Source organism: Aythya marila, assembly GCF_965140915.1.
Source record: "Aythya marila genome assembly, chromosome: 2".
In the NCBI taxonomy this organism is placed as follows: domain Eukaryota; kingdom Metazoa; phylum Chordata; class Aves; order Anseriformes; family Anatidae; genus Aythya; species Aythya marila.
In genome coordinates, this window is record NC_139043.1 from 18,441,001 (window position 1) to 19,002,167 (window position 561,167).

The following is a 561,167-nucleotide window of genomic DNA, read 5'->3' on the forward strand; positions in this document are numbered from 1 at the left end:
CTCGGTTCTCAGGAAGCCAATATTCCTACCTGCTGCGATGGGAGTGGTTGCTGCATAAGCAGGCCAGTCACCTCCTTTCTGAGGTCACTGAGAATAGCTAAGTAAATAAATAAAACCACACAACCCCAGCACATTATTACTGTTCTGAGGGCACAAATGAGACGGGATCTTTATTTCATGCAAGTCACTTTATTTTCCGTAGCTGCCTCTCACAGAGACTTCAGTTGTCCAGTCGCTGTTCTGGAATGAAGAAAAAGAAAAAATAAAATGAAATAGAAAGGTCTCAGTGGTAAGACCGAAGTAAGGGACACAGGGGACGTTTATTTTCAGTGCCTTCACCATGACACCGCGGCCAGGCTCCTGCCAGCCCTCAGGCTGCGGGGCACCGGCCCGGGAGCGCAAGGACCGGGTGCAGCTCGGGGCCTGCCACAGAAGCACCAAATCCTTCTCCAGGGCAGAAAAAGGGGCGATTATCCCCGTGAGGGACCCGAAAAAGCCGGTGGGGAGGAGAGGCGAAGCGCGGGGCGCTCCACACGGCGGGGCGGGCGCTGGCAGCCGACTCCTGCCCTCTCGGTGTCGTCTGAGGAGGGCGGATTTTTGGAGGCAACACAACCCGCCGGCCCGGAGGCGGGGGAAAGGGGACGGCGACCGGAGCCGTGTGAGAGCGAGAGGGGGGCCGGCGGCGGGGGCAGCGCCCCTCAGGGCCGGGGAGAGGCGAGGCGAGGCCGGGCGGCGCTGGGGCAGCGCGGGGGCCCCGTGGGGGCGGCGGGGCCGGGCGGGCCGCGGCTCCCCCGCTCCGCGGCCGGTGCCCAGGTGGCCCCAGGTGGCCGGGGCGGCGCAGCTGGCACTGCCTCACGGCCGGGGAGCGGCGGGGGGCAGCGGCGAGGCCCGAGGGAGGGGCGGCGGGCGGGGCGCGGTGGTCTGATCGCCGGCGGCCCTTGCGACGTAGCCGGGAGGAGGAGGAGGAGGAGGAGGGGGGAGAGAGAGGGAGGGAGGGAAGCAGGGCGCTGGCTGGGAAGCCGGGAACAAAAGCCCGGCTGCGGGAGCGGCGGGGCTTGGCCTTCGCCGAGCTCTTTTGTCGCCGCTTCCCAGCCGGGGTTGGGGCGGCTGCGGGGCCCCCTGGGCGAGTTGAGCAAAGTTCGGGACGGGACGCGACGGGACGGGACCGGCCCCGGGGCGCGCTCCCCGCCCGCCGCCTCCCTTTCCCGGCCCGGCTCGTCCCGGCCCTGCCCCGGGCGGCTCGCCCCGTGCCGCCGCCAGCCCGCGTGTGGCGGGCAGGGAGGGAGGAGGAGGAGGAGGAGGAGGAGGAGGGAGGGAAGGAGCGGGCGCCTCCCGCCTCCGCCTCCCTCTCCTCCCCGCGGCTGGGGCTGTGGATAGGAGGAGTTGGAGGAAGAGGAAGATGACGAGCGAGTGCAATTAGCCTAACAAGGGACGGGTGGCGGCGGCTCCGCGCCGGGGACTGACACCTCCGCTCTTTTCTCTCTTCTCTCTCTCCGGCTCCAGCCATGAAGGCAGAAGCGGGGCAGCGCGGCTGAAGCCCCGGGGCCCGTCCCGGCGCTGTGCCCCATGGCCGCTGCGTGACGGGGCCGGCCCGGGCTCGTCGGCGGCGTGGCCGCGCTGGGTGTGTGCGAGCGGCTTCGGCGCTGCCTCCCCCCCCACACACACACCTCTTCCCGGCTCCTTTCCCTTCTTCCCGTCCCCGATGTGGGCTCCAGCGGACTCGCCCCTCCTTTGTAGCCGGGAACTGAAATAATGGCGACCCGGTGGGCAGCCGGGCCGCCCGGCGGAGATGGAGACACCGAGCCCCCCCCGGGCGGCAGCGGCCAGGTAGGAGCGGGCGGGTGCGGGGCTGGCTCGCTTCTCTCCTTCCCTCTCTCCCTCCTTCCTTCCCTCCCCTCCTGCCGCGGGGAACGGCTTGGCTGGAGCGGGCTTAATGGCCGCCCCCCTCCCTCCCTCCTCCCGCCCTCTCCCTCTCTTCCTGCCCGCCCGCCCCGCAGCCGCTGGGAGCCGTGTGGCGGCCCCGGCCCTGCCCCGCTTGCCCCATCCGAAGCCCCTCAGCGTCCCCGAGTGGCCTCCCCCACCCTTCAAAAGCCCGACCTGGCACCCTAAAACCCTGCCTAATGCCTCAGCTCCCAGCTGGCTGTTAATAGTCGTAAATATCAGCGAAACGACCCGGAGCTCGCATCCAGAGAAACAGAGCTAACGGCTCCGGCCGCGTTGCTCCAATACCCGCCTTTAAACTTTCATTTGCAAACTTTTGTCTTTTTCTAACTTTTGTGACAGAAAGCTGGCTGGAAGCCGGGTAGGGCTGTGGGGTGGGTGTCCTTTATGTAGACGGTCCCCTTTTGTTTGCTGAAATTGGCACGCAGGAGACTGATATTAAACCTAGAGAGCTCAAAAAATGGAAGGTTTTTTAATTTCAGAAGTGCCAGGGTTTGTTTTACCGCTATCCTCGGTTCACCTTGTTGCCTCGATCCCAAAGTGGCACATATGGTGGTGTAAGATTTTCTTTGCTGCCGTTGCCTCGGTTAAGGGAGTCACGCAGGCTCTTAAAGCAGGTGGGTTAGGTGAGGACAAAATGGGGAGGAATAAGTAAAAACAGAAGACGCTAAGATTTAAGAGTTAGCCATGAATTTGTGCTTGTTGATTTCTGTGTGGATTTTATACGTTGTTACTGATACCCCTTTTTGAATGTAACTGAAAACAAGGCCATTTTTGGAGAACGTATCCTGTAATACTATTTAAATAGTGTGGGAAGAGGGGAGAAGCCACATGGCCAAGTGTAAAAGTGAAAATCTGCTTTTTAATTCTGTCGCGTTGAGGCTGCTGGTCTTTTGGCACTGGTGCTGTTGTCACAATCCACCTCTCCCTGCTGTGGTGAGCCCTAATGAGGCCTCTGGCACCTTTGGAGCTCATCTTAGAGCTGTCTAACCGGGGACTGCTAATAGGTATGGAATTGCAAAATGGGCTGCGCTGCCTGTTGTTTTACCTGGTATTTCTGTGTTGCAGTTAACATTTAACTGCTGGAAAATATGCACTTACACTGATGACTGCCTTAATCACAGCAGGCCTGAAATAATCTTTGCTTGAATGAAGATAGCCCTCATGAATGCCTAATTGAGGTCGTAATGCATTCTTAGTTCCTTTCGTGCACGTATTCCTGCATGGTTTAAAGTACAATTTATTTATTTGTTTTTTCATAGATTGGTGTAAAATGCCAAGAGAGAGTTGAGGGGCTGTGGTTTGCGATCTGCTGTCTGAGTTCAGCTGATGAAATGGTTACTGTGTGCAGTCCTGGTGTGAACAAATTCCTTTAACTCCAAAATAGGACTTGTATTGAACACTGGGAACCTCTTTTCGTGTGAAAAAGGATCAGAAAACACTCGGTGAAATTACTGTAAAAATGAGTCTTTGCAAATTCAAGAAGTTCCTGCTGTTGTAGGATTTTATAGTGTGTTCATACTTGACGTGCAAGGTATTGGGAATTTTGGGAAATGATTTATGCTTTTGGCACACTATCTCCCATATGTTGTTCACATTGTCATGCAGTATTAACTCATGTCCATGTAATAATGTTTAGCTGTAGACCTGTACACACAGCAAGATGTCATGAGGAGAACTCCAAGCATAGCTTGTGTTCATAATGCGCAAGGCAGTTGCAAGAGAAACTAGGATTTCCAGCCAGATAAAGGCTTTGGAAGGGTACAGCTATAAACACTGGGGCTTGATAAGAACAGAACTTGTCCTATGTCTTCAAGATCACTGGTTGTACAAAGAAAAGGAACTTTTGAGTATGAAACAAGTGTGTATCTTTATAACACAGAGGTGGGAAAATTGTGGACATGCAATTTGACTCCTTTGGGTAATGCATATATGGGTAGATAATTTTTTTTGTTTGGATGCATCTTTACTCTGATATTATACTTTTTTTTTTTTGTCATGCTTTGCCATGATTTCTACTTTTTTATTTTCACTTTTTTTTTTTTTTTTTCTTTTTCCTTGACACTGCACCTGGAAGTCTTTCGCGCTACAGAGCCCCTTCACTGAAATGATTTTTGAGAACAAAGATGACGCATTCAGGCTTGCAGGCTCCCATCTGAACATACAGCGCCTGTTCAAAGGGACAGATCACGTATTCTGGGCTCTTGGGGGAGCTGGCAGAGAGGGCCAGGGACTCTCAGGGCTGTTTGCCATTCTTTTTGAAATCTGACACACATTTGCAAATGGGTACAAGAATCGCTGAGCTTGTGCTCATAAGGACAGATAAGTGAGAGTGCTTTTTCTGGCTTTTAGATTATTAGGCATATACTATCTCCATTTTGTCAGGTTGTAGCAGTGTTTTGCTGTAGTGATTAAGCCCTGTTGAGGTACAGGCAGTGCTGTGCTAGTCACAATATCACATTTATAGCTCTGTCCAGATTTGAGACCGGAGCTGCCGTTTTTTGTTAGTGTAAGTTTGAACTCTCTTTCCCTGCTTAGGAAGGCATGAAAAAGTGCTCTTTTTGGTTTTCCATTCCCACTGTTTTGCATTTACTTCAAAAGAATTACTAAATCAGTTTGTGGTGTAGCTTGCTGTTATCTGTATTAAGATGAAATTGTGGTTTATATTTTTTCATCCTACATTTAAATGCTTTTCAATGTTTGTAGCTTTTAAAAGGTAATTTTTATGGTAAACAATAATTTTGTCCACTTATGAACACTAAAATACTTTGTCAAATAAAATTTATTAGAGTTTTTGATACTTTTTTCTGTTGGAACTCAGAGCACATGCACGTTTAGACTTTTGTTATTGGAAGCATCTAATACTGCAAAGAAATTTGGAGCATGATGTCTTTTTTGTCTCTTTTATTTATTTATTTTTTGTGTAACAGATAAAGATAGTCTACTGTGCCTAACAATTTTAGAGATTCCTGTGTGTTTTTGCATTTGGCAGTAAATAGGGAGTACATTTCCATAGGCTTCAGTAAAAGAAAAGTTAGTTTCTTTAGTATTGTTATGAATTCAGTATTTGTGGTTAAAAAGAAAGGGGGAGAAAAACCCACAATATTTTTCTCTTACTCCTTATCAGAGAGAGCAAAACTGCATAAACTGGAAGGGTCAGGAACCAGAGAAGGGCAATGATGACAGTAAAAATAGAAAATGATTGGCATTTTCACTAACAATAATTAGTAGACTGTGCTTGCTATTTTAGCAGCCTGGTTGGGATGGCATTGGTAGGCTCAGAGTGGCGACACCCAGGTGTTAAGTGTCTCTACTGGAGGAGCACAAGCGCTGGGAGGCTGTAGTTAGGTTCTGTGTTTCAGTCTTTACATAATTTTGCCTGCAAATGTGTAAGCTGCTCTGTCAGTATCTTTGGAGACCAGTACTTCTCTGTGCTTGATGAGTAGAGGCATCACCATGATGTATAATGAGGTTCAACCAGAATGTATTTGGTAAGTGGCAGCATAAAGCAGTAAACAGTTAATTTTCTTCAAGAAGAGGAAGGGATGTGCCTTCAAATGTAGATGTGTCTGATGCTTTTGTAAAAGTGACTTTCTTCTTCTCCAAAAGATGCCTTTGCTGATTGCACCACTTAGATAATTGCTTGAAAAACAAGAGTTTTTGTAAGAGAAGACTGATGGATTAGAGAATGCTTTGAGCTGTATCAGTTCAGAGTAAGTGCATTTACTGTATGCAGTGTATGTTCTGTAGGGTAAATCACAGAATATCCTGAGTTGGCAAGGACCCACAAGGATCATGGAGTCCAGCTCCTGGCTCCACACAGGGCCACCCCAAAACCAGACCCTGTGTCTGAGAGCCTTGTCCAAACACTTCTTGAGCTCCAGCAGCTCGGTGCCGTGACCACTGCCCTGGGCAGCCTGTCCCAGTGCCCGACCACCCTCTGGGTGCAGAACCTTTCCCTAATCCTCAACCTGACCCTCCCCTGTCCCAGCTCCATGCTGTCCCCTCGGGTCCTGTCGCTGTCCCCAGAGAGCAGAGCTCAGCACCTGCCCCTCCGCTCCCCTCGTGAGGGAGCTGCAGGCCGCCATGAGGCCTCCCCTCAGCCTGCTCTGCTGAGGGCTGAGCAAACCGAGGCCCCTCACATGTCTTCCCCTCTAGATCCTTTGCCATCTCTGTAGCCCTCCCGTGGAGGCTCTCTGCCAGCTTTATGCCCTCCCTGGTGCACCCCAGGGCACACGGCTGGCTCGTGGCCAGCTGGCCTCCAGCACAGCCCCCAGGCCCCTTTCCTTGGGGCTGCTCTCCAGCCTCTCTCCCCCAGCCTGTGTGTGCAGCCGGGGCTGCCCTGTCCCAGATGCAAAATCCAGCATTTGCTCTCGTTAAATTCCATGTGGTTGCAGATTACTGATTACCCAGCCCTCTAATTTGTCAAGATCTCTGCAAGGCCTCTCTACACTTGAAGGAGTCAACAGCTCCTCCTTAGTCAACAGCTAATTTAGCGTCATCTGTAAACTTAGTGTATATTTAAGTCCTGTGTCCAAATAACTTATAAAAGCATTAGGGTGAGCTGTCCCTAAAATGTTTCTCTTTAGCAGTTGTAGCAAACATCACAACACCAATCGGAGCTTTTTCCTTCCATAAGCACTTTAACAAAACTCCTATCGTTAAACTGAATGTGGAAAAACCATCTCTACTTCTGATGTATTATTTCTGGTCTGTGCTATTTACTTGCATACACCAAAACCAGCTGAGCGGACTGTTGGGGAAGAGAAGGCATCTCATGACACTTCTGCACTTTATGCATTTATGGTCTTGTACTACTTGGATGTACAAAAACGTCTTCCTGTAGGTGGATGACTAAAGCGTAGCTCAGCAGAAGAGCATTGGCTCTGCAAAGAGTAAAAGCTGAGTTTTAAATTTGTGAATGCAGGCGTATGGTGCTGTGTAGATGGTGATGAGAACATGAGTGTGTGCAACCTGTGGGCACTATAAAAAGAAAAACTTCCTGTATCTTTTCCTGAGGAAACTTGCGTTGCGGTGTTTGGTTAACCTGTTAGCAATATATCCTGGTGCTTGATGCTGAGCTTATTTTTTTCTTTAACAACTGGAAGATGGAGAAAAATGAAGCTATTCTGGCATTCAGTGGTTTTGTGTTCTTCATTGCCGTTGTTTGTATATTAAATTGCAGAGGCTAGGAAGCAGAATATAAAAACTTAGGAAATGATGTTAAATGAAAAGGGATTTATTTCCTGTTGTTAATAAGGGGTCATTGTTTCTAAAAGGCCTGGCTTAGCTGTGCTGTAAATGGCGGGGCTTCGTAGCTGGCACTGAAGCTGTGTGTTAATGGACAGGACTGCAGACGTCAGGCTGATGAGCTGTTAGCTATGACTCCTCCGTTGTAGAGACATCAGATCCTGTGATCTCATCAAATCCTTGAATTTAGTGCCTTGCTATAGAGGAAGAGTTCGTCTGTCTCCCATAATAGGTAATATATGTACTAAATAACACGTTGTGCCAAGCATAATAGATAAACAGTGAATGAGAGCTGTCTGGTCAGATCGGTGGATGAATGGGGATAATCATGTCACACTTCACCTGTTTATTTACACAGAGTGCAGGTTACTGTAAATAGTGTGTATTTCCTGTCAAACTCCTTTTTTGTCTTGACACTTTCAGTATTGTTGTGGAGTCCTGGTATTTTTTCCCCATCACTCAGCAGTAGGTGTATGCAGCAGAAGCGTAAGCCCAGGTGATGGGTGGGAACAGCAACATCAAACAGGCTTTGGCTGCGTTCATAGCAGAAGTTCGACACGTCTTGTAAACCTGAAAGTGCCAAAAGAAAGGATTCTTTTAATCTTCTGGTTGCAAGGTGGGATAAGCTGTTTTATGTATGTGGTTCTTAAATAGTTTGAGACTTCTCAGCTGGGAGGCTTCCTCTGTTGTGCTTTTGCCTTTTGTGTTGCTTTTAAACCGGGTGAAATGCATTTTTCTCTTACTCTCTTTACGTGGTAACTCTAGCTACTCCCAGAGTTGTTGTTTATCTTCTTCTTTTAGTAATGGTGAAACAATTTTGAGTGTCCTGTTTTATTGCTGCTAGTAGTCTTGAATCAATCTCATCTGGGAAAATGATGATAAGAGCTTAGAGACTGGGTCACTTGCTGACAGGAAAGTAGGAACTAGGCAGAGCCATGTGCTCTTTGAGTCTCTTTATGTTGTGGAGATAGACCTATGGCATCTTTCTGAATTCGTATACCCTATTATAATTTTGAATGTGATCAATGAATTGTGTTCAGTGGGAGGTGTTGCTGCTTTATATTTTCCGTTGATTTTTTGCACAAAAACTTGCAGTTCAGAAGGTGTTTATGAGCAGAGCTCAGCGAGCTGTAATTGTAGCTCCCTGAACATCACAGTGTTTGAGAGAGCCTGATGCAGATCGTGATAGTAAATATTTAGTGCCGAGCATGAAAGGTGCTGTGTGGGCATTCTGGAAAAATACAGACAGCTGTTTATAGATTTTGACTCCGGCTTGCCACCGTGAGCATCTACCTTTGGGAGCGCAGGTTGTGGGCTTATTTTTGTTTGAATTTTTCCTGATTTCCTTCTGCCAGCAGCTGCTGCTTTGCTCCCAGTGAATGAGGTGCCTCCTTAGGGGCCATGGCTAATTACAGATCGGCTGTTGGCGGAGGGGTGCGCTTTGAGATAGACGATTTTCTTTTATGTAAGTGTCATTTGCATAATGTGTTAGGACACACTGTATGGAATGCATTAAGCGCAGCAAATACACTGTAGGGAACGGTCTTGCGCTGACATCAATGGGCTGCCCAGATGACCTAATCTTCCTTATTTTTAATTTTGAGGTTTGTGCTGTTTTTCTGCTTGGAAGGACAGGAAAGAGAAATAAAATAGCAAGCTTTAAATCTTACTGAGAAGAGAGATGTTAAACACTTCTGAGTAATGGTTGTAGTTGGTACCAATCAGTTGAAAGGAGAAACGTGAGCCTGTTTCTGAAGTGATCTTGTGTTTTTACTGATGGGAGTGGTAGTGTGCCCTCCTAGTTATGTCTTTGTATACTTCATGTACTTTTAACGGAGTACTATTCCCTATTTAAATTCAGATGACAATCACTCGCCCTTTAAGAAACCATTTTATTGTCCTTTCTTATGTTCCAGTTTTTCTTCGAAGTATATGGGACTTTATTAAGAAGTATTAAGAAGCTGAGAATCTCAGAGGATGTAAACTCTTGGGGAATTAAAAAACAAAACAAAACAAAAACAATGTTGCTTAAATCATCTTGACAATAGTGTTGAACATATTGATGCCCTCTACTTCAAATTTCTGTTTACTTTTTAAGTGTGAGGGCAGAAGGGGCTAAAATACAGATAAATTTCCTACGAGATTTAACATTGGATGTGAATAGGTGTCATGGGTGCTGCCTGTTCTGACCCTGGGACGAGCTCAAGGAGAACAATTAAACTCTCCGAAATCCCGTACGGATTATTTGGCTTGTGACAGATGCAGTCTGCACAATGATATGTTTATGGTATTGGGACAGACTTCTCAGCTGTGAGAACTACAGTTAATTAAAACTTTCCATGTGCTGTGTTGAATAGTTATAGTTGAAAAACTAGTTTATGAAACAAAAGTAACGTTCATCTCAAAACTTCAATGCAGTTCAACTTTTGAGGAAAACATCGTGCTTGTCCAAGGACTACCCTGCTGTAATGAAATGTGGAAGTGGTTGATTTCCTAAGAAACGTGGGTGATATTTTAACACAATTCTTTAATTAAACTTTGGGTCTGTTGTAGTTTAGGCATGTTTAAACTTGAATGTCCTTGGGATTAGACTATTTTAAAAGGCCAGGGTTCATTCGGTGCTTGCATGGGTATGCAGAACCATCGAATTTCCTTATGATGCAAGAAATGAGAGCCAAAACATTTTGTTGTTGTTTGGGCCAGCAAAAGAAGCAGCAGATCTAGTATGTGCACTTCAAGCAGGTGGCTCTTACTACCTTTAAGTTCTGACCTGTGTGCTCTTTTTTTTCTTTAAGATAAAGATCTGATTAGGGTTAAGTTAGGGAGGAATGCCTCAGTGTTCACGTAGCAGCAGGCAGTCTCATTGCAGTTCATGCTTTGTTTTTGTTGCTGTGCTTTTCTCCTCAGCTTTCCAATTTTGATGTAACTTTAATAGCGAGCCCATGATTATGGTGAAAAGCATTCTCATGTGTAGCCACAAACATTTCTTATTCATCAATGGTTGTAAAATCCTACTTGTCCCTTCTTGCATGCGTTTTAAAATTTTATTATCCTCAGTCACCATGGTAAAAGGTGAGTAAGTAAACTTCGCCTGGAGTAATCAATTCTCATGGCAATTTTACAGGCCTCCTGCTCCAGCCTGTGTACTTTGCCCTGTTTTTGTACGGGTTTGGTCTGAATACCGTCTGGTGTTTTTTTTTATTTATTGTTTAAATTTGTTGGAGAAGTTTTGGGACTACCTGTGAGGTGGGATTTGAATGTGATTTCCTTCCTGGCCTCAAGCAAGTAAGAACGAATGGCTGTTGTACTGGTCCTAGGACGTCAAAGTGTCTTGTCTCTACAAATTGACATCGAGAGGAAAGCTAGAACACAGAAACAAGTTTGTGTGGATGATCTTCAGTGTTTCTAGCAGTCTGTGCTAGAATCAGAAGCTGGAGTAATTCAGCAGCCATAAATAGCTTGGTGGGCTGGTGTTCTGATCCTGATGTCATGGAAGTAATCTCGCAAGCTCATTAATTGCATCTCTTTTGTTCTCATTTAAAATAAATAAAAAATGTTGATTATTATTTTAAGAACTCCATACCTGACCAAAATGATCCTTGCAGCCCAGCTGTGGAACAAAGGCTTTTTCTGTATGAAGTATTACAAAACAGCGTTGTATAATGGATACGGGCCAGCGCTAGCAGCAGTTCAGAGCCCATGCCCTTTAGCTGTTCTTTATGACTTTACAGGTGGTTTTGAATAGTTTGCTCTCTGTTTGCGTTTTGACTGAGAATGATTCAGCTGTATGGCTAAGAAGGCCTGGTAGCTTTCTGCTGTTTTCATGAGTTGAATGACAGTGGGAAAGGAAAGTGCTTATGTTTCTGTTTGCCTTTGTACAGACATAGACTTTGTCCATACACTTGGAGTTGGTGTGTCTAGGTTTGTTCTGTGGCTTCCCTCTCCATTTTTCTCAGGAATAACAGTACAACCAGAAATGTCTCAAGACAAAGAGCAGCAATGATAATTGAGCATATGGAGTTACCTGTCCACCAAAAACAATTAAGGAAGCTCAGACTTCACAGTTTGGGAAAGAACTGGAACTGGAGAGAGAGCTTGAGATGTCAGGAGAAAGATCTTTGCCAAGAGGGTGGTCGGGCACCAGGACAGGCTGCCCAGGGTAGCAGTCATGGCACCGAGCTGCTGGAGCTCAGGAGACATTTGGACAACGCTCTCAGACACAGGGTCTGGTTTTGGGATGGTCCTGTGTGGAGCCAGGAGTTGGACCCTTGTGGGTCCCTGCCAGCTCGGGATATTCAGGGATGCTGTGTTGTAGTGTTCTTGACCTCTCTTGAATTTATGTGGGCCAGCTTTTCGCTATCTATACAAAAACTTGGGGGTGTCAGATGAGTGTGGTAGAGTAAGAACAGGCGAAAGATGATAGCCCTTATGCGTAACAGTTATTTAAGCATGTTACTATTCACCGTAATATTTTGGAAGCTAAAGGTGTCTATGTAAACTGAAGGATAGCCAGGATATTTTTTTAGAAAAGCAATACTTTGAGAGTTTCTAAATCACCTGGTAGTGGAATGAATTAGGGATTTGTAAATAATGGAAGCTGGGAGAGTTTTCTAGTGGTGCTTGCTCTTGGGTTCTTCCCTAATTGTCTGCAACTGTCTGCGTTGGCCACCGCTGCAGACAGGCTGGGTGGACCTTTGATCTGATCTACAGGTGTTACCGTATCTTCTGATGCCAGTTCCATGGTAGCTTATCAGAATTCCTCCCGTGTTCAGGCCTTGAGACTGTGGTTCCGTACTAAGCTGAAGCACGGCGGCTGTTTGCTGTTAGCAACAGGAAATGCAGCTTTTCAAATGTTTGGGATTTTGACCTATTTTTGATTCTTAAAGGTTCAGGCTAGATATCAAACTTAGTCCTTGCTTTTGTTTGTTCTTGTAAAAGTTGCTATTAATTCTTGTTACACCATGTGTGTCTAATGTTCCCCAGGTTGTAGTAGTTCAAACGAAATGCCTAATTGCCTGCTTGCGTGTTCGCCCTATCTGTTCCTCCAGCCTCTCCCAGCTTCAAGAGAGAGCAAGGTGGTGGCGTGGCTTGTACGCAGAAGTAAACACGAAAACTACAACAACGTGCTTACTTTCCTATTTGCTTACGATCATGCCAGTATTTTTTGTCTGTTTTCTGTATTACTTTTACTGGGCTGCATTACATTGCAAGAGTTTATTCTTGATTCCATGTCTTGGAAGTTCTGCAGCAGCAAGCCCAGTGGATCCCTAGGAGCCAGTGGAGAATTCCATTCAGTGAAGGGTCTTTAGGCAGTTGGGTCTGCTGACTGCTGTAGGAGAGTTTCCTGTGCTCCTCTTCCACTCCACGTCTGTGGTTACCAGCTGAAGGAAAGAAGAGGCTCTTCGAGGGACTGTTCAGCAACCTACAGAGCTTCCAGGGCTGCTGGTGTGCAGCTATAGAATATACCAGAGGCAGAAGCAAAAAGCAACTTTTCCCCTTCACCAATCCTTAAAAGCAGTTCTCAAGAAGATTAAGGGGCTAATCGCTTACCAAAAGGACTATGAAATGAGGTGAACGAAACCACAAAATGGTTTTGTTGAGGTTGGCTCTTTGTCTTTTGTGGGTGGGCAGAGCAACAGTCCACCCTGTGCCCTCCAACCCATGCTGCTGTTATTAAGGCTAAATGTTTGTATTTGAAGCCTGAAATGTTTAAAGGCTTCTGTGGTGAAGATGGTTTCTGCTCATGTAATTAGTGATTCATGGCTCTCAGCAACTGAATTCTTCAAGGTGAGTGAGCAGAGACGGTGGTGCGAGGTGGTTAGTCAGCAAGGTGTGGACAGGTAAACAGTTCTCCCGGGTAAACATGTATGCAGGCAATCATTTTTTCCTTATTTAAATTGAATTGGGGAATTGTGTAAACCTAAATTCCAAAAATTCTGGAAGAGATCTTCTCTTCAGTTCAAGACTGATCTCTTAGACCGTCGTGATGCTTGTTTTTTGTGTTACCTGGTGGGTGTTTATTTGGGAAGAAGGTTGCTCCCACACTTCCTTCAGTGTGTTAACCTTTTTGTCCATTTCGTGGCCAGTTGTCCATCGCTTGGTCTGTGGGTGATGCAACATCAGTGGGTGACATAGCGGTTGTCTCCAGGCTCTTTGTCAACTCGGGAGTGGGAACCAGAAGTTTGGAAACAGAATTTTATATGTAATGTTGTGTGTCTGCTGTGAGGGAGGTGAAGCACTGTGATGTCTGTCTCCTTTTGGATAGTGCCAAGAGGGTGAATCATCATGTTTCAAAGTGTTTTTAACTCAAGCCATTAATGCCACCGGATGAGTTGATGGAAAGGCATTATGTGTGAGATTAAGAACAGGATTTGTGGGAGTGACTTGACCTTAAGTTCAGTTAATGCTGTGGTTGCTTCCCCCCCTTAGATAATCTGGCCAGGCAGAGTTCTCTTTGCTCCTTAGGGCCCAGGATACCATGAGCTTTCATTCCTTGGAAGGCTCTTGTCTTGCCTACTTGGTGAGCAAGAAAGCAGGAATTACAAAAATATGTTCTCAAATGAGGGTTACTAAGCTTTCCAAGCCATGAGGAGCAGAGAGGTGGTAGTTCTTGTCTTGTATTTAACCCCTAACACCATTGTCTCTTTGAGGAACTTGGTTTCTTCCTTCTTCCCTCCTTTGGGAAAGGAATAGGACTAGCTGTCTTCTCAAATGTCACTAAATTTTCACTACAGAAATATTTTCCAATTAATTCTTACTCGGTAGTAAAGCCTTTCTGGGCTGCTTTTACTTTTACAACCCTGTTTCTTCACTGTTAGGTTATTTTACATACTGCTGTTACCAGTGGTAGTGGAGGCTTTACTGTTCCATTAGGGTGTTCTGTACTTGGAGTTCCGTCCAGTTCCCAGATGTTCAATCATATTTATTGCCTTAAAACGTTTGCAGTTCAAAATACTTTTTTTTTTTTTGATTCTTAAGTATGGATGATTTCAGATGTTTGTGAAAATGTATGGGTAGGAAAACCTCATGTGGTGCTTTATATTAATAAAAATTCCTTAAAATTGGAGGGAAAAAAGTACTTGCAAACTAATTTAAGATGCTGAAATAAGTGAAAATGATGTTGTTCCTTCTATATTACTTCATCAAATAAAAAAATGTAAGTACTTTCAACTGAAGATTCTTACGGATTTCAGCAGGCTTTGGATCGGCAGTTCTAATAAATGGGCTTTTGGAAATAAAAAAACTTAATTCCTGAGAAAACCAGTTGTGCCTGTTCTGTTACTTTTCTTTAAATAAAGCTGACTGCTTTTTTGTGTTGTGTGCTAGAATATAAGGAGTTTGCATCGTATACTTTCTGCAAACCTTGTTTACAGGGAATGAGTGCTAGATTTAAGTACAGATACCCTAGGCATCTAAAGATATTTTTTCATAGCGAAGCCTACATCATAGTGGCTTTGACTACAAGTTTTCTTTATTTTTATACTCTAAAGCTACATAAACTATCTAAAACCTGGTGTGAGGTTAGCTACGGAAAAAACCTCTGAAAATGTGGAGTTTTTTTTTTTTTTTTTTTTTTGAAGGGGGGAGTATTATGAATTTATCTGAACAAGCTGTAGAGTAGATGAGTTTGTTTCTGGATGGAAGGGTTGATACAATCCTGCAAGCAGCCACCTTCTAAAAGACTAGTTTTTTTTCTTCTCCCCTTTATAGGAAGTCTAGAAGGAATAAGGACTGCTTTTTTGAACATCTGCAACTTGAAGGAGCTGTAGATATTTCCTCAAATTATATTTAATCTGAGGTGTCTCCTTCCAGCATCAACAAAATCTGCCTGTTTTAAGAGAATTACCTCTTCGCTGTTTTTTTTCAACTTTAACAAAGCAAAAATCTGATATTTGGTAAATGAATCTTACAGAAGCCTTGTGTGCAAAGGGTATAGGTATCTCATCTGGAAACAACAGTAGGTTCTATGTGCTACCTAAACACTGAGTTGGGAAAGCAGTAAGAATGTAGTAATGCTGTGTTAGGAAATACTGCTTTTAGGGTTTTTTATTGCTACTGCATTTTATCTGTCCTTCAGTTGTGTAATCCTTTTGCAGCTCTTTGTAGCCATCTCTAAATATTCAGTGCATTTTTTCCTGTCTCCTGTTGGTGTGTGAATAATGAGTTGTGTTACTGTGAGAATACACCTTGTTGAAAAGCCTTCTTATAAAATTGGAGCCTGTAAACCACTGTCATACCTGATGCAGTTAGTTCTTGGTACTAGACTTTTTTGTGACTCAAGAGCTTCTGGCTCTCTGAGATCAGTATCAGAGTGAGTTTTCTCCTCTGCTTCCTCCTCCCATCTCTGGACACACGTGGTTGTATGTTGCAACTGCAGATCCTGCAAGCGATTGCTGAAGCCAGAAGCTTGAGAAAGGGGTGACACTTGTGTGAATAGCATACTTCTGGTAAAACTAGATGAGGGCGACAAAGAAGAAAACACCTTTACACTGCATATCATCAGGGAAAGTGCATTGTACATGAACAGTCTGTTAGAGATACGAACCAGAACATAATGGCAAAAAAAAAAAAACAACAACCAACCAAGTCTGAACCTGATTTTGGCTGTAGCTACCACGTGTGTAGCAGCTGTTGCGTAATGCATTCACACCATTGGAAATAAAATCTGGAATTAAAAACAACTTTCCCAGAATCATTAAATCTCTGAGGTTGGAAGGTGCTGCTGCAGATCATTTGGACGAACCTTTGGCTCAAAGCATTGGCAGCTGGAGCACGATCTCTAGGGCTGCGTACCGCCTGCTTTTGTCTCAGAGAATGGAGGCTCCCCAGCCTCTCGGGGCAGCTTCTTCTAATGTTCAATTAGCCTTATGGTAAAAGTTTTTCTTTCTGTGGGATTTCCTGTGTTTCAGGCCACCCGCTGCCTCTTGTCACTTCAGTTGGCACCACTGCCTCCTCATTTTTTGCTATCCCCCCACCTCCTCAGGTATTTATACACAGGGATAAACTCCCTCTTTGTCCACCAGGCCTCTCTAGGCTAAAACAACTCCAACTCTCGGCCTTTTCTCATTTGACAAGTGCCTTCAGTCCTTTAATTATCTTCATGGCCACTCACTCCACTCATTTTGCTATGTCCACACCAGTCCTGTACTGGGAGGACACAAGAATTGGACACAGTGCTCCAGATGTGATCTTAGGGCCGAGTAGAAGGGAAGAGCTGCTTCCCTCCATGTGCTGGCTGTATTGTCTTTGGGGTCCAGGAGGTTGTGGGCCTCCTTTGTCGTGAGGGCATGTCCGTGAACCATGTTCAACCTGTTGACCATTAGGAGCCCTGGGACCTTTTATGTGAGGCTGTTTTCCAGCCTCATGCTGGTGCTTGGGGGTTATTCCTCCCAAAGTGTAGGACCTGATATTTCCCTTTGAGTTTCATGAGGCTCTAGTTTGCCCGTTTCTCTAGCCTGTCGCCATCCACCCGAACGGCAGCATACCCAGCTGGTGCATCAGCCACTCCTCCCACTTCGGTGTCATCTGCAGACTCGGCTGAGGGCACGCTCTGCCTGATGGTCCAGGTCATCAGAGAAGAGATTAAACAGTCTTGGCCCCAGTATCGGCCTCTGGGGCATGCCACTGGAGGTTGGCCTCTGGCTGGACCTCTTGCTGTTGGTCACAGCCCCTTCAGCCTGGCAGTTCAGCCAGTTTTCAGTCCAGTCACTGTTCATTTATCCAGCCTGGACTTCATCTGTTTGTTTCTGGGAGGTGGTGTCAAAAGCTGCTCTGAAGTGGAGATAAACAACATCCACTGCTCTGCCCTCTTGCACCAAGCCAGTCATCTCCTTGCAAATCGCTGTCAGGTTGGTTAAGCATGATTTCCCACTCATAAATCCACCTTCTTGTCCTTCGTGTGCTTGGAAACCTTTCTTGTTGCCCTTCAGGTTCCTTCCAGATACAACTCCAGGTGGACTTTGCTATCCTTAAGTCCATTGCTGTGTGTTCAGATGGTGTCTCTGCCTTTCTTCTGGATCACCTGGGTCTTGTTTCAGCTCTTTGTATGCCTCTTTCTTTCATTTGAGTTCAGCCAGAAGCTCCTTGTTCATCAAGGCAGGTGTCCTTGATTTCCTGCAGGTTGGTATGGGCTGTTCTGAGCTTGGAGGAGGACATCCATGCAAGTCATCTCCTGTCCCTGTTGGCCATAGTCCAATGCTCTCCTCGTCAGTTTGGCCAGCCTCTTGGCAAAGATGCTTTTGTACAGCTTGCTTAGGTTGGCATTTGATATGGGACAACGCTGGGACTGAGATCCCAGGCTCTACAACTAAAATCATTTTCCGGCGTATTTTTATTACATTTTTAAGAATTCATTCTGAATTGTTTTTTTGTACAAAGCAAAATAGGAACTGCCCTTAGAGGTTGTTGACCAGGAACTCACACAGGGGAATTAAATTCTGAGAAGAGGAAGTTGCATTAGAGCATTAATCTTTTTCGTCATATAACAAAATTTAAATGCCAGAATATAAAATTAGTAAGGAAATCAGCGAGGAGGCTTGGTAAAGGACTATTAAATAAAACTGAAACAGCAACTTATGTTCCTGCTATTCAGTAACTTTTAGTTACTGTTTTATGCCTGTTGCGTATTCAAAATCTGATTGGAAGTAATGAGCTGAATTTTGCCATCTCTTCAGCCCTTGCTGCATGTTAGCGGTGTGCATGTCTTGTGTGGCTGTTTGGCATGATATTCTGTACAAACACTCCCCTACATTTATAGATTTTGGGACTTCTGCCATTTGATCTGAAGCAGCAACATAGTAATTAAAGAATAAATAAATCTCCCTTGAAGGACAATGCTAGCCAATATACCATCCCTTTACAGACATAGTAAAAATGAACACGAAAAGCTCCAGAAGAGAGCCACTTGTCCAGTTCTGGGTGTTTTTGCACAGTCCCACTACTGTCACTTATGTAATGAGGAGCTTAGCGTGTGTGTAGTAGTTTCATGATTGATAGGTCGCAGTGTGCATGCCGGCCCTGTGGTAGGATTGATAGAAGGCATACCTAAGTTATAATGTGAACTTCATATGACACAAAGTGATTTTTTTTTTTTTAAGGATCAAGACCTACTTTCTGCTGAAACGTAAGCAACTTGGAATTGAATTTGTGACTCGCTGTTTATTACGTAGTACCTATAGTTTTCCACTGCAAACATCTTGCCTGTTCAGAGGTTTCTGCTGCATGTATTTTTTCTTGTATTCCACACATTCAGCTATGGAAGTTTTTCTTTGAAAACTCCCAACATTCAAAAAGAAATCAGTAGCTTATTTTGTAGGGTTTCTGGATGTAATATTAGTATTCTGCCACACGCTGACAGAAGTCTGATGGACTGTGAGTGATCTAGGATGTGCTTGTTAAAATGGTGTGTTTTTTCTTGAAACTAATTTCATTAGGTTTCACTGGCACCTTAACTTTAGACTTAGCGTATAGCTCACTTAAACTACCTGCAGCATTGTAATAGCATTTTGAGTGGTGTGTTTTTTCGCTCGTAGGAAATTTGATGGTGGGTGAATAGTGTTTGAGTTTTTTGAAGTATACTGCTTCAGGTTGTTTTATGTGCTGCTTCCTGGCTTTGTGCACCTGAATATATGGTTTACGTTGTTTGAGTCAGTCTTGATTAGGTTTTTGTTAGTTAAAGACTTGTTTATATCTCACTAAAAATAGAAATCTGTAAGAAAAATTCAATTATTAGGAATTTGAGATTTCAAGAGCTACTGTAACTATTTCATATTTGCTCTAAGGGTGAGATTTTTACCCTTCTCATTAGTTTTGCATTGTAGCCCACAGTTTTTTGGTTAAAAAATAATTATAAAAAAATCTTCAACCACTTGTGCTGAGTAGCCTAAAAATGCAGATGACTGGCACCCTCTGTCCCCTTACTCATCCTCTGCTCTTCCTTCTGACCAGTTACTTCCCTGCATTGCTGGAGTTTCTTTCCATTATTTAGTGTGTGGTGAAGAATTAATTATCTTTTTAAATGGGTAACAGACTTGAGAGAGGCTGTGGTACTGCATGCTGCTTCGGAAGCTCTGGAGGGGATGGAGGAAACAATTCAACGAAGGAAAACAAGAGTGCACACGGCTGCTGTGGGCAGCACTGGTGGTGTATTTCTCGTGCTCTACCTGTGCAGCACAGCGGTGCGGTTGGTTGTGTTTGTTGTTCATACCTCTTGCACTCCGTCATCTTCAAAGCACGTCGCTGTAATCCCCTGTCTGCTTGGCACTCGTCAGGCTTGTCCCTCCACTGACAGTGATTTTCTTCCTCTAAACAACCTTCTGTTACATGGCAAAAAAAAATAAAAAAAAAAATCAGTGGCATATATTTTCAAATAAAAACAAGGTGTTTCTGTATATGTTTAAGCCAGGAAAGTGCAGCTGTCCAAGCCTGTAGAGTTCTTTTAACGCATTAAGAAAATAGATTGACCACAAAACGCCGCGTTCCCTTATCGCGTGTGGTTTGACATCTTTCTGAGGCTCACCCGTGTGCTGCTTTCTGAGACGAAGCTCAGCGGAGTTGTGCTGTTTTGGGCTAGTGTGGGTGGCGTCTATTTCGGAGATGAAGGTGTTCCAGGGGTAGGAGAAAAACCCCCACAGATGATTCATTTCGGGATTAAGTCTGTCTTCTAGAAGTTCAGTGCAAGGACCGAGGAGGAGATGGCTTTTCTTCCAGTGTGAGTTTTGACTGGCGTGGTGATCACATCCCATTTATGGCTCCTTTTATCACCTCACCTCAGAGGGTGAAGTTCTGATAAGCAAAATGAGAATCCAGTTGTCTTTCTCAGCTGAGAGTTATCTTGCCTGTGTAGCTCCTGTATTTAACTACTTGTTTGCAGAATCAGTGCTCAAATAAGGTGAAGGCGTGAACCTGCTTCCTAGAGGATTATTTTTATTTATTTAACCTTATGTGGGAGAATCGCCTCATTGTGCTTTACATTTTTCATGTCCGTCTTTCTCTTCTCGAAACTTGGGGAATATCTCAGGGATAAGCAGTAGAAAAGATAATTCTGAGCTCAGTGTGCTTCTAAGAATGGTAAGTGGTGATGGAGTTATGCATGCTTTAGGCCTTTGTGCCACAGATACCATGCTTTTCCTTCGTTTTATTAGTGAGATCACTTCCATGACTGCTATGACTGGTTTCCAAATAACAGTAAAGCTACGTGCACTGGTTTCTGCTCTCATGCCGCAATGTGCTTTCTCTCCAAAAGCCGAAGGATGCTCAGATGTCCTTCCCATAGAGACCCGTTGTTTGCAGGGCTGAAGTGTCAGGCAAGCTCAAAATCAGTGAGAGGTGCGGTATTACGTGATGGGATGTGGCAGAGCACAGGATCTCCTTCCTTCCCCTTTTTTTCCCCTCATAAGCAGCAAGCTGCTAGGTGGGCCAGGCCTGCCATACAAGCCCTGCATGCATTGTGTAGGTTTTTTGTGTTGGTTTCAGAGGTCATTTTGTAAGTGGAGTTTGTTTATCATTAAATAGTTTTTATGCTGATGAATTCCATGTGTTTTAGTTAAAGTGCTAATACAAGCAGGCTTCTGTTTGTAAGATGCTGCCTACTTGTGCTCTTGCATGTTGTGTTGAGGGCAGGTGCATCACTCTGCTCATCTCAGCTTTCCAAGGGTATGCTGAACTTTTTCTTCCAGAATTTTGGATGGATGAGTTGTTACGCCAGCAAAGCAAGGTTTAAAAACATAATTCTAGGCGACACATTATTACCAAGATCTACTTAGATACCATCCCTGCGGTGCTAAGTGTGTTGATTCTGTGGTTTTCTGCAATCAGTGCATTTCCCTTTAGTGGTAACCACAGAAAATTACCCTGGGTTCATAGTGTAATTGAAATTTTGAGGCTAGAGGGTGAAGCTGTTGACTTCCTCTGCAAATAGAATGGGGCAGTGCTCCTAGTTGAGGAAGAACAGGTCTTCACCAGTGCTACAGTTGTGTTTTGCATACTGTTTGTTTTTGCCATAAAAAGTTTCTTTTATCCTGTGGTTAAGAAATAAAAAGGTTTTCAATTCCAGTGTTAAGGAAGAATTAAGTATCATGTCAAGTCTCTTTCATGCCACGAGTAATTGCTCATTATATATGGACAAATTCAGACACCTGGCTTCTGGCTGTTGATCGTTTAGACGGGCATTACAGTAGTGCTTACTTTTCCATAGTGCTTTTTATACTCTGTCTAAAAATACATTCAGTTGTCTGAACTCTAGAAACAGGTGAGATTTCAGATGTACTCCTTTCTTCAGCATATAACACATTGCTGCTGGTAGCATCTGTCTAGTCAGCATTTCCCTATTCTGAATTTCTTTACGAGATGTTTGGTCTGCCCATTGCTGGGGTAGGAACCGAAGCCCTCACGCTCTGTAAATGCAGCTCCAGGAGCTATGTCCTGTAATGTTAGGTGCAGCGGCACCTTTTGCTGTGCCTATATTTTGGGAGTTGGAGTTTTTCTGTACAGAAAAGCTTTCTTCAGTTATTTTTTGTTGCTTTTTATAGACAGATGGAAAATGGAGGGAAAAGTGGAGTTTAACCAGTTGGAAAATGAATGATGATCAGAAAAACTTGTCTTTTGTTCCACCTGCACTCATGTAATTTTTGACAAGAATAGGGCTGCAGGCCCTTCTTGACTTAATCACTCTTGATGTTTGTGGAGTTATAAAGAATTCACACTAACACAAGGAATGAAATGTATTAAACGTGCTAGCCTCCAGTACTGCAAGTTTCCTTGTTACTTCTGATGAGAAAATCACAATTCCTACATTGCTGTAGGACAGCAATAATACTGCAGGGTTATGGAAGAAATATGAATAGAGAATGATTTAATGTCCCAAAAAAGTTCTGGAATGTGGCTTGTGTAATAGCTGGATGGGGAAGGAGCGGAGGGCAGTACAGCTGAAAATGCAGGGCCTGTGTTCTTTGGGCAAAAGACATGGTAGGAAAGGAGTGATGTAATGGAGTGAAGTAAAGAAAAAATAAAAATATCTTGAGTATGTTTTTTTGTGCATGCCATCAGTCTGCCCGCCTGTTAATTTCTCTGCAGTTACTCTTGAACTCGTTGGCCAATTTTGGCCAAATGCAAAGGCAGCAAAGGAGATAGGAGGTGCCTGGCGATGCAGAGCCTGTCAGTAGCTGGGTGGAAGGCAAACTCGGATTAATGCTTCTTGCTGAAGGTGAGGAGGAAAGCTGGTGGCCGGGCAGCACAGGAATGACTTCAGCCTAGCCAAAAAAGTTATTTTTTCCTCCCATATGGGGGAAGAAAGGCAATGAGGGGGAGATCCGAGATGCATGAGTCCAAAGTCAGTTCTGTTACTCATGTGGTAACTTGATATTTTAAATTTGTTGTTAAAATAAACTTTAAACCTTCTTAGAATTCCAAAGCTTGCTGGAAAAATGTTGAATTGTTTTAAAGTGCATCTTCTTCTGAGCCAATCCATCTTTACATGAAGTAGTGAAAGGGCAAAAGCTTACGCAACGGTGGGGAAGAGCTTTGATCAAGTGCACGCATCTCATCCAACAAAAAATGCTGGAAACAATTAAAGGTAGTTTCAGAATACCTCAGATGACTGAGCTGATAACACCGAGCAAAGCTGGGCTTGGTCTACATGAAAAGGTGATGGAGAAACTGAAGTTAAATTTGGAATTTTGAATTTCTTCCAATTGCCTAAAGAGATTATTAGACAGGTGGCATTTATAGAGCTTAACATTTGAGTTATTTTTTCAAAGTAAAGACTAGGGTTTGAACCTCTGCAAGCACAGTGTATGGAAGCAAGGCTGTAGGGTTTAAATTCAAATTTTATTGATAACCATGATGTGCAAAGGACAGAGGTGTTTGACTTCTGTTTGTTTGAGGTGCCTTATCTTCAGCCAAACGGGAGTAAGGCAATAAATTGAGTCAAAATTTTATACTAGCCTCTGGGACTGAACTCACTTAAATTTGGGAGCAGTTAGAAAATGAGCCAGACATAACAGTCATGGAGGTGACTCATTAATTAAGCTTTTTTTTTTTTTTTTAAATTATATTTTAATTCTTCCACCCCTACGAGTGACAAGTGGCAGCACTTCTTCCTCTGCTGGCTTCTGTAGCTGTAGCATGGTACTGGTTCTTTGCACTGCATTCATTAGGTTGCCCGTAACCAATATGACAAACTGTTCAACAAGTCCTCAAAATCTAGCCCGTAGCTTACATATGCTATTGAATACGTTTAAACTTTATTCCCTTACAAAACAGAAATAGAAGTGCAGATGTGAGGAATGTTGCTCTGCAGTACTCCAACATCCCAGAAGCTGTCCGTGGGTACGGGGACGGGAACGTGCCAGCAAAGCAGCCCTTGCTTCCCCCTCGGCGAGCTGTGGGCTTCCAGTCAATGGCAGAGTCTCGTCAGGACTCTCTTCTTACACGTTCCCCAGCTGTAAGAGTGATAGCGTTGTTTTTTTTAAATGTCATCTTTTTAAAACTTGCTTGAAAGTGTGTGTGCTGCCGTACTGTTTAAGGGTGGTGCTTCAAAGCCCGGGGAGTAATGCGGGGCTGTTGGTGCTTCAAAGAGGCACCTTGCTATATAGCATTCAGGCTGCGTTAAAAACGTGCCAGTTGTGCTCAAGCCTGAAATTTATGAGGCCACAGGTGGGAACAGCAGAGAGGCGTTTGGAAAGGCTCCTGGGGAGAGTGCTTTGAGGTCACTCGTGGTGTGGTGGCCAAGGAGAGCGTTTGGGATTCCTGGGCCCCACAGGCTGCAAAGTGGCTGCACTCACCAAGGCTTTTTTTTTTGTTGGAAGCAGAATAAACTTGTAATGTCTTTTATTTCTTGACATGAAAATGGTGTTTGCTTAATGATTATAGTACTAAGATCCTGGTCTCTTCTTTTGCCTTTGTTTTTCTTTTTTTTTTTTTTTTTTTTTCCTACATGGCTACATTTGGAGCAATAGAGGAAGTAAAAATGATAGCATTGTATAAAGTTAGACTTCAGCTTTGTTTTGGAGCTTACCCCTCTGCCTGACAGCTCTGAAGCGTCACTTCTTGCTCCACCAGAGGACTGCCTGCCAGCTGAGGGAAGAGGAAGGCAGGGAAGAGGGAAGGCGAAGGAGAAGATTATTTTGCAAGCTGAGAAATTCAGGTTGCTTAACACACGCTCTGGTAATTTTATTTTAATGAAGATTTTATTTCTTCATTTTAACTGGCTTCAGAAGGAGCTCAGCTAGTTTAACGGTATATTAAATGAGGCTTCTGAACTTTGAAATCTCTATTTGGTGTAGAGGAACAGTCTGCTGCAGATTATTATGCCCCGTGGGAGGTGGAAGTTGTGTTTTGAAGCAGATCACCTAGTGGAACCCTGAGATCCTTACATACCAACTCAACTCTGGATGTTTTATTGACAGTGTCATAGCATTGAATAGCTTTTGTTTGTGCCAATGGTGATAATTTTTAATTTTGACTGTAAAACTTCTTACAGTCTTTATTTGAAGAATGCATGAGTACGCCTTTATTCATATCAGGCTGGCAGAATGCCTTCTGATGCAGTGTGAGATGAGGCTTGCTTTTTGGGATCCTATTGCAGCTCAAGCAGTTCTCTGTTCCTGTCCCTTGGTACACAAACACCTCAGCCTCCTGAGCATCCCACAGGTGAATAAGAGGATATTGGGCTATAATTTAAGGTGCTTCACTGGGGTCACACTTGGTGATTAGCTTCATCCAAATTATCCAAATCTTCTACCTAGAGATTGCTAGATTATCGAGAAGACTTAACTGTATTATAATAGATTTGCTGTGTAAATAAATGTCCTGGTGCATTTAAAGGATTTTCTTTATAATCACCAGAGCTAAGACAACGTTTTCCCTTGTGTTTATATATGCACTAATGTACATAAGGAGCTTCTCAAAATGCAAGTTTCAGGATTCTGAAGCCCAGTGTTGGTCAGGCAAGTAACTTAGCTCTGCCTTTGGGCTGGGAGCAGAACATAGCAGAGCTGGTCACACACAAGCACAGCACAGCGAGGAATATGGAGACAACGGGAAGTACCTCTGTGAGAATTACACCCCTGGGAGGGTTCAAGCCAGTCTCGGCGTCTTGTGTGTTGAGATAGGATCATAGCACTGAGCCTTTCAGTTCTGCTTCTGTACTGTTGTGGTAGATGCTAGAAGGCTGTACCAGCAGGAGCGTACGTGTTCAGCTGTAAACAGAAAAGCTTCACTGCAAGAAAGTACTTCTGCTGTTGCTACCAAAGGCATACGAGCTGATGTGGTGTAGTTTAAACACTTTTACCATTGTTCCTGGGGAAGAAAAAATCAAAACTTTCTTGCTCTCTAAGCTAACAATGACTGCATCCTGGTGTACTGCGTACAGTGTGTTTTCTGGAGACACACGTGCAATCTAGACGTGCTTAGTAATGCAGCTTGCAGTCATCGCTTTCGTGATGACAAATTCAGTGTATGTTACGGTGGCGGTAAGCATTGTGCTATTTTTGTCCCAGTGTTTTGGTCTGGCACGAAAAAGTAACCATGGAGAAAAAGCTCAAAATAAGTCATGGTGCGTTTCTTGGTTTTGTGGAGATAATGTGAAATAACCAGGTGAAAAGACTAATGCAACTTAGCGCACAGTTAGCAAATACTCTTGCAAACACGATAGTTTGACAAAACCTTTGTGTTCTCACAAATTTCATCTTGTTAACGTGGCAAATGCTACAGAAGTGCTTAATGGTATTGTTAGATGAAGAGGAAGAGAGAATGCATTTTGTATCGCATCGGAAACAGAAGTTGGTTGGAGTAAGAAAACACCAAAATAGTTTACTGACAATGGCTGATCTCCAAGCAAGTGGGCAGTACTTCAGCTTCACTTGTGAACTGGTAGCTCAAGGGAAAAGACATTTTCTCTCTGCCATGACTCAATCGAACAGCCTTCAGATCAATATTGGTGCCCCATCTCCTCCTTGAAAAGAAACAAGATGATGGGGAAAGTGTACAGGAGTATCTCCCTAACTCTTCAAAAATCCTCTTGCATCCAAATTGATGAGGACCTCATTCTGCATTAGTAATGTCTTCTAAAATAGTATTAGAAACAACTCAGTGTGATTTGGAAACTGATTTTGTTTGTGGGGGGTATTACAGAATTAATCTCACAAATAAGTATTTTGATTCATCTAATGAGCTTATATGTTGATTAAAAAGTAAAACTTGCATTCCTGCAGAAATAAAACTGCATTTATGCTGACCTCAGTTACTTTCTTTTGCTCTTGATTTCTGATGGAGCAGGGAGTATTAAGTCCCGTGTATTTCGTGTTTTTTTTGGTGCTGGGGTTACTAGGAGAGTTGTACCAGACTGGTAGGAACGCCTTACAAAGCCTGACTGGTGCTGTACCAGCTGTCCTACACTTGCATTTCTTTCCCCCTGGGGATATCTGTTGTGTTTATAGTGTTCTTAGCTGTATTGCATCCTAAAAAGAAGCTGCTGCAGAGGGAAGGAAACACCAGATTTTTTCAATATGGAGAGAGATGTTTTTGGTATGTATTGTTTTTTTTTTTTTTTCTTTTTCTTTTTTTTTCTTTTTTAGTGTTCATTGCTTTTGATAAGAATTCCAGTGATAGGAAAGAATTCAGAATGGAAATCATATTTCAGCCTCTTCCTGCTCTTGACTCGTTTTGTAAGAGCTTTTCTAATTGTCAGTCTTTTGAGCCAAGCAATGGAAATAGTGTCTCTCTTTTTTTTTTTTTTTTTTTTTTCCCAGACATGCTTTTCCTTTTTGTTCTTATTCACTTCTTAATTTCATTGACTAAAACGAGCCGGACTTCCTCTGGAGCTTCACCATCCTCATTAAGAGTCTAGACCGTGTTGGCAACCTCAAACACGTTTCAGATGCTCTTGAAGTTCTTTCAAGTGGCCACTGTGCAATTGTAGTAGCTAAGGGGACCCCGAAGGCTTCTACCTCATCTGCCTTTGAGACAAGAGTGAACAAAACTTGGCCTTTCTAGGACCTTGTAGCTTCTGGTGAAAATAATTGCTTTCCAGGCTTGAAAACATTCTCTGATGTGGGAGAAGGGAGGAACCAGGGAAGATGCTGTCTGCATTTGTTGCTTGTGCATGTGCATAATTTATTTTCATTTAGAAGCCACTAAAATGCCATTGTAAGGAAGAAATCATTAGTTACTGTGTGCAGAGCACCGCAAAGCCCTCGTGGTGATATTGTGTGGTAGTGCCCATGATATTCCTGTCACTGACTGCAGGAGTGCTGGTCCCGGACTGGATAGGTGAAGTAAGTAATAACTTTGCTTGTAATAGGACTTTCTCAGTTCACTTGCGTTCTCCGTCCAGTCATCATTTCCTAAAGTACATTTTCCAAGCCTGACTCTAAAAGATAACCTTAAGAGTCATTTTTATGTATTAGCTTATGTAAAAATACACAGTGCATTCTTGCATAGGAACGCCCTGTCCTGAGAGTCTGACTAGAATTATGCTGTTGGCTTAAGGGGGGAGAAAAAGGGTTTTCTTCATAAAGGATTTACCTCTTCAAGGAGTTTGGTACTCCAAGTACTGAACTGTGTGGCTTGGGACCTGTAAGCCAGTAGCAGGCAGGATCAGGCCAGTTCCATCACCTGGTGTCTCTCCTCTCACTCCTCAAATACCAAACGATGCAATACCAAGGCACTTAGGCATTGATTGCTAGTTGCTACCAGTGTGAACTATTATTGCTTGATCCTAAACCTGATCCTTTTTGACGATGGGATGAAACAACAGACTTTGTGGCAGGCAATCTTTGAGAATATGTGAGGCTTTGGATAGATATTTTTTTTTTTTTTTAGTTCATAATTTCAACTTAGTGCATAATTGAGCTTCAGCAGTTTTATATTCTTGCAATTTTAAGTGGTCTCTTCGTTATTTTATGTGGACCATAAAAGCTGTAAAACTTGAAAACCCTGCTTAAATCATCTCTGTCATTGTCATCTTCTTTCAATCAAAGCTTAGTGTCTGGCAGGGAGCACCCTGGGCAGGTGAATGCTGAGACCTTTGGAGCCTGCTGCCCTTGGTATGTGTCCTCTGTCATTCTCTGCTGGTGTGAGTGCATCTTTCAATGCTGTGTTGACCTTTTCCTTTTCATACTCCAGTGTGAAAGTCAGTGTGGAAGCCGTGTTCTTAAGTTTTAACCAAAACTATCCACAGCTTTAAAAAGAAAAAGTTTACAATAGGTTATATTGATTTTTTTGATCTTTTTTTTTTTTTTTTTTTGAGGAAGGCATTAGTAAATTGTGTGTTGAGAACAGAAAGGGAAGTGCTCTGTTTACTGTGTGCCTCCTTGAAGGCAATTCCATAAATTCCTGTGCAGTTGCACAAGAGTCTTCAGAGCAGAGTCTTCTCAGCAAAACTGTGCCTAGGAGAAGTACAGAAGGGCTTCCAGCAGACATGGAGCAGTAATTTGCAAAGAAAATTGTTCTGTTCTGAAATGAGGTAGGAATTGAGCAATGCTAAGCTAGTGGAATTTGATTTAACCTTGTACCAGGAAGGAGGTTTTCTTGTAAGTAGGAGCAATCATCAGGCTAGTTGGAGATTGTCAGGAATGGTTTTCAGTACTGGCAGATCAAATTTACAAGGACACAGGCTGGTTTAGAAGGGAATTTTAAGAAAGAAGTGATTTTAAGGTTTTATTAAACCAACTTAACTATTGAGGGTGCCTCTCTTGTAGCAGTTCCTGATCTCATCCTGTATCTACAGGACTTTAAATGAAGACTCAGGCTTGCAGAAACTTCAGTCCTTGTCTCATTCCATGCCCATTGAAGCATTTTGATACCGATTGCTGGTGACAACAAATTCAGGCCCATCCTGACTGTTTCTGAGAATGTTCTCCTATTTCTTTCTGTTGTAATTTGTTTTTATCTGAAGGATTTAGAGACTTCAGTGTGAATTGCAGTAAGTATTACATAAGCCCTGGCCGGACTGGGGGGTTGTGCAGGTCAGAATTTCCTTAAAACTTTGAAAATTAATGCCAAAAAGTTACAGGTTAATAATGGCTGTTGATTTTATGGGAAGAGGTATACAAACTTGGTTTTTGAGGCTTGACTGACTGACTTTCTTATATCAAACTGTACAGTAGAGTTATAAAATACGGTGTTGGCTATTTACTAGGAGTTTGAGTACTTCAGAAGGAATAAATACTGGATAGTACTTTATTTGTCTTAAAGTATGTAATACTTTTTATATGTAATAAGGAGACTGTTGCAGACCAAGACACTGCTTTAAAGCTGGCTGATGGCTTTTGGTATGAAGCAGCAAACCTGTCTCAGATTTCCAGATCTCCTTTTCCTTCTTCCCTCCACCCTGTGCAGCTGATGACCGCGTTTTTCCACAGTGCAGCCGCTTCTCAGCCGCGAGCTGGCTGCCCCTCGAGGTCCGCCAGCATCCCTGCCTGCCGCTCCCTCAGGCTGCCAGCTCCTTCCTGGATACTTCACGGCCTCGCTCTGCTCTGGCATCTCTGCAGGATCCCCCGCTCAGCAGGACCTTCCCAAACATCCCCCCTCTCCCACATCTCTCAGCCTGAGACGCTTAGGATGTGTGCCGTGAGGAAGTCTGCCTGTTCCACCTAGTAATAGTTGCTAAGCAGGACATGTCTTCCAGCCTCTTGTCAGCACCGGCTGCTTCAGTGCTGGTTGCTTAACTTGTACAAGGAGTTTTTATGCTTTTAATATCTCAAGCCCTTTTCCCAATTTAAGTATTTTTTTTTTCTGAGACCATATTCATTTTGTGCAGTGTCACATTGATACTGCTCTTCTCCCTTTTTCGTAATTACAGTGATAATAGAAAAGCTCTGCCTTTTACACCTTAAACAGCATAGATTTGTTGTACACAGCTGTGTCCTGGCAGTCCTCAGACTCCTTGTGTTGGTGAGAAGGGAAGAGGTTTGCTTGGACCCTGGCATTAATTCCCAGGGCCCTTGGGAGGAGAAATTAGAACAAGTTTTTTGTTTGGTTCAGTTAAAACAAACGAGACCTTATTTGTATAACGCCTGCAAAGTTACAAGCTGCTACTTGGCCAAGCCATTTGTTTGGCCCTTGTGTACGAGTTTGTTTTACTTCCAGACTGCTTTTGTAGCATGAATTTTCTTTCACATTTGAAGTACTTTTCAGTAGTTTGGCTGTTACTAAAGCAGAGGGTGAATTGGCCACCTGGTCCTGTTGCCCTTGCTCAACACTTTCTCAAGACTGAAAAGTCTTTGGCATATTACAGATGTTCTTCCTTGAGGCAGTGCATGAATGCTGATGCAAGCAGGATGCTTCCCTCCTGCTCATCCACATTGCTTCTCTTGTATTTTCCTAAGATGGGTTGGGGGGGAAGCTGAGATTTGTGCCTTGCAGGGCTCTTTCTGCTCCTTCCTCGGCTTGGGGTCAGTGCTGGGGTCCTTTCTTGTCACTGAGCAGGTGCTTGGGGCCCTAACGTGCTTTCAACAAATAACATCCTAGTTTAAAATTGTTTGGAGCTACAGCTGATGCATCAAACTGTCTGACTTTCTGAAAGGTTTGTTAGCTAGCTGTGGTGTTTAAACCGCAGATTAATTAAAGGTGTTTCTGTGCTGTCAGCACTCTGGTGGTTTAAAGGGAGCCTGCCATTTAAGAACATGAAGGTGATGGACCTCCATGACTTCTGTGAAACTTGGGCAGTTCTCCTGGCTGCTGAAAAGTTGCTTGGATCTCCTGAAAAGCTTTTGGATCTCCTGAAAACAGTATCCATCATCGTCCTGAAAAGCTTTCGCATCTGCTGAAAACAGTGTCCATCATCGTAGCTGTGCCTAAGCAGGTTTAAGATTTACTATATGAATTATTGTTCTCATTTATTGAGATTCAGACTGTTAGCAGCAGCAACAGGAAAAAAAAATCCTAAAAAATGTCACTAAAGGAAATACAAAAAGGTACACTCAAACTGTGCTTGTTCTTATTTCCCTCTTTTCTTTTTTTTCCCCCTCCCAAGAATGCATAATTTGACAGTCTCGGAAGTGTTGTTTTGAGGAACGTTCGGCAGTTCTGTCAGTTTATCTCGCTGAGTTGACACATGGCTGGGGTGGGAAGGGAGACAGAGCAGGAAGGAAGGTCCTTGTTCCTGAATGTCATTACTGCATAGCTCTCGCATCCTCGAGCAGCACGCAGCAAAAGCTGAGTCAGAGCACAGCAGCAGTCTGAGCAGTCTGCGCTATAGCAGGACATGGCCCAGTTCAAGATTTTGGACTGCGTGATCAACCACAACTGGAGCTTCATATGCAACCTCTATTGTGCTTGGAGTGGCCAGGTCGGTTGTTTTCTTATCCTTACATATTTTAAAAATGATAATATAATTTATTTGGGGGGGGAAGGCTCTAGTCCATCTATTCCCCTTCCCTCCCCCCCCATCCTATGGAAAGGGTAGAATTAAAAGTATTGCCGTGTCCTAAGGCATTTGCTAGAGTTAGTGGCTATATAAAACACGCTTTTAACTATATAAAAGCTTTATTTTAACACTTGGAGTACTTTAGGTTGTTCTGGTAGAGTCTTGACCTTTGAGGGAGATTTGCTTCAGGAATTGCACAAAAAGAAATGTATTGCATACAGGAAAGGGGAGATGTGCCAGGGTCATCTGCAGTGTGAATAAATTTAAAGCTGATTTTTTCCCCAGCTTTAATGGGACTCAAACGTCTTGGCTGTTTGAAAATACTTTATCATGAATGTGAGGGAAAATAGGGTGAGGGGAGGTTTTTTGTGTACTTTTTGTGAACATGCAGGATAAAATAAATGACCACAGGATGTTATTCAGTCCTTAATATGGACAGCTGTAAGTCTAATTGACTTATTTCCTGCATAACTGGAGGGGAAAAAAAAAAAATGTCTGGATTTTGAAAGCTTGTTTGTAAATAGAATCCACTTACTAAGGATTTAAAATAGTGCTATGCTGTTGTAATACTACTTTCAGGGTACCCTAGATGTTACCCGTATTTCTCACAGATCATTTAGTCACTGAGGAGAATTTATTGTGTTCTTCTACAATGTTAAAGGGAAGATGAGAGCTTTAAAAAAGAAAAAAAAAGTTGCAGTTTCGGTACAGTAACTAGAGGCAAGTGATTCAGAAATATTCCCACCAGATATTCCCACTTTTTTTGAGTCATCTTCTTAATGTTATAGGTTAAAAGAAGTCTGTTCTGTTGAGACAAACTGAGGCTTTCTTCCAGTCTTAATTTTCAGATGCTGCCCTGTCTGAGTTTGATCTAGCTTGCTTACCTAGGTAAGAATTCACCTGTATAGACAAACTCAACCTGGCTGATAGCTTCCTGTACTTCAGAAATCAAGAAGCAAGAAAATGCCTGGCTCATGATGTGAGCAGTCCTGTGAAGTTTTAAAATGAGTTTGGCATAAGTAGGGGGAAGGGAAAGGGGCACTTTGGGTGTGTATTTGTGTGTGTGTGTTTGGTTTTGAGTAACAGACTGAAATGAACTGCTAAGACCCAAAATAATAAGCTAAGAAAACCAAACCACCCAACAAGGCAGATTTCACATAATCCAAAAGCTGTATTATACCAAGCTGGTAAGAAAACCAGGCCTTAGGTCAACATACTTGAAACTACTTGCATGCTTAAAGTAGAAATGTTGCTGAACTGTTTGTTTTTACTATTTTTTTTATTAGATAAGTAGAATATATGATTGCTGTGTGTGCTCTTTTTCTTCCCCTGAAAGTCAAATAGCTGCAGACTGCACATTTTAGTGAGTTACTGCTGTTTTTTTCCTTGAAATGAACTTGTTCGTTCATTTACGAGGTATTACCTCTGAAGAAGAGACCAATTGAGGTGCACATAAGAAGTGAACACCGTCAGCCCTGGAGAGAGATGCATTGTGCTTTGTGCAGCAGTGTTGCTTTCCAAATTCCCCACCTAGCATTGCTGGAGAAGCCTGCTGGTGAGAACGGAGGTGGGTGACCTGTGCAGTTGGAGCTAGCAGCTCCTTCTGAGGTGTAACTGCTCCAGTTTGGCACGTGGTGTCCTTGAATTAGCAGGAGCTATGCAGCTTCTTCGGTGATTTTCATCCATTCTGACCCCAGTAAACCATCAGGGGAGTGAATTACAAATTGTCATCCGAGAGCTGAGCTGAAGGCTTGTCTTGTGAGACAACATATTTCCTCCTAAATGGCTGTCAGAAGCGTATATCCAAGGAGAAAATAAAAAAGAGCTTAATTGCTTGTTTATCGCTAATGATTTCTTGAATCAGATTACAGAGTTGGTCTTCAGGGTTGTTTAGTTTGTTCTGCTGGCACACACCCCGCTCCTCTCCCCCAGTGTGGAGTTCCCAAAGTTTGTTTTTTAGAACAGGAAGGGAACAAATACGTAAGAGGCGGGAATGTCAATACGTGCCCACCGTGTTAATACAGATTGTACAAGAAGTACTTCATGGTGCAGCGTGAGAGCTGCTGTAACGGGAGGCAGGTGCCTTTTGGGCTCAGATACAGCAAGGTGCTGTGTGTATTAGCGTGTTGTGTTTTCAAAGAACATGCAGAGGTCAGGACTAAATTAGAAATCTGAGTCAGAAATCGTGTTCTTCAATGAAAAATGTCAGCTTTTAGCCCAGACCTTGGCTGGGATTGATGGCTGTGTGGCTTTCACAGGGTGATCCATGAATAATAAATCAGAAGCCTTCTCGTCTCACAGTAATGAGTACAAAGCCAAACTGGATTAATTGCAGATTTTCATCTTTCTGGGACAGCTTCGTTACTTCCCATCTTTCTTAAAATCTGTTCCTGCGGAGTAGTGACATGTCTGCTTTTCTGTGTTATCAGTGGTGGTCTGGTGGAACATGGGACAGATCTAAAGACTGGGAGTCTCATGGGCCATCTAGAACTTCAGCATGAATGCAGACTGAGAAATAGGCAAGGAGCAGCAGGTAGAAAGCTTGAATCTGTATGTGGGGATGTGTACGTGGGGTCACAGAGGCTGCCCCAGCAGCGTCGTAGATGATTAATCTGGTTTGAGGAGAGCAGGTCTTCCCAGGTCCCTGTGGGCTCCAAATTCCTACCTGACCAATGCCTGCCGTACTGTTTTCTTTATTTTATTGCTGCATCCTAGCCTCTAAAAGTAACAATAATGTGCTTTCAGCCATCCGAATACTTCATCTCAGGTTTCTCAGCCAAAGGCAGGTGATCTGCAGAGTTCCATCAACTCACAGCTGGTCACACAGTTCCCTTGCATGGAGTGCCTGGCCATTGAAGCCGCTGGGCTTGGAGGAACTTCCACTGACATCAACACAGTCTTTTAGAAATAAAGTTGTATGTTGTGGCATTCTAGCTGCCAAGATCTTTTCAATTTTGCTTTAACTGGAGTTCATTATCACAGCCTTTTTCTGTATGGCACTGTACAGGAATGAGACGGTGCAGTGCAGGCTCAGTGATCGCAGCGCCTTCAAGCCTGAGGACGCAGCAGCACTGCATCAGCTGCTGCACTGCAGCTATTCCCTTCCTCTGGAGAATCTCAGATAACATTAAAAAAAAAAAAAAAAAAAAAAAAAGCTTTTCAGTCTTCTGAATATGTCACTTGGAGGATGAAATAACAAAGGTGGTTGCATTCCTTTCAGATACTTGCAGCTGATAACAGTTTAGAAATGTGATATGTTATCTTATTGTACTCCTCTGTTTATCTCCTGCCTTGGGGAGGGAGGGAATATGATAAAAATCTCGTCTCATAGCAGTGCAGGGTGTAATGTTTTCAGTTTTGTTGAGTAAAAGGTGTAAAATCACTGCAGGAAATAGCTGGTGGCTTTACTCACTGTGGGAATTCACGCTGCTGTTGGAGAAACATTTGTAATGTTCCCAACTATGGGGAAGTAACTCAGCAACAGTGAGCAATTCAAGCCGTAGTAATAGGCATGCAAGGACAAGTAGTTCTTAAAAAAGCAAGTGAATTTTTGTTAAAATAGATTTCCCCACTGCCCTCCACCCCGTTCTCCAGACAGATACAAATGTGGATTTAGTCATTGGCATTTGCCATTCTTACTGACATGTTCGCTGCAAACTGTGAGGAAATAACTCAGGTTGCTTATGATCACACAGTAAGGCAGTGTATGAAAGCTGCTGGATTTGCAGCTAAACTGAAAATCCTATGGACAACTTTCTCCTCTTTATCCTCTTAGTGATACCTCATCTCTGTTGACATACAGATTTCAGATTTTTTTTTCAAGTTAATGACTTCACAGTCTTTTTTTAAGCAGCTTTCTAAGTATTATATCTTAGTAAATTAAATTGTTCACTGAAAAAGCTGCTTTTCTGTCCTATATGCGCAGCAGATTACAAATTTAGAGTTTGGAAATATTTTAACACGAGTTATGTAGCTTTGCATCTACATTTGCTGATTTATGCACAAACCTTTTTCATTCTGAGTGTAAGGCTTTTAATACTAGCAGTGTGTTAATTTGTGCATTATATACTGTATTCAAATATCTTAAAACATGGGACCAGGATTATATTTAAGTGGTGTGTTTGTGCCTGCAGGAATTTATTATTTTCTGTATTTACCCAGTGTTAAAGCTTGTAGCTTTAACTATATATCTAGAGGTGGCTGCTTTTGAGGGGGGAAGCTGTGTATTCAGGGATGTAAAGAATCTTGAAACGTTGCCTTACAAGTTTTGTGGTGTTTTTGAGCTGTGTTCTCTGTATTAAATCTTTCTTAGGAAGTTTAGACTTGATCTGAGTAGTTCTTCCCTCAAGTCAGTTCTTAAAACTCTTCCCATGAGATGAGGTAAATCTTCTGCCAGCAGGACTGAATCTGAAATGGAAGTGAGTTGCTATATTTAGGGTGACAATCTGCATTTTGACATTGCGGGTCAATTCCCTGATCTTCCAATGGCTTCCTTTTGGCATGGGGCAGGTCAGACATTCATGTCGCACGTGAAACAAAATTCTAAGTAAAACTGCAGCATTGCAAAGCTGAAGGTGTTCAGATCTTAAGCCTGAACTACTTGGGATACCAGCAGTTATGACAATGCATTTATGCAGACGAAGTGGTGCAGCTAGTCTTCTGATTTCCTATCTTTAAAGCACGAATGAGTCTATTTATTTTGGAAAGATCAGTAGCTTCTCTGAGAAGATCAGCCTCATACCTGCATTAGAGAGCAGCGTAAGGTGTGTTTCTGTCCCACCGCCGAGCCCACAAAGCAAAGCCCTTGCTCAGCGTTATAGCTGCAGCATGGAGTAGCCAAGTCCAAGTCCAGAGGTTTGCTGGAGGGGCAGAGAGGCTGTGGAAAAATGGGTGCTCTCTTGGCTGGTTTAGACAGGGTCCTGGCAGAGCTGACGATTTGTTTCACCAAGCCATAGCCCCTGGGTACGGCGAGGAGAAACAGCGTGAGCTGGAGGAAGTGTGTAGGTGGTTTCATGGCTGCCTTCAACGCTGTGCTGCATCTGATTATTGAAATGGGCTCAGAGTGAATCAGGTTTTATCCTCTGCGGTGATTTCGTTTTTCTTAAGAGCTTCTGCAGAACTATTCAGCGTGTGTGAATAGGTATGCCATAACAGAGCCTGGTGAAAACGTAGTGAAAACTATGGTATGTGGTGTGTCTGATAAAGTCTGCGTTAGTCCAGAAAGCAAAAAGAGTATACAGACGTGGTCCAAGCTAGCTCCTAATTGTGCAGTTACACACTTGGCTGGGGATGTTGGCAATGAGAGAACTTACTGTTCTCTCCCCATTTGTAGGAAGCGGAGAGGGTTGTGGACGGCTTGTGGTCTTGGGTCTGTCAGAAAGCTCCCCTAGGCTGAACGAAGCAGCGTAAGGCAGCCGCTGACAGGCTGTGACTGTGCAACCGCTCTCAATCACTTTTGTCAGACTACTAAGACAGTTTTTATCATGAGTGGAGTAACCTCAAACATTGCTTTGACACTAAGAAAGTTTGCTTTCTCAGTCTCCTGTCTCTGATATTTCCAGATCAGACTCTTAAGGTAAGGACAAAGCATTTCCTATTCTTAACAAGCAGAGGCAGAACAAGTAGAGAAGGAAAAGCTCTGATTTAGCTAAATTAAGATCACATGACATTTTGCTGTTATGCTACCAGCCCTGCAGATGTTTCCTTTCTTTCCAGTTTAAGGAGGATGTAGCTGTTAAGAGGGGAGGCTTTTGCTAATGAGCCTGTAAGAAAACAAGGAAGCTCTCAATTTCTTTTTTGTTTTTAATGTTTTTCTGCCTACATTTAATACTATGAACTGTGTGTTTACGTGTATTATTCTAAATACCAATTGCAAGATATGAGCAAAAACAACGTGGAAACAGTTTGCATCTCAGTCCCGTGAAGTAAATCCCTGTATTTTACCTCTGCTTCTTGGTGTGGTATTGCTTGAAATTGTGGAAAGTATGAGCTAAATGCATTTATTTGGACTTAATTAGGTTTTGAAAAGATTGTAGTTAAAGCATTATTGTTTTACAACATGGAAAAGCTACTACAAATGTGTATGTATATATATATCTCCACATATACATATATTTATATGGATGCACACACAATTTGGTATATTTTTGTAGTGTGTATATGTGCGTGTTAAAATTAAAACCCTTTAGTTAAGTGCTAAACTTGCAAGTGTCTGATACTTAAAGGAGGATAGTTAGTGTTCATCAGATAGTTAGTTTGTGTTCATCTAGGTAATGAAGACACTAGGTGCTAACTGCAGAAGTTTTGAGTCAAGCTTGAGTTGCGATGGAGCACTAGTCATGCCAAACCTGATCTTGCTCTTGGTGAAGTCAAAAAAAAAAGCACAAAAAAATCCAGGTATCAGAACTTTTGTACAAGAAAACCAGAGCCTGCTCTGCATAAAATGCTAGTTCAGCTCTAGCCAGAGTGAGTAGGGTTGTGCTCTCCCTGCTGTAAAGTAGGAAAACTGTTTCTGGATCTCCCCTGGCCTGGAGAGCTGTGTGCTCCTTTCATTCAAGCAAGTAGGCCCAGCTGGGCTCCCTTTAGAGCCAGTTGGTGTTGCTGCATTTAATCCAGAGCCAGGAAAACAGCACACTGAGAACTTTTCGGTTAACAGAAGTGCCATTTTGGTGATCATCCTTTTTCAGATTGTCACGTGTCCGTGCATCCTTGAGTGCTTTGCCAGCGTAAAGCTAGTTATTTATGTGTTGCAATGGAGGGACTTGATTTCAAATGGAGAAGATGGAGTTTTTCAGCTACAGGCTTCCTCCGACCCTTCTTGTTTTCCTGTATTGGATCTCAGGGGGGAAAAACTGTGATTTAAATGTGGGAGTATTTTAAGGTGAGGGAGAAAGGCAGAGGTTGCTGCAGGTAGCCTTTAGCTTTGCTTTCCAGGTCTTGTGGAGTAGGGATGAGACTGACATAAGCATCAACTGTTTGCTTTGCAGAGCAGCCTTCTGTGAGCAGTAGAGCACAGTAAGGCAAACTTCAGCTTGGGGAACGAGCTGCACGTGTGGGGGTTTTTACTGTTTGTTATTTGGTGTGTGCCTCGACCTTTTTGAGGACTGAAATCCTCTCAAAAATGCTATTTCTCCTTTGATTGTGCTTACTGCAGTGGCAGTTACAGAAGTACACAGAAGCAGACGTCCGTCTGTCCGTCTCCTTCCACCCAGAGCAGCTCTGCACGCTGCACGGCAGCGGTGATGTCTCCTTCCCTGTGCGAGCAGCCATCTGCTGCGCTGGCACAGGCTTTGGTTTTGAAGGGTTGCAGATTTCCCACTTCCTTCATGCTACTGGAGCTGTCGTATATTGCTCTCTTGAGCCTTTCTCCTCACCTGGCCTTGGTTTGAGGACATTGCTAATGTGTTTTATTAGGTTGGGTCATTCACTTCTGAGAAGTTTCCAAGTGTGTGTGGTGTGCTGCTGATCTCTGCTGCAGGCAGGTGCCACGGCCTTCAGTGTGAATTAAAGGATTATCCTAGGCCCGATACTTCGTCTGGGTGGGGTTCATGTTCCTAGAAGGAGGTGGCAGGTTTGCTGCCAGGGCTGTCCCATAGCAAATACCTGAATTGGCTCTGGTTGTTCCCCCAGCACTGACCTGTCGCTGTGGCCACCTGGGCAGAACATTGAAACAACAGAGCCTGGCTCCTGCAGGTGGCCTGCCTGCCAGGCCTTCACTCTCTGCAGTGCTCCTTGCATCTTTACTGCCTTGCTCTGAAGCATCTCAGCTCCTTATGGCCATCAGCAAGACCCTTAGGAAGGCTGAGTGGGGGACATCTGCCCACAGAGACTGCCTCACCCCTGCTGGTCACTGCTCAGGGCCCGACTGCCCAGGCCAGGCGAGGGGCGCGCATGAGAAACGGCATTGCCCATCTTTGCCCTCCAGTTCCTAGTAGTTTGTTTTTGTTCTCCTGGTTGGACTGACACCATTCTTTGTAATAACTGTCTGGAGTCACAAAAGGTTCAGATCTCGTTTTGGAGAGCTGGTTGAGTTTGCTGGCCTTCCCAGTTCCTGCGTTCTCCTCAGGAGCAGTGTTGGTGCTGGGGAGCCTCAGCGGCCATCCTGCACTCCGCCTGTAAAAGATGAGCGGGTCCCCTGGGGACACACGTTCTCCAAGCCGTGATCTGGAGAAGTCATGCTCTGAAGGCCGTTTTTTCATTATTTTTTTTTTCCTTCATGAATAGCTTCTGTGAAAGAAGAGCTGTGCCTCCCAGTTCCAAAAGCAGGCTGTCTTTTGCTATTAGCAGTTGCCCTGAAGAGAAGGCCCTGTCTGGGCTGATTTTATCTACCTCTGTGAGTGCTGTTTACTAACAGTTGCATGTGATGACTCATGCTCCATTTATCTCCACATCTCTTTTTTTTTTTTTTTTTCTCTTGTGGTGAGAGCAGTTTTGCAGCTGTTTGATTATTTGAGCTTTGAGGGCTTGTTTACATCTTCATTTCCAGTTTCAGGTGCTTTGTGGCAAGACAGCCTTCTCCTGGTACCTGCTGGAAACAGGCTCGGCATTACTCTCATTGGGCATCTGAGTCCTTCCTGCAGCTTTCTTAAATACATATAGCACTAAAATGCACAGGATGGAGTCAGGTACCTTCGAGTATCTCTTGCTGAACTTCTTACTAGGCCCAGCACTGTGTGTTGGGTGGGCTCCATCTCCTCATGGCCCATTCTGCGAACATGGAGCAGTACTGAGGGATGTCCTCGTGTAAGAAGAGCTTTCCTCTTTTGTGCTTCAGTATGTTTACGTGCCTCAAGCTGCTCAGCTCTTCAGTTGCTGCTGATTATGCTGTTACAGTATCGTTCCTGTAGATAAAGACTTGTTCATCCTGAACTACTTTCACTCCAGGCTGCTATGTTGCAGTCACGTCTACTTTGAGTGTTACTAAAAAGTACAAGTCGGTATATAGTAAATGTCAGCAATTATGCAAGTTTATTGTATGTGCTGATGTTTTTTTTTTATTTTTTTATTTTTGAAAAAGCAGTATTTAAGACAGTGGCTTTACATACACAGTCTTGTTTCTAGCCTCAAACCTGTCTCTTGATGTCTGGGTACCTGCAGAGAGAAGCCCTGTGGAGATGCACATGCAGGTAGATGCAACTAACTCATGTTTATTATGCATCTGCCCTAAGCTTAATTGTATAATTGTATATGTCAATTAATCACTATTTAGTAATCATACGTGTATATATATATGTACTTATTTATTTATTTTCTTACTGCTTGTGTGTATAGAAGGGTAACTTTGAGGTAGCATGCAAATCTGAACATTCTAGTTGGACACTCAAAATACTGAAGTGTTTGGGATGATTCATTAATAAACTGCAGAGTCTAATTTTGGTGTTAGTAAAGAAGGAAGCTGGCATTCCACATAGAAGACTGTGGGTATCTTTGGAGTTCAGCTTAAGGTTTCTTAAGTCTGTAGTGTGTGTAGCTGTTAAGAAAAACATCAATTAAATATTAAAAAAAAAAATAATCTTTTTTTTTTTTTTTTTTAATTTTAGATGCCTTTTTTTGGCCTTAGCTAGCATCTAAGGTGATGCATCTCAGATTTCTGCGATGTCTTATGTCAGACTAGTTTGGGAGACACGTTTCCTGCCACCACTGTGGGTTTGGAGATGCTGATGGTTACACCTTGTAGCTTACCTTGCAAGGACAGAAAACAATGGAAGACTCACGTGAGGACAGGACGTCAGTCCACATGCTGCCAAGTTCCATTTCCTGCCTGAACATCTGTCCTCCCCAACATCCTTCCTTATCTGTTTAGGGGGAAGACTGCAGGATTTTGTCTAGTACTAAAGTCAGAAGTTAGGACAAGTGCGTGTTTGACATGCAGGACTGGAGTTATGTAGGTGTTGGGGTTTCTGCGTTCTGGTTTTCCTGCTCATGTCTTTGCAGGGATTTTTCAGTGAAGAGATGAATGTGTTGCTGAGGCTGGAAGCGATTGAACTCATTTGTTTGCTTCAAGGACAAAGCTATTTCCTGATACTGGGAGGATGAATTTGCTTGAGGTGTCAACCTTGTATTAGTAATTAATTTCCTTTCAGTGAGAATGATTTACTTTTGAATAAAATGTTATTTTTACATTCCAGTTGGGTTAAAAAACATTAGAAGTATCTTATCTTGCCACGGGTTGAGACTGGTTCAGAATGTGATCATGGATTTTGATGTTTTCACTCTTTGCCAAACCTCTTCACTTGCAGTCCTCATTTCAGCAGTCAAAAGGCATAGAGCTTGTGATTTTGTGTGAAGAGCAGCAAGAGCTTTCAGCCTACGCCTCCAACGCTTGTCACAGTTGTTCTGTGTCTGGCCACAAGCCTTTCTCAGAGCAGTGGTGGTTTTAATGGAGTACTGCCTGAATTTACCCATAGTGTGAAAAATGTATAAGTATGGCTGCTTTAGAGGTGGTATGGGTATAAATAATTGTCTGGCTTCTTTTTCGAGTGCTGGATATGCCTACCTGTACTGCAAACGGGGGTGGAGATGATAGATCTCAAAGACAAGTTGTATAACCTTCTGTGTTAAACACTTGTCTTTCTAAGATAATTTACTTATTAGTGCTGTTTCAGGAACGCCCAGGAGCTGTGTATTTTGGGGGTTGTATTTGTCCCCTATCACAGAATCATTTAGGTTGGAAAAGACCTCTAAGATCATCGAGTCCAACTGTTAACCTGGCATCGCAGGTCCAGGGAACCACATGTTCTCCAGTGGATTGAGCTTTTACTCTGCCTGAGATCTCTTGCGTGCAGGAGCCTAGTTCTTTGACTACAGAAGATGATCAAGGGTAAAGGGAACATGATGTCCTCTGGGCATGAATACAGTTCTTTGCTTCATTATTTCTGAGCAGATGGATGTACCAGAAAAGTAGAACTATTTTTTTGAGGGAGATCTTCATGCAACTTTTTGTCGGCTTCTATCAAAGTGATTTGAAGTTCTCTGCGTGGCTGAGACTAAAAGGGTCAGTGGCTTGTTATAATTTCGTTTGAAAATCGTCACTGGAAGAATCTGATTTTTAAAGAAAGAAAGCCTGACTTGCAGTGAAATCTCCCATCGTTCTGTGGATAACAAGATTTTCTTCCCATAGTTTTTCCCTCTGTTCTTTAGTCTTAGCCAGAAAAGAACCATTTTTTTCCCTCCCCTGTTACCTTTTAAAAGACTTTTTACACTTTCTGTCACATAAATAAGATCAAACTGCTAGAAAAGTCTTTTTTTCTTTGAAATTGCAGGTGTAATAGGGCAGTTAGCTAAATGATAGCTACTTGGTTACAAAAAAATAGGGCAAATAAATGACCTGATGCAAGAAATACCACTGTTTCTAAGCAAGCCCAGCATTTATTATAGCATTTGGAATATCCTCTCACTGTATCAAGGCAATTGTGGGCTTAATAATGTGCAAGATCCTTTTTGGTTCTGGCTTATGTCAATGGTGATCAAAAAAAATACTGCTTGATGGCTGTTGAATCAGGAAAATCAGGTGACACCAACCCATTTTCTGTTCAGCACACACACATCTAGCCAAGCTGCTGCTTCAGGCAGCACATTTCTTGGTAGACGAGCTGGTAGCTGAACATGGTGAAATCCTTCTGAAGCAGGAGGCGATTTGTGTTTGTCGAGCTGTTGGGAGGTGACTCCACCAGTCAGTCTGGTGTTCTTGTTTTTTTGTTTTTTTTTTTTTTCTTAATAAAGATTTGGGCTTCAGAAAATGTAGCTTGGCAAACACACTTGCAATGAGATTTTTATTTACATAATTTATTTGTGAAGTGTTCTGGATGATTAGAGAAAAAAGTTAAACCCTAATAACTGGAGTAAATGTGAATGCCAGTCCTAAGTGACTTGAGAAATAATTTTGAAATTGTTTGCCAAATACAAAGGTAAAATATGCATGAAAATGGAGTGATTCAGTGATTCACATTACTCACACCAACTTTAAATTGTTTTTCATGTTTTTTCAAGGATCAATAGCTCAAGGTATAATTATTTATTATGTTCCCTATTATTCATCTATGAAGATAGTATTCAGAGCTCAAAGCATACCTATTTATCTGTTTAGACAGCCAAGAAGACAACTGATAGTTTGTGTTGCAATTGCTTACGACTGTCATTGGACTGAACTGTTTTTAGGATGTTATTTATACAGATCTGGCTGTAAATTGCTTAGAAGACAGAAAATGAGAGAGGCTTTGGAGGCCATGCAAGTTGTGTGTTTCTATTTCATTTTTAAGACCGATAAAATGAGAAATTGCTGTTTTGAGATTTACTTTTATTTCGACATAACACTGATGTTTGTAAATAATCAGATTTACCATTTTTACATAATTCTATAGACTGTGCTAAGCTCCTGGTGATTCATGCGCTTCTTCCAGGTGCCGTGTGATTTTTCATGGATGCTTTCATCGCTCGGAAAAACAGGGTTAAAGGCAATATTCAAAGCACAGTATGCTTTTTATAGTGTGTTTAAGCATCTGCTATATGTCCTTGTAATTGCCTGTAACAGGAAATGATGTTTTGAGATACTTTGTGTAAAAAGCTCATATGAAGCAATCCTGGGGGAAATGATGCTTGAATCATTTTTAGTAGCCTGGGATTCTTCAGTCCTTGAACTTAATTGTATGCGTTCTGACTTTCACGTTGAACGTTGAATCTGTAGAGATTCAGTGTTTTACTGAATGAAGCATCCACATCTTTAGTAAGGAACACAGCAAAACAATCTTTCATTTGTTAGGTTTTGTGTGAAATGAAAATAAAGCATACGTATTTCTCTTGAAATGCATGTCAGTCTCCTCTAAAGACAGATCACCTCAAGGATAGGAGGTATCTACGTATTTGTAACTGGCTTACCATCACTTTTGGCTCAGAAGAAATACCACGTAGGATCCCTGCTTTCAGTAACATTCTTGCCTGTGCAAAACATCATCTGTTTCTTGCCTGCTGTCTTGCACCCTTGTTTTGTTTGTGCTTTTGAAAACTTTGCTTGTTCCTTTTTCAAGCCGTCCCTGGCAAGGGATATTGCTGGTGGGCGTGCTGTGGTTGGACCATTCACGGGGTGACTCAACAGATGTTGGCTCTCTTCTTTGTAATTCAGATTCCTTTTTGTTCGTCGTGGCGGCTGGGAGCTGCTGTCACTGACCACGTCCCACATTTCTTATTAATATTGGCCTTTTCTGTTCAACTGTTGGCAGCCCTCGCGGGCGCTCCAAGGATGGCATGATGATAACCTTTAACTTCTGGCCCGTTCTTTCAGGAAACACTGGCTTGCCAGTGCAATACTGGTGTTTATGGGGAGCTGTCAGTTCAGCAACTTGCCTGAGTGAGAAAAGTTCACTTGAAATTGCAGGGGAAAGAGAGGTGGTTTCTCACATGAGTCAAATGAATACTGTGTCTCCCACCCCTCAGACCTAGGGAGGTTTGGCTGCATTTTGATCCCAGGTTACAGCAGATCTGTAAGTAAACCACAGTGATCAGTTGTCATACCCACCACAACTACCTTTAGGATAATCAGGGAGGCTTTTATCAGGGGGAAAAAAAAAAAAAAAAAGTCCTCTGCTTTTCAGTGCTACATTTTGTCTTTGCCCCTAGTGAGGTGGGGATCAGGCTCTTTGCTTGAGCACCAAGTGGTAAGATGAGGGGAAATGGCCTCAAGTTGCACCAGAAGAGGTTCAGGTTGGATATTAGAAATTTCATTACTGAAAGGGATGTAAAATACTGGGGAAGAGGCCGAGTCACCATCCCTGGAGGTCTTCAAGAAACGTGTAGATGTAGAACTGAGCAGCATGGTTTTAGTGGTGGACTTTAGGACTAGGTTAATATTGGACTAGGTGATTTTAGAGGTCTTTTCCATCCTGAATGATTCTCTGATATAAGTTTGCTGTTTACATATCCTTAATGACAGATATTTGCTTATTATTATTTTTTTTTATCTTGTGTGATACCTTTATTATTATTTTTTTGATTGTTCAAAATGTCTCCAAGTGTTGTCTATAAAAATGAAAGAGAAAAAATGATTGCAGAGAAGGGGTAAATAGGTGGATTTCTGCTTGCTTGTCACTTAATAGAGGAAGTTGCTGTCGTCATGGTGTTGAGGCCAATAGTTTTTATTGGGAGCTACTTGTTTTGCCATTTTAATGGGATGGAAATCATCATTTTTAATTGTGCAATTTTCTGTTCGTGTCATGAGAATGGAAGACTGAGAACATATGTGCAAAAATGAGAAAGTGTTCAGAAACTGATGAGATTGCTGGGAAACACCTCAATAACTGACCTTGTAGGCAGGCTAAAGGGTTATGTAGCATTTAACTTAAAGTTCAAGCAATGTAAAGATTAAATTAAAGCCAGCCTTGGCAGTTCCACAGCTCAGCCTAATTTCTCATTCATCAGTCACCTCATTTCAGTCTTTTCTGTTTTACACGAGTGCTTCAAAACATGAACGAAGGTGATTGACAAGGACTCGGTGATCGACTCGGCTGAGACTGAGATTCACATTTTTCTTTCCAAAAATCTGAAAATAATCCTTCGTGTTCAGAGGTTCAGAGACTGTTCAGAGAAGCAGAGCGCCGTGGGGCTGCTCTGCGTTCTCCCGGTTTGGGTTTCCATAAGCGTTTCTCAGCGTGGCTGCAGCACCAAGACCCTTCGCCATCTGTATGGTTTTCCTCCCTGAGCACAGGACGATCAGAGGCAGGGAGGCTGATCTTCGAAGCACTGAGTAGTATTTCTTTGGCCTCCCTGCAGCTCTAAACAAAATAGGGGTTTTCTGAGCTGTCCTTCCTGCAGAAGTTTCCTCGTGACACCCCTTGCTATCACGGTGAAGTCAGAATGCTTCGTGTTTTCTGTAGGCATCGATTGGAGTTGGCTGGGCCCACCTTACCAATAAGCACTACTGCATTTTTCAAATCCCAGCTGTAAGGGATTATTTTGGAGCAGCCCAGGAAGAAAACCAAGCAGTAAATTCTGACACGTATCAGCCAGTTGCTGAGCCCCAGCAGCGGAGCTACAGAAGGACAAGAAGACTATTATTTCTGTTTGAATACCTTGTGAATAGGCTATAGGCTCTGGTATCTAAATTTGTTTCACGCATCGTTGAACTAGAATATTTAGAGGAGGGTCATAGGGTTTTGCATGCTCTCTTTGTATGTCTTCAGCTTTTGATTCAGATTTTATGAATGATGTGGCATGCACTTTAAAATGAAAGATTTCATATAAGGCTGAGAAGACAAATATTTTTAATAATAAAAATATTTTTTCATAATCATATATTTCTGAGTCATGGGTATGTAGAATTACCCTTAAGAAAGGAACAAAATGTCTTGTTTCTGATGAAGAGCTGGGATTGCAGTATAACTGTAGTAGGAATCAGGCCTTTTCACATACATATGCAGTGTTATAATACTGAAATGTTCAGAGAAAGTAGCTAAGGGTGGGAAAAAAACACACCAAACAACAAACAGGTGAAGTCAAAGATGAGAAAAAGTGCATCTCAATGAAGAAGCCGAACCAGTTTTGTGCATTCTTCAGTTATTTCAGTTGTTTAAGTGAGGAGTAACTAGCTGAGAAAATCATGCCTGTATTTGAAGTCAGGAAAAGGAGCTGGTGTCTTTGTATGCCTGTGAGCAATGTGTGGCCAGAAATGGAGTCCCAGAAGACAAAAAGAAAGCATAATTTGTATCGAAGTAAACTAGGAAGCAAATAAAATCCATGCTGTACACATTGCTTGAGGTTCATTTCAGCCTTTACACTATTGAACATTTTTCAGGTGCACAAGAATGCTTTTAAAAATACCCAAATTATAACTTACATTTGGTATCTTTGTGTCTCTCTTTTCTTTCAGGCATCAAAAAATAAAGATGGGAAAGAGCAGAGTGAAGCTATATCACCATCAGAGGAAGAAGAAACTTTCTCTTGGCCTGGTCCAAAAACTGTCGTGTTAAGGAGGACATCTCAGGGTTTTGGCTTCACCTTAAGACACTTCATAGTTTACCCTCCAGAATCTGCAGTTCAGTTTTCTTTTAAAGTAAGTGACTATTTATTCATTTACCTAAAGCCAGTGTTACTAATTTGTATACCTTTTAAATTGCATATTCTAAGGAAGGGGCATGAATTGTTGATTTTTTTGTTTTATTTTCACTCTCCAGAATTGAAATCTGTTATACTGTTGTCCTAAAAGAACAGCCTGGAAAAAGAAATTAGTTTGCCGTAGTTTCTGAATATCCTAAAATTGATGGATGTTAGAAAGAGGATTTTTTTTCTATACTTTGTTCTTTCTGCTGAAAAGTACAAGACTCTTATAGTTCCCATTTAGTCAAGAGACAAATATATACCGGTCTATACTGAAGAACAACTTTCTGAACTTAATAAGAAGTTGTGTTAAAATACTTTATAGGTTTTATTTAAAGCAAGCATTTTAAAATGTTAAGCAGCTAATCAGTGTGCCTCGTTTAAAGGTTGTGTGCATTTCCCTACATGACTGAACCGATGGGAAGTTGCTGTAGTGCCTGGCACTGAGAAGTCTGTGGAATAGAGATTTGAGTATCGAGAAGGGATTTTTTATTCTAGTGAGTTCAAATAACATTTGCTTATTTTAAAGTAATCAAATTTGAGAATTCTCATGATACACCCTACCTCTGAGGTTTTTGTTTGTTTGTTTGTTTTTGCTTTGCCAGTTAGGCAGAGAAAGAGATTGATGTTAAGATGGGGGAATGAGTTTCAAAACTTCATGCTCATTTCAGACAGATAATTGATTTGTGTGTCTCTAATTGTGTGTTTAGCTGAAGTTGTCTTTTTTTGCTTATCTTCAGTCGCTATAAGAAAAAAAAATTCCAGGGGAAAGTTAGTACGCTTTTCCAGTAAACTTCAGCTACAAGCAGGCACGCGGACCCAGCGTTTTTCCCCTTAACACAGAGTCACTGAAGCTAACTGTAAATGAGACTATTAGCTGTATTAGGTCATCCCAAAGTTTCTGTTCTTCAACATGGGTTACAGAGAGTCAGCCAAGAGCAATCCCTGATTAAATTCCAATGTGAAGAAGAAGGAGAGTGGGGAAGCCTTAGCTGAGCTGCACAGATGAGTACGTGCACTTATTAGCGTCTCCTGATAACCCATATTTGCATTCTAGGTAAAAGTAGACAGCATGAGCAGGATTCAACTCCTTAACTGAGAAGTGATTAGATAGGTTTTCTCCTGAATTTCTCAGAGATCTACTGATAGAGATGATACTGTTTCCACATGCAAAAGGACATACACACAAGGGAGAGCAAATAACATTGGGGGGGAGGAGGGAGGCAATGTCATCCATTGTCTTCTCATTCTCATCCGGTGGTTCCTGAGACAGAGACCCAAACAATACAACAGTGAGCTTGTTATACCTGTAAATCTTGAATGTGTCTTGAAGTTCTAGCTCCCTCTATTCCTGCAGGAGTTTCTCCTTTGGTATGGCAGAATCTGGGTAATTCGTTTCCCCTTTTCTGGATGGTTTTTGAAAAGAAAATCATGGGGTTGTTGGATTGATGTAATACCTTTATTCAGGCATTCAGTTACCTCTGAGGATTATGAGGTTCATTTGCACAGAGCCCTGGTAAGCACTTCTGTAAATTGACCTGAACCATTATATTCTCTTCTTCCTTTTAATGTCCATGAGGTGGCAGAGAAGGTAACAGATGTGCAAAATTATTACTTCTGGGTCTTAATAAGGTGGTTTTTATGGATGTCTATGTACCTAAGATATGTAAAGAATGAATTCCATTTACTGTCAGCCTGATTCTATAAGGCAAATCTGATTTCTGTGCCACTACTACTTGAACAAAGATCATATTGGTTACTGGCTAATTGTAGACTCTGTCATTGATTCTAAGCTCAAGAATTCATCTCTCTTTTCTCACTGATCAAAAGTGTAAGGGTCTTGGGAGGAGGAGGTGCTCCTTTTGTTTTTTTGGTAGTACATGTATAATAATAGGAACTCTGATCTGGCTTTATGACTGCCTTACATCGTCTAGCAACCTTGTCCCTTCCTTACATCAGAGAATGCATGCGGTTACCTCTGATGTAAGGTAGAGGTTACAGCTGGAAATTAAAGCTGTACACAACAGCCAGTTACTCAATCCCCTACAAGTTTCTCATTGTCACAGCCTTCGTTATATCAAGTGGCAACTTGATGCTCTGGCTTTCCCTGGAGATCAGCACAGAGGTCTTTGTTTACCTTGGGGAAGGCCTCCTGTTGTAGCTTTGATTTCTTTCAAGGTAGTCTTGTTCTAATTCCTCTTAACCTTTCTGCAAGTCAACATTAATTGGTAGTGGCAGTAAAGAGAATTAGAAACCCATCTAAAAAGCTGTTAACGTGGTCAGGTGAAGTCCTTTGGGGAGAAGAAAAGAATCCTCGCATGGGGGGAACACTGAGTTATCTCAAGGACAGACAGCACAAAGCTCCTAGACTGCAGGGTGTGGTAAGAATCAGACCACAGCTGGAAAGTCCATGGCAATGGAAAGAAAAGCTTCCGACAGGCCAAAGGAGGCTGCAACTTGGAAAGGCAGTGGGGTGAATTTTCTTGGAAGCAAAGAACTCTCCTCAGATGATGCAGAGTGCAGAAGAGTGGGTGTTCCTTCATGTAAAGAAAAAATAATCTCATTTCTGTTCTCTGCCTGGATGTATTTGAGGTGCTGGATTTTTGTTTGAATTTAAGAGGCTCATTGTGACACTAGTCTAATAAAAGGGTTTATTTTGTTTTAGTGCTAATAAAAAAAAAAAAAAGTACTAATGTACTAAAATTTTGTTTTGTTCTTCATGATGCTACTGATTTTTTCCAAAAAGAAAGAACTGTTTAAAGCCTGAATAAAGTAGGTTGAGTTGTGTTAAACCAGGAGATGTAGGGTTTGGGTAGGGGAAATGGCAAGCTCTAGTTGCAGATATTTCTAGACCTTAGGTGTACAAAGCTTGGCATCTACCTTTCGTAGACCTCTTGTGACCAGTGAGAAATTCCTATTCCTGTCCAGACAACCGGAACCAGTGCTCTAACTGGCACTGCCACTTGTGTACCGCCTGAATAAGCAGGGTGAGAACGAGTATAAAACAACTTAGTGACAAGGTGACAATGACCTGGAAAATGGCATAGGAGAGGCTTCCTTAACGCTTTGTTTTCTTCATTTATGTTTCCATCTGACTGGAAGTTGCATTTCCATCTTTCAGTCTGTAAAGGGATTGAACGCAATTGCTTGTAAGCAATTTAGGGCAACATCCCTGCATATTCTGATACTAAATATTAGTATATTATATTTAAGGTTATGGGTCGCTAGCAACTGCAGACTTCCTTTTAATTTCTTTCATTTGATGTTCAGTATAGACATAGTACAGGAAGTCTAGGCCAAATTCAGGATATTGTGATAACCTCTTGTGCATTTCACAAAACAACTAATAAACTGTAAGTTAAAAGTGACATAAAGGAAAGAAAGTGGGACTTAACAGGGAATATACTCCTGTAAATCCCCCCCCTTCTTGTGCCTGTTTCTCAATCTAATCTATTAGCTGATTTATAAGGATTGTGATAGGGAAAGGCAATGGAAGGAAGTATTATTTGGTAGCTCTGTTGGGAGGGGCAGCCCTGGGTGAAGGACGATGTGAAAGATGATCTTGTAAACTGAGACTGCAGTTAACGCGTTGTGTTTTGGCAAAAGTACTTGGCTGTGCTTGTGGGGCTGCACAGCAAACAGGACACGGGGAATAGCTCCACGTTCAGGAGTAACCCATTATGTATCCTCCTGGATTCCCATGTCTCCTTTTCATTACGTGAATAGTGTGGAGGATTTCTTAAGATAAAGCTACAAGAAGCCTGCATTAAATTATGCTTTGAACATCGGATGATTATTAGGATTTCTTCGTCAGCACCACATTTTTGCATATGAATTACATTGTACAAATTGAATCAGCCTGAGAAGCTGGTAGGTGATAAATGAATGTATTTGCTTTAGGTGTGGAAGCTGCATATTCTAACGCCTTGCAAAGTGTAAAAGGTAAATGTAGGAGAGAAAGCTAATTCCAAAACATTTGCATTATAAAGCATTCAATTTTTAAAGGTCTGAGTTTGTTGGCTTGGTACGACGAAAGACTAATGTTTTGCAGGTGTTTCTTTTAACAGACCTTTGCATGCCCAATGACAAACTGACAAACCCAGCACGGTGTCTCATGTGTGCTGGCAATTCTATATGAACTATCTTTCCCCTTCCATAACTTTTTGTTGATGGTGTTAAACAAGGAAGCCTGCCCTAGGTCTGACCCATATGTTTGGGCTCTGATGTAGTCCTCAGACAGGACTATTCAACATAAGGATATGCTGTTTGCTGCTACCAGAGTTGGGGTGATAATGGCCATTAATTATCATGACTTTTAAAAAGCCAAATCGGTACCAGATCTCTGTTAATTCGCTGTTTGTTTGACACTTGTGTGGTTTCTTTTAAAGCTCCAGCAGGCATCCTGATAACTTCTGTGCTATTGTAATGTTTTGTGGTGCAGGCTGTACTTCACTTTTATGTCATGAAAGAAATGCCTTGCACCTAGGAAAGACTTCTGTCTCACCCTCATTATACATGTATAATACAGTATTTCTATCTAGGTCTCTCTCTCAGCAAGTCATCTCCCCTTGAATAGTACACTCAGATCAATGTGCAGTTTCCTTGGGAATATTTAATATGCAAAAGTGATTTGTGTTTACTATGAAAAGATAGAAATTTGGAACAGATCCATTTAAAAGTGGGAGGAAATGTGTAGGTGAAGATTACTTCTGTGATCATCCCCTTGCTCCTTGTTTCCTTAAGGGTGAGGCTGTTTTAATTACCAAAGGTGAAGTAAAATGTTAGAATTACTTTGTGAGTAATACATATTTGTCTAAGGAACTGTATTTAGGTGGAAAATGTATTAGTCCATGAAGTCACACTTCAGGGAAAAAAAAAAGGCACGTATTTCCACGTTTTAACCATTTTAGATGGTTAAAATGTTAGATTTTTGCTGAAGAAGAAATTAGCTCTGCTCTTTCAGAAGCCCCTCATCCATATTAAAGTACTGACAAGAAAGCTGAAATAAGTAATCACATGCTATTTTAAGCATGCCCTTCTCCATCAGTACATTCTAGTCGAGTTTTTATTTTTGAAGGACTAATTGATGCATGGTAGTTAGGTTTGTAAATACAGTGCATTAACCAGAAGGAAAATCTTCAAAGTTTTTCCAAAATAGAATTTGGGGTAAATATTTTTCTCTAAGCAGAATCACTGAAGGCAAAACGAACTTGATATTTCAAATTTCAGGAAAAATATTGAGAGCTTACAATTTTTTTGTAAGTATTAAAGAACTCTAGCATATTTTTTAACTTTGTAGATGATGAAAGTATAATCTCTCCTGCCTGGCTTTTCAGGGTGGAAACATACTTGCAAAAACACACAATGCAGTATTAGGCTTCATGACAGTGTTTTGGTTTTTTTTGTACATTTGCTATCAGATAATGCCTTTCAAGTTGTTTCTGTGGGGATGTTTCATGGAACAGTTTATTTTTTTTGTAAACAGGGATTATGCTATAATTTCAGAACGAAAGCCTTAATACCGTTCACTTCAAATCCTCATAGCTTACAGATGCCTGTGTATTATTTCCATTTAGTGAATTTTTAATGTGCCCTCTTTCTTTTTCCTTAGGATGAAGAGAATGGAAATAGACAAGGTATGTTGTGTTTTCATTCTTTTACAGGTCCAATATGTTGAGCATTTATCTCTAGCTATGTAATATACTTCACAAACTACCTAAGAGTTTAAAATGTAAAATGGTAATTGTAAATGTAAAATTACTGAGTATGACTTTCAAGCTCTTTAGGGAGTTTGTGGCATCAGAGCAAAAGAAAGAAAATGTCTTTTAGCTTTACCTATTTAGTTTATGCATTTGCTACAGTTGACCACAACACGTGCTGTATGTATCGCTTGTGCCCCATGTATTACAGAATTATAGAATGGGTTGGGTTGGAAGGGACCTTAAAGCCCACCCAGTCCCAACCCCCTGCCATGGGCAGGGACACCTCCCACCAGGCCAGGTTGCCCAAAGCCCCATCCAGCCTGGCCTTGAACACCTCCAGGGATGGGGCATCCACAGCTTCTCTGGGCAGCCTGTTATTTTGTCATGTTTTTGAGAAGGCAAGAAACCAGCTGTGTTCCCTTCTTAGTGCCAAAGTTTTAAACTTTGTTTTAAACAAAGTTTTAAATTGATCTGCATTTAAGCCCCACAGTTCCCACAGTTCAGCTGTTAAAATACTACAAAAAGGTTGGGTCTGCTTTCTATGTTTATAATAAATGTGTTTTAAAAAAGGAAAGATGCTGTATGGTGTTGAGACTGATGATAAAAAGTGTCTACGTATGGTATGCAACCATTTAAGAAATGATAATAATAAAAAGTACTATCAACCTAATAATTGTATCTTCAGTATTTAACAGTACTGATTTAATTTATTTCATCATTTTCAGTACTTTGTGATTTTCATGTACATTTTGAGATCCATGAAATACGTTTCAGTGATGTCAGATAAAACGTGTGAATAAAATCTTGCACTTGATTTAGGAGAGATGGAAAAAAAAACACTTTATTCAAAGTTGCCTGCCAGTTCCCCTCCTTTTTCATAGCTTTCCCTGTGTCACGTTGCTTCTGTCTGCTCTCTTTTTTAAAATTCCGTTAACTTATTTTTACAAATTGGAGCTGTCTTATTTCCAATTTAAATTCAGCATTTAGCTGTTTATCACCCATACCTCTCCTTTGTGCTGGTATCTCTTTATTTCATTTCAGGGATAACAGATGTGTTGATTTGGGTGAGAAAATTACATTTTCAGGTGGAGAGCCCAGTCCCACTTTCCATTTTTCCCATTCTGTCATGACTGCAAGGTATACAAAGGATGGAGGATTCGTTGCAGGGCGAGTGCAATGTGCAGTGCTTTAGTTTGTTCTTAATGGGGGGATCAGTGCTGTTGTTTGAGGGTAGGTAGGTATCTCAGTAAGGTCTACCCCGTGTAAACCTGGGTACCTTTGTGCAGAAACTGCACAGAGGGAATGCTGATTTTACTGGGGGGCTGCAATCTGCTTTTCGTTGTAGTTGAGAACGGTACCTAGCTTCAACATGCACCTAAAAATCTCATTTAGCTCAGAGGCAGGGAACATCTCTGAACGTCTGTTTCAGGCTTTTTGTGTAGCTGTTACATATTTGAAGCGTTCTGGGAAATTCAGATTTAATTGAATTTTCTTATTCTTTTCCAGGGGGTGAGGGGCAGATGCAGTCATGCCTTTCATTCTCCTGGTGTTGCTCATTTGCATTTACCTGTTTGTTAAACAGTGAGAAGTCAGTGCCTTCCAAATCCTCCTAGCTCCCCTTCTGCCTCCCAGATCTGCTGCCACTTTTTCTTTCCGTTTGTCAAAACGGATAAAGAGAAATCCCTTTAGGAAGGGAATAAAGTTACTGCTCTGCCAAATGTGCCTGGGAGGTGCCACTTGCGTTGGAGAGGAAGAAGCTCGACAATATCCTTCTCATAGGGAGAGGTGGATCAGCTAAAGGTGTGACTGGGGGTCCGTTTGCCTTAGATGCTCATCTGGGATCTGTTTTTCAGTAGAGGGACAGCAGCGAACAAGCATTTACTTGGGTTGTCATGAGACCTGCGCAGGTGGGAGCAAGATTGCTGTCTGGAATTTTTTGTGTAGCTACTTAAGCTATGAATCATAGCTCAACTGCTGCGTGTTTATAGCACCTTAGTACATTGGATGCCTTCAAATACAGATCAGAGGGCACAAAGCATACCTGGATAAGATAATATGCTAATCAGCAGAAAAGTGGAGCTTGTGTTGTGTATGGAAAGGGAAGAAATGACCGAGTCAGTGGGTATAGGTGTCACCTGAACTTAACCTACCAGTTTTGTGTGTCCTAGTTTAAAAATTGTGTATCCTACCTGAAAAATTACAAAACGGGACCAAAAGCGTTAAGAGACTTCTCCCAACATCTGGTGTGACCTTGGGTGGAGGGGAAGGGTTGTTAGGCTGTTCCTATTGACACTGCTCTAAGTTGTTCCTTTTCCCCAGTGAGGAGAGTGGTTTGTTTGTGAAGAGAAAACCAGGAAAAGTATTTATCTCATTTTCCATACAACATGAGATTAATTGAGCAAAAGCAGGTATGCCTGAAATTCTCTGAAGGATTATCGCAGGGATTCCAATTAACACTGGGAATTAACCCAGTAATTAACACTGGGAATTAACCCAGTAATTAACACTGGGAAGTTAAGCGGAGCTGCTTCAGCGTTGCAAGGTGTGTGTTGGGCTGCTGGCACTGCTGAAGCCCTGGCTCTGCTTCCACAGCTCGAGAACAGGCGTGCAGTGCCTTGGGGGTCATACAGAGGAGCCATCTAGTGGAAAGTTTTAGGTATTTTCCTTCAAATTTGTTTAGAAAACTTGCCTCTGTGAAGCTGTGCTTCAACAGTGAAAATACCTTAAGTATTTTTCTTTTGGAGCCTGTAGATGGTAATTAACTTGGGCTTTCCTCTCTCAAAGACTTAAGCTGAGGGGGTTTGAGCTGTTTGTTTTTGTGAAGCTGCGTTCCAGGGCAAAATCATCACTTTTCTGCTCTCAGTTTTGAATGAAGATTTCTTGTTGCCTGCAACTAAAATGCTTTTCTGACAGATGTAGCCTGTTAGACTATGCAGATCTTTCTTAGTGGATTCTGTTAATGCCAACCATCCTGTATTAACTTGGAAGTATTTTTTAGTGTGTTTTGAGGATGGTATACCATCAGTATTCTTCCAGTTCTTAGGAGTTTTACTATTAGAAATTTTTATTTAAAAGAAGTATCTCACAGACAGAAATCTTGCAGAAGATCTTTGCAGGAATCTTTGGAGACAAGCTGAAAAATACCTCTAAATCTATATGTGTGCTTAGATAAAATACATATAGTTTGCTCTGTCAATATGTGGCAAGTGGTGAAAGGGGAAGCCATCTCCCTTTGAGCCATGGCAGTGTGCATTTGATATGGTGAACGTTTCATCCTTCAAAGGCTCCTTGAAACTGTAGTTGGCCACATAGAACTTTAGTATATATTGAATGGTTAGGTCAGTTTTTGTTTTAAAGTGTATATATATAATTTAATGTAGATCATGACTAAAATGAACAATTCTAAGCATATAGTACTAGTTTCGTAAATGAATTTCATCTTTGTTTTGAGAGCTAAGCTATATTATGTTTGGTGCAGTGTCAGGAAGTCTAGTATCAAGATGATCTAGTATCATTTTTTTAATATAATGTTCCCGCTTTATCTCCTGTTTCTGTGTAGAGGTATCTATAGCAACTAGCAGCTTATCTTCCCAGCAAAATGAAAGGTGAGTTAGGTATATTGCTCAGTCTCCTTTTCTGTAGAGACTATAAAGGCTGTGCACCTTCCAGTGAGACTTCAGACATCTGTTTTCCCTGGCATTTCTAGATTGTTGAATTGCAACCACCAGATATAGTTTTGATGTGCCTAACTTGAATTAAAGTTTGTCCTTCAATTTTCTAAGCTAAAAAGTTGCAATTTATAACCCGAGCTCCTTCAGCTCTATAAAAGTCAGATTTGATGCAGAACATTTTGGGGGAATAGCAGAAAAAAAATCAGGAAAGGCTTCTTATTCCTTCCTGCTGCTTATATAATGCTTTGTGTGGTTTTGATGTTTTATTTCTTTAAACAGACTATTTCTGTAATGTGGTTTGCATCCTCCCAAGGTTTAATTTAATCCCCACAGTTTCTAACATCATTGTCTATTAAAGCTCAGTGTGTTATGAAATAAACTAATTGAGCCTGTGATGATGAGAACGGGGTAGATAAGGGACAAGAGACTGAATGTGAAAGCCAATATTTGGAAAGGTCAGTAGATTGCTGGTCTGATGCAGTCTTAAGGTATATGATAAGGGGGTAGGAGTGAGAGGAAAAGAGGTAGGTAGTGCCATGGCAAATTGCCATTTTTTGTCCATCTTTGATGCAACTTTATTTTTTACCACTGAGTGATGAGTGCTGTAAAAGGGCTAGATCAGTTTTTGACGGAGATGAGAGCCTGATAATTCCTCTTTTACGCAGCTCTTCAGATTTTTACTAGAAGTCAATGTAATTTCCGTGGATTATCAGGAGACTCTGTAGGTTGGGTACAGCAGGTATAATCATCTGAATGGCTGTGCTTGCTATCCAGGCATGGCTGGGTGCAGCTTGCTCTAGGTGGTCTTGCTTGGGCTGGGCCTCCAGAGGTCCCTTCCAAGCTCAGCCGTGCTGTGCTGTATCTATATGAGAACTGCATGAATCAGTCTGGACTGCTTCATCACAGTTTGAAACTTCAGAGTGTTTCATTTAGATTTGAGAGAATTGGGAAGAAAGAAAAACAACACGTAATATCAATGACTAATGCAGTGGGAAAATACACTTTTTGAGCAAGCCTGTATTTAAGCTGAAACTGTTACATCTTTCATAAAAACGCCAGAGGATTCTCTCCCTTCTCCCTCTCTCTTGAGGGTGGAGTTGAGGCTGTGTTAGTCAAACGGTTGAAGAGAAGAGCAAGCAAAAGAAGAAATACCATCGTTGGGTTGCCTAATCAAAATACCAGAGGAGTTTTAAGTAATAACAGAATGTATTTTTCCTGAATCACAGAATTGAATGCCAGGTGTTTCAAAGCTAAACAACTCAGCAACACTATTTTACTCATTATTGTCCTCATTTAGAGGCTCATCCTTGGCACTGGGTTTTGTTTAGTGTTTTTAGTTGAGTTACTTCATGCTTGACAGTGGGTGAAATTAAGCTCTGTTGGGGCCTGACTGGGACCTTTGGGCTCCTTTTCTGTAACAGACTGCTCGTAGAGAAATGCTCACTATGCAAGAAATGCAGTTTGCAGATTATAAAATCCAAAATTGTCTTTAGCTGCACTCTGTAAAATGTCATCCTGGCAGTTTTAAGGGCTTAATTTTTAACAGATACTTAATTAAATCTAAGTTCTGCTGTACATTCAGCAGTCTCTTTTTGAGAAGCTTGGGAGATGAGTAGCAGGTTTTTTGGTTTTGTAATCATTTAGAAACATTTGCCCCACCGTAGCCATACCTATTTTTCCTCCCTTTGTCTGAAAGGCACCCCGATCTGAGCTGAAACATACAGAGTGCAAATGCCTCGGATATCCAGGAGCGTATTTGTAAGTTTTCATGCTCGAGAGAAATGTTTCCTTGCCCTTGAGTCAGGCATACATAAAAGCCTGTCTTAATTATTAAGCTGTTTCACAAGGTGGGGGATACAATATAAAGATGAAAGTCACCTTTTCTACCTGCTGAGCAGAGGGCCCGGAGCAACACCCAGCACAGCCACCTGCAACTGTTCGATTAAGGGGACAGATGTTTGAGAGAATTTCGTTTTCTGTCTTTTTTGTTGTTGTTACTTTTTATTTTTAGATCTTTGTTTCAAAAAGTGTTCTGCAAATTGTTAAGAAAACTTTGTGGCTTTTAATCGGTTTCCGTGTTCTGAGGATTTCTAAGCACGTTACAGGTGCCTTGAAGAGGAGGAGCAGCATGTTGTTAAAAAGCAGATTCTTAGGAGAGACTTCGTAAGAAAGAGCCGTGTTATGCCGTGTCCCTAAACACTTGCACGTTTGTGCTCTGCAGGTCAGAGAGAAAGGAGAGATGTCAGTGGTAGCTTTTTGCTTTTATCAAAATATAACAGTTTTGTCAGAGAGGTGCTCTTTGTTGTCTGTGACTCAGATGGTTTTTATCTGACTGTCTTGTATCAGAAGTTTAATGACTGCAGAGAAGTGATGTGGTTGTTGTTTACCGTGTGTCAGTGGATTTGATAATGTCACTTCTGCCACGTCCTTTTCTTTTCCAGATACATCATAGAGCAGAATCTGGTCTGCAAAGTGTAGCTTACAAACAACTGAAGGTTCCAACATGTGGTGTAACGCTAGGTGTGCTCCTTGCAGCAGCAGTATTCCAGTTTAGCATTTGAGCAGATGAAGCCAGAACTGGCACCTGCACAAAATTAATTTCTATGTCTAGTTCTGGGGAAGTAGGAGAAGTTTGGGTGTTTGTGACCCCCAAGTGTAAATCAGGTACAAATGCTAACACTTCTTTACTTCTAGTGTTGTGTTTCAAAATAGTCATTTTTTGAATTCCCTTTCATCAGGGAGGAACGAGCACATCAGAATTTTGTTATTTTGCAAATCAGGCGGCTATGGTAGTAGTGTATTCCCCTCTGCCACTTGTGCTATTCCAGACATTTAGCAGGAAAGCTTCCTTTTGACTTCAGTTTGAAACTTCTTTTCCCCTGTCGGACTGCGGAGGTGGCACTGACTCGTAGTCTCAGCTCGTAGATCCAGGTAGCGTAGAGGTTAGATCGTAAATGGTGATAAATAATAGCATTATGAAGAAATGCTGTAATTTGATTTGACATTAATTGGAACATGAGTTGAAACAAGATGCATTACACTTGGGATTCTGTAGATTCTACTTTGATCTTACATGTTACTCAAGGTAACAATTATTATTATTCAGTTGAAAATTGTTGTCTAATTACAAGATTTGCATACAATTGTGAAAACTTAAGACCAATTTTCTTAACTTTTGTTGTTTAGAGTAATGACTTCAATATAAAGACTCTCCTGAGTCCACAGTACCTTTGTTTCAGCCAGTGAATTTTTGCCTTGAGCCTTCTAAAGCCTCTAATGAACCACCTTCTAAATAACCTTTTTATTTCCTTATTTTTGATGATGCTGAGTGTCTGAAGTAAAAGTTCAGTAAGAGTTCAAAGTTACCTTCTCTAAAGTCACAGTTTCATTTGAATAACATAACTTTGAGGGAGGTTTTTGTACTGCAAGGAATATTTGCACTGCTCTGTTAGCAAAATTCCCTTACTGCCTAGACGTTAACTTGAGCTACAACCTACCCTGACTGGTGGCCATTTACTCAGGCCAGAGACTTTTGTGCTTTATGGACATTTTTTGTCTTTATGGGCTGTTTTTCTTTTTTTTTTTTTATTGCTCTTATGTAAAACCTCACCTCTGTTCATAGCTGAACTTCTGGAGGAATTAAATATATATGAAATTGCTGTTCACAGACGTCAGGCTTTCCCATCTGCACTGCTTCCCTGCGGATGTGTTGTTCCCAGCAGCTCACGTATTTTGCCTGTTCTTTTGTGGACAGAATGTCTTGTTTTTTTTTTTTGTGTTTTGTTTTTACTTGCAGTTGAAGATTTGGGGAAAAATTGTCTTACTTGCTGGTAGCCTGCAACATAATGCTTAATTAAGTTGCTTACAAACGTACAGAGGAGCAGGGAGGAGGCAAAGCAGTATGCAGCAATGGGTGTTGGAAAAACACTGGCAAATAAGGCTGGATGCATGACAGAGTAGTAGTTACGAGCTGCTTTACTGTTTGCTATATTGCCTTGTAAGGAATTGCTGATATGCTAAAAATAAAAAATCAGTTCAATATTAGGAAAATTCAGAATCTAATCTGACACTGTTGTATGGAGCTGGAGAACTTCATGAACAAGTAATGCTGATCCTGTGCTCTGGGTGGTGGATCTCGGAAGGAGGTCAGTTCTGGCTCACTGTTTTGGCAGCATCTTGTTTTTGCCTGATGGTTGGAGCCAGGCAAGATGTTGGTCTGTGCTACAGCAGTTTATTTTGTTATGCTGAAGGCTATTGTGTGTTGTGGAAGGCTAGGCTGGGCTGGAGTTTTGTCTGAAGCTGGCTGCATTGAAGTGCAGGTGGTGATGCCTCCTTGCTCCTGCAAGGACAGCACGGATTGTTTCTATTCCAGTTAAAGTTAGCATTGTTAATCTGGTTTGGGAGTCAATGACAAGTTTATATTAGGTTCAGTGAAACAGTAGGTTTCACTGCATTAAGCGTTTTTTAACTGTAAGCATTTCTGTGCCCAGAGGATGTGGGTGGTGGCGTGGTGGTGGAATTGTGCATTTAATTAATGAGGTAAGAAAGGTCACTTCTGAGAGAATCTGAATGGACATCCATCTACTGTGTAAAGCTCCCGCTGCTACCTGAATGAGAATCACATCCAAAGAGGGTTTTTAAAAGCAGGTGCTCTGGGAGTATTTGATTTATTTATTCATTTACCCCTATGGAGAACTGAGAGCTGGAAGATGCTCTGTCAGGCTGAGCCGTTCTGGGGTCCTGATGTGTTGGGTGATGTGCTCCTGCAGAAGGAGTTTAAATGCAAAGGAAATGGATAAGGACAAGCTGGAAAGTGGTATTGGCTATTGGCAGCTTGTGGCAAGAAAAGGTTTATTAATTCCTCATAACGAATGAGGCATGCTGACTGTAAAATAAATCTTCATTTCCTCCTTGCCTTTTGACTTCTGATTAGAATTTTTTCTTGCTAAAACTTCATGGTCATGTTGTGGAAAACATGAAAAAAAAAAAAGTAACTTATTAAATGAATGGCCTTCAATTTTTTTAATTCACTAATTATTTAGATCTAAGTGACAGATGCTGATTTCATATAAGAGGTATCTGTGAAAGAGGTGCTATGATACATGATTCACCTACTGGATGTTGGTCCTCAAACAAAAGTCAGTACAGTGAAAAAGAGTGATTAAGTGAATGCACACTGCAAAAAGGGCTTGTACTTAAGTAATAGGTACCAAGCAGTTCCTTCTGCAGCTTAATTGTGCATTGCTTATTAGTGCTACATAAAAGGCTTGGCTAATTCTGTTGCCGTTCCATTACTTAGGATTTCCATCTCTTGCCATGTAAAAGCGTTCTTGGGCAGTTACTCATATCATAATTTCAGTAAGAGTAACTTCAACGGCCAATTTCCAAACAGTTTAACTCGGTTTCAGGGACAGAGATAAGCCAGTTTTGTTTAGCCTTTCAGTAAACGTTTCCTTGCTCTGCTTCAGGATAGTTTGTGGTCTGACCTTGGTGTGTGATGGTATAAGGGAGAACTGTCTTATTTAAATGTTACACCTGTAATATTTCCTTCTGAGATCAATTCCTTTCTTAAAAATCAATTTGTTAAATGGAGGGGTTAAGTCTTGAGACCTGAGATAAATTGTTAGAGTGCCAATTTTAGTTGAAATTTGGTTCTGTGGTGACTGATGCACATCTACAAGATTGATTTCCCTTAAGCTGATCTGAAGAAATTATCATTAGCTGCTGCTGTCATAGAATACTTCTTTTAGCTTTGCTTGAATTTCTAACTTAAAATATAAGCATATGCTTTGAGACTACACATTGAAGGAAGTTCATTTATTTGCTTACTGAAGGAAAGGAGCTTTGGGTTGTATCCAAGTATGCAAAAGACTAAAGGAGAAATGCAGAGCATGTATTCATCTCCAGAGCTTTGGAGTCCAAGGTTTTCTTCTTGCCTTTACTTGTAAATGGATATTACTGACCCGTAAAATGAACTTGTAAATGTAAACAACATGGTAAACTTTTCAGCCTATTTTTTTCCCCAAATTTGATCTTAATCTTTAACATGGCCATACATTTTTCTGGGAAGATGAATATGTTCAACATAACCTCCTTCTGCATGTAGGACAAAGAACTATGCTTAAGATGTTATCAGCTTTGCAAGTCAGTCTGTAAAACAGTTGTGAAAACCCCAAGTGACTGCCTGTAGTGTGGAAGAACTTCTTTGTGTAGCTGCTGGTGCTCTGCCAGCAGGTTGGTCAGAAATCACACGTTCAGGGAAGACTTCAGTCTCTGGTCTTCATAAATGGGTTCAATTTTTTCTCCAATTCAGCAGTGGTACCTTTATTAAAGGTCTTCTTTAGTATTGAATGGGAGTAATCTAGGTGCTTGACCTCTTGCTTTGTGTATTCGGGCATGCACAAGCCATGAAGTAGCATTTGAGTGCTAAGCAAACAAGCAGTAGATCACTAGCCCTGACCTGCCTAGGGAAGGCAGGTCAGAAAAGAAAGGTCAAGGGGAGGGTATTTCCCTCTGATAAATGAGAAGGAAGAACTGATAATGAGTCATGGAAAAGGCTGAGGGACTCAACTTCTGTGTCTTGGTCTTCACTGGCAGTCAGGCTTCCCTCAAGAAGTTTTTGAGGAATTCTCAAGTCCTTGAACCTCTAGGCAGAGGCTGGGGAAGCAAAGTCCCTTTTACCATAAGGGAAGAAGAGTTTTGAGACCAGCTGAATAAATGGAGTAGGTACAAGACTCTGGGCCCTGGTGGCATGCATCCCAGGGTCCCGATGGAACGGGCTGAAGTAGTTGCCGAGCCTCTCTCCATCACATATGAAAAGTTGATGGAGGGACTGCAGCAGTCAACAGGGGAATACCAACAGATGTTGTCTGCCTAGATTTCTGTGAGGCCTTTGATGTGGGCACACGTGACATTGTGATCTCTAAATCAGACTTGAAGGGTGGACCACTGAGTTGATAAAGGGTTGGTCTAAAGGCCGTGCCCAAAGAGTGCTGGTCAGTGGCTCTGTGTCCAGGTGGAGGCTGCTGATAAGTGGGGTCCCTCAGGGGTCTGTCCAAGCTGAGTGGTGCAGGTGACACCACAGAAGGAAGGGATGCCATACAAAGGGACTTGGACATGCCTGAGAGGTGGGCCCACATGGACTTGTTGAACCTCATTAGGTTCAAGTGCAAGGTGCTGAACCCGAGTTGGGGCAATCCCCAGCATGAATACAGGCTGGGCAATGACTGGATTGAGAACAGCTCTGGGGAGAAGGACGTGGACAGCCCAGAAAACAACTGGATCCTGGGCTTCATCAAAATAAGAGTGACCAGTAGGTCAAGGGAAGTGATTCTCCCCCTCTGCTTTGCTTTTATGGGATCTCACCTGGAGTTCTGCATTCAGCTCTGGGGTTCCCAGCATAAGACAGATGTGTACCTGTTAGAGTGGGTGCAGAGGAGGTCACGAGGATGATCAGAGGGCTGGAGCACCTCTCCTGTGAAGAGAGGCTGAGGGAGTTGCGGTTGTTCAGCCTGCAGAAGAGAAGGCCCCAGGGAGACCTTACAGGGGCCTGCCAGTACCTAAAGGGGGCTACAGGGAAGCTGAGGAGGGATTTGTCAGGGGGTGTGGTGATGGGACAAGGGGGAATGGCTTTAAACTAAGAGAGGGGAGGTTTAGGTTAGATATAAGGAATAAATTATTTACTCAGAGGCTGCCCAGAGAAGCTGTGAATGCCCCATCCCTGGAGGTGTTCAAGGCCAGGCTGGATGGGGCTTTGGGCAACCTGGTCTGGTGGGAGGTGTCCCTGCCCATGGCAGGGGGTTGGGACTGGATGGTCTTTAGGGTCCCTTCCAACCCAAACCATTCTGTGATTCAGTGTTGGGTCAGGCATTGAGTGTTTTAAATTATACGTGCCACAGGAGCTCCATTACTTTTTCTTGTCACTGTTGGGATTGTATCTCTTCAGTAACACATCACGTGGCGACACCGGGAAGGTTGTTTGGTCATATAAGAGGTTGTATTTTAACTGTTCACTCTGAAGCTACCTTTTGTATCTGGGGTAAATTATTCTCTGAGCTTGTCTAAATTCGCTGTAATGTTCCTGCCTTTTAAAGGATGAGACCTGCCTTGTGTTCAGTGTCTATTTAAATCAGCAGATTAATAATGACAGACATTAGCTTTGCCTCACAGAGAGCATTTTGTATGTCTTGTAGCTGTGTCCTGCTAATCAAATTCAAAAGTATTTGGGGACTGAGCTGCCAGCTGTTTTTTGATTTATAATTCAGTTGTGTGTATGTAGTAGCTAGCTGATCTTATCAAGTCAACTTTTTGTTGATTCTCCACCCATTCAGAGTTATTTTGAGAATAAGGCCGTTATCTGTTTTTTGGTAAGGTGGCAGGACCCAGGTTTTTGGTAAGGTGGCAGCTCCCAGGCTGGCTCACCATGCAGCCAAATGGTGGTGGTTCCCCAGCTGAGTGAGTGGTATAGGGGTGTAGGGAACTTGGGGGGAACCAGGGCGCTTATGGCTAGCATGGACACATGTTTCTCTGGCTGCCACCTTTGAGGTTCCAGCACTGGTTCTGTGATGTTCATCTCTTTTTTTACTACTTGGATTAGAGCTGTCAGGAGAGACAGGTTACACTTTGCCCTGAACTTAGTTTATTGTGCAGCAGTCTGCTAGCAGAATGGAAATAGCGTTTGAAAAATTTTATTTTTGTTTCTTCTCAGCTCCTGGCATGAAAAATTAAACTAGTGAAGCTGCGTAGGAGCTGTGAGATGGCTTACCCCGTTTATATGCAGATGTAGCTCGGGATGGCATTACTGTATTTTAGTCTGCAGTGTAACTGTGCTGGTTTTTCATTTGTATTTGTTTAACTGTGTTCTTCTGCCTCCCTTTCTCCTCCACATCTTGATATTCAGAAGCAGTGGCTACTTCAGCTGACAATTGCTTAGTAAACGACTGTAAAAGCACAAGGTGCCTGTGTTCCTGGAAGCATAAAAAGTAATTGAATGCTGAGAAGGCAAGAAGATAAGATACAGGGTTTCTAACTACTGCAGGCTAACTTTATTATGTATATACAGATGTGTACAGTTCATGTGCAGACATAATTTAGTTTGAAGTATATGTTGCCTTTGGAATTTTGATAAATCTGCAGGAAAACTTTAATCTTGGAGCATCTGAAAAATATGGTTAGAAAATCAGTGTTACAGTTCCTTGAGGACCATAAATCAATTTTATGGTTCTCACTTCTAGGGAAAAATGTTAAGGTTTTATTTTTTTCAATTTGCACTACTAATTCTTACTTTGGCTTTATATCTTATGCACGATAGGAATCCAGAACAGGAAGGAGTATTTCTTACTGAACAGTGTAGGCATCAGCGTGATGATGAAGTAGCAAAGACATCATGAAATGAATCTGGGGAAGAAAAAAAAAAGAAGAAAAAACTATAAACATTTAACATAACATATTCACAAGTTTAAGCTCATAATTGTGAGCATTCTCGCCCTTCCCCTGCCCTGACACCCAAAAGGTCTTTAGCACAGCCAGAAGAAATGCTGTCTGTATAGTCATAGATAGAATTATCTAGGTTGGAAAAGACCTTCAAGTTCAAGTCTAACAGATCATCAACCTGACCTACCAAGTCCCATCACTAAATTGTATCTTTTCCTTCCCTTCCCCCAGATTGGATTTTGGTGTTCAGTGTATTGATGAACATGGCTGGATTACGTTTCAAAATAATTCTTTAAAATGAAATCATTGTAATGCAGTATAATTCAAGACTTAAAGAAATACTCTTTTTTATTTTTTCTTTTCAGGAAAACAAAGGAATAGACTGGAGCCAATGGATACCATATTTGTTAAACAAGTTAAAGAGGGCGGACCTGCTTTTGAAGCTGGACTCTGCACAGGTACCATTCTTCTGCATGTTTGTGTACATGGTGTAGAAATACATATACATTTTAAGCTACTACATATAATTTTGTCTACCATTAAACCTTCCTTGAGAATTCCAAAACCCTTCTTTTGAATTGTGATCCAGTGTTTTTAACCTCAAAAGCAGCATTGCATTCTCTCAGGAGGTGCTGTGTAATACTTATTAAGGCATAAAAGTCTTAACTAGTCTCATATACTTGTTCATAGTTGTAAAATAATAAAATGATTAATAAAATGGCATATGTAAGCTGCTATTTCTTGTGCTTTATTACATGTTAATAACCCTAAAACATACAGGTTTTTGTCCTTTAAATTATTTTATCTCCTTTAAGTGAAATGAGAATAATCCAAGTCTGTCTTTTCTTCCTAAATTTTGTTCAGTTGTTTAATTTAATCTATAACCCCTGGAGCAGGCAGTATGTTTTTTTTGTGAAATGCCAGGTACTTTGTCACACCCTTACTTAAGTGCTGAAGGAAAAAAAATGTATGTTAGAGGGGGATGTCTTAGAAGTCATAAAAGTACACTAAGTTATGTAGATGGATACCAGTACAGATTTTTCTTAAAAACATGGCAAAGCATACATTCTATGAAAAGAAGCTAGTTTGTAGACCTAGAGGGATGTTGATTTTTTTTTTTGAAAACAATTGTGTACATGTATTTGTCTGTAATAGAATAATTTTTGTATGTTTCCTCCTAAAGAAATAAAAACATTCTAGGATGATCTGCAATTTAAAAACAATTCTAGATCCTACTTTCCAGCATATGGTATTTTTCTTTTTTAACTCTTCCATAAGTGGTTATTTAGAGGAGGGTTACTTTGGCATTATTTTAATGCTATTATATAAAGAAATGTTTTGGCTTGATAAAATGCAGCATATGTTGAAGTTGTACTGAGGAGCCATGTTAATTTCTGCTCTGTTCAGTGTTTGCCAAATTGAAAGAGATGAAATCTGTAGAGAATATTTTTATCTTTAGGCATAGAAGAGATTTTAGGAGCCCAGAATGAAGAACAAAAAATACATGCAAAAAATATTTTTAATGTACTGGAATATTTTAGAAACACTGGTAGTCATTGTATCTAATTGGGTCATGCCACTATTTCTTGTTTAAAACTTGAGGTTGAAATATTACTGTATCTCTGTCTTGAAATTACATTATAAAGCACTCAGGGAATGATCAGCAAGGTAGATTGCCTAACTTCTAGTACAGACACTATATATTTATTTTGTACAATTATCTATATTTCGATTTTATTCATTTTTTATCCAACTTGGCTTTATTTTACAGTTACATCATGGAAGGAAGAGGCTTGAAAAATCTAATACTAGTTTAGGTAGTTCTGCTTTTTAGCTCTTATTTCATTGCTGAAGGGTCCTTTACTACATAATACTGGCAATCTTAGCCCAAGCTTGACTACCCAGAATCAGTAAGCTGTGTTTCAGGACCTTACCTGCCTGCTACTCACCAGAAAGCATGGTGTACTCTTGTAAATTTGAGGGAAGAGGGTACAGTATCTTAAACGTAAGACAACTTCTTTTGAGTATTTTTGAATGCTCTTTTAAGGTTATCTTGGCTGCAGTTAGAAAGATCATACTTCCTGTATTTAATGTCTGATATATTTCATTAAAAAGAACATATCTGTGAGTTCCAAGTGTAAGTATTAGATAATTATTTTTATCAAAGTAGAGACAGCCAAAACAGATCCACGCTTCCCATAACTTTGTCTTTATGCTGTGGTTTATACATGTATACAACCAAGAATACGAAGGATTAAAATCTGTACAGAAAGAAAGCTGTTTTAAGTGTGTTTAAACACTTTTGATCAGAGGTTTTTAATGGGCTGCTGGATTGCTATGAGAAAAATTATACGAGAAACAGCCTTCATGCTTCTATACCCTGTTTTGCCCTACAGCCACTAGCCTTGCCTTTTTTGCCCTGAACTGGAGCAAAATCGTGTTCTGCAGCGTTGGCTGCCACCACTTCTTTCAAGTAGCCAGTTCTGCAGCGTGTCCCACTTGAGTTTTTTTGCCAGGTTCTTGTTCTGGTTCATTGGGTGCGTGCTTCAAGTAGCCTTATTTCACTGCTGAGTTGCTTTGAAATATAAACACTGCACAAAAGTAGGTAAGGTAATATGACCTACTTGCAAGGTATTCCTAATTATGTTTTTCAATGGGAGTACAGAGTGAAGATCTACATCTGTGGGCAAGTTCCAAAACAGCCTGGAAAAAAAAAGCCAGTTTTAAGTTCCAGGGAAGAATCTGATGCATTTTGAAGAAGTCTTGCCATATGACCTAATAGGACAGGGGTTAGAAAGAATATTTTTTTTGGTACAGACCATAACATTTCTATCTCCTGCAGCTTTTTGTAAGGATGTATTTTGGTGTAATCTCAAATACTTCAAAATTAACTTTATTTTAATGAAAATTGAGCTTTTCAGCCTAATTACTTAGGGTGTCTGTATGTATACAACACAGGGATGGGGATTACCATATGTTGCAGATGCCTAGCAATCCACAAGACTGACGGTAATCATTAAATGTTGCCACCAGCGTTCCTTTTATAGGTTAGGAAGGAAGAGAAAAAAACTGAGAGGGGTCTTTCATGTGAAGAAAAGGGTGATAACCAGTTTAAAAAGCAAACTTGTATGAAGTTGAAAATATTGCACCAATTTAGTTGCATTATATTATCACCAAATCCAAAACAGTCAGCAGATCCATGTGGGTTTGTAAGTCTCCATGGGTCTGTACAGGGAACGTCACAAAGGAAACATGTTTAGAACATTATTGCCACTGAGTCGGGCTGAGTCTTCAGTGTGAACTACTTTGTCTTTGATTTGGTCACACCAAAAACACACAAAAAGCTTTCAATTTGTAAAGCAGCACTGGAAAAAGCCACTCCCTTTGGCTCTCTTCACATGGATCCTTTTTTCAATTCTTCTTCCAGCAGCTTTCTATAGTCCTGCCCTGTCTGTAATCCTTTTAGAGACCATTTTTTCCTCATTAGTAAATTCAGCGTACTTTTCTGTTCTTCTGATTGGAGATGACATAAATATATGACATGTTTTTGTTGAAGGAATGGGATGAGTTCTTCATCAAAAGTTGAAAGTAGTTCACAAGGTGAAAATCCTTGTCGTGTTTTTGTAGTGATATATGTGCTACTTAATTTATGGTGAGAATGAAACTCTGAGTGAAGAAGGTACAACGGACTATTAGGAGAAATCTGATTAAAAGTGATATGAGGTCTAAAGATTGATCTATATGGATAAGAAAAAAACCCATTACGCTGTCCAAGAGGCATGAAAGAACCAGTAATGTCTTGGAAGCAACCCATATTATTTTGAGGAAGGAAGAACCTGGAGCACACTATTTATTTTTTCTCAGAGGAAAGGAGTATGAGATGGTGGAACTTCTCGATATTAAAGGAAAACTGTACAGCTATCATTGTCAGTGTTCTGAGCTAATACCTGGTATTGTTTGGAATGAAATATCTACTTAGGATTTGCTTGAGAATTAAGCATAGTTTGCAGTACTTGATATCACCCATGGAAAACTTTACTTTGAAGATGGGATGCCTAAGTGAGCCTCTGATATAGCTTATGCCTGCTTGTGGTTTTCTTTCTATGATTTTCTAGGTGATTTATTTGGAAGTTTAAAATAAGATACCTTATCTGAAGATGTCCTGTGAAAAGTGTAGGAATTTGACATCGTGTATATGTTTACATAAAATTTTATTGCACATCTTCAATTTTCTTCTTTTCTCATTTTTAAAGAGGACTAACCTTGAACTTAATGTATTGATGCTGCTTGTTGTGAGATACAGAAGTGCAAAATGAAAACAAGGAAAAAAAGTCAAGACAAAATGATTTAAGGTGTAATTTTTCCCTTTACAGGCGACAGAATTATAAAAGTCAATGGAGAAAGTGTTATTGGGAAGACATATTCTCAAGTCATTGCTTTGATACAGAACAGGTAAGATTCTCGTATTCAATTGTGTGTCACACTTTTTATACTAAGCAGGAAATGCCTACTTATGGTGGTTCTGAAAAAGTAATCGTATTTTTAAATTTTCCCTAGTACAGGCTGTTTTATGTATTTGTTTTCGTATGTTTACTGAATGCTGAAAAAGGCTTAAAATTGGCTGTGCTATTTTGTGCCAGAGTCTGTTTATGTCAGTACTTGGCCCCTATAACCAAATCACGGAGTGTTACAGAGTAAGGCTGTATAAACTTAAAATAGGCTGATAAGGGCCACATAAACACGCATTTTTCTGCTTAAAATGAAACTCGGAAAAATCTATGCTGCAGCATCTCCATCTTTCCATTACATTGCAACAAGTTACAAACCTTGCACAAAGTGAAGAAACAGCAATATTTACTGCTCTTGAACTCACAGGGGCTTGTTAAATCATGTCTGTACATAAATCCAGAAACTCATTTTCATGTCTCAGGTCAGTCTCCACTTTTACTGTTTTCTTGTTTTCTTCTCTACTTTTACTAGTTTTTTTTTTGTTGTTGTTGTTGTTTTTTTTGTTTTTTTTTTTTTTTTTCTTTTTTTTTCTATAGGAACAATCTTCCAGTATAGGAATGTTCTGTGGAAAAGAGATGTATTATCAGGATGGAAAAATGTTTTCCAAATGAATATTGCTTACCACATTCTAATTTAAGCGAATCTTCATGTGTTAATACTTAGTTATGCTTACAGGAGGAGGAGGAGGAAAAATAAGGACTGGGGTTGTTCATCCTGGAGAAGGCTCTGCGGAGACCTTACAGTGGCCTTTCAGTACCTCAAAGAGGCATACAGTAAGGTTGGGGAGGGACTCTTTGTCAGGAGGTGTAGTGATAGGGCAAGGAGTAGTGTCTTTGAACTAAAAGAGGGTAAGTGTAGATCAGATATTAAGAATGAATTACTTCCTTTGAGGGTGGTGAGGCATTGGCACAGGTTTCCCAGAGAAGCTGTGGATGCCCCATCCCTGGAGTTGTTCAAGGCCAGGCTGGATGGGGCTTTGGGCAACCTGGTGTGGTGGGAGGTGTCCCTGCCCATGGCAGGGGGGTTGGAGCTGGATGATCTTTAACGTTCTTCTCCAACCCAAACCATTCTGTGATTCTGTCACAGCAGATCACAGCCAAAGATGATGTCTAGCCCTGAGGGTTGTGGTGTTCTGTTGTTCTTGTTGGTGGTTTGCTTTTGTTTTGTTTTATGAAAAATGTAAATATCAGGATGTCTTCATCTGAATCTCTTAAGATGAAGAGATAAATACAAATTCTGATGTAGAAAGATAGCTCAGACTAAGGAATTAGTCAGGTGCATTTTCCTTGCAGCTTACAGGCAGCGATGTCTGTTATGTGACAGTTTCTCATATGACTAATGAATGGACTCTCATTCTTTGCTGGAAAACAGTGTTCTTCAACTCAGCAGTTTGTTCTACACATCAAGAATTTTATTTCATCTGCTGCTCCTACCATTTCATGGCAAGAGAAATTGCTTTCTGTTGAATGTATCTTGCTTTAGCATGCCATTCCTGTATCAGCGTCAGCATCTTGGACCAGACTGATGGTCTCTTTATGTCAGTATCCTCTCTGACAATATCCAGAAATGGATTCCTGGGAGAAGTGCATGAAAACACTGGGAGTATGTAGTATGCTTAGTCCTGACCCTGCCTTGTTCAGGAACTTGTTGAACCAAAGCTTTTATCTGCATCACTTGATTTTAACAGTTCTTGATAGATTGGTCTTGGATAAGTTCACTTCTGAATGTATTTAAACTCTTAATTTTAAAATTACCCAGTTATGCAGATTTTGCTCTGTTCAGTGTTTTAGCTCGTTTTGCATCCGTCACTTTGTAGTTTCTTCAGCAGGCTTTGTGCGAGTGACTTGCTGAAAAGCCTTTTGAAAGACTAAGTTGTCAGTTGAAATCTCTTGTTCATGACTAGAGACAGTTTCATTTACAGTTTGTATGTGTGATGATTTTTAGACATATTAATCACTGTATTTTTCATTATTTTAAATTGCCCTTTCAAATATCTTGTCAACTGTAAATGCTGTTCTTTCCTAATTTTTCTGATCATCTTCAGAGCAGTTTTAAGTAAAGTTACAGCATGTGTAACCTCTGCAGCCTCTCAAGGGAGAGAGTTCCCCCCACACTGTTCAGCTGTTGAGCAATGAAACTTGTTTGTGCTTTGTGATTTTTTTTTTAATTAGATTACTTCTGTAGCTTCATTCCCACAGCAGCTCATGGTATGTCTGGAAAATAGTTCAATTGTAGAGGTTTGTTCTCATCATAGAATGCTGCAGACATCAGAACTTGGTCCCCTTCTTCATGCCAGATCCAAATGGATGCTTTTTGATGTTTAAATGAAAGATTCCCATAAATTCCAGTAGGATTAATTGATGGCCTATAATTCAAGCGTGTTTTGTATTGTTCTTGGAAAAGCTTTATTTTCAAGCTGTGTAGGACATTATCTATTTTCCTCTGGTTGGAGATAATAAATTTAAGCTTACACTGATTATTTCCTCTGGATAATGAATGGCACACCTCAAAAGAGTTTCCAGAAATAACCATTTCCTGCAAGATTAGTTCTAAGATTATTTTTAAATCTACATTTCCTACTCTTTACATTTAGTTGTTAGTTTGGTCCATTAAGAATTTATTCTCATCTGTTTACATAATCAGCTTGGAGACGTGCTGATTACTAATGTAAACTCCATAAATTATTTATTGTTCTTTGGTGTTTTGTTTTTTTTTTTAAACCTGATTCCCAACTGCTTTTTTTTTTTTTGTTACTTTGATTTTGGAACTTAGGGATTTAGAATGATTAAGTCTATTCCACTTCTTTTGAGCTGTCTGAAAAATACTAAGTAGGAAGATCCAAATTGTCTCCAGAATGTTCTGCAGGCAAACAGGAGTAGAGTAATTGAGGAGCTGTTTGTATGATGTACAAAGCGTTGTTCCTGAACAACCTTCCTCTTCTGAATGGCTACTAAAGAAGGTGTTAAATTGTGTAAATGGATTTAATAAAAAAAAAAAAAAAAAAAAGTGAGAGAAATGTGTATTTAAAAAGCACACTATACTTCTGTAAAACAATAGTGTGTTCTGTGTTGAAATATAAGTGGGAAACTTTCATTTATATATAAAGGATCAGAAGATGAGCAATGCTATAGAAGTTCTTAATTTGCAAAGTTTATCCTGCAAATAAGCATCGATTATATCAAACTATAAGCTGCCTAATATGCATTATTATGACTAAACAAAACGCATGTGCTACCCATGTGTATACTTCACTGTATTGAATACTTCACTGGAAATACCCAAAACTAGGGTATCTCTTCCATATTTTTATTTTTTTATGGCTGGTGAGTAGTTTAATACCCATACTGAGGAATTTAGACAGAAGTCCCTCCTGATGGACACTACTTTAAATGATTCTTTGGCAGTAGTTTTGCTGTTTATGCATTCAGTCAAAATGGAAAATGGTTTTGTAAATACACAAAAGGTAAAAGTCATCGTTTTTGTATGTCTTAAAATTCAGTATTCTGAAAAACTGAAAAAGCATTTTGGAAGACTTATTTTTCCTAGCTGTGCATAGATTTAAAAGACAAACGTAAACCTGTTTCTAACGACTTTTGGCTTTAAAGCTAAATTAATCTATGCCATTTGGAGAACACTTTTTTTTCTCCCAAGATTAATAATGGTTTAGGAATATTGTGAAAGCTAACACCCGTACTCTGCAGTTTTGGAATGCAGCCTTGTGTCTGTGGCCAGTAACAAATGGAAAAGGAACCACAAAATAGAAACATTTTTCACATCTGAAAGCAGAATAAATTGTACATTACATCTTTTGAGACAAGACTTTCCGTTCTGCAGGAATAAGAAATTGAGATCTTTCTCAGTCCTTTCATAGATTTTTTTTTTTTATGTACTCTGAAGTTGGTGGCCGGTCTCTGTGCTACTTCTGTGTTTTCTCAGCAGTGAATTGTACTGCCTGGTACAGATAAGCTCAGTCCTAGTTAGATCTGTCCAGTTTGGTTTTGTTCTTTGGTACTTGTGTTGGTGTTGGTCAGTTTCTTTAAATATTCTTCCCTGTGATATTTTGAAGTGTGAGATTCCTTAATAACAGGTGTAATCTCTTAATTTACTGGTTTGCAAGTCTAGTTAAAATAGTCTGTACAAGCAATCTTTCATAGCCCTTCTCTGTACCTGGTCCAGTTCACATGTAATGAATGTGAACAGTGTTAAATGATCTCAGATGAAATGAAAAAGAATCCAGCTGTTTTGCATTACTGTTACAAGTATATATTTGCTTGTGAAAATAGTTTTTTTCTGATATGCAGTGGCTGTGGATTTCACTGTTTTGCAGTATTTGATTTTTGGATAACCAGTGAATCTTATATTCCATGTCCTGATTTTGGATGTACTTGAGTTATGTTGGTTGACCTGTACAGATGGCAGGATCTTTATCGCTTCAAGTAAAGTGCTGCTTTTGGTTTCAGCAATTCAGATTGACAAATTCAGTCAGCCAGATTAGATCTGAAAAATTGATAACTGTTTTATTTGGGTATTTTGGACTATCCCCAGCAATTTTGAAGAGTGCTAATGGACTTTAATTTGAAGTGGAAGATAAAGGGAAATTTTACTTGTGTTTAAAGATTTGTTACCTTGTTCTGTCAGAGAAGCTCCAAACATCTAATGTATCTTAGGACTCTTAATGATAAATAATGAAATAAAATTGACAAAGTACATTGCCTTATCCGTAAAGCTAGTATATTAAAACATTTTTGCTGCTAAGACTCTGGTGGAAGTTATTCTATCATCTTTTTGGAAAAAAAAAAATAATTTCACATTACAAAAGTTGATATGTGGTGTGTTTTTTTTCTGTTTCAGTGACAGCATATTGGAACTTAGTGTTATGCCAAAAGACGAGGACATCCTTCAGTTGGTATGTTTATGAAGCTTTTTTATGAAGAGTTGTGATTTATATTTTTTTTATTCTAGCGTCCTTATCTGACTGTGAAAAGAGGATTAGTTTGATGTGGAATTGTCATTGTACAAAAGTGTTCTGATGCTTTGTGTTGCCTCTGTAACTTGTTTGAGTTTCTTCTGACTGCTGTTGGTCTGCTTTTATGTTGTGTCAATACATGATTATAATATGACAGAGAGGAATTTAAGCTCCTGTTGGCTATGATGCATTTGTTTGGATAAAAGTGGGCCTGCCTTGAGGACTGTCACTTCTGCAGAGCATCTGCTAGAGGAAGGCCATGAAGAGACAGATGTTGTCTGTGTTCTGCAAGACTGAGCATTGAGTGTGCTCAGGCCTAGCGGAAAAGACTTCTGATAGCTGCAGTTTGCTCTGCAGTCAGAAGGTATGATGACAGAGTATTTCTAGAAGTCATCATCTCTATTTGAGTGTATGTTTTATTGAGGTGTTGGTCTTTAACAGCTGCAACATCTGAAGATACAGGTGATAGAAATGAATGGCATCATACAAGAGAATCCTACGATTTTCTCCTTTTTACAACGTCGCAGAGGGGGAGAAATTTAATCACATCTAAAATAAGTCAGCATTCTTTTGAGACGTGCACCACTGGAACTTCAGTCAAATAAAAAATGCATGTAATTCCTCTGCAGAATGTGATAATTAATCTTCAGCCTTCGGAAGCTGAAATCTACTGTTCTAATGATAAGACTTGGTGAAGAAATTTGCTCAAAGCTGAATGCTCACACTTAAAGTGCAGTGAATTTTCAGAGTAACAGCATGGAACGTTACTCCTTTCGCTGTCTGTGACAAAGTAATTTCTTCATTTCAGCTGAGAAACCGTTTTTTGTTTGTTTGTTTGTTTGTTTGTTTTTGTTTTTGTTTTATTTTTCTGTTTTTAATCTTTTTTTTATTAACATTGTGTTAGCTTTTTTGTGAATCATATGTCTAAACAAAATATAAACTGACTCAGCAAATTCTTATTCCTGAATGAAGTACAGCTTATATAAGCGGTAACGTCCTGTCAGTGTAAGCTCAGAATGAATGATAACTGGCAAAGTACAATACCCTTATTAATGCAGGAATCAAAACACACTCATCACTGAAGTACGTTCTAAAAGTTGTTACAGTATTTTAAGGAATTTAATTTTGGTTTTGACAGGTGTCATAAATTTTGCAGTACATATCTTCAGATGTTGTAACTGCAAACTTGATAACAAATACAGGTATTAGGTAAAAATAGAAAAATTCTGCACTAATGGGTAATGTAGTAGGGGCTAAAGAAAGATTTATCTGCACAATGAGGATGAAATAGTTTCATTATATTCAGGAATGATGCTGGGTGTGGTAGGTTTTGTAGTACTCAGCAGTCTGCTTGGTGTGTTAATGACTTACTGCTAGGTTGGCTACATAAAGAACACAGTTGCTTGTTCCTGCTTTTAGGTCACTATTTATAAACCTTGAATTTAGTTTTCAGAAATGTCTGTGTATGTCTGAACCTGTTGAGGTATTGAATTTCCTGAAAAGGGGGCTTCAAATCCATTCATCAATATTAACAATGAAGTGCTCCAGTCCAGATCTCACTGCCCTCTGTGGCATGTGCACAGTTCTTATGTGGAGGGGAGTTGCAAGTGAAATCTTGTCATCAGTGAAGTCAGTGTCAAAGTCACATTCATTCATTGACCTGATCTTGGAAATGTCATTTGTGGAATGGTGGAAGGAATATGGCCATGGCAAAAAATTAGGCTTGACAACTAATTTTTTTTTTTTCATGCTCCTTCCCAAATTTGAGATAATTTTACTTAAAATGATCTTTTTTTGATAACTTTGAAACACTTAATTTTATATTTTGATCATGTAAACCTTTAATAAGTTTAAAATAAGCAACCTGAAGTGGAATACTTATATCTTGAATTGGATTTTTCTTGCTTTAGAATATTGGTAAAGGTTTATTTGCCACATGGAAAAAAAAATAATTAAAATTCAGTGATATATTTAAAATGCATATTTTCCTAGGAATTCTTTTGCATTTCAAGGACTTCTAAAGAAGACTTGAGATCCCAGGGAAAGAGCCATCTTGTGTTGGAAATTCAGGAATTTCAATAGAAGACTGCTTATCTAAACAAATTGCCCCTTATGAACTAAAGGGGAGAAAAGGGAGCATACTTGAAAAAGAAGGAAGGAACAAAGGAGGAGTGTAAAAACTTTGTGGAGATATCTGAGGACAAAGGCCAGCTGGGGCTTAATGAAGCAGGGTATATAAAGGGTAACCAGACAGTGTTTTGCAAATATTCTAGTTGTGGGAATTTCAGGGGAAATGTAGGTCCAGTGACTGGACAGGAGGGGCTGGAAGAGTGCTTAGCTAAGAGTGCTTAGCTTAAGAGGTAGCTGATACAAAGAGGTAGCTGTGTGTGTGATGCAGAAGGCAGAAGCTGACAGGATGAATGACGAAGCCTCAGTGTGGATGGACTTAGGTGTTCCTGAGAACTGGACCAGCAGATAGCTCGTGATATGAAACGAGGAACATGAAAACTCTGCAAGTCAGGCATAACAAGCACTGTGCATCATTGTGGAGGCGACCGGCTGAATAAGAGTCCTGCTGAAAACAAGGCAGGGGTTGCAGCGGGCACCAGGGTCCGTGAGTCCCCGCTGTGCTCATGTGCAGCTCAGCCCTCAGGCAGAGGAAGCTGTTACACCCCACCTGACACGCTGATGAGGCTGTACCTGGAATTTTATGCGTACTTTGAGAAGGATGGGAAGAAGCTGGAAAAGGTCCAGAAGAGAGCTAGAGGCATGGTCAGGCTCCTGGAACATGCAGCCTTACGAGGAGAGGTTCAGGAGCTCCGATTTAGTCTGGTAAAGGGGTGGCTAAAGGGTGAAGTAACAGCAGTCCACAATTAGAGAGCAGTTACCAAGAGGATGGAGACAAACTGTTCACAGTAGAGGACAGCCATAAGCAGTCACTTGGAAGGTTCAAATTAGGCATCAGGAAGTGTGATATAGTAGCACTTCGTGCTTCTTTTTTTTTTTTCTTTTTTTTTTCTGAGAGGGTCGTATAGCACTGGAATCAGTGCAGATGGCATCGCCATCTGTGGAAGTTTGAGACACAGCTAGACAAAGCACTGGCTGACGAGGGTGTTGGTGGTAGTTCAGCTTTGAATGGTGGATTGAACTGCGTGATCTCCAGGAATCCCTTCCAATCAGTAGTTGAGTGATTCGATTTATTCTGTGTAAAGAAACATATATAAAATAATTTCCACATGGCTTTACTTTTGGCTTGAGGAGTTTCTGAATTTGAGCACAGATGTCGAACCTTGCAGCTGAATTTGGCAGATTCCCTTTGCAAACATAGTGAGGAGGACCATCTTAGTTATCCAGAGCTTCCAGACCTGTGCCTTCAGGCTTTCAGGCTACTCTGGAATGAAAAAACTGAAGGAGAGAGGAGGAAGAGCACTGGTGTTTTAGACACGGTGTTCAGGATATCTAATAAAATGCTTGTATTGGGTCATTCAACTTTTACATTCTGTTTGTTTCCCTGAATGTTTCCAGTAAGTGTACATGGGCAACTCAGGTGGACTGATAAGCACACTGGAAGGAGAGGTGAGAGGAAGGAGCAAATGCTTTAACTTTGTAGGCAAAACAAAGAGTGGCTGAAAATACAGGTCACAAAGGTGATGGAAATACAGAAATAGCAGGTATGATAACAGGGAAGGAGCAAAAAAAGTGCTCAGAAGTAAGTTTGTGTTAATTAGCAGTGGAAAAGGAGTCAGGAAATATTTTAAGATAAGCATGAGCTGTAACTTCTAGTTCTGGGGTTTCAATTACATGAAAAACAGATCTAAATGCAGTGACAATGAACATACAATAGGAATTCCATTTTTTACTTACTAAAACTTAGAAGTTTTTTAACTTGGTGACCACCCCAGAGAATGATTCTTCCCAAGTGGGCTCATAACTAAATATATTTGTAACAGGTAAGGTATTTTAATCTGAGACCTTGTCCTATAGTGTAAAATTAACTCTTTTAATCTCTTAGCCCATAGATTTAGACAGTAAGATGTAGCTTCAGAGTGATTTGGGATAAAAAACTGTAGTTCTCTAAAGAAATGGACTTTACAGAGGCAATGTGTCTTTTTTTGTGAAGAGGGAATACTGGATTTTCATTGAGTTATAAGCCTATCAAGGTGTAATACGATCTTACGTCTCATATGTATATGGTCTTCTGGTATTTATATTGAAATAGAAGACTTTTCCCCATTTCCATTCACTTTTTGTTAAGCATTTGATGTGTAGCCACTCTTCTTTCTACAACATTTCCCTGTGAAGCTATGACTCAGTTTCTCAACTGCATAGGATTGTCATTACTTACTTGCTAAAATGCAGCACATGAACTGTCAGAGAGGCTGTTTCCAATCAGCTGTGCAGTCTGAGAGGTGTCTCTGGCTCCTCTGATGGTGTGCACATCACCAGGCGGCCGTGCTGAAGGCTGGCATTGGCATCATCTTAGTTAAAACACTGAACTGAGCGAAGAGAATAAAATAGAGGATGAGAAGCCAGCATGGTGTATCAGAGCCTATCTTAATGAAAACGTTCAGAGCTACCTTCTTTTAGATTTATTGTTAAGGGAACGAAATAATCACTGCAATATTCGTAGCTGTCACTCCCTTTTCTTTCTCCTGCTTACAGCCCTGTTGATGCTGGACTCATTGCCCAGAACGCTGGTTTGAAACCTTGTCATTAGCAGCTAGGGAGATGAAGCATTTTCTTTCCAAGGCTGAAGGCTCCAATTAGCTGCTCTGTTTGTCCTGTCCCTGACAAAATCAGCCTGTTGTACAAACACCTGCCTTACTGCCAAGGAACGTGGCACGACTGGGGACCTTCTGCACCGTTTGTAGGGCAGCTGGGAGTGCTGTTGGATGGAAATCAGGAGTTGGAGGTGTTGGGGCTGGGACTGCCTTTTCAGAGAGGAGATGGCTTGGTGGAGGCTGCGAGTGAAAGGGCGTAGGAGGGGAAAAGCAATAGGAAGCGAGGGTCAGAAGCCGTAACAAATGGTGGTTTGTTAGTTTTGTAGACTGCAGAACAAATTTCTCCGTTTGTGCAGAAAGAACTGAATTAATTAGGACTGGAGCTCAGTTGTGTGATGCCAGTTTTGTCTTTGGAAAGATGCTTTTTGAACGGTTTCCATTTTATGTAATAGATCCAGAAGTGCACATTTTGAACACACGCGAAACAATGTCAATCGAGACACTGGAAAATTTTATGTAAGTTGTCGTTCTGTTCTATTATACCAAAATCTGAAACTCTTAATACACTTTTTGAACAGTAAAGTTTGGAAACAAAGCGGAGAGGTGTTTTTTATCAAGCACGAGTGGACAGCTGGAAAGTAAATGCAGTTTGTCCCTTAGCTTGCCAAAAGGAGATGGCAAAAGGGCTCAGGTGGAAATACTGAGAGCCTTTACTTTTAAAGAAAAAAATTCATAAAGGGCAACAGTGCCCAAATTCTAAATTTCAGAGTAGACTGGGATACCTGCCTATTGCCAAAAGGCCCACAGAGAATTCCTCTCTTGCTGTAGATTTCAGCTGTTTCATAATTAATGTCAGTCTGTGGTTCTCAGACATCTTTTGAACAGCAATCCTTCATGTCTCTCCACTACAGGTTTTGTGTAAAGAAAGCTTGTAGCTGGTGTGTGACCATACTGAGACCACGAGGAGGAGGATTACTACTGTATTATAATTTGTGTTTCAAATTTGATCAGTCTATTAAAAAAAAATAAAATTGTGTAGCATTGGCAAATGTTTTTTGAGAGAAATTATCCATCTTGTATGCATTAGCATCACTGATTTCATACCCACAGGATGACACGTTCAGGTGGACTGCAAATAACTCCATTTCTTGAGTGCATTTAATACAACTATTGCTGGTTTATAGCCTCCTGGATGGTCAAGTTACAACATCCTTCGGTCATTGAAAAACTTTGTGACACACAAAACTGATGTAAACTCACTCACCATAGAGGGAAACCTGAAATTGCTGAGCCCAGTTAGAGTTCAGCCTTAGTTCAGCTCTTGTCTATAGGCTTTGAGCTGGGGTGTCCTTAATATATAGGATTTTTGAACCATTTCTTTTGAGATACATTCATGCTGGAATCTGCATGGTTGCTCATTGATCCTTGTGTAACTTACAAGGCACTGAATTTTCCAGTGTCAGGCACTTTAAAGTACTGCTCTTTACAAATCGCATCTTTAATATGATCTATTTTATAAATTGGAGCTGTACATTTGGAAAGCTATTTCAAGCCTGGCTTGCTGATGTTATATCTAGTGCTTCTTAATACGTAAACATTTGTGCATGTATGTAAATATGTGTAAATGTGTCTCTTCTGTGTGCATACACATCTGTTTATATAAATGAAAACCAACACACATGCAGTATATGCAACAAACCCTGACTTCCCATGGTTCATTCTCTGGCATTTCTCTCTCTAGTTACCTACTGAGAAATCCACCTTTCCTAACCTTCAGCCCATCTCCAACAGTTTCATTTCAAATAATTAATAAGAAAAAAAAATCTTAATAGGAATTGCCTCCCAGAGTAGCAGAAGTGAATCTGGATTGATTTCTTATACTCCTAATTGTCACCATTTAGATATTACTAGTCTACGAATCTGTTAAAACCTGCCCTAGGGTTTCAGAAAGCCCTCTGTCGTTTCATTTACCACAAGATTTCACTGGATATTCTATTAACAGTGCTAAAAGTACAATAAAGGAGGGCTGTTAATAACTTTATATGTATCTTTTTGCGACAGGGAGAGAGGAGAACTACATCTTGTACTCGTCCTTAATTTAGTTCCTTCTTGCCTGTGTTTTAGTTAACATCTTAATCTTTCCTTAAAGTTTTGGACCACTGAAAATGTGCATTGATAGCTCAAAACTGATCCAAATTTGAACAGAAATCTTTCTGGCTGCGGGTAGTTGGGGGACAAAAAAATCTAGATGGGAATGACTCAGAGTGCCTGAAGGACAAATAAAGCACATCTTTAAAGCACATTTAAAGCACATTCCTTCTGTGTTTTTTTGTTTTGTTTTGTTTTGTTTTGTTTTCCTCCTCATTTCTAGTCAGGTACAAACCTTGTGATTGAGTTTTTCAGTATACTGGTGAATCTGGGCAGAAAAGATCGCTTCTTTCTTGTTTCTGATACAGTTTTTGTGGAGTTCGCCAGCTCTCGAGCGCTTGTACTTACTATGAAATTGCCGGTGATGCACCTGCATTAAAAATAAGAAGAAAGGGGGGAAAAAAGAAAAAATAAAAGCTTGTGTAAGGAAATCTATTCTAGAGTTTCATAAGCCCCAGCTGCTGCTGAGGACAGGCCTGGCTTCATTCAACTTTACCAATTATGTATTTTTTTTCCTGAGACCATCCAGTTACATCAGAGCTAATGGAGGAACGTGGCTATTTCACTGGCAAACTGAAATATTTTTGTTTAGTTGGTTTTTAATAAATAGCCGTGTTTTCATAAGCAGCATTTGCTTACTGTCAGATTTTGTACTGACACAGCCAGTAATGCACGTGAGGGTTAATATTAAAGCTCTGGCAGCAAATGCAATTGGAGGGGTGTGGTGTGAAGGCACACTGACCTAAAGGAGAAGAGACTTAAACTTTGGTATTTTAACAGTGTATCTGTTAGAAAATACAATTTTCTTCACACCCCCTAACTCCAGCTTATGCTATATTTACAAGAAAGTCTCTTACGGAGTGTATGATTTTCTGCTTTTTGATTTAAATGTTACCTGGCTGTTGTGTTGGGTGTCAGAATGATGTGAAACCACTTGAGCTGTACTACAGCCATTGCTAGTACATAGCTGTAAGTGGAAAACGTTTCATTTTCGGACAGCTGAAAACCTTTTCCGGTGTTCTGCTCCTGTTTGTGCTGAATGTGAGTAAACTGGGACTGGGGAAAATAATTTAGGAAGTAGTAAAGAACCTTAATGTAAAGCAGAACTGATTGCAGAGGGAAGGGAGAACACCCCAAGCTCAGCCTTCCAAGCTGCATTGGCTTCTGATTCACCAAAATGCTTATCTCCAAGTCTGCAAGTAATTCTGTTGAGATGAGTCTGTTTATTTATCCTTTTATTGTTGAACGTGTGGCTACGTGCTTTTTGGGGTTTGGGCTAAGGGATATAGGACAAGGTTGTCTCAAGCTCTTGAAAGTCCAGGGATTTGCCACGATTGTTGCTAGGAGGAAGAATCCTTGGACAGGGACTATCGTTATTCTGACACCACGTGGCATAAAAGCAAGTGGGAAATCATGAACGTGAGCAAAAGCTTTCCCTTGATTTTTTTTTGGTGGGTGGGTTAATAAAATGTCACGTGGAATGTTTTATTTGCTTAAAGTCATTTGTTCTGCATATTGTAAGGCATGAATGTGTTACTTCAGCACGTTTGGGTTTTAACTGGTTATGCCTATACAAATTCACAGTAAGAAATTCATCCTTAGGCTTATGAGTTTGCAAGCTTGGTGCAAACAAAAGTAAATTGCAAGGTGGCAGAGAAATTGTACCCAGTAACTGGAAGCACACTGAATTCGTACTGTAAGAGCAATTTCCTTCTAGAAATGGTTGCAGAGCTGTTCTCCATCAGAGCTGATAGTGTCACGCTAAATCACTGTATTTGTGTAGGAAGCTTGCCATAATTTCAGGTTTTCTGTGTGCTTGTTTTGTGGTGGTTTTTGAGAAACTGGGAAAGAGCTTAACATTGCAAGACTGAATTTTGGGATCACGATGAACTTCTGGTTACCTGCAGAGCACTTAGCTCCTGTAGGAATTGAATTTTATTCATGTATTTCAAGTTGGAAGGCTGGTTGGGTTTTTCTTTTGATTTCTTTTTTTTTTTTTTAAGTGCTTAAATGTAAGTCATACCCAAATACTCTTTTGTACTAAGTTTTCTATTGCAATCACTTAAATTAGCGTAGTATAGCTATACATATAGCTGCAAAATATGCTAAGTATCTAAATAGTGTGCAAATGCTAAGAAGTATTTTGATGTACTTACATCTTTCTATTAATTAACAAAAAAAAATAAGCATTTTCTCATTAAAGCAGTTAAAATGTTTTGTAAGAAAAAGGCTGATAGTGCATCATTCAGCTTGGTAGTATTTGAACAGAAGTTACTTCTGATGTTCTGCATTTCTTTAAAAGCTGCAAAATTTCTCTTTTGGTCCTTATTGAGGATTATGAAACTTGGGTTAAATATCCCTTTATGTAAACATCACAGCCCTTTATGAACTTTTATCTTCCTTGGAAGAAAGTTTAGCTTTGTTTTAACGATTCCTTGAAAATTGGGTGGGATGAGATTGAAAGAAGTATGCTTTCCAACACTGAAACCTTTTATTTCTATTAACACTGTATTTTAAATATACCTGCAGTCATGAAAACTTGCTCTTTATTGGGGCAGAAGGGGGGGGGGGGGGTGGAAATCTGGCTGGTTTTATTTTGGACCCTGTGAGAATAATGCTGTCCTCTGAAGATTATATTTTAATATCTGTGATTGATTTTTGTCAAGACCTAGGTAGGAATTGATTTTTATATTCATTTGTAGCCCTCAGCTCTGATCTGATCACACCAGCTTTGGAATTTCGCCTTTCTGCTGTCAAAGTCAATGAAGCATTGTCTGTCGTGGGCGTGTTTCACAAAAGCACAAGCTCGGTGTGTTTGATCGTGGTGGAACATGTCTAGCCCACGTTCAAAACTGTTTTATCAGCTCTACGAAGTAGTAACTGTTTTCTGATTTGGGTGGGGGGTTGGTTTTGTTTGTCTTGCATGCTACTAGTTCCTTACTCCATCTGTTTTACAGGTCTTTGGCATTTTTTCAATTTTTTTTTCCTTATTCTTACACCATATCGAGATCTTAAATATAACCATTTGTTTGAAGATTCAGAAATTTAGAAATATTTATCTTTGTATGCTCCTTCCCTCCATTAAATGTGCCACATCCAGTAGTAATCTGGCTTCATTTTTTTTTTTGCTACTACGGATCGGGAGGGGGGAATAAATCACATGAGGGGAGTGTTTCTGCAGCATCATTCCTCCAATTTCAGCTGTGCAGCGTGAAAGCAGCTGCAGTCAGCTGACAGCTTGTGGTCATGTTCAGATATATGTGGGGAAGGGGTGTGCTGGTTTAAAGGCATAATACAGCCCTTGTTTCGTCACCAGGAAGCAGGGATGGTAGCAGCCCAGGGGAAATGAGAGACAGTAATGTGGCTGTAGTGGAAGGGAAGTCGGGTTGTATAGAAGCAGAGCTCTCTGCAGGCAGCTGTGGGGATGCGCCAAGGCAAAATGGCACAAATATATTTTGGTTTTTGTAATGCTAGGGGATAAATGCAAGCAGCAGAAAAAAGCCGGAGATGGACATGCTCAGAAGGAAGCTGAAGTTCTTTTTTCTGCTCTACTGCCCTTTACCTCTCTTGGTACCTTCCAGTGAAATCAGTGTAGTTGTATTTTTAGCTTGCTGTATCCAACATCAATATGACAACATAATTCTGTCTTTACATCTGTAAGCAGCTTTTACTATGTTTTCCTGTTTTCTGCCAGCTGCAGTTTACAAAGGATGTCACAGCACTGGTAAGAAATGCACAGTAGCCATTTCTGATGTGTTTGCTAAGGCATGTTTTTCTCAAGTGGTTTGCGAGAAGCAAGGGTACGAAATAGCAAGTTCGTTGGAAATGAGCTAGATAGTCCGAGCTGATTTCTCTTTGTAATGCTAATCTCTTAATTTGTGGTTTGTGCCTGTGACTTGGTCAGTGTGCTTTAATATTTTGCAGTTCACTAATGCTTAGTATAACATTTATTGCAGCAGTATTTAAATGCCTCGCCCGCCTCTGTACTTTGCTCTGTATTAATTTTATGGCTGCGCTCGGGCTTTTGTAACCTGTCTGGTATCAAAGACAGGGCACGTTGATATTCTGGAATTGAGCATGTTATGGTTTGGAGAGGAAATGCTGGGATACGGCACCACACCTCAACGTGTAAAAGCCCTGAGAAATCATTTTAATCTTCAGTTGCATTGGCAGGCTCTGCGTTGGCTCTTTTATTTCATTATGTTTAACCTGAATAAAGTCACGCTAAAGTTTTGAAATAATAGGCTGTCAGGTATGCTGTATGCTTCTCATTGACTTTTTTTGTATGCTCTATTAATTCCACAATGATAAGTGTTGCTTTTCGAAAAGGAGGCTACTGAAACATGCTAAGTGTAATATATCACCATTTTTTTTTCTCAGAAGCCAGGCTCAAGCATAAAGATGCAAATTAATGCACTGAGAAAATGAATTTGAGATTTTAATTAGTGTTCTAATATATTGTAGACGGGAGCAGATATATGTAAATTTTCATACCTTATGTACCTTGAAGATAAAAAATGATGCATATTATTCATATTTTTGCAGTAAAATTTGTGTACCATGTACTGGCTGGCTGCTTTAAAATGTAAGATTACTTAGAGGGTGTTGGCTCACACCAGATAGTGCTGCTTCAATTTATTCGTGTTATGTTTAGGAACAGTCGCTGTTATGTAGAAGACATCTTAGAGAGAGGAGTGTGTGTGTGTGTGTGTTTGTGTGTACTTTCCACGCGTACTATGCGAAGTAAATGGAGTTATTTTTTACATTAAGTGAATGGAGAATTTTCTAGCACTAGTTGAATTTATTATGCACCATTTTAACCTGTCAATTGCTGTCGTATTCTGAATCCCAGCAATGCAAAGCATAAATGGGGAGGGTATTTGAAGCATCATGACAGAAAGCAGAAATAAAGGTGGAGAAAAATACTGTGTTTTCTGCTCATGGATCTTGGCAAACCTGCCTCAGTGCTCTACTTGCACTATTTCCTAGCATTGGTCACAACTTCAGCTATTGAATTGCTGGGGGAGAGGATGTATTTAATGAGTTTTCTTGTTCTGTTTCTGCTCATTAAGAGGGTGGAATGCTTTTTTTTAACCTTTTAAACTAACATTTTATCTAAAATTACATATACTGTGAACTTGTGTTCCATCTCTTGTTTGACTGTGCAAATGCTAGACTGTGAACTCTTCCAAGTCCTTTACTACTTAATGCTCATTTAATCTTCTGTCCACAGGCATATTCCCAAGATGCCTACCTGAAAGGCAACGAAGCTTACAGTGGTAATGCCCACAACATACCCGAACCACCACCAATATGTTACCCACGCCTGACGTCCACCACTTCTGTTACGGCACAAGCTGGTGACAAGCTACCTTCAGATTTCTCCCTGGGGAAGCAGCAAGTCAGTAGACCAGTACGAGCATTGACACAGCCAGAGAGGGCCTACAGAATGGAAATACAAGTGCCTCCATCACCAACAGACATTGCAAAATCCAATACAGCTGTGTGCGTTTGCAATGAAACTGTACGGACTGTTATTGTGCCTTCTGAGAAGGCTGTAGACTTGCCGTCTTGTAGAAATAACCACGCTGGTCCGTCTCACAGGACAGAGGAAATAAGATATGGCTTGAAAGATCAAACGGCTCTAAAAGCACGGACCACATCACCATCTTCTTCAGTGTCCACTGCCATTGTACTTCCTCAGACTCCAATAACGAGGCCAGTTGATCCAACTGGAACGATGAGCAAGGCTTCAAATTATGTAGTATGTCCAGAAGGAATCCCAAGCACTAGACCTCCTGTTCAAGCCACGGACTCGCCCCCTGCCTCTACTAATCATTACAGTTCTCCAACCTCCCACCAGCACATAGACTGGAAGACCTACAAAACCTACAAGGAGTACATCGATAACAGGCGCATGCACATGTACGGCTCCCGGACAATACAGGAGAGGCTGGACAGTTTACGAGCAGCTTCTCAGAACACGACGGATTATAACCAAGTGGTGCCAAACCGCACCGCTTCACAGGTACGGCGCAGGAGCACCTCTCATGACAGGGTTCCCCAGTCTGTGCAGATCCGGCAGCGAAGCGTATCCCAGGAGAGACTTGAAGATCCCGTCCTGATGAAAGAGTGGCCACGAAGTGCTTCGCAAGACACGCTAACTTCACCTTCAATTAGTGCTAGGAATCACAGGGCTCGCTCGTGGGATTATCTCAGCAAACAAGGGGAAGTGCTAGAAAACTTCCGATCTGAGAATCAGATTGCAGATACAAATGGAGACAGGAGAAAGACTTACAAGTGGACAGGGTTTACCGAACAAGATGATCGGCGAGGTATTTATGAGAGATCTAGGCAGCATGCATTTCATATGTCCCTTCGAGGTCAAAACTTTTCTGTGGTTCCAAGTGGTTATATTTCAGACAACAGGAGAATAGGTAGCAGAGCTTCTTTGTCTGGTTCTCATTTTCAGAAAGGTCCACCAGATATAAAAATGTTGCAGCCTTCTCGAGATTTACAGACTCCTGGGGGAATTGCAAAGCCTGCAGCTGTTTCGCAGGAGAGGCCATCTCTCATAACCAGAAGTTCGAAAAGTAGCTCTGTGAAGAGCTTGGCTTCCTATGCAGCAAAACCATCATTCCCCCTTAACCAGAGCCTGGATGTTGTTGCCAGCAAAGACCAAAGAACAGTAAATCACTTGCATCAGAGCGGTTTGTTAAACCAACAGTCGAGGATCCGAGCGGAAGGTGCCCCAGATCACAAAACAGAAACTGGCAAAACCATCCAGCCCACCTCTTTGTCTCCAGCTTCTGCCAAACTTGGTCAACAAACAAGTGAGAGCCCAACTACCTCTGATAACACAGATGTTCCCATCAGACAAAAGAGTCGCGATTTTGGAAGGGAAGATGTCCAGGAGCCTGAAACTCTGCAAACAGATGTTCAGGAAAATGACAAAGACACGGTTGTCATGCGGGACAAATCACCCTCTGGCCACCAAACGTCCCAGCCTTTGAGGCATCAGTCCTACATTCTTGCTGTAAATGACCAGGAGGCCGCCTCGGACACCACCTGTTGGTTACCTAATGATGCTCGGAGAGAAGTCCACATAAAACGGATAGAAGAAAGGAAAGCATCAGGTTCCAGCCCACCTGGGGACTCCTTGGCTTCTATTCCATTTATCGGTGAGTTGAACTGTTAGAGCACTCCTCACACCTTTCTGTGTTTAACGTGATGGAGAGCACCATGCCAGGTAGCTGACTGCTGTTCCTCTAAATCCTGGGGTTGAGGGATACGAGGGGTTCTTTTTTCATCCAGCACAATATTAACATGGCAAAAATTAAAAATATTTTTCAGTGGAGGGAAAAAAAACAACAACGTGTTTTGTTTGGAGCCCTGGAATATCAGTGTAGAAAGGTCTACAGTGCTTTAATTTTTCTAGAATATTCCCCAGCCCCTAGAGAAGTCTTCATTATATAACTCTGGTTAGCGCTCCACATAATGCTCTGATGTTATTTGTGTGGACAGCTAGCAGTTGCAGTACCTTTGGAAACGCTCTTACCTTTATGATAGAAAACGTGGATTCCAGTAACGGGAGGATATGGATGTGATGGTGATATGTGGGGGGAAAATCAATTTTAGGATAGCTGAATAGGTAAGGTGAAAGCAGTCTGAAACAGATGTGTGTTTGCAGGAAAGCTGTTTCATGTGAAAGGATATCAATAAAATTAGGTTAATTGGCAAGTAAATAAGCTAAAGTGGTTATGAATTAAAAGATTTACGTAGGCAGAATATGAGAAGATGCAAAGATTCACCTGTGGGTTGTGGCATAAAAAGGGTAGGAATTTTGTGGGGCTTAAAGCATGGGGGCTGAGCACTTGGCCTCTGTTCTTCCAGGTTATCTTAGAGCTACGGAGGGGTTGTAAGTGGTAGCAAAATGATCAGGGAAATAGTTTGGGGTATGTGAGGAATGGAGCCATCTGCAGTGGCACAGTGAGTTTCTGTTCTACTTAAGTACTCAGTTTTGGTCTTTTTCTGCTGTATTATTTTTTTCATTGTTTTGGCTAATTAAATCCTTTAGAGGCTAGATCTCTGCACACCATGTTCCACATAGGTTGATTTATCTGTTTTCTTGAATGTCATAGAACAAGCATTTAAAACATACTGCATTTTGCTTCTCACACTTACATATGTGAAAACCTAATCCATAAAAACCATAAGGAAAGCTGTTAAAGGGAGTTAATTTTACCGTCTTAGCAGAGTTGTCATCTCCTGTGGAGCTACAGCAGTGTTTTTCCCCTAGAATTATCTCTGATACCTGCACCAGCCTGAAGTAAGTGACCAAAGCAGTGAAGGAGCTTTGTGAGCGTTGAAGGATAGAAATGTGCAATGAGATGCAATACTCTGCTCTTGTGACAGAACGTTGTTAACACTTAGCCAAAATGCTTTCTTAAACAGCTAGCAGGTGGTTTTCAGGTTGGGCCTTCCTTTTTGAACGGGAGGCGTGCAGTTATTTGGATTACTGGATGTATCTGTGTCCAGTAGTTTTGGACGATTCTTTGGACTTCACTTGTCTTCCAGGATTAGTGAAAGTCTGTCAGGCACATAGCTGGTCTTTACAAATGTTTTCTAAAATAATATGCCTAAAATCAGTGTCAGGCATTCAATAAAGTGGTGCCCAGTATGCTTGCTGGGAGTTTTCTAACCCTGCACAATTTAAATATCGTGTGAAAATCCGAGCAATCTGTTTTATGGTAGGAGATTGTGCTGAAAAGGTTGGGCTTGATTTAAATAAAGACTTGCAATGAACTCCTACCGTGGCTTGCTTCCAGGTTTTAGACAAATGCGACAAAGTTCAAAGGAGCTTGAAACACGGCAGTTGGGTTTCATTCCGGCAGTGGCTGAGCAGTTTGGAAGAAGTAAAGTCGTAGCTCTCCATTGCAGACTTTTGGCGTAATACCACACGGGATTTTGTGAATTCCTTATGTGCTCCTTAGCCTCCTCTCGGACTGAAACCTCCTCAGTACTTGTCAAAGACTAACGTGGTGCTGCTAGAGCCACCGCACTGCTCGCCGCCGTCTTCCTGAGCTGTCCTCGTGCTGGTGCAGGTGCTAAGGGGAACTTCCACCGCAGCTCCTGCAACTCGGGGTGAAATAACCCTGTCTGGCAAGGAGGAGTGTCAAGTGCCCTTAAGGCTGGGCTCTTAGGAAGGTAGAATTAATACGCCTGATTCTCAGTTTGCTCCTTCCACTATCATTATGCTTAATTACAGCTTCACTTGTTAGGAGACTTGCTTAAGCTTAACCACCTCCTATCAGGCAGATAGAGCCCTAAACCTACTTTGAAACTCAGCTAAAAGATTAACTCTTTCAAAGGAAAACAGCTTGGATTTTTTTTCTTCTACTGCTGTCTGGCAATTGAGAGGATGGTACTTGGAATAAAGATACACCTTGGTGTTGGCAACCTCTTTGCTTCCTTTATGTTCATATTAACACGTTGTCTGTGCTGTACTTTCCAAGGTTATGTTTTATTGGTATTTTAAATGCTTTGTGGTGTTTTTATTATTGTTATTACTTCCTGCTCATTAAAATCAGTGGGTATGTCCAGATTAGAATTTGGTAGAAGTTCAGCCAGGAGTAGCTGGCTTCCACATCAGTGTTTTGTGACCAACCTGCTCCAGAGAGCTAGCCATCAGCAGGATCATCTGAGAGCATCTCTTTGTAAGTACCGTGATGGCACACACAGAAAGCTGAGTAGACTTCCCATCAAGCTCATTTATGGCAGTTTCTTGCTGAGATTGTGACGATGTGCTACGAATTGGCTTTTGACAGTAGCCCTTTCACAAAATGCTGTTCTGAAGCAGGGAGATTAAATATAGGTTTGCGTTTGTTAATGCCTCTTCAGAGCAGAGCCAGGAGGTTGATGCAATGTGTTTTGTAACAGACACTGATTTGAAAAATTCAGACGTGTGCTCAAACTCTTCTTCAGGCAAGCACATGTTCTTGGGGAATGAGGAAGTCGCTGTTTTAAAGAAAAATACATCCTGGCACTGCAAGCTTCGGTGCTTTCAACGCGCTCCTAAATGCAGGCTATTGTGTTTAGATTTGAAAGCTACTGTTTCTATTCCAGGTCCTAAGAAAGGCTCTGTTCTTGAGATGTTGTCTTATTGTTTCAAGCTGTACCAGTTCCTCTAATGAGAGGTTATTCCTTTACCTAGAAGCTGTCTCACCTGTTCTCTAGAGGAGTAAAAATACCACTAACTCTATCAGAGATTATGTTAGCATTGCGGTGTTTAATGTACATTGTTCAGACTTGCAATTTGTATGTAATTTTTCTGCTAGAGAACACCAAATGCTGCGTTTCTGATCTACAAAGTAATTTGGGATGTGTCAAACTGCGCTTGGATGGAAATTAAAACAGTACTTAACATTTTTGTAACTAGAGCAGTTGATTCAGAATATAATTATTTTGCTACATTTCTTAGACACAGTCATAGTTTCTTAGACATCATCTAGTGTGCTTGTCTGAGACTTGCAGCCAGCTTGAAACCATTTTTCTCTTTTTACACCATTTCTTCTAGCGTAGAAAGCCATAAAGATAATTCATCTCCCAGCTTGGGTTAACTAGCCCTGTGAGTGAAATGGAGAAGTTCTTTCAGTACTTAAACTGATGCAGTGTGTTCGTCCACCAGCACAGTTTAATGCTTTGGCCAATGCTATTGCATCTGTGTCCTTTTCTGCACAGATTTTTTGTAGTGAGTTGCCACATGAAAAATTACTCTAAATGGATCTGCTTAAAACATCCTAAATCTAAGTAAGCATCATCTTGGAGTTTTTTTTTTTTTTTCAAATAAAAGAAATTTACAGCTGTCCTATTACAGACTTTCCAGGCATACAGTAACATCCCATAGACTTTTCCTCAGAGGTGCAGTCCCATTTTCCAAAGTATCTAGTTCGTCCTTACCCTAGAAAGCTTTTAGGTCACTTCGTTCCTCTATTAATTTGTGAATAGCTGAGAGAAGATGAGCCAATTAAAAATATTTGACCAGACTTCGGTCACTGAAGTGCTGTAGAAATAACCTGAGTGTCCTCTCTCTGCCGGCCTTGAACGAGATGCCTTAGGAAAGGCCAGGCCAGGCGTGTGTGATGCTGCGTGTTGGTACTTTCCACTCTCCATCTGCAACTCCACAGCACTCCTGAGCCAACCGTGGTTTTCTATGTGCTCCACGAACGTGTCCATACTCCTTTACTACAGTAAAGATCTGGTATCCAATGCTGTGTATTGGTTTAAATAAAGATTTGCCAGAAACTTTACAGCATTTCACTGCATGCTATTTATAAAGCTTTCTTTATAAAGTAAACAACATACAGACAGACTTTGCTTTTCACTTAGCTCTAAGAGCCTCATGTATTTTTTTGTTGTTTTCAAAACCAAGAAGTGGGTATTTTTTTCTGTGCTCTACTACGTGTTTTTCCCCAAACTTCTGTCATAGTAAAAGTATTTGGGTAGTTGCTGATTAACGGGCAGGATAAATTAATCCAACTTCCAGTGAGTTCTGCTCAACCTTCTTTTTAGTTTTGTTGCTGCCAAATAATTCTACTTTAAAAAATAAAAAAAAAAAAAGAAAAGAAAGAACCAAGGAATTAAATTAGTAAGTTAGAACACGTCAGGTTCTAAAATGCCTAGCATTAGTTGAACTTGTCAGTCATTTTATTGTACCTACAATGGTGTTCTTCTGCAGTGCTGAAAGTAGAGGTACAGAGGGTTTACCTTCTCAGTGCCTACCTTGATAAGCTACTTCTGAAGGAGTAATGAGTTTTCTGCCTTTTTTTCAGTGAAATAGGTGCTCATCTCCTTGCCCTGCCTTTGTGCTCCTCTCTGCAGGATGTTTAGGCTCAGAAGAAGGCCATGTAAATACACACAAACAGAATGCAGTTACATTGTTGGAAATAGAAAACGAGTTCATACACACTTGCACAAGAAGGGTTATGGAAGGAATAAAGAAAGGTTAGAAAAAAAAAAAGTGTTTTCCTCATGTAATAAAGAAATATATTCTTTTCCTTGTAAGAAGAGACACTCATTGAGCAGAGAGAAATTGAGAACCTCAGATTTCTGCAGCGGAGGTTATTGCTTGTCAACCCAAAATGTGTGGCTACCTTAAGGGCAAACAGTGGCTGAACGCATATGGTTGATGTGGCGTGGTGTAAGGAAACTTTAATTTTAGCAAGAACTCAGAGTAGTCAAGATGAATACAAAAAAAAAATCTTCAGCCATTGGAATAATTTGTTTTTTCCTACAAATTACTGGCTAGCTATTCCAAACTGAACATATAAATGTGGTAGCAGTTGAAGTAAGAGCTGACAGATGCTTGTTTTTGAGGGACTCTTGCTTCCATTATTTCAGCGATAGCATTGGCACAGTTTTCAACATGTCATCCATGCTTCTAAGATAAGCATCAATCCTCTGCTTTTTTCAGGTTTTAACAGTGTGGCCTGCCAAACTGCTGTTGCTCCAGGCTGAAAATTTCCATGTTTCTTATCCAAAGAACAGTTTTTAAATCATTGTGATGTTCCAAAATAGAACAGCCAAAACACAAAGTTACAAATTAGTGCTTTAAATACCGTTAAAACGTGTCTGTAACTTAAAAGTCCACTTTTAATTCAAACCTAAAATGTTAAGGCAATCATTCATAACTTTTAGAAGAGTTTTAATGGAGTGGAAGCATCAGGCTTGCTTTGTAACGGGTAATGTTTTCAAAGTAGAAATCATCCTTAGTGTATCATTATAACTTAAAATTGTAATTATGGGTAATAAAGGAAGGCTGTAAGGGTTCTTGGCCAAAAAAAGGTATATTCACACCTGTATTTTTTGATCATGTGGCAGGATAATACTGTGATTAGGGACCTTTAGAATTACTTTGTAGAGATGGATAGCTATACATTTTGCTCAACGCTGAAATAAAAAACAGATTGTCATAGATCAGCTTGCATTAAGAATAATCTAGGCCAGCCTTTCTCTGTTTTTGTGAAACTCCATCGCTATAATAAACATTATTTACATGATCACAGTAGCAGAGGGCTGGATTTGGTGGTTCAGGGGGCTTGATCCCATCCTGTGTTTCCACAGCTTACAGAAATGAATGTCATGAGCATGCAGACCCATTTCCATTACATTTGTGTGGCTACATAAGAATAATTACATAAAATAGGTACATGAAATGTTTCTTTGTAAAGGCAGCCAGTGCTGTCAGTAGTGTGTACTTAAAAACTAGCAAACAAAAAAGCTTAAACAGTTCTTAGAAGAATGAGATTGCAAAAGGCAGCAAGTCGTGGTGAGTCCAGGCAGTAGTGCATCTTCTCCAAATCCTGTTCCAGGCTTCCAGATCTTCAGCTGCTGGAACTTCTGTTGCTGCTTGAGGAGTGAAAGATGCAGCAGCTCAGCTTCCAGCTCTGCTACAAGAAGCTGCTTCTGTGAGATACACATATTAGTGCTTTCTGCTATTTCGTGTGATAGCAGAATTAGTTCCATATGGTTTATTTCTGACGGAACAATTCATTTGTCTTTCATTGGTTATTGCTGGCCTTCTTCCTGTGCAGATGAACTAGTGTACTTGGGTCTTCATATCTGACTGTCTTCCTGACAGACTTTTCAGAGAAAGTTTGTGAATCAGCAGGTCTGTATTAATACATATGTGTTCAGCTTAAATTCAGCTCCTTTTGAAGGAGTCTCCTGTACTTTGCTTGTGCCAGTGCCTAAACAGGTTTTGCTGACCCCTGGTGTCCTGCTGCCACGGGGGATAGATCTGGTTCCTCGGCCGCACCATGCGGGAACTGCTGCACGCAGCGAGCTGCAGGAAGCTCAACTGGAGAGGGACAGAGCATGGACTGGGCACAGGACAAGGCTGAAAAGCCTTCATGTGCCGTTTTTAAGAATAATGCTTTGGGGCTAGGTAGCATCGTGCATTGTGGTGGTGTTGTGGTATTGTGTCCCATGAAGTTGCTGAATACGATACAAGGTCAGTACCTTCAAGGAAAAGGGCTTTTGATCCTTTTAATGGCACTTCGTAGTTTTGTCCCTGCTTTTATGCCATAAGCAAACAAAATTGTTATGTAAGAATCATTTTTAAATTACACCCCCAAAGCAATAACCTGTTGTTTATGAGAGCAATACTGAAGAAATAGAGAGGCAAATGGTTGGAATACATTTTGTAATGATTGTCAGATAAATGCCAGCCCAGTATATGGATGCTTTCACGCCTATGCCTTCCTTGAATTAAAATAACATTTTTAATGACTGCTTTAGCACTTTGCTTTGGAGATAGAAGGCAGCACGAGCTGCCTCCCTTCAGTTACCCTACTGCAGAAGGTTATTTATGAAGAGCAATCAGAGTTGCAATTCCACGAGATTGATGAGTAGCCAAAATTGCGTGGAGTATTACAGAGGCACCTTTAAGCACGTACCTAATCCAAGACTTCAGTGTGGCTTTCAGAAAGCTCATGGTATCAGAATACTCTTATCCTCTTCAGTGGGGAGTTTGGGAAGCATACACCCAGCTCTACTGGGTGTAAGCTTCTGCTCAGTTACTAACTTTGTATGATTTGAATCTTTAAATCAGATAATAGTCTTTGGTAAATTATGTACTTGTTGAATTAAGGTTTGTAGCTGTATACTCACGTTGTTTATAATGAAGTCTAATTAAATTAGTGTTGTAAATGGTAATGTGCTCTACAGTACACTTACTAAATAATACAGTTCCTTTTTAAAAATCTTTTGAGATGATGAGATGCTGCTTGCAAGACTGCCAAGTCTGAAGGAGGGTAAATATGAAAGCTGGTTTTAGGCTTGGGAAGTAAATTTTTTTCCAGTCACTATCACAAGTGAAGAAAGATCAGGCAGTGTGAATCCCTAAGGGTTGGTGGGAGAAACCACCTTCCTCTGTTGATGATAGTCCAAGAGGATTAGCTTTCCTAGACTAAATCTAGGTCTTGAATTTGCTCTCTGTGCTTATATTTTTATGATTCAGTTAACTAAACCATTTTTTTCATTAAAAAAAAAAGGCAGTCATAACTTTGAAAATGGGGAACTCTTAATGCAGCCCCAGTGCAATGCAACCTGTAGAAGTCCATCACACCCAACGAGATGCATCTGAAGCTTTTGAGTGAGTTGGCTGATGTCACTGCAAGGAGGCTATCATCATCTTTGACAGATCATGAGGTGCCCCGGTAATTGGAAGACAGAATATCAAGCACCATCTTTAACAAGGGTGAGAAGGACAGTCTAGGGAATGTAGTCAGTCAGCCTCAGTTCAATCCTCAGGAAAATCATGGAGTCAGCCCTCTTGGAAGCTGTTTCTGGGCACATGAAGGAGGTGTTTGGGAATAGTTAGTGTGGATTTACCGAGTGGAAATGGTGCTTGACTAACCTGATTGCCTTTTGTAGTGAGATGGCTAGATCTGGGAATGAGGGGAGAACAAAAAATGTCACCAGCCTTGACTTTAGCAATTCTTTTGATCTGCTCTGCAACATGGAAAACCGAGTCATCAGTTGTAAGGGATGGTGGCTCAGGTTTCATACTCCACCTGGATGCTGCTTACAAGTGGCGTTCTTCAGAGTCCATCTTGTTTAGTTATCTTTATCGGTGACCTAGATAGGAAATGTAACACACTCGTCACATCTGCAAACACCACCGAACCAGGCCATGCAGTCAGTGTGCTCAAGGGTATGGCTGTTGCTCAGCAGGACTCTGTGCAGAGGGTTTGGACAGGAATGTCTCAACTCATTAACAGCAAATGTTAAGATCTGCCCATGGGACAGGCTGACCTCCTGCCCTGGTGCAGGCTGGGGACTGTCTGCTTAACAGCTCTGCTGAAAAGGACCTGGAGCTCCGTGTGGATGGGAAGCCAGATGTGAGTTCACCTGGACGGTGAGGAAGGCTAAAGCCAGCCTGGCCTGCATCACTAGGAGCACAGCCAGGAGATTAAAGGAAGAGTTTATTGCCCTTTGTTTGAAGACATGGAGGTTTCAGCTGGCTATAAGGGAAAAAAACATTCACCGCTTGGTAATCAGTGGAGCACGTTCCCAGGGAGGTTGTGGAATCTCCATCCTAGGAGACTTAGGGCCCAGCGGGGTAAAACGTCTGAGGAACATGGTCTGAATTCAGTGTTAGTCCTGCTTGGAGGAGAGGAGGAGATTGGGCTAGGTGACCTTCTGAGGTTCACTCCCAGCTGAATAATTCTGCAATTTATTTAGATTATAATTAAGGCTCTCAAAATGTGCCCCCTCTTGTCTTGTGAGTTTTCAGGTTGTTAGTTTAAAACCTTCACATTAAAAAAAAAAAAAAAAAAAAAAAAAAAAACAACCTTAAAACCTTCAAGTTTAATCCTGAAGGGCTGTTCAGGAGATCCAAGCATAAACAAACATTAAATACTAAAATAATCATGAATTTGTAATGGATCAGTGTGGTATGATATTTTATGGTAGGGTATGACACAGATCTCTGCTCTCAAAAAGATTTTTTGTGTTTATTCCTTCAAATCTTTTGAAACTTGGGTTATTTGTTCCTTAGTTCCCCGTGCATGGCATGGGGACAGTACATGCGGACAGTGTCCTCTGTCATACTTCCTCACCTGTGTAACCCTGTTTTGAAATTGTTAGGTACCCTGTAGGTATTGAGCCTGTTCAGTGTAAATTTAAGAACATTATTAGTATTTTTTCAGTTCACTTGCATGGTGTACAGAGGCTCCCATACTTTGTAGGCCCCTGATCTCCAGGTGCATGGTAACAGAAACATACATTGTGACACAAATTCCTCCCTGTTTTAGCTAGCAAATCAGTTTATACCAACTAACTGTATTTGGAGCTTTTTTTTTTTTTTTTTTTTTTTTCCTAGAAGTTTTCAGAGTCTTCTTATAAATGTTTTTGCACTGAAAGGCTGTCTCTGAGAGCCACCAGTTGTAGCTGTTCGCCAGGTGTGTGCTTGTGGTCCTCATGGCACGTGGGCAACCCAGACCAGGAGCAACTTCCCTTTCCCCAGGGATGCTCTGTCTCTGTGCAGTGGTCTCACTGGTCTCACTGGCTCATTTTCTGGTAGTCAGTCTTCTGGGTCACTTCGTAGAAAATAACCTGGAAAAAGTGGTATTTGTAACCTTTTCTCAAATTAAAAGTTGAAGTACTTTTGAAGACTTTGACCTCCTTGTTACAGACAATTAAGGGACACCAGTAATCCTCGAGGTGGCAAGCTGAAAGAGAATTACTTTGTGTGGCTTCTCCTCTGGCTTGTTTGCTCTACGTGCTTCACAGCGTTTCATACACCGTCATTTCCACTGACTGAGCAGAGCGTGTCCTTCAGGTGCTCAGCAAGTAGTTTTGCGGTGTGGGTCCTCTGATGAGTTAAGGAGAAAAAACAAACGCTTAGGGGAAGAGTCAAAATATAAAGGTTATATGTAGGGTTTTTTTGTTTTGTTTTGTTTTGTTTTGTTTTTATTGAACAGCAGTGGCGATGTTTGCAGTGCACTGAATGAGTCGGCAGTAGCTCTGTGGTACACGGCACAGTTTGTTGTACAGTCCCTTTATGTTATGTAAAGGCTTGCCATTAGCTAACCTTCAGCCTCAGCAGGGACTCAGTTACCCTCCTGTACCAATGTCGTACACAGTTTTGTTAAAGCTTCCATCTTTCTAAAACACCTTTAACTTCGATCTGTGCAGGGTTTAGATCCCCGGTGAGGTAAGTAACACCCTTGGGGGTTGGTGGCAGGTAATTCATGCAGGGATTAGACCCCCTGTGAAATAGGGGAAGTCGCTGGTAGCATGTGGCAGGGCATTAGCCTGAGTGCCCCACTTCTACCCCAGTTAGGGTCCCGGGTGCCTTCCTGCTTTTTCTCTGGTTAGCAAACCATCCCTGGCTCACAGTGGAGCGACTGACTCACCGAGCGCATTATTGGGTTGCGTGGAAGCACAGGGAATCGTTTGGAGGATTTCAGGTCTGATGCAGAAAGAGCAGAACATTTGCCTGGCTAACCTTGTTTAAAAATAGGAATTTATTCCCCGCTTCTAGCGTGCCTCCAAGGAAAACAAATAGAACAAACTCTTCAAATTGCTACTGACAAATGGAGTGTTAAATTCATCAGTGTTCTTTTCTGCTGTGCTGTGAGCATGCTGTGAGGTTTAATTCTATTTCTTTTTTAGTAAGCTGAACTGTCACCATAATTATTATTTTTTAAATGCATTGTTTGCTCTTAATACATGTGAGAATGAGAACTGGGCAATTTGTAACAGGAAGATCTCTGTACAAGGCGTGTGTCTCAGGAACAGACTTCATCATGTGATTAAATGATTACAACCATATATAAATTGTTAGACTTGAAATGAAGTTCTTAATGTAAGAGAATTCTCAGTTTTAGGCAAACTTAACTTCCATCTTTTTTGGTACTTTCAGCTGTAGACTGGAATATGGGAAATCTGATATAACGAACTGGCAAATAAGTGTGCATTTTTTATTTTTACAGACACAACACTTTGCATAAAGCACTTCTCTGCATACGATAAAATTCTTATTAAAAGCTTTAAAGAATTTATCACTTTTCCTTCTTTTCTCTAAGGAGCTGTGATGATTTATTATCCTGACTTGGTGATACAAGAGTCAAATTCTTTTCTGTTCATTAAAAAAAAAAAAAAAAAGGGATATTGAGATGCTACCTATACAGAAAAGATCTTCAGCTATTCTGGAAGTATTCTTCTGTCTGGCAGCACATATTGATACTGAAGTGCATCGGTTGGAGGAATGATACAGCTAATTAATCTTACCGTATGCTCACAATTCAGGCAGTGAGATTGTGTGCTATATAAATGTATCTTTGGCACATTGCAAAAGGTAGGAAAGAAGAAAAATAATTTTACGGTGCCTAAGTAAAGCTTAGCAGGGAAATATTTCAATTGTGATAGCAAGAAAATGCTTTTCACCATGAGACTGGTTTGCGTTGCATTAGGATGGCATCCAGACATGCTGGCTGGGGACCCTTTGTGCTAAGCCCTGCCTGGAGGCATATAGGAAAACCAGCCCCAGGGAAGGATTCTGCCTCATCTGTGGTGCTGCTTACAAGCAGGACAAGCTCCTTGCAGCATCCCTGCCCAAACTTGCTGGGAGAGCATGGTTCTTTCGTGTTCACAGCTCATGCAGGTGTATTTCAAATGTTAGCACTTGTGTAACTTCAGTTTGAATAGAGGCTGTGACATCTCGAGAGAGGTCTGTAACAGAAATAACTTAAAGCTGAGCACTTCCAGTTTATGTGGTATGAAATAATCTGCCTTAATATTGTTCAGTGGGTGGAAATAATCATTAGCCAATGTTGGTGTGCTTCTCCACACGCTAGCTGAGCAAATGAAATAGACAACAATAGGACAGTGAGCTATTGTTGTTTGGAAAATGGAAGTATAACTGAGGTTCTTCCTATCTCCTAGCTGCTGGGTAGGAGAGGTATGTAAATGCTTCCATTTATCACTGGATGCAAATAAAACTCAGAATTCATTCAAATTCTTATGTCAGGGATTTGCTGTGAATTATTTTGCTTTCCTTTTTTATTCTTGTTCCTAGTTTGCAGCTAGCTCTGGGGGCGAATTATGCTTTTAAATAATAATAGTGATTTTTAAAGTTATATGTTTTTATATTTACCCCTTCAGACAAAGTAGGGCTGTCATTGCTAAATCTTTCAGTACTTCAATCATTTGCCATCTTGTTTTAAACTTCACCAAATTTTGATGGTACAAGTGCTTCTTTTAGCAGAGCTGTCAGTTACTGTTAGAAAAGCACAATGCCGCTTACGCAGTTGTGTTTGCACAAAGGAAAGAATAAACCTCTGTTTGTGAGTGCTCATTGGTTTCAATGGGCTTTTCAGAAGGACTGCATATTACAATTCTTAGCACCTAGGGTACATTCATACTCATCATGGCAGTGCAGTCCAGCCCCTGCTCGTGACTTGCTTCTCTCCACCCTCTTTTCTGCCGGAGGATGAAGTACAATTATTTTTCTCGTACTCCTGATGTGTGCTAGAAGATGTTACGACTCTTTGCTCAGAATGGTTGAAAACACGTCTTTCAGCTTCTTCCATCTTGCCAGAAACATGTTAAATAGTAGAAATACGTAAAGCTTTTTGGACTCTTTCATGATGACCCTTGTGACTGTTGAGACTGTGAGGTGCTGGGCATGTGCGGCATGTGATCGTTTGTATGAACAATTAGTGGAAGAAATAATTGGTATGTAGTGGTGCCATATTTTTAAAATTTGAATACTTACTTATATATGTGTTGTTCAGCAATACTTGTTGAATATTTGGGGGATGGGGGATTGGTTTTCTGTGTGCTAGGTATCTGTTTCAAATGGTTTTTGTTGATTTGGATCTTGGCTATATTAATTGAACACTCATTGAAACCAAATAGCTGCTGGTAGTTGGAATGCCCGTGTTTTATTGTAGGAAATCGTACTTAGCTGTGTCCTGAGTTTAGACCTATTGATGTAACAGGTGTTGTTCCTCACACACATGCATACAAGCAAAACCAGACTACTTGAAAATCGTATTATAAGAGCTTAGCACAAAAATTCCTATTTCATTGTCTCACAGTAAAATCTATGATCAGGTATGATGCTCTTTGCCCTTATCTCTAATGTATAATTTACAACCTTAATTAAGGATTTACTAAAAAAAAAAAAAAAAAAAAAAAGCATTTAACAGCATATGTTGACTGGATTCTTGATGTTTGTATGAAAGACTTAATTTGAGGTACTTAATCTGATATTCCAGTAATGACAAGTTTAGGCAGCTATTTAGTTTGAGCATTTGGTTCATGCATTTAATATGTTAATTTATTACATATTACCTTTGTAGATGAACCGACTAGTCCTAGTATTGACCATGATATTGCACACATTCCTGCTTCTGCTGTTATTTCTGCATCTGCTTCTCAAGCACCTGCTATAACAACTGTTCCTTCCAGTCCCACATCTCCAATCCCTTTAATTCGGCGACAGCTTTCTCATGATCATGGTGAGTGGTGATTTGATTTTCTTTCTACGCTCCTTTTTTCCTTTTACACTCTGGAGATCAGGTGTGAAAATTGTAATCTCTTTATTGCTTGAAATCAATTACAGAAATGTGATTCACTTTCCTACATACTCAAAAATTTCTGCTTGTTTATAGAATCCATCAGGCCTAGTGTCCTAGATAGCCAGCCTACCACAAAACCGGAGAGATCAAAGTCATATGATGAAGGATTGGATGACTACAGAGAAGAGGAAAAATCGTAAGTTCATGATAAATGTCAGTTAATTTGAAAATATTTTTAAAGTGTGCAAAATCTCACTTTAACATCTGTTTTTTTTTTCCAACAGATCCATTAAACACGTGTCTAGTTTAAAGGGGATCAAGGTAAGTACATACATGTAACAACTCTAAAAAATTATAAATATTACTGTGGCAAGTTGTATGAATTATACACTTAACCTGTACAAAGTGATGTATTAAGCAGACATGAGTAATGATATTTCCTCCATTGGTGCTATATGCATCACGTAAGTAAACGTGGTCTGTTGTATTGTTGGCGCCCCACATGGTGCTTGATTTTCATTTACCTCGGCCTCAGTAAATGAAGCATTTCTATGATGTACTCCTGCAAAAGTTTGCTAATGAGAGTCTATGACCCCCTCAGCGTGTCCCAAAGTATACTTGGGAAGTGTAAGGTCACTGTTGTTGCATAATCCTATGGAGACATTAGAAATCATATTTTCTGAGAGGGATATTCTTATAGGCTTTTTGCTGAATATGGTGTCAGTTTTTAAAGTGAGTAGTGGAATAGAATAGTTCAGTTGGAGAGGACCTACGAAGATTGAGTTCAACTGTGAGACCACTTCAGGGCCAACCAAAAGTTAGAGTACGTTATTAAGGGCATTATCCAAATGCCTCTTGAACACTACCAGGCATGATCTTGCATGTAGAGATCACAGAGAAATGTATTTAGAAGTACACTGTGAGGTTCCTTCTGTGATGTTCTCAGGTCCCAGACAGTCAGAAATCTTCAGAAGACTCTGGTTCCCGAAAAGATTCTTCTTCAGAGGTCTTTGGTGATGCCTCCAAGGAAGGATGGCTTCATTTCCGTCAGCTTGTTACAGACAAAGGAAAGGTACCTGTCACTTACTCTTTTTAAACCTAGCATAAATATTTACCTGGTGGAAAAATGAGGTAAAAAACTTGGAAGCTTTCTGGTTATGCATTTTTCACTAATGTTTCTGGGATGTGAGGCTAAAGAAATCTTTAGACCCATTTGTTAGTGAATTAGTGAATTCCTCAGCTTCGTTAGGGGCTGCATTCTGAAATGGCTTAATTTTGTATTTCAGAGCATCTGCGAAGTAAACTCATTTCTAACAACTAATTAAGTAGAAAGAATCAGTCCCTTGGTAAATGTAGTGGTTTTTTTTGTTTGTTTGTTGGCTTTTCTATTTGCTAACAATGAAAAAAGCTCTGATTTTCATCAATGTTGTGGAGATGAGTTCAGATTAACCTCCTGCACGTGTATGGGCTAACACTTAAAGAAAAGTAGGAATTTGGAATTGCAGTGTTACGTAAATATGAGTCTGACTTGAATAACGTTTAAAAGACTTGGGCAAGAATCCACTAAATATTTTTTGCTCTATTTGTTTTAATGCCTCTGTAAAAATTTTTCACGTTCTCTGTTTTGCTGCTGTCATATGAAAACTCACACTTAATGGGTGATCAGGGAGAGCAGGCTATTGAGCAATTCTGTCCTCTAACACAGAGCAGTTAGTGAGTCCCACTTTTGGGTAGGCTTTCCACGACTCATCCTTAAGGATGGTATAGAAGGTTATTCTTCCTTTTTAAAGCTTTTTAGAAGTAGTTTGTTAATGCAGAAACATTCATTACAACAAATAACCAAACTTACTTACTATATATTTTTCAGCGAGTTGGTGGGAGCATTCGGCCGTGGAAACAATTGTATGTTGTTCTTCGAGGTCATTCACTTTATTTGTACAAGGATAAAAAGGAACAAATGACCCCATCTGAAGAAGAACAACCTATAAGCATCAATGCTTGTTTGATAGACATCTCATACTGTGAAACCAAGAGGAAAAATGTATTTAGACTCACCACGTCAGACTGCGAGTATCTGTTTCAAGCTGAGGACAGAGATAATATGTTAGCGTGGATTAAAGCAATACAAGACAACAGCAACTTAAACGATGAGGTAATCATTCTTGTCTTTTAATTGATTAAAAGAAAATACAATCATTTTTAGTACTTCAACAAAAGAAATCATTTGCAATTAATTGATCAAAATACGTGCAGGAGCAAACAGGAAAACTTAAAAGGCGAGGCAGTGAAATATACTGAATTTAAAGAAAAAAAGCCTGATAATTGATAATCAGAGAACAGACTTTTGAAATAAATGAATTAGTATAATTGCTGGTTTGACTGCAGATGAACTTTGTATTAAACTGATCTGTCAAAGATCCCTACTTTTTCAAAAGGTAATTGTAGTACAGAGCTAGTCTGTTTCATCTTCAAGCTTGTAGTGCAGTGGCATGGTGTGATGAGTTTCTCAGTAATTGAAAAAGGAAACTTTGAAAGATGTTTGTTTCTTTATATGTAGTTGTTACTATGAGTTATATGTTAATGCTAAATGCAAGGCAAACATATGCTATTATACATAACATACTAGTATCTGTCCCAAAATAATCTTCAGTGTATCTTCATTACACACTTTAATTTTCCTCATGTTTTTAAAGTGTTCTGTACTTACTGTTACCAAGGACTGCCCATTAGATTTTTAGCTGTACTGAAACGTTAATTTTTCATATGTGATCTGTTGATGGGAAGATGAAATTGCATTCTGGAAATACAAACTATTGTATTTTGTAAGATTTGTAAAGTAAATCTCAATTCATTTTATAGGATACTGGTGTCACTAGCAGAGACCTAATTAGTCGAAGGATTAAAGAATACAGTACAATGATGAGGTAGGTAAATTATATGCTGCCAGTAGTTTCTGTATGCTTGTTATTTAGCCTCTTTTTACTGAAGTAACATATCATGCTTCAGTTCCTCGAGCAGCAAAACAGAGCCATCTCCCAAAACACCTCGTCAGAGTCTAAGTATCAGACAAACTCTGCTTGGAACTAAAGCAGAACAGAGAACCCAGAGTCCACATTCTCCGAAGGATGAGTCAGAAAGGAAGCTTCTAACTAAAGGTTTGTGGGTGTTTTTATTTGTTTGTTTGTTTGTTTGTTTTTTCTCATTTCTTTAGTTCCTTATTGCCCCAGTATGAAACTATCGAGGTAATTTATATAGGTTCTTCCAAGTGACGAATATACATATGCAAACCAGATATTTACTAGTGCTTATAGCTGCAGCTTGGAGAAACTCATTTCTTTAACTCTGTTGTCTAAATGTTATGTTAGATGTACCTCAAGTTTACTCAGATCCCTAAAGGTTTTCATTGCAATCCTCAGGAAGGTTTTGTGTGTGGTTTATTTCTTCCCTGCATTCATATTTTAAATATGCTGTTGAACTAGAGAAGAAGGTGTATTTTTTTTTTTTGTATTTGTGTTTAAAGTATAGAAGTTCAATTATTGTATTTTTCCCAGAACAAAATTAATACCTGCTGAGTTCTGAAATACTAGAATCTTAAAGCCTGGCATTGCAAACTTGAATTTGTGAATGAACTTTGTCAAATGTCACAAGCTAAATCTTTTTCAAAGAACGTGTAGATTCACAGTGTCTGATCAGACTGCTTTAAGGGTGTTGCACACAAATTCAGGCAACTTCCCGAAACGATCTCTTTTGATCAGCTACTTCTGAACAATTCAATGTTGAATTTAAACTGTGAGTGAATTCTGTTTTAGCTTACCAACAAACTCTCCCTTACTCATTCTGTGTGCTGCAGATTATGTAACCTAAATTGCAGGTGTTAAGTGAATTTTACATTTACTGAAAGAACATTTCCAGAAATAGTTGAATAAGAAGGAAGCAGTGTTTGTTGTATTAGAGGTCTTGCAGTACAGGATGAATGGGAATTGTAATTTGTTATGTGAATTGTATAGTGGAGAGCAACTGAATGTTTAATGTGATTTTGGATAAATAAGTGTTTGAGTCCTGTTTGGAATGATGTAGGAGTGACTGCAACCTAGAAATTAACTGAAAGTAGGTCTGCACAATGTAAAATGTTCGTGTGGCTGTACAACTTAATATCAATTTTGTGTTGAACTGTTGCTCTGTAGAGACTTAATCTTCCTTGAGTAAATGTTGTAGGTTTTAATTTTTCTAATGTAATTTATATACATTTAGTTTTAGAATGATGAAATACCACCTTGTCATTTACCTACTTGCTTTTCTGAGTGTGGGTATATTCAAATGTATTTTTTGAATCACAGAAGAGGAGGAGAAGGTATGTTCAAGATAGACTAATGTTTAGCCAGTTGTTTGCAAACGTGGCCAGGAAAAAAAGGGGTTAAAACCAAAACAAACAAAAAATACCCACAAAAATAGTCACTTTATCTTTACAAATGTTTCCTGTATTCACAGTAGCTTTTCTGACTTATTTTTCATATTTTTCTTTATTTCCTTACGTGTGTTATTACTATCAAGAAAAAGATGAGACAAGCCCACCAAAAGACAAGGGGACATGGAGAAAAGGGATTCCAAGCATTATGAGGAAGACATTTGAAAAGAAGCCGTCTGCTGTAGGAACGTTTGGAGTCAGACTAGATGACTGTCCCCCAGCTCATACCAACAAAGTATGAAAGGACTTTTTTTTTTTTTTCCACTGTGATTTTTAAAGTACTCTATGTGTACTTTAAAAATTTATATAAAACTTTTTTTTCCCTTCAGTATATTCCCCTGATCGTTGATATATGCTGCAAACTGGTTGAAGAAAGAGGTCTGGAGTACACAGGTATTTACAGAGTTCCTGGAAATAATGCTGCCATCTCAAGTATGCAAGAGGAGCTCAACAAAGGAATGACTGACATAGATGTTCATGATGATGTAAGTCTTCGATCACAGTATTTCCACTTTGAACTCCTGAAAACTTCTGGCTGTGTTATGATTATAGAAATATAAAGCGTGTCTGTCCTTTCCTTCTAAATGTTTAGAAATGGCGAGACTTGAATGTGATAAGCAGTTTGCTGAAATCCTTCTTCAGAAAGCTCCCAGAACCCCTTTTTACCAATGGTGAGTTGTTTACGTCATGATTTTGTCTTTAGGAGATACTGTTGAATGGTTGTTTTAAAACTTCTGGGTGGTTTGAGAGAGAATCTGCTGGAATCATCTCAGCTCTGTTTTAAGTGCTCTCCTTTTGCCTTAAGGAATAGGGAGTCACAGTGATCATATAAATTAAAAATGACAGCTGTAAATAGAGTTTTTCTAATTATGAAGAAATTACAAATAGTGTTCAAATATTGTGCCAAAATACCTCAGTGTATCCATTTTAATATTCACTTTGGCAGGCTAAAAAAAATTGGATCTTCATTTTTTTGTTCTATAACCTTTTTTTCTTTTACTGTTTCTGGAAGGATTAAGAGAGGGAAGAAAACCAAGTTTTGGGTGTTAACTCTGATTTGGAGGAAATAACCAGATTCTTAATGTTACTTCTTTAAAGTTCTACTAGAAATAATAACAAACACAGCAAAGGCAGAATGTGACTTTAGGGAATACAGTTTCTTAAACAATGTTGCCTCTGCAGTATTGTTTTTCGTATCTGAGTTTAAACCAAAATCAACAACCAAAAAAAAACTCTTTTCAGGGGAGGGTGCAGATGCAGTCCCCTTCCACAACAAATTATGCAGTCGTGTTTCCCAAATTTGGGGAAACTGCAGGGCTCAGCACATCTGGAGTGCAGGGGATGAGCCTTGCCTTAGGAAAATCATCTGCCCGAATATGGTGTTTCCAGTCCTCACTAAATATTAGATAATACCAGTTGTTGAAGTTGGGACATGGTATCTTTTTCACTAAAAATTAAGAAACAAACAAACAACAAAAACAAAACCACTAAAAACTTAGATTTTAATTTGAAACAAAATAAAGTTTTAAATGTTACTGTTCCAATATTCTATGAAAACTGTTTTTTCTCTCCACTCTCATCTATATTACTATATTATATGCAGTGTAGTGGGCTAATTTATGACTTCCAAAGGTAATATGTATGTGATTAATTTCTGCTTTTTTAACAGACAAATACGCAGATTTTATAGATGCCAATAGAAAAGAAGATCCTGTTGAACGTCTGAAAACACTGAAGAGACTGGTAAGCTGAAATTGGGTGTGTTGTAGGTATACTACAACATTAGCATTAAATGTTTAATGTTCTGAATAGTGATTGTTCGTTTCAGATTCATGATCTACCTGAACATCATTACGAGACTCTCAAGTTTCTTTCTGCACACCTCAAGACAGTAGCAGAGAACTCTGAAAAGAACAAGGTACCAGAAACAAAAGTATAATGTACTTTGTTGTGTTACATTGATAAACCAGTTTCTCTGCAGGATTTTTTCTGCTGATTAAGACCATAACTTCTTATTGTAGATAACATTAAGACCTTAGCAATGTTGAGTGAGAACATTTTTGGATCACGCTAAGGACTCCTTGAAAATATTCATGTGTAGCACAAATTAAGTTTATTCAAACTGATGTTAATTCTTGTGGGAATAACTGCTTCCATACTAAATATATTCCTTGTCTGTAAATTTCATGTAATCCATTTAGACACCAATGAGTGTATGTGTCTGGTTGGGGATTTCAACTAGTTTAAACAAACATTTTCAATTAATATGCTGCAGACTCTCGATGTAAAGCCTAGAGGAATGCATTATTGACTTTGAAGGTAAAATGAAAGTAGGTGTCCAGTAGCACCCTTGTTTAAAAAAAAATCGCTCTTCTTTTTACTGTGCAAACTCCCACAAAATACAACATAAGTCCTTACTTCTATAAGATTTTGGAATATGTTGGAGTAGAAAGTTTGGGTAAAACTTAAGTGAATGTCTGAATGAACTGAATGAACCCTGTTGACAAAGGCTAGGCTGCATCACCTTTGTGTGAAGCTTAGGTTCCTGGACACCTGGTGTCCAGGACTAGGACTGTCCTGAAGTGTCCTAAGACTAGGACTTGCTGTAATAACTCAAGTGTTTGACCTTGTAGATGCTTTGGATGGTTTAAAGAAAAAAAAAAAAAAAAAAAAGACATAAATGGTAGTGATCTTTCAATTAAAATCATTATCAATCATAAAGTCATCTACATCTTGGACAGGGTAGAGTTGCTTCCGTGCATGCTACGGTCCTACTGTAAATGCAAATAATAGTATCCCCTTTTTTTCAGGGAAGGGTAGCTGAACGTAAAGAACATAAATATGGGTGTGTTTATGGATGCTTACCTCAGGGCAGGTGACATGGTGCCCTGTTATTGGCTACCAACGTGCAGGGATACAACAAAAAATTGTGTGACCGATGCAGAATAGATGAACTCATGGCCAACATGAAATCATTTAAAAGATCAGAAAATGTCACAATTCAAATAAATTTGGTGGGTTCCCAGATCTGCAAGGAATACCTGCTAGTTAAATTTGGATATACCTTTATTTATGTAGATACACACAAACATACATATATACACAACCTTTAGTATAATTATAGTTGTCATTATAAGGAAATTATAGCAAATGTCATTAAGAGCAAAGCCTAAAGCAAACATTTATGTTTTCAGTGTACTGTGTAAATACTGTTTAAATAATGTTAATACTATAGAATATGTAAGGCTAGATGAATGAGGTTTGTATTTTAATTACATGACATGCCAAAAGCCAGTTTAAGTCAAAGTGAGCATTAGGGGCTTGGGTCATTCTGTTTGTGGTTTCCTTCTTGAAGAACAGGGACCTCGCCTTGTAGTTATTTTCTTCTGTGTCAGAACAGCGAGTGAGAGAAGTAAGCAAAAACAGATTCATATTCTGCTTCTGCATTTGTGGAATTATTTGTCAGAAATGTAACTTTAAAAGAAAGTGGATGATTAATGTTACGACTGGGATATGTCTGAGTCTGTCTCATGAGTAGATGTTGGGTCTATAGCGTTGGTCGCTGCCACCTCCTCAAAAGTAAATGTTAATTGAATGAGATCTATGTCAGCAGGCATCATATGCTATTTGATTACTAGCTAAGCTTTTTGTGTGTCATGTAAATATTTTTTCAGGGGGAAAAAAAAAAGCAGGGAACTACCAATGTCTTTTAATTTTTTTCTTCCCTTTTATTAAAAAAAAAAATATCAGTGTTTTGAATCAAAACAAATAGTCTCCTCTCTACAGATTCTTCTTGAATTTTCTGGGCTTGTGGAGCTATTCGCTTGTGATGGATTAATGAAGGTTGAATTGTGAATTGCAGAAGTTTTGGACATCTTCATTTCGTCTACACAGATAGAAAACTTTTTGTGTAGTGTAACATCTTAACTGTAATGTTAACAGTAATGTGTTAATAGTAATGTGTTTTTTAAAGAAAAATATTTCTTGTCCTTGGCTAAAATGGTTCTCAAATATTATTAATGTTGTGTTAATATACTTAGTCCATGTTACTGTATTTTCTCCTTTATAAATATATAATGTATGGAAATACTTCATTTCTTAGATGGAACCAAGAAACCTGGCAATAGTATTTGGTCCAACACTCGTGAGGACATCGGATGATAACATGACACACATGGTGACGCACATGCCAGACCAGTATAAAATTGTAGAAACACTCATCCAAAAAGTAAGTGGATGCATTTCATTGCGTAAAAAGTAAGATCATACGCAGAGCAGCTTTCTTTTATTGGGCCACTTTGGGTCTGGTATTTGTCCTTTGAACTCCAGGATATCATTTTTAGAAATGTCCTTGTTTGATTGTTCCACATTTGGGTTTTGTGTTTCTTGTGGGGTTTTCACCGTATTTATTTTAAATTGTAGCATGACTGGTTTTTCACAGAAGATGATGCTGAAGAGCCCCTTGTAAGTATTGTGGCATAAATATTTGCATTTTAATTGCCTTAGTTTAGAATCTGCTTCTGCTCTCTCTAGAATGCCTGTATATTTCTTATTGCATCACTGTATGGTTTGCTCTTCAGAAGCACCTTTTTAGCTCTCCAGCCCTTACAGTAATGAATTTATTTAAAAGAAAAAGCTATGCATTTGTTTAAAAACAAAACAAAAAAAATATGGGAAAATAAGAACACATGAGGAAAGCGTGTCCTCAGGTGACTAATGCAATTTTCTAAATGCTGTTGAATCATAATGACCTATTTGTGAAACGATGATGAAGAGATCTTTGTTTATTAACTATAGACAACAGTTCAGGAGGAAAACACTGTAGAATCTCAGCCAGTGCCAAACATAGATCATTTACTCACCAACATTGGAAGAACGGGAGTATCTCCTGGAGACGTATCAGGTAACTCTTGCCCGGACAGCGTTAGTCCATAGGCTAGAATAACCTACTCTGTAAACTCACTGTAACTCTCTTTCTATTTTCTTTTACTAATCAATTGTTTTTCTCTTTTCTTAAAGATCATTAACACTTCTTAAAGATTTGAATTGTTGGTAATCATGCATGATACGTTAGAAAACTTTGTTGTCTAACAGGGGTATAATCATTAAAAGATGAGGCTTGCACATACAATTTTATTTATTCACAGTAACCCATGCAATCATCATCGTGAGGTGAAGCAGATACGCTGCTGTAAAGTGGTTTGTTGTGATGGCAGAAAAAAACTGATCTCCAGTGGTGTTCTAATATTGCTCATTAGGAATGCGAAAAAATGAGTTACATTTTCTTGTCAATTGGTGGACACTTTAATAAGTATGTTGCAGTATGTCGATACTAAAGCTGATTTCCTTCTGTTTATGAATGCCATCCTCTTGTGTGGCTAAGGACAAGCATTGCAGGCTCTTTTTTGGTGACTTTTTTCCCCCCCTCCCTTCACTTTACTATTGCACTAACCCAGCATGTTGTATCCCACAAATGTTCTCCCTTCGTCTCTAGCTTTTGTTTCAGTTTTCAAAGGGTTGCTCAGCACTTACTGAAGCAGTCACTTTATACGGATGTTGTAACAGGCGAAGTGGGAGGCGTCTATCACACGGTGATGTCTTTAGTGGATTCTGTGATGTCACTGGTGGACAGCTGGAACTGTAGGAAGAAGGAGGACTGTTGCCCACACTGTAGCTGCCTTGTCTGCAGAAACCCCCGTTTCTTGTAAATGGAAAAAAAAACAAAAACAAAAAGTTGATCTGTGCTGTAAATTTTCGTTGAAGAGTATTTTAAACAGATCAATGCTACTTTTTAAAAGTTTTTCTGCTGTTTCTTGTTATCTCTGAAGCAGACCCTGAGGAGAAATAGCATGGTATGGTCTACCAGTCTTTCTAGTCATAAAGCATTAGCCATGTGTCAAAAAGGGGTGTGGCAGGGGGCTCAGCTCTTTCTTCCGAGGGAGAAAGTCCCTAACGCTGGATCGCATCCAAGTTCATATTTTTTTAGTCATTGCGCTAGCCCCTTCCTACCCCCTTTGTAATTGTACAATCTTGGGTTTTGCGAGACAGTGAAACTATGGTGTCCATTTTTCATTTCATAATAGCGCTTCTTATAGAACAGCATAAAACAGGTATCTGCTGAAATCTAGCTGACGTAAAACTGAAATTTTACCTATACCTAGTCACAGGTGAAGAGAGATATAATTGGGGTTCTACACACAAAATATGACTTAATTCCTTTAAAAATTCAAGTCTCACAAAAAGAATACGACTGCACAAACCACGATTTGTACCTAGAGCAGCCAGCAGTGCTAAGACATTCAATTCTGCTTTGTGTATCCTGAATCTCAGGAGAGTACGCAGTACAATCCTGAAAAGGTGTCTCAGCTGCGATTTTGCAGGGGCTGTGTACTTAAAACATTGAATAAACATTAGTATTTCTGTTTTTTTATTTAGAAGAACAGGGCTCCTTTGCCATTCCTATCATTGAGCTGGTTCTGCCTACAATTCACAGCATCCTTTCATGGCGGTGGCTTTCTGTGGTGCAGCTTGCATCTTTGTGAGCTCTGACTATTCACTCTGTTCTGGTTTTATTTGCTTCACATTTCGTTCTGTGCTTGTCTTTTTCCATAAGTCCAGCATTGTCTGTAGCAACAACAAAAAAGAAAACTGCACAGAACTGAGCAGAACTGTTTTTAATTTTTCCACAGATTCAGCTACTAGTGACTCAGCAAAATCTAAGGTAAATCACTCTGTGAAATGATGTAATGATAAGCTTCTGAAATCTGCTAGGTATTTGATTACTTTATGATGATTACTTTATGAAATTGCTTATGTGCAGATATATGTAGGTTTCTTTGATTTAAGTGGTAATGCTCACAAGAAAACGGCAACATATTCTCTAACAAGGTATCTGGAATCAATAGATGGTCCTTTCAGTAATGAAGTCCCAGTGGTTTTGTTATTCTTTCGTTAAAACTGTTCCCATGATGATAGCTATTCCCTCAGCATCTCTCCCTCTGAAGTGCTGATTGGGATTTCAGAAACTTTTTAAGTATAACTCCTTCACTGCTTGTGTGAGTTTTCCTTTCCTCAGGTCAGAGGGAGAGGCCAGACTTCTGAACGTGGACATTTAGGTAGCTGACATCTCAGCTGTTCTTGTTGAGTCCTTGGCACAGATGTCAGATTTCAGTCCTGCTATGTTAAAGGTCCCCTGATATAAGCAACTGCCCTTATCAGTTGATATCACTGCTGTTTATCTATTTTTGAATGTCTGTAGTGTGCAAACTGCACCAGTCAGCAAAGACAGGGTGGTTTTTCCCCAGGCTGGCTGCTTTTGTAAAGGTAGGAAGGGAGCAGTAAGCAGGAAAGGTACACAGCTTTGAGATGGCAGTAGCAGTGGTGCCAGTGTGGTGGAAACAGTTTTTAATGAATTTTACAAAATAGAGTAATCTGGCTCGTCCTTTTTTTGTTTTTGAGTGATCCTAAGTGCAGATTCCGTGGAGGGCAAGAAGAAACTTAAATAAGTTTCTTCTTAAATATTAACTTAAGTAAATAAGTGTTAATTTTGTGTACTTGCACCTAAATTTCAGTTTTGTATAGCTCTCATTGTATTGCTGCTACTGAATTGATCTGGTTTTAAAGCTCAGAACCTGAAAGGTGAAAAATAACTGAAAAATAGTTGAAGAAATAAGCCTTCTCACATAGGTGAGACTTCTTGAAAGGAGAGGCTGAAACAACACTCTTGGGACGTCATTTGTGAAGCAATTACTGTTACAAAACAGTCTCGAAAAAGCTGTCTTGCTTAAATGGGGCCTGCTTTATCAGTCAGTCAAAAACTAAGTAGCTGTACACAAAAAACTCCCCTTTGTGAAGTTGAATTCTACTTCAAGAAGTGGAATTCTTGGATGAAAATTGACTCTTTGGGCAATGTCTTACAGACTACAGAAACAGCATGGAAGTAGTTCCTGAATAAAGACCAGCTTTCTGCTCTGAAGCTCAGGAGATGTTTTTAAAGAAGCATTCATTAGTGTGAGACTTCTTATGATTTTTAATTATGTCCTTTTTTCCTTTTTTTATTGTTTATTAACAGGGTTCTTGGGGTTCTGGAAAGGATCAGTATAGCAAGGAACTGCTTGTGTCCTCCATTTTTGCAGCAGCTAGTCGCAAGCGGAAAAAAACAAAAGAGAAACCACAACCGAGCAGCTCAGAAGATGAGTTGGATAATGTGTTTTTCAAGAAGGAGCTTGCGGAACAAACTCGTGGCGACACAGCAAAAGAGGACACAGCTAAAGGGGAATATGAAAAGGAAAGAGATGCAGGAAGAAAACAGAGGATGTTTGTCCTGAAGGAAAAAGAGAACAGCAGTAAAAAAGATGTGAATGTTGTGAAGGACGAAAAGAAGTCATTGAAGAAAGAAAGTATCCTGCCAGAGGAGCCTTCACTGCCTTACCATGAAAAACGTGCAAAATCACCAAATCTCAGCAGTCGGCAAACCACGCAGAAGAGCAACCCTAAAATACCTATTTCACAATCTTCTTCCCAAGTTGAAGAGACAGTGTCTGATTCTGGCACTATGCTTAGCACTTCCTCCCAGGCTTCCCAACACAGGTATTCATGCAAAAAGGTAGCCAGCCCTGAAATTAAACACGGTGAGTTTTTAGCAGCTGATGTCAGTTCCATCACCTCCGATTATTCAACTACTTCATCCACCATGTATATAACCGGCTTGGATGCCAGCATGCTGAGCCCTGAGGTGCAGTCAGTGACAGAAAGCAAGGGAGAAGATGCTGATGACGAAAGAAGCGAATTGATCAGTGAAGGCCGTCCGATGGAGACAGACAGCGAAAGTGACTTCCCTGTCTTTGCCACCAGTGCTGCTGCTGACAGGTTGTCCAAGGGGAAGGTGCCAGAAGTGGTAAAGACCAGTCGGAGGAACTCTGAAGAAAGCGAAGTAAGTTGTACCGAGGGGAGTTCAACACCAAAGTTAGAGAGTCGCAGACTTTTTAGCTCACACAAGCTCATTGAATGTGACACCCTGTCTAGGAGGAAGTCTGCACGGCACAAAACAGACAGCGAGGGGTCAGGCGATGCGAAGAGTGAGAAGGACTTGCCTACTGTGACCAAAATGTTTGACATAATGAAAAAAGGAAGATCAACGAGCAGTTTAGCTACGTCGGCCAGAAGCGAGACTGACAAACAGGAACCTACCTGGAGACTCAAAATTACAGATAGGTTAAAGCTGCGGCTCAAGTCCTCTGCAGATGACATGTTCGGAGTTGGGAATCAAAAAACTAATTCTGCAGAGACCGCAAAGAGAAAAAACATCAGGCGAAGGCATACGCTTGGAGGACAGAGGGATTTTGCTGAAATAAGTGTCCTGAATGCTTGGAAAGCTCAAGAGGCGAGTCAGAGCAGAGAAAGGGAATCTGAGCTTTCAGCTGTGAATCGGTTGAAGCCAAAATGTCCAGCCCAGGACCTCTCAATCTCAGACTGGCTTGCACGAGAACGTTTACGCACTAGCACAACTGACCTTAATACGGGTGAAACTGGAAAGCCCAGGCTCGAGAACACTAGCTTAGCAGACGTATCAAAGGTAGATCTGCCATTATCTGCAGAGATGCAAGCAGATGAAGGCAGCTCCTCCAGCAGCTTGACTTCGATTAACAGAACACCACCTTTGGGACCATTTCAGCCACCAGACCAGGTAAATGGTGAAAGTTATCAGAATATGAACAAAAACAACTTCAGCCCAGCAGTTGACGCCCATCCTCATAAACTGTCTGGGACCCAAGTGGTTAGATCTCGATTCTACCAGTATCTTTGAAATGGGGAGATATGTCCACTACAGCAATTCATTAACTTAATGTTACGCTTCCCAGTAACTGTGTGTATGTGTGTGTGTGTACATATATATATATATTTTCCTGTACTGTTGTTGTTATGCAGCCTTCATTTGGGCTGGTTTCATCGATATGCTCTGTGGAACGTCTTCACGGTGCATTACCACAGCCAGAAGAACACTAAAGTCAAAGTGTATATATATACATATATATATATTTTAAGAAAAAGTATATTTGATGGCTGCATACAAATGTTGAACAAAGCATCTGATGCAACACGCTGTGTAGTGTATACATGGTTTTCTGACTGAGAGTTGGCCTGGCATTAGTATGCAGAAAAATCGTTCTTTTGGTTTAGTCACTAACAAGTGCCTCATCATAAATTCATTTGGTTTGTTAGGGTGCCATATTGTTAAATTAGAGAAACTTATTACAAACAAATGAATGCGTTTTACTGTTAACGAGTTTCATTACATTTTACAAATGTTAACACAGGTGGCTACAGAGCTTCCATTCCTTAGGCATTCCAGTAAATATTGGAGTTTTATATTTCCAATTTTAATACAGATTTTGAGTTTTATGTGACTTGAATTTTTAATCTTTCTGTAAAATAAGTAACTTAAATGTACATAATACATGTGTATCTTTTCTTCAGATACCAGATTTGATATAAATGTTGTAACATAGGCGTGTAGATAGTGGATACTGGATGGAACTGGTTTCTTTTATTGAGAATATAATTCTGCATGAAGACCTAATGAATCCAAACCTGTACCATGCCTGTGTGCACACCCACTTAAACACTGGAAATAAAATTGTTTTGGTGACTCTTTGCGTGGCACGAATTTATTCTTGTGCTGGGTTTTAAAATGCTGTATTCACAAGCTGCCATGTGAGAGGGAGGTTCAGCTGCTTCTACAGCTTCATTTTGATGCATAATCTGATTTCCACGGGATGTAGCGTCATTTTATGTTTAATTTGCTGTTTTAGAAGCACACAGGAAATATGTCTGTAATCCTCCCCAGGTCCTAAGAAGTGAATACCAGTATCTGCTGGTCAAAACAATACTTAAGGCTTTGGGACTTCCTATAGTTACAAATTTGAAGACAGATTCATACCCTAAAAATTCTTCCGTGTGTGATCTCTCTACCAGTTACATTTTTTGTGTTTTCTTGTATAACTACACAAAAACAAAGCAGCTTTTCATCACGTTGGCTATTCCCCTCTTATACCAGCTCTTGTTGTTTGCTCAGCAGAGGATTAAACCGTTATTGACGATAAATAGGCTATGGACATCAGCATAGAAAAACTTCTGCTTGTCCCAGCACTGAGAAGGAATGATAGTAACCAGGATGTGTAGGCAGATGTGGTTTCTCTCTTTCCACCTCTCTTTCCACAGTGACTGCAGGTAGTCCCATACTTTGATGTGCTGTGTTACTGTTCCTTGCAATAAACCATTCTGCAAATCGTTTGTGAAGTAAAAGCAACAGACAGAACAGCTGAAGACCTATGAAAGTTCTCACTGTATCGTTGTGTTTGGTCCCATGCAAGGCATGGCAGGTGTGTTTTGTGAAATGCACAGGCAAGAGTTGATGGTGATTTCCATTTCAGTCCTAACAGTGAAGTGTATTTGAACATGGGATTTAAAACGTGGTACTGTGCTGCTTTTAAAACACTGTTCTTCAGTAGTAATTTTAATTTTCCCAGAGGTGTGTTTTGTCCTGTAACTAGCCTTAAAAGCTCCTTAGAGTGTGGAGCATCAGGGTGAAGCTGCAGGGGGATTCCTGGAGAAGCAAGGTACTTACAGAAATGCATCGGGGTGCTAGGAGTCTGCAGTCGCGTCCTGATTTGACAGCCACTTTGATGGATTAGTTTAATGTTCATTTTTGTTACAACTAATGATTTTAATGACTTGACTAATGATTTTAACTCCCGAGTCTAGATGTATGGCTGCCAGCCATAAGAACACAGGAGTTGTATGGCGCTGCCTGGAATAGAACACGAGAACTTCTGAAAGTGAAGAGCTAAAAGAAACGAGGATGGCACCGGCTGACTGCACCAGGATACGCATCTAAAGGCTTGCAGCTTCCTGCTGCTGCGTGGAAGCTGCAGAGCAGTTGGACCCAGGGTACGACCCTCGACCATCTGCAGGTGCCTGGGCAAGTCAGGAACTTTAGTGGGGCTCTAAGAAAGGGGTTACAGCGGGTTGGGGCACCGCTCCCTGCCCTTTCCATTTAAATGGGGTTGGAGGAGAGAACCTGGCAGGCAGAGCAGGAGCAAGGGAGCCCTGGGGTGATGACAGAGGTCATCTAAAGGAGCACATGGAACTGTGCTCTGCCAGCACGGCAGGCTAGGGAGATGCTGCAGCTTTTCTGCTCTTTGAAGACTGACAAAATCTGGGACCACCTGAAATTCCAAGCAGCGTGGTGGTGGAGATGGCGTTTTTAGGAGCCATCACTATGCCTTGTGCTTACAGCAATCACTTTATAAGATGAATTTCTCGTTTTTCAGTTTGTGACCTTTGTGCCCTCCTCCTCCTCCCCCCCTTAAAAAACAAAACAAAACAAAAATGCGTAATCATCCTAAAATAATCTAAAATAATCTGAAGATTGCTTGGAGCTGTGGAGCTGCAACCCATTTCTAATGGGTCCAAGCTGAGACCAGAGGGGGAAATAATTAAAGCATTGAACTGTGTTGGTAGTGACAGCATTTGGGTTTTTAAACAATTCCAACCAGGCTTCTGTTGCAGTCATTGCTGCCCGATAGCTCTCGTCCCTACCTGAGGCTGCTGTCACCTCCAAAAGGCACCAGCACTGCCCCGTGGTCCCAACAGCAGTGCCTGGGGTGGTGAGATCTGTGCAGAATGAGATGGGGGCTGCCTTTCCTGACTGCCCCCAGCACAAGGTGAGGCACTGAGGGGCACGAAACGAAGCTGCTGCTGGAGCACGAGCACGGTGCAGTGCAGCAGAGGCCAGAAGCAGCTGTTGTACGTGCTCCTTGGTGGCAATAACAGCGTGCAGCACGGCCGTACCCTCAACTGCGCACACCGTGAGCGTGTGGGGACCTGTAGTCAGTCACACAACTGCTTTCAGTGTCAAGTTCAGCCACAGAGAAGCTGCTGTTGTGGCTCCCAGGCCCAAAGAGGGTGAGAGGAGCAGGAGTTGGGGCAATCAACACCAGGACTCCACCGTCCACAGGGAGTTGCCGAGGTTCAGGTATCAGCAAGTTCAGATTTTTGGTAAGTATTGCTCCCTGGGGCACATCAGACCAGCAGCTTCTCTGTAGTGGCTGTTAGGGAAGTGGCTGAAATTCAGAGTGCTCCAAATTGTGCCACGCACTTTTGGGTTCAGCTCTGAGCCACCCAGCTTGTGCTGGGCTCTCAGCCTGCTGCTGCGCTGGTGCAAGTTAACGTTTACATTCTTTAATTACCCCCACTGCAAGGGGAGCACCCTCCAAGGGATCAGCCTGGAGATGAGTTTCAAGAAAATTCCTGCTCTCCCCTCAGAGAGAAGCCAGAATTAGGTCGTGAGGTGATGGATACCTCATTCAGTTGGTTCAAAGGCTCAGGTATGCTTTTTATTTTCTTTTTATTTTCTTTTCTTGCTCCTAACTTGGTATTCCAGCAATTAGCTGTTGTCCAGGTAAGTTTGAAACAGTTTTGAAATGACTACTAATGTCTGGCATCAATCTGGGGAAAATAAAGTCAGTCTTTTTCCTGATAGTTTCTCTTATGTTTTTTGTTTTTTGTTTTTTTCTTAGCTACTTGAGACCACTTAAAAGTTATTAGTGACAAAATACAAAATATAAGCATGCAGCCCTTTATTTTTTAAAGATCTTTGCTTATCATAGTTCTGTATATTACATTATGGTGTTATACAAATAAATTTATTTACAAAACCATGAGCTATGCAAGCTTGTTGCTTTTTTTTTTTTTTTTCTCCTATTTGACTGATACTCATCTTTCTCACCCCTTCCCCATATATATTTTGAAAGCATGCATAAAAATTAACTTTGGTGTGGTAAAACTACTCTATGTGCCCAGCCACATACAGTATTTATTTATTTATATATATATAGATATGTACAAAAGTTTGCCAGTATACAGAACAGTACAGAAGTGTACATTTTAAAATCCACAATGCAATACATTAATGGGTTACCAGGTCTCAGTAAAATAAAACTGAAGGAAAAGGGTGGAGTTAGCTAAGGAAAAAAAAACAAAACAAAACACAAACCAAACCAAACTAATCAGCAACTACCTCTATATGTGTAAAACAATTTATTTTTTTCTTGGCTTGGCAAATTCTTAAATATAATCTGAGTGGCAGTGCAATAGGTTGAGTTGCCTCGTACACACTAGGAGCAGTCTTGTTCTGGTTCTGGTGTAGAGGTTTACTGTCCAGCATACTACTTTCAAATGTACATTACAATAGTATCAAAATGTTTTGGCAAAAAGATCTCGAAAGGAACCATGACATTTGTTGACAAAAATAGAAATCTGTAACAAAGCTAAATAACACCAAAATAAAAGAAAAAATATTTTAGTTTGTTTTACAGTTGTGTAGAATCACACTTTAGTATATCTCTGTTCACATCTAGTCCCCATAATGAAAAATAGCTTTATACAAAACAATTTACTAAAGTTTTCACCATACACTTCCCCATGCTCAGTACACCGCTGTGCACACGCACTCGAGCTCACTCACACACCTTCACACTTGATTTTTTTTGTCAGAGGTGCTGCCTAGAGGAAGAAAACACTCCGTTATCGGTACAACAGCAACAAAAGGTTTACAAAAAAAAGCTCCACGCTACTCTAGTGTAGTAACTCAGTATTTAGCACGTGATTAGTATTAAGCCTCCAGCAGTACAGCAATAAAATAAAATAAAACAAAAAACAAAACTGGTTATGCTCCCTGGTTAAGATATTGGCTGCAGCTCTTTGCCCAAAAAAGCCTCGGTGGACGTGCGTGGTGCGTAGCCTTTAGGCTGGCTCCTTGGCCGGGGTGGACTTGCTGGCACTGCCGTTCTGCGCCTTGTAGCTGGTGAAGCTAGGCGTGTGGATTGTCCTGATGCTCTTCACGCCCTGGGTCAGGGAGCTGGGGGAGGTGGAGGAGGGAGGGGAGGTGGAGGAGGAAGGCGGGGGCGGCCGGCCGTTTTGGGTCTGCAGCGAGAAGGAGAGCTGGTGGCCTTTCCCTGCGTGAGCGGGGCTCTGGAGCTTGGAGGAGCCGTTAGCCACAGAGGGGATGAGGGAGGTGGAGTACGACACGCGCCCTGCCTGGGGGGCGAGGAGGGTGGCGGAGGGCAGGGATGATTTAGCGGGGGGGTTGGGGGGGTTAGGGCCGTCACCGCTAGGAGCAGGGGCAGAGCTGTTTTTCCCAGAAGCGGGAGAAAAGGCGGGGATCTTAGAAGCAGGGAGGGTGGGGGAAGTAGCCTTATAGTCCCCACCAGCTTTCTTAGCACTTCCATTAGCCTGCAAATAAAGACGGCAGGAGACAGTTTGTCAGAAAGCCAGTAACACGATAAATCAACAGGACCTGGGAAAATAGCCCTGCAGAGAGTAAGAACTAACAGTTTGAAGCCTGAGCTACGTCTGGCAGCAGTGGACTGGACCTGGTAGAAACCCCAAAGTGCACAACGAAGGATGCAGAGAGAGAGAGAGAGAGAGAGAGAGAGAGCGCGGACAAAGCTTTCGTGAGGAGGTGCAATCTAGGGTTTACAGACCGTTCACTACATTGGCCATGCTTCTGGGTTATTAAGGTGTGACCAGACACGTCCGGCTGGAGAGTTAATGTGCAGCTACTGCCACCTAGTACACCGACGGGTTAGTGTCCACGGCCTCCTGGCGAGGTGGGCGCGGGAGCATTCCTCCTCCTAAGGAACCGCCGCGCTTACCGGAGGGGAAGTGAGCAGGTAGTCGACATCTGAACGTTACAGCTGAACACCACGGGTTAAAAACAAACAAACAAACAAAACAAACAAAAAAAACAAACAAAAAAAACAAAGAACAAAAACAAAACCCAACGAAAAGCAGCAGGTGTTTTATTGCAGACAGGCATGCACAAGCATGGTGAAAAGGTCAGTAGATACGGTCATGCCCCCAAGGCTCCAGGACGTCCAGTTAGACCTCGCTCGAAAGACAGGCATCCAGTATTTGGTATCACCACAGTCAGTTACTGGAGGTTTTTAGATAAACAAACAACACGAAATGTCCGTCCGAACACCGGGGTTAAGGTAAAACTACCTGTCTGTACTGGCGCGGGTCCTGCAGCTTGTGCTGTTTGCCTGCTTTCTCCGTGCTTCCTTGCCTACTTTTCGACGCCATGGGGACTGGCATCCTGCTCGTCTGCGGGGCGGCACCGGGGCCCTGTGGAAAGGAGCGGAGGGACGGGGAGGGGAGACAAGGAGAGAGGCGCCATCAGCACCGGCCTGCTCGCGGGGGAGGCCGCACACCATGCGCCAAAACAAAGCCGCAGGGCTACATGCAGGGAGGAGTTCGGGATGCGTCACGCCACAGGTGTTAATTTGGAGAATCAAACGGAGAAAAACTGCTCAGACTACTGATCGAACTGGATCTGGTGTCAGTGCCGCTCGTCATGTCACACAGCAGATTATTGGACCCAGCTCCCCTGCGGTTGCCCATCACCAATCAGCAGCAAAAGTAAAACCCACGCGACGGGCTATTAGCTGTTAGACACCTCGTGGGGAGCCCAAACAAAGCCACCTGAGAGGAAGCAAACAAATCACAAGACCCTCTTGTTTAATGGTGATTATTGCAGATTTTTAGAAAGCAGCTGGGGTTTCGATTGGTCGCACTAAGGTACCTTACGTGCAGTGGCTGGGATGGGCGCAGGGGGCTCTACAGCAGCAGGGCTCTCATCCAGCACTACAAGCTCTCGGGGCGGGGTCTCTGGTACTATCTGGGCAGAGAAGGGGACAGTGCTGCCCTCAGAGCTGTATGTGCTTTCAGGGATAGGTTTGGGGCTCATTTCACTGATGGTGTTTTCCAGCTGCTTTATGGTCTGCTCAAGGCTGTCTAGAGTTCGGTACGTGTTCTGCCGAATTTCGTCAGTCCTAGACAGGGGCACTGCAGCGCCGGGGGGTGCCTCCTGCTTCCCGGGAGGACTTCTGTCGGTGTCCTCAGGCTGAGACCTGGTGATTTCGAACCTCTTGGCTTCCTTGTGCTGCTTAAGGGTCCCGTCTTCCTCCTCCTCTTCATACACCACGACCTGCAAGGTCTTCTTCCCAGTCTTGGTTCCCGTACGTATTGCCTGCGTCAGAGCAGCCAGCTGCTTTTTAGGGAATTTGAACTTAAATTTTTTCTTGGAATCCTGCCTGCTCCCAAACTGATCAGCAGAGTCTGAGTTTGCTTCGGTGTGCAGCCCATACATCTGACTGTATTTGCTGAAATTTGTCTTTGTGCTCTCCTGCTCTGCAGGAGACTTGGCGTCTGCAGTGTCAGAGGAAGGCTGCAGGCTGAACACGTACTGCTCGCTGAGGCCGTGAGCTGCCGAATACTCTGCGATCGCTTTTCTGTCGTTAAGAACCGGCAGCTCCTCCTTCTGGCTCTTAGAAATGCCACGCACTTCATTGTCTTCCTCCTCCTCTTCCTCTTCTATCTTCTCCTCGGTCATCATTTTCTCCAGCTCCTCATCGCATTCCTCGAAAATCGTAGAGAGCCGCTTATAGGCCGACCTGATATCCATCGGCTCGTCAAAAATGATGATGACGGGCTTTTTGTCCAGGCAGACTACGGGCTCCTCGCCTTCCGTGCTCTCTGGGACACCCTTCTCCGACGCCACGTCCTTCCTCGCATCGATGTTGACCGTCTGCACATCGCCACCCTTCCGGCTGACGATGTCATGGACCTCCCCGCTCGAGAGGACCTGGACGGCGGTTTTGGTGATCATGAAGGCGATGTTTTCGGGGGGAGGGCTGTCCTCGCTCGGCGAGCTAGCCGGAGAGTCCATCTCTTCAAGGCTGTTACTCCTTGCCACCCTGGGCCTCAGCACAACCTGACTGTTGGCTGAGGGGGCTTCTTGCTCCTGCGAGGAAGGGGGGGGTCCCGCAGCCTCCGGCGGGTGCCTCGGCAGAGGAGCAACGCTGCTGACGGGGACGCGCCTGCCCGTGCTCTGCGGGGCTTCGCCCTGTGGCAGGCCCTGGCAAGCGTCTCGTGAGAGTCCATAGCCCAGGTTTTGTTTTCCCGGTTCAACAGCTGGAAAATGGGATCCTAAAATATCTTGAGCCCCTCTTCGTTTTTCATCCTCTGGCAAACTGGCGCCAGACAGGTTTGTGCTCGTACTCTGCAGGTTTTTCTTAGAGTAGTCTCTACTGTCTACAAACAAACCCTTGCTAAAGGTAGGACTGTCATTCACTGAAAAGCCAATTTTACTGTCATCTGTGCTGGATGAATCAGAACCCAATTCTTCGTCAGTTTTCCCTTCCCTCTTCTCTTTAGGATGGTCACTATCTGTGGGAGATCCTGTTGTAGCCCCATACACCTAAGGGGGAAAGTCGGATTACTTAGTTATTCAGGGCTGTTACTTTTACAGGACTTTTTTTTTTTTTTTTTTTTTCCCAAAAAAAATTAATCATCATATTCTCAGGGGAAGTGCAGACCTCATGAACTCACCACTCTGTTTACTGCCGCAGAGGCATGTCTGAAGCTGTCATCTGACTCCTGTATTTCTGCAGGGCAAAATTCCAGATTCCAGCAGAGCAGTGCAGGACGTTCCTGCTCTGTGCTGTGCATGTGGCCAGCATGGCTCGTTACCTAGGGCTCCTGTTTTAACAAGGCCTCCAGCATATGCAAGGCACTCTAGTTACCTTATTTACACAGTGCTACCTTGGCCCATTTACCTCCCAGTTAAAAAAAAAAAAAAACTAGTTTGTATCAGGTCGAAGTTGAAAGGTTCGTGGTATCTGATCATGTTCAGCTGGGACACTTCAATGGAGACTGGTTGTAAGGGCTGACGGCAGGGAGCTCCGGCTTGCCAGCTCACCAGAGCGCCAAATGACAGAGTCTGGCTACCCCTGAAAGTAGGTTTTCTCCTGGAAAAAGCTGATGTTACAACATTTTGCTGCTTCTAATGTTGCTCACACCTGAGCCGTGCTGCTCTATCACAGTACGGTCACAGTCCAAGTATTTCTAAATTCCTACTACAGCTTAAAAGTTCTCCCTCCTGCAGAATTACCATTGGCACCCTGCAGCACCCTTGGGAGTGCAGAATGACAAACGAGCCACGTTCATTTTTGGAAGCAATTCTGAACAGCATGCAGAGAGGTCAGCCTCTGGCTTGAAAGCAGCACGGTCCCAGCAATTACATTTTCAGGGGCGCTTTTTCTTTACTTTTAAATGAGGTCCCCTGGAGATGCTGTTTCATTATACCAGGCTCTTTTTTTATTTACTATTTCTGGTTTGGTTTGCTAAGTGCTGGTGGCAGCTTAGGATAAACACCAATCATCAGGGTGAGGGTATGACCTGAAGAGACAGCACATCTGTGACCACAGCAAGAGAGAAACCTACAAAGGATGGTTTGCTAGGAAGGAAACAAATCTGGCATCAGGTGACTGAAGGCAGTAAGCCAAAGACATGGCTTGAGAATGAAAACTGACTCCTAACACACTAGAAGAAGGGATTATACTTATGTTAGCTTCAAGATATGCAGAAGATCAGCCAGGAGAGTCACTCTCCAGCTGAGATGACTGAGTGACGGCACAGAAATTCACAGGTTTGCTAGTGCAACGCATACAGGAGTTCACAAGGTACACTTTCAACATCTGTTGTTATATTTTCTTATATATTGGTGTAAGCATCTTATACAGAACTTGTATCAAAATGCAGGAACAAGAAAGTTAGTGGTAAATCAGTCACGGTCTTACTGAAGGCACATCAGAATAACAAGTCTGTGCAGCTGCTCCGAGACTCCCTCAAAGTCCCTCACATTTATAAAGGAGCTATTGCATAAACCAGCCACAACCAGCAACGCATCGCTGTGCAGGCTGATGCCACCTGCACTTTGTGCTGAGAACGGGTGTAAGAACAGAACTCATTCTGTAAGAAGCAGTCCCATTTCCTGCCACAGCAAATCCCAGAGTTAAGCCAGTCCATCCAATGGCACTCACTGCACCTGGATACCCTGACTGTGACTGATTTCCCACTTCTCTATGGTTTTTAGCAAGTTGCAATTGTTCCAAGCATCAGTGCAACATATCAAGGTGTCATTGTACAACGTACCTCATTTTATGAATTGTGGCCTTCCTACTAAAAATAGAAAAACACAACAAATCTCATCCCTCATGAGTTCACCATGAACATAAGGCTCCATGTTCAAAGTCAGTAAACCACTGTGATGTGTCAGATGTCAAAACCAGCTCTCATTAACCTTAATTTCCTGGACTGTTTTCCAATAAATGGCAGTTTATGGCAATTACTTGGAAGCACCTTTTAAAAAGACATTTGGGCTACAGCATGTGTGATGTCTTGAGCGGTAACCTGGGTTTTCATGTAACAGTGTGATCTTATTTTGACACCAGTACTAACAGGGACAGGTTCATTCTTTTGCCTCCACAACACTGCCACACACGACACAACAAAGCAACTTTTCCTTTCAGTCAATGCCATGAACTTGTGCCCACACCCAGCCAGGTGTTTGCAGCTTTAGACCAGAAGTGCTGTTCGAGCAGCTCCAAGCCAAGCCCTTGCGTTCAGTGCTCTGCCTTGGCAGCAGTGGCTTTGCTGGGGAGGGCCTTTGATGCTACTAAATACCAGACACCAACATCTAGGGGTCACCATCTGCTCTAGAGCTGCAATGCCCTGTGCAGACGCAGCTCACCATGGTTATGTCACTGGGTTCTTCCTGGCCTTTAGGACCTACCGAAGTCATTTTTTCCTCTTCTTCCTCAGTTTCTGCTGAAGGGGGATGAAGTGCAATGTTACCAATAAAATCCTTGGGGAGGATTTACTCATGCTCATGAGGGTACACCGGAGAAGGTATCACTGCTATTTCCAGCTTGCACACACTCACAAGAAAGCATTACAAAGTTGAAATGCTGTGCTGAAAAGCTGTAGTTTCTTCCCCACCACGTCACTTCATTGCAAACTGGCCTTTGGCTAACAAGCTGTCATGCCTGCATAGCCACCTAAACCCAACCATGATTCAATTAATTATCCTTAAACTGGAATAAGAAGTCTGCAAAGACAGCAATATTTTTCCTATTCTTCATCTTGCATATTGGCTGCCCACTAATGCCAATCAACTCAAGTGGCAAACCCAGTCCAGACAAAGCTGTGAAATTCACCCCAACTTGGCTATGGACCCAGACACATGGTATCTCTTATAAGTCCCATGGTTAGTGTCCATGTGAGAATTTTGGGCCCTAACTTTCATGAGGGTGAATTTGGCCCATCCACCTTGACTCTCTCTTCCAGTAAACTGAATGGGATTTCTGAATATCTAATAACTAGGATTGACAAATGAAGAAAATAAAGCACAAAATCTCTGAAGTGGCTCTTGAAAGGAACCACTAACTCTCCCCCAAACAAGAACAAGACTTAGGAGAGATGCTTTAATGTCCATTACGAGAACAGCACTGGAAGGATTTTCTGAGAGGAGCATCTCTTCAGAAGAAACTGGTGGATCCTCTTTTAACTTTGATTTCCCAGTCTTAAAACCTCATGCAACCCTTGTGTAACTGCTGATGAGACGCATAACGTACATCAATATAACACTACACCTGAGTGTTTCTGACCCATAGTGGCATAAAAAGAAGGAAACCACTGGGCAGTAGTTGTTGGGGGTTAGAAAGAACAGGACACGAGATATAAGATTAGTTTTAAAGTAAGGAAAGAAGGTTATGCCAAGACCGGGTGGCATGTTTACAAACGCCACTTGTTACCTTCTTTTCCTTGTGATGCATTAAAGTCCCAGGCCTTATGTCTTTAACATGTGTATCATTTCTGGACTGCTCAGCATGACTGTTTGAGTTTACATCCATAAAAGAGCACTTCTGGAAAGCCTAGGAAATAAATACTGCAGGTTATCAGGAGACCAAGTAGCTTTTTTACAGAAATGTCTGGCGATGACCAGCTACAAAGAGAGCATTTGTTTTTCATATTTACAGCAGCTTGATATTATTTACAGCCTCATGACATAGTAGAGATTTTAGACTATGTGACTAAGACAAATAGAGTGTACCCACCACTTTGCCAAGACCATACTCAAACTTATCACACTGACCCCAAAATCCCCTGATGGGGCGATGAAGGCTCACAGTGGTGCTGCAAACTACCCAAACTTAACTAGGAACTCTGTGACAAACGTTAGGCTTGTAACAGTACCCACTTCACAGAAACTGAAACCTCCTCAAAATCCTCATCAGACACATTTTGGCCTTGACCACACATCACTTAATGACTAAACCTGAAGTTTTATGTGTTAAGCTAAACAAAGCCCAAAGCTCAGCTCACTTTATTCCATTTAGACACATTTATTCCTCAGACACTTTTCCTGTGCTCCCTTCATGCTTCCTCACCACCATTCCCACTATTAGCGAGGGTTTGCTGTTTCCATGGCTAGGACAAGCACAGCTTTTCCAGATCGTCTCATCCGGAAGTGGTCTGTCTGTCACCTGCAGAAAGGTGAGGAAGAAGTGGAAGCAGCAGGCTTCCACTTCCACAAGCACGGTGAATAAATGAGAAAAGAAGGCATGTAACGCCTCTTCCCCACCCCTTGACGTCCACTCAGCTACCACATTGGTTGGCTTCATTGCTCATCATGCAAGAGCTACACAGCTCCCCATACAGTGTTTTAATAACTTCAGCTGTGTCTCTAGCACAGCCTTCACTCCTGCTCCTGGAGATGCTCCTGGGGTGGCAGTCCCCTTCAGGCTCCTCCTGCTGTGGAAACAGTATGGGCTTGGGGACCACTGGCCTCCCACCGTGTGTACCCCAGGACACAGCCTGGACTTTTCAGCCCTTTTGTTATCCTCTTTCCATTTCCTTTTCTCTACCCAGCTGGCTCCCAGATACAGAGAAGCAGAACCATCACTGCCACTACTGTGCAGTCCTGGCTCTGAGTGTACATCACTGGGATTTCTCTGTGTCACTACTGGCACTGACTCAAGTCAGTGGGATGTACAGGTGGGACATCTCTGCCAGCCAGGGGCATGAGGGAGGAGTGCTTATGGGAGTCAAACACAACGTGACACACAAGAAGATTATATTTGTATGCTATTTGTTATGGAAATCTTTTAATTCCTGGCAACTCTCATGAAATTAATAGCCCAGACTACAGATTAGAATCAAAATTTAAAAAAAATCAAAATTAAAAATTGTTCTTCTCATATTTCTTCCATGTTTATGTAAAATCAGAGAGGTAAAAATAATGAAAAAATCCAGTACAAAAAAATCACGGTGCAGTTTCTGCTGGTTTTCCATTACATCCTGTTTTTATGTGTTTACAGATCAAGGTATCTAAGATGACACAGAACTCCTAGAACAAGTAGTCCTGTTCCCCGTCATACAGCTTACCCATTTATGAGACCAATGATGTGCTTTTGGGTTCATCTACAAAGGCATTCTCAAAGGCCTTCAGACCTTAGAAGAATTCACCACGTCCCTTGGTAATTTGTTAATATATCACCTTTGTTCTGAAATATCTATCTGAATGTCCATGTTTGTGTTTCAGCAGATGATTATTATGCCTTTTTATGCTAGATTAAAAAGGTGCTTCCCATGAAAGTACCTCCACAGTGTCCTCAGGTGCCTTCTGAACCTTCATATTCTTAACACCCATTCTAAATAGGTGACGCATGGACACTTAGTCATGGACGCTGACCTCACTGATCCTCTGTACACAGAGATAAAAACACTCCCTGTTCTCACATCTACACCTAAAGCAGATATCAGCTTTGTGGCAACAGCACTCACCTGGGAGCTCCTCTCAACTTGTTACTGCAACTCCTGCTCCTTCCCAAGACATGCAGTTGTGGTCTGGCCTGTATTTGTTGTTCCTCACGCAGACTGTACATTTCACTGAATTCAAATGCATTATGACCGTCAAGTGATTGCTATCGTATCCCTGCGCTCATACATCACCAGTTTTAAGATTTAATCTGATCTGAAGAGTAAGGATTTTAAATGTATTTCCAGGCTGCTGATGAAAATACAGAGTGGCACTGGGTCAGTAGCTGACCCCTCCAGATCTCACTATATACACCTGCACTGAGGGCAACACTTTCAGTACCAGACAGCTCTCAATCCTCTTGAGGTTGGCTTTTTTTTTTTTTTTTTTTTTTATACTCCATGGTGCCAGATTTTAATCAGAATGCTATACGGTAGTTGATCAAATGATTTACAAAAATGTTTACAGGTATACAATTCAGTTTTATCATAGAATCACAGAGTGGTTTGAGTTGGAAGATCACCCAGTTCCAACCCCCTACCATGGGCAGGGACACCTCCCACCAGCCCAGGTTGCCCAAAGCCCCATCCAGCCTGGCCTTGAACACCTTCAAGGATGGGGCATCCACAACTTCTCTGGGCAGCCTGGGCCAGGGCCTCACCACACTCTGAGTGAAGAATTTCCTCCTTGTATGTAATCTAATCTAAACCTACCCTCTTTTAGTTCAAAGCCATTACTCCTTATCCCATCATTCCACCCCCTGACACAGAGTCCCTCCCCAGCTTTCCTGTGGCCCCCTTTAGGTACTGGCAGGCCGCTGTAAGGTCTCCCCGGGGCCTTCTCTTCTCCAGGCTGAACAACCCCAACTCCCTCAGCCTGTCTTTGTAGGAGAGGTGCTCCAGCCCTCTGATCATCCTCGTGGCCCTCCTCTGGACTCATTCTAATATGTCCAAGTCCTTCTTGTGCTGGGAGCCCCAAAGCTGAACTCAGCGCTCCATGTAAGTTTAATCAGTCTAACCTTTTACCTGATCAAAGAGTGTTGTTTTCTTTGAACAGCTCTGTGTTCCATTACATTGTGTTAACAAGCATAACTGTGAGTGTCTGTCCTTTAGTTCTTCATTAATTGAACCCCAAGCCTGGCTTTCCCAGTCTGCCTATGACTGACATCAGACTAATCAGTTTGTAGCTCCTGGATCAAACAGTTTGACCTTTCTAAAACATGGCACCCCGTCAGCCTTCTACGAGGTAACTGGTATTTTGGTTATTGCTTAAAATGAGCATTGCTTATCCTCAAAACTAGCATCTAAACACTCATTTCTTGTTGATCTACCAAGCCTATTTCTCTTCCACAGCTCCCCTTAGTCTCCTTTCACAGACTTCCATCTCTACTTCATTGCCATAAGTTGATGCTTTCCCAGAGACAGCAGACAATGAGACAATTTCACTGCCCATAGTTCTGTCTCATTAGACATTAGCACACAAATGGGGGACAAGGGTAAACCCTTGCTCTTGCTCTCTGCAAACCTGTTTGATGCTCTGGTGGGCGAAAACTGAGCAGGGTGCACTCATCACACAGAACAGTCACTGCTTAATTCCACATCCGTGTTGCAAACACTCCTGTGGCAGCACCCAAACCGCCTTTTGGTGGACAGCAGGGAACATTTCATGCCATGACAGTGCTCTGAGCCATCACAAACATCAGAAGTTATATGATCCAGTTAAGATGATCCACATCTCCTTTCCTCCTGAGGACATGGAAGAGGACAGAGGGTGCCCCAGAAGGCTGGGACTCACTGATGGCAGCTGGAATAGTCGGCTTTTACTGTAGCATTGTGATCACTGTGCTAAACCAGCCTATGTGCTGTCAAGTGAACGACCAGCAAAAGAGCACTAGTTCTATGTCACTAGCAGAGTAACACACTAGTTACACAGCAGGGAACAGCAGATGATTCAATGTCCAAACACTCCAGAAAACACTGGACCATGGCACAGAACAAGTGAACACAGCTTACCAGGAGCATACCCCGTAGTATTCTCCGTTCCCACCAGTGTTAACACAAATGATGGACTCTCAGTACCTTATAGGTCTGGTACAGTGAGAAATTTGGTGCCAGGGCAACCACACCAAACGCACACCAATATTTTACTTGACCCATCTTTGTGTGTCTTGAGAGGTTCTCCAGTGGCAACCTCTGCATTCTTGAGCACTCTCTCAGCTCCAGACCTCTTGAACAAAATTTGGGTGGTGCTTGCCAAATACATACAATCCAGCACAAAAAGTGGAATTGGGTGAGACTGGTGGACCTACTTTTCCTCATGTTCAGAGCTGGAAATTGTGCTGAGACCCCAAAAGTGTTACTGAGCACAGATGCTTGTGCATGTGCAGTGCAAAAGCCTACCTGTAATTCTGCCATTATTTTATCTCCTTCTTCTTCCTCTTCATCTTTCACAGCAGATGCTACAGCAAGCCCTGTGTTCCGAGACAATGTCTGATCCTCTTTAGGGGTTTTGGATTGTGCTACTTGCCCAGCATCTTCACTGCATTCCTACAAAGGCATGAAAAAGCACAGACAGCCAATGTAATTGAGCCGTCTGATGAAAAGCAAACACAGTAAATTCAGCACTGAAAAGGACTTGTGGCAAGTCCCGCTTCCTTTTTAAGCAGATATTGCTACTTCACATGAGTAGGATTAAGAGCTTCTTCACCTGGCCTTCCCTCCACTTCCTTCAGGGGACAGAACAAATGGGAAAAGGAAGCCCAGAAAAACTAATTTGGAACATTTCTGAAAAAATGCTCTCAACTCTGAGCTGATCTTCCCCATCTGTTTAAGGCATGCTTTTTATTTTTAATCTTCTTATGACTTCAAATGAAAGCAGCTTGTGACTTGCCTTCTGTATTGCTAGGAGATCAGTGCAGCAAGGCTGACTGCTGTAAACAAAACTGATAAAACCTTACTTGATCATTTGGCCTACCAGCAGTGTTTCCTGCTAGGCAGTTTCAGTAGCTCTCCAGGATGTAGCCCTGTCTCAACTTATTTTGTGGTTTATAGACACAGCCCAAGCCTGGGAATGTGCCTCCGTGCCAGCCATTTATCAACAATCTGATAGCCTAGAGTGAATCACCAAACCTTGACAGCAGCAGCCTCTTTCCTGGCTGCATAGATGACCTCTCCTGATCTCGTGGTGGTCAGTCCTGTCCCCGGCAGGTAACTGCGGCGTGGAGGTGGAGGAGGCGGGGACTTGGTCAGCTTATCGTTATCCTGGTCTGCGTCAGGAACATCTTCTGCAAGTAAGCAGGGTAGCACAGAATAAACACAGGTGAAGAAGGAAAACAAGTATTTACAGCCCTGCCTCAACCAGAAAGAAAGAAAAACAAATCTTAATAGGTTCTGCTGCTGAATATATATGAAGAGAAACATGTTCGTGATTCAAGTAGAATCTCCTGGAACAAAAACAAACAGTGTGGAAGTTGCACAGCATAACCAGGCCACTTCACCCACAAACGTTCAGCAAACCTCCTGTCCCCCACATCACTGTGGCTGGGATTTCAGCCCTCGGTGGGTGTGATAGCTCAGCACACTTCTGGAAATTAACCAGCGGTAAGCGTGGGGTGCAGATTCAGCTGGGTGCCTGATTACAGATAGTGCCCCTGCAGCCTCCTTTGAATGCTTCAGCATTTGTTTTCACTTTATGTAACACTGATTGTTGCAGGAAAGCACAGCTTTGCTTTGAGTTGTAACAGCCGTATATACATTTTGCTAACCCACAGCGATTCATTTTCCAGATCCCATGTCTGAGCAGAGCCAGCCCTCGCTTTCTGAGGGGAGCTTTCCAAGACAAGACCAGTTTCTCAAACTGGTATTTCCCCCACACCCAGCTGCTTCCCCACCCAGCTGCAACTTCCTCTTCCCCGCCACCACTGGACAGCATTTTCCCAGCAGCAGCATTTCCCTGCTCATGACCTGTCCCTGTGTGTTCCTGGTCCCAGGCTAAGCATCATGCATGGCAACAGCCTCTGTTTTCACACCGCTGCTTCCAGGGTTTGTTTTCAAGGGTGAGAGAACGACCTTTCTGCAGCTACTCAGTGTTATATAAACAGCTGGAACACACATAACCCAGAGAGAAAAAACCTCCTGCTTTCAGATTACCCAGCTGGTTAGGGCTAAGTATTCCCTCTGGGCAAGTTATTGCATAAGTGTCTGCTCCTGGGGCTGCATCAAGCTCCTCTGATGCACTGGCCCCTCAGGGGAGTTTGAGCCCTTGGCTGACCCAGCCTCATCTTTGCTCTCTTCTTAGATCAAATATTCTTCAAAGCTGCTTAAGCTTAAAGAAGTGCTCTGCTGTATTACCCCCCTCCCTGGTTATCTGGCACTGACTCGAAGGATTGCAACAAGAGTGATTTTCTAGAGGCACACTACATTAGACTGCTGCTTTTGTCAATACACACCACTAAGGTTTTCGTGGCATCAGGTGTACTCTGCCAGCACAAAGCAAAATCTGCTGCTGTAAAATCAAAGTAGTTCTCTAAGCACAGCATCTGATGGTGGTGTGGGGCCTATGCAAATTTCTGCTCCTTTCAGTGGGCTCAACCTATTACCCTCAGGCTGATACTGCATCTCTGAATGCAAGAACATGCAAGTTTTTCTCACACTTTGTAAGAGTAAGTCTGCATGCAAGATATGGAAGGCACAAAGAAAAAAAATATTTCTGCCATCTCTATTTGTGAGACATCCATCTCCACCTTCAAAATAAGAAGCAAAAAATAGAAACTCAGACAAGAGAAATGATCGATGGCATGTGCATGGGTTCTCAAAAGCCAATCCCGCTCCCATTTGGTTGTAATGGGGTTTGCGTACAGTCAATGTTATAACACCAGGCAAGGTATGAAATTTCAAAGCTGAATTTCTCTTTTCTTTCATTTATTTCATTTCCCCAATCTGAGTGTGAAGCAAAAAAAAAAATATTTGAAGGAAAAAAAAAATGAGGAAAAAACTTATTATAATATTTTTTCTTTGGATGAGCTCTTCTCCCATACTTATTAGAGGGATGAGCAAATGGATAAATACAGTTCACTGAGTCTGAGACTACCTGTGATCAAAAATACTACTTTATGAAACCTTCCCTGGTGCCAAGCAGCTCAGCACTTCTGTGAACAAAATGGGAGTCGTTCACCGTCATTTCATTGAACTGAAGAGTTCTTCAGCAGGTACAGCCAGACTAGAATTAGTTTATCCTATTATGTAGCTTTCTACTTGCACCAAAACATCCAATGTCTTTAAAAAATTATCTTAATAATGCCTGCCTTGAGGCAGCCTTTGTAGTCAAGTAAGTAATGGAAGCTACCGATCACTTAGCACTTCCAAAAATCAGGGTGTTCTCACATGTGAAGGCACAAAGGGAGATAAAGGAGCCCAATTTCTAATGTATGTTAGAGACAGTCCCCATATTTTTTTGCTGAACAATCCTGATATCAAAGATGAATTACAGTTACATTAAAGAAGTATTTACACAGTCATCTGAAAAACTGTGGGGAAAAAGAAAAAAAGTGTGATTTAACTTTGCTTTGTGCTTTGTAAGGGAAAAAAAAAAAAAAGTTTCTTAGTGGGGTTCTGTGTGGAGAATTGCTGAGACAAGATATTCTGGTAACAGGATCTATCTGGGTTCTGCAGCAAAGCCAGCAAAGGACTGTGCTAATTTCTGTCCAAAATGTCTTCTGCATTATATTACCAGGGTAGGTGCTCTCTCTTTTCTTATGTTGCCCAGTTTTTTGGTCTACATCAGACTGTAGCATACTGAAATTTTCTTCTTGAATCATAGAAGAGCTGGGTGGCATGTGAGACATTTAATCAGGTATTAAGGAAAAGTTTTTCAGTTCCTTTAAATTATTTATGTTACTATTACAGGATTCATTATGCACAACAGAAGGCAAATGCCTCAATCTCATCAACTTTCTCCCTAAATCTGCTGGCTACACACAGAGCAAAATGCTATTCTAGAAGTGGATTAGTTAACTATGTGAGTTACAAAACATCTCTGCTGCTGTGTTCTGCGCTTCTTAAAATGTCACAGCTCACTGCACCCATATGGTACATATTTTCACTGACTTTTTCTATTTACGCCAAACATTACACAAGTTAATTGCATGGCTAGCCTACAACCTCACTGAATGGTGACAGAACTCCAAAATTATTTTACGGGGTTCAAAAGAATTTATTTTAAGCCTGTATGTTGAGAAAGGAGCAACAACTTGTCAGTGTTAAAGGCACGCCAGAACAAAATGCTGACACCCAAAAGCCTGAGTGCAGCATGAAGCTCTGGTCTCACATCTCCAGGACACAGTGGAGGTAGAAAAGAGCAAGTGAAACTGCCTGGTAAGGGAGCAGTTGGCCTTGATGGAGGGATGAGAAAGGCTGCAAGTCTGCAGTTTGGAGCAGGGTAGGCTGGCACCTCCAGGATATGATCGAGGTTCATCCACTGCCTTCATGGTTTTACAAAAGGAATGAAGAAGTGTTGTTTGCCAAACTGCAAAATATGAGAACTGTGGGGAGCTCAGTGATACTGGTGGAATATGAATGTAAAACAGATGAAGGAAAGCTCCTCTGCAGGATGGGAGTGAGCTCCTGGAGCTTTCTGTAGTGGGGAGGCAAATGGTTCTAAAAGAGATTAGAGGAATTAGTGGCTAAAAGGTCAAAAACATACCCATAATGGATATGAAAAGGAGCAGTTTACAATACTCCCTTTAACATCAGTTGGGGTGTTGGAGGTGTAGTAGCAGACTGCAGAAAGTAGCCAGGTTTCTGTGCTGCCCACAAAGACCATCTTCTGTCGCCTCTGTCAGAGGCAGAGTACTGAGCTGGAAGGGACACTGCTATGACCAAACAGGGCATTTCCAACATTTTTACGTTTGTAAGTAGTTGGGTAAGAATTTTGCAGCTGACTCATGATTAACAATACCATTGGCTGAGGCAGCTTCTTTGTTCCTTAAACTTTGAAGAAATTCACATGTGGATTTGTATGCTAACTTGTGAAAAAATAGGACTGGAAGGAAAACCAATAATGATGCTACCACAGAGCATTACACCATTAAACCTGCCTTCCATGAAGGATTATACCTATATAATCCTTGATCTATGTTAGCACAAACCATTTTCTCCAATGATGGGGTTCTGACATCCTCATCGCCTCATGCAGCCTTCTTCAATACTTCACTTTCCTTACTATTATGAGGCTTTTCCGAATCCCTAACCTGGATCTTCCTGATTGCAATCGCCAATTTCTACTTCTGTCCTATCCACACAAAGCAAGTTGGTCTTTCCTTTTTTAAGCAGATTTTTTTTATGTATTTAGAGACTGCTTTGTGCTTCATCAGCCTTCTTTTCCTGATGCTAAGCAAAACCAATGGTTTCTTTTTTGTCCCCTACAAGCCATGTGTCCAGAGCTCTGGTCATCATCATCACTGTGACCTTGACTCCTTCCTTCAGTTTTCCTTGAAGTCAAAACATTGAGTTTGGGGATTTCTATGTAAGAGCTCACCAACTGCTGAGCAGATTCATGTGTCTTGTAGATACTCCTGTTCAATCAACTCATTATGATGATAATTTTTTTTTTGCTAGGGGGTCACAGTCAGACTCAAGTTAAACTTGAAACTCAGTGTATCTATACCATAGCTGTGGGTGGACCGAATCCTTACTGCAAAAGTCACTTCCATTTATTCCTACATATCTAGCCACTTCTCCAAGATAACTTGGTTATGTAGCTAATAGGTCTTTTTCAGACTTCTGAGGTCCAAAACACTTAGCAAGGACCATTAAGATCATGCAGTCTGACTTCCCACATTGCAGAGGTTTAAGGATTTTTTCAAGTAGGTCTTGCATCATGCCCAGAACTTGTATCTGAGCAGCCTTTCAGAAGGAAATGTACTATTGCTTAAATATTTGAAGTGGCAAAGAATCCAATATGTTGATAATTAAACTAGCTTCAGTGATTAGTTACTCTGAATGTTAAAATTTGACACCTAATTTTTAATCTGGCTTTTTGCAGCATCAGCTTCCAAGTGCTGGAACTTGTCAGAACTCGTTGTACATAGTTAAAAGACCTTATCCTCAGAAACCTCAGGAATGTCTTAATTTTCTTTTGATAAAAAATGTCTACAAAAAGTGCTTCTTAAGTTTCTGACGGTAAAATCATTTGTGCTTGACATCTTTGTGGTTCTTTCCACAGCCCTCCATAATGCTGAACTTTTAAGTGCAAAAATGAGCACAGTATACTAGATATAGTGTACAGAAACTCTCATCTCTGTCAAAATCAAGGTGTATGCTTACTCTCCTACTTATGAGGATCTTTCATCTCTAAGAGGACAAACCCACTTATTTGCTGTATGGGGAAATTTGTGTTCAGATGGTCACCCACACTGGCATCTGCAAAATCACTACTTTTGTGATAGAATCCTTCGTTCTGACAGCTGCACCAGCATTATTCCTCAGGGACTACTCAGTGGTATGTTCAAGAACACAGAAATCTTTAGGTTGAAACCATTTTAGAAAGTAAAAAAACAAATTATCTTTTACAGATATGCAACTTAGCACCATTTGCTCTAGCAAACCTCACCTGAGACTTCAGGTTTTTCCACTGTATCTCCTTTAGGGAGGACTGCTGGTTGGGGAGGCATCTCCAAGTTAGGAATTGACTTCATTATGTTGGCCTGGGCCTCTTCCAAGAGCTTTTCAAATTCCTTTCCATTATAGTGATCCAGGTTTTGCCTCTTCTCTTCCCATTTTTTTTCTGCTTTCTAGACAAAAACAGTAAAGGATCAGTTTACCTCTCCAATTTCTGTTGTGATCACTTTTTAAAAAATGCACATGTAAACATCATAGGTCACCATGATGTTTCACCATGATTCTTACAGTTCTAGTCAGCAACTAGAGGGAAGATAATGGAACTGTAATTGAACAATAGTTCCAACTTTCATTGTGCTAGATGTGGCACAAACACAAGACAAACTAACAGTGGCCACTGCTCACTAAAAGAACAAAGGAAAAATTTAAATCTGGGTTGATGGTTTATCACATCACATGGTGATTAAAGTGCTTGTCTGTAATAAGACATGAGAGTTCAGCTGTGGGTTTGCTCCATAGCTCTGTGTGAAACCTCTGAAACTTCACACTCTTTCATCTTTACCTCTCCATAATAAGGAACATGGAGATCTAAAGAGTGAATGAAATTCATCAATGCAAGTGTTGCCAAAGAATCATATGTTATTGTTCAAAAATAGGGTAATTATTTAATATTTTTAAAAATAAAGTTTATTAAAAAACACAGGTATTCATTTTGGTTACATGTTATACTGTTGCATTGAAAATCAGAGGGTATCCAGAAGTGCGTGGTGTAGTTCGAGGTTAAGCATATAAATTCTCATAATGCATTTGAAAATCCCACCTTCAGTCTCAGGAGCGAGACTGGGAGCTCAGACACAAAAAGACAACAGCTGGGTGAGTAGAAGACACCGTACCTCAATCGATACAGCTCTGTTTCTGGTACTTGCACTGTGAATTTCCTCAATGAAAAGACTTTGCATGGTGTTGCCATTGACAGAGACCTGTGGTGATGGCATGCCTTGTGTGGGCTGGGATCCTATTGCTGGTTCCTGGGGGGGGGCCGGTGGGGTGGCCGAGAAGTGGCCGCTCACTGGCAGACCTTCACTGTGGCTGGGTGCAGCAGGTGAGCCCTGGGCATGGTTGACCAGGGCTGATGAGTGCTGAGACTGATGGATGACAACAGGAGAGCTCTGCACGTGATGGACCGTCATTGTTGAGAAGGGGACGACTTCTGACTTGACTGAAGATACCTGGGACTCTGAGGTGACTGCTGTGAGGTTTTGCTGTGCATGTCCCTGGGTATGCTTGGGCTCCTCCTGGCTTTTCAGAGCTTCAGTTGCAGTGGCCTTTTCCATAGTGGAGTATTGCACAGCTTGGGAGGGATCCACACCCCTCAGCAGTCCTTCTGTAACATGTCTGCCCAGCCAAATTGAACACAACAGCATGGCACATGGTTAGCATCCAGGTGGGTCATGAGCAATATTTAACAACAAGCTTTTGCAAGGGAAAAACTATAAAATACCAACTATATCAAATACATTAGAATGATGTTTTTTTCTTCCTAATGCTGTCAGTTCTGTGATTTTGTAGTTTTCTCTAAGAGTCAGGGGCTCATTTTTTTAGAGAGGCCACTCATAGGAGGATGTTTTTGCCTTTTAAAATGTTTACAAACCTTCATGAATGTATTGGCACTTTTCTTTTACCAAACCATGAGTTACAGTGGTTTGATTTTAGAGGGAGACTGGAAATCAGTTGACTTTTTTTTTTTTTTTTTTTTTTTTAACACAAAACCTAGACAAGTAATTCCTGGACTATTAGCACAGAAAAAGTAGTTACACAGAATCTGAAGTAACAGTTTAGCAAACTGCCAAAACAAAGCATTTAAACAGTACTTCAGGAAGGTCTTGTCTGTAAAGTTTGGGGTAGAATGAGGTAAGGATGCACAGAGTCAACCATTTCTAAGAACTGGCTGTGAAATTGCTGAGCATCAAAGCTTGGTTATCCATCAAGTGTGATCAGTTTTTCCAATACTAAAACAGAGTTTATGACACTTTCCAGGTAATCTGGCTGGGAAAAAAACAACAACAACAAAAAACAATTTTGGTAAAACTTCGGCTCATTGTTTATTTCCCAAACAGGATAAGGCAGGAAATAACTGAAGTCATTTTTAAGAAAAGGAAGCTAATATGAAAGGATATGGATGTTTATCTACCTGGAAAAATAATTGGTGGCTCTGAGAAAGCCTGTTACATAAACCATTTTGTCCTTCTGCCAGTATTGGCAAATTCATTTTATATACGCTCCAGAATATATGGGAACAGTGTCAACCCTACATTCCTTAGAATAATGGTAGCAACAATATATTTATGACTTGGATTTGCCTGTAATGGAAGCAAAATTGAGACCACGACCATTGACAGTTTGGCCTAATTCATTGAGTTTTGAGTGGGGATTAAATCCAGTATCTATTGCCTCATATAATTCAGCAGTTGTCTGCTGCTGATATATTCTGACAAACATAGCTAAACACTGGCACTTAGTGGACACACATTTTATCTAATATTTAAACTTTCTCTAAAGTATCTTGCAAAAAAAAAACAAACAAACAAACTAACTAAAAACAGAATAAAGAATTTGAATGGATACCCACTCACATTGAAAATATTTGTTTCTTACAGAAGATTCTTTATCCACTTCAAATCTTTCCCTGTTATTTCTTACTGTTAGATTTTTGGGGATGCACATTTCAGTGTCAGAGAATATTTGTATTAACTTAGCTTGCTGTAAATGCCTACAGCTAATTAACTCACATATGGGACTGGTGACATTCTGAAAGCTTTCTCATCAAGGTACTTCCCAAATCTGGAAGCATTTCAATCATAAGCTCTGGACAACTGAGACTGTTGGTCAGAAGAGAACCACTGCACAGAGCACAGGAAAAGATAATCTGATTTTCCTTCAGAAGGCTCTAGAAAGGATCTATAAAATACTGCAAACAAGCTACGTGTCCCAACATTCCCTGTGGAGAGGGGGAGAACACACACCCAAAATGCTTGAGGAAATTTTTTAGCTTGAAGAAAAAAAAAATCACCTCCTGAGCATTGTAAGGATATCTGTCATGCTGCGCACACGTTTCAATAAGCTGTCTAGCTTGTGTGGCTCTTCCTTTAGGAACCTCACGGCTTCTACCTCAATGCGGAGGATCGCACGCATTTTATTCTGCAACGTTGGGAACTCTCCTGCAAAGACAACAACTATGAGGCTCAAGAGGAAATCATAAAAGCCCTGGGGAAAAACAGATGACAGGGTGAATGTTAAACAGTTGACTGTCAGCCTCTTTTCAGGGGCCATGCGACAAGCCCTTTAATCCTGACTTTAAATATATTGGAAGTGAAGGTTTATGCCTTCAGATCAAAGGCAAAATTGCTTTCAGCCACTGTGGTCAAAAGAGAATAACCAAAAGGAAAAAAGACAAGTACATACCTTTAAGGGTGGCAACAGCTTCTCCCACTTGCCTTAAAAGAAAGGCTCCATCTTCAACATCTTTCAGTGTCACTGTCTTGTTGGAAGCAGTGGAGTCTCTCTTCAGGTCCTCAACAAATCCCTCCAGCTCACTGGCAAAACAAAAAGTGAACATGAAATGTAAGTAGGACTGTCACATTACAATCAAATATATGTAATTGAATGGACTGTATCAGAAACCTCAACTGTGGCATCTTTAAAGCTGATACCACGGGATTAAAAAAAACAGCAGGGTACCAGGAGGGGACACGAGGCTGCTGCACACTCATGCCCACAGCACAGGACCAGGCTTGTAACCAGCCCCAGTCATTGATTTCTCTGATGCTGCAAATGTGCAGAGCAGCTGTGCTACAAAGGGCAGATGGTGTGGTGAAACACATCCAGCAGCCCTCTGGGAATGCCAATCCTAGCAGAAGGGTACGTAGATGCTATACCATAACATCCAGCACAGGTTTGCACCTTATATTTTCTCACTGCTAATAACATGCAAAAGAATGCACAACGGCAAAGTGACAGCCCAAAAACTGGCACTCACAACCCCTTGGTGCAGAACTGTTTATCTGACCGTCTGTTCTAGACAGGATACAGCGTCCTGTTTCCACAAATAGCCAGAATGAAACAACAAGTGTGCATTGTATGCAGCTCTTGGTCAGCGTTTGGACTAACAAATGGATCACAGAGGCTGCTTTCCAACAAGTGCTGTCCCACGCTTCCTCAGGCTTCATCTGGTGCTTCCTCAGCATCTTTCATGATACCTTGTCCAGTACTTCCTTGCTTCACATAAATTTTCACAATCATTTACACACTTTACTTATTTTTTTTTGAGGGACACAGGTTTTTTCCTTATAAGGTTGAGACCAGGTTGTTTTAGCTGGAATTTCCACCCAGAAAAAATTCTCTCAACAAATCTCTTTAAAAGTACCTGCAGTGCATTATACACAACTAGACAAAAAACAGAACAAATACCTATGCGAATACTTCATAAGAACCATCTCTTAAAAAATTGTTTTAAAAGAAATCTGCCTCGATTGAGATACCAAATTCACTAACAGGAATATGCTGAAAGCAGTTTAACTGCATGTTAGAAAACAATGCAAAGCAGGCTCTGAGCTGACAGTCAGGTACCATTTTAACCTAATTTTGTGCCTCATTTCTCCCATCCACTCAGGTAGAAGTTTTGCAGTTGCTATAAGGGAACAAAGGTATGGGCAGATTGCCTGGGAAGAGGTAGGAAAAGACCGCCACACATTTCTCTTGTGCTAGCACAGCCATGCAAATCCAGCAGAAAATTACTCATTTTCATTCAGGCCACTTCCTAGATCCATCTCAGTGGCTAGGCAATATGAAGAGGAAAAGAGAGGAGTAGGTGGCCAGTAACAGAAGAAAAGCCATTGCAGCACCACTCTGCATTAGGTCATTGAAAGGGGAAACACAGTCACACAGAACAATAAATGACCATACAATAGTACTTCTGATGCACAGAGAAACAGAAGTAGTATCAGGATCTGAACACTAAATTAATACAGCAAGTAATTCATTTCACTCCAAAGCCAAGGAACTTGAGAACTTATCAAACAATTCAGGGTTAAGAACCACAAGTTGCTTCTGAACAGACCACAAACATAAGTGGGGTTAAGTGATGCTCTTCCCGTTTTAAGATCACTTCTCCCAAAGACTCTGCCTTGAGAAATACAGCGTCACAATTTCCACTAGCAGAAGTGTACTTTCAGGAAACAATTCAAGGGACCACACGATGGCAGCAAGGCAACGTTACTCGGGATATTTTTGCAGTGGAAGAGGCTGCAATAACACAGGCATCCGCTGTCCCCGTGTCTGCCTCTGCTATAAGGAAGGGTGCAGATATAAACTGGGAAGGAGCTGGGAAAAGAGAGAGCTCTCCATCACTCACTGCAGTGCAAAGGCTCCTGCCCCCCAGAATGATGCCCTACAGTCATGCATCCTCCCCATCCTTTATACCCTGATAGCAGTGCTCAGGACAAGGCAGCGCTACTTCATGAATCATAGGGTGAGCCCCTCTCCCCTCTTTTGTAGACTACAGGTGGAAAAGCAGCTTCTCAGATGTTTTCATCCACCAGGCAATGAAAAAGGCAAGGGGAGAAGCTTAAGTTTGTTCACAGGTGAAAAGAAGAGAAATGAACCAAGAACAATACTGGGATGTTTTGGTAGGCTTATAAACTGATGGAAATACAGGGGTAAAGGAAAGACTTCCAGCTAGAAGACAACATCTTTCTTTCTGTTTTCTTTGAGCAAAAATGGAAAGGATCACCTTAAAAACCTTCAGTTCCATGCAGTGATACTATCAAACAGGACAACTGATCCTGAATTGCTCAGGGGATACCATATTACACTGCCTCAGGTTGCTAGCTACAAGGGAAAAGAAACCTCAGCCTTCAGGAGCCAAAGATTTAAACAGATGAAGCAGTCCCCAGTGTTTCTTTTATGTAACTGGGAAAACAACTTGGCTTTATAGATTTGTTTGAGCAAACCCAATTAACAAGACAGTCACCTTAAAGCAGTCTCAGAAGGCTAATACAAGATAAATGATTTTCCTGCAACTATGTTTTACAGAGAGAAGCTAAGACAAGCTTTTATGCTGAGATCTTTCTTTAGGCAAAAAAATAAAAATAAAAATAAAAATAATCAGAGGATCTGTCTCAGATTGCAGTATCAGCAGAGCAGGTTACAAAACAAACTGACAAAAAGAATGGCAACAAGTCACCCAGACCAGATGGTATTTGCCCTGGAGTTCAACAGCAACTCAAGGATGAAACAGTCGAACCATTAATGCTAAGAATCTAACTTCTTCATTAAAATTGCTTTGGCACCAGAGTAGTAGAAAGTGTCACAGGTGATAAAAATAACTTTTTAAAAAGGAGGTGGGGCTATCCAAGGGTCTGTGCTCTGGTGAGACTGGCATCCAAACCGGTGCAATTGATAGATACCATAACAAAGAATAAACAATAAAGCAACAGCGGACCCAGGGATAAATATATTATGTTAACGTGACTTGTGTAAAGAGAAGGTCTCTCAAATCCAGATGGTGCTTTGAAGGAAACAGCAAAAGCATAGGGAAAAACTACAGCCCAAAAGGTTTTCAGCTAGGTATCTAAGTAAAAGCTCTTAAGAAAGAAAAGTTGCCTCAGGACAAAGAGCGGAGGGAAAATTCTCTCATGGATAAAGTAATGGAAGTAAAGAGAAGGGATCAATGAACAGCTTACTCAATGAATGGAGCTTGCTGGTGGGTTCCATAGGGATCTGTGATAGGGCTGGTGCTTTTCAACATACTATAAATGATTTAGAAAAGAGGATGAATAGTATAGTCAAAAAATCTCCAAAGGATATTAAATTATTCAGGGGAATGAAAATGAAAGCTGACTGCAGACGGCTGCAGATGGACCTTCTGAATCTAACTGACCAGGAAGAAAACCAAACATCAAAGTCACTCCTAATAAATGTACAGTAATTCTCATGATATAAAGAAAAACAAAACCAAGCAAACAAACCACCATCACCCCCCCAAAAAAAAAACAAAAACAAAAACAACAACAACAAAAAACTAAAACCAACAACCTCCTAAAGTTTTTATACATGATCATAATCATATACATAATCATAATGACTGCTAATCAGTCATCATAAATGTGATGTTGGGTTTGGAATGGAAAGCTCGGATGGACCATGAGGACAGGAAGACCATCACCATGCCACTGCATGAAATCATGGCATACTTCCATCAGCTACAGCCTGTGCAGGGCTCTTCTCTCTCCCCGTCCCCATCTCACAGGTGTACTCTGGAGTTAGAAAGGACACAGAAAAAGACAACGGGATGAGGAAATGTATAGAATAGCTTCTACGTGAGAAGTAACTATGCAAACCAGGACTTTACAGGCTGGAAAAGACAGGATCAGGGTAAGGGTGTGGGGAGAGTTCATAACATCATGACTAGCATGGAGTTGGTGAATATTCTGCCTTGCATAATTTAAGAGTTTGGGGGTTGAATGACAGATGGGAGATTAAAAAAAAAAATAAAAAAGAGATTTGTTACTCTATAGAATTCCTTGAACCTGAAAGCTGTACACAGCAAAAATTACATAAACTTAAAAAATGCTTAAGTTCGTGAAAGGTAAACAATCCATGTAGAGCTTTTGGATATGAGATGCCATCTCTGACTTGAAAACCCCCTGAGCTACAAGTCACTGAAAACAAGGAGATACACTCTGAGCATGTTGCCAGTTTCTTATATTTCTTCCCAAGTGTGTGGTACGAGTGGCTATCTGAGCATAGTTATTCTTACAAAAATGACTGATATTTTTCTTAACAATAATATAAATTATAAGTTACTATAGAACCTATCAGGCAGTTCAAAGATGACTGTAATTTAAATGCTCTGCTTTAAAAAAACACCTTCTATTAAAGTGCTTATAATAATCTACAACATAATAAACTACTAATAACTGTAAAATGTTCCTAATAATATAAATACTTGATTAGTCAATATGTCATATTGTCACAATTTGCCCTTGGTCTGGTAAGTTTTAAGGCTAGTGTCTGCAACCCAGGAAGTATAATATACGACATTTCTAATGCGGGCTGAAAAGACTGGATAGAAAAAAAACTACTCAGTTAATTCTGCGTGTATGTTTCACTGTTACACATGTATAAACACTATGTTTAACAGGGTTCCTTGGTTTTCTTTAGATAACTCTGAGCTGTAATCCTGCTGCAACTGACACACATGGACACATTTCTGTAGGCACTATCACTAATAGCTGCAAAACAGAAAACTTGCTCTGAAGTGTGCATAGACAGCTCTGCAGTTTACAGCATGAAACCAGCAATTTATTTATTTATTTATTTTAAATTTCCCAATGCTAATTTTCAGAATTGCAAAAAACAGGGCTTTTTAACCTGAGATTTAAAGAGACTGAAAGATCTTTCCTTTTATTTCTTTAGATGGAGCTGAAGTTCATATTACAGAATAATAAATAAATTTCTGTAAGTATTGCAAAAGTCCTTAAACTCTGTCTTGCATGAACTCAGTCTACTGACCTAGTCCTATGATGCAGAAAAGGTCAAGAGGGCAACAGATGAAAGACTTAAAAAAAAAAAAAAAATTGTTTCCCTGTTGCTTTGCATTTGTTTATATATCTGCAGGGAGATGAGCTTAACTGAAGGCACCTATATAGAACATTAACCTTTTCCTGAATACTGTCAGTGACATTCAGTGTGTAATTTTGTGATATATGCCCTCCATTTTTACCAGTTATCAGCTGTTGAACTTAAGGCATTGTTATCTGATGTGCTTTTTCTTTCAGGCTTTGATCCTGCAAACATGAAAATATATGAAAAAGAAATCTCATTGGACACAAATGAAGAAAAATAATTTTATCATATAATATTTGTTTCTAACATACCCCTAAAAAGGTTGAACAAACATTTATAACTTATGAATTATTTAAGACAGTTTCCTGCAAAATTAACAAATGAACAATACTTTCCCATTCAACGTTTCTTAGCTGCAAAGTAAATTGGCAGAGGATAACAGACACTTGCTTTATGAGGACACTGCCCTTTGATAACTGAGCAGAGCACAGAAGCAGCAGAAACTCTGTAAACACTGATAAAACAGAACCCTATTGCAATCAGAGTGGTATCCTAAATGAACAGCTGTAACAACTAACACCATTGCACTTGACCTCACTCAGTATCCTTTTTATGAGGCAATGCTATAAACAACTATCACACAAATGGTTCTTTCCACAGAGAGCAAACAATCTAGAAATGAGATACACATGAACAAAGTGGTGAACAGGGGAGTAATTACTGGAGACTAGAACACAATGTTAACACTACAAACCAGCTGAGCAGATTATAGACACCAGCATGGACTATTACTGCACGCTCAACTTTTCTTCACAGAAAGCATATACGTCCTCAGAAACATTCTGCTCTGTCTTTACAGATGCACTGTGTTTATTACAAATCTTACTCAAATGACAACACACTGATCAACAGGAAAGATTTACTTTCCTCGGCTGTCAATAACTGTACTCCTGTGGTTCTTCAATCATCATTTTCAATGAAAAGCTGACTATAAAGCTTCTCTGTGTTTTGGGGCAATTCTTCAGGTGTGATCTAAATGCAGTAATAAGAAATAATTAATTATATAGCATCCTACTTACGTGAGCATTAGAACTAGTAAAACTGTTTATTGATTTCAGCTTCATTTTGTCTCCTACTCTGAATAGGGAATAAAACAAACAACTGGATCCCACCACTTGTGGTAGGCCAAAGTTTTTTGGGAAAAAAAAAAAAGTCTTACAAAAGGTCTTTACACACACACAGACACACACAAAGTACTTTTTAACTGCAGTTTAGTGTACGGAATCCCACTGAATAAGTCTTGGAGGGACACTGGCACTGCTGATTGCAATTACACTTCAGTACCTTATTTAGGAGATTCCCCCACCACTCCCATACAATAACTGAAGTCTGTCTTCTGTGGAAGTGGTGGCATCACTGTCCCTGGGGGTGTTCAAGGAAAGTTTGGATGTGGTGCTTAGGGACATGGTTTAGTGGGTGACATTGGTAGTATGGTGATGGTTGGACCTGATGATCTTGAAGGTCTTTTCTACCCTTAATGATTCTGTAAAGCTCAGAAGGCGGTTATCAGTGGTGTAAAGTCTAGTTGGATGCCAGGAAACAGTGGCATACCCCAGTTGTCAATAAAGCATCCAGTCCTGTTTAACATCTCCATTTAATGATCTGGATGGCAGGGCAGAGTGTACGTACCCTCTGCAAGTTTGCAGATGACACAAAACTGGGAAGAGTGGCTGATGTGCCAGAGGGTTGTGCTGCTATCCAGAGAGACCTGGATAGGGTCGAGAAATGGGCAGACAGGAACCTCACAAAGTTTAACAAGGAGAAGTGCAAAGTCCTGCTCCTGGGAAGGAACAGCCCCAGGCACCAGTACATACTGGGGGCCACCCTGCAGGTAAGCAGCCTAGCAGACAAAGGGCCACGATGTCCTGTGGACACCAAGTTGAACATGAGCCAGCAATGTGCCCTTGCTGCAAAGAAAGCTAATGGTATCCTGGGCTGTATTAGGCAAAGTATTACCAGCAAGAGAGGTGATTCTACCCCTCTACTCGGCACTGGTGAGGCTGCACCTCAAGTGCCATGTCCAGTTCTGTGTCCCTTGTAGAAGACAAACAAGGACATACTGGAGAGAGAACAACAAAGGACCACAAAGATTATGTAGGGACTGGAGAGTCTTTCCTATGAGAGAAGTCTGAGAGAGCTGGGACTGCCCAGCCTACAAAAAAGAAGGCTGGGGGGGAGGATTTTATCAATGTGTGCAAATACCTGAAGGGAGGGTGAAAAGAAGATGGAGCCAGGCTCTTTTCAGTGGTGCCCAGTAACAGGACAAGAGGCAATGGGCACCAACCGAAGCACTTGAGGTTCTATCTAAACATCACACAGCACTTCTTCATACTGGTGGCACATGCCCAGCAGGCTGTTCTACCAGTCAAGGGCCAATGATTTTTACTACACAGACACAGTTTTACAGCCAATATCAGTACAAGGAAACATAGCTACAAGAACCTGCACAGGTGCTGTTTCACTGAAGACAGTGTGAAAATTAATACTCTATGGGAAAAAAAAAAAAAAAAAAAAAAGCCAGTCAGAAGCAACAAATTCTAAGAGTTTCTCAACCCACCATAATTTCTTTACAATCCTCTCTTCCTCGTTGAGGTATTTCTGCCTTTCTTGTTCCACCAGGTTGCGCTGTCGCTGCACAGGATCTTCAAGCCTCTTCACTGTTTCAATCATTTTGCCATTGATTTCCAGCTCTGCTTTCTTCACCATTGCCCTCAGCATCTCCTGGTTCTGCAGCTGTTGCACAAAAGAAATCAACTTCAATTTTTCCCGTTTGACTGACATCCCTGGCAACAGAATACATTGCAGAGCTCAGAAATAAGTTGGGATAAACAGCCCCACAGCTAGAGAGACTTTTTACCTTCTTCCTTCCCTCTTTAACTTTACCTATAGACATTATTCCATGAGAAAGCGTTGGAGATGAGAAAAGCCCACATTTGTTTAACTTCTAATGTGTATACTTAACTTCCCATTGTCAGCTGATGGACAAAAGATGTTAGGTTCAATACATCACTTTCAGTGCATAACTTCTGCAGAGGTTGTAGCCCCTGTATAATGCTCAGCCCAGCATGAATCAAGTATGAATCATGAATCATGCCTCATGAGAATGCCAGAAGCCTGACTTCCACTTTGCACATCTCTCTTATTTTTGTACACTATATTGCCCATACATGCCTAGTGGATAATTGTACATATTAATGTCAGCTGGAGCATACTATTACCCTCAGAATGGAATATTTCAGTCTCTTGAGTGGCAGAGGAAGGATTGTGCCATCCAGTGTGATGTGGTTACAGACACACTCATCTGTGATATAAAACACCCCCCTCATCCACCCAAACCACCTTTTAAAATATGGTAATTTTCCAGAAAGTGGCCATGTAAAATTCACACTTTCTCAAGAGATCTACTATTTGTGCATTCTTAGCCTCATGTTAATTACCTAAAGTGTTTTTTTTGTTGTTTGTTTGTTTGTTTGTTTGTTTGTTTTTTACTGATATTAAGTTTGCAGAACAAAACACAGTTAAGAAAACAAGTTCACATTAAGTGATCAGTGGGGCTCCATCTAGTCACAACTTCAGGATACAGGTAAAAAGAACACAACTCTGTCAGCCGAGCAGCATCTCATACCGTAAGATTTTCTAAAACACCTTGGGAAACTCAGTTCCATTTTTAGAACCAGCAATCAAACCTTCAACTGTCTCCTAAACATCCAGGCTTAACAGCCAAGCTGCTTTCAACATAAGTGAAAACACTGCCTAATAGGAAGAATCACAAAAATGGCTTACATACAAGACAGCGTAAGGCAACAAGACTTCTTTTGAAGTTGATTTAAGAGAATTTCTGGGAATCAGAGGAAAAAAAAAAAAGCCTTTGCCAGGTTGTTCGTACCCAATCAGTACAGGAATTAGAGGAACAAACTCAAATCTCTCCTCCTGACGGTTCAGAAATTGTGCCTGACTCTGCTGCCAATGACACAACTCTCCAGTGACACAGCTGTGATGAGAGGGAGGGTAACACTTCACTGAAAGTGTTCAGGGGGGTCTCGGCTGTGACAAGCAGGAGGTGTTAGCTCAAAACTCAGCTCAACAGAAGTGTAAGCAGTGAGGGAAAAAAATGAAGCTGGAAAACATTTGAAACAGCACAGATTTATAAACATCGTCAGCTGCTTTATACCAGACTGGATCCTTCTGAAGACAGTGCATATGTGTATTTTTCCCCACTATGGGATTAATGTTTGGATTTGATAAATTAAAATCTCTGACAGTGAGACCAGCACAGCTGAGACACATGTCTCTTTCATTGTGGCAAGAAGGGAAACATAAATGAATGAATAAAATGAGGGAATGAGCATGTACCACTTCAGTCATATATTTTATTCACAGCTCTTTAACGAGCGGGGAAATTTGAAAAAGGGAAGTGACTTGGAAAATGTGAAATGACTTATCTGAAGTCAGGAAGAAGGGCCAGCATGACTTAAGTCTCAGGTGTCCAGAATTTCAGCCCTCTACGTTCCTCAGCTGTGTGACTCCCAGCATGCCAAAATGGGGTTTGTGTGCTTTTATGTGCATGTGTGTGTAAAACAGCAAAGACACTGGTTTATTATGAGGGTATACGTTTATTATACTGACTTCCACAGCTAAGGTGCTTGAACAGCGTTAGAAACTTTCAGTTTTAAAAGTTCAACCATTTCTGATAACAAGATTAGGGAATAAAATATAAATAATAAATATTTCAAAAAGATACTATGTTTAGGACTCCCTAGCCTCAGTGCTTGGAGTGAGCTCTTGAAGTTTGGGAACGACTCACGTTGGTATCAAAGAGATATTTTTACCATTTTTATGAAAGTTCACCCAACACCTAGCTAGTTCTGGCAAAACCAGGTTTCATCATATTAGGAGAACCGGGACAGAAGGTGAGGAGGGAGAGGTACAGATGGGTGCAGGGAGAGGAAAGAAGGAACCAAGGGGAACCAGTAACCAAGGGTTTAAGCAGGGCAGAGTCACCAGCCAGAGGACAACATAAGGCAAAGTGAGCAGGAGCAGAGGGAAAGAGCTGTGTGTGAGGACAGGAGGCAGTCTTGGGCCACCTACAGCGTATTTCCCTCCACACTCTGGAACTGAACTTGATTCTTGAACTTGATCAGATCTGAGACTCCCTGAGTGCACACCCCTTGTGTCCCTCAGACCACCTCTGCCAGTTACTCCATCGCCTCAAGTGGAAGACATTTTATGGATCTGCCAGAGTTATTCTGGTTCAGGAGAGCACAACTTTTTGTAATTCACATTTGCTTGGAAACAAGACAAATAATTCTAGGTACTCACACCTTTGTTAAAACACTGTTCAAGTTTCAAAGTCAAATGCAAGTCTAGGTAAGGAAATGCAATGCAGGTTTTCCTCTCACCACCAAACAAAAATCTCTTGCTAATTAATGTGGCTTATAAGTGCAAGGAGAAAATAAAATAATAATAATATGCTTTTTAGAGCTCTAGCAACCTCTCCTATATTTATTACCCCTGTCTCACTCCCAGCATCACCAGTCTCCCCAGACCCTTACATTGTCCCTCTTCTCCAGCAGGTGCTCCAGCCATTATCTGTCCCTGCTCTCTCACAAGTACCCCAGCACTGCCTCTGGCACCCACTTTGGAAACAACCTGATAACCAGTCTAGTTCACTTTAAGCTAATTATTATTTGTGATACGGGTACCTTGAAGATCAGCTATCAGTTCATAGCCCTGCTCCTCACTAGGAGACAAGCATGTCCTGTCTAGCAGGAGCATCCCAGACCGTGATGGGAGAGGCTTCTGGGCCACCCAGTTCCCCACACGCCACTGTACAAACCCACCACCAGGGACTGCCTGCCTGCAGCTCAGGATCTCTGCAGAATCTAATTATCTAATTCCTAATGTTTGTTACCATACATAGATTAAATCTCGTCTCACCAATTCTATAATGCACTTTAGAACATAATTGAATTTCTAATTCAAAGTTACACTTGTGAGACTGTTTGAGTATCATGTACCATTTATGACAGTATTATTATTGCATTTTCTATCCTTTCGGCGGCACTCACTTTCCTGCAAGTAATAAATTTACTGAGGGAAAAGCTTGCATGCATACACATATCTAAAGCTGAACCTTAATCAGATCTAACTGCTTCCCCTTAAAACGTGTTCCCCTTAAAAGTTAAAAGTTAAAGAAAGGCAGGAACAGACAAAAAGTTTCGATGTACAAATAAGCTAAAGATAATACGCCATGATTACATGGTATAAGGTTTGTTTTCAAACCTGCCACTATGGGAGTGCAGAGTGAACTACCCCACTGTACTCATCACGTGCTCCAGTCTGACCAGCAACAAAAACATCCAGAACACAGGCCGAGTTATGGCCTATCTCTGGCAATGAGGAAAACTCCATGGTACCATGAAACCAGACTTCCTTGAACATCTCTGAAAATCTGAGCTTTTAAGAAGAATGGGAGAGGGCTGGCAAGAAGGGTATCTAACCTCTTACAACATCCATGATGCAAATGTCTTTATTTCAAGAATCTCTGGTTAAAATCCAACCATGGAGTAAAACAGACTGGCCTTTTGGTTGCATCTGCTAACATGTACATTTAACTGGTGTGTGAATCAATTCATCTGGATGGATTCCTGCTGGATACATTTTAAAAAGAGGATTTTGCCAGAACAGACAAAGCCTACATGAATGAATGGGTCTTTTCCATCATGTGTTTCTCTGGTTCTATAAAACAAATGAGTAAGAATTTACAGTGATATCATCGATTCAAAATTGAACCACAGACAATATTAAATATAGTTTTATGTCCTGTTCTTGTTACTTGGTTATCCTGCCAAGTTCTGTGCCTGTGCAATCATCTTTTTCAGTTCTTTGGAAGTGTTTCTTTTAGTCTGTCACCATAAGAAAAATTCACACAAACAGGAACAAACTGACTGACGATCCAGGAGAAACAGAGAAACTGAACAATATGAAGTACTGTCAGACATACTATGCACACAACCTGGAAAAACAGAAAAATACATTTCCCTTTTACTTAGAATTATTTTACAAAAAATGCAGCACTTTTTTTTTTTTTTTTTACCATCAGAAGTGTGATATTTCAACATTCTTTAGCTTAAAACAGTACTTATTAACACTACTACCACTTTCTGCCTTACAAGCTGTGAACTCTTTTTCAGAATGCTCCCACCCATTCAGGAAAGTCCTGACATTAAACGCACTCTCATACTTCAGTGTATATATATATAACACCCAAGTTTCCCTTGAGCTATGGGTTCTTCCATCCAACTCTCACAAATCTGCCCATGTCATACTGGCACAATGCTATCATGTATTTGCTATCATTTCTGAAATACGGGAAGTTAGCCAGATTTAATGAGCCCACTCTGGATAGCTCCTCTTTTTTTCTTCTCAAGACTTCCTTGGCAGCAACAATTTGCGCAGATGGTACAAGTTTCTTCACTCCCGTGTGCCCTAATGCTTTATCTGATCAAAAGCAAGCATCCTGCTCCAGGCAGGGCTGTGGAGACAAGCTGCAGCTGGGGAAATGCTACCTCCTTGGCAAGCAGGCCCTGTGAGAAAGATACATTCTCTGCCTCCAGCGCTGCACTTGCAACCTCCATCCCATTTTGCAAGGCCACATACTAAGCACAGCTGGTGGCCAGATCGCAGGGGTTTGCCAAGAGCTGCGTTTGGCACACGGGGTTACAGAAGGACAGAAGGGCTGCAGCAGCCTGCAGCACAAACATGCAAGAATACCCACTTATATATAATGTGCCAGGGCAGAGACCCTAAGGCAATCAGTTTTACTGAACAGTAAAAGCATGGGTGCTGTTATCACATGCAGAGGTCACCTGCTTGACACAGCTGTTTGCTCCAAACACCTTCTACCACCTCTTTGATACTAGCAAACTGAGCACAGGACCTTGTCATAGCACCTTCAGCCTCAGCCACGTTTTTCTTTTACTTTTCCACTAAAGCGAATTGAATTATGAACCCAAAATGTGGTCTAAATTCTGATTTGTATTATCTTTATACTACTCTAAAATTAATCAGCAAATCAAAGGAGATTGACACAGTGCTGTTCTAATATTCAAAACCTCCCTGGCACTAACAGCAGTAGCTGCAGCCCTACATTACCAAACACACCATGTCTCTTTCCAGATAAGGAGGACTGGCAGAGTCCTGAAGTTTTCTGTGCTGTCCGCTTTGTCTTACAAGAAATTGCTTTACCTCTTCTTACATCTTCTAAGGCAATACACGGTGCTTTCCAGTTTCCAATTAATTGAAGGGCTGAAGATTTTACAGCTGCATACACTTACTTTCATGGTGTCTGAGATGAGCAGTGTATATGTACATTGGTAACCTGACTGTGTATGTCAACAGAATATTTTGCTTAACTCTTCATTGTTCTTATTGTTTCTTGCAGGTTCTGAGCTGTTGATCTGTGTTAAGAAGGTGCTGGTAAAGTGAGAATGTAAGTTGGGTGCATCAAACCTTTGCAGTAACTTTTGAAATCATCCTTCCCCCTTGCTGCTCAAGCTGGCTATTCTTTTGGATTCTGTAAATACAGGCCTCAAACACTGGCTTAATGTATATCTACTGATCCTCAGCTACATTTCAGGTTCCTTGTATCAAAGTTGTTTATTCAGGAACTTAAAAACTGTCTCAACTATAAACAGTATGGAGCAGGAACATGGCTCTTCCAACATGTTTATACAGCACATAGCATAGTAGGGTCCAAACTAATCACAGACTCGATATTATTGTAACATAAATACTGCTTTAATGTCTACAGACATCCAACTAAGCTAGAAATTAAATTATTTCTCCATATCTGAGCAGCAGTAGTTAAATTGAGCTAATTCTCATATCTCTAGGATGATGCAAGCAGCATGTGCTAGAGCAGTATATGCTTTTGTATGTATGGTAATTGGGTCTCTCCTTTTCTATATAACCCTGCTACTTAGAATCACGTACAAAAGGTGAGAGGGAGGGAGGGAGAGGGAGAGAGAAAGAGAGGGAGAAAGAAGGAGAACATTTCCTGACAACCCGATTTCCCACTATTTCTCAGGTAAGCGTACCTGTAGTTGCTTCATCTGATGCAGCTGCAGCCGCAGATCTGACACATTGCGTTTCATACCATGCAGGCTTACTTGCATCGATGAGGCTCCGGCAGGGTGATGGATGACGGCTGACTCCACTGTTGCCACTGTGTTCTTCCCCCCAGATAAGTTAGCAGCACCTGCAAGTAAACAGCAGCACAGGTTGAGCTCCCCAGCAGAGAAGGTGCAAACATGGTCCTTCTTCTGCACACTGAATTCACATGCACTTCACACAGATGGACATGAAAATAAAACTACAGTTGCCACTGCTCAGGGCAGTGGCATCTCCCCTTCCGATGTAATTGGAGAGACTGTACAATATCAGAGTGTCTGTGCTGGAACCTCAGCCATATCAGAGCAGTGCCTTACCACAAGACTGCTTCCTACCACATGTAGTGGAGATAGGAAAATTAGCTATAACTGCACGTTACACAAAACAGCAGCAAATCAAATCGGTGCTGAAAGTAGCTTTGGGATCGCCTTCTCAGGAGCCATCTGGGAGCAAGTTGATTCAAATTCACAGGACTCCTGAACTGCATATGTGTTGATTAATTCAGTCAAACTGCCAAGTCTGGGGGGAAGGTTTCTACAGAGAATCTTACTTTGCTGCTTAAAGTATGATTGCATTATTTCTATCAGCTGTGTCCAACAGCTACGGTATTAAACCAAGAGAAGAGAAATGAAATAATGGTCATTTATTTAGGACTGTGTTTACAAGGGAGTACAGCATAAAACAAGTAAGTGAGCTGAGTCATCACAAGACTTTCTTCATTAAGTAATGCTGTTCTTCCACACAGCATCAATATTAAGGTTGTTCTTTTCAGACTCAAGTACCTGGGAAAAAGCTTTATTTACAGGGTACAATCAAATCCCAGTTCATCAGCTAGTAGCCATATTACATCTGTCTTCTGGCAATTCACACTTAAACACCCATATTCTTCAAACTGTCTTTTTAATGCATCCTTTCCCCTTCCCTCTGCCAACAGCAAAATGACAGGAGGATGCACTCCAGTTTCTAAGTCCAGCTCTGTGTAGCCCTGCACAGCTTTCTGATCAGTGTCAGATCTGCCTTGTCCCTCAAGCTCAGATGACAGTGTGGCTGCAGCTTCCCAAACTACTGCACTGTGTCATCCCCCTATCACTTATTTCCTTCTCTATGAGATTAAAACCAAACATCCGAGGAAAAAAAATAACTGATCAATGGGTTTATGTGCACAAGGACTTTGGTCATCATCTGTTCCCACAGGCACTCATCCTACCAAGTTCAATTAAATCAACCCAAATATAGCATTGCAATATTTTTTATTTTTATTTTTTTTTATTTATTTTTATTTTTGTTTGTCTGTTGGAAGTAAATTTTCAGTGCACTACAGAGAATGACACATCACGTCTGTCTGGAATAAGTATGAACCCAAGAATAGTAGGTTTTATCTCCACACACTCATCCCTAGTAGTCTAGTCAACTAGTAAAGTCTCCAAACATGCCTGAGTGAGTACAGCTCAGCAGAACAACAAACTGTTATTCCGTTGCCAACAGGTGTGGATTTCTCAAACATAACTTTTGCAAAATTCATCCACGAGGAAGCCTTTTTAAAGGAAGGAATTTATGCCAAGCTGTTTTTATTTTAAAATAGGCTAAAAGGTTTCTGAAGAATCGTGTTTCCTGCTGTACCCACATTTACAGTTCCCTTCCGTAAAAGCACGTGTCCCTTGGGCTGCACCCATGTTGTATACGGTGTGACATGCTGCAGGTCTTGGGAGACATGCTCAAACAAAAAGCTGTTCTAGCCTCTTGTAATGCATGCTACCTAAATGACCTTCTGCAAGATCTGCTAGATCTGCTCGGTGCTTCTACAACAGCACTCTTCAGTTCAGTGCTGAGCAAGCTGCTGCACATTTTTGCCATGCTCCAGTATGATTCAGTGCTCTTTTGGCTGTCAAAGAACTGCTTAAAAGAAAGCAACACTCAAGAAATAAACAGTCCTTGTTCACTGCCATTCTGTACCTGCTCCACGCTTCAGCCTAATCTATGCCAATAATTGTGTCTACATGTATGCTGCATTTTTTCCTACAAAGCATGTATCTCCCTCCCACATGCACTATTTTTTTTTTTTGCGTTTTTTTTTTTTTTTAAGAAAAGGGTATTTAGTTCATAAACCCTACAGACAGAAACCACCAGAGAGTCTGAAAAATGTGGATAAGCCTCCAACAGTTCTGATCCCTAGCCACAAATCTGGACTATTTTTGAAAGCACATCTACCTTTCTGCTATTCTTTGCCTCAAGCAAAAGCTCCAAAACCTCAGCCCCCAACTCTGTGGTTATGCAGCCAAGGCATGAATCAGTCCCCTCCAGTCTCTCCCCACATGTTGGACACCAGTCAATTTGCATATTTTCAGAGGATGGGGTGCCTGCTTTCCTTTTAGTGTAGATGGACTGTGATCTGCTTCTGTAAACAATAAATGTGTCCTACTCCCTGCAAATCAATCCTCCTCCTCCTCTGCTACCCCAGCCACCTCTTCTACATATGCTACCATGAAGCTTCTGCTGCAGGCAGTGCTCAGAGCCCACGAAGCACGAAGGGACTCCTAAGGGGGTGAAACACAACCACACTCACCCAGCGAGCATGGGAGCACAGTGAAGATCACCAGCTGATTTCTCAGAGATTCGTATTTTCATCAAAAAGGAATAAAAGGGCAGCTGAATGAGGGACTGCTTCGTCTAGGGAGTATAGCTCTCATTTGGAAGCAGGCCCAGGCTGTAGCTTTGCGATTAGATGTAGAGCCAGATGGATTGAAGGGAAAGAAACAGTGTTGGCTTGCATAGCGTTTAAAATAAACCCTTGTTGGAGCTAGGTAAGGGGTCCTGAGGAAAAAAAAAACTGCAGTGCAAAAGGGAAAGGCTGGGTACTTGCCCAGGCTCAAGAAGGCAAGGAGCTGGACTGCCACTCCCTGACACCTGACCTTTGTTATCATGCAAAGACACCGCTCTCCTTCCATTTTCCAGAATTTAGTTGTCTTTCTAAAATGCTAAGATTTTGTTTTGAAGCAGGCTATAAAAAAAAAAAAAAAAGACCACCAGAAGACATCAAGAAGTGTTTCTTCCCAAATCATTAATATTCTTATCAAAGAGCCACATTTTAAAATATCATGGGGGAGACGTGGCAGTTACTCAGTCCCCTTATCAGCTGGTTGGAATCCACTAAACAAACAGACAAATGCAATGTTAAGGTTGCAACTCCATCATTAACAAGCTGTTATGGTCAGACACCACAGCGTCCTTAAAAGAACAGGATGTTCTACAGATATCCATGTGCAACTTCACCTTGGTGACCCAGAATTAATTCAGGATCATGCTATACTTGCAAACACTGACCAAGTTCAAAGACTAGCATGATCTATCTTTGAATATGAGGTAAGCAAGCAGATATGGACAACTGTTTAAATTCACAGATCATTACAAGAGTGTGTGAAAACAGCACACAGATGTGCACAGAAGACAAGAACTTCTCTGGCAAGCACAGGTCACAAAGGGTGAGGAATCAAATTTGAGCACTACATGTGTAACACTTCTCCCTTCTCTATCTCCCTCTCTTGATTTGTACTGGAGATGTCAGCACAGAAAGAAAGACTCCTTGAACCCTTTTCAGAATAAACTAAAATCTCCTTCCTCCTCTTCCACCAAGGCAGCAAATGGCAAATTGGTTTTGTGTGTTTTGCTTTGCAATCCAGGATGTAATTGATCCAGAATTTAATCTATCTCTCATTCTTACCACTTGATGAACAAAATATGACTTAAAAGAGAGTAGATGAGCATTACCTAGCATATTTGTTAGTTATCTCATGGACAATCTTTCTAGTAACTTTTTGTTGTCGGTTGTTTTTTTTTTTTTGAGTCATGTGCTATCAGGCTGTTCCTAAATGAAGAGTCCCTAGATACCATTCACTTTTGATGAACTGAAAGAGGTTATAAGGATTCAGTCATTGGATTTATCCTAGCGTGAACAGGAGATACATAGCTCGACTATGGAATGTTACTGCTCTTTGAACCCAACTCCCATGAAGAAATGAGCCTAAAGCAACAAAACATAAGAAATGCAGACAGCAGGGTCACTGTCACAGGCTTATTTTCCCCAGTGAAAAAGCATTTTCGTTTAGGTTCTAGTATTTGAGGCTAAAGAATCTGCTACAGACTGGCAAAGCAAAAACGTGTTAAACACAACTACTTGATTTATACAAAATACCAAATGGAGTATTCACAACCTAGATATACAGAACTACCTAGGATTTAGAACATTTGGTTTCTTTTCCTTCCCAAGTGAGCTAGTTCTCTATTTTTTGCATGAATGTCTCCCATCACTAGAAAGCATACTACAAAATACAATGTTGGTTCAACATTGATGAGTCAATTTCATACTGCACAGATGTTTTATTGTTCAGGATAGGAAGCAATTCACGTTTCTGCTTACCGCTGCTCTAGAAAGGACTGCTCAATCAACATTTTATACCACTTTTCCTTTCACATAGTCTTTGAAATTGCTAAAACTGGTATCTCAGTGTGCAGTTGTCAAGTGGAATTGTATACTTTGAGAGCTGACTGTCTAATGGCTGTACTTAATAAAGATTGGGGTGAACTGGAGAGCAAAACAGAGGTCTGCAAAAGTGTTTCTGGATGCTGCAAGCATGCTTAAACCCAAGCATATTTACTCGAAGGAGAAACATTATGTAGCACATTTTGCATATTCTGACAGATTGTTGATGTCTTTCAGGTAAGCAGAGACTTATTAGACCTCGTTATGTGTAATTTCAAAAGCAGATGCAAAAGCAGACTATTCTATTATATAGGAAGGCAGTCCTCAGTATCAGCTGATATGGGTGACAATACTGAAGCAGTAGCATATTGTGGTCAGCATCACACCTTGTTTCCCCTTACCTGCTATAGTTCAGTTTTCTGATTTTTCTGTGGCTGTGTCATGCTGGAAGGACAGGATTTAGGGATGCAGATGCTGGAGTTACAACTATACAGTGCTGATAGGGATCCTTCCAGTTGCATGACCACATGACTGGCTGCACGGCCAGCCCCACTGCCCTATGTCTATCTCCCCAGGTGATCAGAACTGCACCTATTACACAACCTGAACTGTGGTATCTCACATGATGGGTACGACACAGTTGTGTGACAGAGACATTATCTCTGTCAGTACCTGATAGATACTGATCTGGTCTTTTGTCAGTAAATTAAACTGGCCACTCCTGCCCCCCATGATGGGGCATTCATCTATTATACGTAATTTTGTCATCTCAGGGACACACTTTCAGTCATACAACAAAGTAGTGAGTGAAAAGTGTTTGGGAATGACAGCATGAACTGGCTACTGGTCATAAGAATCATGCTGTTCTGTTGGGCTGGGTATGACCTACAGACTGAAGAATCCCTATCCTTGCTTTGTGTGGGGCAGTTTTTCCAGTGAATATTATTTAATTTCTCAGTTGTTGGAAGTGTATTCATTCACATATGCATACACAAATAATTTAGGTTGAAAGGGAGCCTCTAGAGGTCATCTGGTCCAAGCTCCCATTCAAAGCAGGGCCTGCTTAGATCAGGACTCCCAACTTAGTGCCCCCTGCCAAGTGTTTATCTGAATTAGAACAAGCACAGGAGAGCTGAAAGGCCTAATAGCCACACAATGCAATGAGGAAAACAAGGCAAGGTATGTGCACGTTGTTTGATTGTTTTATGGGTTCTTTGTATGATACAAAACCTATGCAAGTGGGAAATACTATAAATTCTTAGCATATAATGACAATGAAATAGGGAAAAGTCTAAGAGCATTTTGCAGCTGTTTTGAAAAATGATGGCTTTTTTCAATGAGTTGCCTGAAACTGATAAATTACAGCTTATTTCTTCACAGCCTGAAGTATTGCTCTCCCCATCCAGGGGCCAGAAGGAAGGGAAGAGTTGGAACAGGACCAGAGAATGGCTTGGGAGCAGAGTTCCAGCACCAGGACATTAGCTTACTCTCTCTTGCACATGCTTGATAGTTTCCAGGTCCGGTTTGACTTCTGTTGGTTAGGAGGATGTACTGCAATTCCAGATAAACAGGAATCCTGAACGTGAACTAACAGCTCCAGCAAAAAGGCCAGTTAAGAGCATAATAGAATTGCTAATAAATGTGTGTGGTTTACTACCTGCCAGAGCACAGACCACCCTGTGGGAACAACATTACCAGGAAGTAGGGAACTGCCTTTATTTGCATTCAGTGCATGACAAAAGGTGAAGAGGAGGCATATAAACACACCCACCCACCCTGCAGACATCTAGAGCAGCAGCCCATACACAAAGAGCTCCAATCACATGGAGATCTACTTTCACAACAGCCTTAAGTGTATCTTTTAAACACTTAGCAGCTCTCTGAGTAGGAAGCTAAGGTAAGACCAGCTCATGATGGCTTCATCACAGTTGATGCCAACAGTTTAGGAGCATGCTAATAATTAGTAACAGATCAATATGGCTTAAATAGGGAAAGTGCTATCTTGCTGACTGCTAAATTCCTTAGTGACATCAAACCCATAGCAATCTACTGGCAAGATAACCTTAGAGAAAAGTTCAGGTGACCAGAATAGAAATGAAATATTTAGCCTTCTACAGCATTCCAGATACACCTGGGGTTAGTACTGACAGATATATACCATAGGTGGGATGAATCACTGCAAAATTCACCATATGCAGAAACTCTGTATCTCATTTAAACCATTCAGTGCAGGTGTGAAATTCATTCCACCTCAACCTGTCAGAAATTCCTTTCTTAACAAAGACATGACTGAATCCCATATCCTTAACTTAAACTTCACTTCTGACACTTCAGCTGTGGAAAGTAAAGTTGCCATTTCCATAAACGGGGATGCTAGTAAAATTTGAGTTATTTATATACTAGAAGAAGTTGTAAATTTAAAATGAATTATCTTACCTGTAGCGTCAATGCTGTTCTTGCTGGACACAATTTTCAACATCATCTTCTCACTAAGCAATAAAAAGAAAAATCATAAATTTAACTTACTAACAATAAAACTGTGGTGAAGTTTATCATCAGTAAATTTAATGGCCTTGTTTAGCATATATATTTTTAATCTAAATCACCAGTAGCTTGTGAATTGCTTTTTTTAAAAATCAATTTTTAATAGAAGTTAAGCAAGGAATGGGGCATAAGCAGCAGAAAGCACAGAGATGTAGCTACATTAATTCTTTTTTAACACAAAGAAGAGTAATGCAGTTAATCTCCATTTATTTTTTGGCATATTCTTCCTCTCTGCCTAGCATTCTCATGGGGATGATAAAGATACTTTAAAATGATTGATCATTCAGGTTTTTTTTACTGTTACATTAAAATACTATTTTTGTTGATTGATTACTAAAATCATTAGAGAGAAACAGATTTAATGAATTCTTTTTTTACCTAGAAGCATCTTTGCTATTACTTGTATTTGGCCCTTTAAAAAGCGCAGACTGAACAAGACCAGTTAAACTGGCAATCTGTTTCTCCATGGCTTGTATCCTCTCTCTGTAAGACAAGAGAACCGTTTGTTAAAGCCAGATATATTTGCTTTCAGACTTGTTTTTCTAGGTGAATGATTACCACGGGGTTGGAAAGACACTACAGAGTTGTGCAAAGGCTCATTGGTATCAGTTTGCATATACCTTGTTACAGCAGCTTACCGCATCTTGGGTTGGACAGCTTTTGCATGGCAACAGACAATAAAAAAGACATCTGCATAGTTAAAAAACAGAACAGCAACCCAGATAATAAAATTCTAGTGACTGCACAAAAAAGGCATCTAAAACAATCAGTTAATGCCTCTTGGAACTAATGAAAATCATTTTTTCAGCATTACTTTTTTTTTTTTTTTTTCCTCTCTCTCTCTCTTACCTTCACTGGGCCAATAGTTTTGCCCGTGTACAAGGTTTCAGGATTAAAAACTTTAGACTTCTTCTCGTTACTATTTTCAGCTTCCCCCAACCAGTATTTTTGTCTGTGAAGCATTTAATCTGCCCAAGCTGACGATTTCCCAGACCAAATCCCCTGCACCTGACATCGCAACTGTCTGCTCTGGAAAGGACAGCAGCGTGACAGACCAGGCACAAAACACCAAGCACAGACTGTGCAGCACAATGGTATTAAAACAGATTTGTTTTTGCATACACATCCTGAGAAATTCCTAACAAGCAGAATAAAATAGAGGAAGAAGAACTGTAATAGGTACAACATTCAGTGTTTTCCATGAGGTACCAAAGGCCACTAAGCAACAACAATGACATTTTTTGGATAGAAGGACTGATACTTGTGTGTTCATCTTTGCCCATCATTTACACGAATGCATATATTGGTCAGGTACCTGGTGACTTCCTTGGCAGTAGGCTCCATAGCAGCCTTTTGCTCACACAGGTACCTACTTTCACATGCCAGTATGCCAGCAACACACCACAACGCAGACACATGTCAACGTGGGACCTCAGCCAGGACTTTCTGAAAATGTGTCCTTCTATGCCAGCAGTTAAGTGACCGGGGAAACACACAAAGCAAACACTAACAGCGGGCTGTGATTTTGGAAGAGGTTGGGAACAAAACACCTCAGAAAGCAAGAAGACCAGCAGCAATGGCTCATGAATGAAGATGGGACAGACAGAGGCCACATGGGCAGAGGTGGCACGTTCAGCCCCAGATTCGACTTGCCACAGGGGCCACCCATCACCGCTGTGGCATCCCAGGCATGTGGGAGCAGCTGAGGTCTGGCCACCCCCACCACTGTTTGCAGCTTGGTGGCCAAAGCAATACTGCCAATTAATAAGGTCATATAAATTCCAACATATGTAGTGATACAAGTTAAAGGCAGTCTGAAATGATACAAAGCGAGTAACCAGCTCAGCTCATTAGCCGGACAAGTTATCCAGGCTAATTATTTCATTCACACTTCATGAATGAAACAGAGGTTTTCTGGGATAGCACGCAGATACCATAGCTGGGAGAGACTCCAAGACACCCAGATGTCGAGAAAACAGGACAGCAAAGCAATTAATGAGATGCTAACAGACACAAGGAGGGAACAAGAGGATGCTCAGTCAGTCCCCAGCTAGCAGACGCGTTCTTACTGCGAGTGAATACAGCGTGCGCTCCTTACTTTTCTGTCTTCATGTTGAAAGGTATTTTGAGCGGTGGTGAGAAGACTAGTGAATCTGACCTAATTCATTTCAAACCAAGAAATATGTTACAGAATTTCCACTGTTACAAGTTTTAAAATAAGAAACCGGTTCAGGCTACAGTAACCTTTGGAACAAAAACAAGTACAAAAACCCTGGGATAAATATATTCTAACAAACTTCAATGCAACATTTTTGACACTTAATAATGAAAACAGTTTTTTTTCCCCCAGAAAATCATCACAAACCCTTCCTGGAACTAAACTCAATTGAAAGTCTATCTGCTTTACCAATTCATAAATATGATGTTTTTTCCATCCCACATTCGATAATCTGGAAACAATTTTCTGCTTCAAATGAGATTATGGCAACACAAAGCCGATCTTGTCCTTTGCCATGAAATCTAGGAAAATATGTTGTTAAGAGGGAGAGGGATGTTCCAGAGATAGGAGATGATGAAAAACGAATGAAACACTGGAATCAATTGCACAGAGCACATTACTTTTCATATGGTAAAAGCATTAAGAATGTGAAGAATCTACACATGCTCTGGAGTCAGTCTGTTAAACACAAGGCAGGATTTTTCCCCTAATCGTTTCACTGTAATACCCAGACTCATTACAGCCATTAGCACCAAACATTTCAAAAACAGGTGTCTGAAAGGAGGCGCCTTTCAGGCATTAAATAAAACAAGCCGATTTTCGGAGACCTGGCAGTCTGACTGAAGGCAGCAGGAGGAAGGGGCAGGGAGGGATGTGGCTGGCCCAGCAGCGTAGCTGTGCTGGGCTGACGTGGCTGGAGGGCTGGTGGCATCCTGCTGCCTGCTACGTGGCCCTGGGGGAGCAATGACGGCTCCACAGCCATCCCAGCTCCCCTGTGAAGGGCTGGAGCCATCCTGGCTTCTGACACTGCTGTGGTCCAGCAGAGCCGGGGGCTTCAGAGGAAGAGAACGGGCCTTTACCTCAGCCTCTGCTGAGGGATGCTGGCACTGTGGTGACAGTCAGAGAGTCAGAGATTTTTGTTCCTCAACTTTATATTCTCTGCCTGCCAAGGTCCATGTGGATGGGGCAGGCTGGGGTTCCTGTGCTGTAGGGCAGGCTGCTGCCCCCATGGATGGGGCAGGCCAGTGTCCCTGTGGACAGGGCATGCTGGTATGTGAAGCACCAGGCTAGAGGGGCAGGCAGAAGAACCTTCTTTGCTGGTGCCTATTTGTTGGCTGGGAGTACACAGAGGATGAAGCCCAGCTCTGTTCCCTGATTAATTTCCCAGATAAATCCACATCTCTCCACCACCCAGGAAGAGCAGGGAGGGTCACTTATACAAGCTCTTAGGAAAGAATATGCTTTTTATCGGCCTGGGCACCAAAGGGCATTGTTTCACATTGTTTTCCAGTGAATGCTGGGGGATCCAGACTTGGTGTGGTGGAGGAGGAAAGGAGGGGACAAGGTCAGAAGCAACTCCCAGCTCTAGCAAGCCTCTTGGTCAGACTTGGCTTCAGCTTGTGTCACAATCAAACCTCTGCCAGCAAAGCAGGCATGAGGTCCTCGCCAGCCCTCTTCTTCCTGGCAGCCTGTTTCACAGCTCCAGGTACACCCAGGCACTTGAGCCCTGCCTCAGGATCTCACTCCCCAGATTCAGCAGAAGCAAAACAAGCTCTTGCCTCTCTGGCTCTGCACTGAGACATCAGGTTTCATCACAAGATTTCTTCACTACAGCTTCACTATGGTTTCATGTCATTCCCTGCAGCTAACTGAAAGTAATCCTGAGCAGGGTAGAGTGTATTGCTAAAGTGGTATCCACCATGATGCTATTTAAGCATGATTTTCATATTTCTTCCTTTTTCTGGGAACATCCTTATTATTCACATCACTGAGAAGATGCTTTGTATAGACACAAACTAGGACTGGGCCATGTAACCGTTTGTTCATGTTCTTATCCTACCCTAGGCAGTGCAGTGATCATCCGTAACAGACATACTCACATACCGAGTCTGACACCACAAACTAATTAGCACACTGTCCTGGAGAAGGATTTACAGTGACTTCATATTTTATAGCTAAACAGTAAGTGAAATATGTGTAGTAATAAAAAGAAGGTCAGAGACAGGGAAAAATACATTTCTTTCTACATCACCCTATGAGAGAAACATTTAATTGGATTTTTTTTTTTTTTATCTCACTGAAAAAGAAAAGGAAGGTAGGTTGTTTTTCCTCATGGCTTCCCTAGCACAAAGTGAAAGTGGCACAGTCAGACTTCATCCCAAATTGCCCCCCCCCCCCCCCAAATAGCAGAGTGGATCTCCTGGAAGGGTGTGAAGCAGCATACAGCAGAACTCTTCTGTATTCTGCTCTCTTCCCAAGGGAAAAATTATGCACAGATGAATATTTCAGTCTTCTATGAACATGGTTAAATTCAAACTTTCTGCAGCTTGAAGCTGAAGTGAAAATGTAGACTATGAAGTGCTGTCAGCTTTGATACTATCTGATAACTGATAGACATATGGAGAGTGGATGAAGTCATTTGGACTGTTCGGCCCCGAGCAGAGCAGGCTGAGGGGAGGCCTCATGGTGGCCTGCAGCTCCCTCACGAGGGGTGCGGAGGGGCAGGCGCTGAGCTCTGCTCTCTGGGGACAGTGACAGGACCCGAAGGAGCTGCATGGAGCTGGGACAGGGGAGGGTCAGGATGGGTGTTAGGAAAAGGTTCTGCACCCAGAGGGTGGTCGGGCACTGGGGCAGGCTCCCCAGGGCAGTGGTCATGGCACTGAGCCTGCCGGAGTTCAAGAAGCATTTGGACAATGCTCTCAGACTTTTTGGGTGGTCCTTTGGGTACCCAGGAGTTGGACTCAATGATCCTTATGGGTCCCTTCCAATTCAGATATTCTATGATTCTATGCTTATCCAAAAGCCTGCATCTCATTTTCCCTAGAAATAGTTCCTCCAACAGAAGGAAGCCAAACGGCAGTTTACCTTGACTCCATATTGTTCACCCATCCTTTTTACCCAGTTATTCCAGTTTTATCACAAAGGAGGATGCAATTCTGTCTCTCTGGAAAGTGATACTGCTTCCAACTGCCATCATATTTTCTGGGAGCTTCCAGATTGCAAACAGCAGGCCATAGTTTGTAATGGGTGCAGCAAGCACACATTTCTGTGGTTACTTGCAGTCCTACAGAGCAATCACACCACTGCGTGCCTTTGGGAGAGGCAGTACACAGCACTGTCTGAGAGGGTGCATCTTTAACACCTATCTTTCTTGTCTCTCACTGTCCATGGCTTTACAGAGCAAGACTGTTGTTTGTTTGTTTGTTTGTTTTTCCTAATGCATAGCTGTGTCCATCCATACTTGAAAGTATCAAGCAATATGTGGTTTTATGATAGGAACAATATCCAATAACCTAAACATGGCTGTTACCCTTCAATCTCTAACTGCAAGCCATAAGTGGTGAATGTGATCACATTTTTTTGTTCAGCGAACCATGTAACTTCCAGAACTGTCCACCATAATCTACAGAAACAGGCCATCCAAAAAATGATAGCGAATCACTGTTCAAACAGCTTATGCTCAGTTGCAAGAAGTTATGCATTCTTCCTGTAAACCTCATATTTAAGGGGCGATGACTCCTCAAAGATGAACTGCTACAACCTGTTACAACATTTTAATTTTTGAAATCTCCATGAATTTGTTTCTTCTGACTGTTTTAAAACTGCTTTATATAGAATGCCTCTGGTAAATGAACTATTGTGAGAATTTATTCAGTTCTTTATACAGTGGAATTAGCTACCTTGAAAATACCTGAGGTAAAACTGATAAAAGAAAGAATTACACGAAGCAATTAAATCCCCCTCAACTCTGACTTAAATAACAGGCTTAACAAGACTGGTGTCCGCAATGCAAAATTAATGGGAAACTCCAAGAAGAAGAGATAGGAGATACCAGTTTTTGTCCTTTTTATCTTTGGTAGACCCAAATCTGCTGAATTTGACATCCTAAAGGTAACAGGCTCATTTTCTTCAACAAGACCAGGATGTGCTCAGTGAGAGCTCTGATCTGCTCTAAGTACTCAAGATATTCTGATGAAGTACGTATATATCCCACTTCAGCCACTGACTGGAAAAGTCGAAGAAGAATTAATGGAGGAAGAGAGATTTAGTTAACTTCAGGCATTGTCCAGAAAGGCCCATTTCCTTCACTTTATACTAAAGCTTTGCATTGTCCCTGAGGTTGTGGCAGCACTACTTCAAGTTAATTTCTCAAAAGAGATGGTCCAAGAGGTATTTCCTTTCTTCTCAGCACACTCCACTAGTGACTGAAGGAAAAACAGTGCTGACATGATGGGTTTGATGCTCATAGGGGCCTCAACCCCCCTCTTAGTTATCTGCAGGGTTGAATGAGTGAGGATGGTGAGGCTCTCTTGTCTTTGTGCACAAGTGCATAAGACCTCCCTTCTCAGTATTACCAAGGCTAGCAGATAAGCAAACTTGCCTTTTTACTGCTACCCCACTGACACTGCACACATGTTGACTAACCACAATATCACTGACTTTCTATAGCCTGGGTTTTAGGCTCTTTGCACAGCTGCCAGCAAGTGGATAATGTGCATGACAGCAGCATCTATCTCATTTTTCCAATTTCAGAGGATGAATTCAGCTCCATCTCTCCAATCCCAAAATATTCTTACTCACAGAAGCAAGTCCAGCTGTACAGCTGACGTGTGTAAACTGTAAATATTACACAACAAGGTACAGGATGCTTTTCTGCCATTATATACTTCACCTTTCAGGTCTTCATAACAGAGGTGTAACAACTCAGCCCCTGCTGAAGCACAAAATGAGCACCTCAGCCTCAACACACATAGTGTACCTTATTTAGTTTAGTACAATCTCAATAGAGAATTGCTTTCAAAGTTTATTAAAGTATTACAAAGCTTAAATAAGGAACAGCATTTCCTATCTCTAAAACTGAAAAACAATTCTTGATATTGCAGTGGTTAGAAAACACACAAATTTGCATTAATTGCTTTTGGTATTTGGAATTACTTTTTTAAGAAGTCAGTTTCTCAAGGTTAAAAAAAAAAATACCACTACCTAAGAGCAGTTTTCAGAATGACTTTTTTTCAGTGTCATGTGGCTAATACACACCATACTGAATTTTTCAGGTAATGTATTTATTTGGAAGTGTAATTATGTAAATATTATTTTCATCACTATAAATATATCTTGGGACCAGAATTAAAATTTCTGGTGCAAAGCTCCCTTTAAGGAGCTGCAGAACTACGTGTATATTCACAAATACACAGCCTGAGTACCAGAGCGAACAGCTGAGATGCCCAGAAAAGACAGAGAAAGTAGCATAGACTGGGAAGTTGTTGGTGTCCTCCTCCATTTTCAGTCCCCTGACACAAAACTTGTACAGTTTTTGATCTGATCTCTTGAATTAGAAGTGGAAAATGTAGTGCAAATTATTTCCTATTTGTAATATTGGATGCTTGAAATGAGATTTCAGGTACATGCATCTTTTTCTTGGAAATAATAAATATAAATCAGGTTTCACTGACCCTAGACTGTAATAGCCCCTTGTATCAATGTAACTACCAACTTGGTATCATCATATAATTTTGTGAAGTTGGATGATTTTCTTCCATCCTCCATTTTCTCCCCAACAAGGGATCTCACAACACATTATTCTTTCTGCCTCGTGTGATCTGAGTAACTGTTGATCAAGTTGCTGAGATGGAAGGGATGTTTGGGGGCCATGTGAAGCTCTGTACCTCCCCAGTGGTTTAAGGCAGTCAGTATTTACCTTTGGCCTTTGTGAGCTCAGCATTTTCCAGCTATTCATCTTCACTTCCCTAAAGAGCTCTATAAAAGTTAACAGCACAATCAATACGCTAGAGATTAGAGCAACTCATGCACATACACAATAACGGACTAGCAGGGTAATGATTTTTCTTTCCTACGGCAGGGTCTGTAGCAGGAGAAGCCTTCACAGACCTTTGTGTGAATCTAGTCCTTAAAAGACAGGAGAGATCATTGTCATCATTCTCAGCGCAGAAAAGTTAACAACAGTCAGGTCACCAACTATTTGTGATGCTGGGTAAAAATCATTGGGAACAGCATTCTTGTTTCAGTTTCTTCCCTGGGACAGACTTGCTTTTCTCAGCAGTTTCCCCTCGAGGAACATTATTATAAACAACTGTCCTATTTTTATGCAAATTCATGTTTTACAGGAGATAAGACAGTAATGATAAATTCTTCCCATTTCCTAACACTAGATGAGAAAAACTCCACTCCATAAAGAACCAAAATTGTAATATCAGAGTGTCATTCTTAACGGGGGTGAAATATATTCCCTTATTAGCAGGAACAGAACATCATTTGTTCTTGTAACATGATCTGGTTGTCTGGAAAGAAAAATCCTAGTTAATCATTTTATTTTATTATATTTTTTCCAATGACTGAAATTTACACAAATGAAAATAACTAGGGATTCATCATGGGCTGACAATACTTTCAGATTAATAACGGGTGGCGTCGCATCTCCTCTAAATTACTAACTACCTTGACAGACAGCTAATAAACACCGTAGCCCAGCGAAGCAGCCTCCTACACATCACATCGTCCCCCGGGTGTACGACGACACAAGATGCGCATATTAGGAACATTTCTCATTTGCATAAATTAAGCTCCATCTCTGCCTTACCTTGTCTCCTTGTCCTTGGGCATTGCAGGTGACCCATAGCCGAAAGCCTGTTTATCGACGGGAGACGGCACCACCTCAGCCATGCCTGGGAGGCCGAGGGCACTCCGCACTTTGGTGTCCACAAACACAGGCGGTCCCGGCTCCTTTTTGAAGGACTGGCGGCTGGGGGAAGACCTGTCAGGCTGGATGGCATGGGGGGGAACGTGGGCGCTATGGTGAGGATGGATATCGATCATGCGCATGTCAGCCACCCGGTGGGGGGACGCGGGAGGTGTTTTAGAGCTGAGCGTGGGCAAGTGGCTCTCCGGGTACTTTCGTGGCTTTTGTCTGTACAAGGACTGCTCCAGCATTTCAGGCGGCATAGAGGGGTTACAGTAAGTGCTTGATGACCTCATGGCACTGCGATGGTAGGCTACAATGTGATCGGGGACATCGAGGGGGTGTCCGGTGTGGGGTGCGGCCACACTCATCCTCCCCTCGTGAAACAAGTAGGGGTCCCCGTACAGACCTTCATTTCGAATCAGGGCAAGGTTTTTGTTACTCATGTCCTCATCTGGCTTCACATCCCGCCTCTCCAGAATGGCGCTTGGGCTGGGCGATATGGAGCGCGATGCCGGCACGCTGGAGAGCCGGTCCCGGGGGATGGTGGCGTTGCCTGGCACACCCATGGGCCGTCCCCCTCCGTAGGGGATCCTGGATGGAGAGGGAGGCATGGAGTGGGGCACCGGGGTGGAGGGTGGAGAGCTGGGCATCACATGTGAAGGGTGTGTGGCAGATCCGGGGCGGGAAGCGCTCGGGCCATCTCGGCCCGTATAAGCAATTTCCCTCTGCATCTGGAAACAAAAGGAAAAACGTACAGGATGTAAAATTACTGGATGAAGAAAAGGTGATGTGGGTTGTGTCAACCTCGACATCTACAGGATAAAAAAGAAAACTACCTACAACACCAAATCATTTGTCGTCTGTATAAATAAAACATCTTGTGACCTCAGTGCCTAAAGAAAATAGCACCTCTAGACAGCAATAAAATGGGCTGCATGTTAAAGGAATATGAGAGTCTTAAAAATGAGTTTGCTCATGCAAATACCATATTATCATTATCTGTTATTCCCAAGCCGATATCAGGGATTTTAGTACCATATTTGTAGGAACATGTAGCTGGTACACGCTGTAACAGCTTATTGATCAGACACACACACACACGCCAGAGTTCACCGATTCCACAATATGAAGAAAATGCTGGTGCTCTGGCATCACAAATAAACCTGAACTCCTTAGACATGAGAAAATAAATACTAGAACTAATTTTCCATTCGCTTCAGAGCAGGATTTGGCCTTTTGCTAATACCTTGATGTGGTCTTTATTATGCAGAGGATACACAAAGCATAGGAGAACAACAGGCACCACCTTTTACCGAGAGTAAGACACCCAAGTTGTATGAAAATGGTCAGCCCATATAAAGCTTGTGCCAAAGGCTTCTGTGCCACAACCAAAGATAACCGAGCTTTCAAAGATTTGTAGAGAACATACTCAGAAAATATCTTACTATAGTTTTCTAATCATCAGCAGCAACTGCCAGCAGTAAGGAATGAATAAGCAAGGAAATGAAAGGGAAAAGTCCCTTAACAGTATATTGGTGCTTTGCTAAGGTCATGGCCAAAACCTGCAATGAATACATGTGCTTCTGAAACTGCAACATCGCACTTCCCAGCTCTGACCTCTCCAGGTGACTGAACATTGTCAATGACGGACACAGGAGAAATTCTCCCTCTAGCAAGCATTATGTGCCTGCTCTGGTGCCATTCGGGTAAAGTGGAAAAACAGAGAAATTAAGAAGTCAAGTTGGCTTCCATCAAGTACATTAAAAAAAATATATATATATAGCTTCTAGAATTTGTGTTTGCAATTTCAGCTTCCCTCTCCATCATTTTCAAGGGACTGTAGAAAACTGAGTGTCACTCAGCCCAACTACACATTCCTGAAGTTGCACAGTATGTACTTGTGTAGTGGAAGCTGTTGATCTGAAATCTCCACCATTTTTTTCCTCTCTCACTTCTTACTTTGACAATATGGCTGGATTTGCTGCAGTAACAGTGATCCATGCCTGATGAAGCAAGAAGTTATATTCTATTCCTGCCCCACCACAGGTTTTTCCACTGGCAAGGGAATTGCACTAGCGGTATATAAACAATAGCTGTTCTCATCACAGCAGGCTCCGCACTTGGGAATTACAAATGACGTTCCCCAGGGCCAGAGATCAAAAGTCTGCAGTATCAAGTATCAAAAAGAAGAAAGGAGATAACCTGACTGTGGCAGCAGCAATAATAAATAAGTGCAAACAGAACAAAGGATTGTGCAGGGATGCGTCATAAACGAGCCGACAAAAGTTATCCGGCCAAAGGGGAACATGGGATAATTTGTTTCATTTGCACAGAGAACTACTGAAATGTAAAATAAAATATAACTAAACGGCATTAACGAAATTATCAGTGGGCATTCAACACAGTTCTCCATCTGGCTTGAAGAAACACTGCAGCATACTAAGCTGGATTGTGCATTCAGACTCTGGACCTGAGCCAACAGAACAAAAAGACTCCTACTGAATCTGAGCTGCTTTGGGATCGTGCCTCCAGGGATAGGCAGCACTAGATGTTTTGCAATGAGAGGAGAGCACGGAGGATGAAAGACCTCCTTGGTCCCCACCATACAAGCTATATCACGCCCTGTTTAGTTACTTCAGCTAAACCTACCAACAGATTCAACAGTATCTGGCACACAAAGCACAGGCACTGGGATACACTGGGTTGCAGTGAAAGGAAAATTCCGATGCTACCTTGTAGAGAGGAGAAAATTTCCATGGGAAGCCTTGAAAGCAACAGGTTTTATTTTCCTTAACTTCTGGACTTCAAATTCCTATATACGCACATTCATTCCTCATAAGTCAAAGAAATCTGTCAAAGAAAAAAACCTATTTTCCACCTTAGCATATTCCCATACTTGAAGAGGAAAACAAGGAGTTCAAATACGGGGCCGAGCTATTGTTCAAACGCCTTTTTCTTGAGTACTGACATTTACAGTGCTATCTACTTTTGCTTTGCTTTAAAATAGCACATGGAGCACACAGCCTGAATCAAGACCCCACTGGGCTGGGAGGGCACGAAGTTTGAGTGCACAACCCCTTCCTGGAAGGTTCACTTTCTATTTTAGGCTGTGACTCAGCCCCTGGGTGGAGTGTGCAGAAGGGGAGAGCAGCTGGAGCCACAGAGTCCATGGTACCCAGGGCAGGAGGACTAGAGCACAAGGGCCAGACAGGGCCAGGAGCCAGGCAGCCTCACTGGCCACATTACAGCATCTCCTGTCACCTGGTCAATATTTTTTCTCTTTCTACTTTTTTTTTTTTTTTTTTCTTCTCCAAAATCTCCAGATTCTTTGCCAATGGAAACTTCAAAAATTCAAATGATAGTCTCTTTATGCTTCTCTCTATACATCTTCTGTGTGATATTCAAGACACACAACTCTCTCCCACATATACCCCACTTTCTGCACTGCTTTTCTTCTTCCTGCCCTCCACTTCACACCATTGAGCAAAATCCCAGCATTGCTCAATGAAAATGTACTCTCATGCATACGCTGTCTTGAGCCATATTTTCTTGGACTTGTGTTGCATGACTCAGGGACAGAGAAAGAGGATATTGGGTTTATCTGAGCCTGTAAATACTAGGTGAAGTCACAGCCAATTGCTTTCAGGGTAAAAGGAAGATCTTTTAATATAAGCATAGGATCATGTGCTTTTCAACTGCAGCTATGTAATATATGTGCCTGAGGGTGTGGTTTTGTTTAGCGCATAGGTCTTCCTTGTTCTTGCTCCCTGTAGCCTTTACACCCTTGAAATAGAAACTTGTTTGTCAATCCTTGGGGTTAAAATACGGCAAATGGCTACTACTACAATTTCTGCATAAAGCACTAGAGGGGATAGACATCACTGAGAAGCTTTTACCTGATGTAGTAAAAAAAGATCATACCACATATAAGTGTATCCTGAGGAAGGTTTCAGTCTAACAACACTGCCATCTGCAAGATGCAGATCTGGGTATTTTTTTGAAGCAGAACAACAGAGGCACCGGACATATACTGAAGAGTAAACACGTAAAATCAGTTATGTTCTTTATTTCAATTCAGTTTGCATACTCAGTAACTTGCTGCATTTTGAACACGATTATATGCAGAAAGGTAGCAAACCAGCTATCCATCCACCCGAATGGCTCACACAGAGGCTGAGCAGACCAGTATCTCTGGATACAGCAGAATACAAAGCTTGCTTCCTGCCTCCTCAAACAGCTCAGCTACCCTGAAAGAAGGGCAGAGTCACAGTATCACAAGCCTTATGGATAGCAAAGGGCAAGCTGCCATTCAGTGGTTCGACAGCTGGTGTTTTCGGCAGTACAATCCCATCTGTCTTGTCCTCTGTCAGGACTAATACAACACTGTGCTATCTTTATTCTAAATTTCTTATGGCTGTCCTGCCTCATAGGTCACTCTTGCGGTCTGTCCCAGGGTGGTCCTCTTATGATGAAGAAACCATCCTTACTTCTGCCTCTTGGGCTGGCTTCAGTGCATCATTTGTACCCATGGTGTGCACCAGAGCAGCACATGGATTCGTGCGTACACACACCAGGGAAATGCCAACTAGAGTTATGCCTTACCACTGATTCATTGGTGCCACACCAACGCTCCACCTCACCAGGCATGGATACCAGAGGTGTACCCTGACTCATGCCACTATCTGCTAACATCTCAGAGCAAAACACTGCCAAAGGAGAAAGTAGGTGAGGGTTTCTGACCTGGCAGACCTACCCATTGCTCTCCCAGGCCTTGTCTACATCAACAGAGAGCACAGCAACTGGCTTTGCCCCAAGGCTTTCAGCCTGCCAAAATACCTAGATGGAGCATGTTCCTTACATGGTGCTCATCTCTGCACTGTCCTGGAGACACCCTGGAGTTCCCAGCAGACACCTCTCAGGCATGCAAAGCTATTGCTTTTCTTACTCTCCTACTGGCACCTTGTAGTTCCCCGAGGAAACTGCACCTGTGTTCCTAAACTGGCTCACCCACCAGTACACTGAGGTCATCTGAAATTAATTTTATCAAGAGCTTGGAGAATCTTTGATGAAAAAGCTGCAGAAGCACTAAATACTGATATAAAACTGATAAATGCATCTGCAATACTGATAAATTCAAGGTGAAGAGATCTTTTTACAGAAACTGATCACAAGAAGAAAATCCTCTAAAATTGAGGCAATCCTTCACTTTGTTTCTGGAAAAAGAAAGGAAAAGCTTACTTAAAGAACCCCAAACCCAACAACAATACAATCCTCTCGTTTGTTCTTCCCTCATAAAAATAAACTGACAGCCTTTGAGCCCTAGTTGTCCAAACCCCTCAGTTTGATCAGTAGTTGCACTGTATGATACCACACCTGTCATGGCTGGTCCTTCACTAAGGCTGGGTTTCCACAGCTGAAAGCACAAATCAGCTTTTGCAAAAAACTGTCAGATACAATTTTTATATTTCTAAAATAATATTTACAAGAAGAAATAGTGCACTTGAAAATTACAGAATTGATAAACAGTCTGAAAATGACATTTTTTAAGTACATGTACCACGACTGTCTTTCTAAAGCCAGATCCTTCTCATGCTATCAGACATCACTTTGTCACACATATTTGCTCTTGCCTTTTCTTTGTATGTCTTTTAATTCCTATAAATTTCCCCATAATGTTGAGACATTAAAGAAAAAAAACAGGCCGGCTGCAGCTGCGGGTTCCTCCAGTTGCCCAACGGCATACTTACAAACTGCAAACACATTAGCATTACTTTTAGCTTTTTCTGGTCAGGAACTTTCCAATGAAAAATACTTTCAACAGACAATGCTAATTCAAAAGAGCTGAAACATTTGGTAAAAACATCAGTAAAGCAAACGTTGCTTGGAAAAAAAAAAACACCCAGCAGATTTCAGTCAAACACCAATATGGGTTCTTATCAGACAACTCTGGAGTGCTCTAAAGCTTTGGCTTTCCAGATCCATAGACGTGGGGCAACTTGGTCAGTCTGCCCTCAGGTAGGCACCCCAGGTCTTCCACGGTCTCTTCAGCAGAGCCGGGTACTCAACAGTTGTGCACTGATCTTCTAGACCATGGAGTAAGATGTGCAGAAGTTTCAACATCTATCACTCCTCAGCAGCACTTCCAGACTAGTTTATTTGGCAATTTTGGCTAAGGATGGGCTCCCTGATGCCCAAAAGAGACAGTTCAGACCCTAAAACAGCTAGCCTAGCTTAAGCTTGGAGACCTGGCCTCACCTAAGTCTCACCCCACAGTACAAGGCTTTAGGATCTGCCAGGTTTCACAACAGTTTTTCATCATGGGAACCACATGCTGGTGATTCCAAAATAAAACTGATTTCAGTGTTCAAACTTCCTGTGAATGGGGAATTCTGAGACCCAGCTAGCTCTGTTCTTGACATGTCCCTTGTATTCCCATTGTCGTTTTCCAGATAATTTTCCAGATAAGGAATTGCAGAACTCCCTGAGAAATCTCAGCATTTATTGTTATTGCCTTCCCATCCTTAGCATGTATCTGGGTTTCAGTTTTTTAGCTTCTTTTGCATACTTTTGGTATATGTTAAGCTGTAAAATCTCTGTATTGTGGTGCAAAAAGAGCTGAGCTTAAAACTCAGAATATCCATGAAACTGCAATTCTCTGATTCTAGTGCTTGCACTAGAACAAAACAGTTAACGGAACATATATCGATATGGCAAAAGAATTGCTGGGTTTTCCTTCTTCCATCTATGTTATTAATTCTATGTGTTTTCCTTTCCCTGATCAACAATGCTGCAATCAGCCAAAATAAGATGTTTCTTAGGGTGAGCCACTCTTCCAGTTTCTATGCTCATACATTTATTTTGCCAGGCTTGCCTGGCCAGAGGGTGACATGAACACAGCAGGAGAACCAGATGATGATGTTCACTATCCTGAGAGGTGGCAGTCAGAGCACATAAACATGATTATCCAGAAAGGAGACGTGCTGCCCTGAGTGAATCTCAGTCAGGAATCATCACCATACTATTTGATATCACTGTGGCATCCCATCCCCATGTCTTCCTACCTGTAGTGCAGGTGTACACAAGGGGTATGGCATGAATACCCCTAAGAATTTTTAGGGTACAGTATTGTAGGCACACATACACTAGCTTGAATGAAGCACAGCTCAGCCACAGCGTTATTTCCCTTTCCATATGACAGAGCATCAAACACATTCTTAACATTATTGTCCCTTACTTTATACCTAGATCTTTAATGCACACTTGTGTATGAACCCAGTCCCTGCAGCTATCCAAATGTTTTACCTTAAGGTACTTTACATGTCTCGGTATGTCCTTTTATATCCCTGACTACATATAAACTTAATTCATACCATATCCTAAAGCTCCCATGGGGAAAACAAAGAATACCTGTTTCACTTTTTACTGAATATAAAACAGATCTGTAAAATTCTAAGCTAACCACAAAACAAATTTAATGGTGATATCAAAAATAATGTTTGATTGCTTCACCTTGCCTCTAAGTCAATGTGCATGCTGAAGGTGGATCTTGCAAACAAGCAGAGAGGAGAGTCTCAAACCAAATCCTACACAGTCTGCTCTTTCAGGCATAATTTTCCAGCTGTCCTGATGCTACTCTGGTTATTTGTTTCTACAATTAAAAATAGTAGCAGTCTTATTACACGCAGTCAACATTGTTACCTACAGACAAATATCAAATAATCTTTGTTAAGATTTTTGCTCTGAAATAATTAAAGCCACTTACTGTTACTTAAGGAAATCACCTGTATGGCTACAGCAGTAAGATGAACATTTGTTTCCACTTCTTCTAATAAAGCATTTTTTGTTTTCAGCCTTGAGTCTAAATCCTCAGTCTACAGTACAGCATTTTATAAATCCGTGCCTTCTGGGAAAAGGTTTTTAAACAGTAAAAATGTTCCTTGTTCTCTCTGCTCACAACAGGGGCAGGCCATCTTGCTTTACCCAGTCATCTAAGTAATGCTGCCTCAATAGACTGAAGTACTTTTCCACATGACAAGCCTGCAATTTCTCCTCCCCTTCGAAATTAGTCACTAAATAACCTCCTTGGCATGTCACCCAGTCACAAACTGTGCAACATTATGTGATTCAATCACTCAACCATTTTTTAATGCGCGTCTATAAGATGCATAGAAAGAGGCTAACATCATGGAATGAAGTACAAGGGAGACTCACAAAGGGGAAAGCCATAAGTAAAACTAGGAGTAAACTCCATTTAGGTAAGAGAGTGCATGTTAAAGGTAACTATATAAAATGCATCCTATTAATTCTCCAACAGGAGAAGACCTCCAATTATTTAGCAAATCCAGTACATACAATTCTAGGGGAAAAAAAGAAAAATACAGCCATTATTAACCTTGGCAGCTTCTTGAATGCTCCGCTTTGTGGGGACACCTAGTAGAAAGAAGCGTGAGCCCCTCCCGCCAGGAGAAGCACCTAGACACAGGAGCTGGCTGTCTACTCATTAACCAGGCACCTGAGCCACTTGGCTAACCTGAACTTTGGGGCCCCCATAAATCAATTGCATGGTTATCTCTGCAGCACACCATGCTAGCCATTAGGATTACCTTTTTTTTTTTTTTTTTTTTTTTTTTTAAAAAAAAAAGAAGGCACAATAGAGATGGCAAATGTCCAAAAAAAAAAAAAAAAGATAGAAAGCTTGCCTCCCTCCCTTCCATCACCTCACTCCAAAAGACTTAATAACATGGAAAATGTACCCTTAAAAATATGGTATTTAGAGTGTGAAAGAGATGGCACTTAAACATCATAGGGCAATCTCATGACACAAGCACTTTGCAGCACTGCAGTTATCTTCTGTATTTTTTGTGTGCTTTTTTTGTTTGTTTGTTTGTTTTTATGCACGTAAAATATTGCTTGTATCATCATGGCTGGCATTCAGAAGAATCAAAATACAATTTAAGTGCATAACCCCGAGCTAATATCAATATAAAGAACCATTTATAAGGGGACCTAACTGGAGTAACATTTCTGTTTTGCAGTACTCCCTCCTCTCAGTCTCTCAGCCGTGAGAGAGGGAGGCATCACTCATTGCTGTTACAACAGGGTAAGCTGACACAAAGCATTTGCGTAACATGACAAAGATCAGAGCAGATCTGGTAGCCAAAACTAAAAATCCAGGTGTTCCACCCCTTACTACACATTCCCCAAGAGCAGAAGGAATCATCCAGATTTGCAGACAGCTGTTGAGTCTTCCCATTATAAATTTGTACACCATTATTGGTCTTGACCAGAACTTCACAAAATTTCTGTGTAGCGTAACTTAATGTAAGCAGTCTTTTCAAGAGTGTAAAAGTATTTGTCTTAAGTGTAGCATTTCCAGTTTCACTGTGAAAATATTTTAAGACATTATTTTTATTAAATATTTGTACCAGAATTATAAAAAAGTAACATCGTGGCACAGAAACAATCTTAAACCTATTTATTTTCATTTCAAATTTAATCAGTCAAGGCTTGTTTCTTGCAGTATAGGAGTAAAGCAGTATTTACTGTTGAAGCATCTGGTTTATATTTGGCAGGTTTTACTAACCAGTCAAGTATCCCCTTTTAATGAATGGAAGTATGACCTAGTTAAAAATCTGCTTATCTCTGCTGACCAACTCAAAAATATCAAAAGTAAAAATACAAGCAAATTATCCTAATACAGTTTTGTGTCACACATGCTTTCCAGCAAGCGCAGAGTATAGTCTGCCATCCATGGTCTTCCTTACAGGGGAACAAACCTGCAGTGAGAAATCACATTATTATGCTAATATGCAGGATAAAAAAGACCTCTATATTTCACTTCTGTTTCTCTGCACTGAGTTGCAAGCTGGAAGGATGCACATTTTCAGTAATTGGACTCCAGCATGATAAAGTATATCCCAGAACATCAGGCACACTATAACTAGTTCTCCATACATCTGGCACTATATGCAATAGTCTCCAAGTATGTCTGATGCATATGAAAAGTTTTTCATATGAGGAATGAATCTTCTTTTAATTTTAAAATACACCAGGCACAGTATCATAAATAGTACACAGATATATCATTACCAAGGCTGTAATTTAATTTGTAGGTTCTAACAATGCATACAAACCATTCAAGTATCACTTTCCATTTCAATTACTTTATCAGAGCCCTCAAGCCTTGTCTAACTTGCCATGTATCATCCTGTGTTTAATTACTTGCCATATATTTGTTTATAACGTACTGTACAGAACAATAGCTCCTTTCCAGTTTAGCCCCCCATATAAACAAATGGTATGCCCCTAAGAAGCGCAACACCCTACACTTCACCAAGATCAGACCTGGAAGTATGGGCTAGCCCATTGCTTTAAAATCTTTGTTAACGTCTATGGTGATAGGCACAAGTTACCACTGAGGTTTATCTCCGGTCCCCCTACTTTTCTTCTACATCATTAACATTAATTCAGGACCCTTGGAACAATTTGCCCATCACATTAATTTATTTTCTCTTTGCTCCCCTCGATTCTCAGTAGAAAAGTGTTAGAGACACATTAGCGAAATGCACAATTATAAATTGAGAGAACATTTTGAAGTCTGCTGTGGGGTATACATGTGAGGCATAGATGGAACTGGCTTATTGCTTGACTGCTGATCAAAGTTCTTTCTGTTCCTGATAACAGCTCTTTTGGTCCCTATGTCCTTAATAATACATTCATGGATGGAAATAATGAAGCAGTTAATGTTTGTACTGCTGTAAACAACCATTTCCTTAACACAAAACAGGGAAATTTGCAGGCTTGATGGCTTGTCACTGACTCAACTGTTTTGCTCTCAGTACTCAGGAGGAAAGCTTGTGATGGAGTCAATGGGGTTTTGCTAAAATGCAACAAGTTAGTTCAATCCAGCAGAATCCAAGTGGGAAGACAGTTTGCTGATGAAGTTTTTTACAGCTGTTTTCTGAAAGAAGCATTATTTATTTTCAATGAAGGTCTCACATGACTTCATCACTCCTATAGCCCACCCAGAACCTAATTCTGATCAAAGAAACCGAGAGTGTAGGAGGACAGAGACCCGTGTGTGGACTTGTTTGTAGAACCTCCTAGGTCTCCAGTTACACAAGACTTTTCAAGGTAGCATGAGAGTTACCATCAGCATCTTTCTTCCCTCTGCACAGGCAAGCACCATGACAGAAAGCTCTCACTGGGGTCATCCACTTTCTCCAACGAAAGCAAAGAGACCAACCCCCAGCTTTGCCTCTAATAATTCAGCAGAGGAACAAAAAAAAAAGGTCATATCCAGCCCTGACTTCAATCTCAGCTGCTTCCCCACAGCAAAAATGGGGAGCAGATCACAGACCCCCCAGGTTGCTGTCCTCCACAAAGGCACCAAGGTGTCAGGCACACCAGCCCCCGACCGTATTCATATCTACAAAGATTTGTGGGGTGCCTCTCTGAAGACTGAAAATCCTACAGGATCTCTTCTATGAATTTAAGAGGCCAAGCTAAACAAGTAGGGTGGGAACAGAACAGTTTTGGCTGCCTGACATATATTGGACTTGATATTATATGCAGACTGCACTATCTTCTCCTAAACATATATGTTGTTTGTTATTCCCTTTGTTTACTGATTCCTAAGGCACTTGGTGAAACAGATATGCCTTGGGGTAGATATAAATACCATTTATCTACCTTGGGCTAGATATAAATACCGTAAAGTGCTCTTATGCTTATGCCAAACTCCCTAGTTCTGGGGAAAAAAAAAAAAAAAAAGAAAAAAAAAAAAAAGCAAAGAACAAACAAACAAACAAAAAACATCCCACACCACACATTGCTACTAGCTAGAAAGAACCACTATAAAGGGGACAGGCAGCTCTAAAGGCTCACTGCTGGCAGTGCAGTGCAGTCGGTAGAAGAGCTGGTGCTCGCAGTGAGGAGCAACCTGCACACAGAGCCTTTGAACCAGCACACAAGCGAGCATCTGAGCTCCAAGAGAACAACACCTCCTTGTAACATGTAAAGCAACAGCATGTTTACATGCATACATATATGTTTGCATGCCAGCAGCACATTTGTGGCCTCTCCTTTGGTGATGGTTAATCAACAAAATCAGGAATTCTGGATTTTTAGGGATTTAAAAAATTAAAGGCAAGCGAGTACAAGCAAGCAAATCCTGGAGGTGATGGAAACTCTATAAGCCTCTCAAACTTTATTTTAAGTATACTTGAGCAAATATAGCCAACTCTCTCTGGAGTCACATGAAGAAGGTTCTGCAAAACTGAACTATTACGTCAGGTCTGCAGTCTGTCTCTCTACCCTGTAATTTAAACCTCATGCTTCCCCCTCATTTCTGTAGTGATTTAAACAAAGACATTTTCCTAGCCATAGGAAAGTATCACAGCATGTATCACAGACATACATGCACTCAGCATTTCCCCAAAAGTTAAGATGGCACTATTAGTTGCTTTGCACTGGGGCTGTCTCATCCCATGTTGTTCAAAGGCAGTCATCCAGGCACCCCTCCGAGTCAGCTCCTTCCCTCCCCGGCCGGGTGGAACAAGCTGCCCCTTGGTGTTCCCTGCCTCTCCCCACTGACAGCACTGGGAGGCAATTTCTACCACAAGTTTATAAGGGTTAGGCTTTTTTCTTATTTTTATCACGACCCTGTCCATATGTCTTTTCATTTAGCTCACTCTCTCTTCTGTTTTTCAACCTATTGTTTTCCTTTTTCCTTTTTTTCCCCCTTTATAAGTCAAGCTGAAATACTAAAGCTAGAAGGGATAACAGCAATTTCATTCCAACTACTGCTGCTTGCTACTCCTTATGATGGACTTTACTGTCATTCACCTTGGTGGATCCAACCTGGCCTGATTAAGCTAAGAATTCAATATCCCTGACGTGAAGCTGCTAATAAACATTATTTATTTATTAACAGAGCAATACAGAAGCACCTCCACATGTCAATCTTCTTATCTTCTGTCCTACTATTAGCACTTTTTCTTATTCCTAAACATTTTCAAGCCTAAATGTAGAGGACTGAGTTGGTAGCATGATTTTTTTTCCTGCTTATCCCACATGTAATGCAGAAATATTAATAAAATACATCAATAGTGAAAAAAATATTTGGGAAGGTAATAGAGAATTCTGAATGTAAAACTCTAGGAAAAAAAGAGGAAAAAAAGAAAAAAAAAAAAAGGAGGGAGGAGAATGGGACAGGGTGAAGTACAATACTAAGAGTTTGTGAAAGAGTAATACTGTAGATGGAGTGCTGAGAACTAAATAGGGAAAAAAGAAAAGGATAATAGAAACAAAAAACGGAGAATTAAGGAATTAAGACAGAAGGAGGTAAGGTACTGATGGGAAAAAGACAAATTAAAGAGAATATGAAGAGAAATTCAACATAAAAAAAAAAAAGGAAAGAAAGAGTGAGAAAAAATGAGTGTGGAAGAACATGAATTACTTCAAACTTTTGTCAAGGCTAGAAGATTTTGCCTTAGTTCTTGTTATTACTATGCTGTAGCCTAGCATAGCAGGCACAGGAGGAAAGAGGGAGAGAGGAAAGAGAAAGAAGAAAATACATCCAACATAAATTTCTTTGGTTTGGGCTAATATTCTGAGGATTTCTGTTTTTAGTTTAGTTTTCTTTTGTTTTCAGGGGTTGTGAAAACATGAGGGTGGCTTTTAGGAAAGAAGTGAGCAGAGCGTTCCAGGTAAATGCCAGCTGGAGTAAGCCCATAAAACACACGGAGACATGGGCATTCAAAGCAAAGATGTTTGAGATGCACTCAAAAGCTACAAAAGTCTTCTGAAATCTAGAACTAAGTTGAGCCACTCCCACTGGAGTTGGGATTAAGATTTAACACAGCTTTGTCTCCTTCAAACATCATAGAAAACAGCTCTCTACAACTCAGGCCTTAGTTCAGCATCTCCAAGACTTGCTATGCAGTGGGACTGAGTGCTGAGCAATAACACTGAGGGTGATGCCACCTTTTGTCTGGTCGCTAGTGGGGAAAACAGAAATTCTAGGCTGATGAAGTCACCACCAAGCTCTGACAAGTGGCAAGACATCTCTGTATGTGTGTCCTTCTCACAAAACTTTTTCGTATATTAATTCCACACAGCTATGACTGCTTCCCCAAATACACCTCCACCTCCAGAGCTTATTGGTCACCATAATGCCCAGGTGTCCTTCTAATTCCTAGACTAAGATCACTTTATTCACGTCTAAAACAAGAATCCAATGTAAAGAGAAGGGGAAAGCAATAATAGACCGAGCTTCTTGCCATAAAAAGAAAATTGAGTTTACAATATGCATCAGTTAGATCTAGATAAGGAGCAGGATTTACATTTGGACTAGCCTGGTGGCATCGGTAGTGAACCTTTTTACACTCCCTAGCAGACATTACTACAGATTAGCTGTCCATGGGACACAACCTTGGTGACACTGGGTGATCTCTCCTTGCTGGGGAAGGGAGCACAAGGCCACACAGAGCTGTCCCCAGGCTGTACCACGAGGACCTCCATGCATTAGGCAATCCAAGCAAAACAAGGCATGACACACAGCACATTTTGCGTTAGCCCAACTGAAATCAATTGAAATCACAGTGCTGCTGTGTGAGGGTTTATTCCCCCAACAACATTTCATTGTTTGAGCTATTTCTCTGCTACCGGTCTGCATTACTTTATCCCTGATCAGCAAGACGGACATCCAGACCAGCGAATGTAGCAGACACTCCCTTCTGCATATTTAGGAGTGCATTTCATTTCCTACAAGCAAATGGAATGTGAGAGTTAAAAAAAAAAAAAAAGCTAAAATTATCCAATTAAGCAGAGACGTTAATAAATCTCTCATGCTTGATTTTCCAATGCTTCCTCAGTGCTCTTTCCAGACAGAGTAGCATGGTGAGTACACTAAGAAACCTCTTAGCATTTCAGCCAAGATTTTTCAGAGTGTTATCACAAATGACAAAAATATAAACACACTGAAACATAACACATTTCAGTCCTAAAAAGGTCGGATTTACATAATTACATCATTGGTTTGCCAATATCCACATTTATCTCATCAGTATAGCATGGCCCACCCAGCCCATAAGCTATTAGACTGTTTGGACTGAACATATAAAAGCTGTTACTGATTTTTTTTTTAAGTTCACATTATGACACCCCTCAAAACTAGGGTTGAATTTGAACCAACTGTTTGTTTCTTTTTGCTTTTCCACAGCTGCTTTTGAGGCAGAATTTTCTGAAAACAAACAGGAGTCATGTAATTCATGAAGATGCAGCAAGCTTTTCCTTCCCCCCATCCCGTTCCCCTTGAAGAGATCAAGCACATCATGCACATAGCACAGACAGCCACCACCAGCGCAGGGAGCCAAACCCTTCAGACCAGTCTCAATGTCAGCACTTCCTCAGGGCACTGCTGAACTGATGGGGTCATCCCTTTTTTTTTCCCAAAAAAGGAATAGTTTCAAACATGTACATTTCTGGTACAGATCAGCATTTTTATTTGGTTTAAATATGCTGTATATCAGATTTCTTTTCTTTAAAAAAAGAAATACTGTTAGTAACTGAACTCATAAATCAAAATAAATGCATGGCTTTCTGACTTGCTGTACTAACGACTCAGCTTTTATTTTTGGTCCATATTTGTATTTTTTCCCACTGTGCTGAAGCCAAATAAAACTGAACAAGTTGATATGGTTAAATGAACATAAAGGAAAGCATCACACTTGGTCTCATCTGGCATTACCTAACAATAGAGTCAAAACACGATTTCTATTACAGATATATGCAATTGATTAGGAATATAAACAATATAAAAAATGTTACAAATCAGAGCCGATGGGTAAAAAAACAAAGCAACATGTCCACACTTGTAACCACCTATTTCTGTCAATGTAAGGGTGCAGCAAATCAGAAGAAGTTGCTGTGCTGAGTTTTGGCCTCAGCGCTGTCAGCAGGAGAAATGGTCATGGAAGCCACAGAACTGGATTTTACAATGTATGTGTCCAAGCTGGACTGCACCTCTTAGCCATAAGGCCAAGCAAGTATTTGCAGGTGTAAGTACATTTTTTGCAACGTTACAGGTGCTATCACTGCAGCAACCAGTTTGAGCCCTACATTTTCTTTTTATTTTACTTCCTTCTATCCAGAAAAGCATACAACCTGCCATGGTCAGCATGACTGCAGTAAATAACTTACTTTACTCTAAGGTGAAGCTATCTATAGTAAACATTAAGTGACTGAGGGACTAGCACTATACCCAACACACCCTGTTGGTCTTTTCACTCAGTCACACAGAACTTTGATTTGCAATGATGTAAGAAAGGCATCTACTCATGCAAAAAATAATTGCAGCATCACATCATTTCTCATGGAGTCCTGTTGCCTGCTGTTATTTGCAACTGTATTCCTTTTGCCAGCAGAGGCTTTTTTTAACCCCAGATCTCACACGTATCCAAGGAAAGATATTTTTACTCCTCATATTTTCAGAAGTCTGATTAGTTTTCCAGAGCCCACATAAGAAAAAGTACAATCCAACACGGAGAAGAATCAAAGGCCTCAAATATGTACATGTGTTCTAGACACCAGGTACTGGCTTACTCTTTTTTTTGTGTCAAAGGAAGATGGGGACAGAACTAATTCCCTCCAGTATTCACTAGGCTTAACCTCAAGCAGGCAATTAACAGCGTACTGAAGGGAAGACTTGGTGGAAAGCAGAGAATTTGGGTCATGACCATGAAGTATCACATTTTGGATTTGTGAAAAACTTCTTGGGAAATCTAAGGCCCTGACTGACAAAAGAGCAGGAGGTTTGAACACAAAAAACACATTGCTTCTAACTTTTCTTGGGTTCCAAGAATCATGATACCAAACTGCCACCTCCACATTGTGATTTTAAAGCTTTGTTCAAGTAAAAGATCCTTTGGAAAGCTAACTGGAAGTCACAAAGCTTGCCTGGACTTTGGTACTAGCTCAGAACATAGGGGACTCCAGCAGTTCAGATAAGCTACCAGTTTACAATGGAGGTAAAGGAGGAACTCCCCTCCAAATAAGCGAGGTCACGGCCACGAGCATTTTTATTGTCTGCCAGTGTGTGTTTAGGGAGCTCTGGCAACATCTGACCCCACCAGCTACTTAGGAATTTCAAGTAAACAGCCAAATTAGTGCGAATTGTTCTACTAAAAGCAAGGGCAATGGAAAAAAAAAAAAAAAAAAAAAAAAGAGTAAAACATCTAAAGAATTGGAACAAGGAAACATTATGTAAAAGAAGGTGGAGTAAGAATAAAACCAGAAACCAGTAGACAATAAAAATGGACTCAAATCCAATCCTTATGTTTTTATTCAGGGCAAGTTCCCAGTGAAGGCAGTGAAAGCTTTACCGAGAATCTTAGACTTATGTTAGAGATAAGGCTTCCCATTTTAATGAAGGACTGAGGAGACCTCCACACGAGAGAGATCAGACGTTGTCATTAAGGAACTTCATCAGCTCCAGGGCAAGCTCTGAGCAGACCTCAACACGAAAGACAGGCTGGCTTGAACATGGGCCTGTTAGTGGGAAAGAAAGTGCTTTCCCCAACAAAATGCCACAAAAACAACTGTATTGTGGTTGCAAGTCGACCTGTTTCCACAGAGAAAACTCTCTGGGAGTTTCCAGGTAGCTGGTTTGTGATATCTACCATATGACACTCCTCTTAGGCTAACTGGAAGATTACTGCATGGGTGCGGCAAGCTCAGGTTCCTTCAACGTTTTAGTGTCAAGAACATAAAACTTTCTTTTAACAGCAAGATTGATGTAAACTTAAAATCCATCTGCATTATTTGAAAAAAAAATCTTTTAAAATGTTGGTATAGTAGCAGAATCTACAAGATTATATTCTTTATACAATATATATATATATATATATATAAATATATAATCCACCGATTATAATAAAAATATAATCCACCAAAGCACATAGCCATCCTATTAAAAATTCATGATACTGCATGCATCAAACTATACTGCAGGGTCTATATCTTTAAAAAGATTGACTTTTTGCCAGAAAGCATTTAAGATTTAGATATCGGTTTATGCATAGCTAAAATAAAAGCTGAAATTTTCTTTAAAATTCTACCCACTTTCCCACTAACTTAGGCTTTAAACAATAGTAGATATTGTATATCAAACAACATATGATTGAAAGATAGCAGGTACATTTAGTCTTTCATCACAGTCTGATTTGGTACAGCTACTTCTCAGTGCATACTGCTCTGTAGTTGCATTAATAATTGGCAACTACTGACAAGTTATTCAAAGCAAAGGTAGTAAAACCATGCCAGTAAAAAAAATCAGAAAATCAGAGACTTCTTTTATATATTTTGTTCAAATCTCCGCAAGATTTGTAATGGCAAGTTGGAAAATAACATTTATGTTTAATGTATAACTAGTCATAAAACCTAAGAGTAGAGTTTGGTGATTTAGCAAGCAATTAAGCATTTATTTTCCCATACAGTTCAAGGAAGAAGAAATAGCTTTCATTGCTCTGATAAAAATTCTCAGTGAATCTGAAAATATCTTTCAGTTTGGGGAAAAAAAGAAAAGGGATCATGTATCTTTCAATATTTATAAGCATCATCTTACCTTACATTTCTCGGTGAGTTCTGTTTCTAGACGACTTTGGCAGGTATTTTAATTCAGAATTAGTTTCAGCAATACATGCCATTACATCTTCTCTTTAAAACAAACTGCTTTTTCTCTTTTCCTCAGACAAAGTATGTGGGCTAAAAGAGCTGCAGCGTCTCTGTTCAAGCGATTTCATGGACACTCAGAGGCTTACTGTATGAAAGTTAAATCTGAGTAAGGAAGGCATTTTTCCTGTCCCGGAAATCAGTATAACCAAAACCAATGCTGAGCTAATGAGAAATGTTTCTTCCATGTGTTCTGTTTGGCAGACACTGCAAGTCATATCAAGGAAACACGTGATGTTTATAAATACAATATGGCTCGTGTTGTCATAACCTCTCAATGACAAAAAGAGCATTAGAAAAAGCAGACAGCAAAACAGCAGGAAAGATGAGATTTGTATCATTTGGAAGTTCTCTATCAGATAATAGAGGTATTAGCGTTTGCTTTTTCTTTTTTCTTTTTCTGCCCAAAAGAAAACAAAGTTTTATAGTACTCGGATCAGGAAGGCAAACACATGACAACTTACACAAATGCTGTCTTATAGGCATCCTAGCACTAAAATGCATTCATTTCATTGCTTGAATTCTTTTCCAATACTTTTCTTCTAAATACCTCTACGTGATTCATGGAGTTGTTTTGTTTTGTGTATTTTTTTTTTTATTATTATTATTATTTTGTTTGTTTGTTTGTTTTTAGCCATGGTATGCAATGAACAAATGTAGTTTTGGCAGCATTTGCAGCTTTTATGTTTATTGATGTTAAGATTACAAACAATCCAATGAAAAGAAGCTAAACATCTCAAAGAAGCTGGATGTATGTTTATAGGTATCTTAAGCACACAGGAGGATGCTCCTGCTTTTATTATCTCTCTATCTTTCCTGCAAACCAGCACTGAATTTCAGACTCCCTAGATGCTTCTTGGGAAGTTGTTTGAGGGTTTTTAGCATTTTTTTTTTTAAGTTCACAAATTGCATCAATACGTAATGTAGATGAGAACTGAAGTGTTAGCAGCTTGCTAGCCAGGTAGTTTCAGGTGAAAAATTGAAAGTCGCTGTTGCGCAATTTTATAGTAAAAGCTATTCAACACAACCGTTTACCCAACTTATCAAATGTCTGCATCATTTTACAGAACAACTCACTTTAACTCATCCCATGTCACCTTGGCAGACCAAACCCCCATCGGTGCCAAGAACATCATCACCTTTTTGCCGTTTAACTCCCAGCACCGTGGAGTTTCCATGTACCCGCGCTCTCTGACTCAGCCCTGACCGAACTTGCCCTAATTGCTCTTTCTCCAAGAAACAGTCTCTGAAAGGAAAAACCTCAAGGTGTACCTCAATAAAACAACAGCCACAACAAGCATTCTTTGAATATTCTGGCCTCACCCACCCAGCTGAGGGCTGGGATAAAGGGCTGACCTGATAAGGTCTCATTCAAGTCAGGGAATTAAGCAAAAACATGGTGGTTCTAGAACATTTGAAAACAAAGTGTAACCCACAGACTTCATGGCAGGTGGTAGGGAAGAGAAAGAATGCCAAGCAAAATAGCCACCCGTTTGTTATAAAGTAAAAATTCCCCCGATTCTCAAACTGGCAGAGAGATGAAACCCAAAACAAACCACTGCATGAACCAACATTATTAGAATCCAACCGTGCTACCAGAAACGCAGACAGGTTACAGACAGAAGGGTGAGACTATAACTTAGGATTCTTCCTCTTTTAGGCACTCCAGAAAAGGAGGAACCAGGACAGAAAATGCACTGTTCACATACAGTGGGGAATCACTTCCACTTGAAGTCAGTGGTACGGCACCAGGAGGTCACAGCAACAACCCAGGACAAAAGGAGCTGTGACACCTCCAAAGACATTCAATTCAATACACAAAACCCCACTGTTCTTTAGTGTCCCCTGTTGATGTGGTATCCATATCCAACACCTAAATGTGAGACGAGATGCGACCTGGATCCTACAGTTAGAAAGTCTGAGAAAATCTTTTCCCCTTTGCATCTACACAAATCACAAAATGTTAATTATAATGGCAAAGAGAAGCTTGGTTGTGTACATGGGATTGTACTGGAATTCAAAAGAATGCTGGAGAGAATAAAAAACTCATCTGAACTTCCACTTTTGGACAAGAGACAGTGTTTTGTCAAAAGAAAGTATTGTTGCATGGAGACCTAGAAAGAGCTGATTAATGTTACATATTCAGGCAGCAGAATAAAAGAATGAACTGCAGCAACACAAAGACTCCAAAGAAAACAGCTGCTACAGATTTCCAGTGTACATGTTGGGAAAGGAATAACAAAACAAAGGAAAAGCACACATGCAAATATTCAGTGAGACAGCACTATGTGGCTACCTCTTGCTTGAAACAGCGTTCAACATAGCAGACCTGTCAAACAAATCATGCTCTTCAAGATGTAAATGGCCATGACACAACACCGACAAGCAAATAAGGCACTCTGAATGATTCAAAGAGAAACTGTTGTTTAGAACTTGTTTACACCCCACGCAAAAGTCTTTTCTTAAACACAATGCATTCTGAAAGACGCATGAAACAGAAAGACCAGGAAAATTAGAGTTAAGGGACGCAAGAACTGAGTGTTTTGATACGACTTCTGAATTTCACAGATCCCACATTCCTATCTCACATTCTGAGTCTTCTTGTCCATATGGGTAATACTTAATACTTCAAGTGTTACTGCCAATTCTTATACAGGTCTCACATCTGTTTGGTAGTTAAAACAGGTGTCCAAGCTGGCAGCTAACATTATTTTCTGAGATTATTCTGGGTCTGTTACATGGAAATGATTATAAATCACATGAATAAAAGCCTGAACATCATCAAACCTAAGGATAAATGTTCCAAAGGGACAAGAAGGCAAACGGTAGAAAAATCTGTTAAGGCAAAACCTTCCCAAACCTCAAAAAAATAAAGCTTTAACTCACACATGGCAGGAGATACAACCACACTTCCAGTATCACCATGGAAAAATATACTTAAAACAGCTATTTCTTAATATTCTAAATACTGTTGTTTCAACCTGTCTGACAATAACTTGCTTTTCTGTATTTATTTTTTTTTAAACAGTTTACTATTGTGCAGAGCACAGTGACTACTAGAGTTACTCCCTGCTTCCTACTGCAGGGATTTTAGTGCTTGGATATCATGCAAAACTGATGAGAATAAATTTACCCAGTGCAAAGATGCACAAATAGAAATGGAAAGATGAGAAGCAAATTTTTTTTCCAAAATCTTTTAGGTACATCAAATGCACACAATTCTCACTTACTTCCTCTCCCACTCCCCACTTTAATGTGACTTGCTAAGGAAAGATACCCATCTTCTCTTCCCCATCCTAACAACCTGTGAAGGTGAAATTCAACCAGATTCAAGCAAAGGGTAAAGCTCAGGAATCTATCATGGTCCTACTAATTATGCCAAATTAGAGATTTGCGAGAAGGTCCTACAGTACTTCTGTCAAGTTGAGAAAAAGTTGTTTCTCCAGAGAAGCAGCATTGGAGTGAGCTCCACTACATTCCCCTACTTCGGGCAAAGCTTGAGCTAGTATCTGAGCATTACTGCACAAGGAAGAACACAACCAGAAGACACCAATCCCTAAGAGAAACAGATTTAATTATTTCCGGCACTCAAGAAAATGCTTGTTTCCATGTTCATAACTTTGAAGTGTAGAAGTTTACCACGATCAAACGGAATACTTTTGCATGCTTTTCCGCAGAGCCCCTATGAGAATCCTGGCTTCAACTTCACCTCTCAGACCAGAAAGACGAGAAATTGCCAATGTGGAGGAAAGGCCAAAGGAAAAAAAGAGCTGTTTTATTGCATGCACACAATTTCAAAATGGTATCTCTAGCATTTCAGCAGAGCAAGTATATTATATACCATGAAAACATCACTTCTGCAAAGGCTGTCACCGTGTCACCGTAATTTTTGAATGATGGCCAAAGAGAGATAACTCAGCCATAGTCAGGAGGTGTTGAGTGTCCATTCTTGTTGTACAATGCACTATTTTAAAATATGCAATCCAAATTAATACAGATTTTGATCAGAAGCAGCCCCTGTGTTCAAAAGAACTCTGTTCAGTAGTGAGTAGGTGGAAGAGGGTCAAAGAAGTAGTCTTTACTTCTGAATACATGTAGCTAACGTGGTAGTTAACTATATCTGAAAACAGGTCTGGAGCACACAAACAGAGCCACAGCAGATACATTTGACATTCACTGCACATGGAACAAGAACAGTATTGGTCTAACTTTATAAAGTCATAGTAATATTGCTATATAAGTCAATGTCATATTACCCAATGATAGTACTTCATGCTTTTGAATGAAATCTATCAGACACATTCAGTTGCAGCTACAGGAATATAACTAAAATTGAAGAATTTCAGGACCTTAAGGAAGACGCTGAAAGGTACCACGTTAGCCCTTTGAAGCACATCTATTTGCTCTCTCATGTTGTGTGTGCACTAGTGTGAATAATCAAGTAATTAGATTTCTGACCTATCAAAAGGACCATTTTATAATTGAAGTACATAAACGAGAGGTGGTTGAGGATAGTGCCTGTAAATAAACTATTGCAATCTTTCTAAAATAATGAGGCCCTAAACTGTTGAAACAGCAGAAATACTTCCATGAAATATTAATAACAAAGCAGTATGACATGCTCAGAATTGATAATGAAACCAAGAAGCAAATGCACAATTAAGCAAATTACTTCACAGGAAATTTTCAGCGCAGTTGAATCAGCTTTGGGGCACACATAAAAGTCACAGTGCAGGCGGGACAGTAGTGGCATTTCCTTCTGGCCCATTGAGCTCATTTTGTTGTACCATTTCCTGGGGACAGACCTAGGATGGCTGGGGAGGAGATGAGGGTGTGTAGCCTCACCACCATCACCTCCACCATCACTCCTGGGTGCAATGTTAGGTGTGGGTAATGTGGTGGAAGAGCTGCTGCACAGCCACACCTCCTGCCCTCTCAGCATTAAGGTGGAGCACAGTCCAGTAAAAGGTAAGAGACAGAGACAGTGGGAAAGGGGATACGTTTCAAATGCTCTATACTTTCCCAATACAGAATGTTCACTTGAAAATACAAATACACCAGTCCTTGTTCAATACAGACAAAAAAAATTAGAAAAGGACATAACCATTTACTGCACAACAGGTATTTATCAGTATTTCTTACGTGAAATGGTCATTTACAAAGTATTTCAATAGACTTCAACCTAGGTACACATGCTCAGCTACTGTAAACCAGTCCATGCTGAAGCCTTGCTGGAGTAGCACCAAGCTGTACTTCACTGTAAAGGGTTTGGAAACATGAAATAAGAAACTTTAAAAACCCTAAGCACTGCCCATGCCCCAAAATAAGTGATTTAAGTGATTAAAGGTATTGTTTTTATTCATGTGCTTTAATGCTAGTAAAAAAAGGAAAAAAAAAAAAAAAAAAAAAAACACAACTAAAATAGTTAATGCTCAGGGCTAATGATTGGAAAACACAAAGCAGTTAAGAAACATTACGGAAAGCACGATCATTTCCCTCTTCTGTATGTGCTGTACATCTTCCACTAAATTTTTTAACTTGTGTACATATTACAGTTATGAATTTAAACATTTAAAATAAAAACTGCAGGAAAGAGGAGTATAAATGCAACACTAGTACTTACCCTTATATCTCCATTTACAGCTCTGGAAGTGTGATTAAATGCATGTGCAGGATCTTTGTTGTAAACTTTAAGGAAAGACCGGTCTTGAATATTCCTGGAATCAAAAGAATCAGCAATGATAACAGATGAAAGTAGTTTTATTTACTTTATAGCCTGAAAGTTTCAGGTAACAGACAGACATGGTAGGTCTGCAACTGACCTATAAGAAAAACCTAAATGCCATAGCTTAAACACACACAAACAAAAGCCTACTTTGATTCTCTTTCCCATGGGAAGTATCATTCTTTCACTACCACTCCACACCCATAAAAATTAGATAGTGTTAAGTTTCTTTCAAGATCCTGCCATAGAGTGAAAGCACTTTGAAGACAATAGAGCTTCAACATTTGCACAACGCTCAAAAGGATTTAGTTAATATTTACATGTTTTATTGTGTACTCAACCCACGTGAATTTTTGCTATTCTAAGAAGCAAGGATATAAAAGAAAAGTCTTTCTAACTTCAGTTATTCAATTAACAACTTCTTCACAAATCTAAAAAAAAAACAACAGGTAAAAACTAAAAATTCAGAAGCAGATAAATCATTCCTCTAAACTTTATCTATAATAAAGATAAGGTTTTAAGGAAAAAAAAAAAAAAGGAAGCTAAAAAGAAACAAACAAGTTTTGATGAAATCTACCACATAAATGGTTTAGAAAGAAAGCCCTAAGAGTTTATTTTATTTAATTGAATACTTTGTCATTCACTAGTTCATTTTTAAACTATCACTATTAGGAAAGAGTTAGATGACAGAAGTATTCTATTTTGTTTCAAAACCTACCTTCTGATAATTTTATGGCTTAGAAATTTGCACTGAGATCTGCTGATTTCTTGTTCACATTTAGTCAGTAGCAGAGCCTCCAATCTACGCTCACTTACATGCTTTCAAAGCTGCGATTCCTTTCATTTCCCACTAGTGATCTCTAGAGAATTTACTCATACATGTGACTGAATTCCTTTCCTCCAGGTGCAGCTACAAGTCTAGTGAACTGATCCTAATCACGGGGATTATCATTTAAAAATGAAGGAAAGGATGCTTGGGCAGGTCCAATTTCTTTCTTCCGATGTCATATTACAACCAGTGATTGCTTTGTATGGGTAGCTAGTCAGAACTTGTGCTGCTGTTGTAGATGTCAAGTAGTCATTAAAGAAACTCACAGCTAAGAGACAGATCAGTGCCTTCTGTTTAAGAACTGCAGGGGCTGATGAGAACTTTAGTGTTTATGAGTGTTTACTTGCAGACTGCATAGGAAAATAGCTACCTTGTGGCAAGTTCAAGTTCTTCAATTATTTATGGTAATGTAAACTGTTTTCCATCTTAAAAACGTTACTCTTCTGCTCTGAGACTTGCACTGGGATTCTCAGTTACCGTTTTCTGCCTCAGACTTGGAAATATGTTCCTTTTGATACAAAGCTAACTCTTCCATTTTCACCTCGAGAAATACTATATTTTTCATATAAATGAATTTTATCTGCTGTCTTTTTGCTCTGATGGCTATGAGATGGCACCTCAACTAACTGGAGTTTGTTTTAAAAGCGTTCCTCATAAATACTTCTTGTAGGAACACGACACTTTAAAGTAAAACATTGCTGTAAGGCAAATCACCAAAATACTAGGCATTTGATCTCTGAAGTGAATTCTATTTCACCTCATGTTGCTATTCTAAGATAAACACCACTGATAGCAGGTATATATTACTGCATGTTCATTATTACTATTATTTGCATTACTGTAGCTTCTTAATGCCCGTGGCATGTTCAAAGGTCCCATTGATCTGTGTGTACTGTATAAACACCCTAGGAAAACAACCCCTTCACCAGCTTACAAGATGAATATAAGACACAAAAGACAACAAAATAGCTGCAGAAAGATAAGGGAACAAAAAGGCATGAGAAGACCATAGTCTTTCCAGCCTGGTGAGCAATAAGCAAATCCTGGCACCACAGTCATGTGTTGAATAGGCAGTGCAAGAGAGAGAGGGGAAAAATGGGACTGGAAGAACAATGTGGTGGCTTTGCGGATATTTGTAGATGACTCCATCCAAGCACATTAGAGGGCTGCTGAAGAGGGAGCATGAAGGCACTTGTTTGAAAATTAAAGACATGCACAATGAAAGTTGGCATTATTAGCCAAGTGGAAGCAGATGGCACTTGGTACTGAAGAAGAAATGAAAAGAAGTACTGAAGTGGGCTTGGAGGGGCCCTCATAATGAAGACAAGTAGTTTATATTTAATGAGATGGAGGAGATACAGTCAGAGGACAAGTGAAAAAATACATGTGAAACAGTGTGTTTGACAAACTAGGAGAATGATTTTGTTGCTTCATTTGAATGGGTAAGAGTGAACGAGATTACCTCCATCAAATGTCAAGAAAAGAACATTATAGCAGCTGATGTACAAAAAGCTACATGTTAAAAAGCTGGTGTTAAAAAATGTTACTAAGCTGATAATTTAGTCAAGTGTTTTTTCACTACAGGGTGTGAAAGGAAAGGCTGCCTCAAAGTGATGTTACACAGAAAAAGGAAAAAATCTGAAAAAATCTACAGTGGGTGCAGAACCCAGAACGGGATTAAGAAAGACCAGTTTATGGACTTAAGAAGCAAGTGAGTGCTTTATTTTTTATTTTTTTAAGAGAGAGAGAGAAAAGGAAATAAAATGGGGGGGAGTGGGATGGCCTCATGGTCTAATGAAGGAGGAATATAAGATGAGCTAAAACAAGCGGTCCATGAAACCACGTTAAAAAAGAAGACCAAGATTTTCGTTTGGGCAAAAAAGGTAAGTTTCAAGTCCAATTGCTCACATTCACAGGGAAGACATCAACAGCAGGACTAGGTTCACTGGCACGTACAATTCTGCATACCATTTTATAGGATGAATCATAACCACCTCAAATGTGGATGTAAAAATCTCCATTTGGCAAGATGAATCCCTTTGTAAAGCAAAATGGGATAGTTACCCAGGTAGGTATGATAACCCAACTAATCCACAGGGATAAGATGATAGTGAAAGATACAGACACAGAAAGGGAATGAGGACAAAGCCCTGAAAAAAAAAAAAAGTAGAAAATCAGTGCTTGAGAAGACAAAAAAGAGAGGAGAGAGACAGGAAGAAATTCAGAAAAAGCAGTTACTGAAACAAAGGGAGATCAAAGTTCCAAGAAGAAAGCATTAAAAGTATATGTCAGATCTGTGAGAATAAAGGTGTAATGTTCACAAAAGCTAGCCATTTGGTGACTCGGACATTTGCATTGGAACAGTAGGGAACAAAAGACAGGTTAGAATTAGAAGAATAAAACCCCACATAGTCTAGGACTGAACTGGAAGAGTAAAGCTCCAGACAGCAGTTGTAGTGACTGCTCAGTGCAGGACAGAAAGATGGGGTGGACAGTGGAAACTCAACTTGTGTGCATGGAGAGTTTTGTTGGGAGGCACAGAAACATGTTTGCGATGTAAAGAGTAAGCACTGTAATAGAACAATAATCAATAAAAGGACAAAGCAAGGGATGAGAGGCAGGGAGGAACAGAAGACAGCCTCCAAGAGAGATGGAGAGCTTAAAGCCAAATGAAACATCTGTGTTTAAGGCAAGGAAGAAAGATAATAGAAGAAAAAGATGACAAGCAAAGGAGAAAGCAATTATGCTTCTTTTTATCTATTCACTGAGGGGAGACACTGTGTAAAGATCTTGCAAAGAGTAAGGAACAGAAATGGAGACTTTTTTTTTTTTTAAATTATCAAAAGGTGGTGAAAATGCAGCTGGTATTGTATGTTTTGGACTGCTGAGGTTTCCTTAGTGAGCAGGGTGGCAGGACTGAAGAAGGGAATTTTTCTATGAAGGAAGTCAGCTGGGTCGTGGGATTTCCTCTAGAAACACTCTACAATACAGGCATAGGAGCAGAGGAAGCAGATGTTGGAAGCGAGCCAGACCTGAGGTTGGCAGAGTGACGCCTGCAATAGGAGCAAGGGAAAAAAGGTGGAGTGGAGTGGTATTAAGATAATCAACAACCCCATTCTTAGGGGCAGGGAGGAGATGAAGTCATAAACTGTTAGTCTGAAACTCAAGGGAAGATGGAAGGATAAAGTGAGAGAGAAGGAGCTGATGGGGCAGATGATGGTTGGCAACAAGGCGCTCAGCAACAGAGACACAGGAACCCCTATCCTGATTTTATCACTTGATCTGATCTAGTGAACAGACTGTTTGATGTATGAGAAACTTGAGCACATGATGAATGACGATGTAAAAATCGGATCGGTCTTAACATAGGAGTTACAGTGGCCAAACAGGGGTGTGGAAGACTGCAAAACAAGATTAAAAAATGAAACAAACAAACAAAAACAAGAAAAAACACAGAAACTGAAATCCAAGCAGCTGGCTGATGACAAGACACTGGATAGACAGCCTGTGGAAAGCAAGACAGAGGACAGAAGGTGGGGTGCAGTGCTGTTCAAAGACTAGAAAGAAGAGGAATGCAGGAATTTGAAATGACAAGGATAGAAAAAAACAGCTTGCTCTTTCCTTAAACTACATGAAGTGGAGAAGCACCTGAGCCAAGTAATCACCAGAAGAAACAAGGCAGTAGTGGACAACACACTTCCCTTGCTTTCATGTCATTTTCCTGCATTAGTGGTAGAGACTGGCAGAGAGGAAACACCTTTTCTGCTTTCTTCTCCATCCTCTTAGGCTCTTCTGTCCATTATTTTTACCTTGTAACATCTAATGAAAAGGATCCACAAAGGCCCACCTTATTTCCCTGCACAGTTCTATAGTGTGGCATGCCTGAGATTTTTGTTGCTTTGTGATTTGGGATTTTCCAGAGCCCCTGAGAACCTAGTCCTTTTGCTTGAAGAACACAGACATCAGGACTGAAGGAACATGGTTAGTTGGGCAGCTGAAAACCCGGAAAATAGAGGATAGAAAGAACAATCTACATGTTAGCCAGATCATTTTTTTAATAAGCTCTGAAGTAGTGAAAGAAAGAGACTGCATTAGTTGCTGCATCCTGACATAAAATAGGAAGGTGGTGAGGTTGCTGTAGCAGCAGTTACTAATGCCACAGATCTCTGGCAGTGTTAGATAATGGATAATTGAAACTGTTGTGAGGGCATCAATGACATTCATATTTTTAACTTCAGGCTCACACAGATCGGGTTTTGCTCTGCCAGCAAAGAAAAAGACCATGTTTTCTGTAAATGTTTACTTTGCGTTCAGTGTTTTAAATATTTATGTCTCAGTTAAAATGCAGTAAAATATTAAATATGTCAACCTGCATGCATTATATGAATATTTGAACAAGGTACACCATTCATCAATGGCTTGTGCAACAGATGTTGCACCTACAGCAAGCCTCCCATATTACTTAGATACCACTGAACAGGCCTTTATGTGTTAGGACACTATCTGCTAGATACTTATCAGCTACACTCCTTTTTATTCTATAAGTGTGCTACAAAAAAACAGTCAACAACAACAAAAAACAAAGCAGCAACAACAACAAAACAAATCCAAAACCCGGCAGCTGTAATTGCTTCTACACTTACCTCACATCACACAATTCATAGTATATGTTTCTGCTCTCATCCTTGATGTAAATGGCCACACTGGGCGATTCCAGCATTTTCATTGTCAGCTGCTGGGGGAAGGCACTTACAAAAAGGGCACGAATTGTGTCTGTGCTTGTGATTTCATTTGGCATCCTCAACTGCTTTGTTTCGTCTCCATACTGAAGATACAAAACACCTACAAGGAAAATATAATAGTAAATTTAACATTCTTAAGTGCAGAGAAATCATCTGCCCTTCCATGTAGGACACAGACCAAGCCCATACCAAGCAGAGAAAAATCAGCTCACACCCCTTGCTCATAAAGCACATACAAAATTTTCCTTTTCAACACAATATTGGAGTAGAGCATTGAACCCTGATAGAATTGTGCCCTGATAAATATGCTTGCTCCAATGTTGCACTTTGCTGAGAAGCCTATTTTTATTGTTTTTCAGTTAGATAAATTAGAAGTTTACCTTAAGAAGGCCAATGGAAAATCCCAAACACACCAAGTCTGCTCTATAGGGGAAGGTGTTGGTAATTCACAAGGTACGTTTATTCTTAACGTAGTTGAGTAGTTGAGGAAGACCTTCACCATTTTATATCACCCAGTTACCATTAAACATAAATTTTGCATTTTAGCCTCATGCTTACTGAACAGTCTTCCCCAGAAACAGACTTCCATTTTAACACTAGCTATTTTATATTTAAAGTTCAATTTGCTGGCGTTACATAGTATAAAGCCCCAGGTGAAACTCCTAGCAGAAGTAAAACTGAGGTCTCACACATAAAAAAGAGCAATTTCAGATCCTTTCAGTTTCACAGCAGTATTAATAGGCATCCTTAGCACTCAGTGAGAAACATGAATGATCTTAGGATGCTGGGTTGCAAAATGTGGGTATTCTTATTCACTGAAGACAAAAAGCACACCATTCTGATATAGCTAACTCTCTGTTTTCAAGGAATGGGAGGCTGTAAGGTGTTGGATAATGGAAAAAACATGGATCATACAGACCAGGGACTCAGTGAAGGGATACCCAGTACACCTTCCATCCTGTCTGTGTTGTGCATACAGTATAGCCACAGTATATACAGTGGTTGCCTGTATTCCACTGGCTGCTGCCGTACTGCAAGTTTTGCTGCCATATTGCAAGTCATTAGCTTTGTGACAGCACAATCCCATTCCATCTCAAGCTACAAAGCCCACCAAGGACCAAAGCACTGAGAACAGAGACCTCAATGATCAGCAGAAGTCAGACTGGACTTGGTGTGGTTGATTAGCTATGACCATGCCACACCTGAAGACCACCAGAAGGTGTTCTTATGAGCATCTCCAATGTAGGAAAGCTCATCAGGACCTGCACAGAAGAGAACAGGCTGCTACCACATGGTTGCAACCAAAGAAAGAACATTCCTGGGATCCACAGCACTAGAGATTAGGTGCAGAGGCAAATACTCAGCTGAACTACTTTGAGTACAGAGGAAAAGGGAACTGGCAAGCCCAGCTGAGCCTGCATGTCCACTCCATACTCAAAGCACAGATGTCCTGCCTGAGCATGGATTGATGGGATCACATTGGGCTCTTGCTCAGCCATCTCATGTGTCTCTGTACAACAGTGCATTGTGCTTGGAAGGAACACCTTTACTCCTATGCTAGCTGCAAGAGATAGAGCAGGTAGAGCTTTTGCAGTGGTGTCTAAAGACAGTAAAATGGCACATCATTCACTTTGCAGACACTTAGCAGGCCAAAATGAGATGGAGGAGAAAAAAAAAGAAAACGTGCAAAAAAATAAGAAAAAAATACCACTGAAGTTTGTAGTTCCACCAGCTGTCTAAGATTTGGAGGTAACTGCTTTGTATGTGGCCCATAGGCTAACTAGCCATAGGAAAGCATTGGTAAAAGGGATTTGCTCAAGAATTAGTGATTACAGAAGCCTCTACACTAAAGTCACAGTAGTTCATACAAGCAAGGCAGTTTTACACCACCCAGTTTGGATGCTGCCAACACATAATGGCAGAAGCTCAGCATTCGGATTGAACTAATTGCTACTGTCTTTTATTTTCAGGCAGACTTTGGGGCCTGAGCAGAGTTTTGTGCTGCCATGCCTTGCATCTGCCAATAGCCAACAGAGGTAGGCTAAAACTAGGCAGGGTACTTTACACAAACTGAATTCACCACAATAATTGCATCATAGATGGACTGTGTGTTGTTGTATTGTGGTCAATACAAACAGGAGGGTTGGGAACACAAGCTCCTCAATGCTGTTACCATCAGTCATCACCAAATCTCAGCAAATCACAAAACTTAGATGGTGACTCAAACATTCTCACATGAAAGTCATTAACAAGGGGACAACATTCCCATAAACTATCAACAACAGCTTAGAGACGTGAGGTACAAACATTGAGCAAAAACAATGGCAAAAACTGAAGTCCTAGAACATAAAGGCATTTAGTGAAAAAACAGCAGAAGATATTTTAATCTAAGATGAGCTATCATAGTCCTATGTATTTTGTATAGTCCTTTGTATTTTTGTCACTATATTGCTATAGAAGAATGAGTACATACTTAGGCAGATGTGCCTACAAGCAGTTGGTAGATAATTGTTTTTGAAGCTAGGAAAGGAAGATGTTAATTATTATGAATACTAAACAGACAGCTCAATATTACCTAACCATTATTTAACATTAAGCTGCTTTTATAAAACATTTTAAAAATCATTTTCCTACTATTATCAAGAGCTGATACTTCTTTTATTAAAATTGACATCAGACCCCTTATGAATCCTACTATAAACTTCTATTTCCATTGGTTGTAAAAAATGTTTGAGACTGCAAAGTCACTGGTTTTATTTAGAAGGTTGAGGAAAATTTTCCTAAGAATTCTATTTTTGATGCCAATATTTCATGAGTTATTAAACTTTTTTTTAAAAAAAAAAATTATTATTATTTCATTTTAATTTGAGACGTCATTCATTTCTTTATGTTCTTTTAAGGTAAAAATATTTTTTTTAGTGCTCATTCAAATATTCTCTGCTGTGAAACACCTTTTAGAATTCAGGAACTAACTATATTTGATTTTTTAAAGTACATGTTTTTAATGATTGCATTTAGTTCACTGTTCCAAGACGTGCATAAACATTCATTTTTGATGATAGCTTTCAGTTCTTAGGCAGAACACAAGGAACCTTCAATATTTTGTTACTGGAAACTTTCTTGGATTAAATAGCAAAAAAACATTTTTGGCCCAAAATACACACTTTTCATAGCAGCTTTGCAGGTGTGTATTGACTCTCTTTTCTGCTTAGTTTAAAAGTTAGCTCAGAATGCAGAAAACACTGCTTTTGCATCTCAGGACAATAAATGGATTCTGAGTATTGAGCTACTGAAACAATTAAGTCAAAAGAAATGTTAGAACTGAAAATATTTCTCGTTCATGAGTCTGAATTATTCCAGAACAGTCTTGACTCTGCCTGTCCTCAAATAGTCCCACAAAATATTGATCCAAAACAAAATTACAGTCATCTTTAGGTCTTTGATTTTCAAAGCAAATATGCATGTTTTCCAAAAAAAATAGTGCCTTAAAACAGAGAGCTTTAACATACAAATCAGAGAAATGTTTTGACCACAATATTACTGTAGGGGTAAAAGACACTGTCAAAGGCATAATAAACTCTCTTTTCCTTACTCCCCCTTAAGTTAGAAGCCCTTTAAAAAAACTACTGCCTTTGCTCTTGAAGTGTCTGATACGTTTCATGATACAGCAATGCTTTAGGGCATTTCCTATTTGACAAAACTAACTGCTCACTCCTAAAAATCCTGTTTCAGCATGACAGGATATAAATACTTCCAAATTAATTCATTATTTTAAGTCATCCTCGTTAGTTTTCTCACACACACCGATGGGCTGAAACTCTGAACTCTGAAAATACCCATGTGGCCAGCTTCATGGAAGCTGCTAGAGCTCTGAGGTGCGTTTTAGCTTCAGCTGAAAAGTTACTCCCTTGGAGAATTAAAGTAAGAATAAATAGAATATAGCACAGGTACAGGTTTTGTTTGGGCACAAGCATATATGCCAGCAGAGCTGCTGGAAAGAAAGCTAAACAAAAGAGATGCTAATGTCTCCATGTACCCTAACGTTTCTCTTCACTTAAGCTTCTGTCACAACGGATTTACCTGAAACATGAAGATTGTGCTGAGTTTTAAACAACACGAAATAAACTGGACTGTTACATGCCCCACTAGTCTAGGAAGACAAGAAACACCAGGGTACATGAGAAATACACTGTGTAACAGCCCATGGTCCAGGTCAGCCAACACCGTGGCTACCATTCCTAGGTGCTCCTAGATGCTGCCAGGCCTGGGCTTTTCTACAGCTACAATCAAACTGCAGTGTTAGGCTTTCCCTTTCTTTATGCTGGTATAATGCTTTCAGAAACACCTCTGGAAATTCTGATTGTTCTTTATCCCACGGACAATGAATGGGTAGTGGCATTAAACACAGGCTATAGTACAAAACATTTGCATGTAAGCCAGGCCTTAGAAACTTAAACCTCTTTACAAATTGCTTCACAAAATTCCTGTCAACAGCAAAGTATGTTTTATAGTAGGGGAAATTAAACACCCAAGAGGTGAAAGGACACGTTCAAAGAAAGGCTTGCAAGCACATAATCCAGATCTTCTGATGATCACGCAACACACCACATGATCGCCCTTTCCTTCCTTGCATACAGAGGTCTTTCAAAAACAAACCGCTTTCTGCTCCTCCCTTTAGGAAGGGTCAGTAACAGAAGGACTTGCAAAACAGTCTTTCCCCTCAGGGCTAGTCTATATGCAAAGCAGCAGGGTGTAATGAAAGATGCGCTTTTAACCTGATTTATATAGGCAGAGCCTCACACACAAGCTGAACCCACCAGGGCCTGGAGCATCCACCCTGAGCCTGTAGTTGTGCTAGCACTGCTTTGGGGACTGCCCATGCTGTGGCTGTGGCTCACGTAGACACACCAGGCCCATGGAAAGGCGTTCAGCTCAGATGCAGCTGCCAGTGCAACAACAAAGTCTGTAGAACCCAATTATTTACTGAGGACATGTCTATGCAGTATAACAGCGAACCATAACTGAACTCATGGGGTCCAGGGTGTCTATAGAGCTGCACCGTACCCTTACCAGCAAGCACATTGACTCCTTAGTTGCAGGTGGCAAAGGCTTACTCCTCATGGCAAAAGCTAATGCTGTGTAGGCAGCACGACACCACCCTGCTCATGTCTCTCAGCACTTCCATCTACTATATGGTGCTGACCTAATCCTGACTAAACACCATACTGTCATGATTTTATTGCTAGCGATGACCTCAGTGCTGGGCAGCTGAAAGCTAGTTCAGGGATGTTTAGAGGAGGTTTAATCACAACTAGCTTTTATTCACAGAACAGGAATTATCCCTATAAACGGGTTATTTAGCAGAAAAATGTGAAGTGCTCAACAGTGGAAAGAAGTTAAATATCTGATAAATCATGAATAAGTTAACAAATACGATTCAGGAAGCTTTACAAATATCAGTTAATTCTCAGCCACAACAAATTTTAAGTGGACAAACACAGTTACGATGATAATCAAGGAAAAAAAACAAAAGCTTAAAAAGTTAAATAACCTCTCAGTGTTAGAAAAGAAAATATAGTTAAAGCTTACATTGGAGTCCATGTGTTTCTCTTCCGTGAAGCCATAGGAAACTCACTGTGCAGGTAAGACACCTTGCAAATTTCTGTATTGAAAATCTTATTGACATCTAGTAACACCTTAATCCATGGGCTCCCATCTGAAGAGAAGTATTAATGTATTTGGCTGATGTTTGATGCTTGGGTGGTGGAACATTGAAACCTTCCCACAGAACCAGGAATCAGAGGCATGAACAAGGTACTGCTGTTCTCTTCTGACCTAGACACTTTATGTACACTCTGGAAATTCTCTGTCCAATTTGAAAGCTTCAAATAATTAGTGAAGATGTTTGGACTAAAGCAATCAAAGGCATTGGCAGCTCTGGAATTTCTTTAAATCAAAGCTGCAAAGCTAGGTATAACTAAAACAGGGGAAAAATATGTATCTACAAAAATAGGCCTCTAGAGCTTGTTGAGTGAGTAACGCCACCAAAATACTACATTAAGAATTAGTAGAGAATATATAAGGAATGGAAAATTGGATAAATTAGCAAAGAAAGCTGTGTCTTAAGGAGAAGAAATATGGAGCACATGGTGAGGAAATACAGTAAGAATTGCCAGAAATCAAGCTGAGTGATGTTTTGGAAAGTAAATTAAATAACATAGTGTTGAGTTATTAGATTTATTTTACTCTTTACCTAACTATCAATTAGCCGTATCTTTTTGAGATGATGGACAGTCTTTGTCTTTACATGCTGGTTTAGCTCGATCTTCCACCATATGGCCATTGAGTCACTGGCTCTGTCTGCACCTTCCCTCACGCTGAAGTCAGCAGCAATGCCAAGAGCAGATGTGAGAAAATGAACCCATATTAGTTCCTGTTGAGTCCTGTATCAATTCTAAATCTAAGGATAACTTTTAAAATCTTGATAACTGTTTTTGTTGGAACATTTCAGGATGATCCAGAGGGGATCACAATATAGACTGCCAAGCATTTCCTCAAAAATCAATTTAACATTCTTTTTTTTTTTTTTTTTTTTTACTAAAACGTCAAGATCCTTCAAATTTTTCTTTGATTTTCCTGACACAATTATAAAATATAAGACTAAGGGTGGCACAGCCCCGTATTGTTCTTCCCTCACACTATCAGATAAACAGAGATAACTCATAGCTGTTGTCCTTATCACCAAATTCTGCAAAAGTTATGCAGATAAAACTTTATTACACTAACACCTCTAGCAGTGTGGAAGAAACTCCTCAATATGCAGTTCTTTCTTTCCACACCCACAATACTTGTCTCTCTTATTTCACCACTCACATTTTCAACTAGTCTGAGGTCATTGCCATGATCCTTGTGGTATTTCTAGCCTGAAGCTCTCGTACTAGTTTCCATTAGCTACTCCCTGCTGATAATCTGTCCTCCACATTCATAAAGCGTCTATAAATATTCTTAGCTGTCTTCAAGTACTAAGAGAATCAAGAAGTAGATCTTTTCATGAAATAAAATAGTTATTTAATATAACTGTATTCCAGAACAGCCTGAAGACTTTTACTCAAGGTATTAAGTTATTTGATAACAATTTTAATAAAAACAGGAACTGCTGAATTTAGTCCAGTACTTCTTACTACTATTTCATCCTTGTCTGCTATTTACTGTAAAGTGCTGTAATTCTGCATTATATTTATTACCCAGTGAAAAAGACATATGGAAAATTTAGCAGTTACATATGATTTCAACCAAACAATTACGAGAAATAATGATTTTTATCTGTCACTCAAATACTAGCACTTTACTACAAATGAATACATTTAGCTGGCTTAGAAGAAAAAGGAACAAACAATCAAAAAAAAAAAAAAAAAAGGCAACGTACAACTTTCTTTACCGAGAGAAAACTTGCATTTGTCCTATTTGATTGCAGGGAAAAAAAAAAAAAAAAAAGTGAAATCACCTATTGGCAAAGGCACTACCATATACCTACGTCAGCAAGCCCATCAAGCACAGACAGTTACTTTTATCATCTTGAGAGTTTGGGGGAACATTTCGGTTTAACCTAGTTCCCCAGGTAGAAAACAATGTTCTGGCAGGATGACTTTTGGATAGTAATTGCATCTATATCCTTGCTCTTGCCAGAATAGCTCCACTGACCAGCAAGATGACTTTTTTATATCCCTAACTGACAAAATGATGCCAGTAAACTTGGAAGAACAGAGAAAGTCTATGACACTTAATGACAAAATATAAAAAAATGACAAGTGAACAACTCAGTGAAATAAACTAGAAAGTCCATGTGTCCCAGAGCTATTTTTCAGAGGGCCCATAGGCTCTGCCATGCAGGATTGACTCCAGTTCACACTCACCAAACAATTTAGTGTAGTAAAATCAGAGAACTACACACGAACAGCTACAGGACTTTCCTATGCAGGCGCTAGCAGCCGTGCTGCTTTTGCCCACCAGAAGCTGAGCCCCTGACCTCTGAAGAAGCCAATAAGCCCTGGCCAGCCGGCTCCCAGCCAGAGGTATTAAGCTGGCGAGTACAGCTTCAGAGGATGTGTCTGCCAAAGACTACATAGACACACTAAGCATTTATGGACCATGTAAGCAAGTATTTTACACAGGGACACTTTTGCTTGAAACCTTTAAAAGGGCAATAGCAAAAACAAACAAACAAACAAAACCCATCAAGCTTCTTGTAATACATGTACTTCCTCTTGAATAAACACAAAAAGAGAGCAAGGTCCTACCCAACTGTATTTCCTTCCTATGTAAATCTACATTAAATACACTAAATACATTATTTGAGTGGTGACTCTTGTTTATAAACCCTGCTTTTTAGTACTAAACTATGTAGAAGGGACATGTTCAAGGGCAGAATCTGACCATGTTATTACTCCATATTCATAGGCCATATATGATTTGGTAGTTTTGCCACACCTACCAAGTTTACTATATGTTTACTATAGGAATTACCTTCAATACTTCTGAAGTTATTTCATTTCTAAAGAGTTTGCTACTGTCAGCAACAGGTTTAGGGGTTGAGCAACCAGCACGTGAAAGCAGAGTTGGTTCCAGTATCACACCAGATGAATGAGTCATTAAGGCCTTAAGTCATTAGGGCCTACATTTAAACAGGATCACGGAATTGTGAACTTAGCATGGTTAAGGAGAACATTGCCAAAAGGCCATTTGCTGGGCTCACTCCACTTTGTCATTATCTCTTTCATACTAGTGGAGCCAAAACTGGAGGTAATAACCCACATGCAACCTCACAAATGCTGACAAGAAGGGGACAATCACTTCCCTTGACCTGGTGGCTAGTTTTGTTCATGTAGTTTTCACCACTGCAAGGACACACTGCTAACCTATAGTCACATTGCTGTTAGACATTAAGTCCTCTTCAGAAAGCTGCTCCCAAGGTAATTTGTCCCCTGCCTATGCTGTTGCACAAAGACTCTGCATTTTCCTTTTGTTGAGCATCATGAGGTTCCTGCCAGCCCATTCCTTGAGCTCACTGGGGTTCCAGTGAGAGGCAGGTTGACTCTCCAGTACACTAAAAGCTTGGTGTTAACTCTAACCCTGATGTTGGTCATTCCATCCCAAGAGCCAGGTTGCTAATGTTAAGAAGTACTACCCCCAGGGTCCACCCCTGAGGAAGACCACTCAAAACCAGCTGCCAGTCGGACTATGAAGTGTTAAGACCAGTCCACCTTGAAGGCCACCCATCTCTCCCCAGTGTGACTACAAGGATCCTAAAAGAGGTGTGTGAAAGGCTTTCTTAAAGTCACAATAATCATCATCCACTGCTCTCCCCTCATCACTGCCCTCCACCCCCTCCACGTATATTCAACACAGTAGGTAACTGGGTAAAAGCAATGGTACCAACTGCCCCTCTTCTATGAAATAGATGAGTAGTTAAAAATTTATCTAGAAGTGCTTCCAGCTTGAGAGTTCTCCAGACTATTGACCCTAATATCCCAAAAGAGTACCCTAATCAGCAGGCTATTAACAAGCCTCTGGTGCAGCAATTATCCTCTTATCCTGTTTAACTCAGGCTACCCTATAGCCAAAAATGCAAAAGAGGGGGAGAGAATGAGAAGAAAACAAACCGAGAGACAGCCTTGCATGACAGTGTAGAGATGACAGGATTTCCCTTTGAGAACAGAAACCTGAATTCAGGCCCAGCTCCATGCAGTAACTGCATTAGCATCACTACCTAAATATATAAACAGTAGTGGGAGCAGTGACTAAATCCTAGAGTTCCTCATTCAGGGACTTGCTGTCAGCGCTGTCAGTGATTCCTAAACACACTGTGCAGAGGGAAAGGCACTACACTTGTCCGACTGGCCAAATTCTTGAACTTCTCACAATGCATGGAATTGCAATACACTTCTTGCTTACAGGACTACATGTCCTTTTGTAAATGGATTAGTGTTAGACTTGTGAATTTTACCTAACATGCAGCTTCGATCAAATTTGTCCAAGTGATATATCGCTCTATGCCAGATATGACCCATACCTTTCATTAGAAAGGTGATTTGGCCTGTGCAGGCTACTGCAGCTGCCAAATCCCTCTTCCAGAAGACACCAAATGCTGAAAGCCCAAACTGCTGCTGCTGACTTTGAATAAGAAGAAGTAATATAGCAGAATGAAAACCTTGCACCTCACATTCAGGCATGATTTGGCGTAAAGAGGGAATATAGTTTATCAATACGGATCCTAATTACCTCTCCTGTTATCTTCACCATTTTTCATTTGGATTTATTTACATTGCAAGGTCCTCCAACAGGGCCATTTTCTCACTATGTGTATTACCCAACACAGGTAGGTCCCATTTCTAGTTAGGGTCCTTTAGTATTACTGCAGTGCAAATAAATAATAAAGATTGCATCAGAAAACATTTAACAGACATAGTAATGACAGACACAGATAGCTAATGGTTTAACTTAGCATGCTGCACATCTTCTATTACAGAATCACTGCAATGAGTCCATTGGATCCATGCTGATACACCATGTTACAACGGGGTAAAATCCAGCTTCAATGTGACACAACATCTAAAGCACACTGTTTATCAGCTTTTTAGTGGCAGACAGAACGTGCTTCTGTTGAGACAGTATGTACTAAATAATATCTTGCTTCTTGGAAATATATTTTTTTCAGGTACACACAAGATACTCTTTTATAGAAGGAAGAATGTGGTAGGTAATAAATGTGAGTGCACAAGTGCATGCCTGGGAAGGCCCACATTTCACTCTTCCTTATATCTGTCTTTCACAAACCATGTAAGGACAATAAATGAAACAGAAAAAAACTCTCAGCACTAAGATATGTTGGTACAATTGTTTACCTTCCTTTGGTCTCTTGCTGCAAAACATTTCAGATAAGAAGTGGGTTTTATTTTCTTTCCAAGTCCTAAAACTTCATCTACAATTTGAAGAAATGTGAAAGAAGATGAAGTCTAAAAAAGTTGAACAGGAGCACTACTGTTACCTTAGAATATTTTAAGGTAACAGTAGGAGGATCTGTGTTTCAGTTCCATAGTTGGAACTAGTTGTTTCAGGCTGTTTTTCCTAAAGACCTGCCAGCCCACTTTAACGTATCTGACCATGACAGAAAATATTTACATGACCTTTTTGCATGTTGGCTGCTTTGCATACACTGTAAAAAGACAAGATAGGGAAAATTTCTTTAAGATGACTGAATACATTAAAGCTATGCTCAGCTTTAACTTGAAATACAGTTCCCATGGAGTTCCTCTCCCATGAATTAAGCTGAAGATACTGCTGACTTCATTAGGCTTGAGTCATGCCCTAAGGAATCCAAGGGGGCAGTTCCACTGCTAATAAATCACAGACTTCTCTTATAAATCTGTGCTGATTTAACACACCTGTTTTAGTTTCCAGCTCAAAAATAGTAAATAGTAATTAATTACCACCAATGTAATATATGTCTACCTTTACAATTTTAATTTTTCTTTGTAAGTTTTACAGTACATTCCACATACACTTATGAAGTTATTTCTACCATCAGGTGGCAGCAACCAAGCTACTGCCCCTCTCTCTGCAACAATTCTCCTGTGTGTGAAATGGTAATCTCTGAATCTCTCTTTAATGGGCTTTGAGAAACACCTGCAAGAACTGCTGCAAAAGATCAAGGTGTTAATATTATAATCACTAACAGCATTTCCATGGAAGGTAGCAGCAAACTAATCAATCAGACATTAAAATCTATGCCTGCTAAAATGTGGGACCAAAAGGGCTAACAAATAATATTCAAAATATTCCATGTCTGTTTAAGACCTTCCTCATTCTTATCCTTAAGCAGTTGTGCAATTTCTGTACTGCAGTAATTCTTCCAAAGGCAAATGTGAATGTTGGCAGGATCACACATTTCTGCAGAGGCCTTTTCAAGCCATCCGATTTTAGGCACATGTTTGCCAGTGAGGAGCCCACTCATCCTCTGCTCCTCATCCATCTGGCCTGGAGCAGGTGGACCTCCCACAGGAGGTGCCTGCAGCCCACAAGTCATGAAGCTCCGTCCTCCTCCCTGAGTTCTTAAACCCAAATCCTTTTGGTTTTTGGAATCCCTGCTAATACCATATTCTCCCTTAATCCAGCCCTGCACTCTATATTACACAATACATATTTCTCAAAGGGTCCAATCCTGCTGCAGCTGGAGGTTGGTAATCACACCCTGACCTTTGGGGCTGCAACTGATCTTGTCAACCACTCGATCACCGCAGTGGATGCCAGCACCCACTCTTACAAAGGACCAGGACCGTGTTTTGTAAAAATATGCCATATGAGAGAGACTACAAGTAAAAGTATTTGCCAGCCCTCATTTCACTGGGGAGGTAGCAGAGCACACGCTCGCTGCTGCCATAACCTCGCCGGGTGCTTGTCAGGTTCTGCTTCCTTCAGGCGAATTGCAAGTGAAGTCTGTTGAAAGGTTTTGAGCACTGTCCAGGTTTCAGCTGATTCTTGCTCAGACAGTTTTGCTAGATAATTTTTTCCCACAGTTATCATGCTGGAAAAAATCCCAGCTTACAAATAGATGTTTTAAAATACATTTAATTTTCTCTTGCACAGTGAATTAATTTATTTTAATATCTTGCTTTGTCTCCAGGCTGCAGATTGATGAACAAAGTGATGATTTTTGATGGACCTCTTAGCCAAGATCTTCCTTTCAAAAACTGAGGCTGAAATTTTACATGGACCCAGAACTGGAATGCTGCTTTCTGTGTCAATTCCATGTGGCATGCGACAGCCTCCCATGTCAGAGTACTGTGTCCCATTAGATCAGTCCTGACTGACAAAAACACGATGCTAAGGTAGCCAAAATGCATTGCTGCTATTCCTTCTCCAGCTCCATGTTAATTTAGACCACAGTTTAAAACCAAACTGACTCCTATGTAGTTAGTAAAATAGGAAGCTATGGAAGAATTACAATTTCAAAGAGAATATGATCGGTTTTTAAAAATAACAACATTGAGATATTAAGTGCAAAATTAATAAAAATTCACATTAAGTTGGTCATTTTCCTCAATGAAATATGTTGGCTGAAGAGCAAAACATAATTTGTATTTAAATTAGATTAAAATAAAAAAATAATAGAGTTGGAGAGGGAAGTGATTATACATAGCTTGTTTATAATCATGTGAACAGAATTATTTTCTCAGTGCTTTTAAAATTCAAGTTATAAACAGTTTCCTGTTTTTTAAAAATGAACACTGCTCTTGTTCTTCTGGAAGTAAAAACAATCCTAACAGGGTCACACTCTGTAAAGAATCTCAACTGTAACATTTCAGAACATTGCTCATAGTAGTGTTAGCACATGCTGGCAGAAAAGGCTGAAAAAATCACTGTAAAAGAAACACAGAACAATAATCTAAAATTGAACTATTTGAGAATCATTTTTAGATTATCTTTTAAAACAAATTGCTTGCTATCAATAGTTCTTGGAACAATTTGGAACTGACAGATTGTGGGGTGGTGACAGTGTATTACCTCCTATTTGGCTAGTGTGATGATCCCTTAAGCCACACACATAGCTGTGACCCCTCCTGTAACACAAGGGGGGGAAGTCTTATTTTGTTCCAGTTTCAAAATCTAAAAACTCTCCACTCAAATGTTTCATATTACATTCTTTCACTTTTTTTTTTTTCTTTTTTTTTTCCCCGTCCGCATTTTGTCTGCTTGTGTTGGGATAAGCCAGAATCTTGTCTCTAGTGTAGGAAAGACGGGCTGAGATGGGATGACTTTCATGGTCTGAAATCATGGCCATTATATAAACCTGTACTCCTTCATGTGACAGTGCTCTGTATGGGCCTGGACAACACAATTTAGTATATGCAGTAGATGTTAAGAATGGATTACTTAACAGCTAGCTTCTGCAGCTCAGGTCCTTTCATCCTAGCAAAAAGATACTGTCCAACCAGAATAAATTCAAGGAAGGTTAGCAATGATTATCAAATGTACGGGATGGTTTCCAGGTGAGGAACACATGATTACAGCAGCAGTTCCTAGCCCGGAGAAGAGATGACCTGAGGGAAATGAGAGAGGCCTACAAAATCAGAGATGGCCTGAGGGAGCAGATAGGGATCTAATGTTTGCTGTCACTTCCAGCACAAGGACAAGGATGCATGACATGAGTTTAAAGCAGATAAGCAAGTACAAAACAAAGAAAAAGAATAGCAATTGTTGGGCAGTAAACCAACAAAACTTACTGCCAAAGTCAGGGCTGCACTGTTGTGGATGCAAAAAAATTACGTGGGTTCAAAGGGAGACTGAACAAATACCTGGAGGAGACATCTCTTGATGGTTATTATATAGACAGAAATCACAACCAGGAAATCCCTATGCTGAAGATAGCTTGAGGCTGGGAGAGTAGTCAAGGGAAGGAGCGTACCTACACATACTTATCCCTCTTCTTACTCTTGCCTTGACTAGCTGCCTATGGTCCTCACTGGGAACAAAATGCAGGGCTGGGTGAACTCTTGGTCTAACCCAGCATGTCCCTTCTTATGTTCCTATCACCTTATTCATACTGAGGAGCACATAGAAGACCAGTGTCAGATGTACATACTAATGATAAAAACGTTTTTTCCAGTTCAGCATCTGGGGGAAAAAACACTGCAAAAAGCACTTGTGCACAGCAGGCCACAGCCTTTGATGTCAGTGAAAAGCTCTCCAAAAGCTGTTTATCAATTCTTGGTTTGCATCTGAAACAGAATTTCAGAGCCTGAGGTATTCTATGTGGCCTGAGGATGGACACATGTGCATGCACCAGGTCCCAGTGCCAATGAAACAGTGCTAACTGCCTGCTGAAACCCACGTGGTGAGGCTGGACTGCGAGTTGCACAGAGACCTGCCAAGTCTCAATCCACTTCACATTACCGTGAAGTACAGGTTTTCCAGAAATCCTTAACGTAATATGTGACCTGCTGTGGACTCCCTAGCCAGCAGTGACATATAGGCAACGATGAATCCTCTGCATGTATATTAGACGTGTGCTGTGAGCTTGCTCTTAAAAACACCTCTTAACTAAAAAGTATTGTGCAGGTTGGACAAAATGTTGGTGGTCCAATGGGCTTTGGGAGGGCACCAGTACCACCCCTGAGCTGACTCAGGCAGAGCCTGGCCCCTCTCCACACCCTGATGCTCTGCCCTCCTCCCCGACATCCCACCCTGGTTTCCGCTCATTTGTTGTGTTAGTCATGATGCTCTTGACAGAAACTGTCTTAGCCTGTTGAGGAATAAGTAAAGCACCATGATAAGCTTACACACACGGTGTGATTTACAGCCCAGGCTTTGGTTTATGTCACTCTCTCTGTCGGAAGAGTCTCCAGGAAAGCAGCATTTCAGTTTATTGCCTCTGAGAAGAAACATGCCTTCCTCAGCAATCCGCACGCAAGTTACGCTGTCTCCTCACCGTGGCTTAACTGCCCTCTGGTGTCTTCCCTCAAAAAAACAGCCTGCTTCATCCATCAGTTAGAGCAGTCACAGCAACCACTGTTAGCAGAGGAGCTCCAGCTCACAACTGGGCTCTGTTCGCCCTCAGATACAGGAATAAAAAAGGAGGCATCTGAGTGGCGGCAGCAGAGCTGCACAGCTGAATTTCTGTATCATTCATGTCCCCACAGAGGTGGAAGAGTGCTGCCCTGAAGAAAAGGGCATTTCCATCAACCTATCTGTTCAAATCCTCCTGTACAAATACCATATCTTTTCTCTAAGAACTGGATCTGTCAGGCAATGATATCTCTAGGTTGCTTCCAACTAGGTCTACCTTTGAAGAAGCAGTGAAGTGACAAAGCCCTTATCTCCTGTCTGAAAATGAGGGCACAGGCCTGTACCAAGCCTGCTGCCACATAGTATGCAGGCTTGGCAAAAAGTATTTGTAATAGTGGTTTCAACTGTCAGCATTTCATGTCAGGGTCCGCATCTTTCTCCTTGTTTATCTTGTTCCCAGCACACTTTCAGATACTATGAAAATAATTTCACCATTCCCCCAGGTTAGCCAGTACACCATACTGAGCTCATTTCCAAAACGTACTTTGACATTAAAAATAACATGCTACCTTTTTTAAACCTCAAACTATTTAAAAATTACTTTGAATGTGCAAAGGGAAAGCATGGGCTCAGATGAGAGAGGAGAGGGACTGAAGCAGGGTCTTACCCAGTGATCTCTCCTTGGTTTGGTTTGCTGACCGCACGACGGGAAGGCTCGCCCGCGTGCGGCTGCCCCGTGAAAAGGGAGTCGGAGAATCACCCTCAGACATGGCCTCTAAAGAATCGGCAGATGCTTCAGATAGATGCTCTGTCTGGTCACCCAAATTGGGCTGTGGGCTCTGCGATGGCTTTGGGCTTCTTGTCTGCAAAACAGAGCATTGCGTTATTGGTCAACTGGACCTAGAATATTTCGGGAAAATAACAACAAGAACAACCAAACAAAAAACAAAGAGAAGGAGGAAGAATTCCAAACTTCTTCAAATACTGGTACGCTGAAGGTCACTTCTGTGTAGATTATTTAAGAAAACGGTGTCCTTGGGTATTCTGTTAAGGTTTTTATTGTTATACATTCACGTTGCAAATTTTATTGCTAACAAGGCCCTCAGGACAAAATGTGCTGAAGAGACATATGGTAATGCCATTCCTTGCTGCTCAAACAACTACTACAGCATAGACATGTCTACACACACACACGCATGCACTTACAGAACATGTAAGATCAGAAAGGTTTTCATTGTGCTTTCTTAAATTTGCATTTAAACCCTCAGTGTATGGAAGTACGAAGAGGATGATAGTATCACAGTAGCATGTCAATGTCATTTAAACCATTTGCAGTTAAATTTATAACAGAGAAAAACTTAAAACATTACTCTTATGTTGCTAAGTCTACTGAAAAAAAACACTCCACAAAGAAATTTTGTGATGCAGCAGTCATAAGCTATTAATCTCAATATATTCTTGCTGTGGTATCTATGTAAGGTATAGGTCATGCAGCAAGGCCAAATTAGCCATCCAGCATTTCTACGCAAATTCATAAATAATTATTTTGTTTCAAAATCAGAAATGTCTTCATTAACTGACCAAATTAACTACGATTTTTATTGGGCAATCACATTACTAAATCGCTAAACACAGTATCCAAAAAAGCAGACTCTCATAGGAGAGAGAGGGTTTCTTCTGGGCACTTCTACTGACTCTCTATTACTCTAAGATATGTGTAATAAAAACACATTCAATAGGAGATACAATGTACTGAACAATTTTTGCTGACTATAAGTGATATTGTAAGTGCTTTCTACAAGGAGAGGTTGCATGAAGAAATATACTTAGTAATGTTTGCTCTGTTCAGTGAAACTCCCTCCACCAGATTTAATATTACTCTATAAGAATAATTTTCCAGTCTCTCAAGCAAACTCTCTATCACTACGAACTAGAACAGACATTGTACAAGCAGAAATTCAAAGCAAAGCAAGCTCACTCTGTCCCAAAAGTAGTATGCAAATACGAACTTTATAAAGGCCTATAATCAGTACCAGGCACAAGATGTCATAAAATGCCTATGCTTTTCTTTTCTCTATCATTTAAGGTCAGATGTTACTACATTAAACATCCCCTGTATTAAAATCAACTCCAACTCTAGATTTGAAGATGCTGGCAAGATCCAGAAATGTTTTTGCCTCTTTCTAAAAAGCCAAGATGACATATCTTGCTGACATCTGGTTCCTTCAGTGTTTTTTTTTAAAGTGAGATGAGGTGAGCTTGTTTCAGCAATAGCACGGATTACATAATATTCCCTGTGTGACTTTGAATGTATGAAGAACTTTAGCTTTTATTAGATTTTCATTAGCTGGCTATTGAAGCTTGTTGTTGCCAAGTTGTCCAGTTGCTCACAAACTATAATAAATTATAAATACCTCAAGAGAAAGCTAAATCCTCCAGAACTTTTCACTTCTCAAATGTTAATAATAAAATATTAGGTATTATCCAATGTCCCGCAGTGAAGTTATTCAAGAGCACTGCATTTTTGCAGGAGTTAAAGCTAACAACATTTGTTCTCAGTAAACTAAAGTATGCTTTGAAGTGCCTCTTCCATGGTCAGCACTAGTCTGCAGGTTGTAAATACAGGGACTTGTGCCTGAAAGCTTACAGAGGTGACAAATGACTTGCAAACACAGAAAAAGAATTTGATTACTCAGTATTTCTTCATTCAACTTTCCAAAATGGCTTGGGAACCATCACTGCTGAAATATTTCATTTACACAGGCATACCACAGGAGTACAACCAAGTCAGGTCATTACAGCTTCCTCACTCCTTGTACTACTAATAACTTATCTGTGTGTATCCATTAATAGAAAGTTACAAGGCATATCAGAATGCTCACTTTATAGAAAGACATAACTAAAAAATAAAACCAGATTGAAAAAAAAGAAAAAAGAAAAAAAATAAACAAACACAACAAAATCAACCTGCAAAATATTGTTATATTTAGAATTTGTTGGGAAATTTTTGTTTCTTTAAGAAAAAAATATTCTCAGAATATGAATCAAGCCTATTTTGCTTTGCTTTCTTTTTTTTTTTTTTTTTTCTTTCAGTTGAATCCTCACATGCCATCTGAGACATGCAGTTGCATACCGCATGTAGTTTATCCACACATATGAACAGGTGCATATTTTAGCAGTTAGGGAATACTCCATTACCACAAGCAACTAGACACAATCTCAGCTGTGCAGTTGACCAGCGTTTCCTGCCAATGCACGGGTGGAGACAACCTCAGCAATGCTATGTTTCTTTGGTTGTCCCTGAGGCAGTTCTTTAGGACCTAACATATGGCATTTGACCCTCCTGGGCTGAAAAAAAAAAAAAAGCACCACTTTTCAGCAGTACTCATTCCACAGCCCCAAAACTGCAACACCATGAAGTGAATTGGACCCTACCAAAGCAAGGCAGAGGCACATCATGGGTTCTGCTCAGACATGAGGCTCAGACCTCCTCTTAACATGGTATAAATCCATACTATTTCCATGTTTGAAAGAGGAGTTGCATAAATGTAAAACCAATGCAAGCTATTATTGTGATCTACCTATATACAAATACCCGTTGTGAAAGGTTACAAGCTATTTCTCATGCTCAGCTCATGTAACCATTGTATTTCAGGTGTAATTCTGAATTTTAAACAGATTTAAAAAAAAATCCTCAAACAATAACAACAGGGGTTATTCAAATAACACGGATATGAGTATGTATTTGATAAGAAATCAATTTTATTCTTGGCAGCGAGCACTAGGCTTAATGCTACTTAATAAGCAAGCACATTCCTAGTCAGCATTTCTTAACCAGCCCATGAAGTGGGGAGAGGACAAGCAACGTTTATGGAGCCATAAAGAGCAAGGACTTGTAAAGATAGCTGCAGAAAGAGGGGCAGAAACATTCAGCATTACCCAGACCTTGTAGGGAGGGGTGCAATTCACCTTGTTGACATCAAAATCAAATAAATAAGACAGATGACACAAAGAAGTACTTACTAAATCATACTTTATATATTTTCCCATATGTTTAAATATGTTCACAAACAAAATTAAAAATATATATATATCAAAAACTTAGTATTTCAGAAGTGTCCCTTTAGTCATTTTGGGGTAAGTAGTGTGCAGTACAAGCATTTACAAAATAAATATTCACCATATAGCCCATGTTTCAGGAAACATGAGAACCCAGGCAGAGTCACAGTATGGACGGCTGCCCCTGGAGCAGGGTGGTACCATAACTGCATGTTGCACAGATCCAGTAAAAGCAATGAACTGGACATTACTGTGCCGGGGTGGCTGCCTTTTTAATAAGCCTGCTAGCAAAAAACATATTACTCAAAAGAGAAGAAAGGTCAAGCTGCTCACAGAGAGGTAGAACCACCCAAACCCAAGCCATCTGTAAACAGACACTGCACACATGCATGCAAAACCAATGAAACGCCAGCACTTTCCTAGCCACACCTCTGGGCTAAATGCCCCAAACCAGAAGCAGGCTCAGAAGTATGCACCAGGGCTCTCTTTTTCCCTGTGCCAATACTGTTTAGGCTACAATTTCCTCAGTCAGCAATGGTCTTCTCCCCACAGCTATATGTTGGGAGACATCCCTCTGAACGTTTCTCTGTGCAATGAGCCTGATTTTTTAGCCAGCTGAGTGGAGCTTAACCTATTTCAGGACTTCTCTGATAAAAAGATCTTGTCTCTGCTAACACTGGGTAGGAAACTCAGCAAAAAGGAAAGGCAAAATAAATGGGAATTCTGGTGAAATCTTAGATATAATTACAGATTTCTTTGAGATTACTATTTTATTAAATTTAGTATGCAAGGATATACATCTCTGTAACCTTTTCAGGGTATATGTTTAAGTGTAACACATGGAGGTAGCAGTTACGGAAGATGTGGTGTTTTCTAACTGCTCTTGGGATTTGATCAAGAATTAAAACCATGGTTAATCATGCCTCACGACTGACGTCTGCCTGCTACAGCTTGTCCGAAGTATGCACTTCTCATGTATCTGCTGTAGTTTTACTGACTCCGAAAAAGATTCAAAAAAAGTCCAGGGCTCTCTGAATTCAGTAACATTTCAAATAATGAGCAGTGAGACCAGAAAGTGCCTGACTAAGGCAAAGTGCCGGCCATACAGCCAGCAGGCACACTAGAGACATCCCTCTTTGAAGGGAGCAAGCTGCTGCTTCTGCTCCCCTGCTCCCATTTGCTTCCATGAACCCCTCATCCTTTGGCCTACCCAGTCCTATTGCTCTGCTCTTCATAACATCCTATGCTCATTTTACAGTTATACTCCATGCTAATCTATATATTCAAATTGTTTTCATTCATTACCTTTCCAAAAAACTCTCCTGAAAATTTGCTTCATGCATTTTCAGACACACACACACAAAAAAACGTAGGTTATGGCCCCTAAACCTGAAGAAGGATTTAATTTCATCTCTTGATCAAGAGATGAAATATATTTCCTGTCTCCAGGAACTTCCAGGAACTTTATCTTGACATAAAGTTATCTCTTTAGGAGAAGAATATTATCACACACATCTTCAGAGTTGCCAGCACTCCTGGCAGTGTGCAAATGGTAAACAAAGACATCAAAAAATAGTACAGCCCTAGTAAAATACCTCTTTTTTAAGCATGTGATCTAAAGAACACACTTAACATAGGCAAAACAAAACAAACATTTGAGTGTCTTCTTGATGTTTAAAAAAAAAAAAAAAAAGGAAGAAGAAAAATTAAAAGAAAAACGGAAACCTGTTTTTCTGGACTTACAGATAAACTATTTCTCCTGTGACTTGTGCCAGAGATGACTACTGGATGTGTGACGGACTGCAAATGTGCATTTAAGCAGGCTGCATTTAACGTATGATGAGTTTATTAAGTCTGAATTATTGTCACAGCACATGTGCTCTTATTACCATAACAATAATATTTCTTCATCCCATTTGTGTCAGATCCAAATGATGGTTGTCTTAAGGAAGGGCCTGCTTCTCCCAAAGATACAGAGTCTTTGGGTCCTATATGATAACCACTACAAGATTTTACTTGTCTGGATATGCTACTAGGGACATACTGCTGTTGGAGAGAAAATGGGTACTATCCACATGTTCTTACACACCTACATAAAGTTTGTTTTGCCTCTATGCAGTGAATGCATTTGGATACTCCCTCAAACACACACATACAGACACACAGAGGCAACGGGCCGGGCCTCCTGTAAAAGATTTTCACTTGTGAAAAGACAAAATGTCTTTGGTCTGGGAGAACTGGGGTGGGGATGTGATTCAGCAGCTGAATGCAACATAAAACCATTTTCATGACAAGCTCCCTTTTCTCCATGCATTATTTCACAATTATGAGATGGGAAATCCTATGGCGTGTTCCTTTTGGACTCTTTCAGCTGGAAATGGTACCATGCTGAGACAGTGGCTCTGCTCTCGAGGGTTGAAGAGAGTGGGAGGGCAACTGCCCCTCAGCACCATGCATATGCTGTGGGCATTACTTACACAATTGCTGACGCCTGACGAAGCACTAGTGGATGTGTCTGGCTGCAAGACATGTATTTCAAACACAAAACGTAAAAGAAAGCACAGGAGAAGATAACTCAGCCCGCAGCACCAGGAGTCACAGGAAGGTGCTGCACCAAATCCTGGTGACGTTCAGTCCCAGCAATGTGGCATTCCAGCAGGTGGCTAACATGAGATGCCACACCAAGTGACAGTTCCGCTCCTTTCTGTGAATTTATCTGAAGGCAAAACTCTGCTTATAGCAGGATCTTTATCACCACTCTCTGTATTCACTGATGCTGATCACTGTTTCTTTCAGCTGGCAGATAAAAACCACATCTAATTATGTGTCAGGATCCATCAGCCGTATTTTTAGGCTGGAATGATATCCAAATCATCCGAAAAATCTGCACGTTTTCCCAGGAGCCTTGCTAGCTCCCGTTGGTGGCCAGCTGCGTGCTCCCTGCTGTGGCAAGCCGCCAAAACCCATTTCTGTTAATCCTGAGGCCGGTGAATCAGCGAGCAGGGCGTCCGCAGGCTGCCGACTCCTGCGCTCCCCGCTCAGCACCGTGGCTCACACTTCGGAAGGGTGATCCTCCACGTTAGCAGGGGAATTTTTCATGCAACCCTGTTATAAAGGACTACCAGGGAGCAACATTTTCAATTTTTGGTTCCTAACTTTAAGCACCCAGATACATTGAAGCCTGCTTTTCTGGAAAGCGGCATTTTTGCAGTAAAGATATTCATTAGGCGCAATAAAAGCTGTAGGTGCTCAGCACTTACACTGCCAGACCTCTTATTCAGATGTTTAATTGGAGGAACTTGCATTTGAAAATGTTGCCCTCAGGAACTCAGCAGCCCGTCTAAGAGCAGCTTAATTGGTCCAGACAAGTCCAGACTGAAATATGCAACATGCTGTGGCATCTCTTGAATACGCAAAATATAAAACACAAAACAGAAAAAAAAACCCAAGTCATCCCTGCTGAAGCACAGAAATATTTCTCAGTACGTTTCTACCCGAATCCCAGGATTTTTTCTTTTTACAGATGCCAGTCTGAGGTTTTAGGGTGGAAATTAAAGTAAAACGATAGACAAAACAAATAGTCACCCACTGGTAATAAGCAGAAATCACACTGAATGAAAGAAATCTTTCATTTTAAAATAAAGTCATATGTCTCTCTGCTTTATTCTAATGTGATATGAAGTATTTATTTATACGTGATAGCTAAATGTAAGAAGTGACTGATCACCTCACCATTTTTCTCTGCAGAGCCTTCCATGGCCCCATCAATTTTGCTTACAGCAAAATCTGTTCTTTCCCAGTCTCTCTCATATTCTTGCACCATCGCCTCAGTTTATTATTACTTTGTTTAAGTAAGTTATCTGTAAATTTCAGCCTGGACACCAACATTTGTCTTAATTAAAATCTTATGGCAGCTCAGTTGGAAGCTGTTTCTCTTTTCCCTCCTAAAAACCCTACTGTGAAGCATTCATGGGACAGAATGACCCCTTGTTCCATCCAGGAGGTGGCTGCATTTCATCAGCAGTGGGTGAGGTAACTCCTACCTACATAACCCCCAGAACTGTCATGAGAACGCTCAAGATGAAAAGGGATGATTTAAACAAAAACTGTCATTATGCTGATTAAAGGGGAAAGATCCTTACATGCTTGAAACCACATGCAAAAAGGAAAAAGGAAAAAAAAAAAAAAAAAAAAAGAATAAATACCAGATGCCTAGATGTACCTAGGGGATGGTGTGTTCTGATTCAAGAAATGATTATCTACCCATCCCTTTTCTCCCACACATGTGCCTAGGGAAAACAGGAGGAGGGTCTGTTTTTGTGGTGTCTGTTTCCCAAAGCAAAGGAACACGGTGCGGGCTCCAGCTCAAAGCTGTCCTGGAAAAACCTGTTTTTCTGTGTTCTAAAAGTGAAGGAGTTCTTCATTAACATGCTATTTTAGAAATAACCCAAAAAATAAAAAAGACCTCACTGCTGAGGCTGGTGAGTAGGAGGGATGGGTCTGCTTGTCCCGAGGAGGGGCAGGAGGGATGCTGTGCAAGAGCCGAGCTTCTCAGCCTCCTTGCTGACTTGCCACCATGCCCTTGTGCTCCTTCTTCCCTCCCTCCAGGCCATCTCCTTAGCACATGAGGGAGAAGCCTCCCTGCTCCCCCACACCTCTGCCGCTCCCACTGTTCCCTGTGGTCAGCATTTTTATTGGCGCATTTACATTTTCTAAGTCAAAACAAGCCCAGTGGGGAAGTGACAAATCAGGTGCAAATAAAGTTGCTGCACACAGTGCACGCTCAGAGGCCTCCTTCCTTATTATACACGTGTTGGCCTGGCACTTGCATGGTTGTGCTTTTGGCTGCAAAAAAAACCCACGCAGTGGCACATACGTGTCTAAAAGGTGTGTGCATGTTCACTACACCAAGGGAAAAAAACATTACTGTAGCAGACATCCACGTAGCAAGTCATACAGGAATGGAAGAGGTACTCGACAGACCAAGAGCTGAGATACAGGCGACTTCAGAGGTGCAAGCGGTATTTGAGCAAGAGCTCTGAAGAGCTGTGGCCTTATGTCAGCCCCCCCTTACATTGAGATGCAAGGTGCAGCAAAAGGGAAACACTTCCAAATCTGCATGACAGCAGGGGATGATGTCAGGAAAGGAAAGTGCTGCCCCAAGATGCAGAGGCACATGTGAAACATTAACATCTTCTCAATGGAGGCTCTTTTAAATGTTAATTTATATTTTAGCTGGGCCCACTACACTGCTCTCCAGCCATTATCCCATTTGAATCTGCAGCAAGTGTATTCCTTCAACTTAAATTCCCACAAAAAGATCAATTTCCAAGTTGGAAACCAAGCTTTTTTGCATATCAAATACAGAAATATTTGCCCCTGCATTCACAGATCTGTCCTTAACTTTGCAGAAAGACTTTTATCCCTCAACTCTGTTCCAAATGTGTAATAAATACATAAATGAAGTTAGAATTGGGACAGCTGGTAGCGATCACTTATTTATCTAGGACCTCCCACCAAATGTTGGTGGATTTCAAAACATCTATCTAGGACAAGAGCGTGGACTTCATGTCTATCATGCTATTAAAGGAAAAATCAAAATTAAAAAATCATCAAAGGATGCATCACACTCCCATATGCAATTAATCTATATGAATGACACCACTTTCAGAGGGAAAAAGCATGCAGATCCGTATTTATTTGAGAGCACTAGTTGTGATGCAAACCACACACAGTTAAAAGGTAACAAACTCAATCCACAGCAGAGTGCAGAAAAAAGAAAGTACAGTACTAACTCTCTGAGAGGATTCAATTTTCATCAAGTACCTTTGAATGTCAAGTTCTGAATGAAGGGAGACCAACATGCACTGCAAAACCTGTGGATCAAAGAGAGAAAAGAAGGGGAGGGGGAGAGATAATTGTTAACAGGAAAGGAAAAAGGAGAACAATAGAATTAAAAGAGAATAACCTCTACATATTGAAGGTATGAAGAGAAGAGAAGAGAAGAGAAGAGAAGAGAAGAGAAGAGAAGAGAAGAGAAGAGAAGAGAAGAGAAGAGAAGAGAAGAGAAGAGAAGAGAAGAGAAGAGAAGAGAAGAGAAGAGAAGAGAAGAGAAGAGAAGAGAAGAGAAGAGAAGAGAAGAGAAGAGAAGAGAAGAGAAGAGAAGAGAAGAGAAGAGAAGAGAAGAGAAGAGAAGAGAAGAGAAGAGAAGAGAAGAGAAGAGAAGAGAAGAGAAGAGAAGAGAGCACTCAAAAATAATAAAGAAAAGGCATATGTGCTAGGGAACATCATGTTCTATCAATAGTTAATATGCAATATTCTCAGAAACTTCGCTGGACTCAGTTCAGAAATGCTACCTATGGAGGTATGTCAAAGAAATGGGAAACGTCTCTGTGATAAAAGAGAATGGGAGAGAGTTTAGCCACACAGATTCAGACGTGTATCTAGCAACCATATCTGACAAGAAGTGGCAAAATATGCATTCTTCCAAAGCAATGATACAACTCTTGGTTGGAGTTAGCAACAGTCATTGCAATACTGTGTTGGTTTCTCACTTACTACAAAGACATGGAATCCTTTAATCAGAACTTAGAAATATTACATTATTCTTGATGAATCCAATTTACAAAAGAGTAAAATATTAACTATGGTATGATTAAAAAATATTCTCCAGTCATGTCTTTTTACTATTTCACATCCAGTCTTAAAGAATATACACTGTGAAAATGTGCTAAAATGGGTTTAAAGGCCAAAACAAACAAACAAATATCTTTTCCCAATCACATGAATGCGATGAGAATTGGAGGGAAAATTGCCCGCTGATGTTTGAGTCTTTATAGGCAGAGGTCCTATGCTCTCCTTAGTCTACATTTGCCCGCGGGCTGGAGGTGGGGGTAGAAGAGATTTTGTACAGTGCCCTAAACAACCTTCTCTGAGTGCTGGATTCCTCTCCCAGCGAGCGCCAGGCTCCCACGACAACTGCTCCTGCCCCGATCAGAACGTGCAACTATTCGCACCGGGCAAAGGAGCACAACTGCTCTGATAACAAGGACGTTATTGTTAAGGAATCTTACTTAGCAAGTAATTATAATGCCAACATCATAATTAAGAGACTAATTCAAAGAATCTTTTGAATTTTACAAACCTAGGGAATATGAGCATAGGAGAGTTGATTCTTGGGATGAGATATGCGACATACAAGTACACTCAGATTTTTCATGACTTTGTCTATTGGATATTTTGGAAGGGCAGTACCATTTTATTTGAAGTGAACAATAGATCATTTTTCTCCCCATGAGAAATGTATCATTTAGAATTGTTCAAGTAAAATGTGATTTCTACAAATAAGCCATTTATGCAAACAGTACAAATTAAATGTAGCCTTCCGGCAACAACTGGATGGGTTCCAATTCCAAACCACACAGACAAAACAGTCTGTTGCTAATGTTTGAGTAATACTGAAACTGTATTACATTTTTTTCTTTCTTTTATAATGTCACCACCCCACAAACCTAAGAAGTTCTGTCTGACCTTTAATTAAACTACTCTGACTTAAAAAATAAAAAAATAATAATAAAAAAAGCTATGGATTTTCTAAGGACAAAATCTCATCTCAATGCCAAATACACAAGACACCCAAAGAACAAAAATTATGCTGCATGTCTGCTGGAGGTTTGGTCTGCATCACATCTCAAGACCACACTTTGGAAGGGACATTACTCTGCAGAATGGCAGAATCAAGTGTTCATCTGTTGCCTTCCTTAAAGCTATTGCATAAAACCAACTTGAGCTACTCAATTTCCTTAAACCCTTTCACCCTAGTGGGGAATTACAATTGCATCTTCTTTCTCTTGACTTTCCTACTCCCAAAGGAAGTGTAACATCCATTCTGACCTAAGGGAGGGTAAGGAAATGAGGATGCTTGAAAGAGTCAGCAACCCTCCCCACCCCTAATTCAGCGAAAATGCTGCTCTCCCCCTCTTTTTATCATAACAACGTGTTTATTTTAATTCCAAATAGTTGGATGAGGATTCATAGTTAGAATATATAAAACTAGTCCACCTAGATCCAGAAGTTCCTCCCTCCTCTTACCAGAGTTGTTCTGAAATTTGCTGTATGTGATGCAGGACTGAGTCATCAATCTCTGAATAAATACAGTCTGGCAGAAAAAAAAAAAAAAAGAAAAAAAAAAGAAAAAAAAAAAAGAACCACACACAAACACAGAGTGACAACAGTAGTGCAGCAGAAAGATCCACTGACTCCTGCACAAGGTGGCACCAGGAAGCAGAAGAGGCCTCCATAGTGTTATACAGCAAACTTTGGATCACCCAAAGAAGATCTAGGCATGCCCATATTGGAGAAATGTAATCAAGACCATTACTGCAGCCCACATAAAGACCTTATGAATGAAATTTGAAGACAGTTGGGTCTGACTTCAAACCTTGAAGCATGGCTTCACTTGGAACTTTCCAAAATATTTCTTAACTTTCTATATTCCTTTCCAAACTCAACACCACACCAATGCCTTCATCAGCAGTCTGATGACCTCAAGGGTATTTAAAGAGGGAAACTAGCAATGATCTATTTCTTCCTTTCCTCATAGATTGTGGAAGAGCTTTTCTTTTTTTCTTTTTTTTTCCAACTGCAGGCATGCATGTGGATATATATAGTGCACAACGATGGGAAATGAATTCAAAGAGTGCTTTGCGACTTCCAAATGCAGCAAGGGTACGGGCTCCTGTGACAATACCCCATCTGCTTCCCTCGCTGACTCCACCACTGTACCACAAGAGGCATCACAGCAAATAACCCATGTGAGGGGAGAAATAGGAATTTGAAGCAAATCCCACATAAGATTAGAAAACTTTGGATGGGACTCACTAAGAATTAAAGAGCTGTAGAGAACTGAACACTCAGCTAACGTGCTCTGAGCAACCTCTGCTGGCCAGCAGATAAGATCCTGCACCTCCTACTAAATGGAGTTGTGCAGAGCCCATGACTTCACATCTGTACATGACATCCTCAGCTGATTTGAATGATCAGCATTCGGCCAGCTTCACTAGCATGAGGGTGACCTACATGTGGTGGGTCTGTCCCAGTGAGGGGAAGAACGACAGGGGTTTTTGCTATCCGACACCAAAGGGAGGCTCCTACTGAAACTGGTATTAAGTCTTCACGAGCTGTAAATGAAAATAGCCAGAATAGAAGTGGTACCAACTCTTGTCAAGGTTGGGTTAACAGAGAAAGAAACAGATTAATAGAGGCAGGTAGAGACATAAAGGTAATATGGAGAAAATCAAGAAAAGAGCTTAAGTAATTTCTTCTGGTGAAAAGTGGAAAATGTTAGAGGCCAAGGAGGAGAGTGGAAAATGGGGCTCGGACACTGCACACAGCTAAGGAATGGTTGCCCCATTAACTTATTTAATTTAACATTAACAGCCCCATTAACTGCAGGTGCGAGCAGGAAGGGATATTACATGGAGAAAAATGGATTTCAGGAGCCAATCTCTACTGTAATGAGAAAGGTACCAGGGAGAAAGGAAACAGCTGCCAAACATGTTGCTTTTGAACTTTAAACCTAAATGGAGTGAGCAGTGGCCCTGGAAAAAGGTGTAGAAAGCTAAGAGTCATAGGAGGAAAGCAAAGATGCCAGGAATGCAGGGAATGTCATCAAATGGAGTCCTGAGAAATGTCTGGTGAACACTGCTTGCAAGGTAGTATCCAAAGGGTTAGCATGCAGTAACTTAGGGAGGACAAGGATTAATATCTCGAGGCTGACTGACTGTGTTAGTCATTATTCTGGGCCCTTCAAAACAAGGGTGAACGAACTGTAAGGCTGCCTTGTGGGATCTGCTTGCTAAGCAGATCAAAGGAAAGTATTCACCACTTTAAGCAGGATCAGGCCTGTTGAACACTGAAATGTTAAGTCTCCGAAGGAAAAAGCAGATGCTTGAGACACTTGTGTTGATGATTTAGTAGGAGACATCTGTCCCCCTGAGTCAGCCTGAAATAATGTCACAGAATGGTGTTGGGAGCGCAATGTGCTCCCGCAGCAGGAATGCAGCCCTGCTGGCAGTGCCGATACAATTCAAAGTGCCTTTTCACTGAGGTACTGGCAGTGCTGCAAAAGTGGAGAAATGCTAGGCTTTCCCCCTTCTTTTTTTTTTTTTTTTTTTCTCCCCCAGTCTCTGTAATAGCCACTTGATTTATGCTCCTGTTGGATTTCAAAAAGGAAGTCTTTATAAAGGCAGAATACATTGAACACATTGCATTTATCACGGATCGCCCAGGAAGATGACACGGCTGCTGAGAGACTGGAAGCGGCTAAAATTAGAGAAATGCATAGGTTTGGTATGAAGCAAAGTTGGGTTAGCCAGGCCATTACGATGCCAATTAGTGTTCCCTAGGCTTACAAGCTCTGGGTGAGATCCTGCAGAGACATGCAATCAGCCGACGCTGGAGGGATATGATAACGAAAACACAAAGGGCTAGATATGAGTACGTAGATGATGATACATGATGAAACGAGATGCTGACTCACAAGTCCTCTTAAACTACTTGAAACTGAGGGAAGGAAATGAGGATCGACTGCCTATTTCCTGCACACAATGGTTTTGTAGGAGGGGTGCAAGATACTGATATTTTTCAACAATGGGAGAAGTCAGGATTGTGGCTCAGTTGGGCTCAGACCACAGATGTTCTTCTAACAGTAATTTTAAGTGCACAAATACCTGCCAAAGAATGGAAGAGGTGAAGTCTCATCACATCAAAATACAAAGTAAACATACAGGATTAACTCCAAGCAACCTGCAAGAAAGCAGTCAGACAACTGCTGAAAAGATGGAGATGGCCAAAGACAAGGGGTCCAAAAGGAAGCACAGAAACAAAAAGACCAGTCAAATGTAAACAAGGAATGTAATCAGAGAGATGAGAACAAAGGAAGAGGGCTGCACAAAACATTAGGACTTCTTATGTTTCAGGATTTACCTTTTCTATCACACTCCACAGCTACAGCATCCCTCTAACTGTGCATGTTCTTTGCCTCCCACTCACTGAACATCACAGCTGAAAATGACATGTGTTAACTTGGCAAACTGTATTTTTGAAAATTTCCAAACAACAAAAAAGTGAAAAAGAATCTCCTCTCCATTGTTGTTTCTTTTTCTCAGTTTTTGTCAAAAAAAAAAATCCTAAAAGTTCATGTTTCATTTAATTTTCAGTGATGACTAAAGCTATATATATTATATAAATTTATGTAATATTTAATGAACCTTAAAATAAAACAACTAGAACAAGACAACATTTAAAAAACATATCAAGAGAATTCAGGTCATATTCCAAACCACAATTTGTAGGGATATAAAATTGTTATACCTGTAAAATGGTTTGGTAATCAAAGGGTTCTGAAGTTCTCCAGGGTCATTTATTCTTCCCTCTTTTGCTGTCACTCCACTCATGTGGAAATGTTATAACAAAACACCATGTTGTATCTATACTCCAGGTTACAAGGCTAGTATGAAGGAACAAAATCACTTCACCTGTTCATCTTAAGATGACTTACAGCTTTTTTTATTATTTTTTTTTTAAAGCAAGATCCTGTGGGCTATGGTATATTTCAGCCTTGGTTCCATCATGGATTTATGCGCATAATTAAGAATATGATAAGTCCACGAGACTATGTAAACAAACTTAGGCATGAACTTATTATTTCTTTGATCTTGGACCAGAATGCTCTTTAACATTGTGTCCTAACACCTTAAGAAATGAGTGCTCATCAGCCCCTTTCCTTGCCACATCATAGATAAAAGCAGTCAAGAACATACATGAAAGAAGTAATTCTTGTATTTATGATGTGTCTTCCCTCTTGTACAGTTATCTGAACATCATTGTGCAAAGTAACAGGAAAAATCAGACTGTTTGGTGCAGGGTGAAAAAAAAAAAAGATGATTGGATCTAGTTTCTTTAAGGTAATCTGAACCTGATTTGAACCTGTGCACCTGAACCTGCATCATTACTTAACAATGCAAAATTCTGTATGTGAAATGCCTACATTGTACAGAGAAGAAAAAAAAAAAAAAAAAAAAAAAAAAAGTAGCTGAAAATCTCAAAGTTGGCTGCCTAGTGAGGGATATGAGTCTACAAGGAGGTACCTCCATAAAGAAAACACTGTGCCGCCTACTAATTCTGGTAGGATTTGAGGGGAATTGAGCAACTTTGACTTAAGGGTTCAGCTAGGGGTTTTCAACCACATACATGTCATACCTGAAGAATCTAACAGTTTAAACATTGTTTCACAAAGCTAAATGGCAAGAATGTTCTCTACTATCTTTCTGTAACTGTTTCACAGTCAGAAATGGAGACAATTAGATGAACACCCTATCTTTGTTTCCAATAGTCTGTCTCTCTTATTATTCATTCCTTTCCTCCTATCATTATCATCTCTCCTTGGAATCACATTACATTGCTGAAGATAAACAACAAAAAACTATTATGAATCTTTATAAAAGAATAACGAATCGGTGATGACCTAAGCAGAAAAAGTTTTTCATGAGCCGTCTCTAGTATTTTGAAAAGAAAGAATGATAGAAAAAATAGAATGTTTAAAGAACATAGTTGTTTCTCTCTCATTTTTCTGTGGTGTTTTCTCTCATTTTCATTGAAACTTTTTGACCTGGTTATTCCATCACTAGTAGCCATCACTGAAAAACACTGTATGGTGAATGCAATGGCAACTGATGGTCTACTGAGAAAACCATCCTCTGAAATGCTGGAAAATGTATGGTTTTGTCATCTGCCATTGACCTGATTTAATTGTAACATTTCTTTTATACACGTTTTTTTTCTTTTTTACTTCATTTTGGCCTTCACTATTGACTAAATGTACATGATTTTCTAAGTTGTGATCAATTCATCCAATTAAAACTTATAAAAGCTATTCAAAGTGATGAACATTTGCATTATTTTTTATTGAAAATGACAAGGTTAACGAAGTTGCTCCCTCCTCTCCTCCCCCCCCCCCCCCCCCCAAAAAAAAAGGATAATTAAATGGCAATTATTTAGAAGAAGGCATAATGAAAAACGTGGCTCTACACAAATTTTGTTCTACCTTAAGACTTAATAACACCACGTTTTCTAAGAGCTTCATCCCCACAACTCCAAATGATGGAAACTGCAGGTCTCTGCCAGAAACTGCCATTTTAACAACCAATCTAGAAAACTTTAGGCAAGAGTTCATGTAACACAGGACCTACCTGTGTCATGGTGCTACAGAACTGCACCATGCCTGCATTGGTGCTCAGCTCTTATGGAAAGCCATAAGCTACTTCATTTACGTACTTCAGTGGACCTAAGTTCTTTTAAGAAAACAGGTTGTAGTGGAGAAAAAAAATAGAAAACACTCATCAAGAGTGTGACTAGGTAAGACGAATCAGTATAGAACTGTAGTGGCAACCCTATTCTTCGTCAGATGTTCTTTTACCAATTATTTTTTTCATATATTAAAACACTTTTGAAAACTTTCACTAATCAAAATACCCATGACCACATGGTGAATCATTTTGCTTATGCACTCTAAACTATGCACAGCAGTAATCTTGCAAAGATGCTCTAATCTTCTCCCACCCCAAAAATGCCGAATCCTTTCCCACTTAAGCAGGTCTGGAAACATGTCCAATCACAGCTTTCTACGGTCCAAGAGTTACCAAGCCCTGGCTCCCATTTCAGTCCTTAAAAAAAAAAACACAACACTTTTCCTGCCCTTGGCATACCATGTAAAACAGTTCACAATACTCCTCTACCTTAAAAGACTTCAATAATAATTAACTCATGAACAGTTTCCAGCACACTGCCAAGAAAACTGTTACAGAAAAGTATTATATTTATAAACCACATTAAGTTTGCTCTTAACACCTTCTAAGGGTCACAGAGTCTCAGCACAGGAGTGAGGTTTTGTTAGCCAGTCTTCTAGATTTTTTATTAGAACACCTAAAATTTTGAACAACAACATCAGACATAAAAAGCCTACCCCATCTTATTATTAACTGAATTTATTATCTTCCATCCTTCCTTAAACACACAGCTGTCATCTACACAATTACATGAGAGATATGAGCTCAGAAATGCCTTTTGCAGCATAACCAGCTTACACCTGAATAGCACATAGAGTAATTAGAGTGGAATCCAGCTGAATAAGTTAGTCTTATCATCTCATAACATCAGCTATTTTGTATTAGTGAGATAAATATTAAGAACATATAATGCTATATACAAACAGTTAGTCTCTGCAAGGTACTGAATACACCTTAGTTTTCATACAATCAGATATCACTGCTATGATATAAGCGCCTAATTAATGTCAGCCAACATTAGCTTATGGAAAATTATCTTCACATCACTATTGCAAAACAACACTGTTACGCTTTTATTGATACGGAAACTTAAATATTAATTTCAGTTTCAGGTTTACATATACATAGAGTGAGAGATATTCAAGTATTATATATTGTTCAAATGTCCTTATTGCAACATGTTTTATTATATATTGCAAAACCTACTTCTTAAAGTTATCTACTCACATTTAAAGGATATGATGAAAAATCAATAACAAACCATAACATCGGTTCATTCGTCTGAAATGTCATTTCAAACTTATCCCATTTGGAAACAATACACGGATGCTACTGGCTTTACAAGACTTACGGAACAGGGAATAGAGCTTGATTTGGATTTCAAGAGTTGATGTCATTATTGTTCACAAGCCAACAAAGGGCTTTAAAACCGAAAAGAATCTACAGCATATAAAATGGTTTCCAACTTGTAAGGGATCCAGGTCCTGCGCCAGTGGATAATAATTTGCAATACAGTTTAGGGTTTTTCAGAGGAGAAAATGGGGGAGGAGATAAAGCACATTTGTGTAGAAAGGAATGTGCAATTCTTACTCTCCTGAGCTACAGAGTGAGATGTCTTTCTAAAATCTTGTTTTTCTTGTATTGTTCATATCTTTTCTTCAAATGCTTAAACCTTTCCCATGTTGGAATCTGTACTTTTTTTTTTTTAACATTTTTGTTAATTGAAAAGCTTTTTTTTTAGAGTTACAGTGTTAGTACCATTCATAAATGACTAGTTATCAGAAATAAAGAGAAAGTAAGCCTAATAGATAGACAATAGGTACACCTCACTGATATCTGAGGGAGATGCAGTAAATAGAGTATGTACATTTGAATTTCTATGGCATTTTCTCATTGGTAATTTCCTTATCTTTCAGCACATACCTTAGAACTTCTGAAAACATACCGAACCAAAGGTAAAAAATTTGAAATGAAGTAACCTTTAGTAGACAAAACCAGATGAGCAGTACACAGTTTCTTCTACTCTTGCATGAACACTCAATGACCTCATACTTCTCAGTGCCTTCCCTCTCCTCTAAATTCAGCAAAAGACAATGTTATCTGTTGAAGCAAAAAGGATATACACAAATATTTGAAAAAGCTGCGTCTCAGTCCTTTCAAACTACATGGCACAGTCTTCACTACCCAATAAATACTGCAGCCAGAACATAATGTAGGTTTCTGTTTGAGCACTATCCACTGGCCTGGTTACTGAAACTATATAAGCATATGTGTCCTGGGATTTAGAGGTACACACACAAAATGAATCCTACCTCCACAGAAGTTCATGAAATTATTATTATTTTTTTTAATTTATTTTTGTTGTTGTTGTTTATAATTTATTTATTTAGTGACAGGCTTTACAGGAGGGCCAGGATTTTATACCTACAGAGTTACCCTCTTTGAGTGTCTCTAAGACTGAGAAAGGGATCTGAAACATCCAAAGTGAAGGAAGAATAGTTTCTAATATGTTGTTCTTTCAGGAAGTTTTTGAGACTAACTCACTTTCCAACAGATGCTTCTGTAGGAAACAACTTACAAAGAAAAATATAGTGGTTGTGGTAGTAGTCCTTTTTATGTGTTTGAACATGGGTGAGAGTGCCTAACTTTGTAAAAGGATGTGCTGATAGTCTCTTCAGTTATTCTTTGGTTTTACCTTCTTAAACTACAGAATATTTCCTGTTTTGGCCATACAGCCATGGTTATCTTTTTTGTTTATTTATTTAGTCTTTGAGGACACCTTCAGTGTCCTCAAATGATTATCTTCTTTCTTGCAGCTTGCATCAATTCTAATTGAGCAAGATGATGACTCTGAGATATACTCAGCCATACTAAACTACTCTACATGTCATTCACAGCATAAACTGATGACACAGCTGCAGTTGGACATAATCTCCAGTCAGCTATGAAGGAAATACAGCTCTACCTACCATCCACACAGAAAGGAGATGCAAAGATGTTTCATCTTGCAGGTAATAGGTGTATGACAAGTATTGCATACTATAGGAACTTTCAGCAGATTCCTGCAGAAGAGAGTCAGATGAACGTCTTATTTTTTATTTTTCAATCTGAAAGTTCTGGGCAAAAGTAATTTGAAAAGAGATAGTTTGATCTGAGCAGCACCAGAGGCAATACTTAAGTCATTATGAGGACATCAGAATATTCCAGACTTCTATTCACATTGACTGTGTTACCCTAATATCCTTTTAACCTTCTTAAACAAGTTCCCACCATCAGTCATTTTCTATACTTATTGAAATTCTCAGAAACATCATTATTCCTCCATTTCTAAAAATAATAATAAAAAAAAAATAAGAAAACTCAGTCTGACAATGAAGGTGGATTAAGGAGAATTCTGTGAAAGCAGATGTTAAGGGGAGTTCACTGAAGATTAGGTAGTGTAAGAAAGCCAAGTGGAAAAAAAAAAACCTATTGGATGATCATATCAGCTCTGACATGCATTGACTGAGCTTTCAGTTCTACTTATCTAAGGAACTTAATAAATAGTTACTAATTTTGATAGTATCCAATAAGGCAATGGTGTAAGATGTACAAAATTGCTAAAAGACAGAAAATCATGTTTTATTTTTCTGAAAAAAAAAAACAGTGAATTCTAAAAAGAACTAATCATTTGATTATTTCAGAAGCTGTTAAAAAAATAAACTCATATATCTGACAGAGCCCTAACAGGAGAAGAAAGCAAGGCATAGCAAAAGTACCCAGCAGCAGCAATACCTAGTCATCTCTTCCAAGTCACTGATGTAATTCAAGACATTGATTTTTCCACAGATCCCTTTGGGATGTGGACTGAGGGACAGTTTGTTGTTGTTAAAATGTTTTAGATTCCTTCCTATTATCTAGTATCTTTTTTTTTTATTTTATAAATTTCATTTAAATTTTCTTGTCTGGAAATGTATAATCTTTTAGGAAAGTTCTAATAGAGTAATTGTAGGTTTAGCAGTGGTAATAATTGTTAGGACAGCATTTGCTGAATTTCAGAACCCAGCAGTGGGAAATTTAAGCACATGTCCACTTGTTTGAAAGAGCCAGAGCTAAGTCAGTATTAGATTATATGATTTATATGAATGCCTTGAATGAATGGTTTAAAACTGAAAATCATTTCTTCACAAAAGAAAAAAAAAAAAAAAAAGATAGGCCCTTCTTTAAAAAAGGTTTAACTAAAAGGGCAGATAGAGCTCCCTAGCAGTACTGCATACATTGAAAAATATAAAAATAACTTCTGTGTATAAGGAACACATGAATGGTTCATCAAGAGGAATGAAAGAAAGACAGAAAGCTAAATAATATGGAGAAAAAAATAAAAAATAAAAAAAGTAAGTGAGGAACATCCAGAAAAGTATGTTTCTAAATTAGTTATATATTTCTTCTTTTTTCTTGCCTGAAAAGCAAACAAAAATGAAAAAAAAAAATGTTTATGTGGCCTAAGAGTACAAAAAACACAGATGTCCTTAAAAGCATTTTGTAGACAATGCTAATTTGGAAAGACACTCTCACATCATGAACCCTTTCAACCTAGTTAATAGAGTCTGCATGTCTTGTTTACATGAAATATGTAGTGGAAACTTGGAACAAAAACTATTCTGAAAGCGGGTAACTCTTCCCTTATGCCTTAATAAATATTAGACAAATACTGATAATGTATGGTCTAGAAAGAATCCTTATTAGCTAGTATTTAAAATGGGGGGTAACAAAACAGCACTTACCCTTTGAAAGCTTTCCTCTGGAGTTACTCTGGTAGATATCAGATTATTAAAGTCTGCAACACCAGCTACAGTATTTATTCTGCTAGGACTAAGAAAGGTGTGTTACCAATGTGGTCCAAGTAACAGGTAAAACAGTTTGCAAACAGTATACAAATGTATACCCCAAGCAAACAAACTCACAGAAAAGCCCTACCAAACATTAACCTTTGCAAGGTGAACCAGCCGCTTTTCAGAGGAGCCCTCAAACTCCAGACCACACATTAGGAGACGGGATACGCCTGACTTCAGCTGTAGGGATGACAAAAGCAAGTAGCTGTCAGCCACTTTGAACATCCTCAGCTGCTTGAAGCCAAAGGCCATAAAAACCGTCTTGTAGCTCTGATAAGTTGAAGGTGGCCATGGGGCTCTCCTAAATTGCCCCATGCTGAGCAGTGTGAAGGAGGCCACCAGCAATCAGAGATCACTGGAACACAGCTCCTGCCACACACCCTGCATGGGAGTTGCCTATACAGCAGCACGTATTTAAATCTGTATGATCAGTGTACTGAAAAATCTCCAAGGAGCAGTTTTTGCTCGCTCTCGAACCTTTTGATTCATGTCATTGCAAGACTGAATCTTCGGGAGAAACAAGGACCTCTAGCACACCGTGCAGCAGCTCTTCCATCTGCAAGAGCATCAGATCAATTGCACTTGTGTGCATTGCTTGCATCAAATGCTGCGACTGCTTATACAGGAAAATAATATTGGAAATATAAAGAATAGAGATAGCTTCTTTGAATTCACATGCCAGAAGTCAGTTGCATGTGAAGAGCCTCTGCTCTCTCTAGAGACTGACATCCAGTCCTCCATGGGCCATGGCTAAGAACATCTTACCAGACCATATCCAGCCTTCACACACATCTTAGGTATTATCTGGTATTTCCTGAGTGTTTTCAATATTTGCTTTTCTGTCTAAAAAAAAAAAAAGTATTTGAAAAGTGCAATTGTAATGTATTATAGCACTTGAGAAATTCTTGTAGTTATCTGCTATTTTCAAGTAAGATAAAGTGCATCTCCTCTATGGTCAAATGTTGTTCCACAGAAACTGACAGCAGCACCAAGAAAGGAAAAATATAGCCTCCAACTCAAATGCTGCTGCAGTAACAGTCTAAACTTAAAAATCTTTATGGCAAATATGGAATGGTGGGATCCAGGAAGGCAAGACTTCCTTGGAGCAGCATAATTTATAACAACAATCTTCTTTTCCAGAAGGAGGTCTTCCACTTCTTTATCATGGGAAACGAAATAGCGATAAAAGTTCACTGATAAAGACCTGCAGAAAATGCTATGCAAATTGCTGCAAGTACAGTCACAACCTACACCCTCAAACTGCTGCATTCCTAATGCCTGAATCTGCTATTTCACAACATCCTGTAATAACAGCAAAACACAATTCCAAACTGTATCTCTCCATTTTGTGTGTATTCTTTCCGGAGCAGGCTTAACTCATTAGAACTAAGAAAGTACCCAGAGGCAATTTAGATTTCCTCTGTCTATTGAAAAAATAGAAACCTCACAAGAACCCTTTTATCAGTGTGCTATAGGGGGGGGATGGGGGGGGGGAGAGAGAGAGGGGAGGGAAAGGTAGAAGGGATAAAATCCTTCTAGAGCTCCTTACAGTTGAAAATTGGCCAATTATTTAGAATAATTTCTAAAGCAACAGACCATGCTTTATCTCTTTTCCAATTACTATTTTCTGGTTAATAAATATGACCTCCGTAGCAGGCACTACAGCTTTCTTAAGGCACTGTAGTTGCAAAGAAAGGAATTTTAGTAAACTTGCTGGCAGAAGAAACACATTTCAGCATTAAGTCTAAAATGTTTGCCAACTATGTTTGAGGCTATCATTCTGTTTCTCAACTTTCTTATGTTAACTGGAGTGCTTTAGAAAAGCACACAAAATTGCTTGCTGTGAAGTACACATTTTGCTGGAAGGAAGAAGTCAGCTATTCATATGGTTGAATTCAGTGGCACAGAGCTGATGTAAAATCTGAAGCGGTAACGTTATATTTGTATAAACTGCAAACAAAGGTTTGGAACTCTGCAAATAAGTAGCTTTAACAGCCTGGCTTCTAAAACAAGAGTCCTCCAAAATGCCAGCCTGGTGTTAACTATCAGTTATTAGTTTGATGCCCCCGGGGAATAAAAGAAAGAATGTGGGCAACCACCAGCCTTTGAATTTTCAGTGGCCATTTTGTTTCTAACAATCAGGTCTTACACTAACATGTTTTCATTTACTTGCTAAGTACAGCATGTAGATCCCATCATACTATTCGAGGTTGAGCTGCAACTGTTTGCCTTACCCAGGACCCAACAAGACAGGTTCAATTTGCCAATAAATATTCAGATCTTAGAGAAGAAAAATAAGCTGCTTACTATTTACCAAACTGGGGACTAGGTAGAAATAACAACATAGGTGAGCTCAAACAGAGACATATTTTGGTTCTCACATATTATCAAGCAGTCAAATTCTGCTAGCCTAACTCATTTGAGTAGTGATTAATCCCTCAGTAACTGTCTCTGAATTTACAGCATTGAAAACAAACAAACAAGAAAAAAAGGGCGCTCGCAAGAAATCAGCCAACTCCTTTCAAGTAGGAGGAGGTGCAGCTGGTGATGTGAGATGCTTAGGGGATTTCTTCTGTATATTTTGTCTTCACAGTTGTATAGTTCTATTTTCATCATTTTTACTTTATTTCTCCTCCCTGTATTTTCTTGAATTGGTGATTCTTAGGGCTTGTATCTTCATGATACTGTGAAAACATACAAAGTAAAAACATCCCATGCATCTGGCAGCTGTCTATTCCCATATCGTATGTGGATTGTGCTAAGGACCATTGGGACGAGGGGAGGGATTGCCACAGAAGGTGGCTAACCAGCATCCAGCATGTGAAAGCACCCCTAAGTTTCCAAACAAGCTGCTGTTTTCTCCAAGGATTCCCATTTGCTGCTAAGTGATGCCCCTGTTGTAGCTTTCGCATGGGGACTATCCCCTAGGCTGACCTTGAATGCTGTGCAACATTCAGCTACCACCCTGATGGCACCTGGTGTATGTACCACAGGAGCAGAGGGCTGTGAGATACCCTTGAAGACTTTTTGTCTAGTGCTGAATGCAGATGGGGCCACGTACAGCAGTGACACAGGAGCAAGTGCTGTGGGGCCAGCTCTGTCAGACCTGCTTGTCAGGAGGGCCTGTGATCTGTGCAATTTTCCTAAGATGAAGCAGACGCAGAACGCAGCTAAAAGCATTGCTGAAGAACTTCATACCTTTAGCACGTCTGAATTATCTGAGTTTAGCACATCTGTGTCCCTCAAATGGTCTGAAACCTTCCATGTTTACACAAAACCAGATACCCCTTTGGGCAAAGTGAGCGCTCCACATTTCAAAGCAAAGTCAAATACCAAGAAATTATTCATTTGGAACCACAGTGAAAGTTCAGGCATGTTACTGAGCACATTTCACTGAAGGCTCTGGTGATCTAATCAGGATGACTTAATTGCATTTGGCTTTGAAACCCAAGCACGGCGCCCAGAAAGGAGAGGGTTATTCTGCGGTACAGTAGCAGCTCCCAGCCGTAAGAGGAACGGTGTGAAAAGGATCCACGCAGCCCAAAGATAACTCCACTCAGAGTCAGTTGCCATAATAAGATCATCTGGAGCTGCAAGCACAAACAGCCTGCCTATTTTTGGAGGTTTGCTTGATCTATCGCACGTGTGGGGATCTGAGCACCTTCCGAGAGACGGAAGATGATGAGATTACGAGCATTTGCACAATTTGTTTAAAAGCTCAGGAAACTCATGAATAATAATCTGAGCTAACCTGTCAGTAATCGCTTTCTTCCTGCAGTATAAAAATGTATTATTATTATTTGAAAACCATCATCACTGCTATCTTCCCCTCTGTACTCTCTCTTCTCCAATATGTATCTGACAATTCCATTGCTCTCTTACTGCTCTCTGAAGGAAGACCTGAAGAAAACTTCTCAGAATTCTCTTTGTAAATCCGTAACTAAAAAGAAATAAAAAACCCTATGGCCCAAACAGCCACTCGTATTGATTAAGGTGGATAGTAACACCACTTTTATTTGAGTTCAAAGGGTTCAATAGTTCTTTGTTCATAAAACTAAATCTCTAGTCCGTTTCTCTCTCCTTGGAAATTTTTCATTTCCAGGTAAGATATAAAAGCAGAAAAGCTACTATCCCACAAAGTCCTATTACAATTTTTCTAAGTTTTAAAGAGGCAAAAATTAGAAATTCTTACATGCCTCTTGAAAATTAAAATGCACATGCCAAGATAAAGTTAAGAAGAGCCTACTAGTTCGAACCCAGGTAGTGGGACTAATCCAAACCAATCTGTTAGAATAAAGCACATTTAAAACAAAATTACTTTGATTTAAAAAATACGGAAATGGGTTCTGAACACTGGGCATCATGTCTCCACTTCCAGGTGATTGGCTCTTGGCTAAAGCAGGGAAGTCCTGCTTACCGAGCAAGTACTCTGACAAATAACCTCCTCAGGCTATTCACTATTAGGCTTTCCTGGGTCCTCACCATTTTTTTTAATGTTTTTTTTTTTTTTTTTTTTTTTTTTTTTTGAATTGGAGAAAGCAGAACTGGGCAAATTCTTTCAGGAGTAATTCTTGCAGTTCCAGCTGGATACATTCCAGCAGAGCACAGTCATCCTAGCATTACTCAAAAGCCCCCTAATTCTACAAACCCCAAAGCTATACAGGGGTATTTCCAACCACAGCTCTCATTTTTTTCTGAAGCCAGTAATTCTCAGGTCTGAGCCCTCTGCATCTTGCATGGGCTGTGCTCTTTGCTCCTGGATATACAACCTGACATCTGGCTGCACCAAAAACTGCATTATCACCTTCGTTGAGTTCCTCAGTTGATCCAGATCATTTTGCACCACAAACATTCTCATTGCTGACTGCTTCCCCATTTTGTACCGCCTGCAAACTTTCCCACTACCTGATTTTACTATTTGGCTGCAGCTGAAACAAGCAAGAAATATCACAGGCTGTCATGAGCAAAACTTCCTGTAATTACTGCACAAATTGAAAATCAGCATGACCAACCAAAAAAAAACACTAAGCAGAGTTGATTGTGTCATTCCTTCTGTGCAAATTTTCTGAAATAATGGCTCTTTCAGTTATTATTGAAGCAGTGTTTTTAATCTCGATGTTCAGCTGGTAAAATCCTGTAAAATTTGTTAAGACTATCATAAGAAACAAAAACAACAAACAAATAATAACAACAAAACACAAAGAGAAGTCCCTAACCTGTACAGCAACCTGTATGAGTAAACTCCTCACCCCAAATACCATGATGATACCATGACAATCAGGCCAACCTAGAGAATAGTGCATAATTCTACCCCTTAAAGAAATTGAGGTGAGGGAGGGGGAGGCGGAAAAGAACAAAAAACTGAGAACACTATAAGCCTGGACATACTGCTACATTAAAAAAAAAAAAAAAAAAAAAAAAGCCTAACCAACCCCCCCCCCCCAAAAAAAAAAAAAAGGAGAAAGGTAAACAGTAGAATATTGACTCTAAAGAATGATGGTTCTGTGGCTGATAAAGCAAATTATCTGTCAAAATGTAAAACATGTCACGTTTTTTAATCTCAGTCTCAAACTGTACAGTAATCAGGCTTCAGGAGTGTTTCCTGGACCCTATCTACAAACAATACAGTATGACTTGAAAGTTTGTTAAGAAAGAAAAATACGTTGTTTGAGGACAATGAAGCTTTACAAGCCAAATCAGGAAGAACAGACAACAGAGGATAAAATATTTGAAGGCAAAATGCACACAGCTACTGTAGGTGTTTAATGAGAATAAGCCTAGTAGTATTTACTCCTGCGGTACCCATATCCAAGTGCCCTTTTTATGACAGAATTCTACCATGTATACATACGTATTCTACGTATATACATATATATGCATATGTAAATTAATTTCCATTTCTAGAAGGACTAATTAATGTACCAGGTTCATCAGTTCATCACAGTAATCCTTCACCACATCAACAGACGCACAACTCACCCTACCAGACTAAGGAAAGATCTCTGAGTATCTGCTGATGTAAAGAAAGTGTGCAAGTATACATGCATACACATTCAGTTAGTGTATCCAGCACCTGCTTTCTGGCCCATTAAAAAATAGAAAATCTACTTGCATACAAAAGAATACAAAAAATAATATATTAAAAAAAGACAAAACACAAATATATATAACCTGAGTCCTAAAGCTGGAACAGCAGCTTTTGATTCCCCAAATGTTGAATGCTTTGAATTCGCATGCATGCAGTGCACAATGACAGATGTGAGACCTTTCTGCAGGAATTTTATATCTACACATGGTCTACACAGATTTCTTGATTCAGCATGTTGGTATATCTATACACAACTCTCCTTCAAGCAGTGTATATAATGACGGGTGATTGTATTAGTATCTACTCCCTGTTTTTTTATAGTTCTTACTTGAGCATCGTCTCTAATTTTAATCTGGCAGGCTCTCACTTTGAGCTTTATACCTTAGTTTCTTCACCACAAGGATCAACAAGAAACCTTTGAAAAATGTTTCCCTGCTGACCTGGGAAAATAAAATATTAACAGACAAAGTTTCTTGACCGAAGACAGATATTCAGCCTGTCTGCTGTTGAACTCGGCCACATAAGAAGATGGATCATTAAGCATAAATCCATATCTGAGTTTATAATGATCTCTTTCCTACCTCAATGCAGAGCAGGTCAAGTATTATCTTTTTTAACCTATTCCAGAAAAAATAATGAACTGGGAAGATAAAAGAACTGCTGAAAGTTTCTGAATAGAACTTTCTGCTTTAGATCAACATTTGAAAATCATTCCCAGCTGTTAAATCTGAATTCTTAATTGTACACAAGAGGTTGAGGAGAAAATAATCAGCAGATGCAGCTACAGTTTGTTATATCTATGATTATCTATTCTATACATGATTTATGGTTTTCAACCATTTTTGGAGAGACAGGCACCAAATTTATTCTTCCAGTACTGCTATCTATGCACAAGTGTTTAATTATAGGCTCCCTCACATTTTCTACAGAATAATTCTTGAGCGCAGAACACTCTATTTCAATTCCTGTTCAATTCCTGGAGCTTACGCTCTCTGAGAACAGGAAAAAAAAAAAAAAAAAAAAAAAAAGCAGGAACTGGTAAGGGTGGCAATTCCAAAATGCTAAAAGCTCAGATCCACCCCCTCCCTGTGCCTTTCTGTCCCCTGACACCTGCCGTACCCATAATCTCAAACAAACCTAGACATTTAAAAAAATAAAATAATAAAGTAAGAAATACCAGGGGAAGAGATATCCTCCCCCTCCTCCCAACACAATGGTATGGGTTATCTCTTTTTTTTTTCCACCACTTCACATATTCCATCCCCAGGTCTCAGACAAGTCTATAAAATTACACTCTTCATGTGCTTCAACATGTTGGCTGATGGAAGTGAGGTAAAAAGGAATTCAAGCCTGAACACTTCTCCATTCACAGCCTTTAATCATAATGTCTTCCAAGCACGTTAACCTGAATGCTAGGCATAACATGACGCTTCCAGGTGTGCTGGAGTGCACTGGGGTCTCCTCCTGTCTGGTGGAGCCTGCATGCAGCCAGCCAGGGTGATGGTATGGACTTTCAAGCTCACAAATGTGTTAACAATTTATAGTATAGGTCTATCACACTTTCATGTCAGAGAGGCAAGAAAAATGGATATTTAAGCCAGTAAATTGTGTTGCTCCGTAACACAGAAGCCATTACAATATGGATGAGATCTGGAATCTATTAAAAGACATAATGGAAAATAAAAGCTAAACACATAAATAACTCATCCACTTGGAATTTCTTTTAAAAATATTGAAAGACATTAGACACAACCAAGATTAAGTGTCTGTAAAATATATTTTTAAAAGGCATACATTTTTTTCACCAGGGCATATGAGAACAAAGCAGCATCTAAAACCTCAACAAAGAGAAGCTTTATTACTTCTGCCTAGAAATTTTAGGCTCCGGTCTTAATTCACTTTGTTCCTCATGGCTGTGGTTGGAAACTATAGCAGTTTACTTGGCATGCACTTTATCTACTCTGGCAAAATATTCACTGAGGGTTAAAGATGCCCAGAAACTGCAACACTGAACCTTTCAAATCCAGACGTTAAGTATTTCAAGGATGTATTGAGTATACATTGGTCTGTGGGAGTTCCTCCTCAATGACCAAATATCATGTATTATTCAAGACAGGGTCTCTTTAAAACAGATGGGTCAGTGGTATGGAAATGGTTCCACACAGACTGAAAATTTTCAACCATTAACCATAAACATCCAATGAAAATTAGTTCCAACACATTCTGTTTTATGTGGGAGAACTTAAGACTCATAAAACACTTAAAAAAAATGCTTTTCTTGTTAAATTATTCTAATGGTCACTTAGATATCTTTTGGAAGCTATTGGAATGAGAAATGTACATATACATACATGATATATTTATACTATGGCACGGATTCAATTAAACCTTTAGCGATGTGTATTAGCTGAAATAGCTACATATGGACAGCAGATGAAGCAAGCTGGATTTTTTGTTAAGTTGAAATCCTAATTAAAAAAAGCATATATATACAGTAGAAAAACATCTTCTGTTAAATATACCTTTGTTCTTCAGTAAACTGTGGGGGTATTTCTCTGATCACATATACACTCTGTAAGCACTAAGCCAAGGCAGAAATCTATAGGACTACTTAAATAACCATAGTATATAAGTTTCCCAAAAGGCAGTTTGTTTATAATAATTTATAGTTTTAACATTTCCAGACTACACAAAGGTGGTGGGTTAACATACCAGCATAGCTCTGGACTTCAGACATTTAAAATAAACACAATGTAATGACACTGTAGCGTGGCATTTACTAGGAGCATGAAAGGGCCACACAGCAAGCAGCCTTCCCTTCCGCAGATGCTTGGGCAATGTTTGAAAAGAAGATGCCTTAGAACAACTTTTAATTACACTTGAAAACTAGAGAAATGGGAGACCTGTGATCATGGATGTGAGGAAGCACGGAAGGGAAGCAAATGCTCCCTAGCCAAAAGGGTATTTAGTATCTTCTTTAGCAGCACTTTGCCATGGTGGATAGCTGGCTCTGGGGATAGATAGCAGAAGACAATCGAGCACCCAGCAGAAGGCTATCTGGACCCAGCACCCTGTCCCAGCACCTAATGCAAGCCCTGCCCAGTGAATGCACTGACGACTGAGCGAGGAAGCAGGCTTGTGGTGGTGGCTTGACTAGGACCAAAATTTCTAATTTTCTAGAGATTGATGCACATTCTGAAGAAGGGGAGGAAGCCCCAAATAATAATTAGCCCCATCTTTCCCTCTCACAGAAAATGGTATACTTGAAACCATGGGGGGCTCCCCAAGGTCAAATGGTTTCTTCTGGAGGAACACGTCAGCAGAAGACTGATGAAGATCTCTCAGACCTGGATCCCTCCAGCTTCTCCACAGCCTGCACTGGTCTCTTTCCAGCTCCAGCTGCCTCAACATCTCCTGTCATCTCTCACTTTTGCTCCCAGACAGGGCAGACACTGGGGACTAAGCCAGGTGGTGAGGTGAAGCCAACTGTCCACAGGAGACTGGGAAGGGGAGGAAGAGGTGAGCTGAGGGCGTGCGACCCGATTTGGGCTCTAAGGAAGCAGCTGTGGTCAGAGGAACAACTGGTCTTACAAGCAAAACAGAGAACATCACATAAAGTATGCTTCAACTAAAACCTTCTGTGGGTACTGCAGGGAGTGGGCTGCAGAGCACAGCACAAATACTGCTAAGAGGACAACCTGCTCCCCATGACCACAGGACTGAGCAAGCCCTGTGAGGCCTTCAGTGTCCATACCATGCACCATAAACATCAGAAGATACTTTAGTAGGCTTGACAAGACTTCTAAGGGTTGGAGAACATCTATCCACCAGGGTCTGCCAATTCTGAGATTTGTTCCCAGCAAGTGTGTCAAGATGCTGTAGGAGCTCAGGGGCTGGAGCACAGCAGGCTGTACTGACTAGGGGCTAGGTCAAAGGAGTGCCAGGAGTGAACCACAGGAGACAAAAGAGTCACTGGGAACAAAGTTGTAAGCGCTCACTTGGAAGTCTTCATCTTCTGCTGCTTGATCTTATTTTTCAGAAAGGAAAAATAATGATAGCTTCACAGCCCTAACTAACAGTTACTCTATAAATAATAAGATAAAAGGAGAATATGCAACAATAAGTACTTAAACATTTGTTTCATAAGCTATTAGTGAGGAAATATAGGACTACGAAAACTAGGCCTGGACACCAGCAGTATTATCCTGCTCCATGTGCCAAGGAATGCAGATCTGTTGTGCAAAGCGATTCATGCTGCCACGGTCCTGTTCGTGCTCCGAGAGGGCCATTACACTGCACACAACTGTCCTGAAAGCATGGATGACCCCCCCCCTCCAAAGAAGCACTTTCAAAATAACATCACGATGGAGCAACATTCAACAGAAAACATTTATTCTTCTAAGCAGCACAAGAAGGATGAATGGATAGATGGTAGATTCAGTAAAACTGGGTTGGGTACAGGTACAGCAACAATGATGAATTTGTGCTTTGAAATGAAACATTTCCCCACTTTGAAATGAAACAGCACCTCCACACTTTATAGAGATATCATAGGACTGCAATTCTTTATTGGTGATGACAACTGTTAAAGTCTTAAGAAATAATAAATTACATTACAAATTATATGATTATGGATATGCCTTGCCAACAGTTTAATGAGCTCTCTTGAACAGCCTTGTTAAGAAACATAAGCAGCTAATAAATAAGCTAAATAAAGACTAAGTTGTTTTTTTCTCACCTTGCAAATTAAGTTCAGAAAATCTGGGAGAGCACTGACAGTTCTGCCACTGACAAATGGCAAAATTTAAGGTAATGGTTTAAAAAATGAACAAACAAAACCAACCAAACAAAAAACACATCATAGCATGAAGTCCCAAAGCTGTGCTGCAACCAGTGTATACAACCTGTAGTTACATGAGGGGAATTCAAAGTAGAAAAGTGGCATTGCTCCTCTGCATGGCACTGACAAGGCCATAAAAAGAATACGAGGTTAGTGCTGGTGTATATATTTCCACAGTAATATTGAAAACTTCAATGTGTTCGGAAAAGAGCTGTAAAATTTTTGAGTTATGGATGATGCCAGAGGAGTTCTCCCTGCAGCCTTTACCCAAAAGAAGATGAAAAAATGACTTGAACATGTAACGAGTGGAAGAAATTTCTGATAGAAGACTACATTTTAATTCAGAAGAAAAAAATGAGACAGAAAAAAAAGCTGTTATAGCAATCAATTTGCCCCTAAAATGTATAAATATACATTTCTTATATAGGGTTATGTTTCTAGAGCTGAAACCTGGATGGAAAGAATCAGGACTTCATCAGGACAAAAATCAGAGGGACAAGGTTAACTTTCATTCATATTATTAACAAATAAACGAGTTGAAATATTATTCATATTATTCATATTACCAACAAATAAATGAGTTGAAATTTGCTCATCTCGGTAATGAAAAGTGTAAAGGAAATAGCGGCTTGCAACATTTTAACTCAGCTGTTCAGCAAGTGAAATGGTGGAAAGTCAAACAAGTACTTTGTGCTTTTCGAAAAAGTCAAGGTACTTGGCTAACAGCTTTTAGTAATGTAAGAGCCACATACTGCACTGAACCCTAAAGCAAGAAAATATATGGTACAGTAGTTACCAGCTGGACAGTATTTCTTTTTTTTTTTTTTTTTTTGGTGATGATTAGGATTTCTTTGACAAAAAGATAACATGAAGGACCACCTCAGCCTTCTCTACCTTCAGGGCACCACCTTTCTAGTTGAATTTGACTTCCATGAGAACTAATGATGCAGTAAAAGGTTCAAAAAAAGCTCCAATTCTGTGTATTTTCCTCTTTGATTCACAGCAACTAAGAACCATCCTCACCAGTTGGGCTCAGCAGCTTTCCACTGCATAGGCCTGCATATCTGAATCAGTTTTTGTGATGCAAGTTTATACAGTCTAATCTTAATGGGAATGTCAAAGTGAAGCTAAACGGGTACTTTCTTTGCATCTGCATCATGCAAGCAAGCCTTTATACAAACAGCACTAAAGAAGAGCTGAAGCTTGGGTTTATTAGAAATTGGTCAGGGAGAATTTGTTTTGAATTTAGATGTCTGAGGTTATCTGTGTTTTAACAGCCTCCTGGTTGCAAATGAAGTTATCTTACTGCTGTTCCTGTGTCTCTATCATTAACGGAAAAATCCTTAGACCTTTTCCCATCTCCTGGCAAAAAGACAGGGCAACCTGCAAATATGTAATTAAAGCAAATGCCACTCAGCAGGACACAATAATCATTTATCCAAGCTTTGCTTTAGTAATGAAACTGAAGGGGAGAAAAGGACATTTGTGGAGAGAATCAACTAAAATTATTTTAGAAGACACAAAGCAAAATGTGGCTTGTTCTGTTTCCTACATCACTCCAGTAAAACCACACTGCTTTAAATCAGTAGACCTTGAGAAATCTGACTCAAGTCAGGGGCTATATGAAGTCATGTCTAACAGAGTTTTCCCTAGCAGACTTTCCTGCACAAAAAAGTGACAGAGAATCAAGAGAGTTCATACTGAAAGGTCAAAAATGATTATTGTGTAAGCAGTATAGCTCACAAACATTTGTATCCACAATACATGTTGCATTTAATTGGTCTGTTGATACGCCTTGCCTCCAGTTTTATGAGCTTTCAGTGTTGCTCTACAATTGCCACAAAAAGAACATTAAATCTCCAAGCATCCCAGCTCTTGTAATCCTGCCAAGAACAGTACTGCTTAGCTCCAGATACATCAATATCTAATTGCCACAAATATATATTTGTTTTTATCACCACTGGCAGTCCACAGTCCTATCACCATCCATGTAACAGACAGCTAAAAACACAGCCATGAGAAACCCTGGAGCTGACTCAGCTGTTCTAGGAACTGAACACAGAAATTTCCAAATCACTGTACATCCTGCCTGCTGGGTTCCTGTGGAGAGGATAAAGGGAGTGAAAATGTTAGAAAATTCTGCGTTTCATCTCATCCATTACTAACAAGCCAAAACTACTCTATCTCAGTTTTGAAAGTCTGTCTAGCTTTAGGAATTCCTTTTTATAGTCTCTGAAAAATGTTCCAGTGGCAGTTCACATAAAGCAAATTGAAGCTTCACAACAACCGTCTTCCCTGTTGTGGAGCCTTAGGACCCAAATGAATGGGATCCACGGACTGACACAGCTCTGCAAACACTGCTGGAATACCAGGAATCTTTTCTACAAGGGATTAGGGGTCACATTTAGCCATGATCACAAATACAGGGTCAAAAATCTTTGCATGGAAATTTCAATTAGTAGAGCTATGTAGATTAAATCTTGGTCCCTACTCAATGCTAGAGACTGTTGCAGAATACAGGAGAAGGAAAGCTGGCTGCAAAAGCCAGCTTGCTCAGAGAGGTGACAGAGGAGGTGCCTGTGCACACCCAGAACAGTTCTGTGATGTGACAAGGAGAGAGCAGAGCACAGGATGTGCTGTACTCAGGTGATCTTAAGACAGCCAGGCTCAAGGATCTTAAAAAAGATAAAAGCTAAAAAATCCCTGAAACTGCTTACATGTGCAACAGAGACCACAAGCATACTATGCCAGGAGACAACAGCTACTTAATTTAGGAAAAAAGAAGCAGCGAACAACTAGCAGTGCTGATCTTCACGCTACTAAAACACATAGAGCACACTATCGGTTAGAAACCCAAAAATAATACTTTCCTGATACAGCACTTTTGGTATGACATGAAAGATACTACTATTTCCGTAGCATCACTGGAGTTAACACTGCTGAAGCATTGGCTTTAAAGCAAGTTTATTTAGCTCACCTTTTGTTTGTCTTCAAGAAGGTTCTGCTTTGCAGGTCACTATTAGCAAACTGTAGTTAGGACTCTAAAGAGTCTGATGGTCCATTTTTTTAATTATTATTATTTTATTTTTTAACTAAAACTGTAATTTATAAGTTAAATAGCTAAATAGTATGTTGCTTTACTTTTCCAGGCTGTCATTACTCCTGTTTCCTTCTGTTGCTGTCCTGTTGCATGGGCCACATTAGAAACACATGCTTCCTTCTGAAGGCAGGAGTGGAGGATAATTAAGAAAATGCTGCAAACATGGCTCTTAGCTATATAGAAGTGGGATCAAGAAACACAGTGGGTCAAAAATCAGAAATGAACCATCCTGAGGAAAACGACCAGAAAAAATGACAGTAGCAGTGAGCAGACAATTTCCAGGCCCTTTTGGCAGCACTGACTCCACTATCGCCCTGAGTTAACATAAAGAGAGCAATGCCCAAGTGCTGCTAACACCTGGATGTCCACTTTGCATCCTGCTGCAGTGGGTTTGGCTACAGAGCAATTAAAAGCCCAGAATCCCAAAGGAGAAATCGTAAGACCCATACACATTGGCTTGCAATGGACACGGTAAGAGCACAAGGAGAGAGGAAACAACACCTTAGGTGAAAGGCAAGTTTATGGCCCTGCCATCGGTGACCTGGGACATTCTGTGGCTCAGTGGCTGACCCAGAGGTTACACCAAACCTGTCTCAGCGAGGCCAGGATCACACCTCATCACCACTCCTGCTTATCTGGTCATCATCTCCCTCTTTTGCTTTTGGAAATAAATGAGACATGCCGAGAAAAGTAGCATAACGAAGTGATGACTGTGTATCTTTTCCAGCATCAGCATTTTATTAGAGGGGCTTGTTTGCCAGCTTATTTTTACAGGAGCTCAAGAGGACTGACTGCGTATTTGCGCGTCTGTGTTCTGCTCCGGTTTTTGATGACAAAATGCCAAAGTTAAACATGCAATGCCAAACATTCCAGAAACCTCCAGCACAATAGCCATTATAAATGATGTCTTACTTTTCCTGCTCTGCGAGGCATACAGAGCAGCAAAAACATTCAAGTCCTTCCCACCCCACTTTTTTAAGTGCAATAACACAAAATACTGGTATACAGTTACCACTTCAGCATGGGAAAGCAAACAAGCCGACCAGCTCAGCTCTTCAACCCCATGTTTCATGAAGCTATTAAGATGTGCAGCAATTCATGTCTTACCTTTCAAGTAGATTAGCATGTATTACATATAGAGGCATGCCATAAATCAACCACCTAATCCATATATGTAAGGATTTGTTTCCTGTGTTGTGTAGTGGCTCACTTGTAAATACTGAATTATGTTTCCTCCCAGATAAATTGCTTAAAATAGCCAGAAAAACACTGTAAAACTGAACATGTCAAATAGGAATTGAGAAATAGCAACAAAACCTCTTTTGAATTAGGACAAACTAAAACCAAAAACACTGAAATATAATGTCCCTGCAGTGCCAGGGACAGGCTCCAGTTGGGGATTAGGCCGCACTGTGCAAGATGCTGTACACAAACACAGCAGTGCTTGAAGAAGGCAGCAAAATCCACTCAAAAGCCACAACAATAAAATTAATAGTCAAGAGAAAATGTGTATATACAGTAATGTTGCAAGAACAAAAAGTGACATACCCCTATGGTCAGGTCATTGAGGCAGCAATGGGCATGCCAGCTGCCCAGTCATTCGTGAGCATTCTGCAGATGATGTGAAGGACCTGAGTTTTAAAGAACAATTTGAGGGAGGGTGTGTAGCTGACTTTGTGGAGATCCTAATAAAAATGGAAAGAAACATGTGGGAGTTTGAAGCTGTTGATGTGGCCTAGGGATTTTCAGTACACATTCCCCATAACTGTCTATGCAAATGTCACATGAAGCACTACAGTTCACAGCAGAACAATGCAAATGCTTCAGGACCTAAAAATGCAGTAGACCAAGACCTACTACATGCTACTTCAGAAGGTAATTATCAAATGACCCCATGGTACTATGTCCCAAAAAAAAACATAAGGGGGGGGGAGGAAACTACGCTGTCTCACACCTCTTGCTCAGACATTTGCATTTCTTTCATCCCCACGTATTAGAAATTCACGTTCGTCCCAGTTTTTACCCAGACAGGGCAAAAGTTGTTTTTTTTTTTTTTTTTTGCAACATGTTCATCATACCCACTTCATCATTTGAAAGATGCTTCACCTTTCAGACCCCTAAATTGACAACTTACAAAAACCACCTAGCCTGACTGCCTGAAGATTCAGTAAAGTGTTACTCCTTGATACTGCCACATTTGCACCTTCAGGGAATACCCACAACAACAAGCAAGAGGGAGGAAAGTTCTGATACATACTGATGCATGTAAAAACATGATATAAATAGATATAAGCATGTGTATGAATCTGTATGAGTTACAGTTTCACTGTGTTCCAAAGATCTCTAAAGGTTAATTTTTAAGGCAGGTACACAATATGGAGAACACATTGCAATAAATTTTACTTTATTTGCTTTTGTTTTATGGGACAGGCTGACATGTTCAATTACTCCACTTCAGTATGGAACTCAAAGCAGACATGAGTTACCAAGCAGTACAGTACAAAGAGCTCACTACTGTGGTATGACTAAGTTGGGACTCTTAAAGCAGTATATGCCAGTATGAATCAGAACTTAACAGAAAATATTCAGCTAAATGATGAGCTATTCTAAGCAAGAAAGTGATAAGGAATTTTCATCAAATAGGTTTAAAATATTTTACAAGAAGCTTTTTTTTTTCCCTCTCTCCCTCCCCAACAGGAACACATTATGATGATTATATCTGAGATTTGTTATTCAGGTTCTACTTCGTTGATGATAACACACACAATCCTTCCGAAATTATGGCCAAGAAAAACAGCCTTGCCCACATAACAATGCAAGGCATTACTTGACATGTCTGGAAGACTCCCAAAACTTCTACTTCTGTAGTCGCTTCAGATCCTTTATGGTAGCATATCCAGCTGTACAGTATCTGGTCTACTTTTATAAAGATTTTGTAAAGCTTCATGAAGTTATTTACACTCCTTTTTTTGTTGATTTTAAGTGCCTTTGTTCTTGAAGCTTGAACAATTATGAAAATCTGCTTTGCTGGGCTTTAAAGTGACACAAACTTCTTGTGAATTTGTCTTTTTTTCTCCAGAAAAGAATTTCAAACAATCCCTTATCAGAGATTAAGAATCTTCCTATTTTCACTTAGGTTCTTCTTGGTTGTTGTAAAGGCTGCTAGGCATACTGAGATGCTTAATACAAATCTTATAGTACATAAAAGCATTGTACATGGCATCTACAAGCACCCGAGAACGTCTACATTTAAAGTAGTCAGGGACAAGGCTACATAGATGCTTAAATAGGTTATGCCATGCTACCCATGTTGTTAACCAAGTTTAAACTCATACTCATCATATGCAATTCTTGAAAGCTCAAATGCTTATTTATGTACTGCGGTAAGTTCTGCAGTATGCTGGCACTATAAAGTCATAAGGTAACACTCCTTTGTAGTGTAACACTACGCTGTAAGTATAGTGTAACACTGCAAAGTCTTATATCAGTTCACTCCATAGTTTCACTGGATGGGAATGTGGTTTCATGCTTGAAACTCAACAAAGAGGTTGCAAGACCCTTCAAACAGATGGCACTATGCTTGTGGTAGTGACTCAGGCACAGAGTGCTACCACAAAGGTCCTTATGCATCTGGCTGTTTTCAGTGAAAACTCACTGGCTGATGTATGGAACATGATTACAGGGTTTTGCATGAAAATAAGATTAATGCTGAAGTCACAGTGAACAGTGATTTACAGATTCCCTCTGCAGCTGTTATTGTACACAATGTGAGTACATGGTCTATTTACAATTAATTGGGTCTACATAAGCATCTGTCTATGATCAGTCTGCTCTCAGTATGGCATGAAGGACACAAGGACATAAGGAGGGATAGACTTTAATACACCCTTATCTAAGGGACACAGTAGTCTTTCACTTCCAGGTTCACTGGCTTCTACAGAACTGCTGCAGTTCATTGTTGAAATAATTCTTGGCTTATAAATGATATCTGTAATGGTTGCAAAACCATTTCTTTTTTTACACTATTTGATTAACTACAAATAAGGTATCTTTACCAGGGGCAACAAATGCAGAAATGGCTGCCAGCAGCAGCAGTTGAACCTGCCAAGGAACTGAAGGTGGAATTCGACAAACCTCAGTCGGGACAAGAGGCATGACGGTGTGCAGCACCCAGGAACACAACTGGTGGGCCACATTCAATTAGGTCATCTTCTTCTGCAAATAATGTTTTATTCTTCCCAGCAATCTGACAAGAGTAAACTTGAATGGTTTCCCTTCCAAGGCAAACAAGGGACATTATTTGTCTCTAACACAGACAAGTGTAAAAGGAAAATGCCCTTGATAATAACCATGTGCTGATAACTCACCTTGTTATTACTAGGGCTTTGTCATTTCAAGACTTCTCATTTCCTTAGAATATCAAAGTACATAAAATATAAAAAGTCCATTTGTTCAGCCCAGCAGTGGCTAATGTTCACTGTGGAAGGCAGAAGTAATCCCTCTTTTGCTGTGGTCTACATGCTGCAGCAGTAATTGGCTAAAAGGCCCCTGGGCTGCTGCTCTTCCTGTGGAAAAGGAACAGTTCCCCTCGTATCTGCAGGGCACAAACAGTTGATGTGGAGAACAGTACCCATTTCTCTTTGGCTTTTTTGTGTGTGTCCCAAATAAAATGGGTATTAAATAATGATCAGGAAGGAACACCTTGGAGGCAGAAGCTCATCTCTAAAGGAGGCACCATATAAACACTAAATCATTCTCTCTGTTGCTGCTTGCAGGCAGCAAAGACTTTGTTCGGGAACAATTGGGTGCTAGGAGCCTTCTCCTGACATGGGCACAGCCAAAACACAGGGGTGGAGAAAGCAAACTGGGCTACAGATGAACCCTAGCCACCAAACAAAATAAAATAAAATACTTCCTTATAGAAAAAATAAATAATAAGAGAGTAAACATACGCACTCAATTTTCCTTTTGACCAGTAACATACCACCATAATCTGATTTTTTGTTGCTCCCAGTACATCCCTTTTTTCTACCCTAATTTCAGGTATATAAGTTTGGTTTACAAGATCAAAGAACTATAAATTTTCTCCCCATCCCGTCAATTTTCTGGTCAGCCATGAGCCTTCTTGCCATTGCACTGCCCTCATTACTGTGATATATAAGAATAAACATATTTATGCTCCGATCTAGCAGACAAAAGGTGCTCATACATCAGTCCACAGCACATTTGCTGTCCATGAAACCTGTCCGCAACCTTCTAAGGAACATTTCAGTTCTCAGTTCTCCTGAAAATGAAGGTATTTGTTATTCAGTTGTCAGCTCAATGTCCCTCTGGCTCTCCTTAAACTTTGCAGAAACACTCATATGCTTAACTTCTACTCAGAAGAAACTTGCCTAACCTCCGTAGTACTGTAATATCGGTGCAAAAAGCCAATAGTAATAACTGAGTACAGAAATAGTTAAAATTATATATTTGGAGTATTTATGCAAGTTTCCATATTGCTTTGTATCTCCAAGGACATTAAATGAATTACCATTTTGGCATAATAAGTTAATAACAGTTTTTTTCATCAAGAAATGTCTTCTCAATTTCATCACTGTATACTAATATTTATTACTTATTAACTATTTTGCCTTCATGTGTTTCTATGGTCAGCTAGCTGAAATGAATCTCACATCTCTTACAAAGCAGAGAAAAAATTGCAAATCAATTATTATATTGTCACCACCTTAAATAATCACCTCTTAAACAAACATAACCAGCCCCTTTGACAAAGATCATCATATTGCCACTGTTCAATGGAAGGAGACGAAGTCACACAAAAAAAAAATGTAGGGTGCGGGGGGTGTGGAAGAAGAGTCCTGCAAAGCACCCAACTCTGAAGTTTGTTTTGCCTTTGGTTCCTGTCCATGGACCCCTAAACCCTCCTCACCAACCCACCTGGACTATGCCAACTCCCCCAAATTTCCTGCAACATCCCTGGGGAAGGAAAAGCCCCAGGCATGGTATGTCTGGAGCACCCAAGGTTGGCTCTTGCTTGGGGTTGCCTCCTCCGCCCAGTGATTTTTAGGATAGCTCTTCTCCTTTAATAAAATTGGCCAAGGGAAGTTGTTGAGGAGGACTGCAGACAAAAAGACAGACAGTCATATAAGCTTTTTCCTCTTAGAAAATGTGCCTAAAAGCCCAGCAAGCCAGTGCACCTGATGAGGGTGTGAGCTGCTGACAGATCGGTGTGAAACAGAGACGGGACTGTGGGAGGGAGATGAAAAAAAGGAGGAGGCTGGTGCTGACAGAGAGAGCCAGCTGAGGATATTTTAGTGTTGTCCCAGGAGCTGATCACATCATCAGAGGCTGGGGGGGTGGAGAGGAACAGGAAATCCCAAACTAGTTACTTTGCTAGTAAATTAAGACTCTAAGCGTATTACCAAAGAAATCCTGGATGTACTGAAGTCAAGAGGCGCTATGCCATTAATGTCAATGCACTCACAATTTCGCCCTCATCTGCACCAGAATCCCAGTATGTGATTTATTATTACAGCCTGGATTACAGGCTTTTATTGGGTGTCTTGGCTTTCATTTAATTTTGAAAGTCTCATTTAAATATAGCAAATAAATTGTGACTCCGTATTAAGTTTCCATGAATTTTAGTTCATGATGTAGCATTTTGGCACAGGACTGCGGGCTTAACTCTGTCTCTAATTAGGTGTGCAGCACTCTCATTACTTAAATGGGATCTACTCACGTGTCTCTGGAGGGACAAGGGAAACAAATGGTTGTGCTTGTATCTGAATAAATATTTCTGCTATTAGTAAAAGAGCTTCAGCAGTGACTCCATGGGAAGAGCAAAGATGGAAGGGTTACAACCACAGCTAAGCTAAGGCTGAAAATACACATTTGTGGCTCATCCAATCTAACAGCTCAGCACAGCTGGAAGAGAGGGAATTTCTCCTTGGTTCTCTTTCCCCCATCCCAACCACATTTAGTTATCTCCCCCCCAGGCATGAAGTGAAGCTATTCACCTTCTCTCATTCCCCAATGCCAAGGTTAATTTCCTCCTGTTTTAGTGAGTCCTTAACAAATGCATAAAAAGAGATGGGTGCTGGGTTGTTAGATCAGCATAGCCATAATGATCTATTTTATCCTAATGTAGCCTTGTTGCAGTAAAAATTAATGGAAGCAGTTGATTTGTACTTATTGGATCAATGACTTGCCCAAAGTCAGAAAAGAAGGGCCCAGTGGAGCTGGATACCCTCACTCCCAACTGGCACCTAAATGCTCCAGTGAAGCCTGTGCCTCTCTCCTTCAACAGCTACATTTTCATTGCTATTTGCCTTTAAGAAAGTAAAACCCAGAGAGCTCTCATTTCTTTAACTAGATACCATTACCACTGGCATTCGTGGTATTCCTTGCATCAAGTACAGACAGAGCCACTGGAGCCACATCCTGTCTCTTGGCTCCTCCAGCTGCCGCCCCCAGCTCACCGTGTCCTCCCCCCGTTACCCGTCTTTTCCCTGGCTTCTTCCAAGACCTCCACTCCTCACCAGGAGCTCCCCATCTCTGTGTCCCCTCCATGAGCTATGTGGCACCCCCAGACGTGCTAACCAGACGTGTGCAGGGGCGACAGATGCATACGGCAAGGCCAAGAGGAATCCAGCATCTCACGCTTCACAGCAGAAGTTAATGGCTGAGAAAAGAATATAATGATATGGCACAGGCACATAAAGTTGATGGAAAATCCACCTAAAACCACCTGTAAAACTATGTTTTGTTAGTGATTTTTTTTCCCCTATCAGCATTATCAGTACAGATTTATTGGCTGAAGCATTTCCAACAGCAAAGACAAATGCTCAGGGAAAATGCCATGTCTGAGTTTACTGCCAAATCTGACCTATAATTACATTTGCATGGTTTTGACAGCTGAATTAAAAGATTCTGTAAATTCCCTGGATTGGATTTCAAACCAGGACTTACCAAAAGCATGAGCAGTCATTGCAGAGGTGTACGAGCTCCCACAGCACCGCCCTGGGGAGCCTGAGGCAGCCCTGCATCTACGGGGGCACTGCCTGCTGGTGCAGTGTGGCCTCGTGAAGTTGACTTCATGGGCATGCTGAGGCTTCCCAAGGTGGCCTCTATTAACCGTGACAGCTTTTCCATCGTCCAGCCATATATATCAATAATACAATCACGTACTCACTAAGGAGGAAGGCACTGGACCAATGATTTTTGCTGGATTATCACATCCATTCCTCGCAGGTGATCAGGTATAGGAGGTGATTGATTTTTACAAATAAGCTCTTTGCTCACACTAGAGGATGCCCTGCCCCAGAACTGCATCCCAGCTCCCTGGCAGTGAGAGCCTCTTGCTGAGATTCACCCAAGTCAAAGCAGATCTGCTGCTCTTCCGCCAACATTCACCTTTATTTTAAATGGGTGTGCCTGGTTTTCATCTATCTAATGAATTTACAAAGAGCAATCAAGTGTCTCTGATATCGAAGCTTTTTGGGAAGAGATACCATTTCTTTGAAAGGTGCTACTGCTCCCCGTTGACCAGTGAGTGTCTAAGACAACCTTTGTGCCCTTCTCTCCTGGAGCTGATCTCTTCTGTTAAAGCAGACAGCTGAGTTAGGAAATGCTACCCAGTGCTCATACGGGGTATAAGTGCCCTGGCCAGAGGTGGGCAGGAATGTGGGTGTCAGAGCCTGGATTAAAAGCAGCACAGCTCATTGTGCCTGCTGCTGAGCAGAGAGGATCGTGTCATTTTCCTGGATGTCTGCTTAGCTTCTGTTTCTGACTCACAGATAGTCAATGCAGGTGGAGGAACTTCCTTCAATTGTCACATCGAGAACAAGAAGACAAGGTTTGCTCCTTTCTGTTCTTCCCACATCAGGGACTGAAGCTACCACGAGGGCAAATATCCTTCAGGACACATTTTTCCCAGTCTTCAAGTCTACCACTGCCATGAAAGACTGGGCAGCACCACTGCTTAGCCCAAATCTGAATGTTGTCCTTCACGAGCTGCTATGTTTGTATACACTGATGCCCTTGGAGATGTTTTTAAATAAAATTATGAGCGTGGTCCAACATCTGTCTTCCCATGAGACTAATGAGTTCTGGACTAGCTTTATCTTAAATTTCAGTATGAAAGGTATTTTCTGTTTCAGATGGTTTCAGCATTCGATTAAAGGCTGATTAAACATTAACATAAAAGATGTTGACATTTTAAAAAATGCCATTGTAATCGTGTCAATTTACATTCTAAATTAATACAATTATCTAAACGAGCAAACCGTACCATAAAACTGTTAGCTGCTGCTGCTACTAACCAGCAGCTGCAATCTGACCCATTAATCAATTACCTAGATAAAGTTAAAACAGTCTCAAGTTTCAATTACACATAAAGAAAGTTTAATTTCAAAAAATCAATTTATATGCAAGTCAAAGTTGCACTGCAGGCATGAAAGAGTATAATATTTTGGATAATCGGCTTTAGGAAAAAAATACAAATTACAAAAATATCTCCAAAAGAAAGTATCTTTAATTGCATATAAAGTAGTTTATGATTATTTCCTGTAATTAAAGCTGTGATTTGCTGGGGCTAAGCCTTTTTTGCAGATGAGTAAGGTATTTTTGATTCGCACAGTCCTCACTAAACCAGAAAAGCAGAGCGTTTGCTGTATTTAAATGCACGGTCATAGACTTGGCTTTTCATGTATTATTTAAATCCAACCCAAATGTAATTACAAGCCTTTGTGTAAGATCCGAAGGGGACGTGACAAGGCTGACTGTCTGGCCTCTTCCTCACCACGGTACTGACCCTGATGGAAAGCTGGGGTTTACTCGGGGCCTTGCTCTGGGACTGCGTGGTTCCTCTGGCAGGATGGACGTGGCAGCACGAGAGGGGAGGGGACTCCCCATGCCCCTGGAGGTGATGGTCCCATACAACCAGCTCTACTCACACCATGGTATGGCCCATGGCCGCCAGCCCCAGCTCCTGCCTTCTTCCCTGCTCCCTCGGAGCCTCAGGCAAGTCCATGAACTGCTGGTCTTTGTTCCTGCATTTTTTATAAGAGGATTAGAGGCCTCCCGTCTTCCTCCTGGGATTCTCTCAAGGTGAGTTAGCTTCTTCAATTTGCTTAAAGAGGACACTGGGGAGATCTGGATGGAATGGCTCAGGGGAAATGGGTGAGATATTTTTAGCTGGTGTGGAGCAGCCTAAAACACCATGGGCAAGTTTAGACACATCTACACAAGGATCTCAGTGGCCAGCAGACAGTGATATGTTTGAGGACTTGTTTAGTTTGGAGGCAGAACATGTTCTACCCCATGTTCTACCTGCTTTCAACATCACTGGTAAGTGCTGGGCAGTTTCTATTCCCTTAACACAGATTTACTTGATAGAATTAAGTTAAGCTCTTAAAATTTGACTTCTGAATAACCCTTTGAATAAGAATGTTCTCCATCTCTCCCCTAGTACTGACAGCATGTCAGTACTCCTCTTTGTTTCCACATACTCCATGTCAGGCTGAAGCACATTTAAGGCAATCCAATGATCTCCTAGTGAATGAGAGCCTTAAAATAGGAGGAAGCAACCCTATTGTATTCTCTGTCAAGCATCCTCCCAAACCCCAGGTCACTATTTCAGGGACACAGTGTGCTCAAATGCTAGACATAGCAGCTACCTCAAACATGTCTGCAAATGATGAGTAGATCTAAAATCTAAACACTAGGGCCAGGACAGAGAGAGATCGGCTTCCAAATGCCTCCAGCCACCTTTGTAACATGTAAGGCACCTTCCTTCAGGTCTGCATCAGCAGTGGAATACCTTTGGGAAACTGGGAACCAAGATACTTGATTCTCACTAGCAATATTATCCTTCCCTAAAAGCACTTAGGAGATAAGAGACACAAATTTTCCTCTTTTCCTTGTTGAGAATTAAGCTGAACTCTCTAGCAGAGCACTCTTAACTAAGGAATAAGCAAACACGTAACTTCTATTAAAGCCCTAAGCTATACGCCACCAAGTCAGAAAGCAGCAGTCATGCCAACCACAATATGGATGCTTCAGAGCATCAGCAGAGCCCATGCCAGGATGACATACACAGACAAATGGGGACACAGGACCAGCAAATGCAGTGCCACGTGCAGACACTTCCACCTGACACAAATTTTTTGAAGAAAGGGAAATGCTAAGTTCCCTCTCCCGGACTGAGAGACAGAGCTTGTCTTTGCTTCTCATCCAGCTATATTAAATCATCCCCATTTTTGCTTCTGCTCCACATAATCCTCACTTCAGTGCCTGCGACCTTCCTCAGATGATCTGGAAGGGCTCCGGGTGGTGGCTGCAGAGGGGAGGGAAGCAGGGCGTTCACGCCAGGCCTGCCACTCCGGCACGTCGCTTTGCAAATCACAAGTGACATCCATAAACGCAGGGCACAGTTTCATAATCACTGCTCAGCACTGTACCAAAGGCAGTCAGCCAGACACTAGAGATAGGTAACTCAGTTCCTGACTCGCCTTTTATTTCCACCCTGCAGTTACTGCCTTTATGTTTCAAGCATAAACAGATAGCAAGAGATTTACTCCCTTTGCCCTGGATCACAGCAACACACAGAAGTATGTCCAAGCTTCTCTTCTTTTTTTTTTTTTTTTTTTTTTTTTCAAATCATCTGACTTCTGATGCCTTGCAAACTGCAAAGCTAGCAAAGTCACAGGACATGCTGCAACTTCTCCTTGCAAATGCTCAGAGGCACAAGGACAAAGACAAAATGCCTTGGGGAGTTGCCTGAGGAACTAACCAATGACCCACACAGTACAGCTGGTTGTTTTTTCTGCTGCTGGAAAAGGATTCAATTTAACTTGTTTTAACCATGGATTCTATTTGAAAGTTCATGTTTTTCCTGAAAAGTTCAGTTTTGTATTTGCTGTGTACAATGGTTACACCTCACAGGGAATGCATTTATGGTATTTCCTACTGCACAGAGGAGTTTCCCTTTGTGCAGTGAGGTATCGCAGCCTCAGCTGCATCCTCTGCCTAATTTCTTTTTTAAGAAGAATTTCCCATGAAAAAAGATTGTAAAAAAAACAATAGGTAAAACATTTTTACAGCCCTCTCTCTATTCAATTTAATGACTACTACATTTCTTTCTTGTTGTGTCTTTCCCAAGACTTGTTCCCTAGAGACGTGCATCCCCCAGCAATGAGATGTGGCCAAGGGGCTGATTTGAGCCTTACTCTCTCACTGAGGCATCAGGAGCCAAACGAAGCAGTCTGTCCCTGCCCTCTGTTCCTCTTTTTCTTCCAGAGGAAGTGTTCAGGTTGACTGAGTCACAAAACAGAGCATCTTCATTCTCAGGACAGGAGGGAAAAGAAAGAAAAAAAAAAAAACACACAAACAATCAAAAAAAAAATCAGTTTTTAACCCAGGCATCTTTCCATTCCCAGCCTCTAAGCCTACTTTGGTCTAAAACTCCCTCACTCCATGCCACTAAATTTACTGAATTTTTATGCATTTAACTCATGCTTATGCCTTGATGTAAGCCATGGCCAGCCATTGAGGCCATGCAGTTAGAGGCTGTACCCACTGCTGCCGGAGGAAGCAGCAGGTTCACAAAGTCTTGCAAAACACAAGTAGAAGAATGTTCTTCTTTCATTGCATTTTTCTAGAAATGGGAAATGGATCTGCTTTATGAGAGATGTGAGTGTTAAGATTCCTTCTTTCCTTTTGGACCAGAAGGATGCTGCTTGTCTCAGGGGGAGACTGGAACTTCAGTGTTGCTGATAAAACAATGCTGGAAATGGATGCTGCATGCATGCATGAACAGTGTGCACTGAAACAGTGACACTTACAACAGCTTGGACAAGATTTCTGAGACCTGGCATACAAATGGATTCTTTTTATTTTTCCAAACTAACAATGATTTTCTTTCTCCTTCACATCCTACTGCATATTCTCCAAGAGTCTCACCAAAACCTTTCTTCAGAATTTCTCCTGTGGCAATCTTGGGGAAAAAACAACAAACTTTGGAGTCAGAAAGCAACAGTTTAAGAGCCTCATGAAGGCAAGAAAGACAGACCAAGCATGCTCAACAGCAGACTGTGTTTTCAAGTTGGAATTTGAAGAAACCATGTGAGGATCACACTGAGAACCAATTTAGCATGTAGCTTTTTATGTGCAAGTACCAAGCAACAATTCAAACACAGCTGAAAACTGTCCACTTCTGGATGTAATTACATGCTCAAAAAAGAGCCAGAATTATGATCCAGTTAAACTATATACCAGACTAATGTCAATTTGACATATTTTCATCTTCTTAAGGTTTGACACAGTGCTTTTGATCACTAAGAGCCAAAACCCCTACTTACTCACTGCTGGCCTCAGAACCTCCAGGAAAGGAAACCAGCAAGGTCCTTGGCCACAAAACCTCAAAAGCAGCTCAAACTCACTCCTCTTCCTTGTTCTCCAAGTTTACAAGTCAGACAACTCAGGCAAATTTATGCATGAGTAACCAGGCCATGAAACACACAGTTATTCTTTCTGCTCTTTTAGCTAGAATAATTTCCAAGGATTTTAAGTCCATGGTTAAGTCCTACTCTCATCCACCACCAGCAGAGGAAGATTTACTTAAGTAGCACATCCATGAAAAGAAAGATTCTAGGCCACAACCAAATTCTTTACCCAGTTCACTTGGGTTTTGATTACCTTCTGAAACCAAAACAACGTACAAGGACAGCGTGCTGAAAATCAAAAATGTGCTCAGAGGCAAAAAGAATATCTCCTAGAAGGCACGGTTTTCCACCTTCTTCCTCCAAAAATACACATAGCTTGGGTGTGGATAACAATCTTAATGAACAGCCAGAATATTTAGACAAATACATTACAAAGGAAGTTTTCTATTCCACATGTATGCATTCTCAGGGGAGAAACAGAAGTCAGACCACAGAATCCTATTAACATCCAAAATTTACATTAAGTAACGTTAACTTATTCTGCACTGACTTTTTAATTATTAACCAAATACTGGCCCTTCTCTAAACCAGCACCAAGATACTGCTTCTTTCAAAAAAATGTTAACAAAGGAAAAGTAGTTTAAGACCGCTGGGTTAACTATTACTGCTGTGAATTTACAGTCATGCTTTCTTCTAGAAAACAAAACCAGATCAACTAAGAGATGAGGAATTGACCAAATGCACAACAAATGTCAGCAAGAGGATAAACAAGCTGAAATAAAAAATAAACTTTTCTCTAATGGTTCTGTCTAATGGTTTCATCTGTCATTTTCCACAATCTTTTCAAGAGAAAGTGCAAATTCTTTGTCAATAGTGTTTCTTGGTCAATAGCGTTTCTTCAAAGGCAACAGCATCTGTGTACGGTAAAGCACGAACTTCACAGTAGGGCCAATTTTAACTTATGCTCTTCTGCTGCTCTGACCTGCTCTAGCCTTCTGACATTTAAGTCTCCCAAGCTCAGGTTCAATTTAGCAGGCCAGAGTCGGAGCTCCTATGTAAGATGATATAAGCTGCATGTCACTAAGTAGGTGAGAGTTTAACTTAGTGCGACACAAGTATGGATGGGGCTGGAAAGTTTTCAACAATACACTCCAGCCTCCCACTCCTCTGACTTTCATACTTACAGCAAGCTGGCTGAATGCAAAAAAAAAAAAAAAAAAAAAAAGGAAAAACAGCTTGTCCAAGTCACAGAAGCAGCCAGTCAAAGCACCCTCAGGAAACAGTTCAAACAGTAGCATGTTGGAAGAGAAAACCCTGACAAGAAACAACAGTTTTCTGAGGAGAAGAAAAACTACTTGAAGCAGGCTATTGGGGAGCAGCTAGGAGAAAAACAGCTTGGTTTGGAGATTTGGAGAGCTGGAGATGTGCTGGGCTCAGTGCTTACAGCAAGGGACTCAAATGGCAGTCTTTCCTTTCCAAACCTTGTTCTTCTCCTGGTGTCTCCATCCTAGCCACCTAGGGGTTACTGTGGTATTTCAGAAATAAGAAGGACCAAAGGTACATCTGCTTCAGTAGCCTAATTTCACCACCAGCTTTAAGTAGGTGCCCAGGGAAAAGATTAAGAGCTGGGGAAAGCAAACAGTGATGCTTCCCCAAAACTCTCTGTTAGTCTCTAGAAATTTGCAGCTCTGGATCTTGCCCCTCCCTTCTGTCATATCCCACCCAGCCATCTTTTTTGTTACTGTCCTAAGTTGTCCCTGGAGCTATCCCCTAACATTGATTATCAGGGTCCTTCTCCAAACCTTGTTCAATTTTATTATACCTTTTTGTTCTTAGAGATGCTTAAACTGCACACACAACAAACGTCCCATGACTTTATAGTGGCAGGTGATACGCTTTGTCTTGTTCTCTGTTCTCTTTTTCTGGTAACTGCCAACATTAGATCTGCTTTTTTGATTGTTATTGAGGACTGCACTGACATTTCCATGGATCAGAAATAACCTCCAGATCGTATTCCTGTGTGGTAATACTCAGCTCACTGCTTACCACTTTATATATGAAGTGAAGATTGTTCTTCCTTACATGCAACGTTTCACTGTTATTAAAATTGAATCTCATCTGCAATTGTAACACCGAGACTGAAGATCATTTTGCAATTCTTCACAGTTAGCCTTTAGCCATTACCAATTGTCAATCATTTATCAATCACAAGAGTCATTATGTTGCTCACCTTATGCAAGCATAAGAAAAAAACCTACATTTTTTCACTTCAAAGTACCAAAATATTTCCAAAAAAAGTCCTCTACAGACCCATGATATGATAGCCTAATAATGATGTCCATAGAAGCTCAGCCTTTTAGGTTATTATATCCACTATCCTTAAGCAACTCTGTACCTCGATAAAACAAATGCATCAGGTGCTGCTATAGTGACCTGCTTGTGTTAACTTACAATTCATACATCCTAGAAAGAATATTTCCCTGATTATTCAAAGCTGTGAGAATACATTCAGATGACTAATGTCAGTAATGTTGTAGCTTGGCATCTTTCATCTATTTAGCAAACTTCAAGTCTATCCAAAATGTTATATATCCTGATTTCAATCCCCCTCTGACTCTACATTGGACAAAACAATTCCATTGAAAGAACTTGTATCAGGTGACAGAAGAATAGTTAACTCTGTAACTGCAATTTAACAAACCCATCCTTGTTAAAATGTCTTGCAGATTTCTCTCTCCAAAAATTCCCATCTTTTAAACAGTTTGAACAAATAACACTGACAACATCAGCAGTTCTGACACTATTGTGGTTAAATATCAAACAAATATCTTATTTCACAAGCATCTACCTCATAGGAAGAGCTCAGAAAACGTCTGTAATAATCTATATCTTTGTGTATATATATATATATAGCTGGATAATATATAGATAGCAATTATATATACTATATACTTTAAAGGAGTCACATAAGCATGTATATTTAGTACAATTTAATGAGTTATTTTAAGTATTTCTAAAAGTCAAAAGTTCTGTATGTAATCATGTTTTACCTAGTCTTTATGCACAGTTCTTCTGTGAGTTATTTGCCCATTTTAATATACTTACATATTCTTATCTGGATTATATTGGAGTGAACAGACGTGCAACCAGTCCCCAATCAACAAACACATCTAGCAGAAACCACCATGACTATAAAGTAATCATCTTCCATTCCAAGCAGCTGTTTACTAATAAACAATTACATGAGAGGCACTTCAAGGAAAGACTATAGGAGAAGAAATGGTATTTTCATTAACAAAAAAAAAAAAAAAAAAAAAAAAACACCAAAAAAAAAAAAAAAAACACCAAAAAACTAACTAAAAGCACTTCAGAACTGAAACCATAAGTCTTTCTGGTATCCTGCCCAGCTACTATTTAATTCTATGCCCTGTGTGACATTTTATATACCCTTGTATTTGAACTACTCAAACATATTTTGTTTCTTCCTTCTGCTTGTTTTTGAACTACTGCCATAATGGTGTTGCTATAGAAAGAAAACATCCCATTCCACTGTGTTTTATACTTTTGATTTGTAATGATTGACACAGCTGTTTGAAAACTAATTTATCTAAAAGATCCTTGGGTATCTGAGCATTTTTCATTAAATAGGACAAGATCCTGTCTTAGTTATGGAAGCTGTTACACTTCTGAATTTTACATTGAGTTTTCCAGCCCTTGTGTTGCATCGTATCACCTGTGGTTTGGTCAGATTTGACCCCAAGTTCGAAAAATTGTTATTACTCTAATTAATTAACAGTATCCTCTATGCATTAAGCACTGGGGAAACAAGAAGTTAGATGGTCCCTTCCCCACACAGCTCAAACTTTAAGAAAAAGAATGAAAGGATGGTAATGCGCTAACTCTACCACCTAACATTTTTAAAAAGACAACATAATTCAAACAACCACTGATCTTCCCTCACCTGGAACACCTACATTGTAGATTCCCACAGCTGAGCTTGTCACTCTGGGTTCCCATAAAAATCAGTGGGAATTTTCAAGACACACATCATCAAGATAACTCCTTCAGGGTGAGCGCTGAATTGTAGATCCTGCTCCCTAAGGGGAGCCTCTATTAATTAGTGAGATTGCTTGTGCTAACTAGCTGTACAGCTGCAGCATGTTAGTTCACAAAGATGCCATGGTACACACAGGGCTTGCAGAGGAATGTGCCAGTCTGCGAGAGAGACTTAAAGGCAGAAAATCTTAAGGGACAAACTTATTCAAGCAGCTTGTTCAGGGCTTAACGAGTGCATAAAGGAAAGTGAAAGAAGCAAGCAGGCAAACATGATGCAAAACAAAAGAAAAAGTGTAATGGAGTGACTAACGGTAAATTATCTCTCACATTGAGTTTGCTGGAAATACTTGGAAATGGAACTGAGAATTTCAGAGAAATGTCTAGAGCTACACCCTGTCCACAAAGAGAACACAAAAGAAATCCATCGGGTTATTATTCACATTTCACTGAGCTTTCCCTGCAAAAGAAAGAAAGAAGAAGAAGAAAAAAAAAAAAAGCTCACAAATATTACCTAAATTACCTTACCATATACCCAGCTTAATCATCAAACATCTGAACTTACTGTGTGCTGCCCTGCTACCCAGGGATCATTCAGATCTGGCAAATCCTGAGGAATTGTTTAAATAACTGCAAGCTCCCAAACTTCTCATCGTGTAAAAAATCAGTGTCATCCTTCCTCTTTTGATTGTCCCTCCTCAGTGCAAGTACACAGCTGTCCAAAAGTATCAAGTTTCATCTTCTTAAGCCATTTCAGTTGTGATGGATCCCATACTGCAGTCTATAAACAGCCTTAGGTACATCATTGGAAATGAACTGGTACATTTCCTAACCAGTATCATTAAAATACAAGGCAGTTCAGTGAACTTAGAAGATACAAAGAAATTATTCTCCAGAGTGTAACATCTGGTATAAAGGAGGAGAAAAACACAATTTTCAAGTGCAAGACATGTAAGAACTGGAGGCTAAACCAAAACCCATTAATCTATCTCCACCCCCATGTTCAAAATGAAAAACAGGAAAAAATACCCTTTGGTGCTCCACATTAGGAAGACATGAATCTAAGATGTCTCCCATCTGCTTTGTTTGCTGCTTTTTTAATAAAAAAGCAAAATCACCCTTTCCTTTTTTTTTCCACTTTAAGTAGAAATCCTGAAGGACATTTTCAGAGCTGTTAGTTTCACGGTTTTTACACCATTCTCATCTGATTTTATTTGAGTTCCTGTCAAATGAAACCCCTCTGCCTCAGTGAACCAATATCTGAGCTTTTCAAGTATTATTAAAATTATCATAACCAAACTTACACAGTCTGGCTGAACTTAGGGAGCTGAGTGGGGAGATGACTAACACCCTGCTCCCATAACAGACCCCTTTCCTGGAACTAGTCACATCCCTGGCATGACCACGAGTAGCCCCGGGGCTTTCTAAGCTCCTGCTTAATCCCCAGGAAGCTTCTGGCAGCATGGACCGCTGGGCCGTGGCCATGACCCCTCCACCTCATCCTGCAGAACCACTGTGAGATAATTGGGTAGAGCTGGACATATCTGCCCTAAAACACCTGGCAACTTCTTTTCACTGGAGAAATTACTACTTTCTAGCTGGAGTTTATCTGCATTGTTGGAGGAATGAGCCAAAATCCCACCTGCGATGCTTTGCTCACATGGGTGTTGTGAAAGCTGCTCAAACTGTGCCGAGGAACAAAACGAACATCAAAATGTTATTAAAATCCCTGTGTTCTGATGTTAAATTCTGTGTGATTCACGTGAATCGCTTTTGGATATCACACCACTAACTTTTGGATACGCATAGAGTGCAAACCAAGGCAGAAAAATTATTTTAATATTTGTGTGTTTTTTTCTAAAGTGATAGCTGCTTTTGTTAAAAACAAACAGTGCATATTGTAACACAGACCTCAGTAGAACTCTATACCCTTGTATGTCAGGTGGAACACATCATGGCTTTTTTTTAAAGACATGAAGTGACATTTTGATGTCCAATTTGATTCAGGATGATGAGTTTCCTCATCTTTCAGTGAAGAAAATTAAAGGCAAGCACATGTTAAGATTTGTTTCTCACAGTAAAATAAATGTCTCTCCATCCAGGTACAAACAGGACCACTTAACTTAACTTAAACACTAAAAGTCCATAACAGTTCATCAGCCTCTTGCTGAATGTCCAGGCAAGTGGCTAAAAATATATTTCAATCTGAGTAGAAAGAGGAAAATATTTTCAGTGTCCCAAGTAAAATGCACTATTGTTTCACTCTTGCGACACGACAGCACAGAGACATTCCTTCAAGTCACATTTTTAGTATTTAAAAGCATTACATGAACTTTAAAAGTGGTATGAACTCTGAAATTCTCCTCATCCCAGTGCCTCATTATCCAAATAGCAGTCTGCTGTACGAAGTGCCTCACTGGCAGCAGCCATAAATATGCTCCCTTAGCATAAACAAGAGCCAAATTCCCGTCCTCCTGTAGCCTGAATACAAGAGATTTCCACAAATATGCCGTGGGAGAAAGCCTTCCCCTTGGACCATTGACCCTGGGGTTCACCTCCTGGCTGTGTTCATGCCACCGCTGGCACGGGATGGCCAAGGGACACTGAAGGCCTCGCTTGGCCAACAGCCTAGCTCCACAGGCTCATCTGCACTCTTGAAGCCCTCCCTCCCAGCCCTGGGGCCTCCAGCCTCACCACTGCATGGGAAGGCAGTAATCCTTGATATTTTATAAAGGAAGTCATTTAAAAGTAACATTTCTATGCAGAAAAGAGATATTGGGAATTCAAAAATTCAAGTGTCAGCCTCACTTCAGTGCTCCATGGCAGGACAATGCAAAAGCCAAGGAAAGTAAGGGTGCACCACGCTCAGCTTTGATCCCTTCAAACCATGGAGGAACGTGCAGAGACTACCAGAGATGATAAAACTGAGGTTTCACCAAGTGGTGGAACAAAGCACAGGCTGGATATCTGTGGAGAGCAGGTAGTGAGATCATGGGGATGAACAAGAAGAAAACAGTTTCCCACACCAATGTGCTTTTGAAAGAGCTTTAGAGCCTCAGTCACTTTGTCTCATGCTGATTAACATGCAATTTTAAAGGTCTTCCATAAGCTTTGTTTTATTCACAGTGTTTATACAGCACTAGCAATCCAGGCTGAGAAAAGGAGTCATTTTGCGGGCAGAATGCTGATGACCCAGGCCAGGCAGGATGTACCATCAAGAGCAGAAGCACATCTCACAGCAGCCACAAAGCCCTGCATGCAACCTGGAGATGCCAAAGGGAATGAGGCCAGGAACAGTACAGAAAGACAAACCCAGGACGCTGTAACACATGGTAAGGTGGCATTTCACTTTTTTGTTTTCTTTTGAATAATTAATTGGTTGACTCCATCACCCACATCATACAGGTGTGTTGTTGTAAGCAAAGCTCTAGAGCTTGTGCCAAGTCACATTCAGCCCCAGCAGATGACTCTAACAAAGAGCTACTATATATTTGACTCATTAGCACTTTCTCTGGATGCTTTGTTTTCCTTTAAACTACTTATTTCATGTCAGACGGAGAATTAAAACACTTCTAATAGAAACTGACGTGTACCTTGGTCTTCTATTCTAATAACAATACAGTCATTCCTTTAAAAGGGAGGAACTACTGGTTGAAATGAAAGTTATAGGGAAATACTCTCAGTATATATATAGTATATATATTACCTCATATTCTCACTATGAGAAAACATTTTAGATCATAACTTTTGAAAACAGAAAATAAATTTTATTTTTCAGAAGACTTCTACTCAAAGTTTCCTTTTACGGGATTTAATGAATGACATTTTGGTGCCAAAAATGAAGAGCTTCAGTTTAACCAAGTATTTACTATGCTGGTGAATGAAACCCAGATTCACAGCGTTAGATTTTGACTCATCTTTTTAAATGTGGCTGGTTTTTCATCTGAAAATAGTCCAAATGTGGATAGTTCCTATATTAAAGTAGGTACTTCTCATGAAAAGATGCACTTCCAAAGTATTGCAGTACTCCCATTTTTGGCTGAGAAGAAAATTCCAAGACAGCATTTCAGAAATTCTGATTTCTATACCATGAACTGCAATTAAAACAAAGAACAAAATATAAAAAAGGCAAAATAAGTGAGAGTTTAAAAAGGTGCATGCTGAGTCTACGACAACGTTTAAATTGATTTTTATTCTTACCTGAATTAATTTATTTGGGCTGAAATTTCAGGGGGGAAAAAAAAAAAAAAAAGAAGATGATTTTTCTAATTTCTCATTAAAATATATATATATATATATATATTTTTTTTTTTAATTAAAAAAATGCACATTCCCTGCATTTAAGCTCCGGCAAAAGACTGATAAGCCCGGAGATGAGCTCCTCTGTTTATTTGCAGAGCCAATGCAGCTGACAGTGAGATTATAAACCTCTGTGGGGATACACACAAACTTGGAAAGTCCATCACCAGGCCACAGGGAAAATCTAGCTTTTATGCTTGTTACAGCGAAGCTTGCTACTGTTTAAAGCAATAACCTGACGTTTATGAATGCAAATTACCTAGACTGGACAGAGTATATAGACTGAACACAAGTTTTTTGAGGAAATGCTTAGCTTTTACTATAAATTTGATTCCACTCAAAACAAAAGCAAGATCTAAGAATGCAGGAAAGAGAGGCATTACAATTACAGAAAGCAAGCAGAGATGGCAAGCAAATTTATAACTGACAATACTATCTCTTACCTCCTATGATTGGAAATTACAAATTGCAAAGAAAACTGTTGCTGATGATTTCAGTAAAGTTTTAAAAGAAAACTATTTATTCACCTTTAGGAGTGTTTTCAAGCAGATATGGCTGAGATGGGCTCTGGAGCCATTAGCCCAAAACCAAACTATCCACACAGCGGAGTGATGATTCTCACACCTATCTGAAGCTGGGCTACACACAGGACAGAGACCTACAGACCTCCTGTACATCATCCTTTCCAGCTACTAAAATTTGGCTCCTCTGCACCAGCAGCTTTCTGCGGCACTCACCTCAGTCCCTGGGGTTACAAAGCTCTTCTGCTGCAGTGACCTCTGCAGCCCAGAATGACTTCATTTAACCCATTTGAAAACAGTGTATGCCTTTCAGCAAGATCTGTGCTATGCCTCGAGCCTAAAACACTGCTTAAGCAATACATTGTTTCCCTCCCCTTTTTATTTCTACATATCACAATGATTAGAAGAAAATATCAAAGTTTATTTTCTGCTTAGAGATTTTCTGTGTTACAGTAGTGAACACAGCATTTGTCCTTTTCTCAGTTCTGGCGCTATTCCTAACAGAAGCTGTGTCCATGGATATGGTACTTAGGTCGTGGTTTAGTGGGTAATGTTGGTGGTAGTAGGACAGTTGGACCAGATAACTTGGAGGTCTTTTCCAACCTTAATGATTCTGTGATTCTCAGACTATGCCACTTCATTCTCTTTCTTCCCCTCAAACCTCATTTTGACCTCTATCAGCTTCCTCCTCTAGACTCCCACTTCTCGGTCTGCAGCACCAACAGGTAACTGTCACCAGGGTGCCATACCCCATTCCACGTACGTTTTTATGCATGACTGAACATTGCTCCAGTGAAGGGATTTTGTTCCCTTCCTTATTCCAACATGGCCTGGAATAATTTGGTTGTAGGTTTTCTCTTGATTGATTTAAGGTGCATTGTAGTTTTGTCCATATTCAGAAACATTTACTGTAGCCAGACCCATTACTTGCATGAATTTACTGTAGCCAGATCCATTACTTGTATGCTGCAGTGCACAAAGAAATGGGGCTCTTCAATGGTACCTCCTGAAGTAACAATTTCTGGGTGGACTGATCCTGAAATCCCTAATCTTGCCAGAACTCTTACTGATGCAGGCAAGAATTTTCCCAAGGAATACTCAAGGATAAATTCAAAGTTTTGGTCAAAGTAGAAAATTCTTCTGAATTAAGGGCACCGTGAGTCTGGGAAGTTGTTGAGGCAATGACCACTCAGGCCCTTCTTGTGCCTGCTTATGATGGCTATATATTGGTACCCTGCCTGGGATAAAACTAAAATACTAGTATTTTAAAACTAAAATACTAGTATTTTAATTATAAATAGGAAATTCTATTTACCCTAATTCTACTGACCGTAGTGATTTTTCTTGCAATATTTCACTTACACCTCATATTTGTATCCTAAATTTTCAAGTAACCTCCATTTCTAATAACTAAGGCAATTTATTATTTCTCAAACAGCTCATTGTAGTTACAGTGCTATATTCAAAACCTGCTGGGTCAAACTCAATTCTTTATGAACAGTCCCTGAAAAATTAAAATTGCATGAATAGTTAAGAGCCTCACTTGCATAACCGAGGCCAAGGAGGAACCAATAAATCTCTGCCACTTAGCCCTATTCATCAGTAACTTTTGTTTGACTAAAGCATATCAGCTAGAAAAGCGACCTGTCATAGTTCGAAGATTTAGCGAGATGAAGAACTTCTTGTTTCCCTTGATAATTTGTCAGCATAATGAATCATTTCTACTGTGAAAAATGTTGTGCATTACTCCTGATTTGAATCTGCCTAACTTTCCAGCTCTAACCTTTAGATTTTCTCATGATTTTCACTGCTGTTCTGGAGAGCTGAGATAAAACCAGTACTATCTCTTGTTTCAATAGACTTACAACACTTAATTGAGGACCGTCCCTATTTTCGTAGGGTCAAAAGATGAAGGAAAAAAAAAGGTGTTTCTTGAAGAGAAATAACTTCATCAGATCTCAAACCATTTTGGGTGACTTTCTTTTGCAATGTTCCCATAGTTCAACATCCTTTCAACAATGTTGAGCTAAAAGCTATGGCGTATCTTCTTGTTACAGTGCACATACATAGTCCTAATGACGGTCTTCCCGGAAAATAACCTCCCTTTACAATAGGAACCCTTGTGAAGATGAAGTTCATGACATCTTTAAATCCCTTCACTGGGAATCCTCAAGATTCAGCTTGACACGGCCCTGGATAAGGCCCTGCTTTCCACACAAGGTCTCCAGAGGTCCTTTTCCGCTTAGACTTCGCTGTGATACATGGTCTCACACTTACTCAAATGCAATTAAGTCATTCTGCTTTAAGTTTTGTCCAGAGACGAAGCTGGTGAAGGGCCTGAAACACAAGTCCTGTGAGGAGCAGCTGAAGGAACTGGGGTTGTTTAGTCTGGAGAAGTGGAGGCTCAGGGAAGACCTTATTGCTCTCTACAACCACCTGAAAGGAAGCTGTGAGGAGCTGGGGGGTCGGCCTCTTCTCACAGGTAGCTAGTGACAGGACTAGAGGAAATGGCCTCAAGTTGCACCAGGGAAGACATTTCTTCTCAGAAGGAGCAGCCAGGCATTGGGATGGGTTGCCCAGGGAGGTGGTGAAGTCACTGTCCCTGGAGGTGTTCAAGGAGAGGCTGGATATGGTGCTAAGGGACATGGTTTAGTGGGTGACTTTGGTGGTAGGTTGATAGTTGGTCCAGATGATCTTGAAGGTCTTTTCCAACCCTAATGGTTCTATGATTCTAAAAGCGTACTAAGCCATTTGGTCCTGTGGGTTTGTATGTATTACCTCTCTGTACTGCCACTGTTAGTTCTCTCAATTCCAACTCAGTATCATCTTTAAGCTCTTACATTTGAAATTTGATCCTTGTAGTATTGCAGTGTATTAAAACACTTATTTTATACGCATCATGTCTTTACACTGTGCTCATGTCTATTGACTTGCTCTACTCTTTATCACCAAACTGTGATCCTACCACTAGCAGCTTCTGCCACACACAGAAAACACCTCTCTCTGCACACACATGTGCACACATTTCCTAAGATGGTTACTTTGCTCTGACAGTTCAATTCCTCTGGCTTTATCTTTCAACTCTGTACTTTTTATTCAAAGTTTTCTTTGTAAAATTACCATTCTAACATTAGTTTCTCTTCACATCACTACAGAACTACTTGCCAACCTTTCTTTTCTGTATTTTAATGATGAAATATTCAGGAAACAACAGAAAATCTCATATTAAAATATGCTGTCTGGGGTTGGGATACACTGATTTTGCAACAAGTTACCATGTACCTGGCAGGACGGCATGTCAAAGTTCTGTGGTAAAAGATTTTTAATGCAATTGTTTGGCAACCTAAGCAGAATGAATTTCTTGACCTAAGTCCAGATCCCAGTAACAAGCTACATTTTTACAAAAGCAGCCTTTTAATGTATGCCCAACTACTGTATCAAGAAGTGACATTTAACATTCTTCTCTAAGGAAAACTTTAAATTCTAGCTATATTTATCTCCTCCCAAATGAACTCTTATTTCATCATAAATTTGCCTAAAAGTATAAAATACGTTTTAGTAACCAAACTCAACAATAGTTCGTTAAATTCAAGTCATCAAACCAGGAATGAGAACACTATTACTGACTCTTGAAGCATTCCACTGATGTCTTCAAATATTAAATGTCACCTACTTCTCTTCCTGCTATTCCCAAGGGGGAGCAAGTCTCAAGGCACCCTGACCATTCTCCCTAAAGGCTTCCTGGGGAAAATACAGATGTTGGACTTCCCCTGCCTGGGTCTTCAGAAAAATAGTGCATTCCAAATTTCAGTTTTCCAGAAGGAAGAGTAGAATCTATACTGACATCACTGACCAGCAATTTTCCAGGACTAAAACAATGTCAGATGACCTATCCCAATGGTCCAGACATGTTGGAGGCTAATACACCTCAGGCTGCACTGCAAGAAATTGAGGTTGGGAGGAATCTATCTTTTTTATATTTCATCCGTCAGGTAATTTCCCAGATGCTAAAATAATTTTCTTTCTCCAGCTATCAAAGACAGTGATCCCTAAGCACTTGCTACTCCTAGTCTTTCTGTAAAGGTCACTGTACTCTAAAATTGATTTGTGGCAGCCCCTAGTGCAGGAGGGAAGACAAAGTATTACCCTGTGAAAGAAATTTTAGCTATAGCAGGAAGAATATGCACCATGGTTTGCTTTCATTTTATTTATCTAATACTGTGCTGAGCAAAACTCTAAAAAGTTTTTTGGACTATGAAACAGTATCTACAAATCCTTAAACAATGAGCTTGTTCTTAATGGTTGGATTAATTCAAATTGCATAAAACTGCTTATACTAAGACTGAACTGTTTTCCTGTGAAGTAGAACAGCAACAGAGGAACAAATACAGGTTTTGTCCTGTTGACTCTCAGATTGCTAATTGCAAAAAATGGGGGGAAAAGCCCTGTTACATGGCCTGTGATCTTATCCCATATCCTTTCTGTCTAGCACAACCTGGCAGGAAAGAACTAGCCGTACTGATAAGAAGGAATCTCTCTCTTTTAAGTGAAGGTATAGTAGCTGCCCTCCTTCAAGTTAAACAGAGCTCAAACTACAATATTTATTTAAGAATTTTTCCAATATGATGAATTATTAACTTGTTTCGATTGTGTCTTTTTGGATAAAACAGAGGAAAAGAAGCACAACTCCCCCAGTGTCTCTAGATCTCAGCATCACTTTTCTTTTGATCAGTGCATTTTGGACTTCCAGAAGCAAATCACAGACATATTATCACTCAAAAAATACTACTGAAAAACAACACCCATACTAACAATTCAATCAGATGCATTTGAAATCATCTACAGCAAACAACAATTAGTCCAGATATTGACTGGGGAAGGTGAAGTCAGTTTGATGTCTCCACATTCCCACTTATTGAGACCTTCCAGTAAGAAAAGCTTAGTTACTACACACCACCCACCATGTCACATGCTTACAAGTTGTTTTTAGGAAAGTTAATGGGGAAAAACAATGCCTTTAGTACACTGCTGACAACTAACTTCACTCTTGTGGAGGATATTTGAGCATCATGCCTAATGTATGTCTGAAACAGGAGCTTAGATGAGAAACAACTGGCTGATCCTCATCTTAGACAAGAACAAAATGACAGGAGAGATAAGAGGTATCACATGTGCTGTGGGGCTGGGCAGATTTGTTCTCAGCAATGCTTCTTGGAGCCTCAGCTTTCAAACGATCAAATAGCAGAGCTATGGCTATGACTGCTTACCTGTCTCAGTTGTTAACAAGAAAACTGGAAATACTTCCTGTATTTGTTAGCCAAGGCAGTTTAGTGAGGTAAGAGACAAACTGTGTTTTTGTTGAGCCACGTTTGTGATACCATTATCACAATATGCTGTTACCCCTGCGCCAGTCATCAGCCTTTGATTTAAAAGGTAAAATATTTTCCATGTCTAATCAAGAGTTGTCTTTGGTTCACAACTCTTATTCAACTTTCAACTCTTATTCAACTTACTCTTGGATTTCAAATAAAACGGCTTAAATCTTCTGATTGTAACAGAGTGCCACCAGCCTCAGCTGCTTTGCTGAATTTGATCAAATAAATGCAGGTAATTTAGTGAATTGGCAGAAAGATCAATATGAGCTCAGGTTGGCCATTTTAGTTAAATAAGCAGTCAAACAATATGTAAACTCAGATTTCCAAACACAGGTCCTTGACACACTGAGGTAAGTAAAATGTGATTATCATCACTGAAACTATTTGAAGGCCAAGTGAACATTTTGAAATGATGACTGCATTTTAAAAGTCCTCTGAACGACCACAGAACCCAGACATCCAAGTAAGTTTTCAAACCACAGGGAAGATAAGCCAAAAGCAAAGTAGCAGTGGCTAGACAAACCTCATTTAAAAGGCTTGATAACTTTTGTCTGACTTTTTTTTTTTTTTTTTTTGAGAGAGAAAGGAAGTTAGAAAAGCCATTCTACTCTCAAAAGCTAATGGTGCAATCCTAAAATTATATTAAAAAAAAAAAAAAAAGGTGAAAGACAATGACAAAACATAGACATTTTGGCAGTATCCATGGTAGTCTGACAAGTGGCAGCAGAGTACAGAACAAAAGAACACAAATTCTTTTACTGTAGAAAATACCTCAAATTCCATGTTATCTCACCACAATAAGCTACTGAATGATTATCTAAGCTGCCCTTGTTTTGCCAGGCGGCCTCAATACCTTTGTAGGTCTTACTGTGCATTTGGTTTAGTCTGGTGTGTTTAAAACGCTACACAGCAAGTAAATCTAATCTGAAAGGTTATATGTGCCCTTAGGAAAAGCAGTCTTCACAAAGAAGGATCACCTAAAACAGAAATTTTTTTTGATATCAACTCAGAGCTGTTTGCCCTAGTTTTTACAGCTAAAATCATATAGCTGTGATACATCACAAAAAGCCTAACCCTTTCTCTCTCTACTAATACATTGCTAACAGGAATTGAGAGAAATTCAAAAAAGTACATTTAAAAAGTAACAATCCAGCAGAAGCTTCTCACAAGTTTGAGAACTTGTGAACTTTTTTTTTTTAATTATTATTATTTTCTTGGTTCTCCTTTTATAAATTATTTAAACTTTTCCTAAATTTCAAATTGGCTTCACCTACATAACACAGTCACAAATAAATCTGTCAAACACATTGTAAGTGGAACTACATGTATTCTTGGAAAAATAGCTCTGAGACGGGTTGAAGACATGCAAAAACAAGACCGAACTTGTGGGTTCAGAGTTTCTTCAAAACAAAGCAATATCTGCTGTCACAGCATGAGGAATAAAGACATCTCAACAGAAAACAAGGCAGCAGAAGCAAGAGATGAGAGGGGAAAAAAACAATTTACTCATCTTCACCGCCCAAGTATCTTCAGCATAGATATCTACTGTTTGCTAACCCCATCAGTTCAGAAGAGGCCCACAAAGTAGCACTTATTCCAGAGTCCTGGAAGACTTCCAATAAATAGATTAAACCTTACATATAAACACTCTCTATAATTAGAGAAGAAAGCAGCTTGTATTTTGGAAAGTGTCTGACAAATTTTAAAACCATGAGATGAAATCAAATTGTATGTTAATGTGGTTCAAGGGAAGTCTTTCTTCAGTAGACCTTCAATCTCTCCCTCAAGAGCATCTGACAGCTACTGCAGTATGCTAAAGGTCGTTGTGCCTTTCAAAATCAACATAGAAACACATACAGACAATAGGATAAATAAGAACGAACACTTGAGGATGTTCCTTCTTACAAGGAGCAGTCTTCTAAAAAAAATTGACCTATCCACAAATTTCCATTAACTCTTACACCAGCCCCACATGGGAAAGCCCTGGCTCATCAGAGCTGTACCTGGCTGACAGAAGAGGCACCAGAGGAGCAGCAAAGACCCGAGAGGCTCCTTTTTCTTCTTGGCTGTGCCACAGGAGCACGAGTGGCAACCTCCTCCTCAAAATCCATGCCCTCAGTAGCAGGGTGCCGCCGGCATTAAGCAGCAGAGCCAGGAGCAGCAAGAGTCCCCCTTCTGCACAGTGCAGACTTTCTACAGGTGTGCATCTGCAGCAGAGCCTCCTCTGATGGGAAATTTCTTGGGACATCCGGGTGTACGAATGACTCACATACAAAAAAATACTGGTTTCTCACGGTTGCATGCTTGCATAGGGGTGGGGATTGCACGATTACACATTTGCACTTGAGCTAGAACTACCTTTTTGTGACAGGATTAATGCCCAAGACCAAGCAGTCCGTGATTAAGCAATAAAAAAAGAGGGTAAAACACACACAGTAAAAAGACCTCTGCAAAGAGCACGATCAAAGTAATACAAACAGTTAACGCTACGGTGAAAATGCTTGTGGAATTAAGCTACGGTAACACCCAAGCATCACACACAACCTCCGCAGTGGTCTTGTGTTACTGAAAGTTATTCATCAGCCCGGGGAAGAAACCTGACTCCCACTCGCAGTAAGGTCCCAGGGATTAACCCAGTTGCTTGGGACCGGATCAGAGCACCCTTCCTTGCAGCAGTACCCATCAGCTGCTGGGCATTAGGGGGCTGCTTAATCAGCCCCAGAGCCACAGAGGAGCAGCAGCAGGTGTGCAAGGGCTGCCCAAGCAGGGACACGCGTGCCGTAACATCCGGTGCTGAAAACACTTGGTAAAAATAAAATAAAAGGGAAGTGCACATGAGCCAGAAATTAAATGCTTGCATCTGATACCAGAGGATCAGAGCATCAGTAGGACAACCTGCCATGGGTTTGAGCCAGCTTTGCTCCAGTGGACAGGAACATTTTTACTGACATGAATATGAGCAGCATTCGGGCCAAGAGAAACATTTGGTGATCTGCTCCTCCTCACCCCATCCCACCCCACCCCACCCTTTTGCAATGTTCAGAAGGGAGAAGTTCTGCACTGATTTCCAGAAAGCTTCTGATGCTGTTCCTATCACATGTTTTCATTTAAGTTCTCCCTTGACTGACACCACACTGCTCACCGATGGTAAGAGCAGAGGCTGTGCTGCATGATGATCACAGCATGCCAGGGGCTGGCTGCAGGCAACACCCTGCTTGCACCCCAGCTCTCACACAGCACTAGCCAAAGAGATGGCAGCTTGGATGAGCAGCTGAAAACCAGCTGAAACAACAGGGATCCTCAGCAAAAAAAAAAACAACCCCCGAAACGCTGCCAGGAGTTACTGCCAAACACTGGTACCTGCGACACTGCCGTGACTCCAGTCCAAGTGCAGAGATCACTGAGGTTCACCCACATCCCTGCCTAGGAAATAGCTAGGACATAATAATATTGTCTTTTTAATGGCAATGACTGCAAAGCTATTAAGCAAGTTAAATAGGATATAGCTTTTCTTTTTTCTTTTTTTTAATAAATAAAAAAAAGAATGCATAATATGCAGAATAAAAGAGTCAAATTAACCCAGAACATCTGTGAGATTTTGGTGTGTGCTTTTTAAAGGAAAAAAAAAAAACAAACAACTGAAATTATTGTTTGTTTGTTTTATTTATTTTAAAAAATATGAAATCAAACAGCTTTTCCTAAAAAAAAAAAAAAAAAAAGGAAATCAAAACAAGGATTTTTATAAATATCCTAGTTTTTCAGGCACACATTTTAATGGAAGTGTTTATGTTACCTGTATGTTTTTAATTGTTTTTCTATACTGTGTTAAAGAATTCTTCTTGCTTCCAAACACTATTTACTTTTATTTAAATCAACCAACCAATGCCATTCAATTATTTATTCAGACAAATAAATGACATTTCTTCTTACTTATTCTAATCAAAGTCAAATATTTGTTCCTTCTGTGAGTAATTTATTACTAATTACAGCAGTCTGATGTATGGTATTTTGTGTTACTAAAAATAGGGTCACAAATGAATAAATGCAGCTAAAATTATGCTTTCAAAGCACAGTGGAAGAAAGCCCAAAGCTCATACATAGACATTGACAGCAAGTTTGTTTCCAGACTTTAGACACCCACATACTAACAAAATAGGAGCAAACTGAAAAAGCCTTCTGCTTGTTCATCTAGCAGTGAGTGTCTCTGGAAGTGAACATATCAAGTAAAATTTAGAATCACTCAACTTCTTTTCAATATGAAAAAAAAATGTTTTAACTCTGTTTTCTCACTGTTTACTTCTTTCCCTTGCTGCCTTCCTCAGGTTTCTCTTTCCTTAGAAGGCAGACCTCTTCCCTACAGACTGAAAAAAAATATTTAATTGATTGAATTACAATTAATTATTCTATGTTGAATTCAATTAATATAAGAGCATGGAGATGGTCTACTAAATGTAAATGTGAGAAGTTAAAAACTACGAAAGGTTAAAATATTCTTAAAATTTCTCAGTTGAGCTCTGAAATTTACTGTCATAAGACATAATAAAGTCAAAAACTTAGCAGTATGAGTCAGGACTGGACATTCACACGTATCAAGAAGATCCAGTCTAACGACTAACCTGAATAACATTTCTAAAGATAAAATAAATCTCAAGCGATGGGACAAAATAATCTGTAACTACTAAGGAACAGAACGCCTGTGACATGCACAGCTCATTATCCACCATCCACCTCCTGAGAGATTGTTAAGACCCTCCTCAAGAAGCCATGGCAGAAGCCACTAACAAAAATACATCATTGGTCTCTGTGGATTTCAGATGTGACCCAACAGAATAGCTTCTCTATTTCTCTCTTTAATAGCTGTTTTTTTGTAGACATGTTTTTCTTTCTTTTAAGTGACCGTACTAACCAAATAGTGAAAACCTAAAATTAAACAAATGGCAATGCTCAGTGCTAAGTAAGACAGCAATTTTCATGTGAATGCATGGAATCATTAAAATCCATAGCACAAGAGACCACATAAAATACAACAGCACAAAAAGTTGTAACTAATAGGGAAAACCAAACAAAAAAAAAGGACCCTTCAAAACAAATATTCAAAAAACAAATCTCGCCCTCTGTTGTCCCTCTGTTGGCTTGATGCGTCAAGATGCAAAATTTAATACCACCTGATTCAGAATTTACTGAACTGGCACAATTTCACTGAATGTTAAAAACACACCTCAGTGGATGTTGCCAGAGCCACAGGTGTTGGCTGCCATTTTAACTGTAGCACTTTTTCTCCCAGTGTACTCAACTCACCGGCAGGGAGAGGAAGTTGGAATGTTCGTAAGAGACTTGCTCGTCTTATTTACTCTTGTTCTCTGATTTAAGCCCAGAAAAGAGATTTAAATCACAGGGATTATGGTTAAACCAAGCAAGTTAATCAGGTGACTTCAGTGGAATCTGCCTCTGTTAGAAAATCAACTGAAAAATGCTGTAATGCAGCAGCAATGGTCCAGAGGTGCATTTACTTTGCTAATGACTGACATAAATACGTGCTCCCCTCCCAAGTGACAACGTGCAAAGAGCACAAAAATGTTTCCAGTGGGAAGCTAATAGGTCTATTCAGCTGCAAAGACAACAGCCAAAGCACATTCATAACCATTTGCAAGTCCCGGCACACAATAAATATTCTTATAAACATTGAAGCTGATCACTGGCCACAGAAGGAAGTCCTGACCAAGGACGAGGCAACCTACACTGTGACCTCAGCTCTACCACCCTCATGGTCTGTTGCCCTCGTGAAACACCTTCACCCGTCTGTGAGTCTCCCCATCCACCAAATAAGTGATCCTGATACCTCCCGTAACACTTCCAGAACAACGCGGGACAGGGAAGGGCCAGCTCAGTAACAGCAAGGCCTAAAACGTCTGCACCTTCACTTCCACCACTAACTCCTGGAGCTCTTGCAAGCAAATTAGTGGCTTGAAATTAACTTTGGGGTTGCTGCCGAGCCCTGTAAAAGCACTCTTGAGGATGTCTCCAGTGCCATTCATCTCTGAGCTGGGCACGAAATACAGCAACCTCAGGTGCTTTGGTTAAAAGGCAGAGCTGGAAAAGGAAGCAGTGGCAAAGCACCATTCATACACCACTCCACCTCTGCCGGATATGTAAAGGAGCAGATTGGACTTGCCTTGGCCTGAGGGAAGCTCAGCAGCCTCATTTCCACCTCTGGGCAGTAGGCCTTAATAAGCAGGCTTCTGCAGCACAGGGCCAAGGCTTCTCCACCACTGCCTCCTGAAGCTTTGCCGTCAAGGAGAAAGGAGCACAAGGTCCTCACAGCCAGGGAGAGCATGAAGCTCAATTCTGCAGCCCAGTAATGAGGTTTATTCAGCAGCTGGCCAGAGGAGCTAACCACACAGCTATTGAGACTGAGCCCTGTAAGACGTCATTGCCCAGGGGCTCAACTTCAAAGGGAAAATGCAGGGTTTGCCTATCCCAAATTCTTCCAAGCCTTCCCAGAGGAATAAGGGTCTCAGGCATGGGGTCAGGGAAGGCAGGAGGTGCCTCTCCCACCGTGGTGGTCACTGCCAGGTCCCTGTGCAGGATGAGAGCTCCCCCATCCACTGCCACTGAAGGAGTTAGTCCTGTGCAGACCACGTCCACCAAACAAGCCTCTGCTGCCTGTTTCTGTGCACTTGGCAGTTACCTACAAAAGCGGTTCAGAAAGCACCAGGACTGAACTGAGTATGTGCAAAAACATCTATAAACACCTCTGGATTTTATTTTTTTGCCAGAAAAGCTTAAATTTCAGAAACCTAAGGAATCTCAGGTGTCTACAATAACTGGGAGAGGTTTCCATGGGTAGCTCTTGAATGAAGCTGCCTGAATTTTGCTTTAACAGAGAACTAAGTCCTAAATTCTTTATTGGATCTAGATCTAACTACTAAAAGAAGCTCACTGCATGCTTTTATTCAGTCAGCCGGATACAAAGGATTCTAAAAATACTTTGTCATAAAATTAGGTTAGAAAAATGTATGTACAAAACTCACACGAACAAAGGTAAGCATATGAACAACCACCCTGGACTTCTGAGTTACAAACAACACGTTACTTAAAATACAGAGGCGTTGCCACAGAAAAAAAGCTACTGATCCTGTTGGGGCAAAGTAACTGCTCTGGTGTGTGATTTCCATGGGGGGAGGGAGGGAAGAAAAAAAGGAATTGCTTTATTAGCCTTTTTGCAGCTTTTTTTTTTTTTTTTTTTTTTTTTGTGTTTTGTTTTGTTTTAAAGAACAGCTTTTTTTTTTTTTTTATTATTATTACTTTTAACTGATTGATATACATGAAGGAACTTGTTTATCAAAGCGACTATTATTATTCTAGTTAAACTCCACTTATACCAAGAGATACCTTAGGGCTAGTAGTTTAATATATACTTTTGCTTTACTTTTTTTTAAAATACAAAGTTGAAAGACTTTCCACTGAGCCATTCTACTAGGAACATTTGTCCTCCTCAACCATTTTCACTTATAGTGAATACAAAGTAAACCCTAATGAACCAGCCCTTTGTTCATTTATCTATCTAGCTATTTTTAAGTATCTCGCAATCACAGCATTATCTGGGGGCTAAAGAGCATGTTTCAACTCAAAACAAATGGACGTGTCATCTAACGTCCTTCCATAAACAAAAGCTAAGGGCTTGGATTCCAGCAGAGATTTAAGCTTGCAATCATGTTTCCTATGTTCATTTTCATGGCTTTACTTAGGCACTTTTAACAATGTAAAAAGGAGCAGTTGCCCTTACCACTGAGGCACTGGAAAGCAGTAAATTGTTGCACCAGATGGTACATGAGACAGGGGACATGTGCAGATGCTGGGGAGGGTCCCTCATTCCCAAACATGCTCCGTGGGGCTTACAAAGACTAACTGGGGAGGAGGGGGAATCGTCTTCTCATTTGAGAAGCAAGGTAGTAACCCTTCTGCAGAGAAGAAGTGAGAGCTCACAGAAATCTTCTGAAACATCTTACTGAAAAAAAAAAACAAAAACAAAACAACAACAACAACAACAAAAAAACTACACCCTATGCTGAAATATCAATAACATCTGTCTGTACAGCACTGACCTCTCAGACAAAAATAGGCATTTTTGGATAACCCATTATGCAAGGTAGTATGAGAATCCATAATCCAATGAAATGGACTTTCTTATCAATAAAGATCAGCAGAAACATATATCCAGAATAAAATTACATTCTTCACAAATATGATGTACATCTTAAAATCAAATGTCATTTCCTAACTTTATCAGTACAGACCAGGTAAGTATTAACACAATATTAACACTAAATCAATTTCTCCCTACCATATTCCATGGCATCAACCACCATTAATGTAACAAATGGAAAATATGCCAGTTCATTTGATAAGTTGCCATTTGTACATATTCTAGTACTAAATAATTAACACTCAGGCTTCTACAGAAAGGCTAAATTGAAATTAATTCTATAACATTCCCATTACTGGCTTGGTTTCAAGATATAATCTAGGGGTGTGAAAGCAAAAGAGCCATGAGGAGAAAAATGAAAAGAAAAACAAAACAATAAAGCCCTAGTTAGTGATTTCTTCACTTCGTACTCCTTTCAAATACATTATTTTTAATAATCAATACAGGTTCTGAGAAAGTTTATTTTACCTTCCCTGATCAAGCAATTCAGAATGTCAGAAATTCTTTATACACTGTTTTTTCACCTGGAATTAGATAATGTGTTTACAATATTCTGCAGCCTTCTTACTCACTAAATCTACTGAGGATTTACACCGAACTGAAGTTTCTTTCAAGCTTACATTTCTCAGGTGCCTTTAGGCAGAGCCTACGGTTTTTCTCTGTTCACCTTCTGAAGCTTGGACATTAGCGACTGCCACCTCCCACCCCCTCCCACCTAAACCTAACCCCTTCCAAACTGAGCAATTTGGACCAAGAAAACTAAACCTGCTTCACGTTATAGCACAGCAAAGTCAATGGGGGGACTACCCCTCAGGTACTGATGTTTACTTCATCTGTCTGGGTCGATGTAAGCACAAGAGTGGTTCCTAAAGAACACAGGGACTTTATTCTCTCTCTAGGGGAACTGATAATATCACCTTTTGCCCATACAAACTTTTGGTTTTAGCTATAAATATTTCTATTGCTAGACTTTTACCTTGAAATATGCTTGCCCTTTAAAAGATGTACTTTTGCCCAAGAACAATCTATTGATAAATGCTTCAGATTTACCCTAGGATATCAAAACATACTCGGTTTGACCAAGTGATACTATGATCTATAAAAATAAAGAAATAAACAAATTTTTAAAACCCTCAGTATTTTTACAGACCTCAAATGCTGGAATAAAAGCTGTTGTAATTTTAGGATTCTATTTTAACAGTTAAAGGAGAGACATCTGGCAATAATCTACAAATAAATACAGTGTCTCAATTCTTAGTTTCTCCTCCAAAACACTACCTAGGACATTTTTGCAGCATGATTCACATAATCAACATAATACTTTACAATACCTCTCAAATAATTCCGAATTCTCAGTTCATTCAATAAAGAACTCATTTTCGAAAGAGAAAAGGGAATGTGCCGTGCCAGAAAAGTTGCTTTATTGACTCAGCCCTGCTGCCAGGAGGAGCAACGTGGTGAAGCAAACTCCACGATTTCAAAAGCCTTTTTTTTTTTTTTTTTTTTTTTTGCAGTGGGGGCAGAGAGAGAAAAGACTTATTTACCGAAATGTGAGATCCCAGAGGTGAGGCCAGGGAGACGGTCAGAAATCCTCCTCCTTTACTTCCAAAAGTTTGAATTTATGGTGAAGTCTGTAATAATCCTTGAAAGCTGCCAGGTAAGAGGCACTCCATCTCGTAGCCGTATTTTCTTTCGCCCTTTTGCAGCGTAACTTTGGTATTTGCATAAAGCTCACTCCTGGCCTATGGGACTTTTTGAACATCTACATGTGAAATTAGCTGCCTTGACATGCTCTATCAAGCATGACATCATGAATCTCCACGGAAACCTTAACCACACCTGCCCAGATGCCAGAGTTACCTGTCATGTTCAGACCTAACTGAACGCAACAACAACAAAAAAAAAAACACCACCATTTTCTAGGCACTCGGCATTGCGCACGTACCAGGAGGGTTTGGTTGTTGGGTTTTCCCCCCTCTTTTTTTTAAAGTTGACGGAAATCTGATTTTATTTGCCAATGAATCTTTACTTCACAGAGCCCTGGCTGAAAGGCTGAGTCATTCACAACCCTTCCTTGTCCTGTCCCGCAGTCCTGCAGTGTGTTTCCCTGGTTAAACAACAAAAGAAATGCGCGGCAAACATCTTCCAACTCCTTTTTTTAAAGGCACGCTCAAAAGCTTTGGCTCAGAAAAACTTCTCCATGCTCGGTTTTGCTCTCTGCCCCTCAGAAAGGTTTTTTTCTTACCGAGGTGACTTGTAAAACAGGTTCACGGCATGGATTACCCCCCTCCCATGGCAAGGTTAGCATTTTTAACCTCTTAATCGCAAACTCTTTTTCATCCCCAGAGCTTCTGGCCCCGCTCTTGCACTTGTTCAGCCCTCTCCTGGGCTGACCAGGCTCACCCCACCTGGGTGGGTGACCACAGCCTGCCCGAGCGCAGCGGCAGACCATCCACCCTAGCTTGAACTTCACAGGACCACCTTTCTATTTCTCTTATTTTTTTTTCCTTTCTAGCTTTTCTGGAGATTCTGTCAGCGCCTTGCTTTCATCAACACAGATCAGGCAGACCTGGCAGATGCATGGTGTCCGAAGCTATTGCCAAAGCTTGCATTACCTATATAAATAAAAGGATTTTGTTCCTCGTCTCTTCAGGTGTGCAGGTAGAGGGTGCTTTGGTGCCCAGCCATGGGGTTGGCTTGCAAGGGACAAAGCATGGTGTGAAGAAAAACCACCAGGCTGGGGGGCACCCCCTGGTTTGTTACACAGCGGTAGGTTATTTGCCTTGCAACCATATCCCAAAGCCCTTCCACAAATAAAGGCAGCCCTTGTCTGCACGAGCTTTTCCTTCCAGGATAGGATACCACATGCAGGATGGCAAACCTGTGGGGTGGGGAAGAGACTATCTGTGTGCACAGCTGGGAGGTTTCAGGTCACCATATTAGCTAACCATTACTAATCCTCACTGACATTTTACCTGGCTGTGATTGTACTGTTGATTTGCGGTTGGTTATCAGAGTAGAAATGGGTCCCAAGGAGGCACATCCAGGGAGGGATTTATCTGAATAAACGAAGCCTGGAGGAAACCATTAATACGTAGTATACGTAGTGGAAGATACGTACAATGTTCAGAGCTGACCTTGCTGGCAGAGGTGATACAATATGACCTGACAACATCAAACACATTTTTTTTCCCCTAATGTTTACTTGCTGCAAACTAGGGGTCAGTTTGCTATACTCAGATACGATGGTTGAAACAGACCTGAGAAGAAAGCTCACAAAAACGAAACAATTACCAATCTTGATTTTCTGGCCCATTTTTTTTGGTTATGGACTTGTCAGGGTTTAGAGCAACCTAGAAGACAAATGACATGATATCCAAGGGACAATCTCTTGACTGTAAATACCGGGATATTTCATGTTCCAGCTGCACTGTTTGACACAGAGATTAGAAAATAGTGTCGTGTTGGCTACTACCCTGATAGATCTTTCACAGTGGGGAAATTCCCACCATGGATAATGATGCCAGATACTGGAGTAGCTGAGAAACAAGAAGAGTGCAAAGCAGCCTAGAAAATTATTTTTAACAGTGACATTTAAATTCACGTCCTCCCACACATCTCACCAATTTTGTACGTGACGTATGTATGTTACACATGCATACTTACTACGTGTATGCAGTTTGTGTCTTCTGTATCACTGCTAAACACATACATACACATACATGGAAATTAAAAAGGAAGTCTCTGTGCTACACACACATACACACTCTTAAAAGCAAAGTTATGTTTGCTTTTTTTTCACGAAGCTGCTAAGTAAGACTGCGTTATACATTCATATATACATATTTGTATACACATACTCCTACCTGTACTCACATACAGACACACAGGTGTGCAAGCATAGACACAAATGGTAAGAAAAAAACCTCAGAGCTGCAAGGCTGTGACCATAACAATCTGTTACTGTATCTGATGAGTCAGACATTTGACACATTTCAACTATGCAAATTTCTTACAATCAACCGGATACATTTATTTATGTTTTTAACATGGCTTCAGTTCAGTTTACAATTTTTTAAAGTTATGCTGAATGGATGGAGTCTTCAGTCTTTCCCATGCCCAAGAAAGATAGTCTGATGTTCTAATGATAATCTTAAAGTAATTTTGTTTTAAAGCTCACACTTATTACATACCCTACATATATCCAATCATCAAAAAATAGAAGCAGGAGACGTTCACATAATTTTACCCTCAATAAATTAGCAAGGACGACACATTTTAAACAAATAGCAGGAACAGTTACTGCATTCCTTCTGTAATTTATTGCCTTCAGAAAAGGATCAAATTACAAAATGTGTAGGGTGTAATGCTGTAGGCTGTTCAAACTGGGTTTGCAGTGTCTGCAACACTGGAACTAAATATTTACATGACTCCAGAAGATCTAATCTCCGAATTTCAACCCCCACCCCCTTTATTTAATTTGTATGCTATCTTTATCCACCACCCAGCACATTCCACACAGTCACTAAAGTTCATGAAAGAGATAAGGGGGGGGTGTCAAGACTTTCAAAGGAAAGCAGGGAAGCTGTTTTAAAAATAAGGAATAGATCATCCTTGTTAGAGCTGAAGTCTTGCAGCAATTTTAGCAGGGTATGTCGGGATTCTAGCAGTTGTGCTCAAAGCAGGGATAGCACTTGGGATCTCTAGAGACCCCGTCAAAGAGAAGTTGTAAGGGGGAGGTACCGAGTGACAACTGTTCTGATCTCCAAAGGCTCTAAAGGCTTCAAAAGATGCTAGGAATTCAGTAAGTACTCCTGTAACAGACTACAATATTTTGCCAACCTGTTTTTATTCCTTACTTACAATTAATTTGCTGCCAGTGCTGAAATACCTACAAAACATCAGGGGAAAAAAAAACTTTTAAGAGGTATTCTGTTGATCATTTGTTAAACTGAGAATAATGGATGTGTGATTTTTAAGAGCGAAGTCTAAATTCTGCTGGTTTGTTGAAAAAATGTATTATGGAATAGAATGTAGATTGTCTGTAAGGTTTAACAGATTAAACTCTAACTTTGCACCCAAAACCAGAGCCATGCTGTGAACAGTCCCTTGCTTGGCGTTCCCTGAATTCAGGTCAGTGTGACAGCAACCTCCACCTGTTTGGAGAAATACATCAACATGTCACGTCTTCTCTGACCCTGAATCTACTTCTCACTGCTGAAAAGCAATTGCAGGCAGGCAAAAGGCAAACCACCTTAAGGTATGCTTCTGGCAGACTGATGTTGATCTCAAGACACTTTGGAGGAGGCAGATACCTGTGGATACATCCACTCTGTATTAAAAGACTCAAAAATAGAAAAGAAAGCAAATGAAAGGGTAACAGAGCCAGCTAAAGCATACAGACAAGGTCTTCAGATATTTTCTTTTCTCTTGGGTAGTGGTGCCAATACTGAAAATGTAACAAAAGTTAACAGCTGTTCCATATTTTCCCCTCAGCTGTGAAAAGTATTTGGAGAGCGATGTACTAAGATCAAGAGTCTCACCTTCATCCCTTTCTCCCTGTATATTGCAAAAAAAATTAAAAGCACCTAAAAATGTCAGTTTCAACAAACAACTCCAAGGTAATATTAAATAGTTTGATCATTATTTTTGTTTCTTCAGATTTCAAGGGAGAAACTGAACTCTAGCTACATCAAACAAAAAATCTGTTTATGCTTTGTTACATTCTCACCTTCTATGGTGAGGTAACATTCACTTTTGTAGAAGTTAAAAGGATTGTTTAACAAAAAGCAAGATACGAATTTTACTCTCATACCTGATCTCTCAGTCTCTCCTGGTGTCCCATTATTGCTGTAGCATGATGGGGATATTTCTGTTTCAGATGCTCAAGGAAAGCCTCTCTCTTTCTGTCCATTTCCGAGGTTTGCATTCCCAGTATTTCTTTGGAACTGCGAGGGCCACCTACTGTATGTCTTCGAGGGATGTTGCGGGAGGACTTGGAGTTAGGAGTGTGACTGTTCGGAGTCGAAAACAGCTCCTTAGATCGGAGACATTCTGCATCGTCTAGTGATGTTACATGCAAACTGTGTTTTCCCTGGTCTGAAAAGAAAAAACAAGAAAAACAAAAAAACACAGAATATTTTAATAACTTAATCCCGACATTCACATTAATATGAAAAAGAAAATAGTGAGATTGGTAAAAAAGCTAGGTTATTTTAAAAGCCTGGTAGCATTCAATGGCATGTTCTGCATCATTAGGCATGTATGTTCTAATAAGCAGCCTGGAAATAATCGTTTATATAAGCTATGCACTGTACTTACTTCTAACACGGAACCACGGTATTGCCTCACAGAAAAGTGAACATGATTAAAGTAGATGTTCCTTTTATATCATCTTTACCATTATGTGACTTGAAAAGATCTGACAGGGCCCTTATTCCCTGACCTTTAAAACCTACAGGATGCTTTCCAGGAGAAGGACCAGTTTTCTTCAGTAGCCTCCAGTACACTTAATGGCCCTGTAACCAGTATTTTGATGGACACCAACCAAGAAAATGTGTTTGACAAAGCAGATTTGAAATCCTTAATCTTTTTTCAGTGCATTTTCAACATGCTCAGAAACACCTATGAAATAATAACAAGGTTTTGGAGGCTTTTTTTTCCCCCTCAATTTCTGACTGCGGTATGGTTTTAAATTTCACAGATCTCCCTTGGATTTTATATGTCTCAGGACAGCAGGCTGGAAAATACAACATCACTCTTTCAATAAACCATTTCTCAAGAAACAGAAAAAGAAGCAAACTTTGAGTGATATAAAAGGAAAAAAAAAAAAACTCAGATAAATTTTACAACTTTAAAATCTACTTTAAGACCAAAGACCATGACTATTTTTGCAAGGAGATAGGCAGACACAGAGGGTAAGTGCTGGCTTATCTTCAGGTAACTGTGTAACATGAACCCTCTGGTGCATGAAGAAGTGTAGTCTGGAGCCTTGTTACCTAATACCTTTGAAAAATCCCTCACTCTTTTGTCAGCAAAGGAAAAAAAAAAAAAAAAAAAAAAAAAGAAAACAGCAGCATTGAAAAGGCCTCTCCAAGCCCCTGTGGCCTTCCTCTGTGCTGGGCAGGCCCAGGCGTCCCTGTTAGGGTTAACCCTTTACAGCACGACCCCAGGAGCAGCAAGGCCTTTCCTCTATGCATTCTTAATACATCTCCATTTTTCTCCATCTGACACTTTTCCACTCGCAGCCCTTTCTACTCCCAGCGACAGGCTCCCCCGAGTGCTGCCATTCATACGGCACTGCTGTTTGGAAACAGGCACCTACTCGCTTCTTTTTATGGTTCACTCAGTCAGCTTGACAGCCTGCCCACCACTTGCCTGAGGATTTTATTCTGAGTATTTTTCTACCTCCCAGCGCACACTGTCACTTGCCTGCCAAGTCCCACGTAATATCAAGCCCTGGTAATAAAGTAAATCCTCCATCGGTGGAGCTGCTGTCTCTGCGCAGTCCCAACACTTTAAATGGGGAAGCCATTCCCTTGGTCTAACAGGACCAGGCCATGAAAGGCTGTCCCTTAGAGACCACATGTTTCTGTAAGCTCCCTGTTCTGCTCATGGACTTCAAAATATCAGCAGATCCTCTTGTCTGCATTCATGGAAACCTATCCTGAAACCAGAACAGGAAACAGAAGCCCAGAGGGTGTAGGTGGCACTATGCTTTGAGCAGCACAGATCCAGACACTGCTTTGGAAGCAGCCTTGGTTCCTGAGGCAATTTGGCTCTCAGGTGGGCTCAAAACATCATCTCTGAGGTCTGCAGCACTGGAGACAAAGCATGGCACAGCTGCTGGGGGACAGCTTGGATGCAGACCGCTATGCAGCCCCATACATTATTTCACCTGCTTTCACATCCCTGGGAACTGGTGGAACAAACCTGTGAGATGCTTCAGACTGCAAAGTTAGGTTTCTTTCCTCAATCTGCCCTTTTTCTCTGGTCCTTTAAAAAAACAGGCAAGGTCAAAAACCACACACAGCACGAGGCAACTCTAGCTCATTTCTTGCAAGACTTTCTTTAGAAGAACAACCCTTGTAAAAACTTCAGAGCAGCAGTCTCACCTACATACAAACGTACACATGCACACGTACTCTCCAGGCTACAGAACACTTCATCCTTTCCAAGCACAACTGAATTACAAAAAATATTCAGCCTCTCTATTTACTAAACATTCAGAGCACCTACTGCCAGGTACGCTTGGCTGGTTTGAGAAAAGTGGCAAAAAAGAGTTTTACTTGCAAGAAGCAAGCATGGTTATTCAAGATGCACACAGTCAAATTAGTTTCTGAAAGCTGCATGGTCATTTCAATGGATTTTAGATGGGAGTAAAGAGGTGGGATGGGGCTTGCTAGAATTTACCATCTTAATTTGCTGCACCAAGAGCACAGAGGTTATATCCCTGAGGCTGCTGGAACAAAGGTCTTGGACATAAATAAGGGATTTCCTTAGAGCTCTAGGGAGTGAGCGTGAGTGTGGGTGACTGAATACAGCAATTTTGCACAGACCTTTAAAGTATTGTCACAGCAGCAGTTTCAGTCATTGGATTGGTGGCAGGCACTTCCTCAAGAAGGCAGGTAAAGCTATACTGAGAAACACAACCGAGACCTCATGAATTTGGATTTCAGCTCCTTTATCTGTCTCATGCAAAGTCTCTCTATACTCTGCACTTCAGTCATCTCAGTAATTTAAGAAAAAGCTAATTATCTGAAACATACTGAGACACATCAAGCAAAGTGTTTCAGAATTATCCGTTACTGCGTGAAACCTTGAGAAAGAATCATACATAACATAGTTTTCGTATACTGTATTAGAAAGGTCAACAAATTCTATTATTTTTCTTTCATATATTTGGAAAATACTATATAAATAGCAGTGAAAAGAAAGGAATGCAAACTATGCAAACTAATTGCTAGTCTTGCCAGCAAGCTGACCTGGGCAAGGTCCCGTCATATTGCAGCACACATCAGCATGTATCTTTCTTGCTGCTCTAGCTGCAATGCTGTGGTAGCTGCCATACCATTTTGTTGCCAAATTAATGCAGATCAGGAACAAACAAGCTACCCTGGGTTATATTATCCATCTTTGCTGAAATGGAAATCAAACTCTCTGTAATGTTTGAATATTGGTCTTTTGCATAGCAGTTGTTTAAGTTCTTCCCTGACTACTTCCTAGATAGTGACAGATAATTTTGATGGCAAGGATGAAGTGGAATGCCAAAATACCTCCTGTGTACTTCGGGCACATGAGCTCTATACCACGGCACTCCAAGGAAGAGAAACTAAGAGACATGTTCTGGATCCTGGAGTTGCTCAATAACAGTGTGGGCAAACTGTCCATATCTTCCAAGTGAAGATAAGAGGCCTAGAAAATCAGTCCCCACAGATAACTGTGAAATGTGTGAAGGATCATGTGATGGTTCCCAGAAGACAGCTAAGAGTAGCGAAAGGATAAATTATGCAAGCACTCTCTTTAGAAAAGGAGTAAATTGAGCCAATGGAAAACACAGAAAGAGAAGTGCTAGATAAGATTGTCTCCGTCCCTCCCTCCCTCATGTTCAGAAGCTAAGAGCTGAAGATCTTTCTGTTGAGTAGAGTAGCAAGGCTAGAGAGCAAAAAAGGGAGGACTTGCTGATTGGCAGAGGAGACCTTTGGTTATCCAAAGCCTTGGGTAACAGCTGAGATGCTCCTCTGATCTGAAAAGTAATTTCAAGATTTCTTAACTTCACCCATTACTACAGTGGGTAAAACAGGGAAGGTCCAAGTCTGCAGAAGCAGTATGTTTGTGTTTATCAGAAAGAGTACCATGAGTGCCATAAACTGGAAACCAAAAGGAAAAAAAAAAGTCCTTCAATGCATCCTGGTACGCAGTTCTTCCCAGACACACGCTCCATAAAGTCTACAAAGATCAGGAAAGTCACTTTGCTCTATTGCTCACAATTTTGTGAAACTTTTAATATCATGTTTTGCAATCCAGGTGATGAGAGACAAGAACATTTTCAGAAAAATTTCTGAAAGTGTCAAGTATGGGTCTGATCCATACTGGTACCATGAAGCTGAGCCTTGGAGAGTATCATAAGTATTAAAAAATAATAATAATAAATTTTAGGGGCATGAATCAAACCCACCTCCATTATACTTATGCTGGCAGCACTTCTGAGATTATTGGGAATCTGTTTTAGCTACTGCATTGTCTTTGCAATTAAGCCTGTTTCCAAACAGATTTTCAAGTGTAGCTGCTGGATGTGGGATAAAACTACTCAATTTGGTTATGAATTTTTAGCATTAAAACTTCTGGAGAATTGGAGGATGGGTCTGGTCAGACCCCTGTTTTTCAGACCCACACAAAAGAACTATGTTACCGATGGCTTTTTTTTTTCTCCCTATTTAGGTACATCTTTTAAGTGAAGATTTCCTTGCCACTAAACATAAGCATACAGATACTGATGCACACGACTTGCACTGCCCAGGATTTTAACCTCAAAAATGGCCAAAAGAGTGCCAGACAACGCACCCCCACAAGAAAACAATCAATAAATTAAGTTCTCTACACAGTGTTTTCTGGTCCTACACGTTCCTAAAGCTGTGTGATTTTCCCAAACCACACGCACTCGACCGCAGGCTGCTCATTTTGTGGGCAGCAAAACTTCTCAGGTGCCTGCAGGGAGCACACGCAGGTGCTCCAGGACTCCTGGCAGCGGTGCAGATCAGATCGGGTGCTCCCCACGCCGCCTGAGCGCTGCGCTCCACGTGGGCTGCCCCACGCAGGACCCAGTGGCACAGCAGCGGCTGGGCGACCACGCGTGTAAACCACGCCGGCTACGCTCCGGATTCGCTCCGGTGCAAACCCCGGGGGATTTCCAGCGCGATCGGCCGCGAAGCCCGGCTCCCCCCGTGACAGCGAGCTGGCAAAAGGGAGGAAAGCCACGCTTCGACAGCACGGGCGGTCCCGAGGGGCACGGCTACCCCTAACTCCATCTCCGCCCGCTGCTCCTACTCACCCTTCATCTGCCTGCCGTCTGCGGAGCAAGCCCGGCACGGCTCGGCTTTCTGGCTCTCCTTCTCCTCCATTGTCCCTGCCCACCGCACGCAGCCGGGAAGTGCAGCGCCGGGGCGAGCGGCGCCAGGCTGGGCCGGTAACGCGGCTCACAGCCCGGCCCGGCTCAGCCCAGCCCGGCTCGGCTCGGCTCGGCCCTCCCGCCCCGTCGCGGAGCCCCCGCACGGCCGGTGGGCGGCGGGGCCGGGCGGCTCCCCCGAGCCCTCCTCCGGCCGGGCCCCAACAGGTGACGGGGCTGGGCTGCAGGCGAGCCCCGCGCCGGCTGGCTGCCCGGGAAGCCTTCTGAGGGGGGAACATTGCAGGCGTGATTACAGGCCCGAGCCTCCGCTGGAATCCGAAGCCGAAGCCTTTCAAATCTCCGTCATGGGACAAAAGGCTTTCCACCGAGTGTTGTTTTTTTTTTTTTTTTTTTTTTTTTTTTTTTTTTTTTTTTTAAGCTCGTAACCACCGAGCCCACAAGCATTCCTGATAAATGCTCCTCTGTCTTTCCTAGCGTCTCGTTTGAAAGTAATTCATTATACGAGCGCTTTGAGGTTTTGTTTTCGGCGGAATTCTTTCAAGCTGCTCGGAGAGTGAATTAGGGAAAAAATCAAGATAGAGGAATTCAACTTTAGCGAAGCCAATAAAAATGAATGGTAGCAATATGTAAGCAGGGGCTTGGGTTTAGAGGGATTCTGAAGCCTCAGTAGCAAAGCATAGAGAAACACGTAACTAATTCTTTTTTGGCAGATCAGAAGCAGGAAGTCCGCCTGCGAACCGATAGATCCACCGGGCTGCGAGGCAAAAAATAATGTGCCTGAGAAGAGTGAGATCAAATCCCACAGATTCCATCAGATGCCACATGTGTTGATTTAGTGGAGAATATCGGGCCGAATTAGTCTTTTGGGATCGTAATACAGAGTTAGAGAAGGTGGAACAAACCGGGTGTTGAGTTACAGCATCAAGACCGGAAAGTTTATCCACAGACAACTTCTGAAGTAGGTTAAGAACAAAGCATTACTGAGGTATTACTAAAAATAAGCAATTTCTCATTTAAACCAACCACATACTGCAACACCAAGTAACAGTTAATATCTCAGATGTCTTTTTAAACTGACCTAGCATAATCTGGTCTTCCAAGCTTTCTCCAACACTCACTGCAGTATAACATCAGCTAAATTGCTTGAAATGACCTCTCAACCACCCAGTCCAGGCAGGCTAGGAAAATTCTCCTACATTTCCTACATCTCTATCTGGCAGAAATGTCACCCTGTCTACTTGGATTATTAAACACAGAAATGTTGTGTATATATATAAATTCAATACAGAAGCTCAAGGAAAATCACTCTTCTCGTGCCCCAATCCTCCCCTGTCCAGACAGAAAAATTGTGTGTATGAATTACTATCAACAATTAATAAATGCAAAGAACTATTGTTCATTAGATCAGGCATGCGTATTCTCTACCACTTAACAAATATTTATTTTGTTTCTTAACAATTAATTTTATATTGTCTTGGAACCTGGCAAAGGTCCCAGAAATCTGGCAGGGAAAACACAGAAAAGATGAAAATACAATCTAAACATTAGCACTGCTATTTAAGGCCTGCAGTACAGTGTTCCCAACAGAATACTCCTTAAGTTGCTTTGCAGTATTAAGAAAACAGTGAGATACACATTGTATTTAGATACTGTTTTTACTGGCCTTGGGTTAATCTCTGCTGATTCTGATTGGGAACTATTTTAGGATGAGAAGTGATGTCCAGCCAGCCTGTTTATCTGATGTTGCCTTTTGTGATATTGAGGAATGTGCCTTTAACACCGAGGTTTTTTAGTCTGGACAAGTGTTACAAGCCTCTTGCAAGTTATACTCAGCCAGCTGGAAGGAAAAGAGGACTCATACAGGAATATAATGCGTTGAGGGATCACTGACCACCACCTCCTTCAACAAATAAAAAATAACTCAGAAATCCCTGATGGGAAAAGAAAGCTAGTACAGTTGCAATGTGGAAGCTGTACTAGGATATCACCTGTAGACAGGGCTGAGAAACTGACAGTGAAAAAAGTGAGGGCATTGAAAAAGGCCTACCCATGAAATAATGCAAGGGAAAGCACAGAACATACTTGGCTATGAATGCCTGTAAGTAATCAAGGCACTTCTGTAGCCTTGAGTGAAAATGGTGTTAGCTCTGGAGATCAGTATGGTTTTTACCAAGTGTCTTAATAAGACTAAAACATCAGTGCACAGTAGAACTTTAAGGAAGCTTTGCCTTCATCCAAGGTAGGGGAAAAAAAAAAAAAAAGAAGAACAAAAAACAAACAAAACTAGAAAATGATTATTAAATAAATAAGATTAATTAAAAATATAAGATTATTAAATAAATAAATAAATGTCAGAACTAACATACCTGCTTTAAGCCAGCACTGTTAAGTTTCCACAGCCAAGAGCACACAACAGAGAGCCTTGTGACCTGTAATAGTGCATCCCTTTACATGTCTTACCAAGCAGCCAGGTGCCCCTTGGGATGGTGGCAGAGATGGGGACAGCTTGTACAAACCCATGGTCTGAAACCATCGCTGCCTAGGCAGCAGTAAGGTGCTGCCAATGCTGGGAGTGACAGTAGATAATGGTACTGCTGATGCTGTTAAGGGACCTGAGCCACACAGACCCTTGAAACACAGAGGTGATCTAGGAGAGATTGCTTATTTGGTTGTGGATGTGTGACTTGTAAAGTGGGTGCCACTGCAGGAGAACTACCACAGCTACAGAAGTAGCCTCTCAAACAGGATTAAAGAACATTGCCAAAAAGTGAGACTAAACATGGCATGCTTCAGTATCATCAATATTGAAAAAAGGAGCCCACCCAGCCTCACATAATCACCTCAGCTGCTGCTCAGGATGGCACCATTCATGAAAAGAACAGTCAGGACAATGCAATCTCAAACCATATTCTCTCTTGAAGGAAGTTCTTGGTCCCAAAGTGGATTTAACTACCATATGTCAAGGCCATTCTTTAAGGTGTTACCTAAATTTACTTAAAAGAATTAACGAAATTCCTTTAGCAGCTGAGAAACTGGAGACAGACAGAACCATTATACTGTTAGGCTCAAATAGAGAGCTACATAGCACAACTGCTGGGATGAATCACCACCACCAAGTTAAATAAACTTGATTAACCAGTTCACAGCACGCAATCGGGATTTGTTTATCTGTGGGATCAACAATAACAGTAGTTCCTTTTAATTACTCTGCTCAGATCTGGACCCATCAATATCAAAACAATGCATGGAGAACAATTGCTAACAGGATCTGCTGTTTTAATTGCGCTCAAAATTAATGTCCCAGAGCGACTTAAACACTTCTGGTTTTAGCATGTGCATAAAAGGAACAATTAACAAATACCGGCTTCGCTCAATTAGTAAAACTCATAATATACAACAATGCCTTTATGTCTCTAGCAATTATTCATAGCTAAAAAAAATAGGAAGTTAATTATTAATAGTTAAATCAGAAGAAGCATCCCATAATTAAAAACCTATCTCAGTGTCCATGTGAAGTCACGTAGCTGCTGAGAAATACATCATGAATGCTCCCAGTATGAAGCGGCCTGGTACTGTCTAGCCTGCAGTATCCCAGAAAGAAAACAAATATTAGACCTGAAGTGGGGAGGCTTAAGAAACTAAGCACTTCTCTATTCTCCTCTGTGCTCAGGGAATTCACTTCAGTCCTTGGTGTGGTCTTTCCATCCTTAATAACTAAAATAAACTCCTAAAAGAAAGGGACTATGTTCAGATACGTATATTATCAAGTATGATATAGTACTAACTTCTAGCTCATACAAGAGAAATGTAAATAACCACAGGTCTATCCATATGAATCCATGCAAGTAGAATCTAGAGGTAAAAAGGTTTATATTACCTTAAGAGTAATTGCCTAATAATTTGGTATTGGGTATCAGGGAAATCAGATTTTTTAAGGCAGGGGGTAGGAGAGGCTTTGTGATCATTTAGTCTCTTCTGCTTTGCAAGGGATTTCAGTGAATTCGTTCCTATTTCAAGTCCAAGGATAATGGTTAATCTGTTAAGTGGTTAAATTAAAGTTAAACAATTGGATTTGATTTGAAAATTTACAATGACAAACTATCTAATACAACCTCTAGGATTACTTGTAGTGAAATAACTGTCGCTGTTAAAAAATTGTGGAGTTTCAGTATTCGTACTTCATACTTCCAAGTTCAGTTACAATTTGTCATACCTATGAGGGAAAAAAATTAGCTGGAAGAGTGAAATTGAACTATTCCAACTGAAGCAAACAAGAAAATGATTATGAGCTTCTCTATACATCTCCACTGCAGGCTTAAACCATGTCTTGTCCAACCTACAGGTTTCAAATCCTTCAGAGAAGTTCAGAGGCTGACAGTGGTGCCAAATTATATGATCATTCATGAAAATCACAGGCGTCACCACCACCAGCCTTAATCACTAAAACAACTATTAAAAAGAGTCACTAAGAGGTTGAACATTTGATATTCAGGCAGAAGATGCAGTCATCTTTCCAATTCCATCTCAAATTGGGCTCTGGGGAGCAGCACTAATCACCTGTCACTTGACAGCAATGAACTCGCAATTATGAAGAAGGATGCAGTGTCCTAGCCCACCTCCAGCTGAAAAGGCTATTAAGTGCCCTACACGTCGTCAAGTACCAGAGCATCCTTCATTCACTTGGAAAGATATTCTACTCAAGCTAACAACTGTCACACCTGGACAGCTACATCATGTGAAATAGGTTAGTTTTTCTGCTTTCCATGTTTTATTATTGTTTCCTTCATCCTCCTACAATTTTTTAAATAAAAGAAAAGGTCTGGAAGCAATAAACACTCGTGCATGCCCTAAATCAACCTGAGGAAAAGGACTGTGGTCATCAGGAAAAAAGCACTGACATTCAAGTGAGGTAAAAAAATGATGGTTAGTCACCTTTACCCACAGCTATATCTCTCTTTCTGATTTCAGACAAGAAGCAGCTAACTCTAGATATACTTTAACATGACTTACCCAAGGTAAGAGAGCTAAATAGACATCACTACACATTCTGACTCATGTAATGCAACACCTTATCTCAGACTTTTTACCCCATTACTGCCATCCCACCACACTAACACCGGTATTAGTGCATTGCTGCAGAGCAGCTCACTTCAAACTGAAGACCCTGGCACGCTGCAGCTTCACGCCTGCCAGCCTGGCCAGCTCTTTGCACGTCACATTTTCCATACAGTATCACCTATGGTAAAGAATAAGAACAGCCTGCAAACACTGAAATAGAAAATATGAACATCTGTTTTTGTAAGGTACCAAACAAACAACTCCATGAGAGGAAAACGTGCCTTACATCTTGGAAATTTCAATAACAAGAGTTTAATCAAATAAAAAGCAGTATGTGGGTGGGAAGGAACAATGTGGGGAATTGTTTCTGAGGGAGGTGGAGGAAAGGAGTGGAGAAGGTCACTTTTAAGTCCATCTGCTCTATATTCAAATTCAATTTTTCCCCAGTGTAAAACACTTTGGTTTTGATAAGTTCCTTTTTGGATGAATTCACTCAAACAGCTCTGGTGAGAGTTTGGATTCAAACTGGTCCAACTTTTCAGCAGTGCCAAAACAAGAGACAATGCCTGAAACACTCACTATTGCTGGTTTTGTGGGTGTCTGCAGGATCTGCTCATGAATGTACAAGATAACAGGTTTTAGTGATCAAAGGTATTGAGAGATGCTCTCTGTAAAGTACAATTATACTCAAGAAGAAACATCAGAGATCCTTTATTTCAGATATTACCAAATGCATGAGTTTACAAGATTGTCAGGAGACTGCTTGAATTAATAAGAAATACAAAGTTTACTCTGATGGAGTCTGGGTCTAAAAATAATGTAATTGGTGAAATTATGTTGTGATTATCTTTCTGACTTGCCTATCAGCAGGCAATTCTGATAAATATTATACCAAAAAGAATGGTTTAACTAAAATAATTAGTAATTAATGATTAGGAATTAACATAATGGTAGCAGTATTGCCAACCTGCAGCATTCACACAATTCACAATGGTGATTTTTTCTTTAAAGTTATGTGTTTGTTTTTGCTTTTGTTTTTTTTTTTTTTTCTTTTAGAACAATATTATATTTGTTGGTCTTTGAGCTGTACCCAATCATATATTCTTTTATTCTTCCCACAGTGTTAAAGGCAATAAATATTTTTTTCTACAAAACTCATACTAAAATCATGGGGCAGAGCAACATGATTGCCATTTCTCAAGTTGGACACTTTTAATTGTTCTTACATGTTTCTCCCTGAACCCTGCCACAAGTGCAACACTACACAGAAAAAAGAATAAAATAAAATAAAAGAGGTAAGAGAAACGGGATAAATTGTTATAGCTTTGTTTCTACACAGATCCAATTTCCAACCCAGTGTGGATGGTTACAGGTTGTGCCTTAAGCCATGCAGCCCCAGTGGCTCCTGTCTGCAGGGCTCTCGTTTGCATTCTTTGGAGAGCACCACTGCTGAGTGCAGATGTGAAAGCAGAATGCCAGTGGGAAACTTCCTCCTACTTGTAAATATATTAATGACCTCTCGACACCGCATACATCCCCTTTCCTGAAAAGTGCCTCCCTGACCTTCCCAGACCATGCTGATGCTACCACTAAAACAGCTGATTAGTAAGAAAGCAATGGCAGCTCACAGCAGAGGTACTCCTGCTCCTCCATCCAATCTGTTTTGCTGGGAGGCACACTTCTTAATTCAGGTACACGAAACCCCTTTGGTATTTAGGATTTCACAGCTTTGGGGCAACAGGGACCATTTGACTACCTTGTCTGACTTCTCATCTGTCACAAGCCATTGCATTTGATGTGGAATCCTCACACAAAGTCCAAGAGATGAACAAGACCTGAGATGAACATAATATTGCTGATCTCAGGAGCTGCAACTGCAGTAGTGTTTGTTTCAAACAAGAATGTGCTTTTGAAACAAAACCCCACCAGACCTTGTGATGAGATCTACTCAGATGATCAGCATAAGACAGTAAAGAGCATCAAGCTCCACAAACCTGGAAAAAAATCTGTCTTCTGCCTTAAATTTCATGAGCTAGACATCCACCTTAAAGCAAAACAAAACTATCCTAAGCTCAAAGCTGTGGCACACACATCTAGCCACTGCCTCCAGCACAGACGGTCCTTTATGCATGAAAGAAACCCAAAGGGAAAAAGAACAGCATCTCAGAACATACCTAGCCAATTGTACATGGAGGGGATGGAAATCCTCCACGCCTAACATTACCAGCTGAAAGGTTGAAATCCAACAGTTGATTAAAATCACTGTCTATAATACAGAGCTGTGAGTGTTAAAAGCATGTTATCTGGGGGCATTTCAGTGCTTGGCCCATGGAGGCAGCTGATGGAGCTGATGGCTCAGACACTACATCCAGCAGCAGCAGCACTGCTGTGACCTTCCACCCTGCACCAGCCACCACAGTAAATGCAAACCTTGTAGCACCAGGCTACGTGGCTTCTCAATACACCCACTTCCATTTTACAGACTACATTATGGTTAATTGACTGATGTTTAATTACCCTCGCTACTAAGAAATTGCTTCTTATTTCTTCAGGGTAAACTTGATTTAATTCAAGTTTCCATTGATGGGACCTACTTTTCTCCCATCGTCAGCCAGACCAACCAGTTCTGAAGGGCTGGTGCTCTGTGACAAAGCCACCTCACAGCCTCCTCTCCATCAACTGAGCTCCTGAAAACATGCATTAGTCTCACTTTTAGTCTTGGAAAACAATCTTTTCCTCTCTTCTTTTCACTTCTTTCTAGCGTTCCTATCCCCTAATAGAGCTGGCAGGATTATCAGAGACTTTGATTTATTTTTGAATTTAATGTAGTAGCGGTAATAAATAAGTACATAACCCAAATTTACTTCAGAAAACAGCAGTGCTGCTGAATGTTTGGGAGACGAGCAGAGTGCCCTGGGCTACGTGCACAGCCACAGCTACCTCCTCCCAGAAAGGGAGAGCATGCTCCGGGGCTAGCAAGGGCAAACCGTCCGAGCACCAAGTGAGCTGTAGTGACACAACTCCTGTGTCATATCCTATTTCTCCTACAAGGGGAATTCTGCTCCTTTTGTGCAGCACTCGCAGAAGATAAAAAGGGAGAAGAAGTAACAATGATCCGTCTCATCAGGCTGCAAAGAGGCGCGCAGAATTGCCTGAGGTGAAGTGAAGAATAAGCAACGTCAGCACAGAAAGGTGTCATACAAGGTTTAAGCTTATTCAGAGGCAGAGCCTCCATCTCTCTCATGAATAAATACATAACCCAAGACAATTTAATTCCAACTGTTTTGTAGCACTTCTTACAAAAACTTTTCAAATAATGTAATGGCTCACAGGTGAGCTCTCCTCTGACAACATAAAATGACACTGTATTAGTTATCTGCCTCTACAAATGTGCAAGTCTGCACTAAGATATACAAATATCTCTCATAATATAGCACATGCCTATACATGCAGCATAGCTGAAGATAGGGAACAGGCAGTAAGTAGTGACAGGTTTTCTTCACTCCAAAGGAAAAGGTTATTAAACATTAATTGGTAACAGACAGGTTTTACTGCATATGCATATGCTCCAATACTCTGTATTTCTAATACCCACCTTATCTACAAAGCATAACTTTGTGAATTACTTAATTTTTTTTAATTTTTTTTTTGATTCTCATACTATGGCCTTAATCTTTCATAATTAACATAACAAGGTCAAGTGATAAATTCACATCCTTTTTTCCCCTCTTTTGCTGCTTTGCTCTTGAACAGCCATTAAGAGATAGTACTCCAAGCTTGCAGCTGGAATGGCATCTAAGTCCTTGTATCAGTTGGATGAAATTCTGGGCAAAGTGCTTGAAGGAAAGAAGTATTGAAATCTCTTTGACGCAAGATGGCAATATTACTTACATGCCCCAGTTTCAGTTTTATAAGCTCCCATAAATCCTCTCTCACAGCAGAGAGTAGCACAAGAATGTCCTTGGAAGAGGGCATTAGGAAAGCAAAGGATGAGTTTGCAACCCATGAGTAGTATTAATTCAATGCTTTTTTTTGTGCTCTTATACCAAGACTGCTCCCTCAAAAAAAAAAAAAAAAAAAAAAGCCTTTTTTTTTTTTTCAAGGAGACTTGGTGTAAGAGCTCAAATCAAGAACAGCTGGATTCCAGCAAAGAATCTCCATATGGAACTGAGAGGGAAAAATAGGTACTGAGTGGCTGTCCAGAGAAGCAAAGGTCTTTCCTGGACCCTTGAGGTCATCTGCCTCTATAGTAGCATTGCACAACTCTTAGTCTGCAGACTCTAGGAGTAAATAAATGTAAGTGCAGAAGATGGTCTACAGAAAGGAAATTAAGACAGATGGGGTTACAGGTCTGACATCGCTGGAAACACCTAAATCAACTCTGAGTAGTGTTCCAAAGGAGAGCTAAGTGCAGCCAGAATATGCAGACTGGAAACCAGAATTATAGGGTAAAATGCTACAGGCAACAATTACCAATCGCTTTCCTTTCCCAGCCATAAAACAAGGTAATTTGTTTTCCCCACTGTGCGTGGAAAAAACTGGGTGGTCTTCTGACTTCAGGAATCTGAGAAACATCCCTCTGGAGGACAAGGCCACAACAGGCCTTATGGCAAGCGTGAGGCCCTTTTTCAACACTGCCTTACACTATACTTGATTTTAGTCACGGGCATTAAGACTGTGGTAGAGCTTTGCAAGTCATCACTAAATACCTTTTCTAAATAACTCTACGCAATTCTCAGGGGTGTCTTCAAGACATGAATAAAGCCTTAGTTGTTGAAAGGTAGCATGTTTTCGGTTCCTTGGCTGTCTTCATCAGCATGGGGCTGCCATGCTGTAGGGATTCTTCATTTGGTAAAAGACTAATTCCCCTTCATCCTGCAGAAGTTGTCACCAGTTGTAAGAACACAGCAGCTTCATGTGATACATGACAAGTAACTGTGAATTCTGAGGTTATTAGTTCACCGAGGGAATGACATCTCAATAAAAGATAAATATAAAAACTCAATCTCCTACAGACAGTTTAAGAGTCTTTCTTTCACCATCTTTTTTTTAAAAAAAAAAACAAAACAAAACAAAAAAAAAACTTTGAACGTGTTCTTACACATTCACAGTTAAAAAATAATTAAAAAAAATCTTTATATCTTCAGACCCTTCTTAAATAATGTTCATCTAATAACACCTATGCTCAGAACCAGGCCATTTGATGTGTGTTTGTGTATTAAAAACATAATGGGGCGTTCAGTGTTGCAATTCAGCTTCTTCTTCCAGTAAAAGGAAGAAAAGTGGGGCAGGCACCAGGCTGAAAAGCTTTCTGAAAGCTGCAGCTGCAGCCAACAGCTGAAATTTAAAATCAGCCATTATTTTCTCTCCTCATATTGTGGGCTCTGCCACAGTTTTCAATAAACCACAAATTCAGCCACAGAGGCACTATCACTCATTATTTTCTTTTGCTGATGGAGCTAAAATAAGAACCATAAACACTCTTCCAGACTTCAGAAAGCAGTGTATGTAACTCCCCAGCAGGATCCTCAACATGTTGCATGTGGACAATGTATTAGGCAAGTAGCAAAACCCAAACAGGGTTCTGTGAAATTAGTGATTTAATGTTGCAGAGAGAACCTGAAACTGAAGATCATATGGGGCAAAGAAAGCAGAAGCAGAACTGCATTTCCATTTCCCAAGCCAGTGAGAGAACAGACGTGATCTGCAGCAGATACCATTTGCTTGGATTTCTACAGGGCATGTATCAACGCCTCTTAGTAAAGAAACAAAGACAAGAGATCCTCCCATGGATTAAATAAATAAATAAATAAATAATAAAGATAGGAACGACTGAGCAGGAATAAAAAGACAAATTTCCTTAGGGAGGGAGATTACCAGTGGCATCACACAGAGAAATCTGCATTGGTCCAGGCAGCCACCAACATTAGTTAGCTGGAAAAGGCAAGAGCTTGGAAGAAACTTCACAAGATTCACTGACTAGGCAGTAAAATGATAGATGAAATTCCATGTAGCTAAATGTGAAATGATGCACATTGACTCTGAACAGATTATTACCACTCAGAAAGAGAGTTTGTGGTTATAACCATTTTGTGAAAATTTCAGCTCAAATCTCATTAGTGATTAAAAAAACAAGTATATGTGGGAAAACGTTAGGAAAAGAATAGTGAACAAGATAGATAATGCCATTATGCTACTGTACAAATCCACAGCCTACCCACATTTTGAATATTGCATGCAATTTTAATTCACTCCAGGTCAAAAAAGATATAGCAGATAGAGAAATGCCAAGAAAAAAGGTGGCCTGGATGATCAAAGTTGTGGAACAGTTTCTGCCCAAGGAACAACTAAATAATGTAGGACTCTCCTTTCTGAAAACAGATGAGTCAAACATATGGATGAGGTCTATAAACATGAGTGACAAAGAGAAACTGAATAGGGAAAGACTGTTCATTGTCTCTTCCAATACAGATTCTAGAAGCATCAAATGAGACAAAGTAGGCTATTGACTCAGAAGCATGTAGATGTGAATATTAATTTCACAGAGCACTATGGCTCAGTGATGGGACTTGATGATCTTGAAGGTCTTTCCCAACCTAATGATTCTATGAAGTACTGGTAAGCTGGGGAACTTCTTATTGTAGGACACTTGAGTTGCTGAGTTTTCAAGAGTTTAGAATTAATTAATTATTTATTTTTAATTAACACATTAATGGAAAAAAAAATAATCCATGGAGCACTCTTAAAAACAAAAGTGCCATCATCATTTGTGTTTTTTTTTTTTTTTTTTTTTTTTTTTTTTTTTTTTTTTTCCAATAGTCTATTAACTGTCTATTGGTGGGAGCTGGAAGATATTCCAGAAACATCACTATGTACTCTCCTTGGTCCTGTATTCTTCCTTAGGGAACCATCACCATTCAAGACAGATTTGGGGGCTGGATCTCTTGTCTAACCTTCTACAACTGCTCTTACATTCAGTGAGGTACAAGAAGCACTACTGCTGACCGTATCACTTTGTCATACTTACTAAACATAATGAAACAGAAGCACTAACATTACAACAGAAAAATAACAATCCCAGATGCAATCAAAATGCTCTGCTGTGTAGTGAGAATTGTACGGAAATCTCCTCCTGGAGAGAGGATATGGGAGAGGATGAATGGCATACAATAAATTAAGTCATATCATCTCATCTGTTTAAAAAAAAAAAAAAAAAAAAAAAAAAATGTCCAAAATATTTGACTACACAGGAAGATTAGTGTAGTGGAAGCTAGAGAAAGAATCTGCAGTGCTTCAGCTGTTCCACAGAGGTGGTGGACAATACAGGGCAAATCTTCCATGGCATCTGTAGCTCTGGATAGCACCAAGTGTCAGAAGGCTATTAAACCCTTTGTACAAGGGATCAGCACAGCTTTGGGGGGCTGAGATCATCCTTTCTCCCTCATTAACTCCACACTACAGAGAGGCCACTGCAGAGGACTTTAGGTGCCGTGACTCTGACTGAAGCACAGGGTAGCACCAAGCCACCCTCACCCTTCCCCATCTTTTGGGATCCAGGACCCAGTGTACGGGCAGTCAAAACTTACTTAAAGATCAGTGCACAGTACTGGAATCTGGCAGCAGGAGGTTATTGTAATTCACTCATTTAGAAGAATTAAATCTGACTGTCAGCCCATGCTAACATACACCACCTCTCCATGAAGACGTGTGGAGATGAGCAAGGTCCCCTGAGCTCCTTAAGCTCCCCACCACACGAGCAGGGACTCGGTGGCAGTAACTGAGGTCTGGTTCCTTTGCTCACTGCCTTCCCCCAAAGCAGACAGTGGGTTACTTGGTGTGTGAATCTGCATCCACACAAAAGGGAGGGGGACAGGAGAATTATCTTATCCACTGATGAGTACCTATGCTGCTTTTTCAAAGCTGCTTAAACTGGCCTGTTTCTTGCTGCAATATGAGACAAAAAGAAGGCATCAGATGTTTTGCCCCTGTAGTTCTTTGGAAATTTGCTTTTCATATTTCCTCAGGTTATCAGAGTGTCTAACCACCTCCCTGCCCTCACTTTCCCAGAAAACAAGAGAGCTTTTTTTTTTTTTTTTTTAGTCAGGGGATTTTTCAAGGGCAAAGAATAATACACCTTTTATTAAGCAGCTATGCACAGTAAGAAACTTTTTACTAGCAATTTCTCAAGGAATGTTATGACTGGCTGACTTGAAAGTGGCCTATCCAGAATCTCATTAGATTTTCAAGTACTTTAGAAAGCAATTCTTACTGAATTATCAAACTTACGGGAAAGCAATGACAGTTTCATACCCACAATTATGTACTTCTGTGTTAACTGCAGAAGCATATCAGAGAAGTAAGGAGAGTCATGTGCCTCAAGCTACAGCAGTAACAGGGAACTGCTGGGATATGTTAGAGAAGATTCTTTATAAACATTTAATTTGTATGATTAAATATTATTTTCCAAAATGATGCACATGTGACAGGATACACAATTATGCATCTCAGTGAGTCTTGACCCAGAAAATTTAAGTGGTAAACAAACCACAAAAGCTTCATGGGTGTGGAGCACACATGGGTCATGACACTTTGCATAAGCAACCTCTGCATTCTGCTGCTTGGTCAAAGCAGCCAAGTCTGTCTTCCACTGGAGACTGCAAAGGCAGCTGCAGATAGGCAGAAGCACAGGTTGTTCTAGAGCTGTTTTACCCCACCTGCAATATGGACACTGCAAATAAGAGAAGATCAAGTGTGTGACTTCCCAGCTGATGGGACTTAGATACCACCTGAGAATCCCAGAGCTTCCTTCTTCAAAGGGAAGGTAGCCTGCCTCACCTCACCTGTCCTTAGTCATCAAAAGTACAGGCAGCTGTGGTAAGCCATTCACATAGTAAAGCACAGAGGTAAAATAGGCACTTGCTGCAGATTGTTCATCCTGCTCATTGTAGACACCTAGTTTAAAGGCAGCGTTGGCCTCCTGAGATGTTCCTCCATGGCTGTAAAGCAACACACATGCTGGACTAAATGCACTGATAAGAACATTGATTGTTCACTGGGCAGCTCTCCACAGGAAGCATAGGGGTCTCTTGAAAGCATCTGCACATATGACTCTTTGGATGGTATCACACTTCCCTAAGTAGTTCTACAAATAAAATAATATTCAGTTTTTATTTGGAAAAAAAAGCATGCACTGCCTATACACAGAAATCTTCTAATACTCATAATAACATTTCCACAACATTTTAGACAGGGGGTGATTCCCATGAAGACTGATTTCCTCAAGAGCCAAGCATATAGTTAATCCTAAATTTTAGGCTCACGTCCCTGATTCTCTGTATAAAGACTTTCCAATTTCTATTTTTGCCCAACACTCCGTCATTGCATTCCGCAGCCAGCAGACTAGACAATCAGCTTCTTAAACTCTTCTTTCTCAAAACAAAACAATCTAATGCAGCCCATATTCAGAGGAGACTCTCACCATCGTAAATGCACATTTACAAGGCTGAGGATGGTCTGTCTTTCCCCTACCCTACATTTCTGCTTGCGATCCCATACCAGATGGAGCTGTTGCATGACTCCTGGCCAGGCTTTGTAAAGCGAAGCATGAAGCCTGCTCCATAAGACTTTATGAGCAGTTGCTGTGGCTGTGCCAAAAGAGTTGCAGACAGCGCTTCCTCCTCCGCTGTGACCCCAACCCAAACAGACATTGGGCTCTGCTGCGAAGCATGGGGACCTCAAGTCCATGCACTGCATGGCACCAGGTAACAACTCCCCCTCTCATGCGAAAACACATGAGCACACTTTGACTGCCCGCTTAGCTCCTTCTCCTTTCCTCTCTTGGTTCATCACCATCAACATATTGTGCTGACAAAATATCTTCCATTGTCCTTCACAGCTCCCCACAGGAAAACAAATGGAGAAAAGCTATGGCTCTATGGAGAGGTGAAGGCATGGTTAAATGATCGAGATCTCACAGCTGATGGCAACAGGGCAGCTGGGGTGGCAAGGGGCAGAGGGTTTACAGCCGATGGTTGCTCACCATCAGCCTGGCTACCTAGGGAAGCAAGCACCCACCTCCTGCAGGCATTGAAGCTGCCGTCCCTTAGAGCACACAGCCCAGCAGAAGGAGAGAGAAGTCACTTCCCCTCTTGCTCCTTCTTTTTAAGGCTTGTCCCAGCTTTACATTTTGTGGTCATCAGATGACATGAATGGCTCAATGTCCTGCCAATGAAATACATGCAATTTTGGCAAAACTAAACAAACAGTTTCCTACCATGGAAAGTCCCAAAGCACTGAGCAAATAGGTTGATCTCCACCCACTGCCTGTTTCAAAACTTCCTTTGCAGCTTCAAATTACAGCCGTTTAATGAAAGTAGGGGGAAAGAGATGAACAGAGATGTAAAAGATCCATATTTGTTTGCTGTGGATTTTTTTTCATATATATTTTAAACTCTAGATTCCCCTCATCCTCGGTGGCTCAAAGGAGCCCCTGAAGAAGCCTTGCCACCACCACCAGCACCCCAAAGCCTAGAGCCCCCTGAGGCTGCTGGCCGGGGCGCGGTGCGCTGCTGCCCTCTCCCGGACAGCCCCTAGCCAGAGGTTATATTCCAGGGGCACCCAATTTAGTGCTGTGGCTATCGAGGTCAGCCTGGTGCCAAAGGACAGTGGGAGAGAGGTGCTAAACGTGGACAGGCTGCTCCTACAGGGGTCTGTCTGGTAGTGTGTGTAATATCAGCTCTCCCATGGCAGAGGATACGTAACCAAATTGAAAACAGGCAGACAAACAAAACAGGAACGTTCCCGGCTGGAGTCTGCATCTGGATCCAAAACAAAGTCATCCTTCATGAACCTGAGTGTCCCACTGGAAATATGCTGGGAGAAGTGATTTCTTTGGTGTGCTTACTCCTTGTACCGAAGCACTGCACCTGCTCTGAAGGGTCAGCGTGCTCAGGTTCCCTCTGACCCCGAGAGAAGTCTCTTAGAATTTAAAACTGGGGCTTGTGAAGCCTCATCTAACCTCAACTACTTGTTGCCTTAGCCCATGCAACAAAACCTATCACATGGGATTAAATGCATAAATCAAAGACACCATGGGGCTCAGCAGACAGGAAAGCTTCTACATGTCTCTAGAGAGTGTACATCTGTCCTTGCTGAGTACAGCACCTACTGGCCAGCTAGCTCCTGCTTCAGCCTCCTCCTCCCTAAGAGGTCACCCTGAGCAAAGTGCTTTGCAAAACAACGAGCCTGAAGTCCCATCGAAGGAGATTGCTACTAAGCAAGATCCTCATCTGCAAGAAAAGTTCAAAAATTTTACCAGACCATGATAAGGTCAGTTAGTTGTAGATGCTGTCTTTGAGAAACCTCAAACTGTGATCTTCTTAAACACAGAGGAGCAGACACTCTATACAGCAGGCAAGAAACAACTTAAAATTTCTGTTTTTTCTCTAACATGTCATTTCTTTTTGGGGTTAAGCCTCAGACAGTTGACTCTCACCACAGCCCCAAAACTGGCTAGGCTACAAGAGAATCTGCTGCAAACCAATATAATAAGACTGAATAACCACTTAATCTCTACTTAAGGTCTCAAAATAGGTCTTAAGTGCAAAACGTTTTACTCAGTAAAAATGCATGATGCTTGTTTTTGTAGTTATGCTTATGGTGCATGCAGTCATGCACAGTTGTCATTTTTCACACTCACCACAATTCTGTCAACACGACCAGCTTACTTCTAAAGGAAAGTTCAAGTATTCGAACTGCTCTTTAGTTACTGGGGTTGATGGCTGACTGAAGATGGAAACAAAACAAAACATGAAGTCTAAAACCAAATACAAGCTGGAAAAAATTTGAACTCCTTGTATAAAATACCTGCAGATGGGACATTCTGCATTACTTCTTAATGTTACTGCATTTTCTTTACAGGGATGGGATTAGATTTAAACCTCAAGAATGTATTAGTATTGCCTAAGGAAAGAAATATACCCATAGAATTTTTATAGCTGATATGAAAAAAAGAGAAAGAAAAAAAGCTTCAACTTGGCAAAGTCTTTATATGTATTAGATAAAAGGCTTATAAAACAGATGCTCCTTCTTACAAGCAGCCAAGATCTTCTAATATCCCTACAACTTGTTAATCAACTAACATATGGTACCACTTTAGCAAAACACACCATTCTGATTTTGCATTTACATGGTCTGTTTCCTACAAAACTATTGTCAAGATTTGGCCAGTGTTATGTAACCTAGTAATTTTTATTCCTACATTTTAAATTAATCAATAAGTGCAGAAATAAAAAGAGAAACAGTTTCAATCCAAACAATAAGTGAAGCAGTCATTTTCACAGGGTGTCCAATGATGGATGGATTTCCCCTTACCATGCTGATACTCACCAGTCTATAAAAATTTCTATTTGCTGAAAAGTTACTACCTACAAATTCTGTTGAATATGACTTCAAGACCTTGAGGATCCAATACCTCCAGTTTTAGGGCAAAACTAAACTGTCAGGGCAAAATTTGATGCAGCTTGATAACATCTGCACAAGGTGGTTCCCAGATAAGCATACCCAACTTTAAAAAACAAAACAAAAAAAACCAGCATTAGTAAACTTCTGTTTTACACACATACCAGGTGTTAGGGTTTCCTAAAAAGACACATTTATGTACAATATAATACTTCTAAATTTATACTAAGTAATAAATAAATAAATAAATCTGTCTTTTTCAATGGATCTTATGCACTTATTTAAATATCAACCCCTTATCGGCCTGGCCTAGTCTCTCAGTTTTCTGCTGACTTAATTTAGAAAGAGCAGCCAGGCATTGGGACGGGTTGCCCAGGGAGGTGGTGGAGTCACCGTCCCTGGGGGTATTCAAGGAAAGGCTGGATATAGTGCTAAGGGACATGGTTTAGTGGGTGACATTGGTGGTAGGGTGATGGTTAGACCAGATGATCTTGGAGGGCTTTTCCAACTTTAATTATTCTATGATTCTGTTAAACACTCAGTTGCTGGTCCTGAATAGTCTCTGCCACCCTCATGCCCATGCAGCGCAAGTCCACTCAAAATACCCGCACACCTTGCACAAACACACCGCCACCCAGCCTGGGTGCCAGGCAGGGATTTCTGCCTCTTTACCACCAAATATCAACAGGCCCAACCTGGCATTCCAAAGGCATTTTGCAGACCCTGCTTACAATTCACCCCCCATTTGCCCTGCTCCTGCAACAGTACATTAAACCCAGTGTTTCTGAACTACAGTCAGACAGGGGTTGGTTGCTGTGGCTCTTTCCCCAGCACATTTGGGCTCTGCAACCAGGGCTGGGGCAGGGCAGGGGTATAGGGAGTGCAAAGGTGTGGGGTGCCAGTTGCTTGGGCCTTTGCAGCAAGCGGCAGGAGTGCTGTGCTGTGACACCCTGCAGACAGGGTACATCCAAAGAGCTCCAGCCAGAGCATGGGGGGTGAAGTGAATCTCTTCCAGGATGTGGAAACTGTAAGCAAGAACAAAGAATTCTGGCAGAGAAAGTCTATAAAGCAGTAACACTTGTGGAGAAAGCTTAGGGAGGTGTTTATGTTTTATGTTTGCTGTTTAAGTTAAAGATAGGCAGTTTTGAATATATGTAATATATATGTATATTCTGCACCTTGAGACTGATAGGAGGGCTTGGGTTTGGGACATTTTTCCATGGTTTTAACATTAGACTCAGATGTAGCACAATTTAAAAAACACTTTTAAAGCACTGTCAGATGGAAGCGTGTTGGTGAGCACAGAAAGATGCTTTTCAGCACTTGGAACCACAAGCATTGCAGTTATATTTAAAAGAAGAGATAATTGTAAAATTTCTGAATACCCGAATATACTAAAAGCACCCAATATGTTTTGTGGGCAAATTACCAATTTTCCTACAGGTTTTCCAAAGGCAAGATAATAATGAAAGCGGAGAATGTGAACTCCTAAAATTTGTCAAAGACATAGATTAAAAATTGAAATCTGCACTTTCACTTGCAATAAAACACAAATACCTAAAGTTAAAACAAAATAAAGTGATGTGAAGAAAAGCGAAATTGATAAGTGTTGCAAGGTTTTGCCACCTATCAAAAAATTTTAAAATTCATATAGATAGACTGGAAAGCAATCTGATATTGTCAATTTATTCTTGATTAAACTTTGAAATATCCCACCTGCACGCACAAACATATAAAGTACCCTTTTATGTTTGATAGCATGCCTTTCCCTCTCTATATTGCTGACCATAAATTAAATTATAAACTTTATCAAGAGGCAAAACAATTTCATGTACAGTGTTTGGTATAATTGTCTGCTGAATTCTGGGATGGGTTTCAGAGTAGTATGCATAATATAATAAATGATAATTTAATATGGATTGCAGAAATCCTATCTCAGTTAAATATTTATTTTTCATTAAAATGTAGTAATAATCTTCTTAAAAGGATTCATGAATGAAACTAACATCAACAGTTTCTCATTTTGGCATGCACATCTGACAGATACCTGTAAGAAATCCAAGGAAGGTGATAATGTCTATGGGAGATGAAGGTGAAAACAAGTCCCACCTGGCCAAGTCACAAAGAAGAACATGGGATGGGACGAGACATTCACCACAGGAACGTGTCTCTTCTTGAAGGGTAGCAAGTACATGACAGGGATAGTGTGTGAAGGTGGCACACCTGGGTATACAAGCAGCTTCAGGAGCACACTAACTTCATACCTGCAGCAACATTTTTGGCTTGAAAAGGCTTCCAGCTAATCCTTTGATAAATTATCTGCTGGAGAATGTTCTTCCATCTACAGTTTCTTCTTTCTTTTTTTTTTTTTTTTTGGGGGGGGGGGGGGTGAGTATTATTTTCTTTTGAGTGCTGCTGCACAAAACTTTAAGAAAGTCCCACATTTGCTTACAAAACCTAAGTTCTAGGGGCAGTAAAAAGAGAACAAATGTGAATATTCCACAGTTTAAGGCTTCTGGAGTGCAGAGCCTCTTTGGCATTTGTGTAACAGCTCCCACAGGGGGCCATAAACATACAGGGGCTTTTGTCTTGCCTCTTTGCACAGCTGCTGCCCACAACCTGCAGTGCCATCCGCCTCCAGCATCATTTTGCTTCTGGATTAAGCAGAAAAATAGGTACTACTTGAACACCCCTCTACTTTCGATTAAAGTGAGAGAGAAGTGTGTCTAGACAAACGTTTCCATTTTAATACATTCACATAGTATATCTAGCTCTGCCTTGGGGGAGGTATAGATCGCCCTGCTATTCATACTTAAACATGGCTCTTGCTTCAAATTGTTGAATGAAGTACACTAAAGCAGCCTAAAACGTCTGAAAAGATATGAACATTTCAGATACATAAATGGGCAAAATTATCTGTCTCTCTTACTCCAAGTTCCGGGATCCTGGATAATGAAATGTGCTGCTAATATCACAGAGAGGTACCTCAGCAGCTTAGGCAGATGTTTTGTGATACAAACTGAAGCTCGTCTGCTAGAGTTTTCTTTTCTAAAAGAACATTTCACCCTTCCTGTATCACCAAATTAGTATCTGAGCTCAAAGCTATACACAGTAGCCACGGTTCTCCCACCCCACGTCAAAGAAGATAAAATGTGCTATGTTTGCAATACAATGAAATTTCCAGTTAATAACAAAATGAAATCAAAGATAAAATATATATATTTTTTAACTTACTGAATTATCATCCTCCTCCAGCAAAGCGCTCTGCACCAGCTATTAGCAACAAGAAGGGAATTTCCTCCTCCTCAGACTATTCTTGAAATAGATTGCAGTAAGTCTTCCTTTCCAGCCTCAGCCTTCAATTGCAAAAGGAAGCCACTCTCAATCTACAGGCAGGAACAACCTCACCAACTTTAAAAAACAAAACAAAACAAAAAACCTCCCAAAATTCAGGCCACCACTTTATTAAAGGTCAACATCAACACAGACATTTAAGAAAGATCTCTATGAGTTGTTTTAGAAGACTTCCTACTGCAGAAACCTAAATCATAGCATAATGCTTACTTGCCAGTCCTTTCAAGTCCGGAAGGCTCTTTGTTAAGATCACTTATAATAAGGAAACAAGTTTTCACTCCCTCTGTATGTGTAATCCTGTAAATAAACGAGCAACAGTTTGTGGAGGGCAAGAGTGGACACATTGCCTTTGCCACGAATGCTGAATGAAAATCTGCAGAGCAGCCCCAAGTGCCCTGGCGAGGTCTGGGGATTCACCCCGTGTGATAGGGTCAGCAGTCAGAAAACAAACAACAACAAGGCCCAGGCGGTCACAGCATCCTGACTTAACTCGACTCCAAGCAGTTAGCATTAATAGGCAAGGAAAGGGCAAAATGTTTACCGAGTGGCTGTATGAATGTGCACAGCGTGGAACAATCTCGTTTCTAAGAACTCAATTAAATGGGAGCCAAATCAATAGTTATACCATATGCTAGACTGAGATCAGCACTGTCTACAGCAGTGATGAAAGGTAGATATTAGCCCACTTGTCAGACTGCTGCGTTCAGTAACTGAGAAAATAGGGAGGTTCATGTTTGTTAGTTTGTTTGTTTAAAAAAAGATATGCTATTATCTGTCTCCTCTTCACTCCCTTAGCCTGGACCAGATCCCTTTCTCTTGTAAAGGATGAGGGTTTTGCTCAACAGCTCGCAAGGCTGTCTCTTAGAGTTCCCTCTGTATCAGGATTTTGGCAAAGATAGACTGATCCTGCAGCCCCACTGAAGCAACCTCATCATCACTTAAACTCTTAAGAAGGGTGGAAGGCCAGAATTGTCCCTGCATAGTCCATGCCTTTGCCCTGGGATTTTGATAATGAAGTTTTAATTCTCTGCTGTGCTATGATCACTTAAGCCTTGACATACAGAGTCTCCTTACAAAGACTCTTCTGTGGAGACTGCATTGAAAAAAATCTCTGCATGACTTCCAGTAGCACTGTACGGACAATCACAGGCATCCTCAATGTCTCATGCCACTCTTGAATTTACCAAGCCTTTACTTTTGCCTTTTTCTCAGATTACTATAGATTTGAGAAACAGAGAAACCATGATCTAGGTTTTTATGTATTTATAGATGAGGCAGAAGAATTGCAAGAGTGCAAAAAAGAATTGCAAATTCATCACCTTCCATGGAAACTGAGAGAAAAAGGAAGTCCTTCCTGAGGACCTATTTTGCTCCACCATGATCAGGATCAGGAAGACAGAAGTGCTTTGGACATCTTTATGGAGGCTTTACTCACCATATCAGCAGCCCAGGCTTCTCATTCAGGCACTGAAGTTAGATGACCAAAAGTTGTCCTTGAGAATAGCAGGCTGAACTGGAATTCATCCCTGACTCAGAGTCACAGTGTAACAGAATGGCTTTTTACAATACAGAAATGCAGATTATGGGCAGATGCTCCATCAGTGCGAAAACAGTGATCACAAACCGAAAACAGAAACTTGGAAAAACAAAGCATGCAGGAAATCCAGAAAGAACAGCATTGGAGTTAATATGTCAAAGGAAAGAGCTGAACTCAAAAGATACTCTCTGTTGGGAAAAGTATGGAGAAATACAGGGAAAATATTTCCACAAGTTATCTGGCAAAGAAATCCTCCATTAAGAAGCAGGGAAATAAAGCTGAGTGTGCTTCTGGGAGAAGCACAAAGAGAGCAGAAAAGGCTTGACAGCACATGGCTACCTGCCATCTGATTAGCAGCGAGTGCTCCTACCACATAGGCAGAAGGTATGAAAATGCACCAATATACCCAAGTCCTGTCCTGGGAAGGCACATAACTACACTTCCATTAACACTGGCAGTGCTTGCAGCTCCCAAAACGTCAATAAAAATGGTTACAGATCTATTTGGTTGATGATGATTTTTATTTCATACAAGAAAAAGGAGTGCCGTCTTGGACTAATTAGATTTCCATACCAAAATCCAGGTTCATCTAAATACCAGACTAAATGCTAACAGATGCTATCTTGATTTCATACTTAAAATCCGGCACAGCAGATCCCAAAACAGGGTCCCAAGCTCTGCAGGGCCTGTCGCAGGTTACTCAGGGCATTGCCAAACTGAAATCTCATTTTACAATGTCCAGAAAGCATCCTTGAGGAGGTCAAGAGAGTGCAGTTATCCTCACTATACCCACAGACCGCTTCTGCTTGGAAGAGAGGAGGAAGGAAGGTTGCAGCAGGGATCCTGCTCTGGTGTCCTTCATCCTCAGCCTACTATTAAAAAGGGCAGAAATTTCTGGTAGAGGGAAAAAAGCCTGCCCAGGGCCAGGTGGGAAAAGGGAACTGGCAGTAGCTGGGTCCTCTGTAGAAGAAACATGCAGGTATGATTGGGAAGACTTGTTTCAATGATTCAGCTAAAGCTTTTACCTTGGATACACCATTCTTAAAACTAATGTTTATATTTCTGTTTTTGACAATACTTAAAACACTGAGACCAAAGTATTTTTACAGATTTAATTCTGTCTTCTAGATGACCTGAGCCAGATCCAAGACTTGCCTAACAGTTAGAGGAGGGAAGAGGCTTTCCCATATCTCTCAGCTGTCCAAACCTTCCTTCCTCATGCTTCCCCACCTTTTGGACCTCTGCCACCTGCTGTCCTTGCCATGGTGGCCCAGCTTCAGCAAGGCCAGCAGGAGTTACCCCCTCTCCATTAACCTGCAACCCCAGCACCATCCTGGCAAGGGAAGCTGTGGACAAAAATCTCAGTCAAAAGAGAGTCCAGTGGCAAAGATATGTGTGCTGCTAGTTCTGTGGGGACAGCACAGGACCCAGAGCTTCTCTGGCACAGGGGCAGATTAAGACCACAGGACATGAAGCAGGTACTCAGATAGTTCCCTTGGGTTTAAGCCATTTAAAATGAAGTATGAGCACTATCACCTGTCTCTGCTCCCACTGCCTGGACTAAAGTGTTAGGCACCATGGAGAGGCTGGTAGTAAATCTGATCCTGAAGATACAGCGATTACTTAGAGCTGGAGACTTGGCACGGCAGCAACTGCCAAATGGCAGTAACAACATTCACTTGTTGAAGACAACAACAAAAAAAGAGCACCCTTGTAAACCTACAAGACTATTAGGGGGATATTTGTATAATATTACAATTATTTTACCACGTTAATATACCTTCTTAAAAATAAGGAACATTTGTCTGACACAAGGATGAAGCTCAGATCCAAGAACACAAACCACAGATACAGAAATCTTTACTGAAGCTTCAGGAAATTACAGACAAAACACCTGAATTAGAATAGAAAGGCAGAATGGGCACAAAAGTGGATTACCTTTAAAGGATATAAAAGTGAAAGAGATGTGACCCCTGAATTTATAATAGGAACTGGGGGAAAATATTTGTGCACAGAACTGCACAGTCCTGAAGAGGGAGGATAGACAAGAGAAAAAATGTCTAATTGTAAATAAAATTGATAACCCCAGATATGCCAGGTCTGAGATGGACTAGAATTGGGACTCCTATTATAAATTCAAATACTGTCTCTGAAGAGGTGCCTCCCCGTGTGAGGCACTCGCAGCAAGTGGGGTTGAAAAGCCTAACACAATGGTTAGGCTGAATGCACAGGACACCTGAACCATCCTACCCAGCCGGCAGCAAAAGCAAATCTGTGTTGATTTATTATTACTACTACACAGAAGGTTGCAGTACTGTTATACAAAAAAAAAAAAAAAAAAAAAAAAAAAAATGTGGCAAATATTTAGTGCTCAGAGTCATTAATTTACCTCATGTGTGCACTAAAATACAATTGGAAAACGCATGGCTCCATTTATGCTGTTACTACAAAACTGACAGAAAAAGAGTTCTCTAAACAGAAATATATTATCAGAGGTTGGAAGCAGATCTCAGAGAAAGAAACTCAAGTCTTCAAGGGAGCAAAAGCCTACTAGTGAGAAGTGAAGGAAGAAGCAGTCACAAACATCTAAAAATAGCAAATCCAGTAGGAAGTTCCCCTACAGAGATTTAATCTACTATTGTACTCAGATCCTGGCGTTACGAGTTAAAATCTACAAGAAGCTATCATCTTTAATACATCATCTCCTTCCTTCTGTTCTTTAAAGCAAAGAAGCTGATTAAACATCCTGCCACACTCCGGTAACCTTAACAGTACATTTCTTCATTTCTCACTATAAAAGGTCAGTCACATGTTAAATTGCTCTTCTTTGTGTGAATTTACACTAAGCACAAGCCTAAGTCAATAAGGGTTTTACTTCTGGTATTTCCAACAAACCAAGCACTAAAAAAGTAGTAGATTTCAAAGACATTAAAAAAAATCTCACTCTTTTAAAAAGTTTGATTTTTACCCTTCCTTATTTTAAAAAGTTTGATTTTTACCCTTCCTTAGTGAGGGATTAACTAGTTTTCTACATTTCACTATGACATGAATCTCTCTCAAAGTATTATAGAATCATAGAATCATAGAATATCCTGAGTTGGAAGGGACCCTTAAGGATCATCAAGTCCAACTCTTGACACCGCACAGGTCTACCCAAAAGTTCAGACCATGTGACTAAGTGCACAGTCCAATCTCTTCTTAAATTCAGACAGGCTCGGTGCAGTGACCACTTCCCTGGGGAGCCTGTTCCAGTGTGCAACCACCCTCTCTGTGAAGAACCCCCTCCTGATGTCAAGCCTAAATTTCCCCTGCCTCAGCTTAACCCCGTTCCCGCGGGTCCTGTCACTGGCGTTAATGGAGAAAAGGTCTCCTGCCTCTCGACACCCCCTTACGAGGAAGTTGTAGACTGCGATGAGGTCTCCCCTCAGCCTCCTCTTCTCCAGGCTGAACAGGCCCAGTGACCTCAGCCGTTCTTCGTACGTCTTCCCCTCCAGGCCTTTCACCATCTTCGTAGCCCTCCTCTGGACACTTTCCAACAGTTTCATGTCCTTTTTATACTGTGGTGCCCAGAACTGCACACAGTACTCGAGGTGAGGCCGCACCAGCGCAGAGTAGAGCGGGACAATCACCTCCCTTGACCTACTAGCGAAGCCGTGCTTGATGCACCCCAGGACACAGTTGGCCCTCCTGGCTGCCAGGGCACACTGCTGGCTCATATTCAACTTGCTGTCTACCATGACCCCCAGATCCCTCTCTTCTAGGCTGCTCTCCAGCGTCTCATCGCCCAAAAAGTGGAAAAAGTAGAAAAGTGAACCCTGTTATCTTCATTTTGCAAAGCAGGTGTAGTGCTTTATAGTGGGAGGCCAAGGCATGGTCCCAAACAACCCTTCTCAAGTCTTCCATCTCATCTTAATGAAAATAAAAAGCAGACAAGGGACTTCTTCAGATAGTTACAACATCATATGTAGTAAAAAATGCTAGGATAGGGCAAAGATATTCCCAAACATTTCCCTACACAGAGGGACAGGCTGGCCATAACCATTTCCACCTTTCCAATACAGGAGATGTTTCACATGGTAGAGGCTAATTGCACAGCGGGAATACTAAATTTTTGGCTAAGGCAAAGGATGATGGACCAAACAACTTTCCAATATTCACAATAAATATGAAAACCAAGCTGGTTTCTGAGAGGGAAACTGGCTAATCTGGGTGCAATTCCCCACTGCTGCTGTCTGGGAGAACAAAGGGGAGCACCCAGTCCCAGGACTGCAACGCGTGCTGCATTGCTGCAGCTCCAGAGGTCTTATACAGATGAAAGCTGTGACACATTGTGCAATACTACCCGAGTCACTGAATACAGCCTGCAGTGGGGCACTGTGTAGTGGGCATCCATGCTCTGAGCTAAGTTTCATGGAATTTGTCAAATTATGACAAAAGTCAGGACTGACCCTTGCAGCAGTTCCTGTGGTTTTATACACTTCAGTGACCTGGATGAGCAAGTGGATGGAACCCACGCCACACCAGAGTACGTTGGCTGTACTTTCTTACCTGCACTTAATGTTCATCCTAAACCTTTCAGCCCCCCTCTCCTTCCCTTCTCATTAGGCTTTAAAGCAGTAATAGGCACCGTGCATTGGTGCAGTTAGCTTTTCCCCTTGGTATATGTGACAGTAAGAAAAGGACAGGCAATTATTTACAGCTATCCACAGCTAATAGTGCACGCAGAACTCCTGATTACAGAGGAAGCATAAACCCCAGCCTCCCAGGATAAAAAGGCAATATATCACAATCTGAATACACAATGCACTTATCACTCTTGGTATTTGCATTTACTAACCTTTGAATCTAATAATACAGCATTAATATTCTATTAATACAGAGGTTATACAGAATTTCCTTTCTTTGCTTTAACATACAAAGAGAAGAAAACAATTCTGTGTTGTGAAACTTGTGAAACAACTGGGAAAGATACTGCTGGAGCATCAAAGCCCCTATTATTTCTCAAAAAACAAAACAAAACAAAACAAAACACCACAAACAAACAAACAAACAAAAAAACACAAAAAAAACAACCACACACACACAAAACAGAATTCCTCAAGTACTGCACAAGAGGCAACAGAGCAGGCTGTTTCATAGTTTCAAGAAATTATTAGTTCATGAATGTGAATGTAAATTCATGAGCGGACATGAAGGGTTACTGTCAGTGCAAGGAGACATGCTTTCTTCCTTCAGTCACTCACTCCCAGTCCCTGTCCTTGCAAACCCCTCTGCAGCCACACGTTGAACTGTGGCAGGTCAGGGAACCAATCTCTCCTAAAACTAACTTCTATTTTTTTTTTTTTAATTATTATTAAAACAAAACCAAATCCTAATCTGTTTCTTATTCTGCGTGGGTGGTTTCACTGGAAAATATAACTAACATCAAGACTGTATTAGAAAGAAGGAAACGAGTGATTTCAAATTGGGTTAAATTCTGAAACAGCGAATTAGTGAAAATATTATTCCATACACCTTATTGGAAAGCTAACTGTAATTTTCTCCAGCAATTCCAGTAGCAATATGAATCTCTTTTTATGCTTTTAAGTTAATTTAAATTTTCTTTGATAGGGCCCCTGTTGGGTACACTTAAGAGTGCTGAAAGTAAGGCACAGCAGATAATTACTTTGCTCCACTTGGCAGATGTAGCCTACAGGTATACTGGTCCCACTACATCCAATCTCATTTAGTCTCAAAGTGAAGTGGTCCCGAACCTGTTCAAGTCCGAGTTGGACCTTTTGCTATCCACAAAAAATGTAACCTCTTCTGGTGCACCATATGGCAGCAATCCTGTCTCAGCAACACTGTACAACAGTTCTTCTGCAGAAGAGGAATGGAGAGCAAGTTCTCTGCTTGAAATTGAAGAGAGATTTATCCCACAAAAGTTTACAACACATCATTAAACAAACCGGAGGCCAGGCAGGATATCAACGCTCAACTGCTATGGGAACTTTAATGGGGAAGGGTCAGGGATTCGATCTGATGCCCAAGCAAAGTGCCAGTTATAGTCTGCACAATGCTGTCAGACAGACAACGCCATTTTGCTGAAAAACTATTAATTTGATGTTATGAAAGCAAAATATTCTGCTATGAGGCTCCATTATACTTGGAGCCTTTGACCCTGGTTTATCCTGGAGTTCAAGCCCTGATAATCTCTGCGCTTGAAGCTCATCTTGGTGGATAATGGAAAATTCTGCTCCATTTCCTTTGGGACTTCATGCTCATTAGTCACAGCATACCAATTAAAAGCTTTGTTAGAAAACCAGAGGAATGTGACACAGCACATGTACAAACCAGGAAGCCTCATTCACACAGAGCATGGATGAATGGCTCTGTATGGAGAGCCAGGCATCGCATTAGCAGGTCGTGTGCATCAGCGTGCAAGATCAACAAAAGACGTGCAAGAATTTTTAAGTCAGCACTCTCAATAAGCAATGGATTTTAATTTTGAATGATGAGAGTTACAGTATTTCCCAAATGCCTACGCCTTCCTTCTGACCAAAGGTAATGTAAATTTTTGTTTTAAGTTGTATTTTCTTACTTGCATTACCACTTTGGTGACCATCTAGTAGGAAATTTCTAAACATAACACCAGCTATAACCAAATTCTTCTCTTAACTATCAGAGGTGAAGTTGGGGTTAGTGCCATGGCAAGCTACTTATGAATTAGAATAACAACTATTTTCAAAAGGGATTATTGCCACTGTGAGCAACTGTCAAGTATCTGTAGCAGCAATTCTTAATTAAGGAAAGAAAAGGGCTCAGACTCAGCGTCTGTGCTCTGATCATGCAGCTAATAACTGACTCCACCTCACTCAAAACAAAAGTGGGATTTAACACGCAGATTTGTTTTTGCAACCGTTTATGCCATGGATATAAGTTAAATGATTTAATATGGAACTTGAAAAATAATGGTTGGCCATAGCTACAAAAAAAAATCAGTTTGTTACTTTTTGTTAATTTTTTTGCAGCATTTTCCCCACAGCAAACGAGCATCTCAGGAGGTTTTAGGGTTAACAACTCACACTGATGGCATGCTATAAACCTCACAGAAGCAATAGCTCTTCCTTTCAACTTATATTTTTATTTTTACCATTCAAATGCAGCACAGGGGTGATACTTAGCATATTTCTTATATTATAGACAGAATACTTTGTAAAATATTCCATCTGTGACAGAGATGATCACATTATGAAAACTGCAGCATGAACGATGCGTCACAGAGGAGAAGGTATTCTTGAAGGATAAGAGCATCTTATAAACTCTCAGAAGGGCCTTCAGGGAGAGATCTGGGACACGCTGGAGCAGAGTCCTTGTTGAAGACAGTGAACACAGGCCTTGTGCTTTTTGCCTCTGCCCCTTTGTATCCCCTTGTACCCCACCAGAGCCCACAGCTGCCTCTGTTCAGCACCTTCCCTTTCCAACCACTTCTGTCATTGCACAGACAACTGGCACAAGGAATGCACCCAGTGAAAAATTAACCTATTAACAACTAACTAACTAACTGGTGACCAGCTCTCAGTTGGACCTTACTAATGTCAAGCTATACAATAACTGCCCTCCATGTAATGAGCTCCAGTGACATCCACACACCAGGCTCCTATTTGCATCAGTGCATCCCTACATCCTTTCCCCTCAATGGCAGCAACCCGCCTGGCTGAGATGTGAGGTGAGGTGGCTGTCATGTCTGCAGGACCTCCATGGCCCCTGCTCCACCACAGCAATCAGGGCCCTGGAGCAGGATGTGGCCAGCCCCTGTCCTGTCTCACACAGCACCAGGAGGCAGCTGGGAGAGACAAGGGGAGAAGAGGTCCTGTCTTTCTGAACCTGAGCATGTCCAAAAACACGTCCTCGACCCCGACAGTGACGCAAGTGCTGCCTTTCATTGCTTTATCACACACAGGACTGGCACCTGGGAGTTCCCTGACAACTCGCATAGATGATGATGCTGCCTCCCTCTCCACGCATCAGAGGAGCAGTGCCAAGTAAAGCCAATGAAGTTTCAAAGGAAAACTAAGGAAGCTAAAATTAGTTGACAGATCAGGTCCTTCTGCCCTCCAACCTTTCCTAGACACCTCAGCCAAGACATTCTCTAAGATAGGCTGTATTTTCCTAACATTCAGGTCTGATGTGAAGCTGCTCTGCCTACAGTGCACTTGGTAAAGGTAGAAAGGCACCATGAAAAAAATCAAGTGACAAATATCAAGCTTCTTTATATGAACTCAAAGAACAGGATTAGAGTTTCTCAGAACTCTTTTTTTTAAATTATTATTATTATTTATTTTTATTTTTAATTTTCCCTACCAGTTTTCACAGCACTTATTACAAATCCACTTCCTGGTTGGGAGATGTGAGGAGAAGGCGGAGTAGAAGCTCTTGAAAATATTCTGTGGTATCTTGAACCCAGAGACCTAAGAAGTCCTTCAGATAACACCCAAGGTTTCCTAACACCTCCTTACCCCATCCCCATTGAAATCCAAAATAAATTTTGGACTCTGTTTGCTTCTTGGATATCCATCATTTAAGTTGCAGGAAGGTAATATTTCTACAATTTTTAATTTTGTAACTCCAATGTCTAGATTTTTTTTCTTTTTCCTGAAGTCAGAGGTTTTAACCTACTTTTACGATTCCAAAAGCTGGAACACCAAGAAAATCAAAAGCTGGAAAAAGACATGAGATTTTTTTGTTCCATCAACACCAAAAGACAGCTTACTTAAAACAATGCATTTATGGGCTCACATTCATAATAAAATAAATTAATGAGAATGTAATAAAAATGTGAGTGCTCTTCTACTTTAAAAGTCGTAATCATCGTGTATTAAACAGCTGACTTAATTTTCCTTGCCCAAATGCCTTTTATTTTGGATCAGTTTGATGGCTCCTAACACCAGTACTAATGTTAAGTAGTTCAGGAAGGCAATTTGCTGTTAATGTTCGCCAGGGCAGGTCACCCACAGTGTCTCTCTAAAGCAAAGTATCTGCTCTTTTATTACTCTAATTTTTCATGTTGCCTTTCTACTTTATGTTTGATGAATACTGCTGAAAGTAAAATTTAGACCATTATCTTGGGACAGCTATAGTCTCATTCAGTGACACATGAAACATATTTTCACTTTAAATGGAATTTTGTTGTAGAGAAAAAATAATTCAAAAACAACTGATATGTGCCTATCCCTCTAATCACATACTTTTAAAAAAAGTGGAAAAAAAATGCTCATGAATGAAAGGAACAGAACTTCAGGACAAAACACTGGGATTTAGATAATTGCTTACAGACCAGCCCCCCTATTCAACCCCCCAAAAAGCTACTTAAAAAAAAAAAAAAAAAAAAAAAAAGAATGTATATGGACATGGTAAACTAGTTACTTATCCATTTTCATCATCAAAAAGGTGAAAATAAGTTTCAGTATATAAAACACATGTAAAATAATGAATTAGCAAAATAACCCATTCTTGTGAAGGGAAACTGCTTCACATCTTATTTACAGCAGCAGAAGTCCAAAGACAAAAGTACTCAGTTGCAATTTTCTTGTTAAAATAATCCAGAGCTTCCAGTTAGTAAACAAATATAAAACAACTGAGAGGTTTTTTTTTGTTTGTTTGTTTTCTTTTTCCTATAGGGAAACCCTTCAGGAGGTTCTGAAACCTTTTAAACTTCATAATATATGAAGAAAAAAAAAATCCCTCAGCTTTTACTAAAAATGTATATATGTCCAATGGCTAAAAATCTAACCCATCAGAGAGCCACCTTGAACATGTCACAGAATCATCTAGGTTGGAAGGAACCTCCAAGATCACCTAGTCCAACCTCTGACCTAACACTAACAAGTCCTCCACTAAACAATATCACTAAGCTCTAAATCTAAATATCTTTTAAAGACCTCCAGGGATGGTGACTGAACCACTTCCCTGGGCAGCCCATTCCAATGCCCAACAACCCTTTCATTAAAAAGTTCTTCCTAATATGCAACCTAAACCTCCCCTGGTGCAACGTTAGCCCATTCCCCCTCATCCTATTATCAGGATAAGGGGGAATAGACCAACCCCACTTTGCTACAGCCTGCTTTAAGGTACCTGTAGAGTGCAATAAGGTCACCCCTGAGCCTCCTCTTCTCCAGGCTGAACAATCCCAGCTCCCTCAGCTGCTCCTCATCCCTTGTACTCCCAATGACACTTGTCCTCACCTTGCTCATGTTGTGTTACGTGTTACAGCAACGTGAGGACATTTGAAGTGAAGTGAGACAGGCTCTGAAGTTGTGTGTGTGTCAAAGGAAAACACATGGAGGATTTCCTGCTGCTGCCTCCCCAAGGAGGCACAAATTCATGGGGGTGAGGAATTTCCTTACCAGGGATATCCGTTCGCAGGCACCCAGCGCAGGAGCCATGTGAGGAAGGGATGCGCTCCCATTGCTTCTCTGCACACACCCTGCAGTGATATGCCCATCCCTAAGCAGTGTTCATCTCCCTCCTAATATTTTTCAGTTCTTTGCTTTCCTAATCACGTTTCAGTTTAGAGAAATATATACACTTATGTACTGCACCTAGAGTCTGTGCTTAACTGTCTGTTCCTCTTCTTTCCTGCCCACAGACCTCCATCCTTCTCCTCTATCCTTATCTGAGATAGGCAGCTTCAGGTTACACATGCATTACCTTGCAAAAGCATGGTCTGGAAAATTAATTCTTGAAAGGATTAATGTTTTGTTTGCTTGTTTGTTATTCCCCTCCTATTGCAAATATGTTTCTGCTTCTGGAGACTACATGTGTCACTTTATACACAGGAGGGGCCCTGGCATATGGGAGCTTTTAACTTCCATGCAGAATGAAAGGTGCCCGCAGCCCAGAGCAGGAATAATTCTAATCACAAATGTAACACATTCAGTCATGTTGATACAGCTGAACCCTCAGAAAGTACACAAAACAATTCTTCTTTAAAATAAAAATAGTAATAATAAAGGCTTCTGCAGGCATTGCCCTGCTTTTAGTGAAGGATTTTTCTGCCCTCTATTCTTTGCAATACCAGCCTGGCCATTTGAAAATAAAGGAAATTTCTACCAATCATTTTGACTCAGTTTAAAATGCTGCATATGCTGCTTTCCTTTATGTTTTGCACAGAGCTGAAATTACATTCAAAGGCCTGCCCTTCAAATGCACTTATACAAACCACTAGGAAAATCTCCCCTTGCCTGCCTTTGAATGCATGGTACAGGGCTATGGAAACACTCCCAAAGAGGGCTCTGTGCTTCCATACCGAAGGGGCTCGTTCCACCATCCCACACCAGCATCCCACTATTCTCGAGAATCAGTCGTTTTCCTCTTGAGAAATCAGATAAATCCCCTCCCCTCTCATTTTTTTTTCAGAGGTTTCTTCCCTACCATCAGTCTCCTGTCACACACATTTGCTCTTTTGCTTCTTGATTGCCTAGACAAGGGCCACAGACAAAATCCACCCAGACATTTGGATGGTTCTCAAGAGCAACCAACTTTATATTACACAGCAGCAGGGGAAAATGGGCAAACCTCCCTCTCCACCTTATTTTAGCAAAGATGGAATCTTCAGGCCTCCAGAGCACTGAACCCAACTAAATTATTTTTATAGCTACTGACTTGGCCATTAAAAAGCTTTAACTTTTCATCCCAGGATGACGTTCACTCATTCTCTGTGCATACAGTCAACCAGTGGAGTGGTTGATACCCCAAAAGGAATAGATTAGACATTAACGGGGTAGACATTAGTGATAAAAAGAAAAACATGCATAACAAAAAGGAGAAACAGTGAAAACTGAACCCAGACACAACACTGCAGACAGGAAAAATAAAAACCTTTTTCAGTGGGGAGAATAAGAGGTGAGAAAGCTGAGGGAGGACAGAGGCAAGATGAGAGTAACATGAAATAAAGCTAAGGGAAAAGAAAACACGACAACAGTGAATAAAAATAAGACCTTTAGATCTTGAATAGAAGACAAACTTTGACAGTCTGTGACTTGTGCAACCACAAATTTTGTTATATAAACCTGTTTTCACAAGGTGATGCTGAACTGGATATCTCACTGACACCAAATTCTACTCTTGAGGCTTGATTGTTCAGAGCCTATCTATGATTATGTGATTCTCATATAGAAAAAAGGCAAATCAGGAAAGCTATAAATTCACATATAAAAGACAATAATATATTTTGCTTACATTGAGGTGTGTATTACCAAAAGAAAAGTTACATTGTTCAAGTAAACAAGCAAACAGCAAAGCCGGCGATTGCAGTTTGCTAAGGCAGTATCTCTTCCATTTATAAATTCCGAAAAGGAAATGTAAATCTTCAGATGTCCTTCCCCTGTTGCTTTAGGGGGCTTTATTAAAAACAAAAATAGAACATGTTACTTGAACTGTCCCACTTTTGAAGTTGGAGTTGTGTAGTGTATCTCCCCATTCTGACTACTCTCCCAAGTAAGAATTTGCAATCTCTCTCAGTAATTGAGCCTAAGAGAAGAAGATTTAAGCTTTGATAATGACTGGTGAATTTCAAATAGTTTGGATGAGCAACCCCCAAAAGTTCAAATGAATATTCAGATTTCATTCTGCAGCATGGTCTGCAAATTGAGGATAGAAATCTCAGATGATAGCTATCTTAGATCTCCTCCAAGATGCTTAGCATGCCCTAGTTATGTCTAAGCAGGAAATAACAGAAAAACACCAACATATGTAGCTATGCAATGCAGAGATGGTTGAATATTCAGAATGAAAAAAATAGAGAAGGAAAAGATTCAATGACCTCTTAGCCTGGTCCCACTTAGCCACTTGATCCCCATTTCAGCTCTACTATAATAAGTGAGTCAAAAGAAATGCAACTGAACTGATGCAAGCAAAATCCGAAAAGTAATTGTGTGTAAAACAGGAGTACTCACTTGCAGAGAAAACATGAGGATAGAAGGAGCATAGCAAAGTGAGGAGCTTACAGCCAGTTCATGCCCTGCATTAGCAGTCACGAAGCCAACACTGCATCAGGAATCACCCCAGTTTGTGAAAATGCTCTCTTCTAAATAAGATTATCAGTAACAGCAACAACTTAACATTTCCCTGGGATCCATTTCACAGAAGCACAAAGTCACAGAATCATTGCGATTGGAGTTGACCTCTGGAAGTCATCTGGTCCAACCTCATGCTCAAGCAACCAGCCAAACCTGCTAAGTCTGGGTAAATTATCATCATTTACTTGAAATGAATTGCATTAAAAAAAAAAAAAAAAAAAAGACAAATGAAACACTTAACCCAGTCCCAGGAAAACATTGCTGCATTTTTATCTTTACTCTTAAAAGGCTTCCACCATGTATCATCACCAAGGACAAACATTTTGGCAGAAGGAGAAAGCACACAGTGCGCCATCAAAGTTAAAGATTTGTTTTTGCTCCCACAGTTACGACTTACACATTTCACAAAACCAACAAACAATCTGTGCTATTTCAGATATGGATCTCTTCCATCTCAATGGGACTTAATTCCTTACCAGTGAAAAAGGAAGCCCAAAAAAACTGAATAACTGAAGCAACATTATACAAAGCATAACCTCAGGCTGACGGTATTTTTATGTGCATTGAAGGAAAGACTGCATTACTGAGCTAGACCAAACGCCATTTCCAGCAGAAACCTTTCATTCTTATGTGCTGCCGTGAGGAGGATTACATTACATAGCACTGCACTGAGCCCATTTATACTATTCTATTTTTTTAATCATGCTGTAAAAATAATCAGCTCAGCTACTCATACTAATCATAGAAATATTAATACAAGACACCAATTACTCTTTTGCTGTGAGATTTTCTTCTTTATGCTAATATGAGAGCCATAAAGTTTATGCTTCCCATAAGTTGCAAGAAATTGTATTTTACTGCAGAAATCAAACATCAAAAATAATTACTGTTATAAACATACAGCAAAATACAGTCACATTGGGCACATATCAAGGTTTTATGTGAAAAATTTAGCACAATGCCAGCTGCTGTACAGTTTTGCTTTTTTGAGATGTACAGTGTGACACTCACTTTTACCAAGAGAGAAAAAAAGTGTTCCGAAAAAATGTTTAGACTTTAACTAGACTTTACCTCAAGTTTTACTTTATCAAAACTATTCACATAGTAAAATGTGCCAAATTAAGACAAGCTTTCCCAGACAATCAAAATCCTGTTTAAGAAGCAATTTTGATTGTAATTTCTTGAGATATAAGATCTATATAGTATCTTCTTCTATTCTGAAGCCAAAACACATGAATTTCCTAATTTATGAGACTATCACCACACTACTTTTATCAGCATTATTTTAAATAGTCTTCCTATCTTTGCAGTTTCTCTTTTTATTGGTAAGAGAAATCCTTTTTATTACCAAATCCATTCCTGGTAGGCACTACATCACATACATTTTCTTTTTTTTTATAAATCAGCACAGATTCACCTAAAAATTAGTCAGGTGTCTTGTCCCACCATGCCTCATATTTGGTAGCCTAAGTCTCCAGCTTACGGTTTCTCAGCACCAGTTTGTAATTATTTCTTTTTGAGCTACAATATTATCTTTTATATACGAATCCTTCTATGGACAGGAGAGCAACCATATTTCCTCTCAATCTTCATTTTTACAGAGGTACACAAAACAAGGACTTCAATCTCCTATCATAAACCAGTCTCTCCATTCCCCAGGTATCTGGAAATCTACCTTTGCAACATTCTAGTTTGAATTTATGTTTCTTAAGTGTATGTGGCCATACTGGCAAGCTTGCAGAAGACACCAGGCTAAGTGGTACAGGGGATACAGCAGAAGGAAGGAATGCCATACAAAGGGACCTGGACAAGCTTGAGAAGTAGGCCCATGTGAACCTAATAAGGTTCAACAAGTCTAAGTGAATGTTCTGGTGGACAAAAGGCTCGACATGAACCAGCAGTGTGCACTTGCAGCCCAGAAGGCCAACTGCATCCTGGGCTGCATCAACAGAGGGGTGGCCAAAAAGGATGAAGGAGGTGATTGTCCACCTCTGCTCTGCCCTTGGGAGGCCCTACTTGGCATGCTGAGTTCAGGTCTGGTGCCCCCAGCACAAGAAGGATGTGGGGCTGTTAGGGTGGGTCCAAAGGAGAGCCAGACAGATGATCAGAGGGCTGGAGCACTTCTGCCGTGAAGAAAGGCTGAGAGAGCTGGGGCTGTTCAGCCTGGAGAAAAGAAGGCTCCAGGGTGACCTCATTCTGGACTTTTACTACTTAAAGGGGACTTATAAGGAAGATGGAGACCAACTTTTTGCACAGGCAGATAGTGATAAGACCAGGTGGAATGGTTTAAAACTAAAAGAGGGTAGATTTAGATTAGATATAAAGAAGAAAATCTTTACTCAGAGGGTGGTGAGGCACAGGAACAGGTTGCCCAGAGAAGCTGCGGATGCCCCATCCCTATAGGTGTTCAAGGCCAGGCTGGATGGGGCTTTGGGCAACCTGGTCTGGTGGGAGGTGTCCCTGCCCATGGCAGGGGGTTGGAACTGGGTGATCTTTAAGGTTTCTTCCAACCCAAACCATTCTTTGATTCCTTGTAAACATCCTAACACTGCCATATATTAGAAGACCCATGATCCATTAGAAGATCCAAATCAAATTTGTCTGTTTTCCAGATTTATCACTCTGATGGCTCAATTATCCTAAGATTAACACTCCAGTGTCTTTTCACATAACCCTGGTACAACCTCACAAGTGCACAGCCCTGCACTTCTCTCAGCAGCCTTTCATTCCATTCGCACTATTATTCCACTTCAACTGCAACTGCTCATCCCATTTTCAACATGAAACTCCAGTCTTCAGCACAATCCTTCTAGTAACTTGTGTCATCAATAGATATACAGTTTTCGCTTTTTTTTTTTTTTTTTTTTGTAAGACCACTAATTCAAACATGTTTGAGTAATCCCATAATTGGTCATTGGGAACTTCTTTGGTGACCTCTAACCAGCCTTCCAGCTCCATTTTTGCCTCTAGTTAGCTTTTTGATCCTTTTCCTCTCCTACATGTATATCTGATTCTTAATTCCTATTTTAACAAATCTCTACACAGAAGATGAAAAATACAGTATTTTGTTGAAGTCTGTATGGATTTGATATATGTTAGTTAGTTTTCTAACCAGAAGAAATATCTGTTTAATTAATGATATCATCTGAGACAGGTATGACCTATTTGTGGTGATCCTACACTGTATTTTAACTCTTTTGTCAAGTTTTGTGTATTTTGGTTAGTCTTTTCTTAAAACTTTGTAGTACCTGTCTTTTTATACTATTTAGAGAATATTAATATTCTTTAACTGAGTCTTTTTTTTTCTAATTTAGTACTATTCTTAATTTATTCCCCCAGGTAATACCAATTCCTGCTTCAATATATTTATTAAAAGTATTTGTTATTAGAATTGAAACTTTATTATGCAAGTCCTTGGATGTGGATTATGTGGTCTCTTCTGATTTAAACAATTACATAATTTAAGTTTTGCTTCCCCCTGGAGGTGAGAATTTCCATTTCTACATAATCATTCCTCTTAGCTATCCTGAGTTTGTCCCAGGCTTGATATCATCATTAAGATTTGAGAAATGCTACCTAAAATGTATTAATCTATGTAACTGTTAATGTGAAAATTTTCCTCTTTTAACACTGACTACATTTTCATTCACACTGACTACACTTCCATTCTTCTACAATTTTTATAATTTTGATTAAAAAAAAAAAACACCTGACATCTTAATTAGGTGGACTCTTCAAAATATGAAATTCATTTCCATGTTTTCTTTTTTCTTTTCTTTTCTTTTTTTTTTTTTTTTTAAAGATACAGTTCTCTATATTGGCCAATCCCATTTCCACTTCTTGCAGACTCTTTGCTTATGATTAGCATTATTTTTAGGATGGTTATTTATCCAGATAAATGCTTTTTGTTTTTTTTTTTTTTTTACAACATATATTAATTGCATATATGTATTAATTCCAGCCATTGTTATAACCTTTGACCGAAAATGACATTCGTGCTACTAAATAGTAGCCCCTTTTATTCCAGATTAATTACCTACTGTCTGCAATTGCTCAGACATTTGTCTTTGGAAATCCAAATGCTTTACAGATCTGTGATGGTTTCTAACACTCTCTCCCCATCCTTATTGCTACCTGTCTTTGGATTACTGGAACACTCATTCAGTGTAATTATTATCGTAATTTTTCCTCCAAATGATTTTGATACCAAGAGGTTCTATGCTACCCACTCTGTCCTATCTGCCCTGCCTCAAAGATTTATGCCATTAATGTACACAATCATCCAACTAAATCCACTTGCAACTGCAAGCTCTCCCGGGCATATTACCATTTTTTGGATAATACCTCTTTTCCCTTCAGCATCAATAGCACTCTGATTTTCATGCACCTGCCTGGATCTTTACACCATCCACCAATGCTTCCATGGTTTACATTGACCTTACCCAAACTCCCAGTCAGATGATGTGGGATCCCTTTGCTAACTGTATCTTTGCTCCACAATCTTTATCAGCAGCAGGACTTTTTCTTTTTTCTTGCTAGCTCTCACCTAATAACATTGTTCCTTTATTCACCTCTGTAGTCTCATTTATCCAATTTTAATTTCCCTGTGCCCTCAAGGCTTGTACAGGCATCACATGGGACTCTTTTGCACTTTCTCCTGTAGCCCATTTCTTCAGCTTAAAACTACTCTCATCAATCTCATAAAATGAGGAAGCTGCATATTGTCTACCCCCTGACAATAACCTTATTTTGTTTCTGATATATTATGATGAAGTAGCCCAAAACTTTCTCCATTGCACGGCTCATTTCTCAATCCTCTCATGTCTTTATGCTCCTTGTCTAGAGGCTGACAGACTCCACTGGAAATCATCTCAGTCTCCCCTCCATCACGTCCCCATCTTTTTTACAGTCACTCTTGATCTGCTCCAACAGGAGTCTCAAAGTCATTCCTCACACAAAATAACATTGGTAAGGACTCTTCTCATTCCTTTCTGGCTTCTTTAGGATTCAGGTAGCTTATGCCTTTGCAATCAACAAATTTCTTACTCTCTAGATTCCCCTCTAGCGTTCCCATCTGCCTTCTGCAGGTAACCCATAATGATCACAATCTAGACCCAACATGTCCTTCAATTTGATTAGATAGCCATCCGACATGTAGGAACTCAGCTGGATGCCTGTGCTCACATTTTTAGTTTATTTCCTAATGTAGTTCAATTCGACTAAAATGCTGGCAACAGAGGACAACACTGAATAATTTTAAAACAATGATTCTATTAACATACAGCAATTATTAACATTTTAATGTATTCAGAATGCCATTGCAACAGATGCACAGGCCCAGCCAAAAATTCCTATCCTCCCTTTACTTCTTTTATTCATCACAATGGCTACAAGTCAATTACTGCCATTTGTCAATACTGTCACAAAGAAACCCATATCTCAGATTGGGTGCTTCAGTACAGTCTAGACTTTCTCAGATGTAATTAGCTCTATGTTTCCGAAGCCTTCTCACATCTCTTGTTCTCCCAGAACCTCAAGAATTCTTTGCCTTCTTCCTAAAGTTACCATCTTTGGAGTCCTAGATTTCCCCTCCTTATCTATTTAGCAATTCTCTTCAATAAGCCTTCATAACTATTCCAGCAAAATGATCTATTACTCCGTCACCCAAAAGAACCACTCAGCTCATGATGCACTTTCCAACAAAACTGCGTGTAAGATATTTGGGTTTCCAAAGACGAATGTCTGAGAAATTGCAGATAATAAAGTAGATAATTAATCTGGAATGAAAAGTGCAGGCACTACTATGCAAAGCAGGCACGAATGTCATCATCAGTCAAAGGTTCAAATGCATGCTAGCGCCTCACCCTTCACCTCAAACTGGGGTTAAGAGAGAAATTCTGTACTGCCCGATTCTAAGTATCATTTCCCCTTTTTGATAACGTTGCATTTTCTACTATTTACTGTCCAAAGTACAACTCCTTTCAGATTTTGAAGCCATTTTGATTAACTGAACTAAAAATACTAATTCTTGCATCTGGTAGGGCTGCTGTGTCCTAGCAGTGAGGACATCAGCATAAACTCAATGATACTCAAATATGTTGTCAAAATCCATGACACCAATGTAACAATAAAAACAGAACAGCACAAAACTATAGAATACTGAAACTTTTTGATGGGAAATTTCTACCTACCAAATGCAACTAAAATATCATAACTAATGCAGCCATGCGTTTTCCATTTTTGCTTTGATACAATACTGTGAACTTCCTGCGATTCTTCATAAACCTTAAAGTATCCATCACTTTTCTTCAAGCTTAAACTTTTAAGTTGTATGAATATGCTAGATATCAGCTTTCTTTTGATTTTAACCTTTTTTCCACCATTTTTAAGGTTAGTTTCTGGACCTCATGCAACAACAAGAATGAATACCAACAGCTCAAAATCAGAGAAGAAATAACAAAGAACCCAGCACATATGCATTTTAAGAACATTATAATTCTTAAGCAGTTTAATAATTTTGTTGTCTCTGTCTACCAAATAGCTTTTGAACATTTAATTTTGGCAGTTCTCACTGGTGTACTGCTAGAACCACTGATTTTTCTTGTGAAATTTCTTACAAGTCACTGTGCATGAAGTTCAACAAGGCCAAGTGCCGGGTCCTGCACCTGGGGCGCAATAACCCCAAGCAGAGCTACAGACTGGGAGAGGAATGGTTGGAAAGCTGCCAGGCAGAGAAGGACCTGGGAGTGATGGTGGACAGTCGGCTGAATATGAGCCAGCAGTGTGCTCAGGTGGCCAAGAAGGCCAACGGCATCCTGGCTTGTATCAGGAACAGCGTGACCAGCAGGGCTAGGGAGGTGATCGTCCCCCTGTACTCAGCTCTGGTGAGGCCGCACCTCGAGTACTGTGTTCAGTTTTGGGCCCCTCGCTACAAGAAGGACATCGAGGTGCTTGAGCGGGTGCAGAGAAGGGCGACGAAGCTGGTGAGGGGCCTGGAGAACAAGTCCTACGAGGAGCGGCTGAGGGAGCTGGGCTTGTTCAGCCTGGAGAAGAGGAGGCTCAGGGGCGACCTTATCGCTCTTTTTAGGTACCTCAAGGGAGGCTGTAGCGAGGTGGGGGTTGGCCTGTTCTCCCACGTGCCTGGTGACAGGACGAGGGGGAATGGGCTTAAGTTGAGCCAGGGGAGTTTTAGGCTAGATGTTAGGAAGAACTTCTTCACTGAAAGGGTTGTGAGGCACTGGAACAGGCTGCCCAGGGAAGTGGTGGAGTCACCATCCCTGGAAGTCTTCAAAAGACGTTTAGATGTAGAGCTTAGGGATATGGTTTAGTGGAGGGCTGTTAGCGTTAGGTTGAAGGTTGGACTCGATGACCTTGAGGTCTCTTCCAACCTAGAAATTCTGTGATTCTGTGATTCTGTGTGTCTTACACATCTTGGTAACTTGAGTTTAAGACAAAGTTAACTCCGCCCTGATTCAATTCCCAGACACTATAAGTGTCTTATCAAAGATGATTCATTCTGGCTGAACACTAGGTTTTGGGAAGACCTTTAGAGTCCTGCAAGAGTCAGAAGAAAAACCATTTCCACTGCACAGGTGAGGAATTAAGCTTGGACATATCATAAACTGTACACCTTGGATGCACAATGAGGGCCACCATTCAACTGACCTGTCAAAAAGGATACTATATGCCTCTAAATATATATACTTTTTCATTCTTAGTATTTTATAAATACAAACCTATGATGTTAAATATTGTTTTGATTCCTGGTAGTTTTAGTGTTGCATCTGAATCCAAAAACATTGAACTGCTGAGAGTGCCAACAGCAGTACCACAGCTACTTGTGCAGTTTCAGAACATCCATTTTAATGAAAATAGCCCAGCTCACCAGCTTGACATCAGGACACCCTCACACTTCACATCCAAGCTTTATAGCAGTTTTCTCCATACACAAACTAAGACAAACCATAAGCACTCTTTCACCAGTAGCTCTGATTCTTTATTTTCACTCAGGCTTTGAGGGAGATAGGATAAAACCAACCCATCCAACAAGGAAGCATTCTTCAGAGCACATATGTTACTCTAGCACTCTGCTCAATCCAAGGAGCAGCTTTGACAGAAAATGTATTGCTCCCATTGCTGGCCCCAGGAACACCATTTTATCTTAGGATGAAAGTGCTGCAGAGAGTCCACAAGATATACAGCAGACAGCCAATATATTTATGTGGCTTACATGACTCTCATTGAACTCCAATTGTAGTTTTACTTCTAATTAAAGCAGCCCATCACCTTCCAAGGCAAAACTCTGTTTTCAAATTGCTCAGAGTAAACTCATATCTACAACGACCTTCCACAGACACTATGCAGAAGTGGAGTTTCATTTAATGAGTTACAACTTTGCTTTGCTAGTTGGCTATTATCAGACTAGAGGGGACAAGGAGATGACCTCCCTAATGATTTTTCAGAGAGTGGAGATTTATAATGAGAAACTAGAAGAGTTGTCCTCAAATACATCATGATGACTTGTCCAGATACAAAATCTATAAGGCATTTTGCACCATGCTGCAAATATCAGATCTTCATCATAGCAGGGAAGAACACGCTCCTCCCAAGCACCTATTTATTTTCAAGTCAGTATTGCAGCATTCATCGGTGAATTCAGGGAGACAGAATACCCGTGATATTTAACTGAAGCAGTTTTTAAAAGATGAAAGGAACATTTCTGCAGGATGCCTCACAGGATGCAATTCCTTTAACAAATGGCATGTCTGGCTTTAATAAGTGGACACATTTCTTTATAGACTGCAGAAACAGTTAAAAAGGGTTTTCTTTTGAGTCAAACATATTGGAAAGAGGATGAAAGAAATAATAGAACCTTTTAAAGTAACGCTCACATTACCATATTAAGAGGAAATCTTTCATAACATACAGCCACTCTGTTAGATTAGCCAAGTTGCAATTTTAAAATCTAATGTCAGAGACAGTAACCATACCCTAAGCCAGACTGCGTTACATTATTGTGTCACTTTGAGCATGCCGATACGTTGTTGGCCAACGTTATTTACTATCATTACGCACACACCTGCTAGACAGCCACATCCTATAAAGCATTAGTGTCCTCATCACAGCTCACCCTTGCAGCTCATCAATCGTCCAGATGAGACTGTAGCAAGTTGAACTCAGGCTCCAGCCATCACTCACTTGCTGTCCAAGGGATGCAACACAGAAACAGGACTTGGCATCCCTCAGCTGGTGCAATGGGTGTGTGCAGCCATCAGAAGGTAGGAGAGCAAGGTAAGGATGCCCTCAGCTCCTAACCTCACAGTAGGACTGAAACAATGCTAAACTGCCTGCTAAAGACAAATGAAATGTGCCCCAAGTCTTACAGATAGATGAGTTTGAAGGGGGGGGAACAACAACAACAAAACAAAAAGAACCCATAGATGAATAAGTAATTGCATTACTCCTGATATAGAAGACTTTTATTAAGGCTAGGAGAAACCACAGTCCTGGTTTTCTATAAAGCAAAGGCTACAGACTCCAATTTGCCTGTATGCTGGGTCCAAAAATTTGTCTGGCAAGTGAATACTGGAGTAACCATTTAAGCTAGCTGGTGGAAGTCACTGTTCTTCCCCTCCTTGCAGTTGGTTGTCCCAAGGTACACGAAGACACATCAAAGACTGAAATCCATTTTTTTCTGCGAATATTAACTATGACCATTTAATGGAACTGCTGAATAAACATCACTTTAGCTTAGTAAAACTGCCTGATAATTAACAATGCTTACGAGAATGTTTAGTACCAGTGCAGACAAGATCCAATTAATGCTGCATCATCTAATGAACAATGTTTTCTTTGGTAGTTTGGGCTGTTTTGTTCTTCTTAGAACTGAGAAAAGCTGTGACAGCACCATAGAACTTTCCTTCTGGAAAATATATAAATATCTTGCTTACTTTTCCCTAGCTACCAGGCTCCCAAGGGGGCTCAAACACACTGCTGATTCCACTAGGTTTGCCAGTGATAAGATCACCTAATATAACAAATGGTGGGGATGTTTGCTTTCTTTACTTCAAGTCTATTTTAAGTCTAGTTGTAGTGAGCTGAGAAAGTAGAAGAGAAAAGCCCAGGGCTCTGACATACGTCTTGCAATCCTTGGAAAAATTGAACATTTCATTTTTTTCTCATGATTTAGAGAATCAGAGCTGAAGTAGTTAGAATCAGTTTCAATGTTACTGAATATGTTGTTTAGAAAATCACTTAAGACTAAATAGAAAATAGCATCAATTTCTGTAGGAATAATTTTGTGACCATTTAAAAGAGATCTTATACAGTATTTTAGCGTGCACAAACAGATATTTGTTTAAGTTTTTCCATTAATGTTGTCTACAATGTGTATCAGTTTACCTTATGGATTTCAGAATCCTTTACAAATCTTGTCTGTTCAGAACCCTCAAGGATTGAAGCCATATATCAGCATGGTGAAAATAAGATGCAGATTTTGCCACTAATCATGACTCAGTCAGAATTCAGCTTTTAATGAGTTTCCTAACACACACCTTGTCTTTCACATTGCCTTGCACTTTCCACCCAACCCTTGTCACTGTTGGAGTCCGCTGACCTGGCAATGAGCGCTCTGCATCTCCACATTGATACTGCCTGCAGGTCACCCCCTTCTACCTTCACCATGTATCCTCCTGGCAGCTACAGCAAACGCATGTGTGGAAGATGATTCAAACTGTAAGTGGATCTGTACCTGTTTTTAATGTCCTCTAAGTAAACACTCAGATGAAAAATAGAAATGAACCTATTCAAAACCTTTTCAGAGGGTTAAGAAACTCTCCTTAAATAGTCCTGCCACAATCTAAGAGATTTTTCATCTTGTGTATTGGCTTCTCTAATGATGCAAGAATATCAGCTGGTTGCATTTCCTTATTGCAATGAGATATGGTGTGCCTCCTGAAGAGATAAGGACACTTGGGCAAACTTCATCTCGTATCTCTCAGCACACTGTCTGAGAAGCTACTGAATGCTCAAGTTCATCGGCTGCACATCCTATCAGCACAATTTTAAAGTTATCAGCAAAGTCTGGGTTTGACTTTCAAGTAAGTAGCTTGACAGGACTTCTGCCTGAGAGATGCCATCTTATCAGAATTATTATATAAATATATATATTATATAGGATGTAAAGATCCAAGCTGCTACATGCCATAGAGCAGCACAGAACAGCTCAAACTGTCAAGGATATGGCTAAACTCAATGTAACGATAAACACTGAACAACATTTTGAGGAAGATAAAAGACCAACTGGTGTTAAAACTGCATGCTTAAACATGCAGAGATCAAGAGTGAAAATTAAGGCTGCACCTGGTATTTGCTGCCAATATTTTCCCAGAGGGCTTGTAAAAATCTCTACCTTGTCACCTGCAATAAGATTCCTGCTTATGGACAAAAAAGGGAAGAGACTAAAGAAATTCACAAATTCATGTGTTTAGTTTTAGCTTAGCACTCAGCTTTTAACTCCTGTGTTGCTACTAAGAGGAAAATACAGAAATGATAATTAAATTTAAAAGTAATTTAATTACCTTTTTATATATATATATATATTTCCATTTTATTATCATTTAAGTACTATCAAACATCACTAAACTATTACTGCAGTTCACCTCTGTGGGTCTTCACAAGCCAGCTGGGATGTGGTGATGCTCCATATCACACACCAGGGAAGGGGTCTGGAGCTTCCCACATTTTCCTCCCTAAAGCTTTCAGCTTTGTCAAAAGAGGGGCATTTCCACCAGCACAGAAGATAATTTTCTGTAATTTCAGTAGTTAGCTGACAGAAAAAAATAATATGTAATCCATGTTAACTTTTTGAAAACTTACAGTTTTCATGCACAGCTGAACAGGAGTTACTAAATAAAGAAGATGACTACAGACCACCATTTTTATCTCTGAGTATAGATTTAGTACATGAGCAAAAGGAGATATCAAGGCTATCACCACTGCCACCAACCCTTGAAATAGGAGGATAGAGCTAAATGAAGGTCCTAGATGATTTCAGAGAGCAGCTGTATGGCATACTAGACAAGAGGGCAACCCTCAATGCTCCCATAACAAGCAAGAAGATCAGCGTTATGTATGAGGAGGTCATGTCAGTAAGGCACCCAAGGGGATTTCATGCAGCTAGGAGCTCTACAGAAATTTTTAATGTACACTGTGTTAAAATAACTTGCCAGTCGAGCAGGAAAGAATTGTTTTGCTTGCTACAAACCATACAGCTAACTAGCAGCAGCTGCCCTGATGCTAAGTATGACTATTCCCTAATTTCACCAGTTGTGATGACAAGCATGACAGTGGACTAATTATCATCACTCCCCAGAACTGTGTTGCAAACTTCTAGTGAAGACAAGTTTATAAGAGCATGGAAGACAAACAAAAATATGTACGTTAAGTTAAACTTCTCTTTGCTCTGATTTTCATTAAATTCAGACAGCAGCAGCATATGAACACATTTTTCATGAAGAACCTGTGTGATTGATAAGTCTCTGAACTCCTATGAAACTACGGAGTTAGCTTACCTGATGTAAGTATTATTTGCACTTCTATTGCCATTACTTGCAGTGAAACACATCAAACAGATGATGTTAAAAAAAAAAAAAAAGCATTATGAAACAAAACAAAAAAAAAAAAAGAAAATCGTAACATTTCTGCATTTACCTTTTAGACAAAAGCTTGGGATTATATTAAAAAAAATAAATATCTGTAGATTCAGTTCCAGAATTATTTCAGTAGTTATCACTGTATTGCATATTATACCTCCATTGTGATATATAGATTAACCTAATAGAAGCTTTCTGGAGCAGAATAAAAAAGAGAGTGAGAACACACTGCAACCTCTGATCATTTGACTTTGTGGGTCTCAGGGAACTCAAGTACCAAGTTGAGCTGTGCCTTACAACTCACGTAACTTGCACAGAAATTAATAAACCTTTTAGCTTGAGATAATCTGCATTCAGTGGATATACAAAATCAATTAAAAATGCCTGGAAAAAGGGCTTCCTCTCCACCTTTTCTTAAGCAATACACAGAGCACCCACTTGCCCCATCAGTTCTGCATTTTACATGCTTAATCATCAGCAACTAAGTTATCGTTACACTCTTCTTCTACTAAAAAAGATCTCCCATCCACCTAACTCCAACATGATATTTACAGGGCAATTACTAACACCACCATGTCTCCCAGAGACTTCCATGGGAGTTGCATGTATTCCCCCAACTGCACATGGGTGACATGTGGAGATAAAGCTACAAGCTCATGCATAGGGAGTGGCTCAAGTGATAGGAAAACACCTCTTCTGAGCAAAATCTGCTTGGTTTATGCTTATGACTTCTCCCCTGTGGGTGACAGGTTGCTGTCCCTACCTGCCTGCAGTCATATGAAGAACAAAACACCCAAAGGAAACAATGACCTGGGGATTTCCATGACCTGTGGATATGGAATGGGGATAACAGCAACCCTGGTTGAAGGAACTCCTTGCTGGTTATGATTTCCCTACAAGCCCCACTGACCTGGCAGTAAATACGAGATACCTGCAAACAACTCTGATTCCACTCACCTGTGGTCAAACGTCAACAGCTCCACCAATCTCTATTAGGGAGCAACTGCCCATCACTGCCAGCTTTCCTTTCACTGGTGAAAACCTGCCATTAACACTGACTTAATTTTGGAAAACAAATATGATAACACAGACATATAAAGGAAGGTTTTAATGACAAAATGACTTATTTGAACCATCATCCAAGGCAGTACAATTTAAATAATTTCCTTGACCCTAGAAGATTTCTGGATTTGTGTAGAGAAATCTTTTCCTGTCAGTTGCCTGGTTTGCCCAAAAGTTACAGTTTGCCCTCACACCTCTGGTCCAGTGGTGGACACCACAAAGCACTGCTGAATGTGGGACTGAGAGCTAGACAGCCCCATGAAGGAAGAGGTTAGGGAGTGCTACCAAGGTCAAGATTGGCATTTAAAACACTCCATTAGCAATTCAAGCTCAAAAAACAGGAAGCATCAGTATCCAAACTGAGATCAAATGGTAATAGAAAAGGTAAATCAGCACAAAGAGCTAAGCTGGATCCCATAACTGCTTACACTTCAGCAACAGGAAACAAAAGGAAGGAGGTGGCAGATGAGTTTCAGTTAATTACAGACAGCATACATGCGGTCAGCCACAACAAGCATACCACAAAGTGAGATGCACAGGCCAGAAAGCAGCCAAATATAACACAGGAACTTACATGGCTCATGCACAAACTGTATGCATGGTGTTAACACTGCCTGGAATGTCCAGCTTGTGGATGAGGTCGCTTATCACACATTCACTTGTAAACCCATATTACAAAATAGTAACTGATAAGACAGCACTTGACTTGTTAGATTGGAAATGCTCTCAGGGGAGGCCGGATTTGGTTTCAAACTGCTGGATTAGCTTTAACACCTTTAGTTGCTATTTGCTCACCCACACCAATGCTTGGCAGTTATCGTATTGCCATAATTAAAAGACATGAGTCTTGAATGAAGGGTCATGTTAAGCTTTGTGACTGGAAATGCCTGAGTAACTGGGGTCCCTGGAAGAGGTGAGATTTGAAATTGCACTGGCTGGCAGCCACACCTAACAGGACACAGGGAGTATCTTTGGCTAGGCAGAATATAATTTCCAGAAGATAAATCTGCAACCTCAAAAGAAGGCGATGCACATTCCAGGTCCTGATCACCAGCTCAGGCTCTGCAAGGTTATGGCCAAGATGCAGCCAGGTAGGGAAGCTCCTTCTGAAATGCACACGTTAGCCAAGCAGTGCCCAGCACCTCATGCAGTAGGACTGTAGTCTCACCTTCTTGGGTAACCTTCCTCTCCTGTGTCTTCCAACATCAAAAGTTTGACTTCAATTTATATCAACAATTGTACTGAGTCTTTCTCAGATCTAGATGCAGCAGATGAATCTGAGTTTTGGAAGACAGCAGGTTGAGGAGGTCTCTCTCCAAAGATCTTGCTGCCCAGAAAGCCTCTGGTCTGTCCATGGCACTACACAGACATTACTATGTTCTCCAGCCTGGGAGTATCACACTCAAAATAAGTGTTTCCTAAATCAGGACACAACCACAGGCGGTGTCAGCAGGAGATGGCTATCATAAAACACACATTCCTCAATAATAGCACAACATTGTCTGTTCTTAAATATCTAGATATTAATACTCTGCATATGTCCACACAGCTAGCTGTGCATTCCAGATGTTTTAACTTTCAATGTATTTGCAGCTTTTTTTTTTTTTTTTTTTTTTTCTTCCCCCCCAGAGGAAGAAAACATACCTATTCATCTCCCCCCCCTTTCCCAAGGGGGAAATTGTGGCTGGGCCCTGGGTCTTTCCCCTTTCCTTAAAAGGAACAGTAATCCTGGGTCACCATTTATGCCATAAATGCCTTAGTGATCAGAAGAAGGCCAAAGAAAAGATCAAACCATTACTCACTCAGAAAAGACAGTTTTTAACAAATGGTATGGAGAAAGCAGAATTTTGAATATCTTTCTCATCTCAGACTTCACTAAGAGAGTCAGCTGTGATCATGCGTCTTTCGTAATTAATACCAGGGACAAAATCTAAATGGAGAAGGAATAAAACAGAAAGTAATCTGGGTCTCATCCTAGGGCATCTAAGAACTAACTGATGATTTTTTTCTTTCTTAATATTTACCTGAATTCACTCAAGATGAGTAAAATACCAGAAGACTGGAGAAGAGCCAATGTTGTGCCTACTCTTAAAACAAGATAAATGATTTAGGAATTAAGATCAGTTTGAGTGAATCATCTTTCTCAGTGGGGAAAAAAAGAACAAAACGTGTAAAAAAAAGAAAAAAAAAACACGTTAAATGTCTAGAAGATTTTAAAGATGATTAAAATGTAGCAAAAATGCATAGCAAGAATGTAACCAGAAGTTAATCAGAAATTTAAAACATTACTATGGCACCTATGGCACTGTGTTAAAAAAAGAAAAAGAAAAAAAAAAAAAAAGGAGAGAGAGAGAGAAAATGTACTTGCATAAGGATTTACAGTTATCTATGTGCACAAAATGTAATATAATCCTTCAACTCCACTTAGGGATGGAAGTCCACATCCAGATTTGAAAATCACATTTCAGAGGAAATGTGGGCTAACCAGAGAGACTCTGGAGTGTAACAACGAGACTCTTTGGGATATTGGTTACACTGATATTTCTATCAGTTTCACTATTCACACTATAGATACCAAGGCCTGTTTTCATGAACAAACTTCCCAGGGTCCTCCTAGATTCTTCAAAATGTAAATTTCTGGGAAAGATCAAATGAAAGAAATACAAACTTTTTTCAAGTTGAATGCTTTGACTGAAAGGAAATTTGCATCTCCCAGAGAAATTGATCTAAAAATTTCTAATGGTCAACTACAGCAGTAGTGATGCTTGGATGTTCCTGCCATACCACAACCACTCTAAGCCAAAGTCTGTTCTACAGTATGATTTGGGTTTTCACATCATTTTTCAAACCCATGCAATTGGACCACAAATAATGCTGGGAAATGGGATTAAAGAAAATTCAGTCCTTTCATCACATAATTAGCTGGCAAGAATAACAACAAAGAATAGGAATTTACTTTCTTGTCTAGAAGAATAGCACAACCCATCCATCAAAAAGAAATAGACAAGCATACAAGGGTACTTTGCTCTTGTGAGACCCCACCTAGAGTGCTGAATTCAGCCCTGGGGCTCCCAGCACAAGAAAGACATGGACATATTAGAAATAGTCCAGAGAAGGGCCACGAGGATGGTCAGAGGGCACCTCTTCTATGAAGACAGGTTGAGGGAGTTGGGGCTGTTCAGCCTGGAAAAAGAGAAGGCCTCAGGGAGACCTTATAGTGGCCTGGAAGTACCTAAAGGGGGCCACAGGAAAGCTGGGGAGGGACACTTTGTCAGGATGTGTAGTGATAGAACCAGGTGGAATGGTTTTAAACTAAACGAGTGTAGATTTAGGTAAGACATTAGGAAGAAATTCCTCACAATGAGGATAATGAGGCACTGGTGCAGGTTGCCCAGAGAAGCTGTGGATGCCCCATCCCTGGAAGTGTTCAAGGTCAGGCTGGATGGGGCTTTGGGCAACCTGGTCTGGTGGGAGGTGTCCCTGCCCGTGGCAGGGGGGTTGGAATTGGGTGATCTTCAAGGTCCTTTCCAACCCAAACCATTCTATAATTCTATGATATTAAATACCTGGGTGTTGCTATTTCTGTCACATACACATGATGTTCTATCCACTTCCTAACAAGAAACTCTCAACTGTAGAACAATTCCTGTCTTGTATGACAATATAATTCTTTGCATTTGTATGACAATACAAATAAACTTATTAAAACTGAACTCACAAGTAACACTTTAGTCTACTAGAATATCTACAGTGATAAATAAATGCAGAAACCTGAAAGTTACTGTTTCATTTCAAAACTCTAGCTCTTGTTTTGACAGCAGGACACAATTTAAAATCATACAAGCTGTATTTGTACCATCAGTTCTGAAAAGAAAAAAAGTATTTTGCAGAAACAACCAGACTAGGGAGATTTTCAGCAGTTGGGAATAATATTTTTAAGCTTTCTCATCCAAGTTTTGCAAAATTATTCCAGATTTAAAAGATACTGTTTGACTGGCATCTACTGAAACCTCTAATACCAAAATACTATGGTTCATATTCAACCATGACACTTAAATCTTAAACCACTATAAATTTTGCATATACGTAAAAAGTTATATACTCTATATGAAATATACACTTATACCTTATGCATGACTAAGTGATAATGATATGGAACATGGATATGTTAATCATGTACTTTCAGGTACCTCCAATCTGTGCTACCTATTCATCTCCCTAACAACTTTAAAATAACTTGAAAACTACCGGCTGATTCCAGAGAGACACAATTTAAAAAAAAAATCAGTCTTTACAGAAATTATTCCTATTTCTTCCCAAAATTGTAGCCTCTGCAAAATTCCCTTGTCTAGATGGTTTAAGGTCTCCCAGAGTTGTGGAGGGTTTTGGTGGCTTTCCTCCACATCCCATATTACTAGCCCTTATAGAATAAGAAATGGAAGATCATGAGCTTCCCAAGGGAATCCATAATGATCTATTTCCAATTCTGACAGGTCCCAAAGGAAGAGATTTCAAGGTGGATACACTTTTGCAATTGAAAAATAGTTCCATAAGCAGTGCAACTACTGTAACCTGGTTTCCACTGCACATTTTTTTAGGTGATTGACCACTGACTTAGTAAACTGAATTATACTTAGATTGCATGAATTCTGATGGAAACATTTTGAAGCTGAATGCACGCTGCAATCTCCTCCACAGTCTATATTTTGCTTCTCTGATGAATTGTCTAAGTTGTGAGCTACAACCTGAACTAACCTGAGCTAAAACCGTACCCTGGGGTATGGTTTTCCTGAGGTCTCACCCATACGTGAATTCTCTGATGGGTGAGAAGACTTGAACATGCGCTGCAGCTTTTCCCTGAACATGATATTAATCAGGTCTTCCTTCTCCACCCACCAGCAATTTTCAAAAAATTATAGAAAAATATAGATGTGCAGTATTTGACAGGTGCAAGACAAAGTATCCTATACAGCATACAGTGTATACAGTATATCACAGAAAAGCAGTATTTTTGAGACACTTACCTTTCCATCATAATTGCACAAATTCAGATAATAGATAAAAAGGTTACCGATGAGGGACGGACTGCCAGAGTGTTTTGACATGACCAATTTTTTGCAAGAAATCATGCTTAAAAAAAAAAAAACAACAAAAAAAAAATGAAATATATTTTATGCTTGGGTCTGAGTCATAACCTCACAGCAAATAAGAACAGAAATTGTCCCATCATCCCTTACCTAAACAAATGTACAGACATTCAGTTTTCAATATCCATAACTCCAGTTTATATACTGCATAATCTTAATTGAAAGAAAACATGTTCTGTTGCCCTATTCATCCTCCAGGTGAAGCCATACTTCAATGGCTATGGAAATAAATGTACATCGGCAATGAAAGAATGTTCACTACCTCATAACTGATCCCTGGTTCTGCAGTGCAATTTTAAATTCCAAGAGGTATTTTAATAATGTTCTTTTCCAGCTTGAGAAGTTTTTATCTAGATTTCTTTTCTATTTTGATATCAAAGGGTCCATAATATTTTGTTCATTTCTTATACTAACATACCAAAATGAAATTATACATGCCTTATTGATTTGCAAAGCTGTATGTCTCAAGCTTGAAATTTTGAACAATTAACCATATTAAGACACACGCATCTGATACCAATCCTAGTTTCAGGTTTTCAGACTACACTGTAAAAGACAGTAAAATTTCTGATTTTTTTTTTTTTAAGCTCGCAGTAAAACTATGCATTTTACAAGCAGAAAAATATGTGCTGGTGGTAAAAAAAAGACAGCTACCATTAAATTTGTGAGATAACGAACAATTGTATATACAAGTACTTATAAGATCTGAGTTTTCTGTCTTTATGAATATTAAACAGTTGCAGAGGAAACAAAAATACTGTAGGCTAAATAAAAACATTCCTTGCTTTGCTATTCTTTTAATAATGAAGTTCCTTGGAAGGCTAACTCCTAATCTTACATGTGTTCTGGATTTGTAGGTACATCTCTGTCAGGAAATGCTGTGAAATGGAAGTTCCTGAGAGATAAAGTCCTTGGCCTTAAAAATTCCATAGATGTTACTTGAATGTCAGAAAGAATAATATCCAAACTTTGCCCATGATTTAATACCTCTTCACTTAAAAACCGTAACAAGCTTTGAGATAATTAGTAATACACATATGGATTATATAGTCACTATTGGAGTTTGTCATAAAAATATAATGGGAAAGCCATAATTAATACCACTTTTTATGGTGCTGTTATTGCTTGTTTTGCATGAAGAACCCATAGATATGAATCCCAAGATATCCCCAAAGTCCTTTGGCCCCCTATCTAATAACTAGGGATGGGACAAAACAGTTTCGTCTAGTTATGGGTTCAGCTGAACATGAAATACCAAGAGTTTTACTCTAAATGTTGCATTCCAATGACCATAGTCTGCAAACTAAATAACACAGAACAAAGGAGGAAAATCTAATGGAAGAAAATGGAGTGAAAAATAAAGTGAAGTGAAATAATGTGAAGCCAAATAATAAAACAAATATCAAAGCTCAATAATATAGGACAGAGAAAGGAAATTGAAAAGACTGTTGGTAGTATAGTCTGCTTTTCTTGGAGGAAAGTATGGGTGACAGAAATCCATAAAGCTTCTCTATCAGCAATGTATCCCAGAGGTGAAATAAAAAACGTATTTTAATTGATTTGGTCTTAAAACAGAATGAAATATGAAAGGTTTATGTATCTCCACTTTTTCTTCAAACCAAAAACCTGGACGGCAGTGGGCTGGGTTCCCTCAGCCCCCGGCTCCAGAGAGGTCACTGCTGCTGCTGGTAAGATAGAAAAGAGCCAAGCTCCTGACCTCCAGGGATGTGGGCAGTGATGAGCTTTGCTTGGCCACGTCCAGGGTGGAGTAGAGCCCTGCACAGTGGCTGCCAGTGTGGGGACAGAGTGGAAGGAAACCAAACAGAAGGTTTTAAGAGAAAAGCTAGAACAGGCAAAGAGAGACAGGGCAATCAGTGCAGTTTCTGGGAAGAGATATCCCTCAAGAGCAGTGACTGCCACACCTTCAGGACTGTTTCCCCCCTGTACTGGTCACAGGGAAATGACAGCCTGGCTCTCTTGGGTGCCACACAGCAGTGGGGGATGGCTGTACTGCATCCCTCCATCCTACGGCACATCCATGAACTCCTCAGCTGATGCTGAGCTTACATTCAGGGTGTGCACTTGGGGTCTGCATACCACCTGCTTGTCTGACCTTGGTCTGATGACCAAGCAACAAATGTTGTATCCCTCATTACTGCACTAAAGCAGGTATTTGTAAAATGCTGTTCTCACAACAGTCCCTATAAATTAAGGATCTTATTCTACCCCTTCTGCCTTTTTTTTTTTTTTTTTTTTTTTTTTTTTTAGTATATATTGAGATGAGAAGCAGGCAACCACAGAAATTATGGTCAATGAAGTTCATTAAATTCAGGAGAAGAGCAATGGATAAGTAGAAGGCGACCTTCTCGAGTCCTTTGCATCAGGCAGTACTTATGCAATAAAAGCACAGCTGACACTGACTTCAGTTGCCGTTATGTGTGTTCAGCATTGAAGGTCAGACCCTTGGTTTCAGCCTTACACCCAGAAACTAAACCAAAAAACAAATCCAGACAGCCAGCATTCACCTGTAAACATTAACGCGTTATGTCCACCACGCAGAGCTCTGTGGCAGAGGCAGAGATAAATCCACTCCAGCCTTTAATGGCTTTAATTATAATGCCTTTTCTCTCTGCCTCTATCTGCCTCACTGCCTATGCAATCCAACTTATCTGTTGAGCACAACTCATCCCTTGCACAAAGCAACGCAGGGATCCTGCAGAAAAAAACAAACCATCCTCTACATATAATCACAATTAAAAGGAAACATCACGCCTTGCAGTCCCATTTAAATTGTAGGCACAGTTTTGGACTTCCTACCTGTTGAGCACTTAGCTTTGCTGGAGAGCTGTCTATTGACACCACTCATGCATGTTATCTCTTTGGTTTTAATTTAAAAGAGGTTCAAGGGAACTGTAAATGCCACCATGCCAAGCTCACTGGTCCAGCAGTCACAGGTAGCTGTCCCACAGGGAGCAAGATTAGAAGGCAAGATTAGAAGATTAGCATGCACACAGGGTCACAAGGTTTCACCATTGTGAAAAAAAACAAAGGTCCAGTCAAGCAGGTCCCCCTCTTCCATGTTAGCTTGTCCAGAAGCCTGCATCCCACCCGACAGAGCCTTCTGACATTTCCCTGTACCAGCCTCTCTGATCTACCTGCTCCTAACATCTGGGCCTCTGCCATCCGTTCTCCTCCAAACCCCAATTCTCCTCTCATTTGAGCTCTCAGCCTCCCCTCCCCACATCCCCAGTTTCAGCCATCGTATTCAGCCCATACCTGCCCCTGATACCTCTCTCATTTCCCTGAATTACCTCTACAAGACCACACAAACACCCTTTGGTCGCTACTCACATATTCCTGCAGCACTCAGCATCACCTCCAGGGTGCTGCCCCGTGGATCCTGTACCCTTCTGTTTCTTTCAGTTTCTGCCAAGGCTGCCACCCTGCCACCATCCAGCTCTGCACCTGCTTCACGCTGAACAGCATCTTTCCCATCACTTTTGCCCATGCTTTGGATCCATTTATGGCCAGTTGCAGTTTCAGAGATAAGCTCTGCACTCTGCCTTTCCACCTCCCTTGTAACACTTTGGCAGTATCAATATTTGTTTTTCGACATCTCTTGCAAAAACAACTCACAGCAACATCTTGCCTAATGTACACAAATCATCAAAATGCATAGAGGCAGTACATTACAGGGATTAATTCATGCTCCAGAAAACAGTAAGCTTAATGCCATAAATACTAAAAGCACATGCCAGGTTGCAGCGTTACTGATAACCACTAGGTTTTTCTTCAGGAGAAATCCCACCTAAAACACGGAGCAGTGAGTGCAACCCTTGCTGTTAGTTGCAGAGCATTAGATAGCCCAGAAGCATTTAAATGAAATGAGTAAAAGCAGGCCCCAGGAGTTCCATAAAAATCACATCCCTTAAAAGGGCACACTTGCTATTCAGTAAATCCTACATAACTTTCTTTTCTCAAGGCACTGAGCAAATGAGATAACATAAAGAGGACAAGCTGCTTTTTCAAGCCCTTTAACGTGGTGAAAACCATAAGCCTACTGTTACAGGGTTTTCCAGGGAAGTTTTAAAATTGTATAAAATTTGACTGGGAAATATCATTTACCAAAGCATCAATAAATATTTAGTTACCAGGATGGACAAAATTGTACATCTGCTTTTTTTGAAATTAATGTTTTACTTTCTTGTATACCTCACAAGTTCAAAAATGAGTTTCCACATTACATTGCTAAACAAGCAGACGGTCTCTGAGCGAGACCAGAAGTTTAAGCCCTCCCACCTCCAGTTTTTCTATTTGCTCTCTTCTGCCTTTAATAAAGTGCTTCAGACCCAGTTTCCTTTGTAGAAACAAACAGATCATCCATCTCCCTGAGTAAGATTAGGTGTCATCACTTCTCCCTTCTTTGAGAAATAATAAAAGTCATACTGCAGGGAGAAAAAAAAAAAAAAAAAAAAAAAAAGAGAGAGAGAGAAAAAAAAAAGGAAAAAAAGGGGATCTTTTAAAGCTTATTCAGCCAAGAACAAAAGCTGTAACCTTGGATGCCATATGTGTGAAATGAAAATACACAGTTTCAAGTTACAGAGGTCTGTGATTTACTCTTTCTCTTCCTATATATTTAGGACAGAAGGGGCAGTAATTTCTCTTTGGGATTGAAAGAATTTTACTTCTTATTCCTATTTAAATACCAAATCTATTAAAAGCCCAATTAGAATACTACTACTACTATTTCCTAATATTATGGAAACTTACTCTCATTTTTCACCCTGCAGATTAAATGGCTACTTTTCGATGCAGTTCTAAGGAGTAACGTCACCAAAACTAAGTTAAAGAGGTAATGGGAATGTTCCTGCAGCCTCTTGCTTAACAGATAACTGAGAGTAGATCGTAATCTTATATTATCCTCCACATTTGCTTGCACTCTAAAAGCACATAAGCCTTTTGAAATACACTTGATCTGTTCAGTTTTTGTACAAGAAATCTACAAACAGCTGCCTTATTAGGACATACGGACAGGAGTTTTCCTTGCAACACTGAATGAGACTGTGGCTGCACTGATGTGCATTTTCCTATGTTATTTAATCTTTCTGACACTCGTTCAGATTTACAAATTATCATTCCAAATAAAGCTTCACAATGCAGGGTCAGATTTCGACTGTAAAACATTGTGATTTACTACTTTTATGGACAAACATTTTGTCCTTGTGTACAGCACCTAAACACAAACAAACAAAAATGTTTTGAGTCCTTTTATTTCCAAAACAAATGTTTTATGTACTATAATCTGTCAGTTAGAACCAACATGCAGATGCACACACACATGCACACACAATTGTAAAATAATTGATGTTTGGGGTTTATTAAAAAGCCAGTAATTGCAAATCCATTTAATTATTCATTTTACAGTGTGAAATAAATGGTTACCTTTCAGAAAAGGAGCTCTCCGTGGCACAAGCACTTCTGTGATTTCCACCTGCTCTTGCTGATGCTGTTTAACCAGGTTTCCTTCACTGCCAGCTCTCAAAATCTTTTCACCTAAACTAATTTTTCGCGACCGGCTGTTAAAATCTTCTTTCCGAGACGAAGGTGATTTAGGAGCTGTATTAGCTGGTAAAGGTCGAGCCAAGCGAGAGGGTTTGGACATTCTGACTCTGCAGGAATTTACCTGCTCCAAAAAGCAAATTCTAAAAATCCTTCCCCCAGCACAGAGGCTGAGGAGCCGGCTCGTGCAGTTGCAGCTGGGTTTGAAGCGGCGTGCTGCCAGTTCGATCAGTTTTAAACAACAGGCACAGACGGGGTGGTCACACAGCCCACATCTCCCAGACCTGTGGAATGTAAAATGCCTGCGAGGGGAGAGCAGGCGAGGCTGCTCCAGCGCGTGCCCTGGGGAGCAGATGCTCTTCCAGGGGCTGCCAAGGCTGCGGCGTGCAGGGGCGAGGAGCTGCTGGAGATGCCCCACCTACCCAGGTGCACTGGGAAATGCCACCCAGGCACGGGGGCACCTTTGTGCCCCGGGACCCCCCTGCATTCCTCTCCCAGCCGCCTCTCCTTCCAACAAATGCTTCCCTGTGTCAGCAGCTTGCTTCATCGTAACGCCAAAATTGCACCGCTTAAGCGTTGTATGGTTAAAGCCTGGTACCAAGGGTATGTTTCTTTGAGTTAGGGATGGCACAAGCTTAAATTGGATTAAATGAGGCATGTTCTCCCACAGTTGTATTTTCCAATTCACCAAAATAAATGAAGGATTGACAGCAAATATCACCTGTTATGGAAAAAAAAATGGCCTAAATCCCTCATTATTAACCTGCATCGCTTACACCACTGCCGAGGAAAGAACATTGCTCAGAGTATTGCCCACTGTACTTTTTCTTTCTTTCACTGAAATATATGTACCTACAAAAAGCCTGGCCTCTTGCATACGACCTCAGGCTACATTATTTCAAACCTCAGTTCCTGGGTGCTTTCCTTTGAAAATGCCTAGACAAAGCCTCCCAAACTTTCTCTGGCAGTCCTGTGCTTGTGAATGGTGCCAAGTCTCAGAGTATTTGGATGCACAAAAAGAAAATTCCACTCACCGTAATTTTGCAAACAACTTCCAAGGGGAGAAGAAAAAAACTACAAACACAAAACACAACAGAAGAGTGTAAGCCAAAGAAAACATCACAGCTACAGTTACAGTAAAATCTTCACACTGCATTTTAAAATGTATTCCTCAATATCCCAGGCAACCGCGACGCTATGCCAAAAACAGAGTGCAAGGGACCGTATTATTTCAGAGCTAGAACAAACACACAAATCAATACTACCAGAGCTAAAATACTAATAGTTATTTAGCAGAAATGCTTATCAAGCAAAAAGACAGGAAAACATGACTAAATTATTACAGACATTCCTCATTTTCTGAGACAGTAATTGTGCAATGCAGTCAAATTTTTGCATACTATTTCCATATATTTTTTCAAGAGTCCCACATTGAAGAGGTAATTGTTTATGCTTCCTGTATAAAGCATATTGTCTATTGCTTTGCTGCCCCATCAAGTATGGTACAGATTAAGTGCTATAATAGCAAATCTTGCCATCATATTGATAACATGCTGCATATTGTTTTACTAAAGTATCTCTGAGCAGAAAGACTTTGATAAACCAGAAGGGACCTGACAGACCAGAGGGGAGCTCTGGGCTGATTAGCAGTGTGCACACAGCAGGTCATACAGAAGAGCAAAGAAGCAGTGATGAAGCAAGGGCACAAATGGAGAGTTCATCGCACGACTGGAGTGAGGAATGAGTGAAGAAGACAGAGAAAAAGTGAAGAGCCAGTGAGTGCATGAGATCTTAGCTGCACTGAACCTAAGAAGTGCTGTCACTCCCTCCACAGATCCCAGACTGTTTTGCAAACAGAGTTATTTTGAAGATCTTCCACTCTGATATCTTTATCAAATGCAAATACTCTACGCTTAGAAGAGTTTTAAAGAAGTTATAATAAGGCTTCTGATACTGTGCATACATATATATATTTATACATATATTAATTCCCCCAAGCACAAGACAATTGCAATGTAAAATCCATCTCTGAGTGATAGCATAAACAAAGGTGGCTTGATTTGGGAATCAATACTGCTCATGCAAAACCCTACTGAAATTATTGCACACTGCAGCCTAACTGAGCACCCTTGGCATGAACAGGGTGCTCTTGGAAGCAGCAGCCTCCTCTGTGAAGCAGGAGCCTATCTATACAGTCACCTTACACATAACCTTAATTTAATTTCTAAGTGAAATTAGGACATCATGAATTCATTTTTTTCCTAAGGCTGTCTTCACAACTAGAACTAGGTTTGGGAAAAGGGAAACATCCATCTGCCTCTGACAGGCAAAGCATGGGCCCCAAGTCTTGTCCACTTGGATATAAAAGTGACACCAGTGCACTGTGAGACAAGCAGCAGTGAACTCACCGACATGTGCCTCTGACATGGAAGAACCTCCCAGTCTCAAAGCAGAGGCACAGCAATGCAGAAATTGGGCAATTTAGGCATTGTTCCTCAAACAAGTAATTCCCAGAATACTCCAGTCAGTCAAAGACTAGGTTTTCCAGTAATATCATGATACCTCAACATCATCCACTTGCCTAATGATAGTGTGCCCTGTGGGGAGAGACTGGGAGAGCTGGGACTATTCAGCCTGGGGGAGGCTCAGGGGGGTCTTATCCATGTGTATAGATACCTGATGGGGGATAAAAGGAGTGGGAGCCAGACCCTTCCCAGTGGTACCCAGCGACAGGACAAGAAGAAACAGGATCTAACTGAAATACAGGACATTCCACTTAAGAAAAAGCTTTTTTACAGTGAGGGTGGTCAGATGCTGGCACTGGCTGCACACAGTGGTGGCGCAGTCTTTGTCCATGGGTGAGAACAACACCCAGCCAGGCACAGCCCTGAGCAACCCACTACGGGGCAAACTGGCAGATCTCCAGAGGTGCCTTCCCATACCTTGAGTCTGTATTGCCAAGAAAACATTCAGAGCCTATTTATAATCTATTTTATAATTTTAAATCTCTCTGGCAGGAGATGCCCAAACTTCTTTCTCCAGTGTCCTAGCAATTAAAGTGTCCCGTGCCTGATTTCCCCTCTGGGGAATATGCTTCCTTTCTGGTCATTACTCTCTTTTAGCATTTTATAGTCTGTGTCAGTGTTCTCAAAGAAGGTCTAGTTTGTTTGTTTTAAAGGCCCTTAGCTGTGAAGTAGGTGATTCCAGCTATAAGCATCTATATTTCAGGCCTCTCAAAAACAACAACAACAAAAAGCACACACCAAAATATAAGCCCATGTTGCACAGCTGATTGCATTTCAGGTTGGATCTAGGCACAGTGAATCAGTTCACTCATGGGACAAAGCAGCGTGAGAGCATGTGGCCCAGGGGTGCTGCCAACTCCCCATAACCCTCACTCCACCTGCCAAAGTCCCCCCACCAGGCTCCCTTGAAGCTCTGGGCTGACCCCTCCCTGCCATCCAGCCTCCTCCTCCTCCACAGGTTCCTAATGAAGCTCCCCAGGCATCAAGGCTTTCATCAGGTCTTTCTGAAGCCCCAAGGCACTCTTTTGAACTGCTTTAAAAACAAACAAAGAAAAAAAAATCTGACACACAAAAAACAGACCAAGAAAAAACAGCAAACCACCAAAACCAACCCAACCCCTTTTCCCTTAGATTTCACGTAGCCAACTTGAACTACCTAGAAAGAACACAACTCATTGATGTAACATACCATTAAGCATCAAAGTACTTCTGTTTGTCAGGTGATGGTGAAGTATTCTACTGCTTTGGGTCAAAGAATAAAGTCTGTCACTGCCTTACACAATATAAATTAATATTAGGGGACCAACAGTGCAGTTTCTGCTTTTGAATAGCCACATACATGTGAGCAAGTAGTATTTTTAGAATACCATACACTTTCCACACACAGTTTAAAATGATGTCCTATTAGCTTCAAAATACAAGTCTCCTCTTTCCTGCTTAGAAAATAAATTACTGCTGAAATATGACAGTGAGAATTTGTTGCAAGTTAGGTAACAGAAGGCATTTTTACCATAGCATATTAAGTAGGTTATTATACTGCTATTAACTTAAGTAACGTTTGTGCCCCTTGGGATAAAGGAAACATGACTAGAGATGTTATTAATCCAAACAAAGCATTTGCAAAGCTTGAAATTTCCTTTTTTGGGCACCCATGAAGTTCTAGTTTACATTCCCACATAAAGAGCTGGGTAGAGGAGAGGATCCCTAGCATGCAAAGCAGGAAAAGTTGGTAGCTGGTGCCATGTGGTTTACTATGTGGTGTTTTCTTGGTCTGTAGGAAAAATGATGATTAGAGATCTCTCCTCACTCTTCTTTCACCAAATCCTCTTCCACATTTTGACCTACAACTGCCTAAAGAAAAGAGTAACTTACGTACACAAATATTTCATATCCAGCAGAGTGTTTCAACACTATTAAGAAGCAACAACTGGTACATGAGTAAATGGAAGTTGCAGGTGCAGAAGTTAAAATCGTAAATTAATGAAGTCTTCTCTTTACAAAATTGAGCAAGTAACCAGATGGTATAACATTTTCAGTGTGAAATGAGAAATAAATGTAAAGGCAAAAAAAGAACAAGATCAGTGATGAAAACAATTTCAGATGCAAATCACAGATAGGTATGTAATGTGATAAAAAAAGTTTAATGCATCAGAGAGGTACATTTTCTAGTAACTGAAGCATGCAAAATTAGTGACAAGCTAATTTTGCAGATGTTAAAGCTTTCTTAGAACTCTGTGCCAGTGCTTTATTTTCCCCTATATGATTACTGAAATAGTTGTACAGTATGTATAATACAGAAAGGGTTTCATGTTCAATATATTGAGATTCATTTTAAAATATTTCACACATCTAAAAAAAATCTTATTGGAAAAATAAACCAGGTAAAAGGAATCTAGTCAGTCATTCAGTGACAGGTGAACCCTCCAACAGAAAGCAAGCAGTAATTATTTCAAGTCCTGTTTAATATGGTCTTAAAAAAATAAAGTCTGTTAAGGGTCCTGTTGTAATATAATAGCTGCCTAGAAGATGCTATAATTAAAGCCAAGTTGTCATTTCTATAAGGAAGCCCTGTTCCAGAGATTTACTACTCAGCTATAAAAATTCAATCCCAGCTCCAAGACTTAAAAATAATAATAATAAAAAAAAAATCAAAATCAAAATCAGAGAGAAACCCTTCAGGTCTAGTTTAATTCTTTTTCTTGAAGTTTTAGAAAATTAAGCAACCATAGCAAAACCTTTCTTAAATGTAGAAGCCTTCAGGTAGAAGTATGGAATCTGAACACCTTATTCTGCCCCCAAACCAGAAGTGCTATCAGAAAGGGCAGAATAAATTCTCTTTATTATTCTGTCACTTCCACATCTTATGATGTCTTTGGTTCAATACCTTAAAATCCCATATTTTCCTGAGTACTCAGATCTGCAGCCTGCTAATAAAGTATTTACATATACTTAAGTATGTCATGGTTACGATTTTTCTAATCACAGCTATCCCTGACCTGGTGGTGTTCTGTCCTCAGGGTGCTTTTTGACCATTGTACTTGGTTGCCTCTCCCACCTGAAGGGTTCTATGAGCCTGAGCACTTTTGCACACGTGTAACAGCTTCCACTCATTGGATGGGACGTATGGATCAAAGCAATGGGGCATTTGTGCGCAAACACATCTGATAACATTTGAACTGCCAAGGTTGTTACTATGATTTCCAGTTGGTGCCAGCTGGGATGGTAGACTTGGGTATGTTGTACTGGTGTGATGATGTTAATCACTATGCAGTTCCAAAACAAGCATTCAGCTGAGAGCAACTGTCCATGCAACTCATAACAAATACTTTTTTTTTTTTTCCAGAATTTTACCTTTTTCTATATAGCAACCACTCACTGAATAATAGAAAACTCAAAGGCTGATTCCTTATGCAAATTATTTACTAAAGTCTACAAAATGGATGTGTGATTGGACTGTTCTTGATACTACGCTAGCTGTAATGATTAAAATTGCTAAAATATATATAATCTTAAAGTTGTTTCACTTTCTCTGATATTTTAATCATCTCAAATAAAAGTTTAGCTCCAATATGTTCTTAAAGGAATACCCCATCAGCCATAAATCACAGGAGATTATTACCATTACTTCATTTCTAGATAACATATGAATATTGCTTTCCACATCTGCAGTTATTTCACATTAGATTCTTAAAGCATTTTGAAGATACGCACAAAATATCTTTTGTCATATTTATAACTTTAATAGTTTTTAATAAAAGTGTTGAAGTTTCAAAATCTCTTCTGAAATTATATAAGTGAAACTATGGACAGTCTAATCTATGAAGCACTGCACTGACATTTTACTCCGGAGAACATGTTACATTCAAATGTTAGTTGCTAATTTGTTTTAGCATATCTACAAGCCTTCTCTAGCTTTCTGCATCATCATTTTCAAACAACTACCTCTTAATAAAAGAATAACCTTTGGAAGAGCTCTAACATATCAAAAATACAACATGGAGAGCTTAAAGTCTTACAGAAGATAAACATGCCTTGCAGAAAATAAGCCTATATGATGGTTTGAATGAAATCTTGGAATGAAGAAAAGAGGAAACCGGTACAAAATAGGAACAGACTGGATATGCCAGGAGACAAATAAATGCAAACCTTGACTGACAGAATCCTGCCTATATGGGCGATGCATTGATAAGCCATTTTTGTTGTTTCAATATTCCTCCTTTATCCTCAAGTTCTACATTACCAGCATGGGCAAAATAAAAGTGACTATAAGAAGTGACTGGAACAAAGACAAACTACAGGTGTGATGGTAATCAATTCATACACTAAGAGGAGGATGAAGAAGCTTAGGTACTCCTCACCCAGCAAAGTCCCATCAGTAACACCCTCAGGAATGATGCTGTGGTGGACACAATCGTAAGGAAGTAAAACTACAAAGAAAACAGAACAACTGCAAGATAGTGATCATCCTCTGAAGATTGGGAGGAGAAAGAAAAGCTGTCTTGGACTTTTGCCTTTAGCTTTGGCACTCTTGACTGTCACAGTCTTTCTCCATCACAGACCTCAGATGTAAAGAAAAATCTCCACACATCTACAGGAACGGGAAGACAAATAAGCAGAAACAGAACTCTCCATAATCAGGTGTTAAAATAATGGTGCAGAACAAAATTCATTTGGGATGCCTTTTCTATAGCAAAAACAGTTAGCCAGAGCCCCTGTCTAAACTCCAAACAGGCACAGAGAGTGTCATATCAATTTGGAGTCCTTTTTTTGTGAAAAGTTCTGAGAGCAATGACTTAACCAACAGCAGAACAAAAAATATTTGTCTATTTGTCAGATGCAAATTTTTAGACACTATTAAAATTAATTAATTTTAATTTAATAATTAATAATAAACTGAGGAGAGACCTCATCACAGTCTACAACTTCCTCATTAGGGGTAGTGGAGAGGCAGGCACCGAGCTCTGCTCTCTGGTGACCAGCAATAGGACCCAAGGGAACAGCTTGAAGCTGTGACAGGGGAGGTTCAGGCTGGATGTCAGGTAAAGGTTCTTCACCGAGAAGGTAGTTGGGCACTGGAACAGGCTCCCCAGGGATGTGGTCACAGCACCAAGCCTGCCAGAGTTCAAGAACTGTTTGGACAACACTCTCAGACACATGGTCTGATTTTTTGGGTAGTCCTTTGGGGACACTGAAGCTGGACTCAATGATCCTTGTGGGTCCCTTCCAACTTTGATATTCTATTATTGTAATCTGATGAGTTTTCTGTGATTTTGTGTTTGTTTTGAGTGTTTGGGGTGAGTCAAAGAAACATATTTTTGTATATGTATTTTTGTCCACCACAGATAAGATAAATCTTATTTTTCCTATAAATCCAAACTAAGATTTGAATCATCATGCTACATTCAGCATTACTTTTAGCCCAGTGTTACTGAGCTAAAAGTTAGTCACACAATCCCATGCAACACTACAGTCTTGGGACAGAGAGGCTGGAAAGCTGTGCAGAGGAAAAGGATCTGGGGTTGTTGGTCGATGCTCACCTGAACATGAGCCAGCAGTGTGCCCAGGTGGCCAAGGAGGCCAAAAACTTCCTGGCTTATATCTGGAATAGTGCAGCCAGCAGGACCAGGAAGGTGATTGTCCCCCTGTACTCTGCTCTGGTGAGGCCGCACCTCGAGTGCTGTGTTCAGCTTTGGGCCCCTCACTAGAAGAAGGCCATTGAGGCCCTGGAGCATGTCCAGAGAAGAACAATGAAGCTGGTCAAGGGCTGAAACACAAATCCTGTGAGGAGTGTCTGAGGGCACTGGGGTTGTTTAGTCTGGAGAAAGGAGGCTCAGGGGAGACCTCATTGCTCTCTACAACTACCAGAAAGGAAGGTGTGGGGAGCTGGGGGTCAGCCTCTTCTTGCAGATAACCAGTGGTAGGACTAGAGGGAATGGCCTCAAGTTGCTTCAAGGGAGGTTCAGGTTGGAAATTAAGAGACAATTCTTCTCAGAAAGAGTGGTCAGGCATTGGAATGGGTTGCCCAGGGAAGTGGTGGAGTGCCTGGGGGTGTTCAAGGAAAGGTTGGACCTGGTGCTTAGGGTCATAGTCTTGTGGGTGATATTGGTGGTAGGGGGATGGTTGAACCAGATGACCTTGGAGGTCTTTTCCAACCTTAATGATTCTATCATACATTATGCACAAGGTTCTTACGCGTGTCAAAACTGCAAGTGGCTGGTGCTGAATTTGATCCTTTCTGTCACCGACTGTCAATACAGCACCATCACAAGCACCTCCGTAATGCTGACTGTATTGTTTTGAAAAAATTGTCTACAAACAGCCAGCTCTTCAAATCGTTGCTGTCTGAGCAACTGTGGAGATGTGAACGTGTTTGTTAAAACAATAAAGAAATCTGCACCTAGATTTTGTAATGTTTATATTTATGACAGTTCAGATAATCTGAGTTTAATTCTACTCCCGAGAAGGCCCAGGCAGTGCATCCTCAAATGCTCAAGCCATCTGGAAAGATATTCCTTGGTTTCAATCCACCCATACTTGTATGAACTAAATGTTCATAAATCTGGAAATTTCATGCAGATGACTTAATATCCTGCTTAGCATATTAGAGGATTCATTACTTTATTTACATAAATGACAACAAATGGTCCAAATTACAAGCACTTAAGTCTGAAAAGGCTGCAGCATGGAAATGCTTTAGAAACACAGCAACTGCTATTTTCTTTATGTCTGCCATACATCTGGGGGTTGTCCAAGTTACTCTGATAGCTCCTCCAACCTCCATCATTAGGTATCACTCGTCATGAACTTAAAGGGAAAATCCAATACAATGATAAGCACAGTCCCAATGACAGGCAATAGTTAACAGCAATGAAGCAAAGAGAGCTGAAAGAACAGCCTTTCCTGCCAAGAAAAACACTGAAAAGAATCAATAACCTTACCATTAAAACATAAGGACCTATGAAGTACGCTATTAACAACCCAAACTATTTTCTGCATGGAAAACTAAACCGGTGACCATGCTAAGCACCATACATAAATATAAAATCTCCTTAGAAAGAAAACTCAATTGCCATTTGTAAAGGCAGGTTAACACAAGCTAAAACAAGGAGGACACTGAATGACAAGCATTTCTGCCTAGATCCACTAAGGAAATTGGTAAAACAATGTTTTAAATGCATATTCTATTTTCCAAAGAGCAAAAACTACACTCTACCAAACAGTGCTCTATGATCTGGCTGCTCTTGGTCCTATATTGGTTGGTTGCAATAACTAGAAGAGCTAAATCATATTAGTTGATTCCTTTGTACATGTTATAATCAAACAAAATAAAAAGTTAGTTTCAATGTATTCTTGATTGGGGATTCTTAAAGTGTTACAATAAAAATGTTGTTATAAGGACTGCTGCAAAAGGAGCAGACAGAAAAGTATGTGTAATTAAAAACACATACAAATGAAGAGAGACAGTAATAAAAAAATGGGAAAAGAAAACCAGAAAGGAGGACAATAACTCAATTCCACTAAGCCCTCCTAGGCTACTAACGGAAACCAGTCTGTGAAAAGGGAAGTTTCAGCAAGTCTGACCTGAATTCCCTGCACTAAAACACAGCCACCAAATTTACCATCTTCTTATATGAACCATAAAATAAACAGAATAATTCAGAAGCTATTAAAAATTAATGTTATAAATACTGTGCGCAACCCTTCATGAAGTCCCTCATTTTAATAGTCCTTAAAATGCCTTTCAGTGAAAAGGTCTGCATGAGGGGAAGTTTAGAAGAACTTTTCTCAAGAAAATCAGGTTTCTCACCTTAATAAAGACTACTTTGAGGTCAAAAAGTAACTTCCATATTTACTTATGAAGATTAAATAGATTTTTCTATCTCCACTAGCCTTTAAAGACCAGTTTGTAAATGATTCACTCCCACAACATTTTTCTCCTACATTTACTCCAACATCAAGTTTTACAATTTGGAAATCAAATAGTTCCCAGATTATGCATGAACCAGATGAAAAGCGTTGCCTTCTCCTTTACTTACAATAACTCTGCAATCTTAGCGGACATAAAGCATAGTAAAAATGGAGGCAGTGAGCATAAAGCGAACTTTAACCCCTCTAGGTCTAAAACTGAGACCTTAATTAATGCATTTTTTGCATACTGTAATGCCTTCAACTGAATAAAACAATCCAATTTTCAGTCACTCGCCAAGTACTATGACATCTTAATACTTTTGAATAATAATATCATACAACAACAGAATATATATATATATTTAATTAGCAGTGGCTTGGAACATTTTCTGCCTCTCCCACTTTTCCTCCCAAGCTTCCCCATAACTTTCTCCAGCACAAACACATTAACCATCTTCTTCCACTAACAGCAATGACCTCTGTTTGCCCGTTTGCAGCTAGTAAGATCACAGTCACTTATGCCTCAGTTAACACCAATGTCAGGTTAACGACCTCACTCACCCACTTAGGGTTCTACGCTCAAACATAACTGCACCAGTAATTTTAATTTGGGAGAATAGAATCGCATAGTAAGAGTCTGGTCCAGATTCAGGACTTAATCCTATATTTTTCAAGTGCACTGCAGCACATTTAAAAGACCTTACAGAAGCTGCTACACTGTCCACCAGCCTTGGTCCCATCTCCATCTCAGCCAATGAACACTGCAGTTAGAGTTGCTCCTTTCATTATTCTTTCCATTTATTTTACCAGGCTTCAATTCTTCCTGTGCTACGTTAAAAATCCTGTTAAAAGGGAAGTCTTATAGCTTGCAGGGTAATATCATTTCAGGCGCCCCTGAAATAGGATGGTGAGGAGCCTGGTGGGTACTCATGCAGAGCACCCAGTCAGCCTGAGAGTCTGCCAGTGACTAAGAGTCAATCTGAGACAGAGAAGAATGGAAAGCATCTAATATTCATCAACTCAAAGGCAGAGACTAGGGTAAAATAAAGAGGGAAAGAGTTAGAGGGGAGGCCCCCTTTATGTAATGGTGCACTCCCCCCTTCAGAGCCACCAGCAGCTTGTGCAGTCCTAAACAAACTTCAGGATCAATCCAGGCTCAGGTCAGCACAAAAGTCACTTAAAACTACGCTCAAGTGGCACACAAATGCCATTCCCAAAGCCTCCTTGACCACAACTGTGATTAGCATCCATTAGTCCCAGAAAGTTTATAATTGGATAATCTTTTTATTTTGATTACTAGGAAAAAAACAAGGTCAAATTTCAACATGGTGCTAATGGACACATGCAATCTGCAAAGAGCACATCTCAGTTTGGCTCTATGAGATGTGGAAAAAAAAAAACAAAAACAAAAAAACAAAACAACACTGAAACCTTACTTAAACCACTTTTCTTTATAGCTAATATTATTCATGAATCAAAGTGCTTTATTTGACAGATGGTCCATATGACCCTATTAAAATCATAAATATACCACTTAGACTTCAGGGAACTGTGTGGTTTCACTCACTTCTAAGAAATATGCACTATCAATGAGAAAAACTTTCCTAGCAATACAAATGACAGTGTCAGGCTGGAATGATTGTGTACTTTAGGGTGATTTGTTCAGTGAAAACAACAGGTGCAGCAGGCTTTTTCCAGCCATAAGTCTTTCCATTTGCAAACTAATAGTGGTTGCCAAGTAAATGTATGCTTCTGTAGTTTATGTTACAGAGAAGAAATTTTTTTTAAAAGTTGCATAATTTTCAGAGAAGTTTAATTTTAGATGAATGAAGAGCTCAAAGAACAGTTAATTAAACTCTCAAAAGCAATCTTTTATTAATTAGGGAGGAAATGTCCATTACATTCACAGAATAGCAATTCGGACAAAGAATAAATCAATATGTTTGCATTTATCAATTACTGTTATTCACCAAGCAGAATTTAGGAACTTTGATAAAGAATCTTCAATTCCTTCAGTACTTAATTACAACCCATTAACTTTTCATTGACTTCAAGCTTAGTAAAAAGCAACAGCAAGTCTTTGATTGTATCACTGTTGACAGTGCCCCATGTTAGATGCTAGATACATTATTTGCTTTGTGAAAGTTGTTCATGTTTCTCCAGTTATGCCATTGCTTTATCAGAGCAACGTATCAATCAATGATCAAGAAAATAACCCATCCCTGTTCATTTAAATTGCTTATACCCACAGTTCAAAGCTTTGCAGTAACTTGAGATAATACACAATACTACTCAGACTCTTAAAAAAGGGACAGTGAAGTGCAAGAGATACGCAGAGGTTATTTAGGAATGCTTGCACTGCAAACATGCAGTCAACCTCCCACCATTAAACAGGCAGAAGGGTCTAGGGCTAGGGTAGTAGTGGTCCAGAAGATTTTGCAATGACCTGGGACACTGAAAGCAGAAGGTAGAAGACATGAAGTTGAATACACAGCAAAGAACGGACTACAAAACTAGAGTTCTGGGAAGTCCTTCGCCCAGAAAAACCTCCTGCTCACAGCAGGGGCAGCTGACATCAGACAAGGTTGCTCAGGGCTTGATCTGGTTTCATGCCCTGGAAGCCCCCACGGATGGAGCCTGCACAAGCTGTTCGCTCTTAAGTTTTCCTTTACATCCAGCCTGAAACTCCCTTGTTTCAGTTCCTCTGTTGCCTCTTGGTGGCTCACCATGCACTGTTGCAAACAGCCATCACCTCCTCACTGGTGCCTAAAAGGCAGCTTTGAGGTCCCCCCAGTGCCACCTCTGCTCCCACAGCCTCTCCCCAAGTATCAGCTGCTCCAGCCCTGGCCAGCCAGGGGGCCTTTGCTGCACTCCCTCTGGTTTATGGATGTTTTCTGTGCTGAGGCACACAAAACTAGACCCACCATTTAGATAAGGTTTAATGTGTGTTGAGGGAGCTGATTTCTTCCATCGATTTGCTGGTTGTGCCCTGATCATGAGGCCTGGGGCACTGACAGCCCTTGCTGCCACCAGAGCCTGGGGTTCTGCAAGGCACTCTTCCTTCCCAGAGGGTAGGACTTGTTTTTTTTGTGTCCCATGAGGTTCTTCCTGGCCCCATCCCTCTGGCCTGTCCCCCCCCAGAAGACAACCTCAGTGAGGGTGCTCACCATCACCAGCTGGGTCCCCCATTCAATGTGACAGGTCCCACACAGACCATGTCATGAGCCTTCAGGCAGCACGCAGCACGAACCACAACCCCACAAGCCCCATCATCCAACTGTTCTTCTGCCCACCCAGTCTGTGGCACAACTCAAACAAAAATACTGTACGATACAGTGCAAAAAGCCTACTTACTGTCAAGATAGCTGTGAATGACATTTATGCCCTCATCTCTAAATCCAGTCATTTAGCCACAGAAGACAGTCAGGTTGGATGGGCTTAAAAATCTGCTTTTGTACTGGCTAAAGACCCTAATGAAATGTGCAAGAATGTCTCTCCTACAGCAATGGTAGATAGATAAGGAAAATACGTGAACAATGAATAATCTGGCTAGGCATTTTTATTTTATTTTTTAAAAGTGTACATTTTTACTACTGATTTGGGTAGGAAAAATATTCCATCTGAATAAAAACTTCTAAAACAGGAAGGTAGAAGCATACAGACAAAATGCTTTTTCATCTGAATATTTAACTCAGCTTAAAAAAAAACATTTCATAATCATACCTAACAGTGACCCAAGAAGGCAGTCTTGAATAGAGCTATCACAATAATAAGCACAAAATCTGTACAAAAGTGGATGGATGAATGAGCACTACCCAGGACCAGGTCTTTACACAGGGTTAGGTGCTTTCAGAGACTTTTCAAAGCTAAAGAGTAAACTTAATCAAACACTACAACAGACTGGAAATGAATTCTGAGTTGTAAGAAAAAAGCACAAATTGCCTTATTAAGAGAATGAACTATTTGGTATCCATTTTATATTGATTTGAATTTTTTTCTTCTTTGATCTTTTACCTATTATAAACTACCATCTCTATGAAAAATGAGTGCCTTGTGAATACTGCAATTGAGTGAATCACAATTTAAAGACAACACAAAAACTTTATAAACCATATATAAAATAAATATGCACTTAAGCAAAATTTACATGACAGTATTTTTATTTTTCTGAAATGCAATTTCAATTATTTATTGACTTACTAAAATACATCATATATTAAAAACATTTGAAAAGGATTTAACATTGAGACTTCAACTATAAGATGAAAGAACTACACCACTTCTCCTACACCAGGATCAGACACTAGATGACAAAGTATTTCTTCAACAGTTTTGTGTGTTTGTGGCTTTGGCATTATCTGTGGAAGAGAGAGGTTTTTCAGCTGATGATGTGATCTGGACCACTCTGACTTCCTCATTTCATGTATGAATGTGAGGGTAAAAAAAAAACCACACTTGTCATTTACAAAGAACAGTTATGACCCAGGACTAGTAAAATGTGTAGTTTTTTTTTTAAAGGTTAATATTTTGCTTAAAATGTAACTCAAACTTATTAAATTGGCTACAGTTTCTGTGCTATGTGGAATGGTATTTTTTTCCGCAGAACCACAAGAATCTCTTTCTATTTTTTAAATAGTAGCTCTCTATAGAATTTATTCATGAGATACTCTTACTTTGCCAGCAGCATGGAAGTTCAAGTACTTTGAACCTTGTATCTTCAGTTTTACAAATGCCTTGTTGAACTATGTAGTATAAGAAATTTTCAAAGCATATATACCCATATAGGTATATACCTGATATTATTAAAAATGTGGTCAGATATCATTACCATTACAACTTTACCAAAAAATAAAAAAATAAAATGATGTACTTGTTTCTCAAATTCAACTGCAAGAACCACATGCAGTGTCAAATTCCCTTGGAACTGACAGCAACCATCAAAAGTGGCTGAACAACCATGTGCCAGAACCATGGCTCATTGGGGAGGGAAGGAAGGTTATAGTCCCCGGACTCAAAGGGTAACACTTGAACAACAAATCAGAATATGTGGTGGTGTTTTTCTAAGCATGAAGCTTTGCATTACACATACTTCACGGTGTAAATGCTGACTGCTGAAAAGCAGAGTCTTTTCTCCTTCCTCTAAGCTCACTCACAGCTAGACCCAGACATTGTATCTGACCTTCAAAGCAAGCCAGAAAGCATTAGATCCCTCTCTCAGCAGCCTTTTCCCCATCAGCCTGGCTGGTTTAACTGATTTATCCTGAATCCACAGATCTAACTAGAGCACCAGATCTAACACAAGGGAAGCTATAGGACTACTTCACAAAGGGCAATAGGATCACTGTTTACTCCATGTCCTGTAGTTACATGCAATTAAATATAACCTCAGACTGTTCCCCAGGTCATCCCTAAACAATCATTAAACGCTTTATAATGAGTGCCACAAACCATACATGCTTTCTGTACAGACACCAGTCTTTCTCCAGACAGTTAAAAACACTGCAGAAATTAAAATTCACCCCAAACTGGATGGAAAAAATACAATAAAAAGTTAACACAAAAATACTATGAATAGTGTGTTAATTTACCATCTCATTTATTCCTATGCACCACACACATTTGCACAAGTACGCAGTACCACAGAATTTGGTACTTACCAGTTTGTTGCGCTATACCCAGAACTTTGCACAAAGCCAATGCTACTGGGGGATTTTTATTATTATTCAGGTACCAGCAAATAACAGAGAGACAAGTGAACTGCCGGATCCTTGCCTAAATGCATACATACCAAACTCCTCAATAAAGTATACAATTGTGTATTTGTTGAGTAAATTTATGTGCCAGATCAAGCACTTTGGGGCATGAAGCATGTGTTTTTCTCTCAAACATAAGGCATCTTCACAATTCTTCAGGTGTTTTTTTTTTTTTTTTTTTTTTTTTTTACTTCCCCTGCAAAAAGAGCTCCTCACAAATCCAGAACAGACTGAAGGACAGGAGACTCCTACTACAATTTTGCAGACTGCTTTCTATGCCTTCCGGGCAGAAGCTGACCACCAACACCTGGCATGTCCAGACACTTCTCATTAATTCATTTGCACTCTTTCCTTTTTACCAGGTCACTAGGAATAACATTGACAACAAAAATATCCTGCACATTTTGCAAATCAACTTTAGGTAAGAACACCACCACAGTCCCATAAGAAGTTATGGCAGAGGCCATGCTAAGAAACCAGAGCAAGCCAAGGCTCCTAGAAGCTGTCCCCAGGATTACATTTCCCCACTAAGCAGCTGTCTTCAATCATGAAGACTGCACTTTTTTCAGCATTATTAATCTTATGAAAAACGGTCATTTTCCCAGTGGTTTGACATCCTCCACGTGGCTGCTCAGCAACATCTTATATAAATGGTTATTTAAATCCTTTTACACAATAAATGCCATATGGGAAGGTTGGAGAAACAGGTGATGAGCTAAACTAGTGCTACACTGACTTCAGTGCTCTGATGAAAATGGGACCGAACATGTGCTATCAGCTCATCACTCCTGCTGACTACACTACTCATGTAGGGGTCTGGCTGATGCTTGCACTACTGTGGTGGAAGATGGATGAATCACAATGCAGTGTCACTGTTAAATATGTGTAGCCAGGTATACCCAGGTAAGGGGCCTGCCAACTTCTAGAATTGGCAAAAATTTTCAACCAAGTGTACGTTTCTTGAGATACTGCAGCAAGAAAAGAGAGTTACGTTTTCTGAGATGTAAAGACTGTCATTGAAAGGAGAGAAATGCCTCCCCAAGGACAGCACTTACTTCATTAGCATGGCCTCAAAACCTGCAGTCTCAGCGAACGCACTGTTTACTTTGAGGCTGCTTGCTTGGTAGCTATTATTTCTAGAAGGTACCATATTTCAGAAATTCCAGGAGTCCAAATGTAATTTACATATTATACAAATACAAGAAGGAAAATATTTTTGATTCAAATACAACTCGATGATTTTTTGTTTTCTAAACAATTCAAGAAAGACTCCAGGGACTGAAGCTTCCTAAAAGATTGTACCAGATAAAATTGGAAGAGTTATTCCTACAGCAGACAGGCAGAACACAAGAAGGCAGAAGGTATAAGAAACATTTCAAATCAAGAAGAAAACACGAACAGTAAATTCCTTTCAAGTGTTATTACTCCATGAGGTTGTCAAGGAGGACAAACTCATTTACTTTTCATCATGGGTAAATAATGAAGATGTAAAATTTCCAGAGAGAAAAAAAAAGAGAGTATATCATTATATATAAGGAGTGAAATTGGGCATAAAAAATACTGAGCTTTTACTTGATGCGATCAGTTCATATTGGTGGTCTGCCACACCTCCTGATCTCCCAGAAAGCTTCTTTTAGAAAATCAGGACATCACTTGTTATTATTATTTTTTCACTGTCCTTGTGAAGTGCACAGAAATCTAAGAAAATGACAAAGAAGCCATAAATCAATTAAAGGTGTCTGCATGGTCCATTATCTTCTTGAAAAGTTTCACATATTGTTCTGTTTATTAGCAAAAATTGCAGCTCTCCCTTCATCCAAGATGAAACTAAATTCTCACCTAACAGCTCAGTCAAAACCTTGGAGTCAAATATAGGCTTTCTTCCCAGCCTTTAAGGTGACTTCTCCTCTCCTCCAGCCCACTGAGAGGCTTTAAGACAGAGTAAATGGCTCACCTCAAGTCTCCTACAACATTTTATCCAAAATAATGTAACACTGATGTAATGAGGAAGTTCATGAGACAGTGCTTAGGACATCTTTTTCAGCAGTGGTTCAAGCAAGCATTGTACATTGACATGTTTTTGCTTTCCTATCACATGAGTAAGAAGCTGGGCTATCTCCCAGCTTTGTATGGCTGGTTTTTTTTAAAGGATAAGAATGCAAAACTTATATAAGTCAAGATACCTTGAGTTTGCAAGATTCTGACATTGTCTAAACTAACAGAACTAGAACTGCAATCAAGATAACAGATGGAGATGTTCTCCCCCCTGCACAGTCTGTCACACTAGGTGGACTTACAAAGCAACCAGAAAGCAACAAATCAAAGGCCACAGTGCTCCACAAGATGTTGAGACAGTCCCAGCCTCTTCTTCAGATGGTTGCTAGCATGAACTGAGGCTTCCCAAAGTCCTGATTTACACAGTCAGAAGATCTGGAGCAACATCTACTCCAGAGCCCGGATCAGAGCTTTCTGACTTATTCCCCTTAGGGGTGACTCAGGTCACTTCCACAACAGTTGAAATGCATCAACTTAAAACCCAGCTTAAATCATGGGACAAAAATACCTCATATTTTGTCTAATGAAATGACTGGTATCCGATTTTCAGGACTCTCAAGAGTAGCTTGTAAAATGGCATTAAGAATCCAAAATAGCAAGTCCTAGAAAATAATTTTAAGAACAATTGAAATGAAAATATATATTAGCAAGCCAAAAACAAACAAACAAACAAACAAACAAACAAACAAAAAAAAAACAAAAAAAAACATAAAGCTCTTTTTTTCCCTCTTATTCCTCGTGGATACCAGAAGGTCTCACAGGTTACATTGAGTAACTGGTATGCTGAGTAACTGCCAGAACATGCCACATGTAGGGGACAAAATCCCTGCCCTACTGCCAGACTCAGATAATGGCACAGGTACATCACAAAGGGTTTTGAGGAATCAAAGTAAATGAATAAAATTTAGCTTGATGGCCAACGTGTACCTATTATTGCTGCCAAGACCATTCTTATCACAACAGGGTGATGCCCATTTACAGGGAGATCTTTCAAGCATGAGCACTCCACCCCTGCTCAGGGGGGTTGAAGCAGCTTGATTTATCGCAGCTGACCAAGGAGCAGCCGGGCTCCTTCCAGCCTCATTGCACACCTTTGTCCTCTGCTTGGTTTGACAGAGACTGGACAGAGTCACAGACACCCACAGGCCCCACCCTGATAAGGATAAATCTGCCAGGGCCCCTCCATGGAGAATTGGCTAATTAACCCTTTCCTTCCCTGCCAGCAGCCACGTTCATGCACTCCGTCACCAACACTCAGGTCAGATTTAAAAGGTTGCTGAACACTCAACTCCCAGCGACCTCAAAGGAATCTGCAAATACTTATTGTTTCTGACAGGCCATGCATTTAGATTGACAAATACAACCCTGCCAGATGAAAAAGGAGTTTCTATGCTCATTTTGGTTCAAAAGAATGAAAAGCATTCAGCATTTCTTGGTGCCAAGTTTAAGCACTTTAATTTTAAATTTTGTCTGAAATGCTCATTAAAGTGATCTATGTCGCCTTATCTTTTCCACACAGACAGCTCCTTTGGTATCTGTCTTTAGATCTTTACCTCTTTAACAACTGTTTGTATTCAAACTAATTTGGTATTCAGTATCTCCTCTCCATCAGGTTGCTTATTGAGTCTAGTTTTGTTCTATGAGACAATTTTTCAAATACAAACATTGCCTTTACATAATCTGCTGTTGAAGAAAAGGCTAAAGACAACCATGAAAAAAAAAAAAAAAGCTTAAAGTGAGTAATTATTTTGCTTCATAGGACAACCTGAAACAGACAAAATAAATTCTGTCTTTTCAGAAAGCACCTTTCTGTTGCAATGTCATAGAAACACCACAGAATCGTAGAAGGGCTTGGGTTGGAAGAGGCCTTAAAGATAATCCAGTTCCAACCCTTCTGCCATGGACAGGGATGCCACCTACTAGATGGGTTGCCCAGGGCCCCTGTCATGGATAGGTGATTTTTTGACCTATTTATTTATTTATTTATTATTAATCTCAAATAATTTGCTCTTATCAGGTGGCCTGCAGATAGATAATGCTTAGCTAAAGTAATTGCCAAAACAAGAACGGCTTTCCCAGTGTGGATTCTCCAGTAAGTACGTGCACAATGGGATAAAGTCAGCTCTAAACTAATACTTAAAAAGTTAAACAAAACAATTAATTCAAAACACAAAGCCTGAGTTTAAGAGTCTGTGAGTAGCACTGCAGTACCCACCCCACTTCACTGACACTGCCTGAACCCTGTGCTATGTTCTGCAGTCATCTGCAGTCACAGCATGGTGTCCCAAAGTCATCTCAGAGGTACAGGAAAATAAGAAGTTACGCAGTAATATCCTTCTCTCTATCAGAACATTAATGGAGTGTGAACTATATCAAATGAGCACAAGGAAAAACATTTGCTGCAAATTTTACTCAACAGCAGTTCAAGCTATCATACATCAGGAAATGAAAATAAGAGGTGAAGAGTACATATTTTATTATTTCAACAACCTGCAGTCCTAATGGAATAAAAACCTTTCCTCATAAAAAGACATTAGTCTGTGCTGACCATACACTTTTTCTCTCCCCAGGACTGAACTGATACACAGCTAAGTCTACTTCAGTACCTACAGAATGAATTGACAGTTGAAAACAACTAATATTCTTCTACTACATTTCACAGACTTGTTTTACAGCTTCTATTTTATGACACACAGGTTAAAACCAAGTTCCTACAGTACATGAGAACTTTTTGTTCTATGACCTTGATCACTGTAGAAGTTATCAGACCTTTTTTTCTTTTTCTTTTTTTTTTATGTCAAACTTTCTCAACATCTGCAGTTACAATATATGGCCATCCTATTTTACAGGAACGCAGACTGAAGTTATTGAGCTGCTTATCATATCAGCTTTAAGGCAGCAAAATACATACTTTTAAGAAAGAAAAATAAAGGTAGTAATAAGGACCGGGTGTTCAGATTTATCAATTCACAACACAACATGTGTTACATGTATGGGCTTTGGGCTAAGATCATGGGACGTTCATTTACAATATCTTAAGTTCATTGTTCAAAAGGCTGTTGGAAATATTTCAGGATTACATACAGTTGCTGAAACTTTTAAGTAAAGTAAAACTCCTACAGCTGTATAAATATTATTGAAGTGTATATATTACTCATACACATTTTATTTTTTCTCATTTGGACTCTCAGGCCAACAAAGGACTCAGAGTTTTTACAACCCTACAGTCAGGCTTCATGAAGGAAGGAGAATTCAAGTTTAAGGATGCCTCTACCAACCTGAGCCATGCAAATGCATCTTGCTTTTCTGAGCTTCATGACAAATACAAAGAAGTTTGTCCACAGACATATCCTGTGAAGCTTAGACAAGGGGAAATGCTCTTGTGGAGCCCCACTATTCACACCAAAGTCCCATCAGTGAGACATTCCTTGGCAAGCCCAGGTCTTCCTCACCACCTGCAGCAGCTGTTGTTAGCTCTGCAAAGCATGGAATGCCCATACCCATGTGCACAGCCGGTCCCTGATGCCCTCTCACTTGTCAGGACTCATCCAGACATGGTGCAACAGGGTTAATGAACTCCCCCCCTCTTCCCAAAGCCAGCAGTAGCTTGTAGACCATGTCTATGAGGATGACATCAAAAATCTAAAATATTTTGAATCTACTTTTGGAAGCAGCTGATCACAGAACTGACAAAACAAAAAGCGGTGCTTGATTCAGTCACAAGCAGTTCACAGAGTCTGGTATGAGACATGACTACTGGGGTGTCATGTGCTACCGACTACAAAGTACCCAAATCTTCAACCTCACTGGAGAGAAAAGCACACCTCAGTGGGGTTTTACCTTTTAAAATGAATTACATAAAAACAGGGAAGTTAGCTAAATAAAAGCCTAAGAGGGTAATTAAAAGACTAAAATAATTGCATATGCCAGGAAAGCCATGAAGATACAATACAAGAATGCTGCAGTAAAAGCACAAAATGAGAGTAAAAAAACCCAAACCCAAACAACAGAAGGAACAGATTATGAAAGTCTCAGCAGTCCAATATAGGGAGCAAGTACAGCAAAATCATTATATTTAATGGACATTTTAAAAACACACAATGTATTATGAAACAGAAATGTGGAAACAATAGAAAGCCTCAATATATAATGAAAAGATGCCAAGTATTAAAAGCCAGTGCATCAAAAATAAATAAATAAATAAAAATCCTGAGCTATTTAGATTAGTAAAAATCATGGACAAAAAAAAATTGCAGTCTGTTCCACAAGCAATAGAGCAATATTAAGATATAAAGAATGTGAACTGGAAAAGATGCATTGAGAGAAGGAGCAAACATTGAAAGCAAACACTGAGTAACCTCTCCTAATCAGGCTTTAAGTAAGAGCTCTAGTATTTGGTGAAATGTTTGAAATATGCAGTGACCTACTTATGATGTTCACGATGAATTAAAAAAAAAAGAAAAGTCTAGGAGCTGTTCATTAAAGCCAGTGACCCCCCCCCCCCTTCATTTGGTGTTGTGACAACTTTGAAAGTACTGCTTTCCCCTTAAATACTGTCTCAATGCATCACTATTAATGCTTTAGGTTCCAAATTAATCTTAAATATCTTGCTCCTGCCAAAAATGTATTTTTCTTCAAGCCACAAAGTGCTGCTCTGATAAAAGCTAACAGCAGCATGAGGGAATGCGTTGGTCTGCCCTGGCACCATCCCCCAGGGACAGAAGCAAACAGGAGCAGCCGTGGGTGCTGGGGAGGTGTCAGGGGATAGGCACTCCAAACTGAATTCAGTCCACATTCCTCCAAAGGTTAGGCCATCCTCAATTATGTTATCAGCTAGGCAAGGAGCCAACCGCCTACATCAAGGCACAGGATCACACTGTCCTTCTGGACCTGTCACCGTGACACTGCTTCGTCCTGACAAACAGGGTATGGATGAGTCGAGAGACCTGCTGCTCCACCCCACCCCAACCCAGTGCAGTCATTGCATCCTATGTGGAGAAGCAAAAAGAAATAAAAGAAGCAAAGCCAATTTTGAACTCTGCTGATTTCGGATTTTGTTTTCAGGTCAAGCCTGAGTCTTTAAACATGTTTTTAACCTCTACTTGCAGGTTTATACTTGAAGGTTTATAACAGCAGAAATGAAAAGTACAGGCACCAAATGCATATTACCTCAACTCCTGGTGGAAACAAACACAGCACCTCTCCAGTGACGTTAGTGAGATAGCAAATTGCTTAGGAAGTTTAGAGGACAACCTGAGAAACAAATAGCCTGATGTCCTGCAGCAGGGAAACCCACTGCAGATTCTGGAAATAAATATGTAATACAGGGAAATAATTATGCCTCACCATTGTCTGCAGCCAAAAATTAAGACTCATACCTTAAAAACCCAGATACTGAAACTATTACCAGATTACTTGTATGGTCCTACAAAAAATAATGCTTTAAAGCTGATGAAGATCATTACAGCTCTACCAAGCACACAAACCACTGACTTTCCTGGGTATGTGATGAAGCAGCAATGGATTGAAATGCTCAAAAGTTACCTAGTCTGTGTTTTTTCTGGGAAAACATGACCACAGGGATTCATCTCCGTGGCTGGCTCAGAAGGGGATGGGAGCTGCTCTGCCAGGTGGGTTCCTACAGCTGCACAGACTGCTGCCCTGCAGAGGATGCACAACCCAAACACAGGAGCTCGTCCCCCAAAATACCAGCACAGTGCAGGAGGGGCTGGTAGAAACCTGTTATACTGCTAGCTTGTTATTAGGGTAAGAATTCAACATTTTGACAAACACTACACTGCAAAAAAAAAAAAAAATGTGGCCTGGGTAATTTGAGGAACACCCCTCTTGACTGACTGCATATTTGTCTGAAATGCTGACAACTGCCCACAGGACAATGCCTGAAGCACTTAAGAGCAGAGCAGAAGCAGGTTCTGGCAGTCAAAACATCTCATCAAAAATGAGCACAAACCACAGTTTATCCTCTCCAAACATATTTTAAAAGAAGCTTTTAAATCATGGACTTCCTTTACCGCAGCCCCACTAAAATGTGAGGTATGCGTTTCTCTTGCACGTATGCACAGAGACCACACAATGCCCAGGTATTACCTTACACAACAGCACCAACACCAGCAATGCAATGGCTAATACTCTCCTGTTTGATTTTGCCTTACACTGAAGAATTTTTGGCATTGGACTGAGGACAGCAGAATCATAAATACGTGCTGAAAGTTTTCAGATTGTGGTGGAACCGTCACTCACTGCTTATCTACATGGGGAGCATTGAGTTCCCCAGGTTAATGCCACCAGGCACCAGCTCCAGCACAATGCAGACACACGCAGCATGTTTTGGCTTATGTGCAGTGCTAGAAAAAGTGGGAGACAGGCACGGGAGGGAAGAAGGGAACTTCCCAAGTCAACAGCCTGCATTTCCCAAGGGGCAGGGATGCCACCCCCATTGTCTGACTGGCTCTCGTGGCCTTTTTGGAGCCACACTGGGCCTCGCACTGAAGAGGCGTTTGGAAGAGCTCCACATGTCTGCAGAGGGGGACGGGAGGCTGCCAGCCCAGTGGAGCTCCCAGCAGGGATGCTTCGGTGAGACTGCCCCATCAAGTCAAGGACACTTTCACTGTAACGTCATTAAAATCCTTGGGCTGTGGTACAGGCTTCTCCTGTATATGGGCACAGAATGCAGTAAAGAGGAACATTAATTAGTTATTTTAAACGTGAGTGAGTGTTCTGCCAGACACTGCAGGCTTTAAAGCTTACCTACAACAACCCTGTGACTCAGAAGAGCAAGTTTTATGCAGCCATTTCCTCTAAAAAACCTGAAATCAGCTTCAGGAACTACTCTGGGGTTAATAGCAATGCGTGTTTTCATACTGCAGTGAAGTTCCAGTCAAGACTGGGATGACACTATATTGGGCATGCTTTGAATGCTGAAGATCAACTGTTTGCCCCAGAGAGTTATCCTCTGCATCAAAATGTAAATTACAGGGAAAGGAACAGGAGCAAGGGGTTGCCAAAGCCTTACAGAGGGTCAGCAGCAGTACCAAAAGCAGATCTAGTATCTCCTGTCCAAAGCTTGATACATCAAAAACAATGACTATGTAAATACGTGAATATTATGAGTACCTTATAACTGCAAATATTTTTGCACATACTTAAAGAGTTTTCACTTAATATGCCTTTCATCGGTTGAATAGGTAAGATGTCACATTGGGCATAAAAATAATAACATTATTTATGTGTAATGTTTTCCAGCCTCTATAAAAATACTCTTCCCTGACTCTACCTAATGTTCCTACAATTTTTCCCCATTCCAAAATCAAGGTAGCAAAACAAGTATAAATTTGTGTAATGAAAAGCCTGATGTTGTGAGACACCAAGCTTTCTAGCATCAGATAAAACCCACCGGTGTAAGTTGATCATGGAAATCAAAGTACCAGAGAAAAATGAAACCTTTTTTTGCTGGCAGCCAAATACTTACTGTCTTTAATTTTAAGCAAGCCTTAACTGAGTAGACTTAAGCAAAGTATCAATAAAATAAAGCAGTTACCTTATAATTCAGGTACTTCATTTGATAGCAAATCTCCAGTTCCTTTTTCAGATATAAAGATATAATTTGCATTTTAGCAAATGGTTTTGAGCTTCAAAACAAAGCAGAGAAAAACATTTATACAGAAATATTGTGATATGTTTCACTGAATCAAAAACGGTCTGTTTTCAGGTACACAAGCAATGCAGCTTATTCTGGCTGCCATGTCTTGCCTCACATTGCATAGATGAAATTTTTGAATTTACTGAGTACAAAAGAGCAAGGTAGAATCCCTGGAAAAAAGAAGGTGACCGGGAATAAACTGCTGCTGCCAGGATAAATAATCCAACCCCCTGTGTAAACTCAGGCACTCTGAATTACAGGGTTCCCCCTCTGAAAAAGGAGAGCAGAGCCATTTCTCACGTACCTATCAAAGCAAGCAGAGCTTTGGCTTGTTTTATAATTAGCAGCTCTTTGAAGCCTTTCTGAGGTCTGGAATGTGAAAAATAAGCCTCGTGGCCTAACCACTGCAACAGAAGTTGCCAAAACCATACAAGTACATATACCTTGTGCTATTTATCACATTTGCTGCCATGCACATATAAATTTATAAAATACACTTCATATACACACACAGACCGTGTCAAAAGCAACTCCATCTTCAATGAGCTTATTCCCAACCACATGTCAAACAGAGTTACCCAAGTAACGTAATGTTTAAATAACAAAAATACATGTCTTTGGCATTAGGAGGGGTACTTTAAAGCAACTGTTTTGTCTTGGTCACTGCTGTACATTAAATCAGCAAACATTTTTATATTTTACAGGAATATTCTGTAATGCCAATTTAAATATTTTTCTTGTTAACCTGGATGAAAAATATAAAGCACTGAAAAAGGCCAAGTGACATACAATAACTGCTGAGATTTTAAATCAGGCAAGAAATATAAGTAAGTAAAGATGGCGTAATTGTTAGGTCACAGCTGCAAATACTTCACAAAGATTAACAGTTCAAAATAAAATAACATTCTGTGGAAACTCATTTTATGGAGTCTGTAGTGACCCACAAAAACTTGTACTTTTAACATTTTGCAATGAGTGTCAAATACTGCTTTCCAGTGAAAACTTCACAGTTCTCAGCAGAACCTATATTACATTCTAATATTTCTGTCAGAGCACTTATTAACCATGATAACACTCATAATGAACAGAAGCCTACTCTTTTTAGGTTTCAGTATTCCACTGCATTTAGAAAAGTTTGGATTTCTCCAGTGATTGTTTGTCTAGGTTTATTTATTTTTTCTTTCCCAAACACAAATGCCTAGCTTCCTTAAATGTTAAATCCAATACTCATCTTTGTTTATTATGAATGACATCCCAGACATTTGTTTGCCTGCTTGCTGTTTTTTTTTTTTTTTTTTTTTTGAAGTGGACACTTTACAGACAAGTAAACACAGTATACTGATTCAGCAAGTTTTCCAGTCATTTTCACTTTTTTCATTTTCTTTCTTTTTTTTTTTTTTGTACTTTTCTATTTTTTCAAATGTGCTGAATTCGATATCGCAATTGCAAGTGGCCCACCAAATTTCACAAATAACAATGAACAGCTTACATATTCTACTGATACTTCTCATATATTCTAGTGATACTTTTTTTTGATAGGAAAACAAAGAAAGTGATTAATTTATACTAAGCTTTCAAGAAAGAACAAGACGTATTGGATATATTGCAACACCTAGACTCTGCCTCAGCATAAGAGAAACAGTCAGAAATGACAGGGACACCTCCCACCAGACCAGGTTGCTCCCAGGCACATCCAGCCTGGCCTTGAACACCTCCAGGGATGGGGCATCCACAGCTTCTCTGGGCAACCTGCTCTCAATTCATTCTCCACCCAGCCCGTATTTGTGCTTGGGATTTCCATGGCCCAGGTGCAGGACCTTGCATTTGGCCTCATTGAACTCCATGAGGTTTGCCCAGGCCAACTTCTCAAGCCTGTCCAGGTCCCTTTGGATGGCATCTCTTCCCTCCACATGTTGACTGCACCACACAGCTTGGTGTCATCAGCAAACCTGCTGAGGGTGCACTCAATCCCACTGTGTCACCAATAAATATGTTAAATAGTGCTGGTCCCAATGCTGACCTCCTGAGGAAAACCAGTCATCACTGGTCTCCACCTGGACTTTGATTCATTACATTTCAAGGGTTTGCTACCTTCAGCTCTCCAGAAAACTTCATATTTTCATTTGAATTACCCACGTCTTCTTAATACTATTCACTTTTGTATATACTTGGTCCTTTCATCAAGGAAAGGCATATCACCAACTGAACATTGTGTGGACTCTTCCAATGTACTGCTGTTCTGCTCTGCAACACGCTGGGCCTCATGATCAAGGAATGCTCCATTCTACACTACGGTGTTTGTCCAGCATCACCCATGTATTGGGACTGCAATAATTAGTGACATACTAGTGTAAAAAACATAGTATTCAATTTATTTTTCAATGGAAAAAGATGAGGTAGGAATCTCACAATCCTTGTCGGTGCATCTTTATAGAATATACACAATAATATATTGCCATCTCACTGATTTCCAGATCATTTATTCTGCAAATATGAACAAGTGCAGTTTCTAGAGACAAAGGTTAAAAGTATTGACAAATATTAAAATTGCAACAACACAATAACATTCTTTAAATATTAACATCACCACTAAAATTTCTATAGCAATATACAGCTGTATGGCATTTATGTGTTTGTATGTATCTTCCCCAGGCTAACATGGAAGTGCAATGTTAACAGCAATTGTATTAAATTTCTTTAACATTCATAAAATGAAGCCAAACCAAATTGAAGCTAAAAAGTAAATAATACTTCTACCTGCATTTCCATTATTAGTTCGTAAGATTTGCAAGAAAGAAATTGACCCTTTTTCACATTCCTTGCATAGAGGCAACTACAGCACCAGTATTTAAATACAGTGTCAGAAAGAAGAGAAGGATTGAACCAGTCAGCAGTACCAACACTAGCCTTCTTCTCCCAATTTAAAACTCCAATAAGTAATTAAAATTCACCTATATGTATATGACAATAATCTGCACTGGAAGGAACCAGATGGTTCCTATTTCCCTAAGAAATAACATATTCACCAAACTAAAGACTCAAAGAATTTGCTTGCTTCTAATAAATTTCCTCTCCAATGGCTGTGAAGAACTGGCTCATTTATGAGTTCATGCAAAAGAATTCAACAGAGGAAGCTACTAGACATTGCCCCTAAGCATAAAGTAGTGTATTTCTTAAGCAGTTCCCACCTTTGCTACATTAATTCAGATGGGAACAGTTGCTTTGCTGTCTGGTGAATCACTGACACATTTCTCAGAAAAAACAGGATATGGTTGTGTGTATTCTGCAACTCAGTGTCCAAGTGGTGGGAAGCTCTTTAAACCAGTAAGCTAATATGCATGTTCCTGAACAGCAATGGTATACTCCTAGATGAATACATTGTGATCTAGAAATAAATAAATAAACAAATCCTCTTGCAGTATTTTTTTTTTCTTTTCGTATTGCCTGTTTTGAGAATTTCTCCATGGTAACTTGCTCTCCTCTCGGTCAATATGACACATCATGTTTTGATTCAGCAGATGTTTCCTCTTACTCTTTTCAAGAAGATTCATTATTTATTCTACATTAATGTGTACTGCATTGCATCTGCCATCTGCTAATCTAGGCAGACAAAATACCAAAATCCTTTTACACTTATCTGCAACATTCCTCCGAACTTGCTGCTTCTCCTAGCTGAGCTCATCTGCCTTTCACAGAGAAGTCCTGGAAGCACTGCCCAGGCTGGGGCAGCCCTGCCCATGCCAGCAATTGAGCTTGCTCACGGCAGCCCCGAGGACGACTCAGCATTACCAAGGGCTCCAAACCTGCCCACTAAGGACAACATCGCTTTCATGCTTACCTTCATTATTTCTCAGACAAAATAAAAGAAATAAGCACAGCTGTGTGAAACACTCATATGTCAGAACCACCGATACAACAGCAATATGAATAGCATTAATGTCTAGATCGATAGCAGACGTGAACATCTTCAGCTTATTTTAAAAGCCTCTCACGTTGCAGCTTGTCTGGATTCTAAGTTTCAGGAGCCTGAAGTAAGAAATAGCCAAAACAAAAGAATGGGTTTGCACTCTGATAATTATTTAATGTAAAATACAGAAGTAATCCTGGCAGCAGAGAATGGCACAGACTCATCTGCTGATTTTTGAATACCCTAATCACTTAAGTCCTAAATAACTTAATAAAGAAGATGTGAGTTGAAACTCACAGGAAAAGGAGAGCTGTTCACCAACATCTCACTTCCAGTGTAAACACTTTAACCCCTGTGTTCCATAAGTGATATTTAAGACAAACCACCCTCCTCTGCATTCCCTCTGCTAGACCACAAATTAAACCTGTAAATGCCAGAGGATCGTCTCACCATCAGCTTACCTCACTTCTGACTTCCCCAGCATTCTTCCTTCTATTTCAATGGCTGCATCTCTCCTCTGCACACAAAACATCAGGACACCAAATTTCCATGGTTCCTGTTGTGATGACTCATCTTTCTAGACTTTCACAGAGGTGTGGGGAGCCATAATCCCTTTACAACCCCTCCATGCATGGTCATTGCGAGCATCAGCTTGCAAGAAAACCCTGTAGCAGTGCCTGCTGCCTGATGGAAGGCTTCCAGGAATCTTGCACTCACCTTCTGCCTCATTAAATTTAATGAACCTCCCCTGCAGCTCTTGAACTCATAAGGTCTAACTCTCAACCCAGAAGACCCTCCAGGGCTGAGCAGCAGCCTCTCATTAGGAAGGGCAGCCCTGTAAATATCAGCTGTTTCTTTCCAGACCTCTGGAGGGTCTCTGGTCTTTGTGTGGCACTGAACATCAGCATGCCCTGTGGCTTTCTGAAGTCAAATATAGCAAGTATGAGGTTAACACCTCCTGCTACTACACTCAGGCTCTTCTATGGGGGATATGGCACTATGGAGCAGTCAGCGTGCTCATCTCATCCGATGAAGAGTAATGTGCTCTGTGGTGAAAGACAGCAGCTTTCCTGTCATCCTGGTTGTGTCGCCAGGAACGCCAACAGGAGTTAAAACATGATCTCCAGGCAAACCTGGGCACTATCATTCCTTATAGCTTCTCAGAAACAAAACTACGTGTTTGGCTTGGTACCACAACTGCATGCCACTTGATAATGTGGTTAAGAAATTCCAGAGAACTGTGCAACCCCAAGCACAGTTCAACAATCCTCACTAATCCTTGCCAAATATTATGTCTGGGGCTGCTGCATATTGGTGAGTAGAAAGAAAACCTGTGCATTACTTCAGAGAATAAAGAACAGGCAAATTCCAAATTTTACTTTGCTACTGGGCAGACTATGTAGATGACTAAGCAGAACCCCCATTCACAACACAAAGAACAGGTAAAAGAACTGGCACCAAGTAAATCTTAGTATAGGAGGGGGAATATTGATATTAAAGACCAGAACTGACATAACTGTTGAAATATATCTATTCATGGGAGACATAAGGTTTATCTTCTAAGCAATCAGGCATAAAAATCTGAACAAAGACATGTAACAGAAAGAAATGACAATCTGCAGCACTGTCTATCATTAAATATAGCACTTTGTCTCTTTCCAAACAGAACCTGGGGAAAAGTCTCCTTCTATCCATCAAGTTTCCAGAATAATCTATTAGCCAATGAAATGAAGACAAGAACATGTATTTCTTTTTTTTTTCCTATTCACTGAATGCTTCACTTTAATTGAAGACATCCTGGATAAAATATCAGTTTGAAGTTCGTCATTCAAATTAAACTACATTTTAGCTATATGTCACAAAGAATGAATGATTAAATTAGTACTTAATTTCCAGATATGCTATAAACCTTTTCACATTAGCAGAAAATGAGCATACTGTAGAAAAGTTGCTTTTCACTAAGTAATATTGTATGCAGTTTTATAAAAATGGAGTCTCTGGAGAACTTAAGCTTTATCTCCCTATTTCTCTACTAAATGAAATTTTAAAATGCAATTTTACCAATGTATCTGAATTTGTTTCTGCAATTTTCCACCATTCAGGTAAAAGTAATTGTCAAAAAACCAAAGCTGCAATAGGTTTGTCTCAAGAGAGATGCCACCCCATCGTCCCCAGCTTTTTGACTACACACCCCTGTGGTGTCCTCCTCAGACAGTTAGTGGCTGGGTTCAAAGCAAGGAGAAAAAAGGATTGGATAGGATTACTTCTCTCAGCATCCAAGTGTGTTGCTTAGAGCTGTCTAGTCCAAAACAGCACAACTGTTTCTTTATCAAAGATACATTGCCCATTTGAACATACCTAGCCACCCAAGTTTTACCTCATCAGACGTCCTCCTGGCATATACTCTTTGAACCTCTTATTCCTAGCCTCAACAAAAGCAACCTCCCCAAGAACACTTGCATGTACAAACATACATGATTTATGTCAGAGCTGCAATACCTGAGTAGAAAAGGAAACATTTATGGACTACCGATAAGCTCCATGTAAAAAAATAAAAAAATAAAAATTAAAAAAAGCAAATATTTCAGAACAGAAAACAATCAGCAAAACCTATTCCAAGAATTAGATTTTATTTATTTTTTATTTTTTTTTTAAATATGCAGTTCAAGTTCAGTTTATATAAGTTAAGAGATGTATGTCTTAGCATTACAGATAATTTTGAGGGAAGCTTCTTAGAAGCTGGAAGTGCTTGTTGACCCAGAAAGTACAGAGAAAATTACTTGCAGATCATCTGCAACCTGTACTACATCTGTAGAGCACAGGCTTCACAGAGGCTGTTTATTCCATTATCCACAATGCAGAAAGACAAACAATGTTCTTCAGAGGTCCCGGAGGACATGAAATATCTGATTTAAATGGTAAAATGTTTTCAAAATAAACAGTGAATCGACAGAAACATTCAGGAAAAAGAGTAGTGGCTTTAGGGGGCAAAACAGGTGAGCAGCAGTAAGCAGGTCTACACAAGCAATGGAGGGAGATGCAAGCACAAGTTATGGCACAGAAGTCTGCAGGGAGACACACTTAACCTGACATTACACAGATGGTGGAAGCCATGGATGACAGGACTGTCATGCCAGTTACAGTGCGCACATTGAGGAAATCTTTTGTTAGGTGAGTTGAGAATATAACCTCTCATGGGAGGTGGGCAGATGACAGTACTGCAGCACCACCAGTAACTCTGGAACACTAACAGCTGAACAGTGTTCAGCTGAAAGATAACTACTTATCAGGTACAAAAAGTCAGTCCCTTCCTCCTGTAGAACAACAATGGCTCTTCTTTTCCTTTAGAACAAGTACAGACAAGTTAAAACTTTGCTAATGTAGTACCTGAACTCTTACAGTTCATTTGTTACGCTAAGAAATATAAACGAAAGTTCCCAAAGCAGACTTATTTCTGCTAAGCTGTTAGAACATTTTACATTTCTGCTTGGCCTCTTGCATGTAACCTGATGCATGATAGCTTAGGCTAGTAGTTCATATTCCTTAAATTGTTATGATTTTTAGCTGTGCAACCTTAAAGTTCCATTACTGCAATTTCCTGCATTGAAATAGTCAATGCAGTCAGTCTACACAACTTTATATGTCTGCTTGTAAACATCATCATTTTTATCGTTCCTCAGGCAACCCATCCCTCCCAACCTTCAAGCATCAACATTTTACGAGTGCTATTTTTGATGGGATGCTTTGTTCCTTGTTTAGATTTATCATTATGTTAGCATTTTGCCTCCAGGCACCATGTTGGCCACATACCCATTTACTTACGGTCTACATGAACTTGTAAAGCCTTGCCTGGCATGCAAGGGAATGTAGCAAACTTTTCACATAAGTTCAAGGAAGAAAAAATGAACTCTCTCATTTCTTTTATTTCTTTATTCAGGTTCTACAACTCACCTCAAACAGTTTTGGGCTAAGACTAGAGTCGCAATAATTAATATCATAATAAATTTAAAGAGGTTGTATCATACTTACCACCATAGATTTTAATATACCATTATAATTGCATATGATAAAAATTTAATTTCTAATAGATGTTTCTTAGCACATTAGTCATTGCCAGTAATAACACCTAGACATCACAAACTTTCATTTACAAATGTACTTAGAGACTTTTCAGAAGATGAAGCTTAACAGAAAGTTAAATAAATGAAGGTGATCTTTCTCTTCATCATCTCATTTACTCATCTTTTGGAAATTTGCATTTCTCATCTGGAGTAGAAGAGACCACTTCACCCACTGAGATACACGTAAATGCAGCCTGCAGCCACAGCACATGATACTTATGGGCTGTTGGTTGTAAATAATTGGGGGGAAGAGGGTGGTAAGAGTGACACAGCAGAGGATAACTCAGCTGTAACACACCTGGGACTGGGAGAATGCTGGATAAAGGTATGTTATAACTTTGTCACCACATCTTTCAGGGGAGAATATCATCATGATGACATTTTCCTAGTGCCATAAAACAGCCCTGTAAATTGGTGTAAGTCACTAGGAAAAGCTGGGAATTGTGTGTGAGGTGGCAACAAGGACACAGTTGTCATTTCACAGACCGACATGAGTTTCATGCATTTTCTCATCTTTTTGCTGTCCATCAGCTCTCAGGACATTGCCACGACCTGCTAAGGAAAAGCATGGCAGTCCTGGAGATGTATCTCATGTTCATCACAAAAGTATTCTGTCACAAAAGACTCAACATCTTACACCAAACTATTAACAGCAGCTCTCATCCAACTAGATTATGTCCAGAAATTATTCCAGAATGTGTTCAAGTTTATATGCATGCTTACAATTTACATATATATGTCAGCTTACATGGTGTCTTTTCCACAACACACTTCACAGAGCAATAGTATCTATGTGCTGTCAGATAAATCATTGGATTTGAATGCAGTGACATAAAAAGAGGGTAAGAGAAGAGTATTTTTATAAGAAAAAATGTCTTTCAGAAAACATCACCATTCAAGTTTAAATCACATTTCTCAGAAGCAGCAGAGAGAGAGTCTAGAAGAGCTCACTCATGGGATTTAATGGGATGGAGTCGTCTATCATGGAAAACATGAAAAAGCCCAACAGACCTTTGAAAGCAACATAAAATAGTTTAGCCAGCTGAATCATGATACTAATGCAATCTAATAAACCTTTTCTGTACGCACTTTATTCATGGCCTGCCCTTGCTCCACATTATTGCAGCATCATCTTCCCAGCCCTCTTTGCCTCTCTTCTGGTATAGAAACATCTGGTTGAGAAAAATGCCACAGCTCATATTCCATCTCTAAGGTTACAGCATGGACATCTTCAAATACTTTGACTTGCCTCACTGTCCTATTAAGATGAGGCTGTTACTTCTCAGAGATGGAAACATGAGTGAGAAACCAGAGATGAGAGTGCCTGCCCCATCTCCCAGTCCCCTGAGCTGGCTGCCTCTGTGCTTTGACCTCAATGGCCAGCTCAGCAGTAAAACGCTCCCCTCTGATGAGAACACAGCTGGGACACGAGATGGTCCACTGCAGGCTTGGGACATGAAGAGTGATGTTGCAGGCATGGCAAGTGATTGCTGTTTTTTGAAGCAGAGATGCTAGAGACCACCTCAAAATGAACCAGAGACACTGAGTGGATTGAGACTGTCTAGCCAGTTTTCCTCCAAGTTTTATAACTTGTTTAGTTTGTATAGTCCACACGCAATCATTACTTATTTATTATATATAGACTGTCAAATCTGGGGCCTTTGTGGATAAAAAAGGGGTTTGTTCTGCTGGCTGACCTACATTCTCATGAATTAAGTTTCTCTTCCTTTCAAGTTTGTTGTGGTTGAAGGAAAAATCCACAAAGCATACTGTGTTTAAATTTAACTGATCCTCTATTCCAATACAGCTGGTACTTTTTTTCCAAGGTTGTTTTTACATAAGTGTTTTATTAGTTTGAATTTAGTTTGAAAGCGGAGGCCATTATTTGCTGAAGTACTCCCTTCACACTTTGAATTCAAATAATCTAGTAGATCTGAAGAATAAATGATGGTGGATATGATTTAGGGCACCTAAAGAAAAAACAGGACCATCAAGAAAGGATGTTAGTAAATGACTAGGGGACCTGAGCTTGAGCAGCCCTGGAAAGCCACCCATGCTACAGGTGCACTGCTCAGATGGGAGCATTTCACTGTCCACAGGCACGGCACTGCAGGTCTGCTATGGCATCTTATGTAGCCTGTCAAAGCTAGCAGTGCCAGGCCTTTGAGTTAAAAATATCCATTTCCTGGAAAAAAAAAAAAAAAAAAAGAAGAAAAAAAAAAAAAAGAAAAAATAAAAAGAAGCCTTAATCCTTTGGCTTTTTGAAATGCAGAAACAGGAGGTTTGCTCTTAATGAGCAATCTTTAGTACCAAGAGAGTTTGTCCAATGGGTGACTCACTAGATGCTATTTTTGAAAGCATCAGGATAGGATTCAGAATATTAACTTAATAACCTTGCTTACTGAACTCTGAAACAGGATTTGTGAAGAGGCTTTTTTACTCTCTGTATTGCTAACTTTATATTTTGAAATACTAGAATAATTATTAAAAATAATTAATTTGTTCTTTGTTATACCAACAATCAATACTCCCCACATCGCTTTTCAAAGGCTTTTATGACACAAGTAGAGCTGATCATTGCTCCAACAATACCCAACATAAGATAGGGTAACACCTAAATCACTTTAGCATCAATGCAGTCTCTGTACACTCACTCATAAAACTGCATAAGACAAGGGTAGTTTTCTGTAATACCAAATTACGTATGCACCACAAATTTCACCTGGAAATGTGAGGAAATATATCTACACTTTTTTTTTTTTTTTCCTGCACATATTAAGTAGGTTTTAAAGAGGCAATAATGCTACTGAGGAAATGTACAGCTTTTATCTACTGTAAGTAAGGTATAGAAAACCAGTGGCAATTTTACTTTTTCTTCCCACTCTCCCTCTGTAATCATATAGCTAGTATTGTGCTTCAAATGACACATCTTTTCATAGGCCTCCCTTAATTTATTTTTTTTTTCTAAATCACTTCCTTTTCCTTCTTTCCCCCCTTTCATGCCTTACTCCTTATTACAGTTCCTGTATGCTAGTTCCTCACTTAGGCTGAATTTCAGTTTTTCCTTAAAAATACTTTCTTCTGCTAAAGGTTTTAGTTACACGCTACAATAAAAGGTAAACAGTTGCAAATTAAATGAACAAAACTCTATCACCACAGACTGATGTCTGATCTGGCATCACTGTGTTTGGAGATGGACAAAATATTGCAAAACCAAATCTCTACAAATTAAATCCCATTTCTCATATTTCACTTTTTGTCATAGTGATGTTCTGGCTTGTTATCTGGCTGAAAACTATTTGATAGCCACATCCTAGATTTGCTTATACATTATTATTTCCCAATTATATATATATATATATATTTTTTTTTTTAAGTTAATGTCATTAGAGTAAACACATGCAACTGATCAAGCATAAAACTTAATCTGGAAATAGTTTCCAAAATTCTCAGTTAATGATGAAGGAACTTTGTCACCGAGACCTCAGGATATACACAAAAGCATTGTACTGTTCACTGACAAAAATACAAAATACACATTCTAAGAGTGATCAGGGTTCAATTTTTCAACTAATACATTATCAATCCAGATGACACTCTTTGGACACAATATCTAAGTACCATTTGAAATCTGATGCCTCAGATTAATTATTTTTTTTTAAACTAATATTTATTTCAGTACTTTATACAGGTTTCACAACTGAAACAGAAATTTTACAGCAAACAATGTTATCCCCAACAAAAAAATTGTTTATAATATCAGTGATTCACAAAATAAATAACTATGAACAATTGTACTAAAATCACCATTGGCTGTAGAACAAGCATGGAGGTGCATATGTTTGATTCATTTCCCTCTTTGATGTTGGTTTTAGTGTCTGTGGACATGAGTGCAGGAAATAGGCAGCATCTGCAGAGCAAGAACTCCCACCCTCTACTGCTACATCTCCTCTTGATCTCTTCCAATTTAAAAGAAATGTGCCAGCTCCACTAACTTCACTTGTCATGACCTGGGCAAAGTAAGTCTGCCCTCATAAGACAGCAAAGTAGTTAAGAAAGACAAAATGCAATTCATTTCCCTGGACACGCTCAGCGTACACTGATGAGAATGGAGGACAAGAGACAAAACAGGTGGCGTGCAAGTCAAGTGACATCCATTTGTCAGAGCTGGTGCTCACTTGGCAGAAAATCCCTTTTCCCTATATTGCATTCTTCCCTCCTTCATACATACATACGATAACACCTGCAAGTCCGAGATAAAAGGCATAACCAACTCCTTCATCAATAGACACTGAAGAAGCCAGGACTATCAGCTCATAAACATCTCTGAGATAAGCTTCACTTGACTATTTCTGGCTTAAAAAAAGAGGAAAGACTGTATTTAAGAAAAGTCTAGATAGCTTCAGTTTAACATACAGTTGTTTCAGTTTTCGGTGAGAAGAGGTGTGAGTGATGGCCAGTAATTTGCTGATGAGAGAGGGGAAGCCACAAAGGGAACCACATGCAAGAGCTCCCCTGGAAGCCCAGAGGTATCAGAAAGACAAAGCGCAAAGGAAATAAAATGCCAAGGTGAAACTTAAAACCTACGTAAGGTTTTAAGTAGGTTTTTCATTCACCCATTATCCAGAACCACCTGATCTTCTAGGTACTGAAACTGAATAGGTGACTCCTTAGTTACGTTTCTAGGAAAAGTTCCCCGTGCACTAGCTTTAATTACCCACAGACATGCTTATGGTGGATAGGCATCTGCTGATCAGCTGTGCTCGAAGACAGGCAGACTCCAGCATACTAGCTTAAGTTATTTTAAAGTGCTGAAAAATTAGATGTGGCCAAGTCTGCAGTAGTGGCAGCAATGATGGAAGCATATGTAACCATTTTATGCTTTCAATCACTGGTTAAGGATTTTAAAAGCAAGAACTGGCTTGGAAACGGTGACCAGACAGGTGAATACCCTAATCACTACATTGGAGTCTGGCTCCACCTTCATTTCCTTTATGACTGTTGAGTTCTTGGCTGTTGGATGGCCCAAACCCAACTTAAAGAGCAGACAGCGCTTACAACTTCACACTCCTTCAGCTGAGACACTCATACCAGATGTGGCAGACAGGCACTGAAGGAAGTTAAACTGTCTGGATCAGTCTGCTGAGGTATCTGTGCTCCTCATACAGTTGACAGATAAAGGCAGACACCTAAAGTGTTTTGCCCGTTGCACATCTCCAGAGATGCAGATCTCCAACTACTTGCCCAGGGAATGAATGCAGGTAGTTAATGCTGGGCTGAATGGAAAGGGATCACCCTGCCAGAAAAGGCATCTACAATTTTGGGGAGGCAGTTCCTGTACACCTAAATAAGATACCAACCTGCTGGATGCCTGTGCAGACCTAGAAAGCTGAGTCACAACAGCTGTGACTCACTCACATCCTAATCTTTAGCTATTTTGACATCTGGAACAGATGTTACTGTTATTTATCACTGCTCACACAAAATTGATGTGTCCTATATCATAACAGTCTTGCTACAAAATCACTTTTTTTTTTTTTTTTTAAACTATTAAGCGTAGAATAAAGCCAAGGGCCTCTGAACCACTGTAGCCACAGAAGATGACTTCTTATAGACTCTTCTAGCTCACTAAGAATATTAAGAACACCAAAAACATGAAACATCAATTACTGCTGCAGATTTTACACTGAGATTTCAGAGCTAACATGTACAGTTATTTAACTGAGCCAAGATTTCTTAATTTCTGCTGAAAATGAGCTATATAACTACAAAATTCTTTAAGAAGGGAAAAACAACAAAAAAAAAAAGGTCAGTTTTCCATTCCCTGAAAAATAAAACTTAGCTTTACTGGTGGACATAATCTGTAAAAGAACTAAAGAGACAATGCAGTCATATCAAAATAACATTTCTTGCCCTAATATCTGAATTTCAATTTCAGTTTTTGTGTTGGACTTGTAGTTTACAGACAATGATCTGAAACAGACAAATAAAACACACCTCTAGATAAGAAAAATTAAGAAAACCCTTTCCAAAATTCTCATTCTTTCACTTTGTGTCCACGTGCCTGTATTTGTAAGTAACTCAGTTTTAATTGCTACCTGAGCTAGTTCCTCACATACTTACCTAATTTACACATGGCAGAGAAAATGGCTTATTAATAAGCCCTTTCTCGTGGCTTCCAACCATAAACTTTTCATCATATGCAACCGAGTTGCTGAATAATATGTAGTTGTTGTTTTTTTTTCCATGAGGAACTAAAATGAAACTCTAAAGCATTAAAACAGCCTACAAAAGGGTTAGCTATTATAAAAACTAGCATTTTCTTCCTTTTATTTATATATATATATATATAAATATGCCAGACTGCAGGCTGACTGCATGCCCTGAGGCATCAGGGCAGCAGCAAATAATGCAAGTTTCATCCTACCTCTTTGCATTCAGTTTACCACTGTGTATACTTCTGCATGCTTCTTTAGGCAAAGTCCAGATCTGCTCCTTCATTTGCCAGGAAAACCACAATGAAACAGTGAATGTTCAGTGCCTAATTAAACAGTGCCTATTACTTCTGCACACCTACTGGAGATGCCTAAGGACACCTTATAGCAAGGGAAGAAACTCAAAAATTGGAGAGCAGAACCTGCAGACATCTCCAGGAATATGTCTAAGCCAGAAGGTGGGAAATTAGAGGAAAGAGGAAGAGCTTTCACCAGCCCCTTCTCACACCATTTATTTCACCTGTGATGACACCCTTTACCACAAAGCTGCAGACCTGAGTGATGCAGGAGAGCCAAGCTTTGATACCCGCCTCTGCTAGCTTCAGCCTGAACCCACAATCCAAGCCAACCAAACCAACCTTTCACTAACACATGGTGGGAAGTGCTGAGACAAGGTCTCTTGGTGAGCTAATTACACTCTGCATCAAATAAGTTATTGAGAGAGGGAGAGAGAAGAGTGATGCTGCAAACCTAGCGGTTTCCAACATCTGCCTGAGAAGAAAGAGGCTTTGCTTTCAATTTCTGCTAATATTTATAAAATGCCTTAAAAACCCCTCCTCCCACAAATTTATAAGTGAATAGTTTTGTTAAATTAGCATAAACTGGCAATGTGAATGATGGTTGAGGGAAGGAAATGCTAGAAAGCATTTCCCACATATAATGTTTTGCATTGATTTATTTGCAACAACTCTATCTGCAGCTTATTTACTGTGAGTCACGCAGAAAGAGCTGAGGCAAATTTTGAACAAAAGACAGATAAAACCATGCCTTTGCTATTAAAAAAAAAAAAAAAGGCTACAAAATGAAATGAGCTCTAGTTTCATCTGCTATTTAGTCTGCTTTACACTGGTAGTAGACTTTGTATGTGCTCACTAAGTGAGGAATCACCACAGGTCCACTGAGCCTCAGGCACTGTACTGGGGAATAAGCTCATTGCAGGATGTTGAGATACTTTATTCCTTTTTTATTTATTTTATTCTACAATCTTTTATGTCTACTCACATTTATTTACAAATGTTTTTCAAATCTAAAGGTTATTATATTACAAATATTTGTGTCCTTATATTAAATACATACTTAGACACAACAAATAGGAAATCTAGCACTGGAAAACGCAGACGCAATCAGTTACTGTAATTGAAGTACACTTGGTTAGGAACAATGGAAAATACTATTTATGCACTTCAGTAAGCCACAGCTCTGTTTTCTATGTATAAAAGCAGACCAATATACAGGGACAGTCCTCAAAAGACTCTGAAAAGCCCAGCTCCATTTACGTCAGCTGTCAGACTCAGAGTCTGGCTGAGGCAATTGCACTCAGGAAATTAAAATATATAAATATAATATTTAAACAGGACAACACATGGACAAATTTTATCAACTGAATTGCATTCACTTTTATATATATATATATATTTGTATATATTTGTTACAATCCCAAGCTAAAGGGGTAAAAAAAAAAACAAAAACAAAACAACAACAAAAAAAAACCACCTCCTTTCCAGTGCCAGCAAAGTGAATCCTGTTCCTTAACACAGATAATACTGGGGTCTCTTCCAAGCAGCTAGCCATGTTGTTACAAACCTGCTCTCCTGAAATGCTCAGCATCAAGCAGCTTCACCATGGGACACTGAGTGTGCCACATCCCCCTAAACATCACTGGTTAAACTCTCACCAACCTCAGAGATTCATGATGAGAACAACTCAACTTGGAGCAGTCTTAATAACTCAGATTTGGAGATGTTTTACCCATTCAGTCCTTGACACACAAAATTATTTAATGTTTTTCACTCAAGTATGCTTTTCCTTCACATAAGAGAACACTCCATCCGACCTCTCTACACCTCAACTTGTACGTGACAGGCTAGGAACCGATAAGATGCAATCACCAAGTTTAAAGATTTTTATAACTACTAGCTTCACAGTATTCAAAAATATTTTCCCACTACTTTGTTTTTCTCAGAAAGTAACAGAGTAATTGCCAGGTTCACAGAAATAGATAGAATTTGGTATATGAGATGAGCACTATACAGCAGATCATACAATCACAGAATATCTCAAGCTAGAAGAGACCCATAAGAATCATTGAGTCCAACTCCTGACTCCCTGCTGAATCACCCCAAAATCAGACCACGTGTCTGAGAGTGTTGTCCAAAGACTTTTTGAACTCCAGCAGACTTGGTGCCATGACCACTGCCCTGGGGAGCTTGTTCAGTGCTCAGCTACCCTCTCAGTGAAGAACCTTTTCCTGACATCTAGCCTGAACATCCAGTGGAAGTAAAATATATCCAAAATCCTAATTCAGAAAGTTATTTTAAATTGTTTTCTTATCTTTAAGGAAAAGTGGTGGCAGAGACTGATATCTGTGTTCTTAAACACTTTCTAAATTGAGCTTACTTGATTAAGTTTACTATCATGACTGTTACTGCCATCAGAAAAAGTACAACAGGGATCTAAAACTACTGCCTTCAGTTGACTGTGCCAAAAAAAAAAAAAAAAAAAGATACAGTTGGTGATCCATTCAGAATATTTAAGAAGTACATCTCAGAAAAGTGTACCATTGCTACTGAGCCTTTTTTGCACAAAGATTTATGACAATCATGAAACTTCATGCCATCTTTTTTCATCCATTACCCTGAGCCATTTTTCACTTTCCTGGAGATGAGATAAGCAGCATCCTGGAGGGGGGGCTGGTGGTATAGCCTGCGAGAAGGTGCTACAGTTTATGCATACGATTGGACTGACAGTGCTATTTTTCTCCTTTTCAGTTTAATAGACATTTTTCTGAAACTCTGCTTTGCCATACCAAGTCAGCAAGATGTAGAGATGAATAGCTTGTATCTATATTACAATTAAGTAATTAATAACACGAGCTAGATATCAACCCAGTCATAAAGTACTTTCTGAAACTTAAGAGCATTTCAAGAGTAGGTGAAAGACCATTAATCTTTGCAGGAATACATCTCTATATTCTATGTTAACATATCTTTAACAGTTGCATTGGGAATTTTTACTGAACTCTGCTGTCGTAGTGATATTAATCATATTAGTTAAACACACACACACAGCCTCAGCCTTACAGGCAGTCATCGCATGAGATCCCCAAATCTGGTCAAACATTTCCAAAGAAAAAACAAGCATTTCGCTTTAACTTTAATCTTGTATTATTATGATTTTTTTTTTTTTCTGAAATTTTCTTCTTAAAGAAAAAAAAAAAAACAAAACCTGTAAAATGGCTGTCGTTGGCCATCACCTGAACTTTTCAAACTGTTTCTATTACTTGTATATGTAACTAATAGAAATATTTGCTTCTTATAAGCCAAGCACAATACATAAGAAATGTTGAGTTGTATTTATAAGAAATTATCCAGTTATGACTTTCTTTACAAGCAAGTTTTAATCTTTCATATTAGTAATAAAAGTGCATGTAAACTACAAACAATGCTTGTCCAATAAGAATGGTCACCTTCCAAAAAAAAAGTAAGAACATCTAAAGACTAAAAAAAATCTGTATGCAAAAGATTCAAGTAGATCTGCTGAATGACCTGAGAGTAATTTTTCTGAGGGCACAGAGCACTAGTGACACTAAACAGTGCCTGTAGTATTGTATAGGTCCTCTGAATGTCTGAGCAAAGAAAATTCCATGCAAGGATGAACATGACAGGTTGGATCCCTCTGTAGTTCTCTCTCTCCCCCCAAAAACCACTTCCACCCTCACTGACTAACTCACTCACTGACTACTTTCTAATCTCCTCATAACCAAAAGGAAAACCTGCAGATGGAAAGCTCACTGCAGTCAGGTTAAGAAGAAAGATTCAGAGCTGGCTGAGCTTTCTTTTTCTTTTTCTTTTTTTTCTTTTTTTTTTTTTTTTTTTCTGAGGAAATTCTCTTCTCACCTCTCTGTTTTATTGGCAGCAACCTCTTTCAAGTCCTTGTTTGGATATTTCTCCTCAATGTTTTCCTTATGCCCTCCATACTGGGATCAAAGCCCCGGCGGGCTGCTGCATCCCTTTATAGGCAGGAGTCATTGCTCCTCTCCTGCTGCTGGCAGCAATGTCTGGGGATGTCTGTGCAGCACTCAGAAGAGAGCAGGAAAGTTGAGGAGAGAGAAGAGGAGCCACTATTAAAAAATAAAATAAAGAAAACTTATAACAATAACGCATGTTTTAGATCCCACTGCTGTTCTTCCCCTAGCCCCACTGGGCTTATTCATAAAAGTCAACAATGTACCATGCAGCTTAGGGATATGGTTTAGTGGAGGGCTGTTAGCGTTAGGTCAGAGGTTGGACTCGATGACCTTGAGGTCTCTTCCAACCTAGAAAATTCTGTGATTCTGTGATTCTGTGATGCAACTTCTGAGAACAGTCTACATAGCAAGATCTACTAAAGCTAAGGACAGCACAAATAATAATTAAAAAAAAAATAGAAATCATTTTTCTTCTTGTCTAGATGCATCCTGTCTGCTGGCACATTAAAATAGCAGATTTCTAAACACAGCCTTTAAAACGTCGTTTCTGCCCCTGCTGCTTGCTGTGCCTTAGCCTGCTGTTGCAGAACAACTCCCTCATCTCCCCCTCAAAGCTGGTCTGCGGTGCTGGAGGAGGCGGCTTGGCAAGCAGTCGGCCGAGCTGTTGAAACTAGGGTAGTTCCCTGGCGAGAACAGAAAAGAACAAAGCCAGCCTGTAATGCTACAAGAGGACTACAAGGAAACACGGGAAGGCGCTCCTTCTTACTTGGAAGCAACAACAAAGATTTCCGATCAAAACAGTGAATTAACATTATTAAGCAGTTTCTTTCTTGCAGTGGAGCAGTCGGAGCATGCAGCACTAACATACCCCAAGAGACACAAGCAATACAGCGTCTTGCACACAAAAAAATAAGTACTTAAAACTTACGAGCACTGTTTTGCACTTCTTTGGAAAACAGAAAAACAAGCAGTAGTACTACCAATTAGGCTTTCAAAAGATCATAAATAACTCATGTGTCCAAACTTCACTAAGTTTCAATGAAGTTAACCGCCTTGCTTCTCTTGAGCTTTCCTTAACCTATACAGTTGTTCAAAACCTTACTGGAGGTTAGACAAATCATTAAGATAAATGAGGGCCAGATTCCAAAATCCTCAGGAAAAACGAAAATCATTAACATATTTAGCTCTACCCTGAGATACCCAAAAAAATTATCACCGAAACACAAATGGGATGTGGAAGCTGTGCACATTGCGTACTCACGTGTCAGCGCTCCAGCAGACAGAAGGTGAGCCGGAAAGCTCTCACTGCCCACATCACCTATTAATCAGTCAGTCTCCTATAAGCATGAGAAACCATCCAGTGAGAAGCCAAGTTCCTGAGATTGCAATTTGCCTTCTTCCTCAGCAAAAGAAAATGAGTAACTCTGTAAAAACCTGTAGTTCCCCCTACCGTTTCCACCACCACCATGAGGACTTTGCAAATGGAGACTTTGGTGCGTGTAGCCTTAATCTCCCCCGGACATTGGCTTTATTCCCCTGCCTGTTCTTACGAAGCAGAAGCAGTGAAAGTGACTGCTGACTCCTCTGTCTGGGCATTAGCATGCTGGCACCAGCCACGGGGTCAACAGACACAAGTTATGCACCAACAAACTATTGTGCAACTTCAACTGCATCCCCTAATCCTGCATTTGTACATGCCTGACTGAGACAAAGCAGGCGAGGCTTCACCTAAATACCCCGTTTCCCTTTAGATATAAAGGGGACTTTCCTGAGCTAGCCCCTGGGATTGGAGCCCACTGTAGGGCTTCATTTGACACCGTGGTGTTTTTTTTCTACTGAGAAAGTTGATGCTTGCAATGTGCAAAATACACTTCCTCATCCACAAGTATGAGGGAGATTAAAAAAAAAAAAAAAAAAGCAGTCGAAATAGTCTCTCATCCCCATTGAATAATGGCTTCCATTGCTGCAAAGAAAGCACTGCTGGGGAGGGTAGCTTCCCTTGTGCTCCCTTCTCTGGGCATTCCTGACAGTGGGAATATATTAAACATTTTAAAGTATTAAACCTTCAAGCACCCTGCAGACGATCCATGCTGCCTCTATATCTTATAGGTCATACCCTTAAAATCTGCAACAAAGGCCACTAACTTCTCAATGAAGATATTCCAAATATCCAATAAAAATGAAAGAGTGTGGAATGGCAGCCAAAATGCTCCTGGTCCTCAGGGAGGCAAGGTCAGCACAGCCCTACCCGCGCCGAGCACGCTGTGCTTTCATAACTCTCATTTATGTGGTCTATGTGAAATCAGCCACTTACGAGCTTTAAAACCCACATTTCTTCCTAACCAAAAACATAAGCAGAGGAGAGACAGAAAAGGGCCTTAATAGAGAATGATAAAGGCACTCACAGATCAAAATATCTGCAGGTTTATATTACTATAAAGCACAAAGACTAAAAAGTTAAATAACCCATTACTACTGACATCAGTCAAGTGTCCAAACTAAGTTTCTAGAAGCAGTGTAGATGCACACGCACCAAGTACACTGTCCTAGTTTTCCTAGGATGCCTGTATTCAGGGGATACCTATATTCACCTAAAGCAATGCAATAGTTCTCTTTTGAAGTGCAGTGCTTTGGACATTTTTAAATAAGATTACGCTGGGACTGAGTAACAAGGAATCTAAATAGAGGGAACTCACAGCAAGCTTGAGTGCTGACATGCACTTCAGGCATGAGACTGCACAGACATGGCCGCATACACACATGGCTATGTATTAAACAATTTACAAGAGGTCCTACCTATGCAAAATAAATACACAAAATCCCAGAGAGAGAAAAAATAAAATAAAAATAATAATTAAAAAAACCCACAACCAACCAAACAAAAAATTGCTTGCTATACTGCCAATGAATAATGCTGTAAATGATAAAGAGGTTTGTTTGTCCAAGGTTGTCTTTTCTTCTTCCTTACAAACTAATGCAGCTTGTACCTTGCTGTGGAGGAACTTTCCAAAAGACAATTTCAAAGGGGAACAAAAAGATGGAGGGAGAAGAGGGCTGCCTTTACCCAGGCAGTGCCCTTGCACTGGCACAAAGTCAGCAGCAGTTACCAGCGCTCTGGGGAGAAGGTAAGGTAAAGACATTTCTGTAGAACAAACCAGGGACAACTGCAGGCTCACGTATTTAACATATGCCTGCAGTGTCAAGCACCGTGAGGTGGAAATAACAAAGTTGCAAGGTTTGGCACTGAGCAAAAATTAGTTGAATAGCTTGTGGAAATGACATGCATATGCACACACATTCGCCATTTATAACCCTGCACGGTTTTGCATACTTCCCATAATCTAGGCTATTTTTACATAAACTAAATTTGTAGATGACTCTGTGCCTTCCCAGCTATTATTTTCACTACCTTCTTGAATAATAAGTCCGTGCTCACAGGAATTTATCATTTAACAAGTTATTTATTAATGAGAGGCCAGCAAGGTTACTGTGTTAAAAAAAAAAAAAAAAAAGAGAGAGAGAGAAAAAGAAAAAAAGAAACACAAGATCAACAGTCCAGTTTAATTAGATGAAGCACATGAACTGAAGCGGCCTGAATACATTTAAAATACTCTGGGGGGTTATAAATACCATGTAAGAAAACTCGTAAAATTCTTAAATATTGATAAACATATGCTATGCACATTGAAACACATTACTCACATTTATGATTTGATAGCATCAATAAAATGATTGTCATCTTCTAAACATAAATAGACAAGCTCACACAACAACAAAAAAGCATACATTGACTAATAAAAAGGAGATGAAAGAAAAAAGCGGATGAGATAGATAAGGAGGGATAAGAAATGCCTACATTTCTATTTTGTCACTGTTAGGTGCTTTGATATTGCTATTTAATGCTGTAGATTCATCTGAGTATCCAGGTGAGCTGCACTTTGCTTATGAAGGTGAGGCCTTCTTCCCCCATACTGAGAGAACATCTGTTGGAAACATCAGGAGAAAGGCTATCAGCCTCGCCGAAGGCTAGCAGTGGGGAAAGCAGGATCCCAAACCACAGGAGTAGCTTGACACAAAACATTGGTGTCCAGTGGTGCTAATGTCACCTTTGTGCCTACAATAATGCACCGTCATGTGCATGATATTGTCAAAGCCAGTTTTTTGTTGAAAATATGTCCTTAAAGTATAGAGACATCACTTCTGTGTAGAAAAGCAGCTTGAAAAGCCAAAAGAAAGGGACGTTGCTTCAGCCCACTTAAGGGTTTATGAACCAGATGGCAGGACCCAAAACACATCAGTTTGGTGCTTCTCTTTTGGAAAATTCTGGACAAAAATCACAGGATGAAGACACAGGGGAAAAGACCAGATAACAAAACCAGAGGCAGGAGGTAGCTTTACAAACACCAGTTTCCCAAATTGTTACAGACCTAAAGACCAAAATGATAGAAATATCAAAGTCCTAAGACTGGGGTAGGCTGGTCTTCATGTTGTTTGGGGGCAGAGGGTATTGGGGTTTTGTGCTTTTAACAAACACAATGTATAGCTGCTAGCAGGATCCTGGACAAACGTGAACTTCAAAACAGTTATTTTTAACTGGAATACTACACTTGACTGTGGAGATAGGGACTGGGAAAGTCTTAAACCTACTCTATTTGTGATGAACATACTCTAGGGCAGCACTTACTACCTATACATCACGGGTGTTTACATTCCCCACACTTCCTGACACACTGTTTTGAAAGCGTGTTTTTGAAGTGCTTTTTAAAGTCTTTGCACAAGTATGCTAACAGAGAGTAGTAGGCTCCTCTCACCCCTGGTGAAGACAAGTGAGCACACTGGCAGGCTGGCATACATTTGCTGTACAGGAATCTGCAGTCTGGAAGGGAGGAGGAGTCAAAAGCCACAGACTTAAAGCAAGGGGGAAAAAACAGATGTGAGCCTCTTGTGATGAAGGAAAGAAGAGTAAGTACTTTCTGAAGACTGAGCTAAGTACTGCTGTGGTGGAATGACGGTCTCTGAACTGCTATCCAAATCTCAGTTTCCTGAGCAGCTTCAGAGTAGGGATGAATATCCCTGTAAATCTCTCTATATTAATTTCATAAGTTTTTAGAAATTTGTTGTAAAAGGATGCTTTAAAAGAATTCATTGAAAATGCATAAGAAATTAATTGAAAATAGATAATATAACTGGTTTTGCAGCTAATTCCAATCTAGATTTCAGGTAGATGAAATATTATCTGGCCTTTGCTCGTCTGATGGCTCACTCTCACCGGAGCATATCAGAACCAATTGCATTATTTACACTCCTGGTATGAATCAAAGTCCAAAATGTCTTCTATAACAGAGATAAAAGAACAGAGCAGAGACATGATCCATCACACAAGTGAAACACAATAAAGCTTCAACTGTAGACAGGACATCTGTCTGCTGTGCTGCAACACGAAGCTTCCAAAGCCTCACAAGTCTTTGAAGACTGATGTGGTAATTCAATTTGATGAAAAGAACCATATTTAATTTCTTATACAGGGTACAAAGTGAGTTTATATTTCAGTTTTGTTTTCTAGATGTTTCATCATGAAACATCTGAATCAGCAAAACAAGGAGGACAGTTCTCTACATCAACATGCTTCCTTTTTTGTTTCTCATAATATTTAATAAGGAGCACATTTATGAATCCCCTCTGTGGCTTTCAGTATTTTTGTGGAATTCAGACAAGAAATGAGGTAAAACTGAGAAAGGTTTTAATGGTAAGGGATTATCCACTCAAAGGATTCCTAAATATTTTTTCCACAGAAGCCACTTGACAGGAGGAACATTGAGCTGGGCAACACCTAACAGGCAACCCCTCCATCCCATCTGCCATGGAGGGCTCACATAAGGGTGAGCCCTCTTTTACAGGGGTAACATTTTTGGCTTCCCTGTTAATACCATAGGAGTATGGTACAGCCACACTTCAGCACAGAGCTTTCTGAAGCTCTTCTCAGGATAATTCTTCAGAGATCTGTACCTTGGAAATGATAGAAGTAACTCACGCTGAAATCTGTTGAATTTTGAGACAGTAATAGTTAACATGCCACAAAGCCTCTGTTACTGGAAGATTAAAACACATAAGATGCAAGAAGATTCAAAAGGAAGGAAACATAAGACTTAAAAAGGGAAAAGCAGAAAGGCTAGACAATGCATGAAATAGGGATATACTGGAAAACAATAACAAACAATGAGAATTTTGTAAAAGAAAAAATTGTAATTTTCCCATGTAGCATATTGCACAGAGATCTCTGGTCATGCTGAGATACAGGCTTCAATCAGTTCAGGAAAGCCTAGCTACATTCTTTTTTTGGGTTCCTAGTCCCTGCTCTGTGCCAGCATGCCTTCCAAACCTGCGAAGTGTGTGCTAACCAAGCAGGCAACTGAGCACAGTGTAACAGCATCTTTCATCCCAGTAGTTAACGAGATTTTGGGCTGCAGGTGTTTACTGCAGCAAAATGTATACCAGCACAGTCTAGAACAGCAGTACCCCTCCAAGGTCAGGGTCTTGTTTTAATCTCGTCTGTTCTTACATTGGAAAGTGTCTCACACGCACAATATCGTTAAACTGGAAATGTGCTTCCTGCAAAATTTGTGCATCCTGAAAATGCTTGTATTTATAAACTAAAAAAAAAAAAAAAACATTCAATTGTTAACAATGCTACAACCATGAATGATTTAGAATTGTATCAAACTGCATTAAGGATGCTTTTAAGTTTTACAGTGCTGGTTTACACTCAGCATCAAACACAGGCTGTCTGGTATACCAACGAGCTTGAAGGGCACCAGATTTGTCTAAGAATGCAGAAGCTAGCAAGTATACTCATGTCTACTGAGCACAAGCTGTGCTAAAATGCTCTCACTCAATCTCTCTGCTACCCTCTAGTGAGCAAGCAAAAATCAAAATTAAGATTAAATTGCTTTTGCATAAGGACACTGTTAATCAACATGGAATTTTCCACTTTTAGCCTAAAATATTGACCTCTGTCAATACAACATTGGGCTATTATTTTTCCTGACTGTGTCACTCCATAGCTTGATTAGTTTAGACTGCAAACTGCATTTAAACGAGCATTTTAATGAGGCTATTGGACTGTCCTTACCTTAAGCCCTTCTCTCTCTAAATTCAGGACCTTTTTCTTTTTCCTCCCGGTGATAATCATTGTTTAAGTTTAAAGCATATGTTTTGTTTGTTTGTTTGTTTTTACTATAATTGTAAATTGCTTTGAATTTCTAAAAGTATTTTTCTTACTACTGGTCTTTTTTTTTTTTTTTTTTTTTCCCAGGGAATGCTGGGGTTGGAGAATGCAGGGGAGAACTGAGCATGTGATAAGCTTATAGAGTTCTCAGTAGTTTGGTGTCCCGTACCAGATGCAAGAAACAGGTATTTCACTCTAACTACTTGAGAGAAACAGCATTCAGTACAGATTGTGAAGGTTACTACACTGTTACTGTTTGCTGTTCCTCTACACCACTTCTAGCTCCTTTTCTGCCTCTTTCTGAGTATTAAACAGATGGTAAACAGAAGCTGATGCCAGTGTAACTCACCATCTGGCTAATAGATGCATTTTTGCATAGGCTCATTAGCATGCTTGTTCCATCCCAAATCCTCCATAACAGTTTAATCTCTGTCTGTATCATCTCTCATAACATAGTTAATAAATGCAAAACACATATACAAAGTTGCAGTTCATGTGGAACATAAGCATGGCTTCTAACTAACCAAACCAACAGAAGTGGGACTAGACCCAGTCCTCCTTAGCATCATCTACAGTTGCTGTCTAGTCCATTTTTTATTATTATTATTTTATTCTGCTTGGATATTTGCCTTTAATTTACCACTGGTACATTGTTTATGTGATGTGTACACCATAAGATAAAGCAATTGTTAATTTTATTATATTTTATTTATATAAATTCAGAGGGAATGGCAAATCATCAGAAAAAAAAAGCATTATAACTTCAGCTTTTCTGAGATATAGCATGACTGGCTTTGCCAATTATAATTACCTTGAGATTCCTAAAAGCAAGTGGAAGAATGACAAGGCCAATTTTAGTCCATTCAATTACATTAGGTCAGTTCATCAAGAACCTTCCCCCCCCCCCCGACCCCCTCTTTCTCCTTGACTAATCCTGTCACTATTTAATAATACTGGTCAGAGAGTTCAAAACTTAGGTTATTTAAAGCTCAGCAAATTGCTGCTCAGAATTGACAGTGTCAAAACTGGCTAACGGACAGAGAAAAACAGTGACAAATAAAAACACACAAGCCAGACTGAAAACAGGATTCATCAACAGCCAAGTGGAAGTGAACAATATATCAGTACCATGTACTGCACCAATTCAGAACATATTAGTGCCTCTCCTCAGGTGTTTGTGAATAATCAACTTTAAGTGAAAATGGGAAACATTTAGAGGGGAAAATCTACTAATGTTCGTTAACGCGTTACCTATGAGCATTTTAACATAATTAGAGCAAGTAGTTAAAAGCATGATATTCTAAGGCCAAATCCTGGGAGAAAGACAGAAAAAACAGTCAACTGTAGCCTGTGCAGGAGAAGTATGCTCAAGCAGGACAACTGCTGCCTGTTCTATGCCTGGACATTGCCCCCAAAGAGCAGCTGAGGTTTCCAGATACTGCACTCCAGTCATCCCAGATTTAAGATTGGTCTACCAACGTTGTACCAACGTTCAAAGGAAGAGAGGCAGCAGCAGGAGACAGACAAGGTTATTGCTGAACTGAAATGAGTAGAGCGCGACATTAGCTTGATGTTGGCTTAGGTAGCCATATGACTGGAAGCTAATGGAAAAAGTAGCAAAGGGTGGAAAGAAAATGAGCGTGGAAGCAGCAATGATGTAGAAGAACAAGGAAGCAAGTAAGAAAAGAAAAGCAATCGGTAGAGATAGGGGAGAATCAGTAGGTGCACAAACAAACTTAGATTGTACAAGGTAAAAAGAATAAAGCCCAACATCTAGAAATGCCCAATAATTTTTGAGGGATGATGTTTCAAATGCAAGGCTACACTGCAAACTTTTTTATCCAGATACATCCAGATGCAAATACAGTCTACAACTAGCTTTCAGGGAGCCAAGCTTATTTAGAAAATTTTCTTTGGCAAAAAATCAGATATGAACAGCAACACCGTTTAAGGACGTAACTTCTGCCCACCCATCAGCACGATTACCACTTCAGAAGAGGTTTGAAGGTTTTTGCCTCGATATCATTTGACAAGACTATCATTACACTTTTATGCTTACACACAGACTTGAAAGCATAATGGTTCGGCTTAAGACTATTGAGTTACTAACATGAATTTTAAGAACTCTGAAATGTTTTGTTATGAGAGAGAGAGAGCTATGCTGATTCCAAAAAGAGACGGACAGTTTCAGACCCTTCCACAAAACACTGAAGACCCTCAGTTTCAGCTGCTGATGTTTTTGTCAGATATGCTTAGCACAGCACACTCTCTGACCTTAGAATTGTCCTCTACATTTCAGAATTCCCCTCCGATCCACTGGCAAAGCACTTCAGTTCCTAAAGTGCTGTTCTCAACACAACAATGCATTGCTCAATCCCACACTGGACAAATTCCATGCTTCAGCAGCAAGCTCAGTTCCAAATGCAATTTGCAATTGTTAAGCCCAAGGAAAAAAAAAAAAAAAAAAGGTATTTCTGGCCTCTTTTATAATACCAGACATTTATGCTTCCACAACTCTTTTCCAGTCCTGGGTCTTCCTATATCTGATGTGTGCCTCATGGCACACATGTGCCAGGTGGCCAAGAAGGTCAACAGCATCCTGGTCCTGGCTTGTACCAGGACTAGTGTAGCCAGCAGGACCAGGGAGGCAATCATCTCCCTGTACTCAGCTCTGGTGAAGCTGCACCTCAAGCACTGTATTCAGATTTGGGGCCCCCACAAGAAGGCATTGAGGCCCTGAGGCATGTCCAGAGAAGGGCTACAAAGCTGGTGAAGATCCTGCAACACAAGTCCTGTGAGGAGCGGCTAAGGGAACTGGGGTTGTTTAGTCTGGAGAAAGGAGGCTCAGGGGAGACCTCATTGCTCTCTACAACTACCTGAAAGAAAGGTGTGGGGAGCTGGGGGTCAGCCTCTTCTTGCAGATAACCAGTGGTAGGACTAGAGGGAATGGCCTCAAGTTGCTCCAGGGGAGGTTCAGGTTGGAAATTAAGAGACAATTCTTCTCAGAAAGAGCAGTCAGGCATTGGAATGGGTTGCCCAGGGAAGTGGTGGAGTGCCTGGGGGTGTTCAAGGAAAGGTTGGACCTGGTGCTTAAAGACATAGTCTTGTGGGTGATATTGGTGGTAGGGGGATGGTTGAACCAGATGACCTTGGAGGCCTTTTCTAACCTTAATGATTCTATGACTATCAGCCTCTCAGTGTTCTTCAGCAGGAAATGACAGGCAACAGCATGAAAATCATAGCTAAGAGTCTAGGCATCTATTTTTCTAATTTCCATGTTGTAACTGTTTCAGCAAGTTCCTATCAAACCAGCATGGTCCCATACCTGACATTGTGGTATTAAGATGTAAGGCCCACAGTTTTACCAAGGCCTGAAAGGCAGTATGCACAGAGCTGCCAAATACCAATGGGAAAAACTAACACAGAAACAAAACAACAAATGTAAACCACCACCAAAAAAAAAAAAAAAAAAAAAAAAAAATCACCACAAGAATTGTACACACACAACAATTTGGAGAGTTTTGTGGAAAACCTAATCCACCCTGGTAAAAGCAAGGCCCGCTTCTGTAGACACCCTCAGGGCAGTCTGAACATTGCTGTGTCCTAGGAAAGTACCTGATAGGGTTTCCAAGAGTTAAGTCATCCAAAGTAACTATCATTTGGACTTGCTGTTACAGATGAAGTGCACCTCTCAGCATTATGAATCTTGACCCATTAGAGGTATTCACTACATAAAGTACTGGACAGAGGAAGGACCTACAAAGTAAGAATAGTGAGTATACATCCTTCCAAGAGAGGATGATGTTCAGTTGATGCTGCAGTGATGCACAATTTCAAGGTCTTCACTAGGTATCATGGACTTTTAAATCAACAAGGTTAATCAAGTAGCATATGTCCACATGACAAAATCCCAGAAGGGTGGGACTTTATGAAGTCAAGTATGAGATTATAGTGATATGGAAAATTTTGACATGCCCATCCCAGGTGGGGTCCAGAACAAATACAACAGGATAATTACTACCCTATTAGAATATAATGTAATGCTATTGTAGTCTGCACCACTGGATAGCCTGATAAAACTAAATACATGAAGCAAACATCTACTTAATTATTTCAACACCTGAACAATATACATCAGATTAAAGACTTGCTGGAACTAAGATTCATCTCAGTGGAAAATTCCACTTTTGTGAGTGTTGACTATTTTTATTATTTATATATTTTTAGTCATATAATTCCAATTGAATATCAACAGAAGTATTTTCCTTGAGGCAAAATTAGAACAACTAAAATGGATTTCAAGCAAATTAAAGCATTGTGTATGGTAAAACTGAAGTGTTTATTTCATTTTAGCTTCAATGCACACACACACAAAATAAAAAAGTCAAGGCAAAAACAGAAACTTACCTACTTGGAACTGACATTTTCCCTGTAGCAGGACATGCTTCTCTCCCCCTCCTCACTGCTCTCCCACCCACACAGAAAAAAAAATACAAAGCATTACTGAAATCTCGATTTTCCAGCAAGGAAAATATAATTTTGACCAAATGGCATTTTCCAGAAGAAAAAATATCAGTACTAAAAAACTAACCATAAGTTTTTCCAAAGCTATTCCTGTGGCAATACTAAGAAGTATGCTGTGCTGTTTGTCAGACATCTCTATTACCACCTTTGGCTTGCTGTCTCCTACTTCAACAAATCCCCTATTAGAACAAACACAGAGCATATTGCCTACCTTTGCCTTAGATTATTCCTAGTTTCCTGCGTCTTGCTGAGGCAAAATCACCTAAGCCATCTGGAAACATTATGATTATCCATTTGCAGAGGGAAGTCTGGCGGTCCTTTCCATCAAACTCCTTCAGAACAGTATACAAACCATTATTCTGCTCAAGTACTCAAAATGTTTTTTTTAGAATACAATAAGCCAAATTCAGAACCACTCCAGACAGAAGACCTGCCAAAAGTAACACCCACAGACTCAAAAACATTCGCCGCCTACCAGCACTGGTGCAGAGTTCATCCCAAGCTAGCCCTGGATATTGCCATCCCAAACCTGTGCCACAGGCCCAGCAATCACTCAGCTCCTCTGGCTTGAAATGCTGAGCTCTGCTAGCTCAAAACCCTGAGCTCTGCTAGCTTGAAACTTTGGAAGTTACCAACAGAAGGAATAATCTGAATACTGCAGCTCCTTCTTGCCACAAAGCCATTATTCTTCAGGTATTTACATTGTAGCGGCAACAGCTCTGGTGCACATAAATCTCTAAATCTCCACTGATTTAAAAAGGACAGACTGTGAACTGATTTCTCTGTACGATTCCTCCTGTATATTAAGCAAGCTAGGAGAAACTTTCTATTCTCCGACTGCTGGAGGCTGGTGTAATGCTGCACCTTTCTCTGGCAATATCAGCCTCCCTCTCTTCACATCACTATTGCCTAAAGCATTTGTAGGAAATAAAGAGGAGCTCTCAGTAGTTTTGTAGCCCAATAACTGCTTAGAGCATACACAAAACATCTTCATGCCACCACACTAAAACACAATCGCTGAGGTTGGAAGGGACCTCTGGGTCTATCAGCTCCAGCCCCTGCTCAAGCAGGGCCACCCAGAGCAGGTTGCCCAGCACCATGTCAAGGTGGCTTTTGAATACCTCCAAAGACGGCGACTCCACAGGCTCTTCACCTTCTGCAGAGAACACCTAATCGCCACAGATTGCTACCAACTGCCACTGCCATTTCCCAAGATAAAAAATAACCTTAACCATGAACATGCTCAATTTTGCTGCACACTTACCATAATTTTGGAAAAGTTATCTCCAGGGGTATCCTAGGAGAGATCCTACAAGAAACTCCACAGTTCTTTTCAGCCTGAATTCAAAAAGGGAGAAAACAACACCAGGATGAAGCATGTACAGGCACATTAGGAAAGGAATCAGAGACACTCCTCCTTGCCTCACTGGGATGTAGCAACTTCCAGAGACTGCAACCCAGCCCCTTTGCCAAACTGGTTTGTGCCTTGAAGGGTATGCCAGGAAATTAAAGACAGGTCATGGGCTTTTGTTGTGGCAATAAGTTTGTATATATTTTAAAATAATACATATGATCAGAAAACATACAGTGCGTGATTTGGTGTTTTTTTGTTACACAGATGTAAATAAAACATCATGAATATATAACACAGAAACCTTTCTCTCCAGGCATTTAGCCTCCTGTGGGCCTTAAACTTACCCAGTTAATGCACAGCTGTTTCATGACAACTTTTTCCTGAGACAACCATAAGAACTATACTTGTTCACACCACTACGTCAAGAAAATTTAATCTTAGAGTAGAAGCAGTTTATAAAGACAGTTAGAAAATTCCTTACAAGCACTCCATGCCCATGACTCCTTTAGGAAGAAAAATAATAAAAATCAAACAAACAAAACAACAACAACAAAACAAACACAAACAAAACAAACAAACAAAAACCAACACCATCTCTTGATCTTCGTGAATTGTTTATAACCAGGTTTGATCAAATACAGACTTTAATTAGTCAGTTGTTTAAAAACAATTGTGAAGACGGCTTTTAACTTGACAATACTTTCTTTGGGTACAGAAACTAAGGAGGTAAATTCAGTTCCTACCTTTCCACATACAGTGGAAATCACTGCTGATGATCACTGCACTGCAGTGTGTAGGGAGATTAACAGTAAATCAGATAATACTGACAAATTATGCCCTATCAGCTCTCCTTTCCCTAGTCTGTGTCTCTTTACCATATAACACAATATCTCACTTGTGAGGTTTAAAGAGAATTATTAGAGGGTAGCAGAGAAGGATCCAAGTAGCAGAGCCACATGCACCAATGTGTGTTTCTATATGTCTTTCTGTGTTCCTGAAAATCCATACAGCTCTACCCAGGTACTCTATGTAGAGGCAATCCCCTTCTATCTAATTTATCTTCTGTAAGATAGATTCCTAGTATGCAAGAGAACCATCCACAAATCCAGACTTGGCAAAATCCATCTTTTGTGCAATTCTACTCAGAGCACGGTCCTACAACCTTCCACTGCATACTTCTGCCTACACTGTATATCTCTGTTCCCTCCCTCCTTCTAGACAGGAAAGGAATTAAGCATTTGGAAAATAGCAAGTGATTTGCATGCATTATTAATACCTCTCTATGTAACCGTATTCAGTACATTGCTTTTTGTTGCTTCACATCACAGTCTCTCAAATTTCTGAGGAATATTTGCCCACTCACTGTGTAAAACCAAACATTACCAAAGAAATTTCTGCACATTCCTTAACTAAAATTAATTATGTTTTTATAAGCTTATAGGCTGGTGGATCACAGATATTTTGGAATGAACTCTAATATCAAAATTTATTATAGGCTACATTTTGCATGCAGCACTGGCAAATTCTACATAGAACTTCTATCATCAATGATAAGGATTAGTCAAAAATCTTCTAATCAAACAATAAAGCTCAATACCTTCTCTACTATCCACATAACTATTTCTCAAAAATGCAGTCAGGTTACTTATACCATTTTATATCATATAAAACTGTGAGATTCAGATAGACTATTCTTCACCAAGTATTGTTTGCCAGAATTAACTTTCATTTTTCTGTTGCATAATTAATTTATATTAAGGTAGAAGTATCTACAGGCAAAATGTACATAAACAGAATAGTGTATCACAGGCATGTTTCACATTACCACCCTTTTGAATTCAGTGAGGAACCAAAATCACAAACTGATAAAATGACTTTCCCAAGGTTATGGAAGTGCCTGGAAAAAATGGGAATCAAACCTTGAATCACCAGAGGCCACACAGATACAAAAATCTAACTTCCATTCTTTTGAAATTGGAAAGAAAAAAATAAATCAAACTGCTCTCTTGATCCATCAGAAATGTATAATTACATACTGCAAAAATTAGACTAATTTACTTGTAGCCATACATCCCTTTTGCTAACATTGACAGTTTGTTCTATATATTAATCATCATGTGTAATACTTTGGTTCAGAATTGTTATATATTAACTCCCTTCTTTAAAATTGGAGCAAATTTTTTCACATTTCAAAGTACTACTCTCTAAAACTCTGTTCACCATTTCTCTGAAATTTTCTTCATCCTTTCAAAACTCAAACATGTTAGTTTCCAACTATGCAAAGTCCAAGCCTAATATCAACACCTGGCTTATTCTAAGCTCTGTGTGCCCCACTTTCAAACAAAAAACCTCTAATGAGATTAAAAGAAAAAAAAATTCAACTAAATAGAGCAACTCATTTGGGTATGTTAAAAGATCACTTCATATCCATGTAAGCAGTTTGCAAGGGACTTACAGCCCTAATACTGAGGAAGTAACATATTGGCCACAAGAGCCTGTAGTTTCTTTTGGACATACAATAAAGGAAAAAACAGAAAAATAAACAGAAGTTCAATTGTTTCCACTTTTGCCAGTGCTATATATTATCTTAAAACAATGTAAACCTGAACAGAGTAAACCTCCATCCCTCAAAAATTATGAATGGCTTCTCTGTTCTGTAATTTTCCACCAACTCCTGCTAAGTGATCTGCAATGCTGACCAGAAAAGCAGAAATATCTTTGCTATGTGTTGTGTAAGGATCATTGCCTTTTCAAGTCACCTCAGGAACCAGCTGTGAGAGATGGTCAGAATCGAAAGTGGTTCCTGAGCTCAAGTGATCCGATTGTGTCACTGATGATAATAAACGTGATGATACTAGTTGCATCCTTGTTAATCAATGCTGAAAGATCTTACATATTCAAAATATTTACATATTCAAACAATTCACAACCACATTTCATGAGCTACTGAACTGAGAGAGCCAGCAGGCAAATAAGACTTGAGCCGCACTAGTTTAGTTCTAATATATATATATATAAATGAAACAAAACACACTTGCCCCAGGCAGTACATATGTCTGAAAGCAATATGGCTAGTCTTTGCTGTGAAAATGTTAGTCACTCACATTTGTCTAAATGATAAAAAGAGAAAAGACTATTAGAAATAAAGGATTTCAAATGATTTTGCAAAAAGAGCAAATCTGTATTTAAACTCCAAAGCAGATAAACCACAAAGCATGTATTTAATAGTAGTAAATTCAGCAACTAAACACCATGTATTTAATAGAATCATGGAATGGTTTGGGTTGGAAGGGACCCTAAAGATCACCCAGTCCCAACCCCCCTGCCATGGGCAGGGACACCTCCCACCACACCAGGTTGCCCAAAGCCCCATCCAGCCTGGCCTTGAACACCTCCAGGGATAGGGCATCCACAGCTTCTCTGGGCAGCCTGTGCCAGCGCCTCACCACACTCAATGTAAAGAATTTCTTCCTTATATCTAATATAAATCTACCCTCTTTTAGTTCAAAGCTATTACTCCTTGTCCTATCACTCCATCTCCTGACAAAGAATCCCTCCCCAGCTTTCCTGTATACCCCCTTTAGGTACTGGCAGGCCACTATAAGATCTCCCCGGAGCCTTCTCTTCTCCAGGCTGTGTCTGCTTCCTTAGACACAGATCTACCTACCAAGCCTTTAGCACTAATATATTAATATTGAACTTACAAGCTCAAAAACTTTACATGACATTATAAGGCAACTTCAACCTACATATCAAGATTATTATTTTAGGAAGTACACAAGACATATACCTCTTTCTGGCATCAGACAAACACATTCCCAAGCTTTGGGCAATTTAAGGAGTCCTATGGCAGGCAGTTCATGGGGTTACCCTGCCAGTGCTGCTGCATGTTTTTGTAGCAGCCACCTTCTCCTTGTTTCCCCAGGGACATGCTGACCATCTTGGCTATGTGTCTCAAGGCAGACAATCAAAAACAAAATAAAAAATGCTGTGTGTGCCATTATGAAAGTCAGACCATCTTAAACACTTCACTTAGGCTGATGCTAGTTGTGCTATAGGATACTCAAAGAGGAAAATAAGTGTGAGAATTCATCTGTGGTCAGTAAGTGAACTCTCTTTTACTCTCCCAGCCTTTGTATGTGCAAATTACACTTTTCCCATTTCAGTGGAAATCTGAGATGACACTTGAATTAGGCTGCTTTCTGTCAACCTCTACTTAATCTACTCAACACCTGCTCTACTGCATGGCATCTAAGGCAGCCTGTGTTGAATGTAAACTCCTGAACAGGCTTAGCTGAAGGTTTCTCTTGCCATGCAGTCATTCATAAGGTAAATGTTAGGTGAGAAGGCATTAAATGGAGCCTTCACCTGTTTCCAACTTAGAAACCTGCATGGGAGGGAAGCATCTTTTAAATAACTGAATCTAAAATTTAAAGAGTAAAAACTGTTTAGACCAGATCTTTATCTTCTGTAATGATATGGGGGCTCTTTGCTGCAACTGACTGCAAGCTATCCATCAAATGAATTAAATTTTCAATGTCAAAGTACTTATTTTTTCATTGTTCCTGGACATCAATTCATCACCATGCTGGAAAAAAGTGAAGCCAGTTTTTAACTAGAGAGCTGACCAAGACACCCTCCCATGACCTCACGATTCACATCACTTATCAGTAAAACCAGAACAAGTAGCAACTCACGTTTGTCTAAATACAGCAATAACAAAACCTTGACCTTACTTTTAAGTCATCTGTTGTGCTTTGATGTGCCTTCTGTATTCTGGGAGATTTGAACCATTTCAAACCTTAATTTGCCTTCTCACAATAAAATACCAGCACCATTCTGACATGACTGAACATAAATCCCTTCCCACAGTCATGCCTTGCCACCTCCCCTCTCCACTGAGATCCAGTCCGTGCCCACTGTGGCAGCTGATCCCACTTTACAAAGGGGAAAGGAACCCAGCCGATGAGATGTTCCTACAAAACTAGCTCAAACAGCCCATGTCATCATTGGAGAAATTATGTAAAGAGATGCTGCTTTCCTATGGGGAAGAAAGGGCAGAAAGAAGAATGAATCTCGATCAGAAAACTCCAGTTCCCAATTCACCTTCCCTCAACGTAGTAAATCACTTTGCCCCTAGGCTGCGAGTTCAGTTGCTATCAGTAAGACATCAGGGCTAGAGCTCCAGCAGTTTGTGCCTAGTGATGTCTCCAAACTCAGGCAAGGACAGCAACATCAGAGCCCTACGTTTATCTCCACTCACATTTAAAATGCTGGTTTTGCTGATTTGAAGTTAATGCCCAACTCAGAAACAGTGATTCTTTCAAAAGTGCCACAGAGTTCATTTATATCTGGCTGTAGTTTTTGTAAACTCCTTAAAATTCGCAAGTTGGAGTTAATTCCAACATTAATTGCCTAAATATTGAGCCAAATTGCTTCCCTGCTCCCAAGTCAGAAGGTAAAAAACTAGGCTGATGCATCTCAAGGTTTGCAAACATAATTGCCTTGGCATCCATAGCTCTGAAGTACTGACAGCTCTTCATAATATCCAACCTGCTTGAATATTCAGAAGTTAGACTTCAGGGATCACTGAAACTGATGTAGTTTTCCTTCTTTCTCCTTCCTTTTTTTTTTTTTTAATGAGTTTGGCTCTTTTACTCTGAAAAGTGGACTTTTGCACACTTTTGTACTAAATAACCTTGGTATGTGAATCACTGGTATTTTCCACTATTAATGGTTGGACATTTTGATGTGTCTGGGGGAGAGACCTCATTAATAAAACTTTACTAACTCAATATAGGTAACAAGAGGCAGACACAGGAAGAGGGTTAGCTTTTATTTTAACTGCTTTTCTAAAAAGAGCTAGTTTTCAAGTTCACTGCCATCCTTTAAATATAATTTCTCCACCCTCCAAGGCAGCTTCCAGAGTGCTTCCTCTCTCATTATTTAGCAGTTGGCCACGAACTATGTGCACACGAAGCACACCCAATGTCCTTTGATTAGGATTCTCATTTATATGTATAGCAAACTTCCCTACATTACATATTTATTAAACTATCCTTCATCCATTTGTGATTTCTGCCAATCATAAATTCAGCACATCCTTATTTTTCAGAGCAGTAAAAAGCTTCAAGAACAATTAACAAGCGCATAAAAAGGGACTTTTTTCATACACCTACTCCAGGTTTCTGCTTGCAGGGAAGGAAAAATGAACAGTTGCTCTGTGCCTAGATTTATACTACAAGCAGCACAGCTATCTGACAATTTTGGCCGGTATAATTTCCTAAGAAAAGCAAATACAACTAGAATATCTCAAATTAAATCACAGGGCTGTTGAAAACTTCACAATAATCCTGAGGCTGCCAATGCACATTTCCTACACAAATATAGATATATTTTAAATTCAAGTCCCAATCAACTAGCTTTTCCTCTTCCACCTGGCTAAAGCACTACTTCTTTTCCTTACCCTACACTACTCACACTTAACAAAGCTGTGGTTTCCCAAGTGTTCTCCTGCTTGACAGCTTAAAATAGTCTCTAACAGCTTAGTTTACAACTGAGTGCCTGTCATTTCCTAACGTGTCCTGAGGCAGTTTCCTAAACTGTATCATTATCCCGACAAGTCTTCAGGGATAGGGCTGAGCTAGGCTTACAACATTATCTGCAGCACTCCTCCTTGGCTCTTATAGATTTCTGCTAGTTATCTGAGTGCTTAATATCAGCAGGGAAAAAATGCTTTTGTATTTTTCATTTCATATTAACTTTCCACTGTATGTTTTCCACAGCTAACAAACTCACTGCCTGTGTTGATTTGCAGAAAACCAGTATATTTTTTAATTGCATCTTTTCCAGCTTCTAAAATGTTCTATCATTAATTTTATATTTCCGTTTAAGACTTTTTTTCCCACTAAGCACTCCCTAAACATTTCTATTAGAAAGGCTCTTCTCTCTTATTATATGTTTAATCTTTCTAACACTCTAACTTCACTAAATTTTACAAGGTTATTGTAAAACATTTCAGAAATGAAAAAAATGTCATTTTGTCACATTAGTTATAAAATGATTGCAAGTTTTACAGGAGTCATTTTTTTCCATTTATTTTACTCTTACTCAGCATCCTCTTATTAAAAATGACAGCCACTACATATCTCACGGTTTCAGTTAGGGGAGAAAACCTGCAGCCTAAGAAGAGCTAGACTTTTTTATTCCTCCTTGAAAATGAATTGCGGAATTATTCTGAACATCTGCGCATCAAAGGGAACTGGATGTTTTTGTGTAGTACAAGTAGCTCAGCAAGGTTATTTTGCCTTCATTTTTATCTTCTTTACAAACTGATAAAAATTTGGATTGCTTTCTTGACACATACTACAGGCACAATAAAAATTAAAAAAAATATTGGCTCCCATGAGCAGTACTCTAGGACAAGGGCTAGCACTAATTTTCTGAGCTGGCTCCAACATGCTGCCAGCCTACAGGTCACCTTCAGAGCAAGAAGAGCCTGGGCACCTCCTGGAGAAACTGGTACAAGCTGGAGCTTAGCAGAAGACCCACATTATGCGTTTCTAACTAGTCCTGGTGTGAAGTCCACACACAGATACCCTGTGTAAGCAACCATACCTGCTCAACCCAAAAAGCAGTAACAAACATATGGCAGCTTCCCATTTAAGAAATCTGTTTTGTGTGTTTGTCTGCTAAATTTGAAGGAGAAAAAAAAAATAGCAAGAATGTTTCTACAACTTTATAACATGTCAAAATGGAAGAATGAGACAGACTGCAGTCAGTCACCAACAAAATTAAAATCTCTGGTCCCATCTACTTCCAAAGAGTATTCATGTAATTTTGAGTTATAAATTCTCAATTTATGCTACAGTATAGAATAGAATCTCATTGCCAAATTTGATTTGCAAGGCTAAAACACACCCTTTGCCACTTCTTTAAACCTACCGAGGTCAACAAAAACACTAAGTGTGAATTAATATTAGTTATCAGTCTACAGAGTAGAATCACTTTTTTTTTTTTTTTTTTTTTTTTTCCTGTTTTTAGGAAACATAACCAACAACACAGCAAATAAAATGGAAAATGAAGTATGGATTCCAGCCCTGGTCAGCCTCTTTTTTTTTTTTTTTTTTTTTTTCCCCCCCTTAAATTACTTCTATCACGTTTTAGTTAATAAAATGGAAGCAAACTTTATGAATAAAATAAATGGTATTCTTATAAATTGATAGTTTATCATAGTTAGTAGCAGAAAATAGCTTAAATAATATAGAGACCTGGTAGTAAGATAAACTGGGTATTTATACACTCCTGCTTTAATTCTTTAATTGCCTCAGCTCAGGTTACTGTTCTTGACTATAAGCCAAAAATAGCTATAGCTAGCATCATTCAAGAATTAACTACTTGGTTCTGAAAACTAAAATTAATAAATTTATTTTTATTTTCATTCATGTAGTAGAATTATTTCTCTATTAAATGGTTTATTCAAAGTGGATGATGATTTCATATTAATGTAGCTGTGTAATGCAATTAGAAGATTACAAAGCTTGAGACAAAACATTAATGCTTACAAAACATATTAAAGTGAGTTAAACACTTTCTTGAGTCAGAAGTCCACAATTATTTTATTCTAACTATCAGGATGCTATTGGTTCTTTTCATAGGATTAAATTTTATTAAATTAAATTTGTCCAAATTATTTCTTTTTAACATCCAGTTAGTTTTCTTACCCATTTGAATGGGATTTTGGCAGAAGAGTATAATGTTTCATATTCTTAAACTTTTCCATATTACATTCTATTTAGAAGGTAACAGAGAGCTTAATGCACTACAGAAGGATTCTTTGACCCAATTACTATCGCCAGTAAGCTTTAACATTATTCTCCCCAGTTATTTATTTGTTTCACAGCATGAGCTCAATCAATTTCTTTCCTGTTGGCAGGGGTGTATATTTCTATCTTCCATATAAATACTCTGAAATGTTAACAATTATCTAGCACTTGATTAAGTATATACACACTCACACACTACATATATTATATGTATATTATTTTGAACTACTGAATGAATGGCAAAGAAAAAGAAAATGAACTATAGCTGTTAAAAGAGGTCACTGGAAACCACCCAAAGAGGAAAGCATTAACCACTGACATGAAGCTCCAGCACAAAAATAATTAACAGTGGTCAGCAATAAAAGACACAGGCAAAAAGTTACTGACATCCAGAGAAATAAGAGAAGCTCCCTCCTCGTTTAGCTCAACCACCAGGATAGCCTCCTGGCTGCTCAGATCCCTCTTTCTTTAAAGCTGGAGAAATTCCTAAATGGAGACTTGCTCCATAACCTTCCCTGCCAAGCCCAACCCAGGAGGAACTTTCAAGTTCATCCCGTCCCAAAACAGCAGCAAGCAAGAGACTGCAGCAGTATTTGTAACACATGTCCTGGCTCCATCCTTTGTGGTTGGCTGGTCGGTGGACACAGAAGTCTGTGGAGGAAACTCATAATCATTTCCCTTCTTGATCTCAGGGAACAGGGATCCCTAGCTCACCTATGTCTGCCCTAATCTCAAGTGTACACAGTCCTTCTCAGCAGTCTTCTTGCTTATTAAGTATTTAAAATAGTCAACAACTTCTCATATAAATGATATGTTCCTCACCAAGTTCACTGCAGGGCATCCTGCAGCCAGGTGGCTAGGTTCTTGCCAAGGAGATGGCACATCTATGCTTAGAGACACCAAGAGGTACATGGACATAACTAGATCCACAGCATAAATGAAATCTACACTTGCTCAGACCCATGCAAGGCAGATATGTGTTAAATGTATCAAAGCCAGGGCAACAGGAAGAGCATAACAACAACAAAACAGGCTTTACACAAAGGATTTCATTTCAGCTGTCCATGCAATATATTAACTCACTAAGAAATCTTTTCTTCTGTGCCTCTCCTGCAGAGAAAACGTGAAAATAAAACCAGGAGAAATGATCCTGCAAAGAAGACAAGCACAGCCCCCAGCTATTACAGGCACTGGAGTCACCAGGCATGACCCAAGCTGCCACGTGGAGAGAACAGACAGCATAAATCACCTTCATTCCCTATTTACAGTAAATCACTCTCACCCATCTTGACCTTCCACAAATTTGTTTTGCAGAGTTATCCAGCGAGTAATCTAATACGAGAAGGCCTAGGAACAGGCATACCTGCATGTAGAAATAGCTCTCTCTGGAAAGCAATCTAATTTTACTTTCATTAGTTAGTGGTCTTGCTCAGATAGATAAGCTCCCAGTCAAATATTGAACCTGTTTTAAAAATAAATAAATAAGTAAATAAATCCCAGGAAGTTAAATTAATGGTAAAGTTTCTTATGCCCACCGTGGAGGTCAAAAATATTTCTGTGTCACAGAATTATCAACTGATGCCAACACAACTTGTAGCTAACCATCCTTGAAACATTCACTGGGCTAAAGTTTCAGCATAATGATTTAATATATGCATTAAACAAGATGTTATAACAGTTCATCACAAGCTTCTTTCTGCTTCATAAAAAGAATGTGAAACATAGGAAATGAGAAGTCAATTGCTTTTCCCTCTGTAGATGGATGTGTGAGACACCAAGGCTGTATAACAAATGCACTGCATTCGTTCCCTATAAATCAGTATCTACAGATTCGCAATTTGGGTATTCCCTGAAGTAGCAGGAAGGCATGAGATGTTTTGAGGTAATACATACTGAATTTGGAAATCAGTCTAAAACTGCAGCTATTAACAAGGACATCCAGATACTTGCTTTTAGAAGAACTTCATACTTCTGAATTTTGTCCTCAAACTCTGAATTCTTTCATTGTTAAATAATGATTTTTTAACTGTGATTTATTATGAAACAAAAACAGCCATTAAGAAAAACAATTCTTCCATGGACAGCCATGTTAAGAACAAAGCTGGGACTTCACTATCTGGGACTGCTCACACATGCAGGTCTCACAATGTTTTACCAACCTGGGGACAGCCAAACTGAACATTTCAAAATTCCCAGCTCCAGCAGCAGCCACCACGGCATAAGGGGACCACCACACTGATATTTGAGATTCAACAAGCAGACATTGTAGCCAGCAGAGTTGCAGGCTACAACACCATCCATGTGCTAAAAATTAACATCACCACATGAAAGCATCGCTCTCATATTCAAATTCAGATAGTAATTTTAGAAATTAAGTAATTTTAAATCTATAACAAGAGGTGCCTAAAACCTCTCAGATAAGTAACTAAGCATGAATTTATTATTATGTGTTCAGAAAGGACTAATAAATGCTGAAGAGTGTGACAGTTTGAAACAAGAACCTTCTGACACCAGATTAAAACCCAGGGCATGGCCAGCCTTGACTAGCATCACTCCAAGCCAGCAGAATATGCTGGAGGTAGAAAGCTCAGAGCCTTTTTAGACCAAAGTGCTCTGTATTTTGACAGACCTTTCACATCATGCATATGCTCACGATAGACTCTGAGACATCACAAGATACAAAGCAGAGATTAATTTAGCCTTCCATGTGGAATGGCAGGTGGTTGCATAAAGCTGAAAAAGCCGTGTTTTTATGAGCGCTACAAAATGTTTGTAAATGTAAAAATGTTTACACTTGGATTTGGATTTGCATGACAGCGATTTGAAAGAGAGAGGAAGAAGCAAAACAAAATCTCCTGGAAAAAAAAAATAAAAAAAATTGCTGATATTTTGATGCATATCAGGAAAAAAAAAAAAAAAAAGTGATCACCTTCATAAAAGAAACAGGTCTTCATCTCTATTTCTTGATAGAAAGAATAGCTGGCACACAGCAAAACACATCTTAGCTTACTCTTATAAATATTAAATTCCAGGTCTGTTCTTGACAATATCAGAGAAAAAATTAAACACACTTAGAAAATCCAAGGGCTAAAATCTATTCTTCTTTTGAAAGGAATGAGATTAATAACCCTCAGGAACTAAGCTATGTTGCTAAAAGAGAGAAACCTTTAAAAAAATAATTAAAAAAAAAAAAAGGCTCTGTTCCACCCCCACCCCTGCCTTTAGTGAAATTCTCACCTCACTAAATCTCTCCCTCTCCAGAAGGTGACAATTTTGTACCAGTGTACAGACTCAGGTATGGAAATCAAAGTACAGGCAGTTCCATTTCCACCAAGCTGTTCCATTTTGAAGTCTGTGGTTAGCACTTTTTTTTTTTTTTCAACACCAATTTCCTTTAAAAACTTCTGTGCAGCAGATACATGCCAAACCAGAAAAGTCTCCTGAAAGCACAATTCTTATCTGAAAAAATAAAATGTAGTCTACAGACATGCTTCTAGGTGAATTTACATAAATAGATATAGATTATATTGATTTTTTTCTCCCAAGATACCTATTTTTGAAATCTATATTCAACATTTTTCTCTCTCCTAGTTACAGGACTAAAAATCCTTTAATTTAGAAAGAATATTAAAAAAAAAAAAAAAAAAAAGAGTGAAATGATTTTTCCATGTCAGAAATCAAAAAAATGTCACAGTAAAAGTGCAAGTTTTCATCCCCCTTGTCCCTACAATTCTCAAACCTGATATTATCAACAGTATTTGCCTTGCAGCAACACGTAGATTTTCTGCTGTAGCCAGTCTTTGAGAAACTTTTTCCTAACCTAGAACTCTTCATTTTCTGCAAGTTGTTCCTTATACACAAACTCTGGGTTACAGCTGGGCTTACTTTGTAACAATGCGTTCTGCTGCTGCTCCAGGAAGAGACGGCACTTGGAGAATGACCAAGTTGCAATTCTCACTTTATCTTTAGTATTTCTCTTTCCATTCTCAGCTCAAGCTGTTCAGAGCAGAAAGGACTCTTCTTCAGAAGAAAAGGATGGGTACGTCTGAGTCCTCACCGCTATTTTTCTGCTGGTAGCACACAGCACTTGGAAGGAAGCAGCTGGTGTCTCCAGCAGATTATCCTTGTTGCAACCTCCAGCACTTTGGGAAGGTTTGCGTGTTAGCAACTACTTTCCAGTGGCTGCCTCTCCTACAAGCCTGTGTCTTCTCCCTCAATATCAGGAAGCTGCACCTTCCCATAAGTGCTGGCAGATACCAACCTGCAAGCCCCCAAAGCCAGCACCCCTCACTATCTGATTTGTTCTTGGCTAAGGGTTTGTTAACACTACATCTCTTAGACCCAAAGTGAGTTTAAAAACTCTGCTCAATAAATTACATTTTCCCAGCTATGGTTGGGAAGTAGCTAACTGCTTAACTTTTGAAGCAATGATTTTCCCATGTGGTTCACCTTTATGCTAGCATATAAGAAAGCAGGCTTTCAAATACAGAGCCATATAAGATCAGGTTTATCTTTCTCTGAACCAGAGAAAGGTACCTAAAGGTCAAACAATGCTATGAAGTAGCATGGACTACAATATAACCATACCCTACTATAACCATATATACCCTAATATAAACATATAGTCCACTCAGAAGAGGCTGCTTGAGCTACTGTGAACATCCCATGTAGCCCTTGTGTCCAGCCCAGAACATCTACTGGGTGGCACAGAACATCTACTCTAGCACTCAACTTGAACCATGTGTACAGATCCTCGAACCCTTTGTCCTCTGTCCTACTCAGGACCTACAATACAAAATACAATACAATACAAAATAACTTGTAGCATTTTGTATGATACTAGACAAGAAGCTTTCTCAGCTGTTCCCCTTGTCCTAACCAATGCCATGACACCAGCTGGCAGCAGACGGCTGACTGAGTTTCAGACTGTATGTTATCATCCAGGAATTTCTGCTGTGACTTATTTTAAATTTACTTTTATTTTGTCTTGCTTTGTAATGTAGATTATGGTCTGTCATTTAACATTATCTCAATATTTTAAATCTGCTATTTTGGTAACATTTGGTAACATTCCTCATTAGTGATGCCTTTGGTTCTTCTTCCTAACACAGCTGAAGAGCACATCAAAAACGCATCACAAAATTCAGAATGTTAATTCCTTTACAGTTTTGTTTTTAAAATGTTATCAAGAAAATCCATTATTACATTAAAAAAAAAAAAAAAAAAAAAGTTAATTCCTTTCTAATGTATATCACTATAGCTACCTTTATAGCTGGATACTCTGCCAAATCAGACAATGAATCCTCAACTTGCTTCAGCTCTCTATATTGCCTATTGGGTAAATGATACGGCTGCTAAAGATCCACTTTTAATTAAGAAAACCTGCATATTGAAAAGTACTCAGCTATTGCTTTGAGCCAGAAGGCCTAGAATAGCTTCCTAAAAATCATCTGTTTTACTATTCAAATATTCATCCACGTATTTCTGTGCAAAACCAAATGCAGTGTGTTGATGGCACACTTGAACACTGGCCACGAACCACACGCAGCAGCCAGCTGAACCATATGACTACCGTAGCACAGAAATGCCAGCATGCCTCTTGTAACACAAACGGCTCAAACACTTTGTAAGAATTAACACGGGATATCAGGAGATATAGCATGGCCCCTTCCACTCAAAATGCACAATATTTTAAAGACCCCAGACTAAGTTTTTGTCTGACACCTCTCCTTACCCCTATCTTTTCCCATTTACAGTTGTCCATGTGGACTTCAGCATGGCTCTGTTAAAGGGAATTATAAATATCCATTTGTAGGTCTCCTCTTCTGTTGTTACAAGCCATTGTAAGTGTTTTTCAAGGGGATGGAGTAAACATTCACTGTTAATCTGTGTGGCATTTTTATACCATAGCTGAGTGAAAGCAGATCTGTGATCTTCAGCCTCCTGCAGCACCAAATCCCTGGATTCCATCAGGTCCTTGACCTTGCAGTGCTGCTGCACAGCATTTCCACTAGATGGGGTGGGATATGTAGGACATGCAACTCTCTAAATTATTAGTAAATATATATGCAGGAAAATAGCCTTTCCTTGAACTTCAGTCGCAATTCTCTACCCTTCCAATGGAGAGAATTAGTTTATAGGAAAACCAGAATGCCTACCTTATGAAGCGTTAATTCAACCCAGGATGCATAAACACTGGTTCCCTGGGAGCATAAAAGCAGTAACCCTGAAATCCTATTATCCAGTGAATTGCCTTAAAAATTAAATGCATCGGTTTATTACTTCAATGGGGAAAAAAAAAAATAAAATAAAATCAAAGTCATCTCAAGAAAAAACTGCAAGATGTCTCCTTTATCTTTTATAGGAGAAAGGAAAAAAAAAAAAAAGGAAGTCAAAGAGAATGAAAAGAAATAAACAAACTAGGGTTTGATCAGCCCAGTTTCAGCCACATCGGAAGTGTTACTTTGTTTTGAAGCAGTAACTATAAGAAAACAGTCTCTTGCTTAGGAATCCTCTATCAGAGACCCAATGTGACAAATGAAGTTTTCTATGGCCCTCAGCCGTGTCAGCTCGGCGCAGCCCCACCCCTCTCCCCAGAGCTGCGATGGCATGAGCTGGGGAAGGAGGAGGGAAATTAATTATCACCACTGCTACGCAAATTTCAACACTTATTCTTCAGTAAGAATTAGTCTCAGATGATCTACAAGGTTATTACTGAGGACCTGATAAGACTTGGGTACTATATAATTGTTAATTAAGACATAATTTCTTCAGAAAAGTTTGCATTTTTGAGTGAGAAGGAATGAACTCAGCTTGACTCTGGGATCACGGAATGAATTTGTGGAGTATGGAATAAATAATAATAATTAAAAAGATAAAAATTGTAATCCTCACTTATTTTTAACCTAAGCACATATTAAAATAGAAACCATTAAGATATAACAGCCATTAAATCCTACTGACATTTTTAGGCAATTTTCAGTACTGAATAGCATGTTAAGTCTATACGCTGTTGAAAAAATTTTGAAGAAAGCACACATGATCTAAAGCAGAAACAGATTCATTCCCCACTGGCTAATAATCAGAAACAACTGAAAAAATCAGAAATGGCAAACTAAAACAATATTCTCTGCTGAGCGTGCTCTACAGCGCAGAGAAACAAAAAAGTCGCAAAGGCCACTACCGAAACACAGAAGTTGTTTCAATAGGGAAGGATGTGGAACAGCTACCCTTGATTTCTAATGCATTTTGAAGATTTCAGGCAGTGCAAAACATTTATAGCGTAGTGTTCTGAATGAGAAAGGGAGGATTTTTATTTATTTACTTTCTTACTTTAACCTCACATTTTACAGCCAACTTGTGAATTACAGGCAATTACAAGGATAGTCTACTCTGAAAGGTCTGCCACGAGAAGCTCCCATTCAACTTCCCTTTCAACTAGACTGATTTGTTGCCATCAAGTTTCCTCCTACCCACAGATCAGTAACAAACAGTGTTTTTTTCCAATAAAAGATAGTAGTACAGAGATAACAAAGTTCAACTCCCTTTTGAACCTGTTCCACATCCTCACAGACATCTCACCATTGAAAAAAAAATCCCCAAATTTCCCCCCAAAAGCATACGACTTAATCTCTTCCTATACTCCAGATATAAAATTAAATTCACAGGGAAACTGAAAAGGAAGAAATATCCACCTGAGGATGAAAAGATATCCAGAAGATCATATCGCATTGTTCAGAATATAGCCAGCAATCACCAAGTAAAGTGATCAGAAAATAGAGGAAAAGAGAAAGGGAAGAGAAAGAACTGGACCCAATGGGAAAACATGCTGAATGCAAAGGCAACAATAGGAGAAAGACTATTGTGAGAAGAACACGCGTTTTAAAACTTTTTTACCAATCCTTGAGAACCAGGACATGAATTACTACGTAAAACAAAACAACCAACCAACCAAAAAACAAACAAACAAAAAAAAACAACAACAACAAAATATAGACTGCACTGAAATTTAAAGAAAAACTAGAAAATCCAAGTGACTTGTGTAATGCAAGTAACATAGTACAAGCTAAATGGAACATCAGAACATCCACGCTTATTTATAAATGTACTATCTTCCTCACTCCATGAACAAAAATGATAGGAGTGTAAAGTTAAAAATTTAAAAGAAGAAGAAAAAAAGATTCAACTGATTAAAGGTTAAAGGTGAAAAGCAGGTACAAAATTAAATAAATAAATAAATAAATGAAAATCAAAGGCTGAGCATTCCTATACTACCACATAGAAAATTCTTAAATTAGGCTGATTGGATAGACTACTCCGTAAAACAGATAATGCATTATATTACCTCCAACATGCAGCTTTCAGTAACATACTCCAGTTACTCCTCCCAAACTTGAAGGCACAGAGACAATACTGAATTCAGCATTAGTGTGAATTACACAATCGTCTCTTTTCTATGATGAAAATACAAGAAAATATCATTACCATACATTTATCACATTGATGAAAAAATACTTCTTCCAATTAAACTAATTCACTGCTTCTTTCTAAAGAACAGTGGAGAAGAAAGTTGTTCTCAAATAAAGACATTCTCTCTTATTACTCTTCCAGTTATCACTATTTTTTGTTTTGTTTCTGTTTGCCTGCCCCCTCCCCCCATTTATTCCCTTTCTTTTAGTCTCTAACTCTCTTACTTGGTGACTGCTGACTGTCTCCTGAGCTCTGCTTTTCCCTTGAAACTTCCTTAGCAAAATGCCCAAGTGTAGTGAGCAGCTCCTCAGGAATCTGATAACTGCTTTATATATATGTATAATTACTTTGGAGCTATGATTGAGGGTATTTCATTATTGCTTTATAACTCAAGGCCAAACAAATCAGTTACAGAATCAAATGAAGAGGTCATTCAGCTTTATTTTTAAAAGCCCATGTATGAGACAGCGATACTTTGGAGCCAGACTATCTGGCAGCAGATGCACTGAATTACTTTATCAAGAATCCTTATCAACAACTGTCTGGAGTTTGTGATTTTATACATTTTTAGAATTAACTGTTGTAAAACAGGTAGCTGAGATGAAAACAGAAGTTTAAACAGAAGCCCTTTGGGAAGAGTTTGTGCAGCATTCTAATAAATCATTGCAAGTAACTTTTGAAGAAGGAGAAGGAAAAGGGGAGGGGGCAGAAGAGCAAAAAAAAAAAAAACCTTTTTATGATAAGCTGGTTTTGCATTACTGCAGGCGTCATCTGTATTTACCTCTGGAGGGGGCTGATGTTATGTACTCATCCCAGAGAGGCCGTGACTGTACCAAAACCGCCTCTCTCCTGCTGCGTGGGATTGTGGCGTGCTGCCCTGAGGCACCAGCTGTGAGAGGAGCATCCTAAAAGGCCACCCACAAGTGGGTTACAGCAGAGACAGAGCTGCCACTGCTGTTATAAAGTGTTCTCACGGAGAAATTTAGGAACAGCAACTGCTATTTTTGCCCTCCTCTAAGGTACTGTATACCACATATCAAGTTTAACTTGTCCTTGCTTCTATCACAGCCAGGACACAGCTCTCTAAAGGGCTTCTCCTATGTCCCTCTATCCTCAACTATTGCTGTCCTTCACAGGGACATCAATTACAGCAAAATCTTAGTATTCTATGGTTTTCAGGCTCTCCTCTGCCTGCGTGACCACTGCTCCTTTAGCTTCAGTTCATTGTAATTATCCCATTTGCCTGTGAAAAAGCAAAGCAGATGTATTCTTGTTGTTAAAAAAAAATAATAAATCGTGTATTAAAAAAAAATGAGAGGCAGCATGACCTCACAGGGTAACCTATGGTCTATTGTTTCAGTTCCTACTAAGTAGAAAGTTTATGTTCTAGGGCTTGACTCTGGCACCATCACCCAGTGCATGGGGGGAGCAGAGGACAACCTCCAACAGAGGACACAACCAGACCTGGCACGTGAGCAGTATTAGAGAACAAGGGACTTCTGGGTGAGCAGATTATCAGATAAGACTTAAAGGACACTCTGAGAACAAAGGAAAAAAAAAAAAAAAAAAAAGATGATTACAGGGATTACACAGTATGTATGAGATACAGAGACTGGGAGGGAAGAGATGGGCAGAAGGATATAGCCCACAGGACCAGCTTCCAGTCTGAGCTAACACAAGGCAATATGTGCTGTGATGTTATTTGCTACACTGATGCCTGGGCAAACCAAGATCAGGACTACTGTGGTAACAGGGAAGTGGTGGCATCTCCATCCCTGGGGGTATCTAAGGAAAGGGATGTGGTGCTTAGGGACGTGGATTAGTGCGTGATACTGGTGGTAGGGGGATGGTTGGACCAGATGATCTTGAAGGTCTTTTCCACCCCTAATGATTCTATGATTCTAACAGGATAAAGAACTGCTCATTAGGCAAACCCAATACCCTCTTTATCTCCAGCATAATATTCAGCCCCTTTTATTATATTTTTCAAGGTCCATATCAGAAGCACTCTTTTTTTTTTTCCTGGGCACTCTTTAGAAAACTATCCCCTGCCCCCCCCCCCATTTTTTTTTTATATATATATATTTTTTTTAGGGATATTCTTTTTAATTTCTGTTTCAAAACATCAGTCAAGTATAATGCTTTGTTCTCCATCATGTTGCCCTTGGCTTCAGGAATGCATTCCAGATTTGTACCATTTCTGATTTGGGAGAGAGAAAATAAATAAATAAAATTTAAATAAAAAATAAATTAAATAAAAAATAAATTAAAACAAGCAAACAACAACAACAAAAAACTTCTTTATTCCAGACACTTCTATATTCAAGCTGCTTAGCCCAGCAGACATAGATAAACTAAGGGATCAGATTAATGACGTCTGTCCTTTCCAAACCCAGAACCTTACTTACATATATGTTTGTGCTTATCTTTCCATTCATTTTAACTTGGGAGAATTCAATCCAAGGCTATTTACTAGAGCCAGCTGTTTTAATGGCCTCATTACTTACCCAAACCCACATCTCAATAAGCTTGGGGAAGCTGCCAAAGGATTTGGCTGAATCTCCTACAAGGCCCCATGACAAATGGTAACTATCATTTTATTATCTGTCTCAGAGATATGAAGGCCTGGTTGGATTCTCCAGTTCTGGATGATTAAAGAACATCAGCAGGTTTCTGCCTTCCACCCATCATCATCAAGAAGACTGTGACTTCCTGGACATGCAGACATCACCACTATAATACATATTCCCTCACCTCCAGGTACAAACCCTGGAACTTGCCCTAAATTGAGTGAGATCCCTGTGGTATATTAAAAGCCAGGGCATTTATTGCCTATTACTTTCCTGAAACAAGAGCTCCAACATAAGAACTTTGAAATAAACTAGGACACTGATGTTTTTCCTCCACAGCAGCCACTGTTGTGCAGAAGACACACAATAAAGGTCACAGACCCCCAAAATGAGCACCCCCAGACTCTGAGTTCATTTTTCAGATACCTGAATCCAACTGGTTTAGCTGCAGAGAAGACTGCAAGAGGTTGAGGCTTTTGAGCAGGCAGGTGGGAATGGCTGAAATGCTCCAGGAAGTCCCCAGGATTGGATGTTTCCAGGGTAAGGCATCTCCTTGGATGCTTGCTTTTGTGCTGCCTTTTGCTTTGCAGTGACCGCGACTGCATTTCAACAGGAAGCACACCCCACCCTCACATTCAGTTGAGACAAGAAGATTGTTCTTTGTCTTTATTATTTATCCAAGGCCAAAAATTAATATTTTAGGAGACGGAAGGAAAATTATATAGTAGAATATGGAAGCTTGATTTGTTTGACAGCATCAATTTCCTCCAGCCCTGCTTTTAGAAAACAGTGGTATCCAAAAAATAAATAAATAAATAAATAAATAAATAAATAAATAAAGAAAAGGAGTCCAAAGTATGAGAAGTTTGGCCTAAAAAGCTTTATTTTGGACCTTGTCTGAAAAACAGTCTGATCTGCACAGCAAGCCTCCCTGCTGCCTCCTGTTTGCTGACCCTTTAATTGCCTTTCCATCACTTGTTACGTTCTGGTTAATAAGTGCTCAGTTATAAACAAATGCTATGTGGGATAGTAGAGAGGAACAACCCAAGCAAGTAACCAAAAGCCATGCGTAAGGCAGAGGGTAATTGAATAAGCAAGAAAACAAGGAATTGTGCTGCTATGCAGTACTCCTGCCACTACAAAGGTGCACGCAACTATTACAAAGCTCACCCATCGCAGACAGACTGGTAATTCTCAAGAGGTGACTTCTGTAGCTGAATTGCTCCTTCACCCCTGAATGGTAATTTCAACTGACTACAAGTGAAAGAGGTCTCTACGGCTACTCATCAGAAGGGCGGAGAGCACTTGGGCAGCAGGATACAACCAGACTTGAGGGCAGACACTGCACCTCTGGAGTTCGGAAACTCGCATGTGTGCAATGGGATATACTATGAATGTAACTAAAGACAAAATGGAGTTTAAAGGAATAGGGGAAAAGAAGGCAAAGTTTCTAAGCAGAGGCAACTATTTAAAGAGCTGCAGTTCCATGAAAGGTCACTGCTTTTCTTGGGGATGTCTCACAAACAGGTCCCCCATGCCTGCATTGTTGCATCCTCTCCCTCCTCACCAAATAGAGAAAGGCTGCCCAGGATTTACTGTTCCAGTCTTCATTACTGACAAAATCAAATTAATCCTTTTCAACACAGATCAACACAACAGCTGAAGATACTACCCCAAAAATGCTGTCAAGTTGACATTTTTTATGATTGAGTGGCACCTCACCAATGATGCATAGGTGTCTTGCATATTTACCAACAATCCACATTCTGAGTAATGTTAAACTTCTTTTTTCTTAAACAACAAGGTAATATTTACACTTCTTGTTTTCAGGGTGCTTTCAAACATTTGGCTAGGATTAAAACTGTGAATTTACTGATCTTGCTTATGGGGGTGTTTTCCTATCATGCAATTATATTAGACTGCTGACACTTACCAACTCATAAATTTGTCTCCTACCTTGTTAGAATTTTCCACACTTCTTTTCTTAGCTAAGGTTCAAAAGTTCATTGGTGAAATGCCACTTATCTCTGCTCTCTGAAAAGTCTTATGACAGAAAACGTCAAGGAATTTAACACAATTGACAACTAAATTACATAGCACTACATAGATCTTGTAAGGTTGCAGAAAACATTTATAAGTAATTAACTGCTGTTAACAGGTTTATTCTGAATCACCAACACATGCGTAAACCCAAACCTGAACTGCTAATAAGTGTGTCAGTGATTTCTCTAAGCAGTCAGACTGAGTACCTCAATGGCAGGTCCCTACACAGTTTACTTATTGTTTTCCTAACAGAGAAAAGAGGATTACAGCTGATTCTCCACTCACCTGTGCATCCCAACAGACTTTCTAGAGGCTATTTTCATAGTACCAGAAGTCTATATTTCCTTCTCTTTCCCAGCCACCAACAATCACAAAGTCAACACCTCTAAAATAAACTTCCTGGAAGAAGACTCATGGTGTGGAAGGGAGAAGGTACAAGGTTAAGAGCAGCATGTGAAAGAAAGTGTTTTGCTGTGAACTAAGCTGAAAGGTGCTCCCAACAGGGAGACTTTCAGTGTACACAAAAAAGCACACAATGCATAGGAAAATGGCATAGAGAAATCACTATTTACTTACTGAACAGCAGTTTACCTATATGGAAGATTTAAGGGGTCCTTAGTTTACAAAAACAAATACATGAATAAAAATTATTCAGAAAAACAGACTGGCTGTCTCCACTGTACTTCCTTCAGAACATGCCGTAATTAATTTCTGCAACTGTATGTAGAGATGAATCTCATTCAATGTTACTTTTACTTCCTAATTCTTGCAATGAACCTGTGCAAGGATATTGAACAAATGATACAGCCCCAGAAGTTTCTTACTTTAAACAGAAAACACATTCAAGCAACTACATCAATAGGTCCCTAAATCAAATTTCCCCCTTTTACAGTGGGCTACAAGAAAAACACTCAAGCTGATGCAGCATATTTATTCCAAAATTAAGCTCCAAACTAGTCTATACCCTCATAACACCTTCCTCTCTGTAACTTCACGAGCACACACCAGACAGACATATGCTGGTAACAGGTTATTGGTTTTCAGTCTACACTCCTAGAAGTACCACTGGCGTGCACAAATGCCCTGCTGCTTCCAGGAGATGTAACTTCATAAAGAGGACCCCATAGTCAGTACAGGCTAGGTAGTGACAAGTGACAATTAAAAGAATGAAACAATCAAATCTACTAGGATTAAAATAAATTAATTAAAAAAAAAAAAAAAAAAAAAAAAGAGAGATGCTATTTATTGCTTCATATTAATCAAGCTGTCACAGTTCTATTCTTTTTTTTAAAAAAAATGAACTCCAGACTTCATTTACTTTAAAAAAAGCCGTGATAGGGTGTTTGCCTCAGCATTTCAAAGTTCTCCAGAAATCTTACAAAGGGAAAGGGAACTAAAACCTCACAAAAACATTCCTAGTAATTTTAAATTTATGGTATTCCCTCCTAGAATAACAACTGAAATGAAATTATGGTTCAGGCTTATGGAAAGACAGGATAGTAACCAGTCTTACATTTATTTTCAAGAACATAGTGGAAAAACAATGTAGCAAATGTATTTTTCCATTCACATAAAGAAACCAAAGCTGAATATTATGTTAAAAAAAAATCAGCAGCATAAATGCAAATATTATAAATGCAAATATTTAGTGAGGTTTTCAATGACATTTCATAGGATTGCACACTTAATACAACAGCAGCTTCAGAAAGAAAATATGGCCTTGGATAATTTAAAATCCAATTTATCTGGTCAAGCTACTGTTGAGGACAGCAAAGTTCATTTAAGTGATACATTCACCTTAAAAGACAGAACGCACACACATTTGCGATAGTGAAAGAAGTGATCCTACTCTGACTGAGATAAGGAAATGTGATGAGGGTGTACTCAGTAAAACTAGCACAATAGTAAAAATTACTGAGAGACAGAAAAAGATCAAGTGCTAAAGCCACGCACAGCTCTAAAATGAGCAGGAAACGGTACTCAAAAAAAAAAAAAAAAAATCTGAAAAAAAAATTAGAAAGCACTCAGTACATATAAAAAGCACTCCATGCTTGTCTATTAAAAAAGCCAGCATGTACATTAGAATGAACTGAAAGCCCACACATTTCTAAAGGAGAGCTTTGATGACTTTCCAGCTGCCAGCAACCAGCATCCCCAGCACCAGCAACTGCCCCATGTGCAGGGCTGGGAGCCGTGTTCAGCACTGGCCACACTGCACTCCCAGCCTGTTCCTGGGGTCAGCTCAGCTACTAGCAGGGCTGAAGCAGCAGGACAAGACAAAACTCCAGCACTAGGCATCCATTGCAGAGTTACTAAATTGCATGGGCCACTGGCATCTGCAGAAACTCAGGCTGCAGATTGTATCTGGCCCTTCAGCAACAAACGAAAAAACATTGTGCTGCCACATCTGAAAAACATTACTTAGCTCCAAATCCGATTTGAAATTTCTCAAGCTTTGCCATTCTCCATGGGGATACAACTCAGTTTCGGGCACTGCCCAGTGCTTCCCAGGATGCTGCTGGATGAGCACAGAACCAGCACAGCCCACGCTGTTGCCCCCAGCCCGCCTGCAGGGACTGTCCTGGTGCTCCATCCCCTCTTCCACAGCTGCCAGTAGTGCCTCCAAGCACAGCTTGCAGCTCCACCTTCACCATGGGTTTTCCATGTTAAAACAACAACAACAAAAAAGAGAGAGAGAAACCAGGGTTTCTCTTGCAAGCTATTCAAGCACCTTCACTTCATGTATTTTCAGCCCATCTTTAAACAGCACTGAACATTGCAGGCCCCTATCAATATGAATAATTTCACTTGCTTTCAATTATTCAAATCAGAAAGTTAAGCATAAACATACCAACTGATGCAGTGTCTTTCTAAGTTTGGGCTTGTTCATTTCAACCCTGGAAAATTAAATCTTTATTAGCAATTGTTTGGGCTGGAAAAATTTGCACCACCCTGCAATGCCTCATGCTTGGCCTAACTACGCTTCCTCAAGATCCTTCTTCATGAGCTTATATTCACCTTAATTATTTTTTTTTTAAAGGATCAGAAGAGGGTGTTAAGTTTCTGTTTTTTTTTTTTTTTTTTTTTAGTTTGTGTGATTGGATTATTGCTCTCCATAATGCGATTTAATGATTCACAGAAAAAAAGCCCCCACAGAGTGCTCCAGAGCTACACAATGATGGAATTGTCTGATCAAGGCGATGAGGCAGCCAGCAGCTCTGTTTGACTCATTGGCAGCACCTTGGATCGTGTTGTCCCCTCTGCCATCCCTGTGCCCCCTCCTGCACCTGCAGCACTCTTAAATAAAAGGGCTGCTCCTATGAATGGCAAACCTTCACTTTGGAAGTGTGTTTTAACACTTTAGCAACTTTTTTTTTTTATATCTGAAGATCAGTAACAGTGACAAACAGAAAGGTTGGGCAGAAAATCTGTTCTCAAATCAGCATCCACACCCAGGGAGAGAACAAGCACAGGGCCAAGGGGAAACAGCTGACGAGGGGCAGCTGAGCCATGATCACGAGGTGAGGTACAGCAAGAAGCCACAGAGGCACGACCCAAAGCCAAAGGATGGAGAACACCACACTGAAGGGCAGGGTTAGAGCAAACAAAAAGGACGTGAGCTCTAACATCAGGCATGCAGAGCAGCCTGTAAATGTCATATTTAGACCGAAGAGCTGCAGTGTGCCCAGATTCACCAGGACTGCAGAACCCTCCTCACCACCACATCTTCCTGCTGACCTTACCTCTTCCCAAAGCCTCCCTAAGAGCAAGAAGAGCCTTCTTTTGCATGTTTTTAAATGCAAGTCTGTTTCTCTTTATATGCCAATTTTTCAGCTTGCAGCCCTTTATCCTCCTACTAACCCACTCCCCCAAGCACTGCCATTCATATGGCACTGCTGTTTGGAAACAGGCACCTACTCACATCCTTTCATCATTCACTCAGTCAGCTTGACACCCTGCCTACCACTCGCCTGAGGGTTTTATTCTGAGTATTTTTCTGCTTTCTGCTGTGTGTTGTCAACTGCCTGCCACATCCCACATAGCATCAGCCCTGGAAGATAAAGTAAATCTTCCACTGGTGGGGCTGCTGCCTCTGTGAAGTCCCACCAACTTAAACAGAACCCATTCCCTTGGCCCAAGAAGGTTGAGCTACAGGCTCTGCACATTTCTGTAAGCTCCCTGTACTCATGGACTTCAAAATATCAACAGATCCTCTTGTTTGCATTCATGGAAACCTATCCTGAAACCAGAAAAGGAAACAGAAGCCCAGAGGGTGCAGGTGGCACCACGCTTTGAGCAGCACAGATCCAGACACTGCTTTGGAAGCAGCCTTGGTTCCACGGGCAGTTTGGCTTTCAGGTGGGCTCGTGCCCACGTACACATGCACACGTACACAGCAACAATTTCAGTCATTGGATTGGTGGCAGACACTTCCTCAAGAAGGTGGGTCAAACTATACCAAGAAACACAACTGAGAGCTCATGGAAGTGGATTTCAGCTCCTCTCTCTCAATCATGCAAAGCCTCTCTATACTCTGCCCTTCAGCTGTTTCATTAGCTTAAGACAAAAATCTAATGATCTGAAGCACTGAAAGGGGTATCAAATCAGGAATATTTCAGAGCATATTAAAGCCTTCATCAGTGTGTTTTGTACAGACTACTTCATATGCATGAAATTAAAAAAAAAAAAAAACTCCCCTCCCCCCTTTAATTGACAACAGAAATATAGTATACCAGGGCATACCAAGGCATCCTTATGCTTTTACAGTGCTGGGCCCTAAAACATTGGCCATTGCTCTGCAGGATTAATGGAACATAACTTCTACATAACCAGATGATTTTTTATTATTATTATTTTTTATCTGATATATGTGCATTGAAAGTAGAATCTTTCAAAAGCAACATGTATATATATTTTGAAGTCACAGCAAAGGAAATAGCCTTTCATCCTTTCTGTGACAGAATCACATGAAAACTCAAGCAAAATGAAAGGAATGGTTATCACTTAAATCATTTTTATCTGTTTGTTTAGACTGTATCAAATTAAATGAATATGAAATATATCAAAGAAAAACATTATTTCTATGCAAAAACTCACTAATAGTCTTAATACACTAAAAGTGTTTTTTGTTCATTTGCTTTTAGGAGTAATTCCAGTGAAAATATCATCTTCCTTTCACTTTATAAACTCAGATGACCTAGGATTACATATTTAATTCTTAGTTCCGTATGGGAAAGAAGCCTAAAGATATATTCATGCACAAGGAAATTCCTCTTGCAATTAATGGAACATACGTTACACTCGGCATGAGATCAGTCCTGGTAAGCACTGGGCATGCAAGAACTCCTGCTGCTACAAAATTAACTGAAAAAGGTGAAAACGTGAAACTTCAAAAATGTTACATTGGAATAGTTTCATTCAAAAAAAAATAATTCAAAGTTGGTAAACTTCCTGAAAACACATCTAAAGCACAAAGGTAGCCAAGAAACAGGAAATCTTATGAATCTGTCCAAGTTTCTGCATATTTTTAAACACTTTTTAGTGTAAATGTAAAGAAGCAATAGCAAATTTCTTCAGCCAAAGTTAGAAATAAAAAAGTAATTTGGGCATTAACTTATCTGCTTGGTATATATAATACTGTACTTGCATGCAGAATATTCAGTTTCTTTTTGGATCTAGTTTATTTAGAAGTCAGCCCCAAAGGTGCCTAAAATAATTGCTTAAATCAAAACCATATTTAGGACTCTATGTGAATGTGACGAGTTTTGCAGATATATTGGGCATGCAGAATTCCCACCAAAGAAGTTGCAGAACTTAATACAGTTTAAATAAACAGAAACACAGACATGTAATAAGAGGTACTCCATTCATATGCTAATGCTGTCCCTGACTGTACAAACATGAGATATATTCCCTTCTGTTTCCAGTTTTCGAATGAACGCTCCTGAAATAAAAAGGAAAACTGAACCAAATCCTGTGATTTAAAAGCAGATCACAATTAACAATTTTGTTGTGGATACAAGTGTCTCTAAGGTAATGGAAATTCCACAATCTTTTGGACTAAACTCAAATTTTCCCCATAAAAAAAATCACACGTGCTTTGGATAGGATACGATTTCCAACATTTTATAAAATTCCTTTTTCAGAATCACTTCCCTCTTAAACAAAACTCACAACTGAAAACTGCCTTGTCTCACATTCAATAGACAGATGAAAGCATATTTAAAACCATGCACTATAAAAAGTTTTACAGTCAAAATAAAATGTATTTAAAAAAAAGCACAAATCATTAGAAGCTCTGGAGGGGAAAGAAGAAGAAAAAAAAAAAAAAAAGGTACCTAACAATACATGGTAAGTTGTTATCGTTCCAAGTACCATAAAATATTAGTAAGGTTACAATCATTCACCTATTTTAAAACAGGCTGTTGTGAATTCCTTGAGAAGATGCAAAAGCTACATTCACCACCTGCTTCTGTTCATATTCCATCATCCCAGACCCACATTCTCTCTCATGCACTGCTAGGAAAATTTAAAAAAAAAAAAAAAAAAAAAAAAAAAAAAAAAAAAAGATAATGTGTGTGTGCACAATTTTAAAATGCAAGAAAAATAAAAGTTTTGGGTCGGGTGTGTGTTAAAAAATGTTATTAGACACTCCACTGGTTTGGGGGGGGGGGAGGAGGATTATCTTTTAAAATAGCAACAGTTTAATGTTGGAAAATGACCTTTTCTGCTAAATATATTTTTAAATCCACAAATTTATAAATAAAGAGTTAGATGATACATATGCAACAGTATGTTGTTTGTGCAGTACATAGAGAGAATAAAGAAAATTCATGAAGCAATGTTCCAGGTGGTACAGTGCCTAAACTATTCTGGATCTGCTGCTGGTCCCCAGATTTGCAGAAGGAATGTTACTCTTCACCTGCCGCTTATGAGCAACAGCAGCCCCCAAACTTCTCAACCCATGCAAGGGAGTAGTTCTGTCATAGCATTCATATAATGGACATTATCTCCAGAATGGCAAATTGTTTTCTACCAAAGATCTTCAAAACACCAAATTTCACAAAAATTATTCTCATGACCAGTGTACTTTGGGTTTTCTTCCCCTTCATTTACTATTCTAATGTCACTGACCTCATTACTAAACACCTTTTCTCACTCTTGCTATTACCTTTTCAGTTAAATGTCATAGGTCTAATTTTTCACCTTTAGGAAAAGCAACAGAAGTAGAGTCATTAAAAACATCTTTATTTTGAAATGGCTACAACTTTTAAAAATTACTCTGATTCAAAAGATAACTTTTTTTTTTTTTTTTTTCAGAAGATGTATTTTACAGAAGAATTAAAAAAAACCAACTTATATGTCCTGTAAATCTGTCATTTGTTTAATTTAGCTGTGCCCTGAGGTCTGTATTAAAACAAAGAAGTCGAGTTCATCACAGAATTCTTTCTCAGGTGATTAAAGATTATTAGATTTTAAAACTGGACTTCTCTTTTGTTGAAGATGTTCTTAAGAGTTCATTACCAAGCTTACTTTAGGCAGTTCAGCAAAAGAAGAGTCAGCTCTAGTACTGACTGATAGTTGTATGTGGTGTAGGACGTTCTCAAAACTTTCCATGTTTCTCAGTTTTATTGGATTTTCCCAGGTGATCTTTGTCTATACACTTTCTGTGAAGTGTATTAAATATTGGTAAAATAAGCTAAATCTGTTGGTTTGTTTGTTTAAAAAAAGATAATGAATCCCATGACTGTTAAACTGGTATGCTACCATTCCATCTACCAGTTTGTATGCCTTTTGTTCCTTGTTACTCTAGTAAGAGCATCCCCTAGCAAAGCTCAGCATGTCCTGAAGCAGTACTGAGCCTCTGATATGCCATTCTGACAATAAACAATTGATGTGAGGATGGCACTACCAAATTACATATAAGGGACTCCAAATTCTTGTCCTGTGGTTCCAGCACCTCAACACCTCTGCTTCTTCTGATGCTCTCCTGGTTTGCAGACCAACCCTTTTCCATGTGTGCTGTATGAGAAGAACAGAGACGTTCTGAAAAGTGGTATCACAGAGACTGCAGATTTTCTGGAAAGCTTACCTTCAACGGGAACTCAAATCTGATCCTGAAAAATTAAAACGATACAATTTAGGAGGACCTCAGAATATGAAGAAGAAAAATCTTAGGTAGTGCCTTTTATTCAAAACATTTACGGTCAATACAAAAAAAAAAAGCAAAGAAAATACCAGGATCCTCTGAAATTTAAATAACACACTTCCAAGTTTCCCACACAGCTGTAGAGAAAAATCTAGGAAGAAGCTAGGAATAGCAGAACCCCCTCTATTTGCCACAAGGACGAGAGCAGAGGGCCTTCTGCGATGGAGCTGGATTGCTCTCAAGCAGGGAGTAATGTGACTGCCTCCACAGTTATTTGTATCTGCTGCACCTTCAGAGAATAACAGCACTGCCAATTACAGGGATCATTTTTGAAATGTGAATATGGGTCCCCTGAAAACTGGACGGAGCCCAGTAACTCATTTTGCAGACCTCAAGCTAGTTATTCAGATGCTAATGGTCTTCAGTCACCACAGTCAAGACTGAATTTAAACCAGCACCCTAAGAGAGAATAATACCATTTCTCCACTACCTATCCCATCAGCCATCTAATGCTTCCCAAAGCACTAAGCATTTTCATGTGCAAATATTGCTATACCTTCTACTGTTGCTATGCAACACGAGATCTTATATTTCCTAGAAAGATGTGAAGGAAATTGGACTCTTGATCCTTAGCTTAACTACTATTACTCACCGCCATATCTGCTATACACAATTTGGATTAATACTCATTGAGGAAACCAGGTTATAGTCTTCAACAATTTACTTTTAGAATCTGGGCTCAGCTCCAATGTATTTCCCTCCGTTTAATATTTAATTCTTTTTTTTTGAACATGACCTGCCCTGCAATTTAAGAGAAACCATCTGAGTTCCTCATTCAGCTGTATTGCAGTCATTTTGCAGCAGAATTGCTCTCAAAACAGTATCAGGCATGTCTCAGGGATAATCATGTTTTATGGTTATAAAAGTTAGCATTGCTGGAATGCGAGAGGACTAAAAGCAGAGCACACACAAGCCCCTCTCAGACCCGCAGGAGAAGGAATCCCACCCCATAAACAACTTCCCTCCCCCGGCTCCTCAACTTTGGGCCTTCTGGGACAACAAATCACCTTATCAATCAGCATAACTTTTAGAAGTGAAAGCAGGATTTTTTTCTTCCTAGAGCCAATTATTTGCTCCTCTGTAGACACACAGACATTTTTAGCAATACTTCTGGATAATCAGCATTATCAGCCAGATGGTACATTTTTTTGGAGCAAGAGACACGGGCTGTTTGTTTCACCACAAACTGGGGCAATCCATTTTGATAAGAATTTAACTCACAGCTAATACAGATTGTTGGCATCTGTTTTGATACAAATTGATTGCATGGAGAAATCAGTTCAAGACCAGCTCAGAGTAGGGAGACCAGTAGACCTACTGGTGAACTCCTGTGGCTGTGTGTCAGCCTGGAATTTGGCTAACCACAAGTTCTGCGTGTGGCAGCAAAACAAAGCATGTGTTGCACATGTACCCCATCCATGCATTAAAGAAAAGAAAAAAAAAAAAAAAGCAAGAGAGCAGGGAACACTGGGAAGTGCTCTACCATTTTACCTGGGCACACGTACTAACAGCAGGGTCCTTTACAGCATGACATCCAACCAATACTTTTAACACGTTTGCCTCCTAGTATCCAAGTTGAGAAGAACTTGGTCAATAATTGCTCAGAAGAATGATAGAGTTTCACATAACAAAACAGTTTTAGTGCAGTAGATTCTTTTAATCCAAAGAAAACCTGCCTGCACATGAGCTAATCAAGACCACTGAAAGTTCCAAGAACAGCACAACATTTGCACTGTATTTACAGCAATTTCCAGAGCAATTTTCAGCAATTTGGTTTGCCTTGTTTCCCATCCATTCCAGAAACGGATTAGGTTTTCTTTACTGTGTTAGAAAGCTTGTAAGTGAACCTATCTTTGGGAAAACATCATTCCAGGATAGAAACTTTGGTAAACTTCAGGCTGCAGACACATTGTGAGAATGTGAACGAAACTATGACCAGATCTCAAAATATTTAGTTTAAGATTTGTCGTTCCCAGGGTGCAGGACTACAAAACCGATGCATGGCTTTTGTGTAATAATACATTTTATACAAGTTCTATTTTCAATTAAGATTACTTTACAGTACCTAGATCATGTATAAGCAGAGTTATAAGTTTAATATGAACTGGGTATTTTCCTGCACATCTCAACTGCTTTCTAACAAAGACTCATCTAGAGTCATAACTGTAAGGAGTAAAAAAAATAAAAAAAAATAAAAAAAAAAAGTTATTTTCCCCACCGTGTGGAAAAAAACAGTTCCTGTTATGCAGTTTCATCTTATAAAGGTCTTTATTCACTGAAAACTAAAGGAATCGAGTTCCCAAGTCACAAAACAAACACATACAACAACAACTTTATGCTGTTTGTGGATTTTAAACAATGCTTCCAACCCTAAGCATTGAAAAAATTATGACCCCACAAAAAGGTTATTAGAGAAGGAAATTGCAAGTTGTTTTTTCCTTTTTTCATTTTGTTTTTTCACTTGGTCTTAGAAGCTTTCACCCTTTTCATTTCACATCTTCATGTTTTTCTGCAGCAATGACAAGGGCAACGGATTACTGGCATTTGCAGAATGAAGGCTGCATCTCCCACAATCACAGGACTCGGAGATGGAGATGAAGATAGTAACAGAAGGTAGCCAGATAAAATCTCAATAGCTTCCAAAAATCGATCACAGCGTCCCAAGACCCTTGTCACGGGCATTCCCAGCACCCACCTGCAGATGATAATGCACTCCAACACAACCCACAACCCAAAGAAGTCTGCTACTGCTTCATGTAGCCACCTCTCCCGCCATGGGTCCCTCAGACAGGACCAGCTCTTGTTCCAAGTTCAGAGTAATTAGCAGAACAGCAGGGAGACACATGCCCTTTCTGTTGCATTTGGGAACAGCAGAGGAGATCACACACACACACAAATAAATAATAATAATAATAACCACAGGAAAATAGGCTTGCAAATTTTCTTGTTGACTTCACTTGAACAATGCAAAATACAACATAAAACATTAGGAGGCTAAAAACGACCTCCTGCAGACAGTCTGAGTCTTCAGTTCCACTAAAACCAGTGTCTGGCTGAAGCAGCTGTGCCATTCCAGCAGACATATGTCAGCCTAAAGCGAGCCTAGAAAATTCAGTGCTTCTCTCGTCATCTTCACAATTTTTTGTGTGTTTTTTTTTAATGTGGAAGTAGGAATTTCATATAGCTTAGGATCTAACTCTTAATGCACAGAGGGCTCCATTCAGAATATTTAAAAGGGACCATTAATAAAACCTTTTGAAACAAAACCAGCAAAAATTGGAGGTGGCATTGCAAAATCATGTCTGTTTGAAACACTATTGAGAGAAAAAAAAAATTAAACCACTATTAACTACCAAAATTATATACTGTGTAACAGCAGGCTACAAAATGTAAACCTACAAAACCTAAAGCACTTCACAACCGAGGAAGCAGCACTGGCTTTACATGGGAGCCATTAGGGCAGGAGCTGGCAGCTCCTACCCAGCACCCAGGGGGCAGAAGAAATCAGTACCTAGTACATGAAGAGATGGTCCCACACACTCACTCCTTACTGGTTGTGCCTGGAAGCCAGTTACTTGGTCCTGCACTCTGAAGAACACTGCAATGAATGTGCTAACATGAAATTTAGCCAGCTCATAGAATTTTAATACACGTGAGATATATTACTTCCTGCATTTGTTAGTTTTAGAGTAAAATAATAGCAAGCTGTTGTTAATAACTTTTGACATCTGATCAAAGCACAACAATTTGGAACCCTCCAAAATCTTTTGAAATATATAACATAACAATGGCAAATAATCCCATCAAAAATGAGAGGCTATGTACAACTCTGACAAGATAGATCTGCAAGTTACAAAGCAAACTGTGTAAGAGGTGGATGGGGAGCTAGGTTTCATTTCAGGAAGCATTCTGGCAATCTTTCAGCAACTGCAAACAGACAAGGCCCATTTTATTCTGTCTATTTTAGCATTCTTTGAATACCATAGAAGGCCTCTAATGATTTGTGCAACTGGTAATTATTGCATCCTTCTGGTTAGCCTGGAAAATGCCTCCAAAGTGTGCCATATCCTTCTGCAGGGCACAGCTCTAAATCAGACCTCAAAGTCAAGCCCTCAACAAAGCAGCTCAACTATTTCATACAGGTTATGGCCAGAGAGGGCTGCTAAATCATCCAGTTGGATTGCCTGCCTTTCACAAAACATTTCATTTCACCCCCCATCCCATGTGGAACCCCATAGCTCTTTAAGACATGTCAGGAAAAGTTTATTCTGCAGGTCAGGTACCTGTATGGCAAAGATGGAACTGATGCTGTAATGCAATGGAGAACTGGTAAGTTATGGCCAGAGTCCCAGCGGGTAGCTGAAGATACCAGCATGCCTAATTTTAGAGAGAAGGAAATTCCTTCTTACACCTAAATTTTATGACCACATAAGAAACAACACATCTCCCCACAAAACAGGGAGCTCTGTAAAACCTCTAAGCCCTGACTTCCCACAGAGCATCTCCTCTTCTCCTCTGCTTCCAAGGGTAACCTCTTCGGCTTCTGAAAAGGCCAAAAAATAAAAATAAAAATAAAATCAAAAAGAAAGACAAACCAACTCAAATATATTTGGCACCAGCATCTTCGTTGCACTAAATCCTGACTTCTGCAGCTGAATTCACACACATCAGATCCAGTCACAGGCACTGAGCACAGAGCTGGGAGGGATGTGAACACATTTGTTGAAACACTAGAAATTCTTTCCTTCCATGGAGAGCAGGAAGATGCTCAGAGGCACAAAAGCCCATGAAGCTGCTCACTGTCCATGAAAGAAAGGCCACAGCTACAGAGCTTACAGCACTACACTTAGCAGCCCTTGCAGGAAAAGGCCACGGACTGTTAATGCAGAATTTAGCAGCCAAGAACAGAGATATACAGGCTCATTTTAAAAGCATGCATGTCTGATGTTTGTGTGTTATTTATGTCGAAAGTCAATGGAAAACTGCAAGGGAATTAAATATATATATATAAATTACACTTATATTTATTAGGTATATCTATGAAAATGTACAAGCAACTTCTATGGACTCATCTAAAGATTTCTTATGATTTTAAACATGAAAAACCTAAAACATTAAATAAATTTAAACCAAAGGACACGATTCTTCAGGGACTATATAATGATTATTTTCTGACATTTAATAAGCCCCTTTAAAAATGGGGCTTAAAAACTGAAAGAACCATCTAAAGCCGTGCGTGCAGCTCCCCTTCAGGAAGTTCAGTGGCAATCTGCCCAACTATTTTGTTAACCAAAGTAAACACGCTCTAACTTTCAGACTGTTCTCTCATTCATCTCGCACTTCACGCGGTATTGCAGTGACAACCATGATGTCTGCTGTATGAAGGAGCAATCCAGGCTATTGCCATTAGTAGTATAGGAGAGAAAAAGAAAAAACAAGAAACCTTCCAGCCTCTAAACACTTTTCTTCATTTTCTGCCTTAGGTGCTTTTCAGTACATTGCACATATTCCCCCAAACACTGTTTTCTCCCTTCACTTTCCATCAATAGGCAGACAAGACCATTTAGCCCAATTTGAATACCAGGCTATACAGCATCTTCTTTTCCTCCTTCCAGGTTTTTATTCCCTCTCCTGTTTGTGGGGACTCTTTAACAGAACCCAGGAGTCCCAGCATTTTATTTTCCCTTAATACTGTTAATACTTCTCTCACTCAGCCAGCACTGCCTTTTCCAGTTCCCACATCATGGCAAACACATGGTACTACCATGTACGACTACATATCACTTTATTTTTTGTTATATTATAGCAAAGAATAATACTGTAATGCTTTCTTGCCATCACATTCACAGCTCTCACCTCTGTGCACCTCCTTCATCCTTCCTTCTGAACTGCAGCAGGAAGGTGACAGAAAGGGAACAGCTCCATACAGCAAAAAGAAATGCGCGTACCCAGCATGCTTCTATGATCAACATAATGAATTCTGTTTAAGGACAAGCAGACATTTGCATGAACTTTCATTTTTTCCATGTCCCTCATTTGGGGCTAGCAACAGCAGTCTGTTTTGTTGGGATGCTCACATGCTGGAACAGGAGCTGCAAGCAACTCGCCTCCACGCCTGCCTCTCTGGGCAGTGTTGGAAGAGTCTTGTGGGTCCTGGCCACAGAAACACAAGAGGTTCACGGACATCTGCCACTGCTGTTCTGCAGCCTGGGTGTCATCACAGAGCAATAGGGCCCCACCATCATTGCTGGGAATGGCCACTGGCTGGTTCTAACCAACCATGGGGAAATCTCCACCTCTCCCTCACCTCCACCAGTGCTCAAGGTGACCCAGCTCTGCCCTTCAGACAGAGGGCCTTAATCCTCCCAAATCAAAACACCCATCCTCCTCCCCATTTCTGCATACAGCACTTTGTACCCCCGTCTCATGGGCTGGAACCGCTCCAACAGTTAAAGAAATGTTTGGATGCAGGTGGTGGGAGGAATGATAAAACAACAAGCACTGTCTGCCAAAGAAGGAACAGAAGGTTTACCCTACCCACCCGTAAAAGGATGCAGAGGGACACTCAGCTGTGAGCTTTTGGAGCCCATCTACTTTTTGGATAGGAGGTACTTCTGACAATACAACGTCTTTGAAAGAAAAACTAAATTTTTGCTATAGTTTTCTAAGATATTTCAATAACATAAAAGATCTTCTTAGTGTAACTCAGAACCTCTTCTTGTGCTTTACAATTAGTTTTAAATAAAATTGCTTTGAATTTTATGTTGCAGTTAATCAACAACATTTTTGAGATTAACAAAAATTCCCTTTGCTGCCAAAGTACAAAAAAATTATCTGCATGTCAGTGCTCAGAACAAGAATAGTGCAAGCTAAGTACGTAAGAATGAGATCTAAAAAACAAACCCAACACATGCACACACAAAAACAATCACCCTGTCATTCCCAACCAAGTGTAGCCAATTTGTGGCAATTAGCACATTGTGCACAATGCAACTCACTCAGCCTTCCACTGCAGTGCCAGAGAAATTGTGGGTGGCGTTTCGTGCTGGAGCTTATCAGCAGTACTGCCAAGGGATGCTGGAGCATCATCAGACACCTTCTAAAACATGCAGTGGTTTGGCTGCTGTCTCTACCTGCCAGCTGCTTTTCAGTGAGTTGTTATCAAGAGGGAGAACACTTAATCACAGCTCTCCAGCAGATTATATTAAGAGAGAGGGCCGGATGACTTCTGGCAAATTAAAATCAGATGAAGCTATCACCTTTCCCTTCCCTCCCCATGGCACACCACTCCCAAGCTCTGGCCACCACTACTGATAAGGCAGGAGGCATTTTTCCACCCATTAAATCAGCAGACCACTATATTAGGGTAAGCAAAAACAGATATCCCATGCTCAGGGTCATTACTGAAGTGGGATGACCAGTTCTGGGCAGAAATTTTAATCCATTGCTGTAAGACCACCACAGTTTCTGCTTTCTTTCATTTCAATTTTGCTGGGGCTTAGCCAAGACTGAGCTTCTATCTTTATAAAGCACACAATATATTTAAGATGCAAAATATCCAAGAGGCACCAAGTTCTGAAAATGTTCACCTTGTTATTTATTTAGCATCTAATAATTACTCTTGGATGCACCAAAAACCCCACAACACAGGAAGATCTTAAAGATACTGTGTGTTATGGAGAAATAAAAATGAAAGATGCAGTCCTTCAGTGGCTGTTGTCATCAGACATAATGACTTTACTCATGCCTTTTTGCTGAATTTGAAGAGGTTTCAACTCCTTCTTTAGAGAGGGGGAAAAATACCACTGTGACCTACAACTCATTTTCCTTCAAGAATTTCACAGATGTTTATTACAGCAAATTTGATTTATGAAAGATGCCTGTGAATTCTTGAATTCTGCCTTTTTCCTTCCTTCACTACTCCTATTGCAAGGCTATAAGTCTAACCTTCCCTTCAAACCCTATTTTCCTGCTAATATTTTCAAGAAATTACTGCATCAACAGCCTGACAAAGACACCCCTGAGAGGTGCGAAGGACTAGAGAAAAGGAGCTGGGTTCAAACTCTTTGATAAATTGGTCTGAGTGGGAATACTCCATTAGATGTGTAGAATTGCATAATTCATTTTCTTCTTGAACCTGTTAGTGGATTTTAATAAACAAGTTTTAACAAACACAGCACATTCTCACTGACCACAAAAATACATAAATAAATAAATATAAAATTAAAAAAAAAAAAAAAAACAGTGGCTGGCTTTGGTTCATTACCAGGGAAGCCAAAGGAGATGGAGGAAGGTCTTTCAGCCTGGCAAAAGCCAAACTTTTGCTATTATCTTGTCCTCAGCAAAAGCCAACAGGCTTTTGTCACTGTCCTCTTGCTGGCAGGGGACAGTGCCACAGCCATGAGCACCACCAGACGGTTGTAAATCTATCTGTTACTGTGAAGAGCCAACAGATTTCTATGAGAAGTACATGCACAAACATCCTGAAGAGGAGCAAGATTAATTTTAAGTGTCTAAGTATTCAAATAAATGTAATACTTAATAAAACAGAACATAAGAAAAACTGAATACATGTTAATGTGTGCATGTATAAACTCGTGCTTCACTGTGCCTTAACACTGCACATGGAGCACTTCAATTTTTATTGTTTTAAAATATTGTATTTGTATTTTAATACAAAGTATTGTATTAAAAATAAATAAAAATAACTTTTAACCGGATTATGAAGTGGTCTGTTTGACTCAAAACAAGACACTTGGCACTGGGGCACAGGGTTCAGCTAGAAGATGAAATCACTTGAAATTTCAGGGTAGAGAATCCCCTTTGGGATTCTTGGATCCCCTTTGGGGCTTTGCATTCAGATGCAGGAACCACAGGAACAATGGTTAGGACAGGGTCACCTGCTTTCCCAGGCAGTGTCCCAGTGGCCACAACCCAGCTCTGGGAGGAGTGCAATCAGTGATGCCAAATGGGGCACCTTCAGCACAGTCCCACAGACTTCCTGAGGTGAGAAATTGTGGTGCAGATTCTGCCATGAAAAAGGCAGAGAACGGATTCGAAACTAGGTCCCTTCACTCTAGCTTCTTACTTATCAAGCTAAGGATAATTTCTGACTTTGACTGTATGGGTCAGTGAAATGTGACAACGTGCATTAAAAGGAATCACTTTTAAAACACATCAATACAATAACCATTTAACAATACCACCAGTCCCTCAGAAGAAAACTCCACACCAATATTTGCATCATTTATTCATATATTCTCATGAGACTAAAAGCTCGTGTACTTTAAAATTCATTTAAAATACAATATTGGACATGCACGAGGATGAAGACTAAGAGTCTGTACCATTTTCACATTCTGGATATAAAGAAAAAAAATTGATGGGCTCTGGAAGAAGCCTCTCTATGCACACAGCAGCGTATGTCAGTGCTCTTCACATCTTCTGCTCTACATCATTTGGCTAAAGAGACAGAAGAGGAAGGTGCAAAGTCACACAGCTTTATTTTTTGCCTTGTGGAATGTTTTAAAACTGTCATTAGCTGATTTTATGAATTAAAAATATTTTTGATAGTCATGTTGCATTCATGCAGGAGAAAGAAAAACACACTAAAAAAAAAACACTGACAGACATAACTGGTAGAAAGGGAGGATGGTTTGCTGAAACCAAGCTACATACTCACAAGTCATACAAAACATTTCTGTTTGGCTTTTCTTCTCTGTGCATGGCAGGTGCTGCCCCTCTGGGCATAAAACTCACCCCGAGGGACAGCAGAAAGCATCCCCCTGCTTTCTGTCTCAGCCAGCAGCTCCTAGCAGCACCTCAAGGCAGCAAGGAGACTCCTGCCCAGGAGACCCCTTGTGACGTCCATGATCTCACTTTTCACGATAATTTTCTCTCTAGTCATTTCCCTGCTTTTTAGGACACAATGAGGTACCAATTTCATAGTTACCAAATCATTTTTCCTCGTATTTCTAACCTATTTTACAAGTATCCTATAGGCTCAAGGCTGAACCTTAATTTTTCTTCGTATAAATGAGGATGCATCTCAGCTAGCTGCTGTATTTTTCAGCTGTGTTTGTCAGGGTTCCCCACATATCACATACTATTGAAAAGGCTACTGGCTGTACATGTAGACAATGGAAAAACTCCTGAGAGCATTGCTTGTGTCTGAGAGAAGGTTTGTTGTGATTTTGAGCAGTCAGCCTTCTGTAAAGTGTTTTTAATAGTGTGCTGGGCAGCTCAGGACCAAGTCACCTGCAAGAAGTATAGACAGTCCCCACAACTTTCAACTGCCAGGCATAGGTTATGCTATCCTGTGGCAAGCATGCAGCCTACATAGAGTTTTACTTATCCATTGTAGCCAATGAATCTGATGAAGAACAATAAATGACACAGGGACTCCCAGAGAGAATGAGACCCAGATAAAGCCACATGACTACAACTTCATCTAGATAAAGCACACAAAAGAGTAACAGGCAGAAGAACTTCTAGCAAGTATTTTGCTATCATCTAAGCACCTCTAAATGATGGAGAGCTGGCATTATTTATTAATCAGGTTGTTAATTTAAGAACCTTGCTAGACTGCAGCAGTAAGAACGAACACTTATGCATGTGCAAAGCATTAAGTGTGGAGCTTTAGTCTGGAAGAGGTTTCTGTAATGCTAGTCCATGATTCCTGCTGTAGGATTCGATCCATCCTATGCAGAACCACTTATTAGCAACTCTCAGACTGCAGTAAGATGTTCGTCAACACCCACTAGGAGACAGCACCTTTCAGAAAAAGAACATAAAAGCTCTTTTCTAGTGAGGCTGCACAGGGAAATGAAATTACAAATTTTGACTTCTGAAGCTCGCAGTTGTGTGCCATAGAAACAACACTTCCCTTTGCTTGGCCTGCCAGAGCCTCCTCTGCCCAAGGAGGTTCTTGCAGCCACAGCCCTCCAGTTGGACGAGTGGTTCCCAGCACAGTGCTTCCCCTCTTCTCAAAATGCACATTTCTCACCCTGTCTGCCAGAATCCAGATTTGTTTTAGTTACAGGACCATCTGCTTTTTGAAAGGCTCTTTTCTCTTCTATTTTATTTTTTTTTTTTTTTGGATGACAGATGGATGAGGTTCAAATTCTTCTTGTAGCCAGCAATGAATTTTTACAATTCATTGTCTCTGCTGCTTACTGTCTTGCTTTAATTACTTGAAAGGAAGAACTCTCATGGGGGAAGAAGGAGTTTTCCAAATCCATACACTTTTTAAACCAAAATAAGCATATAAAATACATTTCTAACGCTTTAACTAAACAAATAGTCTGGCTCCAGGTTTGTAACCTAGTTCCGTAATCCTGTACTGGCTCAGGTTTCTCTTTCATGTCCCAGAATAAAGAGATGTGGAAGCAGAGGGCCTACTTTAAGGAGCTATCTCCAGTGTTATAGCATCATATTTTTCCCCCTAGAGTCTCACAGTATCATCTGGCTCTTTCAAAGTCTTAGTTCTTGTAGTCTGGTGTTTGCAGAAGCGCCACACTTACTTCTAAAAAGCTCACCAGAAAAAAAAAAAAAAAAAAAAAAAAAAAAAAAAAAAAAGCAATAGACTTTTAGCCCTTAACATTTAAGAAATAAAAATTTTAAAAGCTGGTAGACAGATTTATGTTTTTGCTTGAATTCTTTTGTGTTTTAAAACCTTGCTGTTTTTATTTCATATTTAATACCCTTTCTGGAATGACAAGCGTGTAATAGCAAATAAACCTCCAAAATACCACTAAGACATAGTAAAAGAGCCCCCACTAGTGTTGTGCTGCCAAGCTGGCAAACCTTGGACCACAGGCCATAAATCACAGGCCCACGAGCCGCAGGCATCCCACGGCGTACCCCAGCAGGCAGGAGGAATGGGGATGTGCTTCAGGGAGGGTGGTGGGATTTATGGGGCACCACCAACCACGGCTGCCTTGGGTTGGCACCCTGCCTCCAGACCAACACCACCATGCTGCCCACTTACTGCTTCACTTACTGCTCCACGGCCAGGGATTGGGGCATGCAAACCATGCAAAACCAACCATGCAAACAGCCCTCAAACAGGATGCATTAGAGAAATGCTCAGGCAGCAGAGGAGCCCCCAGCTCCTCAACGTAGCAAACCTGAGCTGTGAGCAAAAGAGGGACAAGAGAAGGTTAGGGACAAATAACTGGGCAAAATGCTGGATAATCCTCCAGTTTGTATCTCCAGGTTATGCCACAGACGTGGTCCATCTGTGAAAATATTTTACCGCATGTCACTTTTATATTAATTTCTTAATAATAAATAAATGCTGCTGGCACAGCTGCAGGCACCAGGCTCACCAGTGCGTGTCCCATGCCCCAACTCCCAGCATGCCAGCCTCGCCACCACCAAGGGGCACATCTGTATCTCAAAGCAGGAACAAGCACTACCAACAAATGGAGCCCAAATCAACAACATTCAGAATCTCTGTCCTTTATTCTTCATTCACTGTGGAGCCTTTGTAGGCTTCAGTTTGGTTTTCAATGAAGCAACTGTTTCGAGAAAAGGAGAAAAAAGAGACGGAGGAAAGGAGAAAGTCCAAGGGGCGGAGGAGGTCTGAGAGCAGAAATAGAAGTGCAATCCAAGAAAAATCTATCTTTTTTTTTTTTGCTCTGGTTGCTTCTTGATTTCCCAGAAAAACCAAAAGCAGCTGTTCTAATTTACTGTTCCCATAGTAGTGTTTAGTGTGCCTTGATCTATTTCCTGATGTGATTCCCATTTTTTCCTCTCATTTACTGATTTGTGATATTTCATTCCTTTTATAATATAGACAGGAAAAAGTGACAGCTGAGCCATTTTTCATCATGTTAAAAATAATTTTCAGGACAATGTTCCTACTAGCCATGTTCTTCTCCAACAGAGAATCATCTGCTCCTCAAAATGAGTACTGCCTAGTTGCTGACCAAGCCTTCTGGAACTACCTGGGTTTAGGTTTATTAAAAACAAAAACAGGAAAAAAAAATCCTAAAAAGATAAAAGCCCATTCTATTTACAGAAATATTTTCTAGCACAGTGATTGTTGATCAATATTCACATCCACTTCTTTGTGCTCTGCAGCTCTGACTACATTTCACACATTCTTTCAAAATCTTTATTAATTTAACAGAGAAAAAGTAGGCCAGAAGGAATTTTGGTATTGAGGGCATTTCTCCTGAAGTCACACAGGATCTGAAGTAGCCATGATTATGCATCACAGGAGTTTGTTTTGTTTGTTTGTTTAAAATTAAAAAAACAATAAAAATGGTACAGAGAAAAAATATTTGAAAAAAATTAACTGCTGCTTTAACATTTTCCCCATATTATAATTCTCACCGAAGTCCCAACTCCAACTCTTTTTCCTCTTTTGAAAGCTGGTGTACACCAAGCGTTCATTTTAAAAGGAAACACCCACTGAGGTTACCTATACCTGCCTCATTTTGCACTATGTTGTCTGTTCATGACTCGACTCCACTAAATGACCTGAGCACCACTGGCAGTGCTGCATGCTGCTCCTTGTGCCTCACCAGACATTTTAAAGAAAGAAGTTGATAAATAATGTTTTCATGCCCAAAACTCAAAGGCCAAATAATCTCTAGATAACTCAGGAATGGCACAGTACATGGCTGAAACCAGAAGAGAGATGCAATACAGAATCCCAATGATATGCAGAGGTTAAGTGATGCTACTGACCTCATCTGAGCTGTCAACAGCAATGGGAAATGCATTGGCAGCTTCCTAGCAGGTTCCTGGGCCCTCCTGATAACCAAGAAGCAGCAGGAATATTTCAGCCCCAGAGGAAGGTGAAAGGCTTAGGAGTAAAAACACAAACAAACAGAAAACCCACGGAGATGCTGGTGTTCAGACAAAATTGGGAGGGAGCTTTGAGAGTGAACAAAAAGAGGTTTATCCTTTTGCTAGGGAGAGACATACTGCAGAGGACTGGCTGTACGGAACTGGATGTGTCCTATTTCCCTGAAAATGGCCTTGGGCAAGAGGGGAAAAACACCTCAGTAGAAAACAGCAGAAATGAAGAACTGGTCACAGAGTCAAGTACCTGACATGTGATGTTACATAAAATCAGATCAGCCTGGTGTGGACAGAGGGCTCCTGACATGACAACACACTCTCAGAGATTTCAACCCTGTAGATCCCCAGAAAATGTCAATTGATCATCAATTGACTGGTGGAGAGTGAACAGATAAAACATTCTCACAGCAATGAGAAACCTCTCTGTCCTGATACAGGGTTCAGCATCCATACCCTGGGACTAAGGGGATGGACTTCAGCTTCAGATGATGGAAAAGTCCTGTATGTTTCCCTAGTCACACTCCCCACTGCTAAAAATGTGTTCTTCAATAGTTCTCAGCGGAAGAATTAGCCATCATCCCTTTTGAGTTCACAGAGGACCAACATTTTTCCTCTCCTATTCTAGACAAATGTAAACATCGTGCTTGGAGGGAGCAATCAGGTGGTCAGAGTCTGAGATAGCTTGGTAGCTAATAATGAGCAGAGATGAAGAAACCAAACAGTCCCTCAAGACACTACCCCAGCAGAGAACTGGTGGTATTAAAAGACAACACTCCTTTCTTCCGCAGGGATTCCTGTAAGTCTTTCTGAGAAAAAGAGGATAAATGAACACATCTTGGCAGCTCTTGGCAGGGTGGCACAAATCAAAACCCAGATAGATGAGACTCCTCCCTGCTTCTCAGGCTACTTGTGGTGGGCAGCTTTTATCTAAAGGCACACCTACCTTGAAAATGGATGTAGATTCATTGCCTAAGGAAGAGCTTAATATACAGGGGCTCATCACAAGGCATCAGAGATTTATGGTATTAATATTGCCCAGGTGATTCCCTGTCTGTGGTGAGCGCTGAGCCCAGCCTCTAAGGACAGCAAGAGAGTTAGATGCTCTCTTTATCAGGATTTTGATGGAAGACACAATTTTTATAGCTTGGGAAGGAGGGAGTGGAACTAATATATCACAGAAGATAAATGTATGCGGCCAATTAAAATAGATATCTAGATGTTCTCACCAAAAAAAACGGTACTAGGGCAGTAGAACTGAGGTTCTAGTAAGTTATAGGATCTGCTCCAACATGGAAAAGGTGAAGAGGAGCATGTGGCCATTTTTTAAGGCTGTGTCCAGCATTTCAGGATCCAGGAGTTTTTAAGAGCTACATCTTGGCATTCCTAATAACACAGAAGAAGGTAAAAAGGGTCATGGTGTACTCATTTGTACAGACCATCTGCCTCTCTCAGGACCTTGCAGTGTTCAGAAGAAGCATTTTGCAGATTTTATTAAAAAATAGGAAGATAGCTGCACAGATAGGGAAATGCGCTCAGTGCCAAGTCCCTTGACTTGCCAGATCTGAGATGAAGTCCAGACTGACCAAGAAAGTATGTTCACATATACATTTTTAATTTTTTCTTAATATTTTTTAAACAAAGTGGAGCTAAAAGATCAGCAAATTGAGCATTTGCTCAGGATGCAGTTTCCTCCCACACAATAGCATCACCTTACGTGAACAACTTCAAAACAAGCATCCCACCACAGGATAGGCCAATTCAGTAATACCCGGAAGAAAGGATGAACAAAAGGAAAGAATAAAAATTAATGAAAAGGAGGAAAGGGATGACAGAAGTGCCATACAACTAGGATTTTCCTTCTTGATTAACCTTTAAAGAAAAGTGAAAGCAGAAGAAACTACACACAGAAACAGATGCACACAAAGAACAAGGAGAGCAAGCAGTCCCTACACCAACACACTGGCAAATGCAAATTCTGTAAAGCAAAAGAGTTCTGACTCATTCAAATGACTGATGGGAACTGAAAATCATACATTGGGTACTTCTGTTCTCCTTAGACACACGAGCAAAAGAAACGCAGGTTGCAAGTGTCTTATGCATGCTGTCAAGAAAAGCCCATTTCCAAGTAGGGCACTTGTAATACAGACATCTGATGCAAATAGATGTGCAGAGATAAGGACTCAGAAGCAGAACCAGGAACACACGCACTTTCATTTCCTGCAAGAAAAGTAATAGATTTGAAAAGCAAATGTGAAAAAACCTTTCTGAACACACAAATTTGGCAAGTGATGATCATCTAACACAACTAATCAGACACATGTGCTGATTATCCATAGCAGCAATGATAACAACAGTAAATAGCAATAAATAACCACAAGATTCCCTTCAAACTCCTCATCCTCACATGGTTCTCCAAGTACTGGTCTGGGAGCAGTGTAGGGGAGGGAGAGACATAGTAGTGCCAGGGTCATGAAGCTTGAGCTATTCAATGTCCCTTATCCCCAGCTCCCCAGCCACTGCAATGGCTTTATTTCAGCTCCTAAAAACCACTGGACTGGAATGGAGCTGGAGGAAAACTCCATCACAGCACTGGGAATCCAGGAACATAGAGCAAAGGTTGGGAGTGCTGCTACTGCTCCATCCTGCTACATAACCATTTCCATTTTTCTATTAGGTTGCCCAAAATGGTCTATTTTAGTTTGATATTACCAAGCAAGTTTTAACCAAATAACAGTACAAACAAGAATCAACCTGCAGAGAATGCCAGTGATAGCTGGATGTGAATCAACTGACCCCAAAAAAACTACTGCTGGAAGGTGCTCACAATTAAGAGCACCATTAAAAACAACTAAAAGGCAGATATATATATTTTTTAATCTCTAAAAAAAAAAATATATATATATATATATATATTTTTAAAAAATATTCAAGGTTGGAGTGACACTAACCAGTTTTAAAAGGAGAGACACCACTTCAAAGTTTTTCTGTCTCCCAGCTTGAGTTAATAGCGAACCCCTAAATAGCAGGCCACTTGCAAGTCCTAAGCCTACTAAAAAGAATTGTACTTTGGATCAAAGAAGGTGTCTGGCACAGACTCAGATCCTGACCCTCAGAACTGCAGTCATACCACTACGGTGAATTTAAACCCTATCTATAGGCAGCCAATTTGATGAATGCAAAGCATGAAGAACAGAAACAACTTCAAACAGCTGAGCGAACAGCAGTGGTTTGGCCTCAAAATCCCGGTGACAAGGTAACTCTGTAGTGAGGCCTGAAGGTGAGAAGAACAGGGGGTTGCTGCCACTGCACTGCTTAGAGGCAAGTAGAAGTGCAGTCCCTCCAGGCACACAGAGAGCAACCCTGGTCCTGAACACAATCCCCTGGATACGACACAATCAGAAGTTAAAATGACTGTTACCGAGAAGATGGGAAAGAAGGGACAACAACTGGTTAACAGCATGACTTTGGAGGGTCATTTCCTAAGAATGAGACTATTTTTCAACATCAGCAGCATCTTTCCCCATTATGTCAGACACTGACAATGGTTGTCAATCACTGCATAATTGAGCTGGTACTTACTAAAGCAAGTACAGTAGTAGACCGAAAACGCAAGTATTTGGCCTCAGGGAATTCAAAGAATCAAAATGCATTCTTGTCAGAGTCTAAATTAAATCCAAAGGGCAACAGTCCATCAGTAATCTGCAAGTTTCCTAAACCAAAGGTCTGAAGAACCAACCCAGCATCAGCCTGTGTTATCTACATAAATCAGGATAATTTCTTCGCAGCTCAGCCTGGCATATTCAGGCTCCAGGCTATCCAAGAGTGCAGCTGGACTGTTCTTAGCTCTATAAAAATAAAAGATAGTATTTATTTGATTGAGAAATGCATCTCTTTCCTTCCCATATATACAACGAAAGCAAGCCATCAGATACCAATTGGCACTTTAACTGTCCTCACCTCTGACATTTAGCCCAGACAGATAAATTCCTAAAGATTCCCCACAGACCCATGGGGGCTTCTCACTAGGGCTATTAGTAGAAGGATCCAGAAGTCCACAGTTCTGTCTAACAGATGGTAACTATCCATAAACCAACAACCACAGACACAAATATCTAGATTTATTCACAACGATGAGAATCATAAGCAATGTTTGCTGTGGCTCAGCAAGGCTCCCTAGCAAACGTACTGATCTATACACTGATAAAACCACAAAGAATGGCCCAATTCCAATTCAAGGACTGAAAATGACCAAATACCTTTCTTACAGGGTCAAACAGGAGGTTCCAGGTACCCACTACACCTTTATTTTGCAAAAGGAAAATGATTCAACTAGTATATTGTAAAAGAGAGAAATTATTCCAAAAAAGGTAGCATTACCTAAGAAATTTTAGGAACACATGGCAGATGTGATGGGACTCAGGATGCGTGAAGGAAATCAACATTGTTCATGGCAGAGAAGACAATTATTTTCTGGAAATATGTTGCTTTTAAGAGAAGGGAGCAAGAGGACATTCCAGTTGGACTTCCTCTACACTTCCTTACCTACCCCAGTGCTTTTCTTTTGTTTTAAAAAATGCCTTGAGGAGGGGGCAGCTCACCATCCTAGTGAACATCTCCAGCTCCTACCAATTCATCCAACCCACAGCCACCTCTCCAGAGGAATACCTCTCAAGCACATTAGAAATAAATGTAGATGCATGTGAAACCATCTTCAGCCAGCAGATCTTTTCCCAACGTACTCTAAGCCAAGAGAGCACAGGAAAATGCACAGAAAGAGGCTGATGAAAACAGTCCACATTACCGGGTCTGCCCCATCTCCCAGGAAGACCTATGCAAACACAAGAGACATGTCCATACCAAGAACAAGGTGGCACACTTACCCAGCTCCCTACAAGGAAGTGCCATGCTCCAGCGGGGTGGCCGGGGACCTCTGCCATGGGGCATGTCGGGGCATCGCAGCACTGTGGCTTCAGAAAACCTAAAACAGGGGAAAAAAAAAAAAAGAAAAAAAAAAAAAAAGAATTTGAGAGCCAAAGTGCCAAAGCCCTTTTCGAAACCAGCAGATGCATCCTTCCAGACAGCTGCAACATTGCCTCAGCTTTAAATGCTGCACGCAACATATCATCAAGGTTGACTAACCAAAAAATTGTTTGTTAAAATGCAATTAAAACTGGAAGTATAAGTAATTTAGCAGCTACACACATCAGAAAACATCACAAGAGTCTCAAAACCAAACATTTCTAACCCCGTAATGGTGTCCTGCAACAGCTGTTAGCAAACAGACGGTCAGACTGTTATAGCATCAGCTGTCCTTCAGTTTTTGGCCACAAGGCTGAGTTAACATATGCCTGAAGAAACAGTGAACTTTTGTCATTTGCAGTAGTATTTTTCATCTTTGCTTTACCAAAATTTATTTCCAAGATTCATCCATTTGCAAGTTACTTCTAGCCATTTCAAATAAGACATTATATCTAAAATCAAAAGGCCAAAATGAATACTGCCTAATGACTGAAAATGTTGGTAACAGTATGAGTTGAACAATTAATTATGTAGTTAATGCAAGTTAGGTTCATGGTGATGGTACCTTGAAAAAACAAGCATTTTCAAGAGTGCACCAAACAATCCGAATCTACCAAAGTCTCAGTTATAACTATGCAATTTGCCCTTTAACTTACATCTGACAATGGTTTAAGTGACATTTCCCATAAGCCATATTCACAAAGTTTTGCAGGTTGATAATCACAGTGTATTTTCTCTCAAAACTTCAAAACAAAAACATTTTTTTAAGAACACTGTTTAGCAGTGGGGAGTCACCAGTTCTGAGCTGGCCACATCTGAAAACCACTGGCTGCATTAGTGAGAATCCAACTATCCAAAGAGAAAGCAAAAGGCAGAAGCCCAGAGGCTCCTTGCTTCTATTTCCCGGCAAGATGGAGCAGCAATGGGAGGACGTATCTGCATTGCCAGACACCCATGCCAGGACACACAAGCGGCATTGTTCAGAACAAGCCCAGACAATCCATTAACCAAAACCACAGGCTCACATCTAGAACTCACAGGGCCGATGTCCTTGAAGGCACATGGGTCAGAAATAGCAGCCAGAGAGATTGCTGGTTTTATTTCTTCCAAATTGAGAATGACAACATTGCTTATTTAAATGTGAATACAGTCCATATAATCACAACTGACAAAATCAAAATCCTTTACTGTACTTGAAGGAATTAGGTTAATTTTCCACTGCAAGTTTCAGAGAGATTACTGATAAAAAATAAAATAATAATAATAATAATAAAAATCATAGAGAATATTCTTTATACAAAGATTACTCCAGTTTGAAGAATGAACTGTGTTCTTCTCATACAAAACAGAAGAGGCTGAATTGCTTGAACACAAAAGATAACTCAAATTCAACCACAGAGTTGTGCCCAGCAACTCTGTAATAATTGCATGCAGAACATAAACATGCTTTGTTGAGAACTCATAATATCTAATCAGCTATAATTGTAAATTTATTCTCCATTTGTAAATTACCAAGGGATCTAACTAAAGAACAGGGGATGTAAAATAATATCCTAGCTGGGATATTTTATTAACACGTAAACCTCTACCCACCCCTCTCCTAATGCCTGCAAGGCTGTTCTGCTGCTGAACTTCTTTTAATTGTTAGCTTCTCTTTGAAGGTATTTCAACTATAATGCGAGCAAAGCTCTAATGAATTCTCAGTGCTGTACTATTTTTCCAAACAGTTTCTATATCATCTACAAATTTGGATGTTGAGATATAGTTTTTCTGCCCACACACATTTCTGTTTCTGAAGAATGTCAATATTTTCACCAAGTGACATGCCTGGAAGTTTCTAAACTAACTAACTAAATACTTCCTATGGGTTTGTTATTTTATTGCTTGAACTTGTTTTGGTGCTTAGCCCATCTTTCTCCTCTCCACCTGCCCAGCTCAAGCAGCCCTGCTAAGCCATGCAGCTCCCCCCGTGAGCACAGCTTCTAGAGAACAGGATCCAGCTACCCAATGCAGTTAAGGTCTCTCCTCTACAAGGCTCCTCCCTTGGACAAGCACATTTGCTAACTCACATCCCCTTCCAAACTCATCTCTAACTCCTGTTTTTCAGACTCACACATTTCTACCCCCATTCTGAACTCCCAAACCACGTCCAATAACCGCACCAAAGCCTGGGCATAGCAGGTACTGCAGCAGAAAGCAGACAGCCGTCACCTCACGCTTGAAGCATACAGAAAATACAGCTATTCAGGGACACTTCCAACGATGTCCCATATCATGCCTTCCCCATGACAGTATCTGATGATGTTGTGCTATTGCTTAAGGTTTCACATGACAAGAACACGTCATTAAGGGCTCATGCAGAGCACAGCACAGCACAGGCCTTGCTCTCTCAGCCCAGCAGCAATGGGCAGACGTTTCAGCAAAGGAAAACTTTTGTCACCTGGGTCTGTATGCTGAGCAGCCCAAACCAAAATATAGTTTATAGGGGGAACAATGAAAGAATAGAAGCAAGAGATACTGGCCTGCCTTATAAATGGATGTTGTAGGTTTGGGAGGGTTTTGGTTTTTTGTTTGTTTTTTAAGGTTATCATAAATGAGCTTAGTCGAGGCCAGCAGTCAAGTGAACCAATACCCCACATACACCAGCCCTATTGCAAGAGCCACACAAAGCTCACTGAATATACAAAGGCAAAGGAGGAGAAAAGTGAGGGATTTGCCCTGTTCCACCGCATCCTGACTCATCAGCTATGGATGGGGGGAAGGGACAATAATATTTGTTAACGAATTAAGCTGCAATTAGCAGTCTTGTTGACCCAGGTATTCACCTTGTGTCCTAAAAAAAAAAAAAAAACACCACTTTTTCTTACAATCTGAAAATGTTATGACAAAATGGAAGAGAAGGAAGGAAGGGTCACTGTCACTTTTCTGAAAATAGCAACTGACAACTTTATACAATAAGGAAATGCTATTTTATAGTAACAAGTGCAATATCAGCAATACAGTAAAGTTACCATATTAACACTGACAGAGATTATCTCTGTTCTCCATTAATCTGCATTCTTTACAGATGGTTATTTATGAAAATTAAGCATGAAGCTGAAAGGTTATCTATGGCCATATTAGCAAACATCTGCTTGTGATTCTGATTTCATGTTTGCATGCTATTCTTGGAAAAGCATGCATTTTCGAGAAGTACCAGATGTGACCGAGTGTTCTTAATCGTAAAATATTCATTTTAGCAAGATAAAAGTTCATTGAAAGAGCAAGGCCAGGAAAGAAATCATATTCTCTGAACACAACCACAGTGCTTGTTTTTTACCCCTATTGCCACTGCATACTCCAGGGGAAAAGCATTTCTGAAGAGGAAAAAAAGCAGTTTATTTAGTGTGCTACTACAGATGATTACTCTTCATTTTTAAATATGAAACATTGAAAGGAATAAACATGAACTCAGTTTCAACTTTAAAGCAGTACATTGCATGAGGTGAATCATCTATTTGCCTTCCTGCTGTGGGATTTGCACAGGAGCCTGCAGCCTCAGGTGTCAGGAGGTCGAGCAGCACGCAACCTTCAGCAAGGTGACTTTCAGGACCTTGACTTCCTCCCAGGTGACTTCACCAAGATCCCGTGCTTCCCGCAACAAGGGAAAAAAGGTTAATTTGGGGCTGGGAAGGTGCTGCAAGCCACAAGCTCTCGAGGGGAGCTATATGAGGAAACTGACTCAGATTGAACAATTGGTTTAATTCTTTTGGAGCCTCACTATGGTTAACCTAGTTCCCAAAAAAGTTCCTGATCCTTCAAAATATTTGTTCTTTACATTTGACAGCCATGCTCTTCAATCAAATAATACTCTTAATCCAAAATAAATTTGTAGATAATGGTCAACATGATTTCACTTTGTATTATAATACAAATACGTATGTAATCATATAGTCCCATATATACATATAGAGAGATGAGTACATACACACACACATATATATATGTTCTGTTTCTAAACTACCACAGACTCCTTTCTTGGCTGAGACAGCACTTCTGAAATTAAAGAAAAAAGTGTAATAATAAAATGTCAGATTGAGGGATTATGAGGATGGCCACCAACACTTATTGCCCTGATTTGGAGACTTTCTTACCAAGCAGTATTTTAAATAAGTGGTTCTGAATAACAACAACAAAAAAAACAAAACAAAACAAACACCTTGGCTACAACCCAAGCACCACCCCCAGTGGTTCTGAATGCTTCTGCTGGCTTTGAAAGTTCTTCTGGTGAAGCCCTCATGCAAAACTCTGTGTCACACTTCACTTGCATTCCTTGTAAGTTTTCAAGGAACATAATACCACATAAAGATTCAAGGGCAATTACTGAAGTAGCCCAGATTTCCCATATACTACATCGCAGTAGAATGTTGTGCTCCCAACCGTATCTGCAGTCTGCAGTTCTTCTAGCATTTTTTTTTTTTTAATTATTTCATAGATTTAATTTAATCCCAGGCTGGCTAAATGACAACTCTCCTAACATTTAAAGTGAAACTACAGGTGACAATCGCAGATGTGCATTATTAATTGACACTGTGCATACATCCTTCTATGTGATGAACACTGATTATCACAAATCCCGAGTATTAAAAAAAAGTCATAATTTATCTCTTTACCTATGAAAAAGGAGTTTGATCTGGAAGGCTACTGTTTCTCAGAATATCAATTTAGATCCTTTTCATGTTCTAATGGTTTGGGACATTCACTGAATACATGATTCATATTTGAAGATTTCTCCATTAGAGAAAAATATTTCTTCAACAAGTAAAATTCTCATATTATATGGCTCCTTGTGCTGGAGCTTCAAGACGACAAAGACAATAAGCCTCACAGTAAGACTGAGTTAAATTCTGTATTCTGAATCTCCACTGTCATTTTTTAAATTAAACTATTCATATGGAAAATACACATTGCCACATTTTCAATTTATAATACAAGTATTTTTATTACTCTCACTGTGTATTTGATTCCCATCTAAAATATTCGCCTTCAAGTTCATATGGAATCCAGAAACTTCCTCTTGAATATTTATCAAGCTATTTTTAATACTGCTTCTCCCACCCAACTAACACACCTTTGGTAGGAAACAGAGATCCTAACAACCTCATCGGTTCTTAGATCATAGAACTTCTTGATGTGGTCAACAACTATATACATTAGAGACACAAGTTTCATTTCAAATAGGAAAATTAGGAAACTAAAGTGTGCCTGAGATGCTGGCTTGTTGATATATCAAGAAAACAAAGGATAATAGAAATATACTTATTTTAGACCTATTGGGATTTCTTCATTGAAAATATTGACAGATTTCTGAATCATGTTCAAAAAAAGCAGAATTTATCTTCCTCGTATCATGTTGCTTTTCTAACACAAGTCAGAAAAACAATGATAAAATAAAGAAATTATCAAATTAAATTACATTCAAGTTGTTAAAGCTTCTTCATGCACTTCAGAAGTCATGAGCCGCTCTGCTCTTCTTTGGCTCAGAGATGCTTTTTCATGTTTTGCTTTTCACTCTCTTGTCCCATCAGTTCACACATGGTTTTAGGACTCAGCTGAAGGCTCACAGAAGGCTGCATGCCATCCTCCAGGTAGAAACGGGGAAGGCACAGGTTGGATCATGGCAGGGAGGAGGGAGACAGAGACCCAGCATGCTCACCGAGCCCCTACGCACCCTGGCCATCACCTCCTGCCCTTCTCTTCCCAGCAATGGGATGGGATTTCAGTTTGGGCCTGCTGCCGGCTTTTAACATTTGGGACCTAGAGAAGATTTATCCCCACCACCACAATGAGTAGGACAAAAATTATTATTATTATTAATAATAATAATAATAATAATAATAATAATAAAAATACTTATTTCCCTCCACTTCCCTGAAGCACAAGAACTTGCAGAGGGGGCAAATGATACCAAAGTCTGCCACTGCATACACCAGAGGCAGGCTGGAGAAGGGGACTCCATGGAGGGAGGAGTCACACCACTTTAAGGTATGCAAAATTTAACTAATTGAACTAAACAGCTCACTGTAAACTGGGAAGAGCCCATTTCACCTCCCATCCTCCAGACAGGCTGAGATGGTGCCACAGGAGATGCAGTTTGTGCCTTAACCCACCCATGCAGGAAAGCAACCACTCGAGGGCTTTTCCTAGGACAAACAGCAGCAATGATGTGGGGAAATCTAGAAACACACAGCAGCAGCAGAGAAAAGGCAGAGAAACAGAAACACCAGAAGTCATCTATTTAATGCAAAAGCACAATCAGATCTGAAATCCTTCCAAGTCTCTTCAGCAATGATGCGTGCTTTTGGAAACAGAAGTAGCTCTGAGCATACTTTCTGCTTGAAATGAATTCCTCCAAATGGAAGAGTAGAGCAGAAGGACTTGATTTTTGGATACGTGAAGGCATCCATATGCTGTTCCTTGCACACCTCTGCACACTTGACATCTTTTCAGGCGTAAGCCAAGGGACCCAATGCTGCAGGCAGATGATCAAGTCACACTCACACACAAGTTGTACATTAGCTTCTGTGCACAAGAACATCTGCATTTATCTAGGGTGCCTTGAAATCAAAAATCTGGTCAAAAAAAGTGTTGTTTTCAACAATCGGATAAGCTATGAAGCTACTATAAACTCACATGGTTTATGTCTCTGCTCTTCTTTACATTTTTTCAGAATAAAGGAGTAACATAAATTAACTCCTCTTGCAGGAGAAAGCAAAACAAAAAGTTAAACAAGCACAAGAACTGGGGTTCCCTTTTCTGGGGTGGGGTGGGGAACAGTGTATGAAAACTTTCTTCCATTCAGGATCATCTGACTGACATTATCTACTAGAGAAAGGAAAGGATAAATGAGACTAGTGTTTTAAATATTTACACCACTGTACTTCATATCTTTGTAACTTAATAATCTTCAGCTTACTCAGTGCCCTTTACAGATATTTGTTCAGAATTTTTAAAATGTCAACCATAAAAATAAAGCTAGTAAGAAAAAGTAAAATTTTCTCATTCATTAGAAGTTGCCAGCAACTCCAGAAATCTGCTACATGCTGGCATAAGAAAGAGGTTCTTGTTCTGGCCCTCACAATGCCTCGTGTAACCTTTCAAACTGGTGGACGCATAAAACAGCATTGATCCCAGCACCCCGAGAAACAAGGCGCCGCAAATAAGAGCTAAACCACAGATGTTCTTCAAAGGACAAATCCTGTCTTCTGTGCGCAGCCTGAGCCAAGAGCAGGCGGGCAAGGGGAACAGCAGGGGAAGGGGGCTGCCACCCGGGTCCCCCCAAGGCCCCTCCCGGTACCCCCCAAGCCACCTCGCCCCAGCGCCGAGCTCCCTCCGGTGGCTGCAGAGGAGCAGCAGCAGCAGCCTCAGCCACTCGCATCCCTCAGGCACAAATTTCGAGCAGTAGATGCTAAACTCCTCTCCTCCCTGGGCCGTACATCTCATGTCCCAGGTTCTTTTCCATCTGCCGCTTCTCTTCTAAATCCCCCCGAAAATGCGAGCAGGATTTGCTCTTTCGCAGGAAAAAAAGTTAAAACAATTTGATGCTGCTCTGGATGCTAGTGAATGGCCTAATTTATTGTGAATGATATAAAGCATTCAGAGGTCTGGTCTCTATTGTGCAAGCCAGAGACCAGCTCTGTGCCAGAGACCATAAAGAGAATCCCATAAAAGAACTGGTTACAAGCATTATGAAATTACAGAAGTACAGTAACAGGAACTTAATGTCTAACCATGGAGACACTTGGTTGCAAAAATGCTTTTTAAAGGTTTAGCATAAACAAGACAGCACCCTGAAATCAGTAAAAATAATAAAGAAGTTAACTCCTGGGTAATCTGCACCTACCAGTAACCAAGAATGGCACAGCGACCATGTCAGGTAGACACAAAAGAAACTTCCTGTATGTAGGGGAGAGACTTTGTAAGCTAAAACAAAGTTAAAATAGAATTATCATGTTCTTCACTGCATCACTTGGAAGCTTTTAGATGCCGTTTTGCAATTTCAACAATATCAACTAAAGCATAAGAAACTATTAAGCTGTCATAGGTTGCTAGACCACCGAAACAATGCAACTGCAGACAAAAAATTCCAGTGCATGCTGGTGCTCTGGTAACACTAAACAAACATCTAAAGGAAGAATCTCACACCTTGACTCATCTGCCTCCAAGTTTTTGCCCTAGCATTTCCCTTCACTGAGCTCCATCCCTTAGAGCTGAGCGAGGAGCTCAGACAGTGTGCAACCCCTGGCTTTTCAACAGCTGTTTCATTTACCTGCTCAAGGATAGTTAATGATGTTTATTAGCATGCTGACAGCTAATGTATTCATTGTTAATACAATTAGCAAAAATTGCAGCAGTGAGAAGCTTCACAGTAACACAGGTAAAGCCAGAGAGACCATGCATCCAGAGACCAAACTTGAGTTGAGTGACACATACTCCTCAGCCCGATGCTATTAAACTAAGAAATGTCTTTATGTTTCTCTGCACACACACACACACCGCCCTGAATTTTGAAGTTTCTTCCTCCTGCTCCAGAGTTTCAACAGCAGGCACATATACAGTCCTCAGTAGCTTAGCAGTTAGGATACGAGGGTGCAGAAGACATGGGTTTAAATCCACCTAAGCTGAGGAATTGCTCTTTCCTACTTTCAAGCCAAGTGAACTAAACAATCATAGAATCATTAAGGTGGGAAAAGACCTCCAAGATCATCTGGCCCAACCATCCCCATACTACCAATGTCACCCACAAACCACGTTCCTAAGCACCAGGTCCAACCTTTCTTTGAACACCCCCAGGGACAGTGACTCCACCACTTCCCTAGGCAACCCATTCTAATGCCTGACTGCTCTTTCTGAGAGGAAATGGCAGACACTTTCACTACAGATTGTGCTGTCCAAACCATCAGTGTTAACTAGGAGCTGAAGAGTAGTAATTCCCTAAATCACCACTCCCATGACACCTACTATTGACAAACTCCTAGTTTGAGGGCAGCCATATGCAAGGTAACTTGAAACATTACTGAAAGTGCTTCCATGTAACCTGTTCGTCTTTCACCTAAAATGACCTGAGCTGCTTGTATTCAGGTCCCATGTTTCAAAGGAGCAGAAGTAATTCAGCAACTAAATATTGGCTTTTCCAGCTGCACAATACAAAGCGACAAAGCTTCAGGACCAAGTCCTGGTCTCAGTCTCCCATAACACTTTGCAAATGCTAGACTTTGGACTTGCACACCCATTGCTTGGCACTGCCCCATGTGTCTCAGTGCCCTGGAGACGGGATATCAAACACAACCCCACGCTGCACCTCCTGTGCCAGAAAGCAGCATTTTAGCTTGTCTCTGAGGCCCTGAACTTCCCTTACATACAAAGGGGACATCCCAAGCACTTTAGTGAAATAGCCAAGTTAGGGATGTGGCTCTCTTCTCCTGAAATCAAATTGCAAAACCTCCTGTTAGGTGACAAACAGCAAAGGCAAGATCAAACACAAAAGCACAAAACAACCACACAGGTTGGAGAAACCCAGCAAGATTTTTCCACTGTGAGTGGAGTGAAACAGCAGCACAGGCTGCCCTGAGGGGCTGTGTGGGCACCATCCTTGGAGATTTTCTGAACCCAGCCAGATCAAGCCCTGAGCAACCTGGTCTGACCTCACTGCCCCTGACGTGAGCAGGAGGTTGTGATGGGGACTCCTGAGGTCCCTTCCAGTCTGGTTTATCTCATGAGCCCTTACGATACACAACATCAAGGTCTGATAGCATGGCATGTTATTTTAGTCTCTGAAAAAATGTTATGAAATTAAGTACAGATTAGTAAAACCTGATTCCACAGATAAGACTTTGTATTTTATTTTCCACAGATAAGACTTTGTATTTTAATTTTGTTTAACCCCTCCCCCCCCCCCCCTTTTTTTTTTTAAGTTCCAATTTGGCTCCAAATAATCTTTATTACTGGGAGGAGGTAATGCAAACAATTATGGCAAGAGAATCAGCTGGATACAGTTGTTCTCCAGTATGATTTCTGAAGCAAAATGCTTCAAAGCAATTTTTATATAAAATACACTTTGTTTTCATCCAGATTTTGCATAGCATCAAATAAAATAATAAACTGTTCCTACTGGAAACCAACCAGATAATAGACCACAACTCTTTTCTTATTAAGAACAGAAAAAGATTTTTGTTTGCAAAAAATCACAAAAATATAGGCTAGATTTTATGATTTTGTGATAAACATTAACTTTGCTAAATAAAAAAAGACTGCATTCATTTCAAGCCCCATATTAGGGAAACAATGATGCCTTTTTATGGCTATCTATTACATACTAGCTGAATTTCAATAATCAATTGTAATTCAGCACCATATCATCTATTTATATCCGCTGTTCTCAGCCAACTGCAGATTACTCTTGAAAAGTTTGGCCAGGATTTCAGCAGAGTTGGCAAATGCAAGCTGGCAAGCTCTTAGCCAATTAAAGTATTTCTAATGACTATATCACCACGTATGAGACTGTTAGAAATGTGACTGGACAAAGTACAAAAATCCTGTATTCATGCTTATAATATGTGACTCCACGCTCCCCTCCAATTTTGTTTTGCTGATACTGCAGTAGCCTACTAAAACTACATTGCCATTCTTTAGATTGAAGAGCTAATACTTCTTATACATCTATGTTCCAATTAATGGATAATCCTGTTCCAACAAACTGAAGCACTGTTCATTAGAATAAAAGTTACGGCAGAAAGCATTTCATCACCAGATGCGTAGTAAATATTCGGCCAGAGTCTTAATTGCATACCCCATGACTAAGTAACAAACATATATAATCCATCCTTACGGATTTCAAAGTGAAGATGGGTAATTCCAAAAAACTTTCTCCAGCAAACATTTCCAAGCAACCTCCATATATAGCCATAGCAATAAAGGATAAAAAATATTTCCTAGTTGCAGAATTTAGACTCTTGCCAGACAGAATGCAGTTTCCAAGGAAGGACTCATCTTTACTAAAGCATTACTCAATCTTAACTGTATTGACAGTGCATGGTCTGTTTTATGTGGCCCCAAGAGAATCCCATAGTTTTATTTTCCCATTGCCATCCCAATATCCAAAAGCAACATAATGCTAACTCCAACAAGCTCATAGAAGCTGCCTCAGGATAACTGATTCTTTTATTTTATATGCTAGTGCAAGTTCTTAAATCAACGTATAGTATGTCAATGATGAGAAAAAGATGACACTGCTACATTTCACTTTGAATAACCTTCCTATGTAAAAAAAAAAAAAAAAATGCTATGCATTTCAATTCTAAAACAATTAGTAAATGCCTAATTATAAGCAATCCTGCATATTACATTGTACGTTATACTTGAGTTACTCAGCAAGACTTCTCATGTAAGCAATATAGTTTCAATGAATTTCAAGGTAAGTACAGAATTAAATAGCAGTGTTAGTCATGCAGTAACTAATTTTACAACCTGCAGTGTTTTCTAAAATTCTATGAACACATCACAGACTGCAAATAAGTAAATACATATTTTGTTCATTCCCAAACAGGTCTCCTCTGAGACTTGGGATTCCACCTAGAGAGAGTTCTGTGTGAGCTGCACATCCAGACACGAGAACAGAGGGGGGGCACACAAAAGCATGATCTGGGACTACCCTAACATTAAACCTGCAGAGAAAAGGAGGAGAATGGCTACAGGTATGTTGAGGTGTATGTTGTCCAGAACCCCTAAATCAGACAAAACTAAGTTACATTCTTCCAAAGCTAAGGCAACCTATACTCAGTAGGGCAAATGCACACTAAGAGAGCAATGCTTCATTTGCTTGTGGCATCACTTCCAAAAAAGCAACAACAACAAAAGAGATTGCATGTACAAGCTCCTGGAACCCACACCTGCTTGCTGAAGCTCTTTCTTGCTACTGTTTTACAGAGAGGAGAGCCTTGTTATCTCACACTGCTCACCATACAACCTGGCACTGCAGGGGCTTCCTGCACTATCCTTGTAAAGAGAAATGAGCATGAGAACAAGAAGCATCGTACCCCTCTTTGGGGACACAGATCACAAGAAAACTAAATGAAAGATGAGAGATAAGGAACAGCTAGGCAAGCTGAAGAGTAAAAATGCTGACCTGTGGAAGTCTGGGCAAAACAGAGATCATATAGCATCATAACAACATGCAAAACACCAGAAGTTCAGAGATACTCAAAAGCCACCTGGACATGGTCCTGGGCTGCCTGCTCTGGGTGGCCCTGCTGGAGCAGATGCAAATCTGACCAGATGATCTCCAGAGGACCCTTACAACCTCAACACCTCTCTCAGCCAAACTCCCTGCTTCTAGAGGAAATCATTTTACGTCTCTCCAAGCTCCAAGAAGGAGCCTAGAAGAGTAATAGGCTCCCCTGCATCTACCCCTCTCTCCACTGCATAGATGAAAACCAATTTAAGTCTATACTATGAAAAGCAAGCAAAAATCTGCACTTTAAAAATGGGGCAGTTTGGGGCCTAGAGTAAAAAGATTAAGAGTACTACAGGAGGAAGGAAGAGATACAAGGAAGGGAACGATAAGGTTACAAATACAAAAGCTACAGTGTCTGTGAGGGGGTAACAATCAGGGTCCACATTTTTTTTTTTTTTTTTTTTACAGACTTACCATTAAATTGCACAAAGTGCATCAAGCAATTCCTAGATATTCCAATAGGTCTGTGAAGCATTTCCCAGAAAGTTTTCAACAGAAATTTAAAGGAGGGTTTCTTCCTTTAGAAGAATGGAGAAGCTTCAGAAAAGGCATAACAGATCATTTTAATATCCCCTTCAAAAAACAAGCCTTTATCATCACACAAACATTTACACTGCTCTGTCCCATTCCACTCTGTCCACAGCATGGAATCTGCTTCTCCTCCTGACATTGCACACAATCCTGGCACAAATAACATTACTACCCCCAAGATCTGGCAGCATACCTCAGTCTTAGCAATGAAAATCTCAGTATTTTCCTTGAATCTTTATATACATTTGGAATAAATTCATTTCATGCTGGCTTTGAAAACAACCATTCCATTATTTAATGAATTCTGAAGCAAAGCATTCAAGAATATAGCCAATTTCAGCTTATGTTAGGTGAAAAAAGGAAGAAACCCTACTATTCAGCTGTCAAGAAAACATAATAGGAGCAGTTTCTCACATATAAACTATGTATACAAAGTTCCATACATCTTCAATGAATCCGTATCTACAAACTAAATGCTATGTAGACTTGCAGATAAACAATGTCAAGCATCTGTGCGAGTCTCCACTGGAAGAGTAGTGAACACATCTTTTTCATTCCGAAGGATTTGGATGTCTAGTATGACACATGAATGCTCCTATGCACCTCAGTATAATACATTCAAGCAAAAGCAATTTATTTTTTGAAGAATGAAAGATTCAGTGATGCCTGCTGGAAAATGATATTTTGAAAGAGGTCCAAAAACCCACATATTTGTAATGGACTGGGAAGACCTTCACCACCAGGTCAGCAATTTGTGTTCCAGCCAGGCTATTTATGAAGGAAAGCAGTTACCACCAATGGCTCTTTGAAAGCTCGAGTCGACAAGCTCTGTATCATTGCCAGGGATCAAACATGCAGAGATACCAGGACAAACCAGCCACATGGACTACTTTAGCAGAAGAGCCCAGGACTGAGGTAGTGCACAAAATGAATCAGTCAATGACCAGAACTGGGCTAAGATAACTAAGCTGGGTTTGCAACACAGTTCTCTACAGGCTTGAGCTTCTACCCACTACAATAAAGTCAGACAACCAGCATAAGAAAAGGTAAGAAAAAACAATCTCACATTCTGCATCAGATTGTTAACTCAGCACACTTTGATAGAAGTGATGAGTCAAACTGAACAAGAAAGTCCCCATTTTTTCCTCTCTCCCTGCCTGCCAGCATTACTTCCACTCTACTTTCCCATTTACTTCTTCATTAGCTTCCCCCTTCAGTTCATTTAATGTCCTCTGATTCTTGCTTTGCTGTGCTGTCCATTCTCAGTGCCATGTTTGCCACCCATAGCCTATTTTCTCCTCCTTGCTTTCTTCCCTGTTTGTGACAACTTTTAGTAGTCCTCTGCAAACACTGGTTAAGCCAGATAGCAATTGTAAAAATAAGCAAGTCTTATCTTTAAGACTTCAGTATCTATAAAACAGTCTGTAAGTACTTAGGTTTTCAGTACATTGCTAAATTTTTCCATACATATGTAAAAGTCAAGTCTTATAGGTATGCAATAGAATATCAAAAAAAAAAAAAAAAAAAAAAAAAAAGTGAAGATTCAGCCATGGCTGAGAGCTAGAACAGGGGAACTAGAACTAAACATCCTAATTTTCAACTCAGAGAAAGATGAACTTCAAAATCATTAATAGTCTCCTTTTGCTTACAGCAGGAGGTCATGGCAAATGTCAAACACAAGAGAGCTGTTCAATTAAGGGCAACCTTACAAAATCCAAACTATTACCATCAGCAGCCTAGACGTCATCCTTGCCCCAGCAAAACTACCGCCCGGACAGAAGCAATTACACAAGTGTCCACACTTGAGCACTGCCAAGCTGTAACCTTCAATAAAGAGAGATGAATGTACTCTCTCAAGAAACAATTCTGTTGTTCCAAAGTAGTGGCTTCCTTAGGAATTGGGGGGGCTAAGGAGGGAATAGAAAAAGGCAACTAAAGTTATTCTACCTCTTCCAGTAGTCTAAACCAAACGCTACACGTACAGCTTAACAGCACAGCAATTTATCACAAAGCAATAAACAGGAGATTGCTGTTTCAAATAGAGAAATAGGTAGACAACAGTTAGCTATTCAGAGCATCTATCTGTTTTCAGGAAAGGAAAAAGATGACTGAATACAAAAGCAATGCTTTCTGGGATGGGGGGAAGAATTCTGTGGAAAAAAAAAAAAAAAGTAACTAAATGCAGTAGTTTTCTTCAATGGCAGTTTTATTGTTGTACATTGAATGCTTTAGAAAACACAGCCGGTCTAAACTAGAGTAAATTTTCAAAACAGTTTTAGAATAATTCATCTGCAGCACAGGAGCAGAAAACAAACAAAACCCCTCTGTATATAGTTCCAGGCACAGTAGCATTAAAAGCTCTCAGTACTAGACAACCTCCTCCAATTTTGCAATGATCTGTGGATAAAAGCTGCCCAAAACCCACAAGGCTGAACTATGACATTATGTAAAGTCTTCAGGCCTATGTACGTCAGTCAGAGCCCGGGGTCTGTACAAAATGGGGTCAGAGCTGTTCTCTGGCTGCAGGAGTTGTGCTCTGTTAGCACTTAACCCTGCACAATGTACGTAACACCAGAACCAACAACATGCATAGGACTTTCTGCATGCATTACTTAGGGTGTTATCAAGGCCTACAGTAGGAATTTGAGATTAGGTTAAATTTCTCAGTAAACATAGAGCTAAGGGAAAAAAAAAATAAAAAAATAAAAACCAAAAAGGGAGTTGTTATATTTAGTCAGAGATCTTCTAGATCGGTCACTATATACAATTTTAATTCTTAGAGACAGGTGATACAGACTCCTGTGCACTGCATCCTCACTGCACTTTGCTTCACACGGTTCACAAGGTCAGAAGAAAAATAAATAAATAAACATGGTTTTCATTTTCAGTTCAAACTTGCAGAATGTCATCTTATTAAGAGGTAACCTTGGGGAGTTTTAATGTTTGATATTACACAATATTTTGCCCAAGACTCTAAACACACTGTCACTGTAAGAAGCAGCTACTGTCCACACAGGCTAGCCCTCCTGAGCACCCCGAGAGCAGCTGGCAATTTCCCCAGGCAGTACGCACTGCTCATCCGCAGAGCTCCAAACAACTCTTTTGAAAATATCACGTCACAGAAAGTCCAAGGAAAATGAAAGTGAACGGCAACGACTGTTTTTCAACAGCATCGCACGAAACGAAGCACTAAACACAATGTCTAGATATGCTGAGAAACTTACGTCACCGCAGCCACCAGCACTGCATGCAGCAGCTGAACTTTGCCAAACACCGAGAAGCCAAATTCTTAAAGTTAACACTAGTTTTAACTCCAGAAGCAGCAGAAAGTTGGCCCTGGGCTGCGAGCAGATCCTACCTGAGGGCAGAGCCACACGCTGAACACCCCTGAGCATCCCCCCTCTGTACCTGCGGGCAGAGCGGCGGCTCCAGGTTTGGGGACGCTTTTTGGGGGACGCTGATTCCTGCCCCTAGGGCTCAAAGGGAAAGCTTCCCACCGACATCTCACTCTCTTACATCATTTTCTGTATCCCCCCTCCAAAGAGCGCAGCAATTCCCTGATGGAAAGCTTCCGACATCAGTCCATACACGCGACACACCCCTCCTCCCGCAAATATTTTTTGGGGAAAAAAAGTCATTTTTGCGGTACTCCGCGCTCACAAAGCACCAACTTCGCAAGTGGGACGTACCGGTAAGTTTCCTCCGCACGGGGCAGCCGGGCCAGCCGAAGGATGCTGCGCTACGGGACCCCCCCGCCCGGGCTGCCGGAGCCCCCCACGGCTCCCCGGAGACCACGGGGGGCCCCCTCCGCCCTCCCCAAGTTCACGGCCGGCCTCGGGCAGGTTGGAGGATGGAAAGGGGGGAAGCCAGCCCAAGGTCACCCCAAGGCAAGGGGGGCAAACTCGGGGTACCCCTCGCTCCCGCGGCGGGCTGCGGAGAGGCGGAGGCTGCGCGAAGCGGCGCGGAGCTGTCGGCTGCAGGGCGGGCTGCGTGCTTCCTCCTCCTCCTCCACCTCCTCCTCCTCCTCCTTCTTCTCCTCCTCCTCTTCCTCCCCTTCCCCCCGCCGACTTTCAGTTCACCTGCAGGCAGCCCGGCTGCGGCGGGGCGGCTCCGCAGCTCTCCCCGGGACTGCAGTCACTGCGGCAGCGCCCTCCCCTCGCCGCCCCGCGGGGGGAGCCGCTCGTCCCGGCCGGGGGCTGCCGCCGGGCTGTAGGGAAGGGAGAAGGACCGAAGGACCAGAGAAGCGAAGGACGGAGCCCCCGGGTGCCCAGCACCCCCGGGCTCCTCTCCCAGCCTGCCTCCGCTGGGTAGGGATTGCCCCCGCGCTGCCAATCACCTCCCCGGTGAGGGGCTATAAATATTTATTAAGCACCCTAATGGCTGCATCAGCAGAGCACTTTTTTTTATTTCGCAGCCCTACACGTGTGTAGCGGGAGGAAGGTGGCTGGCTTGGCATCCCTGCTACGGGGGGGTGCCCTAAGGGATCCCCGACCCTGTCCCGGCCCCTGGAGCCGTGCTGCCCCCTGTCAAGGCAGGTGGTGGCTGTCAGGAATACATCCCCTTACAGCGAGGAAACTGCTGTTTTCTTCTGTGGGACCGTCACTCGGAAAAACCGAGGTTTTTATGCTCGGATCGAGCTGTGGAAAATATCTCCTGCGAGAATTTGAACGCGCAGGGAGCTCTGAAATAAGGAGCTGATCTTGGATGCAGTTGTCTGTGTAGTCCATCTAGAAAGTGAGGATGAGGCAGAAACTTTATACGACTGCATCTGTGTTTGAAAATAACTGTGAGTCTCAAAACAGACCTCCCAAAAGTGTATGAATAGAATATAGTAAATTCATCTCACTTGTTTTCCACTTTAAAAATGACTTGTGATGCTGGCTGGCACACAAGGAGCTCCCCAACCTTGCAGTAATTTCTTCTACAACTGCCATCTTTTTAAATTTTACTTATATAAGAAATTTTAGAGGTAACAGTGAGAAACGTTGAGACTTAAAAACCCTAGCATGAGTTTGCCTGGGTTTATTTTGAAAGGGAGGTGGGTTTAGCTTACAGGTGATGTTTAAGGTGGAATCAGCTAGAAACACAGTTTCTGTTTCTGCTTTTCTACACCTTGTGTTCCCAACCAGGGAAAGTGGTCAGTATGAACTTTACCTTTTATCCTGAAGCAGATCACTTTGTCTGCATAGAAAAAAAAAAAAAAAGAAAAAAGAAAAAAAAAAAAAGTGATAGAGTACAATAATCCCACTCCAACATGACCTAGAGCTGCAACAGAACATCATTAATGTATGATCTTCCAAACTTCATACTTGCTAATCTAAATAAATAACAAATTGGCAGTTTGCCCATCTCTCTGAGATTTTAGAGCAGATGCTTTAGAGGGAGATCCTATTACAAAGCCTTTGGTTTTGCTAAGTGTGATACTCTGCATCTCTGCCCACGGAAAGAGGGAGTGTTGTTATTCGTATTATAGCTGTGCACAGGGGCTGCAGATGAACCAGGACTCGGTTGGGGTTTCTGCTCACCAGACACATTGAGTGAGAATTCCTGTCTTGGAAATTTACAGATCTAAACAGATCAGACATGCAAGGGACAGCAGGGGAAACAGAAGCCCAGAGAAGTGAAATAATCTGCCCAAGACCATGCAGAAGGCCTGTAGCGGTGCTGGATGCAGAGCCGGTGTCTCTGATTCAGCAGCCTGTACAACAGTTGCAGTGATGCCAAGCACTGCCTCAAATGATGAACTGAGCACAGTCCTGAAAATCAAATGCACAAAATGTGTTTTTAGTAAGAGCGTTTGTTGTCACGGTGCATTAATTTATTGAGGCTTTGTTCTGCTAAGCACTAGTAACAAAAGTTGTTTGATACAATTTCATGCTGGTGTCCTGAAGCCAAACTTTAGTCAGGTTATTTCAATGGAGTTCTGCTCTTTCTTGCAAAAGCTGCCCATTCCTTGCTAAATTGCAAAATTAATGAATTCAGATTGGGTTTCCCAAGCATTAGTGCAAATTATTGCCCCTCCACTGAAGATACTTGTTAGAGGAATTGCTGGACGGTATTTGACTACACGTGCCAGAAATAAAAGTATGTACCTTTATGTACTGCATGCCTTTGTGTAAAATACAACAGCTACAGTAGTGGTAGGTTAATTCATGATCTGTTAACTGCATTTTCCAGCTTTGAATTTTTCACTTAAAGTAATGGTAAGGACTTGCTTGTTGTCATTACTTGTGATGCCTCTTGGGCTGTAAGTTTCTCAGCAGTGTGTTTCTTTACAGTTAACAAGATGATCTTACAGGTCTTTGCCAAACTGAATGATTTTATAATATTAACAATATTGCTAGCATAAACTACAGGAAAAAAAATAATCTTTTTCTATTTATAAACTTTTCAGATGGCTTCATTCAAAGACAGCTGAAATGATCTCAGTCCAGCTGAGACCAAATCTGTACCATTTATTTTCCAGAAAGGAATCAAGGAGGCTGTGAGAGACTGAAGGGAAGATGCTGCACTGCAGGCACCAATATATACACCCCCATGTGCCACAGAGGGTGCGGTGCTCTCATGAAGAGATGCTGCTGTCAAGATCCTGCTATTTAGGAGACTGCACTGTTTAGGATGCTGTTTAATTATCCAGAGAGGTCATGGGTGCTTTCTGCTCTCACTGGCATCATCAGAGTCAAGGTCTCCTGCTCTCTCACAGGATGCTTCCCAAGCCTTGTCACACAGGGACAGAAGGTCCCAGTCCTACACTGCACGGGACAAATGACCTCATTTTATAGAAACATCCCAGTGGTGTCCCTCAGGTTTAGTACAGGCACAAGAGTCTCTCTCTGTGGGACTAACAAACAGGTTCAAAACCTTATAAACGTGTACTTGCAACAGCTTATTTACACCAGAGCTATACTGAAGAAAACCTTGTCTGGGGTTAATTCAAACCTATTATTAGTCAATTTAAGATGACCTTAAGAAAGTATATATAAAGTCCTTTGCACAAGCAAAACTAAATTCTCTCAGATTAGTACCTTGCATTAAAACAGTGCATTTTCATCTGCAGACAAGGATTATTTTTTTCAGGTACTCCTACTGAAGTAAACAGTAATCATTCCTATGGGCAGAATAAGGGCCTTAGAGATACTAAAAGTACCACCTTCCCCGTTCAGTGGGATTTTTTCAAAAGGAATTTTTTTTCAACATTGTCTTCACCTAAGGGTAATTTTGTTAGGATAATTATAATATAATATCTAATACAGTATATAATATAATATCTAAGGATAATTTTGTTAATTATATATAATAATATATAATATATTATAGCATAATAATATATAATATGTATATTATCTAAGGATAATTTTGTTAGCTGTTATCTAGCAAGATACTGATACGCAGATATTCACAAATGGAAAGCAGAAAGCAAAGTGTTGTGTCAGCTTGACATGCTCCATTTTGAGACAATCAACATTTTTTAAATATTTGGTATTGTGATAGGATTCTTGTGACAATGTGCTATGCTTCACTGAGTATGTCCCATTTATAAGAAAGTTCTCATTCTCAATTGCACCATGAAAAATGAAGGAAATTGTTGATGTGATCTCTATAAAACTTCTGCATTCACTGATTTTATTGCTCTATTGTCTTTCTGAGACAAACATGAGGTCACTAAGTTACTGTTATGTCTGAGACTGTTGTTTTCCAAAACTCAAGTAGAGACGGGGTGTATTAAAAAAAAAGCAGGAAAACAAACTTCCCTGAAGTTTTATCACTTTACAAAAGGGAAGAAAAGTCTGACGTAATATTTTCATACTTTCCTTCTTCCTTCTGCTCCCTACCTTTTATTCTCCTAAAGAAGGAAATGTCTGGCTTTTGTGAATGGGGACAAAGTACACATTTGCTTGATCTCTGGGTCTGTGCAGTGATGTTCCTGCTGGGCAAGGAAATATTTTAAGATACCTGAATTGATTAAATACAGTATTGCAATGCTGCAGAATTACTTAGGGGATAAAGGCGTAGCTCCCAGAAAGTGACGTTCACAGCAGCACAGAGCCACTGCAACAAACCCAAACCCCTGGGGAGGCTGCAGGCTTGCAGTTCAGGTTCAGAGCCAAATTCATTCCCCTTGCAACACGAGCTGGCATCCACGTCAATGAGGAATTAATTTAGTCTTTTATATTTTCTGGGGCTATAGCATGCATTTGTTTTCATTTCTTTCTTGTGGGATGATCTTTAGACTTTATTTATTTATATTTTCCTGGATTTAATTCAGATCTCTGAGCAGGGAGCTCTGCAGAAAAACTGTCCTTCAGAAGTTTCTGCATTTAGGAAGAAAAGAATACTGCAAGAAACTTCCTCATCTTGGCAGCATTCTCACCCTCTTGCAGCACACAATCCTCCCTGAAAGCAGGGAATGCACAGCAGGGGGAAAAAATGTTTTGTTTAGTTTTTGTTTTTAGAAAATATTAAAACATACATACCAAACATTTATGTGTATTAAAACTTTAATAGGGTTTTGTAGTGCTATGTGTCAGAGCACTCAGGCAATTTCAGCAAGGTTTTAAAACAAGAGAGAGTTCTCAAACAGTTGATTCCTACAATTCCTATGAAAATCAGCTGCTTGAGTGTCCACACCTGGGACAAAACAGGTGGGATCTGGGTCATCTGCCTCCATGCCGGAACTCTGTGATGGCTTTTTCCCGAGCCATCGGGTTCCTATAAATTCTCTGTGAACTGGTGGAAAGTGTGAGATCAAGTCTGCTGTGAGAGCCCAGATCTGGGTGTGTGAAGGAAGGGGACCCCAGAGGGGACGCAGGTAGCATGCAGCTGGTGGGCCAGAAGATTATCTCCAGTTCCAGCACCGTTATCACCAATGCCTTTGGCTTGGGTGTTTGCAACAGAGTTCTGGTTCACCCTTGCAAATCTAATCCCAAATTTACACTTACTTTTTTTTTTTTTTTTTTTTTTTTTTCTCCTGGGAAAAAGTCATAGAATCATAGAATGGCTTGGGTTGGAAGGGACCTCAAAGATCATCCAGTTCTGACCCCCTGCCACAGGTAGGGATGCCACCCACTGGATCAGGTTGCTCAGGGCCCAACTGGTCTTGAACACCTCCAGGGATGGGGCATCCACAACCTCTCTGGGCAAACTAAAGCTCCAAACTAAATATTTCATTTTAACCCCAAATATCTTTTCTGGGTCCCTCAAAGAACTGAAGGCTTCTTTTTGCCTTTCCCCATTGCAAGTATTGCCTTATTTTTGATCCAAAAGATTCACTTATCTGCCCACTTTTGCACTGAAGTGGAGCAAGACATTTTCTTCCTTTCCTAGCAATTCATTTTACATTCATTTTACAGTTTAATTTAGTTGCATGTTTCCTATGCACTGGGGAAGAAGACTAGTTTTCTGATGCTGCAAGAACGTGATGACCTTGGAATCATCTGGTTTTGAACTGAAGAATATATTAGAAAATAAAAGCCCAAATGAAAAAAAAAAAAAAAAAGGTTTTGGGTTTGAACTCTGTACTGGACTATATCCACTGAAATTACATTAAAATGCTGAAAGTCATAACATTTCAATAAAATGGAAATGAACAGTGACATACCAGCATTAACAGGAAGGCAAACCAAATATCCTCAGTTCTGTTCCCAGCTAAGGCAGTCCTTCTGCTGCTGAGCAGTAGGAGTTCGTAACGTGCAGCTAAGAGGAGTAGAGTAATAAGAGGAGTATGTTGGACAACCACACAAACTTTTTTGTAGGGCACTGAAAGTTCCTGGTTATCAGTCTTCAAGGGGAAAGTGGGAGGAAGGGACAAATGCCGTGTCCTTGTCTTCGCTATTGGCACATAGGCTCATTACATCCTGCTGAAGTACTGCCAACCATGGTTTTGCAGCAGCAATGGACCAGGAACTATTCTGCAGTGCAGGCAAATTGCCAGAAGGAAAAGAAAGTCTGTGTATACATACAATTGTTTCACATGTTTGTCGTTTATGTGCCTGTGACCAAGGAAGGAAGGACACCTAAACACTCAATAGAGAATGAGGTTATGAAGAGCAATGCAAAAAGTGAAGCTCATCCTCTCCTCACCTCTACATCAAGGATAAAAAAAGTTCCAGAATTACCTAACATGTGAATGTGTATTTGTGCTGTCAAATTTCCTCCTGGAAAAAAGATCCATATCTTTTAACCATGTGTTTTTGTTTTATTTTTATTTTTTTCTTAACCATGGGTAACTTCCAGGGGGAAAATAAAATAACTTTTAACTCTTATTTTTAATGGCTTGATTTTAGAGGTGCTAAGTAAAGCTATAGATAGTTCTTAACACATTTTGAAGCCTATTAGAGCCTGAGCTGTAATAGCAATCCCACAGAGAGGATCCCACCGAGATTTAAGCCTCCAGTAGAACGGCTTCTGAATGGCGATAGAACAATTTCTTTGCAAAGAGGAACCAATAAAACCAGAACTCCCCATTCTGGAAAACAGGTAACTGAGAAAATGTAACTAAAGTATTAAAATCTTGAACAGTCTGGAGCTAGTAAATAATAAAATGTTATTTATTCTCCTTCATATCTTAAGATCACAGTTGAAATTATCCGATTTCAAGTCTAAAATAAAGAAATTGAAGCACCCAGTGAGACAACACCTGACTCAGCCTGAAATACAGACATTTTCAAAAATCAATTGGATGGATTTCTACAAGTAAAGTCCAAGAATATTGAACACAGTGCTGTGGATGCAGTATTTGGCACAGAAGTCCCTAATGACTGGCAGAAATCTTGCGAATTTTTGCTTATACTTAATTTCTCTGTAGTGATTTGCCACTGGTAACTGTTAGAGGAAGGATATGGAATGAAGTGGGACTTCAGTCTCATCCAGAATGGTTTCTCTTACTACACGATTGAGCAGTTTCCAACATCGTAAAAGCACCTGTGATAAAATACTAAAACCACAGTTGTCTTTTGGACTTAGGAAAACCTATGACAGACCCAATGGGCATTAAAAGATGGAATTATGCCTTTCTTTATAGATTTATAGAGTATTCCAGCTTATCTTTAGAGTAACTGAACTAATGCTCTGTGCAACAAATATATTAAGATGTGAAAGATTGTGAAACCATGAAACCAATACTTGGAGATTCCAAAAATAAACTCCACTAAATCTGGCTAATGGTATGAACTTCATTTTACATATTCAGTGGTGAACTACTTCTAAATATTTCAAGACATTTTATGAATACTGAAAGGACCTGTTTGGTTTATAGGGATCATTAATTCCCAGAGACTAAAAAAAACATGGAGTATGTCAAAACCACATATGATTACTGTAGGAAATGAAGTACTAAAACTATTTTTCTACATCATCAACACACAAAGACAAGACGACATGCTGCCCTTTGAACAGTGACAGTGATGGCATAATTTGAAGCTAGAAAATGCAGACCATGTTCATAACAAATAGTAACTCACCAACATGGCTCAGCAACTTCTGAGTAGGATACATGTATGTCTCTTAAACTGCACTCACCTGTGGAGCTGAAGGAGCAGCACAGTGTAGCAGGGCTTGTGCTCTAAAAACAATACTGTATTTTGCAGTGGTCTGCAGTTTGTATGGGTTCCTCGTTTTTTAGTTCATAGAAATCAGTAAATGCAGCATTTCATCATGCCTGGAGACTGCATGGGTGTGATTGGTCACCCCTCACCCAGCAATGCAGCATGTGAAATAAAAAGGCAGCCAACAAACCAGTCACGAACACGCAACAAATGCCATGTTTTCCACCATTTCAGGACATAGAATAGCCACACTAAAACTCACTGCATGATTAAAATCTTACCTGGCCATTTCTCCAGCTGAAGGTTGCAGTGGCACACGGTGGCTGTCAGAAACCTTTCCCACCACCACCAACTCCAGCACTTTCAGGATCACAGCTACCTTGCCACTGCTCCCACATCACCTAGAAAACCAAGTCTTTTTGCCAAGACTGTAAAATCTTCTGTCACTGGGACTAGCCCACATTGCACACACATGTTTTTGTGGCAAAACTGCATACATGCCACACTCTTTTTAAAATGTAGAGATTACTAGGTTTCTCAAGGCAAGCTCTGCTGACACACAAGCTGCCTTTTATCCATGTTTTAAGCCTCGTATTTGTTTTGCAATGCAATGATTGCTATGAAAAAAATAAATAATGCCATGACCTAGACAGATATCCTCTAAATACCAAGGATCTCAACTCTAAGGCTATCACGATGACATACCTGAGTGCTGGTAGCACTGAATTTTGTGCAGGCTTCCCAGGGGCGGCTAATGCAGAGACAGGTTTTGGCCACACCAGAAGACTGTATTCAGTTATTTATTTCTGCTGGAGAGCAGGCTGAGATGGAAAATCTAAGAGGAAGATAAAGCCATTTGGAAAAAGTAAATAATGTTTTTAGTAAACAGGAAAGTGCTGTAACTCAGTGGTTTTAAGATGACTGACTTGTAATTTCACTCTTCCATTAGCAAGAACTTTTTAGAAGCATGCTTTTCCTCCTAGGTCTGTGGAGTTATTAGAATATACCAGAAACGTATGAAAGAATGGTGCACATAAGGAAATAAGAACAGCTAATGCAAAATATTGAATTAATATTTTATTACAGACAAAAGAGACTTTTTTAAGATGACGCAATCCAGTCAAGCACTCTTCTCAGCCTGAGAACACAATGTTGTCTTTCCTGTACCTGTTGCAGGGGCTGGCTTTAGCTGCACCATCTTTGTTTTTAAATGTCAACATGGTGGCTGCCTAAATAAGAAAACAGACTGATCAGAGGCCAAATAAAAAATCAGAGGGAGAGAATATCTGAAATGTTTTTCTAAATTGTCTGCTTTACTTCAGGATTACTATTTTGATTATGCTCAAGGACTTGAAAAGCACGAAGCCAAAAGTATGGTGTGCTGCGTAAAATGAAGAGCAAAGGCACAGCAATCACTTGTGTCCTCTGGGTGCAGGATGAAATTCGCTGTTACATGCATCAATCATCCTCTGCTGCAGGGCCTTCTGAGGGGTACTACATAGCTTAATACAAAGGAGAGAGAGACATAACTATTTGTCTACTTCTTTATGTTCCGTTGGCTTATGGAGTGGCTTGCGAAGGATAAAATTCACTTCAGTGCCTCACTGTTTTGATTACAAACTCACCTTGCTGTCGTCTACAGCAGCACACTGCTTTTTAAAATCCTCTCCAGATGCAGATTGATATCCATCGCAATACCATGCATTGCAAATTCAGTCAAACACTCTTATGGGACTACTAAAAATCCTGCAGATATCACATTCCTTCAGAATTTTGGAGCATGCTAAATAACTTGGATGCTGTCACAGTGACTTTTCCCCTAAAATCACTTGTTCTACTATTGGAAGGAAGAAAAAACATAACATAATAGGAGGTGATGTTGTTACCAAACACAAACAAATCAGAAAACCCTGCTGCTTCTCAGGTACCCAGGCCGAGGAGAACTGCCACTAAGGTGAGCATTTGTTCCAATCGCAGATTCTCTACAGATTCAGGTGCACAGGTCATCGCTCATGTCGTGACTAAACAAGACTTTCTCAGCAGGAACTTTTATAAATACAGACAGCTTTTGTTAAGGGTGAGAGGCAGGTTAGAAACAGAAAAACAATGGCTACATATGGGTGGTAAGTTCTACCAAAGTGAAAATGATCTAATAGATGTCATGTGTAAGAACTTTGGTACTGAAGCTGTAATTGCAACGGGCATTAAGACACCTGCACTTTTTCATTGCCGTAATCACAGATTTTGGTGGAAACTAAAGCCCTGGCACATCTTTGTGTCATCAGGGGAGCAGTGAGGCCAGGAAGGCTGTTTCTTACTCCTTGGGGCATGCCACAACATGGAATCCAGCACTGAATGTTCTCCATCCCTGTGCATGGGACAGACACAGCACAAGCATGAGTTCACAAGTCCTCAAATGGAGGAGAAGTCCTAACATCTGAGACATTCCTGCTGAGCCATCTGCTTCAGTCAGACTTACCTGTCTCTGGTGTGAGATTTTCTTGCAGCTGCAAGGATGCCAAACAGCCTACAGGAAGAGCTAGAACTGAATATTCAAAGGATTTTGCTTTCTTTACCTGTGCAGCATGAGCAAAACAGCAATAAGAAATTGCAAAAGATTTATGTCTTTATCACACTTACCTCTGAAATTAAAAACCTATTTTAATTCACCTTTCTCCCAATGTTAAGAACACAAAAAGACAAATTCTTCACAACTTTATAGTATTTCAGGAAATTTTACACATTTTGCTTTCATTTTAACTTTAAAACACAAGTTGTTGTATTTTGCCAATTTTTGTCCCTTTAAGTCACCCATTCTCTGTCCTTACTTGTTAACTTCTCTCCATTTAATTTTTGTTTATATAGCATCCTGTGGATTAAAATATAGAACAGGCAGAACCAATACAGGTGGATTTACGCTGAACTTCATGTCTGCTCAGCTTTCCTTAATAAGCTTCAGTTTAGTTTCTCCATTTTGTTATACCAGTAGATTCATACATTTGAAATACAGAATTTAAAGCTCATAGAGAAATCATTCATCCAAATTTCATTTTAGGAGAATACTCAGCAGTTACTGGAGATGCTGGAAATGAAACTTGAGCTTATGACATTAAAAATAAGGAATAGTTATTCCAACCTTGACTTTTATTAAAGATGTGTGAGTTTTTAGCTGTCTTTTTCTTTTGTATAAAATAACAAAATGTAGTTATTCCTGCTATACATATGTTCCCCTTTCTTCTTGTTTAGTTAGGGTAGTGAGGCCAATAAGCATTTGAAACCAGATCTCCTAGGCTTCTGTAAGTACCAGAAATCCCATTTGTTGTTTCATCATCTCTGGTTTAAATCCTGACAGTCTCTCTAAGATACCAGCCAACGTTATGTGTGCTGGTATCTTTTCTATGTTGGATGGTGTTCCTAACATGACAGATGAACTGTTTTTTCACAGGTTTTTCAAAGGAACTTTTAGTCAGTAAAGCCTCTCTGAAACTACTGGCTTGGAATGTATTTGAGCCAATTAAATAAAGGCTGAATGTCATTGCTGACTCTTTTACCCATCCAGTTTTTTCTGTAATCAGATTATCCAATTTTATACAGTTTCTGCACTGGCCAGTTTCAGGTTTGAATTCACAGAGAGAAACGAAGGGATTTTATTATTATTAATAATAATAATTTCCAGACGTACAAAATATTAATATCTTGAGAATGTATCACACAAAGAGTAAAAAGATTTCTACAAGGATAGTGCTAAGATGAATACCACCCCTGAGATGTGCCAGTGTTTATTAATAATAGGCTAGTTTCAAGCACTGAATATATTTTCGGGTGACAGAAAGTGCCTCAGCTGAAGACTGCTGCTGTGCAGAGCAACCTACGCCTGGCAGCCTGTTGTCAGAGAAGGTGAAAAAATGGATAGGGCTGGTTAGATAAGGCACCTCTCCACGACTGTCAGGAGAGGCACTAATTCACCATGTCCAAATTATTTGCAGATTCCATTAGCTTAGTCCGTTATTTCCAATGTGGATTATCAATTTGACTGAATTTGAAGATAATGAAGCCTCATTTTTTTTTTAAGTGCCAGGCACCCAAAGCATTATTTGAAATCAATGGGTTATGGGAGTGTGCCTTAGTACCTAAGAAAATTAAGTCCAAAATAAATTGCACATGTAAAAACAGCAGCAAATAATTAGTTTGAGCCTGTTTTCAGTGAAGCCAATGACTACAGTTTTATTGATGTTATTGGGCATGAATCAAGCTCCGTATCATGAGCATACCCAGCAATTTTAAAAAATGGGCAATTTCCACAAGACTCTGAATCTCATTTAAGGATGCCCTGCAATACATTCTTAGACCTTACAATGTACTGCCTCTGTTAAGGGGACTTTGTGAAACTTTCTACATTAGGAATCATGCATGTCAAGTTGTTCCTGCTTACTTTTGCAAATAGTAAAGTGATCTGGTTTTCTTGTTATTGTTTTGTTTTTAAATAAACAATGGCTGAATATTATTAATAGCCAGTGCTGTCACTTTGAGATCCATCCAGTGTATAATTAAAAAATAAAAATGAACAGCAAGAAAACACTAACAAGACAAACGCAAAGTTTTCAAGAGCTATCAAAAACTTTGGTCAGAGATAAATGTAGGACATACTGGCAACATCTGATACAAAACCTACCGCAAGGCATGGGCAAGTTCCACTTGCACTCACATCACTTGTCCTTTTTCCCTTCCTTGTACTAGCCATAGCAGGAAAAGAGGTTACATGTTTCAAAGGGATCTACAGCCATATTTTCTTCCATTCCTCTCAAGACACATTATTTAGGAGCAACACATGAAAACTGATCCTTGTATTTGGAAAGGACATATTTCTAAAAGTGTTTATATTTCTGTGAAAAAATATTTTACCATCCAATCAAGCTGTGATAATGAAAATACATGAAGTTTCTGTTCCACACATTCAGAAACTCAAAATACAACAAGTTTTTAGCAATTAGCGTTGGGCTGGTTCCTTGCTACACAGAAGGAGGCTGTCCTTTAAGCCTTTAAGGGCAGAGCTAGGCACAGGCTGTGGCTCAGGAGGAACCTGAGGGACCCATCGCAGTAGCAAATAGCCCTGTTCTCAGAGGACCTCTGGACCTCTTGACAGAGCCCGTGAGAACTGCGGTGATCCAGCCCTCCTAAAAACAATCCATGGAAATCTACTAGGGAGAGACTGTGCTCCTACATTTTGTCATGTCCTCAGCAAAATCTGATATGTTCTGGTCCTTGAAGAGCTCATTGCAGCACTTAGCAGCAATGTATGAAGTTACTTATTTATGGCCTGAGACTGCTTTGAGCAAGGAGACTGTAGCAGTCTCCTTTTGTGGTATCAGCTATGAGGTGATGTGTTTTTAAGTGCTGAGGAAGTGCTACACGTTCACAGCTTGTCTGCTGTGTGCTTTCTGCTAGAAGCTCACAGCTGGTGAGAAGTTGCACGGGGTATCATCCTGTATAGTGACCCAGCGCATCACTTCTGCAGCCCGCTGCTCCTCCACACTGCCCAGCGTGCCTAAAAATCTTTTCCCCATCACCTCAGAGACCACCAAGAGCATGAGCTGCACCCAAAGCCACGAAGCATCTTTTGGTGAGCCACTTCTCCTGTTTTCTGTATTGAAACACAGACTCATGTGGCAGCAACACACGTATCCTATCCTCTCACCCCCAGCCTGCAGCCCTCAGGCTCATGGAAACTGCTCTGCTTGGTGCTGAGACCTGCTCATAGAGCCCCATGCTGTGACCAGGAACTCATCCCTCGCTTTTAGGGTGGATAATTCAATTAGATCTTCTGTTTCATCTTGGTTTGCATTTTTTTATTATTTATTTTTTTCCCCCCATTCAGATTTCTTCACCATTTCAGATCATCTTAGTTTAAAGTTAATTTAAGAAATGAAAAGGCATCAGATCCTACAGTGCAACTCTGTTTTTACCTCAGTATGAAGAATAACTTTCATTTTAGTGGAGGAAAATCAACAAATGAAGCACATGTGATTGCTCCTTTTCATAAAGAAAGTAAACACATTCTTATAATGAATCTATGAACTAAGAGAGGCTCCTTTGAAAATATTTTCATAGACAGTAATGGTATCTTACACAAGATAATTCAGGCATCTTTATGCACTGCAGGAACCTGGATAACACTAGCATTCATCTGGTGATGACAGAACATACGCTCTCTTTTGTATTTTGATTTTTTTTTTCTTTCTTTTAAGGGTATCTAGTCTGTAAATAATCTGACTCTTAAGTTTGGGAGAATTTTATTACCTGTGTTGGAAGGATTTGATTTTCCACTTGTCTTGAGTTTGGGGGAAAAGAGGACCAAAACCAAAAAAAAAAAAAAAAAATGTTATTCCCTGTTTCAAGAGAGAAGAATCAGACTTTTTCCTAGCACTTTCTCAGGTCACCACCAAAGAGAAGCAAAGGCATAGAAGAGAAGCACATACAACATTTCTTCTCTTGGCAGCTGAAAGCTTCACTTCTGAATAGGGAAAACTGAATTTCTGTTAAGAGAAAACTCAGTTTATAGTTCACAATGTGCAAGCGTTTCATGGGAGAACGAACAGTCCAGGAATCTGAGAAACAACTGGAGTGTAAGGCAAACTGCAGAAATATCTATCCTGACATTGCTAGAGTAAGATGAGCAGCAGTGTTTTTTTCTGGCAAATTCCTTGCAGTGATTCAATGAGAATAACTATGCAAGCCTATGTCTTTTTGTTGTGAAGGCAGCATGTCTATTTACTTCAGCCAAAAATCCTGACTGAGGGGTATTTTGCCTTTCTGCCTCATGCATTTTGTTACTGATATCTCGTATAGGATTCATTCTCATATAGGTTCATTCTCATTCATTCTCATATAGAGTTCATTCTCATATAGGTTTGCTTCACCTTTTGCTGGCTTAATAATATCCCATATTTCAATAAAAATAATCCCCTGCCCCAAAATGATATAGAAAAATAGAAACAAAAATAAAGAACTCTAGGTGTGACAGTTGTATTTCCAAGATTTTATAGTTCATGGAAAAAAAAAATAAAAAATCAGATCCTTAAAAGAGGTCCCTGTCTGCATCTTTCTTCTCCATTTAAGTCTTCCCTCCACAGGCTCTTCCGTGTTTCACATAAGACTGGCTGTGACAATATTAACAATATTTAACATAACTATTAACAATAGTTACAATTTGTTGGATGACTTCACGCTGCTTCATGTAAAATCAACTAACTTGGTTCTATGGGAGTAATTTATGTGAAACTGATACCAGAAGAATATTAAAATATTAGAAGATCCAGCACTCTGCAAACCAGATCCAATAAAACAGCTCTTCTTTCAGTAGCCATCCTTTGCAGACTGTTTACAGAGAAATTCAGTGGTTATATAATCCGTCAATGAGATGTTTGCTTTTTTCCATAAATTTAATTAGGTTTTGATAGATTCATCAGTTTTCATCTAAATTATTTTCGGTGAATTCTAATTGGTTCCTGCTGTGGCTTGGCAGCCACATAACTGATCATATGCCTATTTAATCCACTCATGGGATATTTAACAAATTGTTAGCTATTTCACTGTGCACTGAAGTGTAGCTCTACCAATTCTTTTTTGCTGTCATGCTACTGGAGCTATTATGACAGTCCATTATGTGATTTATTTTGTGAAATAAATGTGAAACGTTGCAAAAACAACAATACATCATAATCTTCACCCAAAATATAATAAGGCCAAAAGTCATCTCTAAGCCTGTACATGCAAAAACACTAATACCTTTCCTTCCAGTCTGTGGACAGTAGTTTGCCTTTTCTGACATTAGTGCACTAAGTAAGACGTATTGCAGTGAAATAGTTATGTGATAATTCATTTTATCCTTCTAAAATAAGTACTTAATTGGTTAAGAGAAAAAGCAATAGGCCTATTTATCAGATGTTTAGGCTTGTCTACCTGGGGAAATAGCTTGGAATAGTTATTGCATACTAACTCTTCATGTGGACATTCCTAATCCATACTGAAAATCTCTCTCTCTTTAGTTCAGTCTGCACTGGGCACAAGTACAGACTGGGTGTAACACTTTAAATTCAAAAACTTATTCTGCAATAACTCCCCCATACAGACAAATTCTTAATGAAAACAATATAAGGAGTTCAGCAAAACAGCTGTAGAGCTTATACACTTTTTCCTTCATGTAGTAAAATGCTCACTCTCCTGGCCATGATGCAGCTTGTTGGGCAGGAGTAGAAGAGAGACCTTGGGAACATGGAAAGGCACTTCAGACAGGGGTACCCAAGGGACAGGTCCATAAGCTTCCTCTTTTCTCCCCAAAGTCACTTAGTTTATGTGGTATCAATCCTTCTCTTCTCTAACTTTTTTTTTTTTTAACTTTTTTTTTTTTTTAATTAATATTTCTCATTGCTAGAGGAAGGTGCACTCCTTGTATGCTTGGTCTGCATAACGGTCCTGCAGTATCTCAGCCTTCTACTGGAGATTTGGCACTGAGAGTTCCCTCTCCTGGCACAGAGAGGCTGAAGCAGTGAAGAAGATGGTTCCTGGCCAGACCTGCCAGTGTGAAATGATTTTTCACTCTCTCTAAATTAAATATCAGGGTAACGAGGCCTATAAAATGGTGTGAAATTTTGAAAGACAAATGTGATAGATGTGCAAAATATGATCAATCACCCTCTCAGTAGAAATACCAAGTTTTCCCTGAACCTGGTAATTTCAGCATGACACAATTCACACAATATCAGCCTTTAAAAAAAAAATCCATAACTTGGATATCAGAAAACAAGACAAAGCAGAGCTGCCAGCCTTCTACTCCAGCAAACTACCCAAAATATTATCAAACTTTATAATTCACATGTTGTAGGAGACAGACAGCAGCTTCTGCATATCGGCATTTCCTTAACAGAAGCCGAATACTCACTCTTGGCCATGCTAGGTGAATAAACAAGTGCAGTAAAGCACTTTAAAATCAAACCATTAGGGATGACAGACTCTGGCAGATTAAGTCATGATGGCAAGGTCAGTGGGATGTGAAACTTGGCTAATTATGTCATGCCCTTGTCAGCTTGCATTGGCAAAACATGCTAAGGTTACCGGCAAGCCCTATGGCTTAGTGAACAATACTAAAAGGAATTTCAACCTGAAATAGGTCAACATGAGCGGAATACAAATGCTTGAGCCCCAAAGACTCTTGGTGAAAGTCTGGCATTGCAGGAGTGAACAGGAGCCTGGCCAGTGACCCCAGTGAGGCCAGGATTTTGCCCTTTGGCTTTCACAGATATGACATTCAATTAATTCCTTTGCCTATGTTCTGTAGATTGGTCTTCATTGTATGTCACAAGGAATTTGTAGATTGCAAACTGTGTAGCAAGGAACTACATCCCATTAAAGGCCTGTATGAGTACCAGGTTAATGGGACCCTGATCCTTCTGGGGCCACCAGGCTCATGCTGAAGAACAAAGCGATAAAAGAAAGCTTGACCGCAGCGCAGGAATGATCGTGCTGTAGGAATTAGCTAACATTAATCACTTGAAAATTCCCATGTGTGATATTCTGTGTGGACTGAATTTTCTTTACTGCTGGGCATAGGCATTGGTAGGCTTACCAAATGAGCAAAGCAAAAATACTCCTTAACATCTGGAGGTGCAAAGGAAAACATGCTCACCTCTAAGAGGCTCTCAGATCATGCAGAGCAATGTCTGAGGTGATCTACGGGCACCATCTTCCTCCATCATTTCATAGAAGCACAGGTCTTCTGGGCTCTGCTCAGCATGTCTAAGGGCAGTAGAAGGGAAAGAGTAAACAGTGTATATTTAATACCTCCTCAGTGGGCTCTGTTGTCAGAAATTTCAGTGAATACCCTTAAACTTCTCCAAATTTATTCTTACAAATGCCTTGACTCAAGAACCTCAGCAGAATCTGGAGGGCCAGGGGTTATGAAGAGTTAGAAATCTCATTGTAACACACGGACTCTAACACAAAGACATATCCATGTCTGTTATCCAACGCAGATTTTTATTTTTTTTAATTGTGGATATACAATTGTTTAATTGTAAACATGGATAACTATTTAAATAGTACTCATTATTTATGTTAGATGTATTTGCCTTAAAAAATGGTTTATTGTTTTCTCCTAATGAAGTAAATAAAGCCAGATGGGAGAAGATGAGATTGGTTAAAAATAATAATAATAAAAATAAATAAATAAATTTAGGCAACTACAAGTAAGGAAGCATAGTGAGATTTTTAGAAGTGCCCAGCAGGCCTGATGTCTTACTTTTGCTAATGTCAGAAAGGGTTTTACTGTCAAGCTGCCAAATGAATGGCAATCTAAAAGATAAGAACTAGGCTATTATTAGTGTCAGTACCAGAAAATGTTAATGTCAGTGATATTACAGTGAATGAAATCAGACAGAGACAAGTACCTAAGAACAAGAAGGTTTCAGAGAAGGAAAATCATACATTGAACAAAAAGTTATGTCATTAAGAATCCTAGAAGTGCAAAATATCTCTAATACCAGTCATTCAAGAGACACTTCATAGAATAAAGTGACCTCAAAAGATAGTTAGAATTAGGTAGGAGTAATAATCCTCTGGTGAGGAGGCAGATATTGTTAGCCATGAAATCAGGAGGAGAAAAGAAGAGCGCAACAAGTGAGAAGTATCGGGTTTGCGTGTTATTACCACAGCCTCTTGGGCTGGCCATAGAGAGACCCATGAGACAGCCTGGGCAAGGGACACCATGGAGATCCTGGGAGTAAACATCTGAAATGCAAGGAGCTGCATTTTGTTAAAGATTTAACACTCCCCCTGTTTCTGTGCACGTACGGATAAACCTCCAAAGTCAGGAACAATGGAGAAAACAACGTCTCAACAAGATCAAATTTAGCAAAAATGGAATGATTGTGAATAACCAAGGGTAAATCAGAAACTATGGAAAATTCAGTTGCATTATGAACAACAAGAAAGAAGCATAAATAACTGTATAAACAGGGGAAGTTTCTGGCAACATGAACAGTTCAGGTAAAGTAGAAAGCAACATAGGAAATGTCTGTCAACATCTACAAAGATGAAGCTGTGCAACAACATAGGATTTTTGCCATCAGGAGGCAGAACAGAGGCATGCCCAAACACAACATGGTCCTAAGAGAGAACAGAAAGCAAGAAATAATTTTAATTCACAATGTCCTCTTTATCAGAAGCTGAGTAGACTTGCAAAGTTACAAACATAGAAACACATGAACAAACAAAGGAAATACTAACGACCACAAATTGTCACATGGAACTGGGCATGTACAAAACTAGAAGCATGTATGTTTCAACAGTAAAAATAATCCAGAAGCCAATATAAGAATGTAAAGGAGGAAAAAGCAAATTTTGGAAGAACACCAGAGCAAAAAACTGGCATAAGCATAAAGTAAGCTGTGAATCGGCTGGACATAAGCAGATGAATGGAAAGGCATCCACAGCTTTTCTTTAAAGGAAATAAATAATAAAAAGCTGAATCATTTTATTTGCCTAAGAAAAGAGCATGCTGAAATTCTGTTTTAGTGTGTTTTAAATTGAAATCCACTTTCCATACAGTAGCCACTTGCAGAATCACAAGGGAAAAAGTACCTGGTTATTCAGTGTATACTAATGTGGTAGAGAAAATGTAAAATGTCGTTACAGAGAAAAACAGGTTATGCTGTGTAACTGCTGTAATAAATATGTATGTAGGACCAAAAGAGTAACAAATTTAGTATAAAAGTATATTCAGTTGCAAATCTGTATATGTACATGATTATGAAAATCAATAAGAATTTTCTTTTCTTTTATGAAGTATAAATACAAAAAAAAAAAAACAAACAAAAAAAAAAAAAAAAACAAAGATCAAAATGAATGCCTTTAGCAAAGCTCCTTTGTTGCTGGTTTCAGGCCAGTAAAAAAGAGTTTGAAGAACAGTTTTCAGAAGGCGTAAAAACCTCATAATTAATCATTTCTTCAAACACATCAGGAACAGGAAGCTATAGAGTTTGTAGGCCCATTAATTGATCAAAGTATAAAAGGAGCTCTCAGAGAAGATAAAGCAGAGGAGGAAAATTAAATGATTTTTTGCAGCCTTGAAGGAGTTTAGAGAAAATTCTGGGCTGGAACCCTTCTTCATACATCAGAGGCAATATGTCAGAGAAGCTATCACAGAGTGAGTTCATTAGAAGAATCTGTAGAAGAAATTGTAAAAATTAAGGTAACAAATTGCCAGGTCCAGGTGATTTAAAAGCTGACCTACTAATGGAAGCTGCAAAGGCATTTAGAGCTGACATGGCACTGCAGCAGTGGAGGGTGGCAAATGTGATGACAAATTTTAAAAAGTTGCAAGGATAGCTACCATCTAGGAGCTTTCACAACTGTGTTGGGATAATTGGCAGAAAATAAATCAGTGTATGCTGGGAAAAACACAGTACTCTGGAGAAGCAGTTTTGAAAAAGGAAGGCATGCCTTGCAAGCCAGGCAGGCATCGTTGAAGGCAACAAAGAAGAGACCCAGCTAAGAACCTAGGCAGCAGAAAAAAAAAAAATGAAATAAAACGGCTGTGCTAGATTTGCTAATGGCCCAGCGTCTTGCCTCCAAAAGTAAATGCCTGAGGAAGAAGAGACCAAGAAATATGTATGTAAGTGATGTTCCCAATGAGTACTCTTGGGGCCTTCAATTGTTTTGGCTTCCAGGAATTCTTTGAGCAGACTTCTATGCATTTAGTAACCCTAAATGGATTTGTCATCTGTGAACTCACCCAGTCTGTTTCTTAAATCCAGAAAACCTTACACTATCCTAATAACGTGCAGCAATGAATTCTGAAACTTACCTACATATTGCATGAAGAATCACTTTGCTTTTTGTTCTAAGTGAGGCTTCTAGCAGTGCCCTTAAATGGCCCCTTGTTCATATACAGCAGAGACACTGAACAAGCAATTCCCACCCTTTTTTGCACATAGTAATTGGGATTTAACCTCCTCGGATTCCCAAAAGGCATTTGACAATATCCTTTACCAAAAATTCTTCAAAGTTCTTTAAAGTTCATGTTACCACACAATAAGGAGGAACTCATTTCAAGGTAAAAATAATTAAATAAATAATGATAATAAGATTTAGTAAATGAAGAATAGGAATAAACAGTCAGTTTTCTCAATGCAGGCAAGGCACCAGTGGAGCCTTAATAGGTCTGTGCTGTTCAACACACTTCTAAATCACCTGCAAAAGGAGGTGAATTGGGAGATGACAATATTTTCTGTTGATAAAAAGTTTTTTCAGTGCAATTGGGTGAAAAACAGCACAACATGGTGATGCAGACTGACTGGATGGTTAAGTGGCAGATGAAATTCAAAGTAGATAAATGTAAAGTAGCAAGCCTGAGAAAAACATTCCTAACTTTACGTATACAGTGACAGTATTCAAATTATCATTATAATTCAGGAATAAGAACTTGAAAATATAATAAACAGTTTACGGAAGTGTCAGCTCAATGCTCAGGAGTAATAAAAAATAATATATATTGTTTAAGTGTTAGGAACTAGTAGGGAGGAACAAGAGAAGAAAGTAGAGAAAGTCATCCCACACTGTATAAACGTGGGGCACCCACACCATGAATACTGTGGGCAGTTTTGGTCCACCCATAACCAAAGGATAAAGCAGGTCTGAAAAAAAAGGATTTGGAGATGAAGTATCAGGGTGACAAAGGTATCAAATGGCTTCTGCCTCAGAAATGATTAAATAGATTAGGCTTTTTCAATCTGAAAAGAGATGACTGAATGAGGCTGTAAGAAAGGTCTACAACACCGCTAATGTATAGGAATAAGGATGTTGCATTCATTGTGTTTTCTAATAAAAGAACCAGGAACATTCAGACAAAGCAGATGGCAAATTCAAAACAAACAGAAGAAATAATACATAGTTAGCTGTGAAATGTCTTTCCAGAGACTTTCAGCAGAGTTTTCTGGGCTTCACAATGTTATTAGGCAAAGCAGGGTAAGAAAAATCCATCCAGCTCTATTAAATCTGGCAACAGAATCTGTAGTGGAGCAGGGACGGGTTACCTGAAGCTGGGGCATTGTGCTGGGGAAGCGTTTTACAGATGCCCTGGCTTTGTGCTCCTCTCACTGGCTGCTGTCAGAGAGAAGATGATGGAGCAAATGACTGCTTAGCTTAACCCTGTACAGCCTTTCTCGTGTGCTTAATCAATCCACTCTAAGATTGAGAGCTAATAAAATGGTTTTATTTTTTATTCTATTAAAATAAACATATTCTGTGTGGAACTCACTACAGATGGTGAGCAAGGAGCCCCACTAGACTATGAAAATGATAACATTTTTTCAGTGGTGTTTTGAAGTTTCATGCTTGGAGCTGTGAAAAAAATAAGTGAATGCAAGTTATTGACAAATTGACACAGGAGAGTGCTTCAGCAGAAATCTAACTGTAGCATGACACGGCAAGTGACGATAGCCAGTTGTGCTGGGTTGACCCTAGCACATGCATTTAGGTGCAAATGAAGTTCATATCAGTCACAGCACAGTTAGTTTCAACTACAATGAACACTGAGATGGTGGTTTAAGCCTCAGTTTGGTTTAAGCCTCAGTTTGTCAGTTTGCAGTAACCAGACTGTCGGTTACAGAGGTCAGAGTTTGGATCTTGCTTTGCTGCTGCTGACTTCGGGTGCCACTACTTGATAGTGCTGATGTTGTTGAGTCCTGCTCCTTTTCTGGACTCCCAGCTGTGAGAAACAATCAAGGTTTGTGAACGGGCACATCACATGGCAGGGCTATAGTAAGTCTGAGGAAAAGCCTGAGGTTTTGTAGTGGCCTCATGTTCATAGGTATGGCTGAGACACACTCAGCTACCAGTCCATCACATTCAGCTGAAGAAGGAAACTCTTGGCTCATTGGGGGAAAAAAAAAAGAAAATATATATATATGTATATATACACACACACTAATATATACATTATACTATATATACTATATACATATATATATAGTTTCAAGGGATTTGCTGTGAAATAGACCAGGCTACACTAAAACTAGGTAAAAAAGCTAAAAAGTTGTTTGTTTGTTTTTTTTTTTTTTTTTTTTTTAAATCATGGTTATTAAAGATGTAGCTTAAAAACAAAAAAGAAGCAACCTCCAAAATACCACTACCACTTACTTCCCAATGTTTTCTCCCAAAAGGAAATCAAGAGCTGCAAGAGATCTCTGGCTTCACTTGGCTTTTATAGCTTTCTGCATGGTGTGTGATGGAGCTGGCACTGCTCTCCTTCCACTACAATATGTGCCAAATCACCCTACCTCTCTTCTCCGGGTAGGCGTGATGAACCAAGCACCATCCTCATCAAGAGGACAGCGCTGTTTCAAGTTTTCAGGGACACAGTGCCCCAGCAGCTTCAACCACATTAAGCTTCAGTTATTAGTGTTAAGTGCTCTGAAAATCTGAGCCTTAAGGACCTGATTTTGGTTAGTTTCATCTGATATCCAGCTGAAAATGCTCAGCACATTTATCCCATCAGCAGGAAAAGGCAGCCCACCTGAAGTGGTTTGGAAATAAAGGGAAGCTTTGCTGGAGCTTCTTGACAGATTTTAGCAAACATCCCAAAGAAGAATTTAAAAATTCAAATTACCAGTAGTTCAGAACTGGCAACACATGCAAAACAAATGAATCATGTAAGAAATCTCCATGTGTCTTTTGCCAGGTAATTAAAAAGCATCCTGCAAATTGTTATGGTATGTTTTTGAATGTGCATATTATGAACTGATGTTTGTGGCCCTTTGCTAGACCATTTACAAATAAAAGATTGTCACATTAAATCATTATAAAATATAGTCATATTTATATTCCAGTTTTAGTCCACATTTCAAGTGCAAGATGGAAAAAAGAAGAGTTTTCTTTAATTGAAGTGACTCCTCAGAATGCTAATGAACTTTTGGTTGAGTTTGGACATTTTCATAATTCTGATGTTCTTATTTTGCTGACAAATTCAAGGAGACAGATGACCTCCTCTAATGTTCTGCTGTTTAATGGAAGGAGGCCCACAGGGAATTGTATTATTTTTTAAAATTATGAAGATTGTTCCACTTGTCTGGAGACTGACAGAAGGTGATAGGACAAAATAGGAGTGAGAAAAGTTACCATGCTGTTGCGTTCCCATTTTGCTTATTGGTACAGTATTTTTATGAGAGCACAGGCTGTGCTAGAACTAGGAAACAGAAATGCGGGGTTTGCTCATTTATGCCATGGCATAAAGATGGCCTTCATTTCTTTACGAGACAGACATCACAATAAACAGATGCAAAAAATGTGAAAGTTTTACAATGCAGAATTTTGTCTTTGCTACTTGACAGAGTTTGTTTTCAGCAGAAATGCAGTCATAAGGCCAGATGCATTTCATACAATGATGTACACTCATCAGAGCAGGACATGTTACAGCAGCAGGACGGGGGCCTGGACCCTTACTTCACACAGGTGCAAGCAATTACCCAAACTAAAAAGCAGATGAGTACTCATCTGACACATTCTGCCTTCCATGAGAAATGCCAAGCAAAACCGAGGTGTTTTCTCCTGATACTTCTATTTCAAATGTTGATTGGAAAGGAACATGGAAATGGGTATGGAATAGGAATAACAGTTGTGAAGGCAGAAAAAAAACACAAGTCTGAGTGAAACAAGAATGGACACATAATCTTTACTCGATTTTTTAACCCCAAAGTTATGGATTCAGAAAACTGAAATCTTTCTCTGGCTTTGTGTGTCCCTGTATTTCCCATTTTCAGCTGTAAACCGAAGTCATAAAAATCCCAGCTATTTTGAATCACCATAATTAAAAGACAAGAGAATCATGGAGGAAAAGCCTGGTCCTCAAACTGCCACTCCTGATGTGACATTCAGAGGAGCTGCCCTGTGATTTAGAAATTCTGCTATTTGTCCAAACACAGCATTTAAGTGTCTATTGACATTATACATAGGTTTTCAGTGAGGCTATCATAAATATTCTCAATTACAAAAGAGAAAAAAAAAAAAAAAAACTTTTATAGAATTAGGTTTTTCTTCAGACTTTGAGATACAGCAATGCAAAAACTCTAAAGTGCTTTGGTTCCTTACTGAATAAGTCATCATTTGCATTAAAACAAGCAGAGAACTTAATGTTTTACCATTTAATAAGCATGCTGGAACAAGGAATCCCAATGGCAGGCTGCTCTTAGGACAGCAGAGGAAGGACCTGGTGGTGTTGGCAGGCTCAGTTGTTAGCTAGGCACAAACCATAGCAAATATCTCAGTGTACTATAGTTAATTAAATGTTGAGGGGCTCATTTTAGAGAGCAGAGCTTGCTAATTCTGTGCCTTGAAAATATGCTCATAACAATGACAGGGCTTTTTTTAGTTCTAGCTTCACAGTCTCGTGAAGTGCAAGGTTATATCACACTTCAATTGATTAAGTGCAGATCGCCCCGGTAGACAGATTTGATTATGCTGCAAGTATGAGCTTGGGGAGAGTAATTAGGAGTTTCATCCTCATTCTGCATCTCCAGTTCCACATTTAGATTACAAGAAGAGCCTTTCAGGTTTCTTAATTTATTTTTATAAGATATCACAGATCCGCAGCTGTTTGGCAGCAGATAGAGAAGAAGGTGTATTTGTGAAACATATTGAGCCCTTAATTATGGAGGCATTTCTTGTTTTGGTGACCTCCATCCTTGTTCAACTTATCTGTAGTCACAGTCAGCAATAGCTGGGGGAGAAATGGAGCAAAGACAGCTAAACTGTTTAGGCAGCATCATTAATGCTGACTTTGTTTGGTTTCTTCACCTGCTCAGTCTTCTATTTAAAATTGTCAGGTGGCTGGCAAAGCATTCAGGAAAGTTTATATTTGCCCAGTCATGATTTCCAGAACAGAGTTGTTTTTTTCCCTGACTTTTATTCTTCTGTCTTGTGGGGACATAGGCACAAAACTGGGTTCTGAATTGCATGCTAACCTGATGTTAATGAGAGAAAAGACACTAGTATCCAGGCTAGCTCTGTACACAATATTTCAGTTGTTAGCACCCAGTCATCCACAGTAGACATGTGATTTTAAATGGTGAAAGAAAACAACAGCAGCATTTAAATACTTTTACAAGGGTAATATAGTCATAAGCAGCCCCCAAAATCGCTAACCAAAATGCAATATGCATAATTAGTAAGCAAAGGTAAATATACTTTAAAACCACAGATAGAGTTGTCAATTGAAATACAGTCATGAATTGAAATACATTTATTAGGGTTGTACAGGATTGAACTATTTTCTGTTCATGTTTCTTTCAACCTGTTTGGGGCTTCAAGTGCAGAACATTGGGTCACTTCCATTATTTCTTGGTCTTCTGTGTTTCGAACATGCATAGTCATAGGAAAATATCTGTATAATGACTGCTCAAAATCAAGAACTACGTATTTGTTTCAGAAATATCTTTCCTGAAGCTGATTTCTCTTTCTGGAAAGCATCAGTTAGAAACTAGAAAACAGGTTTGAATATTACTAAAAGCATTCTTGTTCAAAAAAGTCATGTCAGCAATGTGCCACAGTTCTAATTACTGCAGAGAAATTAACAAATAATTATATGCAAATAAATGAAGCTAATCAAAGTCATTAGCACATTCTGCTAGTCAATCATTTAAATTGCTTTAGGCTACGGTACAGCATTGATACTGGAGAATCAGCTTTAAAAAAAAAAAAAAAAAAAGACAACAGCAACAACCACTATCACTTGATTGTGTGAGAGCCCAGCATACATATGAACATTTCAAATGCAGTATTGAAACAGCTAATCCATTCAGAATTAAACTGGGTAGGCACTGGTCATCCATATTACCTGCATTATGAGAATGCTTTTATATGCTGGGGGTGTTAATAGTCCCATAGATCCTATTTTTCATGTTCATGCAGAATTGTGCCCATTCCGTTAAGAGAAATTTCTGAGCTGGATTTTTGCTTCAAGTGGTATTTGTTACTGTTGCTGCCTGTTTTCAATGCTGCTGCCCAAACATTTTTAGCATTTCAGGGAGCAAGACTTGGAGAAATATGTTGTTTTAGCAGTGTTAAAAATCCTAATTACAGCAGAGACAAGCCTAGCACTGGAGTGTTTTGACACAAGCATCCTGCTTCCAAGTTGCACTTTTTCTGCCCTGTGAAAATCTGCCCAGATTTTCCAGCTTCTAAATTTCAGGAGCGGGAAACACTTTGTTGGGTGGGGCCTTCCATTTTCTCAGCACAGTTCCTAAGCATTCCCTTTCCTCTGGTCTTCCTCCAGCCACCCCAGTGATGGGGAAGGCAGTGTCCCCATGGTGTGGCTCTCCGGCTCGGGGCCAGGACACGTGGCCAAGGCAGATTTTTCTGTAGTGGGTGTCCTGGGCTCCACAGCTGCTTCATGCTCAAGAGGAGATGACTCAAACAGCAGAGGAATGATGCTGGGAAGGCTGAGGTTCATTGATGGTGGAGAAAAGGCTATCAGCTCTCCAAATGGACTGGGGCTGAGGCCAGAGAGAACACAGAGGCGGGGTGTGTGGTCAAAAGCAGTGCAGGGGAAGGATGTGACTCATGGGTGAGGGTGGTGGAGCTGTGACTGGGAGAGCAGGAGGCAGCTGGAGAGTCAGGGTGTGGGTGATGGGGGACACAACTGGCTTCTGGATGGGCCTGGGGAGTGCAGGAGGGTGGAGGCACTGCCTCCAAACGAGGGCAGGGAAGCAGAAGCAGGGCTGGCAGGCAGGATGCAGGCAGCGGTGAGACTTGGGTCAGCTTTGGCGTGAGAGAGACGCAGCAGTGCTGAGCTGTCTGCATTCTGTTGCTTCACTGTTGGAGTCTTGCTCCAGGGACACTAGACTGTATTAAATGCTGGTATGCTGGCATGGTGAGCAGAGGTGCCTGGGCATCAGTCCTGCCAACACTCCCTGCAAATATTGCCTTCTTGCTGACCAGACCTTCACTCTCCCCAGATGCAGGACCAGGTTCTTAGTGACTGTGGTTGAAGGGACCAACTGCAAGAATCAAGAGCATGTATTTAGAAAGATTTTAAAATATGTTAGACTTCAAGGGATTTTCATGGCTACATTTCTCATGCATACAGACACTCAGCTATTGTTTGACTATTGCCCCTTTTGTTGTGTCAATCCTAGTTGTGTCAACACTTTGTGGGCATGATCCCAGGCACTAGAGCTGTCAGAGCTCCTCCTCTCTGAAATCATCGTTAGACAGATTTGGGAAGTTAGCACAGTCTGGTATCATTCCCATCAAACAGGATAGATATAACACCTTGTCCCAGGGGCTGGGGGAATTCAGGACAGACCTGGGCCACTTCATGGCAGCTGCCCCATGTTCAGGAACTGTCCTGGACACATTTGGTGAATTCAGACAAGATTTTATATTGCACTGCAGTCAACTTGTTGTTTCCCATTCCTCATGCTTAGTGGGGATGTTATTTTTATGGTTTATTTTTGAAGTATGGTATGTTTTAGAAGCAAAGCAATTCCATGTGTTGATTTGGCTCAGTTTGGCACAGCTCTGCTTAGGCTCCTAAAAACTATTTCAGATTGAGCATCCTCAGAAGCTTCTTGCAGCTATTAGAATGGAAGAGCATACTATGTTGGTGGTGTGCTGCACAACCCCAGAATGGTGCCACCCTTGGGGTAGTAAATGGATTATTTGTTATTATGTCTTCTAGTATTTCTAATATTGTCTAAAGTCATTGTAAGTATCGTAAACAATTGTGATGTTCATTTTTATCTTTGTAGATTGAATCTTCCTACCCTTGTCTTTGGTCCACACTTAGAAGATCCTCATCTATTCATTTGTGCGAACTCTGAACTCATGCATTCAGGCCTTTCCTCGTGAGCTCAGCACTCATAATGCTCCTCTGCTTTTTCCATGAGTCATGATTTCAAGTATTGAAATACCAAAATATTGCATATTGCTTCTCCGAATGCAAACAACCCTTCTCACCTGGGAAATGAGAAAGACCTCACTTTATTGCTTATGGATTATAAATGACAGAGGAATCACAGTTTTTATATTCTGCAGAATCACTGTACATACACATCAGAATGTTTCTAATATTGCAGAGATGGGACACAAAGATTCTTCCTGATATTAAGGCATTTCCTCCCTGTGACATTTTGTATTTATTTTGCCTTATTCTATTCATGAAATTTATAGCTCTTGCTAGATTAAAAGATTGGTTGTGTGTATTAACTTTTTTACTGTTCATTGATATTTTCTCTTTTAATTCATCAGACTTAAGAAAAAACTTTTGTCTCCATTGGTCTTTGCTTGTGAATTTAAAGATATCTGAACAATTCATTTTATGTATATTTTCAGCAGAAATCACAAGTTCAAAACACATTGACAAGCAGAAGAAGAACAGGGGTATTGTGTGATTAATGTGGGAAAGGACATAAAATCTGGAAAATCAGAAAAATATATGCATGAGACATTACCACAATTCTGTGTTGGGTCCTGATTTTTTCTATTATTTCTCCTCTTAGTTACAGTTAATAATTTATATACATTTAAATACATCTACATGGAAGACATTAGTCACATTCAAATGCTAAATAATTATCTTGTGCAACTAGAAAAATACTATAGTAAGAGTAGTAACTACCCAGAGCATCCTCGAGTCCTAGAAAAGCAGAAATATTTATGGCAATTGTGAGATTAAGGTAATTACTGTAACAATATACCACTCCTATATATGTCAAAGGAATATGTGCCTTTTTATATCAAGCCAAATGGCTCTATAGGCTATTAGGATCATTTTACAATCCTGCTATTGCTACACATCTCACAACAACTTAGATTTATGTGTCTAATAACGGTCTGCTTTGTTTAATATATATTTTTGGTAATTTTGTGTGGCCTCCTTATTTTCTAATGCAGATTAGTGGCTGTGTGTTTCTTTTGGTACAGAGGCACTGCTCCATACTATCGTTTGTGCAGACTGCAAAGTTAGCCACTAAACATTTACTATATGGGGCACTAAAACTTAGATTTATGCCGCATCTTTAGAGGTGGTAGTCAGCTGCAGTTGCTATTACAACAATTCAATTTTTGTATAATACACAGTAAACCTCCACTGAGAATAGTTTTATATTCTTTTAATGCACTCCATATGCTGAAGAAACAGTTTGAGATTAAGAGAGGTTTATGGTAGACGCTTGCTAAACTTCTTGTTTTCATTCAGAAACCCCTGAGGCCTGTAACAGCCCTGTGTTTTAGCCACACCCAAGTTTTGGGGTTGGCCTGCATCCCCCTGCTCCATCACACCCAGATCTCAGGGGCTGAGCAAGCCAGGAGGGATGAAGAGCCACCCTCCATCCTCAAATGTACCACTGCATCACACATCTTTGCCTCTCCAGCCTATGTTCCTGCCTGTCTGATATGTTTCTTCTCATGTTGCATTCCCTCATGCCTTCAGTTTTGGACTACTTAATATGGAAAAGAGATTTAAAAATAAAAAAATTAAAATAATAATAATAAAAAAACTTCAATGGAGAAAATTCTGTTACAATACTTCTGCTCTTCTCTGTATACTGGCGTCTTTTTACATACTGCACACAAATATTGATCTATGTCATCTTTCTTGCTCATAGAACCCTAGTTTCTGTCTTCTTTTTCTGTAATTTAATAATGCATTTGGCAGCAAAGGAATATGAAGATTATCTGTGAAATTTTGACCGGAGAGAAGCCAAAAAAAAATCATAGTTACAGATGGAGACAGAATCTCAATAATGGAATTCAGAAATTTGAAAGGCAGTCAATGTGTCCTTATACCAAGGAGGAAAAACACATTCCTATGCTGGGCTAATATATAGAGAAATGTGTATCAACCTGTTAAAGATAAGTAGTTTCTCATGCAGATGAGCATGTGCAATTTCCACGCAGGGACAGCAAGACAGGGGTTTGCAATGCAGGTTTTGTTCTGTTCTCAGAAGAAGGGAATTGCCTGTGCTGTTGGAGCTGCATGGCTGAGAGACTTCAGCTAGGACAGGTCACAAGAAGCAGAGCTCTGACCTGAGACAGACCAGTATCACCTCTAAGGGCACTGATGCATCCCAGAAACCTCAGAACTTAGATACCAAGGATTTAGGAGAACCATAAGTGAAAATTGCAATAGTCAAGATGTGGTGTCTGGGACATGATTATGGATTTCAACAGCTGGTGCAAGTCTGGGAGAGCTACTGGCAGCCCATCTGACAAAGCTGAAAGAAAAGCAGACCGTGTCAAAGCTGACTCAGGATATCTTCCTGGAGAAAGAAGTAGAAGACTGATTTAAGGAAAGTAAGCATCTAATTGTGAAGAAAAAAGACACACACACACACACACACACACCAAAAAAAAAAAGAAAAGTGTTAAGGTAAGAGGAAGATCCTTCCCAGAATTAGTAAGCTTTAAGAGTAAGGTTGAAAGTAAGGTAGTGAAAAGAGGAGAGGGGGCTTGGTTGAAGAGAGAGGCAACTGTGCTGTTCAAGGCATTGTTTGAGCAGTGTGCTTGAAGACCAGTCTAAGCAACATTAGATTTGAATTAAATTCCCCAGAGACGGTGAACCTCAGGGGAAAAAAAAAAAAAAAAAAACCAGGATGTGCCTCTCTTGGAAAGCAGAGTGTGAATAGATAAATGTTCCAGGAAGAAACTGCATTACCACCGGAATTAACTTCTGTGAAATTTGTCAAGTTAAAAGCCTCAGCATTACCAGTTTCACCATATGGTTTTAATTTTTTTTTTCTTTCAGAGCAGCTGGCATTTTCCTAGGATGTTCAGGTCATGCCCCTATTGTCTAACTATGATGAGCAACATTAAAACATTACACAACCAAATAGAGTCTGAATGCTATTTCTTAACTAGCTGCACATTATTTTGTCTCTTTCTCTTTGTTTTTGAATGCAGTTCAGAAAATTATGGACTCCCTTTATGAAACCAGCCTCTCTTTAAATAATTGTGCTTCCTATTTTTCTTCATGCTTACTTTTTTAGGGAAGAGATTGTGAATTGAAGCATCATTATCAATGATCTGCAAGAAAAGCGAAGTGTTTGAGAAAAAAATACAGTGGGTGATGCTACAGAATGACTGCAGGGAAGGCCAGGCACCCTCTGTACAACTACATGGCCTTTTGGCTGCTGCAGCTTAAAAACAGTGATCTGTTAGGCTGGCGTGACTGCTTATTCTTCTGTTCAAGAAGCTGCTGTACACTATCATCACTGAATAGGAAGAAAACATAAAGTTTATCTTGTAGCTGAGAGAAGTTGATGAGCGTTAATAATGAGGACAGATCCGTAATATAAACCGAGTGAGGTGGATCAATTTATAATGCAGGTGATGTCAGGTAACAAACAGTTTGAATATGAACAAAGCAAGATAATATGTCTAGAAATAATAGTAATAATAGTAATTAATAATAATAATAAATAATAATAATAAGGCGGCTTGTATTATGCAGTAATATGCTCTGGAAAACAATTGCTCCACTGGGGACATTGTGGATAACAGATTGAACATGAGCTCCCAGGGATATACTGTCATCTGAAGTGTTACTGTGATTTTTTATGAGTCTGTGTAAGTCTTTGCCAGGATATAAACTTTATTCCTCGTCTAGACCTGTTTGGAGGGTGAGTGCACCTCGCCCCATGACCAGACAGAAGGCATTTGGTGGCTAAAGCACAGCAGTTTTGCCGCATTTAAAAGGTTGGAGCATATGTCCTGCATGACAAATATCATGAGCCCCCAAGCTTGCGATGACCTTTCTGCATCCTGCAAAGCAGTATGGATGGGGCTGAAGGACACCTGAAATTGGAAAGCTGACAAAGCTGGGGTAGTGCACAGTCCATCATGAGTCCAAAAAGTGGACAGCCACCAGTCAGGCACAAAAATAACAATTCTGCCACAAACTGGGCTTGGTTGTGGGCAAATACAGTTAAACTACCTCCAGATCTCTGTAGGCCTCTTGGGTGTGTTTGCCTTTCAAAGACCATTCCTTGCTGCACAGCTTCTCAGTGTGTGTTTTTTGCATATAGGCAGACCCAGTCTGGTAATTTCTACTCTTGTATGTCAGCAATTCCTCTTTGCTAGCTTTGCCTGCTAAATTTTGGTGCCCCTCAGCTGCCTATTGTGAGCCAAAGTCACACCCTGTGGTGAGGTGCCAACAGGGCAGGGCAGCAGGGGACACCAGGACACTGGGACACTGGAGAAGAGGCGGCCAGGGGAGGGGGACCCCCAGAGGCTTCAGTGCTACTCCTGGACAGGGCTTACTTCAAAGCCAGCCCTCTCGTGAAATACCCTAGAGGGAAATCAGGAGGTCCCTGGTGAAAGGCCTGGCTCAGGGTCTGTGTGCACCTTCCTCATGTAAATAAGGCAGGTAGCAGACTCCCAAATCCATCTGCCCCCACTGCATTGGTAACTGGCTGCCCAAGGTCACTGCATGAACTAAACCAATGCTCTCATGTTCTCTGATTAAGAAAATGGTAGGTTTTGCCCCAAAGCTGTGCCAGGTGGAACTGCCACTGCCATGAGACCTGGGAGCTCCACACCTTCCTGCCCAGGCAGAGAGTGTTTCCATAACACTGCCTGCCCCTAGGACCTGCTAAGGAATTTCACCATCTCCTCTGAGCAAACAATCCCTGGCATGAGACACAGCTAGGCTTTAAAGAACAGCTACAGTGCCTTACAATCACAAGAATTTGATGGGGCTTGTCCTCCTCAGTCTAGCTTACTCTCAGGAATTTTGTCTGAACAGTACTCCTAAATCCTTCTCTGGATGCAACTGCTGGTGATTTTGGGGTCTGCTATGTCACACTCAGTACTCCCATATTGACTGTAAGAGGGGCTGGGCTCCACCACTCTTTCAGAAGAGTACCACGACCACCTCTCCCCATGTCTGTCCCACTCCATCCCTGCAAACAGGCAGCACGGTGAGCACTCAGCTTCCTTTCAGACCACACAGGCAGTAATATGGAAATGACACATCTTTTTCTGGATCCATCCCTTCAGCGGAAGGGAGAAAATCCCTCTTCTTGGCCAAACTTATCCTAGCCTGGTGTTTGGCTTCCTTGCCTTCAGACATGATAACAAACATCTGGCTAAACTTCTCTCCCCATCTGGGCCATGCCTGCAGTCTCCCTATCCCAGCTGACATTTCCTTCCTCTCTCACTTTGCAAGGAATTCCTATAATCCCCCCTACACATTTTTCAGAATTAACAAGGATTAACGAGCACCTGTCTCCATATGCTGCCTGTAACTATCTTTCAGTTTAATAGGTCCAGTGCTTCCAGTACCAAATTTTGGGGGAAAAAATGAAATAGAAACATGACAATTCAGAAGCTTGAGGTATCACACAAAAATCACAAATGCTAAATAGGAAGGGAAGTCTGCAGCTGAAAGCAAGGCATATTCTCCTCACTAAGGCTCTGGGGATCATTTGAACATCTTAACCTTCAGGAAGCTACATTCAAGGTGTTTGTTTTTTTCTCCTCTCTAGAGAAGAGCCCTGCTTTTCTGGACTGTGTGTGTTAAAGCCAGAGGATTTCCCCTTTTAATTATTTTTGAAGATTGCTCTGAAAGCATATTTTGGCAAACCCAACTGAGAATATGGCATGTAATACTTTGGGGAAGATATATTTAGGGAACTGAGAGATATTTGAATGTAGAAGAAAATTTACAGAACATGGCATAAATGGTAATGGCCAATGACTAGAAAGGCTTCAAGAATTCAACACAGAAAAAAGATTGCTGTGGCTTCTAACCTGCAAGATTAGCAATAAAGATTTAGTGATCTGGATGCTCATGAGACTGTTATATGAGAACATGGACAAAATGAAGCATACTTTGATCTACAGTTCCCATTTAGAAAACCCTAAAATTAGCTACAGTATATCTGAGGTGCTGAGTATATCTCATAGACCACTGAGCATGTCTGTAATTAACTTTGCTTCTTTGAGTGCAAAAGGACATGTGATGGATTATCATCCAGACAACAGGCCTACAAAAGCAGCTCTGTCATGGATATATGGGTATATAATGCTCCCTGCTAATTCTATCTCAGTTACATGGTGCAATATTTGGATGAATTGCTCAATTTTTGAAAATACTATTTTTAAGATCATTTAACCGGTGGATAAAAATGATCTGGGGAATGAAATCTCACAGCAAGTGCTGAGGACACACATGTCAAAGCCCAGGATGAGAGCCAGGCTTTTTCATTCACACTAGTTCCCTCCTGATTCCAATGCAAGGATATTTTGGGGAATCTTCTCAAACCATCTCTACCTAAGGGCCAAGAAGCAATATGACCCAGGGCTGCCTGACTCTCCATGGAAAGCATGCACTGGGCTGAGGTGATGGGCATATTAGGTGTACCCCTGCTGCTACTTCTGCCAAGCGCCATGTCAACAGCTGACAAGTTGGGAAGTCTCCAAAAAATTGCACCTAGAGGGAAAGTGTGCTTGAAGCCTCAGCAGAGACCTGGAGCAGTCCACTGACAGGATCAATGTGAAGGAATGATTTAAAGCTGTGTTGTTAGGTAACATTGACATTTTAATGTATTTATAGGGGGAAAAAACGATTTTGGAAAGGAGACAGACAGTTGAAATCAATACTTTTACACACATAAATAATAAATCTTTATCAAAAAAAAAAAAAAAGGTTAAATACTAGCATAGGATCTTTATACAGTGTAGAATTTTCAATTCAGCTTGCTGAGTTTATTCCCATTAAACTGTACGTAATTGCTAAGAAAGGTTCGCAGCTCTTAGGCAAAGAAATTCCATTTACGTTACCACTAGGTGGCTCACAATCAAGGAGCAGAATACACAACTGCTCCATCAGTGATCAGAATAAACACAGTTAAAAGATTCTTACATGCTGTCTCATAATTGTCGTGCTTCAAAATTTTCTATAAATCACAAAGTTCCCTAGGTTAATGGTAAATACTCCCTTGAGAGAGCAGAGCTGTCATAGCCTCAGCAGCATTATAGTTCTTAAAGATAGACATCACTTGTGAATATGTGGGAGAATAACATCCAAATGAATAATTTGTATTTTTCTCCTTCTTAAAATCAATTGCTACCAAGTGAAGTCATCAGCTGACAGAGAGCAATGGAGAATGTTTAAATTCCTCTAAAGAGCAGCCCTAGCACCACATTATATTTTAATTTATTTTAACAAATCATCTGAATGAGTAACTTGTTTTGGTTCATAGTGATTACCTTTATTTATAACTGTTAACAGTTTATGACTCGAGGTCTAACTTTCTATTACATATTGCTTTAGATTAAGGACAAAGCTTGCAAATCAAACCCATCCTTAGCTGAGAGTAACTTACTGATAGGCGAGACTCCTGGGGATAGATTTATATCTGCAATCAATCAAACCTGCTGGCTTACAGCACTTTGCTCTTTCCAGGTCAAGTAAAATAAATAGAAAAGACGGTTTCTGGAGAACTTTAAGAGGCAGATTATGTTATCTGCTACCTTGCAGTCAGCCATTATCCTACCACTGACATATGAATTGCCTCCTGTTGAGGACTGGGACTTGTTGAACAGGAAGATGTCAAAGACAGCAAGAAAGAGACATAAGAAGGATTTCAATTTTCTCATAATTCAAATGCCATAAGTGTTGTGTGCAAATCTACCATTGCTTACACAAAACAAGAGGAGGTATTAGCCACATGGAGTACCTACCTCCTCACAGTGGTCCTCGCTTTTCACATGCAAATAAAACACTTTCACAGAAGCAGTTAAGTCTGGGCAGTTAAAATATACCTGAGCAATAGGCATGTTTTTATATGGTGCCTCACAGATGAAGATTTTGTTATCCACATGTGCTCATCATGGCCATAACTGAGAGTTACAGAGAGAAGTCTCCTAGGGGACAATATCCAGGCTGATTCCAGATCCACACCTACACAGCCTTCCTTGGCATCTCTAGAAAAAACACAGCACGTGCTTGTTTTGGTTGCCATTCCTGTCCAACAGCCCATGCTCAGACATAGGGTGCTGTGGTGACAGACAGAAATGAAGCCGAGTGCCCTGAATCCGTGCCTGGCTGCAGAACCTCAGCTGAGCATTTCCTTGAACAAGGAGGCCACATGCTATCACACCTTCAGCCTTGGAAGGAGAAAACTCCTCTTTCTTTATCTTTTTTCCTTAAGAGTGAAATTTGGCACCATCAAAATGCAGTGCACCTTAACCTCTGTGGTACAAACTGTACAGCAACCTCACAGAAGGTGAAGGCAAACTTTCTGCGAACCTGTTACAACAGGCACAGAGCTACAAGATGTAGCAACTTGCTACGACAAGTAACAAGTTTCCCTAGGTATTTGTTTTTACTAATGCTTGAATGTCTCACACATTTCTCATGTACTTGTGAAGCCTTTGCCACACTCCTTGATGGGGATATCGCTGCTTGTCCCTGGGCTTACAGAGATAAACATGTGGCTTCCTGGGCTACTTTTGCAATGGCTACCTTTTTTGTTGTTTATTTTCCAACATATACATCCGAATACTCTCATCTCTTTACTAGTACCTTGATAATGAATCACATATGCTGTTCATGTCTGTGTGATATCGCTGCCTTAAACTTCCATTGTGTTACATGCATGCACACACACACACAGAGGTTTGCTACACTTTTTGGTTCCCAGTGCAGAGTACAGTTCATTGTCACATTCACATTTTTCAAAGCCCTCCATGTCTTCTTCTGCCTGTAGTAGCAAACAATTTGTCTAAAATTGAAATGACTTTATCTTTCTTGTGAAAAATAAACAACACATTATACTGTTGATCAATAGGAGCAGACTGTGCCTAGAAAAGACCAAACCTTCAGAAAAGCCAAAATAAGGCCAAAACAAAGTAAAAGCATCCTCGAACCACACCAAATGAAAATTAAATATGAAACATGCTTTTGCATTCCCACTGCCCAAGCTGACTCCCAGAGCAGGACACGCTTCCCTGCACATGAGTCCAGTTCTTGCAACTGAGACAGAAGTCAGACCTCTGTCTTAAAATGCTGTCTAATACTACAAAACAGCACTGGGATAGATACTACATGCTGCCTATAATCCACATTTTTCTTCTGAGATTTGTGTATCTGGCCTGAAACTTTTCCCAGTCTAGGCATTTATTCTGTGATCAAATTGGTTATATAGATTGTGCAATAGTTGAGGATTTTGTTCTTGTCTCATGGCTCAGAGAGGTTGCTGGACACTTTTAAAGCTTTAGTCCATAGTTTCTGAAACCCCAAACCACTGTGCCAAACAAACAAAATTCCTTGCAGAAAGAAAGAATTTGGAAAGCACTCCTGCCTGCAGCCCAGAGTGGCCAAAATCTAGAGCTGGATGGGTTCAAAGTGGCAAAGGACAGGATGGAGTTTAGGCAAACATAGTTTGAAAATTTGACGGGAATGAAGAGTTGCAGTGGTGAATCATAACCCTTAACATTTTGTATAAAGGCTAGTTGGTTCAGATGTGTTCCTGATAAGCTTCTCTTTGTGTCATTCTAGTTAACATTATGGATAGATCCATGAAGAGTAAATATCCTGACGTATCTGGGAAAGAAAAGTGCCACAATGAACAACTCCTAGGCCTGGCATCAAGAGATATCAAGCCCCAGTGCAGGTGAGTACAGGAATGGCTCTGCCTGCCTGCCCTCCATTTTGTCATGGGGCCACCTGATCACGCTCGTTGACTGTGGAATTTTGACCATCCATTCCGGAGTAAAAAGGTATATTTGGAGTTAGATTATCAAGCATAATTTACAACCTCATAGGATATATAAAAATTTGTATTTTAGGCTCTCTGTTAAAATATATTTAAGATACACAGCTATGTACAGGCTGTGGCTATGGCTTCTGCCTTGGCTTCTGGAAAGTGATTTGCAGAGGACATACCAGTGGTATCTGAGCAGCTCAGTTAGCCCCCCTGGTTGCAGCTCCACACCACCCAGCTGCGCTGGGGGACCAGCAGCCTAAGCACAGCTGTGTGTGGAAGTGCATCTCTTCTGCAGCAAAGGACATTGAGTGCATGGATGAGTTCCTCAAAGCCTTCCTCCTCTGAAGAGAGTGGCTGAATATGTATCACTAATGAAAAGTGAGAAGGTAGGGACAAACATGGTTCATGTCTTACAATATTCTTCCTTTCTCTCAAGCACACATTTACCATCTGTTTTCTGAGAAGGGGAAAGTCCGTTCCTACAGTGCCACCTTCAGTTTTTTCTTGCATATTGTCTCAATTTTACCCTGTTTCATTTCCTGAACTTTTTCTCTTAATGAAGGCCCAAATAGAAGCATTGCTGTGCATTTCTCTTTGATAGTAGCTTGCATCTCTAAAACACAACACTCTTCAGATCCAAGAGGCAGTACTTGAAAATTTCTCAACAGTGTCATTTGTCTCTGTTGCATACGAGTACATTCTTAGCTGATGAGGCAATCAGCTATTTGCTGAGAAGGAGAAGTAGGAGTAGGGATGGGTACTTTTAAATGAGGTATTATGAAGAAGTATTTTGCCAAAGAAGTTTGGTAGGTGTCAGTGTATGCTGTATATGAGATATGGATCTGAATGGCTGTTGTAATAATAAAACTCAACATAAACAATAATAAATATATTTTATTCTCCTGGAGGATCAAACAATAAAGTTATCATCCAATTATGACAAATATAAAATGTCAATGGTTACACTAGAGAGATTATGTGCAGCTTGACACTCCACTGAATGGCTTTATTCTCTATACTAGTAAATTTTATACCCGGATAAATCAGTGCAGCTACAGTAATTGTTTTGTTAAGAAACGTATAAACAGAACCCACAAGGAATATGAAATATGTTATTATTCTTTTCTGCAATCAGAGCTATTTTTTGTATGAGGAAATGTAACTGATAGCTATTTTTAAGTCAAAGAAATACCTCGCTGACATTTCCAGGATGAAGAATAAGTATATAAATCATGTGTCATGCTCTTTTCTACACCACATTGCCAAAAATATATTCAGTAACTTCTCAGACAACAGATTTTTATTTTTATTTATTTATTTATTTTTAAGTTTCAGCACTGCAGGCACATTCATATCAGCACTTGTGCTGTGCTCACAGGGTCTTGTCCCTGGGCACTGAAGGTGATGGTGTATGGTCACTAGTGTGATGATTGCATCGAAGACCACGGCTGGCAGTGACAATATGAGCTCTGAAAGGCCACAGGAAGGGAAGTACCCACCTCACAGGTAGACCTCATGGCAGATCCTCACTGGGAGACTCGGTGCCTGGTGAAGGACATTGCCAGAGCCTGTGCTTTCCCTGGAGTGATGCAGGGAACCACCATCAGCTCTCAGAGCAGCACAAATGTCCTCTTGCAGCCCTGTACTGACACGGTGACAGAGGCTGGGGCTGTGAAATGTCCCAAGCCCAACACCAAGGGTGAGGGTGGAGAGGGTCTGTCCCTCACTCCCATGCAGGGAAAGGAGGTGGCAGTGGGTACATGTTCCAGGTGAGTTTACAGAGCAGGTGCTGCCCTTGGCTGGGCTATCACCTGCAGTGCTTGGAAGGAGGGGAGATGCAAGGTGCCCTTTCTTGGCCATTTGGTGCTGGTCAGGCCCAAATGCTGGCCTGTGGGGGTGCAGCTGATTCAAAAACTTTGTGAAGGGCCACAGCTGGATTTCTTTTGAAGCTGCCCATCCTTCATACAGTCTTTGCTTCAGACTGGAGTTGTGGAGCATTCCAAGGAGGATGAGGAGTAAGCAGTCTCTATCCCCATGCTTTGGGCAGTTCTTTGTTTGCAAGCTCACCTTTGTTTGTCAGCTGGGCATCTCAGTTCCTATTGCAATCAGTAGACATCCAAGCTGTTATTCAGATGCCAAAGTATTGATGCCTAGTGCCACTGAGATGTCCTGGTGTTTTCTGGATGGCCTCCAGCTGCTGCTGCAGAGGAGCTAAGGTGTCCTCTAGGTCCCGTGTCACATCTGCAAGCGACACAAGGGCAGATAGCCTCAGGCATTAAGTAGCCTCAGGCATCTCAAAAGTACAGTTATCAGTGCTAGTAAGGGGACAATCGAATGGAGCTTCTTGGTGTCTTCCTCACCATGGGCAGGCTCAATCTCCAGACCCCATTGTCCATGCTTGGCATATATCCCCTGAGATTTGTGGACCAGGACTTCACCAGATGCAATGGGAGCTGAGAAACCTCATCTACACATACATTAGATGACTAATGTCAGGTGTCCCAGTTGGAGTCCTGCCCAAAATGTTTATTGCTCTACAATGTACGTTCTCACTCATGACTCAGTTCCACGAGGAAGCTGTAGAAATCTAGTTGCAGCACCCAGATTGGAATGGTCTCAACTTCCCCATCTCCTGGGGAGCATGTGCTAACAGTGAGGGTGCATGGGACCTCCTCTGGGACAAAGGTCCAGGGAGAGACTGAGCCCAAGACAAGCACGAGAGGCAAGGTGCAGGGGTCCCAGCAGAGGCTCAACTGCTGGAGCTCTGCTCAGAGCTAGTTCAAACTCAGGTAAACTCTTGGGACGCAATGGGACTGCCTGGGGCTCTGGAGGTCTAGGCAAAGTCCAGGTGAGCAAAAGAAAAGCTCTTTCCCTTCTTTGGTTCTTGTAATTGCACACTGTCAATCATGAATAGAGTCAAGTAGGGCCACTTAGGTAGAGCTACATGGCAGGTCATGCAGAAAGCATTTCTCCCCCAGAGGATCTTACTAATAGTGCTGAAAGCGCTGTAGGGTAGGAGATCCCAAGGGCACATGGTGCTGCTTTGTGTGGCCACTCCTAGGGCATTTGGGAAGTATGGTAAGGGCCTGAAAGTTGAACGTGAGCCCCAGCTTGCAATGCCTTCCCAGCTCAGCCCCTGGGAGCAACCTGAGACAGCAGCACACACAGGCAGCAAGACCATCATCTCAAACCTCATGTAGCTCTTTTTTTCTAGATAAGAAGTTATTGTCTTAGTTGCCTCCTGCCTTGAAGCGAGCATAGATCTGAACCTACAAAGTGAATGTGACACGCTGCAACTCCTATTTACTATTTTTATGCCTATATTATCCGGCATAAGTGGTTGAAAAAGGTTTGTGGCACTGTTAGTTCAAATCTTAATGCAATTGCATCAACGCCAGCTTCTGCAAATGGACTGAAACATGAACTATTTATTTTAATATGGAGCATTCAGAAACTGCACCTGGAAGTGGAAACACTTCCAACAAGCACGGCCCATGCTGCTGGAGCAGCAGCAGAGTTTCCTTGCAGCAGCGAGAGCCGAGGCAGCAGACATGAAGGCCCCACCACACTCATCCGTAATACTCAGATTTAGATCCTCATCACAGCTTCCTGAGCGTGCTGTTTTATCGCACTGTGGTGAAAGGAAATGAGCTCACACAGATTCTTCTGATGATCACATGCAAAAGTTATGATTTTTTGCATGCCAAAAACACCATAACTCTTGCATGCCAATAAAACAGGGTTCTCCCACAGTGTATTGCTACCAAGCAATGTGTTCCATGCTCAGGGTGGGGCTCCTAAAAAATGCTTCACTGTCATCAGCTTCCAGAGGAGTCACCTTTCTCTTCATTTGCCTCTTTAAATCATATTTGCCATGACAGTAAAGTTTTGTTCTAACACATTTATCTACAGCATGAGCTTAACCAAGTGTCATTCACAGATGGCATCTGTTGTAAACTATTTTAAGATCATATTTAGAAAGGGGACTGAAGTGTTGATATCTATGGCTTTAAGACCTCCTCATTGATAAAAGACTTCTTTGCATTTCTTCCGCCAAGTACATTCTGCATTCCATGGCACAAAGCCCCCATCTGCCAACTGACATGGTATTTGAGCTGCAGATTAATATCCTCTCAATTGTTTTTCTGACAAGACACTAATAAACCAACCAGAGCAGCTCCGCCTGGGAGAAAACTCATAAAACATGAACTGGACATCAAGTCCATAAACAGAAATTGCTCAGACGGTATATCTAGTCCATTACAGCGTTAATGAAGATTTCATCCATGACAAGTGAGCACTCTTCAATGAGCTGTGTTTCTTTCTTTCAATAGTACCTTATAGGTTTGCACATTTCTGACCTCCATTTCTTCTCAATAGAGTAAGTGAAAGAGTTCCTGTTACATAGTGCCTGACTGACAGCTTATGTGACCTGATTTGCTCATAGTCCATTTTCCGATGAACAGTTTCTGGCCCCACTGCTCTATTTCCTTTAAAAATAAGAAATAATAATAATAAAAAGTAATATCTGATATTATTTTCAGACAATGAAACTGATGATCAGAAACAGGGCAATTGCTTGGGACATTTTTTTCCTTTGGTTAGGGCATGGTGCAAGAGGAGAAGCTAAATGTTAAATTTCTTCATCCCTCAGTAAAAAGTGAAATGATTAAAGTGAGCACAGGCAAATCCATTTCAGCACAAAGCAGCAAGGCATCCTAGTAAGGCAAGACGCAGAGCTTATATAACACACATTACACACCTCGTTAGGGAATTCAAAATATTTGACAAGGCAAAGCCTGTCGAGATCTGTAAATAAAGTATGAATGTGGGTGCTCCAGGGCAAAAAGCTAGAACAAGCAGATCCCAAAAGATACAAAGGTGAGTTTAAGCTCCCCCACCTAAATCCTTTTAAACACTCTGAAGGTTCCCAAGTTTCTCACTGACATCCTGTTCATTCAGCATAGCAAAATGCTGAGCAAATGACAAGTACAGGGCAAACCTGATTGCTCAGAGTATAGCAAATACGCCACAGTAAAATAATTACCCTGGAATGTTAAGTGTCACTCTGGAACATAAAGTTATTTCACTGATGCTTAAATGAATGCAAGAGGAATTTATTAGCATTTTTATGGAGAATGAATGCATTCTTGCCTACAAGTTAACAGGAAGGTGATAGTGATAAATATAGACCTAATGAATGGAAATACGTCATCCCCAAATCTCATTTTTGCAGGGCTGCTAAGCCAGGCTGTGCAGTCCTTACTCCTGTGAGCAGCTCTGCTCACTTCAGTGGGATGGCAAAGGTCTGTGTTCCTGCAGCTCTTATACAAATTCAAGGCCTACAAAACAATTGGTGAGGAGACAGCAGGAGACTTGAGAACAGCACACTTACACACTCACTGCAGCCTGGTGTTGTCATTTCTAAAGGCACCACAAACAGCTCCTAATCTCTCAAAATGTAATTGAAGCTGAGTTTCAACAGAGATTAGCTGAGAGCTCAGCTCAAGGGCACTTTTTGAAGATGAAGAGCTCAACAAAAGTCCCTGGCTTGCAAAATTCAAACCTGCTGCAACTTAATATAAGCAACAATTTTAGAGTATTGATGGACAAACCAAGTGATGAAACTGTCTGGTTTGTTATTGGTAGAGAAAATACATGTAGTTTGTCTTCACTTGTAATATAATTGTTCTTTTTCATTTTTTAAATCTACGTTTTTGCCCAGCAGAACCTAACTAAGCCTCCATCTCTGTGCAAATCACAGCACCAGACAACAAACCACTAATGGCAAAGCAGCACTGTGTAAGAAGCCACAAAGCACTTTTGCCTTACTGTGGCAACTTTATTGCATTCACCTAGCTAATCCATTAGGGCTATTAGCCAGATAACATTTCTATATTTACTGCTCCTTTGCAAGAGTTTACCATTGATACTTAGAGAAAAACTAAGTGCAATCAGTCAACCCTTTAGATTAAGTAAAATAATCTAGTCAAAATAAAAAAAAAAACTCTGACATTAGATTGGACTTGGAGCAAAGACTTACTGCAGTTTGTCTGTATTCTGTGTAATAGTAATCAGAGAAATGTTTGCTCTAGAGGTCATTATATTTATATAGAGGCAGAGAGAAAGGTATGCACTCAACAGCAGAATAAAAAGAGCGCACATTTTTGCTGCAGGCAGTCTGTGAGAGAAAAGCCCAAGTGTCACTGCTAACTTGGACTTGAGAGTCCAGCTCGTCCTTCTTGACAGAGGTCAAACACCTCCGGACTGTAACCCTGATGGAGGAGGAAATGAGCACACTCCAGGATTGCCCTCTCCTCGCTCTTTCTCCAAGGCAAGACAGACAATGAAAAAAATTTCATCCCATGATGAAATCAGAAGGCCACATCCTGAGGAAAGGTTTCCCCCAAAACACACACCCTCAGGCCTCAGCAGCAACTGCAAATAAAAGGCTTGACCATGGTGAGTGCGTAGCTGAGCTCTCAGTTTAGAGCAGGGGTTGTCTCTATATAGAGGCCAAGAATGGCAGCACCTACAATTAAGCTGACCATAGGACCCTGCATACAGCATTGCTCCTGGGACAGAGCCTCAGACTTTTTTTGACATATCAGCTCCAAAAAATTTACAAAGCTGTTAGAAATTTGCATATATGCACCGTTTAATACGAAGCCCCAATGGCAAAAATGCAAAATCAAACTTGTAAGTCCTTTCCTCAGAGGCAGCCTGCAGTCCTAGGGCCTCATCCACAGTGCTGACATGCAGACACATCATGGTTTTGCACTGCAGCATGGCCATGCACTCGTTTGTTCCAGTGCCTCATAGTTAAGGCACTTCCACCCTTACTGTAAATAGTTTCTTCCTAACATCTAATCTAAATCTACCCTTTTTTAGTTTAAAACCATTACTCCTTGTCCTATAACTACACTCCCTGTTAAAAAGCCCCTCTCCAAATCCTTTACTATGTATGTATGTATTTAGAGGTTGTTTTTTTTTTCTTTGTATGTGTTGCCCTATAATTATTGACATTTATTTTTATTTGCCATTTTATTAATCAGTAAATTCTGCAACTCTTCACATCTAACATAAGAAAAAAACATTCCGAGAAACTGTTCTGCTTTTTTTCTCTGCATTACCATTAACCATTTCATTATTCACCTCTTCTTTCCCCATCCTTTATGAATGTATTAAATGGCATAGTTACAAGCCATGCAATGCCCCACAGACCTTCTGTTTTGTCCAAACACTTCTGTCCTTTCATAAGAGGGGTTTCTCTCTCTCTCTCTCTCTTTTTTTTTCTTTTTTTTTTCCTTTTTTTTTTTTGTCTTTCTCAAAGCCTGAAAGTCTGATTTCCTCAGAGTGCATCTTTACGGTGTTGTACCTTCTACCTGCCCTGCTCACACTGCACCAATGGCAGCCCCTTCGCTGCTAAGGGACTCCTGCCAGCAAAACCTGGTTGCACACTGGATGGAGATCAAGGCGTGTTGGGATTTTGCTCTTACGTACACATTCATGAAGTATTTGAACACAAAGAGAACTCTGAAAGTCTTTCAGCCCTACATGCTCTTCCTCACTGCGTATCATACCTGCAATAAAGGCTTTCCTGTGGGCTGTGAAACTTCAGTCTGGCTGTCCCTACATGTCTGTGCTTAGGGACATTGTTTCTTTGGTATCACACCCCTGTTTTGACATCTCTGGCCAATGATACAGACCAAGACCCATAGAAAGAGCTTCCTTACAACTAGCAATTACAATAGCTTCTACTGGACTGTTTGGTATGGATTGCAGACTTAATAGTCCATAGTTTTTTTGATTATTCCTCAATACCTATGTAAAGACTGATGTGTGTCTCCACCCCCCTCCCTCCCCCCCCCCCTTTTTTTTTATGGTGTTTTAATTAAGTTCGTTTATGTAGTAACTCTAATGGGACAGTTCCCATTCTCCAATTTTGCACCAGAATACTCTTGTATCTCCTGCATGTATTTGTTCTTGTCCTGGGAACTAGTTAGGTTCAGTTTACTGACATATTCCAAACCCTTCCTGTGGATGCTTCAATCACTTTCTCACATCCATCTCCTTCAATGAATGACGCCACTGGGAGTCAGTGACCTCTTTTGTGACCAGCACTAATAGAAACACATCATTTATTTCTGCTGCAAGGTCTTGTCTTCATGGAGTGCTTTTTCTACACCTTCATCACATATTGGCCCTATTGACTTTCTGGTCAGCTTGCTGCCCTGATGTTTTTGAGGAAGGTTTTATACTTATCAAGGCCTTCATAATTTTACTAGTTTTCCATTCTAAATCTTCACTGCCCTTCTTGATTAGAGGTCAACACTCAACTTGCTAGAGGTTATGCTCTCTTCTATTTTTCCTTGTTCAGATAAGACTTCCACTTTTTAAAAGATGCCTTTAATGCCATTTAGTGATTTCTACTGCCTTGATGTTTGACCATGACAGCATTTTGTTTTCCTTTCAGTCTTTTAAAAGCTTGTCTGGTAGGTGGTATACATCTACTCCACACTTCTAAAATAGTCTTCTGAAGCAGACTCCGTGCTGCCAATAAACATCTTGCTGCTTTATTTAATCTTCTGATTTCCTTTATACCGTCTGATTTATTGCAGTTCTACTTTCCAAAAAATCCAAAGTCAGCTGCACATATCATCTCAGATTTTTGTTGCTTAAGAATAGAAACGCTACACTAATTCAAAACACAGTCTTCTCATGGGAATGACCCCACTGACATGGGCTCTCATGAGAGGATTGTAGAGAAGTCAATGGACTAGCATGAGAAAGGGCTTTGAGGATCTGAACCCTTGAAACTTGTACCTTAATCAAAAAATAAGATTTTCCATATTGCTTTTTTGTGCCCTCAGTGTCTGCTTACCTTCCACTTGATTTTGGGCATTTATACACTAGAACGATCATTTTCATCTAAATGGCATAAATTAGACTTAGCCTTGTTATCCAGTCTTATGGAATATTTATTCTTCAGGGAGTTATAATTTAAAAATTGTACAAAAAAAAAGACATTTGTAATTAAGACTGAAATTTAACCTTCTTCTAAAGAGTAAATCTGTTTTCCATATACTTATAAATGTTGTGTCTACTACATGCAACCTGAATTGCTTCTCTGAAAAGCTATTTAAAGTGCTGCATTAATTATCATCTCCTCAGAATTCAAAGATTTGCTGGGGACTGGAAGAGAAGAAGAGTTTAATCAGGGCACTCGTTCACTCCAGTGACTCTTCCAACCTGTACGAAGGCAGCTGCCATGTGGGCCATTGTACAAATGGAGGGCAGCAACATCCTACAGATGCGTATGAATCATACAGGTGTCCAGCTTTGTCTGTCAGGGTTCTGACTGTAAGAACTGCACCTGTAAAAGGTAAAAGACAATCTTTCCTGAGTCTGGAGACAGTGAGGGAGGGAGGCTGTATCTGGACTCCCATGCCCTGGTGTCCCAAGTAAAAGAAAGAGACGGAGCTGTCATGCAGGTCCCCTTTGGTCCACAGGCTCCATCTCCTTCCCTTGGAGACCCAGATATTACAGAGGGCATGCACACAGCTGATCTCTGATCAGTGGGAAGTGAGGACATGCCAGGGCATATGGGCTGTCCCAGGTGCTGTAAGACACTCCCGGGTACGGCTGTGACCTAACCTGAGCCTAGTATCAAAGGTAGGTTGAGGCTGCTCTGCTTAATATTGTGCTGCTACAGCACAGCCTGGGAATGTCACCCAGCAATGTAGAGCAAAAGGAGCCCACTTCTCTGATCCATCCCAGGTATGGCGTGCATGTCCCTGCAAGGACAGCAAAGGTCACACCAGTAGCCTGGGGACACCCAGGGAGCCTTTGTGCTGAAGATGGCCCTGAGAGAGGAGACACAGTGGCTTCATGGCTCCTCCAGGCCAGTAATCCTGCATACATGAACACCTGTGCAAGTAGAAGCAGATAAGCCAGAAGAACTGGAAAGGGACTTTGCTTCTATAAGCCTTAATTGACCTTTCCTCCTTGCAGTCCTGTGGACTTTGTGGTGTGATGTTTATTTTTCTGAGAGAGCTGTGCTTCATGGTGGTCTGTTGTTTTCTATGGTTTCAACATAAACAGGGTCAAATCCTGTATGCTGGCTTGCTGGACAACCATATCTGGAATAGCAGGTAGTGCCCCACTGCCAGGTGCAGCGACCAGCAAATCCACCTCTTATTTTAGAACTAAAACATCTGAACCAGAACAACTGCCACAAAGGCAAGGGTGTGGGTTCAACAGTCCAGAAGAGGTCTGTTCTTTTTTTAAAGCCCAGTAGCTCTGGGCTGTCAGTAGCATGGGGCCAGTGCATACAGCAGGCACTGCGTTCAACCAGCTCCCTGGCTGTCTTTATGCCATCCCTTGCTATGCACCCAAGGATGCACAGTGATGCCAGACACTAACTGGCTGCATGACACCCACTGGCTTCAGCACTGATGGTTTTCAGGTGTCCAGGTCAGGTTTCCAACCATCCCTGCAGTTCTGGGCCTTATTTTGCAATAAAAGACAAAAAAGGAAGTTGTTTCAGCTGCCCACACAGGGCAATGTCAAAAGCATGCCCAAGTGTCTTACAGAAAACAGCACTGTAATCTTGTACCTCTTGTAGGGTCAGGCCCCTCTCGAGTAGGTTTTGGCTGTTTCTTTTGAAATTTATCTCAGACATCTACAGAGATAAGAGTGGGAGACAACATTATCAGGAGCTGGTAGGTTTGTTCATTTTAAAATCTAGGAAGATAAAAATAAAAATGTATGTTTTAAGTGTCAGCTCAATTCAACCTTTACCACTAAGTCCCTAATGACTAGAACGACTCTTGGGGAAGAGAAAACACTGTCACAAAATTGGTGTAAAGATGTGATCCCTCACAGTGCAGAAGGGACAGCAGTGTCATCCAGGACACGTTTCAAAAGAGAATGAAGGGAACAGACTGCCTAACAATGCTCTTAAAGTGAGGCTGCATAAGAAGTCCAGCAACCACAGCAAAGGAGATGTTTTCACAAGTTTATCCTGAAATTTTCCCCAGCAATTGGATTCCCTCACTAACAGAGGATCCATTAGGGATGTCCTAAGAAGGTATTTTTCTTAGTTTTAATCACATTTTCATGGTCATGCTGCAGGTCACACTGCAGGACCATCAGGCAGATTTAAGATTAAGCTGTTTTTGTACTTCAAATCAACATGACTACAGGAATGACAAACAGGTTACAACACGGTGGCCTTACTTTTTTTCAAAATCAAATCAATTGCACAACAGGTCATGTGTTCACAGATCTGTAAACATGAAGTCTCAACAAGCAAATGACACAGCTCAAGACTCAATGGGAAAGAATCACCTTACACTCAGGACTTCAATGCATACCCTGACAAGTCAAAATACGGTAACTCTGTTTAGAAATTACAACCAAGTTTTCCTTTCTATAGACATCCTGTGCTTCACTAGCTCAGTCTTGAATACAAAATATTAGTAAAGATATATATCAGAAAAGCCAACAGGGAAAAAGCAAGTGATAAATGAATACCCTTACCAAATGTCCTTACCTTCTCTTACCATACACTTCTTCATTATCTAGGATAGCAAAAGCAGTCTTTTAACACTTCACAAAATTATTTAACTGTGATGTTGCGTACAGCTAGCAGGTCAATGAAAATAAATATTAGGTATTCCTGTTTCTTTACTGCTTGGTGTTTTCTTAATCAATTACAGCACTTCTGGAGAATGAGATATTTTTTTCCAATTACTTATTTCTGAATATACTCTTTTGAAACTTTATACAAATACCCTAACAGACCATTACATGAATGAGGGAAGAAAAAAAAAATACCCCTAGTTTTATTCTAAAGACATCTTCACAAAGAAGATCTCACGTATGTTTCTACGACTAGATGAGTACAGCTTTTTCTGCTGATGAAAGATCCCTTAATTGACTTCATTCAAACCACCCCAGGTGGGTGATTAAAAGATTGATTAGGGATTTGTCCCCCTCCTGTCAAGTCTGACTGCAGCTCACTTAGATTAATAGGGTATCTCTCCCTGAGCTTGAAAAGATAATGCGCTGCTTGATTGACTCAAGTATCCCTGGGTCAAATCCAATAGGACAAACCAGTGCTGCAGAACATCTCCCTGGCTGGCATACAGTATCAGCTACTTTTCAGTGCACGATACCTTTATCGTCCACTGCCATATACCTTTCCATGACAAGGGAAAGAAATTGGAAATTCAGAAGAGAAATCGGAGAAAGAATCAGAGAAAGAAAATCACTGTAATGGTGGGAAAATGAGAGGGGAGAAAAGAAAATAATCCACAGAAAGATGAGCGTAATCACACTTGCTTACCCTCTAAGAACCAATTTTCTTCTGGAAAGACTTTTCTCTAAACACCCACAGGGTTTCTGCTCCCCCCATGTGAGTGTGGCATCTTTAACCAGCAGCTGCTGGCAGGACCACACGCAAGGACTTGACCTTGCATGCCCTTGTGTTCATATGAACCTTTCTGGGAATAAAACATTTGAAACTAATGTAGCTCCTTTATTGCCTAGGATCCAAAACAGGATATTGCAACAGCAGGGAAGGTGGGAGATTGGTTGAATAAATCTGAGCAGAATATATCAGAGACCTCTCCAGAGGAGATTTCACCTGTCTGAAACCTGTCTTCTGTGGTGAGGGAGGGAATGTGATGCCCATTCCCCAAATGAAAAACAATGCTGGGAAAAGACCTCTATTAAACGAAAGCAATCAAGAAGCAGAATAAAAATACTCCTCTAAAGGAGGAGTATTGTAATTTACAAATTGTGCCATGAGCTTCAATGTCAAAACACCCCTGCGTGGAGATCCCCAGATTCCAGTGACACAAATTTGCCACAAGACAAGGTGATGGCTTGAGCTGAGGGTATTTGCTTGGAACAGGAAGGTATAAACAGCATCACAGTGAATTCAGAGTGAATTGTAACCAAATCAAAGCTAATCAAATCAAAATTTGCTGGTGGGCAGAGGGTGAGGGAGAGCCGGACCACAGCAAAGCTTGCATCAGGACAGAGGTGGGGCTGGAGCACCAGTGCAGGGACTGGTGCTCAGGAGCAGCAGAAGAATAATGAGTATTAGAGAAAATCCAGTACCAAATCTCAGGCTGAATAAAGCCCTTTCTTCAGACAGCAGGCATGGTTGGCTGGTCTGTAGAATGCCACAGCTCTTTTTTTTTTTTTTAGAAATCCCTGTTACAGTCTGAGCCATTGTGATCCCCTGGGCAGCTGAACTTGACCTCTCTTGGGCTTGGATCATTGCTTGTCAGCAGTTCTGTTGAGAGACAAGCTGAATCTTTTCACATAGGAATTTCTGAAATACAGCCAGCCACCACTGACCTTTCTATTAAAAACAACATTAAACTTGATTCTCAGGCTCAGGACTTCTTGAGAAAAAATGCAAACTGTACATTTCTCAGGGAAGTGGCCACTAATAAAAACATGCATTTTAACATTTGGCACTTGACTATCCATCTGTCTCCTGGAGTGGAAAGGTGTTAGAGGCTCAATGCCTAAATACTCAGGCAGTGATTATTACACGAGTTTTCTAGCAGTGTCTCCTCAGTGGACTGAAACATGGCAAAATAAATGACAGCTCTGATAGGCAGTGTGACAGCTTACCTCGGGACATGTAGCTGGACATCACAAGTTGACCCCTCACAGCAGTAGAGAGCAGCTGTCATCTGAGGAAACTGAAGGACAAACAGCATCCAGAGCCCCTGGATGAGAAAATCCACTCCAACCCATCTCATCATATCCCACCCCACCCCATCCCACAGAGCAGAGCACAGCACAGCAGGGGAGCATTCTCGAGGAATAGCCAATGGCTTGGGGAACTGCCAAATTAAGGCCTCTGAAGAATGAACAATTATTAAGAACAAGCAGAGATTTATTTTCTATCATTCGTTTCCTACCAAACACTGTGTTTTCTACCATCTGTGATGAGCTAAAGCCACTCCAGCAGCCTGGGAAACCCCAGGTATTTCATCAGCTGAGGGAAAAAGAGGAAGACACTTCTGTCTGCAAAGAGGGTAACTTCTGAAGTTTGGTAGACATTGCTGTATTTTTGTTTTTAATGCTAAGGTCCTTGTTTTCAAGCAAGCTGGCATTAAATATGGTGCAAGTAGTTCACACACACTGACTGCTGATCAGCTGAAAGCTCTAAGAATATCAGCGTTAGAATGGTCCTCCTAATGCAAATGGTCTTAAAGCTCCATTACTCTGAAGAACTAAGTAAAACTCTTCTCTTTCAGCTTGACATTATGGCTTTCTCTCTCTGTTTTAATTAAAACATATTTAGTGTTCAGTATGTTCCCCTTAGAGATTCTGCAAAGTGGGATATGAAAAGAAAAAACAATTAATGTTTAATGAATGACATTTGCCCCTTTCCTCCCAGTTACCAAAGTAAGTTTCCAAGGATTTGTTCAATTTAGCCTAATGGCAACAAGACCTAAGACCATTAAGTAATATAAAGGGACCAGGGAGTTACAATGTGTTGCAGCTTATTAAAGAACATTTCATGCTACCTTAAAAGCTCATAAATTCAATAGGCCTAGAATGTTACATTAAAAAAATAATAATAATAACTCAAAAGGCAGACTTTTTATTCTATGGATTTTATATAAAATGCTCAATGATTTATTCATCTTAACAATGCCCAGAAATAAAATCTGTACAGGAGCTGAGTGATTCTTGGAGCAGGACTCTTAAGCATGATGGCAATATGAACAACTAACAAGGCTGACAATGTAGGATTTACATTCTCTTGAAGATGGAATTGTTTCTTTGGGAGAAAAAGTAGGATTCTTCTTGTATATTCCTAAATTTGAGTTCTCTATTTAATGCTTTATTTTTATTTTCATTGTTCTCATTTCATGTTCCTGTTTTAAGGGGAAGCAACTTAAATCTGAAAGACGGACTTCATTTTCTTAGCACTAATCCATTTTGCAGCATTTCCATGTGTTTATGGTGTCCTTCTGCTTATAAAGCTTAGTTAGAGAGAGCTTTAATGTGGATATTAATTTATTTGCATGGTTTTGGTAGTGTCTAAAATTATATTACATTTTAAAAATTACATTTTATTTCAGTTTCAATTTTCTTTCTTTTATCCAACATTCCCTCCAGGCTGAGAGAGACCTTCAAGCTAGAGGTTAATGCAGATGTTTATGGTTCTACATTTTTGTTTATATTTGTGCATAACCACATAAAACCAAATGAATCTCATTTCCATATACACTTGGTAGCAACAGCAATTTTCACCAGCACTTTGTATGTAGAAGACAAATGTTTTATTGTTATTACTCAAAAAATTGTGATGATAATGACTTGAACAACCTTTTGAGCAGAGACAGACTACAGAGCTCTCAGTGAACTATGTTAACTTTAAAAATGTAATTGGGTTACCAAAAATCAAATTATGTTGTTATGCATATAATTTTCTTCATGTAGTATTGCTGATTATCAAAATGTTTTGCATGGATATGCTCTTCTATGATGCACTCATACACTCATTTACTTTAAATGCCAAATGATACCTTTAGTAGTTAGCAGTGCCACAAATGTGGAAATACATTTGGCCATTCTCCGTCAAATTAAAATTTATTCAAAATATTCTTTGTGTATTTCCATTTTCTGTTCAAAATCCAGTAAACACAACAACCCATTTCTTTGTTTTTTAAATCATATTATCTCAACTTTTTACTTTCTGTCACCAGACCTACCTTATGACTGTTGTGTACATATTAGAATAAGACAATTTATTACCAGATTAGTATTTCCTCCTAGTTCAATCTGCAAATATGCACAGGGCTTAATTCAAGTCCTCTAAATTGAACACACATGCCAAAAACTCACTTATCCCATCAGGATTAGTCTCTCTTATGTACGTTCAATAAACAAAATAAAGATTTTTTTTTTATGGTTAGTTATTGGCTTGACATTTTCTTTGGTGACAAACATCATGATTCATTGGATCACTTCAGGCAGCATCAAGAAAAAACTTGCAAAGAAGCAAGTTCAATTCACAAAGAAGTCTTTATTACATTTCCGTTCCACTGTGTCCAGCTGTTGATCGTTGCTGATTTGCTCAGTCCAACAAATGGCTTCATTCATTTACAGGTTTCCCAGCAGAGACATCAATCATAGAATTGGAAGAGAGCGGCAAAAGGACAAAAGAGGCGGTATCATCTTCCCTTGTTTTGCTGCTACTCTTCTTTCTTTCACCTCACTCCTCTCAGCTGCAGTGCTGCCCATCTGTGGTGACATGGGCCCAGCCAGGGAATACTTTCCACAGGTATTTCTCCCAGCTACTCCATAGTACTCTGAATGTTTTCTCTGTCATTAATTCTTCGCACAGTCCCATATTAAGCTTTGGTTGCATGAAGGGAGACTTTATTTTATATAACAGTATATATGCTTCATTTTGTCCCTCAAAGATGGATCTTGTCCCATTGCTGTACTTGCTCTATGGAGGCAATACTGAGCTATTCTATCTTGAAAGGTGGGTATTGACATTTTCCATTGGAAGCCAAATTAGAAATATTAGGCTACTACTAGCAAATAGAAGTCAAGGCTTGTCCTCTGACCTTGAGACCAAGGAACCTGGTCTGGCTTGTATCCCTACAGATAAACTTTCTCAGTCTTCCAAGAGAGGAGATGGTCCTGCCACCCAGAAGCAGTGCCCCACAGAAGCTGAGCTCTGGATGGGATCCAAGCATTTCTGGGGAATGTGCTAATTGGCACATGCCAAAACCATGACAGGAACTGAGCTAACAATCTGGCTATTAGCCTGGTATTAATTAGATTGTAAGTATAGTCTTAAAGACCTACAAAATCTATCCAACACAATAAGGACAGCTATATTTTTTAAATATTTTGTAATACGTTATCATAATTGCAAGATTAAAATAGGTATCTTAGAGCCATCTTTATCAGAAAGTTTACACAATGCAGCTATACAGGCTTGTGAATTCTCACCTTCCACAATGAAAATAACCCGTCATATACAAGCGTTTTCTGGACACCCCATGGGCAATATCTCAGAATATGCTCAAAATGGATGGGAAAGGCAAGGATAACATGGAATGGGGTGGCAACAAGAGGGTGTGGGACAGCTAGACAACAGCTAGAGGACGCTGTTGTCAATATGGGTTAGTGATGGGAAGTTGATGATGGGCTGCAGGACTAACAGTGTCACCAAGCCAGAAGGGATCCCAATTTGCAACCTACCCCTGTCAATGGCTGATTTCAACCTCTGTTAAGAATAATTGCACTGCACCAGCTTACTTCTGCTGAATTCAGAATAGCATGGTCTTTGTCTTAGAGTAGAACTTCCCAGGTCCAAAGGGAAAAAAAAAAAAAACTGGGATCAAATTTATCATTTGCATGAATTCCCACATATGCTTGATGTCAAAGTTTTGCTTCTGTTCAACAAACTGTCTGTATTTGTTTGCAATCCACACACAGCTGGAGTCAACTCCTTCTCCTGCAGATGCAGATGCGTCCAGCTGCCTAGACAGCCTTTAATTGACTCCACTCAGTCACCTGCTTTGGATTTCTCCAAGTGACAAATGGCTTCCTACCTTACATACCAGCCATTTTACTGTCTTTCCCTGAGGAATTTTTACTTCCTTTTTTTTTTTTTTTTTTTTTTTTTTTTTCTCAAGGTTTAATTTTCTAATAACTATCCATACAATACTCAAACATATCTTCCTATCTTCCTCCACTGTAATACAGGAACCTTATCTGTGTATGTGGGAAGAATCACCCAAAGAATGACTTAAAATACATACAGACATAGCCTAAACTTTTCAAAGCCATATGATAATGACTTTGAAACCCCAGAATGTGTACTGGTAACATGGTTAAAAGTATTGACTGTACTAGCAGAGTCAGCAGGGTCAGGCTTAAGTTTAAAACAAGACTGACATTATATTACATTAGGAAAGTATTACAGTACTAGGTGTAATTTCTCTGTTCTGAATGCTTGAGTTTAAAATTCACAGTAACTTTAACAATTACATCATCATTGCCATCTTATCCTTCAATTAGTATGCCACATTACCTTCATCTCATCCCATTCTGTGCCAGCAGTTTTTAAATAAATATCCTCCAGAAGCAACACATAAATATTTATTTCAAAATAAGCATAAGTTATTTACCATTATGTAGTTTATCTTTAGTTACTGTTCTAGTAATCTGATCCTTTTCTTCTTTCCTCAGGATCAGAATCCATGTTAGTTTTCCCATAAAGCTAAGCAAGATATTATAATTAGTTTTATTACATAATGCTAAGAAGACCAAAACCCTGTCCATTTTTTTCTCAGTCTAGGAAATCTAAAATATTAAATCATGTTACTTTGCTTCCATTCAACCATGGAAATACTGACTTTAAATGTGCTTTTTGCAAGATGAAAACATTACAAACTGAATTTTTCTGCCTACTGTCATTCTTTCATTTGCCCTGTGTGCTTCTCCTGTGTTAGAGTGAAGCATCCCACCACTTAGCAATTACAAATCACAGAGAGAAGAATCATCCAAAGAGTAAACAAGACTCCCACTATAGCAACTTATTTCCATAGTGATATGCAGAGCCACCTGGTAAGAAACAGAGTTTGTCCAAGCAATAGCATCAGTACTTATGTTTATTAAATACCTTACCCTCCCTTACCTCCCAAGCAGTCTCAAATCATCTAGGAAACCTCATCTAGCCTCTATAGGATGACCATTATGCTTCCTGTTTTTTATATAAAGAAATGACAGCGTTTAATACATGTAATTTTATTAAGCATTCCTGGTCTTTTTTTTTTTTTTTTTTTTTTTTTTTTTTTTTTAATTGTAAAGGGAGAAGAAACTGTTATTTTTTAGCTGAGAAAGCTCCAAATGGGAACATTAGAGAAGCTTTCTGCACAAAAGCCAAGGGCCCCAACCTCAACTTTTGAAGCAAAGACAGCACAGAGAAAACAGGCCCTAAGAAACCTTTTGTTTGCACAATAATTCAGATTTCTGTTGCAAACTTACAACCCCTGCTGGAAACCCACCCTCCTCTGGCTGAGCTTCAGAGATGATGGTTACCTGGATAAAATACACTTCAGTGCTAAATCCTTTATACTCCATAGGGTATGAAAAATTCAAGTGAATCACTCCTTAATAGTTATACAAGGTACATTTTAATTAATGACAAAGCAGCAGATGATAAAGAATTTTTAAGGTGAAACTTCAGAAAAATACCAGGTCCGGGTAAAAAAAAGATCATTTAAAGCTTGTATTTTATTTTGTTTATGGTTCTATTAAGTTGAAGGAATTTAATGTTATTTCTGAACCTGTAATCACTGTCAGAAATGTATTTTGACCTATGTTAAGCAACAGAGTGTGCATGCATAGATGCATTTGTACTGGATAAATGTTTTAGGATGCCTATTACTTACAGGCTTTGTTTTCAAAAGAGTGGTTGCCACAACATCAACTACAAAGCGTATCCCCAAGCAGTAGGCTGGTACTCTGACTAAACTATTCATTTCATTATTCTGATCTTTTCAGAACACAGAAGAATCATTTGGGTTATTTCACTCATCTGCTACAACTTGTTTTTCATTTGTGCAAGCTCTCTGAAGCACAGAGTGGCTTTGTTACTTGTTTACACAGTGTTTATTACAATCTGTGTTAGGATCTCCTATACATTAGTACTGTACCTGGTATTTATAGGCATGTAAACTGATTTATTTGAGGTCATGTCTAGTCATACACCTATACATCCCTGTAGGTCTTGATGGAGCCTAACAATGGCTAAACTGTAACTATGGAAAGCTGTTTCCATGTAGACATCCACCATTCAGATCAGGCCTGCACCTTCTCTGGTAGATCTGACGCCCCTGTAAAATTTGCATTTTTGTTCTCAAATAGAAAGATACACTTGCAAAGTATAAGAAATCCAGAAAGAACAGTGGTTTGAATAATTTCTTTCTGGAAATACTACCCCTCTAAGAACTGGATGAATCCCACAGTTTCATTCTATGTTCTATATATCCTTAACTTAAATCAAATCAGCATAAGTGTAACTGTGAGGTTAAAGCCCCGTTATATTTATGTTATAAGAAAATACCTTGCTATCTTCCTTTCCAAAAAGTACCATCAACAGCTATGATACTCCTTTCCCTTTCATTTTCCTCCAGGACAGAGAGTGATTGTGTTTTCCTATTTCTTTTTTCTGGGACTTCTTCAGAATTTCTCTTGCCACTGAAGGCTAATGAAACTACATGTAGGAATGTAACCTTTTGTAACAAAATGGTTTTGGAAAGGGGAAGTTCAAAATCAAAGGAGTCCCTGCAGCCCAAGTAATGCAGCAGGAAAAGGGGTGAATTATCACAGGCAAACTGCCATCTTTACATGTAGATCTGTCTGTGAAGTTGATTGTTATGTTTCCTAAAGGACATGTGCACTTGCTTAGGGGATCTTTGCCTGACCACTTTGAGCCATGTTTGGAAGTGTCCAGAGCTGATTTGCAGAGCAGAGCCTGGACACAGCCCCTGTGGAGACATGGAGGACAGTGGTGCACATCCTTTCTCCTGTTATTTCTCCTGTTATTACTTGGAGTGGGCACTGCACTGCAGAAGATGCTCAGGGACAAGTTATAATCATACTCTCTCCTGTGGTCTTTTCCTCCCCACTGCAGGTGAACCGTTGTTAGAGTTTTTCTACAATAAACTTTTCAGAAAGACCTCGTTTATGTAGTAACACAGTCACTGATCATTTTCTTCCTGTTCTTTTAAGAAAACATTAGAGTATAATCCTTGCCTGGTAACTTCTACTATCATAGATAAGAACAAAAACTGGCATACTGTGACTAGGCTATGAGACTGATTATTTAACCTGTGGGTTTTTCAGATGGGAGTCTTTGATTCTGACTTTAATTTCTAGCATACTGTGAACAGAAGAGTAAAACATCAGCAGTAGCAAGAAAGCAGAACATGCAGCTGTGATGCATTCTCTGAAGATTTCCCTTGGCATTTCATCTGTGCAACTTCATGGCAAAGCTGTATCTTTCTTTGAGTATTCATCATTTCACTTTCAACCCACATGTGTCTGTGATTCTTTGCACCCACGTGCTCTACAAGGCAACAGGGACAGTTACTGAAGAACATCTTTTCACTTTGAGACAGAAGAAGTATTAGCCCTTGAATGATTTGACTTGCATCTTATTTGGAAGTGTATAGCCTGCTTTACATATACTGGCCTAGGCCTAAAGTCCTTCAGACTTCCAACACTAAGAAGAGTAAGAATTAAAAGCCTAGGTGCAATGGACATAAACCCTAGTAATCATAGAAGAAAAGAGATTGAAATAAAGCTGAGCTCTACATTTCACATGGAATTTTACTTCTTTAGTGCTGAATATAGTCTGTGTGCAAAAATCAATCATAGATGCACCAAAATGTTAACCACATGACACCCTTTAAACACATCAGCTGCAGGTCCTGTTTGGCTTTGAATGTGTCACTGGTTAAATCTTTCTTATATTTCTATTTGCATTAACTTCTGTTTTGGACTGAAATTGCTCAGTAAATGAGTATCACTCAACATAAAATATTCCACTTTACTAACACCAGTTACATAATCCTTTTCACATCAAACATCACAGTTGTACTTCATTGCTATAATTTAATTTCCACTTCTATGAGTGTAAGAGTGTTTAACAACCTACTGCAGCTTCTGGCAACTAGTTTTAAGAAAATGATTACTGACAAAATGTAGAACAAAGAACTCAAGTAGGATAACTCTAGCCATTTATTGCTGCTACTAATTATTCTAACCTTCTTATCATAATTACTTATTGGCCTACTTACCCAATTATCCTAACCTCGTAGCCTTGACTTCCGCTGCACTTGGGATTCAGTGCTAGTAAAGCTTAAGTCTTTGTTACTGACACTAAACACAACCTAAAAATAAAACAAGGGAAGAGCAGTCATTTAAACAATGCCATTCCTTTCATAGCCATTTTTAGTTGATTGGTTGTTTTGGCAATAGTTTTTAACCATCACCAGTGTCCAAGGGCATGAGAAAGGGTTTGAGGGAAGAGGAAGATCTTCTATAGACCAACTGATATAGAAGGGAATAAGCTTGCAGGCCTTTCTTCATCTCCCAAACAGGGCAACAACATCCAAAGAAAAACACAGGCTGAAGTTATTCCTCTGAGTTTATTTAGGTATGCTGAGTTTGAGCATCTAAGGGTAATGGTTTTAAACTAGAAGTGGGTGGGTTTAGAAAAATATTAGGAAGAAATTCTTCACTTGGAGGGTGATGAGGCACAGGAACAGGTTGCCCAGAGAAGCTGTGGATGCCCCATCCCTGGAAGTGTTCAAGACCAGGTTGGATGAGGCCTTGGGCAGCCTGGTCTGGTGGGGTTGAAACTGGGTGATCATTAAGATCCCCTCCAGTCCAAACCGTTCTATGATTCTATGATTCCATGATCAGAGAGAAAAGATAACTGGAGTCTCTAGGACAGACTAGCATCAAAACAACATGGTAAGATATGTTTCTCCTGGAGGAAAACAGGGGCGAGACATCATTTATTGCTCATGGGTTTGAAGATAAGCCTGTTTCTCTATTGACACTGACAGTTTTAATTCATCTTCAGAAGGTTCAGCTTCATCTTTTTAAGGCATTTTCTTGCCCAGCCCTGAGGCTGCTTTCTGTCAGCACCACCAGGTCTGGGTGCAGGAGCTGTTCAGCTTTACCCTGGCAGTGTTCTAAAGGATGCGTGGAGCATGGGTTAAGGTGTAAGGCATTCAAAGGATGGATGCCATGTGTGGCCAAAGTTGTAGAAGCAAGGGAGCTCAGGGGAGACTGGGTTTGTCCCCATTACTTGGGGAATGCTTGCAAGAGAAGGAGTAACTAAGGAGACCAACCCCAACAGATAATTCCCTTTGCAATGAAGAGTCATGAGTTGGGAAAAATTTAGCAGGGAATATCCCATGTGCTGAGCCTGTTCTTAGTCTTCCCTCCAGGCAACTGCTTGTAGCTACTACAGGAGAGAGAAAATGCCAGGCACTCCTGACCCCTCGATCTGAACCAGCACAGTACGGTGACTCTTATATTGTTCTGCAAAAGGCAAGAGTAAGATCTGGGCTGTCACAGCTGTGGAGATTATCTTCTTTTTTTTTTTTTTTTTTTTTTTTTTTTTCCCCACTGAGGCACAGTCAGACTGGATTCATTCAGTGAAGGTATTTCTTTTGTCTAACAGTGAGTTAAGTGATACAGGGTTATTCAAAGACAAAGGCAATCCCTGGAAAGACTGGAAAACTATCTGAAAATTATTTATTTTTGATAGTATATAACCATCAAGTTATTTTCTGAACTGGTTCCAGGCTACCAAGACTGTACAAAAGTTAGGGGCATAGTTATGTAACAAAACTAAAGCTCTGACAAATACAAGCATTTTAGGTGATCATTGTTACTGGGTAAAAACTTTTTTTAGACTGTAGAACTGAATATTTAAAATGTTGAACTCAGATACCACCCACTTGGGTGCAAGGGCCCAGCTGTATATTGCAAATGTGTTAGATTTGTTCCAAGTGCTTGCTGTTTTAGAGGACTAAAGTAATTATTTTGCATGCAGTGCTACAATGATAGCCATTATCCATCCAATTATACATCATTAGAGGAATGCAGTTGCTTGGTCTTAATTATATATATGAAAAGTTTAAAAACATTACTTTACAAGTAGACACACACTCTCATATAGCTTTTAGCAAACTCCTGGCTTTTAAGAATCACAACATACATATGGCACTAACAGCATACTGTTAAGTAAAAGTCTATTGAATTATTTAATTAAAATGCAATTGAAAATAACTTCAAAATATTTTCCATGCATATTCCATTCTTTGTTGAAATATTGTACCTAAGAATACTTCACCACATCATCTTTTTTTTTTTTTTTTTCCCAATGTGCTCTAAAGGTAAGCTTTGATTATCCTCTTCTCTAACAACTGGAGTAGGTGCTCATAGTATGTTTACAATAGGTGTTCTGGGTATGTTTAGGAATTCTGGCACCAGTTCTGGCCTTCCACACCAGCCATAACCACATCTACTCATTATTCAGGTTAGAAAGCGCACACCCACATGCCTATCTTTGCAAATCGAGCAATGTAACAGCTTAGATTTTCAGTGCTTTTAATCTCAGTCATTAAAAGAGGCTTCTAATCTTCTAGTAATGCTCCCTTCAAACTGTAATGTAATCTGTTGATCTCTTTAAGAAGTTACTGAATTCCCCCATCATAAGCATCTGTTTGTAGTGACATATGTAACAAATTAAGATGGTGTCTCTTTTCAAGATTGATGAACTTTTCTGGCATGCTAACTGAAAGCAATGAAAAAGGAAGGTAATGTTGAAGGTTAGCCAAAAGCACATTTAGCTCACACTGACTTTTAAACCTGAGCAAGACTTCTGTTCAACTAAAACCTGTGAGAAACTGCAAAGAGTAATGAAACAGGAGAAACATCACGAACAGCATAACTGCTATTCTTATTCCCATTATTCAGGTGTCTGATTCACTTATTTACCGGTTCAGCACTGTGAGTACCAGGAGTTCTGAACACTGTGTAAGTAATCACAAATTATCATTACAGCAATATGTGGCCACATGCGTGATACTTATTTACACGGGACCAATTTTTCTGCAGGGTAGAAATAGTAAGGTATCGCATTATCTCAGTATATATCTGTACTGGTAGAACTGAAACCCAAAGATATTCAGCAAATCTCACTTCTCCTTTTCACTTTTTAAAGGCATTTCTTTTGAAGATTATTTATGCACATACTGCTTGAGAGAATAACATACGATGATAATGCTATTTTCCTGCAGAATTGTTTATCCACTTATGCAAGGTAAAAAAAGCTTCAATCTCATCTGTCAGTGTAATATAACATACTGAGGTTTTTAATCTCCTTATGTTTTCTAAAAGCAGTGAAGAGATACTACTATAAACAATTCGTATTCAGGAACAAAAAGCTTAGGGAACATGTTTCTATCCCTGATTTTGTTTGAGATAGAGATGAAATCTTTTATATAGTAAATGAAAACAAATTAATGATACGAAATAGCCTGAGAGGAGGAAACTTATTTCCCAAATCATTATTAATAAAAGAGCTGGCATGGTGTCCTTGGCCAAAATACATACAAATAAAAGTGTAGCACGTCTCTGTTTTTTTTTAACATTGTGAACTTCACTGAAAGAAATGTGTTTTTCACGATAACTATATGGAAGTACTTATTTTTAAAGATGCTAATTGTATCTGAGATATCATTCTGTTCAAATTAGAGCATTGCAACATTATGCTCATTAAGGGATTTTAATTATTACATATTTGAACATAAGATACTTCTGTTGGCTTTTATAAAGACTGCTTACAGCAGAACAGTTAGTAGCTAGATCTGTTGTGTAAGTTTTCTGTTCAACCTGTAAATACTTACATTTTTACCAGTAAATGCTATTTTTCTCTCTTACTGAAATCTTTAGGGTAAATGCTATATTTTGGTATATAAATGGTCACATGCACACCTAGCTTCCCACAATCAAATGCAAAGTAAGTTTGCCAGAAAAGAGTTACAGCCTAAAGGAAAACAGCAAAAGGAGCCTAACAGAATAGAAAACTAGAAATGTCAAATGTTTCAATTGCATCTATCATGAATTAGCAATTTACAAGCACAGAAAAATAGGAAAAATAAAGTGCATGTACCAAACCTGCCATGACTCATAGTAGCTCATTGTACTTTCTTCTGTTTATAAAGCATGTTAGCTGTAGTACATGGCACATTAATGCTGTGATAAAGTTATTACTTGCTCCTCTGATGTGCAGAAGTTGAGTAAGAGCAGGCAAATGGCTTGTCACAGCCACGGGCCAGCTCCCTGGTGAAGCTCTGGGAGAAGCTGTACTATTTCAGGGTTTTTAACTTACAGTTCCCAGTCGGGTTGACAGGTTTACAGTGTGCTATGTAGAATACAAGATGTCCCAAAAGCAGAAGAATATGCTAACATGACTTTAAAAAAATGTAAAATAATACAGACATCACAAAACATAAGGTTTTCCAAGGGTGAAGAGGTAACAGGTACCACAGCCTGGCAGACTTGTGTGATTATAGGCAGAAATAGCAACACATTATCAGTCTAATCAACTACTCTGCTTATTTGGTTGCTTTGCTCATCTGCACTCAGGCTGTGGTCCATGGGGATAGCTGGTGACCCTTCCTTGGGCTGCCTGCCACTCTGATCTCTCCAGCAATGCAGGAGAAGCAGAAAACCATGGTACAACAGCCTCTGTTACAGCTCTGGGCAGCTGCTCATGGCAGTGAACTGAGGTTATTTCAAACTAAAAAGTTTTAGTGAAAGGGAGAGGGATGCAGAATCTGGAGCAGAGCATGGCCGTAGGTCAGCAGAAGAATAGGCTGAGTGGGTCAGAGCAGGGCTGAAAGTGATGCAGGAAACAGTGATAGGAATACATGCTGGTGGGACAGAGACAGCCCTGTCTGGAATAACAGAGGGTGAAAGCCATATTTCTCCAGTAGCCAGAGCAAAGAAACTCTGTTTGGCATGTGTATCAGAAGCTGAATTTTGACCTTTAAAGCTTGCACATGATCTAAGAACAGGCAACTTCCTCCTAAACCTTCAGAAAACAAATCAAAACAAAACACAAGTGTCAATGTTTCACAGCAGTGTTGCTGTAGACCACCTTGCTATTCTAGGCCAACCTTCTGAGCTCTGCAGCTCTAGCATAGCAGTTTGTAGGTGGCGGCAGTTCAGACCCCTGAGTCCCAAGGATTGGCAAAGCAGCTAATTTGTTTTAGCTAGGGGCTGACTTGAGCTGCTGTCATGTAATTAATTCCCTCTTTTCCCTCCAAAAGAATTGCTGGTAAGTGAGTTATTTATAACTGTTATACCACTTTCCTGCTTACAGTCACCACTGTTTCCTATTAAATAGCAATTTAGTTATATATGAGATTTTTATAGGTCTGTAACATAGCGCCTGCAATGCTCTCCTGGGGCTACAAATTCCTCATGCAATCATTGCAGCTTGGTATTGTAAGACTGTTGCATAAGGACTCCTTGAAATCTAGTTCCAGGGGTTAAAGCCCTCTCCAAAAAGACCTGTGCCCCTGGGTGCTGACACCAAACCTCACCAGCGTGCCCTGTGCTCAGGGAGAGACCACAAAGCAGCCCTGCGTGTGGCTCAGGATCCCAATCACCTCCTTCAGCAAACCACTGCTTCCTTCCATGCAGCAAGCACCATGCGGGCCCTGCAGCGTTGCCTCCCTGCTGAGCTGGATGGGTGCCTGCACAGCACTGGGTTTTGCAGACACACAAAACTAAGGCTAAGTAATTTTCATCCTTCACCCCACTGGGCAGCACAGAGGGAAGAAAGGACATGAAATGACATTTCAGATGATGCACAGGTAATGATGCTGACTTTCCACACAGCCATTACTTTCCATCCTGCAAAGATTTCCTTCAAGAGTCCGTGTCAACAGGCTCCGCACATCTGCACTAAGCAGCCATGAAGGCTGCTCCTTCAGGAAGGGAACTGGGCATGGGGCTTTGCTGGGACGAGCTCCCCACCACTATGGCAGCAAAGAGCCCAAATAAGCTTCGTTCCAAATTCTTTCCTTCCCCTAACAAATCCAAGCTGAAAATTTACAACAAAGTACGTAAGAAACATCAGATTTTTATAATGTCCTATTCATGTAATATTTCCTGTTGAGAATTCCCTTACTGCTTATTAACCTTAACACAGCTGTAAACACTTACTTTAAAAGGCTGTAATGGTGGAATTAATACTTCTTTAGAAACTTACTTTTCATAGAGTCCCAGCTGTATGCTTGAATTACACCATAAATTTTGTGAAATTGAAAACAACACATAAATCAAATCTTATCAGATGTAAAATTTCTAAAATGTGTTTTGGACTTTGGACTTGTATTTTGCCAGTGGGTGTAGTGATAGGACAAGGAACAATGGTTTTAAACTGAAAGAGGATAGGTTTAGATTAGATATTAGGAAGAAATTCTTCACTCAGAGGGTGGTGAGGCCCTGGCACAGGCTGCCCAGAGAAGCTGTGGCTGCCCCATCCCTGGAGGTGTTCAAGGCCAAGCTGGATGGGGCTTTGGGCAACCTGGTCTGGTGGGAGGTGTCCCTGCCCATGGCAGGGGGTTGGAACTGGATGGGCTTTAAGGTCCTTTCCAACCCAAACTATGATTCTGGGATTGTGTGACTTGACTCCCAAAAACTAAGATTTCTATTCATATGTAATCTCTGGGTGGGAAAAGGCAGCGCTTTGCAAAAAAAGTTAGAAAAACATTTTTATGCCATGCAAATTAAAGTCAAGTTATAACTGGCATGTAAAGCCCACTGGTCAAGCCATTCAAAAACACTACACATTCACTTGCTACACTTGAATCTCAGAGACAGACACCTTGCTTTCATTTTTGTTCACACAGCACTAATTCTCTCTTCATGGCACTTAGGAATTGTGTAAGCATGCACAGTTAGTATAAGGAATATTTAGAAAGAATAAAGGCTCTCTAGAGAAGGCTTCCAGTCTGAAAAGATTTTTTTCCAAGAGCCAGCCTTTTTGTAGTAAGAGGACAGAAATCTGTTCCTAATCTTTCTGGTATATATATAAAATTTCATGTCTTTTTCTTAAATTGTGTTTTCACACAATTGTTCTTCCTCATCTGCAATCACTACAGATGCCTGCATGGAAAAGGGACCTAGACATAAGATCTGGCCTCATATCACAACTTCACTTAAAAAAAAAAAAAAAAAAAAAAAAAAAGGAAAAAGAAGACTGAAAGTTAAATGACCATGTCAATAACTTGTTGTTGTTTGTTTTTTGCTGTTTTAAAGCACCCATGTATCATTCCATACCACAAGATATTCCTCTCTCCTCCTTCCTTCCAGTTTTGATAGTATTCACCATCACTGGAAACAGAACCCGACATTTTCTCCCTACACAATGAGAACAAACACATAAAAGTTTATGAGGGGATTAAACATATAATGGTGGCAGTAAATAGACTGAAACAAATATCTGAACAGAATATAAATCTCAATTGAGGGTTGAATTTGGTGAAGAAAAAAAAAAGAAAATATTTAATTCTGCTGAAGATCTCGAGGTGATCGAACATCTGTGGCATTTTCGGGGTTGTAAAATGCCTCTATGGCTAGCTATAAAGGACTGGTGATATAGTTAGAGTCTGTAGGGAAAAAAAAAATAAAAAAAAAAAAGTAGAGCAGGCTTGGAGCAGATTTGAAGATTTTTATCTGAGAGATTTTAATGGAATTCTGAGAGGGCCTGATTCGATGTTTCTGTGATGTATAAACCCTTTTTCCTCACACATCATCCTAGACAAGGGTGATATAAGACACCGGTGGAAGGATCAATGAGACACACTGGAGCATGAGTTTCTCTGCACAGTAACAGCACCTGCTTCGTGTCTACCTCCTCTATCAACATCAAGCGACTGCAGATTTGATATAGCTGCTGGTTGGCTACAGCCCAATCCAGGGAGCACTGCGATAAAGCACAAAGGCTTGAGGAAGCACAAAAAGTCTTAGCAGAGATTAACTCAATCCCTTGACTGAAGTAGAGCATCTACTTACTTGGTCTCATGGGCTAAAGGTCTGGTTGGCAGAATGATTGCCACTGCCAAAATTTCTCTTGTATTAGCTGTCCCTGGAAAGGCCTGGTTTCTTTCAAATGCAACCTACCTGGAGCAATTTCTCTTTTGTCACCTGAGTCTATCTAGTGCCATACATTACGTAAGCTTCCAGACAATAACAAAAAGTCTGAAGTTCTCTGTTACAAGCAGATATTTACCCACCAAATAATGTTATAGAAATTAGAGTTTCAAAGGAGAATGTGAAGAGTGGGTTTGAGAAAACCTGGGCAAAGTCAGCCCCAAGGAATGGGAGGCCATCCAGCATTCACAGCTGCCCAGCTGCATGCTGTAGTTGGCTGGTGGTGGATCTCACATGCAACCAAAGTGTATTTCAGGTACATCCTGTAACTTCAGGTTTGAGTACACAAATAATATTCAACGCAGTGTACAATCTGCATCAGTTAGGTGTTGCTATGGTCTGGTCATGCATCTCTGCTAAGCCTCTTATTTGAAATTACAGGGACTTTTGTGACCTGTACATAAAACTACATGTCAATGAATGAACTTTTGGGCACTGGTTAATGCAGAATGTGTGGTTATTGTTAGACAGAGAAAGCTGATGTATGGACAAACTAGTGCTGCTCACTTCAGGAATCATATTGCCCCTTAACTTCTCAACCTAACTAACCACACACCAGGCCTGCCAAAGATAAAGTGTTAAAACTACGTGTTATTTACATTTACACATTTACATTTATTATTACATTGTCACATAAGATAAAGCTGGTAGAGAATTATTGCAATTCTGCCCAATCATTTTATGCATAGTTTAGTTGTAAAATTTGACATTCTTTTGGTTTTTGTTGAAAAGACAGTGGAAATAAAGTGTTTGGAAGAACATATATCCTAGGCTATCCCAACAGCCCCCTCTGTGATGATGTGAAGCTTTCCAGAATAACTATTTCCCTTTAAGATATTAATTCACTTAGCTAACAGTGCCCAGATTTGCCTATACCCCATTCTGAAACATGTTTGTTTCTCTGGAGAGAACTATATCAAGCTCCTCTACAAGGGGAGAAAAACAACTACACAAATCCTTTCAAATACTCAATCAAATACCTGTGGTTTGCTCCCATTTACTAGCAATTTCATATGTTACAGAGCCTCTTTGGTGCAGCTGCTGTGAACCACTAGCTGAAAATTGGAAATCTACTATGAATCATATTCACGTGAATTGTTGTAAGTTTATACAAAAGGACAGCTACTTAATTGAGAAAGCATCCATAAATATTTACTTCCTGATAGGCAAGATAAGCTGCATACCAAAAAAAAAAAAAAGAGAGAGATGATGTTTCCAGTTCTCGGCAAAGCGTATGCTCTCAGTAGCTGCCAGCAGCACTGCTTATCATGTAAGTCCCAGACAAAACTGCAGCTTTGTTGGTCTAAATGGTCTACAGTATAAAAGATAGTCTATTAGCCAAGGAAAGTTCCCTTCTGTGGGTATAAATCTGGAGTCAAAGGTCTTATTCTAAACATATTCAACCTATCAGTTTGGGAAGAATGCTAGCCATATGCACAAATATTCCTTACATAAAGTTAAGATTTTTTTCCCTGGTTAGTAGACATGATGGGAAATAAATGAAAAACAACAACAACAACATTTCTTCCTGGCTCCTAATAGCAGAACATTATTTTCATTTTTAATCTACCAATATTATTCTCACGTGTTTCCATCCTCAGCTGAGTAAAAACATAACTCGTGAGCTAACATTGATAATAAATGCAAGTGCATTAAAGCTTTCAGATCAGTGGTCACAATGCTACACAAGCTGACATAACCACCTTTCAGAGCAAAACAAGTCCTTTCACAACTGCTTCATTTCAGGAACCACCTTTCCCTCCAATTATACACAAGCAGCAAAACAGCTGTCAACTCCTAAACTCACTCACATGTCTGACCTAATTAGGCTTTATTGTACAGCTTAACTAGTTTCTGGGATCAAATATAAAAGGGTAAAAAATCATCAATCAATAGAAAATGAAATTAAAAGGAATGAAAAGACTGTAGGTAGGGTTTGCAGGAGCAATACTGTGGGTAATCAGGACAAACAATTTTGTCATCACTCCTACCTTAAGGCAAGGTCAGCCTCTGAGAGCAACCTAATCCGGTGGAGCTGAAGTTTGGCAGGAAGGCAAACAAATAATATAAACAGTTTAGTCAATTGTTTAGTCAAAGCTCAACTTCTAAGTTGTATGGAAAACAGAGAAATAGAAAATGTATTGTATTATTTATTTACAAAAGGAGTACATTTTAATCACCATCTCTCTGAAAAAAAAAATATCAAAAGAAGCTCTGTTGGAGTTCCAAAGATCATGTTATTTCTAAACTTGAGCAGAGCATCCGAAGTATTGCTCTTAGCCATATTAGGTTAAAGTAACAGTGCTCTCTAAGTTCCAAACTTTAGCCAGAGATCCAAACATGTGCTTTCTTGCTCAGTAATGTCAGTTAGTTGAAGAGCTGAAAAAAAAAAATGAAGGTTTATGTCCAGAAAAAAGCAGAAGTTATGTGCAGGAATAATGCTGGACCCTTGAACATGTGAAGATAATATGGTCTAAATAATGGCATTTTGGATCAATTAAAAAAAAAAAAAAAAAGTATTTCAAATGTTTTTGCTGTCTCAAAAATCTGCTAACATGTGCCTTATTTGATTTTTAAAATTACATTGGTTCTTGTAAACCATTTTGCTAGTGGCCCACGCTTTAAGTCACTAGCATGTAGCAACTCAGAGTTCACAGGCAAGAAAAATGCTCTGGCTTTGTTTGTGAAATTCTGATTTTTATTTTTTCTGAGGTACAGTGCTGCATCTCTTATCTTTTATCATCTTTTATCTGCAGCCCCAAAAAGCTTGGCAGGAGAAGAAATCAGCAGCTAAGCACCAAGAAGCAGCAGCAATGAGGCAGATGCGTGCTGCCACCAGAAGACAGCCCAGAGCCACCCCACGTCACAGGGAGCTGTGGTTGGAGGTGAACACAGGAGGTGAAGGACAGGAGACAACCTGGGCACCTTCACAACCATCTCCACATCTCCAACGTTCACCCTCATCCACGTTCCCATCCAAATTCATCATTCCTTACTGCAAATGCCACTCGTTACACAGCTAAACTGTGCTGCAGTGCTGAAGGTTCAAACGCTACCAACCATGCCTTGTAAGAAGGACACAACTGCCTATTTTCTACAACTCCCATTATAAACTATAGGAAATAAAATCCTCATTGAAAGCATAGTGGTTTAAAAATAGGCACTAAAAATGGAGGAAATGCCAATTTTTAAATGAGCTCTACTTGTGTGCATGCATCATGCTACTACGATTGCACACAAACTTTTTCTCCAGAGAAGCCTCATCTTGTTCAGCAGTGAGGATAAATACATGAGGAGGCAGGATAATAACCACTCGTGCAGCCTGAAACCTGGAATATGCCAGTGTTTTAATTCTGTAAATTTACAGTCTGAGCATCACGAATGGGTTTCCTTGTATATATATATATATATATATATATATATATATATATATATATATATAAAGAATTTAAATCCTAAATCTGGAAAAGATATTTAAGTATATTATTATTAATATACATCAAGGACAATATCCTACTGCTTTTTTATGGCATTAATACTATAAACTTGTTTCAAAAAAGAGAATATAAAATAAAACTGAACATTAAATACAAAAGCCACTTTTTTAAAACTAAAATGCATATATACGTTATAAAGCAGCCTGTATATTACTAAAAAGGTCAAAGTTAAAACTTTTCTGCTTCTTTTAAGAAGTCATCATGACTACAGAATTGCGTCTGACAGAGCTGATGTTCTTTCAAACTATTACTCAAAGCCTTTCTGCATGCTGCGTACTCTCATATAACCATACCATTAAAAAATGGGAGAATCTTTTAACATCAAAGCTGAGGTTGTTTTGGTTTGTATTATAATTACCTATGCTTATTAATCATATCAATAAATTGTTAACTATGATTGAAAAATACAAGCAAAATTAATATCTTAATATCTTAATCAAAAATGAATGCCAGATACTTGTCCCTATTACTGGATACCTATGGTAATTTTCTGGTCAGATTCAGATGTGCACTCTGGCACACCACAAAACAAAAATTAAATTTTTATCCTCGAGAATCCTATCAACCAATTCCAGCATAGTAAGAGCAAAAGCAGACAGAAGAAACATTTGGATGCAGATGGTATATATATAAGGGGTACTGGAATACACCTTTATTAACAACTGACATGAATGTAACAGATTTATCTTTTACACGTGTGGTGTACTAGTAAAGTACAACAGAAGAACTAAGCCCAGTAGCTGGCATTAGGCAAATTTATACATCCTACTGAGTTACTAAGCACAAACAATCATCCGCTGAACTTTCCAAGAAGAAAACCATTGACTGAGATGGAGAACAATGACACTTGAACATTTTTTTCCTTTTCCACTCGCACTTCTCCACTTCCATTTTGGAATGTGTTCATTTTACATAGAAACCAGTTCCATTCTTACAAACCCTGTTTTGTGTACCAGTTCCTGATCAAGACACATAAGGATTATAGTATACTCATTGTACATTAATAGACAAAATGACATGGCCTTGCAACCTAAGAAGCACCTGTCATGAAGTATTCGACGTGTCATCTAGCTCCCAATTCTATTAGAGGATACAGGAGAAGATGGCATCACAAAATTTTATGTTGACGTGGAGCCTACTGGAGCAGACTCCAATTCACATTTGCTCAGTTGAGAATTAAACCATTTTCTACCCCCCTTAAACAACCACAGAACTAAATACTCGAAGCTCTCCTTCTCACTTATTGCCCATAATGAGTCTGTTGACCAAAGTCCCCAGACAGGTCTAAGGATTAGCTGGGCTATACAAGTGATTACCCAAGGTTAAAATAATCTGGTGCTGAAATTATGAGCAAGGGCAACATTTGTTCTTCCTTAGTTACTGCAATCAGTAACAGGCATCAGTAAGGGATCAACTTGTGCTTTTGCTTGTAAAGTAATTTCAAATAGGTTCAAATACGTGTTTGTCCAAGGTAGGATCCCTGCCACTGTGCAATACTACTGCTCAGGCAAGCTGCCACTAGCTTGCAGCTGAACTCAGTGTCTCAGCTGAAGTTTAAACACTGGTGTTAGAAAGAAAATTTCATTTTCCACATGCCTTAAGTACCTACCATGCCATGTTTCCATTTAAAGTTGACACAGTATGTAAGGTGAGCCACAAAACAAAGTACCTTGTTATATGCTTCAGCAAAACATCCCTAACAGCTCCGCAAATTATTTCAGCAAGTAATATTTATTTATTTTTTAATTCCTTAAAGTTATATGTACGCCATTCAACCATGCAATGGCATCAGAACTACTACGGAACCCTCTGGGAACTTATCCCAGAGTTCTGCAATGTTCATTTTACTGCTACTTTTTTGTTGCTCGTTTAAGAGATTTTTTATTTCTCAGAGAGTGAACACCAGGCAATACCAATCCTTCTTTGCTTAGCTTACTCCATGAGTGTTTCTAAGGTTTGTTCAGTTTATGATATAGCTGAAACTGGTAATTTTAAAAGACCTAAAAGAAAATGAGTTTCTTTAAATAAGTTTGGGATATTGACAACTTTGGCCAACCAGCCCCAAAACCTAAAGTCTGGAAACAATGTTTTTGACATCAAACACATCCTTGATACACAGTGATGCTGTGTATCATTTTTGTGCTTAGTGACAATTTTGTGCTCGGTCACCTGAGCAGCTGTCTTCCTCATCAGCTGTTTCACATTAACACACCCATGTTCCCACCTTTGCCTTGTTCTCACCCCATAACTCAGCTTTCCAGAGATTCAGTCAAGTTAGGCAATAATGGGCTAGCAAGACTGCTCTTCCCACCATCATTAGGCCTTTAAAGGAAGAGTATGATTGCACGTATTTAAAAAAAAAAAAAAAAAAAAAAAAAAAAAAAAAAAAGCTGGGAGGGGGGAAGGGGGGAATATACTCAGCATGTAACACTTCAATTTTTTGGAAATTATACAAATTTATTACACTTCCTCTTTGCAATGTATAAGAGTACCAAATATACACATGATCAGCCCTGCAGCTCATTATCAGAACACGTGTGCTAAATTAAGACTGCAGCATTTCAGCTGCTTAGTTCATCTTTAATCCTAATTTTAAGCCAGTCCTCTCCTGTTGTTTAAGGATGACCTAGTATTTTTAGAGATGAGGAAAGATAGCTGTAAATACACACGCACACACAGTCCTGCTTAACAGCTTGCAAGGCATTTCACTATTCTAAAGGAAGGAAAAAATTTGTATTTCCTTTTATTACCTCCATCCTAGTAACAGGAAAAGCATTAAGAGGTATCTATAGTGACGGGGCTAATCTAAAATGTCTGGGACTGGCTGCAGAGCAGAGGCTCCTCAACCACAGAGGTCCAAGTGCAAGTCTGCATGGGCCCACCAGGGAGCTGGCTCATCACAACCAATATTATCACCACTGCAGGTACCACGTTTGGGAACCCCTCTTCTAAGACATAACGTACAAAAATGTTTCTCATTGGCAAAGATAAATGCTAAGATCTCTTTCATTC

The 561,167-nt window shown here is 40.3% G+C and overlaps 2 protein-coding genes across 27 annotated transcripts; one reads left to right on the plus strand and one right to left on the minus strand.

Annotated features, from left to right (window-relative positions):
- The first annotated feature begins 1,054 nt into the window (after positions 1-1,054).
- Positions 1,055-119,013, plus strand: ARHGAP21 (Rho GTPase activating protein 21). 5 transcript variants are annotated; one of them, XM_082754165.1, is made up of 25 exons: positions 1,055-1,827; positions 47,415-47,597; positions 53,253-53,277; positions 66,812-66,904; positions 70,820-70,898; positions 75,807-75,861; positions 86,485-86,514; positions 88,024-89,971; positions 103,664-103,822; positions 103,976-104,078; positions 104,167-104,203; positions 104,829-104,954; positions 105,750-106,034; positions 106,742-106,806; positions 106,889-107,037; positions 108,434-108,582; positions 108,677-108,832; positions 108,940-109,018; positions 110,017-110,090; positions 110,176-110,265; positions 112,450-112,575; positions 112,770-112,811; positions 113,145-113,250; positions 115,037-115,068; positions 116,419-119,013. In XM_082754165.1, the coding sequence occupies exons 1-25, from the start codon at positions 1,753-1,755 to the stop codon at positions 118,150-118,152; spliced, it is 6,000 nt and encodes a 1,999-aa protein (XP_082610291.1). In that variant the 5' UTR covers positions 1,055-1,752; the 3' UTR covers positions 118,153-119,013. The 5 variants fall into 5 exon arrangements, with proteins under 5 accessions (XP_082610291.1, XP_082610293.1, XP_082610290.1 ...); XM_082754164.1 differs by lacking the exon at positions 1,055-1,827 and adding an exon at positions 31,361-31,480; XM_082754167.1 differs by lacking the exon at positions 86,485-86,514.
- Positions 113,257-486,355, minus strand: KIAA1217. Of its 22 annotated transcripts, XM_082754177.1 has the most exons (22): positions 486,221-486,355; positions 469,591-469,688; positions 298,090-298,373; positions 229,926-230,006; positions 220,739-220,934; positions 204,412-204,610; positions 198,838-198,931; positions 174,381-175,213; positions 165,943-166,047; positions 165,457-165,509; positions 158,471-158,631; positions 151,930-152,105; positions 144,150-144,280; positions 143,758-143,905; positions 141,581-142,082; positions 140,680-140,860; positions 135,201-135,355; positions 134,472-134,618; positions 130,067-130,186; positions 124,993-126,669; positions 124,413-124,535; positions 122,212-123,641 (listed from the first exon to the last, which is right to left on the minus strand). In XM_082754177.1, exons 2-22 carry the CDS (start codon positions 469,652-469,654, stop codon positions 123,153-123,155), a joined length of 5,919 nt encoding a protein of 1,972 aa, XP_082610303.1. In that variant the 5' UTR covers positions 469,655-469,688; positions 486,221-486,355; the 3' UTR covers positions 122,212-123,152. The 22 variants fall into 22 exon arrangements, 19 of the variants coding, with proteins under 19 accessions (XP_082610312.1, XP_082610303.1, XP_082610307.1 ...); XM_082754186.1 differs by lacking the exons at positions 122,212-123,641; positions 469,591-469,688; positions 486,221-486,355 and adding exons at positions 113,257-114,048; positions 303,325-304,134; XR_014316991.1 differs by lacking the exons at positions 122,212-123,641; positions 469,591-469,688; positions 486,221-486,355 and adding exons at positions 113,913-114,048; positions 303,325-304,134 and having other exon boundaries at positions 124,998-126,669.
- Between the last annotated feature and the right edge of the window lie 74,812 nt (positions 486,356-561,167).

Excerpts from the sequence above, each read along its gene's own strand:
- ARHGAP21 (XM_082754164.1), top strand. The coding sequence starts at position 31,397 with ATGGCCCAGTTCAAGATTTTGGACTGCGTGATCAACCACAACTGGAGC. Across the intron at positions 89,972-103,663 it reads GGCTTCTATTCCATTTATCG|ATGAACCGACTAGTCCTAGT; the intron begins GTGAGTTGAACT and ends TTACCTTTGTAG. Across the intron at positions 106,035-106,741 it reads ACAGCAACTTAAACGATGAG|GATACTGGTGTCACTAGCAG; the intron begins GTAATCATTCTT and ends TTCATTTTATAG.
- KIAA1217 (XM_082754169.1), bottom strand. The coding sequence starts at position 303,394 with ATGGAGGAGAAGGAGAGCCAGAAAGCCGAGCCGTGCCGGGCTTGCTCC. Across the intron at positions 152,106-158,470 it reads ATCAGATGAAGCAACTACAG|CTGCAGAACCAGGAGATGCT; the intron begins GTACGCTTACCT and ends TTTGTGCAACAG. Across the intron at positions 144,281-151,929 it reads AGGATTGTAAAGAAATTATG|TGAGCTGGAGGGATTTGTTG; the intron begins GTGGGTTGAGAA and ends TTGTTTTGCCAG.